The sequence below is a fragment of the Schistocerca cancellata genome, chromosome 3 (assembly GCF_023864275.1).
Source record: "Schistocerca cancellata isolate TAMUIC-IGC-003103 chromosome 3, iqSchCanc2.1, whole genome shotgun sequence".
Taxonomy (NCBI): Eukaryota; Metazoa; Arthropoda; class Insecta; order Orthoptera; family Acrididae; genus Schistocerca; species Schistocerca cancellata.
This window is the reverse complement of record NC_064628.1, coordinates 287,907,316-288,484,031: the sequence shown is the minus strand read 5'-3', so window position 1 is coordinate 288,484,031 and position 576,716 is coordinate 287,907,316. Positions and strand designations below refer to the sequence as shown.

Sequence of the window (576,716 nt, the reverse complement as noted above, 5' to 3'; positions counted from 1 at the left end):
TGTCCTCTCTTATAATCCTACAATCCACTCCATTCTTATCCCTTTAGGGCTGCCTACACTGGCTCTGGATATGCCCCAATCGTCCACACCTATAACATTTCACATTAATGGAGAACACTTACCATGTCTCACACCCTGTTACTATATCAATTTCTTCAAAGTCTATGTAGCCAACCTGACAGCGGTGTATGGGTCTTTTGGGGAATCTGTCCGTACCCATATTGACATATTGGTAACAAGCCGCGGTGCCTGGCTGCCTGGCATATAATCTTACTTGCCTCATCATTTGCCTTCAGTTAGCGCATTTGCACATTAATCTTGCGTATTCTGTTTGTGTTTCATTATGCCTATTCGTCACACAACTTAAATGTTCGCGGTAAAATCTTGCACTATTTTGCTTTTTATACTGCTGTAGGAGGCATCCCATCAACTGCTAAATTGTCCATGCATTTCTCAACCCTCTTTATACCTGACAAATGTTTTTGCCTCCCCAACCAACTGTAATTTCGTTATTTGCAACAACTGATCATCTGGCTAACCTCTCATCTTTGCCATTGATGCCAGGCCATCCAAGAAAGACAATTACGTCCTCAGCTGATTGACCAGAAAAGAGAATAATTAAGGTGGAAGCAATTTGACCAATATGAGTCCGATTAACACTAACTGCTCATCTTTAACCGCAAGTCACCCCAACAACTCTGTCTTGTCTGCTCAACTGAGCTATCTCTTTAAGTAAATACTGCATCACATTCTGCTGGACATAACCCTGCATCTTGGACTCTGTCACTGTACAGTCTTTATCCCTGATACACAAGTAAGTACAACACAATGCTAATCAACAACAGTTCGAAAAATTTACCGTTATAATACAACAATTTAAACTCTACATTTCCTTATGAGCTATCTTGATCCTAAACATTGTGTAGCCACACAAGTAAAACACACTACTGCCACTGACTCGGCACACAGTGCTGTGTGCCCAAGCAAATTAAACTGAGAGTGTCTTATTGATTGCAACTATTGTAATCTCGCATTACCCCTAAACTGAGACATGTCAGCCAGTTCTAAAGGCTTTATTAATGTGATACCATCTCCTCTGTACATGTAAGTAGAAACAATCGGTTTAGACACTCACCCCACTTCGAGCTGTGGTTGTGACCTGCTGCATGAAGGTCGACTTTTCAGACACTAATTGATGTATCCAAAGACTTATGACATCAATTGAAGTGAACCTGGGAAAAGGGCCACTTCTGTGCAGGGTTGGATGTCAGTGGTGGGTCATGTCAGGGATGCAGGCCGATGGCAGCTTAGAGAAACATCAACAGTCAAATGTTTTATTAGAACTTTCGCTCGCTACTACACTCATTGTAGTTCTGCGAGTCAGCCAGCCACCAACCCAGCACATGACGAGATCAGTGCATGGTACGCTGAGCTGGCAGCCAATAGGCTGGCCGTGACATTGGCACCTAGGAGTGCTGACACACAAAAGCCCACTCAGCAATGCGGGGCCTAATTAATGCGGCGTCGCTATTCACAGTGTTGGAAGGCAAGATGCTGTACAATTTGGATCTTGATCTGCTGCCCCACAAAACAGGAGACAGGCTGCTGCTGGAGCGCGTCAGAGCAGCCTACCAGTGGAGAGGCACCGAGTTCAGAGAGGCGGACTTGGTGCTAGAGGATTGTGTGGTGAAGGCGGATGCCAACCCACACGGTGGCTACTTGCTGTCCCATATTGCCTGGTATAGCAGTCTTGTCGTGGTATCGCTGCCAAAATACTGATACTCTGCTAAAATTGGCAGTTGTCTTTACAGGTTTGCAGCTTGTTTGTTGTGGTAGTTCACGGTTTCCAGTCATGTTCAGAATGACAAATCCGTGGCCTAGTGGTGTAATAACTGCCTAGCCCACTTTTCAAGAGCCCCTTCCTTCTGCTGTATCATCAGACTTGCAGGTCTCAGTGTGGCCCTCGTCAGTGTGAAAGAGTTCCTAATTAAGAACATAATGAAACGGAGATAGAATGACACCTATAGTTGATGGTATGGTGAAGGACAGAATCGAATGGCAGGCCTAGATATGACTTTATAAACCAGATTGTTGGCCATGTGGGGTATTATGCTAAAATTCTAAGCCGGCATTCGAAAGGAACTGAGAACTGTGTCAAATCAATATTACACTCCTGGAAATTGAAATAAGAACACCGTGAATTCATTGTCCCAGGAAGGGGAAACTTTATTGACACATTCCTGGGGTCAGATACATCACATGATCACACTGACAGAACCACAGGCACATAGACACAGGTAACAGAGCATGCTCAATGTCGGCACTAGTACAGTGTATATCCACCTTTCGCAGCAATGCAGGCTGCTATTCTCCCATGGAGACGATCGTAGAGATGCTGGATGTAGTCCTGTGGAACGGCTTGCCATGCCATTTCCACCTGGCGCCTCAGTTGGACCAGCGTTCGTGCTGGACGTGCAGACCGCGTGAGACGACGCTTCATCCAGTCCCAAACATGCTCAATGGGGGACAGATCCGGAGATCTTGCTGGCCAGGGTAGTTGACTTACACCTTCTAGAGCACGTTGGGTGGCACGGGATACATGCGGACGTGCATTGTCCTGTTGGAACAGCAAGTTCCCTTGCCAGTCTAGGAATGGTAGAACGATGGGTTCGATGACGGTTTGGATGTACCGTGCACTATTCAGTGTCCCCTCGACGATCACCAGTGGTGTACGGCCAGTGTAGGAGATCGCTCCCCACACCATGATGCCGGGTGTTGGCCCTGTGTGCCTCGGTCGTATGCAGTCCTGATTGTGGCGCTCACCTGCACGGCGCCAAACACGCATACGACCATCATTGGCACCAAGGCAGAAGCGACTCTCATCGCTGAAGACGACACGTCTCCATTCGTCCCTCCATTCACGCCTGTCGCGACACCACTGGAGGCGGGCTGCACGATGTTGGGGCGTGAGCGGAAGACGGCCTAACGGTGTGTGGGACCGTAGCCCAGCTTCATGGAGACGGTTGCGAATGGTCCTCGCCGATACCCCAGGAGCAACAGTGTCCCTAATTTGCTGGGAAGTGGCGGTGCGGTCCCCCACGGCACTGCGTAGGATCCTACGGTCTTGGCGTGCATCCGTGCGTCGCTGCGGTCCGGTCCCAGGTCGACGGGCACGTGCACCTTCCGCCGACCACTGGCGACAACATCGATGTACTGTGGAGACCTCACGCCCCACGTGTTGAGCAATTCGGCGGTACGTCCACCCGGCCTCCCGCATGCCCACTATACGCCCTCGCTCAAAGTCCGTCAACTGCACATACGGTTCACGTCCACGCTGTCGCGGCATGCTACCAGTGTTAAAGACTGCGATGGAGCTCCGTATGCCACGGCAAACTGGCTGACACTGACGGTGGCGGTGCACAAATGCTGCGCAGCTAGCGCCATTCGACGGCCAACACCGCGGTTCCTGGTGTGTCCGCTGTGCCGTGCGTGTGATCATTGCTTGTACAACCCTCTCGCAGTGTCCGGAGCAAGTATGGTGGGTCTGACACACCGGTGTCAATGTGTTCTTTTTTCCATTTCCAGGAGTGTATGTTCGATGAACTTGAGTGAGTAACAACCAAGCCTGTTTAAAGCGAGCTCACAGTGTCCGAATCTGTTTTAATACATACGCAGTGACACTGCAGCGATGATCACGCAGCAGTAGGAGATTGGAATGCAACCAGTATGGACGAAGGCAGAAGAAAGCAGACAGTACGGCTGCTATGTATTGAAGCGGTGATTACACTGAACTGGCTGAGATAACAGAATGTTTTAAGCTGTTATTGTTGACTGAAATTTGTGCGTTCTATTGAAAGGGCTGTCGCCAGGGAGCAAAGATATTACTGGTTAGATATATTTCAAGGTTCGAATAGCCACATTCAATGAAAAACGCCACTTCTGGGACACAAATAATAAATAGTTTAACAATGATTCTTGCCTCTATAATTTCTCTGCTGATCCGGTTTCGCAGCACAAACCTCATGATACTTTCCACACATTTGAAACCATGCAGCTCTCTTCTTAATCTTTTCATGATACTTCTCATGAGACGCATCTCATATTTCAGGGTATTTTTTCACCTCTTCGACAAATAATTCCACGTCCAGACTGGCTACATTCATGGCAAGCTTGACAGCAACTGTTGCTAAGGTTATGAACACGTGTACACTGCCCAGTTCTCCCACAACTGCTGCTTCGCAGGAATTGGTGACACAACTGACGGGTACAACTCTCCAGCTTCACTGGCGAAGTGTGCCTGCTAAATCTAGCAAGGAAATGACTCCGTCAATTCGCGACAATAAATTGCTCATGTACATCGTGCTTTAGCATTGGTGACGGTAAAATAACAAAAGTGGCTGTGATCTCTGTGACAGAACAGTATTCTGTGATCCGAAACTATGCAGCTATTACGTTACTGTGGAATTTCAGTCCCAAGTATATGAATGGTGACCCACTGTACAAGGGATGCAAATTTATAAACGTTGTAAATTCCTAGGCCAAGCTGACATTAACAGAAGATATGACTGAATATTCTAACAGTTTCCTCCTGATCAGGTTGTCATTGACAACTACAGGAGATTGTAAAAATTCTGCTCACGGTAACTGGTGCCACGTCATAGTATAAAAACACTCGTGGAACATCAGAGATACACTACATGATCAAAAGTATCCGAACACCTGGCTGAAAATGAACAAGTTCGTGGCGCCATCTGTCGGTAATGCTTTAATTCAGTATGGTGTTGGCCCATACTTAGCCTTGATGACAGCTTCCACTCTCGCAGGCATACGTTCAATCAGGTGCTGGAAGCTTTCTTGAGGAATGGCAGCCCATTCTTCACGAAGTGCTGCACTGAGGAGAGGTATCGATGTTGGTCTGAGAGGCCTGGCACGAAATCGGCGTTCCAAAATATCCCAAAGGTGTTCTATAGGACTCAGGTCAGGACTCTGTGCAAGCCAGCCCATTACAGGGATGTTATTGTCGTGTAACCACTCCACCACAGGCCGTACATTATGAACAGGTGATCGATTGTGCTGAAAGATGCAATCGTCATTCCCGAATTGCTCTTCAACAGTGGGAAGCTTAAGACATCAATGTAGGTCTGTGCTGTGATATTGCTACGCAAAATAACAAGGGGTGCAAGCCCCTTCCATGAAAAACACGACCACACCATACCACCCCCGAATTTTACTCTTGGCACTACACACACTGTCAGATGACGTTCACTGGGCATTCGCCATACCTACAAAAATTGTTCAAATGGTTCTAAGCACTATGGGACTTTACATCTAAGGTCATCAATCCCCTAGACTTAGAACTACTTAAACCTAACTAACCTAAGAACATCACACACATCCATGCCAGAGGCAGGATTCGAACCTGTGACCGTAGCAGCCGCGTGGTTCCGGACTGAAGCGTCTAGAACCGCTCGACCACAGCGGCCGGCGCCATACCCACACCCTGCCATCGCATCGCCACATTGTGTACCGTGATTCGTCACTCCGCACAACGTTTTTCTATTGTTCAATCGTCCAATGTTTACGCTCCTTACACCAAGTAAGGCGTCGTTTGGCATTTACCGGCGTGTTATGTGGCTTATGAGCAGCCGCTCGACCAAGAAATCCACGTTTTCTCACCTCCCTCCTAACTGCCGTAGTACTTGCAGTGGATCCTGATGCAGTTTGGAATTCCTGTGTGATGGTGTGGATACATGTCTGCCTATCACACATTACAATCCTTTTCAACTGTTGACGGTCTCTGTCAGTCAACAGACGAGGTCGACCTGTACGCTTTTGTGCTGTTGTGTCCCTTCACGTTTCCGCTTCACTATCACATCGGAAACAGTGGACCTAGGGATGTGTAGGAGAGTGGAAATGTCGCTTACAGGCGTATGACACAAGTGACACCCAATCACCTGACCATGTTCGAAGTTCGTGAGATCCACCAAGCGCACTATTCTGCTGTCTCACAATGTCTGATGACTACTGAGGTCGCTTATATGGAGTACCTGGCAGTAGGTGTCAGAATGCACCTAATATGAAAAACGTATGTTTTTGGGGGAGTCCGTACACTTTTGATCACATAGTGCCCCACCACAAACACACAAATGCATGCACAGTGGAGTAAACGCTTCAGTGGGCCCTTGGTTAACACGACGCCTTCCATTACTTGAAAAGAGGCAAGATCGGGACTTGTCGGGACACAGTACATGTCTCCAGTCAGTTACTGTCCTGCTTCTGTGTTGTTTGTATAAAACATTGTCTTCGTCAGTTGCTTCTGCCGAAGAGTTTAGTTTCAGACAAGGCACAATTTAAACATAATTTAAAGGAATTTTTGTTGGCCAACTCCTTCTATTCCATCCATGAGTTTCTCAACAAGTGCAGTAGACCATTTTAATGAAAATTTATTATACTTTAATTTTTGACAATACTTGGTTGTAACAGTCAAGTTACTACCTACTGTGTGAATTATGGATGTATGGAAAGCAGATGTAAGTCTGAAGTCTGTAACTAGTGGAAGTTTAATTTGAAATCTTGTACATAATCTGACTGTTTTTAACTGAGGATTACTGAAATGAATAATTTACTTTAATTTTTGACAGTACTTGGTTGTAATAGCCAAGAAACTAGAAAATGTCTGAATGATGAATTTAATGAAAGCAGTTGTAAGTATTAAACCTGTAAATATTAGAAGTTTAAATTTAATTCATGTGTATAATTTTACTGTTTATTGACTGAGGATCATTAAAATTAATGAAACTCAAGTTTTTCTAATTACATTTTTGTAATGTGTTTGTCTGACATGTTCCACACCAAGGAGGCTTCCCTCTTTTATGGGTCTATGGAATGAATAATTAATCTAATCTGATCTAAACGATGGAGGTAATCGTTAAAAGCTGGAGGTATTACCGTGAACTGACGTATCAAGAAGACAGAGAGAGAATGTTTTACACAACAGTGCTGTCCTGAAAGACTTCGTCCTCATTTTCTGTATTGTTTGACCCAACGAAGGCATGCAACTCTATATCCTGCTATGAACAATGCCCTTTTGCGAGGTACTCAGCTCCAAATTTTCATTGCAAGCAGGTTAATTCTCATCACTCTCTTGGAAACCCGTAGAGATGTACCTGCATTCACTGACAACAGCAATTCGTGTTGGGTTTGAAATCTGTTGTCACTGAGTAGGAGTGAGACTCATCTCTAGTAGCTGTCTGTTAGGGTCTTTCTATGACCACTGTTCTTAAACTGTGTTACGTGATTGCGAGCAACATCGTAACCTGTAGACACACTGGACGGCTTGTAGTGATAGATCAATGAATCGGGCATCTAAATTCACTGTGTGGCCGTAAACAGGGCTAAACGCGAGACAGCTCCTCTCTGACATTCTGTCATGTCTGTAGGTCAACGCATCGTAAGGAGTCGAATTCATACAACGTACTGGCGCATAAACACGATATAATGCATCTTTTATAAAAAAATTCTCGCCATCCCTCCTCCTCCCGCTCCCACAAGACGTTGTTCCCTTACGAAACAATACTTCCTGGAGGCTCAATGTTACTCGATGTAAATTCATTGCAGTGTACGATTTGTATGAATAGTGATGTCGTGTTTAGTTCGAAGCTGTCTTATTTCAACAAACCAATTAATCTATTATTCCCTTCGTTTTAACTGAGCCATCAGCGCTCTATAATTACTATTTTATTTCTGAAAGTCGAGCCTGCAATTTTGATATGAAGTCCAATAATCTTCTTACAAAACATTTTCCTTTCAGAGCATATTAATTTACCAACGCGGTCATACAACACCAAACATGCCGACAACCACCATTCACTTTTGGCCTGTAACTTCAGTCTTTTAAACGAAAGGAAATTTACAGTTAATTTACGAGAAACTTAGATTCTAGTTACTATTCAGATGTAGAAAGAAAAGAATTTTTGTTCCACCGCTGTTGGAATGGATCCTTTCGATGTATACTTTTAAAAATACTATTTCTTGGAAGTTAAATGAGTGGCACAAAAGAAACCTCATCAAGTGGCGACACTGACAGGACCTTTTTGTAACGTTATTGAATTTCATGTATGTATACATTTTCGTATTGCATGACTAAAAATTGTGTTTTCTCTTTTTCAAGTTCTTCGATCAACCACTGAGACATACTGCATTGGAAAGATGAGAATCACCAAATAAAACAATGATTACTAAAATTCAAGAGAGAATTCAGCAATATAGAAGATAAGAATATCATTGTCTGAATCTCCATCCTTACTTGCTGCAGTATTATGTCAGTTGGGTCGATGGTTCATGGATCCATGACATATTTAAAATTTAGTGTTCAAATTATGTTAAATAATTGCATTGTACATGAGGTCACTGACGGTAGGATGGCTGTCTTTGTGTGTCATGCGAGCAATGTGGAATAGTGCTGCTAGTTTGTGATAAATTCACTCCTTAAGTTGATGCTACTTACATATTGTCGTGTTAGTGCAAAATTAGTAAGAATATTAAAAGAATCTTAAACATCCGTGGTATGGTAAAGATCAGCAAAACCAGAAATATGGAATCGACAGAAGATAGCAACATAGTATCTCATGCCAATGGCACCGACATGACTGATCCAGCAGTAGAGAATGCAGAACCTTTTATGAATGAAGTGAAATCGCAAGGAAAAGTTAAAGAGATTGTTCCACAAACTAGTCAAATATCAGATCCATTTGTGGAATGTATAAAAAAATTAGTGACCACAATGAGCATGAATTTTAATCACACAGCAAAAGAACAAGCCATACAGGGAATACTAATTTTATTCATATAGCACAAGAACAGGCTATACAAATTAATGTTTTGAAAATATAAAAACCAAAATTTCTGAACTGAAGAATGCCTGCAAAGGCATACCAGCAGCGATCACTAAATTATCAAATGATGTTAGCTCTATTCAGTCAGCAGTGTCCAAACTAGAAACAAATGTTTAGAAACTAATAGAGAAAGTAGAAAACTTGTTGAAGAAGATACAAAAACTAAGATATTAATTTGACATCCAAGGACAGAAATTTTCAAATGATTTTGCGATGTGGATAAATGAAAAGGACACACAGATCCATGAAATTATGAGTTGCAGTCCAACGAACAAGTACTGGAATGCCATAAGAAAGCAGGGCTTCAGATGTGTTTGTCAAAGCTGAACCACACTGAGCAAGGACTTCTCTCAGAGGCGAGGAAATGTTACCATGCAGATGAATGACATAATAAGGAGTCTGTCTGCTATGAAAGAAATTGTACAAGGCACATGGCCTCTTGGTGCTAGGGAAGGTGAAACATGTGATGTACTAGATCAATTTGAAAGGATACAGAGAGACAATGTAGGTCATAACAATGCATCACAAAACAATTCGTTCTGTAGAGTGAGGGCAGTGCTCATTCTGTTCTGAATACTTTTAGAAGAGAGTTTAGTAAAACATATGTAATTCCCTGTGTACAGGAGAGACCACAAAAAGAAAAGTTTAATACCAAGCCAGACAGTTCTACAAAACGCAATCTAAATAAATATTTTTAATGGTATACAAGCGAAAGCCATACTGGGATTAACCAATCTCATACCACAATGTATTAAGAATTCTTAGCCTAGTTACCTCTAGCTATTAGGGAAAATCTAGTGCCTCTCCCATAAACTAATTTGGAACACTTTATGCACATTTTAGATTTTATTTACTTAATTCATGAAGGCTTGAAGGTGAGCAATTGCAATAGTGTCGGCCAGTCAACTCTATCTAGCAAACATTACAATACTCAGAATAGGAAAAATGACTGTTATGTGAACTGCATGCCGCCACTAGTAGAACCTTTGATAACTATGGGCAAGACAGCCACAGTTGATAACATTTTGATAAAAGAAGACGATATGCTAACCAATACAATCCTAGGTACCTTGTGAATAATACAAATCCATGGGACAGTAGCCACCGAAACTAATGGAACCCTAATCTAGGAAATTTCGCACAAGAGTATGTGAATGTTTATTAACCAGGATAATGAACAAACGAAACTCAGTACGGCCGAATCGAACTGGTATATGTAAAACGCAACACTTAGAGTAATTGAGGTAGTGGAGGAGTGCAGCCTGGTCATGTCAAATCCGAGAAACAAGAAGCGTCCTCATGTTAAATGTTGGTTGTAGGATGGAGAGAGAGCGCAACGAAAACTATCTAATCAACCTGATGCCATATAATGATGGTGTGGATATCATAGATGAATTATGTACTAATCCTACTGTGTATGAGGGACAGTGTGGAAACTTAGTTCAAGCTACAATTAACACAATGGTACGAAACATTCCAACTATCTATGTATTAGACACAGGATCTACTGTAAATATTACGTCCATTGATTTCTAAAATGTAAACGTTGCCAGTTCAGCTATAGAATTTAAGGCGCTATTGATACTAAGTGCCAGGATAGAAGCACAAGTTAAAAGTAAATGTGGGAAATGTGGCTTTTTGATGCATGTTCCTAATAGTAAAAGGTTTAACACTGAATTGCATCATGGCCATAAAATTTTTATGGGGGAAAGCTAAAATCTCAGGTAAATCTAGTGTTCATATAATATGGTTTGCTAGTTGCATTCTATCATAAAGTGAAAGAACATATTCTACCACTGAGCTGGAGGCTTTGAGAGCAGTATAAGCCTTTAAGGAACTGCGTTACCATGTCCACAGTAATCATTTTAAAGTCTTTTATGACCACCAAGCATTGAGATTTCTCTTAAGTTGTAAATTATTGCATTCCTGCCTTCCATGTTGGTCTCTCTCATTACAAGAATATGACTTTGAAATAGGTCACATTAATAGAAAGGATAACATAGTTACAGCTGCCTTTTCTTGGCTTCCTCAGTGGCTGCCAGAATTTACAGAATTAGTCAAGCAAACATCAGATTTCAAAGTTCTGCTTATAAAGGACTCTACCTATAGGCAATATTAACTGAACATGGGCAGAAATATGGGAACTATACAGCATACTGACTGCAAGAGGCACAAAATTAAATAACTCTTGTTACTGAACCCGACTGATAAACTATCACAACATTATGGAGTACATACTAATTTCTTGTTCCATAAACATAACATGCACTCTGATTCCTATTGTGTATTTATTCTTGCCACTTGTCAACCTTGTTTTATTTGGTACACTCGTTTTTAAATAATCTTCCACGTGCATCTACATCACACACACTGAAATAATGTTTAGGGAAAAGGAAACGAACTAATAGATAGATACATGTCCCTGGAACATTCTAACTATCTTGAATGAACCAAGATACAGTATCTGTCACTCTCGGGAGATGAAGGCTCCTTAGAGAAGAAGATTCGACAACCAATGTTTTCACTAACAGAAAATGCTCATCTAAGAAATAGATAGAAAGTTAACCAAACTGCAAGAGTTGCAGGTAGGTGATATAATATGATTAAAAAAGCATCTGCCTCTGTTAAAAAGCAAGAATCGGAAGTGGCAGATCCTGTATTCAGTCCATTTAAGGTAGAATACCGCATGAAGGAAGTTACTTATTGACCAGCTCTGAATCAAATAAGATTAAAGCATTGTATACTCATCAAGATTTAAAGAAGTACTTACAATGATGAAAAGTTTTGTCTCTATATTTTTCATTTATTACTCAGATTTGTAAGTTTTATGTTTTACTTAAGTTAGTCATTTAAAACACATGGATAAAAACTAACCACATAATTTTTGAGATCCTGATTTATTACGTTTATCTACATTGTACAAAATGTCATCTATGCAGTAATAGTTTGCAGACCAAATGATGTAATCACACAACAAGTGTCTTCTGCCATTCAGAAGATTTTTACCTGTAATTGAAGATAAAGAAAAGTGGACACAGAAATGACTAATCGATTTCCTACTTGACATACTTATGTACGTGCACATAATGGTAAATAATTGCAAGAAACAAATGGTACTTTAAACCTTCAATGTATATCATGTATACATGTATCATCCTATGAAGGACTACCTACACTACTATTTATTATTACATGTGTATATTTGTCACTAACTCAATGAGCTATAGATGCTAACAATACTACATTATGTGATGCGAACTAGAATCACTGTGTACACAAAACATGATATGCTGCATTTCTTGATTAACAGTCAGAATATTAAGGACATATTTCTGTCATAAAATGAAAGTAGTAGATGCTCAAAATAAAGTGTACGAAAAGTAGTGTCAATATAGTACACACTCAATGTTGTCTGCAGTTGTATGTGTGTGTATATATCTATAAAAATATTTCTGAATTATAGTAGTGAAGTAGTATCTGTGGTAATGATACTAAACTAATAAGGGCCATGATCTGACTACTGCATAACTGATGTTAGTAGGTAATGAAGTTAGATCTAGTCCAGGTATGTCTTATGCCTATGAGAATTTCTTCTGTGGATGATGTGTGTTTTCCTTAGCATTATGATACATGTAGAACATGAAAGGATTAATGTTTGTGAAGCTAAACCAATAATATCCTAAACTTTCGACAAATGTGAATAGTGTTGACTACTTTGTATGTGTCTGTAAAGTTCAAGCCAATAAGTCACACATATACCGTCACACAGATAATTCTGAACGATGTAAATAGTGTAAATATTCTAGAGGTACTTCATGTCATGTATTTAAGATCTGTGGTGGCAGAGTAAGACAGTGTCTGTTTCTATATGAAAGCGATATTCTAAGTAAGTGTTATCATGTACCTTGTGTACAGATGATAGTGTTTGAGTTCAGTAAAGTGAATGATAAAGACACTCCTTTGAGTGGTACTAATAAAGTAACAAGGATGGGAAGTTTAGTGTATAAGAAAGTGAACTGTTCTACTTATCTTACTCAGGGTTATAGTACCATGTATTTGCATAAATGCTCCAGTGAAAGATTCAAAGTCTAGATGATTTTGATGAACTGCTCAACACAAATATTTGTGTGAAAGGTCACTGTGGATGCACAGTAAACAGCCACTGCGACTGCACTGTAGGTACGTAACAATACTGACTGCACCAAGTCTGATTATCGTCATAGAATGCTGTGGCCATGTACATTAATGATATAAAATGTGTGCTGTCACAGTTAAAAATTGTCCTGCAAAGACACTCATTCAGTGTGTGGGGTGGACATTAAAATGAATTATACTTGTCTGTGGGCCATGCTACAGGTAATGAACTATGAAAGTAGTTTAAATTGATAAATGAAATGTGGAAGACACTGCACAATAAGAAAGCCTACCAAACATGAAAGGAAGAAAACCATGGCTCCACTAAGACCATGGATCTAATTAATACGAATAATTTGTGAATTGTTTTCTAATGTACATTATGAACTTATATATGTGCTGACAATATTTTTTTTTGGGACGACATACTGTAAGTTTTATGTTATGTATTACTGACGTAATTGTACAACTGTTCCTTGTACCCCCTAGCTGATGACCTGTCTTATGTCTCTGTGAAAAGCAGCCAACTCGTCCTGAGGTCTGAAACCATCTTGTAATGCACCAACCTATTCATCCACGTCTCTACCTAGCGTACTGGCATCGATTACTGATACCACATTCCTCTCATGAGTCCAGCTGACCTCACCACAGCCGAAAAATCGAATATCAGCAGCTGCAACCGACACTTTCACATTGTTGAAACCACTTATGCTAACTTCAGAAGTAAGAAAGTTTTTTGTTCTATTCACATGTTAATGATTATCATAAAAATGTAACAAAATAACTGTTGACTCTAGAAATGTTAAACTACATCATCCTAAAAACAAACAGAAACCCAAATAATTTAAATGTATGTACTCTATTTACAAGGATAATTGTTATTGAATGAAACTGAGGAAATCCAGTTAAATATGAAGCGGTGATTTAGTGCTGCTGGATAATATTCACGATTTATTAGATTCCACATTTGAGTGAATCTCTGTACTTTTGTCATCTGATTAAAAGTTACAAACTGTATCGAACACAGTTGCTTTTGGAGAACTTAAATATCAATTTATGCATTAAAATTCTTAACTAGACGTGTTGTGCATTTATTGTACAATATAATGTATGGGGTGTGTTTTTAAAGTAAGTATCGTTTTGAAATTAAAAAAAGACGTGCTAAGATATCTCAATAATTTTATTTTTACATGAAAGCCTGTGCCTTAATCTACTTTTCTACATAATTTCCGTCCATATTGAGGCACTTGTCATAACATTGTACCAATTTTTGAATACCCTCCTCATAGAAGTCTTCCTCCTGACTTGTTCACAACTGCACCACCACTGTTTTGATTTCGTCATAGTTTTGAAGACGCTGACCGCCAAGGTGTTTCTTCAAGTGCAGGAACAGGTGGTAGTCACTAGGAGCAAGATCGGGGCTGTGCGGAGGATGATCTAGAGTTTCCCATCGAAAAGATGTGATGAGATCTTTGGTCTGATTCGCCACATAGGGACGGGCATTGTCTTGCAGCAAAACGATGCCCTTGCTCAACTTCCACAGACTGTTGCTTTGATTATGGTGTGACGTAGGCCACCCATGTTTCATCGCCCGCAACAATTTGGCTCAAGAAATCATCACCGTTGTTGTGGTACCGTTCAAGGAAAGTCACTGCACTGTCTAAACGTTTGGTTTTGTGCACATCCGTCAAAATTTTCGGTACCCAACATGCGCACAATTTTCGGTAATTCAAGTGCTCGGTCACAGTGCCATACAAAACACTACGAGAAACATTAGGAAAGTCATTCCGCAAGGAGGAAATCGTAGAGCGTCTGTTTTCCCTCACCTTATTGTCCACTTCCTGTACCACACTTTCATTAACGAGCGAAGGACGCCCACTCCGTTGTTCATCATGCACATTTTGTGCGGCCATCTTTAAATGCTCTCACCCACTTTCTTACCATTCCATCACTCATAATGTTTTCTCCGTAAACTGCAAAGATCTAACGATGAATATCGATCGCTTTTAGGTCTTTAATACTAAGAAATGTTATAACAGCCCGTACTTCACAGTCGGCGGGATTCACGATTATCGGAGGCACCTTAAACACTCAATACACAACGTAAACAAGGAAGAATCAAACTGTAATGGCGTCAGTGCGTAGATTAAGGTACAGGCTTTCATGTAAAAATAAAATTATTGAAATATCTTAGCACGTCTTTTTTTAAAATTTCAAACCGGTACTTACTTAAAAAGCACGCCTTGTATAAAGCTTACTCTCATGAATAATGTTAAAGTCTGAAAGCCCTGTCCCGGCCTTAACTCAGATTGCCATAGGCTTCACCTAGATGGGAGGGCAATATGTCAGTTACGATTCTGAGCATAAAGTAATAATACATACTTTAACAATGCAGTATAGCCCTTAATTATATAATGTAAACCCGATCATGTCTGTCACAAACTTATAAAGCAAGTAACGTACAGCTGAAAATATCTGATGACGATACCCGTTAAATAAAACTGCATTTGAATAACGTTGGGTAAAATACGACGATATGGTTAAGTTATCACGAATGTTATGTAACAAACCGCAATAACTGAATGATTGTTATTTGCTACACACTTTGAAAAAGTTGTTGGCAATAAGTAAAGTTAAGAATATGGGTAGCTGAATGTTGGAAGTGAGGTACCGTAATGTACGCTACTTCAACCATGCTAGGGTGAAGTATAGTATATTTTTCATCAAAATCTCCGCTCCTTTCCCCTGCTAGAAGCTCATACCCTACGAAACACCACTATTAAACAAAATCCCCTTTGTGAGCTACTTCGTAGCGATTATTATTGAAAGTCTTCGTAATGTGATGTCAGTTTATTGAATGTATTGTATAGCTATTTCTTTCAATCAGCAGTAAGAAAGCCTAGTACGCAAAATACAGCGATGTTATCTCAACCTTCCTTCCAAGCTTAATAATAAATGTTGTTAGATTGTTTTTAATCGTACCTTCTTCACCCTGGACGCTGCACGATACTGATGTAAGTTCACGGCACTGTACGATTTTTGTGAATAATAATGTCACATGAGAACGAAGTCTTTCGCGACGGCACTGATATGTAAAACATTCTCGGTTTTCTTGCCGCGACGGTTCGGGATAAAATCTCGAGCTTTCGACGATAGCCTCCATCGTCATCGTCAGGAGCAACTGACTGTCTTTGTATACCAGTACTCGGCCAGTGCGAACATCACATCAAGAATTCCCAGATGTTTAGTGAGAAAGTCAAACAGATTAGAGTTGGTCCAAACGACATTTTAGGCAGCCTGCATGTGGTATCGCTGTTCACAAAAGTTCCTGTAGAGGACACTTTGCAAATGCTGGCGGATCGTTTGCCTGCTGAAACTACAAAGTTTTTCCGGCTTGTGATGACGACCACTTATTTCTTGTATTGTAATAAATTTTATGAAATGACGGACGATATCGCGATGGGCTCGCCATTGTCTCCATCATTGGCTTACTCTTTTATGGAGAATTCTGAGAAACATTCATTAAATTCGGCTCCCCTCCGTTCATCCTTATTTTATTGTTTTTTGACGATACATTTAAGGTCCGGCCACACGGAACAGAAGCTCTAGAACAATTCATGGAACACATGAACAGCATACATTCGAACATCCGGTTCACTGTCGAGATGGAGAAGGAAAGAAGGTTGTCATTCTTAGACATTTTAGTACAACAACAGGCGGATGGGCATCTCGGCCACTCTGTGTACTGCAAACCGACACATATCGATTTATATCTTAATGCACGGAGTTTACATCATTCTGTTCTGAAGAGAGCCGTTTTGAACACGTTGGTATATAGAGCAAAAACTGTTTCTTACGAGGACCACTTGAAGTCCGAAATTAATCGTCTGAAGTACGTGTTCCGAAAGAAGGCTATAGTGCACGCGATATAAAGGCAGCGTTCTCCAAGAAAAGGAAACCTGAAAATGTTGCACACTCACAGGATGAAACACGGATTGCGGTTCTTCCTTTAGTTGGCGCTATATCCAGTAAAATAGGAACAGTTCTCGGTAGACGGGGTATAAGACCGATTTTTCATCCTCCTAAGAAAATTAAGGAGATGATGCGCCCTGTTAAGTCTCGGCCTCAGGATCCCTGGAATTTATAATATCTCCTGTGACTGTGGAAGCAATTAGGTAAGTAAGACCATTCCTATCGTTTCCGACTGCTGTGCAGAGCACCAAAGGCATATTACAAATAGAGAACTGGAAAAATCGGTAATTGCGGAGCACAGCCTCACTATGAAACATAAAATACGTTTGATGAAACAAAAGTTTTTTCCCATGCCTCCACATACTGGGAGTCTGTTATGAAGGAGGCTGTTGAAACAAGAATGAGCGAGAAGACCTTTAACCGTGATAGAGGATATTACCTGAGTGGTGCATGGAAACGAGCGCTCGATGCAGAGAAGCAGCGGAATCATTCCTTGCAGAGTTTACATTCTCACGGAAGCGGTGGTTCCACCAGCGCATACATTGACAGTCTGCGACAGCACTACGTAATCGCCGACCAATCACAAGCCCACCAATCACAAGCCATCGAAGGGCTATATAAGCAGTGAAGACAGTCACGCACGCACGCACGCGACGCGCACGCACGCACGCACGCACGCACTCCGCTGCTCGACTCGCTGCGGCTCGCACCGTTTACACCGTCGCTCGCTCGCCACTAGCCCATCGCCATGCCGAGAAGTAGGAATGGAGGAAGAGGCAAGATTGCTGCTGCTGTGGAGCTCCTGCTAAACGCAGTCGGGAGTAACGGTTGCGGCAACAAGAAGAAGAAGCGGAAGCCTGTGGCACAATTACAGTGCTATAAGTGTCAAAAGCTTGGACACATAGCCAAAGAATGCGACGGCGTGGTTGCGTGTGTCAAGTGCGGGAAACCGCACGACACACGCAACTGCACAAAACCGAGAGGTGCTGCAGCGCTGTGCGTAAACTGCGGTGGCTCGCACGCCGCAAACGCGCGCAGCTGCAGTTACTTGAAGACGTGGAAGCAGCGGAAGTCGGCCACCACGCACGGAGAGGTGGTCCAAGAAGAAGAAATGGTGGTCACCCCGCCCCCCTGCCTTAGTAGGGGAAGCGGGCTGCGCCACCAAGACGACGTGGACGCCTTCCGCCAAGCACTGCGGGAGGACGCAATCACCGCGCTCAAATCCGCCATGGCGGAGGAGAGAGCGGCCCTGAGAGCGGAACTCGAAGAGATTCGCGAGGAGCTGTCTCAACTAAGGCACACCGTGCCTCTCGCGTCCTGCACGAAGACGAGCATGGCACCGACCCCCACATGTACGGGGGTAGACGCGGCAACACAAACGACCGCCTCCCTGGCCGACGCGGCAACGCAGGTTGCTAGGGAGGTGGTCATACAGTCGGAGAAGACCACCGACGACAAGGAGACGGCCCCCTCGGAAGCAGTCGTCACTCCTGTCTCTGCGGAAACGCAGACGACACAGGAAGTGCCGATGGAGACCGAGGGAGAAGAAGAAGACGAGCCGTTCGAGTGCCTCCCCCTCCCCAACAACAACTGTGTGAGGGAGGTGCTCACCAAATCGCCGATTCCCTGCGTGACGGAAGCTACCCCCATCATGACCATCCTTACCCTTTCACGGTAGATAACATCCCTCCCCTTCCTCACAAACCTTACGATTTCCACTGGGGGTGCGAACCCTTAAACCAGAAGCTGCGCGGGAGGGCAATCGTCAGCCGTGGAGATCTGGAGCTCATAAACAAGCACCCGATCTTCACGGACGAGGACTGGAAATACATGACTGAGGAAGCAGTCAAGTATATCCGGACACAGACGCCGCCAGTGGATTGGTCCCGCCTGAAGAGAATAGAATTCGGGCAGCCAGGAAGCAGTAAGAAGAAGAAGAAGAAGAAGAACAAGAAGCCGCCGGAACCAGCCGGCAGATAAGCTGCTGCATCCAGAGAAACCAGAGGACAGACCAACACGCGAAGAAAAACCATTCCAAACCGAGAGGACTTCAGGAGAAACAGCTCAAAACAGCTTAAACTCCGCTACCTCGGGCCAAGGCAGGCCCGTCCTTATAGTGAGTGAGTGAGTCAGTGAAGACAGTCAGTTGCTCCTGACGATGACGTTGGAGGCTATCGACGAAAGCTCGAGATTTTATCCCGAATTGACGCGGGAAGAAAACCGAGAATGTTTTACAAATTATGTCACGTTTAATTGAAAATTGTCTTATTTCAACAAACTAGTTAATCTATGATAATATTCTTCTCGGGTATGCAGCCGGATCATAACGTCTTCATGACACAATATTTCTGCGGTCCAACTGGCCGCCATCTTCAGGTGAGAGTGCTGGTGCACGATTTCGCCGGAACTGACTTCCTAGCGCAAGCTGCGGCCTATATAGGGGCCGCATACCAGAGAAGAATATTATCAGTTATTACGCCGGGAAAGCCTTCGTAGTTAATCTATTATTCTCTTTGTTTTAATTGAGTCATGAAAACAATTTTTGGCCGTTTTAACGTAGTCAGAGATTTTTCATACCGTGATGCAACGAAGCGCCATCAGCATTCTATCGCTAGCTATCTCACTACTGAAAGTCGGAGTCTTTAATTTTACACTGTGATAGATTACCAAACATAATGACAACCAGCATTGACTGTTGGCCTGTAATTTCAATCTTTTAAATGAATGGAAGTATATAAACGAGTTACGAGTTGGTGGTAAGTTCCTATGGGACCAAACTGCTGAGGTCTCTAACTTAAACTAACTTACGCTAAGGACAACACACACATCCATGCCCGAGGGAGGACTCGAATCTCCAATGGGAGGAGCTACTTGAACCGTGGCAAGGCACCTGTGACAACGCAGCTACCCAGCGTGGCTAATGTACAAGGGAATTTTAAAAGAAAATAAGAATTCTAATTAGTATTCAGATATGGAAAGTAAAGAATTTTTGTTCCACTGCTGCTGGAGAGGATCCTTTCGATGTACGCGCTGAAAAATACGATTGTCTTGGAAATTAAACAAATGAATGTCCTCCTCACCATTAGAAAACTACAGTATTTGGAAACTGAAGAAAAAACAGGAAACAGAAAGAAGAAATGAAAAGCTCAAGACTAACGCTTTTTATGCGGAGTAATCAAAAGGACCAAGTTGTAAAGAAAGTAAAGAAACAGAAAACGACGTTATGAAAGACCATATGGGCTAAAAAAAATTTAAGTAACAAAATTCGCTGAGTTCAAAGTTGAAGAAGACCGAGACAAAGCATACATATTTTATAATAACCTATACTCAGATTCATTGTCAAAAGAGGTATGGATCTGACGTCTATCTTGTGGATGGGCTCATGACTAATGTTCTAGTGCTGAGGAAGAAGACAACTGCTTCACCTGTGATATCTTTTCTTGAAAACTTGTGTTTTCGTTTTTTATTGGTGCCAAGTACTTAGCACTTTGCTTATATTGGTGTGATTTTTTGAAAATTCGAAGTTCTTTCTCAAAAATGTTTTCATATATTTTAAGCAGTAAAATATAACTTTTTCCTAGTTTTTGCCATTCATTTAAATGGGAACCCAACTTCACACCATGTCTGAGATAAATTTATGTATTTTTCACTTAATGAGATTATTTTTTTATGCTGAGATGGCTCATTTTAAATTGAAACCAACCTAGAATCATGTTGTTGAATATATAAAAGATCTGAATAGCCTTAATTTTCAAAGTTATTGATCACTGAAAATAATTTACATGAATTAAATGTTAAGATACCTAAACAGCTAAAAAACTGATTAGAATGTGTGACAGACAGCTGAAGTGTCTTCAAACGTAGATTAAAGCTATTCCTTCTTAACTATTCCTTTTATATGATAGAGGATTCCTTAAAAGAAATACATAAAATTGTCACTTAAAGACCCATATATGTCTAGCATGTATCCATAAATATGCTTTTAATTGTGTGCAATCATATTTTCAATAGAAAAATTCCAAACCATAACGTTTATTGTGAATATGAGCTACCGAACATTGAGCTAAATGATTAACTAACTGATGATGTGGTAGATAACATCACAGATGCACCGTTAAGCAGCACACACTATATTCCTGTTAACATATGAGTCTTTATCGCTGACAACAACCTGATTTGACCATGTTCTGTGCCACCCCATTTGACTTGCTGACTCTGTTGGCAAATGGTTAGCACATTGGACACTCATTTGGTAGGGCGACAGTTCAGATACACATCTGGCCATCCAAATTTAGGTTTTCTTGCGATTTCCCTATCCCACTTAAGGTAAATACTGCGATGGTTCCTTTGGAAAACATGGCCAGTTTCCTTCCCCATTCTTTTCTATCTGAACTTGTGCTCCAGACCTCATTGTCGACAGGGTGTTAAATACTGATCTTCCTTCCTTCTAATAGCAGTTTCTAGACGACCTGCTGCCCTTTTTTCTGGAAGACATGGATTTAGAAAAGCCAATGTGTTTGATAGCAGCATGACAGAGCACCTACACACTTCAGTTTGACTGCTACTAGCACTTTACAGACATATTTTATGAGCTTTTGTTAGGCAGGAGTCAACCAATGGGCTGGCCCCAGGCTCGATAACACCGAGAACTGCGTTTAACTCTTTTGTGACATCATTTCTAGGTATTGGCATACAAGACCCAAACTGACACTGACGCTTTACTACGTTCACCAAACGGTTTACTGATGCCTGTTAATATCATTTGCAGCATTCCATACCCCTCTCACCGTGTCAGACATTGGATGATGCACCGCTCTAATTGGTGTATCGAATCTGGTGGTTACCATGATGCCCATTTAATGAAAACTGCAAACATGGATGCATTCCTGATAAACAGCACCATGAAACCTATTTGATAGAGCCTAATGATAATGAAACGGAGAAACGTTATTCTGAGTGTTGTTTTTTGAACTCAAGCAAACTGTAAGGTTCAACCATTTGAGGTGTTGAATGTCAAGGACAGCAACTACATTGATTATTTACTGTACGACATAGTATTTTCTGTAGCATTTTGCACACGGCGTCCCCTTGCAGCGTTTGTAGTTTTTGTTACCGCAATTGAGGACTGTTCTGTACTAGACAGGGTCAGATACTTTTATAGCAATAACGCAAATACAGGAGCTCGCAGACACTCACGGGATAGAAAGGAAACATTCTCACCAAGTAATGGCTTTTAAACTAAAATTTTTACAGAACCTACTTTTAACTGATGATGAAAAGTAACAAAAGGTCTTCTTTTTTGTAATTCTAATAGAACATCAGTCCAGTTTTGAAAACAAAAAGCGAAATGTTTATAACGTAAATTTACGTCACGATTTAAGTTGCACAACAGGTGGTGGTGACATAAACCTATCACACAATTATACTGAGAACCATACAGGTCATAAACGAACGTCATTTGTATCTTTACTTGCGAATGAAGTTCTTAAGTTGTTTCACCCTGATATACACTGAATGGCCAAAAGTCACTGGCACACATGTGCGTTATCTGTTGCTGAAACATAGGAGTTACATTTTTCTCTGTACAGTCCTGATGAAATTGGGGTCCTGGTTACGCGGTATGAAATCGGCAGCGACTGACACAACAATAGACCATTGATCGCCCTGCATGTTTCTGCAGAGGCGAGGTGATGCGATTTCCGTTCATGAAACGCTCATTGTTGTCCTTTGCGGTGGTTTGTGTAAGTTAAAATACTGACTTTGCCATAGTGGAGATCCACCCTAGACACTGTTAACCTCGAAAAAGCAAATTCTTGTGTAATCTGTGATACACTATGACCACGCAACTTCACCGTCACGCTAAGTTCAAATTCATTTTTTTCGCGACGAGCAGCCATGTTCACCAAACACCACTTGCTGGAACGATGTTTCCCTTCTCTTAATTAGTCCATTAACACTAGTTACAAGTTCTGTACAGGTTAAGAGCTTGGCACACAGAAGAAGCTTCTGGTTGGCTACTGTGAAATGTGACAAGCCCTTGTGTAACACCCAAGCCTGCTGTAATGCTGTAAGAAATACAGCCAGAGACGAACATCAAACATCGTCTGTGCTTGCAGTGTAGACCATCAATAGAATGGAAGCTGGCCCAAACATGCAAGAATGAATAGTAGACAGCTGCAGTCGATCTGGATGCAACTTTATGCCTCTCTAGAGACCACAGTGACATGATGACAAAGGAGGGCGTGTCTGAGATCAGAGGCTGTGTATTTGCTGCTTGCTACGACTATGTTAACGCCACCAGCTGAGGGAGCGAGAATATAGTCTCGCTGTCTGAGTCGCTGGCTATAGCACTTCTCTGTAAGAGACTTCAGCTACCACGTTTACGCATGCGCCATCGCCGCCTCTACCTTCTAGCCGCAACATTCAGGCGCCATACAGAGTATATCTTCAAATGGGACAACCTGACCCGTGACTTTCGGCCACTTAGTTCAGTAATCTGTGGAGTGAAAAATTTGTTCAGTTGTCTCTGAAACAGATAGTAATTTGAGAAGCTGAAATTTGGAAATAGATGTAAAGCGCAATAAGTAAAATGCTTCTTGCTGTGTAGAGGGCCAGCGGCAGTGATTCCTGACTCAGACGTTACAGCGGGGCCGTTCAAGAGATATCTGCTGCCTCCTTCTCGAATATCTTCAGATGCGGAGCACCCAGACATCTTCTTAGAAAAGGTTAGTACATCCTCGAGCATTCAAAAGAATCAGTGTTAATCATTGACCACTATCTTTATTTCTTCCTTTTTGATCAAATATCTCAAGAGTATATGTGAATGAATGAATATAGAAACTTTGGGTTTTAACTTAGGTGTAGAAACTAAAAGTCTGTTTTGACAGCATTTGTAATTTGCTGGTAGCTATCACTGGGGGGGAGGGGGGCAGCTAGCTTGCTGGTTGGCTTATTAATTCCACAATGAGCACACAGTTGAAACACCTAAAACACAACAGACATTTTTGTTCTTCATCTCTACATGTGCAATTCAGTCACAACTGTGCAGCACGATTTTCGTAGAGAGTACAGCACTACATCTCCTACACTGAAAGAGCCGTACGTAGGTCTCTCATTGCACCATCGGTCCCCAAACCAGTAGTGAATACAGTAACTCCACATGTCATAACAGAAGTATGGGACAATATGACTAACATCTGAGTGTTTTTCATTACATCTGGTGAATGCCATGTTAAACATTGGTGAAAAGTAAATGAAAACTTTGATTGCAAATACTGTTGTGAAAGATGCTCCAAGACTGCATGTACATGTATGTGAAAAATATGTCCTTATAAAATTCTTCCTGGTGTGGATCCCAAACACTTGAGCAATACTCAAGAATAACATCATGTATGAGATCCCTTTTGCAGATCAGTAGGATGTTTTGATAGGTTCTACCTCAGTTCTGGGTTATTAGCTCACTAGAACGTATCTAGAAACTACCAAAACATCCTACTATAATCCATTTTAGGTCTAACTCACTTAATTTCATTTAAATTACTTAGAAAAGTTAATAAAAATGGAATATTTTTATATCACTTTCACCAATTTTCAGGATAATTATTTTTTCATACAAAAGGAGAATATAAGAAAATAAATGAAATGAATTATGGTGAATATAAGAAATCAATTCCTTGCCCAAAATTTTCCTAATACTTTCTACTTGAGTAGCTGTAAGATTCTTATGAACTGTCGATTGTACATGAATTTAGTGTTTTTTACCAACAGTTATAGCACATTCAAATGTAACTTTAATTTTCTGGTGCCTCGATACACATTCTTTACAAAACCAAGAAAATCCATCTTTTCGATACTTACCTGTACGAAATTCATTAATATTCTTTTTCTCTAGACAGTCGCCTCACTGGTTTAGCTGTTTGGTATTGTCCACTTAAAGATTATAAAATTTAATTGGGGAAAAATAAAATTCATTTTTAAAAAGAGCAAAACATTTGCTACCAAACACCTTCCACTCAGTCACTCCTATACACCGAACTTCCAGCCTCTGACCTTCTGTATGTCACCACATCACGGATACTTGCCTCTGAGTTAACTGAGTGCTTCATTATTTTGGGCTGAAACAGACCACCCACTCTTTAGCACAGGTCTTAAACCTGGAAAGGCGAAAAATCGTACAGAAGCCAAGATGGAAAACGTTTCATCAAATGGTTAGCTCTTCTCCAACCACTAACGCTTTTTATGACTTCATGAGATAATGGCCAAAATCCTTCAGTCTACGTGATAGGTTTAGAAGCTTGACAGAGTAAAGAAGCTCTAAGATTGTATATAGGGTGTATCATAATTAATACCGGAAATGCATACCGTTGAAAGTACACGATAATAGAAGCAAGAAAGTCTCAGTAAACATAAGGTCGAAAACGCACACCATAAGAGCTATGAGCAATTTTTCATCTTCGATAGCATGAAGTAATTCTCTTCTACTGCTAGCTAGTTGCTTTCCACATTTTGGGAAGTGGTAGTATGGACGAAAAAAGAAAAAATGTCCAGTAAACATTTGCTCTAAAATAAAAGTCTAGTAAACATTTGCTCTAAAATGCATACCTTAAAGGTTATGAAAAACTGTTCATTAGAAGAGTTGTGTTTCCAAATAGTGAAGATCAGCAGGTGCTCATAGTTCTTAAGGTATGCACTTTAGAGCACATGTTTAATGGACATTTTTTCCTTGTTTTGGTCCACATTACCATTTTCCAAAATATGGAAAGCAAAGACCTTGCAGTAGAAGAGATTTGCTTCACAGTATTGAAGATGAAAAATTGCTCGTAGCTCTTAACGTATGCATTTTCGACCCTATGCTTACTGAGATGTTTTTGCTTCTAGTATCTTGCACTTTCAACTGTATGCATTTACACTATTAATTATGATAACCCTGTATATAGTTTGCATTTGAGTGACAAAGTACATTCTAAAACCACTACTATCATCAGTTTATGTCAGACGTAAATAAATTATTTTCTTCACATTTTCCTATTTTCATTTGAAATGATGAAATGTAAATGACAGTATGAATAGTGAAACCAACTTTAAAAAATAACTAATTTCTATTGAAAGTGAAACATGTTTACTTATTATTTTCAATGGATCGTACATCAGCAACATCTCTGTATGAACTTATGAACTGCTTAGTTTGGCACGAGAGAATGTTTTACATAAGTCATGCTGCGAACAGTGTGAGAGAATGTTTATGTAAATTCAGCCAGAAAGTATTGCGCTAGATCAGTATTATCTTTATCTACAGGTCACACACTGTGAGATAAATAAGATTAGTAAATTCTCAGTGCTGTCCACCAATCTCATGCAACTATTAACCAAAATTGAAAATTCAAAAGGCTAATGTAATCTATATATAAAAGAGCTTTTCAGAAAAATCAGAATTGGATATCATTTTCTAATTGACATACTTTATTTTTCAGTTTTTATTTTCTCTAGCTTTCTGAAAATACTTAAAAATGCTGTTAAGATATCTTCAACTTTTTTAAATTTTGTTTTCATTTATACAGTTAAAAATTTTCAGTGCATATTCTGTGTTGTGCATTGTGAGTTAAATTTTTCTTATCACATATTGTTAAATACACTAACATATATGTAGGAATATTATCATTAAAAGTTGCACAAAGTTTCATAGTTTTTTCTGTGAACTTACAATATTTTTTCTATGAGTCATGTCAATCACATAGGTAGGATGGTTCGTTATGAATTTATATGGAGATGTGACAGTGTCTGATTTGAGTAGTGTATCTTATTTAAAATCTGGAAATTCATTGATGTTTTGAGAAACTATTTTTTGGATTAATATTCCACATTTTCTACAGGAAAATTTCGTTTCTGCCATTTTTCAAGTATATATTCTGTTGATTAATGTGATCGAATAATGAAGATTCAAGTAACTGAATATTTTTACGATTTGTATGCAATGTAACAAATGCAACATACGGCATATCAAATTCTGCAGATCCAGAACTAGAAGACCTAGTAAAAATTACCCTAAATCTTTTTCCCTCCTAATTTGTATATAATATCTAAATTCCACCAGCATTAATAATGAATAAAGTACCTCGTTTTTGTAACTCTTTATTTTTCTGTTATTAAGAATATTTCCTTCCAAGCTTATTTAATCAGTAACAGATGAAGTTAAATCTAACATAGCTGTCGATGAAATAAAAGGATGTTCGATTCTAAATAAAATGTTATTTCATTTCTATATGGTGAAAAAATTAAACAGTTTTACCACATAATAATCGATTAATTTTCTGTTGGATTTTCCATCATATGTTGGATAATCTGATTATGATCCATATGGATTAGCTAAAACATCTGTTACATAAGGACATTAAAGTCAATCAGATTGTCGTTTTCATTGGTCATAGTAATTTTTAAATTTTGAATAGGTTCAAAAATAGGATTATCTACAGGATAATGTAGTTCATAAATTATTGGTCTTCCAAATTCAACTTTTGGTTGAAATGAAGAAATAATGATAGTTTCTCTATGAAAATGATGAGCTTGTTTAACAAAACATTCCATCAGCCAAATTAAAATTTATAATAATTAATTCAAATGTAATAATTATAGGAAATTTTTAGCAAGTCTTCTTACTAGCTTCAATAATTTAATTATTAAATCCTAGCACAATTGCAATATTATCTTCTTTTATAGTCATGTATAATTTGACATCACTCTAAATAACAATTCTATTCAAAATTTTATCTGCTTTAATATGAATACTTAGATTTTTGAATGAATAAGTTTTTCAAAAATTTTTGAACTATGATGGCCTACAGGAATTTCTATTGTATCTCTATCATAATGTAATTTATTATTTTATGATATAAAATTTGGAGTTGAAAAAGTTATTCAGAAACCAATTAAGGAGACATTAGTATGACTATCTAGTGTAGGTACAGTCAATCTTTTTTTGAGCACAGATGACTTTTCCCTCAATCGAAGTAGGAATTACATGTATATTAATAAAAATTTGTGTAAATAAATGAGATGCAGACGCTGTCGGAAGAAAATCGCCAATCAAGACTTAGGTTGCACAAATTGGGAATCAAATATAAGAATCCCAGAAAAGAAAAGAAAAACATACATGACAAACTTTTACAAAATTCTTTATGATGTGCAATCATAGGACCAAATGATTGTGGAAAAACTGCATTATTGATAGATAATTATATTGTAGCTCCAGGATGTTTGAAATGGAATAAGATAATTCATTTGTATGTTTATTCAGAAAGTTTAGATCAACCACAATGACAAGAATTTATAAAAAGATGTGAAAAAATTTAAGATAAACACAATGAAAATTACTACTTTTACTGAAAATAATGAAGAAATTATTCAATTAGCTCAATGTCCAGATAATTTAGTAGTAGTATTTGATGACTTAAATTTTGAAAATCTGGATATAGTTAGAAAATAATTTACTAGAGGAAGATATAAAGAAATATATTGCTTTATTTACCCCCAACCTATTCAAAAATACTAAAACAATACCTCAGAGATAATCTTAATTCTTTAAATATTTTCAAATAAGATGACACAAATTTAAATCATATTTATTATTTGGTGGTGATTTTAAGTTTGATGATTTTAATGAACTGTTGGAATGATCGACATGGATTTCGTACAATAGACATAACTAGAAAACTGAATGAAGGTAAGATCAAAAATAAAATACAGAATTTCATTAAGCATTAAAGTTTTCACTTTTTATTAAATGAGTGCTTAAAAAGATGATATCCCATATATATTAGACCACAGTGATAGCGTTTTACCAGAACATTTAAATGAATTTAAAGAAGATCTTGGCAATTTAAAAAAATCTGAAAAATTAGGAAAAACTAATCAGGGTTTGGCATACATTATAATAATTTTCATGGTCTTTTGATGAAGTTAATTCTTGACCAGATTGATGAGGTTGTGGTTTTTTGAAAGATTTATATTTAAAATACATCATCTAATGAAATTTTATAAACATAATCATTAAACAAGAATGTTGGATATAAACATTAGATATTACAGTTGTCTAATTAATGTTTTTTCGCCTCTAATAAATGTTTGGCAAATACGACCTAGAAGTTGTTAAAAAGCAAAACAAAGGAGAAAGAAGGCTGAAGAATTGAAAGAGCAATTCAAGCTTCAGAAAAAAAACCATGAACAGAAAATGAAAAATTTAGAAAAAGAATCTCAGCCAGTTATTGATGCTATTGGACAAGTAAAACGAGGAATTGTAGCATTAGGTGATAATATTTGAAAGGTATTGAAGAAAATAGAGAAGTTGAAAAACAGATGATTCCATATCGTTGTCTAAAAGAAGATGTAGGAGATATACCAGAAATTAAGTCTTGTGAAAGTAGTCCATAATGTGATTATACATTAAGTGAATCATGAAGAAGGGACCAAAAGTAAAAATAAGACAGCTACTGTTAAAAAAATAATAGATAGTGATGCTAAAAAATGTTACTGAATGAATATTAAAAGTATATTTATTGATCATAGTGAAGATGAATTTTTGGATTGAGAGCAATTGGGATATTGAAATATGTTGGTAAATTGCTGGTTGAATTCAATAGAGACAAATTAGTTATTGGTGAAAAGATGTATGAAGGAATAAATGGATTAATGAATCTTTTAACTGAGAAACAGATTACTATAGATGATATGGGTGAAAAATTTGATGGTGTTGATTTATTTAATCATGCTGATATACTATATCAATCAGGAGCATTAAATTCTGAGAAAGAATTTTTTATGACAATTTCCTAAACTTAATAAAATCAACTATTGATTCTTCAGATCATTCAGAAATAAGTTCACCATAGAAAATGCGGAAAGGTTTCAGAAAAACCCATTGAATATGTTTGGATGGATGATGTATCGCACAGATGTTAGTGATTTCGATAATCCAAAAGGAACTCCATATCTGATTAGATGTTTTAATAATTTACCACTCATATTTTGCAAAAGTGAAACACATGGTAAAGGATTAGTAAACACTTTGGTTAATACATTATCATTTGAAATGCATCTTCCAGGCTATCGATTTTGTGACCAGGGACTCAAATTAGAAGAAAGATTAGCTAGAGGAGATCAAGGAGGTAATCCATTAGATGTCACATAATATGATATTTCTGAAGGAGATAATAAAGAATTAGAAAGAAGACATGAAGCTGATAAAAAACTTCAGTTAGCTGTGAAAGAAAGAATGCAAGCAAGTGATGCCTAAATGGGAGGAAAAAATCTGCAACTGCAGTTAGAGGAATAATGTATGGTAAACGAAAATCATGTATGGGCACTGATGTTGATGTTGCGCCAGCTGAAGCTGGCTTAAGCCTGCAACTTAATGAAAATAGTCAGCAATTGTAAAATGTTTAATCCTTATATATTTTTTATATGAGGGTTGGAACTTAAATAGTGGCAACTATTTATTCACAACCGATACAAAGACATTACGTGTTTGCACCTTTTATTGTCCTTCAAAGTAGTCACCAGCATTGTGCAAAACCCATTTGCCAACGATGTGGAAGGTGTAGATATTGTTAGCAGAGTATATTCTGTTGAAACAAGGAGTAATCATATTTTTCGTAAATATTGATGAAAGGTTAAAAGAACAAATTAAATATCCAATGTGTAGAATTGATATTGAAAGATATAATGTAAAGTTTATTATAAATCGAAATGATGAAGCTTTATTAAGTCCTGAAGATGATGATTATGGTTGGCTTGGCGTTAGATTACACTTATAATATTTTACTATTTCACAAATCTTAGGAGCATGTTCAACAAGAAACAATAAAATCCAAATTTTGTAAATATTGTAATACTGAGAAGTCAGTTGGTAATTTTGCTTCACAGAAATGTACAAAAGATGGATGTAGAACGATATGTAGATAATATGTAACTGAAGATCATGTAAAAAATTACAACAATAATCGACTTCCTTGTGTATGTCGAATAATATTTCTAAATATTGTTATAAAAGTTATTTACAACGAATTACAAGTGAGGACATTCGAAAAAATTACTGTCAATGGAAAATGAAGAAAACCAAGAAACCAATACAGCCACTAAGAAATGTAAAGCTTTTCAAGAGATGAAAAATGTAGATTGCTTCTATCTTAACTATCATACAAATATAAACATAATAAGAAATATAACAAATGTACTTTAGAATATATGAAATATAATAAAGTAAAATCACCTTGTGCTTAGTACATAAATATCTATTAAATAAAGAATCTCAGAAGTCTTAAAAAATTGAAATCTTTTTTTCCACATCTAATAAATCCTCTTCTGTATAAATAAGCCAAATGGGGTGACTTGCAGTTGTTCAAATTAGTGATTATTGTAAAAGAAACAATTTAAAACGATATGGTAAATTAAATAAAGCCAGTCTTGATTAATTAAAACACATCTAGTCACAAATTTTAATCTGCAAAGAGAAAGTCTTTGGAAACAATTACTTTACCATGAAATTAAGAATGATAGTGATGTTTTTGACAGTAAAGAAGATAAAGCGTTGAAAACAATACTTCCACTTTCTAACATCATTTTTGAGAAGCAAAACTAGAGCAAATGAAGATAAACCATTGGAAAAAAAATTACCTTTTCCTACTGATGTGTTTATGAAATAAAATACTAGGACCAACAAAGAAATATTATTTCCTTTTTATACTAATTTATTTGAGAAATCAAGAGTGAGGAGAACAGTTAGAGATTATTTAGTGGATATTGTATTTGAAAATAGATTACAAACTATAAATTTTGAAAATAATGGAAATTCAGTAGAAACTAATTATTTCTTAACTGTGCTAAAACTGTAAATTACGAAAATTGTAGAAGATAATCTAAGAATATGTCATGGACTGAAAATAGCTTTAAGACTCTTTTGTGTGTACCAAATGGAGACAAGCAGAAATATTATGGAATTTCCGTTCCACACATAAAATTATAAAATGAAAGAGAGATAATTAAAAAATTTAAGATTGATAAGCCAAATATTTTATCAAGAATGGATGATTTTCAAGCACACAGATCAGGATAGATATTAAATAGAATCATTGGTTTACAACTAGGAGTTAAAAGAGATATTCCACTGACAGGATTATCTTACATCGAATTATTAGATAAAATAAAAAATAAAAAAGCATGAATTAATGTGATAACTGAAGACCTAAAATGTTTTCTGTGGGCTATGAAATCTGCATTATAGCTTGTAAATAAAAATTTAGAAAATGTTGGTCTTGTTCTTGATCAGAAGTTCGAAAATTTTGAGTTTTTTTGTAGTGGTTGATCATATTCCAAAAATGGAAAATAAAATAAATGTATTTATTAATGCTTATTCACTTGATGAAAAATATCAAGTGTGTCCATTAAAAATTATGAAAAGTAAGAAACAGAAACATGTAAATATCGTTTATTTCAAGGAAGAAAATAATTCACACTATTTTTGTATTAAAAATTTATCTAGGCTTATTTGGAGTCAGATTAATAAACATGACGAAGTATAATTTATTTGTGATATGTGTTTATTCAATTTCACTAATAAAGAAAAAATAGATAATCACACATCAAGCTGTTCAGGTAATAAATCATTAAAAGTAGAAATGCCAGAGATAGTTCCTATGTAAGTTTTAAAAGTTATCAAAATATTACATAAGCTCCATTTGTTATTTATGCTGATTTTGAAAGTTTACTATTAAAGATGGACAACTGTCAACCAAACCCAGAAAATTCATATACAATGAAATACCAAAAACATGAACCAAGTGGATTCTGTTATTATATTAAATATGTAAATGGACGCTAGAAAAGTCCTGTTGTTTATGGAGAACCAAATTGTAATTAAACATTTATTGAATAAATAAAAAAGTTTTGAAGAAATTACAAGAATTTATTCTGAAATTGAAATAATGAAACCTTTAACTCCTGAAGAACAGTCAAGATATATAAGATCGAAAAAATGTACATTGTATAACTATAATTATTCACCAAAAATAATAAGATTAGTCATCATTTGACTGGAAGTAATATAAATCCATCCTGTAACAAATGTAATTTACACTTAAAACATCATAGTTTTGTGCCAGTTTATTTATATAATTTATCAGGACTTGATTCGCATCTGTTTGTGAAAGTACTCAGTTATGATATGAAAGAAATATATTAAATACCAAACAATGAAAACAGATATATTAGTTTTGGTAATAAGGCAGACAATTTGAAAATGAGATTTACTGACTCATTTAAATTGATATCCTCTTCACTTGATGAACTTTCATCAAATTTTAAGACTAATCAAATGAAAAACGTTAGAAAATTTTTTACAGAAGAATTTTTTTGATGTAGTTATCAGAAATGGTGTATATTCATATGATTACATGGTTTGTTGGAAAAAAATTGATGAGAAATTGAAAAATTATCAGCAAAGGAATTATTTTCAGAATACTAGATGACTGTGAAATAATTGATGAAGATTATAACCATGCTAAAATAGTTTGGAAAAAAATTAATATTAAAAATCTAGATCAATATCATGATCTGTATCTTATAACTGATGTTGTGTTATTAGCTGATGTATTTGAAAATTTTATAAAAACTTGTATAAAATCATATGATTTAGATTCATCTTGGTATTTTACTGCACCAGGATTATCTTGGGATGCAATGTCCAAAATGACAAAGGAACCACTTGATTTATTACACGATTATGATGTGATTGTAATGGTTGAAAAGAGTATAAGAGGAGGATCAGCACATTGTTGTAAAAGGCATGTTGATTTTGATATTAAAAGATTTCAGATTATCTAGCATATTTAGATATGAATAATTTATGTGGTTATGCTATGAGTCAGTATTTACCTTATGGAGAATTTGAGTGGGGTAATCCAGATTGTTTTGATAGTACAAAAATAAGAGAAATTTCAGATAATGATAAAATTAGATATATTTTCTAAGTAGATTTATAATATCCAAAAGAATTACATGATTTACATAAAGATTTACCTGTCACATCTGAAAATAAAATTGTGCCTGGAACTAAAGAAACCAAATTGTTGACTACTCTGAATGATAAAAATAAATATGTAGTTCGGTTTAGGAGTCTTGAGCAGTATTTATCATTAGGAATGAAATTAAAATTTAATCAGTCCAATTGGTTGAGGAAATATATAGATTTATATACAGAAATGAGCACTAAATTAAAAACGATTTCGAAAAAGATTTCTATAAACTGATGAATAATATGCTCTTTGGCAAGACAATGGAAAATGTTAGAAATAGAGTTGAAATAAAATTAGTTTCAGAGGGAGAAAAATGTAATAAATTAATAGCAAAGCGAAACTTTAAAGCAAGAACTATACTTAATGAAAATCTTGCTGCTGTTCACATGAATAAGACAAAAATTATATTTAATAAAGTGATCTATGTTGCTATGAGCATAAATGATTTCTTTAAAGAACTGTTATACGATTTTCACTATAGAATACGAAAGTGAAATATGGAGAAAATATTGAGTTGTGTTATCAAGATATGAACAGTTATAACTATAATGAACAAACTGAAGATTTTTATGAAGATACGAAAACGATGATCGATAAATTTGATACTAGTGATTATCCTGAAAATAATATTTATTGTGTTCTATGAGTTAACAAGAAAATTGTATGAAAAATAAAAGATAAATGTATTGGAAAAATAACAGAAGAATTTTTGCTTGTCAGCAAAAATGTATGTTTAGAAAATTGGTGCTAAAATAGAGAAAACTCTGAAGGAGTTAAGAAATCTGTGGTCAAAAATAGAATAAGCTTGTGAAATTATAAAAATTGTTTGTTCAACAACAGAGAAAACAGTACAGAAGAATTAATATGAATTGAAGTGAAAACCACCAAATACACACAGTTGAAATAAACAAGAAAGTGTTGAGCCCTCATGATGGCAAAAGATATGTTTTGGAAAATAAAATACATCCATTACCATACAGACATTACATAGTTGAAACTTAAGTCACTTTACAAATTATAAAAAAAATCTAAATAAAAATTTTTCTATATAAATGGAGATTCTAATGAAGAAGCTCAACAACATAAGTGTTTCGAAAGTGATTAAGAAACTAAGTGTGTTAGGGATTTATGTTTTATATAATGTCACTGGTTGTGAATCTCTATGTACTAGATATGGAGAAAAAAATTATATTGAGGTTAACAATGAGTTTAAGATTATTTTAAAGGATAGATATTCTAAATTAATTACTGATTGGAATTTTCAATTAACTGAAAATGAAAAAATGAAAATAAAGGAATGAAGAAACTTAAAAATAGAAATAATGAATTTCATGATACTGAAATTTGATTGCAAGTACAAATTTTAACATGGTGTTTTTGATCCATTTAGATCTAATTGGGAGTTATCAAAAAATCTAAAATAATGATAGATACTGTATCTGATTGCATGTTCAATTTTTTTTATTTTCGCCACAATTCATTTTATTTATTTTCTTACATTCATATTTTATTTAAAAAAATATTGAACTTTGTTTTATTACATTCACCTTTTATAAAAAAAATACTAAATTTTATTTTCTTACATTCACCTTTTGTATGAAAAAAATTATTATTTTGATAATTGGTTAAAGTGATACAAAAAATATCCATTTTTATTGATTTTTCTATGTAATTTAAATGAAATTAAATGAGCTAGACCGGAAAAGTGGATTATAGTAGGATGTTTTGGTAGGTTCTAGATAAGTTCTAGTGAGCTAGTGAGCTAGAACTGAGCTACAACCTACCAAAACATCCTACTCAGATGAATGAAACATTCCGAAAATTGTCCCAATAAACAGAGGTCAACCATTCACATTCAGCTCTACAATCCTCACATGATCATTCCAGTGTGTGATCTTTCTTGTAATGAAATTTAGAATGTCAGGCTGGCAATACGTACCTATAATATTTATGGGTAATTTGATGTTGCAGAAAATGTGATGTTGTGTGATATGACTCGAAACTGAATGGGCGACACATTTTGTGTCGGAATGTGTCGTGATCGTGTGCTAGATCGTGGCTGGCGCATAAAAGGACAGAGAAAGTGTGCGTGTCCTAATCGGTGTCCTAAGCACCCCCTTAAAAGGAAGCATTGCGTTTCCTGTTCCCTAGTTAGCTAAAAGTAGAAAACAGAGATTCCAGAATATGTTGACATCAAGTTTGTGGCGTTAGCTCAGTGTTGGAAGTTCAGTATGGAAGTTCTAGCTAGGAAGGGAAGTTAGAATGATGAAGTACGTAGTACTATGATGTGCTTTTAATTCACATGTAATATTAGCGCTGTGACTGTGGCGAAATGTAGTGGCTCGCAATGCTCCATGGAAATTAAACGTTTGTGGCATCCCTGAAAGACAGGGGATCATTAAGTAGAATTAGAGAATCATCTATCATCATTACAGTCATGATGGGTGTAATCAATCTATGACCGTACGAGATCTTGCATGAGAGGGACACACTCATTACAAGATGCAAGGTGAGTGGGCAAAGATGTTGTGACATGTGCTTGATGTATAGCACAGCTCCCATATGAACTCTTAGGCTGTAACACTCAGGCCACATCATAACCTTTGGAATGGAATGTCGGGTGGAGATATTTCTCACGGCACCTGTTGAAGGTAGGGCTTCAAGTGTGACTATTAAGGGGGTTGTGTCTAGAACAGAAGACAGTGATTAAACGAACAGTGACTTTAGATAGAACAGAGTGCTGATTTCCAGAACAGTGACTCTGCTGATGTGTTTATCCGAAGAAGTGAAAATGATAGTGATGATTTACACAGGACAGATTATATGTAGACTAATGAGCAGTGATACAGTGCATGTTTTGACACTGAACGCTATGCACGTTGACTTTGTGAGTTATTACACAGAGGTCAGACACCAAGGAAGAAGATATCACCACTTCAGCAGTTTTTGTGTGTGGCCAGCCATGTGCGATGCAACTTTCGAGAGAGTGGAACGCAGGAATGCAGTTGAGAAGGCAACGACATGGCAGCTTTTTATGCAGCACACATCCACATGGAAGCCAAAGCACCACCTGTGGGTGGACACCTTCGCTGCTCAGCTGGGACCTCCCATGACACTTCAGGAGAATGCTACCTGAGCTCACCATAAATTTTCTGGTAAGCAGATTGTTACTTCCGTTGCAGCAAAGCAGAAGGCACCATATTGGTGCAGAGCAATTGTTAATGTACTGCATCTTCAGGCCACGAGTGGCCTACCAGGATCATTCGACCGCCGTGTCATCCTCAGAGGAGGATGCGGATAGGAGGGGGGTGGGGTCAGCTCACTGCTCTCCCGGTCGTTATGATAGTATTCTTGACCGAAGCCGCTATTGTTCGGGTGAGTAGCTCCTCACTTGGCATCACGAGGCTGAGTGCAACCCGAAAAATGGCAACAGCACATGGTGGCCTGGATGGTCACCCATCCAAGTGCCGACCACGCCCGACAGCGCTTAACTTTAGTGATCTCACGGGAACAGGTGTATCCACTGCGGCAAGGCCGTTGCTGAATTGTTAATGTAGCATAGGAAATAGTATGTAATATACAGTGGCTCATATAATTATTCAGGCAGACATGATGTATTTCCCTTTGCGTTAGTGATTTCAGTAATAATAAAGCACTGGTATAAAGTAAATACAAGTTCCTGTAAGAACTATAAAAATTAAATGTTTATTGTACTTCTATACAACACTGCAAATACAAACATAAGAATTAACAGACACAATCAGAAAAGAAACCAATAATGCACAGAATTATTTGGACACCTTTCTTACTATTTATATTCCAAAAGTTCAATATTTGGTAGGCATTCCTTTCAACTTAATTATTTCTCTGAGACCTGGAATGCTCTCCACTAATTTCTGGGTGTACTTAGGAGATATTTTTTGCCGCTTTTCTTGCAGTCTATTTTCAACTGTCCTTTAGATGCGATTGGTGGTTTCCTTATTTCGTTATCAGGGTTTGTCCCAAAAATTCTCAGTCACATTCAAGTCTGGTGATCAAAGGGGCGGATGAAGCACCATTTGACAGTTAAGCAATAACCTCATCTGTGCGTTCCAAGCTGTATGTTTCAGGTCTTTATCGCCATAAAACTCAAAATGTTCCCCAATCCCCATGTTTTCGGCGTTCTTATGCAAACTGTCCCACAGTATTCTGAACTACCGAAAGTGGTCCATTTTACCCTCAATAAAAAACCAGTTCACCATCTCCATTCGCCACATGCACCCCATGCCATTACGTGCCTACCGCCATACATCACAGTCGCTTTGAGATGATTCTCCTGATCAGTACTAGATCGCCACCAAACCGTTATCCTCTCATCAGATAGAAATATGTTGAATTTACTCTCACCAGCATATACAACGTCATTCCATCACATATTATCGTCTCTAACATGATCCTTGGCAAACAGCATTCTTTTTCTTTGATTTATTTTACCTAAGAAGGGCATCCGTCTTGCAATATGGCAGAGTTGTTTCGCGTTCCACTGCCTTTCCAGTGGCTTTGACAATCTCAGTAGTGAGTTTTGGAGCACTTTTACTGATAACACTCGTTTTACTGATAACACTCCTCTCGCACTTCCTATCTTCCTCCCGGAATCTGCTGGTTACATCGGAAATTGTACTCATCTTCATTTGTAACATTTCAACAATTTTACATCAACTTCTGCCTTTAGCATAGTGAAAAATTACCAGGTGTCGCTATTCGAATGTGCTCTCTCGCCCTCTTCATCCCATCGTTATTTAAGCAGCACATGGCACACTACCTCGCTGAACGTTTACGTTCACACTGTCCAAGGTTTCTCTATACATAACAGTGTGTGTCCGAATAATGTTAAGGGTGTTCGGAGATTTCAGGGTCACTGATCGTCCTTTGTTCCCTAAATGTAAACGTTTTACAGTGATGTTGATACTGTCGATCAGGGATATTAATAACTAATTTTCGTGTACACTGTTTTCTTTGAACCAGAGGGCCATTGTGTCACAAACGTTAGTTATTAACGAGTGTCCGAATAATTATGCAAATCACTGCATATTACACTACTGGCCATTAAAATTGCTACACCAGGAAGAAAGGCAGATGATAAACGGGTATTCATTGAACAAATATATTATACTAGAACTGACATGTGATAACATTTTCACGCAATTTGGGTGCATAGATCCTGAGAAATCAGTACCCAGAACAACCACGTCGGACCGTAATAACGGCCTTGATACGTCTGGGCATTGAGTCAAACAGAGCTTGGATGGCGTGTACAGGTACAGCTGCCCATGCAGCTTCAACACGATACCACAGTTCATCAAGAGTAGTGACTGGCGTATTGTGACGAGCCAGTTGCTCGGCCACCATTGACCAGACGTCTTCATTTGGTGAAAGATCTGGAGAATGTGCTGGCCAGGGCAGCAGTCGAACATTTTCTGTATCCAGAAAGGCACGTACAGGACCTGCAACATGCGGTCGTGCATTATCCCACTGAAATAGGGATCAAATGAAGGGTAGAGCCACGGGACGTAACACATCTGAAATGGATCGTCCACTGTTGAAAGTGCCGTCAATGAGAACAAGAGGTGACCGAGACGTGTAACCGATGGCACCCCATACCATCACGCCGGGTGATACGCCAGTATGGCGATGACGAATGCACGTTTCCAATGTGCGTTCACCGCGATGTTGCCAAACACGGATGCGACCATCAAGATGCTGTAAACAGAACCTAGATTCATCCGAAAAAATGACGTTTTGCCATTCGTGCACCCAGGTTCGTCGTTGAGTACACGATCGCAGGCGCTCCTGTCTGTGATAACAGCGTCAAGGGTAACCGCAGCCATGGTCTCCGAGCTGATAGTCCATGCTGCTGCAAACTCGTCGAACTGTTCGTGCAAATGGTTGTTGTCTTGCAAACGTCCCCATCTGTTGACTCAGGGATCGAGGCGTGGCTGTTACGATCCGTTACAGCCATGCGGATAAGATGCCTGTCATTTCGACTGCTAGTGATACGAGGCCGTTGGGATCCAGCACGGCGTTCCGTATTGTCCTCCTGAACCCTCCGATTCCATATTCTGGTAACAGTCATTGGATCTCGACTAACGCGAGCAGCAATGTCGCGATACGATCAACCACAATCGCGATAGGCTACAATCCGACCTTTATCAAAGTCGGAAACGTGATGGTGCGCATTTCTCCTCCTTACACGAGGCATCGCAACAACATTTCACCAGGCAACGCCGGTCAACTGCTGTTTGTGTATGAGAAATCGGTTGGAAACTTTCCTCATGTCAGCTCGTTGTAGGTGTCGCCACCGGCGCCAACCTTGTGTGAATGCTCTGAAAAGCTAATCATTTGCATATCACTGCATCTTCTTCCTGTCGGTTAAATTTCGCGTCTATAGCACGTGATCTTCGCGGTGTAGCAATTTTAATGGCCAGTAGTGTATTATCTGCTGTCAGTAACGTTTGCGAAGACGAATGACGAATACGAAAAGGTGTTGTTCTTAGAAATAGAGCGGTGCAGTACTCTTACGGCTAGAGATGATAACGATTAGTCATCAGAAATACTTGATGAAAGATCAATATCTGTGGCAGATGCTTGCGCTATTACGGAAGTCACAGCAGATGTATAGTCACCTGCAAATGGTGGCTCAGGTGAAACTGCATTAAAATGTAAGTGGTAGAATTGAATCAGCAGACGCTGTAGCTGTTGGCAGAGAAAGTGAATGTTCAAGTAAAAGCACTGTGGTAAATGTTTATTGATCATGAAGATATGTCGATGAGGTTTCTCATGGAATTTCATGCAGAACTGCAGAAAATTCGGGCAGGGTCTCAGAAAGAAAGCGGAAGGTCTTGAAAAATCAATTAGATACACGAAAAATTCCATTTGTAAACAAAACAAAAATATTGATAATTTGAAAAAAGATATTCACTTAGAAATCTCAAATTTTCTTAAGGAATACGAGGGAAAGGCACAAATTAATTACTGATGCTTTGTCAGATAAATATTTAGTAACAAGGATGCAATAAAAGCACATGAGCTTAAAATTACTTGCTTGGTATTTGACGTCTTTCAGTTACTTGAAGATAAAAAGCATCTAGTGAAAATTGTATATTAAATCACATGGAGCAGAAATCAAAACTAAACCAGGTTTCCGAAGCTCAGATTGTTTTAAATAATACTGTAGAGATGGTGAAAAGTACAACTACTCAGAATGCAGACGGATTGCATCTAGAACTCAAGGAGATTCATGATAAAATTGAAAGAATGGCAGATGGAGAATTGGAATCAATGGCTAATTATTGCCAATCAAGGTGATGCAGAAACAAAGCAACGACTTGAAGCATGATGCGAATAGGAAAAGAAGACAAAACGATGCTAAAAGATATGTGATCTCTGATGATACATCTAAATCTACATTTATGCTCCGCAAGTCACCCAACGGTGTGTGGCGGAGCGCACTTTACGTGCCACTGTCATTACCTCCCTTTCCTGTTCCAGTCGCGTATGGTTCGCGGGAAGAACGACTGCCGGAAAGCTTCCGTGCGCGCTCGAATCTCTCTAATTTTACATTCGTGATCTCCTCGGGAGGTATAAGTAGGGGGAAGCAATATATTCGATACCTCATTCAGAAACGCACCCTCTCGAAACCTGGACAGCAAGCTACACTGCGATGCAGAGCGCCTCTCTTGCAGAGTCTGCCACTTGATTTTGCTAAACATCTCCGTAACGCTATCACGCTTACCAAATAACCCTGTGACGAAACGCGCCGCTCTCCTTTGGATCTTCTCTATCTCCTCTGTCAACCCGACCTTGTACAGATCCCACACTGATGAGCAATACTCAAGTATAGATCGAAAAGGTGTTTTGTAAGCCAACTCCTTTGTTGATGGACTACATTTTCTAAGGACTCTCCCACTGAATCTCAACCTGGCTCCCGCCTTACCAACAATTAATTTTATATGATCATTCCACTTCAAATCGTTCTGTACGCATACTCCCAGATATTTTACAGAAGTAACTGCTACCAGTGCTTATTCCGCTATCATATAATCATACAATAAAGGATCCTTTTTTCTATGTATTCTCAATACATTACATTTGTCTATGTTAAGGGTCAGTTGCCACTCCCTGCACCAAGTGCCAATCCGCTGCGGATCTTCCTGCGTTTAACTGCAATTTTCTAATGCTGCAACTTCTCTGTATACTACAGCATCATCCGCAAAAAGCCGCATGGAACTTCCGACACTATCTAGTAAGTCATTTATATATATTGTGATTAGCTATGGTCCCATAACACTCCCCTGTGGCACGCCAGAGGTTACTTTAACGTCTGTAGACGTCTCTCTATTCAGAACAACATGCTGTGTTCTGTTTACTAAAAACTCTTCAATCCAGCCACACAGCTGGTCTGATATTCTGTAGGCTCTTAGTTTGTTTATCAGGCGACAGTGCGGAACTGTATCGAAAGCGTTCCGGAAGTCAAGGAAAACGGCATCTACCTGGGAGCCTGTATCTAATATTTTCTGGGTCTCATGAACAAATAAAGCGAGTTGGGTCTCACACGATCGCTGTTTCCGGAATCCATGTTGATTCTGACAGAGTAGATTCTGGGTTTCCAGAAATGACATGATACGCGAGGAAAAACATGTTCTAAAATTCTACAACAGATCGATGTCAGAGATATAGGCCAATAGTTTTGCGCATATACTCGACGATCCTTCTTGAAAACTGTAACTACCTGTGCTCTTTTCCAATCATTTGGAACATTCCGTTCCTCTAGAGGCTTGCGGTACACGGATGTTAAAAGGAGGGCAGTTCTTTCGCGTACTCTGTGTAGAATCGAATTGGTGTCCCGTCAGGTCCAGTGGACTTTCCTCTGTTAGAAGTATGTAAAGTTCACATTTTCTCTTTCAGGGGAAGCATACTGCCTGTTTATAAAACGATTTGAGGGAATGTTACCTATTCAGCTGGCCAAAAAAAAAAAAAAAAAAAACTGAATTCAGTGTGTGACTAGTAGACTACAAAGGCACAGCGACTAAAAGTTTTTATTACTTGGTCACAAGGGAGTGAATAAAACGTGCAACATGACATATCTTATATCACCGCAAAATATATCTGCTTCCAAAAGTAAATAAAAACTAAACTAAACTTTCACTTTGCCGAAGGTATTTGTACTGAAGGTTGTTTGATGAACAGTGGATAGAGATGCATGTTGGGAATTACTGAGTCACGAAATGAAGGAGGACAGGCAGGAGTGGAAGCTGTACTTTTGACTGTAACGAAAATGAAATCTAGATGCCAGCCAGAGTGGCCGGGTGGTTCTAGGCGCTTCAGTCTGGAACCGTGCGACCGCTACGGTCGCAGGTTCGAATCCTGCCTTGGGCATGGATGTGTGTGTTGTCCTTAGGTTAGTTAGGTTTAAGTAGTTCTAAGTTCTAGGGGACTGATGACCTCAGATGTTAAGCCCCATAGTGCTCAGAGCAATTTTTTTTTAAAATCTAGGTGGGCAGATTAGGTAGTTAGGTAGAGGGACCAACGAAGTTCTCTGCTGGATTCCAGGCTATAGAAAAACAGCGAGACGATTATGTAGTGGTGGGTGGTGGGCGGATGATATTAGACGATATGCAGGAGTACCATGGATGTGATTGGCCGAAGACCGTAATGTATGGGGATATCTGAAAGTGGTAACCGATGTCAAATGGCTGATTAATTGATAATACAGGCTACAAAAATAGTTTCTAACGGACCTTCTCTCTGTTGTACATTGACATGTTCTACATCTTTGAAAACTATTGTTTCTGATAAGACGTACAGAATAAAGATGTAGTTTTGACTGAATGAAAGAACTTCCACGATTACAATTTCTTCTCTCACTGGAACTTGAGCTGACTACTTGTAACGGTTATGTAATCGCTATATTAAAATTTAACCACGGAGGCTTTCCTTTTCATAGTTAAAAACTGATTGTAGATTAGAAGTCAATGTTGATCTTCCGGAAGAGTTCACATATGCAAATGTCTTTATTACAGTGCAGAAATGAACGGCCCGATATGGAGATTCTGAAGTCTGATATCGACTACACTGTTGTAGAAAATGATTATGAAGATATAATGCGTACGATGTACATGCACTTCTTCTGTGATCGTGGTAAGAGTGTAGATTAAATAATATCCAAAATTAATAATTAAAGTAGCCATCTGTCTGCAGAGTGCAATTTTTATCAGTTTATAGTTTATTCTTTCGTGACACACAATTTCCTAATAACGTCAGGGGACTAGTTTCTTGGTCACTGCGTAAACCAGAGTAAGTTTCCAGTATTCGGAGGAAGAAGATGGATGATGACAACTCGTAGCTCGCAATAAGGTCATGTGTAAGTTGAGCCGGGGAACATCTGGCTCGCACACTTAAATTGGGATCTGCAGCTTGCGTCTGGGATTTCCTGATTTATGAGCGAGTGATTTATCATCGATAGAAAGTGTTTTCCAACTCCTGTTGGTAACAGACTTTGCAACGCGCAGGCAGAAAACAGCTTTTTGCTGAAGCATCCTGTTATGCGACCTACAGACGATCTGATCTGGTCAGGCAGTCGGGTAGAGTGATCAGGTCAGGTGGGTTGTGTGTGTAGCTGTGTCGATTGACATATCCACGTCAGATGGCCGTGCCACCGGACCGCCCGACCGCCTGACTGCGTCAAACCATTTCTAACAAGGGAACCTCCCCATCGCATCCCCCTCAGTTTTAGTTATAAGTTGGCACAGTGGATAGGCCTTGAAAAACTGAGCACACATCAATCGAGAAAATAGGAAGAAGTTCTGTGGAACTATGAAAAAAATTAAGCAAAATATACAAACTGAGTAGTCCATGCGCAAGATAGGCAACATCAAGGTCAGTACGAGGCGAGACGCCGGCACGGTAGACCAGTGTGTTAGGTCAGAGGGTTAGCTGTCCTCTGTAATAAAAAAAAAAAAAACTGAGTGAATGGATCAATAACGAACTTCAAAGGGCGTCTGGGGACGTCCGCCACGAACAATTGCAACGAACTATAACGAACAAAATGAGGTTAAAAAAAAGGAGCACCGTCGTCTGGTGGTTAGCGTGAGCAGCTGCGGAACGAGAGGTCCTTGGTTCAAGTCTTCCCTCTAGTGAATAGTTTATTTTTTTTTATTTTCAGACAATTATCAAAGTTCAAGCATTCACACATAATCAACTTCGCTCTCCAAAATTCCAGGACATGTTCAGATTTGCTTGAACATATGCAGGATTTGACGGTCTATACACCGAAAATTTTGAAAACGTTAAAAACATGTTTTGACAGAGCACAGAGAAAACTGTGCGACTGTGAAACTGTTACATTCATTTGTTGCAGTTTATGTGACAAACTCTTGGCAGTGATTATCACATCCACGAGAAAACCTTAATCGGGCAAGGTAGAAGAATCTTTTTACCCATTCGCCAAGTGTACAAGTTAGGTGGGTCGACAACATATTCCTGTCATGTGACGCACAGGCCGTCACCAGTGTCGTATAGAATATATCAGACGTGTTTTCCTGTGGAGGAATCGGTTGACCTATGACCTTGCGATCAAATGTTTTCGGTTCGCATTGGAGAGGCACGTCCTTTCGTTTACTAATCTCACGCTTTTGCGGTGCGGTCGCAAAACACAGACACTAAACTTATTACAGTGAACAGAGACGTCAATGAACGAACGACAGATCATTGCGAAAATGAAGAAAGTGAAATTTACACTCGAGGGAGGACTTGAACCAAGGACCTCTCCTTCCGCAGCTGCTCACGCTAACCACGGGACCACAGCATTCCTGAGCGCATATTATCCTTGATGTTGCCTATAGTCCACATGGACTACTCAGTTTGTATATTTTGCTTATTTTTTTCATAGTTCCACACAACTTCTTCCTGTTTTCTCGATTGATGTGTGTTCAGTTTTTCAAGGCCTATCCACTGTGCCAACTTATAACTAAATCTGAGGGGGGTGCGATTGGGAGGTTCCCTTTGAAACGTCCCCTTAGAAGAATTATACATGACTGTGCTTAAACTGACACACAATATTTTTGGCGCAACGCAATCTGACTTTCAAAAATCCCTACAAAAGAATGGCCCTGACTAACATTAACCTATACCATTCACAAATCACTTACCTCACAAAAATCTTCGTTACTCGAACTACTGCAATACAGCGAGCGCCACTACTGCCAGCTAAATAAAAGATTCAAACTACTGAAGGTACTAACTACTTATAGGCATAGTTAGCAAATGAAATATTTTGATAGAGAACAAACAATGTATTTACCTTAATAGTGTTGAAAAATCATAATATACATAGCAGTTCATGACATCCAGTCTTACAAATTTCAAAACTCCGCCATTTCTCTCCCCACATCCACCACCGCTGGCGGCTCACCTCCAACTGCGCAACGCTACGCGCTGTTAACATCCAGCTGCTCAACACTACAATGGCAGACAACAATGCATACTAGCCACAGACTGCACACAGCGCAGCCAGTGATTTTTCATACAGAGCGATACGTGGCGTTACCATTATAAAACCTAAACAGCCTACTTACACCTTGTAAGACGTGTGATAACGCTCGGCAGTTGTGTTTTGAACTTCACCGCGAGAAGGTCATGCGTACTTGCATCACAATATTCCCTGTTGGTATTAAGCTACGAGTCACTATGGAATTCTTAGAACTCTATAAGGACTGCAGATGTTTGTAGAATACTTCTGACAAACAGTACTGCAGCAGTGATGCCAGAAATCAGGTACTACAAATACCCGCAGCGAAATTATAAACAGTTACAGATATCTGAGATTCGGATGGAGGAAGTACGCGGCGTTATATGCAGGAGAAGACGTGTTACAGATATCACAAGAAAACAAGAAGGTTTAATCGAGACGGCACAGTCATTACGCTCTGCTGGAAACGTTCTGTTGGTCTCCAGGTACGAGAATTAAATGCTGTTCATTGATACATTGCAGAATACGTTAACATATGATGATATTTTCTTATGGAAAATTAGAAAACCTCACTGTACAATAATCGATAACGAATTCAAGTGATTCACCCCATGCCCTCACCGTCACCTTCATCGTCATCATCAAGCAATTACAGATTTACTTGTTCCAAGCGTATATTTCAACACTTCCCTCAAATATTTCAAACATAAGCAGTTCTGCTAAACAACATGAAGTGTAAGATCAATAATACGAAAACAGTGCTTATACTGTGAATGAGCTCCTTGTATTTAAACATACAGGTGCGCAACAAAACGTCTTTTGGCTTGTATTAATTATAAATAAGTGATTTCCATTCCCTGAAACAGTTTTCTTTGCATGTATGTAGTTCCTAAGAACTTCGCATATTGATTACATGTTTCAGGGATTATTTCTGAACGTAACTATTGAGAGATTGCACGACTGTATTTAACATCTGCATAGTCTCTTCCAGTGGCTATATATGTTAAAGAAGCAAGCATCTTTCTTCTACCTGACAGTCTTGTGCTTCGAAACCAATAGTGTTACCATGCGTAGAAGTGTAATGAAACTGTCGTACTCCGTTCTCAGATAACTGCGAAACTCCACACTACCCTGTTGTTTCTATACTTCATACGATGTCTCAGTAACCGTTTTCTGGCCCACGTCATTTTCTCTGTTGCGCGAGGAGTTTCTAGGAATGCTGCAAAAGCAATGCTAACTTTCTTTTGTTTCGACATAGAGAGAGGTATGGCGTGCGTGCATGTATTCTCGACAGAAGCCGAGAGCCGACAGAAAAAATCGGGCGCTATGTCAGGCTATGTGGATGTTGCACCTGACTTACTCGGCTCCGTTGTCGGGCCAACTGGTCGTGTCGTCTGCAGCGCCTTTAGAGGGAACAACAAATCACCAATGGATACACGTCAGTTCCGTTCCTGAGACGGATTGGCTGAAAGGGCTACATGTTGAAACAAATTTCGTTGAGCTGCTTGAAGGTCTGCCAAAACGTTTCCGTGTAAATCTGCGCTGCACATCACAAAGACTCCATGAATTTTGGCCAGGGCCGTGAGTGGGACTACCCTCGACGTCATGGAAACTCCGAGGGCTCACGAAAGATACTTTCACTCTTATATAACTTAGAATGGCAAAGGAAAAGACAGCAATGCACGTCCGTTACTAATTTAGATATAGCTGCCATGTTGGAGAGAGAGCCATCCTGTAGCCGTGGCGAATGGAACAGTTGGGATGTCGTCCAACTCCGTACCGACCGTCATTGCGATAGTCGGATGCAAGATGGGCAAAGCATGTGATGTCAGTGCAGCTGAAAATGGAGGGATAGAAGGAGCCCGGCTTTTGGGCCCGTCATCTCTGAAGTCGTGTAAGAACTGGACTTTTCCCGTGCCACAGCATCAAGAGTGTAGCGAGGGTACCTCGATTTGGAGAAAATTGCATCTGCTAGAGTGAACTGGTATTACCAATAGCGTGTTGATGATAGGGATCGTTGTCGACTGTCGTAGAGGTATAGAAACTATCTTCACGTGTATAACTCTGCTCACCACCAATTCTGGGTTACAAGGATTCGCTTGGCTGTAGGAATACAGCCACAGGAAGCTCAAAAAAGCATGTAAGGCTCGATTGGAGCGGTGGAAGTATCCTCATGTGACCTGTAATTCAATGGGGTCACTGACACGTCTGTCGTTTTCGCACACTGTTGAACGACACAGGAACCAACTGCCCAATCTTGTGCATACGTTTGGTAGCTTGCAGCACCTCACAGGTATTCCACAACACTACTTCCGAGTTTCGTCAGAATGGCTTGAGTAACTTCGTGTGGTTATAGGACAGATACATGCTCATGCTCCCCAGGTCTCATAGTTTCAACAATGCGTATGTGGAACACCATAAAGCGAATTTTGCTGGATCTTGGACCGTGCTCTGATCAGTCTCGCATGAGCTGTCGAAATGCATTGTGGCCCTGTGAGAGAGTGCGCTGGACTGGAATTTTTCAATGTATTCATCAGATTTACTGTAGGGAAAGAATACCATTAGTTGGTTACTGTCAATGCATACATGTTCACATGAAACTGGAATTAGTCTGCTACGAATTATTATTGAAATTGTCAATTCACAGCTAACTGGTCAGCGGTTCTGACTGCTATGCAGAGGCCCTAGGTTCAGTTTCAGGTATTGCCAGGTATTTTTCCTTGGTGAGAGAACTGGAACGGAGAGCATCCAGCCTTGTGATGCCAAATGAGAAGCAGTGGCTCTAAGGTTCGGAAAGATGGCCACGGTCGGAAGAGCGGTGTGCCAACTGCATGCACCTCTATACAGAATCCGAATGACGCCATTGACAGAGGATGATAGGGCAGCCAGTCAGTTATGAATGGTCCGCCAGGGCCAGTACCTAGAGGTAGCGCGATCCTTGTAGGTAGTGTGTTGGTCCACCAGGGCCAGTATACGGAGCTAGTGTAATTCTTGTAGGATTTTTGTAAACTGAATTCAGACTGGATCTTACCTACTAGTTGGCATGTTCTTCACTATGGACACCTATATTTGAAGTTATTTTTTGTGAATGGTTATATGAATCCACTGGATTTAATCTTGCAATGAAAATGAATACTCTGTGATTGAAATCTATGTGTAATAATAGAAATCGGATTCAAATTTATACAACTAATGCTGGAATTTTCCTTGTTTGCAATACTTGTTTTGTGGCTGTGGTGCAAAAATGCGCTAATGGAATCCCGTCCAAAACATGAAAATCTTGCACGTGGTTTTTGAAGGTGTTGTGGGTTGCATAAAATCCATAGGTAAGGGCAGCTGAATCACCCCATATAGACGATAGAACACTTCAAACTTCGTGTGGAAGTTCTTTGCGAAAGTTGCTTCTGAAGCAGAGTGCTGAGGGTGAAATAAATGCAGCAAATTGCGGCGACGACGACCGTGATACAATTCTGCCAACGAAAAGTCGGGAAAATGCATAACTCAAAAGGTGCTGAGAAACAATAACAATGCATTGTCCCTCGAGATGAAGCAGGAAATTTGGGTGTCTGTGCCTCGAAAGTGTGAACAAAACAGTCAGATTCACAGTTGTATTGAGAAGGGATTGGAACTGGCCGGATTTGTTGAATCCCATTTTGTTGGCAAAACTATCGAAATTCCATCCGTGAAAGCCGTGGACCATTTTCCGAAACGATTGTTTGTCAAAACTTCTAAACAGCAGCAGAAGCAAGCGCTTTGATAGTGCTAGTGCTGATTTCGTATTCAGAGGAATGACAAACAGATATTTACTGTATGCGTGATGATAATTAGGCAATGTAAGTTCCAAAAGGAGCCAGTAAAAGCAATGTAGACGCATCAGCTCGAGGCCAACTGAAAAATTCTCGGCGCAGGGTTGCCTGGTTGTCCACGCATATGTGACAGTGGGCATTCCACTGTTCAGTCTGCTTATCGAGAACTAGCCACGTGTAACGCTGGCGTGTTAGCTACTTAGGTTTAACTATTCCCCAATGTCCTCTTTGTAAAAGTGGTAAAACGTTTTGCTGCAACGATGCGGGAGCCAGGACTCTCGTTTGTTCGTGAGGAGTATGAAATAAAAATACAGCATTCTAAAGACAAAAGCTGTTGCGTTGCACGTGGTATAGTCGCACTAATGCATCGTAAATTATTGAATTATGTTTATAAGGGCAATCCACCCGAACGCAATCGTAGCGACTGATCCTACAGTTGCCTAGGCGACATGCCGTCAGTCAATGGGACAAGCTTGCAGGACTTGAAAATTAGTCTAAAAAATTTGAAGACGAGAAGCTTATGGTACATTCCGGATCGTTGCCCATAAGTAAGTAAGACACAGTGTCTGCGTTTGCATGGTGTGCCGTAGGGTGTTAAAGAACTTCGTATTGGTAATTCGAAAAAAGTAAGAAGAGGTTGAAAAAGTCAGCCAACCAGCGGCCTGATTCGCAGCCATGTTTAAGACTTCGAAAAAAGTAATGACCAACGTTGTAGCTTCTGCACTGTATGATTAGGAACATCTTTCGCGAGATGAAAAAGTGCGGTTAACGGCTTATGAACAGTCACGAGAAGGAATTTTCTGCCATGCAGATATTGACGAATTTCATGACATCATATAGGATGACTAAGCCTTCCCTTTGTAGCTGACTGTAGTTGACTTGGGCCTTGTTCAACATTTATATACGAATGATATGGGGAATTCAGTTTTCCAGTCTTGAGAGATTAAACTGCCTCAATTCCACTTGATTATGCATCGACTGCGAGCACTATGGAGGTATACGGATCATATTGAATAAGACATGTACATCTAAGCAATTCCTTTTTCAATCTTTTTAATGACAGTACACATTCCCCAGTCTGTTCAAAAGGAACATTTTTACTCCAGAGGCGATGCAAAGGAGCAGCAGTTTGTGCTGTGTTTAGAATGTATACAACGCAGCAGGGAAATTTTCCAAGAGCTGCCTGTGGTTTCTGTTCATTTTTAGGATAAGGTAATTCCTGGATGGCCACTAAATACATTGTCGAGGGACTTGCATTGCGAGTGACAAGGAGATGTCCCAAACATTGATTACTGTATTGAAGAATGAATACTTCTGGAGATCGCACTTGTGTCCTGCGTCAGTTACAAATTGAAAAAGATATTTCAAGTTTCTGAGATGCTGTTCCGATGTTTGTCCGGTCACACAATGACTTCATCCAAATAATTTGAGCAGGATGGGACTTTAGACATCACTTGTTCGAGAAAACGTTGGAACAACGCAGGGGCAGATGCCCCTCCGAAGGGAAGGCACTGTGTTGATAGAAGCCGACGTGTGTATTAGCCACCAGATATTTCTTGATTCTATCAATTTTGAAAAAGAATCGTCCTCCTGACTGTTGATACATAAACAGTTCAGTATGCGACTCTTGGAAGGGATCAATATCTTTGTGTTAACTGTTGCTTTAAAATCTGCTCAAAGTCAGATTTTACGGTTCGATTTTCTAATGATAACCAGGGGAGATACCTATTTGTTGCAAAGATAACAGTTCCAATCAGTTAAATCCAGAAGTGGCTTCACTGCAAAGAGAGTGAGGAAAAGGACGTGAGCGGTAATACTCAGGTTGAGTTCTGTCTTTGAGCATAATGTGCACTTGAAAATTCTTTGCACGTTCCAGTGCGCCATCGAACAAATGTTCATATTTTTCACACAAATGTCGAATACTGGCATGAGAAAATTGAATATCGATAGCCATCACGTTTTCTCAAACATCCAAATCAAACATTGATGAAAAAAAAAAAAAAAAAAAAAAAAAAAAAAAAAAAAAAAAAAAAAAAGGACTTGAGCCTGATTGGACTGCCATAATGTCACTAATGTAGTCGTGTCTTTATACTTTGCATGCAAGGTGCACTCCCTTTTTTTCCTTTATTGTATTCAAATTCCCCATTCGGGCAGGCTGGCAGCAGCATATGCAGTGCTCCTCAGCCGAAAGACATAGAACAAACAACAGAAGACATTTAAAAATAACAAAGGAGAAAACATGGTGAACATACATATAAAAAAGGGGAACATCATAGAAGACAGTAGACAAAAAAGGGGCGACTGTAAAATGGAGATGAAAACCGTAAAAAAGTAGCACACACAAAAACCACAGACCGGGACAATTAGAAGAACACTTGGCGCAGTATGACCGGAGCATAAAAGTATCGACGGATGGCGTAGCACATAACAAACACTGACAGTAACACTAAGTACAAGACCAGCACACAATTAAAATCGCACCTCTCGATGCACAGGAGAAACAGCACTAAACACAACACTGATGTGGCACACTGATGATGATCAAAACGGAGGATCTTCCAGGCACAAAGGGAAGAAGGGAGGGAGGGGAGAGAGGGGGGGAGACGGGTGGGGAGCGCGCCAAAGAGGGCCAGGTAGGAAGGGACGTGGGAGGGAAAGAGGCAAGGATGGGGTGCAGGGTCTCAGGGGGGTGGGGAAAGAGGAAAATCCGCTCTGGGAGAAGGAGGGGAGAGGAAAAAGGGGGCCCTGTGGAGGGGGGGGGGGAACGAGGACAGATTATAGTTGGAAGAAAGGGTATATGTCACGGCGAAGTTCATCATCTGGGAGTGGGAGGCGCTGGGAATTTCTCTGATGAAGGAGATGGAGGGTGTGGAGGTGGAGAGAGGGAGGGATACAACGATAGAGGTGCGGCAATGGGCAGGGGTGGAGAGGAAGGAGGAAACCACGGGGTAGGGGGATCGAGCCTGTGGACAGTATAAAGGATGCCGAGATGTTGGAGGAACAGGAGGAGGTGGGGGAAGGGGTGAGTTCATACAGGAGCTGTGTGGGGGAAAGAAGGCAGATATGGAAGGCAAGGTGGAGCGCATGGCGTTCGAGGATTTGGAGGGCCTCGTAAAAGCGGATGGGTGCGGAGATCCAGACAACGTCGGCATAACAGAGGATAGGACGGATGAGGGATTTGTAGGTGTGGAGGATGGTGGAAGGATGCAATTCCCATGTCCATCCAGACAGGAGTTCCAGGAGGTGGAGGCGCGAATGGGCTTTCTGCTGGACGGTCTGGAGGTGAGGGGTCCAGGTGAGGTGACAGTCAAGGGTGAGGCCAAGGTATCTCAGGGTGGGGGTGAGATGGATGGGACGACCATGAAGGGTGAGGTAGAAATCGTGGAGATGGAAGGAGTGGGTGGTGCGGCCTATGATGATTACCTGGGTTTTGGAGGGGTTGAGACAGAGGAACCACTGGTTACACCAAGTGAACTGGTTAAGGTGGGTTTGGAGGGTGTGTTGGGACCGTTGAAGGGTAGGATAGAGAGCCAGGAAGTCGGTGTCATCAGGTGCACTCCTGAAAACAGAGATATTTTGATCGTTTATAGGCTGTGGGAAGTAGATGTGGTTTTTTTTTTTTAGTTTCTTATGTACCTCGATTAATTAAAGTGATTGGAGCACCAATATGTAACTGAAACGGTATCGCTTCATTAAACTGTGTGAACCCTAGGCTGTAGAAAGAGAACCACTTCTCAGAATGACGTCAGACTTGAACATCATATTATCGACGCAGGGGGAACGTCATGGAACAAAAACCAACGAAAATTTTACCAACACATGGCATTGTAAGCGTGTTAACACAAATGGGGTCAGCTGCAAGTGACACATAAATCGCAATACGACGGCTATGGTTTGAGATGCACGTTACACAATCTCTACTGTTCACTGTGCATGACTGCACGAATCTGGCAGTCAACAATTGCGGCATTGTTAGTGTAGTAAGCCCTTCAACCACGGCAAGGTCGTACCACATCGGATGGAAAAAATCTGTTTTTAATTTTCCCGAGGCCGAAAAAGCCATAACAAACAAAGCGATATCGGTTTTTAATCGTCCTGATGCCACAAACCGCATAAAAAGCACGATGACATAGGTTTTTAAATGTCGTGGGACCATAAAACTTATAGAAAGTAAAATGACATCGTTTTCTAATTGTCGTGAGACTAGCGAAAACATGTTCAATACGCTGTCCGCCGTTTTCTGCCATAAGTTGAAATCGAAAGTGTCTCACGGGGTCACGTTCAGAATGCATTTCCAATGCGTACCTTAGGTTCAGAGCACTGAACACATCAGCTTCCAGATAATCCCACAGACAGAAGTCACGCGGATTAAGATCAAGTGATTTGGACAGCCAGGGTGTACGGAAGTGACGGCTGATAATTCTAAAATTTCCGAAAAGCCTCTACGGTAGCCGCTTCACTGGCTGTGCAATGTTCGTAGGAGCGCCATCTTGCTTAGAAATGAGCCTACCCACACAGGCACGTTGTTGAAGAGTTGGAATGACGCTGAAGCGCTAAAGACTCTCATAGCGCTTACAATAGCAGTACAGGTAACAGGACGCGCAGGACTCGTCGTCTCGAAAAAATACGGCCCTACGATAAACGTGTCGTATCAGAGAGTGATTTTTGGAGAATGAAGTGGTACTGGTTGACGTCCGTGCGAATTTTCCGTTACTCATATTCTGCAATTCTTCGTATTTACTTGTTCTTGGAGATAGGGATGGGCTTCGTCTGTCCACATAATGTTTAATGGCCATTTATTGTCCACTTCCATGCCAGCAATAAATCCCAGAGCGAACGTTTGGCTTGGAAAGCAATTCCTGAACATAGTTGACTTGGATAGCAATGCAGGATATTCCGTAAGATTTTATGCACCATGCTCGCAGGTGTTGCCAACGTTCAGGTAATCCCCGTGCACTGCGTGATAGTACACCACTACTCGACCCTCTTGCAATGCTGTGGCCACATCTTTGACAGACGTCGGATCAACTGCTTTCCTCCCTCTGCATTACTGCATTTCAAACGAACCTGTCTTTTCGAATTTTGTAACCATTTTCTTCAGACCCTTAGCAGATATCGGACCAATGTCGCTTTTCACTCCTTTAGTTTCCGGAACTTTTGCAGTGGTACTGGCGCACAGTAATCGTTCTTGTAAAAGAGCTTTAGCAGCAGCGCGCGATCCTTCATGGAGACACTCATGTTGCGCGTCTCGGACGCAAACCGAAGAACAGCCGTGCACCGCGCGTCTGTTGGTGCGCATATTCTGACGCTTACAGCGCCATCTGTTGGCCAAATTTTTCTTTTTTTTTTGTTCCATGCCATTCCCCCCCCCCCCCCCATCTCAGTAATATACTTTTCAAATTTGATGTTCTTCTGAGGAATGATTCTCTTTCTACAGCGTTTTGAAACTGGAAGTTTAATTATGTACATCCTGTATATGAAAGACAACGGCCTTTCCGCAGTGGATACACCGGTTCCCGTGAGATCACCGAAGTTAAGCGCTGTCGGGCGTGGCCGGCACTTGGATGGGTGACCATCCAGCCGCCACGCGCTATTGCCATTTTTCGGGGTGCACTCAGCCTCGTGATGCCAATTGAGGAGCTACTCGACCGAATAGTAGCGGTTTCGGTCAAGAATACCATCATAACGACAGGGAGAGCGGTGTGGTGACCCCACGCCCCTCCTATCCGCATCCTCCTCTGAGGATGATACGGCGGTCGGATGGTCCCGGTAGGCCACTCGTGGGCTGAAGACAGAGTGTGCTGTATATGAAAAGGCAAGAATAATTAATATAACTTCTCTACATTTACAGAGCCTGTGCATTGCCTGTGTTGTTAAGAAGTACGATGGATGAATGTTCAAAGGAACATTGCATCGTATTTCTTGACAACACAGGCATTGCAATATCGAAACTATCTGACGTAGGCAGCAACTTTCAATTAAAAGGCTCTCCCCCTGTACGTGAATTACATAATGTCTACGAGTGCAGAAGAAAGACATATGAAAGTTTGGGTCTGGTAGTGGGACGTGCACGAATAGTCAAAGCGGTTAAGGCGATTACTAGCGTAAAGCAGAAAATATGGGTTCGAGTCCCGGTCCAGCACAAATTTTCACTGTCGTCATTCCATTATCCAGCTGACGGTTGTTTGTAGTCGCAAATGCGAACAGATTTCATGTGTTTCATGGCGACTATAGTCGCTGTGGTACCTGTTCCTTCAGATACGTATGCATGCCCAAAGGAACGTCGTATCGTACTTCTTAACAACACAGGCACTGCAGTATCGGAAGCGTTGTTTGCTCTAAAACTGTGTGAAGGAATGATAGATTAGCAGGTACTGTTTGTCCACGATAAGTTGACGACACTCGTAGTGGCCGTCGGGAACAACAGGAAGCGTGTGTTGCCCCCACGTTAGGACTATCGAGAGGAGAGGAAAGATGAGGGGAAGGCAGCTTCGGCTGCTTGAAACAGTGCTGGCACCGTTACCCTTAACAGTGTGCACGGGAATACTACGCGTTTAGGGACAAGTTAAAGCCGGCAGCGCACGGAGATAAATTAATATCTTTCAACTAATGCCGATTTTCTCCGCCTGTGGCAGCACTAGTAAAATCGTCAAGTCATCGTGGACAAGCAGTACGTATGTTTATATTTTGCATATGTATGGGGCTTCGAACTCCACACTGCCTCTTATTTATTAAACATATTTTGCCTGGTTTGGGATTTGCTTAAAAATGATATGATCCTGGGGATCTCCATACCTGGAGGGCCTGGAGATTTGGACGCCCCTTAGGACCAGACGAACGGGGCGGGCTGCTCCTTCCGTCCCCCCCCCCCCTCCCCCCGCCTCATTCATAGTTCGCAACTGGCGATGCACTACAGATTTTGCTGCTTCCAAAGACAAAATTCTAGTGGAGTAAGATCGAGCGAAAGAGGGATCATAAGTTTTTTGAAATGACACGTTCACTAAAAGACGCAGAAGGTTGTTAGCCGTGTGCGCACTAGCGCCGTCTTGTTGAAACCATGAGTAGTTGATTATGTCTTCCTTCAACTTGCCAATGAAGTCGTGGATCATTAAACAATAACGTTCACTGTTTACGGTGTCTTCAAAAGACGAAAGTCCAATAACGCGCCCTCGCTATATTGCTACCCATACTTCAGTTTTCTGATGAGGCAGTCGCGTTTCAAGCACAGCACAAGGATTCTCCATTGACCATGACTTTGAGTTTAGCATCTTTGTATAACCAGACGGGTGGAACCAGGCCTCGTCTGTATAGAAGGTGACATCGGGAATATCAATAGTATTCCACTCTATGAAAGATGTAAACCATTCGCAGTGCTAACGGATTCGCTTTCCATGGGCTTTGCTGCATAGTGCCAGACATACCTAACAACTTCTCTTCGTTTACGTAAAGTCGTCTTCCAGCTCGTTCAGTGTCTAGCACTGTGCGTGCTTCTCGAAATATCTCAAGGGACGAATAGCATTACGACGAGGTACAGTTGTTTCGGGAAATTTTTCAGTAAAGTATCGGCACTAAATCCGTGTATTTACAGCCTAGTCGAAAACATGTTCAACTAAGAAAGGAAATACGTTCCTCAGTTAAAAGTAACATAACAAAAAAAAATTAAACATCTAAACTCTACATATCTTGTTTAATAGTTTTCATTAACTAACCCAAACACTGAAGCAGTTAAACGTTACGCAACAGAAGAAAGAATTAAAGAAACATAACGTATCTATGAAGAAACAATTTTACCAACATCTGTTGTGCCAACATTCTAACACCATCTGGAAAAGCAAGGGAAAAAGTATGTAGTATGAAACCTACTTGCATCAAAAATGCCTGGGTAGAACAGGACACTAAACCATTCTGAACCATTCTGTTCCGCCCCAAGTGTATGTTCCAGGTTAACAACTCTTATGGAGCATAATAACTACTACGTAAGTAACGAATAGCGAATGGCATGTACATTAAGATTATATGTCATTTAAGGCCTACAATTAACGGCTTATCTTGCTTCGAAATTCGCCAGAGGTTATACACTATTGACCATTAAAATTGCTACACCACGAAGATCACGTGCTACAGACGCGAAATTTAACCGACAGGAAGAAGATGCTGTGCTATGCAAATTATTAGCTTTTCAGAGCATTCACACATGGTTGGCGCCGGTGGCGACAACTACAACCTACTGACATGAGGAAAGTTTCCAGCCGATTTCTCATACACAAACAGCAGTCGAACGGCGTTGCCTGGTGAAACGTAGTTGTGATGCCTTGTGTAAGGAGGAGAAACGCGTACCATCACGTTTCCGACTTTGATGAAGGTAAGATCGTAGCCTATCGCGATTGCGGTTTATCGTATCGCGACATTGCTGCTCGAGTTGGTCGCGATCCAATAACTGTTACCAGAATATGGAATCGGTGGGTTCAGGAGGGTAATACGGAATGCCGTGTTGAATCCCAACGGCCTCGTATCACTAGCAGTCGAGATGACAGGCATCTTATCCGCATGGCTGTAAGGAATCGTGCAGCCACGTCTCGATCCCTGAGTCAGCAGATGGGGACGTTTGCAAGACAACAACCATCTGCACGAACAGTTCATTGACGTTTGGAGCAGCATGGACTATCAGCTCGGAGACCACGGCTGCGGTTACCCTTGACGCTGCATCACAGACAGGAGCGCCTGCGATGGCGTACTCAACGACGAAGCTGGGTGCACGAATGGCAAAACGTCATTTTTTCGGATGAATCCAGGTTGTGTTTACAGCATCATAATGGTCGCATCCGTGTTTGGCGACATCATGGTGAACGCACATTAGAAGCGTGTATCCGTCATCGCCATACTGGCGTATCACCCGGCGTGATGGTATGGGGTGCCATTGGCTACACGTCTCGATCACTTCTTGTTCGCACTGACGGCACTTTGAACAGTGGACGTTACATTTCAGATGTATTACGACCCGTGGCTCTACCCTTCATTCGATCCCTGCGAAACCCTACATTTCAGTTGTATAATGCTCGACCGCATGTTGCAGGTCCTGCACGGGCCCTTCTGGATACAGAAAATGTTCGACTGCTGCCCTGGCCAGCACATTCTCCAGATCTCTCACCAACTGAAAACGTCTGGTCAATGGTGGCCAAGCGACTGGCTCGTCACAATACGCCAGTCACTACTCTCGGTGAACTGTGGTATCGTGTTGAAGCTGCATGGGCAGCTGTACCTGTTCACGCCATCCAAGCTCTGTTTGACTCAATGCCCAGGCGTATCAAGGCCGTTATTAGGGCCAGAGGTGGTTGTTCTGAGTACTGATGTCTCAGGATCTATGCACCCAATTTGCGTGAAAATGTAATCACATGTCAGTTCTAGTATAATATATTTGTCCAATGAATGCCCGTTTATCAGGTGCATTTCTTCTTGGTGTAGCAATTTTAATGGCCGGTAGTGTAGTTACATGTCACTATAATCGATCGCAGCACTCTCCAATGTAGATAACGTACAATCTCGTTGTGCCCCGCTGTTCTGTTGTGCCCCGAGTTGAAGCAGGCAGCACGAGGCTGAAGGCGTGATGGGTTGTCGGTGCAGAGGAGGAGAAGGCGTACCGCGCCAAGGACCGGGAGGAGTCTGAGGCGATGCGGCGGCGCGTCGCCAGCTCGCCGGCGCTGCCGCTGACCACGCAGCGCGCCTCCTACCGCAAGCCCACAGCCTTCTTCTCCGAGCGCGTCCTCCGGCCCACCACCTGCAGCTTCACGCCTAACTGTACGCATTCTCTCTCTCTCTCTTACTTTGTCTCAGACACAAACTTTTTTTCATTCACTGCTTCAGTCTGCACATATACAGCACAGATGTTTGAGAGTCGAAAGGTCTCTGGAACCAGATGCCTTCATTTGATTAAATATATCGCCTTATAAATTCGTAGGAAACAAGATAATACTTTGTTCACGAAGTTAGACCAAATTTCAAACTAACTACCATTTTTTTAAAATTATTAGTATATAACACTCGAGCATGTCGTCTTTGTGTCAGGGTTAAATGGGCACACAGGAAAGGCATACATGGCCAGCTGGCAAAACACTTTAAAAACAAAGAGGAAATCGTATGAAAAAGGTGTCCAATAATCTTAACATGTTTTAGTGAACTAACTGCTACAGGTAAGTTTTGTAGAGAAAATGGTAGGAAATCACAAAAGTCGTTCCTCATTGCTTAAACCCAAACAGGAACTTGAGCCCATTGCAGTTTTGAATCACAAACGGTTTCTGTTTTTCGCTCTAGGATTTTACTTGGAATCCATAGAACCACTTGATTTTCAAAAGGCCTTCGATTCCGTGAAACATTAAGTGCTCTGGCAGGTGTTGCGGAAGTATGGCATACCACAGAAGATCTTAAACATAATAAAAGATCTATATGATGGGTACAAATGTTGCGTACTCCACAAGGGAAATATGACAGAGCCCATAAAAGTAACAACTGGAGTCCGGCAGGGTTGCATTTTATCACCAACACTTTTTCTACTCGTTCTAGACTCTGTTATGAGAAGAGTCACAGCAGGCAGGAGACGAGGAATCCAGTGGGGGATCCACGAACGTCTGGAGGATTTGGATTTTGCAGACGACATTGTTTTATTAGCTCAAAGGCTGACTGATAGGAAGCTAAATTAAACTTGCTGAAAGAAGAAGCAAATACTGCTGGCCTCAAGATAAATACAGGCAAAACAAAGGAAATGAGAGTAAATTCAGGTGCCATTGTTAATAGGTGAGCAGCGGGTGGAGACTGTCAACTCATTCCTGTATCTGCGTAGTATAGTGACGGAAGATGGTGGAGCTGGAGATGACGTGAAAAACCGCATTAAAAAGGCAAATGCTGCTTTCATACAATTGTATCCAATATGGAAAAATAGAAATATAACGTACAAAACAAAAATGCGTATTTTTAATACAAATGTGAAGGCTGTCCTTCTGTACGCCAGTGAAAGCTGGAAAATGGATAGAAAGATAACATTACAGTTACAAAGCTTCATAAATAGATGTCTTCGACGCATCATGAATATCTGGTGGCCAGAAAAAATATGTAATGAGGAGCTCTGGAGAATAACAAACCAGATACCTATAGACGACCAGATACGAGAGAGAAAGTGGGGTTGATTGGGGCACACCTTGAGAAAACCAGATGGAGCCATCGAAAAAAAAAGCATTGGAATGGAACCCCCAGGGGACAAGGAAGAGAGGAAGACCAAGGGACACATGGAAGAGAACAGTGGAAGGGGAATTAAAAACAGTTGGCAAGACCTGGGCAGAATTGAGGCAAATGGCCAAAGACAGAGACGGATGGTGAGTTCTTCTGGATGCCCTATGCCTCCATAGGGGCCAAAGGAATTACGTCAAGTAAGTAAGTCACAGAACCACTTCTGACGGAATAACTATTATTTTTTACTTTATTAATAGCAATTTGAAGTCTTCTCCTCACCTTCCTTTAGTAAAACCGATCTTAGGAACGTTAAACAGTCAAAACTGGTACATAAACAAAGTTTTGCAGGTTGGAGAGCTATGCTGAAGATGGTACACTATGTGATCAAAAGTATCCGGATACTCCAAAAAACATACGTTTTTCATATTAGGTGCATTGTGCTGCCACATACTGCCAGGTACTCCATATCAGCAACCACATTAGTCATTAGACATCGTGAGACAGCTGAATGGGGCGCTCCGCGGAACTCACGCACTTCGAACGTGATCAGGTGATTGGGTGTCATTTGTGTCATACGTCTGTACGCGAGATTTCCACACCCCTAAACATCCCTAGGTCCACTGTTTCCGATGTGACAGTGAAGCGGAAACGTGAAGGGACACGTACAGCACAAAAGCGAACAGGCCGACCTCGTCAGTTGACTGACAGAGACCGCTGACAGTTGAGGAGGGTGTAATGTGTAATAGGCAGGCATCTATCCACACCATCACACAGGAATTCCAAACTGCATCAGCATACACTGCAAGTACTATGACACTTATGCGCGAGATGACAAAACGTGGATATCCTGGTCGAGCGGATGCTCATAAGCCACACATCAAGCCGGTAAATGCCAAATGACGCCTCACTTGGTGTAAGGAGCTTAAACATTGGTCGATTGAACGATGGAAAAGCGTTGTGTGGAGTGGCGAATCACGGTAGACAATGTGGCGATCCGATGGCAGGGTGTGGGTATGACGAATGCCCAGTGAACGTCAACTGCCAGCGTGTGTAGTGCCAGCAGTAAAATTCGGAGGCGGTATGGTGTGGTCGTGTTTTTCATGGAGGGAGCTTCCACCCCTTGTTGTTTTGCATGGCACTATCACAGCACAGGTCTACATTGATGTTTTAAGCACTTTCTTGCTTCCCACTGTTGAAGAGCAATTCGGGGATGGCGATTGCATCTTTCAACATGATCGAGCACTTCTTCATAATGCACGGCCTGTGGCTGAGTGGTTCACGTCAATAATATCCCTGTAATGGACTGTCCTGGACAGGGTCCCGACCTGAATCCCACAGAACTCCTTTGGGATGTTTTGGAACGCTGTCTTCGTGCCAGGCTTCACCGACTGACATCAATACCTCTCCTCAGTGCAGCACTCCGTGAAGAACGTGCTACAATTCCTCAAGAAATCTTCCAGCACCTGACTGAACGTATGGCTGCGAGAATGGAAGCTGTCATCAAGGCTAAGGGTGGGCCAACACCATATTGAATTCCAGCATTACCGATGGAGTGTGCTCGAATTTGTAAGTCATTTTCCGCCAGGTGTCTGCACGCTTTTGATCACATGGTGTATATGGCCACCTCTGCCAGTTGGCTGATAGAGATGACCATAACTCGTCATCATACATGGCGGACGAGAACACATGTTGTTACATGCCGGTATGAAACACTGAAATGTAAGATTTCGCAACTTCTCATAATGCAACTTCCGGAAAAATGAAGAAATATTGAAACGCTATGTAATATTAAGGTGCATAAAAAACTAAAATCATAAAAAATACTTTTCGTTGAAATAAAGAGTCAGGGAGGCATAAACGTATCACTCGTGACAAAGACTCATTATCAGCTGACCGGCAGCGCTGTTAAGCGGATAATTGGAGAACCACAGTCATTGGCCATCTCCCCTGTATGGCTATCCATTCCTGTTTTGGTGGTGGTTAAGTTCCTATGGGACTAAACTGCTGAGGTCATTGGTCCCTAGGCTTACGCACTACTTAATCTAACTTTCACTAACTTACGCTAAGGACAGCACACACCCATGCCCGAGGGAGGACTTGAACCTCCGACAGGGGGAGCCGCGCGAACCGTGGCAAAGCGCCCATAGACCACGCGTCTACCCCGCGCGGCTTTCTCTGTCTTACCTTGCGCCATATTCAGCCGAAGCTATTCACTGATGATTAAATTTCGTAGAACTCCCAGACTTCGAGAATGCTAATTACTGCGTTTCACTACCAGTTCCAAATAATCCCAGACATTTTTTGTGCAATGAAGACTGGGTGATTTAGCAGGGCATTTGACGAGCAATAAGGCGCCAGAGTCTTCATCAAACCAGGAACGTATGTGTGCAGACTTGTGACAAACATCCTCGTTCATATTCACAATGACCTGAATGAGTGGGCCCGAACCGTGCAACGAAAACTTCCCCATAACATCACGGACAGATCCTCAGCCTGATATACACTTAAGTGACAGAATTCATAGTATATCTCCCAATGTCGTGTTGGACCTCCTTTTGCCCAGAGTGCTGCAGCATCTGGACGTGGAATGGACCCAACAAGTCGTTGGAAGTCCGTTGCAGAATATTCAGTCTTGCTGCCTCTATAGCCGTCCATAATTACGAAACTGTTGACGGCGCAGGATTTTGTGCATGAACTGACCTCTCGATTATGTCCCACAAACGTTCGATGGGATTCATGTCAGACGATCTGGACGGCCAAATCATTTGCTCGAACTGTCCAGAATGTTCTTCAGACCAATCGCGAAGAATTGTCGCCACTAACATGGTGCATTGTCATCCACAAAAATTCCTGCGTTGTTTGTCTGCCAATAGTCTCCAAGAAGCCGAACAGACAGTGATATGTTCAGTTGGACGAAAGGGTCCAGTCCATTCCATGTAAACACAACCCACACCATTATGGAGGCACCATCAGCTTGCACAGTGCTTGGTGACAACTTGGATCCATGGCTTGGTCCTGCGCCATCATCTCTTATCAATATAGATGGAGATTCATCTGATGAGGTCACGGTTTTCCAGTCGTCTAGGGTCCAACAGACTTGGTCATGAGTTCAGGAGAAGCGCTGCTGCAACATCGTGTTGTTAGGAAAGGCAACCGCGTCGGTTGTCTGCTGCCATAGCCCACTAGCGCCAAATTTAGCCGCACGAATACGTTCGTTGTACGTCCCACATCGATTTCTGCAATTATTTCGCGCAGAGGTGCTTGTCTGTTAGCACTGACAACTTTACGCAATGCTCGCGGTCGTTAAGTGAAGGCCGTTGGCCACTGCGTTGTCCATGGTGAGAGATAATGCCTGAAATTTGGTATTCTCGGCACAATCTTGACACTGTGGATCTCAGAATACTGAATTCCTTAACGATTCCCGAAATGGAATGTCACATGTGTGTAGCTCCAAGTACCATTCCGTATTCAGTGTCTAATTGCCGTCGTGAGGCCATAATCATGTCGGAAAACATTTTACATGAATCACGTTAAATGTATTTGGGCATATCGCCATCACATGACTTAGTACATCCTCCATGACCCCACATGACTTAGTACACCCTCCACACGATGTGGGTTGAGTACCTCATTGGACCGTCGGTGCTCTTGACGTCATGAATAATTTGAAAAGAGCCAAAATTGTGACTCCTCGGAGGGTACTACGCTTCTCCAGTCAGCTACCATCCAGTATATTTGTTGTTTAGCACACTGTGTACGTGAAACTGTAGTGCTGCTGTGAGCAATGACGTTTTGCGATAGACCCATCTTAAGATGGCGATTGCATGCCGTTTACTTCGCAATGTTCGCTCGAAAACCGGTCCAGATGGACCTGCATTCTATAACACCAGCAATTGCTACCGGGTTGGAACCGACTGTCATTTACAATGCGTGACTCTCGTCTCTGGGGAAGGTGGGATAGGAGTAGGATATTTTTACGACCACTGTTCTAATCTCGATTTACATGGCTGCGTGTGGTACAGTATTCCTTGTAGATATTTAAGACTGTCTATGCTGATCCTCCAACAAATCGGGCAACTTAATTCTCAGTTTGTTTCACGGGCACATACAAACACGATAGCTTCTTTCTACCATTCTGTCACACCACGTCTGGCGCTTTGGCATCACTTCACTGCCAAGACAGATGTCAGCTGACGTGACAGTGACATGGTGTCGTTCAAACAAGATTGCCCTCGATGCCGCCAAATCTACGGCAGTCTACTTCACCAAACAGCACCCAATCCTACGCCGCAACATCACTATTGCAGACGTCTGGGTCCCGTGGTCCCCTGATACCAAATATTTAAGTGTCCAGATGAATAAAAAAAACTGCTCTTCCATCGACATGCAGAATACGTCACCCAAAAAGGGCGAAAGCTGATAAAAGCGTTGTACCCAATGTTCAACAGTAGGGAACTGAATGTAAAAACAAGTTCTGACTGTGTCAAGCAGGTACTTGGCATGGTCTTTCTGGTAAACTGCCTGAGGTCGGTCTGCAATAAGGCGTTGCAGTTCACTGTTCAGTTTAATGTAGTTCGTGGGATTGTAAACATGGCAGGAGAGATCTACTCTTTCTTTGATGGTGGTGACGGTGGATTTTGATAAGTGGGGTCGGAAGGGGGACTAATTTCCTGGTACATGGCACCAGAAAGTGCGGCTGATCCAGGTGTGGAGGCATCTGAATCCGATTCACGGCCGCTGCGATGGGCGCAAGCGGAAAGCCGTTTAAAGTTTCGACCATGGCGGGGGGGAGCGACAGGGTCGGAGTCTCCAGAAGGCCTGTTGGGCCAACAAGTTGGTGCAGTTGTGTAGACGAAACAGCACCCAACGAGGCGTCCACGTGGTGGTCGGTTGAATCAATGCTGGAGGCGAACATATCTTGACCGCCACCAGGTGAGAGGTCTATCACTAGGCGGCCATGGGAGTCTTCGGATGATGAAGAGGAAGATCAGTCCCTCACGCGAGGCTGTGGACATGGTTCATATGAATCGGTATCACTGTTAGTGGTTATCATCGGCTTGTGGCGGGATGCACGATGCGCTCAGTCCTTAACAAATTGGGTGGTATCAGCATGGGCGCTTCCGACATCTGGCCAGGACAGCCGTTGACTAGCCGGTGTCACATTGCCGCGGGAAGGGGTGGCGGAAGAGTTGCCTAGCCGCGGATTCGTGTCCTTGGCACTATTCATGCTTTGGCTCGTTCCGACTGACGTAGTCAGGGCCCTGGCAGACAAAATACACTAACGCCTGTCGCCTATACGAGTGCCCGGTACAACGGACGCGTACGAAAAAACGACGCTGCCTTAGAAGGCGAACGACAAATCACCGTTGACCGTTGACTGAGACACTACGACTAAACAACGCTGAGAAACACTCGTGACCGTAATGAACTACGCGCACGCACTCGCAAGTAAACAGGGTAAGGGCTCCAACTTGACTGACGACCTGTGCAGCTCTGGTGCCGAATTCATAGCGGCCGGCGGCGGAATACACGCGTCACTATTTTCTGGTCACGCGTGTGGGGGGAAAGTAGTAGGTCCCTTGGAAGTGATGGCCTCTGCTGGCGCTAGTACCGCCGCGTAGTATCCGTCCGTTACTGCAACGAGGCGAGTTCGTGACGCTGAGGCGTGCAGTGGCCATTTAGGCTGCACGTTTGCCCAAGGTGCCTGAAGGGTTGCCGATCGCTTTTGCGAAGATCTCCGGTATAGGAAGTCTATCATACGACAGCGAGATCCATTAAGCGGCATGCGTGTGTCTACTAACAGCTCAGTGCACAACCATAACTGGTCCCGTGAAGTTGACATAGGGCGGCTTCCCAATGGAGTACACAAACGATGAGTATGTGAATGTGCTTCTGGTGCTGGATGCATCCGATAATCAAGCTGCTGTTGCACGTGAGTAATTATACAATTCGCTCCTGGTTAGGAACTCGTAAAAGTCGCAAAATCGGTTACTTCCCTGTTGCTGCGTCTGTCCCTGCCGGCTTCTGCTGTTTGACTGGCTGACTAACGCCAGCAAGCGGTCAGTAGCTACCAAAACAAACAGACAAACGACTATCGACTCGCGCTGCGGAAATGTACTGTAGACCCTGATGAAAATGCAGGAACTACGTCTAATAAATTAAATTAATATGCAGAGTTCCAAAAACCTATCTACCGAAGCACTAAGGTGAAACTAAATAAATCACCCCTGATTGGGAACGTGTAATACGTCACAAAATAGGTTCCTTTCCGACGCAAAAGAAAACGAGAGAACTGTGTCTATTAGATATTAAATTAACACGCAGAAACTCAAGAAACTAAACTATCAAAGCACCCAGATGAAATTATACAACTCGTTCCTGGTTACGAACTCGTAAAAGTCAGAAAATCGCTTACTTCCCTGCTGATGCGTCTCTCTCGGACGGCTGCTCCTGCCTCATCTGTGTGCTGGATAGTTTAGTTTCTTGAGTTTCTGCTTGTTAATTTAATATCTAACAGCCACTGTTCTCGCGCTTTCCTTTGCATCGTAAAGTAAACCGATTTTGTGACATATTACAAGTTCCTAATTTAGTTTCACCTGAGTGCTTCGGTAGTTAGGTTTTTGAATCTCTGCGTATTAATTTAATTTATTGCACACCTTCCTGCGTTTTCGTCACAGTCTATGGTAGAGTTTCGCAGCATGTGCCGATGGTCCATTCCCTGGGTGGTTAAATTTCCTACGGTCTTTAGTATGGATAGAGACTGTCATTGTTGTGTGCGAATGCCAGCCGTGTTGGTGACACTTCGCTTTCAGCTCCAGTCTGTGATGGCTTCGGTTACACAGCTTGAGGCTGCAGTGGATGGGCACCACAGTTGTGGGCCGGCCGTGGGGATCCAACGGACGTCGAGCACGTCCGAGTCCTCTGATCAGTCCTCACCGGTGGCCAGCCCAGTTACTGCTCGCATTGAAATTGAACCCTCACCTGTGGTCGTGTGAGAGGTCGCCCCAGGGCGTAGCAGGCTACGATAGATTGCACAGGGAGCCGCACGTAAGGCCTCCCCAGTTAGTCTGACAAACAGGTTCCAGGTGCTGTCTGTGGCTGACTCTGTCGCTCAGTCTCACGCTGTTACCTGTCCTGTTTCAGAGGAAACCTCTCAACCTCCAAGATCTGCGTAATCGCAGAAGAGGGTGGGATTATCGATAGTTGGGAGCCCCAAAGTCAGGCGCGTTATGGGGCCCCTTAGAGACATGGCTGCCAAGAAGGGGAAGAAAGCCAATGTGCACTCCATGTGCATACCGGGTGGAGTCATTCCAGACGTGGAACGGGTCCTTCTGGATGCAATCAAGAACACAGGGTGCAGCCACCTGCAGGTGGTGGCTCACATCGGTACCAATGATATGTGTCACTTTGTATCGGAAGAGATTCTCTCTGGTTTCGAGTGGTTAACAGAAGTGGTAAAGGCTGCCAGTCTTGCTTGCAAGATGAAAGCAGAGCTGACCATTTGCAGCATAGTCAACAGGACCGACTGCGGACTTCTGGTACGTAGCCGAGTGGAGGGTATGAATCAGAGGCTCAGACGGTTCTGCGACCGTGTAGGCTGCAGATTCCTTGACTTTCGCCATAGGCGGGTTGGGTTTCGGGTTCCGCTGATTAGGTCAGTAGTCCACTACTCGCAGGAGGCGGCTACACGTGTAGTAGGGGCTGGTGGCGTCGACTGGGCGGTTTTTTAGGTTAGAGGGTTTTGGGAAAATTCAAAAAGAGTTTCCGTCACAAAGGGTGCAGGCCGAATATAGGAAGAACGTAGATACAGGAACGTTCGGCATAACAGTTGTAAATTGTTGTAGCTGTGTCGGGAAAGTACCAGAGCTCCAAGCGCTAATAGAAAGCACTGATGCTCAAATCATTATAAGCACTGAAAGCTTGCTAAATCCGGAAATATGTTCAGCCGAAATTTTTGCGAAGAACCTAACGGTGTTCCGAAAGGATAGGCTAAGCATAGCTGGCGGTGGCGTGTTTGTTGCTGTTACAAGTAGTTTATCTTGTCGCGAAATTGAAGTACGTAGATAATTCCTGTGAGTTAGTATGGGCAGAGATCATTGTTGCCAACCGGAATAAAATAATAATTGGATCCTTTTACTGACCTTCCAATTCAGATGATACAGTTGCTGAGAGGTTCAAAGAAAACTTCAGTTTAATGTCAAACACGTACCCGACTCATAAAATTATAGTTGGTGGTGACATTGATTTACCCTCGAGATGATGGCGAAAATACATGTTTAATTCCGGAGGTACGCATAAAACATCATCCAAAATTGTGCTTAACGCATTCTTTGAAAATTATTTCGAGAAATTAGTTCATGAGCCACGCGAATAGTAATTGGTTGTGAAAACGCACTTGACCTCTTAGCAACAAATAATCCTGAGTTAATACCGAGCTGCAAACCGGGTACAGGGATTAGAGAACACAGGGTTGTCGTAGCGAAATTGGATATTGTAACCCCCAAATCCTCAAAAATAAACGAAAAATATACCTATTAAAAAAAGCAGATAAAAATTCACTTGACGCTTTCCTAAGATACAATCTCTACTCCTTCCAAATTAACAATGTAAGTGCAGAACAGATGTGGCTTGAATTCAAAGAAATAGTATCGGCACAATTGAGAGATTTATACCAAATAAATTAACAAACGACGGGGCTCATCCTCCTTGGTACACAAAACGGTCAGAACACTGTTGCAGGAAAAAAAAAAAAATCATGCCAAAATTAAACAGGCGCAAAATCTCCAAGAGTGGCAATCGTTTACAGAAGCCTATGGAATATCGTCTCATTTATGTGGCTGGATTCGTGATTCCCTGTCAGAGAGGTCACAGTTCGTAGTAATTGACGGAAAGTGATTGAATAAAACAGAAGTGATTTCTGGCGTTCCCCAAGGTATTGTTATAGGCCATTTGCTGCTCCATATCTACATTGGGAGACAATCTGAGCAGCCATCTTAGGTTGTTTGCCGATGACGTTGTCGCTTATCGACTAATAAAGTCATCAGAAGATCAAAACAAATTGCAAAACGATTTAGAAAAAAATATCTGTATGGCGAGAAAATTGGCAATTGACCCTAAATAACGAAAAGTGTGAGGTCATCCATATGAGTGCTAAAAGGAATCCGTTAAACTTCGGTTACACGATAAATCAGTCAAATCTAAAGGCCGTAAATTCAACTAAATACCTAGGAATTACAATTATGAACAACTTAAATTGGAAGGAACACATAGAAAATGTTGTGAGAAAGGTTAATCAAAAACTGTATTTCATTGACAGGACACTTCGGAAATGTAATAGATCTACTAAGGAGATCACCTACACTACGCTTGTCCGTCAACTTTTAGAATACTGTTGCGCGGTGTGGGATCCTTACCAGATAGGATTGACGGAATACATCGAAAAAGTTCAAAGAAAGGTAGCATGTTTTGTACTATCGCGAAATAGGGGAGAGAATGTCACTGAAATGTTACAGGATTTGGGACGGACAAAATTAAAACAAAGGCGTTTTTCGTTGCGAAGGAATCTTCTCTTCGAAAATATTTTGTTGACGCCGACCTGCATAGGGAGAAACGATCACCACGATAAAATAAGGGAAATCAGAGCTCGCATGGAAAGATATAGGTGTTCGTTCTTTCCGTGCGCTTTACGAGATTACAATAGTAAAGAATTGTGAAGGTGGTTTGATGAACCCTCTGTTAGGCACTTAAATGTGATTTGCAGAGTATCCATGTAGATGTAGATGCTGCACGGTTTCCTCAATGGCGCCATCTCGATAAGAACGTTTTTCGTCGTTTGGAGCAATGCCTTCGGGAAACCGGCAATCTTAATCTGCAAGTAATGGACAGAGGTTGTCCAAGGAATAAATGTATCCCACAAACAGAGGACGCGACTCTTGAAAACATTGGCGAAGTACCCGTGATATTGCAAGGCAGTTCAAGATATCTCAAAAGCTGGTTTTTGAAGCGTCGCACGATGATGAACTGCATCAATATCATTACACGTTAACTCAAAACCAAGAACCAGAAGACCACATTCGACGAGTAAGTTTTGTGAATGGCTTTTGCACCAAGTGGAAGATAATGAACATTTTATAAAAAACGTGATACGGACTGACGGCTCTAGCTCCACTCGTGAGCGTATTTTCAACCTGCACATCAGCCATTATTAGTTGGAACACAACCGACAACCCACAGGTGAACGTGGCTTTCAGGCACGCTTTGAGATAAATATGTGGTTTGGAATCGTGGGAAGAGTGCTTTTGGGCCCTTACCTATTGCCGAACAAGTTGAATGCGATCCTGTATCGTTCGTTTCTTTGCAATAGTATTTTCTAACACATCAAAAAACGTTCTACTTGGCGTTCGGCGATAGCTATGGTTTCAGCCTGATGGTGCACCGCCACACTTTGGAATGAATGTGCGTAATTATTTAGATGAAGCCTTTCCAGGGAAATGGATTGGTCGTGGACATCCAAGGTTCTGGCCTCCATGTTCCCCGGACCCTAATCCACTAGATCTTTATGTGTAGGGACAATTAAAGGAACAAGTTTACAGTAGCCCATCCATGAATGTACACGACATAATAGCTGCCGTAAATACCACTTCGGCAACGGTAAATGCAGATGTGTTGCGTAGGTTTCATCAAAGTATGATCCAGCGAGTGGCGAAGTGGTTGCAAATGAAAGGTGGTTGCTTTGAACATCTTTCCTAAAGCGAACGTCGCTGGTACGTGTACGTACCGGCTCTGTGAAGATAAGACTGGACTTCAAACGTACGGAATGGAATTGTTGTGCTTAGCATAAAAATGTTAAAATGTGTGTGAAATCTTATGGGACTTAACTGCTAAGGTCATCAGTCCCTAAGCTTACACACTACTTAACCTAAATTATCCTAAGGACAAACACAGACACACCCATGCACGGGGGAGGACTCGAACCTCCGCCGGGACCAGCCACATGCTTAGCATACTATGAATCTAGTGTAGGCCACCTATTGCATTTTTTGTAACTCACTTAATACAGACGATGTTGCTGTATCCAAATATTATATACTATTGACTTTGTTTGTGTCATGGACGAAACAAAGTGGTCGTTTACATCTGTAACAAGTTCATGTTATGTCTTAATGTTAAAAAAAAGGCTCTGAGCACTATGGGACTTAACATCTGAGGTCATCAGTCCTCTAGAACTTAGAACTACTTAAACCTAACTAACCTAAGGACATCACACACATCCATGCCCGAGGCAGCATTCGAACCTGTGACCGTAGCGGTCACGCGGTTCCAGGCTGAAGCGCCTAGAACGGCTCGGCCACTCCGGCCGGCAATATTAAAATAAAGGTTACAGAAACAGAAATAAATACACAAGATTCCGCAATACGGAGAAGTAAATTGGTATATTTTACTGAAAAACAAAATGTTTAGCGCGAACGCAACTCGAACATCGGCAAGTTTCCGTGTCGTCCCCTGCGCCATTGCGTCGTCTCACTGAGCTAATGGGACAGCTCCGTCACAGCGCGTTAAGTTTTTGCTAGAGCATTGTTTTTTAAATAGCATTCCTATTAAACGTATTGACGGGACTATATTTTGCTAAATACAATTTTGTCTTGAACTGAGATGAGGAATCTCATGTCGACCACCAAGTGCGGCGTTTCTTCTTCGCCCTGTGTATTATAAACATAAGCAGTTTCAAAATCACAGTCCAACATAGAAGATGGGGGAAAAAAAAGGCAAGGGCAATTGCTCGCGAAAATAAGGAAGTGTCTATTCAGATTCCAATCTGGCACACTTTTTAACTGCAACGACATGTTCATAGTCTTCTTATTCTTGTCACATGTTCTTTAGAATGTTTTGAAACGTCCCCTTTGAAAAATTATACACGACTGTGCTGATAAACCTCTTACAGTATTTGCTTTTCAAACAGCTGAGCAAAACTGAACGTACTCAAACATTCACTAAAGTGACACACAATATTTTTAGCGCAACGCAATCTGACTTTCAATAATCCCTACAAAACAATGGCCCTGACTAACTTTAACCTATACCTTTCACAAATCACTTACCTCACAAAAATCTCCGTTACTCGAACTACTGCAATACGGCGAGCGCCACTACTGCCAGCTAAATAAAAGATTCAAACTACTGAAGGCACTAACTAGTGATAGGGATAGTTAGCAAATGAAAGATTTTAATAGAGAACAAACACTGTATTTACCTTAATATCATCAAAAGTCATAATATATGTAATTTCAAAACTCCGCCATCTCTCTCCTCACATCCACCACTACTGGCGGCTCACCTCTAACTGCCCAACGCTACGCGCTGTTCGCATCCAGTTGCCCAACACTACAATGGCAGACAACAATGCAAACTACCCACAGACTGCACACAGCACAGCCAGTGATTTTCATATAGAGCGCTACGTAACGTTGCCAATAAGAAAACATAAACAGCCTACTTACTTAGCCCCCATGCTCCCCACAAAAAATTTTACATAATATTTTTGGGCAGTGGCCAATACATATTTGTTAAATTTTTTTTTCACAATTACAATAACAAAGAAATCAAATGCACACACTTATTGATACAATGTTGGTCAAAAGCTAAAATTTTTTCACAGTCCATAAAGACAGTCCTGATCATTCATCATAAGAGTAAACCTGTAGTTTGTTTTCTCAGAGACTGAGCAGTAAAAGACAATGCACACGGAAGTAGTGGATTTCCATGCAGTCGTGAAGAAGTAGTGTTGTCCTTCTAACGGTAAGACAGTGCTGACACCTGACATGCTGACAGGTAATGGGCCACAACAGAGCAAACCCACAGCAGAGTCATTCGACGTTTGGAAGAATATTGGTAGGTAGGTCATCACAGAGCAGACCCACTGTAGTCCTGGTAGAGAGTATGGTATTGGTGAGTCATCAAAGGTGTAGACCCACTGTAGTCCTTGTAGAGATTACGGTATTGGTGAGTCACCAAAGGTGTAGACCCACTGTAGTCCCTGTAGAAACAATGGTTTTGGTGGGCCATCAAAGATGCAGACCCACTGTAGTCCTTGTAGAGACGGCCAGCAGCCATCTGTTGCAACTGTGCAGGTGCACAATCACCATTGAAGAGTCTTGCGGATAATAGAGCAAGTCCATAACCACCACTTGTGCACTCACAAAGTTTTTGGAATTATCCTTAGAACCAGCAATGCTGTTATCCAGTCTCTTGCTGAATTATCAACACACGTGCAAACACTAACAGTCCCAACTTCTCACATATTGTCCATATACTATGACCAACAGAAACGTGTGCAGTGAAATGTAACGTACAAGTTACTTAATTAGATGAACTGGTGTCAATTACAATTTTATAACATAAAAATACAATAACAAAGGTACAAAATACATCATTAAAGAACATAACAATACAGATAACCATTGTGGTAATATGGGCTTTACAAAAGAATTGAACTAACATATACATCAGTGTTACAGGAATTATGACATAAGTAAATACATAAAAGATCATAATAACTTGCGAAACATCAACTTCACACATGAGCATTAAAACAAAACAGAAAAATAATGTCTAAGCATCTTTACAAAGTAAATAACAGAGTATTAGAAAAATTCTACAACATAGCTCTCATCAGCTAAACACATAAAGACAGGAAAAACACAAATACACAAGGGTACACAACATATAGAGGGATGACACAAAAGGAAAGGACAGGGTTTGTTTTACTGCAGTATTTTGCATGGAGATCTCCCTTTGTTCATCATTATTCCCAAAAGTACTATCTAAGCCTGCTTTCTGTATTCTGTTCACATCCTCTTTCAAAATAGTTTTTCTTCACTGTACACTACTTTTTTTTGGCCAAACCATTATCTTATAGCTTCTTAATGCATTTCGTCCAATTCATCATAGTTAGTTTCTTATATAGTCTACCCCCTCTTAAGCTAACTTAAATCTACTGAGCTCAGATGCTAAACTAAGGGACGAGGCAATGCAGCATCACATAAAACAATTAATACAAACATCAATGACAAAAAATAGAAATGGCAAAGCAAGCAGCATAAATTACAACTAATATAAGGCACTGTGCAGGAAACAAGAAAAACTAGCTTAGGAGAGTAACACAAAGTCAAATTCAGTGACACTATGCCTGGCAAACAGCAGTAGCAAATATAAAAAATATAAAAAATATAAAACTTATATTTATACATGACAAAGCTCAAGCAGAAAAAATATTACAGTAAAAACAACAATGCAGAAAAGGAAAATGTATATTCACATCTTAATGTCTATGTAATTAAAGTGGTGCACCACAACAACTTATTGTGAAAAGAAATATTACCATGTACTTGAAAAGAATATTATGTGTCCAGTTACTGTTACTAGTCCCTTCTAATTGTTCTTTCCTTTCCAAGTGCTCCTTTTTTAAAGAATGTGGATTACAAAATTATTATTTAATGGATCTTAATATCATCATATATATATCAGTTCATGACAAATTACAAAACTCCGCCATCTCTCTCCCCACATCCACCACTACTGGCGGCTCACCTCTAACTGCCCAACGCTACGCGCTGTTCGCATCCAGCTGCCCAACACTACAATGGCAGACAACAATGCAAACTAGCCACAGACTGCACACAGCACAGCCAGTGATTTTCATATAGAGCGCTACGTAACGTTGCCAATAAGAAAACATAAACAGCCTACTTACAGTTTGACCCTACGCTGAATACGAGATGAGCGGATGTTAAGCATACTTGGACGACACTTGCTGCAGAGCTGATGATTGCCCTCCGGTGTGTTGCAGATGCGGTACGGCGTATCATGGGCGTGCGCACGGGAGACTCCGAGTACCAGGGGAACATCGGTCTGCTGGCCGCCGCCGCGCTCTCGCTGCCCAAAGACCAGCCGGCGTCCAGCTAAACTGCTCCTTCCTTCCTTCCTTTCAATATCTCACCAAATTAAACAGAGCAACGCCCCTCATTTCCACCTGCAGTGTGTTGTCTATAACCTCAATCTGTGCATTTTTGGAACATAAAGTACAGCCTAAAAATGAAAAAGTGGTTTGAGGTGTACTTAAGAAAAATGACGCATAACATATGCCCAATGATTCAATAAATTATAAAAGGAGGTAAAATTTTAGTTGCTGCTGAAAAATTATAAGAGAGTCATTTTAGGTCCATTCCCATTCCTTGCTGTTGCTGTCGTCGTAAGACTAGAGATGGTTTGGCACAACTTGCCATGCTTACTTATACTGTTCAAGCCACTTTTTCTCTGTATGATTACTATAGCCAAGATATTCTCGAACCTGCTTACTGTAGCCATGTTTGGTGTCCTTCAACAATTTTTACTCCCCCTACTTCCCGCCAAAATGACTATTCCTTGATGACTGAGTGTATGGTCTATCAACTAATTATTTTAGTCAAATAGTGCCATAAGTTCTTTTCTCCCCAATTCGATTTAGTAATTCTTCATTAGGTATCGCATCTGAAATTGGATATACTTCTGCAGTACCACATTTCAAAAGCTTCTATTCTCATCTTGTCAAAACGTTTCGCTTCGTTACACTCCAGTGAGATATTGTTAAAAAAAATTTTTATCTCTTAAATTTAGTGTGTACATATTTCCCGATTGTTTTTTATTGTTCGTCTGCATTTTATATCTTTTCCAATTGGGCCCTAATCATTTTTGCTAATAGCAAACTTCATTCACTCCTTTTAATGTCTCATTTCCAAATCTACTTCCCTCAGCATCGCCTATTTTGATTCACTACACTCCATTACTCTCGTTTTCTTCCAAGTCATTTGTTGTTTAATAGAATTGATTGTCATCAGAAATCCTCGGAGTTTTTAATTTTTATTTCTGATCTTTAATTCTCTTTTCGAATTTCACTTTTATTCCTTTTACTACCTGTTCATTGTGCAGACTGATTAGGATTGGGGACAGGCTACAAACCTTCCTAACTTCCTAATTAAATACTGGATTCCTTTCAAGTCTTTCTGCTATTCTAAATTCATGTTTATTTCTATACAAGTTCTCGTTAACCTTCTGCTCCCTGCATTTTACTCCTGCTACCTCATGTTAAATAGCGTTTTCCAGTTAATGCTGTCAAAAGCTTGTTCCGAATCTACAAATGCTGTAAATGCAGGTATGTCTATCTTCAGTCTGTCTTCTAAGAGCCAATATTGGCTCTCATATTCCTTCATTTCTCTAGTACCCAAACTTCTATTCTCCGAGGTTGGATCCTAACAGTTTTTCCATTCTTCTGTAAATGTTCGTATTAGTATTTGATGAAACGATGATTCGGTAATATTCACACATGTTAGTGTCTGTCTTCTTTGTAACTAATATTACATATGTGAGAAATACCATACACTTGACTTATGTCAAATAGAGATGGCAATTTATTTGTAGGAGACAAGTATTGTAATTAATCCTGTTAGAGAAGAAGTAGCAGAAGAAATTGTTAATTATTTTTTTGTTATTAAGTAATTTCTTGAAAACTGATTCTTCCTTAATTCCGGAAAAAGTCAGTATGTTCTGTTCAGTCCAGAGAATGGACTAACGCCAACAATCAATGCAGCACATGAATAGGAATTTGTATATAATGTAGGATGTTCCAGATTTTTCGATTGTACGTATTGACAAAAACTTCACCAACGTACATATTACGCAGTTAATCAAACAACTGTTTCTCGTTGTATAATTCCTAGTTTCGGAAACAAATAACTTTTTAGCATTTTTGCATTATTTCACTCACTAATGTGATACGATGTAATTTTCTGAGATAACTTATCACTTAGAAAGAGAAATATTGATTACACAAGCAGTGAGAATAATATGTGATGTTCACACTTAGTCATTCTGCAGAAGGCTTTTCAAGGAGTAAGCATTCTGAACATTCAATCAAAATTTGTGCATTTGTTGATGAAATTCTTCATAAATAATTCATTGCAGTTAGAGGAAAACAGTGATTTCAGAAGAAAACTTTTTATTGAAATCTGGTAGCATGAATAGCTAAAAAGCGTTATCATCTCCATGACCAATATTGAAGATTGATATTTTCTTTTTTTGTTAACTTTTAGCAAGCGTAGTATTTAATACTCATTAAATGGCTAGCAAATACCTTGTCGCACCAAGGCTTCACTAGGGGCGATGAACTGTTACTGCATCGATCAGCAGAACGACATCACAGAGGGGGAGAGGCGCCATCAAGCCTGAAGAGCGGTTCCACTGAGCAGGAAAGTATATTCAGGTCGAAAGAAGACTCACTCAGCTAGGTGACACCGCGGAGTACTCTAGCCAGTGCCCCCGAAAGCCACTGTTGTGACATCTTAAGGCTTTGGCAGGACTTCAGAAGGAGCTGACTGGAAGGATAACGGGGGCAAATGCCAAACAGAAATACCCAGCTGCTCCTCCAGACTGTCACTGTTTCTGCGGTGGAAGTGTTGTTGTTGGAGAAACTCTAACCAGGTGACACACAAATATACCCCCCCCCCCCCAAATAAGACCGTCACTCTCGAATGTTCATTGTATCCTGAAGTAACCATGTGTGTACAGGATACAGGATGCCATACTTCACAGTCTGTGCCAGTTGATGACAGTAAGATCGAAACCACTTGCAGTACGAGATGAAACAGCCTTCCAGAATCCACGGATTTTGTCCCCAATAACTGAAGGATTCTGCCTGAGGTTAAGTCTGTATGCAGTCACCTTGGTGCCCCCACTAGGCTGCGTCACCTACTGGGTGTTCAGGCAGTAAAACTGTCGCATGAAGTATGACGTTTTAATTTATTACTTCTCTACTAGTAACTGTATTCGTGAAACATTTTTCAGATGGTATTCTGATATACCACTCAATTTACCTGACAAATTACGTCATTGTACGACACTTAGTTCAGAAGGTACGACGTCACAAACACTGAAAACGTGAAAAATAACGGCATCACTCAAGACGATTAAATTTATTACTTCGTTGCTACTAACTGTGTTGACAACACTTCTCGCAAACAGTATCCACAATTGTCGCTGAATGTATCTACAAAAATGTATCATTGTACGACACTTAATTCAGGAGATGTGACTCAAATACTGATAGGCGAGAAAATTACTGCATCATGCATGACGTTTTAATTTCTTACTTCTTCACTACTACCTCTATTCACAACACATTTTGCAGACAGTAGCTAAATACGACACTGTATGTATCTGCAAAATTATATCATTTTTCAGCACATAGTTCAGGCGATACGATGTTGTAAAGATAAAGTTTCGTTAAAATGAAACAGCAGGACGCTATTTGCTAGACATACACGTGAAATATGTGTACAAATGTGCGTGAAATATATTAAATATATGTGAAATATATTTTAACTATGCACATATGAGAAAAGTCATGGGTAGAAAGCTCATCCTAAACTACTGGAACGGTTTCAGTCATATTTCGTACACATATTAGTTACAATCTGGAAATAAAAACTGCAGGGGTAAGAACCACCAGCCTCCTATTAGGGTAAGTGCGATAATGTAGAGAGAGAAGGGAGAATGAGCAGATGGACATACAGCGAGGGGTAAGGAGGAGAGGGACAAAGATAAGGCAGGGGGAAATGAACTGAGAAATGGTAGAGGAGGAGATGCACAGAGACCAGCGGAGGAAGAAACTGATAGAGAGATGGGGTAGGAGGAAATGAACAGGCAAAGGGGGAGGAGGAAATGGATAGAGAAGGGGAAGAAGGGTAACAGGCAGAGCGAGGGGAGAGGAAGAGATGGAGACAAAAAGGAAAGGGGAGGAAATGAACAAGGAGAGTGGGAGGAGGAGATGAAAAGAGAGAGAGGGTAGGAAGGTATGGACCGAGAGAGGGGGGAGAGATTGACAAAGAGAGGGGGAATATGAGATGGAATTGAGAGGCGAGGAAGAGATGGATACAAGGGGAAGGAGCAGATGGGCAGAGGGGATGGAGCAGATTGAAAGAGAGAGGCAGGAGGAGGAGATGGACAGAGAGGGAGGTAGGAAGAGATGGACAGAGAGTGTGTGGTGGAGGAGGTGGACACAGAGAAGGGTTGGTGGAGACAGACAGAGAGGAAGCGGCGGAGGTGATGGACAGGGACAGGAGGGCATGGATAGGGAGAGGAGGAAGGAGAGGTGGATAAAGGGAGGGGGGATGGGCACAGAGAAGGGGAGGAGGAGGTGGATAGAGAGAGGGGGTGAATTCGGATTACAAACACCATGTGGCTTCCTGTTCTCAGCGATACCGCAACTCTAAGAAGATCATAAACTCTCCTGAAGGTGTAGATAACATTCAAAACAGTCCTCAGCTACCCATTCATCGAGATATTGCACAAACAGAATACTAAAGCTTGAAATCAAGGAAACCGCGGCACACAGCAAATTCATCTAATAGTCTTATTCATCTAATTACTGGGTGTCTTTCGATGTCAACCATTCATAGAAAACCCATTGGGAGCAGCCATCCGTAGCCAACTAACTTCTAGACGAGAATACTTTCATGTAAATACAAGGATTCGATTTCTCGTGACTTCAACAGAGTATTATGAACCGGATTCGAACCAGAAAGGCTGGTGTGGTTGTCTAATGAACAAGTGGGGATGGGGTGGATCTGTAAATTTTGGCTGTGATGCCTTCTTACAGTCAGTCCACCATATCGTTGCTGATTGTCCTCTTCAAGCGTACAAAGGAACGATAATACACATTCACCAAGCATCAGATGAAGCGACTGAATGGCTAAGAGCACTAGATCTGGATATGTAATACCGTACGAGCTTGTACACATTGCCCACAAATGCTGTAGATATACATTTGTTTTCATCTGGTGATAAATAAATAAATAAACGACACTTGTACCAGCAAAGCTACAAACCGGAGATAGCAATGACGTCGCAGCTAGGGATTCTTCCTGACAGATTGCAACTGTTAACGCCGAAAAACTTCTCGCACTAGACTTTAAGGGTCGGGACGTGACACCTATAGTGGTGGGTGAATTGGCTGCTGGCAAATAAAGATGGAGCATGGTTTTCACACTAGGACATGCGTTATTGAGATGGTGGTGACTGGAATGGTACTGCAAACCGTGATTGAAACGTACCTGCTTATAATAATCCTTTATTAAAGATAGTTACAAAAATGGAAACGTAACTGAAAAGGTCGTTGGCCTGTGTGATATAGGTGGCCACAGGCATATAGCATGCCAGAATCAATGGTCTGCCTGGCAGGCAGACAGGCAATGCATGAGGGAAATACCAGCTGCTGGATTTAGTATGTTTGCAAAAAATAGGCCTGTCAGAAGAGCCATCGGAGGACCCAACGGTACCGTCCGACCACCGCGTCATCCTCAACGGACAGGAATCACTGGATGCAGACATGGAGGGGCACGTGGCCAGCGCACTGCTCTCGTGGCTGTTGACAGTTTTCGTGACCGGAGGCGCTACTCCTCAGTCAAGTAGCTCCTCAATTAGTCTCACAAGCGATGAGTGCACTTCACTTACCAACAGCGCTCTGCAGACGCAGACAGCCACCTATCCAAGAGCTAGCCAGGACCGACCGTGCTTAACTTTGGAGATCTGAAGGGCACTGGTGTTACCATTGCGGCAAGGAGCAGCTGCAGTGACCTGACGCAGGTGGCATGCCATCGGCGATGGATGACAGAGACGTTCCTTTATAGCTCAGATTCCCTGTGGCTGCACTAACAACACGCTGGGATAGACTGTGTTTAAATCGTGCTGCCCAGCATGACTAGAGGTAAAGGCATGCACGCACCCTGGGCAATGGTCAGCAACAATGTAGGCCTGCTCAGGCTGGATGACAACGACAGGCAGTGCAGCTGGGTGGTAAGCTGGTCCAGGTTTGAAGTCACACCCCACCACAGAGGTGGTCACGAATTCAGTTACTAGTAGAGAAGTAATAAATTAAAACGTCATACTTCATGCGACAGTTTGACTGCTTGAACAACGATAATATAGTAAGCGACAAACTTTCTTCCTCTCATCATACACTCCTGGAAATGGAAAAAAAAAACACACATTGACACCGGTGTGTCAGACCCACCATACTTGCTCCGGACACTGCGAGAGGGCTGTACAAGCAATGATCACACGCACGGCACAGCGGACACACCAGGAACCGCGGTGTTGGCCGTCGAATGGCGCTAGCTGCGCAGCATTTGTGCACCGCCGCCGTCAGTGTCAGCCAGTTTGCCGTGGCATACGGAGCTCCATCGCAGTCTTTAACACTGGTAGCATGCCGCGGCAGCGTGGACGTGAACCGTATGTGCAGTTGACGGACTTTGAGCGAGGGCGTATAGTGGGCATGCGGGAGGCCGGGTGGACGTACCGCCGAATTGCTCAACACGTGGGGCGTGAGGTCTCCACAGTACATCGATGTTGTCGCCAGTGGTCGGCGGAAGGTGCACGTGCCCGTCGACCTGGGACCGGACCGCAGCGACGCACGGATGCACGCCAAGACCGTAGGATCCTATGCAGTGCCGTAGGGGACCGCACCGCCACTTCCCAGCAAATTAGGGACACTGTTGCTCCTGGGGTATCGGCGAGGACCATTCGCAACCGTCTCCATGAAGCTGGGCTACGGTCCCGCACACCGTTAGGCCGTCTTCCGCTCACGCCACAACATCGTGCAGCCCGCCTCCAGTGGTGTCGCGACAGGCGTGAATGGAGGGACGAATGGAGACGTGTCGTCTTCAGCGATGAGAGTCGCTTCTGCCTTGGTGCCAATGATGGTCGTATGCGTGTTTGGCGCCGTGCAGGTGAGCGCCACAATCAGGACTGCATACGACCGAGGCACACAGGGCCAACACCCGGCATCATGGTGTAGGGAGCGATCTCCTACACTGGCCGTACACCACTGGTGATCGTCGAGGGGACACTGAATAGTGCACGGTACATCCAAACCGTCATCGAACCCATCGTTCTACCATTCCTAGACCGGCAAGGGAACTTGCTGTTCCAACAGGACAATGCACGTCCACATGTATCCCGTGCCACCCAACGTGCTCTAGAAGGTGTAAGTCAACTACCCTGGCCAGCAAGATCTCCGGATCTGTCCCCCATTGAGCATGTTTGGCACTGGATGAAGCGTCGTCTCACGCGGTCTGCACGTCCAGCACGAACGCTGGTCCAACTGAGGCGCCAGGTGGAAATGGCATGGCAAGCCGTTCCACAGGACTACATCCAGCATCTCTACGATCGTCTCAATGGGAGAATAGCAGCCTGCATTGCTGCGAAAGGTGGATATACACTGTACTAGTGCCGACATTGTGCATGTTCTGTTGCCTGTGTCTATGTGCCTGTGGTTCTGTCAGTGTGATCATGTGATGTATCTGACCCCAGGAATGTGTCAATAAAGTTTCCCCTTCCTGGGACAATGAATTCACGGTGTTCTTATTTCAATTTCCAGGAGTGTATTTTGGTGGTTGTCAGCGACGAAAAGGTCTGTAAAGGTTTGAAATTATGTAAAAAGTTTGTTGCAAGTCTCTAAGTGCACTCATTTTCAAGTACTGCACATCTAAAGTATGGGTAGTCTTGCGTCATGGGCTACATTGCTTTTTCATCTCTACCCCTACCCCTTCGATAGGTGGATTGTTCTTACCCCACAGCGATTGTTTCCAGGCAGTAAATGATATTTGTACAAAGTTAGGGTAAAATCGGTATAGTGATTTAGGAGGAGCTGTGGTGCATACATACACACATACATACGTAAATCCATTTTTATAATTTGTATGGATACCGCACCATACATGTAATGTAGAGCACTAGTGAGAACAAAACGTACATTGACATGAAAAGGATACACATGTCTGCAATGAAAGAAACAAATTTAACAAAGAACGCTCAACACACAGTCAAACTTTACATTTCCAGCACTGGATAAGTGCTGATGTCTTAAAGTTTATCTTTATTACAACACATCGTCTTCTTTTGGGGTCCAGTATTTTCACCATCAGGTGGTTCATTACGTCAAACTGGAGCTCATTGATTACAATACTGGAGTGTGGTGTTCCTGCATGTCCTTTCGGTGGCATCGCATATGCCCTAAAGCATACATCTTTGAAAATTTCTTCGACGTTCAATAACTAACTGAAAATAGCCCAGTACCATATCATGTTATGGATCTTAATCCTGTACTGATAACACATTTTGATGCATTCGATCAGTTCCATCCATGTCCTTGCATTCTGTCGGAGTGGACGGTCGAGGAAATTCAGTGAGTTTCCTTGACTGCTACGAATATCTTTTAACGTTAGTTACTGGGTTCACATCAGTTTTATTTATGCTGCAGAAACAACCGAGTTGTCATGCCATTTACACAGAAACAAACCATTTTCCTTTTGCACTGCCTATTTCATATTCCACTGTTTCCTTCTTCTTTGAAAGGGGGCAATTTTGAGGGATGCAATTTTGTCTCACAGTCCCAGGGCCCCAAATACCTTGTTCTGTAAGAAAAATTACAACACCAATAGGCGTAATATGAGGGGCAGCCAGAGGACGAGATAGATGGAAAAAGTAAGTGAACTGTCTATTATTTCAAAAGTAGTCGCCATAACTTCAAAATGGCTCTGAGCACTATGGGACTTAACAGCTGTGGTCATCAGTCCCCTAGAACTTAGAACTACTTAAACCTAACTAACCTAAGGACATCACGCACATCCATGCCCGAGGCAGGATTCGAACCTGCGACCGTAGCAGTCGCGCGGTTCCGGACTGCGCGCCTAGAACCGCGAGACCACCGCGGCCGGCAGTCGCCATAACTGTTAATACATTTACCCCGCTTGAGACAAGATAGTCGGTGCCTACATGGAAAATGTTTGCAGGTGCCTGTGGAAGTATGATTGTATTCAGGTGTGTCCCTTATTGTCCGAAGCAAATCAGCGGCCACGAATGTCTTTCTTCGGAGCCCCACAACCATGGTAACTTCTTGATCGACACTGTGTAGAGGATATGTAAGGACTTCCCAACGGAACGTTTGCAAAATAGTCGAAACAGCCTTGGCAAAATGTGGGCTCGCCCACTTACAAGTAGATATTAAACAAACAAACAAAAAAATAGACAATCTTTTAAATGTGCAGTCTGTATTTCCATGTTGACGTTATTTGTCTTCGTAGTCGTCACCCAAATACAAACATTTGTCGTACCGTGACATCGCCTTCTTTACCTATCCATCACAGAATTGTGTCTCCAGGTGCTTCAGCCAGTTGTTAACAACATCCCTAGGCTCATAGTCCGCCTTAGGGGAAAAAATGAAACTCGCAGGTGCCAAATCCGGGCTATGGGAAGAATGTTGAAAAGTCTCCCAGTGGAAAAGTCTGAGTTTTATTCATTCCATTCGCACTATGGAGTCTCGCATTGCCGTGAAGGAGCATGATTCCTTCCGTAATCATATCGCGCCGTTTGTTTTGAACTGACTTTCGGATATTGGTAACAGTCTAACAATAAACCTGTGATTTTATATTGTTCACACGCATTACTTCCATGAAATCTGTTATCAAAATCCCAAAACAATGTAACCAAGATTTTGTGGTTTGACAGTGTTTGCTTGAATTTTTTGAAACTGTTGGGAGAATGAGTGTGCTTCTACTGTTTGCCCTGGTCCTTAGTTTCGGTGTTGACATACTGCACCCATATCTCTACATTCATGATTCGATCCAGAAATTCATGCTCATCTTCACAGTAGCGTTGAAGGATTGTCAAGGCTGAACCCAGTATTTCAGTTTTGCGAACATCAGTTAGACAGTTTGGTACTCTTCGAAGACAAAACCTGTGGTAACCTAACCTCTCTACGACTGTATTAAAGAGGGTTGCCCTTAACTTCTGAGGCATATCTTTAGAATGTTCCGAAAATGTGAACCAACGTCTCGCATGCACATGTGAGTGTCTTCGTCGGCCGCTACCATCATCTATAACTACGCGACAAGCCTCGGATTTCTGAATCATTCCCTCACAACATCCTCATTAATAATCCCATCCTCATACACACGAAACAATCGACGATGAATCTCGGCGGCATTCACTCCTTCTGCTTGCAGAAAACGAATGACAGAGCGCAGCTCACAACTGGTGGGAGACGCAAGGACACCGTCCACTTCAGTCCCTTGCTGCTTATACACAGATGAACGAAATAGGCAAATGACTGACGCAACGTGACCTTCAAAGCCTCCTTTTCCAGCCAAGCAAGCACCATGAAGCTACATTCATTTCTTTATTTTTAATGGCCAGTCTGAGGTTAATTTATGAATAGCCTTCATACATAGCGATGTCGGGGATGCAACCAGTATTTCGCGTCGACTAGTTACCGTGGAGTATAATGCAATAAAAAAAAAGTGCCGCATCACGAAGGAGTTATCCAAATTGGGCAGAAATCGATAGATGACATGTACATGTACGGACAAACGAATGGTTACTTTTTCAGAAAAAAATGGATCATTAATTCAGGAGAAAGAGATTCACAAATTGTGCAAGTCGATAACGCACTGGTCTACGTTCGGCTTTTATGCAAGCAGTTATTCGGCTTGGAGTCGTTGGATGTCCTCCCGAGTGACGTCATGCCAAGTGCTGTCCAACCAGCGCGTTGGATCGTCAAAATACCGACCTCTTTCGAGAGCCCTGCCCGTAATGCTCACTTGGGGAGAGATCCAGCGACCTTGCTGACCAAGGTAGGGTTTGGCAAGCACGAAGATATGTGGTAGAAACTATTTTGACGTGTGCGGGCGGGCATTGTCTTGCTGAAATGTAAGTCAAGGGCATATTGCCGTGAGGAGAAAAAAAAAAAAAAACAACAACAACGGGGCGTGACCGACAGTCAGGTTGGTATCCCACTGCTGGAAGACTCCAGACACGTCTTCGCTGGTCATATGGCCTCAGTTCGAAGCAGGACTCACCACTGAAGACAGTTCCGCTCCAGTTAATGAGATTCCTTGCTGAATATGCCTGACAGCACTGCAAACAGGTTTATTGTTGTACAGCAGTCAATGGTGGTCGGCGCAAGAGGCGCCATGTGCTCAACCCTTTTCTGCGTGCGCCCTATTTATTGTCCTTGTGGTCAATGAAACACCAGTTGCACGTCGAATCGATGATGATTATGAGTCCGGAGCTCTCAGTGCCACTCCGACGATTGCTCGGTTCTCACGTTCTGTCGTCTCTCCAGGTCGACCGCTTCCTTCTTGCGCTGTGTTCGGCCGTGGTTCACCCATTCTTGCCAACATTGGCTAATAGAGGCATCGCTCCTATTCAAATGCCAAGCTATTCGCCGATTACTTCAACCGACTTCTTTGATCCCAACTACAGTTCGTCTCTCAAATGCTGAGATTACGCATATGGTTCAGTCGCCTGCTTCCAAGGCATAGTTACTGTCCAACTGAGTACACGGAAGACGTCTCCTCTGTTTGCTCTTCCTGCCACCTGACCTGCGCGGTGAAATTGCGCTGCAGCGTCACACATTCATCCGTCAGATTCTAGAATTTTGCATTTTCTGTCGACACACGTATGAATACCAATTTTTGACCAATTTTCATAAGCCTTTCGTGATAGTTGATTCTTTTTTTGCCTTAGAGTGTATGTAATAAACTGGAACATGTAAAATACAATAAAGCATTATTCAGGTGTAAATTTTTCCTCATGTTTCCATTTCATTTCTCCAGAAGTCCGCCTTGATACCTGAGTGCTCAGCGTGACGGATTGCCGTCCTACGGACCCTGGTTCGATTCCCGGGTGGGTCGGGGATTTTCTCTGCTCAGGGACTGGGTGTTGTGTTGTCTTCATCATCATTTCATCCCCATCCGGCTCGCAGGCCGCCCGATGTGGCGTCGAATGCAATAAGACCTGCACCAAGGCGGCCGGACATGCCCCTTAAGTGGTCTCTCAGCCAATGACGCCAAACGATCATTTCCATTTCCATTCCTCCAGAAGAAAGCAGGCTGGCAAAAGGATGGGACTCCCGTTCAGCTATACGATCAGTTGAAGTACTGTGTGGTAAAATAGAACAAGATGAAGAACACATGGACGACATTATAAACGCAGACGATCTACGCGATGCGATGATTTTTTCATAGATGGTCGTTGTAAGCGGGATATTGGGATGGATTACGATGTTAAAGCTTCTTTACATCAGCTGGGATACCGTGCCTGGAGGCCAGATGACCAGTTCTGACAGGAAAATTGAAGTGGGACAGGAGGGGAGCGGGCATGAGTTGTAGGAGGCTGGGAATGGGTATTTGAAGGTTTTATTCCGAACATTGGGATAATGAAAGATAATCTGATTGTGCTTGTGATGGGGATTTGATATAATGCGAGAAATGCTGGAGATGGTGGCGTTGAACCAAATAGGCAGGAACAAGTGAAGTGGGACAGATTTTGGGAGTACCCGCGATGGTAGCACGGTGAAACATGAGATGGGCAACAAATGTGTTTTGATGATATTTGGTCGCTCGATGAGATGGAGCACAGTTGTTGTAGAAGGGACTACATCTACTGTGACTAGTGCTACATCAGCGCTGACAGAATTTATTGAACTCTATAAACGCACAGTAACAAAGCACTGGGCTAGTACTTCTGTAGGAGTGAACGAAATTACGCTGCCCTATCGAGAAGACACAGTAACGAGCAAGGATGTTAACAGCTGGCAAAACGAGTCCAAATCGCAGTATAAGTAGAAATGCGCAGTCACAGTGAGCTAACTTCCAAGATCTATGGCTGAAGACGGGTGAGTTTGAAGGCCTACAGGCAGGATTGGACCTGCCTGTCAAAGGGTGCGGTAGCGGAGGTACAGGCAGCTGGTTAATGTAGGCTGACTACCTGGCTACCAGCGAAAGGGGTACTGATGCGTGCAGCGTCCAGGTCCTGGCAATGCAGAGCCATTTTGCTGATCGGACTATCGATACAGTGATTAGGCGTAGGACGTTGCTTTCGTTTCAGTTTGGGATGGAGCATCTGTGGGGCGGATGGCGACCGTCATACTAGTTACTGTAAGAGGGTTTTTGCCTTGTACTTGTAAGAGTATGTCGCGTGGGACATATTACGGATGTTACATTGGGTACAGTATTGAAAGATAAGATATCGTTTTAGGAGATGACTGGACAGGTCGATGGAATTTGTAATCTTACTTCAGATGCTCGTTATAGGTTAAGGCGTAAACAAACCCGCAAGGAACATAAAACATTACAAAAAACAAGTATGAAGACACCCGTTGAATGACTGTGAATACAATAAAAAAAATTAGACATCGCTGTAACTGAGGCAAAATACACTCCCAGACACAGAAAGGAAAGTAGTCAGAAGGATAGGAAGAAACGAAGTGGAAGTTCGTGGATTGAGTTGTTATGTGATGTTATAAATACTAACACCACTCACAGGTGAGGCCTTAGGGCTTTTCCGACTGACAACTACTGTCTACAAAGCAGCATGAGGAGCAGCCTCTGATCGTGGGACACGTGGTCAGCATTACACCAATATCATGGCCTTATTGCCAATAGATGAAACCAGATGGTACCGCTGGTTCTTCATTCAAGCAGCTCCCCATGTGGTCTCATGAGTCTGAGTGGACCCCATTCCAGGCCACCCTACCTTAGAACAAAATCTGAGGAGGTACCAGGAATAGTAGTCTACTCATGTCCTTCCGCACCAAGAACAGGATACTAGCCAATCGGATATGGAGGTGGTCAGGTATGTGATGTTTTCTTTTTAAGTGATTCCAAAATCGAGTCAAATTTACAAGGAACTTGGCTGTGTGAGCCCACTTGTCAGTACGATGTTGCACTCTGATGACTTGGATGCACTGAATCGGTAGGGAAGGGTTGTATCATCTCCTGAAGCAATTATCCATAACTGTTGTAACTGATCCGTGATATTAAGGACACTGGCACTGGGACAGGGTTGACATTTGAGCTGACCCCATACATGTTCCATCAGGGAAACATATAGGAATCTTGCTGGCTATGTGTGTATCTCAACATCACAAATGTGTGTGAAATCTTATGGGACTTAAATGCTAAGGTCATCAGTCCCTACGCTTACACACTACTTAATCTAAATTATCCTAAGGACAAAGACACACACCCATGCCCGTGGGAGGTCTCGAACCTCCGCCGGGACCAGACTGCAGTGCCTTAAACCGCTCGGCTAATCCCTCGCGGCTCAACGTCACACAGACAGTTCATAGAGACATCTGAAATGTCTGAACGGTGTTGTCCTGTTGACAATTTGCACCACTTACTGTCACGTGAGAGGTAACACACGGGCAAGCAAGATATCGATGGTATACCATTGTGCTGTATGAGATTCCTCACTCACTGCCAGCTGTGACCTGAAGTCACACTGCTTGGCTCCCCACACCATGACACCAAGTGTAACACTGTTGTGCCTCTCCTAAACATTGGAAGAACTCTTCCCAGTCACCACAAGAACTGCCGACGATGGTCACCCAGAGGTAGTGTAAAACAGTGATTCATTGCTGAACCTAAAGAGACAGCGTTCATCACCAGTCAATGCTTCTCATTCATGGCAGTACTTCAGACGCATTGATTTGGATTGTGGTGTTAACAGTAGCCTACGTATGGCATGGTAGTTCCCTGGCGAGTTGCTGATAGACTCCGAGCAATACTGCAGGGTGACAAAGAATGAGTCCATTATTTGTTCTCTGACGGTGGGCACAGATGTGAAGGGGGTATCACGTGCTTGGTGTGCGATTCGGCAATCCTCTCTTGTAGTTGTCGGACGTGGTCGACCAGAATCTTAATGTCAAATATACCTGTCTTTCATTCACGTGAAACTCAACATCAGGCCACTGTCACATGCGAGTTCCTCACAAATCTGTGTATTGCGCGATTTGAGCAGCGACCAAATGGAGACGCTTTCCAAATCTGTGAGTAGCTGATAACGGTATCTCATACGAGTAGAAGGTATCTCCGTTTTCTTGACAGCGATCATTCAACATCGACGTTGTTCACGCCACCTATAATGGCCTGATAAGAGCACTGCACACGAATGATACTGTGTAGACGAGCGTTGTCCTCTTGAAAATGTGCACTAGTATACTGTGGAATGGGAGGTAACACACTTGCACGCAGGATATCTGTGGCATACTTTTGCGTCATCAGAGTTCACTCCGCCACTGCCACTGGTGCCAGCTGGCCATTTTACCTACCACAGAAAATTGCAATCCTAATCGTTTACTTACCCGCCGTTGGGATGTGCGTGCATGAAATTATGTTGACATCCATTCATATCACATGATTGCTTCAGTTGTTTTATTAGATAGTGCAATTTTAAGTTGATAGCAGGGGAAAAAAAGGACACACTATTTATTTAAAACAGGGAGATGCAAACAATTTTTTAACATGACTTGATGTATACCTCTTTGAGTAATAGCGTGTGCCAGAAGATGGCACTATTTCGAAACTAGTCGCAGCAGTATCATTATTTAATAGCAGCTTTTGATGGTATAAAATGTCTTTAAATAGTAACATCTAGCTTCTTCCGCGTGCATTCCTAACTCAGCTTCAAAACTTATCCCAACTGTTGATCACATAAAAATATTTTTGTTTAGTTACTTTTACAAGAAAATGGAAGTCGAATCTGTGGTTTGGATGATTTTTTTCGGGTCTTTGGAAACATGAGACTTCATCTTAAGCACCTACTCACAAGCAAACGAATAAATACAAAGATCCTCCAGGTAGATAAAATTAAGAGTAGAGCGTTGACCGGGAACGGAAAATGTGAAGCTCATTATCTGGCCTTGGTAGCGCAAACCGTGCTGACTAGCGATTTAACCTTTTCTCATGTCGTGCCGGCAACGCCGACCTCATCAGATAACACCAAGTCGGAATGTTTTATGCAACGGAGCCGTGAATGTATTAACCCCGTAGTACACTTGCAAGAAACGATCAATAGATACGTTTTCAGGCTCCAGGGCCATGCCATCATTCATTTGCTTTCAGTTTTCCGAGCATATTATCACGTACAGTTTGAAATGACCTGTGCGAAAAATAACATTTCTTTCATCCATAGACTGGAAGTCAGTAAGGTCAGGTGCATTGTTGTTAAAAAAGGAAATATTAGGATTATAACATTCCGCTGACCACAAGGTCATTAAACACGGAGATGTTGTTAGCATACTTGTGACAAATGATTAATCTCCTGGTCCGGTTTACCAACTAATCCGAGGAAGATATTTAGACAGTTTGTCAGAGCTGTTAGAGGAACCTTTGGTCGACTTGCCTATTTCCATCTTCCAACGTGTAATACGTAAACATTTTAAAGTCGGAGAATGGACTTATTGTCATTCACAAACTGTTACCATCTAGCACATTCCTCAGCATGGAGACTGCAATGTAGCGGGAGGCATGGCAACCTGAAATATGTATTGTTATAACTATAGGAATTACCTCAACATTGTGTGAAAGTGCAACACGCGCTGTCACAGAGAATAAAGGACAGTAACTTCAGGAATAAGATGAAGATTCTGTTGGTAGTGAAGTACACATGGGCGATAAATATTGTACAGCATCCAATAAAGAAGAGAGAATTTTATTGTTCCTGGAAAGTGAATAAATTTATCCAGTAAAATAAAGGGAATTTTATTGTTACTGGAAAGTGAATAAGTTTTCTTATGTACAACTAGTTTTGATATAAGTGTTGGGCATGGTCTCTAGTACGCCCATAGATAGCGTCAAGTCGCTCTTCCCAGTTTTGAGCGCACAGTCACCTGAGGGTGAGTGCGTGTATAGAATATGAGAGCAGAGTGTGACGATTACCTCAGTTTTTGAAAAATTTGTGGCTATTAAGTCGGCCAGGTTTTTATGTGATATATGATTGAATGAAAGATTGACTACCGTTATTCTGAATAGTGGCACTGGACGCGGTAATGGTATCTTAGGTCACTGACACAGCTAGGTCATTTGTTACAGAAGTTTGCCACGCTAAGGAAAAGTCGTATCGCTCAAGATGCACTAAAGAAAGGAAAGAAAATTCTCATTATTTTGATGTACTTTACACTTTATGTAAGGCTGATGAGCGAAACTAACTATACCTTTTAGTGTTATTTACAGTCAGCAGGATTTGATGAGATACGCTACTAAACTGAATGGAATATGTAGAAACTATAAGGATGTTCCCTCTGATGTCAGACAATGAAAAACGAGCTTTACTTCATTTCTACGATATTATCACATCATCGAAGAAGGCATACAACTTAATTTTCTGACTGAAATAAGTTACAGAATTACTGAAAAAATTAATAGAAAACCAGACGAATATCAGTTTGACTTCAAGGACGGTGGAAGATCTAGAGAATAAAATAATACTTTGTCCCTATAAACTGATAGGAAATGAGGAAAAACTAATATAAAATATGAAATTTAGCGATCTAATGGTAGTATTTTGCAGTCTAAGATGTAAGAAGTTGTTATTAATCCTAAAGAAAATGCGGGTGAACTAGAGATGGTGGAATAACCCACAATGTCTAGAAATCACATGGCAGTAATGAAACCGCATAACTGAGGGAGACAAATATGTGTAACAAAGATGTAGGCAACGTTATAGCTGCTTATTTTGACTGTTGAGTAGCCTTTATGTGGAAGACACAGAGGGGAAGTGGCAGTATATAATAGCAAGAGAGTGAAGGGGAAGGAATGTTAGTAATGGAGCAGTGGGGGTACAAGTGCAGTATGCATTGTTGCCAGATTTTTGATGACATGATTAATGGCATGCTGATACACTGTTGCTAGTTTCCTCCCTACCAAAAACCATGAGATGTCATAGGTCAATTGCCCTACGTATGAGGGCTATTCGTAAAGTAAGGAACGATCGGCCACGAAATGGAAATCACTGTGAAAATCCGATGAAGCTTTGCACAGATGTGTTGGGCTTGGTCTTTAATATGCCCATAGATAGTGTCAAGTCACTCTTCCCAGTTCTGACTGCATAGTGAGCGCGTAAAGATGCTTAGAAAAAAATGTCTCCCACCAAGTATGGGTGTCTACCGAGAGATTCCGCCTGATTTCATGCAACCCCACATAACGTAACTGTGATGCAGTTCCTTCTTCGTGACAGATCTTGGAGGTACACTGTAGGCGCAATGAGGACGCTCCTACAGAGTCTTCGATGGGAAGTGTTTGATCAACCACAATACAGCCCAGAGTTGACTCCCTCTGATTTTCATCTCAGTTCAGATGAACGGCTGGCTATGAAGGCAACATCTTCCTACAGAAAACCAGCTGCAGCCCAGCGTAGAAAATTGTCAGAAAGCACAGGCGGCTGCCTTCTATGATGAGGGTACTGGACAGTTGGTACAAAGCTACAGCACATTACTAAGTTGGAGTGGTGACTATGTAGACAAGTAGCGGGAAGGTGTAACTATCTGTCGCAAATAGAACAGTTTTTATTTTCACTATGGTTTCCATTTTGCAACCGATCGTTCCTTCCATTCCGAATAACCCTCATATAAAATGGCGGGATTCAAAATAACCCGCTTGTACTACAGGAATTTCCCCCATCCCTTTGATGTTATGATGTGAGTAGCCTACTTGTCCAAGTGCAAACTGGCAGGAAATTAAAAAATCCAAGACGAGCAATTGTTGCATTGGTTCAAAATCCAAAACATCTAAAGCAGGTCACTTGTGGTACGTGCAGAATCCACGCTGGCTGGCCTGAGGACACTAGTGCAGCCTGCAGAGTTTCCACATTTCCTGTTTCTTTTTCCAGCCCTAAGGCATCGTAGTCTAACCTCTTCATCCCTGAATTAATATATGTGATTTAAAAAAAATATTTGCTTTGATATATGTTATCTAGGATGTATTTGGAAATATAATTTGAAGTACTCCTAAATTTTCCCCCACCCAATTTTGAAAAAAAAAATATGTTGCCATATGGCAACATTAGTACTCAACGAAATGATTTTTCCAAAATTTGATGAAATCATTTGTTTTCAAGAATTGAATACAAATACAAGATATGCTTGTGACACAAGGAAGAATATCAGTGTAACAAGGAGAATATACCTGTGTATGGATGACATGACCATTTCTAAGTTTTTCTTATACAGCATAACATAAACATTCTGTCAAGGTGAGTTACAGAAAAGTTCATTTATTACTTGGTGTGGAAAGACATAAAGCAATTTTTTTCACTTGTTAGACATAGGAACACTTCACATTTTATTCACGACACTCTGCTGAATCCTTTAGGGCATAGCTTGCAGCAGCCTTTCTGGTGGCTCTGTTGTGGCCAGTGACCAACTTCATCATATCTGACATCTGCAATAGGCCTGGAGGCTACCAAACTCTTCTTTGTAGCTTGTATATCTTACAGCATTTCCTGCCATAGTAAGACCAGAAGCAATATGAGTCTGGAAATCCAGAAGAGAAAGATGAGATGTTGCGTCTCGCTGATTCAAGTGATTTCTGTAAAGCAACCACGCATTTACAACTGCAACATTGAAGCACCAATAAACTATTCACATATACCACTTTTTGGAATGGACATTTATCCTATAAAGTCCTATGAGCATGTCTGCTAAATCCACTCCTCCCATGTGTTCATTACATTCCTTCGCAATCAGAGGTCGATTTACCTGAATTGACTGATTATCCTTTTTACTCCACCTCTTGCATTTATCTGGTGGATTTATACCTGCATATGTGGAAACCAGTTGCACAGCTTTATTGTCATACCACCTTATTGCTATGATGTTGGATGATTCGTCAATGCTACAATCCAGTGCCCCTCTTCCTTTCTTTTTCAGCTCCTATTCTTCTGTTATGGGGTTGAGTGATATTCTGTCTGAACGAATGAGCGCAACACACAAAATATCTTTCTGTTTGGGAACATTTAAAAGATCTAAAGAGCTGAACCAATATCAAAAATTATCTTGTAGTTCTTGCCCTCTGGTAAATCTTCACACAGCTTCAGAACAATATCTCCTGAGACTCCTAAACCGTGCTCATCACATGTGCCTTTACACACATAAATTACAAAGTCATATATTAGGCCTGATACTCCAGCTCGAGTAAATACTTTATATCCCCATTTATCAGGTTTGTTTTTGAGACATTGAACTAAAGAACTTCTTCCCTTGAAAGGGATCATCTGTTCATCAGTGCTCTGTTTCTCTTCTGGAGGGAGTTGCAACATATTGTTCTGTAAAGAATCTATCACGGGCCTCACTTTAAATAACTTGTTATGCTCTATCATCTGAAATTGGAGGAGAGCGACACTGTTGTGACCAGTACATTTTATATTGTGGCATTGGAACTGCACCCATAAATAGTAAAATACCAATATATTGTTTTATTTTATTGCAAGAAACATCAATGACAACCCCATCTTTGATGTGTGCATAATGATTTGTTTCAAGGGCAATGGATTCGCATATTTCATCATCAATGAACATCTGAAAATAGTTCATTGGAGTCAGGTCTTCATCAGATGGTGGTGGAGGTATGTTGTCTTTCCATGTGATATCTGGTGGAACGAAATCACCTTTCTTCTATGAACAGTTTTTCTTCTTCTTTCTTGCGGGTTGAAGTGCTTCCTGTAGCATAATGTATGCATAAACAATCAGTTATGTGCATTTTGAGGCAATATTATGTAATAATTTTTCGTGCTGAAAAGATATAATACTTATCTTATTGCTGGAAGGTTGTACACCATTACTTTCTATGTTTGTTGCTTGCAGTTTAGAGATATCCTCACATTCAATACTGTAATCCTTCCCTTGCATGTGTATTTCAATACGATTACTTTGTGGATATTCTAGGACACTGTCGGAGTCTTGTTGGATAAAGTCAGACTCATTATTATTTTCATCTGACAAAAAGCTAAACTCTGAAATATCGCCATCTGGAATCTGCAGCAGCTCTAATATTTCCTTATCAGTAAGACTTTTCTGGGGGAATGCCATTCTCAGAAAACTGTGAACCAAGAAGCAGTTTCTGAGGTTATGTAAACGCAAGACATGAATTCCTGTAGTTGCCAAATGGCAACAGTCACATTTCAGCAAGTGTTTTGAGTATAAATCGTTACAAATGTGTTATTATTTTACAATTAGTGATACATTGCAATTTTAAGAATATTATGCAAAACTTACCTCATAAATATTCGTGTGCAACTAACAGCACACAACAGCTGATCGAAACATCAGAATGGCAGCTCATACCAAAGATTACTTTTAAGACCAATAGGTAGGCATTCTGCTGCCATCTGTTGCTGATTTCTCAAAACAAATATGTGTGGCCACATAGCAACTACAAGATAAAGATTTGACGTGGAAAATTCCAAGAATGGCCCATAAGAAAGTAGTGTTGCCACATGGCTACACTGGGGATGATAGGGCTAAGATGGCAAACATGGTATGTAGTGGCCCAGCCTGCACGATTATCAAGTCACTCATACTAAGTTTAGAATCTGGTTCTAAGTTTTTAATATGGTTTTCCCTCAGTCCTATGCCGTTACAGTTCACTTGTGCAAAGAGTCACGTACCCTAAGTTTAAGACAGTGCATGTTTAAACAATTTCCTCCACCTCTCTGACATCATAGCTTATGTGTTTAAACAGTTAACAGTTGTTACAACAGGAACAGCTGCATATTTAACGAAACAGAAGTACAGAGGGTCTTTCCATGGTCGCAAAGTTTGTGAGTGCTTTGCTGCTGTCTGTCACCAGCTCTCCAACCGGTGGGAGCGTGAGCGCGTCACGAACGAATCTTTCGACTCGCTGGCTCAAGCGTGGATGATCATATTTCAAACCAACAACGCTTCTAATGAAATGCAGCTCTTCTCATAGAAGGTTCGTGCTCAATGCAGATGTGTCTGCCCACTGAATGCCATAAAAATATTGCACACTGTTAATGAATTGTGAATGTGTCAGTTCCTATAGAATAGAACTGCACAATGCAGATGTCACTGCATGTTGTATGATCTGTTAATCTCATGCTGCAAACAATTATTTGACAGCAGGTTACCTTCTATTCGGAAAGTGGGTGCACTCAGTGACTGCTATGTGACTTATAAATTATAGAGTGCAGCAATCAGTCGTCCTTTTTTAGATTTTATTACGCAAATCCAGATTTCAGCTAGCACCTAGCCATTCTCAATGCACTGTTTTCAATTCTCAATGCATGTAAGTCCCTGTTGTTCGGGCGTCAGTCACAGTTCTTTGAATACTATTTGAATATTCAAAGAACTGTGACTGACACCTGAACAACAGGGACTTACATGCATTGAAAACAGAAAAAGTGCATTCAGAATGGCTAGCTAGCTACTAGCCGAAATCTGGATTTGCGTAATAAAATAAAAAAAGGACGACTGATTGCTGCACTCTATAATTTATAAGTTATTTGCCAGGTCTGTGATAGGAAGAAAGAAATCGAGTGAGTAGAGACTAAAAAAGTAGATATATTTTTAATATCTTTTTTCTTGAAATATATTGTTACGAATAAGAGTAACTTTTTTTCAAAATATGAGTCACACATACTGGACCAGTTCATAAACTTTAAATTTGAGATAACATGATTTTCTTTGTAGCGCATGAAAATGGGCTTGACATCCTTACACCTGTGTCGTGTGTACGATTTTACCAAAATAAAGGGTTTGTCATTTACAACTGTAGTGAATTTATTGATGATGAAAAAAAATGTACTCACAGTTTACACTTGGCGTCGCAACACATGACATGAAATACTAACATTCGCCCTAGGAGACATGAGAAAAACGAACTAATACAATCTTGATTGTTTAAGGCAAGTAACGGGAAAAGAACTATACAAACTCGCACACATAGTGTACCAACAATGCATAGAATATGCAGTTTGACTCACACACGTAGTATGTGCTCACATACAGACTATTGGCTCTCTCATACAAGTACATGCATCCACACAAATACAAACACACTACACAGACAGACAGACAGACACACACACACACACACACACACACACACACACACACACATACATACATACATATATATATGTTTGCTTTTTGCTTTTTAGATGGTAATGAGCCCTGTGCTATGTATCAGTCTGAACGGTTACCACCATTTTCCGTTGTTATATTTCTCTTCTTCTCTTTCATTCAGTCTGCATTAGAGCGTGCCGGATGTGTGAGTGTGCCAAGACACCTCATATACACGCTGCTTACCCACTTGGTTCAATTCTCCGAAGGATTCATTTAAGGGAGCCGGCCCGAAGGCAGTAGTTGAAAGATCTGATGATTATTATATTAAAATTTCGCAACAGATAACGCGGGGGAGGGTTCAAGCAACCAAATGGGCAAGTAACTAAATACCATGCTCTAACATGATCTATATTCACTGCCCTTGTTAATTTTCCTTCCCGCCAGTTTATCATGACTCCAATTTAGTACCAACATTGCTCTCTACACAGGATGGGGGTGTTATGATCACTGAATCCATGAAATCAAATTTATATGACACGTTTATTATCTATATACTCAGTAATTTTACAAACGTTATAATTGCAGTTAACAAAGCCAAGTCGAATTAAATTCTATTTTTGTCTTGCACTGAAGGCGTCCATATTAGCAGGAATCCATTCAATACTCTCTCGCACTGAAGGTGCTGAAACTATCAGGCATCTCGTTTGTAATTATGCACTAGGAAAGAGTGGGGATCTACGTTGCTGCCTCTGTAGTCCGTCTTCTTGGACAGTGATCGAAATTCGCACTCCAAGTTGCTACTTGGACTGAATAGCCAAAATTATAACAAAGATTCTTGACGGGAAAACGGGGAACAAAGCAGACACAAGCATCTCCCGTACACACACAAAAAAACCAAATTCTTTAAAAATAAAACATCCTGTGAAATTTGGCACACGCAAATTAACAATTAACGGCACACGCAAGTATCCTCACCTTAACTAATCTTAACTAATTTTCAAGAACGAACTGGTAGCTCGCTGACAGTGCAATTCGACACAATGTAGGTGATCGATACCAACGGCTAATTTCTTTGTACTGACCCCTCTGTTCGTTCTTGTTTTCCATTCTATACAATGATTCACACGCACAACCTATTATTTACCAAAGTAGTTAGGACGTGCTGCTTGCAAATGGGGGTTATCATGAATCAAAAGATCCGTGAACAAAATTTATGAAATGGCCTAAAAATTACGTCACACGCTTAGAACCTTAAGTAACTCACACAAAACACGCATATACAGCAGGTTTCACATGGAATCGTCGTCTAAATTACTCATCAGCAGTTACGGCCACATGTTAAGCTAACTAGGGGGAGCGAGGCCCCAGGTTACTTTAAAATTGCAAAACGTTGCTGCTAAGAGTGGAACTATACGATTTTTTGTGCTATTGCTGCTCTCATGTGCAGAAGGCACCAACTGATTGCAGCACTATAAATGGATAACGTCAGCTCCCATGCTCACGTCTGGAAAAAAACCCTAATCGAAAACTTTAATTGTACAGGCAAAATTTCTCAAAAAGGAATGGCCGTAACGCCACGCTACCTAATTCCATCCCGAAAAAGAGCGGATTAATAACAGTGTAATACATAATACCTCATCCCACCGTAAAATTGTCGGCAAAGACGGAGATCGCCCTCGATTCCGCGCGCTCAGTTCAACAGCTACCCCCCAGAGTGACTCTGTCATGGCGGCTCTCAACGGCCGTTCACTTACACTACACCAAGAAGAAATGCAGATGATAAACGGGTATTCATTGGACAAATATATTATACTAGAACTAACATGTGGTTACAGTTTCACACAATTTGGGTGCATAGATCCTGAGAAATCAGTACCCAGAACAACCACCTCTGACCGTAATAACGGCCGTGATACGCCTGGGCATTGAGTCAAACAGAGCTTGGATGGCGTGTACAGTGTAATACATGCAGCTTCAACACGATACCACAGTTCATCAAGAGTAGTGACTGGCGTATTGTGACGAGACAGTTGCTCGGCCACCATTGACCAGACGTTTTCGATTGGTGAAAGATCTGGAGAATGTGTTGGCCAGGGCAGCAGTCGAACATTTTCTGTATGCAGAAAGACCCGTACAGGACCTGCAACATGCGGTCGTGCATTATCCTGCTGAAATATATGGTTTCTCAGCGATCGAATGAAGGGTAGAGCCACGGATCGTAACACATCTGAAATGTAACGTCCACTGTTCAAAGTGCCGTCAATACGAACAAGAGGTGACCGAGACGTGTAACCAATGGCACTCAATACCATCACACCGGATGATACGCCAGTATGGCGATGACGAATACACGCTTCCAATGTGCGTTCACCGCGATGTCGCCAAACACGGATGCGAACATCATGATGCTGTAAACAGAACCTGGATTCATCTGAAAAAATGACGTTTTGCCATTCGTGCACCCAGGTTCATCGTTGAGTACACCATGGCAGGCGCTCCTGTCTGTGATGCAGCGTCAAGGATAGCCCCAGCCATGGTCTCAGAGCTCATAGTCCATGCTGCTGCAAACGTCGTCGAACTGTTCGTGCAGATGGTTGTTCTCTTGCAAACGTCCCCATCTGTTGACTCAGGGATCGAGACGTGGGTGCACGATCCGTTACAGCCATGCGGATAAGATGCCTGTCATCTCGACTGCTAGTGATACGAGGCCTTTGGGATCCAGCACGGCGTTCCGTATTACCCTCCTGAACCCACCGATTCCATATTCTGCTAGCAGTCTGTTGTGTACATAGTTCTGCGTAGTCAGCGCGTACACAACTTTCCCAATAGAGCGCGCCCCGCTAAGCACAACAGCGCAGGCGCAGCGCTCGTCCGTCTCCGCACTACGAGATGGCGCTGTCTTAGAGATGTACCAAAGTCTGCTTCCGCCGATCCGCGCATTAATATGTCACGCAGCCAATGAGATTGCTGCTAACGTAGAACCTTTTCTCCTCGCGAATCACACTCGCGGAGTGATACCTGTACGCGCGAGGGATTATAACGAGTGTACAGACCTCCGATTAGTCAGTCTGCATTAGTCTGCATTAGTCTGTAGTCAAGTTTCAGTCTGCGCCTAATAAGACTATCATGTTCCTGTACATAGCCATGAAGATAAATGAATAGACACTTTGTCAAGTATCAGAGATATGTGAGAATAAGATTAACGTACCAAGACCAAAGGAACTTCAGATTGTCAATTGGGAACAGCATCCAGAATCAAGTTACGTAATATCTGTGATTTTTATTATTTTAATAAATATGTGTGAAAATTAATCAAGTTCTGTTTAAAGTCGGTCACCGTCAATCTGCTACTCTAATCGTGCAAGTGGCATCTCTATCGTCTGACCTAACGGCAGAAGACAAACACGCCACGATAAGACCACGAGACATATTGCTGACACTCGCCTACTTCGTTAGAGCGACAAGTCAAATAATCTGATGGTGTGTGTACCGAAGGTCTTACAGCAAGCACACCACACAGTCATTGGATCTCGACCAGTGCGAGCAACAATGTCGCGATACGATAAATCGCTATCGCGATAGGCTACAATCCGACCTTTATCACAGTCGGAAACCTGATGGTAGGCATTTCTCCTCCTTACACTAGGCATCACAACAACGTTTCATCAGGCAACGCCAGTCAACTGCTGTTTGTGTTTGAGAAATCGGTTGGAAACTTTCCTCATGTCAGCACGTTGTAGGTGTCGCCACCGGCGCCAACCTTGTGTGAATGCTCTGAAAAGCTAATCATTTGCATATCACAGCATCTTCTTCCTGTCGGTTAAATTTCGCGTCTGTAGCACGTCATCTTCGTGGTGTAGCAATTTTAGTGGCCAGTACTGTACATGGACGGAAGTGGAACCTGTTACCAACCCCGAACTACCCCTTGCAAACAAGGGCATCATCGCGGCCTTTACTCCAAGTTTATGTTGGCACTAACCCACATACAGGGTGACCACATTTCTACCTTGACACTACCAGCAGATGAACTCTTAAAACGAACACCAAAGTTAATAAACCCAAGGAAAGGAAGTGCATTTATGTAATTATGAATTAAATAAACAGGTAGTCCATTTCTTCACTCGAGTTATAATATTTCTGAAATTTAAAAAAAAAAATGGTGAAATTATCATAAACATCCACAGTATTCCATATTATGCAACGAAAAAAACTAATTATTAAGAGCTGGAACAAGCTGTTCCCTCTCAAGTTTCATTGGCTAATGGTTGTCCACAAATAAAGGAGTAAGCTGCAGTCTGATACAGTGATTAATCTTCTCACGTGTTGGTCATAGAAACATTGGTGTGGCAAATCACATCAACATTCCTTGCAAGTTCTTCAGGATGAGAGAGAAACCATGTGACAGGATGTTCCTCAGTGTATGACAGAACGATTAGAGTCATACGCACAAACAATATGATACGCTGCCACAGATGGCATATGGCGTCCTGTGAAGGTAATAAGTGAAACAGTGGAGTCACAATCACAGGACACCACAGGAGTGAGACAGCACTTGATGTCAGTAGTGTGTCTGTGGCGCCTGTGACTCACTTTGACCTTGAAACATCTGCTGAAGGTAATGAAGATGATCTTGTGAACAATTATGACATTACAAGCCTCAATAACAGTGATGGAATTATCCTTATCAGTGGTTTAATCCCTTTTCCTCCCCTCTTCCCAACCAGTCACATCTAATTAAAAATATAGGAGCCAATCAAAAATACGAGATGGTGGAACTAGCCCAATTGCGTTACTTGGAAGTTAGAAACCCTCTCGCTCTCCTTCTCCCCAAGTCTCCCAAGCCATTCAGAATCCAAGATTGTGGAAAGAGCTCAGTTCTGCTAATGGGAAATTTAAAACTGCTTACTTCTCCAGCGAATAAAAGTGTATTGTTAAAACCGTTCATTAATATGGTGACAGGTATGCACTAAAAACTAGCTACCCTCACTTGAAATTCAAAAATATTCATTATTTCCACGAAAGTCAAACATTTTTACATGCCTCTGATATATAAATAAAATGGAAAAATGATGTGTACAAATGATAGTAAGGTCTAAAATATGCATTAGTTCTATGAAAGTCAAAGATATTTACACACAATATTTACAGTTAAGCTTCAGATCACCATTTCCTCCACACAAAACACATTGAAAGATGACAGCTTGACACCTTATTGAATCATTAGGTAACAGAACATTTGTTGTAAAGTTTAGTGCATAATAGTTACTTTTGTTCTTTATTTACTTATCAGAAAGCACATGGGTGCAAAGCTACTGGCCGTGACATTCAAAGCCAAGAAGGAAATTGTATTGGTTTTATGAAAAAGAATTTAACGTTCATTATGTAATGGATATTATTGTTACTGTGTTTAGAACGTGAAATTGGTCAAGCTTTGATTATTTAAATACGCTAAAATGTAGAATAATGTAGAATAAGCTGTAGCCAATCAGATGGACTGCTTCAGGAAAGGGAACTGCCCTAGTCAGTTGAGCGAGGATATTCGGCGCGCGGGAAACGCGACCGGGGACGGGCAGAGGGACAGTGCTGGTGGAGACACCAAAGGGTACAGTTCGGATTGAGACGCGAAAGCGGACAGACCGTCTTTAGGCAGCTAGAAAGTGAAGCGACTTAGAAAATGTGTCGTGTGGCATCGCGGGAGGTAGTATCTGAGCGGTGAGCAGTCGCGCGCCTGGTGTGAACTCTAACTAATCGTGTAAATGAGGAGGTGGAGTATCGGACATGTGTTTCGCGATGAGATTATGAATGATCGAACTGTGTCAAATGGATATGCCCTCGAGTGTAGCAGTAACTCTAAATACGAACACTTTCGCTATAAACACTATTCTAAAATAATAATTCAAATGGCTCTGAGCACTATGGGACTTAACTTCGGAGGTAATCAGTCCCCTAGAACTTACAACTACTTAAACCTAACTAAACTAAGGACATCACACACATCCATGCCTGAGGCAGGAGTCGAACCTGCGACCGTAGCGGTCGCACGGTTCCAGACTGTATCCCCTAGAACCGCTCTACCACCCCGGGCGGCATAAACATTATTCTAACCAAATCGCAACTGTGTGGTCTACATCATTTATGGGTCGTTAATTTAGTTCTCGATATTATTATTACTGTTATTATATATTATATTAACTTTGTATTTCGCAAACTTGCCATGAGCCAGACAGTTTAGCCCAAGGGTCACAAGTGTCTAATCTAGGGCGTATAACGCGACATGTGCGGTTCAACTCCTAGTAGTCGAGTTTGAGCCAAGACATTTCGATGAAGGGAAACCGCATGTGAGCCCGAACATCTTTGGGATGTTAGCTCGCAATCTAAATATTAAAACTGCCCTCCTCCATACTCACAAGCATATGCCCACACATACACATACTCACATATATGCTACGGGGTGAGGTAATTGACTTGGAGTGGGTCAGTGATGAACAGTTTGCAGAATGACCATCATTCCCCTGCACCTCCTCCCAAGTGATCACTATTACCCCCTAAGTGAGTACCTGTCCCCTGACTGACCACCAAGTGGAATGGGTCACTGTTTAAGAAAACAGAACGTGTCATCATCTGAGAAAATGGGTCAGTGTTTATGAAAATAGGTCACTATCTAAGAAAATGGGTCTCCGTTTAAGAAAGGAGAACAGCTTACTGTTTAAGAGAATTGGTCACCAATTAAGATAACGGAATGGGCTTCATTTAAAGAAATGGGTCACCATTTAAGAAAATGGAATAGGTCACAGTTTAAAGAAATGGCTCATCGTTGAAGAAAATTATCATGAATTTACAATGATAGTCAACGGAAAGAATAATGGCCAATGAAAAGACTGATAGTCAATGGAGAATGATCCAGAATGAGATTTTCACTCTGCAGCGGAGTGTGCGCTGATGGTAAACTTTCTGGCAGATTAAAACTGTGTTCCGGACCGAGACTCGCACTCGGGACCTTTGCCTTTCGCGGGCAAGTGCTCTACCAAATTAGCTACCCAACCACGACTCACGCCCCGTCCTCACAGCTTTACTTCTGCCAGTACCTCGTCTCCTACCTTCCAAACTTAACAGAAGCTCTCCTGCGAACCTTGCAGAACTAGCACTCCTGAAAGAAAGGATACTGCGGAAACGTGGCTTTGCCACGGCCTTGGGGATGTTTCCAGAATGAGATTTTCACTCTGCAGCGGAGTGTGGTAGAGCACTTGCCCGCGAAAGGCAAAGGTCCCGAGTTCGAGTCTCGGTCCGGCACACAGTTTTAATCTGCCAGAAAGTTTCAATGGAGAATGATGCTCAGCAAAACTGTTTCAAATTGCATATCCAAAACATAACAGATTACCCCAAAATGTAACAAATTACCTCAAAATTGTAATAAATTTCTCAACAACTGTAACAAATTTCTCCAGAATAGTAACAATTTTCCCCAAAATTTTAACATATTTCCTGAACAGTGTAACAAATTGCCTTGTAATAATGTAACAAATTGCCCTCTGTTACGAACTGCAATTTAAATTTCCTATTTCCTGTCTCTCTGCCTTCTCATTCAACTTCATTTCACATAGGTGTGTGGGGTGGGTGTATGCAGAAAATGTTTCACATCTTTCCACCTGTCTTGTCTCAACATTAAATGCTATCTCTCAACATTTTAAAAACAAATCCTCAACTTTTTATGTCATGTTGAGTAAAAATATAAATAAATTGAGCTGTCGAGATTTGAAGCAAGCTTCATTGAAGATGGGAATAGAGATGTAATTCATTACACTTTACAGTGCAGCGCAAAAAGGTAGTTAATATTCATTTAGTACCTTTTTTACCACGGAGGCGCCCTGCTTCTCGGCTCTAATATCAGACTAGTAAGCAATTTGCTTAATGCGCTTGTTAGGTAGCAGGTGACCTATCAGCTTACTACCATTCTTACAAGAATATCATGTAAGCTACTGAAAAATGATCGGTACAAGATATCTCAGCAACTCTTTAGTTTCATTAAAGAAATATGTCATGAGAGAACACTGTTGGCTCTTGGTTGTTTGCCATCCAACACTTCGACACCAATCTCTCCTGTTTTAAGCCTGAAATAAAGTTCTAAGAAAACAAAAATAATATTATGTACATAAATAGAACTCTGTCATGTTAGAGAACTGAAATAAGACATGGCAGTATAGGTATAAGACATGGCAGTATAGATGATGACAACATTAATCATTCGATTAATTCTGTTACAAAGTTTTAGCTTACATGTCTCTTGTAGAACTTGAGCAACAAGAAAGATGAAACGTAGACAGTATAAGAGAGGATCTTCATCTTTTTCGATGATGAGCACTTACAAAGCTAACACATGGATTATACGCCAAGATGAGTCGATACAAGTGATACAGACTTCTCTTCTTTACATCAAGGGAAAACAGAACTTTACAAAAATCAATCACTGATACTACGAATTGATACAAACCTCAGTTTATTCCAATAGTAAAGTTTTGGAGGAGATTCCTCTGCACATCTCATCTGACCTATTAAGGCACATGGCCAATCAGCTAGCTTTGTTAAAAGATAAGAGACTCTCTAATGTTATATGGAATGATGAAAAAAGCTAAAGAGGGAATGGAAAGGAAATAATAATAAAAGAATTGTGCTACATATAAACTGTATTATAAAATTACATACAAATATTCTTTGTTTCTCACGCAATATATTTACATTCATTCTTTTTTTCACATACAATGCTGTAACGATGAATCACTTAATTTTCATCAAAAATTATACATCAGAAAGACGGGATTCATCTCAAGTTAAATCGACGATATGTATTTTTACATTTTTCGGGCATTTACATTATTTATATTATTTACCCCCCCATGAACCATGGACCTTGCCGTTGGTGGGGAGGCTTGCGTGCCTCAGTGATACAGATGGCCGTACCGTAGGTGCAAGCACAACGGAGGGGTATCTGTTGAGAGGCCAGACAAACATGTGGTTCCTGAAGAGGGGCAGCAGCCTTTTCAGTAGTTACAGGGGCAACAGTCTGGATGATTGACTGATCTGGCCTTGTAACATTAACCAAAACGGCCTTGCTGTGCTGGTACTGCGAACGGCTGAAAGCAAGGGGAAACTACAGCCGTAATTTTTCCCGAGGACATGCAGCTCTACTGTATGATTAAATGATGATGGCGTCCTCTTGGGTAAAATATTCCGGAGGTAAAATAGTCCCCCATTCGGATCTCCGGGCGGGGACTACTCAGGAGGACGTCGTTATCAGGAGAAAGAAAACTGGGGTTCTACGGATCGGAGCGTGGAATGTCAGATCCCTTAATCGGGCAGGTAGGTTAGAAAATTTAAAAAGGGAGATGGATAGGTTAAAGTTAGATATAGTGGGAATTAGTGAAGTTCGGTGGCAGGAGGAACAAGACTTTTGGTCAGGTGATTACAGGGTTATAAATACAAAATCAAATAGGGGTAATGCAGGAGTAGGTTTAATAATGAATAAAAAAATAGGAGTGCGGGTTAGCTACTACAAACAGCATAGTGAACGCATTATTGTTGCCAAGATAGACACAAAGCCCATGCCTACTACAGTAGTACAAGTTTATATGCCAACTAGCTCTGCAGATGATGAAGAAATAGATGAAATGTATGACGAGATAAAAGAAATTATTCAGGTAGTGAAGGGAGACGAAAATTTAATAGTCATGGGTGACTGGAATTCGTCAGTAGGAAAAGGGAGAGAAGGAAACATAGTAGGTGCATATGGATTGGGGGGAAGGAATGAAAGAGGAAGCCGCCTTGTAGAATTTTGCACAGAGCATAACTTAATCATAGCTAACACTTGGTTCAAGAATCATGAAAGGAGGCTGTATACATGGAAGAAGCCTGGAGATACTGACAGGTTTCAGATAGATTATATAATGGTAAGACAGAGATTTAGGAACCAGGTTTTAAATTGTAAGACATTTCCTGGGGCAGATGTAGATTCTGACCACAATCTATTGGTTATGAACTGCAGATTGAAACTGAAGAAACTGCAAAAAGGTGGGAATTTAAGGAGATGGGACCTGGATAAACTGAAAGAACCAGAGGTTGTAGAGAGTTTCAGGGAGAGCATTAGGGAACAATTGACAGGAATGGGGGAAAGAATTACAGTAGAAGAAGAATGGGTAACTCTGAGGGATGAAGTAGTGAAGGCAGCAGAGGATCAAGTAGGTAAAAAGACGCGGGCTAATAGAAATCCTTGGGTAACAGAAGAAATATTGAATTTAATTGATGAAAGGAGAAAATATAAAAATGCAGTAAATGAAGCAGGCGAAAAGGAATACAAACGTCTCAAAAATGAAATCGACAGGAAGTGCAAAATGGCTAAGCAGGGATGGCTAGAGGACAAATGTAAGGATGTAGAGGCTTGTCTCACTAGGGGTAAGATAGATACTGCCTACAGGAAAATTAAAGAGACCTTTGGAGAGAAGAGAACCACTTGTATGAATATCAAGAGCTCAGATGGCAACCCAGTTCTAAGCAAAGAAGGGAAAGCAGAAAGGTGGAAGGAGTATATAGAGGGTTTATACAAGGGCGATGTACTTGAGGACAATATTATGGAAATGGAAGAGGATGTAGATGAAGGTGAAATGGGAGATAAGATACTGCGTGAAGAGTTTGACAGAGCACTGAAAGACCTGAGTCAAAACAAGGCCCCGGGAGTAGACAACATTCCATTAGAACTACTGATGGCCTCGGGAGAGCCAGTCATGACAAAACTCTACCATCTGGTGAGCAAGATGTATGAGACAGGCGAAATACCCTCAGACTTCAAGAAGAATATAATAATTACAATCCCAAAGAAAGCAGGTGTTGACAGATGTGAAAATTACCGAACAATCAGTTTAATAAGTCACAGCTGCAAAATACTAACGCGAATTCTTTACAGACGAATGGAAAAACTGGTAGAAGCCGACCTCGGGGAAGATCAGTTTGGATTCCGTAGAAATGTTGGAACACGTGAGGCAATACTGACCTTACGACTTATCTTGGAAGAAAGATTAAGAAAAGGCAAACCTACGTTTCTAGCATTTGTAGACTTAGAGAAAGCTTTTGACAATGTTGACTGGAATACTCTCTTTCAAATTCTGAAGGTGGCAGGGGTAAAATACAGGGAGCGAAAGGCTATTTACAATTTGTACAGAAACCAGATGGCAGTTATCAGAGTCGAGGGGCATGAAAGGGAAGCAGTGGTTGGGAAAGGAGTGAGACAGGGTTGTAGCCTCTCCCCGATGTTATTCAATCTGTATATTGAGCAAGCAGTAAAGGAAACAAAAGAAAAATTCGGAGTAGGTATTAAAATTCATGGAGAAGAAGTAAAAACTTTGAGGTTTGCCGATGACATTGTAATTCTGTCAGAGACAGCAAAGGACTTGGAAGAGCAGTTGAACGGAATGGACAGTGTCTTGAAAGGAGGATATAAGATGAACATCAACAAAAGCAAAACGAGGATAATGGAATGTAGTCAAATTAAGTCAGGTGATGCTGAGGGAATTAGATTAGGAAATGAGACACTTAAAGTAGTAAAGGAGTTTTGCTATTTAGGGAGTAAAATAACCGATGATGGTCGAAGTAGAGAGGATATAAAATGTAGACTGGCAATGGCAAGGAAAGCGTTTCTCAAGAAGAGAAATTTGTTAACATCGAATATAGATTTAGGTGTCAGGAAGTCGTTTCTGAAAGTATTTGTATGGAGTGTAGCCATGTATGGAAGTGAGACATGGACGATAACTAGTTTGGACAAGAAGAGAATAGAAGCTTTTGAAATGTGGTGCTACAGAAGAATGCTGAAGATAAGGTGGGTAGATCACGTAACTAATGAGGAGGTATTGAATAGGATTGGGGAGAAGAGAAGTTTGTGGCACAACTTGACTAGAAGAAGGGATCGGTTGGTAGGACATGTTCTGAGGCATCGAGGGATCACAATTTTAGCATTGGAGGGCAGCGTGGAGGGTAAAAATCGTAGAGGGAGACCAAGAGATCAATACACTAAGCAGATTCAGAAGGATGTAGGTTGCAGTAGGTACTGGGAGATGAAGAAGCTTGCACAGGATAGAGTAGCATGGAGAGCTGCATCAAACCAGTCTCAGGACTGAAGACCACAACAACAACATATTATTTACAATAAAATTAAATTATGGTGTATCGCTAAATATCCATCAAAAAGTGTACATCATGAAGGTGGTACCCATCTCAACTTACAATCTACAGTATACTTTTTTACATAATTTGCATTTTTACAATAAAACCAGTCATAATTTTTCTGGCCTTTACACTGTTTATAACTATTTTCAGTAAAATCAATCATCATTTTTACTTTACCCTGAAGTATATGATGTTTGTCATTCTGTGCAGATCAGGGAAGTTTATGTTGCTTAAGAGTCGAAACAACATGCTGCTTCAATTGAATGACAGCAGTTTTCACTTCTGGATCCAAGACACAGTGCCTGTAAACTTCTGCAGTTAGCCTGTTTACAGAGTATTCTTTTATGACTTTGGCACTGTTGCCTTTGCGCCCAGACTCTGTGTCGAGAGTGTACATTATTGTTCTTAAGCAACGGATTCTGCAACAGTTTCACCATTCAGTTCGTCTTTCATCAAATTAATTTCTTTTTTATTCGCTGGCGGAATATTGCATCTGTTTTTAGCTGGGAATCCCAAACTATAAAACCCTGTACGTAGCTCCTGACCTCTTCTTAGATATTTGGAGTTTTAATGTGATATATGAGGATATCAGTATCAGTGTAACACAATTTTATACAATTTGGCTTACATTTGTTTAAAATGTATTCATAGCGAAATCCGAAAAAAGTGTCTTGGAACTAGTCTAACTCGCCCTTTCCAATGCAATCGGTTTATTAAAGACTATTTTTCGTCTGTTCAGTTCAATAGCAACTAAATTTTCGTTAAAAATGATGTTCCTTCGAAAATTCGTTTTTGCAATTAATGCAGCTGCCCCATATCGATCTTCCCAGGATGTCTTATGTCCAACATCTTTCACACATTCTGCATGGTTTTACTGAAAATACAATTTTCCACGAGTTTCAAGAAACTCTTCTCAAACTCGCTGGTTGCACTCATGTATTTTTGTGTGTTAATTTCAAAATATGGCTTGGCAGGAAGATTCCCTGATTGATATAATTCAGTGAATCATTGTTCTAAACCACTCTATTTTGAAAATGTTGTTTTACATTTCTCTAACGAATGAGATAGTTTCTCTCGTCAAATAACGTTGAAAAAAATTTCTTTGGTTTCGCCCTATCAGATGCTTGCGCCATTTTTAAGGACATTGGGGATAATCTAATGTGTACCCTATGTTCGTGGTCAACCACAAAACTTCTGGTACTCTTTGGAGGAAACCATTCAAAACATAACACTGCAACATTGCCCAGTTGTATTGGCTATTCACATCAAGATTAATTACGTAAAATTCGTCAGTTTTTCATCACAATCGGTCAAGAACCTGTTATTGGCAACTGTCTATCTGTAGTATAGGAGTTACAACGATTCTATCCGAAAGTAACGTTATCCAAGAAGGCGGCGATGACGTCATCCAAGATGGCGGCCGTGTCGTCATTCAAGATGGCAGATTTTGGATGGGAAGTTTGAATTTTGGCGGGAAGAAGGTCAATTGGGCTACCTCCAGTAACCTAACCACCCCCCCCCCCCCTCAGCAAATGGTGGGAAGTTCAAATTCGAACATGATAATGCATCACACCACAGTTATCTCGACTAAGCAAAGAAAATGGCGGGAAAAATCTACTTATCTTTATTATTTAACCAATATCAAGGATCCGGCCCGTGAGCGTCCGAGCCCTTACGTCACATACCCCGGCCACCACCTCCATACATGCGCCGGGCATAGTCTTCTGTAAATATGCTAACTAAAGCAACACCCACATCGCGCATCTAACCTATCAATTACCTAAGTACTTAATTCCATTTCAATTTTAATCATCTTCAATAATTCAATTTACAATTTCAGTATTCAATGATCAAATGAGACGTTTCACATTTTCCCACTATCAGCGTGGTGTTCATTCATGAGCTATCACCCCCTCCCCCACCCCAAGAATGCTGCACCAAAGTCACGTGACTCTACGTTAGAAAACTGTGGCAAAGAAAGGACACTTGTACTAACCTCAGCCACCTGACCGCCACCTCTTCCTAGGAACCAGCGCCAAGTTTGAATTCTGGCAGTAAAGAAAGGTCACTTGTGCTTTCGCTACCAACATAAGAAAATTGTTGCAAACGAAGCTCTCCACCGCCACTAACCTAAGTCAGCATGCCGCCACCTCTACCTAGGGGCGGGTGGTAAAAGGACTCAGCCTGCACTAAGCTGATGGAGAGAGGAAGGAGTGTACTTTATTTATTTTTGAGCAATTTATTTAGGGATGGAATATATTTATCACAGAACACACGCTCTGACATGTCCCACAGCATACAGACCCGCAAACTACTCCTACATAACTCATGTTTAGGGCTCTACACACACGCTTGCTAATTGTAAACAGTCAAAAATAACGCATTGCATAGCCTACAGACATGCAAACCACTCTTAAATAATGCAATACATTTATGTCGAGATAGTCAAACAACTCTTAAATTGTCTAAATAATAATCCGTCTCTCTCCTTGCTAATCGTCAACTGTCGAAATCATACACCAGTCTTTATTTAAACAATTAGAGGCAGCACCACCACCCAGTGTATTCGCCACTGAGGCCATAGCCCAACTGACTTAGTTCATATCGATGCCACTAGAGGACGCTGTAGTGAAGTCAGGTGATGACGCAAGTACCATAATCTAAGATGGCACCACCTAGTGTGTTCACCATGAGCTCTAGACCCCAACTGTCTTAGTACATTTCGTCGCTGCCAGAGGACGCCACCGTGACACCAGCTAATGATGCAAGTACAGTTATCCAGGATGGCGGCAAACAGTGTGTTCTCCACGAGGTCTAGTACTCAGTACCACCAGCAGAGAACTCTGTTGTCCTTTCGTGACGTAAACCAAGATGGTGAAAGAAAACGACTCAGCCTGCTCTGGGCTGCTGGGGAGAATAAGGATGGAGTGCACTCTATTTAGTTTCAAACAACTTATTTAATGATAGAGTATATCTATCACACTGACACAAAACATTCACCCTCATGTGCCTGGGGTCATGTTGCATAGCCCACAGACACGCACTTATCTCTTAATTCCAGTACACAGTAGCAAACTGCTCACAAATAATGCAGTAAATATATCTGCAAACACACTCGGTACAAGTAAACTGTCCAAATAATGCACAGCACAGACTACAGGCGTGCGCAAGCACCATCCACCATACCCTGTCCCCCGCGAACTCACACGCCCGTAAGCTGTCAAACTGCACACAGGTCCCTGCTTGGCTTCCGAAATGTGAGATGATGACAGCAGCATTCATACTTCACGCCCGTGAAATTCCTATCCAAATACATATTCACCTAGACACCTACGATGACGCGAGCAAAGCTGGTTTGCACGCACCACAACCCTCGTGAAGTGAGGCTGCCGCAGCAAGGGTTCCACGCTCTCCGTCATGGTCACTGAGCTGGCGTCGTCGAACACCGGTAAAAGTTGCATGCCTCTATACAGTCACCATTGATTTGTCATAGCATTCCAAAGCGCGTTAACGTCAGTCTCATACTCGAGGCATCTCCAGGTGTCACTTGTCTTTACCATTGAAGGCAGAATAGCACAGAGCGTGTTGACACATGTGTTCAACCACACGTACCCACCCCAGCTTGACTGGCACATCGCCATCTAAAACATTCTCAATGTTATTCTTAAGTCACATGGCTTTGTTAAAAAGAAAAATATCAGACAAATCCAGCTCTCTGTAATTTTATAGAGCCCTAGAAATAGTTAATGCTCGCTTTCTTGTTGTCTCAGCTTGCATGCGCCAAAATTCATTCCCTAACAGAACCTGTTTACCAAAATATCGCCGAATCCAGTCTTCCTCTCGGACATAGCCTGCTCTCAACATACGCAAAAGTTCTCACCGCTCCTATATCCCGCCACAATCAATCGAGCATTATTATTCGCTCCTATCGAATTTTCCCATACAGATACCTCCAATACCGAAGCACTGTACACCTTTTTTCCTTCTGCAGATGACACTTTCACCTGATCACCATATTGCACCGACATCTAAACTTCGTAAAGTGCCATACATATCGTCAAATATGGAAAGACTCTTACTCAATTACGCTGCACTCCCACTGAGGACAGGAGTTTGAATATTGAGCTACAATGGCTACACTATAAAATGAACTCCAGGTGGTATATTTCAAGGGAAGAGTGTCACATACATTAATGTACATAAACGTGTACTAACGTGCACTAACGTGCACTCGTTTCCCCCTCAGCACAATCGCGTTACTGTTTCTCCTCCAAACCTGCTTCCTTGCTTGCTCACTTTTCTACGCACATCGTCAGACTCTGGGATTACAAGAACACACATATTTTCACCATTATATTATACCATTTTCGCCGTACTTCTCAACCACTAGGTAGCCTCCTACCGATCGCTAGCGCGACATAGTTCCAAAGATATAGACTGGAAATTATTTCTCTACAAACCCCAAACTTTAGAGAGGTGCAGAGTGCTGTAAACCACTGAGTAACTAGAAACAAATAGAGGAAACTGATATTTCCACTCTCGAATACCGATGTTAGTGGTGTAATACATTCCAAATCACCCATACAATTTACAAGCCAACTAAGGTCTTTCCCATGTCTAGAGAACAGTCAAACGTGTGTCCAACACACCACAATCGATCTTCTCTCAACTAAAATAAAGGCGTGAAATGAGCAGAAGCAGTCAACCAAGCAATTTACATGGGAGAGAATAACGCTCCAACGCAAACGCACAATCTTCTCAAATTTCCACTTGATGATGAAAGCTGCCCAACACAAATTATGTATTAGTTCGCTTTTTGGTCGTCTAGAGGACGGCAAAGTTAACTCAGATACATTCCCATACTCCAACAGGCCTATGTATTCGGATTATTGCTGCTGTTAACGAGAAACGTGAATCATTCCCACCACAGGCCATGCATGTACGGAATCATTCTAGAGAACCGCTCACATATATGTTTTATCATTATACTTACAATTAAATGTTACGACCGCGGTCTCAATTGAGCAGTATTCGACAATGGGTGACATATCAGAAATACACCCTGCTGTTGGCAGTGGCTCTGGAAATAGAAATATCACTAGTATTCTTATTACTTGACATACTCTTCCCTTTGCTATCACAGTACTCCAAGTCCTACAACAGCACATAGACATTTCCTTTACACAAACACATATACTTTATAAACCTGACGTTCAAATGTGAACATATCACATACCCAGCACTAATACTAAGTATAATATTAGCTCGTCAATAACTGGATGCATACGATAACAAATAATACTGACCCAATATCAACCATCAGTGTGCATGTCTCTTACGTTCTTTCTGCAAGTCATACCACCGTGCCATAGACATAATCTAGCAGATGTTAAAGAAAAAATCCCGATCCCAACAATTACTGCATGTTACTCTCACAAGCGCTCTTGGTGCACACAATTACCTATGTTATAACCTATACCCACATTACGAATCGAGGTACGGCATTACCTCTGAATGAGGTGGTGTTTTCCGGACAAACACCGTCACGGTGATCCTAGAAAAGTGTCTATTAACAACCAGCCATGCAGCCTAGTGATAAAATCACTGAACTTTGAAAGTGATTCCTCTAAGGAAAGTGGTATGCACGCGGTATTTACGACTCCCTCATTCCGCTCCCAGCTAGATAATTCTTCAGTATTTGTAACGCATTCTGTCTCGACATCATATCAGAGGTTACGTGATACATCCACCGAGTTATAGGTGGTGACAGACAGTAGTAGTAGATGATGTGCTGGCTTAGGTCGTAAGAAGAAAAATATACACTAAATTCTCAGATCTCGAGCCTTAGCCTATATATTAGAAATTACATCCATACAAACACATCCTTGCAAACACTCACACCCACAAGTCAATCATATTTCACGCACTCTCATCTCTCTAAAGGAGTCCTCTTCCTCGAATGTGCCTGCTACAGTAAAATTACAACCTGCTTTTAATCACACCCTACACATCTTGCAGTCGCACCCATTTCTGCAGATTTCCACAAGTGCTCGTTCCAATTTAAGTCCTATCTGAGCAGAAGTCGGACAAAGCCGTATCCACCACCTTCTGCAACCTGTCTAGAAACAGAGCGAACTGCGACAGGACCATATTTTGACCATTCGGCGGAAATGCGCACATTGTGATGCGTTCCCAAACTACATGCAAGTACTACAGATCCACATCCATTCAAATCTATCAACCCAACATGCTATCATCGTATCCCTTAACAGAGAAAAATTAACAACTATACAAGCTCAAATAACTCCATCCGATATAGAACTCACATACACGCCATTACTCGCGTGATGACGGAGAGCTGCATTGGGGGTCCAGCGTGGAGAGAGAGAGAGAGAGAGAGAGAGAGAGAGAGATTCCGCAGTGCTTCCTAGAATAGCATAGCGTTTAGCCCTCCAAGCATTCCTAACGGCATACTTCGTCCCTCACTGAATTTACCTGTCAAACTGCTGCAGCTACTGCCCCATGTGCGGAACGAACCTATTACATACACACTTATTGATACACTACAGAGGGTAGTTTAAAGTTTTCAGTCTGTCTGAAGTAAAAAGATGTTTGTGTTAGCTATGAACAGAATAGGGGAAACCAAAAATATACTTCAGGTTTGGACAGTACAGCGATTGCAATTTTTCAGGCGAATATGTGCGTAACGTTTCTGATGCACTCAGCGAAAGCGGAGTGGCTCTGTTACACTTTGATAGGTTCAACAGTTACTGCGTGGCTGGCCAGGGGGCAAGAGACCTGTGACGTCATGCAGCGGCCCTTGCGTGGACTGACGGTAGTCGAGGGTACAGGAAACCGGTGCGGCTCGAGTAACGGTCACGTGACGCCACGCGGCACATGTTCCGTAGATGGGGTACGAAGTGGCACGTAGAGTCGGTGATACACGTCACTCGCACCCGAAAACGTTGGCGAGCGCACAGCTGTATGCTGTGGGCAGTGGCAGAGTGACTCGTGGCATGCGATCGAGGCAGCTGGACACAACCCCCAGGAGATGCGGTGGCTCGTAGCCCTGCTACAGTGGACTAGCATGGTGGCACAGTGGTCTGCGTAGACCGGCGCAGCACGGCGCTCATGAACGTTGTAACTGCGGAAGAGACCTCCTCCATCTATGTTTAAATAAAGATTCAGTTGTTCCTGTTCTATTCCAGCGATAGTGGTGACAGTACAAGTGAGTCGGCAGCTGGGTGGAGAAAATTGTTTGAGTGATAAATGTGAGCATAGTGCAAGTGCACTTAAATGTGAGAGAAGTCAGCTCCTGGGATCTAGACTTAGTGTGGCAATTGTTTAAACGTGTAGGCTGTGACTTCACAAGTGTGGGGAAATTTTTTTTAAATATGCAGGCTGCACTGCTTTAAACTTAAGGCAGATGGATGCTTCGTACAGTAAAGAGTAACATCATGCAAGGGGAGAACACCAATGAGTTTGAATTTCTAGTCATTTTAAACTTAGGACTGAATTCTAAACTTAGCACAAATGACTTAGCACTTTACAGGCCGGGTCAGTATGCACCAAGTCTGCCTTCTTAGATTCTGATGTCGTAGGGCTGGGGAAAACCAGGAAATCTAGCAACCGTGCAAGCTACACCTGTATCCTCAGGTCAACTGTCTTATATTCTGTAGTTAGCAGAAGTGATCTACTACTGCTATCTCGGATTTTTTAAATTTTTCCGCCAAATTACATTTAAGGGAAATGGCCTACTTCCACAGTGACCTCAGAGGAGTGGAGAAAATTCTGTAACGTAACTGGGCTTTTTTGAATTTCCTACCATTTTTTGAATTTCTTTACATTTTATACATAGGGCTGTTGGCCTCTGACTTCTGACAGGTGAAGGTAGGGCGGAAATTTGGTAACAGTGGATGGTGACATCATCGATGATCTCATCAGAAATCTAGCGACAGTGCCGACCGCACCAGTACCGCCAGAGCTATATCACTAACGCTGTCTCTCAAATTTAGCCCATATTTCACTTTTGGCTAAAAATGTGGAAGGTGTAGGAGGAGTGAAGAATGGAATGAACATGCTGCTTAGTGAATTAACGATTGAGTATCGACAGAAAGATACGAAAGTGATAATGAGCAATAAAAAGGGAATAATGGCTTGTTAAGCATCTGAACTGGAAAACAAACAACAGGAGAAGCGAGAAGGCTACCCTATATAAAAGCAAACCACATTCAACGTTTGTCGTGTGGTTAGTAACAGATGAAAACGATATTTGACATGGCCGTTGTTATTATAACATTGTAAAAGACCACAGAAAAACTCTAACAGACAATATTTTCCTTAACTGGTATAGTATGAAATAGGGTGTAGAGGAAGTGGTACAAATATGGAATACTATTTTGTTTTTCGTTCACAAATTTCTCAGTTTTTAATATTAAGCAAACAAAATATCTGTAGCACTTACTTTGGGATATATTTCAATATTTCCTGTATTTTAGTCTTAACACAATGTTTGACATTTTAAGCACTTCAGATTATGGGGTACAAATATGGAATAGTCCATTCGTTTTACAGTTTGTTAAAGTTAAAAAAGTAATGGAAATAATTCAGGGTCAAAGAAAACACTATAAAACATAATAATATACCATTTTCGTTTATTAAATTCCTTACTCTAAATAATTTCACTTATAGAAATCACACGCATATCGTTCTTTATCGTAACCTACACATTCAGTGCAGGCCCGCGTTTCACACGTTAGACAAATTATCTATTCTTCTCCTGCCTCGTCATGCGAAAATTTAACTGAGAAAAAGAGACAATCGTCATCTTCGTTAGTGGGTACACTTTTGTCCAGAACATTATTGAGGGTAGACGAATCATCTCTCACACTAAAAACATCATCCTCAGAATCAGCTGATTCTTGTTTCCTAGGCTATGGTGGCCTCTGCTTCTTTGTCTCCTGTTTATTTTTTGCTGTGGTCACTACTTCAGAGAGCTCTTGTATGGAGACAAGGTTAGGACTGCTGAAGAACTTGCTTCCCTTCCCATCGTGTCTCGCCTCTTCTTTATTTCTTGAACGAGTGAGATTTACCAAGGTGTAATTTCAGATGTGGCAGCACATGTTCCTCCCTCAACTTCAACATTAGCGCTTCCACTCTGGAAGCCACTGCCGCTGCAGATGGTTCATTGACTGGATCACTGGGTAAATCCTTAATTATTCCTACATTGCTGGCAATGGAATCTGCAACGGTGAAAGAAAGGGGATTTAACGGATATGTTCCTGTCACCCTAAACCCATTGACTGCTATCTCCCCTGCCTGGTACTCTAGGTACACCTTCCCATTCAGTTCGGCGATGTCCTTGTTTGTTACTCACGTGAATTTTCCCTCTTCCATACGCTTACCTGCCCAGAACAATAGCATTTCACCTATGATGTTCTATTCAGCGTTTGCATCTTGTGTAAGTCTTGAGCAGGCAGACATAAAATGATCACATGGTTTCGTGTGCTTGATTTAGAACATCCAGATTTCTGGATTTCTGTTTTTTCTCTAACATTTTTAACTGCCTTTGCACAGTAGAGTTACCCCATTGCTTTCGAGCTCGTGAAGTCATTTCTGAAGCAGTTCTATTAAAAAAAAGCAGTAATAACGAATAGTAAATAATGTAATAATGTGCTATTTCCTACATGTTTTAGATTTAAAAAAACCATTGATGATGGTGATATTTATCGCCGAAACTAGTTTGGGAGAAAAAGAAATAAACGAATAACAAAGTGTTTTGCATCAAGGCGGACTCAATTTTCTGATATTGCTGTTTTTCTATGCAAATACGAACCAAATGGACCAGTTCCAAGATAAAATCATCAGTTCCTACAAGTAAAACAGGTTGTGAAACTACGGTACAAATACGGATTACTGTGGTACAAAACTGGAATACTAATATTCCATATTAGTGACACAGCCATTCTGAAATTCAGAAACACAAATAAAATCTAAAATTAAATTTAAATAGGCACAAAACACGCCATTTTACGGCTTAATGTTTTAGCTAAACGTCTATTCACAAAATATATTAATAATTTATGTATTATGACAAGAATGAAACTGAAAACTACCAACCTGCAACAATTATTCCTCCCAGTGAATTCATTAAAACAGCTTCACTCACTCGCATTGGCTCCCAGCTGTAATATGCAGTCATCCCAAAGCCGTCTATAGTTGCTGAACATAGTTTCCTAGTAGCTAGCCAAAGCACAGCACTTACAAGGCGAGAAACCATGGTATTCCATATTACTTCCCCTATTCCACATTTGTACCTCTTCCTATATCTAATATTAAATGATTGTCCTACCAGTATTAATGAAGATTTGCTATTTTATTAATTTGTTGCTGATCTAAATGGCACAGCGGACGAGGTGGAAGGTCTAATTTGCAGGCGAAACGTGGTTCAAACAGTTGTTCAACCATTTAAATGTAAATTTCCCCTTGTTGAGGCAAATTCCATGTGGTTCCTTCAACAAAACCATGGTCGGTTCCTTCACAAGGATTCTCGAGTTGATTTAAGAATTCTAATGAGCTTGACGTTGACAAGTCGTTACTTTCTGAACGTTCTTTTCACAATTTTGTTAGGCATCACTAGACATTAAGTAGTTCTGAATTCTGCCGATTTCTGCTTTTCTTAGTACTCCGCCATTCTGGCGCTGTGCGTCTTTTTCCGTTTTTGTGTTCATTTCACTTCATTTCCCAGATGTGTTTCTACTGCTGTTAAGTTACTGGGCAGAGTCTGAAGTTCTGTACCGGTCTCCGTCGTGAATGTCGTTGTGGCCTGTTTCTGGTTGTTCAAAATATTTCCTATCGATCTGTGTATCTTTCGCTTTAGAGATCCTTAAAGAGAGTTTTCAGTTGTCTGTTCCGACTACAAGCCCGTAGCCGAGTAGCCTTCTGTTCCTCGTTGCAGCACTAATGCATCTTCTTTGATGTGTTCCAAGATTTTTCTCAAAAATATTCTTTTAGTTCTAGGTTCTATAGGTGTCCCTTTTGATCATGTGCCGACATTTTGAGGGGTACAGTACTGAAGTTGTCATTACCTTGCTGCAGGATAGGAGTTTTAGACCGGATTTTTAGATTCGTAAGCGCCAGTTTTTGTTCATTATGACCAGATTCCCATTCAACACCGTGTCCAACGAGGGACAGTGGGACGGGGGGGGGGGGGGGAGATACAGTAGCGCCTTCCCTCCTCTTCCCCCCTCCCCCCTTTAAAGAAAAGAAAGCTCTTCACAAACTGCACTCTTAACCCATCCTGCTAAACACACATACCAACTCAGTACCATTTCGAGGAAAGTCAGTGTTCCAATAGCCAATTTATGTGAAACGTTACAATTAATTTGCCGTTCACCGTCAAACCAGCACTCGGTACATGTTAATGACACCGACAGAATGAAAACTACAATTCCGCCGTGCACCTTCCGTACAGGTAACGTGGCGGTTGAAAACACTGTTAGCCGGCCGCTGCAGCCGAGCGGTTCTAGGCGCTTCAGTCCGGAACCGCGCTGCTGCTAAGGTCGAAGGTTCGAATCCAGCCTCGGGCATGGATGTGTGTGATATCCTTAGGTTAGTTAGGTTTAAGTAGTACTAAGTCTAGGGGACTGATGACCTCAGATGTTAACTCCCATAGTGGTTAGAGCCATTTGAACCATTTGAAAACACTGTTCCCTCCTTATCTGACGTGGCTATTTCCCTACCTGCGTGTGAAATGAAATGTCCAAAGTAGATAAATCCTAAATATTGTAATAACTCAGACACTAGTAGTCTGATTTTAAAGAGTGAACAGCTGTTGAATCGTCTCTTTTAGGCTTAGGTTACTAGGTTGAAGAAGCGAAGTTGCTACCAATATATCTGCAATTGCTATGAAAATAGAATATACAACGTTTAGGAAAGACTTTTTCATATTTCATCTAGATGAAATCACAATTAAGATATCTTAGAGGGCTCCAGAAATGTCTGTGGTGATCACCTTAGCTGAATCATCCTGACTGTGTTCCACTTTAAATATAGCAATTGCTATGAAAATAGAATATACAACGTTTAGGAAAGACTTTTTCATATTTCATCTAGATGAAATCACAATTAAGATATCTTAGAGGGCTCCAGAAATGTCTGTGGTGATCACCTTAGCTGAATCATCCTGACTGTGTTCCACTTTAATCATACACGGGGGCAGTTTCAGTAACTGGGACACGTTGTACCTTGTTCCAAGCTGTGTGAAAGTGAATGACCGACTGCCCCCTTTCTCTCGAGAACGGAAGGCTTTTATGATACACAGATTTACAGTTTACTGCACATCGATCTGTGTTCCAAATAACGGTTTTCACAAGCGACCGCTAAGCAGCGGGCAACTGCAGCCACACATATAGTGAGTTGGCCTAACTACATGTAAGTACAGAGCTATTAAAGAAGAATAACGGATTTCAGTTGCTTATTACGGAAAACCTATGAAAGATAGAAGCTCTTTGCGTATGCCACTGGTTAGAAGAAGGCTCAAAGTTTTATATTCGCACAGACACTACACCATACACTCAACACGAGCCTCATGCGTTGCTGGAGAAACATCGGAACGGTAAGTCATTTCATTCCACACACGGATCAAGTGGTTCGTGCTTCTTGAATCGACAGCTTCAACAAATTGATTTCTAGCTGCCATAGGTGGGACAAAGGTTCTGTCACTTACGTATCCTGACAGAAAAAAAAAAAAATTGCAAGGCGTGAGCTGTGGTGACGTGGAAGGCCAAAACAGTGAACAAGATGTTGTTGTCCACCTCTTCCACTTCAACGTTTCGGGGTGCTGTTGTTAAGATAAGGCAGCACGTGAAGATGATAGTGAGGCCAGTTTTGCAGCATGTCCAGGTGTGACTTTTCCGTCACAGTTTGCATCGCAAAAAAAGAAAGATCCATAAGCTTTATGAAGAGAAGCGGCACAAAACACGTTCAATTTCGGTGAGTCTCTTTCATGTTCGACGATGGTGCTAGGATTTTGTGACCCCCGAATTCTTACTTTGTCCGATAAGTAAAACGTCGATTCGTCCGAAAATATGAGTCGTTCGGAAAAAGGTATTATCTGCTGTATCCTGGTGAAGTGAAATGCGAAATTCGTACCTCCTGCTACGATCGCCGGGACACAATTGTTGCAGTAACTTCCAAGTTGTAGTGCCTCATGTGCAGGCGTCGTTTCATAACACGCCGCACCGTTGTTTTGCCTGCCCGTCTTGTGGACTTCCGAAGGCTCCGTGTGAACGCATCCCGGATACGCTCGACGTGGGTGGCCGACCAGTGCTCTTCCCTATGCATATGGAACCATCTTCCAAGAATTTTGTATGTCAGTCATATATCTGCCTGTGCAGAGGCGGCTTCTTGCTGAACCGACGGCGGAATGCACGTTGCTCTTGAGCAATGGATTGACTTCGGGCAAATTCCAACACACGAAATGATTTCCCCTGTGGTATGGTCACCATGCTCCTATAAACAAACAACAGCGCATCTCTGTTGACACTTTGAACCTTCCTCTACCCAGTGACATGCGCATTGTATTTGTGTTGAGACTGTTGATATTAAAAAAAGTCGGGAATCCGATATACCGATATTTAAACTACTTATCTTTTTCTGCTCTCGACACATCGAAAAAAATATATCGACTGGGAAAATATCTACATATTGACGTATAAAAACATCGGCTGCACATCATAAATATACTGCCGGTTTTAGAGCTGTGTATTTAAGTACTGATTTATTATTAGATATTTTGTACGTCATCAAGCTAACAGCCTACTTACGCCCCTTAGAGCATGAATTGGAAAAAAACGGTGCAGGTTCACGCTTGGCAATAACCACTTTGTTAACAATAGTAATTGCATGTAAGTAGCGTAATAAAAGATGTCCGCTGGGTTTCGTAACATATCGGATTTGTCCGGAACATTTCATGTCGACTTCCCTGCACCTTCCAGCGTCAGCGACCTAGCAGCTGGATCGTCAAAATTGCGTGGTGAAGCTAAACGTTGCTGTTTCTGTCGGTAGAGTCGAGGGCCGATTACGTTAGCATTTCCGCTCACGCATCTCTGCCCACCGGAAAGACTAGTCTTGTCATTTATATTTTTGTTCATAATTTTAGCAACTGTTTTTGAAGAACGCCAATGTGAAGAGATAGCAGACTAGTTGAGTTAAAAACTGTTTTTAATGCAACTGGTGTGCTACTTCCTCACATCAGAAATCTTGTTATTCCATTTACACCGATACCGCCCATTGCACTGCAAACCAGAACGTGATGAAAGCTTAAGAAGTAACAGCGAAAGTAAAATTGTGTTCTACAACAATTTCAAAAGAATAACTTCAAATATTTACCGAAAATTGTGGTACAAATGTAACAAAATAAAAATATCGGCACTCGTTATTGCCATTTTGATATCGATACGTCAGGGAAAATTGTTTTGGATAAAATATCGTTATAACAACTTTTCCTGGGAAAAATTTCGTTGTAATGATATTTTATCAACAGCTCTAATTTGTACTTTTTATAGTTTGTAATAAACAGCTGAAATCCGTTCTTTCTGTTTGAATCACCCGATATATTAAAACATTCAAAGGGCACTCTTCTCTGTTCTCCTGTTCAGTAATATCTCTTATGTACTGCTGTAAAATAATGTCATCCCCGTCATTTAAAAAGTGACATAGCATTTACGCCACGCTGATGACGATATACTACCAAAAGAGAGAGCTGTTGAAAACGAAGTATCTCTTATGTAACTCGATGGTAAAGCGATAAATAAAAATGTATTTCAAGTGAACTACCTGTGAGTTAACGAGCATTTCACTCTCATTGTGAGGAAAAGGTTCTGTGAGGAAATAAATATATCTGTGTTTAGATTATAAGATTATTTGGAGAGGTAATTTGCAATGTTTTACTTCAGGATCCATTCTAGCTTGTTTGTTGTCACGGTGCATAAGGATTTTTTTGGCACAAGGTCTGTGCAATTATAAAGAGATAGTTTAAACGCATATTTGAGTGCGAGGAGGTTTCATATCTCACTTATTTGGTAAACGGTATCAAGTCAAAAATCAGTGTACAGTATGCATATAAATATATAAGGGATTTATTTACGTGTATGTATGTGTTAGGCTTATGTTTTAGGATGGTTTTATGTTTGTTATAATTTCCAAATTATAAGGTATGGTCGCGCCAATTTGGGTGCATGAAGGTTGGAGAAATTTGGAAATTGAAAATTAATAATGCCTACCTAGGAAGACAGATGTATGTTTATCTACTTACCTGAGAATATTTTGGGAGAATAATTTATTATTGTATGGAGTATCGATTGGTTTACGCAGCTTCACTGCACGGGATAAACGAGGGGTGAGATTTGTTAACCTTTGTTGTTAGTTTTGAGGCTAAGGGAATTATTTAAATTAAAAGAAAATATTAATTTGCCAATGAAGTCGATTGGGAATCTGTCACGAGATGCATGTCTCTAGTGGGACTTGACTAACGTGTCAGAATCATTGAAGAATTTACGAGCATCTTGCAAACGCTGTAAATCAATTGTTTATTGTGTAGTTTAGATCTGTTTGTATCGATTCCATTTTTGTAACAATCTGAAATCTTTAGCTCGCCAAGCTACGCAGGGTGAATTAGAATTCCACCCACAAAATTTCGGAGTTTGTTCAGTGATATTTTCTGAGTATTAAGATACAGTGATCAAAAAAATTACGGGGACATGGCTTGGGACGTTTGCCATTCTCCACTGAGCAATAATTGAGGACTGGGTATGTTACTAAATTATACCTTTATCTTTCACAAATTAAGTGCACAACAAAACATCGTTACATCTTCGATTGTTTACATAAAAAGAAATTAATGTCCGATGGTTTACTCTGGGTGTTTTTCGTTGGACTTCGAGAACTTCGATAACGTGTACACCCCCCCCCCCACCCCCACCCCTACCCCTCCATCCCCGTCGGCTTTTATGACAGCCTGATACCTACGTGCATGCCCTGTATAAGTCTGGGGATGTCACCCTCTGGTATCCGTTCCCATTCTGCAATGAGAGCCTACGAGAGTTCAAAACTTTCAAATGTGTGTGAAACCTTATGGGACTTAACTGCTGAGGTCATCAGTCCCTAAACCTACACACTACTTCACTTAAATTATCCTAAGGACAAACACACACACCCATGCCCGAAGGAGGATTCGAACCTCCCCCGGGACCAGCCGCACTACGAGAGTTCTTGGACAATCTATGGTGGAATAGCACGACCACGATCATGTCTGCAAGTCTATCCCACAAATGCACTATGGTGTTTATGTAAGGGAGCCACCGTCGGCCATCCCATTTCTTCAATGCCCAGGCTTCGCACGACATTCCTTTTCAAGCCGTCGCATAGGCACTGGCATTAGAAGAAATTCAGGGCCACAATCGCATGCAGCAGCCATCACATGGTCCAGCAGGATCTGTTCGATGTACTGCCCAGCGGTAAGGCGACCATGGACAAGGACAAGACCCGCATGGTTGTCAACATTGGAGCCTTCCCACAAAATCACAGAATCCAGTAAATCTGTCGATTTCCTGGACGTTTGGCAAGTACCGCTCTCCACTGACCTCCACATATGAACACGACCATCAACTTGTGCCTAAGGGTATCTGGACTCGTCTGAGAAGAACACGTTTCACAGTGAGGAAGTTCCCAGTTGACATGGGAACGGCAGAAATGAACGCGAGCTGCAAGATGTTATCGTGTCAAGCGAGACATACGAACAGGACGTCTGGGTCGTAACGTTCTGACTCGTAACCTGTTCATTACAGTCTGATCGGACACAGCGGCTCCAGTGGACCTCCTGAGATCGTCTTGCCGTGCTTTGGCAGAATCCGTACGATGCTGCAACGGAGAGATGGCTAGACATCGGTCTTCACGTGGGGTTGTAATGCGACGAGGCTTTGTCCAAGTCACCTCGTGTACTGACCTGTCTGTCTGCAGCGTGTCCACAACCTCTGGGTGACACATGCAGAGGCATTGACATCTGCAGCAACAGCACCGACACTCCATCCGTTTGGATCAAACAGACCCTCCTTGCAACTGGCACTGGATTAAGATGTCCATTGCATGTCCTTGGTTGAATTAAACGTCCACAAATAACAATTGCCACCTGTGTACATCACTAGAAAACTCTTCCTTCTTAGGGGTCACATGGCACTGTAATGCAAAACGCCGTCAATAGACGGCGAATGATTTCAATTGTTGCCTACACTGAAAGCGAAGATCTCTAGCCATGCAATACGACCAGAGGTACAGCCTGTACCAAAATAGATTTAACATACGTTGATACAGGAGTTCCAACAGTGTACAAGGGGCTGGTGAATCTCCAATGGCTCTCTATATTTCGTTTGATTTCTAACTCTTATTTATCTTTGTATCTGTATTGTACAACAGTGTTGATGTCAGTATGAGCTATGTGTCTGGTTTGAAAACAAACTTGTTCCCTTCATTCACGGTACTTATTGTTAACAACAGTAATGCCAGTAATACTCTTCGCCCTCAAGCTGGCATTCAGTACCGCTCGATTCTGTCTTGAGTTTGTGCCTAGACCGAATGGGATGCAACAGAAAAAAAGATCTTTCTTTAGAATAATGCATCTGCCCATAAAGGCGCTTTGACTATGGTCTGACTTGCACTAGTTACCACATCTGACGATATCTGCTAGTGGAAAAGATTTTGAGTACATTGAAGTAACTGTAGTAGAAGTCGCTGGGAATTTTTCAGACGTTCCAAATTCACTCTTTAGCGTGGAGTGTGATCATCATCATCGTCAGTCGAAACAGCGTAGTAATCGTCCATTTGATATCCGCTACTGGATGAAGATACCCTCACACTTCTCCAGTTGTTACAGTCTTCGCCTGCTTGCCTCTCCGTTCCTCCTGCATGTTTTCTGACATCATCTACCCACTTTATATTAGGTCGTCGCATCAGTCTTCTCTTTTCCTTTCGAATCTGAGTCCATTTGTAGTCAACTATAGTGGCTACGCATCTTGCCCAATTCCATTTCATTTTCAATATACCCGTAATTTTGACTTCTAGTACTTCGATCAGTTTCTTTGCATTCCTGTATGTCCTAGCAATCCCGAGTGCACATCTGACCATTGACAGCAGGGCCGATCTCGGTTTTTGCAAAGCGAAAAGTGTCTCACTGCCGAAAGTCAAAGCTGCGAACATACATTGAATTTAAACTTTTCTTAATATACACATCAGAAGCATGGTCTTGAAAACACTACTTAGTTTACAGAGAGATTATGGGCTATTTGCATTTTTTTGTTTATTTCCTTCACTGTCCATACACTCGTTATATTCAACTGCCCAAACTCTCAATGAACAATGGACCTCACTGGTAATTTGCACAATTTCTTTTTTATTTGTGTTGATTAAACTTTTTTGATCTAATTATAACTGACTTTCAAACATAAGTTCTAACTTGCACAAATGAATTCTTCGGTTAATTTATTAACTTCGTCTACGCTGGAGGTAAACATCATAATCTCACCAGCAATATTTTAATGGATCTTTCTATGACAAGTATTATTTGTGCTTTTGTCTGCCCCCGGTAGCTGAATGGTCAGCGTGATGGACTGTCAATTCTCTGGGCCCGGGTTCGATTCCCGGCTGGGTCGGTGAATTTTCTCCGCCCAGGGACTGGGTGCTGTGCTGTCCTCATCGTCACCCTATCATCCTCATCGACTGCAGGTCGCCGAAGTGGCGTCAAATTGAAAGACCGGCACCCGGCGAACGGCCTGTTCGACGGGGGGCCTTAGCCATACAACTAAATTAAATAAAATTTGTGCTTTTTATCCATTTATGGATCTGAAAACGTCCTGTAAGGTTGGTGAGAATAGATTTGAGGAAATGAATCCACCTCCCGTAACTCCACTTTCAATTGTAAACTTCCATCTAACGGAAGCTATAACAGTGATGTGTATATTTATCTATACTACCATGGGCTGAATCAGTACATTGTTTCTCAAGCGCTTTTGGTACGGATTCAGTAGAAAATAAGTCAAAAGCTTTCTCCAAAAAAAAAAAAAATGAATCCCAGGCAAAGTGACACGTCAAAGTTATTTTTCCGTTCTACGGTATGTCCAAGACAAAATCGGCCCCGTTCCGTAAACAAAAAGCTGTGTATTTATTGTTTCCCATTTGCTCGATGTTCTGACCACGTGACGGCGTGATTAACTGTCACAGCTTCATTTGACGATTGTTTCTTGAACTTGTTGAGAGTTTCTTTTCGTCGTTCTCTGAGTTATCCAAGTAAAGCATGCCATATTATGTGAATGAAAGGGTGTGCATGGTTGAAGCTTACTGGTTCAGGACACTCGCGAAGTTTTTCATGAACAGTTCTCAAACCACAGTATTCCAGGAAAAAGTAATGCTAGGAATTGGTGATAAAGTAACGGCCCACTGACAATGTTTTAAATTCTAAGCGTAACTGTAAGCTTTCAGTTCAAACTTCAGAAGCAGTTGTTCGCAACTGACGTATCTTAAATGTATATTTTGTCATTCTGTAATTAAGACATTACATCTCAAACCTTCTCTCATTTTACATGTTAGTTAGGGAAGTATTGCTTAAAAATATGGTGGATGAAGTTTCGTTTCACCTTTCTGGCCATGTGAATAGCCACACTAATTGGTGCTGTCCCACCGAAAACCCTCACTTTGTACATCAAATTCCTCTTCACGATTAAACAAATGTGGAGATGGTTGCGCAGTTTCTAGTGGTCGAATTATCAGCGTCATTTTCTTCGGAAGCACTGTCAATGCTGACTTCACCTTCAAATTTCGAGAACTTTTACCCTCAACTAAATGAACATGAACCACAGTACTGCTTTTTCCAGCAGAATCGAGCTACGTGTCACAAATCTGTATCTCATTAATCACTGCCTCGTATTCATGTAGCCTTCACACAGAAGAATGCACAGGAAGCAGACGATTGTTACTGCGTCTTTCACCGGACATGTTTCCTTAAGTTTTTTTAATCCTTGGGGACATTTAAAACGACAAGTGTACGAAAATAACCCAAAGACGATAGACCAGCTGAAAGAAAACATACGTCGGTGTACAGGAACACCGATGATTCACTTCTCCGTACAGCGGGTTTCAATGTTGTTTCACGAGCACAAAAAGTCATAGAGATACATGGCGACCATTTTTAGTATATTTTATAATTTTTAAATTGGTGTAACTTAAAAAACACCTTATAAGACACTGTTTTCAAATAAGGCTGGGTTATGTGCACTTTCGGTTTTGGCAAGTAGTCTAGGCTACACTTGTTATTATTAATACATGTTTTATCCGTCCTAGGTTCACATTTGTGCATCACTACCGTGATATCACAATCTTTTTTATTGGATGTGCCTGTTTTACTTGTGTAGACCACTGCCTTTAATTTACGTCTAAAACTCCTCTTCCTCTTTCACACTCGTATTTCGTTGGTGTTGTTGACTGTGACTGCGTAGTCGCTTCAGTGTTGTTACACAACATGTCAACTGTGATTAGATGTGTGTGTACTTGTATATCTAGCTATCTCTTTCTTAAAGTGACAACGTTCACGTTAGTGCATCGCATACATGGTATGACAAAGAATGTGTGTCTGTATGCATTTACTTTTACGTGGAACGCTAACTGAATTTACATTTAGGGTTCTTGAACCTGTTACACTTCTATTTCAATATGTTGTTTCTTGTGCCAAGGGAAGTCATGTATTATACAAGGTGTCATTTGCTATTAGACGTAGATGTTCTGATGTATGTAAGTATTACCTATTTCTGATTTACATTCTAGGTTTTATATGTTTATCGCCAAAGTCGTCCTTTGCATTTACACATTCTGCAAACAACATGATATAGACTCAACATACTAACATCTATGTACCCTCAAGCTTACGCTCTTTGTATGTTTACGTCTCTGTCGTTTTACTGCCAGTGTAACTCATCCACCACGTTGAATACACAAGCATGGTATACAAGGGAGGATGATGATTTTACTTTCTGCTGTTATTATGTTATCTGTCTGGTATGTGGAACAGCGAGGTAGAAAAATACCACCACATTTATTTGGTTCACACTGGTGAGAACTCTGTTCCAGCACGTCACACCTTAATATTGCAGATTAGGTTATAACATGCCAGGTAAGTACGCTTATGTTTTTACTTTTAAAGTTCTGTTACTTAATTTTTTAACAGTAGAGTATTTTATTTGTGACTGCTCTCAGAATGCTTGACAATGACTATGTGTCATAATATTTTTAACAGCAAATTGCGGAATGATGCCGTTCAGTAATGACACTAAGACTGTTGAATCAGACCTCACCAAAATTCTTAAAAATAATTTTATTGGACTGTAATAAAATGATATTTTGCTATTACTGAATATGCGTATTATTGAGGTGGGGCCATTTTATCTTGCAGATACTGCATAAATTGATTGTCGTGCTGTAAGTGATTCATTATACTGTGTTGTTGTGGTCTTCAGTCCTGAGACTGGTTTTTTGATGCAGCTCTCCACGCTACTCTATCCTGTGCAAGCTTCTTCATCTCCCAGTACCTACTGCAGCCTACATCCTTCTGAATCTGCTTAGTGTATTCATCTCTTGGTCTCCCTCTACGATTTTTACCCTCCACGCTGCCCTCCAATACTAAATTGGTGATCCCTCGATGTCTCAGAACATTTCCTACCATCCGATCCCTTCTTCTAGTCGAGTTGTGCCACAAGCTCCTCTTCTCCCCAATTCTGTTCAATACCTCCTCATTAGTTATGTGATCTACCCATCTAATCTTCAGCATTCTTCTGTAGCACAACATTTCGAAAGCTTCTATTCTCTTCTTGTCTAAACTATTTATCGTCCACGTTTCACTTCCATACAGGGCTACACTCCATACAAATACTTTCAGAAAAGACTTCCTGACATTTAAATCTATACTCGATGTTAACAAATTTTTCTTGCCATTGCCTGTCTATATTTTATATCCTCTCTACTTCGACCATCGTCAGTTATTTTGCTCCCCAAATAGCAAAACTCCTTTACTACCTTAAGTGTCTCATTTCCTAATCTAATTCCCTCAGCATCACCCGACTTAATTCGACTACATTCCATTATCCTCGTTCTGCTTTTTTTGATGTTCATCTTATACCCTTCTTTAAAAACCCTGTCCATTTCGATCAACTGCTCTTCCATGTCCTTTTCTGTCTCTGACAGAATTACAATGTCATCGATGAACCTAAAAAGTTTTTATTTCTTCTCCATGGATTTTAATACCTACTCTGAATTTTTCTTTTGTGTCCTTTACTGCTTGCTCAATATACAGATTGAATAGCATCTGGGGGAGGCTACAACCCTGTATCTCTCCCTTCCCAACCACTGCTTCCCTTTCATGTCCCTCGACTCTTATGACTGCCACCTGCTTTCTGTACAAATTGTAAATAGCCTTTCGCTCCCTGTAGTTTACCACTGACACCTTCAGAATTTGAAAGAGAGTATTCCAATCAACATTGTCAAAAGCTTTCTCTAAGTCTACAAATGCTAGAAACGTAGGTTTGCCTTTCCTTAATCTTTCTTCTAAGATAAGTCGTAGGGTCAGTATTGCCTCACGTGTTCCAATATTTCAACGGAATCCAAACTGATCTTCCCCGAGGTCGGCTTCTATCAGTTTTTCCATTCGTCTGTAAAGAATTCGCGTTAGTATTTTGCAGCTGTGACTTATTAAACTGATAGTTCGTTAATTTTCACATCTGTCAACACCTGCTTTCTTTGGGATTGGAATTATTATATTCTTCTTGAAGTCTGAGGGTATTTCGCCTGTCTCATACATCTTGCTCATGAGATGGTAGAGTTTTGTCATGGCTGGCTCTCCCAAGGCTGTCAGTAGTTCTAATGGAATGTTGTCTACTCCGGGGGTCTTGTTTCGACTCAGGTCTTTCAGTGCTCTGTCAAAATCTTTACGCAGTATCATATCTCCCATTTCATCTTCATCTACATCCTCTTCCATTTCCATAATATTGTCCTCAAGTACGTCGCCCTTGTATAGACCCTCTATATACTCCTTCCACCTTTCTGCTTTCCCTTCTTTGCTTAGAAATGGATTTCCATCTGAGCTCTTGATATTCATGCAAGTGGTTCTCCTTTCTCCAAAGGTCTCTTTAATTTTCCTGAAGGCAGTATCTATCTTACCTCTAGTGATATAAGCTTCTACATCCCTACATTTGTCCTCTAGCCATTCCTGCTTATCCATTTTGCACTTTCTGTCGATCTCATTTTTGAGACGTTTGTATTTCTTTTTGCCTTCTTCATTTACTGCATTTTTATATTTTCTCCTTTCATCGATTAAGTTCAATATTTCTTCTGTTTCCCAAGGATTTCTACTAGCCCTCGTCTTTTTACCTATTTGATCCTCTGCTGCCTTCACTATTTCATCCCTCAAAGCTACCCATTCTTCTTCTACTGTATTTCTTTCCCTCATTCCTGTCAATTGTTCCCTTATGCTCTCCCTGAAACTCTGTACAACCTCTGGTTCTTTCAGTTTATCCAGGTCTCATCTCCTTAAATTCCCACCTTTTTGCAGTTTCTTAATCTACAGTTCATAACCAATAGATTGCGGTCAGAGTCCACATCTGCCCCTGGAAATGTCTTACAATTTAAAACCTGGTTCCTAAATCTCTGTCTTACCATTATATAATCTATCTTATACCTTTTAAGTTACATCTAAATCCAGCTTCCTATTTTCACTGATTAGAACCCTATGTTTTCTGCTATACGGTTGGTAAAGACATCAGTGATGGAATCTACCCATGGAACAATGTACAATGCGTAGTTACCCAAAAGCGAACCACGAGAAAAAAGAAGTACATTTTTTTACCCAAAATACTCCTTTCACGACCAGGTCGAGAAATTTGTCCCCTTCCTCATGTGTGGACAATGATCTGATCTGTTTGTAGACACACCGGCCTTTTGGAACACTCCGCACCCACAACACCAAACACTTTCCGGCCGCCCCCTCTACAGCTGGACTCAGCACCGTGGTTTCCTGGTAAATATCCTATATGAAACAGTGTATCATTATTGTTGTTCCGCTCACCTACTCTAAGGCTGGTTTGCTGCAGCTATCCAGTGACACCCTGGCCAGTTATCCACAACTACTGCACCGAACGTCATCGGCTTCATACGCACACACCTAGGTCTGTCTTTGCAATTACTTCCTTCCACCATCACTTCAGCTATAGCTTTCAGTAACGACTCATGCTATATACGTCCCCAACCATTCTATCTGTTCGATACATTTGTTCTTTATTAGGAAGTTTTTTCCTCCTGTAATTGCTGCAGAACATCGTCATTGCTTACTTGATCAATCGATCCGATCTTCAACACTCTCCTGCAACTTTCAAAAGGGCTGATACTTTTGTTTATGTCCTGCTCCGGTTTCGCACCCATACAGATCTGTGCTCAGCTCATAACTTTTCATGAATTTTTTTCTGATGTGATGATTCAAATTTTTGGACTATATCGAAACTTTCTTTTGTTACCTATTGTGTATTAACTGAATCTTCCGTCGCTTCTTGGTAGAACAACATTATAGTAAATCAAAAGCGCAAGTTTGCTTTTGTTCTACAATGTTAATTTATTGTGCTAACCAGTTTTCGACTTACAAGCCCATCATTAGACATTTACTGACTATTGTCATCACAGAAGTGACAATGTTTGTAAAAGATACTGGAAAAGAAGTTACACATTTAGACTGAAGTTCAGACGCACAGTAAATTACATCTTCGACACTGTGGTGATAATGCAATGTAAAAAGTAAAAAGCTGAACAATAAATAAATATAAAGGGAATACGTAGGAATAAAACTTCCATACAAAACTGGAAAAGCATGACAACATGGCAGTTTGTATTACAAACAAAACCAATAAAATAAAATAAAATAAAATCGGTACTTGACAAGGCTACTGCAAGAGCTATAAAACATGGAGAATGATTCACAAACCAATGAAAAGAAATAATAATCAGTTGTGACTAAATAGTAGATAAAGAATCAAGTAATATCAGTAAGATAAACAGAAATGAATAAATGCAGGAAAATGGAGGTACGTGAGCGAATGTACAGTAAATGCCATCTTTGAGAGTATGGTGGTACTGGATTTTAAAAAGTAAAAAGCTGAACAACATATAAACGGTCAAACAGAAAAAACATTAACAATATACTTAAAAACTGTGCCTGTGTAACATTTTGCATTAAATAAACGAGCCAAGTAAAATAAAAACAGTACTTGACAAGACAAGTTCAAGAGATATTAAACATGGGAAGTAATACAAGTACCAGTTAAAAGAAAGACTTGGCAATTGTAACTACAGACTATATGGCTTAAATAGGCAATTTAAATTAAATAAAAGAACTCAATGAATACAGAAATGGGGGAATATGAAGGAACAGACATTGTTTACTTTTACGCTTTTTACTTTTTGAATTGCATTACCACCACACAAAATGTGTGTGACTTCTTAAGGGACCAAACTGCTGAGGTCATCGGTCCCTAGACTTACACGCTCCTTAAACTAACTTATGCTATGAACAACACACACACCCATGTCCGAGGGAGGATTCGAACCTCCAGCAGGAAGGCCCGCGCAGTCCGTGACATGGCGCCTCAAACCGTGTGGCTACTCCACGCGGCACCACCAAACTATCAAACATGTCGTTTATTGTGCCTTTGTGCTTCAGTCTAGATGTGTAACTTCTTTTCCAATATCATTTACAGACACTGTGATTTCTTTGGTGACAACAGTCAGTAAATGTCTGAAGATAGCGTTGTAAACCGAACCCCGGTTAACACAATAAATTAATACTGTAGAACAAAAGCAAACTACCGCTTTTCATTTATTATCTATTGCACTTCCGAACTAGCAAAATTCCACCACCGTTTTTTTTTTTTACAGTCTCTTGTGAAAGTTTAGCAATTAACCATCCGCCACATCAACCTGTGTGATCACCATTGATGTAATTTTCTTTATGTTTATATAAATTATCTAATATATACTACTGGCCATTAAAATTGCTACACCACGAAGGTGACGTGCTACAGACGTGAAATTTAAACGACAGGAAGAAGATGCTGTGATGTGCAAATGATTAGCTTTTCAGAGCATTCACACAAGGTTGGCGCCGGTGGCGACACCTACAACGTGCTGACATGAGGAAAGTTTCCAACCGATTTCTCATACACAAACAGCAGTTGACCGGCGTTGCTTGGTGAAATGTTGTTGTGATGCCTCGTGTAAGAAGGAGAAATGGGTACCATCACGTTTCCGACTTTGATAAAGCCTTTCGCGATTGCGGTTTATCGTATCGCGACATTGCTGCTCGCGTTGATCGAGATCCAATGACTGTTAGCAGAATATGGAATCGGTTCTGTTCACAGCATCATGACGGTCGCATCCGTGTTTGGCGACATCGCGGTGAACGCACATTGGAAGCGTGTATTCGTCATCGCCATAATGGCGTATCACCCGGCGTGATGGTATGGAGTGCCATTGGTTACTCGTTTCGGTCACCTCTTGTTCGCATTGACGGCCCTTTGAACAGTGGACGTCTACTCTTCATTCGATCCCCGCGAAACCCTACATTTCAGCAGGATAATTCACGCCCGCAAGTTCCAGGTCTTGTACGGGTCTTTCTGAATACAGAAAATGTTCGACTGCTGCCCTGGCCAGCACATTCTCCAGATTTCTCACCAATTGAAAACGGTTGGTCAATGGTGGCCGAGCAACTGTCTCGTCACAATACGCCAGTCACTACTCTTGATGAACTGTGGTATCGTGTTGAAGCTGCATGGGCAGCTGTACCTGTACACGCCATCCTAGCTCTGTTTGACTCAATGCCCAGGCGTATCAAGGCCGTTACTACGGCCAGAGGTGGTTGTTCTGGGTACTGATTTCTCAGGATCTATGCACCCAAATTGCGTGAAAATGTAATCACATGTCAGTTCTAGTATAATATATTTGTCCTATGAATACCCGTGTATCATCTGCATTTCTTCTTGGTATAGCAATCTTAATGTCCAGTAGTGTAAGAAAGGTAAAAGAATGGATCCACAACTTTACAGACCACTGTCCCGAACTTTGGTTTGCTGCAAATCCTGGAACAAGTTCGCAGCTCGAATATAGCAACTTTTTTGAGACTAAGATGCTTATTTCCACGAATCAGCATGTTTTTATACAGCTTCGTTCGTGCAAAACTGAGCTTACCCTTTTCTCACATGGTGTACTGCGAACTATGGATGAAGGTCAACAGGTAGATTGCGTATTTCTAGACTTCCGGAAAGCATTTGACATGGTGCCCCACTGCAGAATTTTAACGAAGGTACGAATGTATGGAATAAGTTCATAGAGAATGTGAGTGGCTCGAAGACTTCTTAAACAACAGAACTCAGTATACTGAAATCGACGGCGAGTGTTCATCAGAGACAAGGGTATCACCAAGAATGCCCCAGGGAATTGTGACAGGACCACTGCTGTTCTCTGTATACATAAATGATTTGGCGGGCAGGGTCGGAAGCAATCTGCGGTTGTTTGCTTATGTTGCTGTGGTGTACGGTAAGGTGTCGAAGTTGAGTGACTGTAGGAAGATACAAGACGACTTAGACAAAATTTTCTGCTGGTGTGATGAATGGCAGCTAACCCTAAATGTTGGAAAATGTAAGTTATTGCGGATAAGTAAGAAGATCAAACGTTTAATGTTCACGTACAATATTACTAGTATCCTGCTTAACACTGTCAAGTTTTTTAAATACCTGGGCGTATCGTTGCAAAGCAATATGGAATGGAAAGAGCATATGAGAACTGTGGTAGGAATGGCAAACGGTCGACTTCGGTTTATTGGGAGAATCTTAGGAAAGCGTTGTTCATCTGTAAAGGAGATAGCATATAGGACACTGGTGCGGCCTCTTCTTGAGTACTGCTCCAGTGCTTAGGATCCGTACCAGATAGATTGAAGGAAGGCATCAAAACAGTTCAGAGGTGGGCTGCTAGGTTTTTACCGGTAGATTCTAACAACACGTAAGTATTACTGAGATGCTTTGGGAGCTCAAATGGGAATCCCTGGAGGGAAGGCGACGTTCTTTTCTAGGAAAAATACTGAGAAAATTTAGACTACCGGCATTTGAAGCTGACTGCCAAACGTTTCTACTGCCTCCAGCATACACTGTGCGTAAGAACCGGAAGTCAAAAGGCGAGAAATTATGGCTCATGTGGAGGCATACAGAAAGTCGTTTATCCCTCGCTCAATTTGCAGGGGGATCAGGAAAGCAAATGACAAGTAGTGGCACAGGGTACCCACCGTCACGCACCTTGCAGAAGCTTAGGGAGTATCTATATAGATGTAGATGTAGCACGACACATACCCGTTTACTTCCATAATTTAAGCGCGTATGGCGATCACTTCCTAGTTGAGCATTTGGCTAATACTGAGTATGAAGAAAGATCAGCTCAGTGCCCTGCCAGAGTGTGTAGACAGGCATATCTCTTTCTTAAACGAATGACGCCAAGAATTACTGTCCGCTTCCTTCACTCTTCACATTTCATGCAGACTTCATTGCAGAAAGTTGTTGACACTCTACTTCAGGAGGATATGCACATTAGCCGATCTGTGTACCCCTATGAGGAATAGAGTTTTCCCTTATGAGTATCTGAATAGTAAGACGAAACTCGACGAAAGCAGGCTACCCAACAGATCTACATTTACCGGTGCTCCCACAGGCGATGCCATAAACAGTGCAAATTATGAGTTTGCCGTGAATGTATGGCGGGAATTCAACATGCTCAGTTTGGGTGAATATGCAAGACTGTACATGCACATGTTTTTGAAAAGTTCTGGAGTGTATGCATGTCCACGTATTCTCTGGACCCCACCTTTTATTGCACGACACCTAGGTTGTCCTATGATGTAATGCTCGAGAAAACAATGTGCAGCATTAAACTCGACCTATACTGATATACTTCTTTTATTTGAGCGCGGAATTCGTGGGGAGCTTTGCCAATGTGTCCATAGATACACCAAGGCAAATAACCCATGTATAGGATGCAGGGTTCAAAACATCTCCCGATTTAAGTTATATCCTCTATTTGGATGTGAATAATTTATACGGGCACGCCATGATGCAACCACTGCTGGGTGGTAGGTTTCAGTGGTTGCCCGAAAACGAATTAGAGGGCTTAAATGGCGGCTGATTCTGAGGTAGGGTATGTGGTGGAGGCAGACCTCCTACACCCTTTTAGTACAAGCTACTTGCCATTATGTCCAAAGCAACAAGTTCCGTGAGGAAGCACTACCCCTAAACTGATGATCACTTTTGTACACGAGCAGAGGTACATAATTCATTATCGTAATCTCCAGCAGTGTCTCAGCTAAGGGATGGAGCTAGGTGGAATCACCTGGGCTATCTCCTTCAAACAGTCTCCCTGGTTGAAGGAGTATATTGAATTAAATACCGCAAAGAGGGTGGGCGTGACCAGTGGTTTGGAAAAAGATAATTATAAATTAATGAATAATTCCATTTTCGGGAAAACCATGCAGAATGTAAGAAACGAACGCGATATTTTGATTAGGGCCAGACGGGAAGGACATTATGGCGTAGGAAAGTGCATCACTAGAACAAATTTTAAGCAGGCCACGTCCGTAGCTCCTTGCTCATACTTCGAACTTTTTGTGTGTTAGTCTGAATTTTCGTATCCATGTACAAGCGAATGTTCTGTTGATGTACACCCATTCTCTCGGATTGAGAGCCAGTCATCCGTATGCATTTGTCCATGGTGCAGCGTATACTGATGTGCTCACTTCTCTTACCAAGCTACATATACAGAAACTCTTGGAAGTTTCGCCTACACCTACCATCATTCAGTTTTCTTGTTTAATGAATAACGAGAAATCTGTACTGTGAGTCATTCCAGTAATCAGCACATATCTTTACAAAGTTATTGATTGGCATGTAAGTTCCTACATGTGCTTGGTAAATGTATTTTAAATTCAGATTGTCTTGTTTGAAGGCTATAATGAAGTTAGCATTATCTGTAACCCACTGTTTCGAGGTTCTGTTCCTACGCTACCACATGGATGTTCTGCTGGGACGTACCTTACGTCAGTGACCAATGCCCTCCTCCATCTTGTTGTGTAGGACCACCAGCAGCACTCGAGGCGTTGGGAACAGGCTGGGCGTTCTCATCATACAAATTTAAGAGTGGGACAGATAATAATGGCTCCTTGTTCTGCACTGGCTGGTGGGCTATGTGTGGAACCTTCTTATCCACAGAATCTGTACTCTGCCAATGCGCTATCACATGGATGTCCTGGTGGGATAGGTCATATGTCAGTGACCTGTGCGACCTACATCTTGCTGTTTAGAACCATCTGCAGCATACGAGTGTCGGGAACAGACCAAGCATCCTCATCACCCAAATTGATGAGCAGGACAGACAATAACAGCTCCTTGTCCTGTTCCAGCCTGTGGGCAATGTGCGCTACAGGATCCCACATGGTCGCTACAGGTTCAGACACACTCGAGGTGCTGCGGGTCTAGATGTCAGTGCAGGTCTCAGCAGGATGGTGGCTGAGCTTGGTGCAGGCTTGGAAGTGTGGAGGTCGACATGTTGGTGACCACCCTTGCAGGCCTTGACAGGTCGAAGGCTATTGCTGAACAAAGAGGAGGAATTGTTACATATACACAAAGATGTGAAACAACTAATAATAATACTAACTACAGACAAAGATGTAACATGTGATACTTACTTTTCCACTTCTTGCTGTTCTCCAGGGCTGTACTGGCTCTCGACTCCTGCTCCTGGTGCTTCATGATGCTTCTTCTGCTACCACTGGGTGACTGAATGAGCCTGAGGCTGCAGAGCTGATGAGATCACTTTATATCTCCTCCACTGATGTCACCAGATACTGCGATCCTATTGGCTGAAGCCTATCATGTGACTGGATTCGGCATTCCTATTGGTTCCTGCCCTTTTCTTCTGAACCACCATCTTGGATTACATCACAGGAGAGGAACAAAAAGGGGAGTGGAGGGGGGGGGGGGCAACAGCACTCTGTGGTGGTGGTGTTGTGAACTAGGCCAGTTGGTCTCCGAACCTCAAGGTGAACACTCACAGTATTTGATGTTCCTGTCAATAAGTCTGAATTTCCCACCAAAATTTCAATATCTCGCCATTTTCCCCCAGGCCGCCATCCTGGATTGTCATAGGAGAGAATGGGGAGGCTAGTGGGCTGGGAGTTCCCTGAGGGGAACCCATACGCTGTCTGGGGAAAATCCATAACATCATCAGCGGATTGGGAGTTATTAATTGATCAATTAATTAATTTGCATAATTAAGTTTATATCAATTTGATATAAAATTGAGCCAGAACTCTCTTGGTCCCACTACTGTTGCATTGCCTACGAAACAGTATTATAGCCTGGAGGAGACTGTTCCTCCAGACGAGCACACCTGATAAAACCTGATACAAAGTAAGTGTATGTTACTTTATCGCTTTCCTAGATTCAATATAACATTCATGTGCTTAATTTTAGCGTATCTACACTACTGACCATTAAAATTGCTACACCACGAAGATGACGAGCTACAGACGCGAAATTTAACCGACAGGTAGGAGATGCTGTGATATGCAAATAATTAGCTTTTCAGAGCATTCACACAAGGTTGGCGCCGGTGGCAACACCTACAACGTCCTGACATGAGGAAAGTTTCCAACCGCTTTCTCATACACAAACAGCACTTGACCGGCGTTGCCTGATGAAACGTTGTTGTGATGCCTCGTGTAAGGAGGAGAAATGCGTACCATCACGTTTCCGACTTTGATAAAGGTCGGATTGTAGCCTATCGCGATTGCGGTTTATCGTATCGCGACATTGCTGCTCGCGTTGGTCGAGATCCAATGACTGTTAGCAGAACATGGAATCTATGGGTTCAGGAGGGTAATACGGAACGCCGTGCTGGACCCCAACGGCCTCGTATCACTAGCAGTCGAGGTGACAGGCATCTTATCCGCATGGCTGTAACGGATCGTGCAGCCACGTCTCGATCCCTGAGTCAACAGATGGGGACGTTTGCAAGACAACAACCATCTGCACGAACAGTTCGACGACGTTTGCAGCAGCACGGACTATCAGCTCGGAGACCATGACTGCGGTTACCCTTGACGCTGCATCACAGACAGGAGCGCCTGCGATGGTGTACTCAACGACGAACCATGGTGCACGAATGGCAAAACGTCATTTTTTTCGGATGAATGCAGGTTCTGTTTACAGCATCATGATGTTCGCATCCGTGTTTGGCGACATCGCGGTGAACGCACATTGGAAGCGTATATTCGTCATCGCCATACTGGCGTATCACCCGGCGTGATGGTATGGGGTGCCATTGGTTACACGTCTCGGTCACCTCTTGTTCGCATTGTCGACACTTTGAACAGAGGACGTTACATTTCAGATGTGTTACGACCCGTGGCTGTACCCTTCATTCGATCCCTGCGAAACCCTAAATTTCAGCAAGATAATGCACAACCGCACGTTTCAGTACCTGTACGGGTCTTTCTGGAGAAGAAAACGTTGGACTGCTGCCCTGGTCAGCACATTATCCAGATCTCTCACCAATTGAAAACGTCTGGTCAATGGTAGCCGAGCAACTGGCTCGTCACAATACGCCAGTCACTACTCTTGATGAACTGTGGTATCGTGTTGTAGCTGCATGGGCTGTACACGCCATCCAAGCTCTGTTTGACGCAATGCCCAGGCGTATCAAGGACGTTATTACGGCCAGAGGTGGTTGTTCTGGGTACTGATTTCTCAGGATCTATGCACCCAAAGTGCGTGAAAATGTAATCACAAGTCAGTTCTAGTATAATATATTTGTCCAATGAATACCGGTTTATCATCAGCATTTCTTCTTGATGTAGCAATTTTAATGGCCAGTAGTGTAAATTAATTACAGTTAATTTACTTTTTATCTAGAATTATTATCTTCGAAAAGTAACTTTTCTTTACACTTTTAGATTCAGGAATAAGAAAACCTAGTACAGAGTTTAGCAGAGATCCTGATTTATGGTTGAAATGATATCATGAGCTGTATGATGAAGATCCTGACAGTGATATCCCTGACTCAGAGAACGGGGACTGTGTACATGAAAGCAGTCATGAGGCATAAGAAAATGATAAATTTGAATCACAGATAGAAGTGATTCACTACGACGTATTTCTCTTAGTAGAAAATGGAATAGCTATGTGGAGGAAAAGTAAATATCTTACCGATGTTTAAACAAGGTCTTATAACATTAAGTTTTTACCTGTACTCAAAAATGAAGCTCTTATAACAAAGACAGGAACAGATATTCTGAAGTTATTATTCGATGAAAATATTACACGTATTATTGCAACAAGTACTAGTGTTTGCACCAATGATGTTCGAGGTAACTTTTTTAGGGAAGGGATGCAAAAGAAAGAGATGTTACGGAGAGCAGAGCTTTCATTGGTTTGTAACATCTGTGTGCATCTCTGAGATGTTCGAGACTGAATTTACTCAAGTTGTAGAATAACTTGAGGGGTAGCGGACTTGAATCATGCTACTTATGCTTGAGCGAAAACCGGTTTAGGTCGCACTTGTGATTTCTGTGGTTTGATGGTATTCTTGATAGGGGTGTTCGCAGAGGGAATGACAAGCTGGCCGCTGCTAGGACAGGTACTGGAGCTATTTACGAACAGTTGCCAAAAAGTATCAGGTAGCGTATAGCTTAAGGCAGTTGTGTGTTAAATGTATTGTATTTAAACAAAACATTTATAAAATCTTTCATATAAACCATTCAAAGTGTCCAGGTGCTTATTTTGTGGATGACACCTGTCATCGGTGAGGGTGACCGTGTCAGGAATTATCGCGCGAGTAACGGAGGGTTAATGCTGTTAAAACGCTGCGATATTGTCAACAACTAAAATTGTCTGGTATAGAGCACTGCAGAAAAAGATCAGGACCTTTCCAGCCTAAATAAGACAACTGTAATACACTCATGCTCATAAATTAAGGATAATGCTGATACATGGTGAAACAACGCTCTGGTGGGCTGTTTGCGGGTTTAAATCACCTCGCGGTATGACCATGCGGTGCATTTGACCTGCGGTCGTCGCACGGTGGCGCTGGCAGCAGTCCACATACGCAACGGTGTATTGGTGCATGGCAGAGTACGTTGCAGCGAGTAAGTGTGCAGACGTTTTCACTCATGCTAATGGTGACTGTGTGTTGAAAATGGTTCAAAGAACACATATTGATGTCGTTATGAGGGGTAGAATACTAGGAGGACTGGTCAAACACAGCAGGTCGTAGCACGGGCCCTCCGAGTGCCACAAAAAGTGTGATCTCAAGATTATGGCAACGATGCCAGCAGACAGGAAACGTGTCCAGGCGCTACAGTACGGGACGTCCACAGTGTAAAACACCACAAGAAGACCGATATCTCACCATCAGTGCCCGCAGACGGCCACGGAGTACTGCAGGTAGCCTTGCTTGGGACCTTACCGCAGCCACTGAAACAGTTGTCTCCAGACACACAGTCTACAGACGACTGAACAGACATGATTTATTCGTCTGCAGACCTGCAAGGTGCATTCCACTGACCCCTGGTCACAGGAGAGCCCGTAAAGCCTGGTGCCAAGAACACAGTACATGGTCATTGGAACAGTGGTCCCAGGTTATGTTCACGGACGAGCCCTGGTATACTCTGAACAGTGATTCTCGCCAGGTTTTCATCTGGCGTGAACCAGGAACCAGATACCAACCTCGTAATGTCCTTGACGTGTATGCAGGTCGTGGTCTGATGATGTGGGGTGGGATTATTATTGGTGCACGTACACCTCTGCATGTCTTTGACAGAGGAACTGTAACAGATCAGGTGTATATGGAAGTCATTTTGCACCAGTATGTCCGCCTTTTCAGGGGTGCAGTGGGTCCCACCTTCCTCCTGATAGATGATAACGCACGGCCCCACCGAGCTACCATCGTGGAGGAGTACCTTGAAACAGAAGATATGAGGCGAATAGAGTGGCCTGCCTGTTCTCCAGACCTAAGCTCCATCGAGCACGTCGGGGATGCTCTCGGTCGACGTATCGCTCCACGTCTTCAAACCCCTACGATACTTCAGGAGCTCCGACAGGCACTGATGGAAGAATAGGAGACTATACCCAAGCAGCTGCTCGGCCACCTGATCCAGAGTATGCCAACCCGTTGTACGGCCTGTGTACGTGTGCATGGTGATTATATCCCATACTGATGTCGGGGCACATGCGCAGGAAACAGTGACGCTTTGTAGCACATGTGTTTCGGGACTGTTTTCTCAACTTATCACCAATAACGTGGGCTTACAGATCTGTGTCGTGTGTGTTCCCTATGTGCCTATGCTATTAGCGCCAGTTTTGTGTAGTGCCACGTTGTGTGGCACCACATTCTGCAATTATCCTTGATTTATGAGCATGAGTGTAGTTTTCATTTTCTGAGCATGTGACGACCACTGCCTGTTCAGGAAAGTTTTCCTGGTTGCATATCGGCGGATCTATATATTCAAAGGCACTCACTATGCCAGCAAGCTAACACCGCTTCCGCATCGAATTCATCAGGAGCCATTTCTGCTGGAATATGTCGGAAGAACACGGCATCGGACGCACAACCCACCCCGTCTACATCTACATCTACATTGATATTCCGCAAGCCTCCGTACGGTGCGTGGCGGAGGGTACCCTGTAGCATGAGTGTATTTTAGGTGAAGACGTGCATCAGAATAAAGGCAAATGAAGAAGTAGATGCGCTGACCAAGGAAGCTGTGTACACTGGTTCAGTGAAATATGATAAAGTGCCGCCTGACGATCTATTACGTACAGAGACTAGAATTAGAGCTCGGTGGATAGAAAACATCCATCGTCCTTACGAAATTAGAGGGAAACAGTATGCCGCACTGGTACCTTATTTCCCATGACTTCATTGTTACTAGAATTGCATATGCAGAAGAAAATTGATAGTGACAATGTGTCGAATTCGATTCAGTTCAAAAATGGTTCAAATGGCTCTGAGCACTATGGGACTTAACTGCTGAGGTCATTAGTCCCCTAGAACTTAGAACTAGTTAAACCTAACTAACCTAAGGACATCACACACATCCATGCCCGAGGCAGGATTCGAACCTGCGACCGTAGCGGTCTCGCGGTTCCAGACTGCAGTGCCAGAACCGCGCGGCCACTTCGGCCGGCAATTCGATTCAGTCACGGGAGATTCAGGCAACATCTTTACCGTCTCAAAATGGTCACATGTTCTTCATGTGAGTGTGGCTGCGACAGAGGTCATAAAAAATCTACGAAACTAATTCAGCGCCTGATGTCGTCTTCCGATCGCTTACCAATAAACATTAAGACTCTTTCAGCAACAGAAGAGATAAAAAGTGTATAAACTCCTGTACGATTTTATAACAGTAGGACAAAAAAGAACATAGGCAAGTCGATTTTTTAGTTTTCTTCTTCTATTTCTTTTGCCTTCATCACGTACGTGCATGGGGTCGGGATGTGTGTAACTTTAATGTCTGCAGGGTAGTGCTATCCAGGCGAAAGAGTGCGAACGTTTTCTAAATGCAAATCGCGTAACTGAGGTTGGGCATGGGTACCGTGATGGTATTCACATAGTGTGATGTGGCAAACCGCCGAAAAACCACATTCAGGCTGGCCAGCACATTAGCCTCACTCGTTAATCCTCCTTGTGGATTCGGTCCGCAGCCGACACGTCTGTCCGATTACCGTATTGGTGTGTTAACACGCCCGGGTATATACGGCATAGAAGAAAAATATAGCGCAATAGCATCCAATTGTCCTCCTCACAAACACACCAATAAGAACGGAGAAAGGCTCATAAACTTTAGCAGACAATTCGACTTAAAGTCAATGTCAACCTATTTCAGAAAATTACGAAGGAGAAAGAAAACTTAGCCTTCTCCTAATACGCTTTTAGGTTCACATTAACTGGACCATGTGGCAGTAATCAAAGAAAACCATTGAGAAAACATGAACGTACGAATCAGAAAGGCCTAGCATAGATTCGGACTACTTTTCAACAGAAATGAATGCCAAATTTCAATCTAAAAAAACAAACTCCAAAATTAAAAAAATCTATAGAATTGACACAAATTTTCTGTCAGACAACAGGAACGATTTCGTTAAAAAGCTTCACACAAATAAAATGGGAAAGTGGGATAAGACGAGAAAACCAATGATAGAAACGATCAAAGAACTAAAACCACCACCAGGAAGAAGGAAATATATATTGTGAAATAAGATATGTGACGAAGCGATAGAGCGCAGACTTACAATTTGGAAAAAAAAGAAAATTCCTGCAAACACAAGACAGACTGGAACACATTCACTGAGATCAGAAAACAGACATAAAAATTATTCGAAGACAGAAACGGAAATACACTGTGATCAAAAGTATTCGGACACCCCAAAAAACATACGTTTTTCATATTAGGTGCACACCTACTGCCAGGTACTCCATATCAGCGACCTCAGTAGTCATTAGACATCGTGAGAGAGCAGAATGGGGCGCTCAGCACAACTCACGGACTTCGAATGTGGTCAGGTGATTAAGTGACTCTTGTGTCATACGCCTGTACGCGAGATTTCCACACTCCTGAACATCCCTAGGTCCACTGCTTCCGATGTGATAGTGACGTGGAAACGTGAAGCAACACGCACAGCACAAAAGCGTACAGGCCGACCTCTTCTGTTGACTGACAGAGACCGCCGACCTTTGAAGAGGGTTGTAATGTGTAATAGGCAGACATCTTTTTATTTATTTTATTTATTTATTTATTGTTCCGTGGGACCAAATTAAGAAGTTTCCATGGTCATGGAACGAGTCAATACATGAAATTATAACACGATATTAGAAACAGATAAAATGAAATATAAAAAAACATATTCAGGTGACAAGTCGTAAGTTTAAATAAAGAAAATCAACAATGTAACGTTGGAATTTGGTTAATTTTTTAGCTCTTCCAGGAGCTCCTCGACAGAATAGAAGGCGTGAGCCATGAGGAAACTCCTCAGTTTATGCTTCAAAGAGTTTGGGCTACTTTTCTAAGATTTTTTAGTTCTTGTGGTAGCTTATTGAAAATGGATGCAGCAGAATACTGCACTCCTTTCTGCACAAGAGTCAAAGAAGCGGATTCCACATGCAGATTGGATTTCTACATAGTATTAACTGAGTGAAAGCTGCTAGCTCTTGGGAATAGGCTAATATTGCTAACAACAAATGACATTAAAGAAAATATATACTGTGAGGGCAATGTCAGAATTCCCAGACTACCGAATAGGGGTCGACAAGAGGTTCTCGAACTTACATTGCATATAGCTCGAACAGCCCGTTTTTGAGCCAAAAATACCCTTTTTGAATCAGATGAATTACTCCAAAAAATAATACCATACGACATAAGTGTATGAAAATATGCGAAGTAGACTACTTTTCGTGTTGAAGTGTCACTTATTTCAGATACTGTTCTAATGGTAAATAAAGCAGCATTTAGTTTCTGAACAAGATCCTGGACATGGGCTTTCCACAACAGCTTACTATCTATCCGAACGCCTAGGAACTTGAACTGTTCCGTCTCGCTTATAATATGCCCATTCTGTCTGATCAAAATATCAGTTCTTGTTGAATTGTGAGTTAGAAACTGTAAAAACTGAGTCTTACTGTGATTTAGCCTCAAATTATTTTCCACAAGCCACGAACTTATTTCATGAACTACATTATTTGATACTGTTTCAATATTACACACAAGATCCTTCACTATCAAGCTGGTGTCATCAGCAAACAGAAATATTTTTGAATCACCTGTAATACTAGAAGGCATATCATTTATATAAATAAGAAACAGCAGTGGCCCCAGCACCGACCCTTGGGGAACGCCCCACTTAATAGTGCCCCATTGGGACTGAACATCACTACCACTCTCAATATTGCGGAGAGTTACCTTCTCCTTTCTGTTCTTAAAGTAAGAGGCGAACCAATTGTAAACTACTCCCCTTACTCCATAATGGTCCAACTTCTGCAGTAATATTTTGTCGTCAACACAGTCAAAAGCCTTCGTTAAATCAAAGAAAACTCCTAGCGTTCGCAACCTTTTATTTAATCCGTCCAAAACCTCACAGAGAAAAGAGAATATAGCATTTTCAGTTGTTAAACCATTTCTAAAACCAAACTGAACATTTGACAGCAAATTATGTGAGTTTAAATGCTCCAGTAACCTTGTATATACAACCTTCTCGATAACTTTAGCAAACACCGATGGCATAGAAATAGGTCTAAAATTGTCAACATTATCAATGTCTCCCTTTTTATAAAGTGGTTTCACTACCGAGTACTTTAATCGGTCAGGAGACCGGCCACTCCTTAAGGAAAAGTTACAGATATGGCTAAGTACTGGGCTAACATACATAGAACAACACTTCAGTATTCTGCTAGATACCCCGTCATATCTATGAGAGTTCTTGGTCTTTAGTGATTTAATTATTATTAACTCAATCTCCCTCTTGTCAGTATCATGGAGGAGCATTTCAGGTAATAGTCTCGGAACACTTTTTTCTAAGAGCGCTATAAGATTCCCTGTTGGGATTAGGCTTCTAGTTAGTTCACCTGCTATATTCAGAAAGTGATTATTAAATACCGTACATATATGCGACTTATCAGTAACACGGACATTCCCACTACGCACTGATTCTATATCCTCGACCTGTCTCTGCAGACCAGCCACTTCCTTTACGACTGACCATATGGTTTTAATTTTATCCTGAGACTTGGCTATTCTATCTGCATACCACATACTTTTTGCCTTCTTAATAACATTTTTAAGCACCTTACAATACTGTTTGTAATGGGCTGCTGCATTTAGATTTTGACTGTTTCTAACGTTTTGATATAATTGCCACTTTGTTCTACAAGATATTCTTATCCCTGTAGTCAGCCACCCAGGCTGCCTGTTTGTGCTAGTACCCCGTTTTGAGCGTTCTAACGGAAAACAACTTTCAAAGAGCACGAGAAAAGTTTTGAGAAAAGCATTATATTTATCATCTACTGTATCAGCGCTATAAACATCTTGCCACTCTTGTTCCTTGATAAGGCTTACAAAGATCTCTACAGCAACTGGATCAGCTTTCCTAAACAGCTGATGACTATATTTAACACGTGTTGCAGCACAAAAATCTTTTAGAGTTAAAATTTGTGCATCATGATCTGAAAGGCCATTCACCTTTTTGCTAACAGAATGCCCTTCTAGTAATGAGGAATGAACAAAAATGTTGTCTATGGTTGTTCTACTGTTCCCTTGCACTCTCGTTGGAAAGAATACGGTTTGCATAAGATTATATGAATTAAGAAGGTCTACCAGCATCATCTTCCTTGCACAATCACTTATACAATTAATATTGAAGTCACCACATATAACTAACTTTTTGTATTTCCTATAAAGTGAACCAAGAACCTCCTCTAGCTTTAGCAAAAATGTTGTGAAATCGGAGTCTGGGGATCTATAAATAACAACAGTTAGAAGTTTAGCTCCGTTAAATTTAACCACACCTGCACAACATTCAAACACCTTTTCAGTGCAGTACTTTGAAACATCAATTGACTCAAATGGGATGCCGTTTTTCACATACATGGCTAATCCCCCACACCGCAAAGAGCTCCTCGAAAAGCTGCCAGCCAACCTGTATCCTGGTAAAGGAAGCCTCTGAATTATCTCCTTGTTTAAGAAGTGTTCAGATATACCAATAATTTCAGAGTCAACATCTATAAGCAGTTCACTAACTTTATCTCTAATACCTTGTATATTTTGATGAAATATACTAATTCCCTCATTACTCGGATACCTAAGCTTTGTCAAAAGTGGTTCCTTTGTTAGAGAGACTTCCCTTAAGCAGGAATACCTATCAGCTGACTTCAATCTAAAAAAAGGTGCAGCTCTAACACCCACTACTGCAGGAATTTTCCCATGAGTGATCCCACCAACCCCACCTATGCTGTCACCTATAAGCTTTGCCAACATCCCCTTCCCATACCTGTTGAGGTGCAGGCCATGTCTAGTGAAACCCGTCCTGCTGATAGACTCCACCGACACCACTGAAATGTGACCCATGCTTTCTGTCATCAGCGCACCCCCAAGTCTCATGTTATTACGCCTGACTGCTGTATTAAGATGAGGCCGATCGTGACGCCGAAACAATTCCACGAAATGCACATTCGTGTTGCCAGTCTGAGTGGCTATCTTTTCCAGGTCACCATCTCTGTCATACTCCCCATCCCTATCAATACTATTACCAGCCCCACCCACAATCACTACCTGATCCTCTTTAGTAAAATCCCTACATAACCCCCCTATGTTAACAGTAACCTCAACCAATCCTGCATTAGGCTTCACAATGCTGGTGACCTGGTACTCACTCCCCAGCACTTCCTGCAACTGCTGGCCTACACCTCTGCCATGAGAACTACCTAACAGCAGAACCTTCTTCTTCCTCTTCGACTTTGCAACTGTTCTAGCCACCGTAACTACTGAGGTCTGCTGCATACTTCCTACATCTACAGCTACTAGAGATTCCTCTCCACTAGACTCTGACAGTTGGTCGTATCTATTGTAAACACCAGTAGTAAAACTATCTGAAAATCTTCTTCTCCTAGCAGATCTCTTGCCAACAGCCAGCTCCCATTCCCCAACCCCCTTCTCCCTCCTCATCCTATCTAGCACCTCCTGTGCGTTTTTCAACTGCACCTGAAGGGCACAGATCTTACGCTCCTGCTCCTCTATCAACATCTATCCAGACCATCACACAGGAATTCCAAACTGTATCGGGATCCACTGCAAATACTATGACAGTTAGGCGGGAGGTGAGAAAACTTGGATTTCATGGTAGAGAGGCTGCTCACAAGCCACACATCACGCCGATAAATGCCAAACGACGTCTCGCTTGGTGTAAGGAGCGTAAACATTGGACGATTGAACAGTGGAAAAACGTTATGTGGAGTGAAGAATCACGGTACATAATGTGGCGATCCGATGGCAGGGTGTGGGTATGGCGAATGAGCAATGAACGTCATCTGTCAGCGTGTGTAGTGCCAACAGTAAAATTCGGAGGCGGTGGTGTTATGGTGTGGTCATGTTTTTCATGGAGGGGCTTGTACCCTTTGTTGTTTTCCGTGGCACTATCACAGCACAGGTCTACATTGATGTTTTAAGCGCTTTCTTGCTTCCCACTGTTGAAGAGCAATTCGGGGATGGCGATTGATCTTTCAACACGATCGAGCACCTGTTCATAATGCACGGCCTGTGGTGGAGTGGTTACACGATAATAACATCTCTGCAATGGACTGACTTGCACAGAGTCCTGACCTGAATCACACAGCACACCTTTGGGATGTTTTGGAACGCCGACTTCGTGCCAGGCCTCACCTAGCGACATCGATACCTCTCCTCAGTGCAGCACTCCGTGAAGAATGGGCTGCCATTTCCCAAGAAACCTTCCAGCACCTGATTGAACGTATGCCTGCGAGAGTAGAAACTGTCATTAAGGCTATTGGTAGGCCAACACCATACTGAATTCCAGCATTACCGATGGAGGGCGCCATGAAGTTGTAAGTCATTTTCAGCCAGGTGTCCGGATACTTTAGATCTCATAGTGTACGATAAAAACGATTAGAGGAAATAGATACAGATTTCACACAGAACAACATTAGGAACTCCTACAAAGTTTTGAAAGAAGTAACGACAGGGTACTAGCCTGTGAGCCTTCACTTCAAAGATTCAACAAGTAAATTGATCACCAACAACTAAGACAGCTGCGAGTTACTAGCAAAATATTTCAAGAATCTCCTGAACTGCGAGAAACCAATATAAAGACAAATTTTCAGACAGTCTTAAACGTAAAACCCACTTGTGAACCACTATCACTGCATCAAATTCAGCAATACATTGGTCAGCTAAAAAACAACAGAACGCCAGTTGAAGACGGGATAGTGGCTCAGATGTGGAAAGGGGAAGGGAGACAGGACAGACACCAACAATATCTCTACTTTCAGTCACCTACAAAATTATATCGAAAGCTGTATTGAATGAGATAGAAGACCTAGCAGAACACACAATTGGGGAGTACCAAACAGAGTTCAGGAGATAATAGATAGTATCCAGAGCAAATTTTTAACTTGAAAACCAGCCTGAGAATCAGAAGTATGCGGAACCTTAACACAGTCTTTACATTCTTTGATTTTAAAAAAAGCCTACGATTTGGTAGACAGATAGGGATTATTTCTAACACTGAGTGAAGCAAGTATAATAAAAACTCAGACACTTAGACGGACAAACTCACAGTCACAAGTTCAAAAGTTAAACTCCTAGGAGAAGTTTCTGAACCCTTCAGAATTAATACAGGAGTTCGGTAGGTCGAAGGGCTCTCAGCAATTCTCTTCAGTCTGGTGTGAGACAACGTCATGAGAGAGTGCGATAAAGAACTACAAGAGGAAAACAGCGAAAGAATTCATCTAGGACAACGAAGAGGAAGATTCGAGGCGAAACGTCTCTCTTTTGCAGACGATATTGCAATAATTTCTGAGTACAAAACAGCTGCAAAGATAATGATAGAAACGCTTTACAGAATAGTAGTGAATACAGTGAATATAAACACAACACAGAAATATATTTGTAAATTGAAGGAGGAGGGGGGAGACAGGAAAGGGGTTATTGATATCAGCTGCACCAGGACTTCGTGCTGCATCAGCGGCGACGAGTGAAAATGTGTGCTGGACCAGGATTCGAAGCCAGGAACTCCTGATTATTAGGCAGTGTGTTGAACACAGCGCCACCCAGACAGAGCGTTTATTGAAACTGCAGAGACTATCTCGGCAGCCTCTCGGCCGACCCTCATTTCCACCTAGCACCACCTATCCACAATCCCTGTCCCTGTTCTCCACGCTCGCTACTTTGAGATACCTGCAGGAGGTCGGACATAATTATGCATCCACACGGAATGTATTGGATCTAGCTCTCATCGAGGCGAATAAACTATATGAATGCATGGTGTCTGTTCTTTGGGATATGTCCTAGTAAGCAGGAGATCCCGAGTTCGAATCCTGTCTCGCACACGTTTTCACTCGTTGCCGCTGATGCCACACAAAATCCTGATGTAGATTATACCAGTAATCCCTTTCTTTCCCTTTCCTTTCTTCCCCCTCCTCCTTCAATTTACGTAACGTGTTTCACAAATGCCGTTTGCGCGTGTCGTTTGTTTTTTCGGACATGTCATATAGAAAAATACCCACTAACACAACACGGAATCATTATATTATTTGGTAACTTCAAGCGTTTGGGAGAATGGATACAATCAAATGGATTAGTAAAGATCAAAGCAAATTCAATTAGCACACAAACTCACCCAAAACCGATGTAACAAAAGACTAGTATCGGAACAGTAACTAAACTGGAAGCCCTATACGGATCTGAATGCCTAATGCTGAATAAAAGTGGTGACGAATAAAAACCGGAAAAGAAAGAAAGTAAAATATTCTGAAAAATTTTAGGCCCACAAAAGAAGAACGATAACAACTGGACGAGGAGGAGAATTGACGATTTATGTAAAAACATAGAAACAAACACAGACACAACAAGGAAGCGGAGATTGAACTTTTACGGTCATAATTACAGAGTGAATCACAAAAGGCTAATGAACAAAATTTTTAATTTCAGTTCGAAATTAAAAAGCGCCACTAGATAGCTGGAAGAGGCAAGAAAGGGTTTGAGAAAACTTAAGATACATTACAGGACAGGACACGTTTCACTCTAATGATCAGCATTGCTGAAATGCCTGTCCGACAACACAAACCACAGCCTAGGAAGGTGATGTCAGATGAACGGAGGCAGGCCATCAGCCAACGCAAGAAGAAGTTGTGGGAAGATTAGAAAAAAATTGTACCCGTCTTAGCTTCTGAGCGGTCTAGAATTCGCCAAATTCACACACACACACACACACACACACACATATATATATATATATATATATATACAAAAGCTGTATGGAGAGTTTCAACATGTCAAAGATGATGTCTATTCGGATTTCACTCCAGTCGCATAAGAGTGGAGCTAGTAGTGCCACTATGACGATGCAAATCAGGTTTGCTTTAAATACACGCTGCAACGGCCGTGTGCGTTAATTATCTTTGAGATTGGACGTGCTGAGTTGATGTTAGTCAAGAATGCTTTCAAGGTGACAAAGACGCCTTTATCAATACCTCACTGAGTTTGAGCAAGATCGTGTAATAGTGGTACGAGAAGCTGGATGTTCCTTCTGTGATACGGTAGAAAGACTTGGCAGGAAAGTAGCCACTGTATATGATTGCTGGCAGCGGTGGTAACGAGAAAGTACGGTCGCAAGAAGACAGGGCTCGAGACGGCCAGCCGAGCGGTTCTAGGCGCTACAGTCTGGAACCGCGCGACCGATACGGTCGCAGGTTCGAATCCTGCCTCGGGCATGGATGTATGTGATGTCCTTAGGTTAGTTAGGTTTAAGTAGTTCTAAGTTCTAGGGGACTGATGACCTCAGAAGTTAAGTCCCATAGTGCTCAGAGCCATTTGAACCATTTCGAGACGGCCACGTTGCGTAACCGAGAGAGAAGACTGCCGTGCTCGGCGTTTGGCTCTGGCGCATCTACAGCAGCAATCTGAGTGGAAGTTGTGTAGTGTGCGTACTGTAAGACCTTCGGTACACACACCAACAGATTATTTGACTTGTCGCTCTAACGAAGTAGGCGAGTGTCAGCAATATGTCTCGTGGTCTTATCGCGGCATGTTTATCTTCTGCCGTTAGGTCAGACGATAGAAGTGCCACTTGCACACTTAGAGTAGCAGATTGACAGTGATCAACTTTAAACAGAACTTGATTAATTTTCACACACATTTATTAAAATAGTAACAAGCATAAACCTTACGTAACTTGATTCTGGATGCTATTTACAATTGACAATCTGAAGTTCCTTTGGTCTTGGTACGTTAATCTTATTCTCAAATATCTCTGATACTTGACGAAGTGTCTATACATTTATCTTCGTGGCTATGTACAGGAATATGGTAATCTTATTAGGTGCAGACTGAAACTTGACTATAGACTGCTACAGACTAATGCAAACTGGTACAGACTAATGCAGACAAATGCAGACTTGTACAGACTAATGGAGACAAATGCAGACTGACTAATCAGAGGTCTGTACACTCGTTATAATACCTCGCGCATTCAGGTATCACTGCACGAGTGTGATCCGTGAGGAGAAAAGGTTCTACATTAGCAGCAATCTCATTGGCTGCGTTACATATTAATACGCGGATCCGCGGAAGCAGAATTTGGTCCGTCTCTAAGGCAGCGCCATCTCATAGTGCGGAGACGGATGAGCGCTGCGCCTGCACTGTTGTGCTTAGCGGGGCGCGCTCTAGTGGGAAAGTTGTGTATGCGCTGACTACGCGGAACTATGTACATAACAAGTTGGCACCACTGTGACGCACCTAACTGTCACAAATCGGTTAGTTCGAGGATAGCTCCAAGTGAGACGCCTTGTAGCGTGCATTTCACTGACCTCAAACCACCGACATATGTGATTGCAGTAGCATCGAGCGAGAGCTCATTAGAGGGCATACTTGAGGTCGGTTGCGTTTTCTGATGAAAGCTGCTTCTGACTCGGTGCCAGTGTTGACTATTTGTCGGTTAGCTGGAGGCCAGTTGAGGGTCTAAAACCAACCTGTCTTTGTGCTGGACGCACCAGACCTACACCTGGAGTTATGGTCTGGGGTGTGATTTCGTACGACAGCAGGAACACACTCGTTTTTATCCCAGGCACCTTGCCTGCAGTATTGTACACCAGTCTGGTGATTCGGCCTGTTCTGCTGCCATTCATAAACAGCACTCCAGGTGGTGTTGTCCAACAGAATAACACTTACAGGATGAGATTTTCACTTTGCAGCGGAGTGTGCGCTGATATGAAACTTCCTGGCAGATTAAAACTATGTGCCGGACCGAGACTCGAACCCCGGACCTTTGTCGCGGGCAAGTGCTCTCAGATGGTCCCGAGTTCGAGTCTCAGTCCGGCACACAGTTTTAATCTGCCAGGAAGTTTCATATCAACGCACACTCCGCTGCAGAGTGAAAATCTCATTCTGGAAACATCCCTCAGTCTGTGGCTAAGCCATGTCTTCGCAATATCCCTTCTCCCAGGAGTGCTAGTTCTGCTAGGTTCGCAGGAGAGCTTCTGTGAAGTTTGGAAAGTAGGAGACGAGGTACTGGCAGAAGTAAAGCTGTGAGGACGGGGAGTGAGTCATGCTTGGGTAGCTCAGTTGGTAGAGCACTTGCCCACGAAAGGCAAAGATCCCGAGTTCGAGTCTCAGTCCGGCACACAGTTTTAATCTGCCAGGAAGTTTCATATAAGCGCACACTCTACTGTAGAGTGAAAATCTCATTCTGTAAACATCCCCCAGGCTGTGGCTAAGCCATGTCTCCACAATATCCCTTCTTCCAGGAGTGCTAAAGTGCGCGTCATTTATGTTGGCGGCCGAGATTAGGTTCGTTCTGCGCATCTGACGTCACAAAACACAGTCAGCCAATGAACAGAGAACGACGTTGCCACATCTCGACTGCAGTGCAGAGTATGGACGAATGTCTTCAGTTTTAGAAAAGTTCAGTCATAAATAAAGTAATAGAACAAAAGCAATGTCTTGATAGCAGACATTCTTTTATAGAAAGTTTGGAAAAAGCATTCTTTATACCAATTGCTTCATATTCTATTAATTAATTAAACCAGACAAGCAATAAGACTCCTGATTCAGGCGATAGCAAGGAAAGGTGTTTGTATCACTCTCACGAACCGCTTTTTCGCAATAAAGAACAGCGGTAATTGTTTATTTCCTATTGTACTTCGACGAAACGTGAATATTCAGTCATACCAACAGTGTTTGTCAATATTTTGCGTGACGTGTTATAGTCCTCAAGGAGTGACATATGCAGACGAGCTGCGTTAGCAAAACAGTGAAGGTGTTGGGCTTCTACGCGGAGGGTTATGAGTTCAATCCTTGAGCGGTGCTTAATATTTTCTATATTTAAAAGCAATATTGAAGTGCCATACTTCACGAATATTATTCGTTTGAATGCAATTTTTTGAAATTTCTGGTGCTTTGTCTCTTCATCAACCCTTTCGCTGCTGCAGACACGTGCTCCCCGCATTCCGCGCTGTGCGCGATTTTGTCATCACTGCACTGCTCGCCTGTGCAGACACATGGTGTTCGCACTGCTTTGACACACTTATCATTCGATTTCACAAAAACTATTTGATCCAAAAATTTGATTTTTACACGTCTTCTTGACTGATACCTTCCCCCCATAAATGACTTAATTTTGTTTCGATGTTCAACGCAGTTATTATGCAGCATTAAATGTAGTAAACCATTGCACGAAATTTTGAAGAGTTTGCAGAGGTAGAAGTCCATAGCGTATACTTTCCGTATGGTCGATTTTTAGTTGCCACAATGTTGAGAATGAAATGTGGACAAGATACCTAAATTTCATATAAAATTTACTGTATAACAATATCTCATTTAATTTAAGTACGACATATGTGTCGTATGTAATATTGAGAAATATTCCGTCTTTCGCGACTGTAATAAAAGTATTATTTACACCGGACGCGTTTGGCTTTATTTTAAAGCGCTTCAATCAAGGAAAGGTATGGCACATACACAATGGTACTCATGTTCTCTTTCTCGTTTTTGTTCCACAGTCGCAGTTTTACCAATGGTACTGAAATATATTCCTCTTCTGCAACTGTAATAAGGGACTTATTTAGACCAGACGCGTTTATCTCTTTTGAAGCATCTTCAGTGGACAGTATTTTGTCTCCTCCATTGCCAAGTCACCTTTCGTAGTTTTGTGCTGCGGTAACACAATATTCAACGTTTGTGTTGGCAGATCAGTGTTTTAGCAAATAAATGATGTTTGTGTGTGCCACACACAAAAATTATATTTGACATAGCTCAGAGCACTTCACTGATAGACGGTATATTCAAGTCCTAATGTTTTTGTAAGTCCACAGTTTTGTTTAATGTATTTTGTCTACTTCCTTTTGATTGATTGAAGTGCTTTAAAATAAAGCCAAACGTGCTCAGTGGAAATAAAACTTTTGTTACAATCGCGAAAGACGGAATATTTCTCAGTATTACATACGACACCTATGTGGTACTTAAATGAGCTATTGTTATACAGTAAATTTTATATGAAATTTAGGTATCTTGTCCACATTTCATTCTCAACATTGTGGCAACAAAAATCGACCATACGGAAAGTATACTCTATGGGCTTTTACCTCTGCAAACTCTTCAAAATTTCGTGCAGTGGTTTACTATATTTAATGCTGCATAATAACTGCGTTGAACATCGAAACAAAATTAAGTCATTTATGGGGGGAAGGTATCAGTCAAGAAGATGTGTAAAAATCAAATTTTTGGGCCAAATAGTTTTTGCGGAATCGATTGATAAGAGTGTCAAAGCAGTCGGAACACGATGTGTCTGCACAGGCGAGCAGTGCAGCGACAAAATGCAGGGAGCACGTCTTTGTAGCAGCGAAAAGGTTAATGCGGCCGTCGTGGCTTTACTTCATGAACTGCGCGCTCCCCCCTACACGTAAGCTTGCGAACTATGCTATACTATGGCGCTGCTTCTATTGCCGCGTGCGTCGTGTGCAACTGGCAACGCAGCCATCTCCCGCGTCTGGGCGGGCATGCGCGAGCCGCCAAGATAAAAGAATTGAACTATAGTTCTGCTAGGTTCGCAGGAGAGCTTCTGTGAAGTTTGGAAAATAGGAGACGAGGTACTGGCGGAAGTAAAGCTGTGAGGACGGGGCGTGAGTCGTGCTTGGGTAGCTCAGATGGTAGAGCACTTGCCCGCGAAAGGCAAAGGTCCCGAGTTCGAGTCTTGGTCCGGCACGCAGTTTTAATCTGCAATGTAGTTTTAGAATAACGCTTGCCCACATAACGTTGTTGTAACCCAACATGCTCCACAGAGCGTCGGCATGTTGGACTGGACTGCACGATCACCAAATCTGCCTCCAGTCGAGCACATACGGCACATAATCGGAGTACAGCGTCATCCACAACCTGCCTTAACCGTTCCTGTACTGACCCACCAAGTCCAACAGGCATGGAACTCCATCCCACAAACTGACATCCGGCAACTGCAAAACAAAATGCATGATATTTTCCATGCTTGCATTCAAAACACAGGCGGTTGCACCAGTTATTAATTTACAAGCATTTCACATTTGCAATGGCTCATCTTATATTTGTTACCTAGACAAATGTAAACTACTGGCCATTAAAATTGCTACACCACGAAGATGACGTGCTACAGACGCGAAATTTAACCGACAGGAAGAAGATGCTGTGATATGCAAATGATTAGCTGTTCAGAGCATTCACACAAGATTGGCGCCGGTGGCGACATCTACAACGTGCTGACATGAGGAAAGTTTCCAACCGATTTCTCACACACAAACAGCACTTGACCGGCGTTGCCTGATGAAACGTTGTTGTGATGCCTCGTGTAAGGAGAAGAAATGCGTACCATCACGTTTCTGACTTTGATAAAGGTCGGATTGTAGCCTATCGCGATTGCGGTTTATCGTATCGCGACATTGCTGCTCGCGGTGGTCGAGATCCAATGACTGTTACAGGATATGGAATCGGTGGGTTCACGAGGGTAATACGGAACGCCGTGCTGGATCCCAACGGCCTCGTATCACTAGCAGTCGAGATGACAGGCATCTTATCCGCATGGCTGTAACGGATCGTGCAGCCACGTCTCGATCCCTGAGTCAACAGATGGGGACGTTTGCAAGACAACAACCATCTGCACGAACAGTTCGACGACGTTTGGAGCAGAATGGACTATCAGCTCGGAGACAACGGCTGCGGTTACCTTCGACGCTGCATCACAGACAGAGCGCCTGTGATGGTGTACTCAACGACGAACCTGGGTGCACGAATGGCAAAACGTCTTTTTTCGGATGAATCCAGGTTCTGTTTACAGCATCATGATGTTCGCATCCGTGTTTGGCGACATCGCGGTGAACGCACATTGGAAGCGTGTATTCGTCATCGCCATACTGGCATATCACCCGGCGTGATGGTATGGGGTACCATTGGTTACACGTCTCGGTCACCTCTTGTTCGCATTGACGGCACTTTGAACAGTGGACGTTACATTTCAGATGTGTTACGACCCGCGGCTCTACCCTTCATTCGATCCCTGCGAAACCCTACATTTCGGCAGGATAATGCACGACCGCACGTTGTAGGTCCTGTACGGGCCTTTCTGGATACGTAAAATGTTCGACTGCTGCCCTGGCCAGCACATTCTCCAGATCTCTCACCAACTGAAAACGTCTGGTCAATGGTGGCCGAGCAACTGGCTCGTCACAATACGCCAGTCACTACTCGTGATGAACTGTGATATCGAGATGAAGCTGCATGGGCAGCTGTATCTGTACACGCCATCCAAGCTCTGGTTGACTTAATGCCCAGGCGTATCAAGGCCGTTATTACGTCCAGAGGTGGTTGTTCTGGGTACTAATTTCTCAGGATCTATGCACCCAAATTGCGTGAAAATGTAATCACATGTCAGTCTAGTATAATATATTTGTCCAATGAATACCCGTTTATCATTTGCATTTCTTCTTGGTGTAGCAATTTTAATGGCCAGTAGTGTATATCCAAAATTTCATTACTCTGCATTTATTTATTTATGTTTGCGTCGCGAGGTCTCTTCGTGTGTGTGTGTTAATTTTCTTAGATCATTGATTAAACTTCTGTTTCAAGGGACACAACAGAAACCTGTTTTTCATGGCTCTGGGGCTGTATCTAATCTGTATAGGTGACGCCCCAAACCCGTTAACAAATTTAAAACAAATTCACCTGCTGCGAAGAAAGTATGACAGCTCTTCACGAAGCATGAGATACGGTGCTGCCATCTTGTGAGGAGGACATGCGAGGGCTCCACTACGGTCTGCCTTACAGCCAGCCAGCAAGAATGCAGTAACGATGACGTCGCCGCCTCTGTTTCACCAGAGGCGCCGCAATTCGCCGGCCTCGCACGTCACCTGACGGCACACGTCCGGTGGAAAGAACCGAAACGAGCCCGCAGGAGCCGGCGCCGAGGTCGTTCCTCCTCGCGGTATCGAGCCCGGTGGGCCGGCCTGGGTCTCCCAGGAGACATCGATCGGCCGCCGGCGCGGCGTGGCCGAGGCGCGCGCGCGCGGCAGCCCGCAGAAGAGCGCGGGCCATGGCCGCCTCCGTCAGCAAGCGGCTCTCCCTCGTCGAGCAGAAGAGGATCCAGTGGGCCAAGGAGAGGGGTAAGCCGCGTCTAGCCTCTCTGGAAGCACCTGCACCGGCTGCCTACCAGCGTTAAACGGGTGGCAACAGCACGTGGCACGTCGCTTCACCTTAACCAAACACTATGCACAGCTTCTCAGTCAAAAAACACCTCCGAGAACATTTTATTATCACGAAATAATCCAGTAATAGGTCGAATCGACCATTTTAAATTACCGCCAGTTATCTTAAATACACTGGCTCTAATGTATTAGACTTTCGTTAAAAAATTACCGTTATCTAAATCGATCAAAACCCTGAGCTCATAAAACGTATGGGTGAGAACGCATCGTACTTAATTTAGCAGACATGGAGAACTGGAATTTCCACAAACAATAAATATTTGCTTCAGTCAATAATGTTCATTTTAAGCAAGGGTGTTTAGTGGTAGCTATGGTTTTCCACTTTTCACGTTGCATTTGTGACGACATCAAAATTTTCTCGGAGCTAACGATTTCGGGATCTTAGGCAGAAACTCGATAATGATTGCAACTCCTCTATCTTAAATAGTTTTACCACTGTAAGCGAGTTGGTTCAAAGTGCGCTTCATTAAACAGTATAGAAGCAGGATAGGACTTTTCACGAATAAGGTGTGCAGTAGTTCAGTATTTGACACACCATAAATCTGCCTCACGTCTTGCTCGTAGTTTATTTATAATCACTGCGAAGTAATACAGCAGTGACATGAAGTTCATAAAGATTCAACATTATCTGAGGTGATAACATTATATGCAGTCTCTGTCGCATGGATTTCTAGTTTTTCTTACCCCGTACATAATTCTGTCTTGTCCAGAAGAGGCGGGAACAACACCTTATTTAAAAACATTTTCCTATCACAATAATCAGTGAAATCGACAATTTTAAAATCCCACAACTTTAATAAAAAGGAAAGTTTATTGCAACCACAGAATTCACTATTTATTCAGAAAATGAGCACTTTTTATAACTCCTCTGCCTTTAATTCATTTGTTTAATGACTAAATACCGAAAACCCGATGACTCAAAGTTCACCTCGCCGGCTTGTGTGGCCGAGCCGTTCTAGGCGGTTCAGTTGCGGGTTCGAAACCTGTCTCCGGTATGGATGTGTGTGATGTCCTTAGGTTAGTTAGGTTTAAGTAGTTCTAAGTTTTAGGGGACTGATGACCTCAGATGTTATGTCTCATAGTGCCCAGAGCCATTTCAAAGTTCACTTTATTAAACAGTATGCAAGCACCCTCTCTCTGACTAGGATGTTTCACAAAAATTCAGCTTAATGTCTTGCAGCTTATTAATAAATATTACAATGTGAAATTCTAACGACGCTAGATTCATATCGATTCAACATTATTCGAAGTAATAATACGCTGCACAGTCGCCGTCACGCGAACTTATGATATACCTTGTGCCGGAAAACCTTTCATAATTCCATCTTATCCTGAAGAGGCCATAACATAATTGACGTATGCTCCTTCCGACTCGTCTCTACATTTTAACATTAGTCTCAGCACTAGAACGACATATTATGCCCTAATCTCTGTGCATGTTAATTCAGGTCCTAACGTTGTATAGTTCTATTCAATACTCACGTTTTACAAAGTTCTGCAAGCCACGAGGGGCGCCTCGACACTCCTTTCCACTCTATAGCTCAGATACTGAGACCAACTTCTTACACTATTTAGGAGGAAAACTTCAATATTTGAAAAAATTATTATATCTTATTATTTATGCCATAATTTGTAAAATGTGAAATATCTAACGAAAGTATAAATCGTGACATGCTAATGTAGCTGTTACGGAATGATTTTAATTTTTACATGATATATTTTACAAAATCAGTAAATGATGTTCGGACGAGTAACAGCTGTGGAACCCAAATCAATTACTTCCATTAGGCCAGCCATCTTAAATACACTGGCTCTAATGTATTAGACTTTCGTTAAAAAATTACCTTTATCTAAATCAATCAAAACTCTGAGTTCAGAAAATATATGGATGACAACGCATCGTACTTAATTTAGCAAACATGGAGAACTGGAATTTCCACAAACAACAAGTAGTTGCTTCAGTCAATAATGTTCATTTTAAGCAAGAATGTTTAGTGGTAGCAATGGTTTTCCACTTTTCATGTTGTATTTGTGACGATATCAATGTTTACCGTCTGCTGCTAAAACATGCAAGTTTGTTCACGTCTCTTATTTTGACTGCACTGAATCCTAGGATATCATATTTGGAGGAGGTCGGGCCATTTAAGAAAGTTACTCTTAGCCCAGAACAGGTTTGTCGAAAACTGCGAAGTTAATTCAAAAATTTCGTACAGCATGCTGTTCAGGGTTCTGTGACTTCCTCACGGATTTCTTTATAGTTACTGGTCCATTGGGTGAATGAGTATGTGTCATACCGGAAATATAACGGTTTGGGTTTCTATACCTGTCCATCCTGGGACTCTTTCTGTCACTAGTCACTTCTTTCATCTCTCGCAATGATTCATTACTGTGAAATATGCCGGACTATACCATTGTTCGAAGTCCACCTTATACTGTAGGTCCTGTACAGGCGGGTGAGTGATATTGTGTTCAGACCAATGTTTGGGTCGAGAACTCGTGCAAAATGAACTGCAGCATTCTTTAAGTGATTTGTTATAGAAGCAAACCATTTTAAATCCGATAAAGATTCATTAACTAGTACACAGAGATGTGTTCAAAATCTATATATTACATTTTCTGTTGGGTTCCTTGGAATGACAAATTTAAGTGATAAACTATAGATTTTTCACATCGAGAGACTTCCCTACGTCACGTATTTCTTATGCTGTACACTTTGTTTGATTTCACTTTAGGATGTTATTCATATGTACAAGCTGCCACTAACCTCTGTTATTAAGCATATACGTGAACAGAATAAATCGTGATTTGTTCCACGGCCAAGTAGTCTGGCTAAAGCGGACCCCTGGAAATTAGGACCTTCTGAGACAGGTCACCTGGGGACTAATAAGTTAGCATAATGTGAGATGAGGGTTTAAAGCACGTTTTCTGACACTATGGAGGACTATTCACCGTGGTAGGAAATCCCGCTATATTGGTGTCGTCCATCGTCCGCAAGGTATCGGCTTGTCGCATGATGCAACATGCGGGTGGTGCAAAGTGTTCTGTCAGAGTTTCGGTAGGCGGTGCCTTGTAGCAAGAAGTAGCCATCTATACGTAAGCACGTGCTATATCTCTAATTTTTCTAATTGTTGGTTTGGAACCCAAAGGAATGTTCTCTGTAGGTCGCCTCATCTGACCGCAAAACATCTCGATTATTTGTTACATTTGTAACGACATGTCTTCTGCTTTTGAGACTCAAGTGTATGTTGTAGGAATTTATCAGTTGTAGTGGTGTAGTCGTCTATAAGAGGTATTAGGAAGACTGCAGCAGCAACCTGCACATCGAGGTTATGTTTGCCTTGAAATTGGTGGCAGTCATTTCGAACAACTGTTGTGATGTGCGAGGTAATAAATTTTTTATCCGGCTTGTAAATGATGTGACGTGGTCTTAAGTGTGATTTTGTGTACAAAATTTAGGTAAATGCGTGGCATTGAAAGCCAAATGAAAATGTTTGTCATTTCGAACGGTGTGCAGTGTAGGCAACCACGACGAAAACCACCTCACCCTAAGCTGGTCCTACATTTCATGTCTTAAGGATTGACGCGCTTTGATAATTCATCTTAAACAACAGTTTTACTGCTTATATAATGACATTCTTGTTTTGTTCGTAATTCAGGAATGGTTTACGTAAATTTCTATCTGTCAAGCACATCCTCCAAACAAACATACACCATACGCGCTATGAGCGTGTAACTAAGTCCGATCATTGTAGAATCTAATGCGCCAATAAGAGCGAGAAAACGTTGTCCAAGAATATCGAAGCGAAAAACTATATTCTCATACGAATACAATTTTAAAGGATTTGCTTCGGAAAAATAAATTGTTCCGGGGACTTATCAAGGCAATATCGAAACTATACGGCTGACATGAAAAGTATGTTCGCAAGTTGTTATACATTGCAATCTGATTTTGCAGCATTACAAATACAAATTTTTTCGTGCTTTTACCAGTCCTCTCTATTTTGGTGAAAAATATGCACATATTCCAAAATGATTTTCATTATTGCTTCTGAATTTTTGGAAGTTGAGGATTTACCTAAAATCACGATTGCTGATGTTGGTATTTCACTCACTTTTGTTGTTGCTTGGTTTCTTCTGAGAAGGTAGACATATTTTTCTCAGCAGATAAGCCTTATTCTAAAAATTCATACGTGGACAGTTTTCCTGGGTTGCGTTGCTAGAAGATCTTGTAACGGTACCATTCGTTAATTTACTACAATTATCACGTTTTTTAACATAAAGATAGATTTTAAGCAACGGCAGATGATTTGATTGGAACATATTACCAACGTACATCATCAAGTTGCAAAAACATCGAATGCTAACGGACAGCTGGGATGAATTTTAAAATTATGCTTAGCTTTTGAAGGGATAACTAAAACCTTTGCCTGGGTTGTTACGTAAAGTAGGGTAAAGTTGCTCAAGTCGCACCCCTTAAGGGAGAATCAGTGTGTTTGGTAGAGTAATTAAAATAACACAATTTGTTTTGTGTACACTGAATCTTAATTTTTATGCTGTTAAGCACCTTCCTAATCCGTACCCCCTATAGCATATGTCGTACTTAGGGTAAGAAGTATCCATGGAATAATGTAACAAAACGTCACAATAACAAATTGCAAACTCTAAACGTAACACTCTTCCGTAGTTACTCGCAGTGAAAGTACACAGGAAACAAAATAAGAATTCCTAACAAATTATACTGCTTAAATTAGTATATCGAAAATCACTTGGTTTGCACACAGATAGCACAGAAATATTTATTAATATTTCTTTCCACGGCAGCACATGGGTCATGTACCAAACCTATACATTTCATACACTGAATCATATCTTCTTCTCGATCTTCCTTACACATTTGACATAACCAATTAAGTCTATCCTTTATTTTTTTATTCTTGTTAAAGTTTGCACCTATTTGTCTCTTTTTTATATGCTTGTGCTCCGGTTTCTTCTTTTTATTTGCATTTTCTTTGGTTTCTACGTCCTTTCTGTAAGGACTTTGTGTGAATTCTATTGTTGGTTTAGGTCGCTTCGTATTTTTCTTGATACTTGTTGTTACACACAGGAGAGGAGGTGAAATGTTCAAGTAAGACTTTATTTGTTGACTGTGAATTTCAGCAACTGTTGCAGTATTGTTTCCGATTCCACATTCTTGAGACGCTGTGGAAGGTTGAGTCCGATCATTGAGCTGTGATGCAACGTTAGACGGCCTTCCAGATTTAAACGTCGTTGCTTCTGTTCCGTCACCCGATTCTTGATCTGATTGATCAGCAATATACACAGTAGTAACTACAGAGACCTCTTCTTTGACAGCATTTCTATTATATGACCACAAACATGTTGCCTTAAAACTGTTAGCGCTTCTTCCATTCAAAATGATATCGCTTATGCATAGACTTGCCTGAGGTATGCATTATCTACGGGCTGTGCGATGTTACCTTCTTTTATAACACTGCCAGGATCTGAACGTAGTCACAAAGATGCCGCTTAACTGTGGTCGTTTTAGTAACGTTTGTAGTGTGTGGTTGTAGACGATGAGCCATGTGAGAAGGAAATGATAGCATGATTACACCAAATCACGAGCCACCTGAATAGCCTCTAAATTTTTGTTGTGTATGTCATGTGTATATAGTAAAAGCAAAATTTAGTTCTGGTCCCTTTTATCTACTTCTGTACATTTAATCAAACATCCTAGCTATCAGACAAACAGGTTTGATGTTAACCATCGATTTGTCGAGCATCGAAATGCCGTATTTGGTGCAACTCCCCATTTTAAGACGTCATTCATTCTGCTGCGTTTAAATACGAGGGTAAGTCAATTAGTATCCGCAATTTATTTATAATTTTGTTTATTTTGGTAGTACTGTCGTTTTACGTTGATGACACATGTTTTGTTTATTTGTTGTTATATCTTTGCAATTTTCAAGCTGCTAGGTTAGTTTCGTTATCGCTGCAGTGCTGTTAATCATGACTGCTCCGCTGTCTATTTGTACTAAAGAAGAGCAACGTTGAGTGACCCTTTTTTGTGGTCGGAAGGCATATCAGGGGCCGAAATTCATCGAAGACTTTCGGTACAGTACGGGAACAGTGTTTTGCCACAAAGGAGTGTCACCGCATAGATTTAAAAATTCAGAAATGGTCGCACAAATGTTACGCACGATGAAGGAGCCGGATGACCGTTTACCGCCACAAACGAAGAAACCATTGAGCGTTCACGTAAAATGATTCTCTTAGACAGAGGTTAACTATTGACGAAGTGGCACATCGTCTGCAAATTAGTCACGGTTATGCCTACGAAATCATCCACAACAGACTTGGGTATCGTAAAGTTTGTGCAAGATGCGTCCTAAAACAACTCACACAGTTGCATAAACAAACGCGCTTGGACATCTGCAAAAAAACTTTTGGATCGCTATGGTAACGAAGGGGACAACTTCCTTGACAGGATCATTACTGGCGACGAAACATGGATCCATCATTACGAGTCGGAGAGTAAACGGCAGACTATGGAATAGAAACATCCAAATTCACCTTGCAAGAAATACTGGAACATTACGGGGAAAGGGGCAGAACTTAAAACAGTCTACATTACAGTGAGATGCTTACTGCCAGGCTAAAGCCTGCAATTCGCAGCAAACGCCGAGGATTTCTGTCAAAAGGAGTTGTGTTGTTGCACGACAATGCCCGTCCGCATACTGCTGCCCACACTGCTGAAACGCTCCAGAAACTCAAATCTGAAGTACTGGATTATCCTCCATATAGTCCAGATCTTGCCTCTTCTATCACTTGTTTGGTCCACTCAAACATGCAATAAGGGGTCGTCTATTTGCCTCGGCCGAAGCAGTGAAAGAAGCGGTGCATTCCTGGCTCGCACGTCAGCCGAGAAGTTTTTTTTATGAGGGCATCAGGAAGCTTGTATTAACGATGGACCAAGTGCGTTGAAACGCAAGAAGCTATGTCGAAAAATGATGTTCTTGTAAGTTTCCTATTTGATTAGAATAAAATTTTATAACTACTTTGCGGATAATAATTGACTTACCCTCGTATAAACACTGGAGGTATGAATTCGCCTACTGCATTCGTTGTACATACACTGCTGTTGCGTCCACTTGGTGTTTGCCTCTTCGGACAATTACTGTAGACGATTCGTGAACTGCGGAGAGCGCGGTTTCATTAAACCCCTTCCGTCGTGCCATCGACATTACTTCGAAAACCCGAAGGACAATGTGGGATGATCTTTCATAGACCTGTAATACCATTTTTACCAGCTATCTTCTTTTCTTTATTGAAGTGATGCGGTAGATGACATTTCTCATTAAGTTGGTAGGCAAGTTTCCTCAATTCAGTTATAGTTACTCCGAAGAAACTAGAATCTAAATTAATTATATGCTGCGCTATTTCATCTTCTATTTAGACTGTACTATCATTAGTTCTTCCAAATTTTGGTGTTTTATTTAAACCCTTCAAATGACGACGCAGTGTATGTTATATCTTCTACACGCTTCATTGAACCAAGTTTAACCATTCCGATGTTTCAGTAAAGCTTCGGCCATATCCTCTTGTTTCCACTCATTGTAAGCTCTCTTCGTCATATTGCTCAGCTGAAACAAACAGTTTTTAGTTAGTATATAATTTCCATGAACGACGAAGTCGTACCGGTACGATTAAAAAATTCTACATAGGTGCGACACAGGCAGTGAGACCTCTACCGCTTTATACTAAAACTACAGGCATAACCTTAAAGTTTTCTACCGTTTGATTATGCTTAAATGAACAGCAGAGTATCAAGAAAATATATGTGATCCAAAACAATTATCATTATATTACTTACACATGCGCGAGAAAATGTAATAAGAACAGTCAAACAAACTTGGTTTGTCAATATTTTTCTGTCACAACAGCCAGCGGTCCTCACAATTGTTTTATACGACTTGATGGTGCCTTTTATAAACGTGGGATCAGTTATTACTAGAATACGATTTAGGTTGTGGTGCGACTAACGCAACTTTACTCTAATGATCCGACAACTTTCTGCCATGTTCTTGCATTTAATCATTCCACTTGCACTAGTTTATAATAACACTTTTTTCATTGAACATTGCTTGCTGACAAACTTTGTAACGTAGATTAACAATGGCTTCAGACTGGTTTAACACTCATCGTAGAATGAACTGTCTCTGTCGCCGGAGTATAAATGACATGTAACAATCTGTTTTTGGTACATGTACATAATTAATGTTATATTTAAAATTTGTGAATATTCATCATTTTAAGTACAGCATTCGGTTCTGCAAAAAGTCTAAAAAATGTAGAAACATGTGTGGCATAATCAGAAACTCGGTAAAATTACGTTTTCAGTCGAAGGTAATGAAAAAGCAACTGCAAACAACCACCCCAAAATAATTTTAAATTAAATTGTAACTACTTAATAATTATTGGTACTAAGTTTTTCGCTGAATCTTGGACAAAAGTTCAATAGTTTATTAATGTCTGGTATTTGGTTAATCCTTTGTATGTATTTCTAAGCTGATTAAATTTAATGTTTCCAAATTTAATGTTTCGCAGGAGAGCTTCTGTAAGGTTTGGAAGCTGTGAGTACCGGACGTGAGTCGTGCTTCGGTAGCTCAGATGGTAGAGCACTTGCCCGCGAAAGGCAAAGGTCCCGAGTTCGAGTCTCGGTCGGGCACACAGTTTTATACTGCCAGGAAGTTTCAAATTTAATGTTGCTTTATTCTCGAACATTCCTATCAGTAGCATTATATAAATTATAGTATTATGGCATCCAACAGTATATTTTCTTAAGTTCAACTTATATCGGCAAGCTGGAAAAAAGCGAAATTAGAAATAACAAAAGATTAACAGTAATTACAAATATTGTCATTCCCACGACCTATGTATTGGATTCTACATTAAAAATAAAGATCAAATAGTACACAAGTCTGACACACTGCAACCTGTATCAATAACTGCAGGCATTTATGCTCTGTTATTCGATGTACTGTGTAATTTTAAGTTGAAGATTATTGCTGTTTAGTTTATTCAAGATTCTGCAGCTTATTAGTAAGAGTATAATAAATAATATTATTTCAATCATATTTTTAGTTGAAAAAGTTTTGTTCTCATAGACTCGATTGAAATTTGAAATATTGACTTTAAATGGTGCTAAAATGTTTTTTATTTGTAGCCCATTATGAGTGGAAAAGGCGTAAGAGAAATAATGTAACAGACCCTTCCTGCCCGCGCCAGTGGACCCTTCCACGTGGCTACTGTAGACCCAGAGGTGGTACCTGGGGGAAGGGAAGGGTATGGCGAGGGGGATGGGGGGAGAGTATCTTCCAGCCTGGAGGTGATGGGGCAGTCTCTCTGTAATCTGGTTACATAGGTTGTGGCCAGGGCCTTTTATGCTCGCTTACGGGCTAGTGACTTTCCCATATGACAGGTGATTTTTGCACCCTGTTGGAATAACATTTTGAAATTTCTTGTCAGGAAGCGGCACTCTGCAAACGAGAGCTATTAGTGGGGAAACGAAATGACACAAGGAAGTGCTGCATTCTGCTCCGGAGGTAGACTGCTTGAAAGACATGTACGCTAAAACAATTTTGTGGAGTGTCTGGGAGTTCGCTAGACCAGAAGTCATCTGGCAGCCATCGCAGGCGTAGCAGAGGAATCGTTTGCCTTGTGTGGTGAAAGTGATGTTTCTAATTTCTGAAATCAGGATTAATGACCCTTTCCGATTATCAGAGTTACTTTTCCCGTACAGAAAGCCTACAATAAACGAAACTGCGTAGGCTACGGTTTAGTGAGTGTGCACGTGCCCAGTAGGATGAGAGCTCATAGCAGTGCGTAGAAGCATAGGCTAACTGGAGATAATGTGTAGTAAAAGTGACGGACTTGGTGAGGTTTAATTGAAGAAAATAATTTATACTTGTTTCTGCGGAAAACTGAAATGCGGGGTGCTTGTGTAACTTTTTACCTATTCAATCAGACTTGCTGCCCTGATTTGTTTTTGAGAACGTTATCAGTATACGTTACTAGATACCAGTTGGAGCCAGTGTAGCGATTGTTTACTGTGTAAGTTTTCTAACCCAGTGGTCAGGTCGGTGAACATTTCTGAAATGAGCTAGATTTGTTGTTGTTGTTGTGGGCCGAAGACTCCTCTGATGCAACTTTCCACTCTACTCTACGCTCTTCATCTCGCATAGGTGCTGCAAATCAGGTTCATTTCAATCTGCTATATATACATTATCTGATTAAAAATATTCGGACACCCCTTTGTAACTCATAATTGACTAAATACTGCCAGAGGCAGACCTGCTAGTATAAATGGAGGAGGGGAATATTGTGTGGTCAGCTTAGAGAAAAGTAACGGCAGGGAAGGGTTGACCAGGAGAGCTAAGTGCCTTCAAAGGTGAACTTGGATGTCACCTAACGAATCTCTGAGGGGTATTTCAACCGTTATAAAGCTTCCCAGGTCTACTGTTGGCGATGTGATTCTGAAGTAGAAACGTGAAGGAACGACCATTGCTAACCCAGAACCAGGTGGATCTAATGTACTGACCACCAGAGACCCTCAGCATTACGAAGGGTGGCTGTAAAAAATCACTTGAAATCAGCGGTAAGGATCACTCGTGCGTTTTAAAGTGCCTGCAGCACTACTGTTGGCACAGTAAGTGTGCGTAGGGAGTTAAATATAATGGTGTGTCGCTGGACGGTGAATGACAGGAAAAGAGTGATTTGGAGTGACGTATCACGCTGTACCTCGTGGGAATCCGATGGAAGTAATTGGATGTGGCAAGTGTCTAGAGACTTTATTAGCCATTACAGTGAGAGCGCTCAGTGAAGTACCAAGGAGCTGATGTTAAGGTATGGGGTTTTTCGTGGTTATAGTTTGGTCCTCTTATTGTACTTAAGAAAACGCTAAATACAGAAGCATATGAACACATTTTATAACATAGTGTACTGCGTACAGTAGAGGAACACTTCGGAAACTATGCTCATTTTTATCAGCATAACAGTGCACCCTGTCATAAAGCAGCATCTGTGAGGCGATGGTTTAGTGGACAATAACGTGCGTGAAATGGACTAACCTGCTCGCAGTCCCTACTCGAACCCACTGCGATGAGTTAGACTCACTGTGATGAGTTAGAACGTCGTCTATTATCCTGTCCCCAGCGTCCAACATCACTATCTTGTCTGGTTTGAGCTATTGAAGAAAAGTGGGCTGCCATTGCTCCACAGACATTTAGAAACTTCCCTGAAGTCTTCTCTGCAAGGTTCATGGACACCTCATGTTAATTTCCACTAATAAGTGTCTGGATATTTTTGATCAGATGGTTCATTCAAGTCTCCCTCTACAATTTTTATTCACCTCGCACTTCTTTCCCTTTCTAAACTGATGATTCCTTGGGCATGGATGTGTGTGATGTACTTAGGTTAGTTAGGTTTAAGTAGTTCTAAGTTCTAGGGGACTGATGACCTCAGAAGTGCTCAGAGCCATTTGAACCATAAACTGACGATTCCTTAATGAGCGACCCCTTAGTTTAGTCAGACTGTTCCACAAATTTATTTTTCCCCAAATAGATTCAGAATCTCCTCGGTAGTTATTGTACGGTATCATTCATACCACGGATGTGGATGGGTTCCAACGATTGTGCCACTGTAAGAGCTCTGCAACCGTTACACAAAATAAATTTGCTGTAACAAATACCTTAACTTTCAACTCTGATTTCACATTTCGGTACAGACTGAGAATGAGTTCCGTAACTGGTAGCCACTTCCACTAGTAAACACCTGCCCAGAGACTAAGTCCATATCCACTTTACTTGGCTGTGGTAGTTCCAATCCCTGTGGACTGCTTACTGTAATAGAGTATTCCAGGATGGATGTTGTTAACTCCAAACGAATTTTGCCAAAGACTGAAGACTGCTCGCTGAGGATAGTCTTGCACGCTGCTGGGCCGCGGTTTATATCACTGAGAGGATTGCTAGAAGGAATCTGTGCGAGTGACTGGAGATAACGCGCTCCTCGCCCATTGGCTTTCCAAATGGAATGATGTCATCGCTGAGTCTGTTTAGCTCCCATGTTCGGCATAGGAAAGTAGTCCGCCTGCTGCAGGTGGCCTCTGTGAACAATCACTGAATCTCACTCCGCTCCTGGTCTCGTCACGTTGTATGCTACGCAGAACGCCGTTATGGTGGAGAGGAGGCCAACCGAGCCATGGTAGGACGTGGGAAGCAACGTTCCTCTCACCAACCCACACCCCAAGGGAGAGAATGGTGAAGCCTCTTGTTTTTCGGCTGTTACTTTGGTGGCGGATGAAGTCCAGCTCCAATTCAGACACTGTGCTGACGCTGCCGGGCTCTGCTTCCATGAGTTCAGGTGTCGGCAGGATGTCGGTATTCGTAGGCCGCCGCGGAGTGGATGCTCCTCCTTCAGGGAAGACGCGTTGCTGGCACCTATATGAAAGAGAGCTATAATTCCTGGAGTCAGAATTGACTGACTTGTTTTCGGCGTGTGTCTCCATCTGCTCTCAAAGCAACATACATTGCGTTGTTCAAACGACAAGCCACTGTCCCCAGACACCATTCCTTTTTTCCATACCAAAACTCTGCATGGGAGGCCATTCCATCTCTTGCAAACCGTTATTGTCTGTTGCCAAATCTGGGGGTGACAGACTTCTCCCAATGCTGGGGTGCCAAGAGGTATGGGAGAGTCCTCATCTTCTGACCATGTAACATCTCTATCAGACCTATGTCCTTGTGGGGAGCGCTTCAATAATAAGGGGGAAACGTTAGTAAAGCGTACTCCAATGTGTAGTCAGCTGTGAGCTTTTCCACTTGTTCCAGACTGCAGCGCCTAGAACCGCTCGGCCACAAATGTTTGAATTTTGAAATATTGCCACTGTACAGATCTACCTTTAAGAGAGTAGTATGCAAACCATTCTCCTTTAACGCGCTCTGCTTCGAATAATTACTGCTATTAATGTTAATAATTATTACTGTTAATAATTATTTATGTTAAAGAAGAAGTGTTGTCACCAACTAAAACCGCATCTTATAGCACGCCGAGTGTTCTCGACTGTTCTGCATGCAATGTAATATTTAATTTCAGAACTGGCGACAGTGCTTCATGCATTACAATATCTTTATTACTTATCGCATAATTAACTTTATTTATGATAAATGTTAACAGTTCTGGTGAAATTCTAAGATACGTAAAAGAACACTTTGGGACTTCCATTACAAATTATTTCAGCAAGGATGCTGAGCAACCGAGCTGACGTCTTTTCTTCATTCAGTCACGAATCGAAACACGTTTCTTATTTTTTTTTCTTATGCAGCGATTCCACGCAACAAGCTTTAACTCCATTACAACACGTGCGACGTGCAGCTGCCAAAACTTTAATTTCAGACACGACTCAGGAACCCACAAAACGACGAAACTGAAGTATATACTGGTTCCGCCGTGTCTACAGTCAAATATGCAATCATTTGCGTGCAACTCATTCCACGCAACGAATGACGCAACCCAATGTCGTCGTGTAAACTAGGCTTTAGCTCTCCAAGTGGAATAATGTCATCGTTGGCGCTTGTGGTGGTCTCTGTGAACAACCACTGAAGCTCACGCTATTCCTGGCCCCACCGTGTTGAATGCTACGCAGAACGCTGCTACAATGGAGGGGACACCTACACCACAGGGGTTGCAGCGTGTTACGCAACGCTTTCTATGCATGGAATTTTCAGCATTCTTCTGTAGCGCAACATTTCAAAATCCTCTCTTCTCCTCTTGTCTGTAATGCTTAATGTGTTCGTTTGACTTCTGTGCAAGGCTGCACTCCAGACAAAGTCCTTCTGAGAAGATTTTCTAACTCTTAAATTTGTATTTGATGTTTACAAGTTTCTATTACTTGAAAACGCTTATTTTCGCTGTTACGTTTTATATCCTCTCTCATTCGACTTATCAGTTGCTTTGCCACCCGAAATTCAAAATTCGTCTATTTTTAGTGTCTTGTTTCCTAATCTGATTCTATCAACATCATTTGATTCACTTCTAATAAATTCCACTACTCTTGATTCAATTATCCTCTTTTACATTTTATAACATGTTTCCAAGAGACCAGACATTCCGCTCAACTGCCTTTAAAACACCTTTACTGTCTGTGACGGAATTACACTATTATCAGCGTACCGCAAGGCTTTCATTTCTTTTCGCTGAACTGTAATTCCTTTTCCAAATTTTGTCCTTGGTTACATTAACTAAAGTACACAAGTTGTAGATAAGCTTCCTGTCCCTCTGCTTTATGCCTGATACCTTCAGAATTTTAAAGACTGTATTCCAGTCAACACTGTCAAAAGCTTTCTCTAAATCTATAATTGCTTAGTTTTGCCTTTGTTCAGTATTATTGTTCTAAAATACGTCATAAAGTCAATAAGGATTCGTGCGTTCCTTCATTTCTCCGGAACCAAGACTGATCTTTCCTGAGGCATCTGCCAGATTTCCGATTGTTCCGGAACATTTATTAGCGGTATAAGAATGGTAGTATGTAACTGGGACTTCGTGGACGAGACGAGAAGAACGTTTCACCATTGTCAATTCCTCGAATTTCGCTCTCATACTCTGAAGTGTCATTGTAGATTTGAATTTAAATCGTGTTAAATTATTTTAATATGTGCTGAATTACATATAGGTAAGTCGACACGGAGCTAAGTATGCAATAGTTTAGAAAGCTAATAACGACCCTATCACCACTTTTCTGCTTCTCAAACATAGTGTTCTCTTTACGTCTGTTTTTTCGAAAGTCTGGTCGCAATCTGTGAAGCATCATGACCTTGCTACGGATTTGTCTTTGGTAGCGTGTAAATTCGGACTTGCCAATCGAAGCAACAATATCGATACACTGCGTTAGACCTTTGGCTAATCCTGGGCACTTATTTACCTGATAAATTTTAATTTAGCTATGGAACAGCTTCTGAAGTGTTTACTAGCAAACTATTGGGTCGTTGCATTTAGCAACAAAATATTCGTTGCACTCCACTGCATACCGTGAGTTACCGGTTTGATAATTTATGTTTTCGTCTAAACATAGTGACTGCACTCACCACATGAACAGGAAACGTGACTAAACTCACCTTGAGCAATTCCTCCTGAAATTAAGCTCTACTATTTAATATTTACAGTCACCATGTTCAAATGGAGTGAATTTTGAAATTTAAATGCGTTAATTCAATTTGGGACAGTTAATTAATATATGTTTTAATAATATTAGAATTGCTTTTGAGAACCGGAATAAAACTGACAAGATATTTATCGTCTTCTTTCATTATTTTTAAGCCTTTTTTAAAAAATCAGAGTTACTATCTGACGTTTTAAAGAAGGTAATATACTCTTGAGATTTTAAGAATATGATTTTATACAAACCAATTTTACTCAAGAACTTACAACAAAGCTACCCATCAAAGATGCGAAATGCTCTGTCCAAATGAACTGACTACGTTACAGAAATTACTGTTGTTGCTATTACATTCAGCGCTGAATAATTTTGTTGTAGGATTTCAGAAAAATTATATTGGTAGTAGAAATTAAACAGTCGCAAACTATAGAAATTAAATGACTCTGTGTTGAACAAAAGCACTCTTCTTCACAGTACGTGTTGCTTTAAAACTGGCTCTCCTTCTACAAGAACATCAAATATATTGTTTGTAGCTTGCCTTGTGATGAACAGTGCAGTTGAGGATATGGTGCCAAAAACACGTCTGCAAATTCGTCATATCTCTGCTTAAAGTGGTATGACAATGGCGCCGTAATGGTTGCCCTCACTAAGCCTGCTTGAAGCCGAGTTATACAAACGAGCAACAACATAATTTACCCTGCTAACTCCACGGTTTATGATTACCAGAAACAGCTTCTTAATACAGAAACATTCTTTCAATAATATGTGCCTATATTACCACAAATTAGTAATTTCTTTTAGAGCACACTAAAACACGACCACACGATTACCACTGACTAGTTACCTCTCACTGCTCAGTCTATCTGCGGTCAATTTTTTCCCACATAAATGGTGTTTCTCTAAAACGGAACGCACCAACGTCACCCGTTACCCTTATCTCAACAATTTTGAAGGGTCTACCTTCTGTGCCTTTTCCCTTGTAGGATAGGTGCAAAACAAACGGAATCGACATGGGAAAAATCTTGGCCTCCCTGAAGCCTCATGACTTCCTTCTGTATCATGCATTGCATTATGTTTTTCGCAATAACAATTAATACCAACGGCATTCTCAAAGCTTCACCCTCCTTTGCTAGTGGTGGACTGAAGTCGAACTCACGGCCGCAGATTATACGTATCTAACGGACCAAATGCCAAGGACTTTTCCGTGGTCATTTCCGGTGCGGTTCTCCCCTTGCTACTTGTAAAGGTCGTTCGGTGCAGCACGGGAATCCCTAATGGCTTTCTTCTTGTTGAAGCTGTTGTCGTGTTTGTGTTTTTCCTAAGCTTCTCTGAACAAACTTCTCTGCAGTAAGAACTTCCGTGTCGGCGAACTTTACTATGTGGTCGGTCTGACACAGCGCGTGTTCCGCCGCGGCCGATTTCTCCACCTCCACCAACATACAATGTCGCTTATATTCGGTGATCCTGGTGTTGATTAGTCGTCCAGTCATTCGAACACAGACTTTTCCGCGTGTAAATGGTAGGCGGTATATTTCCGACATTGCAAATTGATCCCTTTTCTCTTTTACTCACCGGAGACACTATTTGATCTTCTTTGTCGGTTTATAAATAGTCTCTTCGTCATGCTTACGCACTAAACGGCCTATTTCATTCGTCATCCTGGGAATGCATAGCAGAAACGCTGATCCGATGTTTCTTTTTCCGATGTTTTGACTCTGTGATACTTCTTATGTAACTGGTGGAGCACCCATTGCTCCTCTGAACGGTTTCCAGGTATTGCATCTCGCGTCTGCGGTGTTGCAGCTCACATATTCTTCTTGCTGCTTCCGAGCGCCTAATCATGTCCCTTTTCTGGCTCTGGTGGTGATTTTACAGTTTGTGCAGGTATTGCTCCGTGTGTTTCGGTTTTCGCTACACGCTGTGTCCCAGGTTTTCATCATCCCTCGTTATCAGCACATCTAGGAAGGGTAGCTGTTTGTCCTTTTCTACCTCCATGATAAATTTTACGCTGGCATGGAGGCTGTTCAAGTGTCTTAGGAAGTCACTGATCTATTCCTCACCATTACTTCACAAAACGAAGGTATCATCGACATATCTTTACCACATTTTAGATTTACAAGGTCCCAAGTCCACTGCCTATGCTTCGAAATGATCCATGAAGAAGTTGGCCACTGCTAGACTAAGTTAACTACCCATGGCGACGCCTTCCAACTGTTAGTAAAAGTTGGCATTCCATATGAAATAGCTCGTGGTGAGACATACGTGAAAGAGCTCGATGATGTATTTCGGGAAAATGGAACCGATGTGTTCCAGAGTCACAGAGAGGCACTTTGGTAAACAAAGAAGCAACATCAGAGCTGACCAGGATGTCGTTTGGTCCAAGCTTCAGCTTCTTCAGCTTCTCAATGAAATTTCCTGAGCCTTTTATGTATGTGTCAGTCTTTCCTACGTGCAACTGGAGCAGAGAGGCCAAGTGTTTCGCCAGTTTATACGTCGGTGACCCAGGAGCGCTAACAGTCGATCTTAAGGGGGACAGGACGTCAAACGGGCCGACTTGGAGCAGGAGAGGCATCACAGGACATTTTAATTTCCAGTGTCTATACTTTTACAAACAAAATTCATAAAATTTTGTCAGCATCACCAGGAAGGATTCAGGATTCACACTCATTGCAGTGGAAGTTCGAAAACATAACAAAAAAATGTCATCATTTTTTCACTTCTAATGGCTGCATTTGTTGCTTTAGGTACACGTTTCTCCATAAATTAGAGAGATTCTTCGATGAATTTTGCACATCATACATACCATACTCACAGGTGTATGAATTTATTTAATTTATGAAAAAACGAATGAACTGTTATATTTTAAGCTTCATGTTTAGGAAAAACACAAATTTTCTAGTTAATTACCTCAATTTTTACCACAGTTTTTAATAGATTTTGAAAATTCTAGAGTTTCATACACCTTTAAGTTTGGTTTGTATGCTGTGCAAAATTCATCGAAGAATCTCGCTTACTTATGAAGAAAAGTGTACCTATAGCAACAAATAATAATAATAATGTCGTGGGCGCAGTGGTTAGACACTGGACTCGCATTAGGGAGGACGACGGTTCAATCCCGCGTCCGGCCATCCTGATTTAGGTTTTCCGTGATTTCCCTAAATCACTCCAGGCAAATGCCGGGATGGTTCCTCTGAAAGGGCACGGCCGACTTCCTTCCCAATTCTTCTCTAATCCGATGAGACCGATGACCACGCTGTCTGGTCTCCTTCCCCAAACCAACCAACCAATAATGTCGTGTGGCGAGGGCCTCACGTCGGGTAGACCGGTCGCCTGGTGCAAGTCTTTCGATTTGACGCCACTTCGGCGACTTGCGCGTCGATGGGAATGTTGCCATTAGTAAGTGAAAAAAATGATGAAATTTCACATGTAAAAAAATTACTTCGTTATGTTTTCGAACTTCCATTGCTATGAGTGTGAATTCTGAATCCTTCCTGGTCATGCTGACAAAGTTTTATGAATTTATTTGTAAAAGTACAGACAGTGTAAATTAAAATGTCCTGTGGTGCCTCTCCTGCTCCAAGTTGGGCCGTTTGACGTCCTACCCCCCTTAAAGGAACATACTTCTAATGCATCGTTGGTGACCCATACAGCCGAAGTGGGAGGGCGTCTGTGTTGTGCAGCTTCATCTGTATGTACGCCGTGAGAGAAGACATCTTAATTAACTGATTCTTACTTTGTGTGATCCGCTGCGTCGGAGCTGTGATTAATTTTTGGTACTTTGTCGGATCTAAGAGATCCCGGATCTTCTGCTCATAATCTTCGGTCTTCATAACGACAGTTGCATTTCCATTATCGGTAGGCAGTACCACTATACTCTTGTCGGAGTTAAAACTCTTCTTTCTTCAGTTACAAGCTGGTGATTTTGGTCGGCGCAGTATCCTGGCGGTTTCAGTGTGTATTTTCTCAGCTCTTTCACAAGGGATGGTCCTAATGGTCGCTTCGGTATTCGCAGTGATGTTCTCCATGAGTACAGTTATCAGGATAATATCGAAATTCCCTCCTTTTTGAAGGAGAGACCGTTCCTCTTTCGTCAACTGTCGTTCAGAGAGGTTGACAACTGTGCGTGACATGTCGAGAATCACCTTGTCAATCTTTTCCCTGCGTCTAGCAAACTTTTTCTTCTGTCGCTCAATGCAGTGCTCGGGTTCGTTCTACGTACTCCTGAGTGTGATGCTGTCGATCTTGTCCTAGTCGTCTTGATGCTTTCTGATACCTAGCTGGTGAAAGTTCCCAAAAGTTCCTCATCCGTTCTTGCCAAATATCTCCGTGTTTCATGAATTTACTCATGAAGAAAAGCTCGTTCCACTTTGTCGTAGATAGCATGTGCTTGGGCGGTGGCTAATGGGTGCTTACACTTTAAGAACTTTGGTGTCGCACCCTCATTCCGCCACCGCGACAGAAAGGCGAGAGAGGACATTAATTGCGCTTTCTTCTGCCGTCGATGGTCAAGGCGTCGCGACAATCTGGAGATCTCCTCCTATAGAGGCACAGTACAAAATTGTTAAGGCTATCGTGGACACTTCATGACAATCTGCCTATTGACTTCTGTCTAAGGATCTTCGGCCGACGTTTGTTTGATGGTTTCCTGACGTTTCGCCAGCACGAGTGGCAGGAATTGTCAGAAAAATCGTCAAACAAACGTCGGAAGAAGAACCCAGACAGAACCCAATAGGCAGTTTGTCAATAAATGGCCACGAAAACCGTAACGAATTTTGTAATTAATATCGAGTTAAGGAGCGAATTAGCCAGTTCAGAGATTATTCCAGACCAATAATTTAATCACATTTTACCATTCTAATTACACTTTTAGAAAAAATACTGATTAAAGATATCAGATCTCGACATTATATAAGTAGACAATAACAGCGTTCGGTTGCAATCTCCGAAGCACGAAATACTTGTTTAAGACGAAATCAATGTAGCGACTGTCCACTCCATAACAGCCAACCACATAGCACCTAATTCCAGTAAGCAGAGTGACATGTACCAATACCATGACTGTTGCGCCAACAAAGAGCTGCACACGGCCTAAGCGCTGTCAAGAAGACGCTCATTAGTTTCACCGAGAAAATAACGCTCAAGAAAAACAGGGTGCGCAGAACACGCACTATTCCCCAGAAATTACGGTTATACTGCTTGTCATTAAAACTGCAGCGCCGTAAAGGCGGCATGTGACAAGCGTCAAATTGTCATGGATGTGCTACATGATTGGGTATGAAAATCACTAGCATTTCTGCGTAACCATACAAAGTAGGTAGGAGTAATGGCATACACAGCGGGTTTCTCATTCAGAATCGCATTTGAATGTTGGATGTTTGTAAAAATACCGTGTTATACTCCCTGTAAACAGGAGAGATATCTGCCTACTGCAATATAGGGTGTCTCAAATCTTTTGGGTAAAACTGAAACAGGTTATAGTGGGCCCACAACCGATCATACTGAGATAGGGAACCAATGACCGGCAGTGCAAGTTTAAGTTGTTGTTCAGAAACTTTGCACTGTTGTTTTTGTTTACATACAGTTGCGTATAGACCAAATTTGTGGAATCATATTTTCGTGTTTATCTGTAATTTAACTGACTTATTCTTAATAAACTATTGCGTTTATCATGAGTGAAAAGTGCTTCACTTGCCGTAGAATTGTTAGGTCTGGGCTTTGGTGTGACGGATGCTGTAGTTTTTTCCATGTGGGTGATTATAGAGACGTGGGAACAGGGGAAGTAAATGAGACTCATCAGTGGTTTTGTTGGATATGTAGTAGAAATAAGAAGATACTAGAACAGGAGGGGAAAGTTTCCGCCCTTCAGGCTGAGTTTGACAAGGCCAGGGGAGATCTTGACAGGTTAAGGACGGAGAAGGGTAAAGAGAGGCAACAGTCAAAAGGAGGAGCAGGCCTAGAACTTTGTCTGACTGCTTCATGGTGAATGTGGAAAATAGATTTGACCTGTTGCTTCAGTTAGAAGCTGGTGAGCCTCAATCATTTGCAGGTGTAGAAAGGGCACAACAAAATTTCAGCAGCAAATTGAAAAGGAAGGATATAGGGAAATCAGTAATGAGAAAGAAAGTGGTGTTGTTAGGTAGTTCCCATGGAAGAGGTGGTGGCCAAATTCTGCAGGATGAACTAGGATCAGAATAACAGATCACCAATTTTTTAAAACCAAGTGCTGGTCTGGAGCAGGTGACAAAGGATTTAGGATCACTTTGCAAAGATTTCACTAAGGAACACACCGTGGTTATAGTGGGTGGGGCAGGTTATAGAATTGACTGAGATCCTGGATACAGTATAGAATGTGACCTGGCGAAGATTGCATCAGCATCAAAGCATACTAGTGTTGAGTTTTTTGCTGTTCTTGAGCGCCATGACCGACCTAATTTGAACTCTTCTGTCAAGAGAGTTAATTTGGTGTTGGAACGGTTGCTTATGTCAGTTGCAGAGTCACACATTGGTGTGGTTCCTGTTGATTCTCTCAATAGGTGGGATTATACTAGGCATGGCCTTCACCTCAACAGGAGAGGGGAGGGTAAACTGGGGGAGAAAATAGCAGCAAAGTTAAAGGGGGAGGCACAGTCATGAGTGATAAAATACCAGTGGTTATAGGGTTCAGAATATTCCTTTTTCTTAGGGTAGGGAGGACAGAAAGAAACCAAGTTTTAAGAGAGATTAGGATTGAGACAAACCTTCAGTTTGAAAAAGAAACCAAAAAACATAATTTTAGCTTATTACTTCAGCATAAAAAGCTGTTGGTTAAGAATTTTCAACAATCAGCAGCAATTTCAACTTTACCCAATTTTAATTCAGTCAGTGTGAAATGTCATCTCTCTTTATTGCATCAAAATATTCGAGGACTGAGAAATAAAATTAATGAATTAATTATCTGCATAGATGAATTAGAGTCCTCAAACCCAGCTGTCATAATCTGCCTCTCTGAACTCATGTGACCACTGATATAGAACTTTTAAGTGTTACAGGATTTAGGTCAGCATCTCACTTTTGTAGAGCAGAAATGGAGAAAGGAGAAGTTGCCACATTCATTAGGAAGTGTCATAAATTTAAGAACCTAGACATTCATAAATTTTGCCTAGAACAGCATATGGAAGCATGTGCAACAGAAGTAGAATTTCACAAAAAATCCTTCATAATATTAAGTGTATATCGAGTACCTGCATGTAACTTTAATCTGTTCATAAACCACATTGAAGCTGTACTGGCCCATTTAACAACCAAAAACAAAGAAATAATGATTGCTGGTGACTTCAGTGTAGATTTCCTTAAGGATTCTCCCAATAAGAACTTATTTGAGTTAGTAACACTATCATTCAACTTAATTCCCACTGTAAAGTTCCCCACTAGGGTAGCCAAATGCTCACAAATAGCCATTGGTAATATCTTTATAGAAAAGCCCAATGAACAAAATTATATTACAAAACCAATAGTCAATTGCCTCTCAGACCATGACATGCACTTCCTTCTGTTAAATGTTAATACTGAACAGGATATAAAATCTGTTAAATCTGAGTTCAAGAGGGTAATCCATAAGCCAAAAGTTGATTATTTTAGGACATTCCTCAGAGACATTCACTGGAGTTATGTTTACAGTGCTATTGGCAAGAATGAAAAATTTAACAAGTTTGCTAATATAGTGCTTACCTTATTTGAACACTGTTTTCCCCCAAAACTAACCAAGATTAGAGCAAAGTCTACAAAGAAGCCATGGATTACTCAAGGACTAGAGGTATCTTGTAAATCAAAAAGAAAACTGTATCTGTCAATCCGAAACAGTTCTGATGCTATAGCACATTACAAGAAATACTGCAGACTGTTATATGGATATCTGAGCAAATATATTACAAGGAAAAGATAGTCATATCAGATAACAAAATAAAGACAATATGTGATATAGTGAAGGAGGAGACCGGTAGAATCAAACATAAGATGGACAAATAGCATTAAGAGTAAATGATACTTTGGTAACAGATGTGTATAGTGTTGCAGAACTTTTTAACAAACATTTTATAACTCTTACTGAAAAGATGAAGTTGTCAGGTTCTATAGATGCTGCTATGGAATGCCTCAGACCAGACATTTCAAGTAACTTCCATACTATGAATGTGACCCTCACTACCCCAGCAGAATTAATGTCCATCATAAAATCAAAAACATCTAGTGGGTATGATGAAATATCAACAAAGTTAATTACGGAATGTGATTCTAAGTAACATATTAAGCTATCTGTGTAACCAGTCCTTTATCAATGAAATATTTCCTGAATGGTTGAAATATGCTGAAGTTAAGCCACTGTTTGAGAAGGGAGAGAAAGAAATAGCACCAAATTTCCATCCAATTTAACTTTTGCCAGCATTCTCAAAAATTTTAGAAAATGTAATGTACAGTAGGCTTTGTAACCATCATATCACTAATAACATACTGTCAAAGTCACAGTTCGGATTTCTAAAGGGTTCTGATATTGAGAAGGCTATCTACACTTACAGTGAAAATGTACTTAATTGACTAGACAAAAAATTGCAGGCAACCGGTATATTTTGTGATTTGTCAAAGGCATTTGACTGTGTGAATCGCAATATTCTTTTAAGTACATTAGAATATTATGGTGTAACAGGAAATGCTGCAAAGTGGTTCAAATCTTATATCTATAGCAAGAAACAAAGGCTGTTATTAGGAAAGATTAAGCTATCAGGCATCATCCAGCTGGGAACTAATTACATGTGTGGTCCCACAAGGTTCCCTCTTAGGGCCCTTACTTTTTCTTGTGTATATCAATGACTTTCATCAGTAACATTACCAGATGCCAAGTTTGTTTTGTTTGCCAATGATGCAAACATTGTAATAAATAGAAAATCAAGCATAGTTTTAGAAAGATCGGCTAATAAAATATTTGTGGACATTAATCACTGGTTCCTAGCCAATTCTGTGCCACTAAACTTTGAAAAAACACACTACATGCAGTTCAGAATTAGTAAGGCGTGTCCCACGAGTATACGCCTAACATATGGTGACAAGTAGATTGAAGAAGTGGACAGTGTTAAATTCTTGGGATTACAGTTTGATAATAAATTCAGCTGGAAGGAGCACAACACAGAATTGCTGAAGCGTCTAAACAAATCTCTATTTGCAATGCGAATTGTGTCAGACATAGGGGATATAAAAATGAAAAAGCTGGCATACCATGCTTATTTTCATTCCATAACGTCATATGGGATTATTTTTTGTGGTAATTATCAAGTCAAGCTTAAGTTTCCCGGCACAAAAACTTGCAATAAGAGTTATATGTGTTGTGAACTCAAGAACATCCTGCAGAAGACTGTTTAGGGAACTAAGGATTCTAACTACTGCTTCCTAATATATTTATTCCTTAATGAAATTTGTCATTAAAAATATATCACTTTTTCAAACCAACAGCTCAATTCATGGAATCAATACCAGAAAGAAGAATAATCTTCACAAGGATTTGAAGTCACTTACTCTTGTACAAAAATGTGTGCATTATTCAGGAACACACATTTTCAATAACTTGCCAGCAGCCATAGAAAGCTTAACAACCAATGAAATTCAGTTTAAGAGAAGCCTAAGGGATTTATTGGTGGCCAACTCCTTCTACTCCATTGATGAATTTCTCAGTAGAACCAACTGATTTATACCAACTAACTTCCGCACCATTTCAGTGCAGTAATGTGTTCATTGTAAATAAGTGCTGTTGTAGTTCTATTATATTTTTATTACCTTATAAATAAAATAGTAAATGAGTGTTTGGAAAATGATTTTTTCATATAGTGTCCAGGAAAAAAAATGACGATCATTCCACTTGGGATCTGCGGAAGGTACATTAGCTTATTTGTTTCAGTTGCAAATATTTGTCAAGTATTATTGTTTTTCTGACATGTTCTACATCCTAGAGGACCTCCTCACTATGGATCAATTGGAATGAAAGTAAATCCAATGTAATCTGATCTATTGTGTTATGAACACAAGCAGCGTACACCGCATAATAACAACGTTTGACACAATCACTCCACCGACGCACCAAGTTGAAGATAAGATACCCGTTTCGTAAAACGTCATGTCCTTTTTCGTGAAGTTCGTAACTTCCTGCTGCACATCCTCGTCCGACAGGAATATCGACCCTTCAAGGCCTTTTTTAAGGGACCAAAGATGAGATAATGGTGTTGGGAGAGATCAGAACTATAGGGCGGATGCTCGAGTGTCTCCCACTTTTTCATAATGGTCGAGACTGGCTTTCCAGATCGACCGGTGTCTCGTGTCGAACCACGACCAGCACGGAAGTTGGCGCACCATTCCACAACGGTGGTTTTCGACATACATGCTGCCCCTTACACATTCTTCATTCTCCGGTGGATGTCTACTGGTGTTTGACCTTAGGCAGGCAACAAAGGAACAACAGCACTTTGATGCTATTAACAATGTCACCGTAGTTCAAGTTTCCGCATTTACCACACGCACGATGGAAAGACTTGAATGTTACAGTAATCCCTTGCCTACATGTCGATGTTTATATACTCGCATCGGAGGCTTGCTACATTGCGTATAGGCGCAGGAACGCCATGAAACGGAAATTTTTTGGTCGGCTCCTGTAGTAAGATATTCACGTAAACACACATGAAAGTTCTTTTGGTGCTGGTGTATAACACAAATGTACAAAGCCACCAACAGGTAATACGTATCTTTAAACAGTACACTCTCTAAGCTCACTAAGATACATTCGTAGTTTTATTGCTTTTGTGAGTGCTGTTATACGCTGCGGAAACGTTAGGCATAATTCCGTTTAGAAATTCGGTAACTGCTTGCCTTACAAGTTGGTACATGTACTATCTTGCTTTGAAAACAACCACAGACTGACGAGCGACTAAAATGAGGAAACGACGAACTCTTTGGTCTGACGTTCGGGTTAAATCGGTCATGTGACGTCCGTCCTCACTGCATTTGTGGGGAATCATCGTGTTTCGTAGTTTCCGTGTTATAACTCGTGTGTTGTGATAGCATCTCGTTTCAAGCCACCGACGCATTGAACAGTTATCACAAACACTTCACTCTAGGAATGGTTCGTTATAACTAAATATCAGTTGAAGGCACACAAGAAGTGAAAGTCCCGAGGAGATTTTAAGATGAATGTTAATAATGTACGAAATTGTTTGCGTTCTATGTGGTCATGTGGTTAGAGACGCACTCTTTGGAGCTACGTTCGCGTTCTAGTACTTGCTAATCTTCTTTCATCTTCGTTTTTGTAATACGTTTTGGTTGGTAGATTTGGGAGAGTTGACCAGACAGCGAGGTCATCAGTCCAATCGGATTAGGGAAGGGTGGGGAAGAACGTCGGCCGTGCCCTTTCAAAGGAATCATCCCGGCATTTGCCTGGAGTGATTTAGGGAAATCACGGAAAACCCTAATCAGGATGGTCGGACGCGGGTTTGAACCGTCGTCCTCCCGAATGCGAGTCCAGAGTGAAAGAACCAGGAATGATATTTATATTCTTTCTTGACACAAATATTTGACCGTCTTTTTTTTCCAAATACGTCGCGGTTTCAGAGGGCGTCGTTAGTCAGGAATCCAAGAATATAGTTTAAATTACTGCGAGTGAAATGAGCAGCAATGACGTTTACATTCTTGTCTGTCATAAATATCAGGCTGTTTATTTCCGAATACGTCACGGTTTCTGAAGGCGTGGTTAGGGAGGAACCTAAGACTACAGCTTAAATTGCTGCGAATGATATGAGTAGCAGTCATATCTATATGGTCTTGCTTGTTACAAATATTTAGCGCTATCGAATCATTAACAATAGTTTCGTAAATCTGGCGAGACAAAGATCACATCACAGAGCGGGCAATGGACGTCACGTGATCTATTTCCAATTTCAACCGAACGTCAGTTGCGCGCCATGGCACTTCCTCATTTTAGTCACTTGTACACAATGATTTCCGAAACTATGGCGGATAGTACAGCGTGGCACCACATTTAGCGCTAAATAACGTACCATAGCCCCTGTTTATCAACTCCACCTCTTAGGGCTGCGCCCTATATTCAAGGGCTCCGCGCCGTAATATTTCAACAAGCTAACACGAGACCGCTTGATGACTGTACTGTCCTGACCTACATCATTGCAGACAGTATTCGACTGTTGGCCTGATCAGCACGGACTGTGGGTTTCTAACCAAGTGGAAACGTCTGTTCATGGACTGCTGTGGGACTGGTACGCCCCCACCGTCCAGTGGCTGATATAGGTGAAACCTTATGCGTATATGCACAATAATCAATAATTTCCTATCCTTTCTAGTATTGTAGCTGTAATGGCCAGCAGTAAACGTGCATGTCTTGTCATGTTTTAGAAGTACTGTAAGATCCATGACGTTTCGTACTAAACAAGATTCACATATCGTACACAGCCTATGTACAGAGAGAGTGTGGCCATTGGTGAAATCGCACGTAATTGGCTAATCAGCTGCAACGTAATTGTTTTGTCACGGGTCTCTCTTGATTCGTATGTTCTCGGTGCTTTCTGGAGTTGGATTACTGTTTTGCAGACTTTTCGGAAACTCTATACCGCGTACACAGATTTCTTGTCTTGGGAGGAAAAAAATCGACTTCGAAATCTCTCGGCACTATTACCTGCGAAACATTTCGAGTGTTTGTCGAAATATCGCGTGTTGCTCAGTAGGTAGCACTCAGCATTGATTTTGCTGCCACCAAATTATGTTTTCTTTTTTTGTTTTTATTTGAATTGCATTTACCGAAATTAAATGTCAATTAACAAATCATGGATTACAATCTTTTTATGTTTAGTTACTAGTGGCATAAAAATGTGAATATCTGTAATACAAGAAGTTTCGTTTTCGAAAATCAGCTACTGTGAAATTGTTTTACCATGCTTTCCTTCTTTAGCGTTTGTAAGCATCATTAGAGATTTACGTCGTCAGAATTTTTCTAGTAGAAGACACAGTTTCTAGGTCCACAATGATCTCATCTAAAATATATTAAGATGGGAAGGAAAAAATTATATATAGCTTAGAAGCTACCAACGTCAACATTGAATATCCAGGCAGGAAACTCTAAAATCGCTTCAAAGCGTCTACAATAACACAAATGAAACTCTTTTCTCCAGGTAGAATCCCATTTTTTCCGGAACGTTGTAATAAATGGGTCATATACACCTTAGTTTACTCCCTGTTAAATGTATGGTAGCCATATACTAAACAACAAGCTAGCATCTCTGCTATAATGTGTCAGATCCACGTCTTGTGCTAGTCAACAGGCGACAATATTTGCCGCGCGAATTCTGGCAAAAAAATTCCGTCGGTTTGTACATGTTATCTATGTTTTTGGAAATAGGCTCCGCCTTTTCCTTGTTACCCAAACAATTTTGAGCACCTCTGTGTCATCATCAGTGGGTTTTGTTTATTGGACAATTATAAAAGTGAACATATTTTAGGTTGCAACTGATCTAACAAAATGAAGCCTAAAGACATTTTTGTTCGTATTTGTTCTTACCGTGATTTTGCATTATACAGTTTTGCAGGACTATCTGTATGGTGTCCTGCACTGAAAACTTGTCATCTGCAAACCAAACCATGTAAATGTGAATTTTATTATTGAGCTAACCGATCCCTTGATTTTTTAAAAAAATGTGATCTCTTTGTGGCAACACGTTTTGCGTATTTATTTGTTGTTACTCACGTTTTGTTGTGACTGATCCTTCTTCTTTCTCGTTCCGAGGGAGAGCACTGCAGACGCATATTAAATGTACTTTGAGTTTTTTCGGTTTTGCAGCCGCCTTTTCACTTCACAAAACGCGATGTTCGCGATGTTGTTGTGTGTCCTAACCCCGTCGGCGTTCCTTTGTCACCATGTGAATTTGCCGCGGATTTTGAATTTTGTTTACTTCTCTCTCTCTCTCTCTCTCTCTCTTTGTGTGTGTGTGTGTAAGCCACCTAAACTGCTTGTGTTGCCTTTTCTGTAAAGTTCCTTTAATGTTTTAAATAATGTGCTTTTACAGAGTGTAGTTAGCCCTCTGCCATTGCCTTCTGTATATGGAAGTTTTCTTCTATTGTTATTTTGTGGTATAGGCTGTTGCTGTATTTCAATATACCGGGTGATCAAAAAGTCAGTATAAATTTGAAAACTGAATACATCATGGAATAATGTAGATAGAAAGGTACAAATTGACACACATGCTTGGAATGACATGGGGTTTTATTAGAACAAAAAAAAAAAAAAAATACAAAGTTCAAAAAATGTCCGACAGATGGCGCTTCATCTGATCAGAATAGCAATAATAAGCATAACAAAGTAAGACAAAGCAAAGATGATGTTCTTTACAGTAAATGCTCAATATTTCCACCATCATTCTTCAACAATAGCTGTAGTTGAGGAATAATGTTGTGAACAGCACTGTAAAGCAAGTCCGGAGTTATGGTGAGGCATTGGCATCGGATGTTGTCTTTCAGCAACCCTACAGATGTCGGTCGATCACGATACACTTGCGACTTCAGGTAACCCCAAAGCCAATAATCGCACGGATTGAGGTCTGGGGACCCGGGAGGCCAAGCATGACGAAAGTGGCGGCTGAGCACACGATCATCACGAAACGACGCGCGCAAGAGATCTTTCACGCGTCTAGCAATACTTTTTCTTTGTTTTTTGGTTCTAATAAAACCCCATGTCATTCCAAGCATGTGTGTCAATTTTTACCTCTCTATCCACATTATTACGTGGTTTATTAAGTTTTCAAATTTATACTGACTTTTTGATCACCCGGTATTTAAGTCTGTTGCTATTCTAGCTGGATGGTGGTTATGGGCTATTAGGTGGTCAGCAAATGTGGTATGGATGCTGTTAATTTTTAGGGCTCTTAGGTGTTCTGAGTGTCTTGTTTTAAAGTTCCTGCGTGTTTGCCCTATGTATACAGATTGGCAATAGTATCTGTGGGTTAAACAGCACTGGCCACCCTCTCTGTATGTAGGCTCTCTAAGATATGGTAGAAAGGGAGTAGAGCAGGTAGCGACTACTGCAGTGTGCACGTGTGTCTGTGTGTGCAGAGGAGCTGGCGGGCCTTTGCGCGCCCTGGGGACTGCCCGCTAAGGACACCGCGGAGATCTTCCGCTCTTCCATCAGGTGCGTAGCTCAGCGCCATACGGAGGACAGCACGCGCACCGCACCCAGCTGGGCTTCCACTCGTCTGCACACCGCTTTCTAAACTTAAAAAAAGGCGAATAAAAAATAAAAGAAAATTATTTAAAAGTTACTGCATACGAGACTTAATGCTTGACACGCAAATGTATTTATAAGAAGCGAACCCATTTTCCTATCGACTACATACTTTAGTCCTGTCACAGCGTCCTCCTGCAGATGCCCACAGATATGGCCAAGCATTTTCAGATACTACAACAAAAGCTAATATTTATGTGAGAAGCGTATGTCTTCCCAAATTGTTTGGGCCACAATTACCGATCTTCTGCTGCCAAATTTGGTAATTTATGAAACAGTTCTCATCCGACAATCAGATCGTAGATCGAAATGCAGTAGCTATCGTCTGGTTTTAGATGCAGCAGATATTTGTTTCGTCCGAAATACATATTTTTTTAAACCACGTCTTTAAAATTTTCGAAATTTTACAAAATGGCACTTTGTTCCTCTTACTACGAAAATTAATGATCGTAGTTCATTATTGGTTGAGTGTTGACCAATATCAGATACATAGTCATTAACAAATGATAGCTGACGCACGAGTACACATCAGAAATCACCCGGCCACCAAGATGGTGCAAACAAACTACAAGTGGAGGCCCACTACTTCAAAAGTGGGTAGCCTTCATGTAAACAATAGTCACTGAAAACCAGAGGACGTTAAACAAAGACTAACTTTTCATGTGGATGAACACACTGACTGGTTTCCTAGAAACACTGTTCATATGATAATTACTGGGTTTTGTTGTGTAATCCGAGCGTACTTGTGAATGTTTACGTTTTTGCCTGTCGCACCCTGGTGGCCGGATGCCTTTGAACTCGTGTTCATGCTCTTCCACTCCCACTTCACAACGGTTACGTATCTTACATTGTCAATAGCTGACTAGATACATTATTAGAGCCGTAAATGGGAAACTGTTGTCATTTCGTACATTTGGAGACAAATAATAGTAGTAGTGGCTCTGAGCACTATGCGACTTAGCTTCTAAGGTCATCAGTCGCCTAGAACTTAGAACTAATTAAACCTAACTAACCTAAGGACATCACACACATCCATGCCCGAGGCAGGATTCGAACCTGCGACCGTAGCGGTCGCTTGGCTCCAGACTCAGCGCCTAGAACCGCACGGCCACTCCATCCGGCAATAGTAGTAGTGTGTGGAAGTATACATGATACTTTTCTCCCAACCTTATGTCTTTAGATACACAAAGGAAGCTTCGAAAATTTTTAAAAGGGTAATTACACGTTAGACGAAATCTTAAAAGTAAACGTATTGGCTAAAAATATGTCTACTTTAATTCCACATCACTTCCATCATGAGCTGCCCATTAATCAGAACTCAGATTAATAATATAACCACGATCTAGAGTAGACGAGTGGGTAGGTAAATGATCTTTATACCACATACTCCGCCGGCAGGTGTGGCCGAGCGGTTCTGGGTGCTTCAGTCTGGAACCGCGCGACCGCTACGGTCGCAGGTTCGAATCCTGTCTCGGGCATGGATGTGTGTGATGTCCTTAGGTTAGTTAGGTTTAGGTAGTTGTAAGTTCTAGGGGACTGATGATCTCGGATGTTGAGTCCCATAGTGCTCAGAGCCATTTGAACCATTTTTGAACCTCATACTCCTTATTTTTTATTGTTATTTTGCTTCATAAACAACTAAGTGGAATGCAGGACAATGGTTCAGTTTGAAACAAGTGGAGAAAGGAGAAATGAAAATATTGTAGCCTCGTGGGAGCAGCCATTGAGGCTTACGTCAAAAGTTTTTTTTTTCCAAAACTGAAGATAGATCTGTAGTTCCTCCTTTAAATCGTTGCACGGATGACAGTACGGCAGATATCGAAATAAGTGAGCAAGGGATAGAAAAGCATCTGAAATTGCACAACAGAGGAAAGGTCACTGGGCTTGATGGGATATGAGTTTGATTCTATAGAGAGACTGCGAAAGAACGTGCCTCTCTTCTAGCAGCCGTATAGCACTAGGTCTCTAGAGGAGCGAAGTGTTCCTAATGACTGGAGAAAAGGCAGATGTCATTTCCGTCTTCAAGAAAGGCTGTTGAACAGTCGCACAAAACTATAGGTCTTTTACCTCTGACGTCGGTCTCTTGTAGAATTTTGGAACATCTTTCATTCTAGCGTATTATGACATTTCTGCAGAACGAAGATTCTAGCGTATTATGACATTTCTGCAGAACGAAGATTTCCTCTGTAGGAACCAACATGGGTTCCGAAAACGACGATCGTGTGAAACCCAATTCACTCTGTTCGTCCACGGGTCCCAGAAATCAGTAGATGCAGGCGCCCAGGTAGACACCATGTTCCTTGACTTCCGTAACGCATTCGACACGCTGCTGCCTAACGAACAACATAAGAGCATTTGGAATATCAGACTAACTATGTGACTGAAGAGTTTCTAGCAGAAAGAACGCAGATTTCATTCTGAATGGACAGAAGTCTTCAGGCATAAAAGTGACTTCGAGCATGCCTCAGGGGAATGTTAGAGAATCATTACTTTTCGCAATATACTTGTATATAAATAACCTAGCAGATAACGCCGAAAGTGCCATGAGACTTTCAGCGGATAATGATGTTGTATACAGACAAGTCATGATGCCAGAAAATTGTGGTGAATCGCAGAAATAGCTGCAGAGGCTCTACGTTTGGTGCAGGAAGTGTCAATTGACTCTCAACTTAAATAATGTAAAGTGCTGAGAATACATAGACAGAAAGACCCTTTATTGTATAAATACACGATTACAGAACAATCACTGGAAGCAGTTACTTCCATAAAATACCTAGGAATATGCATACGGAGCTATATGAAGTGGAACGACCACATAAAATTAATCGTGACTAAGGCAGATGTCAGACTGAGATTAATTGAAAGAATTCTTACGAAATGTAATCCGTCAGCAAAGAAAGTGTCTTACAAAACACATTTTGGACAAGCATTTGAACGTTGCTCATCAGTATGAGAGCCGTACCGACTTGTAAAAATGCATTACAGTGTGCTGCCTGCGATAATAATATTTATTCTGCTACCGTTTTTGGTCTTAAACCATCTTCAACGGCAGAAAACGTTTCGCAGATTTATCAGACGTCTTACACGCTTCGACATACGTTACTTCTGGAAACCAAAATCGCCAATATACACTCCTGGAAATTGAAATAAGAACACCGTGAATTCATTGTCCCAGGAAGGGGAAACTTTATTGACACATTCCTGGGGTCAGATACATCACATGATCACACTGACAGAACCACAGGCACATAGACACAGGCAACAGAGCATGCACAATGTCGGCACTAGTACAGTGTATATCCACCTTTCGCAGCAATGCAGGCTACTATTCTCCCATGGAGACGATCGTAGAGATGCTGGATGTAGTCCTGTGGAACGGCTTGCCATGCCATTTCCACCTGGCGCCTCAGTTGGACCAGCGTTCGTGCTGGACGTGCAGACCGCGTGAGACGACGCTTCATCCAGTCCCAAACATGCTCAATGGGGGACAGATCCGGAGATCTTGCTGGCCAGGGTAGTTGACTTACACCTTCTAGAGCACGTTGGGTGGCACGGGATACATGCGGACGTGCATTGTCCTGTTGGAACAGCAAGTTCCCTTTCCGGTCTGGGAATGGTAGAACGATGGGTTCGATGACGGTTTGGATGTACCGTGCACTATTCAGTGTCCCCTCGACGATCACCAGTGGTGTACGGCCAGTGTAGGAGATCGCTCCCCACACCATGATGCCGGGTGTTGGCCCTGTGTGCCTCGGTCGTATGCAGTCCTGATTGTGGCGCTCACCTGCACGGCGCCAAACACGCATACGACCATCATTGGCACCAAGGCAGAAGCGACTCTCATCGCTGAAGACGACACGTCTCCATTCGTCCCTCCATTCACGCCTGTCGCGACACCACTGGAGGCGGACTGCACGATGTTGGGGCGTGAGCGGAAGACGGCCTAACGGTGTGCGGGACCGTAGCCCAGCTTCATGGAGACGGTTGCGAATGGTCCTCGCCGATACCCCAGGAGCAACAGTGTCCCTAATTTGCTGGGAAGTGGCGGTGCGGTCCCCTACGGCACTGCGTAGGATCCTACGGTCTTGGCGTGCATCCGTGCGTCGCTGCGGTCCGGTCCCAGGTCGACGGGCACGTGCACCTTCCGCCGACCACTGGCGACAACATCGATGTACTGTGGAGACCTCACGCCCCACGTGTTGAGCAATTCGGTGGTACGTCCACCCGGCCTCCCGCATGCCCACTATACGCCCTCGCTCAAAGTCCGTCAACTGCACATACGGTTCACGTCCACGCTGTCGCGGCATGCTACCAGTGTTAAAAGACTGCGCTGGAGCTCCGTATGCCACGGCAAACTGGCTGACATTGACGGCGGCGGTGCACAAATGCTGCGCAGCTAGCGCCATTCGACGGCCAACACCGCGGTTCCTGGTGTGTCCGCTGTGCCGTGCGTGTGATCATTGCTTGTACAGCCCTCTCGCAGTGTCCGGAGCAAGTATGGTGGGTCTGACACACCGGTGTCAATGTGTTCTTTTTTCCATTTCCAGGAGTGTAAATGAAAAATCGTATTGTAATCTTGCTAAGATTTTTCATTAATGATGTCGCATTGGCACTAAATTTCTTCACAATTCTTGCCACCGGCACTGTGGACGTGTTACTCTATGGAAAGGACATCACACTTCTTCTTACCCACATCTAACACTTTCTTTTGACGCCTCTGTGATGGAGGTCAGAACCGCGACATCCAGTATTGAAATCAAGCAGTTTTCGTATTGGTGACTATGGGAGACAGCTCACACATCGCCGCTCAGAATCGACTCGGAATGAGCTCAGGGCATGGCATAAAGGGCGCTAATGAAACCATGCCTCTCATTGGGGCTTGATTCCCAGACATTTCACGATCTAAAACGACAGTTCGCGCTTTGATGAGCAACAGGACGACGTTCTTGACAAGCGTTGGTATTGCTGACACCCTCTGGACGATACAGCCAGTCTCTAATGACATCGTGCTCTTGCATCCCTACTGAATGTGATCGCATTCGTTTGGAGTGCACTGTGACCACTATTATTGCTCCGTTGTTCAGCGTGGAACCACTAGGGACGTTAAAACAATTCGATGAAATTTAAACATGATCCAAAATAGCAAACAGTGCTTGTGCTTTTAAAGCCCTTGTCTGGCGTGATCATGGTGGAGAGGAAAGGAGTGGGGCGTGACATTGACACATACATTAACAAAACGGTAAAGAGTTCCTGTAAGACCACCCAGTTTGGTAACACTATCGGTGCCACCCGTCCATCTTCCTTTAGTACTTACAAATGTACCTGTACAGAGACAACCTGTGATGGACTCGTAAGCGCCTGGAGGCAGGCAAACCCCTGACACCCCTCGAATTCCGCTTGACTGCTACTAGGGGTCAGAGCAGCAGCCATTGGAGAGCCATCAAAAGAAGGGGAGAAATGTTGATAAAAGTGGCGTGACGACCTTCCCATCGTTTGACACGTCCAGAAGAGTGGCGTTGGGCAGAATTATGATGGAATTTGTGCCAGTGTGACATCATTAACTCACGTTACTCCTTACATGGTTGTCTGAACTGCGGTCGTTTTTGGTACATGTCGACACCTTGGCGTCTGAAGCGTCGACCAGCTCGAAGGTGGCGTCGCAGGCCGCCACGCTTTTTAACATTACAGAGAAAGGTTGTAGGCACTTATGAGCCACATTTTAAACCTCTACGTCGCAATGGGAGAGAGGTATGGGGATTTTGAAAAGTGATTCTTTAACTTTGTTTCGCAGTGTTAATTTTGTATAACGTTTACAAAAGTCTCTTTTCTTTCATTACTGTCTTGGGAAAGTTAAAAAAAACTGTTAACGAAATGGCGTAAGAATAATGAAATCTCGCACATCGCGCATGCACTGTAGCTTAGGTAGCTTTTGTAGGCCATCTTCAAGTTGTTTCCCGCCTTGATAGGCCTCTGGTGTCCAGTATCATATTGTTCGTCTCGACTTTCCTTATCTCACTGTGGTATATATATATATATACATAAGGATAAGGATGAACGGGAAGTGGATTGGCGTAGCTGTCACGCACGTATACCCAAGAGGTTTCTGTGAAATGTTTCCGACGTGACTATGGCCGCATGACGGGAATTAACAAACTTTGAAGGCGGAAGGGTAGTTAGAGCTAGACACATGGGACATTCCATTTCGGAAGTCGTTAGGGAATTCAATATTTCGAGATTCCCAGTATTAAGAGTGTGCCGTGAAGGCCAAATTTGAGGCATAATCTCTCATCGCAGACAACGCAGTGGCCGACGGCCGTCACACCGTCACATAACGACCGAGAACAGCGGCGTTTGCATAAAGTTGTCAGTGCTAACACCTTAGCAACACTGCGTGAAATAACAGCAGAAATCAATGTGGGACGTATGACGAACGTATCCGTTAGGACAGTGTCTCGAAATCTGGCGCTAATTGTCATAGGCGGCAGGAGACCGATGCGAGGGCCTTTGCTAACAGCACGACAGCACCTACAGCGCTTCTCCTCGCTTCGTAGCGATATGGTTGGATCCTAAATGACTTGAAAATCGTGGTCTGGTCAGATGAGACCCGATTTCAGTTGGCAAGAGCTGACAGTGGGGTTCGAGTATGGCGCAGATCCCACGAAGCCATAGACTCAAGCTGTCAAAAAGGCACTGTGCAAGCTGGTGCTGGGTCCATGATGGTGTACGCTGTACTTAGAGTGAATGGACTGCGTCCTCTGATCCAACTGAACCGATCATTGACTGTAAATGTTTATTTCCTGCTACTTGGAGACCATTTGCAGCCATTCATGCACTTCTTATTCCCAAACGATGATGTAATTTTTATGGATAACAATGCGCCATGTCACCAAGCCACAGTTCTTCACGATCGGTTTGGAGAACATTCTGGACATTCCGAGCGAATGATATGGCCATCCAGATCGTCCGACATGAATCCCACCGAACGTTTAAGGGACATAATCGAGATATCAGTTCGTGCTCAAAATCCTGCACCGACAATGCTTTCGCGATTATGGCCGGCTATAGAGGCACCTTGCCTCAGTATTTCTGCAGAGAACTTTCAGTGACTTGTTGAGTCTATGCTACGTCAACTTGCTCCACTAAGCCGGGAAACAAGGAGTCCGACACGACATTCGGAGGTATCCCATGATTTTTGTCACCTCAGAGTACATATTGGCTATTTATTTGGACACAAAAGGTATTTAACATATTTATTAGCAGAAAGAAAAGGAGATCAACACGAAAGGTAAACAGAGAAACGGATAAGATGTATTGGAGGCAAAAAATTGAAAAAATTACCAGTAAATGAAGAGGACTTCACGTAGTAGAGAGGAGTGGACACAGTAACAAATTTTAGCCTTTAGAAGAAAATGGCAAATACGGTTTTACTCATTAATGTTGTTTCCGTCTATTTTACTCTATTTCCTAGTGTTTATTTCATCGTACTGCGTCCAGTGTTTTAATAATTTTGCATTTTTCCCCTTTTAAATTTGTGGGTAGGTGCCCTTCCCATCGCGACCGTCATTTGTTAACCGGATGGAGGGAAGTCGCGTACGCCAAATGTCTGTGAATCGTATAAAATTTGTCTTGTGCGGCACTGCATTTTAAGAAAACACCTAAAGACTGCATTCACGGCGGCCAGTGCATCGTTTTGCAGTTTTGCCCCCATTTTACGTACTTCCTGTCTCACAAGCTAGCACGCTGGCGTGTTAAGCTACAGAAGCAGGTCGCTCCTTTTCATGATAACGTGGTTTAATAACATATTATCGTTAGGGAGTTAAGGAATGAATACCCCTCAACGGAGTTTGACCGCATCTCGCTTGTGAATTGGCAGATAGGTATTTAAATCCATCTACTACTGGTTACGAGTATACCGTTCGCATGTCAACTCACTTCAGCTCACAAGAGAGCGGGCCTTGTGTTTTCTTCCAGGCAGGCTCGATTTCCGTAGTTTCACTAAGTTTTCACTCCGCTCTTTAATCCAGCTGACTACCGCAACTGTAACAACCACCACATCGACGGGACGCTAAAATCGACTTGGTGTCGAGACGCAAACATTTCACTTCTTTTCTGCGTCACAGTAAAAATTCTTAAAGGTGTTTTGATACGATTTCCAGTGTTCGCAGAAAAATCTGAAGTGTGTTGTTCTCACTGCAGTAGACGCGTTTCGTAGCGCATGCTGTGCAGGACATCGCGTTCGAACAATCACGATGTTGGCGCTGGTGATGGGGGAGGTTTCTCAAGGCGTTGCGTGGCCGGCCTCATGAATCACGCGGTCCGCCTACCTTATCGATTGCCTAGCCTGCAAGGAGCTCTCCTTGGAAATACCAGCGACGTATCTGGGCCTTCAGCACGGTTACACTGGCCTCTTTGTTCAGCCACAACATCATTTAAGTATTAAAAGTACTACTGTTTCCAAAGACTATTTAACTCTAAAAAAAAACCTAAACTCATATTAACAGAATCTTCAGTCGGTGGTTAGTAGAACAATATTATAATAAATGAAAAGCACTAGGCTGGCTGAACATGAACGCAGCTGGAGGTTGCAGAATTCAGACTGCATTTGCTATGTACTGAGTGAGGGTCACAACTACCAGCCAGTGTCCCATGTACTTCACTTAGCAAACAAAGGCCATAAACTCAACCTGCTGGAAGCCCTGGAAATTAACGAACATCTTGCTCACAGTCCAGATCTCATCCTAAATGACCAGATACAGCTCAACACTTCCCCTCTCCTAAACTTCATATAATCATCTTTGTTGTTCAATACTTCCCACACTCTCTCTTCCAACATTTTCCTGAAATCATTAAGTTGTTTTGTTTTGTTGAAGTTGCCTTTGTATTCCACATAAACTGTAGTATCAATAGTTAAGGCTTTCTTTTAACTGGTACTTGTATTACTATCCATGTTTAACACCCCTTGTAGTTGTCTAATCAAATACTGTTCATATTTTACTTTGCTCATCTATTTAATGAAAACTGTTACACAACCACTGCTTTAATTATAATATTAATGTTAAAATGCAGTACCACCACACTCTCAAACTGCAGGTTCCCTCAAACAACTCAATTTTCCTACATTTATTTATTTCTGTTTATCTTATTGATATTGCTTAAGTTCCTTATGTATTCTATAGTTACATTGATAACTGTCTCTTTAATTGGTTGTGTATCACTCTCCATGTTTCATACGTCCTGATGCAGCCTTGTCTAGTAATAATTTTATTTTATTTTATTCGTTTTTGTTCATTAATTGAAACTGTTATGTAGGCATACTATTCCTATTTTGTGCTAAAGGTTTTCCTGTCTACTCCATTGCTATTTATGTAGTGTTCAGTTTTTACTTTCTCATTGGAAAATGTTACTTACTGTATGTATTCTACACCAGTCTAGAAGTGTTACTTCTCTTCCAATGTTGTTTGCTAACATTTAACTTGTTTGGTGATAGTACTCAGTAAATGTCTGAAGATGGCCTAGTAAGCCGAAAACCGGTTAACAATAAAAGAAATATTGTAGAACAAAAGCGAACTGGTGCTTTTCATTTATTAAAACGTAAACTGTATTTCACTACAGTATATAGTGGTAAAACTTCCTATTTCTCCGATGCGGCCTGTTAATAAAATTCACCTACCGCATACTTTTCCATACGTAGAGAATCAATTCAGTGTTTAAGTTTTATAATGAGAAGTCGGTAGATGTCTCGCAGGACAGCCATCAACCTGAATACACTGTCCTCCAGTGAAGATCTGAAGGTCCAGAGTATCGAATGAAATATTGTACTGTTGCATGAAACCCCAAAACTGTTCAGTTGGACGGAGATGTGCAATGTTATAGGTCACAGAAGATAATGTGATATTCGAGACATTTTCATAACAAGTGGGAGTGATGTGTTGTCATACGCAAAAGTAATCAGTAAAAAATTATTACCAGAGATACACGTTATCGTCGTGTTGACATCGTAACGAGGGTCCTTACATATGAGTTGAGACTGTGATGATGAAGCTGTGAGTTCGAGACGTACGTTGGCATAACAATAACGCTGCTAAAAAGACATCAGGTCTCGTCATCGTGTTTTCCAAACAGCTGTCTACGTGTAAATATTTTGCAACGCTTTTGTAGTAACTTAATAATAATTCTAAATTAACATTACTCTACGTCTTCAGTATTAAAAATAATATATAAGGATGCTCGCAGTTAGTGTAAAACGAAGAATAGAATTCTCGGTTTTCAGTAAAAACTAAAAAAGTCAAAAAATGCTTAACGCGTATGCCACTGCATCTGCAGGACTGACGCTTCCTTGCATCCCTTCCTTCACGTCTCCCTAGCCCCTCGCCAACCACAAGCCCTCTAGGTACTTTCCGCCGGCACGACATCCTACGGATACGCATAAGCGTGTGTGAGGACGCGCGTGTGCGTGTGTGCGTGCGTGTGCCAGGACGCACTTCGCGAGTGCTGCGGCAGCTGCCGATCACCTTAAGGCCAGACGACAGCAGCAGGAGGAGCAGCTGGAGCATCAACAGCAACAGCTGCAGCATCAACAGCAACAGCTGCAGCATCAACAGCAGCTGTTGCAGCAGCAGCAGCAGCAGCAGACGTCACCGGGATCCGGCGCCGGCCTGCCGCCCATATCCGGAGCACGCGCCGGGGACTCACAGGTAAGAATCTCGCGCTCGGACGCCCCACAAGGTTTCATCTTTGGTCTCCTCTTGTCTGACAATTTGTAAGTGGACTAGCGCCACTTCAGCACTCGCAGGGAGACCTACGCTGCTTGTGAGTGTAAATGCTACTCCACCAAACTACACTACTGGCCATTAAAATTGCTACACCAAGAAGAAATGCAGATGATAAACTGGTATTCATTGGACAAATATATTATACTAGAACTGACATGCGATTACATTTTCAAGCAATTTGGGTGCATAGATCCTGAGAAATCAATACCTAGAACAACCACCTCTAGCCATAATAACGACCTTGATACGCCTGGGCATTGAGTCAAACAGAGCTTGGATGGCGTGTACAGGTACAGCTGCCCATGCAGCTTCAACACAAACCACAGTTCATCAAGAGTAGTGACTGGAGTATTGTGACGAGCCAGTTGCTCGGCCACCATTGAACAGACGTTTTCAATTGGTGAGAGATATGGAGAATGTGCTGCCCAGGGCAGCAGTCGAACATTTTCTGTATCCAGAAAAACCCGTACAGGATCTGCAACATGAGGTCGTGCATTAACCTGCTGAAATGTAGGGTTTCGCAGGGATCAAATGAAGGGTAGAGCCACGGGTCGTAACACATTTGAAATGTAACGTCCACTATTCAAAGTGCCGTCAACGCGAACGAGAGGTGACCGAGACGTGTTACTAATGGCACCCCATACCATCACGCCGGGTGATACGCCAGTATGGCGATGACGAATACACGCTTCCAACGTGCGTTCACCGCGATGTCGCCAAACACGAATGCGACCATCATGATGCTGTAAATAGAACCTGGATTCGTCCGAAAAAAATGCCGTTTTTCCATTCGTGCACCCAGGTTCGTCGTTGAGTACACCATCGCTGGCGCTCCTGTCTGTGATGCAGCGTCGAGGGTAACCGCAGCCATGGTTTCCGAGCTGATAATCCATGCTGCTACAAACGTCGTCGAACTGTTCGTGCAGATGGTTGTTGTCTTGCAAACGTCCCCATCTGTTGACTCAAGGACCGAGACGTGGCTGCACGATAAGATGCCTGTCATCGCAACTGCTAGTGATACGAGGCCGTTGGGATCCAGCACGGCGTTCCGTCTTACCCTCCTGAACCCACCGATTCAATATTCTGCTAACAGTCATTGGATCTCGACCAACGCGAGCAGCAATGTCGCGATACGATAAAGCGCAATTGCGATAGGCTATAATTCGACCTTTATCAAAGTCGATAACTTGATGGTACGCATTTCTCCTCCTTACACGAGGCATCACAACAATGTTTCACCAGGCAACGCCGGTCAACTGCTGTTTGTGTATAAGAAATCGGTTGGAAACTTTCCTCATGTCAGCACGTTGTAGGTGTGGCCACCGGCGCCAACGTTGTGTGAATGCTCTGAAAAGCTAATCATTTGCATATCACAGCATCTTCTTCCTGTCGGTTAAATTTCGCGTCTGTAGCAGCACGTCATCTTCGTGGTGTAGCAATTTTAATGGCCAGTTGTGTAATACTACACTATCTTGATCAAACGCATCTGGTAACACCTATGTAATATGAAATTGACCACTAGATGCTTAAAAAACTTAAACATGGTTCGTAGTAGGCTGTAACGTGATTTTTATTTAATCGTGAGATTAGCTAATTTTGACTAGTTGGCATTGTCAGACACTTGTAAAACCAACACGGAAAAGTACTACATTGTGTGCATATTTCGCGTGTATAACTAACACTTCACACACCTCACATTAAAATAAAACATTACTGCATGAACTTCTTACAGCCACAGGCCAGTTACCCTGTAGATGTAAGAAATTTGTGCATTAATGTTTTATCTTAATGTGAGGTGTGTAAAGTGTTATTTATAAATACGATGGATGCAGACAATGTAGTGCTGTTCCATGTTGGTTTTACAAGTGCTTGACAATGAGAAGTAGTCGAAATTAGCTTATCGCACGATTAAATAAAAATTACGTTACAGCCTACTACGGACGATGTTTACGTTTATTAATCTTCTGAAGGCTGTGGATACCCACAAATACAAAATTTTAGTGACCACTATATGTCACGAAAGGCGATGGAGTACACTTATAAACTGGGATAAACATTGGTTTGCACGCGGCCTGCTCCGATAATATAGTACGCAGTTCTTTAACGCCTACTTGCTCGTTTCTTAAAGCTCGCACCAAAGGGCTCACTGAAGCAAGCGGAAAAAGCTCAGAGTGGATGGAAGCGCCACAGAGAGAACAGAAGTACTGCTCGCAGAGAACATCATCAATGCGTCGAGCTCCAGCAATAGCTCAACAATTTTTGCTTTCTCTGAGGCTGCTGCATTATATGCCGTTGTAGTGAACAACACAAAAAGAAGTTAACGGTGGTTACGGGTGAAAAAATTGATGAGCATGCACGAGGAGATGGGAATCTCGACATTCTTCTAAACTAACTTCGTTCACAGCTCTAATACTCGTTACGTGAGAATGAGCGACGGTAATTACTAATTCCTGGTGGTCCTGTGCAACAGAAATTAACGTAACAGGACACTGCGATGGGAACAGCAATTATTCTTTCTGAAAAGTTGTCAGCTACTCTAAGATTCCGTGACACTGGCGGATCAGAGTCTGTCAAAGAACAGTACTTTCAATACGTAAACGTCCTCACACCCAAAACCACTTCCCTTCGAGGTCACAGTGACACGTCTTTCTGGCAGTACTGTCAACGCGGAGTTCTTATTTTATTTTTAATTTCCTCCACTATTGTCTCTTAAAGCGGATTTCGTTTAATGCTGCATCAAGTTTGTTCCTATTGCGATAATCTTTAGTTCTAATGTCAAAAAGGCACAGTTTCGATACATACTGATCAGTTGCCTTATTCTACCTTCTTTCTTTAGGAAATCTCTCTATCGGATGCTGAGGGAGCTGCAGTCACGAACATTATTGAGCATATCTGGGGTGCCTTGCAACGTGCTGTTCAGAAGAGATCCGCACCACCTCGTACTCTTACGGATTTATGGTTAGCCCCGCAGGATTATTAGTGTCAGTTCCCTCCGGCACTACTTCAGACATTATTCGAGTCCATGCCACGTCGTGTTGTTGCGGCAGTTCTGAGTGCTTGCGAGGGCCCTACACGATATTAGGCAGTTGTACCAGTTTCTTTGGCTCTTCAGTGTATACAAGTGATGCAGCAGAAGCCCTATGAAGCTGTTCGCAGACGATGCTGTTGCCTGTAGGAAAGTTGAAACATTTGAAGACTGTAGTGGCTTGTAACGTATTCCGCAAAAGTAGACGGAAAGATCCACTAATATTCGATTATGCTCTTGACGATAAATCACCAAAAAAACATATGAGTCACCGACTGGATCGACGTAAAGTTGACTGACGACATAAAACAAACTGTAGAAAAAGCAGATGTCAGACCGAGGTTCTTTGGAAGACTCTAAAGGAAATGTAGTTTATCCACGAAACAACTGGCTTCCAAAACACTTGCAAAACCAGCTCTTTGAGTATTGCTGGTGACTTCGGGACCCTTACCAGGTTATGTTAGTAGAAGAGACTGAGAAGATGCAACGAGGAACGAAACGTTTCGTCACTTTTTTGTCATCAGTATTATGGCTGGTTTGATGCGGCCGCCCGTATTTTCACCTCATAGTAGCACTTGCATCCTGCATCCTAAGTTGTTTACTGGATACATTCAAATCTCTATCTTCCCTTGCAGTTTCTCGACGGCTCCCTCGCGTACGATAGAGGTACTTCCTGATGTCTTAGCAAATGTCCTACCATCCTGTCCCTTCACCTTGTCAGTGTTTTCCATGAATTCCATTCCTCACCGGTTCTCCGGAGAACCTCCTCATTCCTTACCTTATCACTACATCTCAAATGCTTCGATTCTCTCCTGTCCCGTTTTCCCGCAGTCCATGTTTCATTATCATACAATGCTGTGCTCCAAAGGTATATTCTAAGAAATTTCTTCCTCAAATTAATACCTATGTTTCATAATAGTCGACTTCTCTTGGCCAGGAACGCCCTTTTTTCCAGTGTTAGTCTGCTTTTTATGTCCACCTTGCTCCGTTCGTGATGGGTTATTTTGCTGCTTAGGTAGCAGAATTACATAACTTCATCTGCCTCGTGATCGCCAATTATTATGTTACGTTTTTCGCTCTTCTCATTTCTGCTACTTATCATTACTTTAGTCTTTCTTCGATTTACTGTCAATCTGTATTCTGCACTCATTATACTGTTCATATCACTCAACAGATCCTGTAATTCTTCTTTATTTTCGCATAAAGATAGCAGTGTCATCGGTGAATCTAAACGCTAATATCCCTTCACCTTGAATTTCAATATTTCTGTTGAACCTTTCTTTATTTCCGTCATTGCTTCTTCAATACATAGATATAAGAGTAACGGCCAATAACTACATTCCTATCTTTCTCCCTTTTTAAACCTAGCACTTCGTTCTTGGTCCTCCAGTCTTATTGTTCTCCCATGGTTCTGGTACATATTGTATATTACCCATCTTTCTCTATAGCTTGCGCCAACTTTACTCAGAATTTTAAACATCTTGCGCCATTTGACATTGTGGAACACTTCTCCACGTCGACAGATACTATGAAGACGTCAGAAACCTCATTCTGGTACCTTTACCTTTCCTAAACCCAAACTGATCGTCATCTAACAAATCCTGAATTTTCTTTTCCATTTTTCAGTGTAATATTTTTGTCGGCAACTTGGATGCATGAGCTATTAGGCTGATTGTGTCATAATTTTCGCACTTGCAGGCTCTTGCTATCTTCGGAATTGTGGAGATGATGCTTTTCCGAAAGTATGTTTGTATATCGTCAGTCTTATATATTCTACAAACTAACCTGAATAGTCGTTTTGTTGCGACTTCCCTCAGTGATTTTAGAAATTCCGATGTAATGTTATCTATCCCTTCTGCCTTATTTGATCTTAAGTCATCCATAGCTCACTTAAATTCCGATTCGATTATTGGATCCGCTCTCTCTTCCTTGTCACTCCTGTTTCTTCTTCTATTAAGTCATCGGATAAGTCTTCCCCTCAAAGAGGCTGTCAGTGCACTCTTTCCATCCATCCTCTCTCTCCTCTGCTTTCAACAGTGGAATTCCCACTGCACTCTTAATGTTACCAGTGTTGCTTTTAATTGCACCGAAGGTTGTTTTGACTTTTCTATATTCTGAGTCAGTCTTTAGGACAATCTGTTCTTTTTCGATTGTTTTCACCTTTTTCATGCAGAAATTTCGCCTTATTTTCCCTGCTCTACCTATCTATTTCATTCCTAAGTGACTTATACTTCTGTCTTCCTGAATATCCCTGAACATCTTTGTACTTCCTTCGTTGGTCGATCAAGTGAAGTATGTCTTGAGTTACCAATAGTTTCTTAGTAGTTAACTTCCTTGGATCTACGTTTTTCTTTCCACTTCTGTGATTGTCCTTTTTATAGATGACCATTCCTCTTCTGCTGAACTGCCTGCTGAGCTATTCACTATCGCTGTATCTATAACCTCAGAGAACTTGAAGCGTATGCCTTAGCAACTTCCGTAGCTCACTTTTTTTTTTGCACATTGATTCTTCCTGACTTGTCTGTTAAAACTTACAGCCTACTCTTCATTACTAAATTGTGATCTGAGTCTATATCTGCTCCTGGGTACGACTTGCAATCCAGTAGCTGATTTCGGAATCTCTGCCTCATCATCATATTCTGTAATGGTATCTTCCCGCATCTCCCTGCCATTTTTGGTTTGTATTTTTTAGTAAGTGTAATAGCGTTACGGAGCTTAACAAATTCCAGTGGCTGACACTACGAGAGAGGCCTTGTTCACCCAAAGAGGTTTATTGTTGACATTCCGAGAGCGTTGGAAGGAAGGCCACGGCGCCTCCGGAAACGGCGCTGCCGATAACTCTCACATTCTGTCGAAGATTTACCTCTTCCACACATGTCTCGCGAAATGACAACGACTAAAATACAAGAGAAATTAGAGATCTTACGGAAGTCTACCAACAGTCGTTCTTCTCACGCACCGTTCGTGAATGGAACTCGGAAAAGTGAAAATTTCAGTGCTATCAGAAGTACCGTCAGCCACAGACCGTCAGTTGGCTTCCGAAGAGTAAGTATAAATGTAAATGACCTTAGTGTCTTGTCATGCTTGTAGCGCTATACCGTTTTGACACTGACGTGGTTATCTCCGCGATGTCATCGCCGCCTTAAAATACTGAAGGTGTCATTGTGGTTAGGAGCTAAATGATGCCATGTTCCCATTCCAGTGAGCGGATTACTACTGCCGGGTAAAACATTAAACCGCCCTTTCCAACAAAGATACAGCACGTCCAGGCGGTATTGCGGGTTGCCGCGCACTAGCTTATAGGTGTACAACTTCTGCTTTACATGTGAAGGTGGAAGTAATTGAAAAGGAAAATTTGCGTTTAAAGAGGACATTAGAAACGAAGCACAAGCTCGAACTGCGGAAGGAAAGAAGCAGCGCACTCTTCAAAGAATCCATCCCAGTGTCTGCCATAGCAATTTAGAAAAGCGACGAAATATTTTAATTTTATTGACCGATCGAGGGTTTGGAACTCTGCTCTGCCCGAAAACGAGTACAGAGGCAATAAACGAATCTCATACCTAGCTGAACTGAAATGCACCTTACCTATCAATAATACGGTATGTCAATGAAATTTCACTTCTTTTATCATAGTCTCCTAGAGGGTATCAAGTACCGCCATTGTATTAGTAATTTTGTAGGCGTGGAAGAGGACAACATATTCGCCGTTGACTGTAGAAATTATTTGTTTCACCATTGTAACTCCGGCCTTTGGGTCATTTTCATGTGGTACTGCAAAACGTTTTGCTTCAGCACATGTCACACTTTAAAAATCTTCTGACATAATGTATATCCACTATGTGATCAAAGGTATCAGGACACCTGGATGAAAATGACTTACAAGTTCGTGGCGCCTTCCATCGGTAATGCTGGAATTCAATATGGTGTTGGCCCACCCTTAGCCCTGATGAAAGCTTCCACTCTCGCAGGCATATGTTCAATCAGGTACTGGAAGGTTTCTTGGGATATGGCAGCCCATTCTTCACGGAGTGCTGCACTGAGGAGAGGTATCGATGCAGGTCGGTGAGACCTGGAACGAAGTCGGCGTTCCAAAACATGCCAAAGATGTTCTATAGGATTCAGGTCAGGAGTCTGTGCAGGCTAGCCCATTACTGGGATGTTATTGTCGTGTAACCATTCCGCCCCACGCCGTGCATTATGAACAGGTGCTCTATCGTGTTGAAAGACGCAAATGCCAACCCTAATTGCTCTTCAGCAGTGGGAAGCAAGAAGGTGCTTAAAACATAAACTTAGGCCTGTGCTGTGATAGTGCCACGCAAAACAACAAGGGTACTAGCCCCCTCCATGAAAAGCACGACCACACCATAACACCACCGCCTCCGAATTTTACTGTTGGCACTACACACGCTGCCAGATTATGTTCACCGGGCACTCACCATATCCACACTCTGTCATCGGATCGCCAGATTGCGTACCGTGACTCCTCACTCCACACAAGGTTTTTCTCACTGTTCAGTCACCTAATGTTTACTCTCCTCACACCAAGCGAGCCGTCATTTGGCACTTACCAGCGTGATGTGTGGCTTAAGAGCAGCCGCTCGACCGAGAAATCCAAGTTTTCTCACGTCCCACCTAACTGTCATAGTTCTTGCAGTGGGTCCTGATGCAGTTTGGGATTCCTGTGTGATGGTATGGATAGATGGCCGCCTATTACACATTACGACCCTTTTCAACTGTCGGCGGTCTCTGTCAGTCAAGAGACGAGGTCAGCTTGTATGCTTTTGTGCTGTACGTGTCCCTCCACGTTTCCACTTCACTATCACATCAGTAACAGTGGACCTAGGGATGTTTAGGAGTGTGGAAATCTTGTGTACAGACGTATGACACAAGTGACACCCAATCACCTGACCACATTCGAAGGTCGTGAGTTCGGCGAAGCGCCCCACTCTGCTCTCTCTCGATATCTGATAACTACTGAGGTCGCTGATATGGAGTACCTGGCAGTAGGTGGCAGCACAATGCACCTAATATGAAAAACGTATGTTTTGGGGGGTGTCCGGATAATTTTGATCACATAGTGTACATCCTTCGACATGTATATGTGTCTGAGGATTTTAAACCCTGACAAGTACTGAAGCAAAATGTTTTTCAGCACCACTTGAAAATGGCCCAAATGCCGAAATTGCAATTGTGAAAGAAATAAATAATTTCTACAGTCAACGGCGAATATGACGTCCTTTAAAAAATTCTCCACGACTGCGAACCGCGACCGTGAGAAGTTAATCTTCATTATTTGTTGGATGCATTCCTGCGTCTGTTTTCATATACAGTTTGCCCCTCTGCTCCTTCCTCCCTCCACCCGGCTCCTAATACCAAGGAGGCTATTCTCTGTCGTTTTAACACATACCTTGTCATCCTGTGCCTTCATCTGTTTGGTGTTTTACACGTACTTCCTTCTTCACCGACCCACTGGAGCACCTCCCCAGTTCTTACCTTATCAGTCTACACATTTTCAGCATCGTTCTGTGTTGCACCACATCTCAAACGTTACGATTCTCATCGATACCGATTTTTCATCGGCTCATGATGCACTCCCAGTGAATGCTGTACACTGGACATACCGTCTCAGCAGTTTCTTCTTCAGATTAAGGCGTATGTTTGTTACCAGAAGATTTCTTTTGTCTACGAATGCTCTCTTTGCTTGTGTTAGTTTGTTTGTTTATATGCTCCTAGCCTCGTCAGTGACGCGGAATTTGGCCTCCAAGATAGCACATTTCCTTCACTTCTGCAGCTATTTTCCTTGTTCATTGGACTGTCTAATCCGTTCAAAAGGTGTTGTAACTTTTCCTCACTTAGAACAGCAATTTAGGGAATCACATTATTGACCGCCTTCATCGTAAATTTTAATCCATCATCAGAACATGATTTTTACTTCCGTAATTGTTCTTAGATGTGTAGGTTGAACAGTAGAGGAAGAAGACAACATCCTTGCGTTACACTCTTTTTAATCCGGGCACTTCTGTCTTGCTCTTTCATTATCGTTCCCTCTTAGTTCTAGTACATATTGTACATTGTCTCTCTTGCTGTATTTTATAAGAATTTCTAACATCTTGCACTTTTTCTGAGTCGGAAAATCCTATGTGTCGAGAAATCCTATGACGTGTATAGACTTTTCTTAAGGCTTTCTTCCAGTATCCATCGCAACGTCAGAATTGCCCCTCTGCCGCCTTTATCCTTCCTAGAGCCAATCTGATCGTTATCTGAGACATCGCCAATTTTCTTTTCCATTCTTCTGTATATTAATATTCTTATCAGCAACTTGGATACATGAGAGCTTTTGCTTATTGTAAGGTAGTTATTTTCTTTGGGATTGTACAGTAGGAATGATATTCTTCTGAAAGTGCAGTGATATTTCCACAACCTCATAGATTCTGCACCATAACTTGAATAATCATTTGGTTTTAACATCCCCCAATGATTTCAGAGATTCCTAGAAAATGTATCTATACCTTCTGATTGTTTGATCGCAAGCCTTCCAAAGCTATGTAAACGCTGGCTCCTAAGGCTTCCATATCGACATCTTCCTATCATGTCAGCAAACAGTGCCTCAATGTGCTCCTCCCACCTATCATTTCTATTCTCTGCGGTTTAGCTGTGGAACTCCTTTTGCCCTCCTAATATTGACGTTCTTACTTCTAATTTCACTGGAAGTTATTTGGAGCTTTATAGGCGAAACCTGTCCTTTCGATGACCATTTCGTTTTCGATTTCTTGAGTGACTTATATTGATGTATTCCTCCCTTTTCTTGATCAGTTGTGTGTTTCCTTCTTCAAACGATTAATTGAAGTATTTCGTTTGTTACCGTTTTGATTGTGGGTGCGGAATTAAATCAAAAAGAATTTAGGGCTTAAAGATGCCATATATATGGAGCACAAACGCAGAATGGGCGAAGTTAAGGAAGAAAATCGGCCATTTCCTGTCCAAAGGAACCATGCCGACGTTTGCCGTAGTGTTTTAGAAAAAAACGTGTAACACCTAAATTTATATGACCGATCGAGGATTTTAACACTGATTCAACCAAAACGAGTATGAAGGTAATTAATGAATTTTTTAGTTTTGTGAAGTGAAAAGCATCTTACCTACGAATAACATTGTCTGACAACGAAATTTCACTATGATCACGGACTTCTAAAGGTAATTCCTAATTTCCCCACATCACAGCCTGATAATGAGGTGGTTATCTTTTCGTTATTGTTCACAGTTACTATGGTATTTCAAAGTCGAGTAACCCTCTGCCCATTGTTCGAAGAATTTGCAGTGAATTAAGAGTGCGAATTGGAACTGGTAATCTGACGGAAACAGAAATTACCGGTCTGAAAATGTAGTCATAGGTCAAACGGATATCAACTGCGCTTTTTTAAAAGAGGGACCCCCATTTTTTGTTACATATTCGGGTAGTACGTAAGGAAATATGAATGTTTTAGTTGAACCACTTTTTTCGCTTGGTCACAGATGGCGCTGTAATAGTCACAAACGTATAGGAACGTGATATCACGTAACATTCCCCCAATGCGGACGGTATTTGCTTCGTGATACATTACCCGTGTTAAAATGGACTGTTTACCATTTGCGGAAAAGGTCGATATCGTGCTGATGTATGGCTGTTGTGATCAAAATGCCCAACGGGCGTGTGCTATTTACGCTGCTCGGTATCCTGGACGACATCATCAAAGTGTCCGGACCGTTCGCCGGATAGTTACGTTATTTAAGGAAACAGGAAGTGTTCAGCCACATGTGAAACATCAACCACGACCTGAAACAAATGATGATGCCCAAGTAGGTGTTTAAGCTCAAATGGTAGAGCACTTGCCCGCGACAGGCAAAGGTCCCGAGTTAGAGTTTCGGCCGGGCACACCGTTTTAATCTGCCAGGAACTTTCATATCAGCGCACACTCCGCTGCAGAGTGAAAATCTCATTCTGGAAACATCCCCCAGGCTGTGGCTAAGCCATGTCTCCGCAGTATCCTTTCTTTCAGGAGTGGTAGTTCTGCAAGGTTCGCAGGAGAGCTTCTGTAAAGTTTGGAAGGTAGGAGACGAGATACTGGCAGAAGTAAAGCTGTGAGGACCGGGCGTGAATCGTGCTTCGGTAGCTTAAATGGTAGAGCACTTGCCCGCGAAAGGCAAAGGTCCCGAGTTCGAGTCTCGGTCAGGCACACAGTTTTAATCTGCCACGAGGTTTCATATCAGCGCACACTCCGCTGCAGAGTGAAAATCTCATTCAGGTGTTTTAGCCGCTGTCGCGTCTAATCCGCACATCAGTAGCAGACAAATTGCGCGAGAATCGCGAATCTCAAAAACGTCGGTATTGAGAATGCAACATCAACATCGATTGCACCCGTACCATATTTCTATGCACCAGGAATTGCATGGCGACGACTTTGAACTTCGTGTACAGTTCTGCCACTGGCCACAAGACGAAGAGTCATTCACCAACAGCGGTAACGTAAACCGGCATCTTATGCACTATTGGGCAACGGAAAATCCACGATGGCTGCGACAAGTGGAACATCAACGACCTTGCCGGGTTAATGTATGGTGCGGCATTATGGGAGGAAGGATAATTGGCCCCCATTTTATCGATTGCAATCTAAATGGTGCAATGTATGCTGATTTCCTACGTAATGTTCTACCGATGTTACTATAAGATGTTTCACTGCATGAAAGAATGACTATGTACTTCCAACATGATGGATGTCCGGCACATAGCTCATGTGAGGTTGAAGCGGTATTGAATAGCATATTTCATGACAGGTGGATTGGTCGTCGAAGCACCATACCGTGGCCCGCACGTTCACCGGATCTGACGTCCACTGATTTCTTTCTGTGGGGAAAGTTGAAGGCTATTTGCTATCGTGATCCACCGACAACGCCTGACAACAATGCGTCAGCGCATTGTCAATGTATGTGCGAACATTACGGAAGGCGAACTACTCGCTGTTGAGAGGAATGTCGTTACACGTATTGCCAAATGAATTGAGGTTGACGGACAACATTTTGAGCATTTATTGCATTAATGTGGTATTTACAGATAATCACGCTGTAACAGCATGCATTCTCAGAAATGATAACTTCACAAAGGTACATGTATCACATTGGAACAACTGAAAGAAAATGTTCAAACATATCTACGTTCTGTAATTTTAATTAAAAAAGCCTACCTGTTACCAACTGTTCGTCTAAAATTGTGAGCCACATGTTTGTGACTATTACAGCGCCATCTATCACAAAGTGAAAAATGTGGTCGAACTAAAACATTCATATTTCTTTATGTATTACACGAATATGTAATAAAAATGGGGGTTCCTATTTAAAAAAACGCAGTTGATATCCGTTTGACCTATGGCAGCGCCATCTAGCGGGCGAACCATAGCGCCATCTGGTTTTTTCTCCCTTCAAGCTAGACAAGTTTCGTCCTTTGTAGTTTTTTCGTTTGACGCTTATTTCGTGAGATATTTGTGTGTGTGTGTGTGTGTGTGTGTGTGTGTGTGTGTGTGTGTGTGTGTGTGCGCGCGCGTGTGTCACACAGTATTTACACTGGTTGTAAATGTTATCACTTACATCACGATGTGCTCCCATCATTGCCATGAGATGTCGCTCCATAAGCCAATTTAGTATGGAACACATACCATTCATGCTTCCAGACAACTTTCCTGGCGTACGCTGCTTTTATCGCGTCTTACATCACATAAGTTGGATGAAAGTGATGATATTCACCTGCTTAACTACGTTCTCTGAATTTTATTTGTGGCCCCTAAACAAAACATGCTACACCAGTCAAGTCATCTGGACGTATAAACTTAATGCTACCTATGCGAAGCTGCTTCCGTTATTAGGGAGGAGTGAGAGACGTACAGTAAAGTTGCTTCCAGCCTGAAGGTGTGTACAGAGAGTGCTTACTGCCTGCAGGAGAGTCAGGCGGAGTGCAGCTGCCGTGAGGACGAGGGCGACACCTCGGGCTACGGCAGCGAGGCCAACGACTGCGCGCTGCACCCGCGCCTCCACCACCGCAGGCTGCAGCGCACTGCCTTCTGGGACGCCGCCGCTCGCAGGTACCGCTTACACACATTGTGTTAACAAAAACTTTATGTACCGCCTGCTCGCAGCGTTTCTGAAACGGATCTGTTTGGTCAAACGCTAAGAGTGAACCTCTTAACAACTGTACACTTTGGTCCCCTTACACACACTTTAAAGAAGGAAGACTGGGTTTAATGTCTCATCGACATCGAGTTCATTAGAGACAGAGCACATGCTCGAATTGTGTCAAGGATAAATCGGCCGTGCCCTTTCAAAGGAACCATCCCGGTATTTGCCTGGAGCGATTTAGAGTAACCACGGAAAACCTAAATCTGGATGGCCACATGCGGATTTGAACCGTCGTCCTCCCGAATGCGAGTCCAGTGTGTTTTCAACCAATGCGCCACCCCTGTCGGTTCCACTCGCTTTAAAGAACTCTGTCTGTCTGTCTGTCTGTCTCTCTCTCTCTCTCTCTCTCTCTCTCTCTCTCTCTCTCTCTCTGTGTGTGTGTGTGTGTGTGTGTGTGTGTGTGTCTCCCTATCCCCTTCTTCTTCATCTTCACACCACCACCACATTATGGTGTGTGGTGGAGGGCACTTCATGTAATACTTGTGAGGAAGCAAGTATAGTCTTCCGTAACTTACACATGGGCGATTGGAACTCGGTACGAGGGGGAGGAGTACAAGACAAATTTGCGGGAGCGTATGGGCTTTGTAGTAGGAATGAGAGAGCAGACGGATTAATTGAGTTCTGGAATAAATGTCAGCTAGTAATAGCGAATACACGCTTCAAAAAAATAACGAGAGGAAGAGATATGCGTCGAGTAGGCCTGGACGCAGTAAAAGATTACAGAGATATTACATAATGCTTAGACAGATTCCGAAATCAGATACTGGACTGTAAGCCGTACTCTGGAGCAGATTTAGACTGGGACCACAATTTAGTAATGATGAAGAGCAGACTGAACTTCAAGATACTCGTCCGGCAGAATCAATGTATAAGGACTTGAGATACTGCAGGACTTAGCAATGATGAGATGCATTTGAAGTGCCCTGAGGCTATACAAGTAGATACTGCAATAATGAACACTGCAGTCGGTAGTTCAGTTTAAGAGGAACTGACGTCTCTAAAATGAGCACTCACAGGAGGTGGACAGAGAAGTATGGGTACAAGGAGGGTAATTGTGACGAAGCCCTGGGCAGCAAACAAGAACTTCAGTCGACTGACAAAGAAGGAAGTTTTGAAGGAAATTTAAGAGTGCAGAAATAGAAGTTGCTTAGGAACACTTTTTTTTTAAAGCAGATAGGCTTTATTCATGATTCCAATACACCGTATTATTCCCCACTATTTTGGATACGAAATCATATTTTTCAACATAGCCTCCATTCAATGTGACGGCCTTTGGTCCACCCTACTTGGAGGGCCCGTATGCCAAATGGTACCACTCTGCTGGTCTACGTCGGAGCTAACGGCCTAGTGCGTCAATAACCTTCCCATTATCCACGTATTGCGTCCCGTTGAGTGCATCCTCCATTGGGTCAAACAGATGGAAGTCGAAAGGTGCGAGATCCGGGCTGTAGGGTGGGCGAGGAAGAACAGTCCAGTGAAGATCTGTGAGCTCTTCTCGGGTGCGCAGGCTTGTATGAAGACTTGCTTCGTCTTGCAGGATGAGAAGTACATTGAATTTTTGAGGCGACGAACACGCTGAAGTCGTTTCATCCATTTCCGGAGAGCAGCTGATCGTTGTAACATGAGGGAGGACATCATACCGAATAACCCCTCCAGAGTTCCAGAAGACCGTCGCCATGACTTTACCAGCTGAGGGAGGGTCCTTGAACTTTTTCTTCGGAGGAGGGGCGGTGTGGCACCACTCCATGGATTGCCAGCCGGCACGCCGGAGATCGAACCGGCTTGCGCGACGTTATTGCCATGACGACAGACGCCTCGCCCAACCACTCGCCGTACACATTCTGAAAGAACCTGTAAATATCTGCGAGGATCTAGTTTTCTGCCAAAAGAAACTCAGTGACGGCTCTCTGCTTGGAATGCACCTCCGTTACAGTCCTCATTTTGAAGACTCCACCACCTATTGGAACTTCATGAAACTATAGGAGCTGAAGCGGGAATATTCTACGATGTCCCACAACAAAATCCGCATTTCTTTTCAACCTCAATTTGGAGATGAAAAATGTGTTGTATTACTTAAACACCCCTCGTAGCAACACCAGGGAAGCCAAGGCGATATGGCAGCAGGAAACGTGTAAAGAAATCGAAAAAGAGATGGTTGCTGGAAAGACGGATGCAGCATATAGAAAAGTCAAAATAATCTTTGGTGGCCATGTAAAGAATACGGTGGGAATTCCAGTGTTAAAAGCAGAGGAGAGAGCGGCTAGGTTGAAACCGTACATTTAAGGCCTCTACGAGGGGGACGACTTGTCTGACGACGCGATAGAAGAAATGTGGAAGACATAGGCGATCCAATATTAGTGCTTAACAGAGCTTTGGAAGACCTGCGATGAAATGAGGTGGAACGGATATACAGCAATCCTTCGAAATTTCTGAAGTCGTTACTGTAAGTGGCAACCAAACGACTACTCAAAATGGTGTGTGAAATCTATGAGAATGGCGACGTACTATCAGACTTCCGAAAAAATATCATTTCCACAATCCCGAAGAAAGGAAGGGCAGACAAGTATGAAAATCATCGTATAATCAGCTTAACAGCTCTTGCATCCAAGTTGCTGACAAGAACAATACACAGAAGAATGAAAAAGAAAATTGAGGGTCTCGTAGATGACGATCACCTTGCCCTTAAAAAAGGTAAAGGCATCGGAGAGGCAGTTCAGAAGTTGCGCTTGATAATGGAAGCAAGACTTAATAAAAAGGAAGACACGTCCATAGCATATGTCGACCTGGAAAAAAGCTTTCGTCAATATATAACATGTTGGAAATTCTCAAAAAAACTGATGTACGCTAAGGGAAAGACGTATATTATGTCCAAAACAAAGAGGTAACAGTAAAAATTGCAGATCAAGAAATAAGTGCTCGGATTTTGCCTCTACTGTTCAAGTTACACGCCGGAGAAGCAATGACGGAAATAAAAGATTGAGAAGTGGGATTGCAGTTCAGGATGAAGGAATATCAAGGATAAGATTCGATGATGACGACGCTACAGTGTCCTCAGTCACACTGAAGAAAAATAGCAGGATATGCTGGATGAAATGAACAGTCTAATGGATGCAGAATATGGATGGACGGTAAACCGAAGAAAGACGAAAGCAATGAGAAGTAGTAGAAATGAGGCTACCGATAAACTTAACAAAAAAATCAGTGACGAAATAGTAGAGGAAGTGAAGGAATTCTGCTGCTTGCAAGCAGAGTAACACACGACGAAGCAATGAGGACATTAAATGCAGACTAACACAGGCAAAGAGGGCATTTTTGGCCAATATAAGACTACTGGTATAAAACGTTGGTCTTAATTTGGGGCCCGCATCTCGTGGTCGTGCGGTAGCGTTCTCGCTTCCCACGCCCGGGTTCCCGGGTTCGATTCCCGGCGGGGTCAGGGATTTTCTCTGCCTCGTGATGACTGGGTGTTGTGTGATGTCCTTAGGTTAGTTAGGTTTAAGTAGTTCTAAGTTCTAGGGGACTGATGACCATAGATGTTAAGTCCCATAGTGCTCAGAGCCATTTGAGCCTTAATTTGGGAATAAATTTTTGAGAATGAACGATTTCAGCCCAGCGTTGTATGGTGGTGAGTCTTGGCTGTGGGGAAAGTGGAAAAGAAAGACTTAGAAGCTTTGAGGACGTGGTGCTATAGAAGGATGTCGAAAATTAGGTGAACTGTTAAGAAATGAGGTCGTTCTAAGCAGACTCTGCCGAGAAGGGAACATCTGAAGGTCATGGCCAAGAAGAAGGGACAGGATGTTAGGACATGTGTTAAGACATTTGGGAATAACCGGTATGGTACTAGAGAGACCGGTAGAGGCTAAAACCTTAGAGGAAGACAGAGATTGGAATACATCCAACAAATAACTGAGGAAGTAGGGTGCAAGAGCAACTCTGAGGTTGGCACAAGACAAGAATTCGTGGCGGGCTGCTAAAATCAGTCACAAGACTAATGACTAAAAAAAAGACCGTAAAAGCATGGGTCCGCGCCATCACCGAATGTTCTCGTTTGCGAGAGCAGTCGCTCCCACATGCCATGCACACTCTCCTGTGCCGTAACGTCACTTTCATGGCGCAATCATTCTAAAGCAATAGTAATTATTTGTCTGATAATTTTTCTATTATTAATTTCTATGACTACGTTGTAGTATGAGATTGAGGATAACGCTCGGCAAATTTTCAAAATTATGAAGGAAGTATTTTTGGAATTGGTGTACCGTTTTAGATGGCTTTTAGGAGCGGTTTTAGGAGCGTAGGGAAAGAAAGATAGAACATCTAAATTTGCTAGGGATCTTCTATTTGCATATAACACTTCTTTCGTAGGTTCATTATACTGACTGAGTAATGCCAGTAAAAATGCGGTACAAAATTTAATATAAACTGCGTAGTTTACCTACATTTTGCTTTTGACCTACAATTTTCAATTTTTAATATGTTGTACATCACAGCATTAAGTGACAATCCACTTTTGAATGATCCTTTCTGAGAGTGCAGGCGTTCGAGTCATGTTGATTTGTGTTCTGATGGCAGTTTGTTGAAATCTGTTTTAGTTCGAGTCATTTAAACTGTGACGCTGGTGAGTGATTTTTAGAAACTAACTTTGGTAGCCCAACGATTTTAATATGAGTGAATCGTTTTCAGACTACAAGAAAATTTACTAAAAGAGTGTGTTAGAATATTTCGTGGAAAGTAGTTCTTCCTTCATTAAATAATTTATTGTACAAAGATGCTGCATCGAAAAGCTGCAACATTCAGGCAAAGCACTTGAAAGGAGCCTATAGTAGAAAACCATGAACCAACACAATTTTTTCTATTATACCGGGTGGTTATAATTTAACTTTTCCTATTTAACACGTTATAACACGGAAACTAATTACCATATGAGGACAAACTTGGTAGAATTAATGTCAAGGACATAGGGATGAGAAATAATGCAGAATCAATTCAATTGAAACACTTTTAATGTTTTGCTACGATACATCATACCATTACATGCCGGTACCATTACTGCTACAAAAGGTGCTCAGTATGGTACCCATCAGCGAACAGGAGGGTCCGAAAGCGCTGGATTGCATTCTGCACAGCAGAGCGAAGCGTGTCCGCAGGTATGCTGGCTACCTCTCTTGATATGCTGCGCTTCATATTAGCACATGTGTGGATGTTCCGCTGGGAAACCCTGTCCTTCAGGTAGCCCCACAACCAGAAATCGCAGGAAGCGAAATCACCTAATCATACCGACCAAGCATTTGGAAACGATCGGCTGATAATTCGATCGTTTCCAAGTGTGTCGAAGAAGCAGGTGATCTTCACGAGCGATGTGCGGTGGGTTCCCGTCTTGCATGAAAACTGTTGAGTTCAATGCGTCTCTCTCCTGAGGGGCGGTTATGACTTGATGGGGAAGCATATCGCAGTAGCGCTGGTCAGTCACACTGCACGTCTTTGGTCCTGGAGCGTCAACCAGTTCAAAAAAGATTGGGCCAATGACGAACGTAGCCGTGAAGCCACACCATACAGTGACACGTTCACCATACAGAGGAACTTCATGCACGGTGACTGGAGGTGAAGATCCGTACACTCGCCAATTCTGTGTGTTCACGTCACCCGTCAGAGAAAAATAAGCTTCGTCTGTCCATAGGATGGTCCATATCCTTGCGATAAAGAGGAGAGCGAAGTCAACTGTTCTAATCAAAGGTGCAGAGTCACCGTAATGTTTATCAAGCCTCTCTTCAGTCTCCTGAGGTGTTTTGCCTTTCATAAAGCAATGTTTAATCACCACACGAAATTCTTTTTCGTGCATTTTTTGAAAATCACTCGACTTCCTTGATTCACACGAATACCAAACACAAAGAAATGGACCAATATGGCTGAAACTTGGTGTGCCTTCTTTCCAAAGATACTACTAACTAAACATGACCTCGATACGCGCTGGTGGTGCCATCTTTCGGACTTCGCACTGACTTTTCAAACGCCCCTCGTATATGGATCTTGTATGGATACCATTTGAAAATGGTTCGAAGCACCCTCCGTACAGCAGACCAATGGATGTTCAACTGTCGTGACACAGCACGCGCGCTGCCTGACGATCGGGAATTGCGCGCATCGTTGTCTGCCATTGTTATTGTTGTGGTCTTCAGTCCTGAGACTGGTTTTGAAACGTCCCCTTAGAACAATTTTAGAATTACTGTGCTGATAAACCTCTTACATTATATGCTTTTCAAACAGCTGAGCAAAACTGAACGTACTCAAACATTCACTAAAGTGACACACAATATTTTTTAGCGCAACGCAATCTGACTTTCAATAATCCCTACAAAAGAATGGCCCTGACTAACATTAACCTATACCTTTCACAAATCACTTACCTCACAAAAATCTTCGTTACTCGACCTACTGCAATACAGCGAGCGCCACTACTGCCAGCTAAATAAGAGATTCAAACTACGGAAGGCACTAACTACTGATAGGCATAGTTAGCAAATGAAAGATTTTAATAGAGAACAAACAATGTATTTACCTCAATAGTGTTCAAAAGTCATAATGTATATAGCAGTTCATGATATCCAGTATTACAAATTTCAAAACTCCGCCATCTCTCTCCTCACATCCACCACTGCTGGCGGCTCACCTCCAACTGCGCAACGCTACGCGCTGTTCACATCCAGCTGCCCAACACTACAATGGCAGACAACAATGCAAACTAGCCACAGACTGCACACAGCACAGCCAGTGATTTTCATACAGAGCGCTACGTAACATTGCCATTAAGAAAACCTAAACAGCCTACTTACATAACCCCCATGCTCCCCACAAAAAATTTTACAAATTGTTTTGGGCAGTGGCCAATACAGATTTGAAAAAAATGTTCATAATTACAATTCTGTTTTTGTTTTGAACGGCCAGTGTCGGTTGGTCAGAGTCAGTGTGCTCCCTGCCGCCGTTGGATAAGCAGCTGCAGCAGCAAGTCGTATACTCCTAGCTCACTCATTTGTTACATAGTTATATTCTTAATTTCTTTGCGTGTTTTTGGTACTTGCATTGTTTAATTCATAAATTTCGGGCGTATTATAGTATTTGAGAGTTGTAGCATCGCGTTTTAGTACCCGAATAGTGTAAAATCGCGTAGTCTCCTTCTGCCGCCCAGCAGTGTGTCAGAAGTGCGCAAGTAGCAGCATTACTGCATTTACTAGTCAATCTTGTATTTTAATAACCGTTTAAATTTTGTGTCGATTTGTTTGCGCTCTCTGTAGATTAGTTCAGATGTTCTTTGCACAACAGTTTTTAGCATGGATAGGGACTGCAACTGCTGTGTTCGGATGCAGGCTGAGTTGGCATCCCTTCGCTCCCAGCTTCAGGCAGTGTTGGCTTCGGTCACACAGCTTGAGGCTGTTGCCAATGGGCATCACTGTGGGGGTCCAGATGGGGGTTTGCCGGAGACGGCCAGCTCGTCCCACGCATCCCCCGATCGGACTACGACTGTGGTTGCCCGGGATACTGCCCGCATTGAGGCTGATCCCTCACCTGTGGTAGAGTGGGAGGTCGTCTCAAGGTGTGGCAGGGGGCGAAAGACATTCCGGAGGGCTGAATGGAAGGCCTCTCCAGTTTGTCTGACGAACCAGTTTCAGGCTCTGTCTCAGGCTGATACTGATCTTTGGCCTGACATGGCTGCTTGTCCTGTTCCAGAGGTTGCCCTTCAGTCTGCAAGATCCGGGCGGTCGCAGAGGGTGGGCTTACTGGTAGTTGGGAGCTCCAATGTCAGGCGCGTAATGGGGCCCCTTAGGGATATGGCAGCAAGAGAGGGGAAGAGAACCAATGTGCACTCCGTGTGCATACTGGGGGGAGTCATTCCAGATGTGGAAAGGGTCCTTCCGGATGCCATGAAGGGTACAGGGTGCACCCATCTGCAGGTGGTCGCTCATGTCGGCACCAATGATGTGTGTCGCTATGGATCGGAGGAAATCCTCTCTGGCTTCCGGCGGCTATCTGATTTGGTCAAGACTGCCAGTCTCGCTAGCGGGATGAAAGCAGAGCTCACCATCTGCAGCATCGTCGACAGGACTGACTGCGGGCCTTTGGTACAGAGCAGAGTGGAGGGTCTGAATCAGAGGCTGAGACGGTTCTGCGACCGTGTGGGCTGCAGATTCCTCGACTTGCGCCATAGGGTGGTGGGGTTTCGGGTTCCGCTGGATAGGTCAGGAGTCCACTACACGCAACAAGCGGCTACACGGGTAGCAGGGGTTGTGTGGCGTGGGCTGGGCGGTTTTTTAGGTTAGATGGCCTTGGGCAAGTACAGAAAGGGCAACAGCCTCAACGGGTGCGGGGCAAAGTCAGGACATGCGGGGACCAAGCAGCAATCGGTATTGTAATTGTAAACTGTCGAAGCTGCGTTGGTAAAGTACCGGAACTTCAAGCGCTGATAGAAAGCACCGAATCTGAAATCGTTATAGGTACAGAAAGCTGGCTGAAGCCAGTGATAAATTCTGCTGAAATTTTTACAAAGGTACAGACGGTGTTTAGAAAGGATAGATTGCATGCAACCGGTGGTGGAGTGTTCGTCGCTGTTAGTAGTAGTTTATCCTGTAGTGAAGTAGAAGTGGATAGTTCCTATGAATTATTATGGGTGGAGGTTACACTCAACAACCGAGCTAGGTTAATAATTGGCTCCTTTTACCGACCTCCCGACTCAGCAGCATTAGTGGCAGAACAACTGAGAGAAAATTTGGAATACATTTCACATAAATTTTCTCAGCATGTTATAGTCTTAGGTGGAGATTTCAATTTACCAGATATAGACTGGGACACTCAGATGTTTAGGACGGGTGGTAGGGACAGAGCATCGAGTGACATTATACTGAGTGCACTATCCGAAAATTACGTCGAGCAATTAAACAGAGAACCGACTCGTGGAGATAACATCTTGGACCTACTGATAATAAACAGACCCGAACTTTTCGACTCTGTAAGCGCAGAACAGGGAATCAGTGATCATAAGGCCGTTGCAGCATCCCTGAATATGGAAGTAAATAGGAATATAAAAAAAAGGGAGGAAGGTTTATCTGTTTAGCAAGAGTAATAGAAGGCAGATTTCAGACTACCTAACAGATCAAAACGAAAATTTCTGTTCCGACACTGACAATATTGAGTGTTTATGGGAAAAGTTCAAGGCAATCGTAAAATGCGTTTTAGACAGGTACGTGCCGAGTAAAACTGTGAGAGACGGGAAAAACCCACCGTGGTACAACAACAAAATTAGGAAACTACTGCGAAAGCAAAGAGAGCTTCACTCAAAGTTTAAACGCAGCCAAAACCTCTCAGACAAACAGAAGCTAAACGATGTCAAAGTTAGCGTAAGGAGGGCTATGCGTGAAGCGTTCAGTGAATTCGAAAGTAAAATTCTATGTACCGACTTGACAGAAAATCCTAGGAAGTTCTGGTCTTACGTTAAATCAGTAAGTGGATCGAAACAGCATATCCAGACACTCCGGGATGATGAAGGCATTGAAACAGAGGATGACACGCGTAAAGCTGAAATACTAAACACCTTTTTCCAAAGCTGTTTCACAGAGGAAGACCGAACTGCAGTTCCTTCTCTAAATCCTCGCACAAACGAAAAAATGGCTGACATCGAAATAAGTGTCCAAGGAGTAGAAAAGCAACTGGAATCACTCAACAGAGGAAAGTCCACTGGACCTGACGGGATACCAATTCGATTCTACACAGAGTACGCGAAAGAACTTGCCCCCCTTCTAACAGCCGTGTACCGCAAGTCTCTAGAGGAACGGAAGGTTCCAAATGATTGGAAAAGAGCACAGGTAGTCCCAGTCTTCAAGAAGGGTCATCGAGCAGATGCGCAAAACTATAGACCTATATCTCTGACATCGATCTGTTGTAGAATTTTAGAACATGTTTTTTGCTCGAGTATCATGTCGTTTTTGGAAACCCAGAATCTACTATGTAGGAATCAACATGGATTCCGGAAACAACGATCGTGTGAGACCCAACTCGCTTTATTTGTTCATGAGACCCAGAAAATATTAGATACAGGCTCCGAGGTAGATGCTATTTTCCTTGACTTCCGGAAGGCGTTCGATACAGTTCCGCACTGTCGGCTGATAAACAAAGTAAGAGCCTACGGAATATCAGACCAGCTGTGTGGCTGGATTGAAGAGTTTTTAGCAAACAGAACACAGCATGTTGTTATCAATGGAGAGACGTCTACAGACGTTAAAGTAACCTCTGGCGTGCCACAGGGGAGTGTTATGGGACCATTGCTTTTCACAATATATATAAATGACCTAGTAGATAGTGTCGGAAGTTCCATGCGGCTTTTCGCGGATGATGCTGTAATATACAGAGAAGTTGCAGCATTAGAAAATTGTAGCGAAATTGCAGGATGATCTGCAGCGGATAGGCACTTGGTGCAGGGAGTGGCAACTGACCCTTAACATAGACAAATGTAATGCATTGCGAATACGTAGAAAGAAGTATCCTTTATTGTATGATTATATGATAGCAGAACAAACACTGGTAGCAGTTACATCTGTAAAATATCTGGGAGTATGCGTGAGTATCGATTTGAAGTGGAATGATCATATAAAATTAATTGTTGGTAAGGCAGGTACCAGGTTGAGATTCATTGGGAGAGTCCTTAGAAAATGTAGTCCATCAACAAAGGAGGTGGCTTACAAAACACTCGTTCGACCTATACTTGAGTACTGCGCATCAGTGTGGGATCCGTACCAGATCGGGTTGACGGAGGAGATAGAGAAGATCCAAAGAAGAGCGGCGCGTTTCGTCACAGGGTTATTTGGTAACCGTGATAGCGTTACGGAGATGTTTAACAAACTCAAGTGGCAGACTCTGCAAGAGAGGTGCTCTGCATCGCGGTGTAGCTTGCTCGTCAGGTTTCGAGAGGGTGCGTTTCTGGATGAGGTATCGAATATATTGCTTCCCCCTACTTATACCTCCCGAGGAGATCACGAATGTAAAATTAGAGAGATTAGAGCGCGCACGGAGGCTGTCAGACAGTCGTTCTTCCCGCGAACCATACGTGACTGGAACAGGAAAGTGAGGTAATGTCAGTGGCACATAAAGTGCCCTCCGCCACACACCGTTGGGTGGCTTGCGGAGTATAAATGTAGATGTAGATGTAGAACAAAGAAATCAAATGCACACACTTATCGATACAATGTTGGTCAAAAGCTAAAATTTTCTCACAGTCCATAAAGACATTCCTGATCATCCATCACAGTAAAATTACAGTGTTTTTTTTTTTCTCAATGTCTGAGTAGTAAAAGAGAATGCACACGGAAGTAGTGGATTTCCATGCAGTCTTGAAGAAGTAGTGTTGTCCTTCCAACAGAAAGACCATGCTGACTCTTGACATGCTGATCAGTAATGGGCCACAACAGAGCAAACCCACAGCAGAGTCATTCGACGTTTTGAAGAATATTGGTAGGTAGGTCATCACAGAGTAGACCCACTGTAGTCCTGGTAGAAATAATGGTACCGGTGAGTCAGCAAAGGTGTAGACCTACTGTAGTCCTTGTAGAAATAATGATATTGGTAGGTCATCAAAGGTGTAGACCCACTGTAGTCCTTTTAGAAATAATGGTATTGGTGGGTCATCAAAGATGCAGACCCACTGTAGTCCTTGTAGAGATGGCCAGCAGCCATCTGTTGTGACTGTGAAGGTGCACAATCACCATTGAAGAGTCTGGCGGATAATATAGCAAGTCCATAACCACTACTTGTGCACTCACAAACTTTTTGGAATTGTCCTTAGAACCAGCAATGCTGTTATCCAGTCCCTTGCTGAATTATTAACACACGTGCAAACACTAACAGTCCCTACTTCTCACATATTGTCCATATACTATGACCAACAGAAACGTGTGCAGTGAAATGGAACTTACAAGTTAATAATATGATGAACTGGTGTCAATTACAATTTTACAACATAAGAATACAATTACAAAGGTACAAAATGCATCATTAAAAACATAGCAATACAGATAACATTTGTAGTAATACAGGCCTTACAAAGAATAGAAATAGACATATACATCAGTGTTACAGGAATTAAGACATAAGTAAATACATAAAAGATCAGAATAATTATTGAAACATCAACTTCACACATGAGCATTAAAACAGAACAGAATTAATAATGTCTAACATCTTTACAAAGTAAATAACATATTATTAATGCAAATTATATTTGTGGATAACAGTATTCCTCATCATAGTTCATGTGGCTGAGTATTAGAAAAATTCTACAACATAAGTCTTATCAGATAAACATATAAAGACAGGAAGAACATAAATACACAAGGGTACACAAACACATAGTGGGATAACACAAAAGGAAAGGACAGGGTTTGTTTTCAGTGCCACATTTGGTACTGCAGTCCAACCCAAAACTTCATTCCATAGATCTTTCGTCTTATTTCAACCTTTGCTTCCACCAAAAAAATCCTATCCAAGCATGCTTTCTGTATTTAATTCACAAATTTCTTACCTCATTATTTATTTCCAAGAAAATCCTACCTAAACCTGTTGTCCCTAAACCCTACTTTTTTTGTTCATATCCTCTTTCAAAATACTTTTTTGGCCAAACCATTTTCTTATAGCTTCTCAATGCATTTCTTCCAATTCATCACAACTCGTTCACTTATATAGCCTAACCCATCTTAAGCTAACTTAAATCTACTGAGCTCAGATGCTAAACTAAGGGATGAGGCAATGCAGCAACATAAAACAATTAATACAAACAGCAATGAAAAAAATGGAAATTGTCAAAGCAAGCTGCAATAAATCTAAATTACCAAGCAATGCAACATTACAACTAATATGAGCCAATGTGCAGCAACAAGAAAAATAAATCAGTAGTAAAACTAGCTTAACAGAGTAATACAAAGTGAAATTTAGTAGCACTATGCCTGGCACACAGCAGCAGCAAATGTAATAACTTATATCTAAACATGACAAAGCTCAAGCAAAAAAAATATTACACTAAAGATGGCCATGTCTAATACCTATGTCACATCTTAATACTAGAGTGATGTATCACAATTCATTCTACAAAAGAAAATACCAAGTACTTGAAAAGAAAATTCTGTATGCAATTCCTGTGAAGGGAAATGTCTTTTTGTGCTCCCTCGTTTTTTTTAAGTACATCATAAAGCTAGTCTTTACTGGGTCTGTAGGCATAAAATATTTATATTAGTACATCTATAAAATTTTATTTTAACCATTGCTGCAGTGCAGCTTGAAACTAGATATTAAACAAATGAGCAAATATATGTAGCCTATATAGAGAAATGCACCAAATGTCATTCACTGGGCAAATGTCGTCTCCAAAGGCAAAAGAATCTCTCAACTAGAAAGACAATAAATGTAAAATGTTTCTCATCATTTCATTAGGCATTTCAGTAAATATCATAAATTAAGAGCTCCACAGTGTAATAATATGTTTTCAAGTTTGAGTGTGTCGTATTTGCGATGCTTTCTACAAAGGAATGTCAATAGCGAGGATAATGGCCTCCCTTTTTTTTTCTTCCTATGCCTCTGAAAAGGCACACACTAATGACTTTTTTCTCCAGGCGTCTGACACAGCTGGGTGCCCACGACGCATTACGTGCAGGTGGTCACTTAACTTTCTTATGGAAATATTTACGACAGCAGTTTCCGCTACAGTGACTGTCTCAAATAAAAATATTTCACAGGTCAAGAATTTGCGTTACATATCTGTAGAAACAAAATCGTATTGATATAACAGTGTCCATAAAATTTTCGTCGGCATTGTGATACATTCACGCATTTACATACATTTCATAACTCTTAAAGTACGATTCTTGGTTTCCAACAACCTTTTTCACAAATCAGCGTCCCTAACCACTACTCATACTTCCTTACCTTATTACACATATACATATTCGTAGACACTTCTTCAATATTTCATCATAATAAATACATAGCATAATCAAATAACTCATATAGCATCAGCCTATTAATCATAAACATACTTCAACAGCATAATACACATCGTCGTTGTAAAAATAACATCATAACACCTCAGTCAAATCTCAAAAACGTCGTAGCTTTCTTCAATAATGTCAAAACCTAAAAAAAACATTCTCTGCTCATTTCAAGAGCGTCATCTACCTGAAACATACTTTAAAATCATGCTCCCTTACCAAATACATCATTCAGAGCTCTTATAGTATCATAATGGTTCCGAAAAAATATGAAGAGTTCACATAGTACAGACAAAATACAATTTCATAAGTGTGAAGTTACCCAACTGTGTAATTGCGTAAACATCTGTCACTGACATAGTAAAAAAAGTTTATCTCTCAGTTAAATGAGCAGATAGCTGTGTAATTTATGTGTTAGAGGAATATGGTACCGATGTGTAAAGTTGTATAAGCATATACCATATTAGCTAGGGCTCCTTGTGCTTGCCAAACACATGGTACACAAAGTAGGCGTGTACCCCCCCCCCCCTGAGGATTAATGTAATTATACCCTCAGGTGTTACAGACTACAGCAATGGAATGAAATGTATCACGGAAAACCTTTGTATCATTGTACTTCAAATATCTTTAAAAATAAATGTTTTAAGTACAAAATTAATCACTCAAATACGTGTACTGTACCACTAAACTGTGCGTCATGTTGTAAGATAATCTCTGTGGAAGTCTCGTAGTTATCGTCCTCCGAAAGCTAAGTTCTACAGAAGTCAATGTACTTACCTCATGATAAACAAAAGTGAAATGCTTTGCATATAGATATCTTAGTTATTTCGCTTAGTGTTGTGATGAAGAAAGTACTGTGCTGTAACATATTGTTGTGCTACGGAAAAGGCTGTCTCCTTGTAGCTATACCACAAAAGTTACTACTAAAACATGTTTTACTTTACAGAAGAATTCAGAAAAACTATGCAGATATAAAACAGATACACCGCAAAAGCAACATTGTAAATTGTCACTCATTAGTAACGTCGTGATATAATCGTCTAGCTGTCACATAAACTAACCACTGTGTCATCTGGTATCTCTCAGAAAGTACTTTAAATCCAGAATGTATTTTCAAGTAAACCAAAATGTTGCATTAAAATCTCGTTAGCAGTACAGGTACATGTTCTAAGTATGTCAGCCTTATGGTCGTTACGTAATCGTGCAACTAACAAGCAAGAATGTACACACACAATAACACTGTGTCGTCTGTTCACTATAACAATGCACTCGTAAATACTGTCTAAATATGTTCCCTAGGTTCTAGACTGGATAGTGAACTTCAAAACATTGTTGCATGTTAACAGTTTCTAAGTCTGACAAAGCATACTAGAAATGTGAAGCGAAAAGTTTTATGGCAAAGACAAAGTTAAAAAGCAGATTATCTTACAGTAAACGGTTTTACATGTGAAATGTGGTGTAAACCTTTACTCTTCCTAGTACGCAGAGTTTCAACTTCAACACAATTATCATGTGGTATACGTCGGATTCTGTAAGGTCCATTGTAAACAAGAAAGAATTTGTGACTCAAGTGTTTCTTCTTATGTGACAATGAATGATCTTTAATGAGAACTTTTTTACCAATATATAATTTCTTTGCATTTGCTTTGTCCTGTAGTTTTCTCCTTTTGTCTGCTGCAGTTTTTATATTTTTAATAGCTAAATCAATTATGTCTTTGTGTCGAAGTTTACGTGTATTCGGAAAAGGTACAAGCTCTCTGATTCTGTTCGGTGGTTCTTCATTCTTTAGTACAAGAGTAGGTGGTAAAGCAGTGGAGTCGTGATGCATTTCATTCAGCACGTTTTGAAATAAGTGTAAATATCTGTCCCAATGCTGATGTTTTCTGTGACAATAAAGTCTGCAAAGCTTATAGATTTCTTTCATAATCCGTTCGGAGGGGTTACAATGTGGTGAGTACAATGAAATAAGAACAGGTTTGATTTTATGGTTCCGAAGCATGCGTGACCAAACAGCAGATCTGAATTGCGGTCCGTTATCTGAAATGACTTTACTAACGTGTCCAACTTCACGTAAGAAATTTTTAACAAAGGCGTTGGATACAGACCGTCCAGTGGCTTTTCGTAACGGAGTGAAAGAAACAAATTTTGAAGTAAGTTCAACAGCGACTAGAACGTACGAAAATCCATTAGATGTTCTGACAAGCGGTCCCAAGAGATCAACAGCAGCAAATTCTTTTAATTTAGAAGGATCGATAGGAAACAGCGGAGCACGATGGGAGATAGTAGATGGTTTCGCCTTTTGACAAAGTTTACAAATAGACAAGACTCTTCGAATTCTCTTTTCCATATTGTTAAAATAACAAGTCGTTCGAAGAATATGAAAATGTGCGTAGCTGAAAAGAATGTACCAAATGAGCTTATTAACAAAATCGTCTGGAATGCAAAGTACCCATAGCTTGTCATCAACAGTGCAGCGTTTGAACAGTATGTTGTTTCTAACCAGATAATAATGCCGAATCTGTGTGTGTGTCTTTTCATGCCATTTGCTCTTGATGTCTTTCCAAATCGGATCTTTATCTTGTTCATGAGCAATGTCCTTTAAAGATGTGGTGATGAAGTTTTCAAAGGCGACTTTCTGAATGTAAAGAATACTGAAATTTTTCTCGTGGTTGCCTTCTGTGGTACTTTTCTCAAGCCCAGCCGGTGCGCGTGACAGTGCGTCCGCAACAATGTTCTCCTTGCCGGGAATGTAAACTATTGTGAAGTGGAATTCTTGCAGAAACAATGCCCAACTTTTTAACCTGTCATTATTTAATTTTGAAGACATAAGAAATTGTAATGCACGATGATCATTGTATACTTTTACGTGCTTACCAGAAAGAAAGAAACGGAATTTGTTAAATGCCCAAACGATAGGTAAGGCTTCTAATTCAGTAACGGAATAATTTTTTTCAGATTTTGTTAGCACTCGGCTAGCAAAAGCAATGGTTTTCTGAACAGTAGTGTCATTTTCTATGGCTTCTTGAAATAAGTGGGCACCAAGACCGACTTTAGAAGAATCCGTGCTAAGGCAAAAAACTTGTGAGAGATCTGTATGAGGTAGTATTGGCGCGTTAAGTAGCGATTCTTTCAAAGAATTGAATTCCAACCGTGCTCGTTCGTCCCAGTTCCAAATAGTATTTTTTCCAGTGAGAGAACAAAGTTTTGATGTAACTAGAATTTGCATATTCAGAAAACGACGGTAAAAATTTACGAGACCTAGAAAACTGCGGACTTGTCTTTTTGTGGATGGAACTGGAATGGCTCTGATTGCTTCTAACTTTTCAGGATCCGGCTGAATGCCTTCAGAAGAAATAATATGTCCCAAAAACATCACCTTTGACCTACCGAATTCAGACTTTTCCAAGTTAACTGTAATTCCAGATTCTGCAAAAATACGTAACAAACCGTTGAGGATGCGATTATGATGTTCCCATGAAGCTTCTGCTATTAGAATATCGTCCACATATAAGGTGATGTGACGTTTTAAGAACTCAGGTAATATGGAATTTAGCCTGTGAATGAATGCTGCCGAAGAAATGTTCAAACCAAAAGGAAGTTTCCGAAATTGATAACAAACGCCGAAACAAAGAAAAGCTGTGTATTTTCTACATTCTGGATGAAGTTCGATCTGATAAAAGCTGGATCTGAGATCAATAGAAGACAACACGTTTACACCATTAAAATTTTGAAGAAGTTCTTCCATCGTCTGCGGCCTATCTGTTTCAGAAATGATGATAGTATTGATTTGTCTCGAATCTAAGACAAGCCTGATCTATCCATTTTTCTTCTCAACAACATGTAATGGATTGTTGTATGAGCTTACTGCAGGCTCAATAATGCCCTCATTAAGCATAGATTGTATTTCTGTTCTAACACGGTCCCTATAATGCGCCGGAATTACGTATGGTCTAACACAAAATTTAGTATGCTCACGAACACGAAATTGGTATTGAAATCCCTTGATTGTTCCTGTTTTGTGAGTAAAAACTGTGGAATGTGCTTGTAAAATCTCAAAAAGGTCTTGCCTATCAGTGTCATTACAATTCTCAATTGTTTGAATTTTATTCTGAATTAACTCATTAGTATCAAATATGTCGTCGATATCATCCCTGTCAGTACTTGCAGAGTGATTGTTTGTGTCTAGTTCCGTAGAAAATTCCGAACTGTTGTCTAACAGAAGGTAAAGCCGATTAATTTCCTCGTCATGGTTTGAGAGCCAATCTTCAAATTTCAAAGCAATTGACTTACCTTCCTTCTCTAAACTTATGTCAGCATCGTGAAAGTTTAAGATTGCTTTGTATTCATTCAAAAAGTCTACTACCAATATAATTTCCGTCGACAATAATGGAACAATAAAAAAGTTCATAGAGAAGCTGTGGCTTTGACAAAAGAATTCGAAGTTGGTTTGTTGGCGTACATCTACACTTTTTCCAAAGATTGCACCTTGTAATTTAATCTTACATAACGGAAGTGAGGGACAATCGTTCGATTTGTTGCATTTGCTAAAGGCTGTTTCACTAATTACTGAAATGGGACTGCCAGAGTCAAGTACTGCCGTAAATTTTGCGTAATTGTAATCACAGGATATGCAATGTTGTTATGTTTTACGTCATGTTCCTGGAGTAAGATGTCCCTAATGTCTTCCATTTTTATGTAATTACTAGCTACGGCAGCTGCATCGTCAGTTTCATAAGTACGTTTTGTGGCTGCCAGCGGTATGAGTCATTGCCTATTGTGTCTTTGTTGGCGCGCGTCGTTATTGGGATTTGGAGACCTAACTTCTACAAATTCACCTTGTCGAGAGGGCTCTGCTCTGTTTGAATCCCGCCAGTTCTGATGCAATTCAGGTCTGTCGTTACGATCATATCGTCTGTCGTCATGTCGGTAGATTCCATAGTTTCTTTCTGGTCACGTGGTGGAGAATTTCTCCCTGAATCGTAACTGCGCGCAGGACTGTTGCATCTAAAGTTATTCTGTCTCTCTTGATAATACTTATTTTGGTTCCCATATTGTCTGTTTCTCTGATTGTCTCTGTGATAGTCATTACCGCAGAGAGGTGATCTTTCCCTGTAATTATTACTACTCTGCCAATGGTTGTCATATGGGTGGTGTCTATTTTGGTCACGATTTGTGTTGTGAGAATAGCCTTGTCGTGTCCAGTTATTATTTCTTTCATCGCGGAATAGCGACGGATGTGACCTGTAATTGTTGTGTTCCTGTTTTCGCGTTCCGCGATTTTCAGTGTCAATTTCTAATTCTTGTAAGAGTCCCTGAAAAGTTTCAATGTCGTCTTTGCAACGTCCTGCCAAAATAATATGTCGTAAATGTTCAGGCAATTTGATTAAGCAAATGCGGATGAGTTCTGAGGGGTTGTATGGGTTTGACAGGTACTGATTCTTGTGCAACATGTCTTCAAAATATTTCACAAGACTGGAAAATTCAGATTGTTCGAAATGTTTCATCATTATGATGCCATGTTTTACTCGGTCTTGTGTGGCTTGAGACCAATATGCTGAGAGGAAGGCATGGTAAAATTCTCCTTCACTGTGGCAATCGTGAATGACCGATCGCATTCTTACAGCTCGTTCATTCTCTAAGTAGCCACACATAAATTCTAATCTGTGTTCTAATGACCAGCTGGGAGGAAAACAATGAGAGAATTGATGAAGCCATGCTTGTAGATGAATGTCGTTGTCAGAATTCTTAAATGTTTTGAATTTACGTGTAGAAATGAGCAGCTTATAGTCAAAATCATCATGTCGGCGAGTCGCATGTCGGTCATTGTTACGTCGTTTCGGCGGTTCCATCTCAAAATTCGGTGTACCTTGCCAATTGCTTTCATAATTTCCGAAGTGTCCTGTGTTATTATTTTGTGGTTGCTCCGTATTTCTATGTCCCTCTTCCTGTACTGGAGCGTGAGTGTTCTCTGAAATATGTAATTCTTGTATTACTTGTGCCAACTGATCTTGTACTTCCCGGATTTCTCTTTTGTACAGTGTATTGATTTGATTTTGATTTTGTTTGAATTTTCTAATTTGTGCATACTCTTCAGTTTCAGTAAAGGCTACAGGTCTTGTGTCATTCAGATCATCATCTACCTTTGTAGATAAATTATTTAGCTGATCCGAAAGTTCAACTACTTTCTCTGATAATGAACTAATTTCCTCCATGTGTCTTTCTGAACCAATTTTCAGAGTATCTACTGTGTCCTTTAAGTTTTCTTGAGTTTTTGCAAGTTGTGTAACCGAATCGGTAGATGCAACTGAGTCAATTTTAGCTTGCAAGGTATCATGATTTTCATGAACAATAGTTTGCAGTTCTTTTATGGCTGCTTCGTGATTCTGTAATGCATTTTCGTGCCGCGAAAAAATAGGTTGGAAATGCTCGCAAATTTGTGTTTTTACGTCATTACAGACTTTTTGACATTTCGATTCAATGTTATGTAACTCAGTAGTTAAATCTTCACGTGTTTGTTCAAGTGTGGTGTGAAGATTTTGTTCCATTGCGTCTAACTGTTGCTGTGTTTGTCTCTGGTGTTGTTCCATTGTGTCTAACTTTTGAAGATTTTGTCCCATTTGTTTCTGATTTTGTTCAAGCGTTGTGTCTAACTTTTGTAGCCTTTGTCCCATTTGTTGCATTAACTGTAATAACAGTGCACTGGTGTCTGAAACATGTTCCTCAGTGCTATTCGGCAGTGCATTTCAACCGGCAATATTCGCATTTTGAAAAGTAGAAAATGTGTCTTGATTTATTTGAGAAAACGGTGAGGACGCAAAACCTGAATCTACAGAATTTGCAAGATTGTGTCCTGTCATTTCGGATTCCTGAGGCAAGCTGTTGCCGATCGATCGATCGATAATGCTTCCCTGTTCACTGCCTACACCATTATTTGACGCCCGTTCCATTTCCCTATGCACAGTTACCAAATTACTACTTTGAATATTTGTTAATTCATTACATGGTGGCGTTGACACACTGCTTTCGTCTTCACTGTTAATTCTCAGTTTACTTTGGAGCCTAGTATTACGTTTTTCAAACGCCATTATTGTCACAATATTTCACACGACAACACAGAAAAACACAATTTGAAGAGCAAAAATAAGAGAACACATTAACATAGCACTGAAAATAATATCTAGTTAATTGCAAGCGCAGTTCCGAAATACTTGGTGCAAATCTACATGCATGCCACAACTGTTTTACTGTACAACAATGAAAGACTGCAACTACAAAGGAGATTCTCTCTACAATTACGCGCTAGCAATACAAAATCTACACTAATTACACAAACTACAAGAAAAAATCAGAAGATTCCAGTGAGGTATCCTCGGCTAAGGGTCGACATATGAAACGTCCCCTTAGAACAATTTTAGAATTACTGTGCTGATAAACCTCTTACATTATATGCTTTTCAAACAGCTGAGCAAAACTGAACGTACTCAAACATTCACTAAAGTGACACACAATATTTTTTAGCGCAACGCAATCTGACTTTCAATAATCCCTACAAAAGAATGGTCCTGACTAACATTAACCTATACCTTTCACAAATCACTTACCTCACAAAAATCTTCGTTACTCGACCTACTGCAATACAGCGAGCGCCACTACTGCCAGCTAAATAAAAGATTCAAACTACGGGAGGCACTATCTACTGATAGGCATAGTTAGCAAATGAAAGATTTTAATAGAGAACAAACAATGTATTTACCTCAATAGTGTTCAAAGGTCATAATGTATATAGCAGTTCATGATATCCAGTATTACAAATTTCAAAACTCCGCCATCTCTCTACTCACATCCACCACTGCTGGCGGCTCACCTCCAACTGCACAACGCTACGCGCTGTTCACATCCAGCTGCCCAACACTACAATGGCAGACAACAATGCAAACTAGCCACAGACTGCACACAGCACAGCCAGTGATTTTCATACAGAGCGCTACGTAACGTTGCCAATAAGAAAAACCTAAACAGCCTACTTACAGTTTGATGCAGCTCTCCATGCTACACTATCCTGTGCAAGCTTCTTCATCTCCCAGTACCTTCTGCAACCTACATCCTTCTGAATTTGCTTAGTATATTCATCTCTTGGTCTCCCTCTACGATTTTTACCCTCCATGCTGCCCTCCAGTACTAAATTGGTGATCCCTTGATGCTTCAGAACATGTCCTACCAACCGATCCCTTCTGCTAGTCAAGTTGTGCCAGAAACTCCTCTTCTCCCCAATTCTATTCAATACCTCCTCATTAGTTATGTGATCTACCCATCTAATCTTCAGCATTCTTCTGTAGCGCCACATTCGAAAGCTTCTATTCTAAACTTGTCTAAACTATTTATCGTCCATTTTTCCCTTCCATACACGGCTACACTACATACAAATACTTTCAGAAACGACTTCCTGACACTTAAATCTATACTTAATGTTAACAAAAATCTCTTCTTCAGAAACGCTTTCCTTGCCATTGCCAGTCTACATTTTATATCCTCTTTACTTCGACCATCATGAGTTATTTTGCTCCCCAAATAGCAAAACTCATTTACTACTTTAAGCCTCTCATTTCCTAGTCTAATTTCCTCAGCATCACCTGATTTAATTCGACTACATTGCATTATCCTCGTTTTGCTTTTGTTGATGTTCATCTTATACCCTCCTTTCAAGACACTGTCCATTCCGTTCAACTGCTCTTCTATGTCCTTTGCTGTTTCTGACAGAATTACAATGTCATCGGCGAACCTCAAAGTTTTTATTTCTTCTCCATGGATTTTAATACCTACTCCGAATTTTTCTTTTGTTTCCTTCACTGCTTGCTCAAAATACAGATTGAATAACATCGGGGAGAGGCTACAACCCTGTCTCAGTCCCTTCCCAACCACTGCTTCCCTCTCATGTCCCTCGACTCTTATAACTGCCATCTGCTTTCTGTACAAATTGTAAATAGCCTTTCGCTCCCTGTAGTTTACCCCTGCCACCTTCGGAATCTGAAAGAGAGTATTCCAGTCAACATTGTCAAAAGCTTTCTCCAAGTCTACAAATGCTAGAAACGTAGGTTTGCATTTCCTTAATCTTTCTTCTAAGATAAGTCGTAGGGTCAGTATTGCCTCACGTGTTCCAACATTTCTACGGAATCCAAACCGATCGAGCCCGAGGTCGGCTTCTACCAGTTTTTCCATTCGTCTGTAAAGAATTCGCGTTAGTATTTTGCATCCGTGACTTATGAAACTGATTGTTCGGTAATTTTCACATCTGTCAACACCTGCTTTCTTTGGGATTGGAATTATTATATTCTTCTTGAAGTCTGAGGGAATTTCGCCTGTCTCATACATCTTGCTCACCAGATGGCAGAGTTTTGTCAGGACTGGCTCTCCCAAGGCTGTCAGTAGTTCTAATGGAATGTTGTCTACTCCCGGGGCCTTGTTTCGACTTAGGTCTTTCAGTGCTCTGTCAAACTCTTCACGCAGTATCATATCTCCCATTTCATCTTCATCTACCTCCTCTTCCATTTCCATAATATTGTCCTCAACAACATCGCCCTTGTATAGACCCTCTGTATACTCCTTCCACCTTTCTGCTTTCCCTTCTTTGCTTAGAACTGGGTTTCCAACTGAGCTCTTGATATTCATGCAAGTGGTTCTCTTTTCTCCAAAGGTCTCTTTAATTTTCCTGTAGGCAGTATCTATCTTACCCCTCGTGAGATAAGCCTCTACATCCTTACATTTGTCCTCTAGCCATCCCTGCTTAGCCATTTTGCACTTCCTGTCAATCTCCTGTCTGGCGTAGCAACAGCGATTTCATCAGCCACCTGTGGTGCAACCAGTCGTTTGCCTCTTCCCAGAGCGACGCCCAGTTGTCCAGTTGATTCGAACTTCTTCATCATGTTCTGCACAGCAGGTGAAGAAAGAGGCCCCTTTTGTTATCCTTTCAGCCGGCGATGTTCTCGAAGCACAGCATTACTGTTGCTTTGGCAATAGAGCTTCACCAATAATGCCCTGCTCCTTTTTGTTCAAGCTCGTGTTGACAAGTCAACAAGTGCACTGCGACTGGTCAGGTGTGTGAGACTATGAATCACGATGACTGATCACGGCACCTGGTGGCAATAGTTGGAAATGGACGGTGGCTTTGTGGCCCATGGAAATCATGCACTCCATACTCTGGACAGTAATGCTACCACGTTTGGTCCTCGTACGGTAATTAGTTTCCGTGCTATAACGTGTTAAATAGGGAAAGATTAATTATAACCACCCGGTATTCTTTGAAGATGGTGCCCACAGCCGTTAAGCGTTTTTTGAAAAAAAATGTCGTAATGGCATCACCAAGAGTAACTCGTACTAATAAATACTTCTTTATTATAACCGATTTCAATCTTGAGGTCGCTGCAAGTGATGTCGTGCGTTAGCAAAGGCACTCGAGTCAGTCGTCTGCTGCCATAGCTCCTTAACGTCTAATTTCGCTGCACTGTCCTAACACATGCGTTCTTCGTACATCCCACATCAGGTCTTAAGTTATTTGAAACAGCTTACATAATATTAATCTTGTGGCGTCAAACAGCAAAAAATTGATGCGTATCACTGCCGTCAGGTATTAGAATATATCACATCATCCATTGATACATTCTGTACCTTCAGTAAGACAATTCCCCAAGCCGTCGCTCGCAAATTTCGTTAGAATGATTTGAGGAACACTCTACTCCCCACAACACCACAACCTTATTGCGGGACGCTTCATACTCATCATAGCCAGGTAGGTTGTTGCAGAACTTCTTTTTTTTCTCCAAATATCCCAGCATGCTGGTAGTGTAGCAGAGGAGATCACAACTGGGAATAATAGGGAGAGAAGACCGTAATCGGAACTGAGGATTGGAACTATTCTGCATACGCTACTAGGTAGGCCTCAGAATTCAGCTGTTCGTAAATGTACCTCTGGTATGAACAGCCTGTCCAAGAACGCGACGTTATGAATGTTGACACCACTACAGAGATCGCACTCGTTACATTTCGCGTTCAGTTGACAGTTTCTTTAGCATCCAGTGGTAGACAACTTCCGGATCAACAGACGCCTCCTGACACTTTCGTGCGACAGAGACCTGGATATCTCTGCGAAATGGTGGCCGAATCACACAATCCCAAAGCAACAGCTACACTGCTGTCCGTTGTCCGTACTGCCTTCACCGATCTAAGACAGTTGGTCATCTAGTTTTACGTAATGGATATTTTGACCCCCGTCAAAAAGTAGCCTACGCAGACAACACGTTGCCTGCTTGTGCATGACGTTTGACCAATACTGTAAGCTTACTTGTCCGTCGCTGACATAGAAAAAAGACCGCAAACCTTCTTTCCTTCCAGTCTGGGATAGCTGTGCAGTGACTAGAGTACATGGGACAGGATAAATGCTCGCTACAATGAAGTCGATAATTCGATATCTCCCACAACTGACAAAATTTACAAAAAAGATGTGAATTTCTTTGTCCTTCCTCACACTCCTGAGAATGGCACATTAACAATTTGCAATTACGCGCTCCTATTACCGGCAGCTGCGTTGATAAATACTCGGCACCTCGCAAGGATAACTACCAGATCAAGAATATTAGGTAAGTTGTTGGAAGTGGTTAAGCGTTGGTGAAAATCTCGCTTCTGAGCACACAAAGAGCTCTAACCGCAGAACTCTGCACGGAACACGCGTTGGTGCAGTGCTGCGATACAGACCGTATATCTCCCTTCGAATACGATGGCAAAGACGCCGTCTCCAAGTCCGTACCGCTCGATGGCTGAAGGCGAAGTCATCTCTCTCTACAATTCCCCTGTCTCACACGCGTACGAAAACGCGGCGGAAGAATACTAAGTTTCGGCCTCTGTCGAACGCTCTATCATCGCCGAAATCACTCCAACGGCAATTCTGAGATCTACCCAATGATCGAGTACGTCATAACGCGCCTAGGCTATCCCCAAAAGCGCCGTATTGTCCCACGTTTACGGTGACCGCTACCTGCCTGCCACGGCGGCCCGAAGAGCTACGGCCAGCTGCAGACTTTATAGTCCACAATTCTCAACTTCCGACACTTTTCACCAACGCTTTAAGTTAGTGACTCAATCATGCAGACATGCAGCGAATACTGCTCGAGAGTGCCCCATGTTTATCATAATTCAATAGAGTCATGATCTGATGCCCTTGCCAGTCCCTTTATTATTAATACTAATGTTGGTAAGCTAACGTGTAAGTGCCTATGTCCTGGCACCTTACAATACAACAGAAATGGAGATGAATTTAGATCGGCTCTATGCTCTCTGGGAATATAATTTTTCACAGGCTTAACCATAGTTGGCGTAGGAGTGATTAGAAATCGCCATTTTCTGCCACTATGACTGAAAAACGACGACAGATTGGGAAATATTAATTGTTGCACGCGATAATTAAGTCAAGAACCTCCTGTACGACCTTGCAAGGTAAGTGGTAATATGAAAAAATTACTTTCTGGGCAGTCCCTGCAAAAAATGTAAGATGCTTGGGCCAGAGCAGTATTTCAGGTAGGCACGGGAAGAAGACCGAAAAGCAAAGTGCAGATGAGGGGAGGAGCGCCCTGGTTCCAGGCAGACGGGGGCAGAGCACAGTGCTTTGACGGTACAGGAGTAGGCTTAAGCCGTCGGCACACGGACCGTGCATCCGAACGTTGAGCGTGCCGAGTTTCTGACGTCATAGTGTGGAATAGCACGTTCGGGAGTCTTTTCCGTACGTGCAGAGCAATATCTGGCATATCAGATATTCTGAGCGTGCGTCTGAGCGTTGATCAATCAGATGGCACAACGCCACCTACGTCACACGCACGCCGTATCCCTTCAGTACAGAGTTGTGAGGCGCCATATTGACATTCATTTCAAGCCTATATGCATATATGCCGTTTCTGGGCACCAGCAAATTGAGAATCACTGGAAAACCCGTGGTTAACTGTGTGATTCGTTCCAATAAAATAATGAGAAACATCATATTCGTGGCAAAATAATTATTGTAACATATTATGAGAGTAGGCTATTTGAAGGCAGCGACACACTGAAGATCCACCCAAAACGCATTGTTCTTGGTACAATTTGTTATAATTAAATTTATAATTAAATATCTACGATTAAGGTTTCCAGGAGGGGGGGTAAGATTATACGATTAGATACAACGAGTGTGTTGGTGGTTTAGCGTGCCGGCATGGTAGCTCAGCGTGTTCAGGCAGAGGGGTAGCTGCCCTCTGTAATAAAAAAATTGAGTTCACCGATGAACGAAAAACTGAAACGGATCTCATACGACGTCCACCCCTATCAGCTGCAACGAACGAAAGTGAACGTAATGGGATTAAAAAAAAAAAAAAGAGAAAAAAGAAATAAAGCGTAATGACTAGAGTCACTGTCCTGTGTAGAGTTTTTGTTGGGGCGGTGGTTCGCGTACTGACACTTCCGATTTTTTTTCTAACATTCGCGTTCTTATTAGGTTGTGATACTTTATTATTAGTTTAATATAAATAAGTACTATAATATTTGATGTTACGTAAATATAAGTTCACATTTTTTTGAGGGGTGACTTTGTTCGATTGGATTAATCTATAGGACAGCTTGCGCTACTTGTATAAAGCTATTTTTGCTCCTTTTTCTTTTACGCTTCGTAATTCACATGTTGCAAAGTTTCTGCTACAGGGTAGGAACATTGATCAAGTCAGACTGACCTTGCGGTTTTACTAAAATGTGGGAATGATGAAATAATGTTTATCTTATGCGGAGAATTATTCCAAATTTGTACCACACTGTTTACAATGGAACTTTTATAAGCCTGTGTCCTTATTGATTGGACACGGTACTTTCCTTTTCGTGGACGGTGGAGGAAACGTGCGTTTTAATAGAGCTAACGTGGGAATTTTACGCGCGCCCATTGAGTAAACTGTGTGATTTACGAACTAGAAACATCCCTCAACTGCCACTGGAGTGCGTAGCGATCGCGTATACCACGTCGGGGCCCACGTACCGTATGCACAAGTCGCACTGTTCCTGAGCGTTCAGCAGCACGTTGAACTCGGCACACTCAACGTTAACGTTCGACAGCACGGTCCGTGTGCCGACGGCTTTAGGGACACCAGCAGGCCCGCATTGCGCCCAGTGGTCGCTACCGCTGCCGCTAGCTCGCTGCCAGCCATTGATCGTTCCGTAAAAGAGTGAGCCCGTGGCCTCGTTTCGGACTGTCGCCACCAGTCCACCTGGTCTATAAATGGAACGCCCGCATCCGGATTTGTTGCGGTTGCGGAAAACGTGACACTGGAACCTGAAGCGTCTCGACAGAAACCAAGCCACCGACACAGGCGTTGCGTGTTCCTCCCAGTTACGTTGTTGTTTCGCTGTTCACGTCTCCGTGCCTAATAAGACAGAGCCGTAATGTAGATCTCCGAAATTTCTAACATCTTGCCGTGGTTGGAATACTCTAGCAAAACAAGCCAGGACCGCCGATTTAAGCCTCACTAAAGATGGTGACGTCAATAGATTTTCTATTTCGCGGTGGAATGGGAACGGAAAGGAAAGTTCCGAATAATTATGTGATCTAACGTTTCGCCAACAAAGACCATCGAGTGTTGAAAAACGCTTACCATTCACAGCAAAGAGAATCAAAGACTATAGTTCCGTATTTTTATGTTTTCCGTTGTTACTTTACAACACCCTCAGTGGCATTGTAGAGAGTTGGAAGTACTTCTCTGGGCGGTCTCACTAACCTGGTGTCTTGCTGCTTCGGTAAGTCCCTTGTCGCACAGTAGTAGCACTCAGTCCTGCTGAAGTGGACTTTTCAGGGATGCCAGTTGTTAATTGTCAACAACGTTTGAACTATACTTGTTTTGATACATAAATTGCTTTGTCACACACGTCACAGAATCAGTATTTGCAATATGGCGGCTCTGGACTACGCCGTTATATTCGACCCTTTACACACATTAACACAGTTTTCTGACTTTACATAATGATAGACACTGGCCACGACACGTGGCGTTCTTATAACTAATAACTTCACTTTCTAGCTTGTTTAACATCTGAAACATGCACTCGCGACCGTTCTTTTACAGCCGCCCCGGTTACTCGACCGTGCGTTTTGCGTGGCTCGCCGCGACTAACTCGCCCTGTCTTCCCAAAAGATGGGAAAGACCACCCCACCTTTCTCCCTTAGCCAATAAGGGCACTTCTCTCGTTCCCTTCATATATACAGGGTGAGTCGCGTAAGACGCAACACCCCCATTATTCCGTTGGCGATTGCACATATCGACAAGCGCTGTTCGGCGAATCACAGCCGACTATGGGGCACATACTTTGGTACATGCACAATAATCACAACGTTTATATTGACCGAGATAATGAGGCAAGTACATGTTTATTAAATGGGACGCTATACTTTTTTTTACCATCATTCGAACGCTCTGGAAAAGACACGTATAGTGATGTAACGCATTTGCTATTGTGATTCAAACTTCGCTTAAAAGACGCTGGGAAATATTGTACGATTGAAGGTCGAGGCGGTCGGAAGCGGCTGCAGACCGTAAACACGCCTCGCGCGACCCGCAGGCCGAGTTGCCGTGCTCTATGCAGAAATGGCTCTGAGCACTATGGAACTCAACATCTGAGGTCATTAGCCCCCTAGAACTTAGAACTAGTTAAACCTAACTAACCTAAGGGCATCACTCACCCCCATATCCGAGGCAGGATTCGAACCTGCGACCGTAGCGGTCTCGCGGTTCCAGACTGCAGCGCATAGAACCGCACGGCCACTTCGGCCGGCTATGTGCTCTATGCTGCATACACGGCCTACGCTACGTAGGTAAATTCACATCCGCCCTCTTTTAATCAAAGTTTTAATCACAATAGCAACATGCGTTACATTACTATACGCGTCTTTTCCAGAGCGTTCGAATGATGGTAAAAAAAAGTATAGCGTCCCATTTTAGAAAACATGTACTTGTCTCATTATCTCGGTCAATATAAACGTTGTGATTATTGTGCATGTACCAACGTAAGTGCCCCATAGTCAGCTATGATTCGCCGAAAACCGCATGCCGATACGTGCAATCGCCTCCGGAATAAAGGGTGTGTTACGTCTTACGTAACTCACCCTGTACATATATCCAAACTTTCAGCCAATGGGCGTTCAGATCGCTGTTGCTAGGCGCATCTGACGTCACGTTTGCGGACACTGTGACGGAAATTTGTCTCGGAACACTGTCTCAGATTGGAAGATCCTACTCCCGAATAGTCGGATCTTGTCCCTACTAAGATTGCACAACATTGCCTCCTACAATTTCATCACTAATTCTCCTTGCTGACGCTTAATTGTTAAATGTACATGTAGCCTGGCTACTACTGAGCATTCCCGATCGCGTAAATATGCCTAATACTTGACTTAAACACGTGAAGGGAGTGCACATACGCATTACACCATAGTTGTTTCTGTATTCTTGGAATGTTGGCCACTAATATAAACAGAAACGTACACCGAGGTAACACAAGTCATGGAATAGTAACATGCACATACAAGGCGGTAGTATCGCGTACGCAAGGTATAAAAGGGCAGTGCATTGGCGGAGATGTCATTTCTACTTTGATGATTCATGTGAAAAGGTTTCGACATGATTATGGCTGCACGACGGGAATCAACAGATTTTGAACGTGGAATGGTAGTTGGAGCTAGACATATGGGACTTAACATTTCGGAAATCATTAGGAAGTTCAATATTCCAACATCAGCAGTGTCAAGAGTATGCCGAGAGTACCAAACTTCAGGTGCGTACCTGTCATAACAGACGACCAAGATCAGCAGCGGGTGCGTACAGTAGTCAGTGCTAACAGACACGCAACATCACGTGAAATAACCGCAAAAATCAATGTGGGACCTACGAAGAATGTATGTGTTAGGACAGTGCAGCGAAATTAGGCGTTAACGAGCTATGGTAGCAGACGACGGACTCAACTGCCTTTGCTAACGCACGACATCGCTTGCAGCACCCCTCCTCGGCTAGTGACCATATCGACCCTAGGCGACTGTAAAACTGTGGCCAGACGAGTCCCGATGTCGGTTGGTAAGAGCCGATGGTGGGGTTTGAGTGTGGCGCGGAGGCAACGAGGCCATCGACCCACGCTGTCAACAAGAACCATGTAAGTTGGTGGAGGCTTCATAATGGTGTGAGCTGTGTTTACATGGAATATACTGGCTCTCTTGTCCATATGAACCTAATTTGGAGCCATTGCAACAAATATTACATTGGCCAAATGGGAAGAAATTTTAAAACCCACTTTAAAGAACACATTGACTGTTTCAGACTTGGCAAACCGAATAAATCAGCTATAGCGAAACATATGAATGAAACAGGACACAGTGTTACGATAAACAACGATCTCAAAGTACTACATAATTTAGAAAAGAGCTGGAAAATGGACATCTTGGAAGAAATCGAAATATTCATCCATTGCCCCATGGAGAATAACGAGATCCTGAGTGAAATGACGGACTTCAAAAATTCACATTACTTTTCCAATTCCACTACAGTACTCTTAGAATAAAAGATGCATAACATGACAGTCGTTTGACTCTAGCCCCAACAATTGCTTAGAAATATGTAAAATAAATAGTTTATATCATGACGTGTTCAATAATATTTTAACAGGTGCTCAGTTTGTAATGTATTTCGTCAGTCTGCCTCTGTAATACGATAACAAGACGTGCAGAAGACATGTAAACATCTGACACCACATATATCGACGAATCGATAGTCAAATCGAAACCAGCTGTATTTCGACCGCCCTCTTGTCCACTGCACTACAGAACTGTTTGTGATCGTGTTTCCAAGTTACTGCTATGTTAACGACAATTTGTGAACTGTGGCCTAGAGAGCCACGGAAATGAAAGCACTAGAACGCATCACAACGAGACGTCCACACCAGAAGAACAAAGATGACCACAGCATTTACGAAAAAAACTGTGTAACATCATTATGACCTTATTGTAAAGTTGTTTTTGCCATTTAGCCTGAAGATGAGGTATAACCCTCGAAACATGTCACTAAATAAATAATACAATAGTTGACAAAGTTTGTGACTGGTAGCAGTAATTTAAAAAAAAAAAAAACCTGTCCATATGAACCAATCATTGACTGTAAATGGTTATGTTCGGGTACCTAGAGATCATTTGCTTCCATTCATGGACTTCATGTTTCATCGGGCGACAATTGTTCATGAGTATTTTTAAGAACATTCTGGGCAATTAGAACGAATGATTTGGCCTCCCATCGACATAATCGAGAGGTCAGTTCGTGCACACAGCAACACATCCGCAATTATCGACGGCTATAGAGGCAGCATCTTTCGCTATTTCTCCAGCGGACTTTCAGCGACTTGCTGAGACCGTGCCGAGATGCTGCATTACGCAGGGCAAAAGGAGGTCTGACGCGATATTAGGAGATATACCATGGTTTCTGTCACCTCAGTGTAGAACAAAAGCAGACTAAATAATAATTTAATCTCTACTAAAGACACGTAAAGAAAAGCTTGTTTGCAACTCCTTTCACAAAGCAGGCCCTGCTACACGCGTTACAAATAACAAACAAAAGAATATCAGATTACATACAGACACCACAACACAAACAACAGACGGTCTTAAAACTGTGAAATTGATGTGTTCAATTGAACTGTGCTCGAAAACGCCGAAAATCGGACATTCTGTTGTACGCACGCCAGATAAGTGCATCTCCAGGACGACACATATGGAATAACAATATCACAGAATCGTAAGTAGAATCAAATCGTAAGTTAATCTTACGAAAGTTACACTCCAAATGCTGTTTCTTACTTAACAATAACAGAATAACAAGAAACTATCATACACGTAGTAACTTACCTGGAGTCATTATAAGATATACTACACTATATCGCATCTGTTATATACGTAAAACCAAGAGACATTACAACCCACTCGAAATGCTTTATAAATAAAAAGAAACGAAACGTGCATGTCAGAAAACAAATAGTCTCCCATTTAGTTGCACAGACGGACATCATCTTCAAGAATAATTTTATTTACTTGCAGCACAGCTATTCTACATCAGCAGGTACGTGATTTCGAGCCATAAGGCACATATCACACCGACATCTTTTTTCAAAATATTCGAGAAACTAACGTGCTCTAGAGTCATACTTTTAGTGAAAACTATTTACTTAGCACATCATAGTTTGGATTCCAGAATGGCTACTCTCCTGATAATGCTATTTATACATTCACTCATCAAACAACACAAGACTTATATAATAAAATATCGCCAGTTGATATTTTTTGTGATCTTTTCAAGGCGTTTGATTGTGTAGGTCACATTACTCTCTTAGAAAAACTCATTTGTTTTTTTTTTTAATTGAAGGCTTTATAAAGAACTTGTTTGAATCAGACTTAACAAATATAATGCAAAAGATTGTGCTGAATAATTCAAACAATGTCGGAATGGTAGTAAATTTCACTGTCTGGGGAGAAATCACAAAGGGAGACCCACAGGGTTCGATTTTGGGTCCACTTACATTCCTTTTATATATGAATGATCTTCTACTTAACTTTAAACCCACAGAATTAGTAATTTTTGCAGATCATATTAGTGTGATAATAAATCCCATTAGATAGAAAGCAAATGAGGAGATGGTAAATGATATTTTCTTTAGAATTACAAAATGGTTCTCAGAAAATTAATTCTCCTTAAATTTTGATATAACGCACTATAGTCAGTTCTATACGACAATTAGCCATACAAACAATTTATGTAGGTCATGAGCAAGAATCGGTAAACAAGGTAGAATGCTTCACATTTCTGGGTGTACATATTGATGAAATCTTAAACTGGAAGGCGTATATTATTGAGCTTCTTAAACAATTAAGTTCAACCACTTTTGCTCTTCATATAATTGCTAATCTTGAAGACAATCAACCTCTTCACATATTTCAGATATTTCTCCTCAGTAATGTCTAATGGAATAATTTTCTGGGGTAACTTCTCTGTTAGAAAGGGTACTGATAGCCCAAAATCGAGCAGTAAGAATAATAGGTAATGTTCATCCACGAAAGTCATTTACGTACCTCTTCAAGATGCTAAGCATTTTAAGTGCGCCTTCATAATAAATATATTCGCTAGTGAAATTCACGAGAAACAATCCATCATAGTTTGAGAAGAACAGTGATGTCCATACCTACAATATTAGAAGAAAAATGACCTTTATTATCAATTATTAAAGCTGCCAATAGCTCAGAAAGAGGTTCAACATGCAGCCCCTTTGCCCGGTAACATGAAGTATCTGACAGGCAGCAAAGTAAGTTTTAAATCTAACTTAAAATCATTTCTTGTGGACAGCTCCTGCCTATCCACTGACAAATTTCTACTGGTAGCCAATAAAAATAACATTAAAAAATGTAAAAAACTTGTTCTAAGTGTAGTAGCATGAATAGGTCTATAAAAATAATGTTTCCATTAATTTTAGCACTAGTCATGTACACATATCTTGTAAATCTTTCGGAGAAAGCTTTGGTAATCATGCAAACTCTCCAATGCTCCATACCGCTGAAATTGAAAGAGATCCTGGTCAACATGTGGTAGTCGATACCCAACGTCTATTATATGTTGGCTTTTCCATCAGGGAAACTTCCCTAGCCACCACCATGGAATCGGCGCCAGAGAATCCCCAACTTGTACGTGCGATCCATCATCTGAAGTTCATTTGAAATCACCTATTCTTTTCATGTGAGCTGTAACGCGGTCAGAAAGACACTTTGCTCTAGAGAGGAAACGAGTTGAAATACCGATTTCCTATTGGTTTCACCAGTGTCGCCTTTTCGGAAAATGCAGCAGCTTATATAATTAATCATATAATGTAGGCTTTCACAGCAGGTGTTTACCAGTTAAGAATTTCGGGTAGACAGGCTGTGATCGATATGTAAAACTATTCCCTCATCTTCCTTTTTTTTTTACATCTTTCACTCCCAACTCATGAGAGCAGCATGGGCTGTTCCAGAACTTCGTTCTTTTTAGTCAAATACCTCAGCATGCTGGGAATGCGGCAGAGGGAATCTCATGTAGGAATCATTGAGCCGGTATTTCAGTTCCGTCCTTCACCTGACGACCAAGGGAAGTCTCTCTAAAACAAAAATTACAGTTTTGTGTATATGTGTTATTTTTTGTGCAGCTGCTTTAAAGTTTCAAGGCCTCCCGCACACCCGCCACCCCCTCCACCCACTCACACACCGAATTTATAGAGCTACAAAGAGGGCACCGTCATTCGCCACGCGATACTAAACACACGATTATCTTTTTCTGCTGTCATCGTTATCGGTTAAAAGCACTCGATCGTCATTCTGTTAGCTTAAAGTCGGCATCCACAATTCATTTAACTTAAATCCCCCTTCTTACCTGTTCAAATTATCACGGTTTTTGTAAACCTCTGTCGCCTCTCTCAACAAGCGCGCAAGATGGAATGTTATATTGGCTAAAACGCTTGTCTCGCAGAATTTTATTTCATGGTTTCCATTTTTGAAAGCGTGTTGCGCTACGGCCGATTAATCAGTTTGTATCAGGTGGCAGTTCCTTTTAAGTTCAGGTAAGCGGGCGTTAAACTCCTTTTTGTGGTACAGATGTATACTTTGCCACAACTACACGAACTGTGTGGGCCAATGCTGCAGGAGTCGCCAGTCGATGCCGTGCATCTTAAGGCGGTCCCACTCATTCTCTTCATTTCTTGCTAGGTCTAAGCATTGTTTCAACCCCATACTTGACATCGGGAAAGTTTAAGCCAATTCTATAAATTCGGGGGCTTCTTCAACTTTGATGAAATTGCCTCTTTATGTCCAAAGATGTCTTCCGCAGTTGAAGACTAAACTTCAGGCAAAATTTTTGTATGTTTACCATGACAATCCCTGTGCTCCACTACCAATACGTCATCTAGCTGAATGAAAAGAACCGCGCCTCTATATTGCGCCGTATCTAAAACAACCCGCCCTACTCCATGAACTTGAGAATCTCAACCCGGACGTTTTAACTGAAGAAAGTACCTGCTGTGAAAGCCCGCATTGTATGATTAGACGCTCCTACGAGGAGGATATGTCAGCATTGGTTCAGCACTAGAAGAAAGCTCAGCAACTGTGTACGCTCACTTTTTCTTCAAGTTGCCGGAAATTCGACAGTTCCGAAATTGCTGAATGTGAGGCGGATGTTCCCCTTGGCACAAGTTCACCGTATTTAGAACTGCAAGGAGCTAGCGACGTTACGAGAGAGGATCCGTAAAACGTGGCGAGAATAGTCAGTGTTGTAACTTTGGTCAACAATCTGTGCAGAGCTCCGAATGATTTTGAGTTACCATGAAAGAAAGAGTCATCTTTAAACAGAATATGGAGTGCTGTGGCCTTCTCCACCAGACATCACGGCGCCTAGAGTATTAGCAACCAAACTGACAGCCTGCAGCCGCGGGTTGCCCGCTTCGCAGGTACACCGAAGCACTTCACAACCGACAGGCAATATTAATGAACGGCCACAACAACAACAACAACAACACAGCAAAGACACCAGCGGCCACCAGGAGCCACTACTGGCCCACACAAACATAAGGAAGAGGTCGCTGCAGATCCCAGAACTATTTTCACAAGTCAAACCACGTGATGGAAAGTAGTTCCGAGGTACTCATCCGCCGAAGCGCTATAAAGGCCGGCGCTCGGCCGCACATCGGGAGTTCATCGACCGCCAGCAGACGTGGATAGCTGCCGCCCCGGCAGCCTGGCTTGGATTATCTCGCTGACCTCTGGATTAGGCTTGGTATATCGGAGAAGTCTCTGGCGGAGACTAGTAGGAAATTATTTCAGTTGTTTTCTATATTATTCTTTTATGTAGTTGTGATTCGAAGACGGATCTCTGTTTTGCGTTGGTGTTATACTTGAAAAATTTGTTTAGGTTAATTGAACAGTCCAAAAAATCGTTTTCGGACTTTGATCGTTAGTCTCTTCTGCTTACGCACACATATCAAGGAGAAATTATGGAAGATGTGGAGGAAAACTAAAATTTCACTCTGTGACTGTGACGATGTGCCGCACTCCATTCAGCATTTGATTATGGACTGTCCAAGAAAGCGATTTGAATGAGCTATGTAAGATGCACATAGTGCCATTGACGTCAGTTGGCTGGAAACACTATACTTCGCATTTTAACTTACTTAAACGTTACCTGCAATGTGATCCGCAAGTATTGTGTACAAGCTTTTGTAAGATATTCGTATTTTCAATATATCCTCATTTTGTCATACGAAACACACAGAGGTTGAACAGAAATGTGGAAACAACGCGAGAAACTGCAGGTTGCGCTGTTGTATTTGACCACCAGCGGCACCTGTGTGATGTTCTCAACACGTTGCAGGTATCAGTAGTGGTCAGACCAGTGTTCTGCGTATTTGTGAGTGCATAAGTCGGACCCAAAGGAACTCGAATGTGCGAAAATGGCTGGTGTTCGTTTGGTGGTTGCTTGCGTAACCACGATAGCCAAGGTGTTTGCTGTTTCAAGAGGTAATGTATCGAAGCGGAAAAAACAGTTCCGCGAACTCTCAGCGCGGGCCCAAAGTGTGCGTTGACTGATGGAGACAGATGATCATTGAAGAGAATTGTGACGAAAAGTAAGAAGAAGATAGCTAAAAAGTCACTCAGAACGAAATATCGAGCTGGGGAACACTGTTAGCGCCAAAATAACTCAGAGGAAGAGCCAGAAGCTGGGAACTGCAGTACGAAGTGGAATTTCAAAACCATTCATCAGTGCAAATGCACCAACAGGAAAAGCAAGGTGGCGAAGCCACAAAATCTGGACTGTGCAGCAATGGAAGAAAGTCATTTGGTCTCGGATGAGTCTTGTTTCACACTGTTTCCAACTTGTAGCAAAGTTAACATCCCAACAGTGAAACATGCATGGGGGATTGGGGGGTGGGGGGTGTAAGGTGAAGATTTCGGCAGCTACATCGTGGTACTGAATTGGCCGAATGGTTGCTCTCTAAGATCGCATTACTGCCAAGAATTGTGTGACCAATTTGGCTCATCAGGTCCATCGCATGGTTCAATATTTGTACCCCAGTGATGATGCTGGATTCCAAGAGGACAGGGCCCCTATACACATTACTCACTTCGTCCAGGACTGGTTTTGTAAGCACAAGGATGAAGTTTCACATCTCCCCTGGCCACCAAAGTCACAGGTCTCAACTCTGGACGAATATATTTTTTTTAAGTTTTTTCCTGGCAAGCACAGAACCGAACCAAGATACGCTAGGATGCAGTGCCTCAATAGGAATGTAAACCAGGGAGGAAACCCGATACTGAAAATAGCGGGGAACGCAACTCGGGCATTGTCACACAATGCTCGAGCAGATAGCGCAGAGTGCGACCGCAACAGAATAACCACACTGTAACGTCGTTCTGACAGCACCACAAAGTGAAGTAAGCCCGCGTAACACACACAACAGACTGCCTCCACAAATACAGACGTTGCACAAAGTGCCAGGCTGACGATCTGAAAGCCACAGCTGGAACACCATGATGCGACATCCATCACCACAGCTCGATAACGTCACAGGCAAGAGCTTGGAACTATGAAGCTCACTCCTTCAGTCGTTATTAATCAGTCATGTATCGCTAGTCAGTATAACAGTCTTGTATGCTACAGTAAATCTACGTTGAAGCTGTTCCGTCATGTGCTTATACACACATCAAAAAAAGCGTTCCATCACCTCGGTTCCGAGAGTTCCGGAAACTGTACAGAAAACTGAAATAGAGATCAACATAAACATCATTTTCGCCATTTTTATTGCTCATGAAAACCACGCATTGCATGTTGTACCAACATAAAGCGAGACCTTCAAAGGTAGTGGCCCAGATTGCTGTACACACCGATACCTCTAATACCCAGCAGCACGTCCTCTTGCGTTGATGCATGCCTGTATTAATCGTGGCATACTATCAAGGCACTGTTGGTCCAGATTGTCCTGCTCCTCAACGGCGATTCGGCGTTGATCCCTCAGAGTGGTTGGTGGCTCACGTCGTCCATAAACAGCCCTTTTCAATCTATCCCAGGCACATGCGATGGGGTTCATGTCTGGAGAACATGCTGGCCACTCTAGTCGAGCGATGTCGTTATCCTGAAGGATCTGTCGCCCATGAAGACGAATGCCTCGCCAATATGCTGACGATAAGGTTGCACTATCGGTCGGACGATGGCATTCACGTATCGTACAGCTGTTACGATGCCTTCCATGACCACCAGCGGCGTACGTCGGGCCCACATAATGCCACCCCAAAACTGCAGGAAACCTCCAGCTTGCTGTACTCGCTGGACAGTGTCTCTAGGCCGTTCAGCCTGACCGAGTTGCCTCCAAACACGTCTCTGACGAATGTCTGGTTGAAGGCATATGCGACACTCATCGGTGAAGAGAACGTGACACCAATCCTGAGCGGTCCATTTGGCATGTTGTTGGACCCATCTGACCGTGCTGCATGGTATCGTGGTTGCAAAGATGGACCTCGCCATGAACGTCGGGAGTGAAGTTGCGCATCATGCAGCCTATTGCGCACAGTTTGGGTCGTAACACGACGTTCCGTGGGTGCACGAAAAACATTATTCAACACGGTGGCGTTGCTGTCAGGCTTCTTCCGAGCCATAATCCGTAGGTAGCGGTCATCCACTGCAATAGTAGCCCTTGGGCGGCCTGAGCGAGGCATGTCATCGACAGTTACTGTCTCTCTGTATCTCCTCCATGTCCGAACAACATCGCTTTGGTTCACTCCTAGACGCCTGGACTTCCCTTGTTGAGAGCCCTTCCTGGCACAAAGAAACAAGGCGGACACGATCGAACCGCGGTACTGACCATCTAGGCACGATTGAACTACAGACCAGACAACACGAGCCGCGTACCTCCTTCCTGGTGGAACGACGGGAACTGATCGGCTGTCGGACCCCCTACGTCTAGTAGGCGCTGCTCAAGCATGGGTACTTACACCTTTGGGCGGGTTTAGTGACATCTCTGAACAGTCAAAGGGACTATGTCTGTGATAGAATATCCACAGTCAACGCCTGTCTTCAGGAGTTCTGGGAGCTCGGGTGATGCAAAACTTTTTTTGATGAATTCGTCTGATGACTCACATACGAGACACTAGCCATCCAGTATGATGCACTCCACTGTCGAGGAATGCCGCTGCTGCCTATCTTGCTGTCACCGATGTAAAGTCTTTGGCGCCTTTGACCAACAATCCACTGGGGATCAATCGAAGGTGACCTGCTACTTGTCGACCTCACGCTTTCGCGCCAAAGGCTCCTTCTTGCTGCCCGTTGGCTGTGCCTCTAAGCAGTTAGCAGTGTCTTGGGCATCTCTTGTTGCGAGGCGAGGGCATACTTCTAAGCGGCTATCATCATCCCGTGCGGAGCTGCTAGCTGTTGACCAGTGCGCAGACAAAGGAGAAATGCCTACCATCACGTTTCCGACATTGATAAAGGTCGGATTGTAGCCTATCGCGATTGCGGTTTACCGTATCGCGTTGGTCGTGATCCAATGACTGTTAGCAGAATATGGAATCGGTGGGTTCAGGAGGATAATACGAAACGCCGTGCTGGATCCCAACGGCCTCTTATCACTAGCAGTCGAGATGACAGGCACCTTATCCACATGGCTGAAACGGATCGTGCAGCCACGTCTCGATCCCTGAGTCAACAGATGGTGGCGTTTGCAAGACAACAATCATCTGCACGAACAGTTCGACGATGTTTGGAGCAGTATGGACTATCAGCTCGGAGACCATGGCTGCGGTTACCCTTGACTCTGCATCACAGACAGGAGTGCCTGCGATGATGTACTCAACGACGAACCTGGGTACACGAATGACAAAACGTCTTTTTTTCGGATGAATCCAGGTTCTGTTTACAGCATCATGATGGTCGCACCCGTGTTTGGCGCCATCACGGTGAACGCACATTGGAAGCGTGTATTCGTCATCGCCATACTGGCGTATCACCCGGCGTGATGGTATGGGGTGCCATTGGTTACACGTCTCGGTCACCTCTTGTTCGCATTGACGGCACTTTGAACAGTGGACGTTACATTTCAGATGTGTTACGACCCGTGGCTCTACCCTTCATTCGATCCCTGCGAAACGCTACATTTCAGCAGGATAATGCACGACCGTATGTTGCAGGTCCTGTACGGGCCTTTCTGGATACAGAAAATGTTCGACTGCTGCCCTGGCCAGCACACTCTCCAGATCTCTCACCAACTGAAAATGTCTGGTCAATGGTGGCCGAGCCGGCCGGTGTGGCCGAGCGGTTCTAGGCGTTACAGTTTGGAACCGCGCGATCGCTACGGTCGCAGGTTCTAATCCTGTCTCGGCCATGGGTGTGTGTGATGTCCTCCGGTTAGTTAGGTTTAAGTAGTTTTAAGTTCCAGGGGACTGTTGACCGCAGAAGTTAAGTCCCATAGTGCTCAGAGCCAATGGTGGCCGAGCAACTGGCTCGTCACAATACGCCAGTCACTACTCTTGATGAACTGTGCTACCGTGTTGAAGATGCATGGGCAGCTGTACCTGTGCACGGCATCCAAGCTCTGTTTGACTCAATGCCCAGGCATATCAAGGCCGTTATTACGGCCAGAGGTGGTTGTTTTGGGTACTGATTTCTCAGGATCTATAAACCCAAATTGCATGAAAATGTAATCACATGTCAGTTCTAGTATAATATGTTTGTCCAATGAATACCCGTTTATCATCTGCATTTCTTCTTGGTGTAGCAATTTTAATGGCCAGTAGTGTAGTACCGTAGAATAAATGATAACTGACTGAAACCCTCAGCTGCCGACAGGTGTTGTTGATATACCTCGATGTGGACGGCTGAAAATGTGTACCCCGACCGGGATCTCCTGCTTACATGGCAGACGCTCTATCCATCTGAGCCACCGAGGACACAGATGAATAGCGCGACTGCAGGGACTTATTCCCTGCACGCTTCCCGTGAGACTCACATTCCGCCCGGTACTTCCCGCGAAGAATGTGCATTGTATAAATTCTGACAGTAAGTGTATTCACAGCCAACACTGTCTCTCCGACACGTTCGAGCATGTCACCGGACCACACTCACGCCCTCCGAGCTCGGCATCCAGCACACGCAGGGATCACAGCTATCCGACTCCCCACAGTAATGAGACTTTGTGATCTACATTGGAGAGAAGGGTGCATGATCGCTACTCCATCCATCATCGTTACCCGAAACTGCCAGTGTTTTGCAGGAAAAATGGTATAAGACTCCCTTGAAAACCATATATTCTGAAACGACTCGTAGCTGTTTTCAGTGCCGACGGTGTTCCTACATCGTTCTAGGCATGATGATGTGTTGAGTTGTGGTGTTTCCATATTTTTGTCCACCCGCTCTGTATTATTGTCACCTCACTTAAACACTGAAGTGACATCAACTACTTCCAGTAAGATGGAGTAGATGAGTTATGGGCAATCCTTAAGCTGATTGTAAATCGTGGTCTGCAGAGTTATGTGCCTAGTAGATGGGTTAAGGATGGAAAGACCCACCATTATTTAATAACGAAATTCGGAGGATGTTGATGAAACAGAAACTTTTGCACTCTCGGTTCCAAGGGCAAGGCACAAATGAGGACAAGCGAATGTTAGTAGAGATGCGTGCGTCCGTGGAAAGACCTATGTGCGAAACATACTGCACCTACCACCGTCACACCTTAGCAAAAGATCCATCAGAGATCCCGAGAATGTTCTGGTCCTAAGTAAAATCGCTAAGCGGGTCTAAGGCTTCCATTCTGTCCCTTGTTGACTAGTCAGTGAAGGTAGCAAAACGAAAGCCAAAGTTTTAAATTTCCTATTCTAGAAATCATCCACACAGGAGAATCGTACAGACATACCGGTACCGTCATTTGACCATCGCACAGACTCCGGTATGGACGACATAGTAATAAGCATCCATGGGGTAGAGAAACAGCTTAATGATTTGAAAGCAATTAAATCGCTAGGTCCGGATGGAATGGCAGTTCGATTTTACAAACAGTACTCTACAGCATTGTCGCCTTATCCAGCTTGCATTTATCGCATACCTCTCGCTCAGCACAAATCCCAAGCGACTGGAAGAAAGCGCAGATGACTCCAGTATGTATGAAGGGTAAAGCAACAGACCGGTAAAATTACAGACCAATAACCCTAACTCCCGTTTGATGCAGAATCGTTGAACATATTCTCATTTGGAATATAGTAAACTTTCTTGGAACTGAGAAGCTTATGTCCACGAACCAGCACGGTTTTAGAAAGCATCGCTGTTGCGGAACTCAGCTTGCCCTTTTCTCACACGATACACTGCGGAAAGTGGATGAAAGGCGACAGGCTGAGTCCATATTTCTAGATTTCCGGAAAGCATTTGACACTGTGCCCCATTGCAGGCTGTTAACGAAGGTTCGTGCATATGGAATACGTTCACAGATATGTGAGTGGTTCGAAGACTTCTTAAGTAATAGAACGCATTACGTTGTCCTCGACGGCTAATGTTCATCAGGGACAAGGGTATCGGCAGGAGCACCCCAGGGAAGTGTGATAGGACCGATGTTCTGCTCTGTACACGGAAATGATTTAGCGGACAGGTGGGTAGCAACTCGCGGTTGTTTGCTGATGATACTGTAATGTACGGTGAGGTGTCGAAGTTGAGTGACTGTAGGAAGATACGAGGTGCATTCAAGTTCTAAGGCCTCCGATTTTTTTTCTAATTAACTACTCACCCGAAATCGATGAAACTGGCGTTACTTCTCGACGTAATCGCCCTGCAGACGTACACATTTTTCACAACGCTGACGCCATGATTCCATGGCAGCGGCGAAGGCTTCTTTAGGAGTCTGTTTTGACCACTGGAAAATCGCTGAGGCAATAGCAGCACGGCTGGTGAATGTGCGGCCACGGAGAGTGTCTTTCATTGTTGGAAAAAGCCAAAAGTCACTAGGAGCCAGGTCAGGTGAGTAGGGAGCATGAGGAATCACTTCAAAGTTGTTATCACGAAGAAACTGTTGCGTAACGTTAGCTCGATGTGCGGGTGCGTTGTCTTGGTGAAACAGCACACGCGCAGCCCTTCCCGGACGTTTTGGTTGCAGTGCAGGAAGGAATTTGTTCTTCAAAACATTTTCGTAGGATGCACCTGTTACCGTAGTGCCCTTTCGAACGCAATGGGTAAGGATTACGCCCTCGCTGTCCCAGAACATGGACACCATCATTTTTTCAGCACTGGTGGTTACCCGAAATTTTTTTGGTGGCGGTGAATCTGTGTGCTTCCATTGAGCTGACCGGTGCTTTGTTTCTGGATTGAAAAATGGCATCCAAGTCTCATCCATTGTCACAACCGACGAAAAGAAAGTCCCATTCATGCTGTCGTTGCGCGTCAACATTGCTCGACAACATGCCACACGGGCAGCCGTGTGGTCGTCCGTCAGCATTCGTGGCACCCACCTGGATGACACTTTTCGCATTTTCAGGTCGTCATGCAGGATTGTGTGCACAGAACCCACAGAAATGCCAACTCTGGAGGCAATCTGTTCAACAGTCATTCGGCGATCCCCCAAAACAATTCTCTCCACTTTCTCGATCATGTCGTTAGACCGGCTTGTGCGAGCCCGAGGTTGGTTCGATTTGTTGTCACACGATGTTCTGCCTTCATTAAACTCTCGCACCCACAAACGCACTTTCGACACATCCATAACTCCATCACCACATGTCTCCTTCAACTTTCGATGAATTTCAATTGGTTTCACACCACGCAAATTCAGAAAACGAATGATTGCACGCTGTTAAAGTAAGGAAAACGTCGCCATTTTAAATACACTCCTGGAAATGGAAAAAAGAACACATTGACACCGGTGTGTCAGACCCACCATACTTGCTCCGGACACTGCGAGAGGGCTGTACAAGCAATGATCACACGCACCGCACAGCGGACACACCAGGAACCGCGGTGTTGGCCGTCGAATGGCGCTAGCTGCGCAGCATTTGTGCACCGCCGCCGTCAGTGTCAGCCAGTTTGCCGTGGCATACGGAGCTCCATCGCAGTCTTTAACACTGGTAGCATGCCGCGACAGCGTGGACGTGAACCGTATGTGCAGTTGACGGACTTTGAGCGAGGGCGTATAGTGGGCATGCGGGAGGCCGGGTGGACGTACCGCCGAATTGCTCAACACGTGGGGCGTGAGGTCTCCACAGTACATCGATGTTGTCGCCAGTGGTCGGCGGAAGGTGCACGTGCCCGTCGACCTGGAACCGGACCGCAGCGACGCACGGATGCACGCCAAGACCGTAGGATCCTACGCAGTGCCGTAGGGGACCGCACCGCCACTTCCCAGCAAATTAGGGACACTGTTGCTCCTGGGGTATCGGCGAGGACCATTCGCAACCGTCTCCATGAAGCTGGGCTACGGTCCCGCACACCGTTAGGCCGTCTTCCGCTCACGCCCCAACATCGTGCAGCCCGCCTCCAGTGGTGTCGCGACAGGCGTGAATGGAGGGACGAATGGAGACGTGTCGTCTTCAGCGATGAGAGTCGCTTCTGCCTTGGTGCCAATGATGGTCGTATGCGTGTTTGGCGCCGTGCAGGTGAGCGCCACAATCAGGACTGCATACGACCGAGGCACACAGGGCCAACACCCGGCATCATGGTGTGGGGAGCGATCTCCTACACTGGCCGTACACCACTGGTGATCGTCGAGGGGACACTGAATAGTGCACGGTACATCCAAACCGTCATCGAACCCATCGTTCTACCATTCCTAGACCGGCAAGGGAACTTGCTGTCTCAACAGGACAATGCACGTCCGCATGTATCCCGTGCCACCCAACGTGCTCTAGAAGGTGTAAGTCAACTACCCTGGCCAGCAAGATCTCCGGATCTGTCCTCCATTGAGCATGTTTGGGACTGGATGAAGCGTCGTCTCACGCGGTCTGCACGTCCAGCACGAACGCTGGTCCAACTGAGGCGCCAGGTGGAAATGGCATGGCAAGCCGTTCCACAGGACTACATCCAGCATCTCTATGATCGTCTCCATGGGAGAATAGCAGCCTGCATTGCTGCGAAAGGTGGATATACACTGTACTAGTGCCGACATTGTGCATGCTCTGTTGCCTGTGTATGTGCCTGTGGTTCTGTCAGTGTGATCATGTGATGTATCTGACCCCAGGAATGTGTCAATAAAGTTTCCCCTTCCTGGGACAATGAATTCACGATGTTCTTATTTCAATTTCCAGGAGTGTATTTAAAACAGTTCTCATTCTCGCCGCTGGCAGTAAAATTCCATCTACCGTACGGTGTTGCCATCTCTGGGACGTATTGACAATGAACGCGGCCTTATTTTAAAACAATGCGCACGTTTCTATCTCTTTCCAGTCCGGAGAAAAAAAATCGGAGGCCTTAGAACTTGAAAGCACCTCGTACAAGACGACTTAAACAAAATTTCCAGTTGGTGTGATGAATGGCAGGTAGCCCTATGTTCACATACAGTATTACTAGTGTCCTACTTGATACAGTCCTGAACTGGCTGACGTTTGAAGATAAGAACAAACTATCCCGCGACAACCCACTGACAATGTATTAAGAACCAGCTAAAACTTATCGAGGAATATACTACAAACCCCCTACATATCGGTGTCGTTAAGGTTCGTGAATGTTTGATTAAAAAACAGTCGGAGAGCCGCTTAAGTAATAATTGTTAACGCGCTCTATATTCGAATGGAAAGGGAAGAGTTCCTAATAACTAGTACATGGAGAGATGAACTCTGCAATGAACTTAACAATGGTTTGAAGACTACAGTTGTAGATGTAGAAAAACTGCTTTGCCACGGACCCGCTGGAAACATCGCGAAGGAAGGAGTACAGTTATCGAAGGATTTATATCCTTTATATAAGCAAAGATTTATGACCGGAATCCAAACTGAAACTCTACAAACTGATAACTTACCATCGCTCACAGTGGTATGGGTTTTGGGTGACAGCAAGAGAAGGGTTCAAACTTTCCAAGGAATCCAGAATGTAGTCTTTTTCTTTCGAACACCAACCCTCCCCCCCCCCGCCCCCCCCCCCCCCACGCAATAACTAGTATCTTAAGATATCACTACTCAAGACCAGTCACACAGCGACTATACCGCAAACCTGACTCAGCAAGAGCCACTACCTAAGGACTCCAACATGTTAGTGCAGCGAGATCTCAAGATTGGCATAGATAGGCAGTACTCCTAAGTGCACTGGAAAATTATGAATGCTGTGGCGTTTAATGACCAGCAATCTAAAAACTCGAAAGACTTTACAAGCGAAAAAATTGTAGTCTCCACAAGGGCCGCAGTTAACATCGACAAAAAAAAGGCGCACCACGAAGGAATTATCCGAATGGGACGGAACTCGGTGGATGTGATGTATACGTACAGGCAAATAAATAATTACAGTTTCAGAAAAATTTGATGATTTATTCAAGAGAAAGAACTTCACAAACTGAGAAACTCAGCAATACATTGGTCCACGTCTGGCCCTTATGCAAGCAGTTATTCGGCTTGCCATTGATTGATAGAGTTGTTGAATATCCTCGTGCCAAATTCTCTCCAATTGACGACTTAGATCGTCAAAATCCCGAGCTGGTTGGAGGGCTCTGCCCATAATGCTCCTAACATTGTCAATTGGGCAGAGGCCCGGTGATCTTGCTGGCCAAGGGGTAGGGTTTCGCAAGCATGAAAACAAGAGCCCAAGAATGCTTGCCACGAAGGGCGACAAAACGGGGCGTAGAATATCGTCGACATACCACTATGCTGTAAGCATACTGCGGATTACAACCAAAGGGGTCCTGCTATGAAAAGAAATGGAACCCCAGACCATCACTCCTGGCTGTCGGGCCATATCACAGGCGATAATCGGGTTGGTATCCCACCGCTATCCAGGGCGTCTCCAGACGCGTCTTCGGACTGGAACCTCACTGACTGGAGTAGAACTATCTTTGTGACCCGGCTTCGAACTGAGCCCCGATTACCCAATTTTGTAGCCCTTCACTGCAAGCCGTCCTGGGCTTATATTTCAGCAAGACAATCCCGCCTACAAACGACGAGAGTTTCTACTGCTTGTCTTCAATTTTGCCAAACTACTTGGTCAGCAAGGGCGCCAGATCTCTCACAGCTGAGAACGTCTGGAGCATTATAGGCAGAGCCCTCCAACCAACTCGGTATTTTGATGACCTAACACAACTGGACAGATTTTGGCACGACGTCCCTCTGGAGAAATCCAATAACTATGTCAATAACTGCCTGCATAACGGCCAGAGGTGGATCATCGCGTTATTGACTCGCTGAATTTGTGAAGCTCTTTCTCAGGAGCAAATCAATTTTTTCTGAAATTGTAATCGTTTGTCTGTCTGTACATGTACATCACACATACCGATTTCCGTCTCATTCGAGTAATTCCTTGGTGGTGCATCGTTACTTTTTATTATTATCATTATTATTATTATTATTATTATTATTATTATTTACTTTTTATTATTTTTTTCCCTTAGACCAACTTCCGACTTTCAAGATGAATGCGGTATTCAGAGGGCTGCACGCATAGTACATGTCTGTTACTACTCTGACGGAAAGAAATCGCGTCGCCAAGACGGAGCTGGGTGACAAAAACGAAAGCTGGTAGTTGTGTTTCCACGATCTTAGAGATGATGTCTATTAAAATTTCGCCCCTCTACGAGGATGAAAATCAGAGTTGCTTGAAACGAAGCTGTAACGGTCGTGAGTTTTAGTTATCTTTGAGATTTGACATGGTGACTCGATGTTAGTCAAGTAGGCCCTTAAGGCGACAAAGGCGTCATTATCAACGACTCACTGAGCTTGAACGAAGTCGTGTAATAGGGCTACGAGGAAATGGACGTTCCTTCTGCAGTATCGCAGAAAGATTAGGCACGAATATAGCCACTGTATACATGGTTGCTGGTTGGGGTAGTAACTAGAATGTACAGTCGTATGAAGAATTGGCTTCGTATATCCAAGTGGAACAACCGAGAAGGAAGACCATCGTGTTCGACGCACCGTACTGAATTTGCATCAGCGATTTGACCAGCAGTTGGCACCACAGTCGCACAACGGACTGTTACTTCAAGGACAGCTCCGAACCAGACGCCCTGCAGCGTGTATTCACTGACCCCAAACCACCGCCATTTGCGACTTCATTGGTGTTGAGCGAGAGATCATTGGAGGTCTGTTGTGTTTCCTGATGAAAGCCGGATCCGTCTCGGTGCTAGTCATGGCCGTGTGTTACAAGGAGGATGAAATGCCTACAGCCAAACTGTCTGCCTGCTAGACACACTGGAGGTACCACCTAGAGCCATCGTCTGGGTTGCGATTTCGTATGACGACAGAAGCACTATCATGGTTATCCCACACACCCTGACTGAAAAACTGTACGCCTGTCTGGTGATTCGATCTGTTGTGCTGCCATTCATGAACAGCATTCAAGAGATGTTTTCCAACGAGATAATGCTCCAGCGACGTACCATTGTTGTAACCCAACATGTTCCAGAGAGTGTCGACGTTGTCCTTGGCCTGCTCGATCACTGGATCTGTCTCCAATCGATCACATACGGAACGTCATCGGACGACATCTGCAGCATCATCTACAAACAGCATTAACCGTCCCTATGTTGTTCGACTAAGTGCTACAGGCATGGAACTCCATCCCACAAACTGACATACGGCACCTGCACTACACAAATCATGGACGTTTTCATGCTTGCAGTCGACATTCTGGCGGGTACACCGGTTATTAATATACCAGCACTTCACATTTGTAATGGCTTATCTCGCGCTTACATTAACCTGTGACATTGCAATGTTAATCACTTAGAAATGTTACACAGACAAATGCTTCCCGAAATTTCGTTACTCTGGATTATTTGTTTTTTGTTTGTTGTTGTGGTCTTCAGTCCTGAGACTGGTTTGATGTAGCTCTCCATGCTACTCTATCCTGTGCAAGCTTCTTCATCTCCCAGTACCTACTGCAACCTACACCCTTCTGAATTTGCTTAGTGTATTCACCTCTTGGTCTCCCTCTACGATTTTTACCCTCCACGCTGCCCTCCAATACTAAATTGGTGATCCCTTGATGCCTCAGAATATGTCCTACCAACCTATCCCTTCTTCTGGTCAAGTTGTGCCACAAACTTCTCTTCTCCCCAATCCTATTCAATACTTCCTCATTAGTTATGTGATCTACCCATCCAATCTTCAGCATTCTTTGTTTTTTGGTGTTCCGATTTTTTTTTCCGTCAGTGATTTGGAACAGTGGGTGAACGTGGCAATCCACATCCCCGCAGTTTGATAGCGCTACGGAATCTGAGCTCAAATGCTCTGGATTTGGTTTACCTGAACAAACTTGTACACCCTCTCCCTCGCTGAATCGAGGCCATTATCAGGAATAGAGGCGGCACAATAAGCTATCGTGATGTCTCGTGGGGCTGATTATTGTTTATCCAATTTTGTGCTCTTGTTAAATCCTCTACACTTGGCGACGAGACACGCGCATGGCGAAAATGAATTCACAGGGTCAGCGAAGCTTACTGAGAGTAACGAAGTGCAAATATCCGCGGACCGAACTGTGTCCGGGAAAGGAAGTTCGCGATTAATATAACACCGGCACGATCTGTACTCTGGCTCACTACCGACTCGGCCCACAGGAAGTAACGAATTGGGATACGTAAGTCACAGACGGGGACCCCTTCAGGCACGATGTGCCGAGAAGAAAACATTCGGGTAAGGAAACAGATTAGTTAGATCCGAAACGGCGCTTGGAGTCTCGAGAAAGAGATTCGTAAGGAACGGATGCATGCGAATTGTATCATGTCCAAATGAAGAAAGCGGACTAAAGCGCAAACAGTTTGCGTCTGGTACTTTTGTGTAGTGCAGCGGCACTGTTGTTGTAACAGCATCCTCCACTTTCAAGCCACTTACTTTCTTTTCACGATTTAGTGCTACTTCTGTGTTTGTTTCTTAACTTTGTACGTTGTTTGTATGCTTGGGCTCTGAAATTCTGGTCGCACAGCGTACATAACAGTTGTCAGTTAGGTATTCACGCCAATCGACTAAAAATGTTATTTCCTACCGGAGCTACTGTACTTCAGTGCCCAGAAGTACGAAGTTCCAGTAGCATCGAGTAAACGGCGAAGGTGGCAAGAACGGAATAAATGAAATATTGCAATGGAGAAGGAAGTATGGGCTTTTGGCATACAATATCAATTTAGTCTGCCAAAAACCCAAGGTAATGAGACAGTGGTTTTAATTGAAAATAAATAAATAAATAAAAACAGCATCTAACTTAATTTAGCATTTTCATTTAATTTGGTAAAATCACTTCTATTTTTTAACTTTGGTTGGCGATATTCATCAGAAATGTAGCTCACCAAATTTCAGTCTTTGAAAGAAAGACAGAAAAGTCACATTGAAAAGGCATATTAGTTGTTTATAATACCGTGGAAGTATTTTCTTATCGATTCTGTATAAATTAGGATTTAAATATGTGGGTTTATGCTGACATTCCTCTCTTAGTGACTTATAATAACCACGCCTTCAAACGAAACTGTACAGGTATCTTTGATTCTGTGCTTCCAACAAAAGACTTTGACCGCAGAAGGTTACGAAGCCCTAAACACCTTTTTCTATATAAGCTGACTGTAACAAGGTAACGATAAAAACACACGAGGCGGGAACCGGCTAGAGTGGTATCGCCAACGGTCAAAGGGCACTTCTTCTGCGGCGGCGCTCTGGGACGGACGTAGGTACCAGGTGGTCTGCTTAGCTATACTTTGGTTCGATGTGAGGAGCTGGTGTGTCCCCAATACAAAAATCTGTAAGTGCTGTTCAGCTGTTTATAACATAGAGAGGTGTTTTTGCTTACTGATTTCATATAAATTACGATCTATTGGTTATGACCTGTAGATTAAAACTGAAGAAACTGCAAAAAGGTGGAAATTTAAGGAGATGGGACCTGGATAAACTGAAAGAACCAGAGGTTGTACAGAGTTTCAGGGAGAGCATAAGGGGCCAATTGACAGGAATGGGGGAAAGAAATACAGTAGAAGAAGAATGGGTAGCTTTGAGGGATGAAGTAGTGAAGGCAGCAGAGGATCAAGTAGGTAAAAAGACGAGGGCTAGTAGAAATCCTTGGGTAACAGAAGAAATATTGAATTTAATTGATGAAAGGGGAAAATATAAAAATGCAGTAAATGAAGCAGGCAAAAAGGAATACAAATGTCTCAAAAATGAGATCGACAGGAAGTGCAGAATGGCTAAGCAGGGATGGCTAGAGGACAAATGTAAGGATGTAGAGGCTTATCTCACTAGGGGTAAGATAGATACTGCCTACAGGAAAATTAAAGAGACCTTTGGAGAAAAGAGAACCACTTGTATGAACAGAAAGAGCTCAGATGGAAACCCAGTTTTAAGCAAAGAAGGGAAAGCAGAAAGGTGGAAGGAGTATATAGAGGGTCTATACAAGGGCGATGTACTTGAGGACAATATTATGGAAATGGAAGAGGATGTAGATGAAGATGAAATGGGGGATACGATACTGCGTGAAGAGTTTGACAGAGCACTGAAAGACCTGAGTCGAAACAAGGCCCCCGGAGTAGACAACATTCCAGTAGAACTACTGACGGCCTTGGGAGAGCCAGTCCTGACAAAACTCTACCATCTGGTGAGCAAGATGTATGAAACAGGCGAAATACCCTCAGACTTCAAGAAGAATATAATCATTCCAATCCCAAAGAAAGCAGGTGTTGACAGATGTGAAAATTACCGAACAATCAGTTTAATAAGCCACAGCTGCAAAATACTAACACGAATTCTTTACAGACGAATGGAAAAGCTAGTAGAAGCCGACCTCGGGGAAGATCAGTTTGGATTCCGTAGAAATACTGGAACACGTGAGGCAATACTGACCCTACGACTTATCTTAGAAGAAAGATTAAGGAAAGGCAAACCTACATTTCTAGCATTTGTAGACTTAGAGAAAGCTTTTGACAATGTTGACTGGAATACTCTCTTTCAAATTCTAAAGGTGGCAGGGGTAAAATACAGGGAGCGAAAGGCTATTTACAATTTGTACAGAAACCAGATGGCAGTTATAAGAGTCGAGGGGCATGAGAGGGAAACAGCGGTTGGGAAAGGAGTGAGACAGGGTTGTAGCCTCTCCCCAATGTTATTCAATCTGTATATTGAGCAAGCAGTAAAGGAAACAAAAGAAAAATTTGGAGTAGGTTTTAAAATCCATGGAGAATAAATAAAATCTTTGAGGTTCGCCGATGACATTGTAATTCTGTCAGAGACAGCAAAGGACTTGGAAGAGCAGTTGAACGGAATGGATGGTGTCTTGAAGGGAGGATATAAGATGAACATCAACAAAAGCAAAACGAGGATAATGGAATGTAGTCGAATTAAGTCGGGTGATGCTGAGTTTATTAGATTAGGAAATGAGACACTTAAAGTAGTAAAGGAGTTTTGCTATTTGGGGAGCAAAATAACTGATGATGGTCGAAGTAGAGAGGATATAAAATGTAGACTGGCAATGGCAAGGAAAGCGTTTCTGAAGAAGAGAAATTTGTTAACATCGAGTGTAGATTTAAGTGTCAGGAAGTCATTTCTGGAAGTATTTGTATGGAGTGTAGCCATGTATGGAAGTGAAACATGGAGGGTAAATAGTTTGGACAAGAAGAGAATAGAAGCTTTTGAAATGTGGTGCTACAGAAGAATGCTGAAGATTAGATGGGTAGATCACATGACTAATGAGGAAGTATTGAATAGGATTGGGGAGAAGAGAAGTTTGTGGCACAACTTGACCAGAAGAAGGGATCGGTTGGTAGGACATGTTCTGAGGCATCAAGGGATCACCAATTTAGTATTGGAAGGCAGCGTGGAGGGTAAAAATCGTAGGGGGAGACCAAGAGATGAATACACTAAGCAGATTCAGAAGGATGTAGGTTGCAGTAGGTACTGGGAGATGAAGAAGCTTGCACAGGATAGAGTAGCATGGAGAGCTGCATCAAACCAGTCTCAGGACTGAAGACAACAACAACAACAACGATCTAATTAAGTGAAGTGAAGACACTTTCTATACTTATTGAACCATCGTGGTCGTAGGTCAGCTTATTTGCATTGTAATACCAGGAACTGTTTCCAAACTGCTTTCATTAGCTGTTTATAATGCCGTGGAAATGTTTTGCTTATCGATTCTGTACAAACTACAATTTAACATATGTGGTTCAAATGGCTCTGAGCACTATGGGACTTAACTTCTGAGGTCATCAGTCCTCTAGAACTTAGAACTACTTAAACCTAAGTAATCTAAGGACATCACACACATCCATGCCCGAGGCAGGATTCGAACCTGAGACCGTAGCGGTCGCGCGGTTCCAGACTGTAGCTCCTAGAACCGCCCGGCCACCACGGCCGGCTAAATATGTGAGTTTATGCTGCTCGAAGGTACATTGTACCACGTGGTTGTAGTTCAGGTTGGGCTGTGTAAGGATCGAGTGAATGAAGGTTTTGCAACTTTGTGGGTGTAATACATTCCTTTTCGCATGCTTCCCTATTATTTAGGAGTAAGCAAACAGTCGTTTGTCCAAACTTTTCCACTTGATTAAGAAGTGCAGTTGACTGTCACATTAGCCGGCCGGAGTGGCCGAGCGGTTCTAGGCGCTTCAGTTTGGAACCGCGGGACCGCTACGGTCGCAGGTTCGAATCCTGCCTCGGTCATGGATGTGTGTGATGTCCTTAGGTTAGTTAGGTTTAAGTAGTTCTACGTTCTAGGGGACTGATGACCTCCGATGTTAAGTCCCATAGTGCTCAGAGCCATTTGAACCATTTTTTGATTGTCACATTCATTTTTCTTGTCCACATCTGAAATGTGTGATCTGTTATTGTGGGTAGTACGATGTTCTCTCTACCATAAATTTATTGCTAATAATGTGCTACTTTTATTAATCCATTTTATGTCACTGTATTTATATTTCTGGTTTACAGTATCACAGGTTCAAAGAAAGACACATCCATAATCTATACAATAAACGCTATTAAATTCGTCATAGTTTCTTTTACTCACAAACTAATACCTACTGCACCCTCCTGCTAATGATTAAGCAAATTGTTACGTGACTCACATATCATTCCTATTCATCAGGAGCACACCCTCACACAGTTTTAAAGTGGGCTTCTAGCAAACAAACCACACTTTTAATTTGTTTAGTGAATAGAACGTTCAGATTTTCACATGTGTCCGCTAGGAAAGTTTCAGTTTTCTGATCATTTTCGCTTCCGAAATCACGTCAAATTATCGTAAGCCACAACTGAGAGGCGAACGTTGGTTGTGACACCCTTTTATAGGCACATTGGAATTTTTCTTTTAAATACAATGGTCAGTATCTCAACTAAACTCGTTTTCAGTTTTTGTCACCTCTTTACGTTATTCAGTGTCCATGCACCGGTCGCAGCTGCTAACAAACAGAAATATTATCCTTGTGCCCGGAAAAATATCTGTAAGAAGCTATGTTTGGAGCAAGGGTCTGTAAAAACGCGTACGATGCGCAACCCAAGAGACAAATGAAACGATTAGAAAGCTTTGAGACGTATTGTGACAGGAGACTATTGAAGACCAAATGTAGTGACCAAGTAAGGAATAAAGGTCCTGCAATGAGTCATAAAAGAAAAATGTTTAATAAAGAACGTAAAGAAGCGAAGAGATAGAGTAGTTGGGTACATATTCAGATATCGAAGGTTGCTGTAAATTGTAGTTGAAAGTGTGGTGTAAGGAAACAATGTTAGGGGAATGGCTAACTATGAGTATGTAATACAGATTGTCCATGGTGTTGGACGTGGAAGTTATGTTAAAATGAAGAGGATTGCTGGAAAGCCACAAGTGCCAGAGCAGCCTTAGGGTTGATGAAGGAAGCGACAACACCCATCCAGTTAAGTCGTCCAAAGTATACGAATTCACCAACTGGTTCAATAATGTCAGCGTCTTCTTTTTAACATATTTACTATGATCATATTGGTTTATATCAATTAATTATCTAGTACTTGCATTAATGGGGTCTTGTATTTTCTTAAAAGAATCTCATCTACAAATCAATCGCTGTTCAGTTATGATCCACTGCAATGACTATTACTGCACATCAATACAGTGATTTAAAAACCTCTCCGAAGGTACAGAACATCGTTTTAGTGATTTGGAGTTATCTTGCAAACTCCTTTATCGATTCTTAATTTCCACTCTTTTCGTGTAATGTAACTGAAATTGTAGATCTACAATTGTTGTTTCTTGATGCAGAAGTTCAAAAAGAAATGGTTCAAATGGCTCTGAGCACTATGGGACTTAACATCTGAGGTCATCAGTGCCCTAGAACTTAGAACTACTTAAACCTAACTAACCTAAGGACATCACACACATCCACGCCCGAGGCAGGATTCGAACCTGCGACCGTAGCGGTCGCGCGGTTCCAGACTGAAGCGCCTAGAACCGCTCGGCCGCACCGGCCGGCCGATGCAGAAGTCAAAAGCTTTCCCGTAAGAAGTCAAAGCCATAAATCACACATGTTTCCTTCAATATATGATATAGTTTACAACTTATAAGCAATAGTTAGTGCCGTGTCAACTTCTAAAACTACGTTGCTACTTTTCCCGATCAAATAGTTATCTCAAAATTCATGTTAAAGTCTCAACCACTACTGCCAAAATACTGAGAGGCCTGTTTTGTTGTTTATGTTTCCTGTGTTAACACACTTCCTTACGTGTGGATTCCACACAACAAAGCACCTCGTTTTTGACGTACTATTTCGTTTCTTGTTCGCTGCACGAGTATTGCTGTTAGCGATCTATTTGCTCTGAGACCCGGGCTATAAGATCGAACGGAGGACGGCGCGAAATTGCGATCGAAGCAGGAGAGTTCAGTGACCTCTCTGAGTAGGAAGTCGTGGTTACAAGACTGTTTACAGTAGCGCACGCACTGACTCGCCGGCAATGATCTGACACAACTCGAAAACGACAATGAACGTCATCTGTTAGATGGCGACCACTTTGGCTTTCAGAAAGATAAGGGCACCGAAGAAGCAGTTCTGAAGTTGCGCTTGGTAATAGAAGCAAGACCGAAAATCCAAGACACGTTCATAGGATTTGCGACCTTCAAAATACCTTGGAGAATCTAATACGGAATTTTCTACATTCTCAGAAAAATAAGTTTATGCTATAGGGAAATACGGGTAACATATAATACATACAAAAACCAAGAGATAACAATAGCAATGGAAGAACAAGAACGAACCGTTAGGTTTAAAAAGGGTGAAAATCTTTCGTCCCTACTGTTCAATCTATACTTCAAAGAAGCAATGACGCACAAAAGTCTGTCGTGTTCTACTACTTACTCGTGAGTAGATAGTTATTAATGTCCTCTTTTTATTTTTAGATATGGGGATCGAAATTAGTTACCAGCTGTGACAGTTTGCAACTAGTTATCATTTGTGGAATTTGCAGCCGAGACTGTCGCTTATGAGACTCTTCACAGAGGACGCATGTTCTTTAGAGCGAGGTGAGAGCTTTAGAAACTTAGCACGAAATGCATAGAAAACTGCGGATTGCTAGAGCCTAGCGCTAAGATTGATAACTGCCCCTCTATATGAATAAATACAGGGTTTTTCAAAGTCTTTGAATCAAACATCTAGGCATGATAGATCATTTCATGGGAATCAACTTTTGTTGTTGCAGGGCTATACACTGCATTGTGCATTTATACCTACCCCATTACGTTGATCGGGTGATTTTCAACAGGCACTTAACAATGAGTGTCTCTAAGCGGAGAAAGATATTTTAGAAGCTAAGCAGTAACTTAGACCTATCCCCTTTTCCACGAAGCACAGATAACACTCACTGCACAAGCACGTGGCAGAGTGTCTACGCCCTGTCGCCTCCCACAGCTGTAACCACTAATAAACAGACAACTAGCGTTAGCGAACGATTTATGTCTAACGTAAGTTGTCCCTATGAGACGATATGTCACCCTTAGACGTTAGCTGCAAAGACTCTTGAGTTACGCTGTGTATCGCAAAGCGCGTAAAGAGGCGAAATTATCCGTTATTGCTTCACTATGCGATTGGCAGTCAGTCACTTGAATTGGCCACAAACTTCCATTAACCCGGAGCTCCTGTCTGGAGCGATTTAAGGTGCACCAATCACACAAATTTAGCAGCGAGGAAGGGAGACGTCAGACTGAGGTTTATTGGGAGAAAGATATGAAAATGTACATCACACACAAAAGAGGTCGGTTACGAAACTATTGCACAACCAATTCTTGAGCGTTATTCATCGGTCTGGGACCATTACAGAGTTGCATTGATGGAAGATGCAGAAAATAGTCAAAGAAGAGCTCCATGATCACTACAGTGGGACCGTTACTAGAAAGATGTTGAGGATCACGTAGCGGCTTACTTACAAAATTCCAATATCCAACGTTCCAGAATCAATCAAGAATCTCATGAAATTACAAGTACACTATAAATAGGAGATTCACGGTCATACAGATGGAACCGAAAATCCTCTTCTACATCCGTATCTACACACACTCCGTAAGTCAGCGTATGGGGCGTGGCGGAGGGTACTCTGTACCAGTATTAGTTGCTTCCTTTCCTGTTCCACACGCAAATAAACCGAGGGAGAAACGACTGTCTACATGCCCACGTATGAGCCCTAATTTCCAGTATCGTTCTGCAGTCAGTTTCAAACGCCGGTTCTCTAAATTTTCTCAATAGTATTCCTCGAAAAGAGCGTCCCCGTCTCCCCAGAGATTCTCATTTGAGTTCGCGAAGCATATCCGTAATACTTGCATGCTGTTGGAACCTACCGGTAAAAAATCTAGCAGTAGTCTCTGAATTTCTTCGATGTTTTACTTCAATCCGACCTGGTGCGAATCTCAAACATTTAAGCACTACCCAAGAACAGATCGCAGTAGCGTCCCATATGCGGTCTCCTTTACTGAAGAATCACACTTTCCTAAAATTCTCACGATGAACCGAAGTCGACCATTCGTCTTCCCTACCACTGTTCTCACTTGCTCGTTTCATTTCATATCGCTTTGCAACGTTACGGCTAGACATTTAAACGACGTGACTGTGTGAAGCAGGAAACTGCTAATACTGCATTCGAACATTACGGGTTTGAAACTTCCTGGCAGATTAAAACTGTGTGCCCGACCGAGACTCGAACTCGGGACTTTGCCTTTCGCGGTCAAGTGCTCTACCACTGAGCTACCGAAGCACGACTCACGGCCGGTACTCACAGCTTTACTTCTGCCAGTATCTCGTCTCCTACGTTCCAAACTTTACAGAAGCTCTCCTGCTGAACTTGCAGAACTAGCACTCCTGAAAGAAATGATACTGCGGAGACATGGCTTAGCCACAGCCTGGGGGATGTTTCCAGAATGAGATTTTCACTCTGCAGCGGAGTGTGCGCTGATATGAAACTTCCTGACAGATTAAAACTGTGTGCCCGACCGAGACTCGAACTCGGGACTTTGCCTTTCGCGGGCAAGTGCTCTACCATCTAAGCTACCGAAGCACGACTCACGCCCGGTACTCACAGCTTTACTTCTACTTCTGGAAACATCCCCCAGGCTGTGGCTAAGCCATGTCTCCGCTATATCCTTTCTTTGAGGAGTGCTCGTTCTGCAAGGTTCGCAGGAGAACTTCTGTAAAGTTTGGAAGGTAGGAGACGAGATACTGGCAGAAGTAAAGCTGTGAGTACCGGGCGTGAGTCGTGCTTCGGTAGCTCAGATGGTAGAGCGCTTGCCCGCGAAAGGCAAAGGTCCCGAGTTCGAGTCTCGGTCGGGCACACAGTTTTAATCTGCCAGGAAGTTTCATATTAGCGCACACTCCGCTGCAGAGTGAAAATCTCATTCTGATTACGGGTTTGTTTTTCCGACTCATTTGGATTAACTAACTTTTTCCTACATTTAGAGGTGGCTTCCGTTCATCACACCAATTGCAAATTTTGTGATCTTGTATCCTCCTACAGTCACTCAACGATTTCACGTTACTGTACACCACAGCCTCATCATCGAACAGTTACAGATTGCTACCAACCCTGTCCACCAGCTCATTTATGTACAGAGAAAATAATAGCGGTCCTACTACACTTCGCTGTGGCACTATTGACGATACCCTTTACACGGATGACCACTCGCCGTCGTGGACAACGTAATGGGTTCTGTTACTTAAGAAGTCTATGAGTCATTCACATGTCAGCAAAGTTTGTGAAGTTCCTACTCTGGCGCATGCTGTATGGTGGATTGCGGAGTGGAAATGTAGATGAAGGTGCAAATCACCTTCCGATTCATTATAGCAGATGGGGGTCGGGGGTGAAGAAACACCACGAGAGGGTGACGTAGCGGAAAAGGGGCCAGGATACAGACGCCAAATACAGGCCTGGTCTAGGGCACCAAAGCACCTAGATTTTAAGTTTAAGCATAGCTCGATAGAAGTGAGATCGAGGTTGTAATTTAACAACCAAAGAGAACAATTCTGTTCAACCACACTTATGCGGTCAATCACCTAAAAATCTGAGAACAATAAAAGTAAAAGTCTTTTGGAAGAACAAGAGTTCATCTCCCCCCAGCAGAATCAAAATATCGCAACGAATAAAACGATAAGTCGGTTCATAGAAAACAGTGAACTTCTCTCACACTAAGTTGTCTTCGTTTCCTTCCCTTGGTAGTCGTCTTGTCGGACACCCTCTCCGTCGTCACTATACTCGTACAGTACGCACGCCGGACAAAAAGTTAACCATCTCGTTGAGACTCATGTAAATAAAGGATAATATCGCCTCTCTAGTCTTGATAAAGGCCTCAAATCGTCGAAGACGAGAGTCCACAAGTTTGCTCAGGTACGCCATATCCAGCTGAAGTCACTCATTGACGGTTACATCCTGTAGCGTAGAATTACAAAACTGTAGGGCTGTTGATTGCTACATTTCAACCATAATTCCAAATACGCCGACACATTTTCTGTGGACTGAGATCGGATGACTTGGGGTCCAGTCGGGGTGTGACAGAGTTCCTGAGCGTTTGTCAAACCAGGAACGTGTGCGTGCTGTCCTGCAAACTCAGCTGTAGCCACCTCGAAAGGCGGAAGTGTCCACCGCATTCTCAACAGGAGGATGTACGAGGTCTTTCTGGAACGTACTGCCTCCATCTTTTCTGTTCCCAACATCGGTTGAGGTATTACACGTCATGCATATTACTCTCGTCGACTTTCGCTCTTCGCTGATGCAAGCTGCGACTCTCTGCCGCTACATTTGTAGTGTGACATGGTGGTGTGTAACGAACTACATAGTCCAGTCATATTCACGTGACCATCGCCTACGTTGGACGTCAACGTGGAATAACCGCTAACAGACGGCAGGTGGCACCACTAGCAGTGGAGGCTATATAAAGGCCGGCCGCTGTGGCCGAGCGGTTCTAGGCGCTTCAGTCCGGAACAGCGTTGCTGCTGCGGAAACGGAGACATTTAGCTGACATCAAAAAAGGGCATGATTATTGGTTTTCGGGCCAAGGATGGAAGCGTTTCCAAAATGGCTAAGCTTGTAAACTGTTCGCGTGCCGCTGTGGTTAAAGTTTCCTGGCCGGCAGTGGTGGCCGAGCGGTTCTAGGCACTTCAGTTTGGAACCGCGCGACTGCTACGGTCGTAGGTTCGAATCCTGTCTCGGGCATGGATGTGTGTGCTGTCTTTAGGTTAAGTTCTAGGGGACTAATGACCTCAGCTGTTAAGTCCCAAAGTGCTCAGAGCCATTTGAACCATTTAAAGTTTCCTGGCAAAATGGCGCTTTCCAAACCGGTGCCAAAGTATCTGTGGTGCACCACGGGCCGTAGATGACAGGGGTGAACGATGGCTGTGTAGATGTGTACGGGCTAATAGACGTCCAGCTGTTGGCAACTGCCTGCCCAGGTGAACCAAGGGGTTGCCAACAGGATCTCGTCAACGACCGTGCAGCGAATGTTACTGCGTGTGGGTCTCCACAGTAGGCGCCTGGTTCATGCACCCATTCTGACTGCTGTTCGTCGGCGACGAAGGTTGGAATTTACAATGGTTCAAATGGCTCTGAGCACTATGGGACTTAACTGCTGAAGTCATCAGTCCCCAAGAACGTAGAACTACTTAAACCTAACTAACCTAAGGACGTCACACACATCCATTCCCGAGGGAGGATCTGAACCTGCGACCGTAGCGGTCGCGCGTTTCCAGACTGTAGCGCCTAGAACCGCTCGGCCACAGCGGCCGGCTGGAATTTGCACCCCAGTACCTCAATTGGACGTCCACCGAGTGGCGACAGGTGGTCTTTTCAGATGAGTCACGTTTCATGCTCCATCTGAAAGATGGCCGTTAGTGTGTACGGCGAGGAACGTCTGAAAGCAAACATTCTTCATCAACCGTCGGAAGGTTCCAGGCCGGAGGATTATGATCTGGGAAATGTTTCAGTGGCATTCTCAGGGAGATCTGGTCATTCTGGAAGGCACAATGGATCAACGCAAGTATGTATCTGTTGTTGGGGACCATGCCCACCGCTACGTGTAATTTGTTTTTCCTCAGCACGGTGCCAGCAGGACGGTGCAACTTGCCACACAGCTCGCAGTGTAATTGTGTGGTTGGAAGAGTACCAGGATGCATTTAACAAACCACTCTGGTCACCAAACTCTCCAGATCTAAATCCAATCGGAAATCTTTGGGATCATCTCTGTCTGGCTGTTGCGCAGTGGAACCTCAACAGAGAAACTTAGCACAGCTGGGTCTGTGGTCCGGCTCGACATCTGTGCCGGTACATTCCAGAAACACATTGACTCTCTTCCTGCAAGTCTCGCAGCGGCCCGCGGTACAAAGCGTGGTTGTTGGGGCCTTTGACAGGTGCTCACATTAAAGTGACTGGACAGAGTATACTGGTGTGTGAGAAACAGCATGCTGTAACCGAGTTCCGAATTCGAAGAGATCGACCACACGTGGAGCACCGTCTTCTTCAGAATGGCAATGCCAGACCACACACGAGCGCTGCGACGTCTGCGACAGTCCGACGTCTTGGGTTCAATACTGTCATCGATCGTCCTCCACAGAGTCCTGACTTGACCAATCCTATTTTCACCTGTTTTCAAAACTTTTAAAAAAAAAGACACCTTCGAAGACTTCAGTTTGATAGTGACGAAGCGGTACAAGCAGAGATGAGGTTGTGGCTCCTTTAAGATAGTCAAACATTCCACAGTGACCGTATCAACAAACTGGTCTCTCATTGGGAGAAATGTGTTCGTCATCAAGGTGATAATGTTGAGACATGAAGAATAAAGACCTAGACTGTTAATAACGTATGTTTCATTCGAAAAAATCTAAAAGTTTTCACACAAAAAAATTGGAGGCAATACCTTTCAGCACGCCCTCCTCGAAGAAAGAACACCGGTAGGTCAGAGAGAATGTTAAACAAACAACCTGGTTCACGCACACGACAGCTTGAATGAATGGACCCAAGTCATTGCAGAAATACACCCAAATTTATTGCACAGCCACCTAGAACCTGAACTGAGCTCTGTACACACAATGGATTAAACACTTCATTGGGCGTTGGATGCACTCGAAGTCCTGCATCAGCTGAAACGAGACAATCTACACGCCTTCAGTCAGCGGCCGGTGAGCGCTTTCAGGAGAGTTACTAGCTTTTTTATCCGGAGAGCTTATTTTGAACTGTGCAGCGTCCTATGAGAGGATGACCAACATGAGTATTGGCAGGAAAAATAAACTAAGTCAACTCAGTGAGAAAGTTCTGTACTGTTTTTTTTTTATGAACCAATTTATGTTTTTATTCGTTAGATTCTTCTGAATCTCGTGTAGTTGTGTCTCTGAAGGTAGACTTCGATTAGCGTTATAAGTCTGCTTGAGCCGAATTATTCTATTGAAAAGTAGCTAGAGCGGGCGTTCACTAAGCTGTTGCGGCCGCTGAATGGGATCGTAGAAAGTTTTATTTATTGATTTATTTATTGATGCTGACACACTAAACTTACAGGGCCATTATCTAACGCAGTTTTCGTTATACAAATATTAAAGAGGGCGTACATACAATTATTATGCGGTGTTGATATGTTTGCTACAGCTGGAATAATAACCCACCACTTAACACCTCAAAGCTAAAAATCAGGATTATCTCACTTTTAGTACTGTGGCATTTTCACCTCTGACCATCCAAAATGCAACACCAGGAAGGACAGGAGATATCACGGCGAAATTGATTTGGGACATAACACGTTGTCCAGAGATCACATGATTGAAAATACAGCACTATGTGAAGTGAGGAAGTTGATGAAATCAGTATTGTATATTGTCGCCGTTGCTGGTCATAACCGCTGCTACACGCCTTGGCATTGACTCAAAGAGGCTCTGGATGTGTTGTTTGGGTACAGCACTCCATGCTGCTTCCACGTATTGCCAGAGTTTGTCTGGTGTAGCAGCGGGTGTTGTATCTCGGGCCAGTTGTTCCGCAGTCATCGACCAGACATTTTCGACAGGCGAGAGATCGGGAGAACAGAGAGACCAGGGCAGCAGTGCAGTCCAATGGGCGACGAAGAAGTCTTGAACATTCCGTGTCACGTGTGGTCGTGCATTATATTGTTACAATGTGACTCTCGGCAAGCTCCGAAGATATGGGAGGACAGCCGGCTGTAACACATCAAAGACGTAACATTGGCAGGTTAGTGTACCGGCAATGCGTACTAGGGGGCGAGTAGGTGGGGCGTAGGGGGGGGGGGGCGGAGGGGGGGGGGGGGAGCGAATTCAGTACCATCCCAAACCATAATACGTTATAATACCGGATACAGAAGCAGTACGGTTATGCATAAAGGCACAGTTCATAGTATGGCGATGCGTAAGGCCATTTCATCAGTCTCGCACCACGTTGTCTCCAGACTCTAATCCGACCATGGTGTGGTGCAGGGGGAATATGTATTCATCGGTAAAAACATTGTCGTTCCATTCCATTTCCAATGCCCACCGTTCATCACACCATTGCCGGCGGAAACGCCTGTAGCGTTGACTTATTGGTAAACGCAGCAATGGACGCCTTGCGGATTGTCCACTCTGTTGAAAAGGACGTCGATTGGTATGATTGGACACTGCTTGCGCAACGGGCCGAATTTTTTGTGATATGACACGTGATGTCGCAAAGCGATCCATCCATCCATCCATCCATCCATCCGTGCCCGCCATCACGCGTAGTGGTGCAAAGAGGTGGGTGCAATCGGTCCCGTCCTTTCGTCGTTCCCTCCCGCACCCAGCGATTGCAAATACTCATCACAGTTGCTTCGTTCCGCCCGACACATTCACCGATTTCTCTGCAGGATAATCCGCAACCCCTATAGGCAACTCTCCTGCCTCTGTCGAATTCCGAAACGTGATACTGAAGCTGCTTACGCAAAACAACCGCACGAAAGAACAATTCCAACGTGCACACGGTCGTCCGTTCGTTTACACACCGCTTACCGGGGCGCTACAGGCGCCCCTGATGTGTGAATGCGCTGAAATGCTAATCACGTGCATCTCTCGTCGCCTCGAAAGCTGCTGCAAACTTCATCTAATTTGGATGCTTCTGTCACGGTGTTTCATTTTGGCTGGCCAGCAGTATATATAGGAAGTAGCGACCGACCGTGGCTTCTCGCGAAAAAACTAAGTGTCTACGCCCAGACGAATTGTCTGGATTAACCGTAATAAATTATAAACACAAAGCTTCCTTGTAAATCAGTGTATCTACTGGTGAAAACTGTACGAAGATCCCTAAATTAGGTCTTGAGGCTAGCAACGGACTTTAATTTACAATATGTGTACATTATGACCTTGTATTCCTGGGACACATGGTACTCATGCAGTCATAACCTATACTCAACAATTCAAGAAAACTAGATATAAGTGTAAAAAAAATGGCTCTGAGCACTATGGGACTTAACATCTATGGTCAGCAGTCCCCTACAACTTAGAACTATTTTTATTTATTTATTTATTTATTTATTGTTCCGTGGGACCACATTAAGGAGAACTCTCCATGGTCATGGAACGAGTCAATACATGAAATTATAACACGATTGTAGAAACAGATAAAATGAAATATAAGAAACATATTCACGTCATTACTTTAAATAAAGAAAATCAAGAATGTAACACTGGAATCTGCTTAATTTTTTAGCTCTTCCAGGAGCTCCTCGACAGAATAAAAGGAGTGAGCCATGAGGAAACTCTTCAGTTTAGACTTAAAAGCGTTTGGGCTACTGCTAAGATTTTTGAGTTCTTGTGGTAGCTTATTGAAAATGGATGCAGCAGAATACTGCACTCCTTTCTGCACAAGAGTCAAGGAAGTGCATTCCACATGCAGATTTGATTTCTGCCTAGTATTAACTGAGTGAAAGCTGCTAACTCTTGGGAATAAGCTAATATTGCTAACAGCGAACGACATTAAAGAAAATATATACTGTGAGGGCAATGTCAGAATTCCCAGACTATTGAATAGGGGTCGACAAGAGTTCTAGAACTTACACCACACATAGCTCGAACAGCCCGTTTTTGAGCCAAAAATACCCTTTTTGAATCAGAAGAATTACCCCAAAAAATAATACCATATGACATAAGCGTATGAAAATATGTGAAGTAGACTACTTTTCGTGTTGAAATGTCACTTATTTCAGATACTGTTCTAATGGTAAATAAAGCGGCATTTAGTTTCTGAACAAGATCCTGAACATGGGCTTTCCACAACAGCTTACTATCTATCCGTACGCCTAGGAACTTGAACTGTTCCGACTCGCTTATAACATGCCCATTCTGTCTGATTAAAATATCAGTTCTCGTTGAATTGTGAGTTGGAAACTGTAAAAACTGAGTCTTACTGTGATTTAGCATCAAATTATTTTCCACAAGCCACGAATTTATTTCATGAACTACATTATTTGATAATGTTTCAATATTACACACAAGATCCTTCACTACCAAGCTGGTGTCATCAGCAAACAGAAATATTTTTGAATCACCTGTAATACTAGAAGGCATACCATTTATATAAATAAGAAACAGCAGTGGCCCCAGCACTGATCCTTGGGGAACGCCCCATTTAACAGTGCCCCATTGGGACTGAACATCATTACCACTCTCAATATTGCGGAGAATTACCTTCTGCTTTCTGTTCTTAAAGTAAGAGGCGAACCAATTGTAAGCTACTCCCCTTACTCCATAATGTTCCAACTTCTGCAGTAATATTTTGTGGTCAACACAGTCAAAAGCCTTCGTTAAATCAAAGAAAACACCTAACGTTCGCAACCTTTTACTTAATCCGTCCAAAACCTCACAGAGAAAAGAGACTATAGCATTTTCAGTTGTTAACCATTTCTAAAACCAAACAGTACATTTGACAGCAAATTATGTGAAAACTACTTAAACCTAACTAACCTAAGGACATCACACAACACCCAGTCATCACGAGGCAGAGAAAATCCCTGACCCCGCCGGGAATCGAACCCGGGAACCCGGGCGCGGGAAGCGAGAACGCTACCACACGACCACGAGCTGCGGACAGATATAAGTGTACAATATACCTCTATAACCAGAGAACTGATGACTTGCTCTGTCCAGTATTACATTATCGAGTCCACTGAATGTCCAACACGAAATACTCTCATGCTCATAAATGCTGAAACATGGTGAAACAACGCTCTGGTGGGCGGTTTGCGGGTTAAATCACCTCGGGGTATGACCATGCGGTGCATTTGACCTGGGGTCGTCGCACGGTGGCGCTGGCAGCAGTCCACATACGCAGAGGTGTATTGGTGCATGTCAGAGTACGGTACAGCGAGTAAGTGTGCAGACGTTTTTAGACGTGATAATGGTGACTGTGTGTTGAAAATGGCCCAAAGAATACATATTGAACATATTGATGACGTTATGAGGGGTAGAATACTAGGGCGACTGGAGACTGGTCAAACACAGCAGGTCGTAACACAGGCCCTCCGTGTGGCACAAAGTGTGATCTGAAGACTATGGCAACGATTTCAGCAGACAGGAAACGTGTCCAGGCGCTACAGTATGGGACGTCCATAGTGTACAGCATCATAAGAAGACCGATATCTCACCATCAGTGCCCGCCGACGGTCACAGAGTACTGCAGGTAGACTTGCTTGGAACCTTACCACAGCCACTGGAACAGTTGTCTCCAGACACACAGTCTATAGACGACTGAACAGACATGGTTTATACGCCCGGAGATCTGCAAGGTGCATTCCACTGACTCCTGGTCACAGGAGAGCCCATAAAGCCTGCTGTCAAGAACACAGTACATAGTCATTGGAACTGTGGTCCCAGGGTATGTTCATGGACGAGTCCAGGTATAGTCTGAACAGTGGTTCTCGCCAGGTTTTCATCTGGCGAGAACCAGAAACCAGATAGCAGCCCCTTAATATCCTTGAAAGGGACCTGTATGGAGGTCATGGTTTGATGGTGTGGGGTGGGATTATGATTGTTGCACGTACATCCCTTCATGTCTTTGACAGGGGAACTGTAACAGGTGAGGTGTATCGGGACGTCATTTTGCACCAGTATGTCCGCCTTTTCAGGGGTGCAGTGGGTCCTACCTTCTTCCTGAAGGATGATAACGCACGGCCCCACCGAGCTGCCATCGTGGAGGAGTACCTTGAAACAGAGGATATCAGGCGAATAGAGTGACCTGCCTGTTCTCCAGACCTAAGCCCCATCGAGCACGTCTGGGATGCTCTCGGTCGACGTATCGCTGCACGTCTTCAAGCCCCTACGACACTTCAGGAGCTCCGACAGGCACTGGTGCAAGAGTGGGAGGCTATACCCCAGCAGCTGCTCGGCCACCTGATCCAGAGTATGCCAACCCGTTGTGCGGCCTATGTACGTGTGCATGGTGATCATATCCCATATTGATGTCGGGGTACATGCGCAGGAAACAGTGGCGTTTTGTAGCACATATGTTTCGGGACGGTTTTCTCAACTTACCACCAATACCGTGGACTTACAATCTGTGTCGTGTCTGTGTTCCCTATGTGCCTATGCTATTAGCACCAGTTCCGTGTAGTGCCACGTTGTGTGGCACCACATTCTGCAATTATCCTTGATTTATGAGCATGAGTGTAGTTTTCTTTTTCTGAGCATGTGACGACCATTGCCTGTTCAGGAAAGTTTTCCTGGTTGCATATCGGCGGATCTATATATTCAAAGGCACTCACTGTGCCAGCAAGCTAACACCGCTTCCGTACCGAATTCATCAGGAGCTATTTCTGCTGGAATATGTCAGAAGAACACGGCATCGGACGCACAACCCACCCCGTCTACATCTACATCTACATTGATATTCCACAAGCTACGGTACGGTGCGTGGCGGAGGGTACCCTGTAGTACTACCAGTCATTTCGTTTCTGTTCCATTCGAAAAAGAGCGAGAGGAAAACGATTGTCTATATGCCTCTGCATGAGCCTTAATTTCTCATATCTTATCTTCGTTGTCCTTTGCGAAATGTAGGTTCGTGTCAATAGGATCGTTCTGCTATCAGCTTCAGACGCCGGGTATCTAAATTTTCTCAATAGTGATTCCTTCCCTCCAGGGATTCCCCTATGGTTTCCCGAAGCACCCCTATGACACTTACGTGTCGTTAGAACCTACCAGTAACAAATCTAGCAGCCCGCCTCCCAAATGGTTCGACGTCTTCCTTCAACCCGACCTGGTACAGATCCCAAAAACTGGAGCAGTAGTCAAGAATATGCCGCACCAGCGTTCAGTATGCAGTCTTCTTTACAGGTGAAACACACTTTCCTAAAATTCTTCCAATAAACCGAAGTCGACCATTCGTTTTTCCTACCACTGTTCTGACATGCTCGTGCCATTTCATGTCGCTTTGCAACGTTACACCCAGATATTCAAACGACTTGACTGTGTCAATCAGGTTTGATCTTCCTACTCACCGTATGAACTTACATTTTACCATATTTATGGCTAGCTGCCATTCATCACATCAACTGGAAATTTTGTCTAGGTCGTTTTGTATCTTCCTACAGTCATTCAACTTCGACTCCTTACCGTACATCATAGCATCGTAAGTAAACAACCACAGATTGTTGCCCACCCTGTCTTTCAAATCATTTCTGTATACAGAGAACAAAAGCGGTGATATCACACTTCCATGTGGTACTCCTGACCACACCCTTTTCTCTGCTGAATACTCGCCGTCGAGGATAACATACCGGGTTCTATTACTTAAGAAGTCTTCGAGCCACTCACATATCTGTGAACTTATTCCATATGATAGTACCTTCGTTGAAAGCCTGCACTGCGGCACCGTTTCAAATGCTTCCGGAAATCTAAGAATATGGAATCTGCTTGTTGCCCTTCATCCATTGTTCGCAGTATATCTTATGAGGAAAGGGAAAGTTGAGTTTTGCACGAACGATACTTTATAAAAGTATGCTTCTCAGGCTCAAGAAAGTTTATTATATTCGAATTGAGAATATATTCAAGGATTCTGCAACAAACCGAAGTTAGGGACATCGGTCTGGAATTTTGTGGGTCGGTTCTTTTACCCTTCTTATACAATGGAGTCACCCGCGCTTTTCTCTAGTCGCTTCGGACTTTGTGCTTGGCGCGATAAAAGCAGGGAAGGAAAAAGATCAATGCCGTAGAGTACTGTTTTTAAAATGGAACTGCGATTCCATCCGCACTTGGTGATTTATTTACTTTCAAATCTTTCAGTTGATGCTTATTATTATGCCGTCCATACGGGAGGCCATCCGATGATCAAGTGACGGCATGTTTGTACGATTCTCCTGTGTGAACAATTTCTTGAACGTGAAATTTAAATCTTCGCCTTTCACACTTTGCTATCGTCAACTGCCACACCAGACTGGTCAACAAGGGACCGGCTTAGCGATTTTACATAGACCAATATTTTCTCGGGTTCTCTGCTAAGGTGTGACGGTTGTTGCATGCTTCGCACATGGATTTTTTCACAGAGGAGGAATCCCTATTAACCTTTCTTTTGTCGTCATTTGCGCGTTCCCATTTGAACCGAGAGTGCAACAACCTCTGCTTTCTCAGCATCCTCCGAATTTCGTTATTAAACCATGGTGGGTCTTTTCCATTCTTTATCCACTTACTAGGCACATAATTTCCAGACGACCGTTTAGAATCTGCATAAATTTTACCTATGATTCCTCTCATCCATCTTACTGAAACTAAGTGATGCCAATTCACTGTATAAGTGAGAAGCTAATAACTGCTTTTCTGCTTTTTCTAGGAGAAACACTCTCTAGCCTTCGTGACTGATTTGTTAACTTTCGTAATCTTAGTTGCTATAATGACATCGTATTACTAAAAATGTCTTACGAGGTGCATTCAAGTTCTAAGGCCTCCGATTTTTTTTCTAATTAACTACTCACCCGAAATCGATGAAACTGGCGTTACTTCTCGACGTAATCGCCCTGCAGACGTACACATTTTTCACAACGCTGACGCCATGATTCCATGAAGGCTTCTTTAGGAGTCTGTTTTGACCACTGTAAAATCGCTGAGGCAATAGCAGCACGGCTGGTGAATGTGCGGCCACGGAGAGTGTCTTTCATTGTTGGAAAAAGCCAAAAGTCACTAGGAGCCAGGTCAGGTGAGTAGGGAGCATGAGGAATCACTTCAAAGTTGTTATCACGAAGAAACTGTTGCGTAACGTTAGCTCGATGTGCGGGTGCGTTGTCTTGGTGAAACAGCACACGCGCAGGCCTTCCCAGACGTTTTGGTTGCAGTGCAGGAAGGAATTTGTTCTTCAAAACATTTTCGTAGGATGCACCTGTTATCGTAGTGCCCTTTGGAACGCAATGGGTAAGGATTACGCCCTCGCTGTCCCAGAACATGGACACCATCATTTTTTCAGCACTGGCGGTTACCCGAAATTTATTTGGTGGCGGTGAATCTGTGTGCTTCCATTGAGCTGACTGGTGCTTTGTTTCTGGATTGAAAAATGGCATCCACGTCTCATCCATTGTCACAACCGACGAAAAGAAAGTCCCATTCATGCTGTCGTTGCGCGTCAACATTGCTCGGCAACATGCCACACGGGCAGCCGTGTGGTCGTTCGTCAGTATTCGTGGCACCCACCTGGATGACACTTTTCGCATTTTCAGGTCGTCATGCAGGATTGTGTGCACAGAACCCATAGAAATGCCAACTCTGGAGGCGATCTGTTCAACAGTCATTCGGCGATCCCCCATAACAATTCTCTCCACTTTCTCGATCATGTCGTCAGACCGGCTTGTGCGAGCCCGAGGTTGTTTCGGTTTGTTGTCACACGATGTTCTGCCTTCATTAAACTGTCGCATCCACGAACGCACTTTCGACACATCCATAACTCCATCACCACATGTCTCCTTCAAGTGTCGATGAATTTCAGTTGGTTTCACTCCACGCAAATTCAGAAAACGAATGATTGCATACTGTTAAAATAAGGAAAACGTCGCCATTTTAAGTATTTAAAACAGTTCTCATTCTCGCCGCTGGCGGTAAAATTCCATCTGCCGTACGGTGCTGCCATCTCTGGGGCGTATTGACAATGAACGCGACCTTATTTTAAAATGGTGCGCATGTTTCTATCTCTTTCCAGCCCGGAGAAAAAAAATTGGAGGCCTTAGAACTTGAATGCACCTCGTACATTGTGGGGTTGGAATACTCTTGCGAAATGGTACTTCTGCGGAGAGACATTTTTTCGGAGCCTTGGACTCTTACCGGTATAAGCGACTTTTCGCAGGTACCATACAGATACACTAAGAATTTGTTTCCTGGCTAGAAGTGTGGCACAGTGTGCTGTAGTCTATGACAGACCTTACAAAATGGTTCAAATGGCTCTGAGCACTATGGGACTTAACATCCATGGTCATCAGTCCCCTAGAACTTAGAACTACTTAAACCTAACTAACCTAAGGACATCACACAACACACGTTACAAGGAATTATTTTTAACATACAGGGTGTCCCATTTATCTCAACCACCTTAAATAACTGTTTGTCCAGATGCAAATTACAAAATGTTTCAAGCGAATGTTTTTTAGCCATCAGGGGGACATCAATCAACATGATTGTCTTCGTTGTAGCTTTATTTTTTACAAAGGTATGAACAGCGGTATGACTTTTTTAAATGGCGCCCTGTATTTTTTATTCGGTAATTCATTTCCTCTCCTAAAGATCTATTCAAAAATGTATCACAGTGTACCATTCACTGAGACACAACGTTGTTAATTACATAATACAATATTGACTTTGGGCCCGAGATCACAAACTCGGCCACTTGCTGGAGTTGTCAGAAAACAATTGAAAACCAAGTAAAAAATAACACAAAATTGACTTTGACTGTCCTGTACCATTGCCCTGGAGTAGAGTATTCAAAGGTGCTAAAAGTGGTTCAAAAAATGGCTCTGAGCACTATGGGACTCAACATCTTAGGTCATAAGTCCCCTAGAACTTAGAACTACTTAAACCTAACTAACCTAAGGACGCCACACACATCCATGCCCGAGGCAGGATTCGAACCTGCGACCGTAGCAGTCCCGCGGTTCCGGACTGCAGCGCCAGAACCGCACGGGCCTTAAAGTGGTAACCCTAGATACCGATACACTGGTGCACTCGTTGAATGAAAGAATTATTTACTGCTTCCAGTGTTGCCTGCTGAAGGGAATTACAAGCAAGCACGATACGCTCATGCATGTCCTCTGGAGTTGTTGGAATATCGCGATAGGCAACGTCTTTAATGCACCCCCAAAGAAAAACGTCCAGAGGATTTAAATCAGGAGACCTAGCAGGCCAAGTAACTGTTCCCCTTCGACCAATCCATCTGACAGAATACCTTCGGTTCAGAACACGTCGGGCACACAAGGCATTATGTTCTGGACATCCGTCGTGTTGATACCACATAAGCATGCTGGTTCTTCACGGAACTTCATCCAGAAGTGGAGGAAGAATTCGTCTGAGGAAGTTGGCATACGCTGTACCGTTTAGACTACCATTGGTTAAATAAGGGCCAATAATTGTAGTACCAAGTATCCCACACCAGACGTTAACTCCCCATTGACGCTGATGTTCCACCTGTCTAAGCTATCATGGGTTGTCGCTGAACAAATATTGCATGTTTCTTGTATTTACCTGGCCTTTTGAGAAGTTCGGGTTGGCGAGGATTTGCTGCTGTGCTCACTGACAGAACTGTACACGAGTCTGGAAATCATTCCCATGCAATTCTTGATGTTGGTGTACATGGTGAGGATGGAACCGGTCACATGTAAGATTACTATGTACACTGGTTTTAGGAATGCCAATCTCGTGTTCAGTCTGTCGTGTGCTCACATGTGGATACATAGCAACAGAAGCGAGAACAGTAATTTCGGCAGCTGCGTCTGTTCGTGTGCTACGACGATTGCGTTGTCGTGGGTTGAAATTTCCCGTTTCCTCAAGCGTCGCAACAAGACGAAAAAAATCCGTCGGGGAGGTGGGTTCTTGTCAGGATATCGCCCTCTGCACAGTTCCGCTGCCTGCGTAGTATTTCGTCTACCTTCAACAACAACAACAATAAAAGAAACGTTATGACAATGCAGTTTGTAGGAAGGACAGCCTTTACTGTATGCCTACTCTACACAACAGTATTTAAAAGGACTAAACTACTGTACTAAATGTACCCGTACATAAGAAAACAGTATCGCAGTTACTGTTCTGCTAACTTACATTCCTCATAGAAGAGTAGCATTTCTACCTTCTCTTTGTTGATGTACATTCTAATCACACAACTCTTCAGCTGACGATGGTTGACGGAATGACGGATGTGCATTCTACTTATGTTTTCATTTGTCCTTTGTCAACGTTAGCACATGGATGTGTTCCATTATCCCGAGTACCTGCACTAAGCGTTGGGAGCGTCAACGTCGTGTTGTGTTATGTAATTAATAACGTTATGTTTCAGAAAATGGTACACTGTGATACATTTTTGAATAGGTCTTTAGGAGAGGAAATGAATTACCGAATAAAAAATTCAGGGTACCATTTACAAAAGTCATACCGCTGTTCATATCTTTGTAATAAACAAAGCTACAACGAAGGCAATCATGGTAATTGATGTCCCCCTGAAGGCTGAAGAACATTTGCTTGAAACATTTTGTAATTTGCACCTGGACAAACAGTTATCTAGGGTGGTCAAGATAAGTGGGACGCCCTGTATGCTCGAATGTTGAAAAAACTGTCAATCTGGATGAAGCAATGTCTAACGTAGGTGTTTTATTGTCAACAACATCATCGTCATCGTCATCATGTTGTGAATATTGTGGCTCCTCTTTTCTAAAGTTTAAGAGATATACGTTGTAGTTTGGTTTCTAAGTTGCGTATGAGTAATAACAATCAATGTTCAAGCCCAGTGGCTATGATTATGTAAGACCAAGGAGACATTAAATCGGGGAGACATAATACAAACTACATCACAACATGACTGGAATGTTTTTCGCAATTGATATATGTAATTGACGAAAGAATGTTGATTCTTTCATTAGCATTCGCATGGCGTTCCTTTGCTGAATTGATTCTGATTCTGATTGTTGTTCATTGCTGAATTAATGAAAGTGTATGTTGAAAATGTAATTTGAAAGCGAAGTGTTAAGTTGTGTGTATTATTTATGAAATCTCAGTTACAAATTAATTTCAAAAATACTGTGAGATAGGTAGCATAAGTTAAAGACGACGTCTTTGAGGAAGCGTTCTGAGTCGGCTTCATCGACATTTAAGCATACCGTAGATATGAAAAAGCAAGCTGCAGTTTTAGACATTACGTTAAAGATGCTCCATGATTATCCTGATAGATGGCACGATCAAATATTTTCCGTTATCTAATTCCAATCCCACAAGCCGTAATCACAGGTAACTTAGGCTTGGAGTGGACCTATTTTATGAAGGACATTTATTATTACAAATTATGAAATTTTACAAAGTTTTATTGCATTGGTGTTTCATACAAAAGGAAATTTTCTTGATAATATTTTATGAACCAAAGAAACAGCATGATCTCATTCCATCTTCGTTAGGATGTCGTTGTTATAGCTAAATAAATATTATCGTATCTCCCACCATGCAGAATATGTAAACGAGGGTAGTAAAATTTTAAAAACTAATTTTTTTTATTAGTTCGAATATTTTACGGCTACCGCCGCCTCTCGTTTTCCACTTCTAGTACGACGCCAGTATCCTTCTTGTAGTGCTCTGGTATCAATCGCATCCCGGATCTCTCGACTCCAGCGCCTCCCAGGTCGTCAGCGCTCTCTTCTGCTGTACTCAGTGCCATACATTCTTTGGCCGACGGCTATCGTCCAAACTTTCAGGCCGGCCGCGGTGGTCTAGTGGTTCTAGGCGCGCAGTCTGGAACCGCGGGACTGCTACGGTCGCAGATTCGAATCCTGCCTCGGCCATGGATGTGTGTGATGTCCTTATGTTAGTTAGGTTTAAATAGTTCTAAGTTCTAGGGGACTGATGACCATAGAAGTTAAGTCCCATAGTGCTCAGACCCATTTGAACCATTTTGAACCAAACTTTCTAGATGTCCATACTACATTAGATGTTCCATCTCTGCGGTGTCTATTATTGATTTATCGATTTGATTGTTAAAAAAAGATATTTTTATTAGAGGGCGAATGAATGGACGCAGTTGCAAGCACAATTTCTTGCGTTTCCGCTGCAACGATTTTGTATCCCTTGTCCACTCATACAGATTCTGATTCTAAGAGCCTCTTAAGGGGAATGCCGCGATGATTCCCTAGAAAAGGCATGGGGTCTTCATTGGCGAATATTTTACAAACTGCAAGAGACCTTTAGCAGTCTTTCACCGTTTCCAAGGAATACCACGTCCCCCATTAAACTTATTTACAAGGTTGCTAATTAGTAAGACTTGCATTAAACTTCTTCTCAGTGTTTACATAATTTCCAATTGTTGTGGCATTTTCTTCTTCACTGTAATTTCTTTCCGTGTCCAGGTCATACAAGAGTGGAAATGCTTTTCTTAAGCTGCCTTCAATTTGGAGTCTTTTTAAAGCCTTTGCAGTTGTCTCGTCACTCTTAGTTGCTAACTTCTATCTTGTTTTCCCATCGAGATTTAAAATTATTCTGTGAAACTAGTGGCCTCATCTTGAATTCTTTTTTTTACTGAGCAGCAAACATTTGGACGTACATTTAATATTAATGTCTCTATCTACATCTACGTCTACATGCATACTCTGCGAATCACATTTAAGTGCCTGGCAGAGGGTTCATCGAACCACCTTCACAATTCTCTATTATTCCAACCTCGTATAGCGCTCGGAAAGAATGAACACCTATATCTTTCCCTACGAGCTCTCATTTCCCTTATTTTATCGTGGTGACCGTTTCTCCCTATGTAGGTCGGTGTCAACAAAATATTTTCGCATTCGGAGGAGAAAGTTGGAATTTGGTGATAAGATTCCGTCCAAACGAAAAACGCCTTTCTTCTAAAAATGTCCACCCCAAATCCAGTATCATTACAGTGACCCTCTCACCCATATTTCGCGATAATACAAAACGTGCTGCCTTTCTTTGAACTTTTTCGATGTACTCCGTCGGTCCTATCTGGTAAGGATCCCACACCGCGCAGCAGTATTCTAAAAGAGGACGGACAAGCCTAGTGCAGTCTCCTTAGTAGACCTGTTACATTTTCTAAATGTCCTGCCAATAAAACGCAGTCTTTGGTTAGCCTCCTCCACAACATTTTCTATGTGTTCCTTCCAATTTAAGTTGTTCGTAAGTGTAATGCCTAGGTATTTAGTTGAATTTACCGTTTTTAGATTAGACTGATTTATCTTGTAACCCAAGTTTAATGGATTCCTTTTAGCATTCATGTGGATGACCTCACACTTTTCCTTATTTAGGATTAACAGCCAATTTTCGCACCATTCAGATATTTTTTTCTAAATCGTTTTGCAATTTGTTTTAAACTTCTGATGACTTTATTAGTCGATAAACGACAGCGTCACCTGCAAACAACCTAAGACGGCTGCTCTGATTGTCTCCCAAATTGTTTATATAGATAAGGAACAACAAAGGGCCTATAACACTACCTTACTCATCGAGTAAAACAGAAGTGATTTCTGGCGTTATCCAATGTATTTATCCTTCGGTTCCATTCTTCAGAGACAGTATTAGTGTGGTGGTTCCTTTCACTGCATCATTTTCTCCATGTCGGTACCACAGCAGTATGCACACTGAGGTGACAAAAGTCATGCTATACCTCCTAATATTGTGTTGGACCTCTTTCTGCCCGGTATAGTGCAGCTTGACATGGCATGGACTCAACAAGTCATTGGCAGTCCACTGCCGAATTATTGAGCCGTGTCGTACGTAATTGCGAAAGTGGTTTGTGATGCAGGATTTCGTGGGCAAACTGACCCCTAGTATATGTCCCATAAATTTCGATGGGATTCATACTGGGTGATTTGAGTGGCCAAATTATTCACTGGAATTGTCCACAATGCACACTACTGGTCCTGTACGGGCCTTTCTGGATACGGAAAATATTCGACTGCAGCCCTGGCCAGCATATTCTCCAGATCTGTCACCAATTGGAAACGTCTGGTCAATGTTGGCCGAACAACTGGCTCGTCACAATACGCCAGTCACTACTCTTGATGAACCGTGGTGTCGTGTTGAAGCTGCACAGGCAGCTGTACCTGTACACGCCATCCAAGCTCTGTTAGACTCAATGCCCAGGCGTATCAAGATCGTTATTATGGCCAGAGGTGGTTGTTCTAGGTATTGATTTCTCTGGATCTATGCACCCAAATTTCGTGAAAATGTAATCACATGTCAGTTCTACGAGGGCAGTTCAATAAGTAATGCAACACATCTTTTTTCTGAAACAGGGGTTGTTTTATTCAGCATTGAAATACACCAGGTTATTCCCCAATCTTTTAGCTACACAACACTATTTTTCAACGTAATCTCCATTCAGTGCTACGGCCTTACACCACCTTGAAATGAGGGCCTGTATGCCTGCACGGTACCATTCCACTGGTCGATGTCGGAGCCAACGTCGTACTGCATCAATAACTTCTTCATCATCCGCGTAGTGCCTCCCACGGATTGCGTCCTTCATTGGGCCAAACATATGGAAATCCGACGGTGCGAGATCGGGGCTGTAGGATGCATGAGGAAGAACAGTCCACTGAAGTCTTGTGAGCTCCTCTCGGGTGCGAAGACTTGTGTGAGGTCTTGCGTTGTCATGAAGAAGGAGAAGTTCGTTCAGATTTTTGTGCCTACGAACACGCTGAAGTCGTTTCTTCAATTTCTGAAGAGTAGCACAATACACTTCAGAGTTGATCGTTTGACCATGGGGAAGGACATCGAACAGAATAACCCCTTCAGCGTCCCAGAAGACTGTAACCATGACTTTACCGGCTGAGGGTACGGCTTTAAACTTTTTCTTGGTAGGGGAGTGGGTGTGGCGCCACTCCATTGATTGCCGTTTTGTTTCAGGTTCGAAGTGATGAACCCATGTTTCATCGCCTGTAACAATCTTTGACAAGAAATTGTCACCCTCAGCCACATGACGAGCAAGCAATTCCGCACAGATGGCTCTCCTTTGCTCTTTATGGTGTTCGGTTAGACAACGAGGGACCCAGCGGGAACAAACCTTTGAATATCCCAACTGGTGAACAATTGTGACAGCACTACCAACAGAGATGTCAAGTTGAGCACTGAGTTGTTTGATGGTGATCCGTCGATCATCTCGAACGAGTGTGTTCGCACGCTCCGCCATTGCAGGAGTCACAGCTGTGCACGGCCGGCCGCACGCGGGAGATCAGACAGTCTTGCTTGACCTTGCGGCGATGATGACACACGCTTTGCCCAACGACTCACCGTGCTTTTGTCCACTGCCAGATCACCGTAGACATTCTGCAAGCGCCTATGAATATCTGAGATGCCCTGGTTTTCCGCCAAAAGAAACTCGATCACTGCCCGTTGTTTGCAACGCACATCCGTTACAGACGCGATTTTAACAGCTCCGTACAGCGCTGCCACCTGTCGGAAGTCAATGAAACTATACGAGACGAAGCGGGAATGTTTGAAAATATTCCATAAGAAATTTCCGGTTTTTTCAACCAAAATTGGCCGAGAAAAAAAAGTGTTGCATTACTTATTGAACTGCCCTCGTAGTATAATATATTTGTCCAATGAATACCCGTTTATGATCTGCATTTCCCCTTGGTGCAGCAATTTTAATGGCCAATAGTGTATTTTTCACTGATCTTCCGCGGACTCTCGACGAGTCACTTAGTTGGTAAGGTCACGTCTTGTCGTAACTCCTAGTGGTGTTTCTCCACCTGCAGCAGTCGGGCGGTAGAGAAAGAGTGGATGGGAGTGAGTGAGGTGTTGTCGGTGTGCCCACAGCGGCCACGGGCACGGCGCCTCCTCGGCGGAGTCGGCGTCGTCGGCGGCGGCGGCCCGCGGCGCGGCGGCTGACGAGGCGAGCCGGCTGCGCTGGGGGGACCGCGGCGTCGGCGTCGGCCACCTCTGGGACCCCGGCCTGCTGCAGCCCGACCACCGCCTGCCCCAGGTCGGCCGCCGCCCTCCTACCTCACTGTACTGCGCCACTCTTCACCTTCCTTATTCACCTCAATAAGTAAACTAAGCAATACTATTAGCTAACACACCGCTCAAAAGAATTAGGGGAACGTAACTTTGGGAGTCTGCCATACCCCATTAAGCAATACTTAAGGATTGTGTATGTTAAGAGATCTTTCACACATTAAGTACACAATAAAACATCATTACATCATCGTTGGTGCAGTGAGCATCCTTTGTGATGAAACTTCCCAGGTACTTGAACTGATTCACATTTTTCAGTTCCCGATTGTCGACAGTTATCTTCAAGTGTTTCTCACCTTTTGATATGCGCATCACTTTTGATTTTTCGATGTTGATTTCCGTGCCGTATTGTCTTCCCGTTTCCACCAAATTGTTCGTCATGTGTTGCAGCTGTCTCTGATTTTTGGCGAGCACTACCAGGTCGTCTAGCCGGCCGAAGTGGCCCAGCGGTTCTAGGCGCTACAGTCTGGAACCGCGCGACCGCTACGGTCGCAGGTTCGAATCCTGCCTCGGGCATGGATGTGTGTGATGTCCTTAGGTTAGTTAGGTTTAAGTAGTTCTAAATTCTAGGGGACTGATGACCTCAGAAGTTAAGTCCGATAGTGCTCGGAGCCATTTTGAACCAGGTCGTCTGCATACTTGATGTTGTTGATGAGACGTCCTCCTACTTTGAAGTTTCCCCATCCTTTCAGAGCTTTTCTCGCCAGCATTTCTCCATACAGGTTGATGAGACTTGGCGACAGACAACATCCTTATCTCACTCCCCTTCCTATTTCCACACTGTTCAAACTCAAAATTCAAATGGCTCTGAGCACTATGGGACTTAACATCTATGGTCATCAGTCCCCTAGAAGTTAGAACTACTTAAACCTAACTAACCTAAGGACATTACACAACACCCAGTCATCACGAGGCAGAGAAAATCCCTGATCCCGCCGGGAAGCCGGGCGCGGGAAGCGAGAACGCTACCACACGACCACGAGCTACGGACCCCACACTGTTCGCTTGTTCATAGTTCAGTCGTACCTTTACCCTTTGTCCCAGCTACAAGTTCCTTATAAGTCTCCGATTTCTCCAGTTGATTCCTATTTCCTTAAGGATGTTCATCAATATATTCCAATTGACTTCTGCCAGTCTATAAAAAAAGCGCTAACTTCTTCGTTAACGGCCAAAACTCTCTCTGACAATATTCTCATCATGGCAATGGCGTCTCTGGTCCCTTTTCCTTTCCTGAAGCCAAAGTGGTCTTCTCCCATCACTTCTTCAATTTTGTTTTCCTGCCGTCTATTTCGTATTCTTGCAATGATCTTTGCCACATGCGATATCAGACTAATTGTTTTATAATCACTGCACTTCTTGGCTTGCTTTTTCTTCTCAAGAGTAACCACTGTGACGTCCAAAAAGTCTTCAGGCCATTCTCCAGTTTCATAGATTTTGTTTATGAATTGTATCAGAACTTTCAAACTTTCATTTCCGATTTCTTTGAGCAAATCCACTGGTATGTCTTAATCCCCTGTAGCTTTCCTACTCTTCATGTCCTTTATCGCCTTCTCTACTTCCCTTGTCAAAGCTGCATTCAACAAGAAGAGGACTCTGCTGACCAGCAAGTTGAGTTTGGCATTGAGGAAAAAACTGATAAAGTGCTACATTTGGAGCATTGCACTGTATGGAGCAGAGACATGGACCATGAGAAAGAAGGAGAAAAAATATTTAGAGAGTTTTGAAATGTGGTGCGGGAGGAGAATGGAAAAGATCAAGTGGACAGATTGCATAAAAAATGACGATGTACTGCGAAGAGTAGGAGAGGAGAGAAGTATTCTGCGTACAATTCTTCAGAGAAAGGCCGGATTGGACATGTACTTAGACACGAGGGACTCATACGTGATGTCATCGAAGTGAAACTCAGAAGAAACGCAGGACGAGGAAGAAGAAGAATTCAACATCTGGACGACATGAAAGATGGAAGAATATACAACAGATTGAAGGAAGAAGCTGAAAACAGGGAACAGTGGAATCAGAAATTCTCCGTACGAAGACGGCACTAGGCAGAATACTACAGAATAATAATAATAGTACATCATCGCTCTCTGCATAACAAGAACTGAAATATCCGACAAAGTGGAAACAGTCATCCCGTCCTCTTGGGTGCTTTTCTTTCGGCTTCGAGAACTTCAAGAACGTGTATGCCTTCACCGTCTGACACCTGCGTGGCATGCACCGTATAAGTCTACAGCGGTCTCCCTGTGGTATCTGACTCCACTCCCCAATGAGAGCCCTCGAGGGTTCTTGCAGAGTGTGTGGTAGAACAGGACGACCGCGGAAACATTGTCAAGCATGTCGCACACGTGCTCGATGTGGTTCAGATCGGGACTCACCACTGCCCATTCTATTACTTCAATGCCCAGGCTTCGCAAGATATCTCTGATGATGCCAGTCACATGCGCCCTGGCATTGTCGTTCGCGGCAAGGAATTTGGGGCCATCACCGTTTGGTCAGACAGAATCTGTTCGATGTACTGCCTGGACAACGACAAGATCCGTACGGCACTCTGTACCGATGTCTCCCTACGCTATCACAGAACGTTTACCGAATCTGTCGATTTTCTAGACAACATTTGGCAGGTACCGCTCACCACGGCGTCTCCGCACATACCACAGCCATCACCTAGCGTCAGACGAAATATGGACTCGTCTGTGAACGCATTTCGACAGGGCCGAAGTTGCCAGATGGGAATGAAACGACTGAAGGCGAGATGCGAGATGATGTCGTGTCAAGTAGGATAGTTCAACATAACTTCTGGCTCGTAAGGTCCTTTCTTCTAACATGTTTCTTACAGTCTTCATTGATCCTTTTGCAATCGTCTTGCAGCACTCTGGCGGTAGACGTGCGACGACGCAACTCCGAGATGGCCAGATGCCGGTCTTCACATGGAACTGTAATGCATTGGTGACCTTGTCCAACTCATCTTGAGTACTGAACTGCCTCCTTGTAGCGTGTCCACAACCTATGGATGACAGATGTGCAGACATTGGCATCTGCTGCAGTACGACTGATAGTCCTCCCTTGTCGGATCAAACACACTGCCCTTGCAACTTTCAGTTCGTTAAAATGTCGCATTGCATGCGCTTGATTCAGTAGAACGTCCACAAATGACAACTGTGTGTCTCAACAGAGAACACGAGGACACCGGTACTCACTTCTTTGTGCGGGGTCGCCTGTTACTGTAATGCGTAACACAGCCGATAGATGCCGAATAGCTTTAGTTGTTGACTACATTGAAAGCGAAGATCTCAGACTATGCAAAATGACCAAACATGCACCCTCCAACAAAATATATTTAACATACCGGACGCTGATACACGTGTTCCGCTAATTCCTTTGAGCAGTGTATTACAATTAAAATGGAAGGGAAACATTAAGTACTAAATTTCTCAAACAAGAAACACGTATTAATAGTATGCCGCTTGACTCACTCATGTAGCTTGAATACAGGTGACTCCAAAAAGCGAGAGACTTTAAGTAGGAGAAATGACAGAACAACAGATTTTATTATCCCTTTAGACTGCACTCATTTTTAAAGTTGTGACCATCTCCAGAAGTGCAGAAAGATAAATAAAATAACTAACAACGTATACTCTACGACATACTGTGTTGTTGTTACACCATATATGAAATCAAATTTCCAGAACGTATCAGAAGTATCGGTTACGAGAGTAACTCGTCCGATTAATGAGAAAAATTACGTTCTACGCTGCCGAAAAGTTAAAACATATGGTTTGTCAGGGGTAACCATGACAAACTACATGTTTTAATTATGGATTTAAAAAAATTATGCTAACAAAAATCCATAACTTCATCTATAAATATACTTTTCATATACTGGGTGGTCCATTGATCGTGACCGGGCCAAATATCTCACGAAATAAGAGTCAAACGAAAAAACTACAAAGAACGAAACTTGTTTAGCTTGAAGGGGGAAACCAGATGGCGCTATTGTTGGCCCGCTAGATGGCGCTGCCACAGGTCAAAAGGATATCAACTGCGTTTTTTAAAATAGGAACCCCCGATTTTATTACATATTCGTGTAGTACGTAAAGAAATATCAGTGTTTTAGTTGGATCACTTTTTTCGCTTTGTGATAGATGGTACTGTAATAGTCACAAACATATGGCTCACAATTTTAGACGAACAGTTGGGAACAGGTAGGTTTTTTAAATTAAAATACTAAGTGTAGGTACGTTTGAACATTTTATTTCGGTTGTTCCAATGTGATACATGTACTTTTGTGAACTTATTTCTGAGAACGCATGCTGTTACAGCGTGATTACCTGTAAATACCACATTAATGCAATAAATGCTCAAAATTATGTCCGTCAACCACAATGCATTTGGCAATACGTGTAACGGCATTCCTCTCAACAGCGAGTAGTTCGCCTTCCTTAATGTTCGCACGTGCATTGGCAGTGCGCTGACGCATGTTGTCAGGCGTTGTCGGTGGATCACGATAGCAAATATCCTTCAACTTCCCCCACAGAAAGAAATCCGAGGACATCAGATCCGGTGAACGTGCGGCCATGGTATGGTGCTTCGACGACCAATCCACTTGTCATGAAATATGCTATTCAATACCGATTCAACCGCACGCGAGCTATGTGCCGGACATCCATCATGTTGGAATTACATCGCCATTCTGTCTTGCACTGAAACATCTTGTAGTAACATCGGTAGAACATTACGTAGGAAATCGGCATACATTGCACCATTTAGATTGCCATCGGGTTCGATTCCCGGCGGGGTCAGGGATTTTCACCTGCCTCGAGATGACTGGGTGTTTGTGTTGTCCTCATCATTTCATCATCATCCAGGAAAGTGGCGAAATTGGACTGAGCAAAGATTGGGTAATTGTACGGGCGCTGATAACCACGCAGTTGAGCGCCCCACAAACCAAACATCATCATCATCAGATTGCCATCGATAAAATGAGGGCCAATTATCCTTGTTCCCATAATGCCGCACCATACATTAACTCGCCAAGGTCGCTGATGTTCCACTTGTCGCAGCAATCGTGGAATTTCCGTTGCCCAATAGTGCATATTATGCCGGTTTACGTTACCGCTGTTAGTGAATGACACTTCGTCGCTAAATAGAACGCATGCAAAAAATCTGTCATCGTCCCGTAATTTCTCTTGTGCCCAGTGGCAGAACTGTACACGACGTTCAAAGTCGTCGCCATGCAATTCCTGGTGAATAGAAATATGGTACGGGTGCAATCGATGTTGAGGTAGCATTCTCAACACCGACGTTTTTGAGATTCCCGATTCTCGTTCAATTTGTCTGCTAGTGATGTGCGGATTAGCCGCGACAGCAGCTTTCCTACTTGGACATCATTATTTGTTCCTTAACGTAACTATCCGGCGAATGTTCCGGACACTTGGATGATGTCGTTCAGGATACCGAGCAGCATACATAGCACACGCCCGTTGGGCATTTTGATCACAGTAGCCATACATCAACACGATATCGACCTTTTCCGCAATTGGTAAACGGTCCATTTTAACACGGGTAATGTATCACGAAGCTACTACCGTCCGCACTGGCGGAAACTGGTGGAATGTTACGTGATACCACGTACTTATACGTTTGTGACTATTACAGCGCCATCTATCACAAAGAGAAAAAAGTGGTCCAACTAAAATATTTATATTTCTTTACGTACTACACGAATATGTAATAAAAATGGGGGTTCGTATTAAAAAAAAACGCAGTTGATATCCGTTTGACCTATGGCAGCGCCATCTAGCGGGCCAACAATAGCGCCATCTGGTTTCCCCCTTCAAGCTAGACAAGTTTCGTTCTTTGCAGTTTTTTCGTTTGATGCTTATTTCGTGAGATATTTGGCCTGTTCACTATCAATGGACCACCCTGTACATGTAACGAATGTACCCGACGCCACGTGTTAGCAGGTGCCTTGCAGGCTGTATGAACAACATGAATGCCACTGTCCCAATATATTGTCTGTTAACATAGCGTGTAAATATTCTGACTTTGATTACTCTTGTATCCGATACATTCAGGTATTTTATATGTGTTGTAATAGAAACGTTTTATTTCGTGGATTTTGTGTCAGTTAGTTATTTTATTTTTATCTCTACAGCTCTGCAGATGGTTAAAGTGTAGCCAAAACTGGTCAAGATCTTAGAAATGAATGCAGCCCAGAAGAACAAAAAGTTCTGTTGTACAACGACTGATTGCAGATTTTCTCGGAAATTTTTGTCAAATGAAATAAAGTTACAAAATTGAAAGTTACAATATTTTTGTAGAGGACTAGAAAATGATAGAGGCAGCAGTTTCTAAAATTTTTGCTTTTGTGCTCGTCAGATGGAAAACAGGTTAGATGTAGATCTCCACGCTAATCAATCCTTCGCAAGTCTCTTCGTTGGAAGGCGAAGAGTAGACAATCTTCTACGAAGTTGACTATGGGGCAGTTGACATCATGAGTGCATTGGGAAACCAGTAATAGTAGCTAAGGAGAGATTTGGAAATGAAATTAAAGTTCAAGGAAAAGATATAAAACCTTTTAAGATTTGCGGATGATGTTCTGTTTCTGTCAAGTCTTGAAAGAGCAGCTGAATGAAATGGATAGCGTCTTTAAAAGAACTTACATCAACATCAGTAAAAGAAAAACAATGGTAATGGAGTGTATTCGAATTAAATCAGATAATGCTGAGGGAAATAGATTAGGAAACGAGATACCAAACTTAGTAAACAGTGTTTTTACTATTTGGGTATCAAAATAACTGACGATGGCCGAAGTATAGAGGATATAAAATGAAGATTGGCGATGGCCAGAAAAGCGTTTCTGAAAAAGAGATGCTTGTTAACATCGAATGTAAATTTAAGTGTTAGAAATCCCAAAAACTGTAGTGGGAGACAAAAACTTGACCATAGTTTGTAGGTTCAAATTGATACAGATTCAGTCATTCCGAAATGAAGAGGCTTCCACAGGATAGAGTAGCATGGAGATCTGCCTCAAACCAGTCTTGAGGCTAAATGCCACGATTTAATAATTAATTAATACGATCAGTAAATAGAAAACAATAAAAAACTATTAAATAAAAAAAATTCTGTATTGGACCAACAATATACGCTGTTAGACTCAATCATGTCGATTAAAATCTACGCGAAACATTGGTAAATGGTTATTACATTGGTAAATAGTCATTATGTACGGAACACTTATGCTATCGATTCTTGTGTACTAATTTAGTGTTTGGAATTCCCATCGGGTCGAATGAGAGAAAACAGTATAAAAGTGTGCTGCTAGGTGGGATACCGGTCGATTCGACCAGTACGCAAGTGTTGCGGAAATTCTCAGTGGGCTTAGATGGGAATCCTTGATGGGAAAACGACGCTCTTTTCGTGAAACGTTTAGAGCATAGAGAAACAATATTTGTGATAGACAGCAGATCAGTTCTACTGCTTTGAACGTACATCTCGCGTATGAACTGCACTGACAAAGTAAGGAAGCTTTTAGATATCGTACGAAAGTATACAGGCAATCGTTTTTCTCTCGCTCCATTTGCGGTCTGAACAGGAAAGAAAATCTCTGGCAAAAAAATAATAAAAATACTCTCTGCCATGCGATGTAGTGTATATGTAGATGTAGGCAAAGCAATGTCATACAGTTTTATCCTGGAGTAATTACATGCGTGGTTGGACAGAGCAGAAGAGAAAGCTTTTGAGATATGACAGTTTAATAAATGTCTTATTGCTGCTAACATGGTTCATACCTTTCGAATGGACGCCAGACTAGCAACATGTATGTCAGTTCCACTTCTTATTCAAGCAGTTTTGTCATTAAGCCTCCCGAAACTTAAACATTCCCCTGAATCTGAGATTTGCACCTCAATTGTCATTATTGTCGTTATTGTTGTCATTGGTTCGTCGACTGGTTTGACTCACCTCCTCAGGCTAGCCAGTCTCCTGCCACTCTTTCCATATCTGCATTACATCTATTTTAAGTCTTGGTCTCCCTCAACAAATTTTTCCCCATTCTACCCTCCACTACTAAATTATCTAGCCTCCATGCCTCATAATTTGTCCTAACAACCTATTCTATGTTTATTTTCTTACCGCTTCGATTCGCTACCTGTTCCGTACCTAGCTAATCTTCGGCATTCTTCTACACCCTTACGATTCAAAAGTTTCCATTCTCATCTTGGCAGTAACGTTTATTATCGACACTTCACTTCCGTATAACACTCTGTACAAATACCGTTAGAAATGGCTTTCTCATACTTAAATTTACATTCCTTGTTATAAAATTTCTCTTTCTGAGAAAAACTTTTATTGATACTGCTAGTCTGCTTTCTATATCTCTCTACTTCGTCCATCGTCAGTTTATTTTGCAGCCCAAACATCAAAACTCATCTACTACTTTTAGTGGCTTATTTCCTTATCTAATTCTCTCAGCATCGCCTAATTTAATTCGTCTACACACCATTACCCCTGTCTTACTTCTGTTGGCGTTCATCTTGTAATCGCTTTTCAAGACAGTATGCCTTCCGTTCTGTTGTTCTTCTGAATCCTTTGCCGTCTCTGGCAGTTTTACGACGTTATCGGCAAACCTCAAAATTTTTATTGAGTTTCTCTGAACTTATATTCTCTTACAAAATTTCTTCTAACAAGGAGATCAGAACTTCAACGGACGTCCATATTGATATCTACTCAGTGCCTCCTAGAACCCGTAGGGTACTGTAAGAGAAATGTCAAGGACTCAGTGTACGCCTAGTATGGACATGACACTTGTGGATCTGAAGTGTCATATAGACTGCATGTTTCATTCAGGGTACTGAAACTTCGATAACTGTAGCGTACATCAGACATGGGTTTCAAACTTTCTGTATGATTATACCGACAACATTTTTCAAGATTTAGGTGAACGTACATAATAACAAAACCGCAAGAACAGCTAAAATGAGCCTTACAGTTCGCCTACGTAAGTTAAGGCTCGTAGTTACTTGGCGACACTCTCATTGTATTCCAGCTCAAACAGGCTACAATTTTGTATCAAGAAAATATTATCTCATTGTTCAAGCAGTCACTAAATCATCCTGAAAATTTATATCCTCCGAGTATTTATCTGCTATTCATTATGGGTTTATTACCCTTAACAGACAATAATAACAGTAATAATAAACCATAGTTGCCAGATTTCTTGACTTTGCAATTGGGTCTGCGCTATCTGACCAGGCACATTCCGTCGACGCAGAGATCACTGTAGACGTAGCATGAATTCTGATTGGGGATGGAATGAGGACGCTTCCTATTTAAGGGAACCATCCCAGCATTTTCCTCCGGTCAGGGGATTATACTGCCTTTCTCACTTTTACTAGTCCATTGTTTTAACCAGTTTTTTACAGTAACCCCAAAGCAATATGCCAGATTTCTTGCTTCTGGAATTCGTTTATTAAATAAATCATCAATATTCGGTTGTGGAAAGATATCACGAACATACTCAAGTAAACAACAAGTGAAATCTTGTAACTGAAATGTAGACTATTACCGAAACGTTAATTTTGAACTTCACTCGATTAGCAACACAAGCTGAAAGGCAACTGCATTTAACTTGAAATTAGTGCAATGAGGACGTTCCCACAGAGATGCAGCGGAGAGTAGCTGCCGCTCAGAAAAGAAACAAAATTCGCAAGACGAACTCGCATACTGTTTAGCCATTCAGAGAGACGTGACAGTTCAGTGTCAGTTTGAAAAATCCCAGAAAATTCAATGGATACTGACCAATAGCAAGTGTACTCAGAACCATTTGTCTCGAAATTCGTCACTGACTGCGAAATTAAGATGAGTTGCCCCTTCAACCGACATCAGATCCCTGTTACAGTCTTGCCGAGTACCGATCCAGAAAGATTACAAATAACTGTTGCCAAGACGAGACCAAAAATTTAGTGCACATTAAATCAGAAGACAGTTTCCTGTTTCGGACATAACTTACTAAGTAACACGACTCGTTTTGACAGTACGCTGCTATTTTCAGCTACCTTCTCATTACCTTACACTAATACTCTGCACTTTCTTCCATTAAGTGTGTTTGATGTTGGGTTCCTATAAGAAATGTAAACAAACACACACAACATGGCATTCGATGACACGTCATTCGAAGGACTGTTTACGTTCCAAAGATGTTTTCAAGTTTCCGTAAGTAATAACTCACATCGCAAACAAATTTCGCTGTCATTGTACACATAGAGCATGTAGAAAAGGACAGGTAATTCGTGGGATTGTGTATATTCCAAAGTTGTTTTGAACTTTACGTAAATACTAGGCACATTCAGAAATACGGTAAGTGACTGTGACCATAATGGGCTGTGGCTTATTTTTTTATTTTTGAGAGCTGGCAACACCGAGTGGCAGAGGTTGGGGGGGGGGGGGGAATCCCCTGACCAGAGCGTGTTTCGCAAGAACATGGCAGGACATAAACTCACGTCTTAGTATCCAGTTACATGAAAGATCTCGGTAAGAAATACCGCCAAGTGCGACACACATGCCTTTCTACTCACAGAAGGAATAAAACTTGCGGAAATGTTTTCGAGAATCAAAACGGTTTTCGGCGAAGGTGTTATGAACAGAACGATTTTGTGTAAGTGGTGTTGGAAGTTTAGTGGAGGCAGAACAAATGTTCGTGACGAACTAAAAGGTATAAGACCTTTCATTTTGACTGATGAGTCAATGCCAAAAATAGAGGGATCTGTTTGTGAAGACTACCGATTGACAGTGGATGAAATTTTCTGCGTTATTTTCACAATGCTTCAGAACCGCCTTATACGAGAACTTACAGATATGATGGTTTACAGGAAACTGGGTGCAATATGGGTCTCAGAACAACCTACAGAGCAACACAAGAAAAATAGGATCAATAGCGCTCGTGAGTTTCTTGAGCGGCTTGAAGTGGATGGTAAGGATTTTCTGAGCTCTATTATGAATGGAGATGGAACGTGGGTGGCTCATTACACGCCCGAGACAAAGAAACAGTCGTCACACAAATTCAACATCTGCCAAAAAATTCAAAACCACAATTTCGGGCAAAAAAAAAAAAAAACATGGCCTCAGAGCTTGGGGATCCAAAAGGCATCATTTTCCTCGAATTTCTGACTCAGAGGAAGACCTTCAATGCATAACGATATTGTGAGGCCCTAAAAAAACTCAAAAGTGGCTTTCAAAACAAAAGAAGGGAAATGCTGACGAGAGGAGTGTGCCTGTTGCACGACAACGCCCGTCCTCACATGGCCTTAGCCACCGAGGCGCTCTTGGACTCATTTTGTTGGGATGATCATCTTTTCACCTCCCTGGTGGCACACACGAGTGGAATTAAATTTTCAATTTACGAGCAGGTGCAGAAACAGGTTTTGAAGTGGGGGAAGTAGCTGGTGGTAGAGTTCTTCGAGGTGGGTGTAAAGAAGCTTGTGCCACAACTCATCGCATACACTGAAGGGGATGGTGATTCTGTTCAAAAATAGTCAAGAAGTTTTTCGTCAATATCCTGCATTGTTTTTCAAATACGCTTTTGCTAAAAAGCATATACAAATCTAGTATACTTACTTGCCGAACATGCGTCGTAAAAAAATCAATTCGGAAACAAATTTCTCCTTAATTGCAGGGATGCAGTTGGTGTGTGTAAAGGCAACTGGAACCATCTTGCACGAAACTTCAACATCATAAGATCCGACCTTTTGGCTCCTGGCACACAAGACAGATGATGCATTGTACCGGACAATGTGAGAAGCAAGCCATCAGTACAATAGAGCAACACCATCGCACTGTCAATGAGACGTACGCTCTTTGTTGTTGGATAGCGAGAAAAGTATAAAACGAAACGAACTTGTGTTACTGGTGGCGGCACAAGCTAAACTGAACGAGACAACCTTGGCACAGCAGAGAGTCGTGCCCTAGTACCCGACATTGGCAGTCAACGGAAACTGTGCCTCGGACAGACAATCTAACACGGATCAGCGCTACCCTTGTCTGCTCTCTGATCAACCTGCTCGCACACGCGAAAGTCACTAATAGTCTGTTTTGGCGTACGGTCCGTTGTCGGGACAAAGCGGCCACGTGTAATTGAACCGAACTACTTCGAATCATCCGCTGTTTCGCTGTTGAGAAGCTGTGGTGGGGAGGAAGGACTAAAGCCTAGTTTACACGACGACATTGGGTTGCGCCACTCGTTGCGTGGAATGAGTTGCACGCAAATGGTTTCATATTTGGCTGTAGACACGGCGAAACCAGTATATACTCCAGTTTCGTGGTTTTGTGGTTTCCTGAGTCGTGTCTGAAAATATAAAAGTTTTGGCAGCTGCACGTCACACGAGTTGTAAAGGAGTTAAAGCTTGTTGCGTGGAATCGCTGCATAAAAATAAGTAAATAAATAAGAAACGTTTTTCTATGCGTGACTGGTTGAAGAGTCCGCAGCCCGTGGTCGTGCGGTAGCGTTCTCGCTTCCCACGCCCGGGTTCCCGGGTTCGATTCCCGGCGGGGTCAGGGATTTTCTCTGCCTCGTGATGACTGGGTGTTGTGTGATGTCCTTAGGTTAGCTCGGTTTAAGTAGTTCTAAGTTCTAGGGGACTAATGACCATAGATGTTGAGTCCCATAGTGCTCAGAGCCATTTGAACCATTTGAACTGGATGAAGAAAAGATGTTAGCTCGGTTGCTCAGCATCCTTGCTGAAATAATCTGTAACGGGAGACCCAAGAAGTTCTTTTAATTATCTTAAATTGTCACCAGAACTATTTACGTTTCTTCTAAATAGAGTTAATTATGCGATAAGGAATAAAGATATTGTAATGCTTGAAGCACTGTCACCAGAACTGAAATTACATATGTCATTGCATGCATTACAATCGAGAACACTCGGCATGCTATAAGATGCCGTTTTAGTTGGTGATGACGCTTTTTCATTATCACCAATAATTATTAACAGTAATAATTAGTAACATTAACAGCAGTAATTATTCGAAGCAGGCCGCATTAAGAAGAGAATGGTTTGCAAACTACTGTCTTAAAGATAGATCTGTACAGTGTCAATATTTCTAACCTCAAACATATGTGAATTGGGAGCACTGCTGCTACGTTTTAAATAGATGAATATTGAATAAAGAATGTAGCTTCTTTGTCTGTGTCGCCTTCCCTCCTGTCAACAATACACCTTAAAAAAAAAAAAGAAAAAAAAAAGAGTCGGCCAATTCGAACGTGGGATTTTAGTCTTGTAGATAAGAGCATTTCTACAGTTAGAATTACATTTGCTTGTATGTTTCTTAATTCAGTTGTATATGTGCTCCTAATTCAATAAATTTTGCCCTGCTGGTCAGATATTGTCAAACTAGCTATGTTCTGATCGCACGTGACGGTCTCACGAGCAGTAATATGTTACTAATTTTTGTAATCAGCATCACTGAAATCCCACAAACACCTATGCAAAGCATAGATATCTAAAAAGCGAACATTATTCTCCGTTCCCCATTTCATATTTCAGTTTGTCTACACTCTACGAACACACAACCCAAAATCCATGCAACTAGTGTCGCCAAAATTGGAACACACCGAAATTGTTTAGTTTCACCGACGAGTTGCGTAAACGCGCGGCGCGCGGTAGCGCAGTTGCCTGCAACCTAGTGTCGTCGTGTAAACTAGGCTTAAGAGACTGGCCCTCTGTGAAAGCTACAGGCTTTAAAATTATCCTTCTCGACTGTCGTCTCTGAGCTTCGGTAGCGCCGCACGAGGTCTGACTCGCGGCGGCGGTCAGGCATTACACACTCCTTGCACCGTGCGACGCGCGAGGCGAACAGCGTGACGTCGGTACGCTTCACTAACAAGCAAAGTAAGGGTCGTCAGCCTCGCTTTGACCCGCGTGACAGCGTTTAAAGAGTCAATTTTTCTATACTGCTAATCAGTGCCTTGTATCAATCTAAATACGAGGCGCATTCAATGAGTAATGCAACACATTGCTTTCTCGGCTAGCTTCAGCTAAAAAATTGCGGTATTTATTGTGGGACATTGTACAATATTCGCACTTCAGCGCCTGTAGTTTCATGAAGTTTCGATAGGTGGCGGCGCTACAGGTAGCCTTCGAAGTTAGCGTCTGTAACGGAGATGCGTACCAAGCAGAGAGCTGTCTTTGAGTTTCGTTTGGCGGAAAACCAGAGCATCACGGATATTCATAGGCGTTTGCAGAATGTGTACGGAGACCTGGCAGTGAACAAAAGCACGCTGAGTCGTTGGGCGAGACGTCTGTCGTCACCGCAACAAGGTCGCGCAAACCTGTCTGATCTCCGTTTACCGGCCGGCTGCACACAGCTGTGACTCCTGCGATATTGGAACGTGCAGACGCTCTCAGTGAAGGATGCACTCCGCGGGAAGTATGATGATGGGGAGGTTACCGATGAAGCAAGACGTTGATTCTGACGTCGACCAGTAGAATGGTAGCATGGGGCCACACAATTTCTCCCAGTAAGATGACGTAAGGCCGTCGCATTGAACGGAGATTATGATGAAAAAAAGTGTTTTGCAGATATTGGCTTCAATGTCGACAAGTACAGTGTTACCATGCTGACGTACGGGCCCGTCGAGTAAGATGGCGTAAGGCCGTCGCATTGGACGGAAGTCATGTTGGAAAATAGTGTTTTGTAGCCCAAAGAGTGGGGAATAATATGGTGTATTGGGATTCTCAACAAACCCAACGTGCTTTACTTACGCGCGTAATCCCAAAAGTACTGCTGTAAACAAAGGTTTACATCAGTTTATAGCTTGAACATTTAGCTATTTTTCGACATAATCAGCATTTCTGTCGATGCACTTTTGTAGACGCTGTGGCAGTTTTTGTATGCCCATGTCATACCAGCTTGCCGCCATGCTGTTCAGAAAGTTATGAACCACTTCCTTCACCTCGTCGTCGGAGCTGAATCGCTTTCCGGCCAAATGTTCTTTTAACTCAGGGAACAGGTGATAGTCACTGGGCGCCAAGTCAGGACTATAGGGTGAGTGGGTGATTATGTTCCACTGAAACAGATGCGGGAGAGCAACGGTTTTCCGAGCGATGTGTGGACGAACGTTGTCATAGAGAATGTGTACGTCCTTGCTCAATATTCCTCTTCTCCGCTACTGAATTGCCCGTTTGAGTTTTTTCAGAGTCTCACAGTACCTGTCAGCGTTAATTGTGGTCCCAGTGGGCATAAAGTCGACCAACAATACCCCTTTCCGATCCCAAAAAACGGTTGTCATGACTTTACCGGCAGACTGTTTGTTTGAATTTCCGCGGCTTTGGCGAAGAAGGATGCCGCCACTGGTGTGAATGTTGCTTGGTCTCAGATGTAAAGTGGTATGCCCAGGTTTCGTCACCCGTGACAATTGAGTCCAGAAGGTTGTCCTGTTTGGCTGCAAGGCGGTGAAGAAATAGCGGGAAGCATCAACTGGTTGCCGCATGTAGTCCTCAGTCAGCATGCGTGGCACCCCATCTTGCGCACACCTTCCGGTAGTTCAATGTTTCCGTTAAAATTCTGTGAGCGGTGCTTCGGGAAACCTCAGGAACCAACGTGCAGAGATCATCCAGGGTAATCCGCCGAACTTCACGCATGCTTTGCTCAACCTTCAACGCTGTCTCCTCAGAAATTGACTGTCTCCCGCTCCTTTGTTCGTCGAGAATTTCGGTCCGACCAGCTGCAAAGTCTCTACACCACTTACGAACATTTTTGACATCCATGCACGACTCACCATATACTTCTGTCAGTTGGCGATGGATTTCAATCGGCGCAGTGCCCTTTGCGTTCAAAAACCGAATAACTGCGTGCAATTCGCACTTGGCGGTAACATCCAACGGGAGTTCCATTCTCAACGGCTTCCAAGCCAAGACTGAGCGCCTCAGCGCGGCGTGTGCATGTTTAAACGCAGCGCGTGAAGCACTCTTCATAACAGTGTGACCAACTGCCACACAAACAGAGTTATGTACTTGTAAAAAATAAGAGACCTTACTTTTGGGATTACCCTCGTACTAAACGCTCCTCGTAGTTACAAAAGGCTCTCAAATCGAATTACAGGTCTGAAAAAGGAGTACCGTAAACAGTCACTACATTCTCTCCTATCAACTTATATCTCCCCTCTGAAAACAATAGTCTACAGGTAAAAGGGAGGTCACACACAAAAACACCACAAGATTCCGATGGAACAAATCAAATTCATTGCCTCCAATGTGGCCTTGCCAAGTCCACGACAGGGTGTTAAACGCTGTATCCAGCTAGTTTATGTCTCCACGTTTTAACACATCTGACATCTGACAGAGGTGCTCGCTCATTAGGTCGCTCCCTTTCTCATAAAAACCGTAAAACAACTCTACTGATCACTGTGGACCACCCACTTCCGACTTCATACGTGCAACTCCCCAAATCCGTCCTACTCTGCCATCTGACTCTCGATTTCGTGAGCTCCAGAACCGCCCCACGAAATTATTTCCAATCACCCTGTCGAGGAAAATGTAGGTACTTGAACTGGACGTTTTCTGCGAAAGCTGGCAGTTCTTGTTGTAAGGTGCTGCTTCCAGCCAATACTATCGGCAGTTTCTTTCCCGGAGGGTGTTATCTGGGCATCCTATGGAAATAAATCGCCTTCGAAACCAGCTTGGTCGATCCAAACCACCACGACTTTAACGCGGATCAGGAAAGGACCAGCACATTATCTTCAGGCTCCAGAACAGTTCCCGACAGGCGCAGCCGGGACCGAGTATGTCAGATCTTTCTTCAAGTAACTTTCAAACTTCGTAATCCATCTCATGTAAAATCTATTTTTTTTATGTTTTAACCTACAGGACAATTCTAATTTTGTGACAAGATAATGAAATATCCCACTCCATTAAATAAAAAATAACTAAATAGACTAAATAAATAATAATATCAATAAAAATAATAATAATGATGATGATAGCAGTGTGTTTATGTACTTTGCTAATTGCGAATTATTAATAATGGGCAGGGAATGGGGAAGATGACGTCCATGGGACCATCCCAGCATTCGCCTGGAATGATTTGGGTAAACCATGAAATGCCCAAGTCAGGATGGACGAATCAGGTAACAATCCTGAATCTTCATTACAAAGCAATTACTCTTAAATTCCATTCATTTTGGTCAGTTAAAATAACTATATTCTCTGTTAAAAGATCTTTTGGATATTGCTGTAGTGGGCTACAATCTGTCAAAAGGAAATCTTTCCACGTGAGCTTGAAAGTATGTAGCTAGACACGAATGCCTTCACGTTTTGCGACAGCTTGTTGAAAGGCTGCCGCTCATTTTCGGGATTTTAAGCAAGAAGGTGCACCCCGCTTACGGAGCATTCACTGAATGGCTGCAGATGTTTGTCTTCAGTGCACGCTGCCGACACTAACTTTTATTATAGATCAGATGTATTATGATGACTATGTAAGAATACCCAGCATATTAAAAAAGTACTATTTGCCACGAAAAAAATGCTTTTTCTATGGCAGTGTCTTTTATGCTCGAACAGAGTGCCTGAAAATATTATACAATATGACATCAAGGAATGAAATTAAGGTAAGTAGATCAACTTTCTCATTCTGGTTGTAACAGAGCAGCTGTGAGGTTGTGGTTGGAGATGTGCAGATCCGCCACATCTCGCGGTTTTTCTGAAAGTCACTAGCCTTGCATCTCTAGTGATGTCCCTATTGTTGTAGTGGATGTACTCAGTCGTGGGCTCGTACATGCGTAGGTAGCGGAGTGGCATTGTAATGGTAATAATTGGAGGAAATCCGTGACTACTTGGTTTGCAGCAAAGACCACACAGTTTAAATTATGTGGTTTTAATCACATGATAGTCCACTGTAAACGTAACATGTTGCACAAGTTATTTGTTATCCGTACAATTTTGCAGTTATGGACAGATTATACTTTAATCACTTCCAAGCCACATTCGCAACTGCACTGTAGACTGTCCTATGGCTATGCAAACACAAACAATACTTTACGTCCTAATTCTCAACAATTCACGAGAGCCGCAACTTAAAATCTGACCACCGTGGCCCCCGCTACCAAAATCCCTGACACCCTTTCACCCCTTGTGCATGCCGAAACATGAGACCTTCCTCATCGCTCATTTCAGCCAGTCCCAACCACGGAAATTTTGTGTTGCTACATACACTATGTGATCAAAAGTATCCGGGCACCCCCTCCCCCCAAAACATGTTCCTCATATTAGTTCTATTGTGCTGCCACCTACTGCCAGGTACTCCATATCAGCGACCTCAGTAGTCATTAGACATCGTGAGAGAGCAGAATGGAGCGCTCTGTGGAACTCACGGACTTCGAACGTGGTCAGGAGATTGGGTATTACTTGTGGCATACGTCTGTACGCGAGATTTCCACACTCCTAAACATCCCTAGGTCCACTGTTTTCGATGTGATAGTGAAGTGGAAAGGTGAAGAAACACGTACAGCATAAAAGCGTAGGGGCCGACCTCCCGTCTGTTGACAGTCAGAGACTGTCGACAGTTGGAATGGGTCGTAATGTGTAATAGGCAGACATCTATCCAGACCATCATAAAGGAATTCCAAACTGCATCAGGATCCATTGCAAGTACTATGACAGTTAGGTGGGAGATGAGAAAACTTGGATTTCATGGTCGAGCGACTGTTCATAAGCCACACATCACGCCAGTAAATGCCAAACGACACCTCACTTGGTGTAAGGAGCGTAAACATTGGACGATTGAACAGTGGAAAAACGTTGTGTGGGGTGAAGAATCACGGTAGCCAATGTGGCGATCCAATAGCAGGGTGTGGGTATGGTGAATTCCTGGTGAACGTCATCTGCCAGCTTGTGTAGTGCTAACAGTAAAATTCGGAGGCGTTGGTGTTATGGTGTGATCATGCGTTTCATGGAGGGGGCTTGCACGCCTTGCTGTTTTGCGAGGCACTATCACAGCACAGGCCTACACTGATGTTTTAAGCACCTTCCTGCCTCCCACGAAGAGCAATTCGGGGATGGCGATTGCATCTTTCACCACGATCGAGCACCTGTTCATAATGCACAACCTGTGGCGGAGTGGTTACACGACAATAACATCCCTGTAATGGACTGGCCTGCACAGAGTCCTGACCTGAATCCTATGAACCGCCTTTGGGATGTTTTGGAGCGCCGACTTCGTGCCAGGCCTTACCGACCGACATCGATACTTTCGCTCAGTGCAGCACTCCGTGAAGATGGGGCTGCCATTCGCCAAGAAACCTTCCAGCACTTGATTGAACGTATGCCTGCGAGACTGAAAGTTGTCATCGAGGCTAAGGGTGGGCCAACACCATATTCAATTCCAGCATTACCGATGGAGGGTGCCACGGACTTGTAAGTCATTTTCAGCCAGGTGTCCGGATACTTTTGGTCACATAGTGTATACTGAAGCCTTGCTCAGCTAATAGAAAGCTTCTGAAGCCGTGACACCGGGCCATGTCGGCAAGATGCGACTCTGGAACTTTCGTCATTCGAGAGCCACATTGTTCCTTTATGCGGACATTAAGGTTTGCACAGAACTGCACTATCTTATGAAGTCTTACATATTTGTTATATAACGTAAATGGTGTATCTTGTCAATATATAAATTCCAAACTTACTCGAAATCTGGTATTCGCCTTGTTTTTTTTTTAAAGACATGTTCGTCACTGACAGGGCCCAACAATTTTTTTCGGTTCTGTGTGGAGGCAACAGACACATTTAATGTTGTGATTGTTGCTGATCCCACCTATTATCCAGGAAATACCGCCGAAATATGGCAAGGAAGCTAAGCCCCTGTTTCTTCATTTTTTTTTGCGACAGATGCTCTATCTTTTTATTTTCCTTTTTTTGCAACACGTGATGAATTTGCTTTTCAGACTACCTTTTCTCTCAGAAAACTCTTCCCCAGGGCAATGAGCAAGTAGATTGGGTCGACGTGGGGAGCCCTCTGTATTCTATGAAGGTTAACTGTTTTATGCTGCTTCTACATTTTCCACTTAAAAAGTCAAATGAATCTGTGTCTTATTTATCAGCCATTCCGACAACTTTTACTCCAGATCTCCCAACAAAGATAATTCAATGATGACTACTTTCTGAACAAGTCTATGATAACTTTCTGGCTGATCATAGACACTAATGCTAATACCTTCCAACACTAATACCTTTATCCAGTTTCTATATACTTATGTTTTATGTTGACTAAATGTTACTTGTTACTTTTGTTATTCTTCTCTTACTAGGCTATACTTTATAGCTTCTTGGCTCCATTAAAAAACTATGACAATACAGTTTAACACCTTTTTGTGTAGTGGCTTCATCCAGTTCTGCTCTGCACCATCCTGCACTGTTGTCTCTCTAGCCCATGATCTATCTATGATTTTCTTTCTCATATCACACATCCAAGCTGATGAACTTCATTTCCTCACTATTTGTTGGACAAGTAATTAGCTCTTACTCATTACAAAACAGATTTGCCTTTAACGAAGCATTCTTTTCACCTAACTCCATCTCTCGATTTATATTCGTCCAGATTCCTGACTTATTCCTCCACATCGTGTTACTTCTTCTTACACACCGATTCACTACTTCTACTCGCCTCCAGTCTACTGTTAATGCCAGTGTCCTCTTTATCTTCTCTATTACTCTTTAACCTCCCTTTACGTCTTTATCCCTTGCATACTTATCCTTTTTAATCTATCCTCCTTTCTCTTCATAATCCAATGTACTCACTCCCACTGATATAATTTATTTTGCTATTCCTCTACATTTTCTTTCTGGCACCACTACTTTGCAACTTTTGTAACAATTTTCGTTTGCAATGACTCACTTCTTCTCTGTGTTACATTTCTACCTGTCATTGTTAAACTTATATTTCCCTTTAAGTAATCAATTTGCTCTTGATTACTTCTCCCTCCAATATATTTCAATGAATAGTTTTTTTTATATCTATACAACCCTCATCCTTCTCCTTTAGTCCACTTTATTTACTCATTCTCTGTACATTTTCTTTAGAATCAATTTAACTAGCGCTTCTGAATAGAGGCCTCTTCCAAACTTCTCTATTCATTACGGTATACAGTCATTACAGAGAGCTTTTCGTTGCTAGTCCAACATTAAAAACAGCATTTACTATAATACCAGGTTTTGATATCTCCACGTTATGTAGCCATTTTCAGTGGTGATAGACTCATTAGACTGAAGTTTGAGAAGTTATTTACAGGAATGAATTTATTAATCATATATAATGCACCTGAATGTGGAATCCGGAATCTAAGTCATAAAAGGAATTAGCTATGACAGCTACAGGGGTGTAAACAGAGTATGTTACACAGGGTGAGTCACATAAGATGTAACACCCCTTTTATTTCGTGAACGGTTACACACGTCTAAACGTAGTTTTTGGCAAATGTTAGAGCGTCGAGGGGCGCGTATTTTTTATTTAGTTAATGTTTTTAGCGTTGGTATTAACGGAGATATTGAAGTAAGTACGTTTTTTAAAATGGAACCGTGTACTTTTTGTAACTGCATTCTATAGCTCTTGAGAAGACAATTACAATGATATGACATCTGTTAATGTTGAAGTTGAAACCCGTCGTAAAAAATTCGAGTACTGTCCTAGAATTTGAGAGCGCGGTGGCCGGAACTGGCATTAGTGCTAGCAGACATCGCCAGTCAGAGCTCTCGTGCTACGTTGTGTCAGAATGCCAAAACATTTGTCCCTTTACTTGTCTGCTCTGCAGTCTGCTCATTTCTACATCAACATTCGTTGTGTGCATACATGTACACCAATGAGGAGAAGTTGGATATACTACGCCTATATGGTGAATGTGAAGGAAATGCCAGAAAAACAGTACAGCGGCTACCTATTCAGATCACCAATATCTGACGCACGAGTCGATGGCAATTTAGCGTGGACAGGATCCTTGGACGTCAAAAAGAGAACAAGAAAGAAGACTACAACTGCCTGAGAACGCGAAGAAGCTGTTGTGGCTACGACGCTAATGAATACCCACAGTGGTACGAGACATATTACAGAAGAATGTGGAGTCAACCAGACGAGTGTCACTCACATCCTGCATCGACAGAATTTCCATCCGCCACTGCATCACGCACTGGACGACCGTGAACGTCGTACAGAATTTTGTCGGTTTGACCTTTAGCGTCTCAGAGACGACTCTAAGTTTTCCAGAGTGTAGTCTTTACCGATGAAGCAACGACGCTAATGTGAGTTTGGATAACATGGACTACTGGGCAGCCGAAAATCCACACTGGCTTCTTGAGGTGCAACATCAACGGCCGTGGAGCGTTAAGGTATGGTGCGGCATTATTGGAAATTATATTGTGGGACCTTACTTCATCTCAGGCGTTCTAAATGGACATTCATATGCACACTTTCTGACGTTCATTCTGCTGGTTCTTCTAGAAGAGGTACCACTGGATATTCGACAGTGATGTGGCTGCAAAACTACGGTTGTCCAGCTCGCTTGTCACGTGTTGCAATGCAAATACTGGATGAGAACTTTCCTTGCCGTTGGATAAAACGAAGTTCTGTCGTCAATGGCCTGCGAGGTCCCCCGATTTGACTTCTCTTGATTTCTTTCTTTGGGGAGCACTCAAAGATGCAGTCTATGACGAAGCCCCTGCTACGCCAGACGATATGTGTCGTCACCCATTGTAATTACATCTGTTCATCGTTCTTTCAATCCGTAGTCAACAATTTGAACACATGTTTAAGTAAGGACTAAAGTTATTTTTCTGGAAGACAGAGTTTATTATGTGATTTGGGTGGTTACCAAATCATTGTTAGTAAATTGTTTATTTCATTTACGTGTGCACGAAACTGGACCGTAGTGTCAAATAAGTCGACAACGTGTATTGCACGTAGATGGTGACACTGTCATTGTCAGCTTACGTTCAGCATGAAACGACGTTTCGTTAAGAAGAATATTTATTTTGCGGCGTACTCGTGGCCACCAAAATATTTTTAATAAGGTGTTTAGTTCAACGAATGTATCCCATATGAAATAATTTAGAGCAGTGTAGGTGGAAACAGTTGTCCGACAGCATGTATTTTACCTCTCAGAAGCACATAGCCACGTGCAGGAAAAGAAATGCCAAATCTTCTTTCCATCATTTACATGCTAGATACAGCAGTTGCTATTTGCAGCATATAAGACGTCTTTATTTTCGAAGACCGAACAGTTGATTTCTCTGTTTCAGCTCACGTAAATCTGGGAGGATACACAAATGTGAAATAGTTTTCCTAAGCCCTTTGTGATATTTTAGATTCTGGCCTATGTCATACTTCCATATACAACATTCGTAGGTGAAGCTGCATCTAGGTTGTAAGTTGGTTCAAGGGGAAATAAAGCTTTATTCTCGTAGTGCAGGGCTGGTCCGAGACACGAATGCTTGGCAGTGTTTGCACCGCAAATGCCGTTTCCGGCTACCGTGCTCTCACATTCTAGGATATTTCTCGAATTTTGTTACGACAGTTTTCAACGTCAACATCAAAAAACTCTATATCACTGTAATTGTCTTCTCAAGCGCTACGGAATGCAATTACAAAAAGTACAGGGTGTATCAAAAAGAATCATCCGATTTGGTATCTATATTTCTGAAACTAATAAACATATAAAATGAATTTTGTTTTTTGGTGAATGGGAAACTCAAAAATTTTCTTTTCATACCTTTTAATAGGTGTTCAGTATTCCTCCCTTGAGATGCAAGGCATATGTCAAAGTAGTATTCAGATTGTTCCCACACCGCAGTGAGCATGTCTTGAGCTACAGCTTCCACAGCTGCTGTTGTGAGATGTCTTAGTTCATTCATTTTTGTTGGTAAAGGAGGCTCATAAACCGAGTCTTTTATAATAGCCCACATGAAATAATCACAAAGTCAGGTCCAGTGGCCCTGGAGGCCAGTAATATAAGGCTGAATCATTTGGTCCAGTGCGACCGTAATCCTTTGCTTTAAAAATTCCTGCACTTCCAGATACCATTGTGACGGTGCCCCATCCTGTTGGTAAATGAAGTCGTTCGAATCAGTCTCCAACTGTGGGAAAATAAAGTTCTCAAGCATAATGAGATATGTGCTTCGGCAAAGAAAAATGGAGCATACACATTTTCCAGTGAAACTGTATAAAACACACATACAACTTCATGTGGTTGTTCCGTGCCCCATATTCTAACATTGTAACGGTTCACCTTTCCATTTAAATGGAATGTGGCCTCGTCACTAAACACCAAGCGTGGAAGTATACTGACATCCTCCATCTCGCCAAGAACGAAATTCCACACTTTGTTGTTTGTCACCTTCACGAAGAGCTTGCAGTAGCTCAATTTTGTATGGTTTCATATATACAAATCGACGCAACACACACCAGATGGACAACGGAGGCATGTTGAGCTGTCAAGCTGCACGGCGAACGGATTTCTGCGGACTCCTTGTGAAACTATGGCGGATGCGTTTGACGTTTGTCAGACACTCGGAGAGGGCCTGGCGATTTGTCTTTACACAAACGATCTGTTACTCGGAATTGTTCATGCCATCGTCTAATGCTCTGTGCTGTAGGAGGATCCATACCACACCTAGTACGAAAGTCAGCTGAACAGTTATTACCGACCCGCACTGCGCAGAACGTAGAACACAAAACGCTTTCTGTTGCCAGGACACCATTTTATACTAGCTGAAGTGGGCGCACATTGCTGCTACCTAGGGGGAACATTTTTAAAACTCGAGTGTTTGCTCTTTCCACCAGTACTTTGTCCACGCACATAACTCAAATAACATTATAGTAAAGATTTTTTTCAAAATCGGATGGTTCTTTTTCATACACCCTGTATATGGTCAATTTAAAAAATCCATTTGCTCCAGTATCTCCTTTGAGACCAGCGCTAAAAACATGAATCGAAAAAAAATACGTGCCCTTCGACCCTCTAACATTTGCTGAAAACCGCGTTTCGATATGTGTAACCGCCCACGAAACAAAAGGAGTGTTACGTCTTACGTGACTTACCCTGTATATTGCTTTTATTTCCACCAATTATTCTGAGCTATGCGTAAACTGATTGTGATTATCTTTTACGAAACTTAATTGAGAAACAATTGACATATTTACATCAAACATTAAAATGAAAAAGAAAACAAAATGTGTCGATCTTATTGTAAATAATCTCAAAGTATATGACATAATCAAAGCCTGAGAGACTGTTTCTAGAATGAATTTTCGCTCAGCAGCGGAGCACAAGCTGATCTGAAACCTCTTGGGAGATTAAAGATGTGTGCCATATCGAGACTCGAACTTAAATTCTTTGCTTGTGTTCCACTGACTGAGGTATCCAATCACGACGCACAAGCTGCCCTCACAGCTTCACTACCGCCATTGTCCCATAGCCTTTCTTCTATATCTAAAAGGAAATTTCAAATTTGCGACACTCCGCTAGAAAGTTCATTCTGGTAACAATACCTTAGGCTGTGGCTAAGCCATGTTTCCCCAGTATCCTTTCGTCCTAGAGTGACAGTTCCTCAAAGTATCCAGGAGAACATCTGTTAATTCTGGAAGGTAGCAGACGAGTTACTGCGGCAGCAAAGCTGTAAGGACGAGTCGTGAATCGTGCTTGAATAGCTCCGTCGGTAGAGCACTTGCCCATGAAATACAAAGAGAGCATGTTCGAGTCTCAGTGTCACACAATTCCGCGAGTAAAATAGAATCTCTTTTCCCCAGACTTTAATGAAAGACGTGACAAATGCGGAAACGTCACCTGTCAATTTTTCTGACAGTTGCGCATTCCACATTTGGAATGAAACTTCATCCTCAAAAGAAATTTCGAGGATGCGATACTTGGCAACTGAATATCTCCCTCCTCCAGGAACCAGTGCTAAAACAAGCCATTTTAGAAACGTGGAAAATGTGTGTACTATAGCATGTAAAATACCGAAATCACGTGCAGTTGTGACCTGAACCTGCAAACCCCCGAATTAAACGAATTATTATCAATTGTGCTAAAGAGAAAGTATCCTTGCACAGAAGTACCAAGGAATACTATTTTATGTGTCTTTGAGACCTGATAACCTACAGCAAAACAGTGATAGACTAAAGTAAATCAGAGTTAAAATTATCGCCTTAACAAGACTCCCCCTACAAGAAAGGAGAACACGCTCAGGCGATAACTACGACGTCAGTACCGAAGGTAGGTTAATTTTTCACATTACAAGAGAAAACAAAAGAGCCGAACAAAAGGTTGTTCGATCGGCTGTCAGACGAACTGGAAACACATTGCAAGACTCAGGAAGACATCAAGTGACCACATATTTCACGACTTCACGACACTGAAGAATAAATCAGACAGCATGGATGGGTTTCCTGTTGAATTCTATGATCCCTTGTGGGTCATAGTAGGCACAAACGTTGTCGATATGTACAATGGGCGCACTACAGGCCATTAAAATTCCTGCACCACGAAGATGACGTGCTACAGACGCGAAATTGAACCGACAGGAAGAAGATTCTGTGATAAGCAAATGATTAGCTTCTCAGAGCATTCACACAAGGTTGGTACCGGTGGCGACATCTACAACGTGCTGACATGAGGAAAGTTTCCAACCTATTTCTCATACACAAACAGCAGTTGACCGCCGTACCCTGGTGAAACGTTGTGATGCCTCGTGTAAGGAGGAGAAATGCGTACCATCACGTTTCCGACTTTGATAAAGGTCGGATTGTAGCCTATCGAGACTGCGGTTTATCGTATCGCGACATTTCTGCTCGCGTTGGTCGAGATCCAATGACTGTTAGCAGAATATGGAATCGGTGGGTTCAGGAGGGTAATACGGAACGCCGTGCTGGATCCCAACGGCTTCGTATCACTAGCAGTCGAGATAACAGGCATCTTATCCGCATGGCTGTAACGGATCGTGCAGCCACGTCTCGACACCTGAGTCAACAGATGATGACGTTTGCAACACAATAACCATCTGCACAAACAGTCCGACGACGTTTTCAGCAGCACGGACTGTCAGCTCGGAGACCATGACTGTGGCTACCCTTGACGCTGCATCACAGACAGGAGTGCCTGTGATGGTGTACTCAACGACGAACCTGGGTGCACGAATGGCAAAACGTCATTTTTTCGGATGAATCCAGATTCTGTTTACAGCATCATGATTATCGCATCCTTGTTTGGCGACATCACGGTCAACGCACATTGGAAGCGTGTATTCGTCATCGCCTTACTGGCGTTTCACCCGTCGTGATGGTATGGGCTGCCATTGGTTACACGTCTCGGTCACCTCTTGTTCGCGTTGACGGCACTTTGAACAGTGGACGATACATTTCAGATGTGTTACGACCATTGGCTCTACCCTTCATTCGATCCCTGCGAAACCCTACATTTGAGCCGGATAATGCACGACCGCATGTCGCAGGTCCTGTACGGGCCTTTCTGGATACAGAAAATGTTCGACTGCTGCCCTGACCAGCACATTCTCCAGATCTCTCAGCAATTGAAAACGTCTGGTCAATGGTGGCCGAGCAACTGGCTCGTCACAATACGCCAGTCACTACTCTTGATGAACTGTGGTATCGTGTTGAAGCTGCATAGGCAGCTGTACCTGTACACTCCATCCAAGCTCTGTTTGACTCAATGACCAGGCGTATCAAGGCCGTTATTACGGCCAGCGGTGGTTGTTCTGGGTACTGATTTCTCAGGGTCTATGCACCCAAATTGCGTGAAAATGTAATCACATGTCAGTTCTAGTATAGTATATTTGTTCAATGAATTCCCGTTTATCATCTGCATTTCGTCTTGGTGTAGCAATTTTAATGGCCAGTAGTGTATTTTCTTAGTTCTGCATTAACGGGAAAACCAAAAGAGACAATTTATTGTTTTACATCAGGGCTTCATTTCTGGTGAAGAGGAAACAATGTTTATGTTAAGAAAATTTAATGGTTCACAAGATAATTTTTCTGTTTAAAAATGCGTTGTTTTCGAGGAGAATTTTTCTTTGTCTTTCTAAGATCAATCTTAAATGATTTATTTTCAATTTTTCCCCAGAGGAGTACACTTATTTGCTTTTCAAGACGAACTTCCAAGAAGAGTTTTAATTTCGGAAGATATATCTGCATCAATACAAACTACATGACTTGAACAAATTCCTTGAGGTACATTTCGATTAAAAGTTACAAGTTTGCATCGATGAAGCAATTTCATGGCGATCGTAAGGCAAATTAAAAATAAAAAGGAGAATAGCTCAGTCAGTAAAGCACTTTGCCTTGAAGTGCAAAGGTTCAAAGTCCCGATCTCGCACACAGTTTTAATCTGCAGGAATTTTGAAAACAGCGCACACTCTGCTGCAGACAGAAAATTAATTTTGTAAATAATTCCTTAGCCTGTGGCTAAGTCATGTCACCGAAACATCCTTCCTTCCTGGAGAGCTATCTCCACAAGCTATGCAGGCGAAGTTCTGTGAAGTTTGAACGACAGGAAAGCTGACGTAAAGTCGTGACAGAGGGTCGTGCGTCGTACTGGATAAACTCATTCGGTAGAGCACTTGCCTACGAAAGACGAAGGTCCCAGATTCATGTCCCAGTCTGGCACACAATTAACACTGCTAAGAAGTTTCAAATAAGCGCATATTCAGCAGCAGCAGGAACATTCTGAAAAATAGTGTTGCCTAGATTCAGTCCATCTCTCTTGAAAATTTTGATGCATGGAAATCAGTTGCAATGACCTAAGTTCAACTACGATCCTCATGAAAATTCTAAGTTCATCTGCACAACGTGCCGCTCTAAACAGATTTGTACTGCATGTCTCACGTTGAAAATTTACTAAGTCCCAAGGTCGAACTGTTACCCACGGTGTGTGCCGCTTCAATCGCGAAACTATTTAACACTGCAAGGAGCGGGATGCGATTCCTTAACGAGAATCGCTTCCGCCGCCCTACTGACTTGTACTGAACTGTTTCAACTGACTGTGTAAAGTTCAGAAAATGGCCATTTTTCAAATTTATGCAATAATTTCATTTTGAGACCTTACAGCTGGATCTACATTTGCTGGTTCCCTTACATTCACAAAATTCGTTAATCCATCAAAGTTTTATCATACAAAGAAAGCAAAGGTAAATATTATTCTTCTGATTAATGTGTGCTATCATTCTGAAGCCACTTTTAACGCGCTTTTTAATAGAGCTGTCAAATTTATGTTTCACACTGCTTTTGAATTAAAGTTGATTTTATTAATCGTTATTTTAGTTAGATGCCAATTTTAACCAGGAATCAATCTTAAATCTACAATGTTGTTACGTAGAAAGATAGATAATATGTATGTTTACATCGTGCTGTCTTAGTAAGTGAGCATTTTTGAATTACAGAGATTCAGCAGAATTTGCATATTGTTTATACTTTTAATATGTATTGTGGCACCAAGAGAGTTGCATTAGACGTGGCTGTTGACAGTAGCATCGTTTGAAATAGTGCACGTCTCTGTAGATGTACAGCTTTAATATTAATTAAAGTTTTACTGATCTATATCAGGTGTATTTAGTGTGTATGCTGTAACTTTGCCAGTTTTCATCGCACAGACTGTTGTCAATTCCTATAAGCTCGCCGTACTGACATGAATAAAAATATATGCTTAGATTATATGTAACATTAATGGATCATACGTAATTTGATTCTCGCTTTTTCACAAATTGCAGCCGCCAACGGTCGAAGCTACCAGAGGGTTTTTCCACAGATTTTGGTGTACAGAACCCCACCTCCTTCTTCCAGAAAGGCCCCACCCACCTTAGCACGCAAATGTCAAAACTCAGGTAACCATCTCTGGGGCACTAAGCCTCGCATTTAATTCTCTTGTGCTGCATCTCCCAGCACTACGTGCTCCTTGGTCAGTGTCGATGACAATTCAGGTTGATGCTTTACGTGCTGCTATTGACTGTGACGTCACAACATCATCCCAGTTCAGACTCGTTGGATGGGTTCTGTGTGAAGGTAAATGGTCACATAAGGGGAGTCGACATACAAGTTTTAATCATCACTTAGAATGCGGTCAGTCTGTGATCATAAAACTTGGTCACGGTTTTCGCGATCCTCTGCGTATTAACCCATCAGTGTGACGCATTTTTCCCAATAATGGATGATATATTAGCAACATTTGAATCCAATGGATGCCTGCGTGCACAGCGACCATTGAATATTCAAATTTAAAAAAGGACATCAGTGAGTCGTAAAAATCCTAACTTAACTGCAAATCTAGATTTCGACTAAAATATAGTCACCATCGGTGCATTGGCAGAAGAGTGTTATAGGTTCCAACATGTCAGAGCATAAACTTGTGACAAATGACACTAACCTTTACAAGGCAGAAACAAAAGTGTCATTTGTCATAACTTTATGCCCTAACATAGTCACACGTGTATGGCTATTCTGGTAATGCACCGACTGACTATGTTGTAGTCGAAATCTAGATCTGCAATAAATAACGAGTTTTTGTCACTGACAGCTGTTCTTCCTTAAATTTGGACAGATAGCATTTAGAGAAATCAGTTGTACATCTTGAGAATCCCCTCGTCTTCTGTTATCATTCTGGAAATGTCTCATCTGTGGGAAAAGGAAGAAGTCACTGGCTTCCATGACAGGATAATACGGAGTGAGATAAAATCTGACAGGTCAAAGAAGCAGCATGTGTGACTGTTCCCTGTGCAAAATGAAGTGGGGCGTCGTAGTGAAGACAAAACACCGCCTCGGACTGCTTCCCAGACCACTTCGACTTGGTATTCTCCCATACCCTTATCAGGAGACTTCGGTGGTATGCTCGTGTGACGGTTTGTATCTTATGAGCTAATGTGTTAACAACACCCAGTGGCTATCCCAAAAACAGTCTGCAGCAATTTATCTAATGAAACTTGTCTCTCCGTCTTCTTTGGTGGTGGTGGATCTAAATGTTTGTACTGTGTGCTTTGCTGCTTTGTCTGGCAGTCACAGCGATAAATTCAGTACTCGTGTATTGCGATTAAATGGCTAAAGGAAATCATCTGGACTGGCCTGACACGACTGCAACATTTTCGCAGTTGCGTCAGTTCGGTTGGGTGTTTGATTGCTTGTGAACAGCCGTGGAAACCAGCGGGCGGGCGATCTTTATCCAAAATGTCTTGCAAGAGATTTAAAACAGATCCGTGACTTATTTTCACTTTCCCCACTATCTCCTCTATCCTGACATGGAGGTCTTCAATCACTTTGTCTTCCCCTTCTCTTATGATTCCCACTTCCTTACAGAAATAAGCTGTGCCATTTTGTTCCTCATTGGTCAGATTTGTCTGACAACACTGGAAGTGTGTTCGCCACCTAACCACTCTGACACACGATGATGCATTGTTGCTGTAAACTTCCACCAATTGTGTATCGTACAGGGTTGTTGCTCTTCAAATACGTGGAAATGAGTTCTGTCAATGGGCAGCTCCAGTTTGCTTTGTCTCCTGTGATATCGTGCTGTCGTAATGAGGCATGAATTTTTCAATACGTATCAGCACTGCAGACCTGTATCTGTAAACAAATAAAATAAAGATTGTTTATAAATGAATAGTGCATCTCTGAAAGTTAAAAATAAATTGATTTATTACTTTACAAAATAAGCAGCAGCAACTGTTGAAGTTAGTGATGCGCTGTCTGCTGTTGGCCTGAGACACTGTGCAGGCGTAGTGTCTGTTTCCAAGATGGCTTCACAACAGGAAAAGGCTTTCTGTGTGCTCCGTTTTGAGATGTCCAGATTTGTGGTTACACTGCAACATGAGCTTCGTGCTCGATTTAGCAAAGACCCGCCACACAAGAATAACATAGGTAGGTAGTATGAACAGTTGGAGGATGTCTTTTTTAAGGAGAAGAGTCTACATCTACATCTACATGGTTACTCTGCAGTTCACACCTAAGTGCCTGGCAGAGGGTTCATCGAACTATTTTCATACTACTTCTCTACCATTCCACTCTCGAATGGCTCGTGGGAAAAAGGAGCACCTAAATCTTTCCGTTCGAGCTCTGATTTCTCTTCTTTTATTATGATCATTTCTCCTTACGTAGGTGGGTGTCAGCTTTTCGCATTCGCAAGAGAAAGTTGGTGATTGATATTCCATAAATAGATCTCGCCGCAAAGAAAATCGCCTTTGTTTCAGTGACTGCCACCCCAACTCGCGTATCATATCAGTGACACTCTCGCCTTTATTGGGCGATAACACGAAACGGGCTGCCCTTCTTTGGACTTTTTCGATGGCCTCCGTCAATTCTACCTGGTAAGGACCCCACACAGCGCAGCAATATTCCAGCAGAAGACGGACAAGTGTCATGCAGGTTACCTCTTTAGTGGGTTTGTCGTATCTTCTAAGTGTTCTGCCAACAAAGCGCAGTCTTTGTTTCGCCTTCCCCACAATATTATCTATGTGGTCTTTACAATTTAAGTTGCTCGTAATTGTAATTCCTAGGTATTTAGTCGAATTGACAGCCGTTAGATTTGTGCGATTTATCGTATACCCAAAATTTATCGGATTTCTTTTAGTACCCATGTGGACGACCTCCCACTTTTCTTTGTTTAGTGCCAATTGCCACTTTTCGCACCACACAGAAATTCTCTCTAGATCATTTTGTAATTGGAATTGATCGTCTGATGATTTTAATAGACGGTAAATTACAGCGTCATCTGCAAACAATCTAAGGGGGCTGCTCAGATTATCACCTAGATCATTTATGCAAATCATGAACAGCAGAGGGCCTATGACACTACCTTGCGGAACGCCAGATATCACTTCTGTTCTACTCAATGATTTACCGTCTATCACTACGAACTGTGACCTCTCTGAGAGGAAATCACGAATCCAGTGACACAACTGAGACGATACTCCATATGCATGCAATTTTATTAATAGTCGCTTGTGAGGAACGGTATCAAAAGCCTTCTGGAAATCTAGGAATATGTAATCGATCTGAGATCCCTTGTCGACAGCACTCATTACTTCTTGGGAATAAAGAGCTAGCTGTGTTGCACAAGAACGATATTTTCTGAATCCGTGTTGGTTATGTATCAATAAGTCATTTTCTTCTAGGTATTCATAATGTTCGAGTACAGTATATACTCCAAAATCCTACTGCAAATTGAGCTCAGTGATATGAGTCTGTAATTCAGTGGGGTACTCCTACTTCCTTTCTTGAATATTGGTGTGACCTGTGCTACTTTCCAGTCTTTAGGAACAGACCTTTCGTCACGTGAGCGGTTGTATATGATTGCTAAGAAAGGCGCTATTGTGTCTGCATACTCTGAAAGGAACCAGATTGGTATACCCTCTGGATCGGAAGACTTGCCTTTAAGTGATTTGAGTTGTTTCACAACACCTAAGATATCTACTTTTGTGACACTCATGGTAACAGCTGTTCTGATTTCGAATTCTGGAAAATGTACTTCATCTTCTTTCGCGAAGGAATTACGGAAAACTGTATCTAGTAACTCCGCTTTAGTGGCACCATCATCGGTAACATTTTCATCGCTATCGCGCAGTGACGGTACTGACTGTTTTTTGCCACTGGTGTACTTTACATACGACCAGAATCTCTTTGGGTCGACCTCGTATATCTGATGCGATCGTCGAAAGAGTTTCAGCGAAGTCCTGGGAAGTCACTTAGTAAGCAAGCGGGGAACTTTTCATGCCAAAGATTATAATGGCGAAGGTGTTACCTAAGTGGCTATGTTTTAAACTGTACAAACTGGGATTCATGCAGGCCCTTTCACCAACAGACAAACTGAAAAAGAGTGACTTTTGCGAAGAACTGCAGTTAAAAATGGAGGACACTGGTTTTGTAGAAAGATTCATTGTCTGTAATGAAGCCACTCTCCACAGAAGTGACAAGGTGAATACACACAATGTTCATATCTGAGGAATCGAGAAACTGTATATGCTGACTCTCCAAAACCGAATGTTTTCTATGTAGTGTCACGTGAGAAAGTACACGGCCCATTTTTCTTCAAACAACAAATGATGACAGGTAACTCATTTCGAGGCATGCTGAAAACCTGATTGTTACCCCACTGAAGACCAGTTATGATGATTACATTTTGCATCTGGACGGTGCTCTGCCTCATTTTCACAAGAACGTACAAGAGCTTCTTAATCGCATTCTTCATCAAATCGGGACTGGATGCGCTGCAACAGCAGACAAATCTGACGTTTTGATTTCACAGAACGGGCATATGATTAGTGAAACTGAACAGTTCAAATTTCTGGGTGTTCAGATAGATAGTAAGCTGTCGTGGAAAACCCACGTTCAGGATCTTGTTCAAAGACTTACTACTGCAATTTTTACTATTCGAACAGGTATCTGAAGTGAGTGATTGTTCGTCACGAAAATTAGTCTACTTTGCTTATTTTCATTCGCTTATGTCGTATAGTATTATATTTTGGGGTAACTCTCTCCATTCTAAAAGGATATTTTTGGCTCAGAAACGAGAGGTTCCGGCAATAATTGGTGTAACTTCACGAACCTCTTGTCGACCCTTGTTCACGAGTCTGGGTATTTTAACATTGGCCTCTCAATATACATATTCCTGTCATTTCTTGTTAACAATATTAGCTTATTGCCAAGAATAAGCAGCTTTCACTCAGTTAATACTCGGCAGAAATCAAACGTGCATTTGGATCGGACTTCCTTAACTCTTGTGCAGAAAGGTGTGCAGTATACTGCTGCATCCACTTTCAATAAGCTACCTCTCGAATTCAAAAGTCTTAACAGTAATCCACGTGCTTTCAAATCGAAACTGAAGAGTTTCCTTATGGGTCATTCCTTCTATTCTGTCCAGGATTTCCTTGAAAAATTAAGCTGATTCTTATTGTATGGTTGACTGCGTTTACTTAAACTTATGGACTTCTTTCATGTGCTGACACGTTTCATGACCTTGGAAATTTGCTCCTTAATTTGGTCCCACGGTACTTGACGTGTAAATAAATAAACAACGACCTTCTACCCCGACCATTCCGTTCGCTAGATTTAACACCCTGCAATTTCTTTAAGTGGGGGTTGTAAACGACGGAGTATCTGGACCGCCAATGCCCATGCACCCTGATGAAGTGTGTGATCGGATAAAACGTTCACTGCAGACCGCCACGGAGGACATGTATACTGAGTATGCGAAGAGTTTGATTACTGTGTAGATGTGTGCACTGCGACCAAGAATGCACGTATTGATGGATCACGATTAATGCATCAAGAACTTGGACAGTTGCCGCTGTTTATGCTGTAAGGTTTGCCCATATCAAGTAATAAATCGATATACCATTAATTTTTAAAACTGTATCACTGATTTATAAAGACACTTCTCGCGTCCGTCGGCCGTCGTAATTTAATATATTATTTAATGGTAATGTTGATTGTTGCCGACTTACGTGGTGGGCCTTAATGAAACTGATATTTGACTTTATTTTGATTTACAATTAAATGCTTTTGTGAAGTTCTTTTTTTTAACAATATTAATCTTCAGCATAAATTATTTGTTACGTTAATGAATGTTAGACTCGCTGAATCTTAAAACATGAGCACATAAGTTGAACAATGTAATAAGCTTTTCATATTAATTTCCTCGGCTAGTCAGTTCACTTTAAAGCAAAAAATCTTTAGTTATCACTTACAATTGCGGCCCACACACGCGCGAGAGTATTTCTTCTTACCTCCGCTAACCATTGCATTGTAGCCGGAGTCCTGGCTCTGGCTCTCGGCTGTGGTACGGGAAATAAGAATCTTAAAGCTGCGATTTTCTGCAGCGTCGGGCGGCTGTGGAGAAAAATGTATATTATGTTAATAGCGGGCGAGTTTTTCGCTTCCGCTAAATTTTATAAGTTAATATCGCCACGTAATGGCATCGTTGGCTGCATCGGCCGCTGCGATTGTTGCACTGTAAATTACTCGAATGCAGGTTAATTAAAGGATGGCAGACATGAAATCGGGATCACCTCTTACAAATTAAAAGTGCACAATAATATTAAATCAATATATTGTCTGCTTAATTAGTACAAATATGCTTACATTTGCCAGCACTCGCAAGATGTCCGTGCACACGCAACCAAGACAAGAGAAGAAGTGCTCAGAGCCATTTTTTTAACAATATTAATCTTCAGTATAAATTATTTGTTACGTTAAAAATTAACAAAAGAGCGTATCTTGTCGTCTCTTTCGATCATTTTGTTATATTTCTTTGCCCTCGAAACTTACACAGAGAAATTATTATAATACGGATACATGAGAAAAATGTATATTATTCAATTTTTAAATGTCTCTTCTTTATAAATACTGTTTTTAAGTCTTTCCTTATTGTTTCACTGGGGACGCTATACACTGTATTAGTTACGTACTTTTATTTTTCTAGGTCACCATTAAAACCTCACGACAACCCCTTGTACGTAAGTGTAATGTGAGTTTTTAAGGTGCTGTGGGTGCGCAGGTGGTGGGCGGCGACACTCCAGGCTGGCTGGAGCGCGGCCTGCGGCGGCTGGGCTCGCAGCCGGACGCGCAGGTGTTGGTGGTCAGCCACAGCGGCCGGGCCTCCAGCAGCGGACCGTCCTCCCCGTCTGGCTGCGCCTCCATCGACAGGTAGGGCGTCACCCTACACCTACATTACGCGTTCCTCTCAAGGCTCCATACACAGGCCCACTGCTCAGCCCACCTACCGCCTCTGCTGAGCGAGACGAATGCCGGACATTTGCCACACTTGCCCCTTCGCAGGTAGCTTGAGTAGCGATCTCTCAGGTAAGGGACGTCCTTCATCGTACTTCTTCTGTCCGCTTTCAAACCGCCGTCTCCACATCTTACTCGATACAACCAGTACGTAAGCGACCTCCTTCTTCGACATCTTGGTCAAATGATGTTGTTTGTTGTTTTGGTCTTCAGTCCTGAGACTGGTTTGATGCAGCTCTCCATGCTACTCTATCCTGTGCAAGCTTCTTCATCTCCCAGTACCTACTACAACCTACATCCTTCTGAATCTGCTTAGTGTATTCATCTCTTGGTCTCCCTCTACGATTTTTACCCTCCACGCTGCCCTCCAATACTAAATTGGTGATCCCTTGATGCCTCAGAACATGTCCTACCAACCGGTCCCTTCTTCTAGTCAAGTTGTGCCACAAACTTCAATTCTCCCCAATTCTATTCAATACCTCCTCATTAGTTATATGATCTACCCATCTAATCTTCAGCATTCTTCTGTAGCACCACATTTCGAAAGCTTCTATTCTCTTCTTCTCCAAACTAGTTATCGTGCACGCTTCACTGCCATACATGGCTACACTCCATACAAATACTTACAGAAACGACTTCCTGACACTTAAATCTATACTCGATGTTAACAAATTTCTCTTCTTCAGAAACGCTTTCCTTTCCATTGCCAGTCTACATTTTATATCCTCTCTACTTCGACCATCATCAGTTATTTTGCTCCCCAAATAGCAAAACTCCTTTACTACTTTAAGTGTCTCATTTCCTAATCTAATACCCTCACCATCACCCGACTTAATTCGACTACATTCCATTATCCTCGTTTTGCTTTTGTTGATGTTCTTCTTATAGCCTCCTTTCAAGACACTGTCCATTCCGTTCGGTTGCTCTTCCAGGTCCTTTGCTGTTTCTGACAGAATTACAATGTCATCGGCGAACCTCAAAGTTTTTATTTCTTCTCCATGGATTTTAATACCTACTCCGAATTTTTCTTTTGTTTCCTTCACTGCTTGCTCAATATACAGATTGAATAGCATCGGGGAGAGGCTACAACCCTGTCTCACTCCCTTCCCAACCACTGCTTCCCTTTCATGTCCCTCGACTCTTATAACTGCCATCTGGTTTCTGTACAAATTGTAAAAAGCCTTTCGCTCTCTGTATTTTACCCCTGCCACCTTCAGAATTTGAAAGAGAGTATTCCACTCAACATTATCAAAAGCTTTCTCTAAGTCTACAAATGCTAGAAACGTAGGTTTGCCTTTCCTTAATCTAGCTTCTAAGATAAGTCGTAGGGTCAATATTGCCTCACGTATTCCAATATTTCTACGGAATTCAAACTGATCTTCGCCGAGGTCAGCTTCTACCAGTTTTTCCATTCGTATGTAAAGAATTCGCGTAAGTAGTTTGCATCCGTGACTTATTAAACTGATTGTTCGGTAATTTTCACATCTGTCAGCACCTGCTTTCTTTGGGATTGGAATTATTATATTCTTCTTGAAGTCTGAGGGTATTTCGCCTGTCTCCTACATCTTGCTCACCAGATGGTAGAGTTTTTTCAGGACTGGCTTTCCCAAGGCCGTCAGTAGTTCTAATGGAATGTTGTCTACTCCCGGAGCCTTGTTTCGTCTAAGGTGTTTCAGTGCTCTGTCAAACTCTTCACGCAGTACCGTGTCTACCATTTCATCTTCATCTACATCCTCTGCCATTTCCATAATATTGTCCTCAAGTACATCGCCCTTGTATAGACCCTCTATATACTCCTTCCACCTTTCTGCTTTCCCTTCTTTGCTTAGAACTGGGTTTCCATCTGCGCTCTTGATATTCATACAAGTGGTTCTCTTTTCTCCAAAGGTCTCTCTAATTTTCCTGTAGGCAGTATCTATCTTACCCCTAGTGAGATAAGCCTCGACATCCTTACATTTGTCCTCTAGACATCCCTGCTTATCCATTTTCCACTTCCTGTCGATCTCATTTTTGAGACGTTTGTATTCCTTTTCGCCTGCTTCATTTACTGCATTTTTATATTTTCTCCTTTCATCAATTAAATTCAATATTTCTTCTGTTACCCAAGGATTTCTGCTAACCCTCGTCTTTTTAGCTACTTGATCCTCTGCTGCCTTCACTACTTCATCTCTCAAAGCTACCCATTCTTCTTCTACTGTATTTCTTTCCCCCATTCCTGTCAATTGTTCCCTTATGCTCTCCCTGAAACTCTCTACAACCTCTGGTTTAGTCAGTTTATCCCGGTCACATCTCCTTAAATTCCCACCTTTTTGCAGTTTCTTTAGTTTTACTTAGCCAAATAGAGAGCTTATTTATAACTTTTGGGAAAAAAAGCAATACCGACGATTATGTCAGTATGTAATCAGTTCTGCCAAGTATAAATATAGATCCACCTTTCTTTACGGTACCTTCCTTTCACGCTAACTGATTGCGATAGAAACAGTCCATCGCCATGGGAGCAACAAGAAAGGAACAATGTAAAGAGAATGCGAATGTACGCTAATCATTTCTTTTTGATCACTGCATTTGTGCCTACTTTAATTACTACAATTGCATGCCCAAAAGACAATAAGAAAAGAAGAAATGGGTATGTGAATGTTTGAAAAGAAGAACGACATACTCCATATTAATTTACTCTCTAAAATGCGATATCCCTTGCGACGAAACATTAGTTAATAAAGTGTAGCGGGACAATGTTCAAAACATGACTGAAAATACGTTCACTAAATAGAGATAAGAACATCTACGATTGACATGTCATCTAAAGGCGACGAACAAATTTAAAATGTTAGAAAGAAGGAAATGAAGTAATACAGAATGCTATGCTTGTAACGTACGTTGTTGCTCTACATTGTTTAGCTCTGGTATTTACAGGGTCACAAAGAAAGCGTCCCAGGTTTTGGAGGGAAAAGCCGTAATTGTAATGATCTGCACTGCAACAGAAACAAGCGACATTGAAGCAGATAGTTCCTGTGGCTTAGTATGGGCAGAGGTTATATTCGACAACCGGAATAAATTAATAACTGGCTCCTTTTACCAACCCCCGGTCTCAGATGAAACAGTTACTGAACAGTACAAAGAAAACTTGAGTCTCACCACAAATATGTACCCTACTCATACAATTATAGTTGGCAGTGACTTCAATCTACCTTCCGTATGTTGACAAAAATACATTTTCAGACACTATTGTAGATAGAAAACAACTTCCGTAATTGTTCTAAATGCTTTCTTTTTAAATTATTTTGAACAATTAGTTCACGAGGTCATTCAAATTGTAAATGGTTACGAAAACACACTTGACCTCCTAGCCACAAATAATCCTGAGCATCAAGACGGTTACGGGGATTAGTGAACACACAGTCGTAGCGAGGCTCAATTCCGTAACAAAGAAATTCAACAAAACTAAACGCGAAATATGTCTGTTTATAAAAGCAACTAAAAATCCGGTTGACGTCTTTCTAAGAGACAGTCTCCAATCCTTCCAGACTATGTAAGTGAAGACCATATGTGGCTTAAGTTCAAAGAAATAGTGTCAACAGCACTCGAGAGAATCGTACCAAATTTATTAATAAGAGACGGAACTGATCCCCCATGGTACATAAAACACGACAGAAAGATGCTGCAGGAGCACCGAAAAAGGCAAGTATAATTTAGACGAACGCAAAATCTCCAAGATGGCGAAGTTTTACTGAGACTCGAAATTTGGTGTGGATTTCAATGCGAGATGCATTTAATAGTTTCCACAACGAAACTTTCTCTAGAAATTTGGCGGAAAATCCAAAGAGATTCTGGTTCTATGTTAAGTAAACCAGTGGAAAGGCTCAGTAAACGATGAGGAGGAGGAGGAGGAGGGGGAGACAAGGGACCCAATCCTTCGGAGCAGGTAAAATCGTGGCAAATGTCCGGCGTGGCAAACGTCCGGCGTGGCAAATGTCCGCACACCGAGCGAGACTGCCCCAACACGTTCGCCCTTGTGTGTGCGATTTTATAGCGGTCGGGTCCGTGCTTCGGGTGCGTCGGTTTGCTGGTGCACGTCTACCAGCTAGCGCCGACCGCTACCTGTCAGTATTCACTCCGTCAGTACAGACAGGTAGAACCCGCCGCACAAAACGGCCAGCGTTCAATGTTATTTTACTTTTCTTTTATTGATCACCTCAGCAAAGCTGTATCCAGCTGGCACTACGTTTCACCTGTCCTCATAACACAAATCGACAAAACGCTATGGACGAATGGAAATCTCTATTACCAAACTGGATCTTCAGTCTGCAACAGAGTATACACAGATTTCAAACTTCCCGTCAGATTGAAACTGTCTATACCTCAAATCATGTTTTCTATTTATTCACTTCAATCCTTGAACATTCGTTGGCTGTACTAACCACACAGACGACTCCTCCCCCCTGGGCACGGCGTTGTAAGTGTCCCTTATCACAAACAGTCACAATGCTGTGGGTAAACGAAAGACTCTATTTAAACTTTTTGGCTGATTAAAACTATGTGCTCGATTGCGAGTTGAATCTGAGCCTTTTGCGAAAAAGTGCCCTTCTGACTGAGCTGTCCAAATGTGACTCATAGGCTGCCCTCACAACTTTACTTCCGCCAGTACCTAATTTCCTACCTTCCAGACTTCGCAGTTTTACTGCATACCTTGGAAGGTACAAGAGAAGATATTGGTAGAAATGATGCCGTGAGAATGGCTCATGAATCGTGCTTAGTACAGATAGTTGGCAAATAATGTCAAGTTATGAACAAAATAGACTTAAAATGCAAACTGTTATGAGACTACACAGGAGAGTGCAACAGGGACAGATCATTGTTTGATGTAACTTTATTTTTTTGTTTATTTCCTTTTTTATATATTTTAGAGTTCTAGAAAAAAATAATATTATTACATTTACAGTTAATTAACAAAAATACAACAATTCAATTTCATTTGCAAAACGTTTGACCAAATTATTCATATCATTAACATACATCATGCGTAAGTTCAATTTTTGTAATAGAGGTGAAGTTCTTATTCTAGAAAAAAACTTATACCCTGAGGCAATTGTTGCATTTCTGCTGTTTAACTTTTCGAATTTACATCCAAAAGCAGCCAAATAGTATATCCACTCAGCATAAAGAAAATATTGTGGAAGTAGAAATTAAAATCAATTTGTATTCTTCAAAAAAATAATTTGCTTGTATACACAAAATGTTTACTGCCATAGTTTGCTTTTTCATCGCTATTATTATTAATAATTCCTTGCCTAATGTAAATAATTCGAAAGGCATGTTGATAGTGATTAAGCTATGCATCAGTACTGATAAAACCTTGTAATTCATTGTATTTCAGCACAATAAAAGATTTCGGTTACAAAAAAAGGATGGGACAGCTATCTTAGTCGCTAGAACACATGCCCACAAAAGGCAGAGATCACAGGTTTGAGTCCAGAAGTTGCAAAATTTGGCTATCGCAAACTATAATTATGCGGACCTCAGTTATTTGTCTTTTCAATACATCATACCTTGCAGTCATTAAGTATATAAGTAATTTTCCGTGAAACTACATGGTCCAGTCACATTAATGTGTCCGCCGCTTATGTTCGACCTCAAGTCAGTAATCACTCACAGACGGCAGGTGGCACAACTAGCAATGGACGATAATCCTCGTATATAAAGTGCGTCGTTGTCATAATGCAGAAACGAAGCGATTTATCTGACGTCCAAAACGGAATGGTTATTGGCTTTCAAGCCAAGAGTGGAAGCATTTCCGAAACGCCTAAGTTCGTAAACTGTTCACGTTGCGCCGTGTTTAAAGCACCGGGTGATCAAAAAGTCAGTATAAGTTTGAAAACTTAATAAACCACGGAATAATGTAGATAGACAGGTAAAAATTGACACATTTGTTTCGAATGACATGGGGTTTTACTAGAACCAAAAAAAACCGAAGTGCACAAAATGTCCTTCAGATGGCGCTGGACAGCAAAACGTCAGTGACTGCGCATGACAATCATGTATGAAAGGAGCTGTAATGAGAGAGAGAATCAGATGCGCCAGCAGTCGCAGCATGTTGACGTTACCTGAAAAGGCGCTTTTAGTGAAGCTGTATTATCAGAATGGGGAATGTGCTAGTCCACCGTTACGATCCTATCGCCATAGGAAGGAGATTCGAACGGGTAAAGGTCCGTTGACAAATGCAGCTGTGGCGAGAATTATTTTGAAGTTCGAAGCCACGGGTTGTTTAGACGATAGATCCCGTGGTGGCCGACCGAGCACAAGGCGCAGTGCTGCTGAGACAGTTCAGGAAGAAATGGAGACTGTAGCGGGTTCGTCTATGGACGGAGAAGTCAGCGCTCGTGCAGTCTCACGTCGCACCGGCATTCCATACACTACTGCTTGGTTGGCACTGAGGCGTACCCTCCGATGCTATCCGTACAAAATCCACCTGGCTATTTAGTGAAGCGGAGGCCATTTGCGGTGTGGGCGTTTCAAAAGATGGCAGAAGATGACGATTGGTTGAGTAGCGTGTTGTGGACCGACGAAGCTCATTTCAACGCCCACAACTGCAGAATTTGGGCTACCGAAAATCCTAGAACTGTCGTGGAAACTCCATTGCACGACGAGAAAGTCACGGTACGGGTTGGATTTATCACATCTACCGTATCGCTCCTTTTTTCTTCGAGGAAATGCGTGATTCTGGTTTTGTAACTGCTACCATGAGGGGTGAGAGGTACGCCGATATGTTACAGAATCCCATCATCCCCAGCCTGGCTGATAAACACCTGCTGGAACGTACGATGTTTATGCAGGATGGCGCTCCACCCCATACTGCTAGACACGTGAAAGATCTCTTGCGCGCGTCGTTTGGTGATGATCGTGTGCTCAGCCGCCACTTTCGTCATGCTTGGCCACCCAGTTCCCCAGACCTCAGTCCGTGCGATTATGGGGTTTGGGGTTACCTGAAGTCGCAAGTGTATCTTGATCGACCGACATCTCTACGGATGCTGAAAGACAACATCCGACACCATTGCCTCACCATAACTCCGGACATGCTTTATAGCGCTGTTCACAACATTATTCCTCGACTACAGCTATTGTTGAGGAATGATGGTGGACATATTGAGCATTTCCTGTAAAGAACATCATCTTTGCTTTGTCTTACTTTGTTATGCTAATTATTGATATTCTGATCAGATGAAGCGCCATCTGCCGGACATTTTTTTAATTTTTGTATTTTTTTGGTTTTAAGAAAACCCCACGTCATTCCAAGCATGTGTGTCTATTTGTACCTCTCTATCTACATTATTCCGTGATTTATTCAGTTTTCAAATTTATACTGATTTTTTGATCAGCCGGTATACCGTGCATGGGGAAATGGCGCTATCCAAAACCGGAGCCGAAGCAACTATGTGCACCACGGGCCATAGATGACAGTGGTGACCGGCGGATGAGTTTCATGCACCCATGCTGACTGCTATTCATTGGCTGCAGTTTGCACGCCTGTACCGCAGCCGGACGCCCACTGAGTGGCAACTGGTGGCCTACTCGCATGGATCAAGCTCTGTTCTCCACTGGACAGATGGCCGTTGGCGTGTACCGCGTGAGACATCTGAATGCAGACACCCTGCAACAATTGTCGAAAGAGCCCAGGCCATAGAAGGGACTGTTACGATCTGCGGAATGTTCTCGTGGCATTCTCTGGCTGATCTCGACCTTCTGGAAGGCGCAGTGGATCAACATAAGTATGCACTTATCCTTAGGACCATGTCCATCCGTACCTGCAGTTTGATTTTTCTCGTCACGATGGTATCTACCAGCAGGACAATGCAGCGTGTCATACGGCTCACAGTGTACGTGCGTGGTTCGAAGAACGCCAGGATTAGTTTACCGTACTCCCCTGCTCACCAAACTCCCCGGATTTAAACCCAATCGAGAATCTGTGTGACCACACCGATCAGGTTGCTCGCGGCATCGATCCTCAGCCGAGAAACCTAGCGCGGCTCGCCACGGCACTGGAGTCGACACGAGTCCACATCCCTGTTGGTGCCTCCCAGAACTTCATTGTCTCTTCCTCTGTCGAACTGGCACGTAAGACTACGCTTTGAAAGTCGTATTGTTTGTAATGGGTAACAAACAGACACTTTCTGTCGACACTGGGCGTCGCACGAAAGGCGTTATGAACAGTATTTGTTTGGGCTGACTCCACCTACGGATTTCAGAAACGACATAGCAAATGTCTAGGGAAACATCAGAGAAAATGCGCCGGACGACACCTAGGAGGGACATCCGGTTTTATTACGCAACGATGTGATATACATTCATTAGAATATTTTAATTTGTTTCATGATGTTCCAAGTGCCTAACTGTTTTTGTTATATGTCTGTACGACGTCTTTTAATGTATAGTATCGCATCTGAAGACATCAGCTATCTGCTGAAACTGATAATGCGATTTATTTTAGCGAACGTGATTCAAATGAAAACATCGAAAGTGCTATAATATTTTTAATTGTTACCCTGAATAAAAACTCACATGTCATTTTTCGACATAGGCTCCCTGACACTGAATGCACATATTCCACTGCTTCGGAAGTGCATAGGTACTACGATGAAGCAGCCGCCGTGCACCGCAGTTTTCACCTCTTCGCCACTTCTGAAATGCCCGCCTCCCAGTGCTTCTTTGAATCCACCGAACAGGTGAAAATCACTAGGAGCGAGATCTATAGAATAAGGTGGATGTTCCACGCATTCGAATTTAATTTTCTGAATAGTCAACTGTGTTATGGGATATTTGCGGTCGAGCATTATCATGCTGTAGCAACACCCCTGAAGAGAGAAATCCTCGTCCTTTACTTCTGTGATATCAGGGAGAAGTTGATTTCTGAAAAAATAGCACTGGTTGCCGTCTCTCCCCTATCCACGTAGTGCTCCAAAAGTACCTTATTTGCATCACAGAAGAGAATGAGCATGACTTTTTCAGCAGAGTGTGGAAGTTCTTTGGTTTCGGCGATGAGCTGTGGCGCCATTCCCTGTTTGATCTTTTCTCTTCTGGTTGGTGACAGTGGATCAAAGTCTCGTCGCCTATAACAGTTTTTTTTCTCAGAAATGTATCGCCTTCGACGTAGAAATGATGCAGAAATTCTTTACAGACATCGACGCGACGGTCTCTCAATTCGGCTATCAACGGGCCTGGTACCCACTTTACAGGTACCTTACTGAAGTGCAGCACATTGTGAACAATATTCTGCGCTGAACCAACACTAATCTTCACATCTGCGGCTATTCCGGTCAGAGTTACGTGTCTGTTCTCCTTTACAAGTTCCTCCTGTAACTCAGTGTTCTCGTCCGTCACTACTGTGAGTCTGCTGTGGTACTGTGGCATCCTCCACAGAAATTACATCGCTTTTGAACTTCCTACACCACTCACACACTTGCTCCAAAGATAAGCACGACTCGCCGTACTGCGCTGTCATTCTGCGAAGAAATTCGATTGGTTCGACAACTTCACTACACGAATAACGCAACACAGACCGCCGCTTAATCGCGGTGCATATTGGCAGCGGGGCAGGCACCTTGTTATGGACACTGATGCCTTCTGTATTGTAGCATCACACTGTCGTCACTTTGAGAACCTGATGGAACACTGCTACCACCTACCAACTCCATCACACAACTTACCGAAATATTGTGGAACTTTTAAGATTTTCATTTGAATAACGTTCGTAAATTATTATACAATTATATAGGTCGTATACTTACAATTGCTTATATGTCAGTTTTTTACAAAAAATTATCCTGCTCAAGATTTTCTACACTCGAAAAACAATTTTAGCACAGTTGTTACCAAACGATAGCAGGTATAGGAAAATAAATCAAGGAAAAATTCGTAGATTTGTAGAAGACAGCTGATGATGAGGACTGGAATGAAATACACTCCTGGAAATTGAAATAAGAACACCGTGAATTCATTGTCCCAGGAAGGGGAAACTTTATTGACACATTCCTGGGGTCAGATACATCACATGATCACACTGACAGAACCACAGGCACATAGACACAGGCAACAGAGCATGCACAATGTCGGCACTAGTACAGTGTATATCCACCTTTCGCAGCAATGCAGGCTGCTATTCTCCCATGGAGACGATCGTAGAGATGCTGGATGTAGTCCTGTGGAACGGCTTGCCATGCCATTTCCACCTGGCGCCTCAGTTGGACCAGCGTTCGTGCTGGACGTGCAGACCGCGTGAGACGACGCTTCATCCAGTCCCAAACATGCTCAATGGGGGACAGATCCGGAGATCTTGCTGGCCAGGGTAGTTGACTTACACCTTCTAGAGCACGTTGGGTGGCACAGGATACATGCGGACGTGCATTGTCCTGTTGGAACAGCAAGTTCCCTTGTCGGTCTAGGAATGGTAGAACGATGGGTTCGATGACGGTTTGGATGTACCGTGCACTATTCAGTGTCCCCTCGACGATCACCAGTGGTGTACGGCCAGTGTAGGAGATCGCTCCCCACACCATGATGCCGGGTGTTGGCCCTGTGTGCCTCGGTCGTATGCAGTCCTGATTGTGGCGCTCACCTGCACGGCGCCAAACACGCATACGACCATCATTGGCACCAAGGCAGAAGCGACTCTCATCGCTGAAGACGACACGTCTCCATTCTTCCCTCCATTCACGCCTGTCGCGACACCACTGGAGGCGGGCTGCACGATGTTGGGACGTGAGCGGAAGACGGCCTAACGGTGTGCGGGACCGTAGCCCAGCTTCATGGAGACGGTTGCGAATGGTCCTCGCCGATACCCCAGGAGCAACAGTGTGCTGGGAAGTGGCGGTGCGGTCCCCTACGGCACTGCGTAGGATCCTACGGTCTTGGCGTGCATCCGTGCGTCGCTGCGGTCCGGTCCCAGGTCGACGGGCACGTGCACCTTCCGCCGACCACTGGCGACAACATCGATGTACTGTGGAGACCTCACGCCCCACGTGTTGAGCAATTCGGCGGTACGTCCACCCGGCCTCCCGCATGCCCACTATACGCCCTCGCTCAAAGTCCATCAACTGCACATACGGTTCACGTCCACGCTGTCGCGGCATGCTACCAGTGTTAAAGACTGCGATGGAGCTCCGTATGCCACGGCAAACTGGCTGACACTGAGGGCGGCGGTGCACAAATGCTGCGCAGCTAGCGCCATTCGACGGCCAACACCGCGGTTCCTGGTGTGTCCGCTGTGCCGTGCGAGTGATCATTGCTTGTACAGCCCTCTCGCAGTGTCCGGAGCAAGTATGGTGGGTCTGACACACCGGTGTCAATGTGTGCTTTTTTCCATTTCCAGGAGTGTATTCTCTGTGGTATTACGTATCCTTACCACCCCGCGGGCGTCATGGCAAGGCAATTCCATCTGACGCCGATATCAGTCACGCGGAATCTGACGGATGCAACTGTGCGCGGCCGCTGACCCGCGCTTCCAGCGATATTGTACCATGAGCACCTTCTGCCGCCTCAATGTACGCCTAGGATGGCCGGCGGCAGCGACTCAGTCACGTTGCGCTCGGAACCACATCGCCACAGGATGCTACGCACACGCCGCCTGGATGTGGCCCTATCTTTATCGCTCGTGCTTTAGAACAAAGAGACTTTTCCTTGCGGACTTTGCGATAGCTGAGCTCTATTTGTTGCTGCACCAGTTGTAATGAGTATTTGTACATCTGGAGAAATACAAGATAAGTAAAACTTCTGTTTACTGTGATTAACTTGTTCGCTAATCATTCCTCCTCCTGTCCAGCTTTCCTAAGATGACAGTTGCTCCGCTACTCTGTAGCCCAACTCTCCTTAACATAGTGTATGAAGTCGAACCCAACATTCTCCATTCTTAAACAATGTGTTGTCTACTACAGAGATAGGAGGGTAATAACCTCCCTTTCTGTAAAGTAGACTGGAGTAGTCGCCACTGATAGAATGAGACCAAAATCAGGAAAGGCTGAAGGCAAGGTTGCTTTATATCAGTGATGATATTTAATTTATATATTCAAAAAGCAATGAAGAGAGTAAAGAGCTATTCGATTTAGCAGTTGCTTGTCATGGACAGGAAATGAGTGTGATATGGTCTGCTAGTGACACAGTGAGCAGGAACTGAGCCGGAAAACATCCCCCAGGCTGTGGCTAAGCCACGTCTCCGCAGTATCCTTTCTTCCAGTAGTGCTAGTTCTACAAGGTCTGCAGGAGAGCTTCTGCGAAGTTCAAATGGTTCAAATGGCTCTGAGCACTATGGGACTTAACTTCTCAGGTCATCAGTCCCCTAGAACTTAGAACTACTTAAACCTAAATAACCCAAGGACATCACACACATCCATGCCCGAGGCAGGATTCGAACCTGCGACCGTAGCGGTCACGCAGTTCCAGACTGTAGCGCCTAGAACCGCTCGGCCACCCCGGCCGGCCTTCTGCGAAGTTTAGAAGGTAGGAAGCGAGGTACTAGCAGAATTAAAGCTGTGCAGAGGGGTCGTGAGTCGTGCTTGTGTAGCTCAAAGGATAGATCACTTGCCCGCGAGAGGCAAAGGTCCCGATTTCGAGTCTCGGGCCGGCACACATTTTTAATCTGCCAGGAATTTTCACGAAGAGAGATACTAAAAGGCACAGTAGAATGGACTGTACGAGACAGATGGACTTTTTATGAGAAGAAACAGCTAATAACAGCCAAAAGTGTAAACCTCGAGAATGTATAAAGACACTTGAGAGGTATGTTTAGAGCACAACTGTGTACGGATGTACAATGTGAGCAATGAGGAAGATAGGATCGAAACGATTAGAAGCACTGAATGTGGTGTCAGAGAATGTAGTTACATCATACGAATTGATCCAGTGAGAAATTGTGATCCTAGCTCTTAGTGCTTCGTACGAGATTCACTGTTTTCCTGATTTGGTAGTTTATTCAAATAAATGGATGCTAATCAGCCGCGTGGATTCGACCCGTGTCCGGCTCACTTCGATGTCTCGGAAGACAGCCGGCTGATCGCTAATCTGTGTATCTACTGGGCGCTTCACAACTCCTATTACGGGATTCTGGGGGTTATAGATTGGTGGTAGCAAGTAAAGTTTTGATAAGAAATTCGTGTCCAGAAATGTACAATTTTGGAGTAAACTACATTCAAGTCTGCTGCTTCACGGTACGCACGTCGTAGACACAGTGGCTCTGACCTGTACCATACAGGAGTCCACGGCACGGGCAATGTATCGAGTACTCATTGTCGGCATTTCTTGGACACGACAAACCCCGTCCTCTTCATAAGCCTACAGCGCGGCGCGTCCATGGACCGCGACAGTCGACCATCCCGGTTGCAAACGTATCAGTTTCTCTCAGTCGTTGTTGTAGTCGTACAAAAAAAAAATGGTTCAAATGGCTCTGAGAACTATGGGACTTAACTTCTGAGGTCATCAGTCCCCTAGAACTTAGATACTTAAATCTAACTAACCTAAGGACATCACACACATCCATGCCCGAGGCAGGATTCGAACGTGCGACCTTAGCGGTCGCGCGGTTCCAGACTGTAGCGCCTAGAACCGCTCGGCCACACCGGCCGGCATTCGTACAAAAATGGGACGTGATGTCACAGGTTACAACAGGGACTGACGACGGCGTGGCGCCTTCTTATCAGTTCGTGTGCGTAACATGACCCGATCTTCAAACTTATTTTATGCCCAAAAGGTACATTTTTGGTCATGGGTTCATAGACGAAACTTTATTACCAAGCCTCCTCTGCAAACCATACGGCCCTGTAATAGGAATTTTGCACACAATGTACATGTTGTCACGTACACGTCAGGGAAACCTTGCCTGTTTTTCACGTACGGGGCAGGGGAAACTTGGGGGGGGGGGGGGGTTTACCCATAATTGTTGTTCAAAGTCATGGCAACAATAACCCCCAAGTGTCCCACAACTAAGTGCATGAAATTGGTTACAACTAACCAAATCCAGCTTTTCGTAAAATATGAGTTTGTCCCAATTAGTTTCAATACTACTGTATGTGCATCAATTTTTGCTCTTTTTATTTGTGAATGTATAGGAGAGAGCGGGAGGGCGGGATGGGGCTTCATGGGAAGCTGTGATAACAAACGTGCTACCTGTGCAGGACGTACATCCGCGGCCAGAACGTTCCCATCTCACCGGAGGAGCTGCTGGAACGGGAGACCAAGAGGCAGAAGGCTCTGGAACACCAAAAGGCCATCAGGGAGCAGGTAAGTGGCTCTATCGGAGAAAAAACATTATAAAAAGAAATATGTAGACCTTACCTTTCCAAAGTAGAATGTCCTACAAATATTTTGTGATTATTAACCATTTATTTTGTTGGGTCCCTATCTGGGTGTGCGATTTTGTTATATGCTGCTTGGGGTGTGGATCTTAAGGACACACCGAAATCACAATAGTAATCCGTTGTAGTTGCCACACAATTCTTTATTCAGTCATAAAGCATTATCAAATCACAAACACAATAATAAAAGCGATTGCCTTATAAAGCCAGATCACTTGGATAAATGACGAACGAATTTCTTTAACTAGAAAAAGACCCATAAACTTGAAAATTGAGTATAACTAGTTAAACTAACTCAGATAAACTTCATTGCTTAGATGGAATTAATATCTACACGGTTCCTATCAGAACTCTATTTACTTCCAATCAGCTAAAGAATACATTAAGTGCCAGAACACAGATCTCGTAAGATTTGGCTAGCCAACTTTCCTAAATAAAACACTACTCTTAAAAGCTTTATTACAATAAAAAATCACTTCCACGACTAAGGATGTGCTTTAATTTGACCAAACAAATTTTCAAGTTTGCTTATTTCAGTTGATTAATCAACAATGTTGTTAAAATCATTACACTAGAACATGACCATATGATAATAGCCCCTAAAATGAGGCCGCTTCAATACTGCGTGTGAATTAGTGATAGACGCGAGCACACCAAAGGATTTTAATCAATACAAGAGATCCACGAGACAGCAAATGAAATAGAAATGTACTCAACTTTGCACTGCAATTGAACTTCAGACACCATAACTCTTCACGGGAAGGATGGATTCATAAGACAGCAAGAACATAACCAGAGATGTAAAGGGGAGGGGGGGGGCGGGCCTTAATTATCACTCTGCCACCGTGGTACTCTGTTCCCAGCTTGCTCGCGTCGAACACTGCCAGTTATCTGCAACACAAAACACATCAGCGGCGGACACTATTCTGAGGCATGAGATACACAATCTTGTCTAGGGAACAGGTGATCAATATTTTCAATGAAATCAGCCTCCGTGAGTTACTTGGCCAGTACCGGACCTTAAAATTTGGTTCACCAATTCGCAAAAGGACCACTAAATGTCCTAAAGTTAAATTGACTAGAATTATACCGGCACACATTTTAACGCCAAACTACAATAATGAACTACATGGTAGAATGGAAGAAATATCTCGGCATGGCTTGGAACGCCAGACACCGACTTACGCACTACTCGTTGCACTTCTAGCTACGTATTTAGCCATACTTCATATCGGTTTGTTGGACGTAGCCACAATTCCTTAACTGCCGTCAAGTACCAAGTCTACATCTACATCTACATCCATACTCCGCAAGTCACCTGACGGTGTGTGGCGGAGGGTACCTTGAGTACCTCTATCGGTTCTCCCTTCTGTTCCAGTCTCGTATTGTTCGTGGAAAGAAGGATTTTTCGGTATGCCTCCGTGTGGGCTCTAATCTTTCTGATTTTATCCTCATGGTCTCTTCGCGAGATATACGTAGGAGGGAGCAATATACTGCTTGACTCCTCGGTGAAGGTATGTTCTCGAAACTTTAACAAAAGCCCGTACCGAGCTACTGAGCGTCTCTCCTGCAGAGTCTTCCACTGGAGTTTATCTCTCATCTCCGTAACGCTTTCACGATTACTAAATGATCCTCTAACGAAGCGCGCTGCTCTCCGTTGGATCTTCTCTATCTCTGCTATCAACCCTATCTGGTACGGATCCCACACTGCTGAGCAGTATTCAAGCAGTGGGCGAACAAGCGTACTGTAACCTACTTCCTTTGTTTTCGGATTGCATTTCCTTAGGATTCTTCCAATGAATCTCAGTCTGGCATCTGCTTTACCGACGATCAACTTTATATGATCATTCCATTTTAAATCACTCCTAATCCGTAATCCCAGATAATTTATAGAATTAACTGCTTCCAGTAGCTGACCTGCAATATTGCAGCTAAATGATAAGGGATCTTTCTTTCTGTGTATTCGCAGCACATTACACTTGTCTACATTGAGATTCAGTTGCCATTCCCTGCACCATGCGTCAATTCGCTACAGATCCTCCTGCATTTCAGTACAATTTTCCATTGTTACAACCTCTCGATATACCACAGCATCATTCGCAAAAAGCCTCAGTGAACTTCCGATGTCATCCACAAGGTCATTTATGTATATTGTGAATAGCAACGGTCCTACCACACTCCCCTGCGGCACACCTGAAATCACTCTTACTTCGGAAGACTTTTCTCCATTGAGAATGACATGCTGCGTTCTGTTATCTAGGAACTCTTCAATCACACAATTGGTCTGATAGTCCATATGCTCTTACTTTGTTCATTAAACGACTGTGGGGAACTGTATCGAACGCCTTGCGGAAGTCAAGAAACACGGCATCTACCTGTGAACCCGTGTCTATGGCCCTCTGAGTCTCGTGGACGAATAGCGTGAGCTGGGCTTCACACGACCGTCTTTTTCGAAACCCATGCTGATACCTACAAAGTAGATTTCTAGTCTCCAAAAAAGTCATTATACTCGAACATAATACGTGTTCCAAAATTCTACAACTTATCGACGTTAGAGATATAGGTCTATAGTTCTGCAAATCTGTTCGACGTCCCTTCTTGAAAACGGGGATGACCTGTGCCCTTTTCCAATCCTTTGGAACGCTACGCACTTCTAGAGACCTACGGTACACCGCTGCAAGAAGGGGGGCAAGTTCCTTCGCGTACTCTGTGTAAAATCGAACTGGTATCCCATCAGGTCCAGCGGCCTTTCCTCTTTTGAGCGATTTTAATTGTTTCTCTATCCCTCTGTCGTCTATTTCGATATCTACCATTTTGTCATCTGTGCGACAATCTAGAGAAGGAAGTACAGTGCAGTCTTCCTCTGTGGAACAGCTTTGGAAACAGACATTTAGTATTTCGGCCTTTAGTCTGTCATCCTCTGTTTCAGTACCATTTTGGTCACAGAGTGTCTGGACATTTTGTTTTGATCCACCTACCGACATAAGACCAAAATTTCTTAGGATTTTCTGACAAGTCAGTACATAGAACTTTACTTTCGAATTCATTGAACGCATCTCGCATAGCCCTCCTCACACTACATTTCGCTTCGCTCGCGACGCCGAGTTGCGTGATAAACAACTAGAACAATTCCAAATAATTTTTAGTACGCTGGCATGTTCAGTTAAGATGCACGCAACTCACCGAAGTAACTAGACGACTCCAATTCATTCGGCCTGTGTAACTTGTAACAGACTCGAAGGAACTTGTCCCTCCAACCTCTAGGAAAACCAAATCACCATGGGCAATGGATCGGCGTTGCACGATTGAACAACGCCGTAGCGGCTGGCCGCGCTCCTTCGTCGTGACGACTCGGCCTCTGCGCGTGCTGCCTAAGTACACAGTCCCACGTCACTGCAACTCACACCGCGGATCCCTACACTAGAGTCTCAGCAGAACGCACGCATTGCAGTTAAATGCCCTCCGCCAAAGATATGAAGAAGCGCAATCAGCATCGAAGTCGACTCAAAGATGAAAATGAGAATCGATGGTAACTGGCGCCAGAAACGCACCATCTCACTGCTGATCTACTTGTCATGTTTAATGATTACTGGACACCACGACACAGAAGAAAACTGATCAGTTGTATGTAGTCGATAACAGATTATAGGAAGGAAAGCTATTGATAGGGATCGTCATATACACTACTGGCCATTAAAATTGCTACACCACGAAGATCACGAGCTAAAGAGGCGAAATTTAACCGACAGGAAGAAGATGATGTGCTATGCAAATGATTAGCTTTTCAGAGCATTCACAAAAGGTTGGCGCCGGTGACGACACCTACAACGTGCTGACATCAGGAAAGTTTCCAACCGATTTCTCATACACAAACAGCAGTTGACCGGTGTTGCCTGGTGAAACGTTGTTGTGATGCCTCGCGTAAGGAGGAGAAATGCATACCATCACGTTTCCGACTTTGATAAAGGTCGGATTGTAGCCTATCGCGATTGCGGTTTATTGTATCGCGACATTGCTGCTCGCGTTGATCGAGATCCAATGACTGTTGGCAGAATATGGAATCGGTGGGTTCAGGAGGGTAATACGGAACGCCGTGCTGGATCCCAACGGCCTCGTATCACTAACAGTCGAGATGACAGCCATCTTATCCGCATGACTGTAACGGATCGTGCAGCCACGTCTCGATCCCTGAGGCAATAGATGAGGACGTTTGCAAGACAACAACCATCTGCACGTACAGTTCGACGACGTTTGCAGCAGCATGGACTATCAGCTCGGAGACCATGGCTGATGTTACCCTTGACGCTGCATCACAGACACGAGCGCCTGCGATCGTATACTCAACGACGAACCTGGGTGCACGAATGGCAAAACGTCATTTTTTCGGATGAATCGAGGTTCTGTTTACAGCATCATGATGGTCGCATCCGTGTTTGGCGACATCGCGGTGAACGCACATTCGAAGCGTGTACCCGTCATCGCCGTACTGGCGTATCACCCAGCGTGATGGTATGGGGTGCCATTGGTTACACGTCTCGGTCACCTCTTGTTCGCATTGACACCACTTTGAACAGTGGACGTTACGTTTCAGATGTTTTACGACCCGTGCCTCTACCCTTCATTCGATCCCTGTGAAACCCTACATTTCGGCAGGATAATGCACGACCGCATGTTGCAGGTCCTGTACGGGCCTTTCTGGATACAGAAAATGTTCGACTGCTGCCCTGACCAGCACATTCTCCAGATCTCTCACCAACTGAAAACGTCTGGTCAATGGTGGCCGAGCAACTGGCTCGTCACAATACGCCAGTCACTACTCTTGATGAACTGTGGTATCGTGTTGAAGCTTCATGGGCAGCTGTATCTGTACACGCCATCCAAGCTCTGTTTGACTCAATGCCCAGGCGTATCAAGGCCGTTATTACGGCCAGAGGTGGTTGTTCTGCGTACTGATTTCTCAGGATCTATGCACCCAAATTGCGTGAAAATGTAATCACATGCCAGTTCTAGTATAATATATTTGTACCGTTTCGGCTGGGTGCAGGATGTAATACACATTTTTTGTTGCTTATGAACCCCTGAATGCACCTGCATTGTGCATCACAAATGTTTGTCAAGCAGCCGAGCGAGATGTTGCCTCTGATCAAAAGCGAGAGTTCCTCTGCCGTTGTGCTACCATTTAAGTGTTCATCAGCTGCTTAGGTGTGCTGGCGGCCTCTGACTCACCACACCGTGAAGCTGTTGGGCAGTGGACCGCTACCGTGTCATGCAGCTGATGATGAATCATCATTAGTGGACGATGATGTACGACTATTGTTGAAAGGGTGTTACCGTTGCTTTTACTTGAAAAGATCACAAAATCCGTTGACAAGTTCTGTACAAGTAAAGAGTTCTAAGCACATCTCACACCTCTGGCTGGATGCGGTTACACTGTGAAACACGGCAAGTCCGGGGATTAAGTGAAAGTCCGTTCTAGTATTGCGAGTAATCTAGCCTGATTTAAAGAACAGACCGAACCCTGTCCGTTTTGTCAGTAGAGAGGAAGCTGCTATGCATCTAGTAGCCATCCATAGGGAATGCTAGACTGGCTTGTTGTCGCTGTGCGAGTTACTTTTTTCTCGCTCTGGAGATGACGGGCCCACACCAGCGCCACGTGACGGAACGTGGCAAGAAGGGCGTGTCTCCGTCCAGCGACTGTGTGTTCGCCACCGATCACAAGCATGTGGCGCCTCCGGTTGCGGAAACAAGTAGATCAGTGGACGTCTAACCCTGGAAGAAATGAAAAACAAAATATGCATACGAGAGAAAAATTGGAGACTCTTTCATTCTCATTGGATGTCATAAAAATCATAAATGAATAATGGAACTTCAGCACAACAGCTTAAAGCTCAGTTTATAGAACATAGTGAAAAGCAGTAGTACATTGAATTTTGGAGGTGCGTGCCTATCAATAACACTATAAGACGGATTGGCATGAACGGCAATATAATGGGCGTAAAATATCGTCGACGTACCGCTGTGCGGTAAGCATACCGCGGATGACAACCAAAGGAGTCCTGCTATGAAACGAAATAAATGCCAGCGCATCAGTCCTGGCTGTCGGGCGATATGCACTGGCGACATTGGGACTGGTATCCCATCGCTGTCTGGGGCGTCTCTACGCACGTCTTCGCTGGTCGTCGGGTCCTGTAATCTCAATGGCTGGAGTAGAATTCCCTCTAGTGATGAGAGCCGCTTCTAACTGACCCCTGATGACCAGCGAACACGTGTCTGGGAACGCCCAGGAAAATCATGGGATACCAATCCATCCTACGGCCTGACAAACGGAGTGAAGGTCTGGGGGTGCCATTCCATTTCATAGGAGGACATCTTAGAGTGTCATCCGCGGTACCGCTACGGCACAGCGGTACGTATATGGTATTCTACATACCGTTTTGTTGCCCTTCAGGGCAAGCCATCCTGGGCTTACATTTCAGCAAGATAATATCCGCCCGCATACGGCGACACTTTCAACTTCTTGTCTTCGTGCTAGCCAGACCCTATCTTGGCCAGCAAGGCTGTCGAATCTCTTCCCAATTGAGAACATTTGAAGCATTATGAATAGAGCCCTGCAACGAGCTCGCGATTTTGACGGTCTAACACGCTACTTGGACAGAATTTGGCATTATATACCTCAGGAGATCATCCAACAACTCTTTTAATAAATGACAAGCAGAATAACTGCTTCCATTAGCGCCAAAGGTGGACCAACGCGTTGTTGACTTGATCAATTTGTGAAGTTCTTTCTCTTCAATAAATCAACCAATTTTTCTGAAATAGTAATCATTTGTTTGTCTGTACAGGTACACACCTATAGATATCTCTCCCATTCGGATAATTCTCTCGTGCTGCGTCTTATTTTCTCTTAGACTGTATAAACATTTACGAGAGCTTGTAGATTTCAACGCTATTTCCTTCAGTTTGCCTTTGTAAAGCGCTCATTTAGAAGATTCACTGAAAACTGGTTGCATTCCAAACGACTAAAATGTAGATTACATAGCCAAGAAAGTACATTACAGGTCACATTGACATTTTTATTTCTAAGGCGCTGCAGTCGTGGACTGTGCGGCTGGTCCTGGCGGAGGTTCGAGTCCTCCCTCGGGCTTCGGTGTGTGTGTGTTTGTCCTTAGGATAATTTAGGTTAAGTAGTGTGTAAGCTTAGGGACTGATGACCTTAGTGGTTAAGTCCCGTAAGATTTCATACACATTTTTTTGACATTTTTATTTTTGGACTTGAGTTTGCTTTGTAATTAGAATGAACAGCAATCCATATTCAAAACATAGCCTTTGGTATGTGAAGGGTGTCTGCAATGAAGCGCTCATCAGCTTTTTGTCACTTTGAAAATCTGAGATTAATGGCTTTATGTGACCATTCGAATGATGTTACATAAATTTTAAATGATACTACAGGTTGATCTTCTATAAAAACTCTTTGAAATGAACCTCAGGAACAATGTACAGTATTTTCTCTTCTCACAAAAGTTGTAGCAGTCATTCTACGAATTTCTGTCAGTAGTGAATCCCATCGTTGGCCCATGCTGCCAGATACATTATTCCAATCACTGCCAATACCCGATTCTCATGAATATATCACTAAGAATCAAGTTGCTGTCAAAACGGCACGCGCCAATAGTCGATTCCGTGAATGAATCCTTTCAAATCTAATTTTATTCTAAACAGATGCGTGACAATATAAAATACTTATTCCCTGTCTTGGACTACCTGAATGTCATAAATATCGCTGATAACTTCAGCAACAGCACAATACTTTTATTTTGTAAAGAAGTCGGGTAAGTATTTTTCTCTATCGGTTCCGAATATACAGTTTGAACAATAATAAAACCGACAAACTGCAGGGACGAATTCAAAAAATGTTCAAATGTGTGTGAAATCTTATGGGACTTAACTGCTAAGGTCATCAGTCGCTAAGCTTACACACTACTTAACCTAAATTATCCTAAGGACAAACACACACACCCATGCCCGAGGGAGGACTCGAACCTCCGCCGGGACCAGCCGCACAGTCCATGACAGCAGCGCCCCAGGCCGCTCAGCTAATCCCGCGCGGCAGGGACGAATTCCTGAATGAAAATGGAGGAAAGAAGGTCCTATGAATATGTGTTCGGAAATGCATCGTTTCCACGGTAATGGCGCTGACGACTGAAAGTTCCTCAGACTACGTGCCGTGTGTTGCTTGTGTGCTGCAGGCTGTGTGATTGACGCAGCAGGGTGGTCCGGTATTCATGTCGGGAACAAGTAGAGGTGGTGTTTGTGTACGGCCAAGCAGATGAAAACGGGTGAGAGGCGCCACGACTATACAAGAACGAGTACCCTCACAGACACCAAACACATCACACAACTTTTCAAGCCCTTTTTGGACGCTTGTGTGATCACGGCTCCTTTCAGACAGACGAATGCGCAGGGAGGCGGTGGACTGAGCGTACACCAGATTTGGAGGACCGGGTGCTACAGGATACTGAGACGAACACTAGTACAACCTTCAGGCAAGTGGGCCGCCAACATGGAGTAAGCCAAAGTACGATTATGTGTATACTGCGTGACAACCACCAATATACCTATCACCTACAACGAGTGCATGGATTATCAGCAGCGGGTTTCTCTCTATGGGAAGGATTTTGTCGATGGTTTTTACATCAGACCATCATAATTATGTGATTTCTGTCACCAGTCCTCTTTGCCGACGAAGCAATCTTTACCAGAACTGGCATCATCAATCTGCATCTGTGAGCAACAGTTAGTCCTCGGGGAATGGTTGAGGCGTCTCATCAGCGTCGGTTGAGCGTCAATGTGTTGGCAGGGATTCTTGGCGACCACATACACTCCTGGAAATTGAAATAAGAACACCGTGAATTCATTATCCCAGGAAGGGGAAACTTTATTGACACATTCCTGGGGTCAGATACATCACATGATCACACTGACAGAACCACAGGCACATAGACGCAGGCAATAGAGCATGCACAATGTCGGCACTAGTACAGTGTATATCCACCTTTCGCAGCAATGCAGTCTGCTATTCGCCCATGGAGACGATTGTAGAGATGCTGGATGTAGTCCTGTGGAACGGCTTGCCATGCCATTTCCACCTGGCGCCTCAGTTGGACCAGCGTTCGTGCTGGACGTGCAGACCGCGTGAGACGACGCTTCATCCAGTCCCAAACATGCTCAATGGGGGACAGATCCGGAGATCTTGCTGGCCAGGGTAGTTGACTTACACCTTCTAGAGCACGTTGGGTGGCACGGGATACATGCGGACGTGCATTGTCCTGTTGGAACAGCAAGTTCCCTTGCCGGTCTAGGAATGGTAGAACGATGGGTTCGATGACGGTTTGCATGTACCGTGCACTATTCAGTGTCCCCTCAACGATCACCAGTGGTGTACGGCCAGTGTAGGAGATCGCTCCCCACACCATGATGCCGGGTGTTGGCCCTGTGTGCCTCGGTCGTATGCAGTCCTGATTGTGGCGCTCACCTGCACGGCGCCAAACACGCATACGACCATCATTGGCACCAAGGCAGAAGCGACTCTCATCGCTGAAGACGACACGTCTCCATTCGTCCCTCCATTCACGCCTGTCGCGACACCACTGGAGGCGGGCTGCACGATGTTGGGGCGTGAGCGGAAGACGGCCTAACGGTGTGCGGGACCGTAGCCCAGCTTCGTGGAGACGGTTGCGAATGGTCCTCGCCGATACCCCAGGAGCAACAGTGTCCCTAATTTCCTGGGAAGTGGCGGTGCGGTCCCCTACGGCACTGCGTAGGATCCTACGGTCTTGGCGTGCATCCGTGCGTCGCTGCGGTCCGGTCCCAGGTCGACGGGCACGTGCACCTTCCGCCGACCACTGACGACAACATCGATGTACTGTGGAGACCTCACGCCCCACGTGTTGAGCAATTCGGCGGTACGTCCACCCGGCCTCCCGCATGCCCACTATACGCCCTCGCTCAAAGTCCGTCAACTGCACATATGGTTCACGTCCACGCTGTCGCGGCATGCTACCAGTGTTAAAGACTGCGATGGAGCTCCGTATGCCACGGCAAACTGGCTGACACTGACGGCGGCGGTGCACAAATGCTGCGCAGCTAGCGCCATTCGACGGCCAACACCGCGGTTCCTGGTGTGTCCGCTGTGCCGTGCGTGTGATCATTGCTTGTACAGCCCTCTCGCAGTGTCCGGAGCAAGTATGGTGGGTCTGACACACCGGTGTCAATGTGTTCTTTTTTCCATTTCCAGGAGTGTATTTGGACCTCTTATTATTCCACAACGCCACGATGGAGTAACGTACCTGGACTTCCTGCGGATTATTCTGCCTGGACTGCTTGAGAATGTGTCTTTGGCAATGCGACAGGTTATGCGGTTTCTGCATAAGGAAGCACCTCCCCAGTTCCGCAATACAGTTCGCCGACTCCTCAACAACATCTTCCCCGTACGTTGGATAGGACGCGGAGGCCCTGCTAGAGCACTTGATTTAAACCCCCTGGATTTTTACCTCTTGGGGACATCTGGAAAGTGTTGTGTACACTATGCAGATGTGTGTCTGATGTGCAGACCCTTCAACAGTGTATTCACGACGCATGTCACGCTATTCGGAGACAGGCCAGAACGTGCGAAAATGTGCGGCAATCCATGTTGCGACATGTGGACGTGTACATTGCATCCTATGGAGGCCACTTTGAACATCGGTTGTGATGTGGATCGATGCAGCTCTGTACTGTGTTCTGGCACGATTAGTTGTCGTTGCACGCACACCGTTCATTTCCGGACACATATTCACAGGACCTTTTTTCCTGCATTTCCAGTCAGTAATCCGTCCCTGCGATTTGTCGGTTTTATTAATGTTCACCCTGTATATCCCATTTGTAACAGGCGCTAACTTTTAATAGCTTGTGAAAAAAGGTAACTTAAATATATCCGAAATTGGTAAATAATAAATATTTACCGTTTGCAACTCCTTCGTCGTATCAAAAATACACTGGAGGAATTATAACAGGAGCGCGAAAAGTTGGTCGGTCACCTCAGTACTGAGGGGGCAGGTACACTTGTCGTCACGGGGTGATGGGATGTGATTGAGGGAATGTTTTCTTGTCTGTCTTCAAGTGCTGACAAGTTACTGGTGTGTGTACCTCATACCAATCAGCCACTGTGACATAAATTTCAAATCGAAGTAACATAGATTGGTGAATGAACATTATAACCATGGTCATCTTTAAATGCGGTACATACTTGAAGCAAACAATATGAAATTAAATTAAGACTGTTGTAATGCAATACAGGCATAGCAGAGAAATGACACTAAAAACATATACTAAATATTTCTGTCTCATATTTCATAATCCGTTTAAACATAAGTACAATACTGTTATTAATCAGTTAATAACACAGAAAACACAACAAAAATTTTGTAAAACGATTACAGTGCCACAGATTTGGGGAAGCTGGGGCTGGCAGAACAGTCGACACGAAGTCTTTCGAATGGTGCTGACTTCTGATGATCAGTTTTTAAGTGGGCCGGCGGCTAGCTTACCGCGCCCTTACTATACGCTAGTCTAGTGGAGGCTCATGACGTACATCATACAATGAAGGCTTTCACGACCGGCTGTTTCAACTGCCGAGAACTCTTCCGGGTTGTATGGCCGTGGTCCATGGAACCCTTCTATCCCTGACGTTTCGTCCAAAGCTACGTTAGACATCTTCGGAGGTGCTCCTGGTTATGCTGTCTTGCCGTCTGACGAGTCGGACGCCGAAGAACGGCCTAAATACCGTGGAAAGTGGGATTGGTCTGGATTTCACGTGATAGCAGAGATAAACTATGTCAAGGATAAAATATAACTATCGATCATAGTACGTCAAGGATAAAAATTTCTCATCGAGTCTGTTGCTCCACTGTCCATATATCGCTGAGTTTCATGGCTTCTTCTTGTCTGTTAAAATTGTCCCCATGTTTATACATTTCGATGGCTTCTCTATATAGCCGTGGATAATAGTTCGTCATAGTACATAAAACTTCAGTTTCCGAAAATTTCACTACGTCACCCGACTGAAGACCATGTTCCGCCACGGCTGACTTGTCTGTTACCTCTAGTCGGCAAAGACTTGGTTCCTTCAACCGTGTATTCACACTTCTCTTTGTAGTTCCAATGTAGACCCTACCACATGTACACGGAATCTTGTATACACCACTTGCAGACAGAGGGGGTCGTTTATCCTTAATGGAACGAAGTGTTTGGCCTATTTTCTTAATTGGTCTGAAAATCAGTCGAACGTTATGTTTCCTTAAAATCTTGCCGATTTGATCCTTTACTTTTTTGATACATGGTAGAGAAACCGTGTTCTTCCATCGCTGTGTCCTATCGTTGTCCTTAGGCCTCCTGTTATTCGGTCACAAAACTATTTATTTCCTTACTAGAGTACCCATTCTTCTCAAAAGCCTGCGTTAGATGTTTTCATCTTTGATGTACTATGATCGATAGTTATATTTTATCCTTGACAAAGTTTATCACTGCTATCACATGAAATCCAGACCACACCCACTTTCCACGGTATTTAGGCCGTTCTTCGACGTCCGACTCGTCGGTCGGCAAGACTCAGCATAACCAGGAGCATTTTCGAAGATGTCCAACGTAGCTTTGGACGAAACGTCAGGGATAGAAGAGTTCCGTGGACCGCGGCCATACAACCCGGAAGAATTCTCATGACGTACAACTTTATATAGGTTAGCCGTAGGTGAGTGACTAGTGTGAGTGATAGCCATCTAGGGAACCCAGGTTCGATTCTCAACGGGGTCGGATATTTTATCCGCTAGCGGACTGGGTATTGTCTGGTCCTCATCATAACTGGCACGCAAGTCGCTGAAGTGGTGTCAATAAAAAAACTCGCACTTTCCGACCGAACAACTCGGGGTCCACGAGGTATATGGGCCCTGCAACGTCACATTAGTTGGCTTGTCCGCCACACTTCGCAAACGATCGACTCCTTGCAGGACCCACGAGAAATCAGTATGTAGTCGAAAAGGTACGCACTAAAGGTCCTAAGTTTGGAGTATGCTGTCGAGAGTTTGCATGTATTTAAGCACCCAGTCAAGAATTATTATAATCGTCTGAAATAGCTACTCAATCTCCGTCGAAGACGGCTGCTGGCGCACGTACGACCTGCAGTGTCACGTGCTGTGACGAACGCGCAACGGCCTGTCTTTCTCGGGGGTGGGGGTGAGATGGGGGGGAGGCTCGGAACAACACCAGATAGGGTTTCCCGCCCAATAATGCCATACGATCATTTCATTTCATATTAGGTTACCAGTTAAGAATAAGCCTAGCAGTCACGCTGTCTGGGGTGCCACCACACAGAGCCAGTATTGGCTCTGGAGCAAAGGAATTTGACGACCACAGGAGTACATAGTCGCGGGGTTCTCAGTCGATCTCGCAGTCACTGGACACAGCACCGACATCCCAGAAGGTTCAACAGATCAGCAATAGGTAACATCAGACAGCCAACAACCATCCGATAACTTCTCGTATATGCAGCCCCTCTTCCGTACCTTCATACACACCAATTGTCCTTCTTTTTGTCACTGATCAGAAGTAATATGCAAGTCAACCAATGCTTACAGCTATTAAGTATATGTGCTCTTCCAATTCCTGCCTGCCTCCCAGTTTATAGATGTTCTTGTTCCGCTCTAATACTTCTTTAGGTTTCACGAGTAGAGATAGATGCGAATATTACGGAGTTGGGGGTCGTAGTGGTCATGAACCAGTCCCAAAAAAATACATTTCCAAATTTCTCAGCTAACTTTTGGAGAATAAAGCAGCATAGTAAATTCGAGCCTAAATGGCAAGAATTCTACAAAATGACAAATGATGTTTAACAAAGAATACTTTTCAATTACTTACCTGGGCGGTTGTCCACATGGAGTGAGCTTAAGGCCTGACTCGCTGCAGATAAAATTTCCAGCTAGGAAGCAGCTCTCATCCACAGGATGACAGCGCTTGGCTGCGACAACAAATCTGACACGCTTCTTGAGTCAAAAAGTGGAACCGGCAAACCACAGGAAGTGGAGTTTGGTCAGACAGAAAAAAACAGAGAGAATTAATTTCCCGAGCGTAGGCGGAAACGACTGAAAAAGAGTAATCCACCCATTCACTTGAATACCTAGCTGTAGTCTACAGACCTGTGTTCACAATCGTAATGCTAAGTGAAATACTGATAACAGTGAGTGCTTATTTTGATTTTATGTTGTATAAGTTATGATGCCATTTTTGAGAGTTTCTTCGCATTATACACTCCTGGAAATTGAAATAAGAACACCGTGAATTCATTGTCCCAGGAAGGGGAAACTTTATTGACACATTCCTGGGGTCAGATACATCACATGATCACACTGACAGAACCACAGGCACATAGACACAGGCAACAGAGCATGCACAATGTCGGCACTAGTACAGTGTATATCCACCTTTCGCAGCAATGCAGGCTGCTATTCTCCCATGGAGACGATCGTAGAGATGCTGGATGTAGTCCTGTGGAACGGCTTGCCATGCCATTTCCACCTGGCGCCTCAGTTGGACCAGCGTTCGTGCTGGACGTGCAGACCGCGTGAGACGACGCTTCATCCAGTCCCAAACATGCTCAATGGGGGACAGATCCGGAGATCTTGCTGGCCAGGGTAGTTGACTTACACCTTCTAGAGCACATTGGGTGGCACGGGATACATGCGGACGTGCATTGTCCTGTTGGAACAGCAAGTTCCCTTGCCGGTCTAGGAATGGTAGAACGATGGGTTCAATGACGGTTTGGATGTACCGTGCACTATTCAGTGTCTCCTCGACGATCACCAGTGGTGTACGGCCAGTGTAGGAGATCGCTCCCCACACCATGATGCCGGGTGTTGGCCCTGTGTGCCTCGGTCGTATGCAGTCCTGATTGTGGCGCTCACCTGCACGGCGCCAAACACGCATACGACCATCATTGGCACCAAGGCAGAAGCGACTCTCATCGCTGAAGACGACACGTCTCCATTCGTCCCTCCATTCACGCCTGTCGCGACACCACTGGAGGCGGGCTGCACGATGTTGGGGCGTGAGCGGAAGACGGCCTAACGGTGTGCGGGACCGTAGCCCAGCTTCATGGAGACGGTTGCGAATGGTCCTCGCCGATACCCCAGGAGCAACAGTGTCCCTAATTTGCTGGGAAGTGGCGGTGCGGTCCCCTACGGCACTGCGTAGGATCCTACGGTCTTGGCGTGCATCCGTGCGTCGCTGCGGTCCGGTCCCAGGTCGATGGGCACGTTCACCTTCCGCCGACCACTGGCGACAACATCGATGTACTGTGGAGACCTCACGCCCCACGTGTTGAGCAATTCGGCGGTACGTCCACCCGGCCTCCCGCATGCCCACTATACGCCCTCGCTCAAAGTCCGTCAACTGCACATACGGTTCACGTCCACGCTGTCGCGGCATGCTACCAGTGTTAAAGACTGCGATGGAGCTCCGTATGCCATGGCAAACTGGCTGACACTGACGGTGGCGGTGCACAAATGCTGCGCAGCTAGCGCCATTCGACGGCCAACACCGCGGTTCCTGGTGTGTCCGCTGTGCCGTGCGTGTGATCATTGCTTGTACAGCCCTCTCGCAGTGTCCGGAGCAAGTATGGTGGGTCTGACACACCGGTGTCAATGTGTTCTTTTTTCCATTTCCAGGAGTGTAGTTCTTAAACCAATTACATGATACATATAAATCATAAATTTTCTGCCTCCGTCGGAGGTTCGAGTCCTTCCTCAGGCATGGGTGTGTGTGTTGTCCTTAGCGTAAATTAGTTTAAGTTATACTAAATAGTGCGTAAGCTTAAGGACCGATCACCTCAGCTGTTTAGTCCCATAACATTTTACCACAAATTTCCAAAGTACCACAAATTTTCGGACGATTGAGTTACAAATTACGCATTTCTTTTAACTGCAATTTCATAGAAGTTATGTTAAAGCGATATTCTAAGCACTGATCCAAACAAAATATGATATTTAAACAATGTATATATTTTACTGTTATTATTGTTATTATTATTATTAAAACCGACACATGTGTGACACATTAAAATGAGATAGAGGGGGACGCAAGTTACATATGGAATGGGTGTGTAGAAAGGTAACAAATGATGCCCCCCCCACCCTCACACACACACACCTCGCAAAACAGTACCGTGGATCCATGCTCACACCAGAACTAGAGAAACAGCGTAGGTGACTGACTAAACAATGCAGGCTACCACGGTCAGTATTTGCATGTTAGGTGATATTAGTTTTATGTGTGTTAGGCCGTGGTCCAAGGTGTAATTATCTCGATTCGTCTTCGACTGCTGGAGACTTCAACAAAATCTGTAAAAATTCAGAAAACAGTTTCAAGATTAGCAAGCCGAAATGGTTATACGAAGGCGCACTGAAAAGTAATTATTTATGGGAAAACCCTTAAGGCTTTTTAAATAAAACAGACCTTATTATTATTCTACATCTTCGTTCTTCACGTCTATATATTTATTTCTCAACATAGTTAGCCTCCCAACAAGCGACCAGTTTGTTGACACTGTCGCGGTAGAATGTTTTAGTTTGTTGACGGAGCCACAAACTCACTTCTGTTTTCACCGATTCATCGTTATCAGGGTGAAGTCCTCGAAGTTGTTCTTTAAGTTTAAGAAACCCATGAAAATCCGGTAGGGTCAATTCGGAATTGTATGCAGAATGACCTGTGACAGCGCATCCAAGGCGTCGGATTGTTGCAGGTGTCGCAGCGCTGGTGTAGTCCGGCATTATCATGCTGAAGGATATAGCGCTCTATGCGTGGACAAACTCTTAGAAATCGAAACTGTCCATCTCCTGCCTCCCTTTCTGTCCATCTCCTCCAACCTCTCTCTCTGTCTACCGCCTACACCCCCCCGTACTCTCTGTCGTCTCCTCCTAACACTCTTTTTGTTCATCATGCTCCTCCTCCTTTCTCTGTCTTCTGCTGCTCCCCCCTCTGTCCATCTGCTCCTTCCCCTTGTTCATCTCTTCCTTCACCTTTTGTCCTTTTCCTTCTCCCTATCTCTAATTCCATCTCCTCCTTTCCCTCTCTTCATCCATCTTCTCCTCCCCTCCCTCTCTGCCCATCTCATGCTCCCCCTCTCGCTATCTGTCCATTCCCTCATCACCCTCTCTCTGTCTGTATGCTCCTCTTCCCTATCTGTATCAATCCCCTCCTTCCCCCTCTCTGTCTGTTCATCTACTACACCCGCTTTTCTGTCAACGTTATCACTTTCACCACAGTAGGAGGCTGGTGGTCCTTAAGGTCACAGTATTCCTTTTCAGGTCGTAACTAACGTGAGTACCAAATTCGGTTGAAAACGTTCCAGTGGTTTTAGGATGACCCTTTCAATCCCAACTTTGCCTGCATACGCATATTTCAAATATATTTCACACATATTTAAAATATTTCACATTTATTCGTACACATATTTCACCTGCATCTCTAGCGAATTTCGCCCTGCAGTTTAATTTTCACGCAGCTCAAGAGGGTGATCATGAAATAAAATTCTCTGAGACGAGCGTCATTTTGGAAACATCGCAATATCGTGCCTGTATGATACAGAGGCTATTGGGGTTTTTAAACACTGTAATAATTTTAATAGAAAAGAGAAGATGTTAAATTAGACAGAATTTGGATGTCAGCATCGCAACGTAAGACTGAAGATCGATTACTTTCAATCGATAATGTTGGCACTACCAGGGATAATCATATAGCCGACGTCACGTGGTGGATTGTGGTGCACTCTACACTGACTATCTACGAGGACTGAAACTTTAATAGTGGCAACTACTTATTTACAGCTCGTACAAAATAGATACGTGTTTGAAAGTTTTACTGACCTTCAGAGTAGGCACCAGCATTGTGTATAACCCGTTCCCAGCAATGTGGAGGTCGTAGGATACTCTTAGCAGTGCCGGTTGTGTTGACAGTTCGAGCGGCGCGGTCTATTGCCCTACGAATTTGTAGCAGTTCTGAAGCGAATGCCGCGAAGTGTTTCCTTCAGTTTAGAAATAGAGTTGAATTCACGAGGGCTAAGGTCAGGGGAGTGCAGTAGACGGTACAGCACTTAGCAGCCCCATCAGTCAAACAAATCGGTAACAGCTTGCACTGTACGTCCTTGAGCGTTGTCCGGCAAATTGATGGTCAGGTCCTGCAGAAAGTGTCATCACTTCTGTCTCTAAGCTGATAGTAGGTTGTGTTCCAAAAATGAACATGCATACATACATTTTTTACACTACTGGCCATTAAAATTGCTACACCAAAAAGAAATGCATATGATAAACGGGTATTCATTGGACAAATATATTATACTAGAACTCACATGTGATTACATTTTCACACAATTTCGGTGCATAGATCCTGAGAAATCAGTACGCAGAACAACGACCTCTGGCCGTAATAACGGCCTTGATACGCCTGGGCATTGAGTCTAACAGAGCTTGGATGGCGTGTACAGGTACAGCTGCCCATGCAGCTTCAACACGATACCATAGTTCAAGAGTATTGTGACGAGCAAGTTGCTCGGCCACCATTGACTAGCCATTTCAGTTGGTGAGAGATCTGGAGAATGTGCTGGCCAGGGCAGCAGGCGAACATTTTCTGTATCCAGAAAGGCCCGTACAAGACCTGGAACTTGCGGACGTGCATTATCCTACTGAAATGTAGGGTTTCGCGGGGATCGAATGAAGGGTAGACGTCCACTGTTCAAAGTGCCGTCAATGCGAACAAGAGGTGACCGAGACGTGTAACCAATGGCACCCCATACCATCACGCCGGGTGATATGCCGGTATGGCGATGACTAATACACGCTTCCAATGTGCGTTCACCGCGATGTCGCCAAAGTCGCCAAATACGGATGCGACCATCATGGTGCTGTAAACGGAACCTGGATTTGTCCAAAAAAATGACATTTTGCCATTCGTGCACCCAGGTTCGTCGTTGAGTACACCATCACAGGCGCTCCTGTCTTTGATGCAGCGTCAAGGGTAAACGCATCCATGGTCTCCGAGCTGATAATCCATGCTGCTGCAAATGTCGTCGAACTGTTCGTGCAGATGGTTGTTGTCTTGCAAACGTCCCCATCTGCTGACTCAGGGATCGAGACGTGGCTGCACGATCCGTTACAGCTATGCGGATAAGCTGGCTGTCATCTCGACTGCTAGTGATGCGAGGCCATTGGGATCCAGCATGGCGTTCCGTATTACCCTCCTGAACCCACCGATTCCATATTCTGCTAACAGTCATTGGATCTCGACCAACGTGAGCAGCAATGTCGCGATAAGATAAAGCGCAATCGCGATAGGCTACAATCCGACCTTTATCAAAGTCGGAAACGTGATGGTACGCATTTCTCCTCCTTACGCGAGGCATCACAACAACGTTTCACCAAGCAACGCAGGTCAACTGCTGTTTGTGTATGAGAAATCGGTTGGAAACTTTCCTCGTGTCAGCACGTTGTTGGTGTCGCCACCGGCGCCAATCTTGTGTGAATGCTCTGAAAAGCTAATCATTTGCATATCACAGCATCTTCTTCCTGTCGGTTAAATTTCGCGTCTGTAGCACGTCATCTTCATGGTGTAGCAATTTTATTGGCCAGTAGTGTAATATGTATGACTACTTTTACTCATTCCTAGGCATCTAACAGCTTTTCATACACCCGAAGATGGACTGAGTCCAGAACTGGGCTTTACTTGAGCCTCACAATGCCAGGTTGCCCCGATGTCTTTTCACATTAGAAGGGTGATTAATGTGGCACCTGTTGGTGATCATCCTCTCCAGGACATCACGTGTCTCGAAACTGTGTGTAAACTCTATAGCATCTGTTATACAAGAACTTGTGTCGTCATTGATTCATTGTCCAGCACGTGATTCCATTTTGAATGCATCCTCCGTTGCGATGTGATAAGTGGAACATCCACAACTAGCCATTTGGAGAAAGACCAGCCATCTGTACACAGCTGCCAGTAGATAATTTCTAGATTCAGCATTTAGAACCGGTTCTTGTAAATTTGTAAATAGGCATTCTCGAATCATTTGCATCTCTCTGCAAGTCTCTGCCAATTCGCTGTATTCAGCATATCCGCGAAACTCCCCGACGGGTCAAACAAACCTTTGGCCATTCGTGCTGCTTCTTAGTATTCGTCCAACATTCCCAGTTTCATATTTCTACAAACTATTACATCAAAATACTTGTATGAATTGACTGATTCAAGTTGTAACTCTGATATTGTGGTCATAGGCTACTACTTCTTTTTCGTTTTCTGAAATACATATTTTCACATTTATTAATATTTAAAGCGGGGTGGCAATCTTCGCACTACTTTCAAATATCATCAAGGTGTGACTGGATATTTGTGCACTCTTTGTCAGACAGTACTTCATTATAGATAACTGCATAATCTGAGAAAAGTGCTAGGTTACTGTTAATATATTTCATTAACACACAAAATGAACAACAAGGGTCCCAACATATTTCGCTGGGGCACACGTAAAGTAACTCTACATTTGTTGATGGCTCTTTATCCAAGGTAACAAGCTTTGTCCTTCTACCAAGGAATTCTCAACCAATAATAAATTTCGTTTGCCGGCCGAAGTGGCCGTGCGGTTAAAAGGCGCTGCAGTCTGGAAACGCAAGACCGCTACGGTCGCAGGTTCGAATCCTGCCTCGGGCGTGGCTGTTTGTGATGTCCTTAGGTTAGTTAGGTTTAACTAGTTCTAAGTTCTAGGGGACTAATGACCTCAGCAGTTGAGTCCCATAGTGCTCAGAGCCATTTTTTTAAATTTCGTTTGATATCCCATATTATCATACTTTTGATAGTAAGCGTATGTACGGTGCCAAGTTAAATGTTTTTTGTAAGTCTAGAAATACTGCTTCTACCGGCCTGCCTCGATCTATAGCTTTCAGGAGACTGTGTGATAAAAGAGTGAGTTTAGTTTCATATGTCCGTTATTTTCGGAATCCGTGCTATTTGTCATGGAGGGGGTCATGCTCTTTGAGATACCTGATTAATCTCAGAGTATATTCAAAGATTCTACAGCAAATGAATGTCAAGGATATTACCCAATAGTTTCGTGAATAACTTCTGCCACCTTCTTTTTTTTAGGGATCTAAAGAAATTATGGTTAAAAGAGGAAACTGACTGATAGGTATTGTACTGGACCCTGGAGTCTTGTTCAGTTTTAATGTCTTAAGCTGTTTCTAGCAGTAGTAGTAGTAGTAGTAGTAGTAGCAGCTGCTGCTTTATTCACCCGTAGATCTCTTTTTTCAAGGATATAGGACATATCAAAGTATTTACAAGTTTAGACCAATTTAAAATAAACTAATTTGTATACACATACATTTACAGAGATAATCATTAGATTTACTCCTGGTATACAACACTTTTTTTTACAAATAACTTGTTAAATAATGTAATGCCACACTGTTCACTCATATCTCACTATCAGTCACTGCACACACTATACACACATTGTTTCATAACACTTCATTCACTGCTCACACAAACACACATACACACACACTGATGATCTCTGGGCCATTTTCTGTACCGCAACTTCCCATTTGCTATCCTGAAAAACTGAGTTAGCATCCCTCTATAATGAGTGAGATGTTGAGCTCAAAAAGAGGAAAAGGTGTTAGTATTGAGCTATGCATAGGTTGGGGGTAACTTTTCTAGAAGAGGAAAAAAGAAGGAAAAAACATAGTGTGAAGGTGTTATGTGGACTGTTCGATGTTTTATAGTCATTATTATTATTTATTTGTATAACAATTTTTTTACGAAACCCCTACTCTGTTTTATCTAAGTAATCGTTCAATATATAAAATAACAAGTACTTTTTAGCTGTCTTTTTAAATATGTGTATTTTTGCAATTTCTTTAATCTCTTTTGGTAATTTATTGTACAGTTTTATTCCTTGGTAGAAAATGTTATTTTGACTTTTATGTTTATTTTTCAGTGGTAAATGTAAGTTGAGTCTAGCTCTTTTTCCATGGTCGTGGACAGAGCTGTTTGTGCAGTAATTACGAATGTTATTTTTGGTGCGTACAACTGACTGGTGGTTCTTTTCTGGAGTTCGAAAATTGTGTTCATATTTTGTGCATTTGTTCCCCAAAAAAGAATGCCATAGCTAAGAACTGAGTGTTCATATGATTAGCATGTAACTAAAGGACATTGCATGATAGGATTCTAAGGGCATAGCATCCTGATGACATTATTTTTGTAAGTATCTTTGTGTACAATATTCATTCCTAGAAATTTTGCTTTTGTTACACAGTCTATAGAGGTGCCACCTACATTTAATTTAACATTGTCATTTTCCCTCTTCAAACTGAAATTCATGGCATTAGTTTTCTTTATGTTCAATGTCACTGACAATAATATCTACACAGTAGTGCAAGAATTACATCGGGGCAATACCCCTGATTTTCCTTGGTAAAGGAAAATCTTGGTAAAGAAACATCTGAAAATGGAGTTCAGCATTTCTGCTTTTGCTTTGCTGCATCCGATTTCTGCTCCTGTCTCGTCCATGAGAATTTTCATACTAACTTTGGTTCTTCCAACAGCCTTTACATTCTACCAGAATTTCTATGGGTTTTGTGAGAGATCCTTTGATAAATTCTGCTACAGTAGTCGAAGGCTTCAGGCATTGCCATCCTGACAGCCGAACTCTATTCATTCAGAATCTCCTTGTCTGTACCTCTTTGCTTAGTTGAATAGCTGTCATGCAGCAGTCTCTGTATCTTAGAAGTTTCTGCATGGTGGCTGTGCACTATGGGGGATACCTTTCATCATGAACTGTTCTACAGGATACATATCTGTCGAGTTCATGATTAATAGAATTCTTCTAAACATGAGCCAAAGTTCTTCTACATGTTGCTCTCCAGAGCTAAATGATTCGACAGTCTCATTCTCCTTGTGGACAGGAGCGTTGTCTCTCTCCAGCAGTACACCTACTTCTTATTAAATTGATCACGTGTAACTTTTTCCCACCAGATCTAAAGCCGTCGGCACACGGACCGTGCATCCGAACGTTGAGCGTTGAGCGTGCCGAGTTTCTGACTTCATAGCGTGGAATAGCACGTTCGGGAGTCTTTCCGAACGTGCAGAGCAATATCTGGCATGTCAGATATTCTGAGCGTGCGTCTGAGGGTTGACCAATGAGATGGCACAACGCCACCTACGTCACACGCACTCCGTCTCCCTTCAGTACCATGAATGCCATATTGGCATTCATTTCAAGCCTATATGTATATATGCCGTTTCTGAGCACCAGCAAATTGAGAATCACTGGAAAACCCGTTGTTAACTGTGTGATTCGTTCCAATAAAATAATGAGAACCATCATATTCGTTGCAAAAAAATTATTGAAACTTGCGTGTTATGAGAGTAGGCTATTTGAAGACAACGACACGCTGAAGATCCACCCAAAACGCATTGTTTTTGGTACAATTTGTTATAATTAAATTTCAATTAGTAACATAGCTACGAGTAAGGTTTTCAGAAAGGGGTAAAACAATGTGATTAGATACTAAGAGCGTGTTGTTGGTTTAGCGTAATGGCTTGCATTACTGTGTTGTACTGACTTGTGATATGGGGCGGTGGATCGCGTCTTGTCACTTCCAATTTGTTTTCCTAACATTCTTGTTTTTATTAGGTTCTGATACTTTATTATTAGTTTAATATAAGTATATACTATAATATTTGATGTTATGTAAATATAAGTTCACCTATTTTTGTGGGGTGACTTTGTTCGATTGGCTTAATCTACAGGACAGCTTGCGCTACTTGTATATAGATATTTTGCTCCTTTTTCTTTTACGCTTCGTAATTCACATGTTGCAAAGATTCTGCTACTGGGTAGGAACTGTGATCAAGTAAGACTGACCTTGGGGTTTTACTAAAATGTGGGAATGATGAAATAATGTTTACCCTATGCAGAGAAGTATTCCAAATTTGTACCGCACTGTTTGTAATGGAACTTTTACAACCCTGCGTCTTTATTGATTGGACATGGTACTTTCCTTTTCGTGGACGATGGAGGAAATGCGCGTTTTAATAGAGCTAACGTTGGAATTTTATGCACGCCAGTTGAGCAAACAGTGTGATTTACGAACTTGAAACATCCCTCAACTGCCGCTGGAGTGCGTTGCGATCGCGTATACCACGTCGGGATCCACGTACCGTATGTACAAGTCACATCGCGCCTGAGCGTTCAGCAGCACGTTGAACTCGGCACGCTCAACGTTAAAGCTTTCGGCACACGGACCGTGCTGTTGAACGTTAACGTTGAGCGTGCCAAGTTCAACGTGCTGCTGAACGCTTAGGAACGATGCGACTTGTGCATATGGTACGTTGGACCAAACGTGGTATACGCGATCGCAACGGCAGCGGCAGTTGACGGATGTTTCAAGTTCGTAAATCACACTATTTACTCAATGGGCGCGCGTAAAATTCCCACGTTACCTCTATTAAAACGCACATTTCCTCCATCGTCCACGAAAAGGAAGTGCCATGTCCGATCATTAAGGATACAGGCTTATAAAAGTTCCGTTACACACAGTGGGGTACAAATTTGGAATAAGATAAACATTATTTCATCATTCCAACATTTTAGTAAAGCCCCAAAGTCAGTCTTACTTGACCACTTTTCCTACCCAGTAGTAGAATCTTTGCAACATGTGAATTACGAAGCGTAAAACAAAAAGGAGTAAATTATCGTAATACAAGTAGCGCAAGCTGTCCTGTAGATTAAGCCAATCGAACAAAGTCACCCCTCAAAAAAGGTGAACTTATACTTACATAACATCAACTATTATAGTATTTACTTATCTTAAAGTAATAATAAAGTATCAGAACCTAATAAAAACGCGAATGTTAGGGAAAAAAATGGAGGTGTCAAGACGCGAACCACCGCACCAACAAACAACTTTATACAGGTCAATGACGGTACTCATTACGCTAAAACCACGCCACATCCAGTGCATCTAAACATTTTACGTTACACCTTTCTCAAAACCTTAATCGTAGATATGTTACTAATTGAAATTTAATTATAACAAATTGTACCAAGAACAATGCGTTTTGGGTGGATCTTCAGTGTGTCGCTGCCTTCAAATAGCCTACTCTCATAATACGCAAGTTACAATAATTCTTTTGCCACTAATATGATGTTTCTCAATATTTTATTGGAACGAATCACACAATTAACAACGGGTTTTCCAGTGATTCTCAACTTGCTGGTGCTCAGAAACGGCATATATACATATAGGCTTAAAATGAAAGCCAATATGGCGCCTCACAACTCTACTGAAGGGAGACGGCGTGCGTGTGAAGTAGGTGGCGTTGTGCCATCTCATTGGTCAACGCTCAGACGTACGCTCAGAATATCTGACATGCCCGATATTGCTCTGCACGTTCGGAAAGACTCCCGAACGTGCTGTTACACGCAATGACGTCAGAAACTCGGCACGCCCAACGCTCAACGTTCGGATGCACGGCCCGTGTGCCGACGGCTTAAGGCCTTCTTTCCGTTGCATTACATTATTCCGAGTTTCTGGGTGTATCACGAATGCGAAAATACGATTGTTACAGTTGGAAGAGCGGGAGAGGCGGCGAAAAGAAGAACGCGAACGGCGCATGCGCGAGGAGCAGATGGAGGAGGCCAGGCTGCGCAGAGACAGGGAGCTGGAGGCCCAGCGGCTACGGGACGAGCAGCGGCGGCGGAAGGACAAGGAGGTGAGTCACGGAGTTGCCTAGCTACAGGGGTACAGGGTGATCGACAAGTAGAAAATGCATCGCGAGTCGGGTCTGTCCCATGACTTGTTGGGTACCGTACATCTGCCACAGGACTGCCGAGTAGGCCACAGTTGCACAGGAATTGTGAGCATAAGAGAACCTTCCGTTATTCGCTCGATAATTTCCGACACAGTCACTCGCGCGAATAATGGGTGTCATCCACAATATAAACGATGTATTTGGACACTTTGAAAGGCTTATATGAATGATTTTAGGAGTGTTTTACTTAAATCCAAATGTAATACACAAATACGTAAGGCATACTCTTACACTAGGTGATAAACATTTTTGGCAATTGTTTGTAAATAGCTTCAATACCTCTCTGAGAGCAACCAACTTGTCATTCTCTCTGCGAACATGTCTCTCAAGGATACTATCAAACATCAGACATTTCAAATGCAACCTGAATCGCTTTTCACTCCCTCATAAGTAGCATGATTCAAGTCCGTTATCCTTTTAGTTATCCCAGAGATATTACAAACCAATGAAAGCTCTGGTCTCTGTAACACCGCTTTCTTTAGCATTCCCTTCCTTACAAAAGTTACCTCGAACTTCACTGATGTAAATATTAGTACATGTTGCAATAATGGGTGTTGTATCTTCATCCAAAAACAACTTCGTAATAACTATTTCTATTATTATACGAGGTTCATTTTAAGGTTCAGGTACTGCGCTATGATCTTAAAAGATCTTGTAGGATATTTACTTTTTCTCCATTTAGCTAGTCCATCTTTTCCTGAAAAACATACGTCCTCTTCAGTTACTTCTTCTTGTGATTCATTTTCATCATTTTCTGGCACTTCTTGTTTTGTTTTCATGTAAACAGTTCTCGTTCTCTGAGTCAAGAATGAGCAGAAATTTTAGTAGTAAAAGTATTATGATTTGGACAGCTTTCTGCGCTAAAGATAAATCACGCATTGCCTGGGAGAACACTAAAATGAACTCTAACATGTACACTGAGATACTAGATACAGAACTGATTACAATATATGAGGACCTAGGGCACGAAAGTCTAATGTTTGAACGAGATAATGTATCTGCGTATGTCTCCGCCACAACAAAAAAGTGGTTTGAAAATAAAGATATCGATGTGTTGCTCTGGATTTGAACCCCGTGGAGAACCTTTGGAGGATACTTGCAAGGTGTGTTTAGCGCAGTGGAAGGTAATTTGACGCCCGTATGTGACATGAAAAGAGCGATATCAGAATAGGGGGCAACAGTTTCGCTGCGTGAACTACAAACCCAAACAAAATCAAAGCCAGAGAGAATTTTTTAGATAATTAGGAAGAAAAAAATTGGAAAAGTACTAACAATTCAGTAACATAATAGGACAGTGAGTGGCTTCATACCAATGCAAACGCCTTATTTTGCTAGTCGTGTTACGAAAGAAATTATGTATTTCTGTTATGATAGTTTATGTCTTATATGTATCAACTACTTTCGTAATAAATTCAACGCATGTACAGTATGCTTCAGACACTGTATATTACTTCCGTAACAACCGTACCTTTATTCTGATTTCCACTACTGCACTGGGTTTTATTAAGTATATATTCCTCGAGTCCATTACATATTAGCAGAGGTACTCTGTGTGATCGTTTCTTGATTAGTGGTTGACAACGCGGCACATTGTAGAATGGTTTATGGAAATCTAGCAAGACAAAATCTGTCTGTTCGCCTGCATCTACTGTTTTCAAACCGTCGTGTATGAATACTGTTTGTTCACGCCGCCACAGAGGTATCAGCGAGGTCGCATGAATCACCAGAAGCTATACCTGAGACGGTGTAAGCTGATCCCTGGCACTTGCACTGGGCTAGCCGCACCGCTTCCGCGCGCCTACCACAAACAACAACGTAATGCGATTTTGTAAACATTTCTGTGGCAACGTCTCGGTGTTGTCACAGCTCTACAGACGTTTATTATTTACACCTGCAGCGGTTAACACTTCGCAGTTGAAAGCTGACAACAGCGCTGCGAGCTGTTAGGGATCTTCTCATGCCGTCTGGACTATAGCTCTGCCCATCGAAGCCCGAAGCTCAAAAATGGTTCAAATGGCTCTGAGCACTATGGGACTTAACATCTGAGGTCATCAGTCCCCTGAACGTAGAACTACTTAAACCTGACTAACCTAAGGACATCACACACATCCATGCCCGTGGCAGGATTCGAACCTGCGACCGTAGCAGCAGCGCGGTTACGAGCTGAAGGGCCTAGAACCGCTCGGCCACAGCGGCCGGCGAACCCCGAAACATTGACAGCTTTAGGAAGAGTGGAAGTGCCGCCACTAACTTTTTTTTAGTGTTTAGGCATGACAGTCACTTCATAATGGCTAGTGCACGCATAGGTACTGTAATTTCAGATCACAGATGTTGGCTGTGGCCGCCACGGCACACTCATGATCCGAAGTCTACCAACTTTAAAGACTTCAGCCGATCTGGAACTGCGGAACCCTCCTTCAGGACATTTTCTTTCTCAGCAAATGCAGAAGCCGGGAATGATATTCAGTGGGATTCCATCATTAGCTGGGTAAATCAGCCGTTCAGGGAAACAGCAGGCAGGTCGGGGAAGAAAGTCAGTGTACACTCGGTACGTCTTCCAGGAGGCGTCGCCCAAGATGCGGAGGGGACTCTGCCAGCGCACATCGAATGCACTGCAGGCAACCAGCTTCAAATTGTGGTTCATGTCTGCGCAAGTAGGCGCCTGTCGCTTGCGTTCTGAGGCCATCCTCGCTTCCTTGCAGCGATTGGCTGATTTGGTGAAGGCAGCAGATTGCAAGCTCAGTCTCAGCTATTTGTACTGTCTGATCTAGAGTCGACCGCGGTCTTCTGGTTCAGAGCAAAGTAGAAGGTCTAAGCCAGAGGCTCAGACGACTTAGCGACGAGATGGGATGCAAATTTCTTGACATCCGCTATCGCATGGAGAACTGTAAGGCCCCACTTAATAGGACAGGTGTGTATTACACGCATGCTGTGGCAGGTAGAGTAACAGAGTACTTGTGGCGTGCACATGGTTTTTTATCAGCCTCACTATTCTCAGCTAACGTTTGTGTTCTCAGATGGGAAACAGAATAGGTTAATATGATATTAATAAACTGCAGAAGCACCCCAGATATAGCACCTCTTATTAAAGATAACAATACCGACGTAACAGTGGGAACTGTATTTGGTTGGGGCTGGAAATGAACAGCAACGGAATTCTAAATATACACTACTGGCCATTAAAATTGCTACACCACAAAGATGACGTGCTACAGAAACGAAATTTAACCGGACGGAAGAAGATGCTGTGATATGCACATGATTAGCTTTTCAGAGCATTCACATAAGGTTGGTGCCGGTGGCGACACCTACAACGTGCTGACAAGAGGGAACGTTTCCAACCGATTTCTCATACACAAACAGCAGTTGACCGGCGTTGCCTTCTGAAACGTTGCCTCGTGTAACGAAGAGAAATGCGTACCATCACGTTTCCGACTTTGATAAAGGTCGGATTGTAGTCTATCGCGATTGCAGTTAATCGTGTCACGACATTCCTGCTCGCGTTGGTCGAGATCCAATGTCTGTTAGTAGAAGATGGAATCGGTGGGTTCAGGAGGGTAATACGGAACGCCGTGCTGGATCCCAACGGCGGCGTATCACTAGCAGTCGAGATGACAGCCTTCTTATCCGCATGGCTGTAACGGATCGTGCAGCCACGTCTCGATCCCTGAGTCAGCAGATGGGGACGTTTGCAAGACAACAACCATCTGCACGAACAGTTCGACGACATTTGCAGCAGCATGGATTATCAGCTCGGAGACCATGGATGCGTTTACCCTTGACGCTGCATCAAAGACAGGAGCTCCTGCGACGGTGTACTCAACGACGAACCTAGGTGCACGAATGGCAAAACGTTATTTTTTCGGATGAATCGAGGTTCTGTTTACAGCATCATGATGGTCGCATCCGTGTTTGGCGACATCGCGGTGAACGCACTTTGGAAGCGTGTATTCGTGATCGCCATAGTGGCGTATCACCCGGCGCGATGGTATGAGGTGCCATTTGTTACACGTCTCGGTCACCTCTTGTTCGCATTGACGGCACTTGATCATTTGCATATCAGAGCATGTTATTCCTGTCGGTTAAATTTCGCGTCTGTAGCACGTCATCTTCGTGGTGTAGCAATTTTAATGGCCAGTAGTGTACTTTGTTTCCAAAATGGAAATGGAAATGAGCGTTTGGCGTCATTGGCCGGGAGGCCCCTCGCGGGGCAGGTCCGGCCGCCTTGGCGCAGGTCTTATTACATTCGGCGCCACATTGGGCGACCTGCACGCCGGATGGGGATGAAATGATGATGAACACAACACAACACCCAGTCCCTGAGCGGAGAAAATCTCCGACCCAGCCGGGAATCGAACCCGGGCCCGGAGGACGGCAATCCGTCACGCTGACCACTCAGCTACTGGGGCGGACTTTGTTTCCAAAATAGTGCGGAATAATATTGTGTATTGGAATCGAGAAAAGAGTCAGCTTGCTTACAGAAAAAAAATGTATTGCATTGCTTATTTAACGCCACTGGTAGATGCATGTGAGAACAAATAGTGAAACATTTGTGTTTCACCCGAGTGGTATTCCTCAGGCTGTGCTGATTTGTGTTGCCTTCGTTTGATGCAGATACGATTTTGTTATGGATATAATGTGTGCTGGAGTCGGTGTGGCGGCTGAACGTCGGTGTCGGGGCAGCAGTTGCAGGACGCGCGGCGCGCGCAGGCCATCCGGGAGGCGCTGGCCGAGGCGGAGCGGCGGGCGCAGCGGGACCGCGGCCAGGGGCAGCCGGCGCGCCGGCCAGACGCCGCGCCTCACGCGCGCCCCCAGCAGCAGCAGCAGCAGCAGCCACAGCCGCCTCCAGGGCCCGGCGCGCCCACCACGCCGGCTCAGCTCCTCCGGCACCAGGTGCGTCAGCTGAGCGCCACACAAATGCACCAACGTTTACGCAAATCGCGACTCTCGAAAAACAATGTCAAATGACTGAGTTACCAAAACTCCCGACGGACTTTACATATCAATCACATTCTTTCACGACCCTCGCAGGGTCGTCTGCTGAAGGTTATCGAAGAGGGGGAAAAGTTGCTAACACGGCGTTTTCTAATATACCTGACACGCTGAGTTTCAGATCGTCTGATTTTAAGAATATAATAATTCCAATCCCAAAGAAAGCATGTGTTGACAGATGTGAAAATTACCGAACTATCAGTTCAATAAGCCACAGCTGCAAAATACTAACGCGGATTCTTCACAGACGAATGAAAAAACTGGTGGAAGCCTACCTCGGGGAAGATCAGTTTGGATTCCGTAGAAATGTTGGAACACGTGAGGCAATACTGACCCTACGACCTATCTTAGAAGCTAGATTAAGGAAAGGCAAACCTACGTTTCTAGCATTTGTAGACTTAGAGGAAGCTTTTGACAATGTTGACTGGAATACTCTCTTTCAAATTCTGAAGGTGGCAGGGGTAAAATACAGGGAGCGAAAGGCTATTTACAATTTGTACAGAAATCAGATGGCAGTTGTAAGAGTCGAGGGACATGAAAGGGAAGCAGTGGTTGGAAAGGGTTGTAGCCTCTCCCCGATGTCATTCAATCTGTATATTAAGCAAGAAGTAAAGGAAACAAAAGAAAAATTCGGAGTAGGTATTAAAATCGATGGAGAAGAAATAAAAACTTTGAGGTTCGCCGATGACTTCGTAATTCTGTCAGAGACAACAAAGGACCTGGAGGAGCAGCTGAACGGAATGGACACTCTTTTGAAAGGAGGATATAAGATGAACATCAACAGAAGCAAAACGAAAATAATGGACTGTAGTCGAATTAAGTCGAGATGGGCGCTAATGACCTTAGCAGTTTTGCGCCCTAAAAACCACAAAAAAAAAAAAAAAAAAAAAAAAAAGAATTAAGTCGAGTGATGATGCTGAGGGAATTAGATTAGGAAATGAGAGGCTTAAAGTAGTAAAGGGGTTTTGCTATTTGGGGAGCAAAATAACTGATGATGCTCGAAGTAGAGAGGATATAAAATGTACACTGGCAATGGCAAGGAAAGCGTTTCTGAAGAAGAGAAATTTGTTAACATCGAGTATAGATTTAGATGTCAGGAAGTCGTTTCTGAAAGTATTTGTATGGAGCGTAGCCATGTATGGAAGTGAAACGTGGACGATAAATAGTTTAGACAAGAAGAGAATAGAAGATTTCGAAATGTGGTGCTACAGAAGAATGCTGAAGATGGGTAGATCACATAACTAATGAGGAGGTATTGGTTGGTTGGTTGGTTGGTTTGGGGAAGGAGACCAGACAGCGAGGTCATCGGTTCGTAGGACATGTTCGGAGGCTTCAGGGGATCACAAATTTAGCATTGGAGGGCAGTGTGGAGGGTAAAAATCGTAGAGGGAGACCATGAGATGAATACACAAGCAGATTCAGAAGAAATGTAGGCTGCAGTAAGTCCTGGGAGATGAAGAAGCTTGCACAGGATAGAGTAGCAAGGAGAGCTGCATCAAACCAGTCTCAGGACTGAAGACCACAACTACAACAACAACATTGAGCCTTGTCCCGCAGGGACAGCTATCGTTAATCGGATTCGGCATGTTAATGCTTAAGGGGTGGCCGGATGCCCTTCCTGCCGCCACCCCGTACCCCCCAGGACGGAATTAGTGTACCCCAACTGTCTGCGTCGAGTGTAATCCGTGGAATAGTGCGAATGTGTTCAGATTCTGCGCGCCGTGTAACTGAGGAGGAACATGGGGTCCAGCCCAGTATTCACCTAGCAGGATGTGGAAAACTGCCTAAAAACCACATCCAGGCTGGCCGGCACATGGCCCTCGTCGTTAACCCGCCAGGCGGATTCGATCCAGGGCCGGCGCGACTTCCTGAGTCTCGGCTACCCTGGCGGGTAGTTTCAGATCGTCTGATTCTGCAGAATTAAATGCGTATAAATAAAAATTAGATTAGGAAACGAGACAGTTAAAGTAGTGAATGAGTTTTGCTATTTAGGGAGCAAAATAACTGATAATATTCGAAGTAGAGAGGACATAAAATGTAGACTGGCAATGGCAAGAAAAGCTTTTCTGAAGAAGAGAAATTTGTTAATTTCGAGTACAGATTTCAGTGTCAGGAAGTCTTTCCTAAAAGTATTTGTAAGGAGTGTAGCCATGTACAGATGTTAAACATGGACGATAAATGCTTTAGACAAGAAGAGAACAGAAGCTGTCAAAATGTGGTGCTACAGAAGAATCCTGAAGATTAGATGGGTAGATGACGTAATTAATTAGGAGGTACTCAATAGATTTGGGGACAAGAAGAATTTGAGGTACAAGTTGACTAGAAGAAGGGATCAGTTGGTGGGACATGTCCTGAGGCACCACGATATCACCAGGTTAGTACTAGGGGCAGCGTGGAGGGTAAAAATCGTAGAGGGGGACCAAGAGAGGAATACACTAAGCAGATTCAGAAGGGTGTAGCGCTCAGTAGTTACTTGGAGATGAAGAACCTTTCACAGGATAGAGTAGCATGGAGAGCTGCATCAAACCAGTCTCAGGACTGAAGACCACAACGACAACAACAAAAATCAGTTGCCATATGTGTGAAAGATCATCACATGAGAACGGCTTGACCGGTTTGGTTGATATTTTTTTCTTTGTTCCTGATTGTGGATGGATAAATAAACTTGTTTTGGTTAGTTTGACAGTTCTGCTGTCACATGATTTCATAAAAAAAATCATTTTCTCAGTTATACATACGATATGTAAATACGTATGTAATATATAAAGGGGAAACGTTACCGGAAATCTCAAAAAGTTCTTGACCGATTTACTACAAATTTTTAGACGAAACTCTAATGAATCTTTGGACGGAAGTAGGCTACATATTTTTGTAATATATATACAGTCCTGGAAATGGAAAAAAGAACACATTGACACCGGTGTGTCAGACCCACCATACTTGCTCCGGACACTGCGAGAGGGCTGTACAAGCAATGATCACACGCACGGCACAGCGGACACACCAGGAACCGCGGTGTTGGCCGTCGAGTGGCGCTAGCTGCGCAGCATTTGTGCACCGCCGCCGTCAGTGTCAGCCAGTTTGCCGTGGCATACGGAGCTCCCTCGCAGTCTTTAACACTGGTAGCATGCCGCGACAGCGTGGACGTGAACCGTATGTGCAGTTGACGGACTTTGAGCGAGGGCGTATAGTGGGCATGCGGGAGTCCGGGTGGACGTACCGCCGAATTGCTCAACACGTGGGGCGTGAGGTCTCCACAGTACATCGATGTTGTCGCCAGTGGTCGGCGGAAGGTGCACGTGCCCGTCGACCTGGGACCGGACCGCAGCGACGCACGGATGCACGCCAAGACCGTAGGATCCTACGCAGTGCCGTAGGGGACCGCACCGCCACTTCCCAGCAAATTAGGGACACTGTTGCTCCTGGGGTATCGGCGAGGACCATTCGCAACCGTCTCCATGAAGCTGGGCTACGGTCCCGCACACCGTTAGGCCGTCTTCCGCTCACGCCCCAACATCGTGCAGCCCGCCTCCAGTGGTGTCGCGACAGGCGTGAATGGAGGGACGAATGGAGACGTGTCGTCTTCAGCGATGAGAGTCGCTTCTGCCTTGGTGCCAATGATGGTCGTATGCGTGTTTGGCGCCGTGCAGGTGAGCGCCACAATCAGGACTGCATACGACCGAGGCACACAGGGCCAACACCCGGCATCATGGTGTGGGGAGCGATCTCCTACACTGGCCGTACACCACTGGTGATCGTCGAGGAGACACTGAATAGTGCACGGTACATCCAAACCGTCATCGAACCCATCGTTCTACCATTCCTAGACCGGCAAGGGAACTTGCTGTTCCAACAGGACAATGCACGTCCGCATGTATCCCGTGCCACCCAACGTGCTCTAGAAGGTGTAAGTCAACTACCCTGGCCAGCAAGATCTCCGGATCCGTCCCCCATTGAGCATGTTTGGGACTGGATGAAGCGTCGTCTCACGCGGTCTGCACGTCCAGCACGAACGCTGGTCCAACTGAGGCGCCAGGTGGAAATGGCATGGCAAGCCGTTCCACAGGACTACATCCAGCATCTCTACGATCATCTCCATGGGAGAATAGCAGCCTGCATTGCTGCGAAAGGTGGATATACACTGTACTAGTGCCGACATTGTGCATGCTCTGTTGCCTGTGTCTATGTGCCTGTGGTTCTGTCAGTGTGATCATGTGATGTATCTGACCCCAGGAATGTGTCAATAAAGTTTCCCCTTCCTGGGACAATGAATTCACGGTGTTCTTATTTCAATTTCCAGGAGTATATATATATATATATATATATATATATATATATATATATGTGTGTGTGTGTGTGTGTGTGTGTATGTGTATGTGTGTGTGTGTAATATATAAGGGGAAGCGTAGTTACCATAAATTTCGAAAATTTCTTCCCCGACTTGCTTAAAATTTGTACACGATACTCGAAATAACATTCGGACGGACATAGGCAGATACTCCTAATAAACATATGCCCTTTTCTTAACCGTTTGCGGGTAAACCAATGGAAAGAACTAGGAACTGGAGATGTGTTACCTCAAGTCTCAGTCCGATAGTGCTTCTCGCGTAGCGCACGGTAGTACAGTGTTGTTACGTGAACAACGAATACAGTTTTGTTTAGTGAAAATGCCACGGATCTTCACACATGCATTGTATGCTGACACGGGGTTTGTCTATGGTTTGTCAAATGGGAACTCCAGAGGTGCTGTGAGAGAGTACCAACAACGATTTCCGAATCGCAGAGTGCCAGATAGCAGGGTGTTTAGCAGGGTGTTTCGCGGATTGCGTGAGCGTTGTACGCTTCCCAGCGTTAACGTTCTCTCTGAATGTCCCATACAACAAACTCTTAATGAAGTTGAGAACATTCCTCAAGTAGTGGAAAGCAACCCTACTACTAGCTGTAGAAGAATTGCTGCCCAACTTGGTATTCCACAAACACGAGTAATACGCACAGCACAAGCAAGGTCTGTATACCTTTCATCGGCAGAGTGTACAACATCTGCATGAAGAAGATGCTGTCGCCCCGCAAGAATTCTGTCAATGGATCATTGCCAGTGATCGATTAATTCCACGTATTCTGTTCACTGATGAGTCCACATTTACCCGCAACGGAATCAACAACACGCGCAACTCTCACGAATGGGCAAATGAAAATGTGCACGCCACTGTGGAAACGAAATTTCAACGACGTTTCTCAGTGAACGTGTAGTGCAGTATTATTGATGACCAACCCATCGGTCCAGTTGTTTTAGATAACCGTCTTACTGGGACACGGTATCTTGAGTTTCTTCAAGATGTGTTACCAAAATACGTTGAGTATATCCCTTTGGCAACACGAGCTCGTATGTACTCTCAGCATGCCGGAGCTCCTAGACATTCCGTACGGGTAGTGACACAGTATCTCAACCCAACGTGGCCTGGTCGTTGGATTAATCGCCGTGGAGTCACTGCTTGGCCACCGAGGTCACCCGATCTTAACCCATTGGATTACTGTTTGTGGGGGTGGCTGAATAGCGACGTCTACAAACGCAGAGTGGACACAAGAGAAGAACTTCTCGCTCGTATTTTACGTGCTTGTGCCCAGGCAGAGGAATGCAAAACTGAGCTCCGATCGGCGATACAATACTTGCCTACAGGAGCAGCAACATGCATTGAAGTTCACGGTGGACTGTTTGAACGTCTTCTGTGAGGAAACGTACACAATTAAACAAACCATAATATAACAGTATCTTAATTTACCGTCACGTGCACCTTTCCCGTTACTGGCTGTTTTCTTGGTTTACCCGGAGACGGTTAAGAAAAGGGCATACGTTTATTAGACCTTTTTTTGTTCAGAATCACCTGTAGTATCACTCGTCAAAGCATGTACCTTTCCTCCTGACTCACCCTGTATATACAGGGTGTTACAAAAAGGTACGGCCAAACTTTCAGGAAACCTTCCTCACACACAAAGAAAGAAAATACGTTATGTGGACATGTGTCCGGAAACGCTTATTTTCCATGTTAGAGCTCATTTTATTACTTCTCTTCGAATCACATTAATCATGGAATGGAAACACACAGCAACACAACGTACCAGCGTGACTTCAAACACTTTGTTACAGGAAATGTTCAAAATGTCCTCCGTTGGCGAGGATACATGCATCCACCCTCCGTCGCATGGAATCCCTGATGCGCTGATGCAGCCCTGGAGAATGGCGTATTGTATCACAGCCGTCCACAATGCGAGCACGAAGAGTGTCTACATTTGGTACCGGGATTGCGTAGGCAAGAGCTTTCAAATGCCTCCATAAATGAACGTCAAGAGGGTTGAGGTCAGGAGAGCGTGGAGGCCATGGAATTAGTCCGCCTCTACCAATCCATCGGTCACCGAATCTGTTGTTGAGAAGCGTAAGAACACTTCGACTGAAATGTGCAGGAGCTCCATCGTGCATGAACCACATGTTGTGTCGTACTTGTAAAGGCGCATGTTCTGGCAGCACAGGTAGAGTATCCCGAATGAAATCATGATAACGTGCTCCATTGAGCGTAGGTGGAAGAACATGGAGCTCAATCAAGACATCACCTACAATGCCTGCCCAAACGTTGACAGAAAATCTGTGTTGATGACGTGATTGCACAATTGCGTGCGGATTCTCGTTAGCCCACACATATTGGTTGTGAAAATTTACAATTTGATCACGTTGGCATGAAGCCTCATCCATAAAGAGAACATTTGCACTGTAATGAGGATTGACACATTGTTGGATGAACCATTCGCAGAAGTGTACCCGTGGAGGCCAATCAGCTGCTGATAGTGCCTGCACAAGCTGTACATGGTACGGAAACAACTGGTTCTCCCGTAGCTGGTTCAAATGGCTCTGAGCACTATGGGACTTAACTTCTAAGGTCATCAGTCCCCTAGAACTTAGAACTACTTAAACCTAACTAACCTAAGGACATCACACACATCCATGCCCGAGGCAGGATTCGAACCTGCGACCGTAGCGGCCGCGCGGTTCCAGAGTGTAGCGCCTTTAACCGCTTGGCCACCACGGCCGGCACTCTCTCCCGTAGCACTCTCCATACAGTGACGTGGTCAACGTTACCTTGTACAGCAGCAACTTCTCTGACGCTGAGATTAGGGTTATCGTCAACTGCACAAAGAATTGCCTCGTCCATTGCAGGTGTCCTCTTCCTTCTAGGTCTTCCCCAGTCGCGAGTCATAGGCTGGAATGTTCCGTGATCCCTAAGACGCCGATCAATTGCTTCGAACGTCTTCCTGTCGGGACACCTTCGTTCTGGAAATCTGTCTCGATACAAACGTACCGCGCATGGGCATCTGCCAACTCCGCATTTGTAAACATTGCACTGACTGCAAAACCACGTTCGTGATGAACACTAACCTGTTGATGCTACGTACTGATGTGCTTGATGCTAGTACTGTAGAGCAATGAGTCGCATGTCAACACAAGCACCGAAGTCAACATTACCTTCCTTCAATTGGGCCAACTGGCGGTGAATCGAGGAAGTACAGTACATACCGACGATACTAAAATGAGCTCTAACATGGAAATTAAGCGTTTCCGGACACATGTCCACATAACATCTTTTCTTTATTTGTGTGTGAGGAATGTTTCCTGAAAGTTTGGCCGTACCTTTTTGTAACACCCTGTATATGTGATGGGGGAAGCGTTGTTACCACAAATCTCCAAAAGTTCTTCAACGATTTCCTTCTAATTTTTACACGATACTATAATGAATATTTAGACGGAAATGAACATAGAGAGTGGGAGGAGGAGATGGCCAGAGAGAGGGGGCAAGAAATTTAGGATGCTTAAGCAATTCCCATGCATATTCAGCAATCGTGAAGCGTTTTCAGGTTCGTTAGCTTTACATAAAACGTATTGAAAATGATTGATAGTTTCGTCTCAGTATTCGGCCTGATGCGCAAGATTAATGAGGCTGGCGAAATATCTTTAGCTATTGTCACACGGGCCACGTATACGAAAGTCAACCTTGAACGTAGTGTGTGACTGTCGCCTTAATGTGGACGCAGCTCGCTGCGGGGTCTTTCCGAATGTGCAGTGTAATATCAGGTTGTCACACATTCTGAAAGCGCGTTTGAAAGTAGACCAATGACATGAAAGAATGCCACCTACGCTACATGCACGCTATCTTTCATTTCAGCACAGAGATGGCAAAGTCCATAATAGATTTAAGTTGAAGTCCATTTTTGGTGGGTTTTGTGTTATTACTTAATAGCTATGAAAATAAGCATTTTCAAAACAAGCAGGACACGGAGGATCTCTCGAAATTGCGTTGTTATTGGTACGATTTGTTGTAACAAAATGGCACGAAATGTTACATTGGTGGTTATCTAACTTTCATATTACACTATTTCACACGTTCTTAAAGTCTGCTGCTGAATGGAAACAGTGATCAAGTAAGAACGACCAAAGGGTTTATCTTATGAAGATCTGAAGACGGTAACTTAGTTTTACCGAAACTGGTTATCTACAATAAAGCTGTGATTCTTCAGTTTCTCCCGGCGTATTTGTTGCTCGAACAGTCCACAGGTATACTGTCGGTTCGTAGTGTCCAACGGGTACAATATTTTGGCGATCAGACATGTCGCCATCATCAGATGCGCTGACGATGGCGACATGTCTGATCGCCAAAATATTGTACCCGTTGGACACTACGAACCGGCAGTATATCCGTGGACTGTTCGAGCTACAATAAAGCTGTTTTATAGTAACCTCGGCTAAGAAGTTCTTCTTCTCCTAAGTAACCACTAGAGATGGCCCCTTCGGAGCTCAACATGAGCAAACTAATGCCAACACATAGCTCTTTTCATGTTTTATGTATCTGGAAATTCAGTGGAAAGATTTTATGTGTACCTGGCACAAGATGTTTGTAATAACCTTTATGAAGATCTGAAGATGGTAACTTAGTTTTACCAAAACCGGTTATCCAGAAAAAAGTTTTTATAGCGATCTCAAATAAGAAGTTCTTCTTCTGAATTACATGGAAGGCATTTCAAGGCAACGGCGCATTGAAGATCCAACAAAAATGCGTTGTTCTTTGTACAGTTTGAAGTAATTAAATATCACTTAGTAACGTAACAGTGATTAAAACCTTCATAAGATGGCAAGGTACAAGACATGGTGAGTTTTACGAAAGTTCAGCTTAGTGTAAGCTATAGAGACACTGAGCTATGAGACACGGTATTACAAAACACTGCGTGTAATGTGAAGTTGGTTCGCAACTTGCTCAATACATTTTTTTTAATTCTCCTTTGCCATTTCTAAATGGTTCTGGGACTTCCCTACTAATTTAATAGGAGTACGTTCTGTAGTTTTCAATTTTATGTAAATACTCTCTCTCTCTCTCTCTCTCTCTCTCTCTCAGGAAAGACTTACTGTAAGATACTATGTACCTTCTTGTTTCAAGTCTTGTATTTCACATGTTCTAAACATTCTGCTACTGAATAGAAACATTGATCAAGTAATAACTGTTATACCGGAGCCAAGGTAGCCCCTGAGAGCTGGCAACCCATATAACACCACAGAGGACGAGGTTGTCTATGCCCAAAGGCGTACACAAAAGCACCATGGTAAACACCGGCTATTTACACACAAGATAATGGAAACAGACATGACGAGCACTACTTCCTTCAGGGGGAGCTCGAGCCACGGCCTGCAGGAAGTATCACTACGCCGAAATCTGATTGGCTGGAGACAGCTATTTAGGGGCTAGAACCAGGCCCGAAGTTCAGTTCACGCCGAACGCCGACCTCGTGTACTGCAACCGTCGAAGATTACGTTTTCGTCTGGGAATTGGACTGTTAAGAGTGTGTGAGTGCGTTACCACGAACCTTTTGTGGAAAATAAGAAGTGAACGTTCGTTTGCCTCAATTAGGAGACTTTTTTCGTTATTGTTACCTTTCGTTTGTATGTTCAGTCATCAACCTTGTGAACTTGCATCAATAAAAGTTGTGTTGTGAAAAATTGCGAATTGTCAGTCACAACAAGAACGACTGTAGGATTTTACTGAAAAGTGGAAACAATTAAATAATTATTATCTTGTGTGGAAGGCCATTTATAATGGAACTTTTATAACCTGATGTGTTCGCTGACTGGACTTGGAACTTCCTTTTTGTCTTATAACATGTTCATATATTTTGAAGTTTTTATTCATGTACGCTACAGGCAGAACAACATGCGTTTTGATAGAGCTAACGTAAGAATTTTATGCCCGCTAAATTTCGTAAACAAAGTCTGTGATTGGGAAACCAGATACAGATGGCACCTACCCACGGAGAGCGCTTCAGTTGCAGGTCACCAAAGCATATATATAGGAAAATCGGGTTAACCAGCGCATACTGAGTGACGCGGGTACCGTGTCTTGTGCGATCGGTTGTAGCATCATTGAACATTGGCGTCAACTACCGGTATCGTTAGAAATACAATCAATTTTTACTAACAATATACTTTCATTTCAAGCTGTCTTTCCTTCGAAAAGAGCGTATGCATTCGTCTGGACTGTGGGAAAATCCGGGCAGCGGAGAATTACCAAGCGTTTTGCGACTGCGTAGAATCATAATTAAAGTTTAACAAAACCTGTTTCAGGAACGACATTTTTAGGTTGCATGGATAAAATGTAATCACAATCGCCGTTCTACGAGATCAATGTGGAAAAGTTCCCAAAGTAACCTCAGATTGAATGGTCCAACCGACTCCTAACAGCCTACGACTGAATCAAGATGGTCCTTGTCTCCGCAGTTTGACATACTATTCTGTAAATATTCTAACTGGACTGCTGAATTTGTAATTCTAGAACTGTATGTTGCGCTGAGCTATACTCCGTGGAGTTTGTTAACGACCTAATTTCTTTTGTGCGGATCTTTTAGACTTTGAAATATGACACTTTTTCTCTCTTTTCGACTAATGTAATTTAATAAACAGAACTGCGGTATAGCCGGCCGCGGTGACCGAGCGGTTCTAGGTGCTTCAGGCCGAAACCACGCGACTGCTACGGTCGCAGGTTCGAATCCTGCCTCGGGCATGGATGTGTGTGATGTCCTTAGGTTAGCTAGGTTTAAGTAGTTCTAAGTTCTAGGGGACTGATGACCTCAGATGTTGAGTCACATAGTGCTCAGAGCCATTTGAACCATTTTAACTACGGTATAGCTCGACAGTGTTCTTCAAAACCTATGACAATCTCTCTTGGTCTTCTTTGATCTCAGGCAAATTGCAAACTACGGTTGTAATTAAGTTGTGCAGCAGGAGGAGGGGATACTTACGTGGGGGCTGGGCACGAAATGTTAGGCAGGTATACACTGAGGTGAAAAAAGTCATGGGATACTTCCCAATATCGTGACTGAAGTCCTTTTCCCGGACGTAGCGCAGCAGCTCCGCGTGGCCTGGACTGAACAAGTCGATGGACGTTCCTTGCACAACTAGTAAGCCACGCTGCCTCCACAGCCGCCCATAATTGCAAAAGCGTTGCCGGCCCAGGATTTCGTGCACGAACTGATCTCTCGATTATGTCCCACAAATATCCTATCGGATTCATGTCGTGTGATCTGGTTGGCCAAATCAGAATGTTCTTCAAACCAATCGCGAATAACTGTGGCCTGGTGACGTGGCATGTTACTATCCTTAAAAATTCAATCGTTGTTAAGGTACATGAAGCCCATGAATGGCTGCAAATGGTTTCCAAGTAGCCGAGGCTCTGAGCACTATGGGACTCAACATCTTAGGTCATAAGTCCCTTTAACTTAGAACTACTTAAACCTAACTAACCTAAGGACATCACACACACCCATGCCCGAGGCAAGATTCGAACCTGCGACCGTAGCAGTCCCGCGGTTCCGGACTGCAGCGCCAGAACCGCTAGACCACCGCGGCCGACCAAGTAGCCGAACATAACCATTTGCAGTCAATGATTGGTTCACTTGGACCAGAGGACTCAGTCCGTTTCATGTAAACGTAGCCAGCACCATTATGGAGCATGGACCAGCTAGCGCAGTGTAGTGTTGCCAACTTGGAGCCATGCCTTATTGGGGCCTCCACCACACTAAAGCCTCTCCATGAGCTCTTACCAACTGAAATCGGGACTCATCTGATCAGGCCACGGCTTTCAAGTCATCTAGAATCCAATCAATGTGGCCACGAGCCCAGGAGAGGCAGGCGATGTCGTTCTGTTAGCAAAGGCAGGCGTCGGTCGTCTGTTGCCGTAGCCCTTTAACACCAAATTTCGTCACACTGTCCAAACGGATACGTTCGCCGTACGTCCCACATAGATTTCTGCGGTTATATCAGGCAGCGTTGCTTGTCTGTCAGCACTGACAACTGTACACAAACACCGCTGCTCTCGGTCAATACGTGAAGGCCATCGGCTACTGCATTGTCCGTGGTGAGAGGTAATGTCTGCCATTTGGTATTCTCAGCACACTCTTGACACTGTGAGCCTCGGAATATTGAATTCCCTAAATATTCCCGAAATGGAATGTCTCATGTGTCTAGCTCCAACTACCATTCCACCTTCAAAGTCTGTCAATTCCCGTCATGCGGCCACTATCATACTGGAAACCTTTTCACGTGAGTCACCTGAGTATAAATGACAGCTGTGCTAATGCACTAACCTTTCATACTTTGTGTAATCGATACTACCGCAATCTGTAAATCCCATGACGTTTGTCACCTCAGTGTACTGCATTCATGTTTATTTTGTGCCAGGGACAGGTGCCAGAGTCTGGGCGTCAGCGTGTTCGAATGGCCCTGAACCGTGAATTTATTTTCAAGGAATATTCTTAAGAATTTATTCTACTTACTAGCGATTCATCAAGAACATTAACATATTTAGTCACACTATGTGAGCGTGGAAGTAGCTGCCAGTAAGTAACGGATGAAATCAAAATCAAATTGCTTTTAACAAATGGGAATTTTATTCGTAAAAGCTTTTTTTTAAGAAACAGCTTTAAAACTATAAGCAGAAAGCACCCTCTAAATATCAAGTTACAATTTATTCAGAGGCAGAAAGAAACAAATTTTTGAGTTCATGAGCTTTCAGGCTGAGAACGTTGCCGCTCCCTTTTTACACGGCCGTAGTCACGACCGCTCACAACAACCTCTGAAAGACTACACTGGTGCAAATCTGCAACACACCAGATTACCTTAAAGTAAAAGTTTTACAATTCACACAAGCACACAAACTATGCACCCCGTAGGAGGGATGCAAAAGGTACAAAACACTTAAATTAAAATATTAATTTTTGTCACCAAAGGTGCAACTTGATTTTAACTTCTAAGAAAAGTCTTATGGTGAAAGAGTGGCAACTTTATATAGTAAAATGATCATTTAAATAAAAGCCCATGCAATGCAATCTTATATAAAATTCTAAACAAGTTACGATGCTCTACAGTACACGGATACCGCCTCTCAAGATGATAGGCTTCAGGAATTAGGCCGTTACACTCCAAGCAATGAATTCGTTAACACACCGAATCCGACAAACATGACAGAGGCAGCTCCGAACGACAGACATTAACTGCCTAACAAATCCGGACGAGAGAAAGACGAGCAAAGTGGGGACGAGAGACTGACCAAGAAAACAAGTAAAATTTAAGAAGAGTAAATCACACAACATATCACCAATCACTTAACTTCTAATAAACTGCGATTTCTCGAGAAGACCAGTCGAACCACCTCCAAATCGCTCTCCCGAACCGTCCGCTGCCAGCCGCTTCAACGGAAGGCGCGCCGATCTCCCGTCTTTCCTGGTCCCCACCAACCGACCGACTGCTCGCTGCTCCGTCCGCGACTGCTCCTCCGTCTTGACTGCACTGCTGATGCGTCTCCCACTCACTTCCAGGCACACGACGGCGGAAATACTGGCTCGGACCCAACCATGCAGAGGAAACACGCCCACTGGCAAAATGACATCCCTGCACCAGGAAAGGACCGAGCCAAGCTCCACAAGATGGTAACTGAAGAGGCCCAGAAGCGCTCAGAGAACCAGTTACGCCACGGCGTCGCAGATCGCACCGGCCAGACTGATGTCGTGGGTAGACTCCTGTTGCTTTCGTGTCGACCGCGAAGCCACTACCGCTCGCTATACGGCGCGGCCCACTGGACTCACGTGGCGACCTCACATGAGCCGACGCTCAAGACGGACAAGTCATCTTGTGCCTCAGTGCGCGACCGACCAACCGATCGATCCAACCTCCCATGACCAATGCCTGAGCAAACTCGAGCAGACTGGCAGCCTAACGCGCAGACTCAAATGCAGGAACTAAGCACCGACCGGGCGACCACTCGCTGCGTTCTCTTACTGGCGGAGTGGAAAGACTCATTTTGTCGACCTTAAAGGTTGATCCGAACGACAAACATACTAGCACACCGACCGACCGACAGACAGACAGACACTAACTGCCTCACAAAAGCGGACGAGAGACTGGCCCAGACTGACCCCGACTGGCGAGTTTTTTTTTTTTCCTTTATTGTAATTTTCATCACCTCATACAGGCGGGCTGTCAGCAGCACAGTACGCTGCTCTTCAGCCTTAAGTAGAACAATATCAAGACAGATAGGTGATACAGACAAGACAGTAAAAACGGCGGGCAAAAAAAAAGGAGATACAATAAACATGAAGCCGTTCACGCTGGACGCGAAAAAACAGTAAACACTTGGTGACACGGCGCACAGAACACGGACGACGGCGACGGCACACGTGAACAGTTGATGCGTGACGTGGACAGAACACTAAACACAAATCGAGGCACACACACGACACACAGATGGCGATGATCTCCGGCGCGCGAAAGTCCACTGAGCGTGTACGAGTCCGGGGACCTGCCAAGAGTGGAGGAGGGGGAGGAGGAGGAGGAGGGGAATGGGAGAGGGGAGAGAGGAGATGCCATGGGTGGAGGAGAGAGGGGGAAGGAGGAAGGGGGAGGGGAAGCCCGGGGGAAGAGGGGAGGAGGTAGGGGGCGAGGAATGAGAAGGGAAGGGAAGGGAAGGGAGGGAGGGAGGGAGGGTGCCTAAAGGAAAGGACACAGGAGGTGGGGGGGGAAGGTCAAAGATGATAGGAGGGGTAGATGGAGGGGAGGAGGACATCATCAGGGAGGGGGAGCTGGCGGAAGCCACCTTGGGAGAGAGTAAGGAGGGTGGAGAGATGGAGACCAGGTGGGACGTGGGACGTGGGAATACAGGCGCGGCAGCGGGCGGGGGTGGGAGAGGAAAGGGGATACGAGTGGGTGAGGAGGATCAAGTTTACGGGCGGTGTACAGGATCCGTATCCTTTCAAGGAAAAGGAGGAGGTGGGGGAAGGGGATGAGATCATACAGGATCCGCGTGGGGGAGGGGAGACAGATGCGATAGGCAAGGCAGAGAGCATGGCGTTCAAGGATTTGGAGGGATTTATAAAAGGTAGGGGTGGCGGAGATCCAGGCTGGATGGGCGTAACAAAGGATAGAGCGGATGAGGGATTTATAGGTGTGGAGGATTGTGGAGGGGTCCAGACCCCACGTACGGCCGGAAAGGAGCTTGAGGAGATGAAGTCGGGAACGTGCCTTGGCTTGGATTGTCTGGAGATGGGGAGTCCAGGAGAGGCGACGGTCGAGGGTGACGCCAAGGTGCTTAAGGGTGGGAGTGAGGGCGATGGGACGGCCATAGACGGTGAGATAGAAATCAAGGAGGCGGAAGGAAGGGGTGGTTTTGCCTACAATGATCGCCTGGGTTTTGGAAGGATTGACCTTGAGCAACCACTGGTTACACCAAGCGGTGAACCGGTCAAGATGGGATTGGAAAAGGTGTTGGGAGCGTTGCAGGGTGGGGGCAAGGGCAAGGAAGGCGGTGTCATCGGCAAACTGGAGGAGGTGGACGGGGGGTGACGGCGGCGGCGGCATGTCCGCCGTGTACAAAAGATACAGAAGGGGGGAGAGGACGGAGTCTTGGGGCACACCGGCGGAGGGGAAAAAGGTGTAGGAATCTGTGTTATGGATGGTGACATAGGAAGGACGGCGGGTGAGAAAGGAACCGATCAGACGGACGTAGTTAATGGGAAGGGCGAAGGTTTGCAGCTTGAAGAGGAGGCCGGAATGCCATACGCGGTCATAGCCACGTTCGAGGTCCAGGGAGAGGAAGATTGCGGAGCGACGGGAATTAAGCTGTTCGGAAAGGAGATGAGTGAGGTGAAGTAGAAGGTCGTTGGAAGAGAAGGACGGCCGAAAGCCACACTGGGTAACGGGAAGGAGGCGGTGCTGGCGGAGATGCTGGTGGATGCGTCGGGTCAGGATAGATTCCAGGACCTTGTTGAAGACCGAGGTAAGGCTGATGGGACGGTAGGAGGAGACGGCGGACGGCGGTTTGCCAGGTTTAAGGAACATGAGGATACGGGAGGTTTTCCACAGGTCGGGGTAGTAACCGGTGGACAGGACTACATTGTAGAGCCTGGCCAGGGTGGAGAGGAAAGAGACAGGAGCTTCACGAAGGTGACGGTAGGTGACACGATCGTGACCAGGAGCGGTGTTGCGTTTCGTGCGGAGTGTATCAATGAGATCCTGTGTAGTGATAGGGGCATTGAGTTTCGTGTGTGTAATGTTGTCCAAGTACTGGAAACCAGGAGCGAGGGGAGGGACAGAGGTGTCAGTTCGATCGCGGGTATCCGGGAAGAGGGAGTAATCGAACTGGGGATCCCGACTGGCGAGCTCATAGCGCCCCTTAAATGCACGTGAACGGGCAACCTTTCACCTTTCCCACCAGAGGGAGACACCAAAGCTGCGATTGCCACAGCGGCGCCACCGCTAGAAACGGAGAGCGACTGCTTCACACTACGCTCTCCGGCGCGCTCTTCAAAACGGCAGTTTTTACCACGGCTCAGGCCCCTCCCTGTTGCTCACTAAGATCTGTACGAGGAAGGGACAGAAAACAGATTGAGAAATCCGTTGTGGCAATGTTTTGTAAATCTTCACATTCCTCTTGAGGGCAGGACAGTGTCGAAACGACCGCCGCACCAAGGAAACAATATTTCCGGTTAACAGCTTGACAACCAAGCGAACTCAAGATACAAAGAGACTCCTAAAGTCACAACATTCCCAGTCGCGCTGTAGCAGAATAAAAGGCAAACGTATCTAGAAATGTATGAGAATTCTGCAATGAATAAAAAAAAATGTATGTACCTCGGTTTCCATGAGGAGTCAAATCCTGCCTCTTCCCACCCTTCTGGACGCCTATTCCATCATCTATACCAACGGCGGTACCGCTGCCTGGAGCGGGTGGCGTTTTGATTCATTTCTCGAGAGAGCAGTGGCAGCAGGGCTTGTAACGAAAATCGTGCGCTAAGGGATCGACAGGGGATGTTCAGTGTTTACTTCGATGATCCGTCTCTTAGTTACGAACAGACAGAAATGTACATTAGTTACTTAAATATTGGAACGTTAATACTTGACAGCAGAATCGAATGTAATTGATAAAATTGATATTTCAATATCAGTTAGTTTAAAAACGAGACCAGAACGTAGTGAAAAAGTAGCCCCTTACCCACAAATAGTCTACGATATCTTCAAATTAAGCTACACTACTGGCCATTAAAATGAAGAAATGCAGATGATAAACGGATATTCATTGGACAAATATATTATACTAGAAATGACATGTAATTACATTTTCAGGCAATTTGGGTGCATACATCCTGAGAAATCAGTACCCAGAACAACCACCTCTGGCCGTAATAACGGCCTTGATACGCCTGGGCATTGAGTCAAACAGAGCTTGGATGACGTGTCCAGGTACAGCTGCCCATGCAGCTTCAACACGATACCACAGTTCATCAAGAGTAGTGACGGGTGTGTTGTGACGAGCCAGTTGCACGGCCACCATTGACCAGACGTTTTCAATTGGTGAGAGATCTAGATAATGAGCTGGCCAGGGCAGCAGTCGAACATTTTCTGTATCCAGAAAGGCCCGTACAGGACCTGCAACACGCGGTCGTGCATTATCCTACTGAAATGTAGGGTTTCGCAGGGATCGAATGAAGGGTAGAGCCACGGGTCGTAATACATTTGAAATGTAACGTCCACTGTTCAAAGTGCCGTCAATGGGAACAAGAGGTGACCGAGTCGTGTAACCAATGGCACCCCATACCATCACGCCGGGTGATACGCCAGTATGGCGATGACGAATACACGCTTCCAATGTGCGTTCACCGCGATGACGCCAAACACGGTTGCGAACATCATGATGCTGCAAACAGAACCTGGATGCATCCGAAAAAATGACGTTTTGCCATTCGTGCACCCAGGTTCGTCGTTGAGTACACCATCGCAGGCGCTCCTCTCTGTGATGCAGCGTCAAGTGTAACCGCAGGCAGGGTCTCCGAGCTGATAGTCCATGCTGCTGCAAACGTCGTCGAACTGTTCGTGCAGATGGTTGTTGTCTTGCAAACGTTCCCATGTGATGACTCAGGGATCTAGACGTGGCTGCACGATCCGTTACCGCCATGTGGATAAGATGCCTGTCATCTCGACTGCTAGTGATACGAGGCCGTAGGGATCTAGCACGGCGTTCCGTATTATCCCCCTGAACCCACCGATTCCATATTCTGCTAACAGTCATTGGATCTCGACCAACGCAAGCAGCAATGTCGCCACACGATAAACCGCAATCAAGATAGGCTACAATCCGACCTTTATCAAAGTCGGAAACGTGATGGTACGCATTTCTCCTCCTTACACGAGGCATCACAACAACGTTTCACCAGACAAGCCGGTCAACTGCTGTTTGTGTATGAGAAATCGGTTGGAAACTTTCCTCATATCAACACGTTGTAGGTGTCGCCACTGGCGCCAACCTTGTGTAAATGGTCTGAAAAGCTAATCATTTGCATATCACAGCATCTTCTTCCTGTCGGTTAAATTTCGCGTCTGTAGTACGTCATCTTCGTGGTGTAGCAATTTTAATGGCCAGTAGTGTATAAGGCCCTACGGATTCAGCGTGCACTTTGGAAAAATTGCATCGTGAAATTTGTTAAGTAAATTTATTTTTTCCCGGTTTTAAACTCTAATAAGTCTATCATTTACGTTGGAACTTCTTTGAAATTACCATGGGACTGTGGGTCCACCTTGATTCAAAACATTTTTGTGGAATCTCCGCCCGAAAATAATTTCAGGGAAATATCACCACCATCAGTGAGTTTCATTATTCTAAAACATGCAAAATTAGCACCATTACAAAACATCGCGGTAAACATTATTACATGTATTCTGTTTGCTTCCCGACACTGCATTGTGTGAACAGTTTTATAATAAAACTTTCATTCATTTTGCATCAGGGTCAATGTGACTGTAATGAATAAACTATTCTTGAAATTACCGCAACAAGTCGCCTTTTGTTTCGTTTTTGAATTTTTTTTAGCTCATTACTGGTTTCGAACCGCCTAGCGATTCATCTCCAGGTGGTACATATTTATTGGTTGTCTGCAGCGGTGTGGGAGTCGTGTAGCAGTGGCAAGACGCATAAACGAAACATGTAAATACTGAGTGTGGCAAGAATTATTCACGTTATGAGATAGATTTTGTTGCGTTACTTACAGTTGTTAGTATCCGTTGGTTGGTTATTGCTGCACACAGTATTCTGGAAAACAAATTGAAGAAATGTTTTCCAGAATACTTTGTGCACCAACAACCAACGAATCGATACTAATAACTGTTAGTAACACAAGAAAATCTATCACATGTTATTGAAGTTGTGGTCTTCAGTCCTGAGACTGGTTTGATGCAGCTCTCCATGCTACTCTATCCTATGCAAGCTGCTACATCTCCCAGCACCCACTGCAACCTACATTCTTCTGAATCTCTTGGTCTCCCTCTACGATTTTTACCCTCCACGCTGCCCTCCAATACTAAATTGGTGATCCCTTGATGCCTCAGAACATGTCCTACAGGTTCTTCTAGTCAAGTTGCGCCACAAACTACTCTTCTCCCCAATCCTACTCAATACCTGCTCATTAGTTATGTGATCTACCCATCTAATCTTCAGCATTCTTCTGTAGCACCACATTTCTAAAGCTTCTATTCTCTTCTTGTCCAAACTATTTATCGTCCAAGTTTCACTTCCATACATGGCCACACTCCATACAAATATTTTCAAAAATGACTTCCTGACACTTAAATCTATACACGATGTTAACAAATTTCTCTTCTTCAGAAACGCTTTCCTTGCCATTGCCAGTCTACATTTTATATCCTCTCTACTTCGACCATCATCTGTTATTTTGCTCCCAAAATAGCAAACCTCCTTTACTACTTTAAGTGTCTCATTTCCTAATCTAATTCCCTCAGCATCACCCGACTTCATTCGACTACATTCCATTATTCTCATTTTGCTTCTGTTGATGTTCATCTTATATCCTCCTTTCAAGACACTATCCACTCCTTTCAACTGCTCTTCCAAGTCCTCTGCTGTCTCTGACAGACTTACAATGTCATCGGCAAACCTCAAAGTTTTTATTACTTCTCCATGGATTTTAATACCTACGCCGAATTTTTCTTTTGTTTCCTTCACTGCTTGCTCAATATAAAGATTGAATAACATCGGGGATAGGCTACAACCCTGTCTCACTCCCTTGCCAACCACTGCTTCCCTTTCATGTCCCTCGACTCTTATAACTGCCATCTGGCTTCTGTACAAATTGTAAATAGCCTTTCGCTCCCTGTATTCTACCCCTGCCACCTTCAGAATTTGAAAGAGAGTATTCCAGTCAACATTGTCAAACGCTTTCTCTAAGTCTACAAATGCTAGAAACGTAGGTTTGCCTTTCCTTAATCTAGCTTCTAAGGTAAGTCGTAGAGTCAGTACTGCCTCACGTGTTCCAACATTTCTACGGAATCCAAACTGATCTTCCCCGAGGTCGGCTTCTACCAGTTTTTCCATTCGTCTGTAAAGAATTTGCGTTAGTATTTTACAGCTGTGGCTTATTAAACTGATAGCTCGGTAATTTTCACATCTGTCAACACCTGATTTCTTTGGGATTGGTATTATTATATTCTTCTTGAAGTCTGAGGGTATTTCGCCTGTCTCATACATCCTGCTCACCAAATGGTAGAGTTTTGTCAGGACTGGCTCTCCCAAGGCCGTCAGTAGCTCTAATGGAATTTTGCCTGCTCTCGGGGCCTTGTTTCGACTCAGATCTTTCAGTGCTCTGTCAAAGTCTTCATGCAGTATCATATCTCCCATTTCATCTTCATCTGCATCCTCTTCCATTTCCATAATATTGTCCTCAAGTACATCGCCCTTGTATAGACCCTCTATATACTCCTTCCACCTTTCTGCTTTCCCTTCTTTGCTTAGAACTGGGTTTCCATTTGGGCTCTTGATATTCATGGAAGTGGTTCTCTTTTCTCCAAAGGTCTCTTTAATTTTCCTGTAGGCAGTATCTATCTTACCCCTAGTGAGATAAGCCTCTACATCCTTACATTTGTCCTCTAGCCTTCCCTGCTTAGCCATTTTGCACTTCCTGTCAATCTCATTTTTGAGACGTTTGTATTCCTTTTTGTCTGATTCATTTACTGCATTTTTAAATTTTGTCCTTTCATCACTTAAATTCAATATTTCTTCTGTTACCCAAGGAGTTCTACTAGCCCTTGTCTTTTTACCTACTTGATCCTCTGCTGCCTTCACTACTTTATCCCTCAAAGCTACCCATTCTTCTTCTACTGTATTTCTTTCCCCCATTCCTGTCAATTGTTCCGTTATGCTCTCCCTGAAACTCTGTATAACCTCTGGTTTAGTCAGTTTATCCAGGTCCCATCTCCTTAAATTCCCACCTTTTTGCAGTTTCTTCAGTTTTAATCTGTCTCATATCGTGAATCACACTTGATACTTAACATGTTTTGTTTATACGTCCACAGCTATATGACTCCCACACTGCTGCAGACTACCAATAAATATGTACCACCTAAATATGAACCGCTAGACGGTTCGAAACCGGTAATGGGATAATAAAAATTCAAAAACGAAACAAAAGGTGACTGGCTGCTATAATTTCAAGAAATCTTTAAGTTTTATAATATCTTTTTAATCTGAGACACCGTAATTTCTAAATTTGTTGTCTTTTTTTTTTTGGCATACAGCATGTCATCTGCAACGTTATGAGCGGATGCTATTAACAAATGTAAACTTTCATACGTCAGCGTTATACTACTAGGAACTGCAGTAGTGTTGTGAATGCGATTTTTGTGGGTTTTAGGTTGTAAGGTAATCTGTCATTACTCACGGGACGTTACAATCTCGTGCTCACGAAAACCGTATTCACAACGCTACCACAATTCCCAATGATATAACAGTGACGTTTGCAAGTTCGTATGTCCACATATGTTAACAGCAGCCGCTCATACCGTTGCATATGACATGCTGAAAGCCGTAGAAACGACAACAAACTTAGAAATCACGCAGTGTCTCAGAATTAAAAAGGTATTATAAAAGTATTCACATATACAGTACAGTATATGGAACCAAATAGTGCACATTTAATAACGTTTTCGTAATGTTTTGTAACGATGCTAATTTTGCTTGTTTTCGAATAAAGAAACCCAATGACAATGGCGATATTTCCCTGAAACCAGTTTGTGGAAGAAATTAAACAAAAGTGTTTTGCATCGAGGTGGACCCACATCCCCCCATTGCTTTACGTCGACGCAGACCATACAAATTTTTCCAAGTAACACTGATTATTCCTTTGAATTTATTAAAACAATGTATCTTGGACGTAATTAATATTATCATTTGATAATATAAAGTTACTATTTTTGCAGCTGTGATAACGGCAACACATTTAATACAGTAAGGTTTGTATACAAAGATAAACTTGAGCTGAGGCAGCGTTATTTCAACATCCTCGGCGACAAACTCAAGCTCTTTCTTTTACGTGTGTGTTATGAGTATGCCATAGACGCTGCCCTCTTCCAAAATGACAAACAGCCTGGTTCACATAGCTGCACCCATACGTTACTGTTTTGATACAACACTATCGCATCTCAGCTGTCCCCCTAAATCAGCCGATCACCCACCGAAGAAGTCTGCAAATGTTTGGAACAGCAGATGAAACATAGCGTACACATCCACGAAATTTGTTGTGGATTCTCTTCCTCGCTGAGTTGAGGCCATTATCAAGGCAAGAGGTGCTATCATCGTTACTGATGTAACGTATCCTAGGGTCGACTAAGTTTTTCATTCTGCACGCTTATCATCACCGTTTGTGTGCCCAGCAGCTAATTTTTCACTTTGCTGTGATACTTTTCTTTTGTTTCATATTTTACATCTAGCAACATCTTTTATGTATTCTGTTAGTGCATGGAGGGCACTTTTGACCTCTACAAACTTTGGATCAGTTAAAATCCGTATAAAAATTTTATTTTTTAAAAATATTTATGAACTCCTTTTAAAATATTTTAATTCTATTGAATTCCACATCAGTGTTTCATGCTGTATTAAGCAGCGTTTTTATGAATATCGTCAGTCCGTTCTCTCCAGATAGAGGACATTTTTCAGTGCCGTAGGCGCTGCACCAATCAGGTTTCTTAAAAATGCTAATAACCTGCAGCGAGTTATGACAGTGAACTTTCAGTTCATATACAACAGGTTGCTGTATAACTGCAACAAATGGTATCTTGCTCAGTTGTTGTACTGTAACTTATTTCCTAAGAAGTTTGACGTTTCCCAAACATAATTCTTAAGTCATCTACAATGTGAACCATTTGTAATTCGAATGTTTTCTAATAGATATGAGCATGGGCATCTGGCTCGAAACCGGTCAAGTGGAAGAAAAGAAAAGCGACCTGAAGCATGAAAATGAATGATTTTAGGGTTCTGTGCCTCAGTACGTGAAAACTGTAACATTATACACTACTGGCCATTAAAATTGCTACACCACGAAGATAACGTGCTACAGGCGCGAAATTTAACCGACAGGAAGAAGATGCTGTGATATGCAAATGATTAGCTTTTCAGACCATTCACACAAGGTTGGCGCCGGTGGCGACACCTACAACGTGCTGACATGAGGAAAGTTTCCAACCGATTTCTCATACACAAACAGCAGTTGCCTGGTGAAACGTTGTTGTGATGCCTCGTGTAAGGAGGAGAAATGCGTACCATTACGTTTCCGACTTTGATAAAGGTCGGATTGTAGCCTGCGGTTTATCGTATCGCGACATTGCTGCTCGCATTGGTCGAGATCCAATGACTGTTAGCAGAATATGGAATCGGTGGGTTCAGGAGGGTAATACGGAACGCCATCCTGGATCCCAACGGCCTCATATCACTAGCAGTCGAGATGACAGGCATCTTATCCGCATCGCTGTAACGGATCGTGCAGCCACGTCTCGATCCCTGAGTCAGCAGATAGGGACGTTTGCAAGACAACAACAATCTGCACGAACAGTTCGCCGACGTTTGTAGCAGCATGGACTATCAGCACGGAGACCATGGCTGCGGTGTCCCTTGACGCTGCATCACAGACAGGAGCGCCTGTGATGGTGTACTCAACGACGAACCTGGGTGCACGAATGGCAAAACGTCATTTTTTCGGATGAATACAGTTTCTGTTTACAGCATCATGATGGTCGCATCCGTGTTTGGCGTCATCGCGGTGAACGCACATTGGAAGCGTGTATTCGTCATCTTCATACTGGCGTATCACCCGTCGTGATGGTATGGAGTGCCATTGGTTACACGCCTCGGTCACCTCTTCTTTGCATTGACGGCACTTTTAACAGTGGACGTTACATTTCAGATGTGTTACGACCCGTGGCTCTACCCTTCATTCGATCCCTGCGAAACCCTACATTTCAGCAGGACAATGCACGAACGCGTGTTGCAGGTCCTGTACGGGCCTTTCTGGATACAGAAAATGTTCGACTGCTGCACTGTCCAGCACATTTTGCAGATCTCTCACCAATTGAAAACGTCTGGACAGTGGTGGCTGAGCAACTGGCTCGTCACAATACGTCAGTCACTACGCTTGATGATCTGTGGTATCGTGTTGAAGCTGCATGGGCAGCTGTACCTGTAGATGCCATCCAAGCTCTGTTTGTCTCAATGCCCAGGCGTATCAAGGCCGTTATTACGGCTAGAGGTGGTTGTTCTGGGTACTGATTTCTCATGATGTATGCACCCAAATTGCGTAAAAATGTAATCACACATCAGTTCTAGTATAATATATTTGTCCAATGAGTACCCGTTTATCATCTGCATTTCTTCTTGGTGTAGCAATTTTAATGGCCAGTAGTGTATGATTGCTACGTTGTCCGTCTGTCTGTCTATCTGATTGTTAAGAATCTTTTTTCTCAAGGACGAGTAGACGTATGAAGCTCAAATTTATGTCACATACGGATAAGGTCTATGGTCCCTTGATGGTGTAAAATTTTTAAGCTTCTTAGTCATTGCAATCAAAAGATTCGGTCACTTCTGTCACATAATTTGATGCTCGCAAACTCACTCATCAAAACCTATAGGGTACTGAAACGTCCCCTTAGAAGAATTAATGAATTACTGTGCTGATAAATCTCTTCATTATTTGATTTTCAAACAGCTGAGCAGAACTGAACATGCTCAGACATTTCGCTCTTTACCTATTCACTACACTAAACTGACACACAATATTCTTTTAGCGCAACGCAATCTGACTTTCAAAAATCCCTACAAAAGAATGGCCCTGACTAACATTAACCTATACGTTTCACAAATCACTTCCCTCACAAAAATCTTCGTTACTCGAACTATTGCAATACAGCGAGCGTCTCTACTGCCAGCTAAATAAAAAAGATTCAAACTACTGAAGGCACTAACTACTGATAGGCACAGTTAGCAAAAGAAAGATTTTGATAGAGAACAAACAATGTATTTACCTTAATATTGTTCAAAAGTCATATTATATATATCAGTTCATGACATCCAGTCTTACAAATGTACTGTCTCTGGTGGACACACGTCCAGATCATCCGCTCTCAAAAATCCGCCATATCACTTCCCCACATCCACCACTGCTGTTAACAGTCAACTGCCCAACACTACAGTGGCGAGTATTACAACAATGCCAACCAGCCACAGACGGCACACAGCACAGACAGTGATTTTCATACAGAGCGCTACGTGGCGTTACCAATATAAAAACCTAAACAGCCTACTTATAGTACTTTCCCTTGAACGTAGACTCATGAAATTTAACAAGAAGCAAGATTTCACAGTAGAATTAAAGTAAAGAAAATGTGGAAATTGTTAAATTGTAATTATATCACATAAAAATGCCTTTTTGCCATTAGAATATACAATGCATTCCTCATTCGTCGAAAACTTAATAGACAACTATTAGTACATGCAAACATAAAATGTAAGTTGCAGTCAGATTCTAGTAAATAAATAAAAATAATTTTACTAAATCTTCTATATCAACATATATGAAGTCCTCTGCTCGTTTCTTTTTGTATGTCCAGTCTAGTCTGAGGAACTACTGCAGAGATGAAACTTCATGTCAGATTAAAACTGTGTGCCGGACCGAGACTCGAACTCGGGGCCTTTGCCTTTCGTGGGCAAGTGCTCTGCCAACTGAGCTACCCAAGCACGTCTCAGGCCCCCTCCTCACAGCTTTACTTCTGCCAGTACCTTGTCTCCCACCTTCCAAACTTTACAGAAGCTCTCCTTAAAAACCTTGCAGAACTAGCGCTCCGGGACGGGGCGTGAGTCGTGCTTGGGTAGCTCCGTTGGTAGAGCACTTGCCCGCGAAAGGCAAAGATACCGAGTTCGAGTCACGGTCCAGACACAGTTTTAATCGGCCAGGAAGTTTCATATCAGCGCACACGCCGCTGGAGAGTGAAAATCTCATTCTACTGCAGAGATCTTGATACGGTCTTGGAATTCCATGGACCGATATCTTACCAGTATCCATATGGAAAACAGGCAAAAATCGTTGAGATACTCGATTTCCAGGATGGGTGAACTATACGTATGAGTTTGCAAGAAACCGTCAGCGTGCTAGTCCTACTCGCATTCGGCCAATTTTTGAATCTTTTTAGAGTTGCTTGAAAGATAGAAGAAGAGTTTTGCTTGCGTGTTAACTGCGGACTGTTGCAGGAGACGGTGGTGGCGACGGACGGGGTGGCTGTGGTGGTGGACGGCCGGGAGCTGCTGGAGGCGGTGGGGGCGGCGGCGGCGGCGGCGCCCGGCGGGGGCGGAGGCCTGCAGCTGGCGCTGCTGCTGCCACAGCAGGTGCTGGCCGAGCGCCGCGACGCCGCCACGCAGACCACCGCCGCCGGACGCGCCTCGGACAAGAAGTGCGTCGCCCTAATGGAACTCTGTTCACTAAACACGTTCACATTTTGTACTTGAAAGGTATTCGCAGTTCCGAATACGACCAGCCATCAGCTGTATTAGGGAATGACGCCAGTGAAAATTTGCGCAGGACCAGGACTCGAACCCGGATTTCCCGCTTTACGCGAGTCATCGCCCCAACCGCTTTGTCCACCCGTGCACGTCTCACGGTCAGACCCAAACTTCCATATGTCGTCGTTCCTGCCTCACAAACTGTACTCGTACATACACGAGGTGCGTTTTTTAAGTAAGTACCGTTTTGAAATTACAAAAAGACGTGCTACGATATCTCAATAATTTTATTTTTACATGAAAGCCTGTACCTTAATCTACGCACTGACGCCATTACAGTCTGATTCTTCCTTGTTTAAGTTGTGTACTTGAAAGGTGGCATCATTTTGAGCAACATTACAACTACCACTCCGGAAAGAAGACCCAAAAATGGTTCAAATGGCTCTGAGCACTATGAGACTTAACATCTATGGTCATCAGTCCCATAGAACGTAGAACTACTTAAATCTAACTAACCTAAGGACAGCACACAACACCCAGTCATCACGAGGCAGAGAAAATCCCTGACCCCGCCGGGAATCGAACCCGGGAACCCGGGCGTGGGAAGCGAGAGCGCTACCGCACGACCACGAGCTGCGGACGAAAGAAGACCCTTTAATAGTATAAACATCGAGACAGGAAACCATTAATGATACTGACATCGGCTAGGGATCTTAATTTGTAGCAGAATATCTGCACATTGAGCGATAGTGAAGCGGACGGAGAAAGGAGGCTGGCAGGGGAACGGGAAAGGCACAAGCGTGGCAGGCAGGCCTGAGAGCTGAAGACAATAGCGCTCGTAAGCTTCTGGAAACTCCAGGCGGGTGGACCGCGGCTAAGAGGGAGCCACGTGGCCGAGGACTAGGAGAAGACACAGGGGCTCGCTCACAAAACGCGTGGGGACTTGTAGGTGGTTTTCCCAACGGCTGGAGCGGAAGCTTCTGGAACAGTCTGGAAGCTTCTAGAAGCTTCGGTCGGTTGCAAAAATGAGATTGGTCGGCGCTCGGAAACGAACGCCTTCCAGCAACTTGATTGGCCACACACATTAAAAGGGGGAAGAAAAAAGAACAGGAGCTACGAAAAAGCGTAGCGACTGAGAAACACTTGTTCCTGGGGCGTCGAGGAGTGAGGTTGGTCCTGGCGGGGTGTGCGACCTCGTTACTGGGACAGAGTACTTGTAGCGAGAGCCTGAGGATCGTCTGGTGTTCCACGGCAGCCGTGGAGGTGCCCACGGAAGCTTTTGGTGAAGTAGAATTTACGTTATCTCGCTGAGCCGAGAACCTTTTCAGCGATAAGCGTTAGATCACAGTAGTGGTCGTGCATTCGCAACGGCGGTTAGGGAAGTAAAGTAAATTGCTGATCACGTGTCTTTTTCGTTCAATGCTGAGGCTTCACGTTGCTAGTCGCGAGTGTAGTTCTAAATATAATTGCAATTGCCATAGCTGATGTCAGTATTCCGTTCTTGAATTTACGACCGTGAATATATCACAGGACAGTGCCAGACAGAGCGATTACCAAATGTGAGTAGGCAGAACTATAATGTTGCTCGTACTGTGTAATCTTGAATAGAGTGAATTGCAGAAGAGTAAAGAATTTAACACTACTGAGTGTTTCATTTCATAGCTAGTACTTTCCTTTGTCATTTTATTATCTACTTATTTGTGTATTTCATGTTTGCAACCACCTGCTGGAGGCAGTGTTTGTAGGTCAGCACATTTGAACATTCTAGCGTATACTGAGGATATAGTTAGAAACCAACCAGATTTGCATACTAGTTGATGTCACATATAGAGCAAAGGATAAGCTTACCCTTCTGGAGAGCGTATAAGTGTCAGGGCGACAAATTAGCGTTATAAAATCCGTTGTGCAAAATTTTTCACTTATACGTTCGGCTCGCAGGCTTAACCATCAGCAGAAAAGAGAAAAACAGAAGCGGTAGCTTACATACTGAGTGTTTAAAATGCCTCCGATAATCGTGAGTCCCACCGACTGTGAAGTACGGGCTGTTATAAGATTTCTTAGTGCTAAAGGCCTAAAAGCAATCGATATTCATCGTGAGATCTGTGCAGTTTACGGAGAAAACATTATGAGTGATGGAATGGTAAGAAAGTGGGTGAGAGCATTTAAAGATGGCCGCACAAATGTGCATGATGAACAACAGAGTGGCCATCCTTCGCTCGTTAATGAAAGTTTCGCGCAGGAAGTGGACAATAAGGTGAGAGAAAGCAGACGCATTACGATTTCCTCCTTGCGGGATGACTTTCCTAATGTTTCTCGTAGTGTTTTGTGTGGCATTGTGACCGAGCACTTGAACTGGTGAAAATTGTGCGCACGTTGGGTATCGAAAATGTTGACGGATGTGCGCAAAACCAAACGTTTAGAGAGTGCATTGACTTTCCTTCAGAGGTACCACAACGACGGCGATGATTTCTTAAGCCAAATTGTTACGGGCGATGAAACATGGGTGGCCTACGTCACACCATAATCAAAGCAACAGTCAATGGAAATTGAGCAAGGGCATCGTTTTGCTGCAAGACAATTCCCGTCCGCATGTGGCGAATCAGACCAAAGATCTCATCACATCTTTTCGATGGGAAACTCTAGATCATGCTCCGTACAGCCCCGATTTTGCGCCCAGTGACTACCATCTGTTCCTGCACTTGAAGTAACACCTGGGCGGTCAGCGTCTTCAAGACGATGACGAAGTCAAAACAGTGGAGATGCAGTGGTTGACAAGTCAGGCGGCTCATTTCTGTGAGGAGGGTATTCAAAAACTGGTACAATGTTATGACAAGTGCCTCAATATTGACGGAAATTATGTAAGAAAGTAGATTAAGGTACAGGCTTTCATGTAAAAATAAAATCATTCAGATATCTTAGCACGTCTTTTTTTAAATTTCAAAACGGCACTTATTTAAAAACATGCCTTGTACGAGAGTTACAACTTTAATAGCGGCAAATGTTTATTTACAACTTATACAAAATAGATAAATGTTACAAAGTTTTACTGTCCTTCAGAGTAGTCACCAGAACTGTGTATAACCAGTTGTCAGTGATGTGGAACTCGTAGGATAGCTTTAGCAGCGCCAGTTGTGTTGATAGTTCGAGCGGAGCGGTCTATTTCCGGACTCTCTGTAACAGTTCTGCAACGAATGCCAAGAAGTGCTTCCTTCATCTTAGGAATCATGTTGAAATCACAAGGGCTTAAGTCCTGGGACTGTGGTGGATTGCAGGCTGTGTTCCAAAAATGAACAGCTTAGAGAAAGAAGCGGTGAAACGTTCTGCAGGATGCGCCCATCATTTTGTAGGACAATGCCCGGTCTCGTGTGGCACCAACTTGCGACTGATTTGGTCGATCAATGGGGCTTGATTCCTGAGGCTCCATTCGATGTATCAACACATCTGGCGCTGCTAAATGTGTCCTACGACTTCCACATTGCTGGCAAGGGGTTATACACAATGCTGGTGACTACTCTCAAAGGACAGGAAAACTTTGAAAGGTGTGTCTGCTTTGTGTAAGTGGTAAATAAATATTTGCCACTATTAAAGTTCCAACCCTCGTATTATGTATTTCCTGTACAGGGGAGGATACTTTACATATGAATGCGTGGTGTCTGTTCCTTCAGATATGTCCGAAAGAACAGGCACCATTCGTTCATATTTAATTAATTCACCTCGGTGGGAAATGAACCCACCACCTTCAGTACGGATGCAGAATTACGTTTAGCCTGCTGCAGAAATGTGAAAGTAGCGAGCACGTAGGCATGGATGGGGACTGCGAATAGGTGGCGTTAGGTGGGAATGTGAGTCGGCCGAGAAGCGTGCAGAGATATCCCGCGCAACTGCCATAAACACTGCTCCGGGTAGCGCACTGGTTAACGCAACTGCCTAGTAAGCTTGTCCCGGGCTCGAATCCTGGTCTGGCACACATTTTCACTCGTCTCCGCTGATTCTGCATAAAGTCTCGACATCAATAGGCCCTTCCCTTTCCTTTCGTTTCTCTCCTCTCCACCTTCAATTTATATACACTCCTGGAAATTGAAATAAGAACACCGTGAATTCATTGTCCCAGGAAGGGGAAACTTTATTGACACATTCCTGGGGTCAGATACATCACATGATCACACTGACAGAACCACAGGCACATAGACACAGGCAACAGAGCATGCACAATGTCGGCACTAGTACAGTGTATATCCACCTTTCGCAGCAATGCAGGCTGCTATTCTCCCATGGAGACGATCGTAGAGATGCTGGATGTAGTCCTGTGGAACGGCTTGCAATGCCATTTCCACCTGGCGCCTCAGTTGGACCAGCGTTCGTGCTGGACGTGCAGACCGCGTGAGACGACGCTTCATCCAGTCCCAAACATGCTCAATGGGGGACAGATCCGGAGATCTTGCTGGCCAGGGTAGTTGACTTACACCTTCTAGAGCACGTTGGGTGGCACGGGATACATGCGGACGTGCATTGTCCTGTTGGAACAGCACGTTCCGTTGCCGGTCTAGGAATGGTAGAACGATGGGTTCGATGACGGTTTGGATGTACCGTGCACTATTCAGTGTCCCCTCGACGATCACCAGTGGTGTACGGCCAGTGTAGGAGATCGCTCCCCACACCATGATGCCGGGTGTTGGCCCTGTGTGCCTCGGTCGTATGCAGTCCTGATTGTGGCGCTCACCTGCACGGCGCCAAACACGCATACGACCATCATTGGCACCAAGGCAGAAGCGACTCTCATCGCTGAAGACGACACGTCTCCATTCGTCCCTCCATTCACGCCTGTCGCGACACCACTGGAGGCGGGCTGCACGATGTTGGGGCGTGAGCGGAAGACGGCCTAACGGTGTGCGGGACCGTAGCCCAGCTTCATGGAGACGGTTGCGAATGGTCCTCGCCGATACCCCAGGAGCAACAGTGTCCCTAATTTGCTGGGAAGTGGCGGTGCGGTCCCCTACGGCACTGCGTAGGATCCTACGGTCTTGGCGTGCATCCGTGCGTCGCTTCGGTCCGGTCCCAGGTCGACGGGCACGTGCACCTTCCGCCGACCACTGGCGACAACATCGATGTACTGTGGAGACCTCACGCCCCACGTGTTGAGCAATTCGGCGGTACGTCCACCCGGCCTCCCGCATGCCCACTATACGCCCTCGCTCAAAGTCCGTCAACTGCACATACGGTTCACGTCCACGCTGTCGCGGCATGCTACCAGTGTTAAAGACTGCGATGGAGCTCCGTATGCCACGGCAAACTGGCTGACACTGACGGCGGCGGTGCACAAATGCTGCGCAGCTAGCGCCATTCGACGGCCAACACCGCGGTTCCTGGTGTGTCCGCTGTGCCGTGCGTGTGATCATTGCTTGTACAGCCCTCTCGCAGTGTCCGGAGCAAGTATGGTGGGTCTGACACACCGGTGTCAATGTGTTCTTTTTTCCATTTCCAGGAGTGTAATATGAGAACATTTAAACTGAAAGTTTCTGCCTAGTATCCGCGGATAAATATGGCATCGCAGTGCCTGCGTAGTTAAGAAAAACGATGTAATCACATGCATGCATGTCCTAAGGAATATTGCATCGTTCTTCTTAACAACACACGTACTGCAGTATAGTATTTAACCGCCGGTGCGAGGCAGCGACTTTCAATTAAAATGTCCTCTCCTGTACGGGAATTACATAAAGTGTGTACCAGTACAGGTTGTGAGGACGTATGGGAGTTTGGTTCTGGCCATAAGGCATACACGGATAGCCAAAGCGGTGAAGGTGACCGCTGGCATAAAGCGGGAAATTAGGATTCGACTCCCATTCCGGCACAATTTTTTATTGTCGTTATTCCCTTATACGAGTGTGAGTCAAATGAAAACATTTTTTACATATTATTTACTGTATACAGGGTGTTACAAAAAGGTACGGCCAAACTTTCAAGAAACATTCCTCACACACAAATAAAGAAAAGATGTTATGTGGACATGTGTCCGGAAACGCTTAATTTCCATGTTAGAGCTCATTTTAGTTTCGTCAGTATGTACTGTACTTCCTCGATTCACCGCCTGTTGGCCCAATTGAAGGAAGGTAATGTTGACTTCGGTTCTTGTGTTGACATGCTCTACAGTACTAGCATCAAGCACATCAGGACGTAGCATCAACAGGTTAGTGTTCATCACGAACGTGGTTTTGCAGTCAGTACAATGTTTACAAATGCGGAGTTGGCAGATGCCCATTTGATGTATGGATTAGCACGGGGCAATAGCCGTGGCGCGGTACGTTTGATCGAGACAGATTTCCAGAACGAAGGTGTCCCGACAGGAAGACGTTCGAAGCAATTGATCGGCATCTTAGGGAGCACGGAACATTCCAGCCTATGACTCGCGACTGGGGAAGACCTAGAACGACGAGGACACCTGCAATGGACGAGGCAATTCTTCGTGCAGTTGACGATAACCCTAATGTCAGCGTCAGAGAAGTTGCTGCTGTACAAGGTAACGTTGACCACGTCACTGTATGGAGAGTGCTACGGGAGAACCAGTTGTTTCCGTACCATGTTCAGCGTGTGCAGGCACTATCAGCAGCTGATTGGCCTCCACGGGTACACTTCTGCGAATGGTTCATCTAACAATGTGGCAGTCCTCATTTCAGTGCAAATGTTCTCTTTACGGAGGAGGCTTCATTCCAACGTGATCAAATTGTAAATTTTCACAATCAACAAGTGTGGGCTGACGAGAATCCGCACGCAATTGTGCAATCACGTCATCAACACAGATTTTCTGTGAACGTTTGGGCAGGCATTGTTGGTGATGTCTTGATTGAGCCCCATGTTCTTCCACCTACGCTCAATGGAGCACGTTATCATGATTTCATACGGGATACTCTATCTGTGCTGCTAGAACATGCGCCTTTACAAGTACGACACAACAAGTGGTTCATGCGCGATGGAGCTCCTGCACATTTCAGTCGAAGTGTTCTTACGCTTCTCAACAACAGATTCGGTGACCGATGGATTGGTAGATGTGGACCAATTCCATGGCCTCCACGCTCTCCTGACCTCAACCCTCTTGACTTTCATTTATGGGGGCATTTGAAAGCTCTTGTCTACGCAACCGCGATACCAAATGTAGACACTCTTCGTGCTCGCATTGTGGACGGCTGTGATACAATACGCCATTCTCCAGGGCTGCATCAGCGCATCAGGGATTCCATGCGACGGAGGGTGGATGCATGCATCCTCGCTAACGGAGGACATTTTGAACATTTCCTGTAACAAAGTGTTGGAAGTCACGTTGGTACGTTGTGTTGCTGTGTGTTTCCATTCCATGATTAATGTGATTTGAAGAGAAGTAATAAAATGAGCTGTAACATGGAAAGTAAGCGTTTCCGGACATATATCCACATAACATATTTTCTTTCTTTGTGTGTGAGGAATCAAAAATGGTTCGAATGGCTCTGAGCACTATGGGACTTAACATCTATGGTCATCAGTCCCCTAGGTCTTAGAACTACTTAAACCTGACTAACCTAAGGACATCACACAACACCCAGTCATCACGAGTCAGAGAAAATCCCTGACCCCGCCGGGAATCGAACCCGGGAACCCGGGCGCGGGAAGCGAGAACTGTGTGAGGAATGTTTCCTGAAAGTTTGGCCTGTAACACCCTGTATAAGTGGTACAAAGCTGTATCACTTTTCAACATAATCTCCCCCAAGCTCAATGCAAGTCCTCCAGCGCTTACAAAATGCATAAATTCCTTTAGAAAAAAACTCTTTTGGTAGTCCGCGCAACCACTCATGTACCGCGTTCATAAGAACTAAACTTCTTTCCTCCCATAGGTCCAAACATATGGAAATCACTTTGGGCAAGATCTGGTGAGTATGGTAGATAAGGAAGACACTCAAAATGCAGGTCTGTGATTGTTGCAACTGTCGTACGGGCAGTGTGGGGCCTTGCATTCTCATGTTACAAAAGGACACCTGCTGACAGCAATCCACGTCGCTTTGATTTGATTGCAGGCCGCAGATGATTTTTTTTAGGAGATCCGTGTATGATGCACTGGTGACAGTGGTCCCTCTAGGCAAACAATGCTCCAAAATGACGCCTTCTTCGTCCCAAAAGAGAGTCAGCAAAACCTTCCCTGCTGATGGTTCTGTTCGAAACTTCTTTGGTTTTGGCGATGAGGAATGGCGCCATTCCTTGCTCGCTCTCTTCGGTTCCGGTTGGTGGAAGTAAACCCAGGTTTCGTCCCCAGTAACGATTCTTGCAAGGAAGCCATCACCTTCTCGTTCAAAGCGCCGAAGAAGTTCTTCACAAGCATCAGCACGTCGTTCTCTCATTTCAGGAGTCAGCTGCCGTGGCACCCATCTTGCAGACACTTTGTGACACTGGAGCACATCATGCACGATGTGGTGTGCTGACCCATGACTAATCTGTAAACATGCTGCAATGTCATTCAGTGTCACTCGCCGGTTTTCCTTCACTGTGGCTTCAACTGCTGCAATGTTCTGTGGAGTCACAACTCGTTGTGCCTGACCTGGACGAGGAGCATCTTCCACTGAAGTCACACCGTTTGCGAACTTCCTACTCCATTCCTAGACTTGCTACTGTGACAAACATGCATCACCGTACTGAACCTTCATTCGTCGATGAATTTCAATGGGTTTCACACCTTCACTACGCAAAAACCGAACAACAGAACGCTGTTCTTCCCTGGTGCAGGTCGCAAGCGGGCGGCCATTATTATACTGATACTACGACGGTATGTGTGCATCTGCACTATGCTGCCACCTACAGGCCATTTTTCACACTGTTTGTAGCACGCTTACCAACTTACAGGATAACGGTGCGAAATTTCGATTTGTTATTAAAAATTTAAGGTTTTCATTTGACTCACCCTCGTACACCTGATGGTTGTTCGTATTCTCACCTGCGAATACTTTTCATACTCCGAACATGCATGTATGTCCGAAAGAACATTTCATCGTTCTTCCTAACAACGTAGGCACTACAGTACCGTATGGGCCGCGAGGGGTAGCCGCGTGGTCTCAGGCGTCCTGCACGGTTCGCGCGGCTCCCCCCGTCGGAAGTTCGAGTCCTCCCTCGGGCATGTGTGTGTGTGTGTGTGTGTGTGTGTGTGTGTGTGTGTGTGTGTGTGTGTGTGTGTGTGTGTGTATGTGTGTGTGTGTGTGTGTGTGTGTGAGTGAGTGTGTGTTGTCCTTAGCGTAAGTTAGATTAAGTCTTGTGCAGGCTTCGGGACCGATGACCTCAGCAGTTTGATCCCAAAAGATCTTACCACAAAAAATTTCCTATATCGCATCATATTCACACTTTGTGGCCCAGTCGCTCCATACTGTATCTAGTTAAAAATATTAGACACCCCTACGTAATGCAGAATTCAGCACTAGGCATCAACGAGAAGCGGGCACGCAGATGTAAACAGAAGTGGAGAGCGTGGTGTTGTCATTAGCGAAGTGGCGACAGCAGAATGGGTCGGTCAGGAGAGTTCAGTGAGTAGTTTTTGAATGTCACTTGAGTAACAAATCCATCATGGATATTTAAACCCTTCTAAAGCTACGTACATCGACTTTCAGTCACGTGATTGTGAAGCGGAAACGGGAAGGATCAACCACAGGCAAACCAAGGCCAGCCAGACTTCGTGCACTAACAGACAGGGACCGTCGAGGATTTCAGAGGCTGGTTGTCAAAAGTTCGCTTAAAGACAGCGGAAGGAATCACTAGTGCTATCAGCAGTCTAGCTAGCACGATAACTGCGCGTCGAGTTAAAAATAACGGGGTTCAATGATTGAGCGTCACTGCCAAGTCACGCTTGAGTTGGTGTATAGAGACACGATGACTGGAAACGGATGATTTGGAGTGATGGTTCAAATGGTTCAAATGGCTCTGAGTACTATGGGACTTAACATCTGAGGTCATCAGGCCCCTAGAACTTAGAACTATGTAAACCTAACTAACCTAAGGACATCACACACATCCATGCCGGAGGCAGGATTCGAACCTGCGACCGTAGCAGCATCGCGGTTCCGGACTGAAGCGCCTACAACCGCTCGGCCACCGCGGCCGGCTGGAGTGATGGATCACACTGTACCCTGTGGCATTCCGACTGAAAGATTGGCAAATGCCCGGCGTACATTCCTGCCATCAAGTATATTGACAGCAGTGAAGAATGGAGAAGGAGGATGTGCTGTTACGATGTGGGGGTGTATATCGTGGCTGTTGCACTTAAGAAAACGCTAATAAGAAAGGATATCAAGACTTTTGTACCATTGAGTACTGTACAGTAGAAGAATAGTATGGAGCCGATAATTGTGTTAGTATGACAATGTATCCTGTCACAAAGTAGCATCTGAGAGGCAATAGACTGGCCTGCTCAGAGTTGCAACCAAAACCCATTGGAACACATTTCGGATTAGTTTGACTTCGCCCCAGACCCAGTCTGCGACATCACTACCCTATATCTGGCTTCGGCTCTTCAGCAAGCATGGGCTGTCATTCGTCCACAGCCATTTAGATACCTAACTGAAAGGGTCGCCAGCAGAGTTCGAGCCGTCATAAAGGTGAATGCTGGATGTACCTCATTTTACGACGGCATGCTGAAAAGTAGTGCCTCCGGATATTTTACGTGAAAACTCTTAAAGCATTCTAAATAAAACAATCGTTATTAACATTCTACATCTTTATTCTTCATGTCTACATATTTGTAGTCCTCTGCCGCTACAGGGCTTCGAACTGAGGCGCGTAATGTAGCATAGTGAACGTATTATCGTAGAAATAATAGACACATAGCTCACACCCACCACAGTAGTACAAGTTTATCTGCCATCTAGCTCCACAGATGAAGATATTCAAGAAATGTATTATGGGATAAAAGAAATTACTCGGATAGTTAAGGAATATGAAAATTTATTAGTCATGGGGGACTGGAATTCGATAGTAGGAAAAGGTAGAGGAGGAAAAATAGTAGGTGGATATGGACTGGGGAAAAGGAATGAATGAGAAAGTCGCCTGCCAGAATTTTGCATGATTTAATCATAGCTAATACTTCGTTTAAGAACCATTAAATAAGGATGTATGCATGGAAGAGACCTGGAGACGCCGGAAGGTTTCAGATTGATTATATACCGGTAAGACAGAGATTTCGGAACCAGATTTTAAATTGTGAAACATTTCCAGGGGCAGATGTGGATACTGAGTACAATTTATTGGTCACGAACTGTAGATTAAAACTGAATAAAATGCAAAAAGGTAGGAATTTAAGGAGATGGGACCCGTATAAACTGAAAGACTCAGGGGTTGTAGAGGGTTTCAGAGGCAGCATTACGGAACGAATGACAGGAAGAGGAGAAAGGAATACAGTAGAAGAAAAATGGGTAGCTTTGAGAAATCAAACAGTGAAGGTAGCATAGGATGAAATAGGTAAAAAGACGCGGGCTAATGAAAATCCTTGGGTACCACAAAAGATATTGAATTTAATTTATGAAAGGAGAAAATGTAAAAATGCAGTAAATGAAGCCGGCGAAAAGGAATACAAACGTCTAAAACATAAAATTGACAGGAAGTGTGCAAAATGAATAAGCAGAAACGACTAGAGGACAAATGCAAGGATGTAGAACCACATATCAATGGGGGAAAGATAGATGCCGCCTACAGGAAAATTAAAGAGATCTTCGGAGAAAAGACAACGAGCTGTATGAATATCAAGAGCTTAGATGGAAAACCAGTCCAAAGCAAAGAAGGGAAATCAGAAACGGGGGAGGAGTACACAGAGCGCCTATGCAAGAGAGATGTACTTGAGGGCAACATTACGGAAATGCAAGAGAACGCAGATGAAGATGAGATGGGAGATACGATACTGCGTGAAGAATTTGACATACCACTGAAAGACCTAAATCGACACAGGGCCATGTATGGAAGTGAAACATGGATGATAAAGAGTTTACAAAGGAAGAGAGTAGAAGCTTTTGAAATGTGGTGCTACAGAAGAATGCTGAAGATTAGATGGGTGAATCACGTAACTAACGAGAAGGTACTGAGTAGAATTGGGGAGCAAAGAAAATTCTGGCGCAAACTGACTAGAAGAAGGATCTCGGTAGGACACATTTTGAGACATCAACAGATCACTAATTTAGTATTGCAGGGAAGCGTGGAGGGTAAAAATCGTAGAGACAGACCAAGAGACGAATACAGCAAGCAGATTCAGAAGAATGTAGGTTGCAGTAGTTACTCGAAGATGAATAGACTTGAACAGGATAGAGTAGCATGGAGAGCTGCATCAAACCAGTCTTTGGACTGAAGACAACAACAACAACAACAACAACAACAACGTAGCGTTGTGTAGCGTAACTATGTCGGTGCGTGAGAAACAGCGTGCTTTAATCGAGTTTTGAATTCAAATATGGCGTCCACATATGGAGCATACTCCCTATAGCGTGACAATGCGAAACCACACACTAGCGCTGCGATATCTAGAACAAGGGACGTCTTGGATTTCACTGTCATCTATCGTCCCTACTTGGCCCCAACAGATTTTCTTCTGTATCCAAAACTTAACGAACAAATGATAATTAAAATGGACACCCTAGGTGCAAACAGGCGTTGATATACTACTTTACTTCATTGGGGACATGTTGAAAATTTGTGCCCCAACCGGGACTCGAACCCGGGATCTCCTGCTTACATAGCAGACGCTCTTTCCAATTTTTTTTCTTTCTCTATTTTTTTTAGTCATATAGTACGAACACCGCAACGCACAAGGGAACCCGAGGCCTGGCCGCGATGGCTCCCCCCACCCGTCCCTGAATCACTCCCTCAAAGTAGATTTTTGATTTATTTTTATTTTATTATTATTATTGTTTATTTTTTATTTTTACCAGGAACAGGGGAAATGAACAAAGGATCTTTATTGGTACAAACTTAAATACAACAGAAATGCCATCCTTCCGGCGAAAATAACACAAGACATTACACTCGTACAACGCGAGCAAGTTTTTTTTTCTTTTTTTTCCAATTGAGCCACCGAGGACACAGAGGATAGTGCACCTGTAGAGATTTATCCCTTGCACGCTCCCCATAAGACGCGCATTCCCAACATGTCCATACCACTACATTCGTAGTGCGCCTAATAGATGTTTTCCCATCGGGAACAGATACTACCGTCATATATAGTTGAAATATGGCTTCCCGGCCATTGACCTTATTGTGCGAACGCACACGCTATGCTCGAACTCGTACGGGACTTGGTAGATTAATCTGCCACGAGTAATGAGTATGATGGGCAAACATCTATTAAGCGCACTACAAATGTAGTGGTGTGGACATGTTGGGAATGTGAGTCTCACGGGGAGCGTGCAAGGGATAAGTCCGTGCAGGCGCACTATCCTCTGTGCCCTCGGTCGCTCAGATGGATAGAGCGTCTGCCATGTAAGCAGGAGATCCTGGTCGGGGCACACATTTTCAAAATGTCCCCAATGAAGTATATCAACGCCTGTTTGCAGCTAGGGTGTCCATTTTAATTATCATTTCATTCTAGCAAAGCTGCATGGTTATCAACGGTAACTGTTCTTTCGGGAACAGATACTACCGTCATATATACTTAAAGAACACCTTCGAGGACTTCACTTTGACATCGACAAAGCGGTGCAAGCAGAGGTGCGGTTGTGGCTCCGTCAACAAAGTCAAACATTCTACAGTGACGACATCAACAAATTAGTCTCTGGTTGGCAGAAAAATGTTCGTCACCAGGGTGACTACTGTACGTTGAGAAATAAATACGTAGACACAAATAATAAAGATATAGAACGTTAATAACGTTTGTTTTGTTTAAAAAGCTTCAAGAGTTGTCACATAAAAAATTGGGAAGCATTACTTTGTAGCCCGTCTCCGTAATGTCCACCAATAGGTGTCCAGATACTTTAGATCAGATAGCGTATGTCTTACGAAGTCCAATTGTATCCCTCCAGATTCCAGAATTGGACAGTGCGGCCTCTTACCCCCATCTGCCCCTACAGAGCTTACACTGTGACAGCTTTGCCAGACCAGCCAGCCGCACTCGCTGCCAGCCCTGGCCACTTTGCAGGTCGGCGAGCCTGGAGCGCGCGCAGCGGCCGGTGCGGCTGCCGTCGCGCTGCCGCTCGCAGTCGCAGTCCCGCGCCGCCCCCGACGCCCGCCCCCGCTGGGGCGCCCGGCCGCCCGCCCACGCGCACGCCCACGCCAGGGCGGCGGAGCAGAGGCGGCCCACGAGGACGCGGCCGCAGGCGCCGGCAGTGCCGCACTCCAGCGACGACAACAGCAGGTCTGGTAGCCAGCGTGTCTGCGTACTCAGCACATACACTACTGGCCATTAAAATTGCTACACCAAGAAGAAATGCAGATGATAAACGGGTATTCATTGGACAAATATATTATACTAGAACTGATGTGTGATTACATTTTCACACAATTTGGGTGCATAGATCCTGAGAAATCAGTACCCATAACTACCACCTCTGGCCGTAATAACGGCCTTGATACGCCTGGGTATTGAGACAAACAGAGCTTGGATGGCGTGTACAGGTACAGCTGCCCATGCAGCTTCAACACGATACCACAGTTCACCAAGAGCAGTGACTGGCGTATTGTGACGAGCCAGTTGCTCGGCCACCACTGACCAGACGTTTTAAATTGGTGAGAAATCTGGAGAATGTGCTGGACAGGGCAGCAATCGAACATTTTCTGTATCCAGAAAGGCCCGTACAGGACCTGCAACATGCGGTCGTGCATTATCCTGCTGAAATGTAGTGTTTCGCAGGGATCGAATAAAGGTTAGAGGCACGGGTCGTAACACATCTGAAGTGTAACGTCCACTGTTCAAAGTGCCGTCAGTGTGAACAAGAGGTGACCGAGACGTGTAACCAATGACACGCCATACCATCACGACGGGTGACACGCCAGTATGGCGATGAAGAATATACGCTTCCAATGTGCGTTCATCGCGATGTCGCCAAACACGGATGCGACCATCATGATGCTCTAAACAGAATCTGGACTCATCCGAAAAAACGACGTTATGCCATTCGTGCACCCAGGTTCGTCGTTGAGTACACCATCGTAGGCGGTCCTGTCTGTGATGCAGCGTCAAGGGTATCCACAGCCACGGTCTCCAAGCTGATAGTTTATGCTGCAGCAAACGTCGTCGAACTGTTCGTGCAGATTGTTGTTGTCTTACCAAAGTCCTCATCTGTTGACTCAGGGATCGAGACGTGTTTGCACGATCCGGTACAACCAAGCGGATGAGATGCGTGTCATCTCTACTGCTAGTGATACGAGGCCGTAGGGATCCAGCACGGCGTTCCGTATTACCCTCCTAAATCCACCGATTCCATATTCTGCTAACAGTCATTGGATCTCGACCAACGCGAGCAGCAATGTCGCGATACGATAAACCGCAGGCTACAACCCGACCTTTATCAAAGTCGGAAACGTAATGGTACGCATTTCTCCTCCTTACACGAGGCATCACAACAACGTTTCACCACGCAACTGCTGTTTGTGTATGAGAAATCGGTTGGAAACTTTCCTCATGTCAGCACGTTGTAGGTGTCGCCACCGGCGGCAACCTTGTGTGAATGCTCTGAAAAGCTAATCATTTGCATATCACAGCATCTTCTTCCAGTCGGTTAAATTTCGCGTCTGTAGCACGTCATCTTCGTGGTGTAGCAATTTTAATGGCCAGTGGTGTACATACTGATTTGCCGTGGAACCTGCAGGGAGCCGAGCGCTCGTGTGGCGGAGATGGCGACTAATGTGACGACACGAGTTCGTTGTAGGGCCCGTGCTTCTCGTGCGGCCCGGGCCCGCCTGCAAGACTGCGCACACGTCAGCCATTTGGTCACGCCTGCCCACCTGTGTTCGTCGCTACTCGACTGTACACGGACAGGCACCCAAGCTGGAACAACAAGTTAATGTAACAAATGTTGCAAATAAAACATTTTCGATTTTTACTGTAGTTAACATTTCGCGACCGACTCGAGGTTAAAATTTTTTTAAAAAAGATGTGCTCAGATAATTCCACAGCCTAACAAACAGTAGTGACGCTCACTGCTGTGAAAGTTATCGTCTCACAGCTGGAACAAAACTAACGCCCCTAGCGGTGTAAAGCTAGCCGTAAAAGTAATTCTTGAGTTTAATTATTTGCCTATTAATTAAGGAAATGATTTATTCTTGCCTTAGTAAATTATCATGAAACAGGAATCAAAAATGGCTCTGAGCACTATGGGACTTAACTTCTATGGTCATCAGTCCCCTAGATCTTAGAACTACTTAAACCTAACTAACCTAAGGACATCACACACATCCATGCCCGAGGCAGGATTCGAACCTGCGACCGTAGCAGTCCCGCGGTTCCGGACTGCGCGCCTAGAACGAAACAGGAATGATCGTGAAATACTATAAATGTAAAAGCCGCCGAATCTCACTGGTTCAGTCATATAAGTTATAACTTATTCATTAAGAAATACTTTCGAATTTGTCTACAATTGCAGCATATTTCGCTGAGGGCAGCAGAATAGAAACACGTTTCATGTAAGAGAAGCATTTATTTCTGTTGTTGTCTATTCTTATGATGGTACGCGGTTTTTTGACGCATAACAATTTTGTATGGGGTCTAATAGTTCGCGCATTCTCACGCATCACTCGCCTTTCTCAAACTCGAATATTTTTGTAAATGTAATTACTGTTTCCAGAATGAAACTTTCACTCTGCAGCTGAGGGTACGCTGATGTGAAACATACTTGCAGATCAAAACTGTGTGCCGTACCGAGACTCAAACTCGGAGTCCGCCTTTCGAGAGCAAGTGCCTTTCCGACTGAGTTACCCAAGCAGAAATACAGCTGTGAGGAGGAGTCGTTATCGTGCTTGGGTAGCTCAGTTTGTAGAGCAAATGCCCCAGAAAGGTAAAGTCTCGGATCGGCACTCTGTTTTGATCCGCCAGGAAAGTTTCATATCAGCGGACCCTCAGCTGCAGAGTGAAAAATTTTGTTCTGGAAACATCCCCCAGGCTAGGCTAAGCCATATCTCCGCAATATCCTTTCTTCTAGGTGTGCTAGTTTTGCAAGTTTCGTAGGAGAGCTCCTGTAAAGTTTGCAAGATAGGGGACGACGTATTGGCGGAAGTAAAAGATGACTCGTGTATGGGTAGCTCAGTGGGTGGATCAATTACACCCGAAAGGTAAAGGTCTCGAGATCGAATCTCGGTCCGACAAACAGTTTCAATCTGCCAGGTAGTTTCGTAATTACTGTTGCTTCAAAAAAGAATGTTTTGAACATTCTTGCCGTTTGTGGCTCAGAGGTAGCAACAATTGCAGAATTAGTTTCTTTTGCGTTGGGAAGAGGTTTTATTGATTTTGACAATTTAATATCACGTCTGTGTGGTTATCCCTTGAACTACAGTTGTGGCTTATTTGATGTGTTGCATTCGATTCAAGTTTCCTACATTCCACATTCACTGATTTATCTGAAGAGTAGTGCACAAAATGTCACTTTGTTTCGTAGATATACGACGTCTTTCTGCCAAAAGGTGAGGTCTTCTGCTGTTTACCAGCCATTTTTTGTTCTTAAAAAAAATTACGTTCTTCATAAACATTTGTAGGTTACAAGAAAATCGTAAATAAACTGTCCTGTAATGTACCGTTCCATACTTCCCAGTGTCCTTAGGAAATTTAAAAAAAAACAATTGCCAATTTTTGTGTCACTGCATACGCTCCCTATCGTAAAAACTATGATACAAATCAATGTAAAGGATATTATTCGTACTCATCCGCTAACGACTACGGTGGTATATTCGGTAGTGCTATTTCTCTGTCATCTGACAACGAGGTTGATACCTTGCGGCGTTCACTATCCGCGGCCCAGCCGGCGGGTTGGAATTATAAATTATCAAGTAATTACACAGTATCCGTATTTTCTACATTATAAAGATTGTGTTGTTCTCTAGAAGGTGTATGGGCAACGAGGACTCGAAATCAGCATGTGTGACAGAGTAACAGACTAGGTCCAGTGATATGAGTCGAGAATTCACGAAGCTGTAGCAGCAGCAGCTGAGACTCCACATGCATCATCAGCCACAACGATAACAACAAGAAAAGCAAATCCTGGAACAGCAAAAAGGACAACAAGCACCACCAACAAAGGCAACATGCACAATTACGGTACAGCAGCAGCTTATACTATCGTAGCCCATCAAGCCAGAACAGCACCGCCCACCATCGCCTGCGCCGTTTCATTCAGAAGACCAAGTGTTACCAGTCCTATAGTGAATTGCTTGTGCGTGATGCAATATGTACGCGTTTAAGAAATTTGTGCACAGGCACTGAAGATTACAAATCCTAATATATAACTCAGCACCATTTTGAGGAAAGCAATGAATCTTCTATAAAGCAGCTCAAAATATCAAAACCAGAAAAACAAAATTTTGATGAAGGTGAAGTAGATTCCATCAGATGGCCTTTCCATCCGAGCCACAGTAAAGGTGATTAGAACTCATCGAATTCATCTTCATCGCACGACTTGGGGCTCAAACCTCGACATCCATTTAGAGACAAAGCGCGAACAAAAAATCAGCAGCAGCACAACGTGTTTGCCGCACAATCTTCGTGTCGTCCCTCTTCGAAACAGCCACTCTGTAACAAAAACAGGAAGAGGTATCAAGGGTACGCAGATAGTTTTGCTAAACATAGATGCATTAAGCGTCAGTATGCGCGCAGTGCCTTTGACGAGGACATGTTGAAGTTTGCAAGGCCGGCCATTGTGGCCGAGTGGTTCTAGGCGCTTCAGTCTGGAACCGCGCGACCACTACGGTCGCAGGTTCGAATCCTGCCTTGGGCATGGATGTGTGTGATGTCCTTAGGTTAGTTAGGTTTAAGTAGTTTTAAGTTCTAGGGGGACTGATGACCTCAGCAGTTAAGTCCCATAGTTCTCAGAGCCATTTGAACATATTCGTCAGCTTCTATTATAAAGGAGGAGACCTATGCTCAGCTCAGTTCTCTGTCTCTTCAGGCGGCATCACGGACGCTACAATCCAGCAGCAAGCACCGCATACTTCTGTGCGGCAATGCACAGTAAAGGCATCGTAGAAAAAAATCAACCGTCTGATTACTTTCTTCGTCGTGCCATCATGTCAAGCACAAACATTTTTCGGATGGACGCTTTTTCATATTTTGGTTTCAGAGTAGTAGAAGAGATCACCATTGTATAAGCAGTTGTATCATTCGACGATCTTGATTCATAGTGCAGCGAATTTGTTGTTGTTGTGGTTTTCAGTCCGAACAGTGGTCAGCTGTCCATGCTACTTTATCCTGTACAAGCCTCTTCATCTACGAATAAATATTGCAACCTACATCCTTCTGAATCTGCTTAATGTATTCATCTCTTCATCTCTCTCTACGATTTTTACCCCCCACGCTTCCCTCTAATACTGAACTGGTGATCCCTTAATGTCTCACTTGTCAGAGTGCGTCCTATCAGCCGATCCCTTCTTCTAGTCCGGTTGTGCCACTAATTTGTTTTCTCCGCAGTTCTATTCAGTGCCTCCTCACTAGTTACGTGATCTACCCATCTAATCTTCGTCATTCTTCTGTAGCACCACATTTCAGAAGCTTCTGTTTTCTCTCTGACTAAGCTGGTAATCGCCCATATTTCACATCCGTACATGGCTGCACTCCATACAAATACTTTTGGAAAAGACTTCCTAATACTTAAATCATATTCGATGTTAACAAGTTTCTCTTCTTCAGAAACGCTTTTCTTGACATAGCCAGTCTACATTTTATATCCTCTCTACTTCGACCATCATCAGTTGTTCTGCTCCCCAAATAGCAAAACTCATCTACTACTTTAAGTGTCTCGTTTCCTAATGTAATCCCTTCAGAATCACCTGATTTAATTAGACTACATTTCATTATAATTGTTTTACTTTCGTTGATATTCAGCTTATATCCACCTTTCAAGACATTGTACATTCCGTTCAGCTGCTGTTCCAAGTCCTTTGCTACCTCTGACAGAATGACAGCGTCATCGGCAAACCTCACGGTTTTTATTTCTTCTCCCTGAACAGACACGAACCTTTACAGAACAGTGCTGAAACAGAGAGCTCAGTCTAGTTTTTCTGTCGATTCTCCATACCGGCTATTATTGGGTACAGTCAGTACCGGCGGTAGGAGACTATTATTTATTTATAATTGCTAAATGAGTACCGTGGGTTACCTGGGTGTGTACAATCTACACTCATGCTCATAAATTAAGGATAATTGCAGAATGTGGTGCCACACAACGTGGCACTACACAAAACTGGCGCTAATAGCATAGGCACATAGGTAACACATACGAAACGGATCTGTAAGTCCACGGTATTGGTGATAAGTTGAGAAAACAGTCCCGAAACACATGTGCTACCAAACGCCACTGTTTCCTGCTCATGTACCCCGACATCAATATGGGACATGATCGCCATGCACACGTACACAGGCCGCACAACGGGTTGCCATACTCTGGATCAGGTGGTCGAGCAGCTGCTGAGATATAGCCTTCCATTCTTGCACTAGTGCCTGCCGGAGCTCCTGAAGTGTCCTTGGGATGTGAAGACGTGCAGCGATACGTCGACCGAGAGCATCCCAGACGTGCTCGATGGGGTTCAGGTCTGGAGAACAGACAGGCCACTCCATTCGCCTGATATCTTCTGTTCCGAGGTACTCCTCGACGATGGCAGCTCGGTGGGGCCGTGCGTTATCATCCATCAGGAGGAAGGTGCGACCCACTGCACCCCTGTAAAGGCGGACATACTGGTGCAAAATGACGTCCCGATACACATGACCTGTTACAGTTCCTCTGTCAAAGACATGGAGGGGTGTACGTGCACCAATCATAATCACACCCCACACCATCAAATCACGACCTCCGTACAGGTCCCTTTCAAGGACATTAAGGGGCTGGTATCTGGTTCCTGGTTTACACCAGATGAAAAACCGGCGAGAATCACCGTTCAGACTATACCTGGACTCGTCCGTGAACACAATCTGGGACCACTGTTCCATTGACCTTGTACTGTGTTCTTGACACCAAGCTTTACGGGCTCTCCTGTGACCAGGGGTCAGTGGAATGCACCTTGTAGGTCTCCGGGCAAATAAACCATGTATGTTCAGTCGTCTGTAGACTGTGTGTCTGGAGACAACTGTTCCAGAGGCTGCGGTAAGGTCCCGAGAAAGGCTACCTGCAGTACTCCGTGGCCGTCTGCGGGCACTGATTGTGAGATATCGGCCTTCTTGTGGTGTTGTACACTGTAGACGTCCCGTACTGGAGTGCCTGGCCACGTTTCCTGTCTGCTGTAATCGTTGCCATAATCTTGAGATCACACTTTGTGGCACATGGACGGCCCATGCTACTACCTGCTGTGTTTGACCAGCCTCCAGTCGCACTAGTATTCTACCGATCATAACATCATCAATATGTTTTCTTTGTGCCATTTTCAAAATACAGTCACCATTAGCACGTCTGAAAATGTCTGCACACTTACTCACTGCACCGTACTCTGACATGCACCAACACACCTCTGCGTATGTGGACTGCTGCCAGCACCACCGTGCGACGACCGCAGGTCAAATGCACCGCATGGTCATACCCCGAGGTGATTTAAACCCGCAAACCGCCCACCAGAGCGTTGTTATCCTTAATTTACGAGCATGTGCGTATATTTTTAAAAACGCACCACGAATGAATTATCCGAATGGGAAGGAAATCATTAGATGTCAATGTCAGAAAAATTGGATGATTTATTCAACAGAAAAAGCTTCTAAAACTGAGTACTTCAATAACGCGTTCGTCCACCCTTGGCGCACATGCAAGCAGTTATTCGGCTTGACATTGATTGACAGTGCTTTTGGATGTCCTACTGAGAGATATCGTGCCAAGTTCGGTCCAATTGGCGCGTTAGGTCGTCAAAATCCCGCAATGTTTGGAGGGCCCTGTCCAAAATGCTCCAAACGTTCTCAATCGGGGAGAAATCCTCTAACCTTGCTGGCCAAAGCAGGGTTTGGTAAGCACGAAGACAGGCAGTGGAAACTCTCGCCGTATGCGGGTGGGTATTATCTTGTTGAAATGTAAGCCCAGGATGGCTTCCCATGAAGGGCAATAAAACGGGACGTAAAATATCGTCGATGTATCGCTATACTGCAAGGATGCTGCGGATTACAACCAAAGGGTTCTGCTATGAAAGGAAATCATACTCCAGACCATCACTTCTGGTTGTCGAGCCTAATGGAGTCTCATTGACACCAGGAGAATTGTTTTCAGAATGATTCCCGCTTCGAACTGAGCAACGATGACCAGCGAAGATGTGTCTGGAGACGCCCTGGACAGCAGTAGGATGCGATCCTGTCTGTCACCCTCCATACAGTCTGGGAATCAGAATTGTGGTGCCATTTCATTTCATAGCAGGAACCCTTTGGTTGTAATCCACGGCACCCTTACAAAACAGCGGCAAATCGACGATATTCTACATATACATCTACATTTATACTCCGCAAGCCGCCCAACGGTGTGTGGCGGAGGGCACTTTACGTGCCACTGTCATTACCTCCCTTTCCTGTTCCAGTCGCGTATGGTTCGCGGGAAGAACGACTGCCGGAAAGCCTCCGTGCGCGCTCGAATCTCACTAATTTTACATTCGTGGTCTCCTCGGGAGGTATAAGTAGGGGGAAGCAATATATTCGAGCCGGGCGCGATGGCCGTGCGGCTCTAGGCGCTGCAGTCCGGAACCGCGGGACTGCTACGGTCGCAGGCTCGAATCCTGCCTCGGGCATGGATGTGTATGATGTCCTTAGGTTAGTTAGGTTTAAGTAGTTCTAAGTTGTAGAGGACTGATGACCTAAGATGTTAAGTCCCATAGTGCTCAGAGCCATTTGAACCATTTGAACCAATGTATTCGATACCTCATCCAGAAACGCACCCTCTCGCAAACTGGACAGCAAGCTACACCGCGATGCAGAGCGCCTCTCTTGCAGAGTCTGCCACTTGAGTTTGCTCAACATCTCCGTAACGCTATCACGCTTACCAATAACTCTGTGACGAAACGCGCCGCTCTTCTTTGGATCTTCTCTATCTCCTCTGTCAACCCGACCTGGTACGGATCCCACACTGATCAGCAATACTCAAGTATAGGTCGAACGAGTGTTTTGTAAGCCACCTCCTTTGTTGATGGGCTACATTTTCTAAGGCACCCGCCTTACCAACAATTAATTTTATATGATCATTCCACTTCAAATAGTTCCGCACGCATACTCCCAGATATTTTACAGATGTACCTGCTACCAGTGTTTGTTCTGCTATCATATAATCATACAATAAAGGATACTTCTTTCTATGTATTCGCAATGCATTACATTTGTCTATGTTAAGGGCCAGTTACCACTCCATGCACCAAGTGCCTATCCGCTACGGATCTTCCTGCATTTCGCTGCAATTTTCTAATGCTGCAACCTCTTTGTATACTACAGCATCATCCGCGAAAAGCCGCATGGAACTTTCGACACTATCTACTAGATCATTTATATATATTGTGAAAAGCAATGGTCCCATAACACTCCCCTGTGGCACACCAGAGGTTACTTTAACGTCTGTAGACATCTCTCCATTGAGAACAACATGCTGTGTTCTGTTTGCTAAAAACCCTTCAATCCAGCCACACAGCTGGTCTGATATTCCGCAGGCTCTTACTTTGTTTGTCAGGCGACAGTGCCGAACCGCATCGAACGCCCTCCGGAAATCGAGGAAACTGGCATCTACCTGGGTGCCTGTATCTAATATTTTCTGGGTCTCATGAACTAATAAAGCGAGTTGGGTCTCACACGATCGCTGTTTCCGGAATCCATGTAGATTCTGGGTTTCCAGAAATGACATGATACGCGAGCAAAAAACATGTTCTAAAATTCTACAACAGGTCGATGTAAGAGATACAGGCCTATAGTTTTGCGCATCTGCTCGACGACCCTTCTTGAAAACTGGAACTACCTGTGCTCTTTTCCAATCATTTGGAACCTTCCGTTTCTCTAGAGACTTGCGGTACACGGCTGTTAGAAGGGGGGCAAGTTCTTTCGGATACTCTGCGTAGAATCAAATTGGTATCCCGTCAGGTCCAGTGGACTTTCCTCTGTTGAGTGATTCCAGTTGCTTTTCTATTCCTTGGACACTTATTTCGATGTCAGCCATTTTTTCGTTCGTGCGAGGATTTAGAGAAGGAACTGCAGTGCGGTCTTCCTCTGTGAAACAGCTTTGGAAAAAGGTGTTTAGTATTTCAGCTTTACGCGTGTCATCCTCTGTTTCAATGCCATTATCATCCCAGAGTGTCTAGATATTCTGTTTCGAACCACTTACTGATTTAACGTAAGACCAGGACTTCTTAGGATTTTCTGTCAAGTCGTTACATAGACTGTACCCCTTCGTGGCAAGCTATCCTGGGCTTCCATTTCACCAAGATAATGCCCACCCTCGTACGGCAAGAGCTCTTACCGCTTGTCTTCGTGCTTCCCAAACCCTACATTGGCCAGCAAGTTCCCCGGATCTCTCCCCATTCGATAACGTTTGGAGTATTATCGACAGGATTCTCCGACCACCTCGGGATTTTGACGATCTAAGGTGCCAATTGAACAGGAATTGGCACAATAGCCTCAGGAGGACATCCAGAAACTCCATCAATCAACGGCAAACCGAATAACTGCTTCCAAAAGGGCCAAAGGTGGAACTATGCGTAATTGGCTTATTCGATTTGTGAAGCTCTTTCTCTCGAATAAAATCATCCAATCTTTCAGAAATTGTAATCATTTGTCTGTCTGTACAGGTAGGCCACATCTACCGATTTCCGTCCCTATCGGATAGTTCCTTCGTGGTGCGTCGGTTTTTTCTTTTTTTTTTCTTACTTCAATTTATTCCAATTCCATTAGCCCATCTACTCCTTATCCCTCTCCCTGTCCGCCTCCTTGTTCCCTCCTCTGTCTATCTCCTTCTCCCACTTCTCCCTGTTCATCTCTTCCAGCCCTACTCTCTGCCAATCTCCTCCTCCATACTCTCTGTCTTTCTCTCCACTCTCTCTGCCCATCTGCTCACCCTCTCTGTCCATCTACTTCTCACCCTCTGTCCATCTCCCGTCCCCTCTAAGTCCACCTCCTCCTGCCCCCATCTATCGCCCCCTCACGCTATCTCCTCTCCAACTCTCAATCCATCTCCTCCTCCTCTCTCTCTCTCTCTCTCTCTCTCTCTCTCTCCTCTTCCTTTTGTCTGTCAGCTTCCTCCTTCTTGTCTCTCCGTTCATCTCTTCCTCCCTCCCTCTCAGTCCTTCTCCTCCTCCTCCTCCTCCTCCTCCTCCTCCCTCTCTCTGTCCGTCTCATCCTCCCCTTCTCTCTCTCCATATCCTCCTCCCCTCTCTCTCTAACCATCTCCTCCTGTTGTAACAGCCCCTCTCCTCCCTATTTTCTCTTCCATCTTCTTTCCCCTTTCTCTGTCCACCTCCTCCTACCCTTTCTGTCTGTCCATCTTCTCTTCCCTTTCTCTGTCCATTTGCTCCTCCCCCACTCTCTGTCCATCTCCTCATCCCCCATATTTGAGTCCATCTCCTCCTTTTCCCTCTCTATCTGTCCATCTCTTCCTCCCCCTCCCTCCATTCTCTCTCCATGTTATCATTCCCACCCTAACAGGAGGCTGCTGCATCTAACCTCACAGTATCCCTTTCCAGACAGTAACTAATATATGTACCAAGTTTGATTGAAATCGACTCAGGGATTTAGGAGGAGTTTTTTTACTCACAAAATTTGTCCACATATGCACATGCCACAAATATTTCACATTTTTGACGTATTGGACGCATATTTGTACACACCTTTCACCTGTATCTCTAGCGAATATCGTCCTGCAGTTTCATTTCCACGCAGCTCATTGTTTATGACGTCACATCTGAACTGTGTGCCGCACAATGACATAATTTTGTAGATACATTGAGCGGCATGTATGGATGTTGTCTGCGAAATTTACTGCGAATAGAGTTAGTAACAAATTGGACAAGTAAGTGCCGAAAAAGTGGGTTACAGACGGAAAAGACCCACCGTGGTTTAACAGCGCAATTCGGAGAATGCTCAGGAAGCGAAGACAGTTGCACTCGCGGTATAAGAAAGGTAGGGAGAATGAGGACAGGCAAAAGTTAGTAGAGATTCGTGCTGCTGTAAAAAGAGCGATGCGCGAAGCATACAACCACTACCACCGTCATACCTTAGCAAAAGATCTTGCTGAAAACCCAAGGAAATTCTGGTCTTACGTAAAATCAGTAAGCGGGTCGAAGGCTTCCATCCAGTCACTCACTGATCACTCTGGTCTGGCAACGGAAGACAGCAAAACGAAAGCTGAAATTTTAAATTTAGCATTTGAGAAATCTTTCACGCAGGAGGATCGTACAAACATACAGCCATTTGAGTCTCGTACAGATTCCCGTATGGAGGACATAGTGATAGACATCCCCGGGGTTGTGAAGCAGCTGAATGGGTTGAAAATAAATAAATCGCCAGGTCCTGATGGGATTCCAGTTCGGTTTTACAGAGAGTACTCTACTGCATTGGCTCCTTACTTAGCTTGCATTTATCGCAAATCTCTTGCCCAATGTAAAGTCCCGAGCGACGGGAAAAAAGCGCAGGCGACGCCTGTTTATAAGAAGGGTAGAAGGACGGATCCTCAAAATTACAGACCAATATCCTTAACATCGGTTTGTTGCAGGATTCTCGAACATATTCTCAGTTCGAATACAATGATTTCCTTGAGACAGAGAAGTTGCTGTCCATGCATCAGCACGGCTTTAGAAAGCATCGCTCCTACGAAACGCAACTCGCCCTTTTTTCACATGATATCTTGCGAACCATGGATGAAGGGTATCAGACGGATGCCATATTCCTTGACTTCCGGAAAGCGTTTGACTCGGTGCCCCACTGCAGACTCCTAACTAAGGTACGATCATATGGGATTGGTTCACAAATATGTGAGTGGCTCGAAGACTTCTTAAGTAATAGAACCCAGTACGCTGTCCTCGATGGTGAGTGTTCATCGGAGGTGAGGGTATCATCTGGAATGCCCCAGGGAAGTGTGGTAGGTCCGCTGTTGTTTTCTATCTACATAAATGATGTTTTGGGTATGGTGGATAGCAATGTGCGGCTGTTTGCTGATGACGCTGTGGTGTACGGGAAGGTGTCGTCGTTGAGTGACTGTAGGAGGATACAAGATGACTTGGACAGGATTTGTGATTGGCGTAAAGAATGGCAGCTAACTCTAAATATAGATAAATGTAAATTAATGCAGATGAATAGGAAAAAGAATCCCGTAATGTTTGAATACTCCATTAGTAGTGTAGCGCTTGACACAGTCACGTCGATTAAATATTTGGGCGTAACGTTGCAGAGCGATATGAAGTGGTACAAGCATGTAATGGCAGCTGTGCGGAATGCGGATAGTCGTCTTCGGTTCATTGGTAGAATTTTGGGAAGATGTGGTTCATCTGTAAAGGAGACCGCTTATAAAATACTAATACGACCTATTCTTGAGTACTGCTAAAGCGTTTGGGATCCTTATCAGGTCGGATTGAGGGAGGACATAGAAGCAATTCAGAGGCGGGCTGCTAGATTTGTTACTGGTAGGTTTGATCATTACGCGAGTGTTACGGAAATGCTTCAGGAACTCGGGTGGGAGTCTCTAAAGGAAAGGAGGCGTTCTTTTCGTGAATCGCTACTGAGGAAATTTAGAGAACCAGCATTTGAGGCTGACTGCAGTACAATTTTACTGCCGCCAACTTATATTTCGTGGAAAGACTACCAAGATAAGAGAGATTAGGGCTCGTACAGAGGCATATAGGCAGTCATTTTTCCCTCGGTCTGTTTGGGAATGGAACAGGGAGAGAAGATGCTAGTTGTGGTACGAGGTACCCTCCGCCACGCACCGTATGGTGGATTGCGGAGTATGTATGTAGATGTAGAAGTAATAAATTTAATCGCGATATATGATGCGGCAACTTTTCACGCATCTTGGTGTTTATGACGCCATACCTCCTGAACTTTGTGTCGTGCAGTGATATAATTTTGCAGGTACATTCAGTGGTATAAGTGAGAACTGATTGCTAAGTGTGTTGCGAATACATCTACATCTACATTTATACTCCGCAAGCCACCCAACGGTGTGTGGCGGAGGGCACTTTACGTGCCACTGTCATTATCTCCCTTTCCTGTTCCAGTCGCGTATGGTTCGCGGGAAGAACGACTGTCTGAAAGCCTCTGTGCGCGCTCTAATCTCTCTAATTTTACATTCGTGATCTCCTCGGGAGGTATAAGTAGGGGGAAGCAATATATTCGATACCTCATCGAGAAACGCACCCTCTCGAAACCTGGCGAGCAAGCTACACCGCGATGCAGAGCGCCTCTCTTGCAGAGTCTGCCACTTGAGTTTGTTAAACATCTCCGTAACGCTATCACGGTTACCAAATAACCCTGTGACGAAACGCGCCGCTCTTCTTTGGATCTTCTCTATCTCCTCCGTCAACCCGATCTGGTACGGATCCCACACTGATGAGCAATACTCAAGTATAGGTCGAACGAGTGTTTTGTAAGCCACCTCCTTTGTTGATGGACTACATTTTCTAAGGACTCTCCCAATGAATCTCAACCTGGTACCCGCCTTACCAACAATTAATTTTATATGATCATTCCACTTCAAATCGTTCCGCACGCATACTCCCAGATATTTTACAGAAGTAACTGCTACCAGTGTTTGTTCCGCTATCATATAATCATACAGTAAAGGATCCTTCTTTCTATGTATTCGCAATACATTACATTTGTCTATGTTAAGGGTCAGTTGCCACTCCCTGCACCAAGTGCCTATCCGCTGCAGATCTTCCTGCATTTCGCTACAATTTTCTAATGCTGCAACTTCTCTGTATACTACAGCATCATCCGCGAAAAGCCGCATGGAACTTCCGACACTATCTACTAGGTCATTTATATATATTGTGAAAAGCAATGGTCCCATAACACTCCCCTGTGGCACGCCAGAGGTTACTTTAACGTCTGTAGATGTCTCTCCATTGAGAACAACATGCTGTGTTCTGTTTGCTAAAAACTCTTCAATCCAGCCACACAGCTGGTCTGATATTCCGTAGGCTCTTACTTTGTTTATCAGACGACAGTGCGGAACTGTATCGAACGCCTTCCGGAAGTCAAGGAAAATGGCATCTACCTGGGAGCCTGTATCTAATATTTTCTGGGTTTCATGAACAAATAACGCGAGTTGGGTTTCACACGATCGCTGTTTCCGGAATCCATGTTGATTCCTACATAGTAGATTCTGAGTTTCCAAAAACGACATGATACTCGAGCAAAAGACATGTTCTAAAATTCTACAACAGATCGACGTCAGAGAGATAGGTCTATAGTTTTGCGCATCTGCTCGACGACCCTTCTTGAAGACTGGGACTACCTGTGCTCTTTTCCAATCATTTGGAACCTTCTGTTCCTCTAGAGACTTGCGGTACACGGCTGTTAGAAGGGGGGCAAGTTCTTTCGCGTACTCTGTGTAGAATCGAATTGGTATCCCGTCAGGTCCAGTGGACTTTCCTCTGTTGAGTGATTCCAGTTGCTTTTCTATTCCTTGGACACTTATTTCGATGTCAGCCATTTTTTCGTTTGTGCGAGGATTTAGAGAAGGAACTGCAGTGGGGTCTTCCTCTGTGAAACAGCTTTGGAAAAAGGTGTTTAGTATTTCAGCTTTACGCGTGTCATCCTCTGTTTCAATGCCATCATCATCCCGGAGTGTCTGGATATGCTGTTTCGAGCCACTTACTGATTTAACGTAAGACCAGAACTTCCTAGGATTTTCTGTCAAGTCGGTACCTAGTATTTTACTTTCGAATTCACTGAACGCTTCACGCATAGCCCTCCTTACGCTAACTTTGACATCGTTTAGCTTCTGTTTGTCTGAGAGGTTTTGGCTGCGTTTAAACTTGGAGTGAAGCTCTCTTTGCTTTCGCAGTAGTTTCCTAACTTTGTTGTTGTACCACGGTGGGTTTTTCCCGTCCCTCACAGTTTTGCTCGGCACGTACCTGTCTAAAACGCATTTAACGGTTGCCTTGAACTTTTTCCATAAACACTCAACATTGTCAGTGTCGGAACAGAAATTTTCGTTTTGATCTGTTAGGTAGTCTGAAATCTGCCTTCTATTACTCTTGCTAAACAGATAAACCTTCCTCCCTTTTTTTATATTCCTATTAACTTCCATATTCAGGGATGCTGCAACGAATACAGTTAACACTAAAGAAGTAATAAATTACAACGTTATGCCTGGCCCGGCAGTTTTACTGCATGAACAGCGAAAATGTAGTAAGTTGTAAACTTTTCTCTTTTAACATTTTTTGAAGGATGTCAACGATAAAAAGTTTCATAAAAGTTTGAAACTATAATGCTCTCATTCTGAAATACTAGATGACTAAAGTTTAGGTATCCGCACGTCATGAGCTACACTTATTTTTCACCCCCACCCCCATTCCTTTGATAGGTAGGAGCTTCTTACCACGACAGCTACTCTTTTCAAGCAGTAGTGATATGTGTACCAAGTTTGGTTGAAAGCTGTCCAGTGGTTTAGAAGGATATGCGGAACATACATGCATACATAGTGTACCTACATTTTTATAATACACTACTGGCCATTAAAATTGCTACACAACGAAGATGACGTGATACGGACGCGAACTTTGGCCGACAGGAAGAAGATGCTGTGATATGCAAATGATTAGCTTTTCAGAGCATCCGCACGAGGTTGGTGCCGGTGGTGACACCTACAACGTGCTGACATGAGGAAAGTTTCCAACCGATTTTTCATACACAAACAGCAGTTGACCGGCGTTGCCTGCTGAAACGTTGTTGTGATGCCTCGTGTAAGGAGGAGAAATGCGTACCATCACGTTTCCGACTTTGAAAAAAGTCGGATTGTAGCCTATCGCGATTGCGGTTTATCGTGTCGCGACATTGCTGCTCGCGTTGGTCGAGATCCAATGACTGTTAGCAGAATATGGAATCGGTGGGTTCAGGAGGTTAATACCGAACGCCTTTCTGGATACAGAAAATGTTCGACTGCTGCCCTGGCCAGCACATTCTCCAGATCTCTCACCAATTGAAAACGTCTGATCAATGGTGGCCGAGCAACTGGCTCGTCACAATACGCCAGTCACTACTCTAGATGAACTGTGGTATCGTGTTGGAGCTTCATTGGCAGCTGTACCTGTACACGCCATCCAAGCTCTATTTGACTCAATGCCCAGGCGTATCAAGGCCGTTATTATGGCCAGAGGTGGTTGTTCTGGATACTGATTTCTCAGGATCTATGCCCCCAAATTGCGTGAAAATGTAATCAAATGTCAGTTCTAGTATAACATATTTGTCCAATGAACGTTTTAGCCATCACAAATTAAAAAGTAACAGTTGCCCTTTGCCATACATATATATTTAGGGCATATTTTCGTAAATTTGTTTTTAGATTGATAATGTTATATGCATTCACTTAGGCTACTAGAGAAAGCTGTCAGCCAGTTTGTATTAAAGCAGTTAATTCATTTCGCGAATGAACTTCAATCGTCACAATTCCTTCTAGATTCTGATGTCTTCTCGTGCTGTGTACCTGGCTACGGCTTCATATGCACTCTTGGTTGTATCTCCAACAACTGGGATAGTGTTGAGTGGTTGGCAAGGACCAAGTCTAGTGAGCTCCTTTAAAAATTTGACCCTGTGCTTCTAATAGAGCTTGCACTGAATGATGGGATGTGATTTACCTCACCAGTCATTACTTCATCACATTGACAGTAGAGTGCATCCAGTACTCTGAGTCTAAGTAAGCGGGCAATGAAAGATCCGTGAAAAAAAATGGCTCTGAGCACTATGGGACTCAACTGCTGTGGTCATAAGTCCCCTAGAGCTTAGAACTACTTAAACCTAACTAACCTAAGGACATATCACAACACCCAGCCATAACGAGGCAGAGAAAATCCCTGACCCCGTCGGGAATCGAACCCGGGAACCCGGGCGTGGGAAGCGAGAACGCTACCGCACTACCACGAGATGCGGGCAAAAAGATCCGTGACTGAGACGCATCCTCTCAATGGACCAATGGACGCTATTATTTTCCTTGACTGTCTGGAGTTCATCAACTATGACAGTCTTGGTATTAACAGCTATTTATTTGTATAGCTTTTACCCCTTGTTTTTTATTTTCCATTCTGTTCTTCCTGCCTCGAAAGAATGGCTTGTTGATTTAATTTCAAGTGGTAATCCTTGTTTATGACTTTTATGTCCGTATGTCTCCCACTGCCAGTTACATCTCACGTAAGTCGATCTGCTTTGTCATTGTATTTAATGCAGGAATGAGATTTAATCCGTACTAATTCTGTAATGTGACCAGTCTTCTATGCATGATGATAGCGATCTATTAGGTTCAAGTATGTTTACTAGTTCTTTTGTTCCGATTCCTGTAACTCATTGATTTCAGAACTCTTTGTGAGTCGATTATTATTACTGCCTTTGGGATTTTAAGGGATATTGCGAATTTTGTTGCTTACGTAACAACGAATGATTCAGCTATAAATATGGAAGTATTGCCTAGAAACTATTCTTGTTTACACAACAGACCGTTTGGACGGGGCCCCGAAAATGCACTTTTGTGCAGAACCGTCAGTTCTTGGAGACTAAGGGAATCTTTCTTGACATTAATTCCTACATTTTTATCTATCTCTTAATCCATAGTGTGAGCGATATCGTCGATTTCGTACGAAAGCTTCAAGAGAAAAATCCGTCGTTGAAAACTTGCTCTAAATAGTATATTACGCTTTTCTATATTTTCCGCTTTTTCTCAAGAGGGTAAATACACTCCTGGAAATGGAAAAAAGAACACATTGACACCGGTGTGTCAGACCCACCATACTTGCTCCGGACACTGCGAGAGGGCTGTACAAGCAATGATCACACGCACGGCACAGCGGACACAAGGAACCGCGGTGTTGGCCGTCGAATGGCGCTAGCTGCGCAGCATTTATGCACCGCCGCCGTCAGTGTCAGCCAGTTTGCCGTGGCATACGGAGCTCCATCGCAGTCTTTAACACTGGTAGCATGCCGCGACAGCGTGGACGTGAACCGTATGTGCAGTTGACGGACTTTGAGCGAGGGCGTATAGTGGGCATGCGGGAGGCCGGGTGGACGTACCGCCGAATTGCTCAACACGTGGGGCGTGAGGTCTCCACAGTACATTGATGTTGTCGCCAGTGGTCGGCGGAAGGTGCACGTGCCCGTCGACCTGGGACCGGACCGCAGCGACGCACGGATGCACGCCAAGACCGTAGGATCCTACGCAGTGCCGTAGGGGACCGCACCGCCACTTCCCAGCAAATTAGGGACACTGTTGCTCCTGGGGTATCGGCGAGGACCATTCGCAACCGTCTCCATGGAGCTGGGCTACGGTCCCGCACACCGTTAGGCCGTCTTCCGCTCACGCCCCAACATCGTGCAGCCCGCCTCCAGTGGTGTCGCGACAGGCGTGAATGGAGGGACGAATGGAGACGTGTCGTCTTCAGCGATGAGAATCGCTTCTGCCTTGGTACCAATGATGGACGTATGCGTGTTTGGCGCCGTGCAGGTGAGCGCCACAATCAGGACTGCATACGACCGAGGCACACAGGGCCAACACCCGGCATCATGGTGTGGGGAGCGATCTCCTACACTGGCCGTACACCACTGGTGATCGTCGAGGGGACACTGAATAGTGCACAGTACATCCAAACCGTCATCGAACCCATCGTTCAACCATTCCTAGACCGGCAAGGCAACTTGCTGTTCCAACAGGACAATGCACGTCCGCATGTATCCCGTGCCACCCAACGTGCTCTAGAAGGTGTAAGTCAACTACCCTGGCCAGCAAGATCTCCGGATCTGTCCCCCATTGAGCATGTTTGGGACTGGATGAAGCGTCGTCTCACGCGGTCTGCACGTCCAGCACGAACGCTGGTCCAACTGAGGCGCCAGGTGGAAATGGCATGGCAAGCCGTTCCACAGGACTACATCCAGCATCTCTACGATCGTCTCCATGGGAGAATAGCAGCCTGCATTGCTGCGAAAGGTGGATATACACTGTACTAGTGCCGACATTGTGCATGCTCTGTTGCCTGTGTCTATGTGCCTGTGGTTCTGTCAGTGTGGTCATGTGATGTATCTGACCCCAGGAATGTGTCAATAAAGTTTCCCCTTCCTGGGACAATGAATTCACGGTGTTCTTATTTCAATTTCCAGGAGTGTACTTGTTAGAGTTCCGTACTTCTGTCGGCATAAGCGAAACCCTTATAGTATCACTTTGTTGTCCGTCTGTCTTGACGACTGTTAAAATCTTTTTTTTTCTCAGGGACGGGTTGACGTATCATGTTGAAATTTATAGCACATACTGAAGTTCATGGTCCCTTGGCGGTATAAGAAATTAAAGTCAGTGCAATCAAAAGATACGGCCAATTATGTCACATATTTTAATACTCTCAACTAATCCGTCAAAACCTATAAGGTACACTACTGGCCATTAAAATTGCTACAACAAGAAGAAATGCAGATGATAAACGGGTTTTCATTAAACAAATATATTATAATAGAACTTACATGTGATTACAATTTCACGCAATTTGGGTGCATAGATCCTGAGAAATCAGTACCCAGAAAAACCACCTCTGGCCGTAATAACGGCCTTGATACGCCTGGAATTCAATCAAACAGAGCTTGGATGGTGTGTACAGGTACAGCTGCCCATGCAGCTTCAACACGATACCACAGTTCATCAGGAGTAGTGACTCGTGTATTGTGACGAGCCACTTGCTCGGCCACCATTGACCAGACATTTTCAATTGGTGAGAGATCTGGAGAATGTGCTGGCCAGGGCAGCAGTCGAACATTTTCTGTATCCAGAAAGGCCCGTACAGGACCTGCGACATGCGGTCGTGCATTATCCGGCACAAATGTAGGGTTTCGCAGGGATCGAATGAAGGGTAGAGCCATGGGTCGTAACACATCTGAAATGTAACGTCCACTGTTCAAAGTGCCGTCAATGCGAACAAGTGGTGACCGAGACGTATAACCAGTGACACCCCATACCATCACGCCGGATGATACGCCAGTATGGCGATGACGAATATACGTTTCCAATGTGCATTCACCGCGATGTCACCAAACACGGATGCGACCATCAGATGCTGCAAACAGAACCTGGATGCATCCGAAAAAATGACGTTTTGCCATTCGTGCACCCAGGTTCGTCGTTGAGTACACCATCGCAGGCGCTCCTCTCTGTGATGCAGCGTCAAGGGTAACCGCAGCCATGGTCTCCGAGCTGATAGTCCATGTTGCTGCAAACGTCGTCGAACTGTTCGTGCAGATGGTTGTTGTCTTGCAAACGTCCTCATCTGTTGACTCAGGAATCGAGACGTCGCTGCACGATCCGTTACAGCAATGCAGATAAGATGCCTGTCATCCCGATTGCTAGTGATACGAGGGCGTTGGTATCCAGCATGGCGTTCCGTATTACCCTCCTGAACCCACCGATTCCATCTTCTGCTAACAGTCATTGGATCTCGACCAACGCGAGCAGCAATGTCGCGATAAGATAAAGCGCAATCGCGATAGGCTACAATCCGACCTTTATCAAAGTCGGAAACGTGTTGGTACGCATTTCTCCTCCTTATACGAGGCATCACAACAACGTTTCAGCAGGCAACGCCCGTCAACTGCTGTTTGTGTATGAGAAATCGGTTGGAAACTTTCCTCATGTCAGGACGTTGTAGGTGTCGCCACCGGCGCCAACCTTGTGTGAATGCTCTGAAAAGCTAACCATTTGCATATCACAGCATCTTCTTCCTGTCGGTTAAATTTCGCGTCTGTAGCACGTCATCTTCGTGGTGTAGCAATTTTAATGGCCGGTAGTGTACTTCCCGTTGGTCTATAATCATTAAAATTGGCGAAAGAGAGGTTTTACATTATAACCAAAGGAAAAAATTGGAAAACTGTAAATTTGTAATTATGTTAAACGAAAAAATTTTTGTCATTTCTTATCTGACTCTCTGTTGTCTGTTCGCCCGCCTGTTAAGACCCCCTTTTCTCAGGAACGGGTACACGCATCAAGTTGAAACTTATGTCACATGCTAAGGTCTACGGTCCCTTAGCGCTATACTAAACGTTGGCGTCTAAAGTCATTACAATGAAAAGGTACGGCCATTTATGTCATAATTTGACACTCGAAAGCTCATTCATCAAAACCTGGAGGTTACTTCCCGTTGATCTAAAATGCTGAAGTTTGGCAAGAAGTAATGTTCCACGGAACAAACAGAGCAAAAAATCCGGAAATTGTTAATTTGTAATCATATTACAAGAAAAAATATTTCGTTTGTCATTTGTCAGCCGACGTCAAACCTGAAATTAAACAATTAGTAATTCTTCATTGGTGTTGATTGGGTCGCAATAGTGAAGGTCAAACATAAGGTAAGGAATGATTTTATTGCTCTTACGTAACGTCTCGGAATTTATCCATCATCAGATAGCCAGAACCGATTACTACACGTAGGTATAGCGTTTCAAGTTGCTTGTGAAACGACATACCTACGTGCAGTAATCGCTCCTGGCTATCTGATGATGGATAAATTCCGAAACGCTTCATATGAGCAATATGGTCGCCTGCTTGCTGCATGACCTGATGTCACATTTATACACTCCTGGAAATGGAAAAAAGAACACATTGACACCGGTGTGTCAGACCCACCATACTTGCTCCGGACACTGCGAGAGGGCTGTACAAGCAATGATCACACGCACGGCACAGCGGACACAAGGAACCGCGGTGTTGGCCGTCGAATGGCGCTAGCTGCGCAGCATTTATGCACCGCCGCCGTCAGTGTCAGCCAGTTTGCCGTGGCATACGGAGCTCCATCGCAGTCTTTAACACTGGTAGCATGCCGCGACAGCGTGGACGTGAACCGTATGTGCAGTTGACGGACTTTGAGCGAGGGCGTATAGTGGGCATGCGGGAGGCCGGGTGGACGTACCGCCGAATTGCTCAACACGTGGGGCGTGAGGTCTCCACAGTACATTGATGTTGTCGCCAGTGGTCGGCGGAAGGTGCACGTGCCCGTCGACCTGGGACCGGACCGCAGCGACGCACGGATGCACGCCAAGACCGTAGGATCCTACGCAGTGCCGTAGGGGACCGCACCGCCACTTCCCAGCAAATTAGGGACACTGTTGCTCCTGGGGTATCGGCGAGGACCATTCGCAACCGTCTCCATGAAGCTGGGCTACGGTCCCGCACACCGTTAGGCCGTCTTCCGCTCACGCCCCAACATCGTGCAGCCCGCCTCCAGTGGTGTCGCGACAGGCGTGAATGGAGGGACGAATGGAGACGTGTCGTCTTCAGCGATGAGAGTCGCTTCTGCCTTGGTGCCAATGATGGTCGTATGCGTGTTTGGCGCCGTGCAGGTGAGCGCCACAATCAGGACTGCATACGACCGAGGCACACAGGGCCAACACCCGGCATCATGGTGTGGGGAGCGATCTCCTACACTGGCCGTACACCACTGGTGATCGTCGAGGGGACACTGAATAGTGCACGGTACATCCAAACCGTCATCGAACCCATCGTTCTACCATTCCTAGACCGGCAAGGCAACTTGCTGTTCCAACAGGACAATGCACGTCCGCATGTATTCCGTGCCACCCAACGTGCTCTAGAAGGTGTAAGTCAACTACCCTGGCCAGCAAGATCTCCGGATCTGTCCCCCATTGAGCATGTTTGGGACTGGATGAAGCGTCGTCTCACGCGGTCTGCACGTCCAGCACGAACGCTGGTCCAACTGAGGCGCCAGGTGGAAATGGCATGGCAAGCCGTTCCACAGGACTACATCCAGCATCTCTACAATCGTCTCCATGGGAGAATAGCAGCCTGCATTGCTGCGAAAGGTGGATATACACTGTACTAGTGCCGACATTGTGCATGCTCTGTTGCCTGTGTCTATGTGCCTGTGGTTCTGTCAGTGTGATCATGTGATGTATCTGACCCCAGGAATGTGTCAATAAAGTTTCCCCTTCCTGGGACAATGAATTCACGGTGTTCTTATTTCAATTTCCAGGAGTGTACATTTGAATATCTTAAAGTCTGATGTAACGTAACTTAGTAATAAGTTATGTAATACGTAAGTAGGACCTACTTCCAAGAGCGTAACAACACCAGTGTACGTCTGCTGCGGCTTCTGACCAATCATCGCGTTTGTGTTTGTTTACATCAGGTTTATTCGTATGATGAACGGATTATAGCAGTCATTCCTGGTCAGCCTGGACTGGATTACCAAACAGTATGTCGATAGTAGGTCGGTTGTCGTAGTGTTCTGGCCGATCAGTGTATATTCCATAGTATTATTTATGGTTAAGTTAATTACCTCAACAGTCAGTAGTCAGCTTGAAAGTTATATGTTAATGTAGGCAGTAATGGTAGTCGGCATGGAACAGAAAATCGATTTTTTTGCCGCCTTGTTTAGTTGGGCGGTACGGCATCGAGTTCAAAAACATGGAAGGGAGAGTGAGTCACGAAAAAAACGAAACCCATCTTCCCTAGCTTAGTGTCTTATTTTTACCCTTTATTACTACACTCTAATAGAGTGATGGTATTTGTTCTTCGTGCCATAAACTGCAGCTCTATTAATCAAATTTGCCGTTCTTACATTCGCACTCATAAATAAGTCTAACACATGCGTGATGCCCAGGCTCGTTGGAGGAGTCTGAGCCTCGGGGGTAGCCGTCGGTTGTCTGGGTTATAAATTTTCTGTTTCTGCTATAAACTCACCAACTCACAAGGGGACCCTCCCTACTGTAAATCGCGGATTTTGATGCGCTTCAAGTATGTTGTAGAGGCACTTACCCTGAGTACCTGGCTATCCGGTTTTTTAGCGACGGGCCTTGGTTCTTGAGAAAATCGATTTTGAAGTTCTTTGCGCGCTTTGTATACCCGTGACATTACATGTAATCCGAGCAAGTCAGCGTAGCGCAGCGGTAAATGTTCACGACTACCGCGCTCGATGTACCGTGTTCGAATCCTGCTCCCATATGTTTTTTATGTATGCTAGAACCGTCCGGAAAATTTGGTCCTAAAGTTCAAAAACGAGTAGACGAATTAACTGGGAAATACAGAAATGTAGTCGTGTCCTGCACGAAATCTGGGAAGTTCACGAAACTGGTCTACGAAGAATTTTTGCGTTCTGTAATTCTTCCGTACGTGCGCCAGAAAAAATTTTTTGTACATTATCGATTCGTGGGGAGGATAAACCGATTGAACTTTATACGATCATCTATTCACTGATGAAAGGAAAACGAGCTCCCTAACCCTAGAAGTGGTCCCACCAAAGTGCACTCCTCCTGCGATGTTTATTTTTACCGACTGGTGAAAATCTTCACGAAACTTATTCAGAATGATCCCGACTTGATGAAAGACAATAGAGAGATAGCTTCTAAGGAAGATTCGATAAAATTACATTCGCTAATCCTACATCAATTCAGCGCACTTCATTTTAAAAGTATGATTAGATACGCATGGTTCGCATCGAAATTAGCGGATGAAAGAGAAATCTTTTTGAATGCAAAAGAATTGTGTTTCCCGGTATCACTCATGAAGAAACTGTGTGCATGCAAGACGGTTGCTTTCATAAAATGCGCATGGTGCTGCGAAAATTTGTGCTTCCGTTGTTTCTATGATAAGTATCACCCATAATATTGTTCTGGCACATCGAGCAATGTGGATGATGAAAAATAAGATTTTGTAGTAGTGTATGACAGAAAAAAATTAATAACTGAATGTATCTTTATAATTTCGTACACCTTACAGTGTTGAAATGAAATTGATAAATACTTTCGATTTTGAAAAAAAAGAAAGAAAGTACACGAGCAGGATTCAAACACAGTACCTCCAGCACGGTAGCGCTTAACCTTCACCGGTGCGCTTCGCTGACTTGCACGGAATATACACTACTCGCCATTAAAATTGCTACACCAAAAAGAAATGCAGATGATAAACGGGTATTCATTGGACAAATATATTATACTAGAACTGACATGTGATTACATTTTCACGCAATTTGGGTACAGGGATCATGAGAAATCAGTACCCAGAAAAACCACCTCTGGCCGTAATAACGGCCTTGATACGCCTGGGCATTGAGTCAAACAGAGCTTGGATGCCGTGTACAGGTACAGCTGCTCATGCAGCTTCAACACGATACAACAGTTCATCAAGAGTAGTGACTGGCGTATTGTGACGAGCCAGTTGCTCGGCCACCATTGACCGCACGTTTTTAATTGGTAAGAGATCTGGAGAATGTGCTGGCCAGGGCAGCAGTCGAACATTTTCTGTATCCAGAAAGGCCCGTACAGGACCTGCGACATGCGGTCGTGCATTATCCTGCTGAAATGTAGGGTTTCGCGGGGATCGAATAAGGGGTGGAGCCACGGGTCGTAACACATCTGAAATGTATCGTCCACTATTCAAAGTGCCGTCAATGCGAACAAGAGGTAACCGAGACGTGTAACCAATGACACCCCATACCATCACGCCGGGTGATACGCCAGTATGGCGATGAGGAATACACGCTTCGAATGTGCGTCCACCGTGATGTCGCCAAACACGGATGCGACCATCATGATGCTGTAAACAGAACCTGGACTCATCCGAAAAAATGACGTTTTGCCATTCGTGCACCTAGGTTCGTCGTTGAGTACACCATCGCAGGCGCTCCTGTCCGTGATGCAGCATCAAGGGTAACCACAGCCACGGTCTCCGAGCTGATAGTCCATGCTGCTGCAAACGTCGTCGAACTGTTCGTGCAGATTGTTGTTGTCTTGCAAAAGTCCCCATCTGTTGACTCAGGGATCGAGACGTGTTTGCACGATCCGTTACAACCAAGCGGATAATATGCCTGTCATTTCGACTGTTTGTGATACTAGGCCGTTGGGATCCAGCACGGCGTTCCGTATTACCATCCTGAAGCCAACGATTCCATATTCTGCTAACAGTCATTGGAACTCGACCAACGCAAGCAGCAATGTCGCGATAAGATAAACTGCAATCGCGATAGGCTACAATCCGACCTTTATTAAAGTCGGAAACGTGATGGTACGCATTTCTCCTCCTTACACGAGGCATCACAACAAGGTTTCACCAGGCAACGCCGGTCAACTGCTGTTTGTATATGAGAAATAGGTTGGAAACTTTCCTCGTGTCAGCACGTTGTAGGTGTCGCCACCGGCGCCAACCTTGTGTGAATGCTATGAAAAGCTAACCATTTGCATATCACAGCGTCTTCTTCCTGTCGGTTAAATTTCGCGTCTGCAGCACGTCATCTCCGTGGCGTAGCAATTTTAATGGCCAGTAGTGTATGTAATGTTACGGGTATACAAAGGACATAATGAACTTCAAAATCGACTTTCTCAAAAACGAAGCCCTTTCGCTAAAAGACCGGGTTGCCAGGTACTAAGGGTAAGTGCCTCTGCAACATATTTGAAGCGCATAAAATCCGTGATTTACAGCATGGAGTGTCCCCTTGTCAGTTGTACAAAAAACATGTGAATGATGTATGTGGAAATGTACGGAGAGGCGTCACTTTTGGTGTGTTAGGTCGCCGTCGCCGCCTGCGACGACGACGCCAGCGGCGAGGTCGCTGAAGGACGGCGCGGCAGCAGCAGCAGCAGCAGCAGCCACGGCTGCGCATGCGCCTGGGCGCCGCAACCTGCAGCGCGTTGTCTCCCTCGAGGTCCGCACGCCTCGACGCCCAGCTGACCCAGGAGGTAGGCAGAGGCAGCACGGTATGAATGAAACTCATATAGGGACTTCTTGTAACACGCTCTCGGTTCACTGTCACGCCACTTGGAGCGCTGCAAATTTATTTATCGTTCATCACATTTTCTTATGGGCTGATATTTAGTCTTCCATATTTGTTTTTAGTAAATATTTTACTCGTATTCTGTTTATGCTCTACTCGCATCCGTAATATTGATTGAGGTAAATGATTCCAAATTCGTTTTTGCTTCATATAAAACAGAAGCTGCTTTCGTTTCATGGTGTTCTGCGGACTTACATGTATTTGTTGTTGCTTACGAATCTGAAGGTGAACGCTCTATTTAAACACAATGTTAGCATATTGCTCGTATTCTACGTCATTTTTGTTTCTATACGTTTTCCATACTTTCTCGCATTGAAGGGCGGTAGGACGTCAAACGCGACGTCTTGGAGCAGGAGAGACACCACAGGAATTTTTAATTTCCACTGTCTATACTTTTAAAAATAAATTCACACAACTTTGTCAGAATGACCAGAAAGGATTCAGGATTTACACTTATAGTGGTGGAAGTTCAAAAATATAAGAAAATAATTTATTTTTTTACATTTCTATTTCACCTTTTTTTCACTTGCCATTGGCTGCATTTGTTGCTATAGGTACACTTTTCTACATAAGTAAGGGAGATTCTTCGATGAATTTTGCACAGCATACAAACCATACTTACAGGTGTATGAAACTCTAGAATTTTCCAAATCTATACGCCATCTGGTTTGGGTCGCCGCCGTGAACGTTCCACCTTCTTCTCACAGACAGTCATGCTTCTCTTTCTGGGTCGGCAAGATGCACTGATCATCGGTGGTGATTTCAACTGCACCCAGGCCCCCAAAGACCAACTACCACATCACTCTCCGTGCGTGGCGCCAGCGATAATTCTCCCAACTCCCAATTCTCCAGCGCCTCAGCCTAATGGATTCTTGGGAGCATGTTCATGGTGATCATCCGCGGTTTACTCATTTCTCTAGCCATTCTTCCAGCCCACTCGATCGTGTTTACATCTCTCGTGATTTTGTCAGTGAGGTGCAGGTCGCTGAGGTCTGGCCCACTGTGTTCTCTGACCATGACACATATCCGAGGGTTGGAACTTTAATAGTGGAAACTATTTATTTACAACTCGTACAAAGTAGATACATGTTTCAAAGTTTTACTGACTTTCAAAGTAGTCACCAGCATTGTGTATAACCCATTGCCAGTGATGTGGAAGTCGTAAGATACCCTTAGCAGTGCCAGTTGTATTGACAGTTCGAGCGGCGCGGTCTATTGTCCGACGAATTTGTAGCAGTTCCGAAGCGAATGCCGTAAAGTGTTTCCTTCAGTTTAGAAACCGAGTTGAACTCATGAGGGTTTAAGTCAGGGGAGTGCAGTAGGTGGTATAGCACTTAGCAGTCCTATCAGTCAAACAAATCAGTAACAGCTTGCACTGTACGTGTTTGAGCATTGTCCTGCAAAATGATGGTCAGGTCCTGCAGAAAGTGTCATCACTTCTGTCTCTATGCTGTTCATTTTTGGAACACGACCTACGACCAGCTTAGAGGCAGAAGTAATGACACTTTCTGCAGGACCTGACCATCATTTTGCAGGACAATTCCCTCAATCTCCGAGGGAATTTACATGAACCAAGTAGTAGAGCCTAAGTTTAGAGCTGTAGATTTCTCCTCTACGGTTTTTAATACTTACATAATTAATATCCTGCTTATTAACTTCCTAAAGAGCTACAGTGCAGTGACCGACAGGAGTCGCTACTTCGATAAAAGTCAAAAGACTGTTTATAACTTCGGAGGGATATTTACATGTTTTGTGAATCGATTTGTGTTTATTTTGAAACTGAGTGACGAAACTGACGGTGCTTCATGAAGAGTAACACGTTGTAAAATGCTGTGAGATTTAAAAACAGGAGTACGAACTGCTACACTAGCTTGCTGAGTCTATAAAGCGAGCTAATGCGTATCAGTATCAAGGAGAACAAACTTTTTCTTCTTTCAACAGTTCCTGATTGCCAATAAAGTGATTCATAGTCATGAGCTAGGAAGCATACTGACAGTCACAATCTGCCATATCTACCACTGTTGTCGAACCTGTAGAACATTATGCAGACATACATTTACAGAAGTTACCAGTTACTTCTCAGGATGACATATCTCCTTCTTTTTCTTGTGCCTCTTTGCTGCTTTGGCACAGGGTCAGCACAGTTAGTGATGGATTTGGCATTGTTAAATTAAAGTACGACTAGATGCCCTTACTGTCACCACCCTGTTACCCCCTTGTGTGGAATATGTGTATTGCAATTGTTTGCATGTAATGTTACTTAAGTGCTAGTAAACAAAAGTTTTCTAAGAGTTTGCAATCATGTAACTGAGGCAGAACATAGGTACCAGGTCTTCACCTAGGGCATATCCCAACAAGTTTGGGGTGTTGTCTTTAACTGAGACTGAAACCGATCCAATGGGACTCACTTCACCTGTTTTGGGGAAACCTGTTTTGTCCGGTGTCAGGAGAAGGCAAACGTAAAAGGGTAGAGTCTATTAATCATTGGCAGTTCAAACATACAACGAATGATGGTACCTCTTAGGGAAATGGCAGCAAGGGACAGGAAATGACAACAGTTGCACTCAGTGTGTGTGACTGGGAGCCTCTTTCAACATGTTGAAGAGGCAACCAAGGTGCAACGAACTGCAGATTTTGGTGCACGTTGGAACAAATGATGTCTGTTGTCGGAGTTCTGAGGTCATTCGTGGCTCATTCCAGCAACTGGCAGAGGAGGTTGAGAAGACCAACCTTGTGCGTGGAGTTTCAACGAAGCTCACGATTTGCAGCATTGTCCCCAGAACTGATTGTGGCCCTTTGGTTCTGAGTCGAGTGGAAGGACTGATCCAGAGACATCTAAAGTTCTGACAAGCTAGGCTGCAACTCCTGGACTTGTGCCATGTAGCTGAGAAATGTAAATGGGTCAGATGGGCACTGCACATCAGAGGCTGCTCCTCGGGTAGCTGACTGTGTGTGGGGTGCACGTAAAGGTTTTTTACATTAGGCAACTCTCCATCCCATCCAGATGACGATAGCTGTAGGAAAGACAGAAGTATCAGTGAAAGATCCAAAGAAATCCTCGCACAGGTGAGAGTATTAAAATCCTAGTGGTAGACTGCTGAAGCACTCTCAACAAAGTGCCAGAGTTTGAAGTGCTCTTGAAAAGCAATGAAGCTCACATAATACTAGGTACAGAAAGCTGGTTGAAATCTGAAACTGACAGTTGTGAGGTTTTGGGAGAAAATTTAAGTGTATACTGAAAGGATAAGCAAACGGGAAATGGAAGTCCTGTATTTGCTGCAGTGGACAAAAACACTCAACTCCACCAACATAAAAATTGAAGCTGTATGTGAGATTGTTTGAGCAAGGCTTAGTATGAGGGGTGGGCATAAAATGCTAATTGGATCCTTCTCTCGTGTACCAGACTCATCTCGTGATGTAACCAAAAACTAGAAAAAGCCTCAGTTCACTTCTATGTAAGTTGCCCAATCACACTGTAATCATCAGAGTATACATTAATCATCCAACAATCCATTGCTGTGATAGTATCACGCAAAACAACAAGGGGTGCAAGCCTCCTCCATGAAAAACACGACCACACCATAACACCATCGCCTCCGAATTTTACTGTTGGCACTACACACGCTGGCAGATGACATTCACCGAGCATTCACCATACCCACACCCTGTCATCGGATCGCCACATTGTGTACCGTGATTCGTCACTCGACACAACGTTTTTCCACTGTTCAATTGTCCAATGTTTACGCTCCTTACACCAAGCAAAGCGTCGTTTGGCATTTACTGGCGTGATGTGTGGCTTCTGAACAGTCGCTCGACCATGAAATCCAAGTTTTCCTACCTCCCGCCTAACTGTCATAGTACGTACAGTGGATCCTGATGCAGTTTGGAATGCCTGTGTGATGGTCTGGATAGATGTCTGCCTATTACACATTACGAACCTCTTCAACTGTCGACGGTCTCTGGCAGTCAACAGACGCGGTCGGCCTGTATGCTTTCGTGCTGCACGTGTCCCTTCACGTTTCCACTTCACTATCACATCGGAAACAGTGCACCTAGGGATGTTTAGGAGTGTGGAAACCTCGCGTATAGACGTATGACCACATTCGAAGTCCGTGAGTTCCGCGAAGCGCCCCGTTCTGCTCTCTCACGATGTCGAATGACTACTGAGGTCACTGATACGGAGTACCTGGCAGTAGGTGGCAGCACAATGCACCTAATATGAAAAACGTATGTTTTTCGAGGTGTCCGCATACTTTTGATCACATAGTGTATGTGGGAACTGCAGAATAAGGTTTCTTTCACAAATGTCCAACCTGTGTCCATACCGAGATAAGTCCGAGTATCGGCCGTCACACGGAGGACGAAGTATACCATTAAAATACATGTCGTAATCCAGACATGACCTGGCCGTGCTCGAGGAACTTACGTGAGCCGAAAGCGTGCCAGGCGGAATTTGTTCTGTTTAATTTTTCACGTGACGGACGACGCGACGGTAGAACTGTTTTGTAGACTGTGCAACTGGCAAGAGCCTCTTGTGTACAAAAACTGAATGTGAAAAGGCTAATAGAGGAAATTCGTAAGTTTCCTGTGCGTTACCACCAGTCTCCATAAAGTGTTGTTTTTTGTCAGTTTTGTTTCTACGGTAGTTTGTTTAAAAGCTGACAGAAGGTGTGCTGCGCCATCTTCAAATGTTCGTAAAGTTTTCTCCCATCATCCACGAGATGAGGAAATAATGTTCGAAACTCTCCCTATAATGGTCTTGTTTTCAAGGCACTGTGGATCCACATATTTCTTCTTTTATGCGCCTTGTGTCTTTTTCTTCTTCCTCTAAAGCAAGTGCAATACGCCCTACTTCACTACTACGAAAATTAGCGAACATATTTACAACTTTGACGAACAGAAACACAGACCATCCTTTCGGAGTAACTACAAGGAACAACAGAAACGCGGACGAGCCTCAGTTATTTGTAGTTGCTAAAGGAACGGGCCGGAACACTGGCGTAACTCGTCCAACTCTCTGTCCTGACACGGCCCGTACGTGGGTGACCAGGGGTCAACTAAGATCGCAGTAGACCTCCCAGTTCTGATCGGCATTAGTCGGGAGACATCGTGCCGAAGTGATCTGCAGATGTTCGTTGCCAAATGTGCGTCATATTGTTAGCCGATGTAGACAACATTGTTGTCGGCTTTGTCGCTAAGCTGTGCTGCCGCTGCCTGTGTTTTGTTGTGTTATTTCCATTTTTTTTCGGAAACAAGTGACGATGCTGCACAGGCTGTCCCACCACGGGAGGGTTACCATCTGCTCCGGTTCAGAAAAGGAAGCCGATTATCAGTAATTCGTGGAAGCTCAAAACGCAGGTTTGTGATAACTATACTGCGTACATGCAATACTAAACTTCGCATCCGTGTACGACTTAAACTTATGTATATACTCTACTGTTAAAGCAAACTGTAGAATGACATTTCCACCTCTCACCAGTGCAAATCCTGTATCTTCTCTCCCCCCCCCCCCCTTTCCCGACTAGCGTGAGCTAAGTTATGATTCACAAGTTGTATAAAGGTGAAAGCGTGTCAGCCTAAAGAGGATACAGTTTGGTACTACCCACCCTGGCGAATTTATGTAGTACCGGTAACTTTTGCATATTTTATGGCACAGAGTAGCCACATTCAACATATCATTAAATTTAAACCATTTCAAATTGAAATACATGAAACATGTCTGTGATCACGAACTGGATGTGCTACGTCTGCTTTTATTTACAAGTACGAAGGCGCGCCTAACTATGGTTGTAAGTAGGTTGCACAGAAACAGCTGTTGGTACCATAGAGTTGGGCGTTCCTCCGTTATACCGAAACATAGCTCCTATCAGTCACCACACCGTGGCTCTTTAGAAAGTGATTAAGTAGTATACTGCACGACAAAACAGTGAAAGACCGAGAAGGGGAGGAGGAAACAAAATTAAAGGTCACAGGCTTAGAGAGTATGTGATGTTATTTTAGTGATTACAAAATCAAGTCAAATTTCCGAAGAACTTTGACAGTATGTGTCCACGTATTAGTTTGACTTTGCTACCTCTCTGGCCTGGTTGCATGCACAGATTATGTTGGGAAGGTTGTCACAAATCCGTTGTATGTTCTCCTAACTCAAGCTGGCACACAACTGTTTAACTGGCCCTCGATATCCAGGATACTGGCATTGTGACAGAGTTGACGTCCGAACTGGTCCTGCACAGATTTGAGGATCTTGCTGGCCATGGGAGTACCTCAACACCAAACAGACTGTTCACAGAGACATACTGTCCAAAAACGATCAGTATCTTGTTGAAAAACGGTGCCACAATACTGTTAAATGAGTTAAATAAGAGATAACACATGAGGACATAGGATGCCTGTGACATACTGATGTGTCACTAGTGTTCTCTCAATCACTACCAGCCATAACCTGAACTACCCAGTGGATCCCCAGACCAAAATATTGGAAATCTGGGACCTCTTTCCAGGTCACCAGCATACTCACCATTGTTCCTCTGGTGTCCTGGAGACCACAATTAATCAATGAAGACAATGTGACACCATTCAATAGCAGTCCGTTCTTCCCAGTCACAACACCACTCCAAAGACGTCCGTTTGTGTTATGGTGTTAATGAGAGCCTAAGATTGGAATGGTAATTATCTAGTCCAGCTGTTGCTAGTTTCCAACCAATGGTTCTGGACGACACAGAACGTTGCAGGGAGTCCATTACTTGTTCCCAGATGGCAAGTGCAGATGTGAATGGTTACCGGTACAATGTTCTTGGTGCACAATACAGTGATTGCCAGATATGGTCAACTGGAGCCTTAATGACGAGTATCCCTGCCCTCACATCCCCATTAGCTCATTGCATTATTGTAAATTCATATTTATTCTGATGAGCTTTGGTCCTTTACCATCATCCAGGATCTATACCAATGAGAAATAAAGAAGAACAAAATTAAAAAACGTACAATGTTGAAAGCTAATGCAATAAACCAATTGTAATTTGGTAGCCTACTTGTGAGAGAAAAAAACAATAAAGCCTTCACATGACATATGCCACGAAACATGAGAATACCGTCCATACTACAGTCACAATTATTGTGCACAACAGGATACGGTATGAGAGGTGTTTGAAAAGTTTGTACAAAAATAAAAACTACTTACATGTTTGGGGTAAACCTTTTTTATTTTCCGACATAGTCTCCTTTTAGACCTACACACTTCGTCCAAAGCTGTTGTAATTTTTTGATCCCTTCCGAATAGTAGGAATTGTCCAAGTCTGCAAAATAGCTATTAGTTTCTGCAATCACCTCCTCGTTTGAATAAAATATTTGTCCTGCGAGCCATTTCTTCAAATTGGGGAACAAATAGTAGTCTGAGGGAGCCAAGTCTGGAGAATAGGGGGATGTGAAACGAGTTGGAATCCTATTTCCATTAATTTTGCAACCACAACTGCTGGGGTGTATGCTGGTGCATTGTCGTGATGGAAAAGGACTTTTTGTGGTCCAATCACCGGCGTTTTTCTTGCAGCTCGGTTTTCAAATGGGCCAATAACGATGAATAATATGCACCTGTAATAGTTTTACCCTTTTCCAGATAGTCGATGAGGATTATCCCTTGCGAATCCCAAAAGACAGTCACCATAACCTTTCCAACCGAATGAATGGTCTTCGTCTTTTTTGGTGCAGATTCTCCCTTGGTAACCCATTGTTTAGATTGTTGTTTGGTCTCAGGAGTAGTAATGTATCCATGTTTCATTCACAGTGACAAAACAATGCTTAAAGTCCTGCACATTCTTCCTGAACAGCTACAAACCATCCTTGCAACACTTCACACAATTCTGTTTTTGGTCAAGTGTGAGCAATCGCGGAACCCATCTTGCGGATAGTTTTCTCATGTCCAAATGTTTATGCAAGATATTATGTACCCATTCATTCGAGATGCCCACAGCACTAGCACTCTCACACACCTTAACTCTTCTATCATCCATTACCATATCATGGATTTTATCAATGATTTCTGGAGTTGTAACCTCCACAGGGCGTCCAGAACGTTCAGCATCACTTGTGCCCGTATGGCCACTACGAAAATTTTGAAACCACTTATAAACTGTTCTAATCGAAGGCGCAGTCACCGTCATGTTTATCAAGCTTCTCTTTAATCTCCTGAGGCATTTTGACTTTCATAAAATAATGTTTAATCACCACACGACATTCTTTTTCGTCCATTTTTTGACAATCACTCAACTTCCTTGATTCACAAGAATGCAAAACACAAAGAACTAGACCAATATGGCTGAAACTTGGTGAGCGTTCTTTCCAAAGATGCTACTAACTAAATATGATCTCAATACACACAGGTGGTGCCATCTCTCAGACTTTGCACAGACTTTTCAAATGACCCTCGTATATTTCTGCTGTTGATTGTAGCCTGAAAAAAAATATTCCTTATGTCTGTCACAGAGAGTTGCAGCTCTCATCATTTACATTGTCACTAATGGCGTATATGTGCATGAAGCTACATCAACATCCAACTGTGTCTTCTAAGTGCTTCACTTCTTTTGTCAGGCAAAAGTTTGAAAATAATAGCTTGGAACAAGCCCAGCAATTAAAAGAAATGAAAAAATACACTGAAATACAATACCGTTTGTTGTTGATCAGGTTATAAATCAACAAACTGAGGTGATGTTTAGAGTTCTGTGTACTGCTGTCAAAGGATTTGCTTGGGTTATAACATGAAAATCTCTACACAAAAGATCAAAACTATGGCTACTGGAGGCAAATATCCACTCTGAACAAAAGTAGCCCTAAGTAGCAGACTTGAGCAAGTGTCTCATTTCTAATACCTGGGCTGTGTCATAGCTTAAGACATTGATTTTGAACTTGATCACAAACTGAATAAATACCAAGATTGTATGTGGAAGAATCCAAAAAACATTGTCAAGGAAAACCAGAAAAGAAACTAGAATGAAACTTAGTAAAATGATGAGTGTGTCAATTTTGTTCCACCCTCAGAGATATGGTTAATGAGTAGTAAACTGCTTAGTAAGGTACAAGTATCAGAGACAAGATTTTTTGAGATCTGTGAAATGTTGCACAAGATTGGGCAGATTTGGAAATGACAGTGTGTGCAGGGAACTGATTATTTCTGAAATAGAAGATAGAATTAACAGAAATAAAAAGTGACACTCATACCTGAGGAGGATGCAAGAAGGAAGAATAGCAAAAGATTTTTATTACAAAGGCAAAATAGTAAAAGATAATGTAATATGAAGGAAATGCTGGCAACAACTTGGTCTGTGACCAGAACAGGCGAATCAGAAACTTCTTAAAAAAAGAAGAATGTATCTGTGTGTGTCTTCAGTTTAATCATTTGTGTTACTAGCCATTGTTAGTTTTGAAGTATTTGTTTAATTTTATGCTAGAATAAAAATTGTAAATATATTACAAAACACTGTCACAGATACAAATATACTGAAATGTATTGTTGAGGAACATTTACGTAAGTGTTCTGTAAATTATGTAGTTTACAGTAGCAGAACAGGATGTGATGGCATTCTTAGAATTTTCTTTAGGTATGAGAAATTATACCAACTTAGATAAAGCATTTATCTTGGATATGTAGACACAAATGTTTCATGAAGATGGAAGATGGAAAAGTGATCATATAGTGGAAATGCTGAGTCACAGAAAGGCACTACAAAAAGACTGCTAAACAAGTGAGCTTTCAGCCTAAAAGTCGTTTTTTAAAAGTAGCCTTTTTGCTGAAAGTTCATTTTTTAGCAGTCTTTTTGTTGTGCCTGGGGGCGACTCAGTATCTCCACTATAAGGTGAGTAACAATATATCTTTTTCATCATATTATCATTATTCCATCCTGAATTTTCCATTGTTAAGAGAAGGAAAAGTTTAAGAAGAGACAGAAATTACAAAGTTAGTATGATGTGGGAAGGTATTAGAATGTGCTGGTGTTTATGATGGGGTGGATTAATAACAGTTACATCATTCATAATACTTTTATTCATGTATCTGCATTACATTGTATACACAGGATGACCAATGAACAACAATGGAAAGATAGTCCACCATCTTGTTGATGGTTATTACAAAGGCGAAAGAAGGTGGTGGATTATCAACATAACAACACTACCACTTAATCTGGCAACAGTTTCAACTTATTGTCAATAAGATAAATGTGTTGCTCCCTACCAAGTGGTTTAGTTAAAACATAAGCAGGTATTTCCTTTAACTTAAAAACAGTCTCACTTTTTTCACATATTGTCTAATGAGATGTCCTTAAATACAATTGTGTTTCAGTTTAGAAAGTAGCACAGGATTTTGTGACAGTCTAAAAGAACTCTGATTGTCACAAAGGATAATTACAAGATTTTGATGCTTATTAATTAAAAACTTTCCTTTCACTCATCTCACTGCCATTCTGGTTACAGAATTTAATTAAAGCTCCAACTCAGCTTCAGTAATACACAAAGGTAAAGTAAGGACAGTGTCAGTACACTACAACATAACATAACATGGTATAATAAGATTCATCAGAAAATGTAGGGAAGCCAGAGCGGCCGAGCGGTTCTAGATGCTTCAGTCTGAAACTGCACGACCGTTATGGTCGCTGGTTTGAATTCTGTCTCGGGCATGGATGTGTGTTATGTCCTTAAGTTAGTTAGGTATAAGTAGTTCTAAGTTATAGGGGACTGATGACCTCAGATGTTAAGTCCCATAGTGCTCAGAGCCATTTCAGAAAATGTAGAACAGAACATAATAAGGTTAAAAATAACTTTAGAAATATAAGGAGAGAGTGCAGATGGAACAGTGATGCATGAGGATAAAATGAGAAGATTGTATAGTTATGTAAGGAACATGAAAGGAAATGACAATGCTCCATTTTGAAGGAGTAGGGAGACAGAAAACTGCTCATTCATTCATGTATCATGCTATGTGGTGTCCACCAGGGCTGTGGAACAAGAGTCAAAGTATACATTAGTAAAAAAAAAAAAAAAAAAAAAAAAAAAAAGCCAATTGTGAAACCTAATATGTATACTGTATTAACAGTAAACTATCACCAGTTCTGCTTTCATGACTGTATTGTTTACACTAAGCCAGAATTGATGGAAATTTTGAGATAGTGGAAGTCATTGCAATTTCCCTTTCTCAAAACGAGGAATTACAGTTGTGAAAATTTCAGTGAAATCAGCCTAACTTCTGTAGTAAATCTTTCATTACAGTTTATTTGAAACTGAATCAGTGTTTGTTTATTATGTAGATCTCTAAATGAAGTTACATCATTATGTGTACAATGACCAATGTAAGGCTTTGTACTATGTAGTTTTTAATCTCTCTGTATGTGTTTAAGATCTCTGGATTGCAATAAGTGTGTTGTGTTGTGCTTATAAGCTAACTGAGTCGATACAGGCTCGAGTGATTGTTTTAGCCTGAATAATTTTCAGATACGATTTAATTAACTTGTGGAACTCCAGTACATAATGGTGACAGATAATAAATAACACTTGAGGTACAGAGTACAAAACACACTTTAGTAAATGTAACATAATACATATAAGATTCCATCACCGTGCACTACAAAGTCACAGATCAAGCATCTCAGTCAGAGATAGTCTGCATTGTACCTCTCACTGGTCAACGATATTGTTCTCACAGAGCTGCTCCCTTCCCTCCCCCCTCCCCAATAATGCAGAGAAGTGGCAGGGAGACAATACCACAAGTAGTAGGTGTACATTGTAAGGTACAGAGTTCATAATCATGCAGTTATACAGGCATGTGAATGATATGGCCCATGTGAGACAATGCGGTGGCTGCAGGGAAGTGGGAATGTCAGTAGGCACGTCGGGTCCAGGAGCACTGAGATGAGCTCGTGGTGCAAGGTGGCAAGCATGACACAGTGACGGCTGTTGTCACTGAAGCAAGCATAGAGGTTCTCGAAGCGTTTGTGTCTGCAGTTAGTGGGAATGTCTCATGAAATTGATGCTTGTGAGTTTCATTTCAAGCCTTGCAGCCTGCATGCGTCCCTTTGACAAATAGTTCATCACTGGCCACAGAAAACTTGACATCCTCAGGGCAGAAATGCCATCCATCCAGGCACACTTAGAAGGAGACTGATGCCTCCAAAGGAAGGAAGCACTAGGTGAGGGGTCCCAGTAGGTGCTGAGATATCAGTAGCCATGAGTTCATCGTTGAGTACCCAGGCCCACCTAAGGCTGCTGAGGGAGACAGTGACTGGCTTACCATGCAGAAGTTATTAAACATGTGAGCATTACAGCGAAGCATTTCATGGGGGTGCAAGTAAGGGGATTCAGTGGCCACATGTATTGTATCTTCAAGAAGCATGATGAAATGACAGTCCACAAGCTCTGTGAAAAAGGATGATCTTCAGATTGGAGTGAAGAGAGGGGGATATATGCGGAGTCGGGAGATGTGCTTTCTCGTTCAGTCATTGGAGGTGGATAGAGCGGTTGTCATGGAGGAATGTTGGTGCAAAACGAAACCTGCTGGGAGGGTATGGTGCCATCTCTCAATGAGCGCTTTACTCTGTGTATGATATGAAGTTGTTCTGTAGTGAGTGATTCTGCACCAGTTACAAAGTCTGAGGAATAAGGAAGATACAAACTGTTTGCCTTGGCCTGTAGTTATTGGGGGGGGGGGGGGGGGGGGGTGTCTTCACCCACCATATCATGCAGTCAGTGACTGACATGATATAACAGTAGCCAGCTGAAAGAGGTAGGGTGTCTACAATGTTGATGTATATGTGCTGGAACAGACCCTTCAGTATTTAAAAATGGCCTAGAGGTGGCTGGGTGTGTCATGAGATTGTGCTCTGTTGGTGGGGAACACACTTTGTTGCTCACAGCTTACAGTCTTTCTTGATGTTTAGCCAAACAAATGCTCGGTGATAATGAGTGTGGTTGGTTACTCTCCAGACTGTGGAAGTTTGCAAGAGTGCTCAAAGATTAGGCAATGGAAAGGTTGAGAGACTAGAGGGTGTGTCTGGTCGTGTGAGGTGTCAGAGAGAACTGGACGAGTCACATCCGGTCAGAGTCTGGGTTCAGTGCCAAGATTTTTCATGGGATCATTAAGCAATTATTGGATCTGTTGGTCATTATGTTACACCTGTGCAAATTCCTGGTAATCAGTGGTCACGGAATTAGTGACAATATGCAAGAGGTAATCAGCTACAATGTCATCCACATTTTTACATTCCGGACATTGGTTGTGTATTGTCCACCTATACCATCTAAGCCTATATGATAAAGATGGACAATTACTTGGGGAGGGTTACACACAGCATCTGCAAACAGTCAATCATCAGTGTACATAACAAGGGTATGCCCTTCAATGTTCTCTTGAAAGTAGCACACAGCTTCATAAACTGTTAAGAGTTCTCAGCCATAAGTTGCCCATATTCATTGCAATTGTATAAGCTTGTGGGAAAAGAAACATAATGTTTGTGGGCAGCCATTTACTTCCTATTGCAACACAGTGCCAATGGCCAGGTCACTAGCATCTGCAATAATTGAGAAATGAGTGTCAGGGAGTGGATGTGCCAAGGTGACAGCTTGCACAAGGGCATCCTTGATGTTTTCCAAGGCCTGCTGCATATCTGGCATCCACATTAGTTTGCATCAGCTGGAGGCATTCTTGCCCTTTACACTTGTGGGAGGGAACCTGGAGGGAGACCATATGGGGAAGATCTTGGCGGTAGAAATTTACCATTCCCATGAGACGTTGAAGTTCGTGGTAGGTGATAGGTAGAGGTAGGTGGCTAACAGGCTATGAGCTTGGGAGTGGGTCGAATACCCTAGGAATGTCACTTTCATCTGACAAAGTTGGCACTCACCTGTGTTTATCGTGACACTGTGATCAGCTAATCCGCTGAAAAAACTCATTTCAGACAAGATGAATGAGTGGCAAAGTTGGTCAAGGATTCTGATACATTGTTAAGATACACACAGCAAAATAATAATTTGAAGAGCACACTGTCAACACGCCACTGCCACATTTGGGCAGTATTTTTGAGACTAGAGGAACTCAAACATGCCGAAAGGTGTAATTATAGCCATCTTGTGGATGTGCTCTGGGCTCATAGGGATCTGTAGATAGTCGTTTTTGCAGTGAGTGATGCTAAACACTGTAGCACTGGTGAGGTAGTGTGTGAAATCCTGAGTGTTAAGTACAGCGTAATTGCCTATGACGGTGCAAGCATTGAGGGCACGATAATCAACATACAGTCTGACAGAACCACCTTTTTAGGGGATGCAGCAGATCAGCAATGCCCAGTAACTGCAGCCTCTGCTGTGTGGAGATGTTCAGGGCTTAGTTTGTGAGAACATTGACTCACCAGGGGCCCAGAGGTTGTGTTGATTTGGTGCACTGTTCCATTCTTAATCACAGCCATAACAAACAAGTCCTAAGTGGAGCAGCACTGAGAGGTAGGGGTCAGTGCACAAGTGGCAGGCATGTCAATAAGCTGCAGTACCGCTGTGGGCACAGTGAGTGTGTCAGGTGACTCTTGTTGGTTTGTGGCTGGTGCATGTCTGTGGGTACTGATGGGAAGTGAGGAACAGAGGCAGTCAAAGAGCTGGTGTGTCTCAGAAAGTTCATCCTCATTGGTGCAGATGTGGCAGTGGAGTATTTCATCATCATTCTGGAGTTGAGTCCATGCCACATGAGTGTCCATGTGGAGCTGTTGGACATCCTGAATGTGTCTGACATAATCAACACATTGTCTCAGATACTGCTCAGAAGATGATTTAGTTGCACCATCCAGTCACAGGTCGGTGCCCTTTCACATAGGCGAACTGGCAGGATCACTGATTCTCTTGACATAATGTCCAGAAGGTGAGTGTTTAAACTCACGTGTGTGCAGTAAGGGAACATGATGGAAGGCCTGAAGGAAATCGGTGCTGAGAACCGGTTTGCTCGTACCAGCAATTATGAAAATCCTAGTGAAAGGTGTGGAAAATCTCAGTTTGAGTGTGTGGGATTGAGAGAATGGTGAAATGATGAAGTCATTGGTGGCCTGGAGCTGCTGGCGTCTGACATCAGTAGGGAAGGTGAAGGCAGTGAAGTGCTAACCTGAGAACTGGTGCCAATTAGAAAATGAAGACTACTGTATTGGTCAAGAATATAGACTCCGTTATTTACTGTATTGAGGAGTGCGAGTCATTTTTATGATGATCGAGGCGACATAGGCATCTGATGGCTTGGGATGCCTCTCCCCTGCAATGCACCAAGTTTGTTTGTTGACAGGGCTGTTGGCAGCTATGTGCAGTGCACCCAAAGTGTGCATAGTACCACCAGTAGCATGACTGCACATTCATAGCATCTGGTGCAAAGGAGACAACAGTGGTGGCAGTGTGTATTTTGTCAGCACTCCAGGCATTCACTGTGCTACGTACAGGGATGTCAGCGTCAGGCAGTGTTAAGAGTGCTCGGCGGCAGTTGAAGGCAGCATGCAGATGGATCTATGGTGGTAATGCATCACACCTGGCACCATTATTGTTGGTATTGTTGATTCCGTCAGTGTTGAATAAGGGCAAAAATTTGATCAGCCAGGTGAAGATTGGCATCCAGAGGTTGATGGTCACTTGTCGCTATCATTATTGGAGCTTGCTTAGGGAGTTTAACCACCCAAAGTGTCCATAAGGCCTGATCAGACATGAGATGTGGGTCAATCTTTATGCAGAGGCGCTGCCACAGTTGGAATGGAGTCCAATCTTGTAAATGTTCATCATGCATCACATGATGTAGTTGTTCCTCAAGGGTGCATGACAAGCACCATTGGAGCATTGTTTTCACTGTCAGGCACTTGTCACTGGGCAGTGGTACAAGAATGATGTTGTTGATGGTATCTGCTTGGCTGCCCAGGTGGTTAATCATGGCTATATATTTCATATCATCAGAGAAAATAATGTTCACAGCAAAGATGCTTTCCACAATAGCAAATCAGACATGAGTGTTATCAGCTCAGAATGGTGGAAGCTTGACATGTGATGCTGCATGTTGTTCTCCTGGACTGTGTAGCAGCAGCAAGGCTGTGCAATCGCACGCGCGCGCTGTGTGTGTGTGTGTGTGTGTGTGTGTGTGTGTGTGTGTGTGTGTGTGTGTGTGTGTGTGTGTGTGGTGATTTGTGCATACAGCTGGTGTGTCAGCCAGTAATGCATGAACATGGACCGAATGAGGTGTCACGATTGGAATACGATATGTGTTCAGTGAGTACAAAGTCTAGTACATGCAAATGGAAACACAAAATCAGTTGGGAGTTTAGTTGGACTGCACCAATGCAAACGTTTATGTGAGGCTGCAGAAGTCACACCACAAGGCGGTTCTGCAGCAAAGTCAGTAAGAGGATTGTCCACTGTACAACATAGTTGTGCAGTCATGTTCATCAGCAAAACACTGTTATGTGGAGTGTCACTGTCACTTTCTATCACTTGTGAAGCATAAGGTTCACTGTCTGTGTTTTCTATTAGCAAAGAATGTGGAACAGCATCATGATTTGCAAAATTTGCAGAACAGTGGGTGCAGGAAGGTCACAATATCTGACTGAACTAAATGAATTCGCACAGATGAACAACACATGGTACTCGGCATCACCAATTGTAGAATTCCAGTGCGTAGTGATGACAGATAATAAAGAACACTATGCATATAGAGTACAAAACACACTTTCTTTAAGGAAATGATGTGACACATACAGGACTCCACCATCTTGTGCTACGAAGCCACAGACTGAACTGTTCAGTCAGACAGAGTCTGCACTATACCTTTCACTGGGCAGTGATATTGTTGTTCCTACAAACTAATTAATAATTAACACTAACTATGATGGTCAGTAATATGATGAAAAGGCTGTTACCCAGATATATATGTACAGTATGCAGCAGGTCACATTGACTCAAGGAAGCCAAGAAAGTTTCCAGGGAACAATAATCATGCTGATAGTGCATTCAGTTTGCTTGAGCTTCAGCAGATACATTAAATGAAGAGAATCAACTAAGCTACCTTACCTTTTATTCTAACAATGGAAATTCCAGGTTGCAATATCAACAATATAGGTAAAAGATAGATTGCTACATGTCGTAATTTTGACACACTGAGTTGCAGACAGGCATAACGAAAAGACACTTTCACATTAGCTTTAGGCTAAAGCCTTTGTTAGAAAAGGAAACACACACACATTCATTCACACAAGCAAACACATCTCATTTACGTATGACTGCCATCTCTAGCAGATCAGACTGGAATGCATGCCTGCCTACCTGCAACTCAGTTGTCATTGTTACACTGAGCAGAAATCTATCTTTTTCCCTATATTGTTGTTACTTTGTATTTATCATGACGGTGTTTAAAGTGAGCTGTCAACACATGGACAGCAGTCTGCTAGAATTGATGATAGAGTGGTAACTATATTCAGATCCCCATATGAGAAGAATGAAGCATAATTTTCAATTACCATACCTGATTTGTAGTACTGCAGATATGCATGAGATTCATACCAATCACATTTCATTTTGGATCTTCAGACCATGCAGAGATGTGCATTAAGATTTGTTTCAATTGATGTTGAATGATGTAGTAGTGGCAGTAGCATGATTAATGGCTTGAAGTGGAATTCATTATGAACCAAAAGTTGTAGATTAGTAAGTATCTACTACAAAGTTCTCATAGGTTTCCTTGCATGGACTAGTATTAAACATAATTTTTAATGTGAAGGAGTGGAGAAACTATAAAAATAGATGTGCCCCATTGCAAAATGTCAGTGAGTAGATTCTCCCACACATTTATGAAATGCAAAGGGGGACACAGGGTGCAAAAGAGATCTTAAGCTGAAGACCTAAATTGATAGAATGTTTCAGAAGTAGACTAAATTTGTGAACTGAATGGTCCACAGACTTGAAGTGATCAGTACTATTAGCACATCAATTTCACATATTCATAGTCCATATTGTCACAAAAATGTGAAAATTTTATTACAATTTAAGGTAATTATAATTAATTGCATTTGTCAGTCTCCAATCCAAGAATTAATTTTCTGAGATGTTTAAAGGAATGTTGCATGCAAAGGCATCTATACTGTGAACATAATTTTATTCTGTTTAGGAACAGAAATACCTGTAACAAGAGGTACATAGAATAAAATTGTGATGAAATTTCAGAATGTATATTTAACTTTAAAGAGTACTATACCACCTGCCAAAAGACAATGAAGCATCCAGAATAAATGGTCAGATGTCATTGTAACTTTGAACACATGTACACCAGTACACCAGTGGTGGATATATGACTGATTAGAGTTGCAATTCACTGTGATGTGTAGAATGGAAAACAGACAGCATTATGGTTGTTAGTATGCATGTTTAGTGTTGTTAAAAGGCCTGGTAAGGCATACAGGGGATATTTACTGTGTCCTTTTGACCAATCACTATGAAGGAGACAAAGATGATGCATACTCATATGAGAAAATGTTATCAGCAACTGACAGAGTTTGAAAGGGGCCTCGTTGTGGGTCTCTATTTGGCTGGCTGGTCAAATCTCGCAATTTCTATTTGTGCAGCTCTCAGATGTGACAGAGACCCAAAGTTGGACTGCGTGAGGGCATGCATACTCATTGTTAAGCTTTTGGTCACCCCTGTCCAACCACCAAAATTCATTTTAACCTCTTCCTCTCTGCATCTACCATTTGAGGTCTCCCTGTAATATTCTGTTTCCCACAGCTATGGTGAGAGACTAACAGCAGCCAGACTATGGAATTATCACCCCATGTTTAGGCAGCTATTAAAACCACAATACAAATGGCTGCATTTGGAATGGTGCCACGATTGAAAAGCATGAATTGCTGATGAATGGTATCACATTGTGTACAACAATAATCTGATTCTCCACTACCCCAGGTAACCATCATTATTGATTATGGAGGTGACCAAGGGAGAGGTCCTCTCCTTCCAAAGTTCAGGAGAAGCACAGCAGTGTTACTCCTGTCATTATAGTGTGGGGAGCAATCAGCTATAGCTTCTTGTGTTATCTCTCATGCAACAGTATCATGGTGTCATTTTTCAACAGGGCACTGCTCATCCACACATAGCATGTTGATCCAGAATGAATTTGTCACTCTGCAGTGGAGTGTATGCTGCTATGAAACTTCCTGGCAGATTAAAACTGTGTGCTGTAAGGAGATTCAAAATCATGACATTCATGTTTTTCAGGCAAGTGCTCTACCAACTGTGCCACCCAAGAATCACTCTCAACCCATTGTCACAACTTTACTTTCCCCAGCACCTCATCTCCTACCTTGCAAACTTCACAGAAGCTCTCCTGCAAAACTTACAATACTAGCACTCCTGGAAGTAAGAATATGGTGGAGACAGGGCTTAGCCACGTGCTAGGGGATGTTTCCAGAATGAAATTTTCATTCTGCAGCAGAGTGTATGAGGACAGGTTGTGAGTCATGCTTGGGTAGCTCAGTTGGTAGAGCATTTTCCCATGAAACGCAAAGGTCCCAAGTTCAAGTCTCAGTCTGCCACACAGTTTTAATCTGCTAGGAAGTTTTATATCAGCACACACTCCACTGAAGAGTGAAAATTCCATTCTGCAAACATCCCCCAGGCTGTGACTAAGTCATGTCTCTACAATATCCCTGTGGCTAAGCCATGTCTCCACAATATCCTTTCTTTTCAGAGTCTTGCAAGTTTTACAGGAGAGGTGCTGTGGAGTTTGAAAAGTAGGAGATGAGGTATTGGTGGAAGTAAAACTGTGAGGATGGGTTGTGAGTCATCCTTGGGTAGCTCTGTCAGTAGCACCCTTGCTCACGAAAGGCAAAGGTCCCAAATTGAAGTCTTGGTGAGCACACAGTATTAATCTGCCAGGAAATTTCATGGCATGTTGATACTTTACACAGAAAGGAAGTTCAGGATACTTATATTAGTTATCAGTGTGCTGCTAGCTGATGAAACTATATACGAGGGCGGTTCAGAAAGTAACCTCCGATCGGTCACAGTGCGGGTTGTGGGGGGAGTAGCGACGCCATCTGTGCGTTCACGCACTCAACAGGTCAGTCGGCATCAAGCCGTGGTCGAGTGAACGTCGTACCTGCGCTAGTTTAGTTTTTGTGGCAGTTTGAAATGTGTGCTGCAATAGAAAACCCCGCCAAATGTGAAGTGCGTGCTGTCATAAGGTTTTTTACAGCCAAAGGATATTCTGCAGCAGCTATTCATCGTGAGCTTTGTGCCGCGTATGGACCAAGAGTTATGAGTGAAGGAGTTGTCCGTGAATGGGTACGTTTATTTAAAAGTGGACGAGAAAACGTTCATGATGAAGAGAGGAGTGGTAGACCATCATTGGTGACTGACGAACTCGTTCAGACAGTTGATGCAAAAGTTCGTGAAAATCGACGTTTCTCAATGTCGGAGTTGTCTACTGGTTTTCCACAGATTTCTAAGACTCTCTTGTACGAGATAGTGACAGCAAGATTGGGTTACCGTAAGTTCTGTGCACGATGGGTGCCCAAAATTCTTACTGACCACCATAAAACTCAAAGAATGGCCTCTGCATTAGACTTTCTGTCACATTATGAGGACGAAGGAGAACCATTGTTAAACAGAATCGTGACCGGTGACGAAACCTGGATTAAGTACGTGAACCCTGAGACACAAGAACAATCAAAGATGTGGGCACATTCAAATTCGCCTACCAAACCAAGAAAAGCCTCGCAAGATTTTTCTGCCAGAAAACTGATGGCAACGGTGTTTTGGGATGCCAAAGGGGTGTTGTTGGTTGAATTCATGGAACGTGGTACAACCATTAATCAAGACGTGTACTGTGAAACAATAAAAAAGTTACGACGGGCTATACAGAACAAACGCCGTGGTATGCTGACTTCCGGTATCGTTTTTTTGCACGATAACGCCCGTCCTCACTCTGCTCGCAGAACAACGGCCTTTCTTGAGTCCTTCAAGTGGGACGTTATCAACCATCCACCTTACAGCCCAGACCTGGCGCCAAGTGATTATCACCTCTTCATGCATTTGAAGAAATGGCTCGGGTCACAGCGGTTTGATGACGACGAAAAGCTCAAAGATGCGGTCACAGGCTGACTCCAGGCACAAGCGGGTGATTTTTATGCAGAAGGAATTTCAAAGCTTGTGAAGAGATACGATAAGTGCCTCAATCACTATGGAGACTATGTAGAAAAATAGTGCAAAGATGTAGTTGTAAGATGTATATATTAAAATATTTTTATTTAACTTGGTGTATTTTTTTAAATCAACCGGAGGTTACTTTCTGAACGGCCCTCGTAGTTGTCTTCTCCAGGTTCTGTGTGATTCATAGTAAAATGGACCTTCCTTGTCGTAAATAAAATGCTGGTCATAAATTTAGTTGAAATTTCTGGTTTATTTTATCAGCAGCAATAATTTTTCAAGAGGACATTCCTTTTTTAAATGTACAGATTTTGAAGTTTCATTAAACTACATATTATTTTCTATTCTGTAGTAGGTTTGATGGCTTTTCTGTCTCTTACAAAAGTTGTTGTCATTATCAAGGTAGTTCAAGAAATATTCATTTTTAAATTGTTTCACAATTGGGCCAAACTCTTTGCCTTTACAAATGTCTGCTTGTGTCTGTATATGTGCGGATGGATATGTGTGTGTGTGCGCGAGTGTATACCTGCCCTTTTTTCCCCCTAAGGTAAGTCTTCCCGCTCCCGGGATTGGAATGACTCCTTACCCTCTCCCTTAAAACCCACATCCTTTCGTCTTTCCCTCTCCTTCTCTCTTTCCTGATGAAGCAACCGTTGGTTGCGAAAGCTTGAATTTTGTGTATGTGTTTGTGTTTGTTTGTGTGTCTATCAACATGCCAACACTTTCGTTTGGTAAGTTACATCATCTTTGTTTTTAGATATATTTTTCCCATTTGGAATGTTTCCCTCTATTATATTCTGTTCTTTAGTATGATACATGCCCAGTTCATAGTGTTCCTTGGCAAAATTCCTGACTTTTCCACAATACTATGATATTATTGATTCTTCTTATCTGGGGACACTATAAACAAAAATATTTGTGTATGTTTATATTTTTCATTTCAAGGAAATGTCTCAGTAAAACTGCTGAATAGGAGACTGCAGGAAAGTGCACCAACTATAGTACAAGATAGTGTTCCAGAAGGAAGTGAAAACTGGGAATTGAAGCGACCACTTTTGACGCGCCTATCAACACTTCGAGAGGTACTACAGAGCACAGTGATTTAGTTATACATTTGTCAAAATGAATAAACTGCTAGCCACATACTGATGAAGAGTTTCATGTTTTTTTCCTATTTCATACTTTGTGTGCTTCCCACTTCTTTACACTTTGCCGTGTAGTAGTCACTCTTCCACAATATCATTGCTATCATTGTGTTCATTTCACCCTGTAATTTTCACAAGCTACTACCTCATGTTATGCCACTTTTTATTTTGTCTATATATCACCATTCTCAGTTTCTTTGCAATCTCAATCAATCCAAACACTGCTTCATCTTCCCCATTTTTTCAGACCATAGCATGTTCTGATTACATCCCCTAGCTTATCTCCTCAGATCCCACCTTCTATGAATCATAATGTCGTATGGTATATTGCAATGATTCTGAAATGTTGGATGTTCCAGCTTACGTCATTCTGAAGCTCTTGCAAATAACTGTTACTTAGAGAACAGAAGAAGTTTGAAATATCATAAATCTTTTGTACAGATCTGACAGAGTTCAGCACATAATCTCTACCTTTTAACAACAAAACGATCCTGCTCAACCAAAATTTTGAGAAAAGACAAAAAGGGTACTCAGGTCAACAGTGATAAAAAAATGTTGGTTATAATTCAGAAATTTTCATATGAATGTGCAAATCATGCAGTCACACATTGACTCTCATAAGTAAGTTTTAAGTAGTGTAACTAATTATCTTTAATGTTTTGGAAGCATACAGGTAAACAGTAAATGAAATTGTATGTACACCATGAGCCAAAACATTATGACCACCTGCTTAGTGGCTTGTTTGTCTGTCTTTGGAACGAAATACATCACTGATTTTATTTATCACAGAGCCAACAGTGTTTTGCTAGGTTTGTGGAGGTATGTGACATTAGATTTTTATGCACAGGTCACGTAATTTGTGTAAATAATGGGTCATTTATTTGCATATGTGGTGATGGTGCCCGATTGCGACCCAGATAGGTTCCATAGGATTTACTTCAGGTGAACTTGGTCGCCGAGACATCAATGTGAGTTCACTATGATGCTCCTTAAACCACTGTAGCCTGGTTCTGACTCTGAGACATGGACAGTTATTCTGCTGAAAGATGACATCACCATTGGGAAAGACATCATGCATGAGGGAATGCACATGGTTCGCAGCTATCAGTGTGTCTTTGATTACTGCCACAGGCCCCTGCCATGTCGGAGAATGTCTCCCATAGCATAATACTGCTCCAAGCAGCCTGCATCCACGGCACACTGCATGTTTTGAACTGCCATTCCCCTCAGTGACAGCATTTGTGGAGATAACCAGTGACCTAGTGTAGCAAAAATGTGATTCACCCAAAGAGCCAAAACATTTCCATTGATCGACGGTCAAATCCCAGTGGTCCCATGACCATTGCAATCGTCACTGACAATGCCATTGTGTCAACATGTGAAAATATAGGGTAGTCTACTGCAGAGCTTTCAACAATGCATGATGAACTGTGTGTTCCGAAAACAGTTGTACGTGCACCAGCAGTGTGGCCTTACAGCAGAGATGCCACAGATCCTATCCTACTTTACAGAGCAGACAACCCCACATTCTGTGAAGAGTCGTGGACATCCAACCATATAGCACCTAGTGCTGGTTTCACTGTCCTTCTACCTCTTTCTGTAGAAGCTCACGACAGCAGCGTGTGAGCATTTGATCAGCTTCACTGCTTTTGAGATTTTTGCTCACAGGCTTTGCATAATAATAATCTGTTCTTTGACAAAATCACTTACCTCAATGGATTTCCTCATTTTCAGCCCACAGCTTTGCTAGGGTCATCCCCATCTATCTCTGCTCCACTTACATACTTTTCGTAGCGCATCATGTGCCTGCAACATCACCAGGCAGCATCCGACGCTGTGGTGAGCAATGGTCATAATGTTTTGGCCTGTTGTTGTTGTGGTCATCAGTCCTGAGATTGGTTTGATGCAGCTCTCCATGCTACTCTATCCTGTGCAAGCTTCTTCATCTCCCTGTACTTACTGCAACCCACGTCCTTCTGAATCTGCTTAGTGTATTCATCTCTTGGTCTCCCTCTATGATTTTTACCCTCTACACTGCACTCCAATGCTAAATTCATGATCCCTTGATGCCTCAGAACATGTCCTACCAACCGGTCCCTTCTTCTCGTCAAGTTGTGCCACAAACTTCTCTTCTCCCCAATTCTATTCAACACCTCCTCATTAGTTATGTGATCTACCCATCTAATCTTCAGCATTCTTCTGTAGCACCATATTTCGAAAGCTTCTATTCTTTTCTTGTCCAAACTATTTATCGTCCATGTTTCATTTCCATACGTGGCTACACTCCATACAAATACTTTCAGAAACGACTTCCTGACACTTAAATCTATACTCGATGTTAACAAATTTCTCTTCTTCAGAAACGCTTTTCTTGCCATTGTCAGTCTACATTTTATATCCTCTCTATTTCGACCATCATTAGTTATTTTGCTCCCCAAATAGCAAAACTCCTTTACTACTTTAAGTGTCTCATTTCCTAATCTAATTCCCTCAGCATCACCCAACTTAATTCGACTGCATTCCATTATCCTCGTTTTGCTTTTGTTGATGTTCATCTTATACCCTCCTTTCAAGACACTGACCATTCCGTTCAACTGCTCTTCCAAGACCTTTGCTGTTTCTGACAGAATTACAATGTTATCGGCGAACCTCAAAGTTTTTATTTCTGCTCCATGGATTATAATACCTACTCCGAATTTTTCTTTTGTTTCCTTTACTGCTTGCTCAATATACAGATTGAATAACATCGGGGAGAGGCTACAACACTGTCTCACTCCCTTCCCAACCGCTGCTTCCCTTTTGTGTCCCTCGACTCTTATAACTGCCATCTGGTTTCTGTACAAATTGTAAATAGCCTTTCACTCCCTGTATTTTACCCCTGCCACCTTTAGAATTTGAAAGAGAGTATTCCAGTCAACATTGCCAAAAGCTTTCTCTAAGTCTACAAATGCTAGAAATGTAGGTTTGCCGTTCCTTAATCTTTCTCCTAAGGTAAGTTGCAAGGTCAGTATTGCCTCACGTGTTCCAATATTTCTACGGAATCCAAACTGATCTTCCCCAATGTTGGCTTCTACTAGTTTTTCCATTTGTCTGTAAAGAATTCACATTAATTTTTTGCAGCTGTGGCTTATTAAACTGATTGTTCGTTAATTTTCACATCTGTCAACACCTGCTTTCTTTGGGATTGGAATTATTATATTCTTCTTGAAGTCTGAGGGTATTTCGCCTGTCTCATACATCTTGCTCACAATATGGTAGAGTTTTGTCAGGACTGGCTCTCCCAAGGTCATCAGTAGTTCTAATGGAATGTTGTCTACTCCCGGGGCCTTGTTTTGACTCAGGTCTTTCAGTGGTCTGTCAAACTCTTCACGCAGTATTGTACCTTCCATTTTGTCTTCATCTACATTCTCTTCCATTTCCAGACTATTGTCCTCAAGTACGTCGTCCTTGTATAGACCCTCAATACACTCCTTCCACCTTTCTGCTTTCCCTTCTTTGCTTAGAACTGGGTTTCCATCTGAGCTCTTGATATTCATACAAGTGGTTCTGTTTTCTCCAAAGGTCTCTTTAATTTTCCTGTAGGCAGTATCTATCTTACCCCTAGTGAGATAAGCCTCTACATTCTTACATTTGTCCTCTAGCCATCCCTGCTTAGCAGTTTTGCACATCCTGTCGATCTCATTTTTGAGACGTTTGTATTCCTTTTTGCCTGCTTCATTTACTGCATTTTTATATTTTCTCCTTTCATCAATTAAATTCAATATTGCTTCTGTTACCCAAGGATTTCTACTAGCCCACGTCTTTTTACCTACTTCATCCTCTGCTGCCTTCTCTACTTCATCCATCAGAGGTACTCATTCTTCTTCTACTGTATTTCTTTCCCCCATTCTTGTCAATTGTTCCCTTATGCTCTCCCTGGAACTCTGTACAACCTCTGGTTTAATCAGTTTGTCCAGATTCCATCTCCTTAAATTCCCACCTTTTTGCAGTTTCTTCAGTTTTAATCTACAGCTCATAACCAAATGATTGTGGTCAGAGTCCACATCTGCCCCTGGTAATGTCTTACAATTTAATACCTGGTTCCTAAATCTCTGTCTTACCATTATATAATCTATCTGATACCTTCTAGTATTTCCAGGATTCTTCCATGTGGCCTATCAGTGTAAATTGTGTTTAAAAGGAGCCTATAACTCCACCAGGCAGCATCCAACCTTGCAGTGGGCAATGTCATAATGTTTTGGCTATCAGTATAAATTGTTTTTAAGAGGAGGTTATATTGTTAGCACTTAAGTCCTCAAAATATCTTCTACTCTCTTCCTTAGATATAAACATTGTGTGTTTTCAGAGTTTACTTCAAAAACAACAAGAATGGGAAGTTTCTCGGAGTCAGACACCATACTCAGAACAATCTTGGCAGTCATAATGTATTTCCACAGTCTTGGACTATGGGAGTTATATGGCATTTGAAATTGGTAAGGGGAGACCTTTCAATTTACAACTGCCTCTTTACATTTTGGTATTTTATAAACAGGGTTTTTTTTCTCAACATGAGTATAATCTTTATTTTAATGCAATTCATACATGCTACAATGCTTCTGTTTTAAACATACACAAACCATTGTTGTTCATTTTTAATGCACTCACCAGTTTAATTTCCAGTTTTACTGAATGAATTCCTCAATTTGTGTGTGGCAAGAGTTTATGGCATATATAAGTATTTATTTGTTTGTATTTTTTTAAACTTTCCCAACATAACAAATGTTGTTGAGCCTCTCAGGTATTACATCAGTTGGTTTAACTCAAAACTCTATATTATTCTGACAAAGCATCTGCTTGTCATCATCAGGTGATGATATCAATTTTTGGTGGAAAACTCCATCAGAATGTTAATATGAGTCCACAAGTGCTAACAACCATTAATCCCATTATCTTGGTAACAGTATACTTAGTATGGGGCATTGAAAACAGGCTGTCAGATGAGCTGAAGATTCTGAAAACACAAGGTAATGGCTTCTTAGTTCTCTTTTAGCATCATCTTCTGTGGTTGAGGTGGTTTTGACAAGTAGCACACATGGGGCTTGGTTACAGACACACTGGCTCTCAGACGGAAACCTTTGAGATTCTAGGCTACCGTGGGAAATCCTACATTGGTCAGACTCACGCCGTTAGAGATATATGTGATGAACACTAGTATCATACACATTTAAGAGATGGAAAACTTAACTCATGACAAGCATTGCCTGATTACAAGATATTCATTCATTCTTTTCTGTAGAAGGAGAGCCTCCAGGGATTTGGAATGAGCCAAGGTATAAACAAAAGAAAACTTGATATGTGTGTTGCACTAACAGTAAACTATCACTATATTGCTTAGTATGGTTTATGCTTATGCTGGCTAAATATAGCCTAGTAAATGGGATGGACTTCAAAATACCAGGCTCTGCATTACTACTTCTCCGGGACTGTGTCATCAGCAAGACTGTCTACAACTGCAGCAAGTGATGATGCAATTAACAGAGCATGGGTTCAACCAAAGAAAGTAATGGGATCCAGTATTGTTTGTGCTAAAATTCCAAAGAACTCAGAAACACAATTTGCAGCTTTATATTTACAGTTCACCTTATGGCCTATTTTCATTGCTATTCTACATAATAAATGCTGTTTCATATGCTCAGTTTTTTTTGTTTCATGTCTTATGTATCATGAAAACACTTCCTTTTAGTTCCCTTTCTATTCTAGGGAACAGGGAAAAGTCACAAGGAGCCAGATCCAGTGAAGAGGGTGGGTGCAATACTGTTTCCTTTGGCCAAAAACCTTTCCGACACTCAATGTTTGTGACTAAGAGCATTATCAAGGTAGAGGAGTAAATCCTTAGATATTTACAGTGCAGCTTCTTTCCACATGGGATCATGCAGGAGTTTTCAGTAGAGGCATTTAACCGGAGAAACAATCACTAATGCCCCTTAATTTGCTGGAAAGTAATTCTAGATACCCTTGGGTCCCCATTATATGTCTAATTTTTGTTTATGAAAATGTGTTGTTACAGTAACAGAAGTCCTTTTCAAGACTACTTCAAAACAGGTTGTGAAACATATGTACATCTTCTTGAGCAGGTGAAACACTATGATCTTGAGCAGGAAGAACATTATGATCTTATGTGTGCAATTATTAAGTGAGAAGTACATGCCATTGCTGAAAATCATTTCATAAACTACTGTATCCATTGAACCTTTGGCCAAAACTTATGGTCTAAAACCAAACCAGTCAAAATATGAAATGCTCTTAGTCTTGGCATACACTGGTTTGCATACCATAGGTATGACAGACAGGAGGGTCCTCTTGCCAAGGAATGAAGCCATGTGTAAATTATTTTGAACTGCCAGCAGATCCTCTTCTGATGTCTCTCTGAGTCAATATCACTATGACAGCCTGCAGTGGAACAACACATTGTGTTCCCAGCATGCCTCCTTGGATGGTTGGTACACTTGCCCATTTCCCCACATTCACAAACTTTTTGAATATGAGTGTCTTTCAGACCTACACACTACACACACATTACCAAACCAAGATTGCCTGAAGGCTCTGGAATGTGGAGCACTTAGATTCAATTTATTCCCCATGTACTATTATTAATAAGGTAAAGGGATAGCTTCCTTTCTTTGTCTTTGTAATTCAAATTTGCAAATAAGCGTATTCTTCTTTCTTAAAAGAAGTAAATTTCTATTCTTAAAATAAATAGATATTCTTCTTGAAAACAAAATTTCATTTTGTAGGAACAAATAAATCCTGACAACACTGCCATTGTGAATTTGCTCCTCAGCAAGGAAAACCGAATCTTCTTTCTAAAAGACAAAATAGTCCATGAAAGGCAATACGCTATTTGGAAATTAAATATTTCTGAATTAAATATTCTTTGGGAAAAAAGTCTGCTTGACAGAAGTAAATGACATCATTCGCTATGTAAGTAGTATTTCCATTTGGCTGAAGCTCCTTATAATGTCTCTCATAGTTACAACTTGTATCAATACAACTGGTCTGTCTGTTAAATGTTCAATTCATTTTTTACAATGTGTGTAATCCACAATTATCAGGTGTATGGAGCCTATTTAGTATGAATATTCTGGGCATGTTCCCATATATCTGTTTGTGGTTTGTACAGGTAATAAGCAAGGTAGACCACCATGGCCACATACTATGACTAATGTACATAAAATATTTTGTGTGTTCTGGGACTGTGCGTTCAAGTCCCTAAGATGTGGCAATGGGACACACACAGCCTTCACATATGAAAAATTAAAACTTTTCTACTCTGCCCATTCCTCCAACCTTCCAGCTATCAGAAACAAATAGTGTTGGTGGATACTGAGAGTTTTATACCAGTTAAATTACTAAGACGTAACAGACCCCATGGTACACAAAACATGTCAGGACGTAGTTGAAGAAGCAAGGAAAAAGCTTACCAGGTTTAAAACAACACTGGTGGTGCTCCAGACCCAGTGTAGAATTCAGTGTGAGATGTTTTTAATAGTTACCATAATGAAACTCCATCTCAAAATCTGGCAGCAAATCTGAAGAGATTCTGGTTGTATATAAGGTATATAAGTGACAGGATGTAATGAATGTATTTGCTGTGTGATAGCAATGGAAATGCTACCAGTGACAGTATCACTGGCAAGTCTTCTGGTCCATATTGTGCACAAATTATGTTCTTTTCTCAGTATGCTGATTAAATAGCTTAATTTTTAACAACCATTAAACAACCATTCACTATCTAAACACTGGAAAGTTACACAGCTCACACCAACACACAAGAAAGGAAATAGAAATAATTCACTGAATAATAGACTTATATAATTAATATCAATTTCTAGTAGGATTTGGAACATATACTGTGTTCCAACATTATAATATGCATTGAAGAAAATAATCTATTGACAAATAAGGAACATGGATTCAGAAAACATCATTCTTGTGAAACACAACTGGTTCTTTATTCACATAAAGTAATGAGTGCTCTCATCAAGAAATCTAAGTTGATTCTGTATTTCAAGATTTCCAGAAGACTTTTGACACCATCCCTCACAGGCAGCTTCTAATCAAAATGGTGCATATGCAATATTGTCATAGCTGTGTGACTGGCTTTATGATTCCCTGTCAGAAAGATAACAGTTTATAACAACTGATACAAAGTCATATAATAAAACTGAAGTTATATCTTGTGATGAAAAGTCCAGGTTAGAATGTCAACAACTATGGAAAAGGTAGATTGCTACTCACCATAAAGATGACACATTCAGTAGCAGCCAGGCACAATGAAAAGATTGTTACACCAGAGCTTTTAGTCAAAGCCTTCTTCAGAAAAGAAAACACACACACACATATTCACACAAGCAAGCTCACCTCCCACACACATGACTGCTGTCTCTGACTGCTTCAGCCAGAATACAACTGTCATGTTGAATGAAAGCAGAAATCTGGAGTGGGTCAGGGAAGGGGCAGGGATAGCAGGGTGTGGATGGGGAGAGAAAAGAATGCTGTCGTGTGGAACTTGCAGGGACTAGATGGTGGCAGGACAAGGCTGCCAGGTGTAGAAACAGGAGGGGACATGCATTGGGAGAAGATGATAGGACAGAGAGATGGAAACTGTTGGGTGGATTGTGTGGGAACAGTAGATGACCATAGTTGAGGCTGGGTAATTTTAGGAGAGGAGAATGTGTTGTAAGGATAAATCCCATCTGCACAGCTCAGAAAAGCTGGTGATGGAGGGCAAGATCCAGATCCCCATGGCAAGTATTACTTGCTAATGATGGTGGACCACTTAACTCACCGGCCGAAGGCAATGTCCGTAGTGGACATCACCACTGAGATCACTGCCACCACCTTTGTCAGCATCTGCGGGGGATGCTTCAGCTGTCCCAGTCATATCATAACAGACAGCAGCCACCAGTCTGAGTGCGCACTGTTCACACATATCATCCGACTGTGTGGCATGCAGTTACACAAGAAGACTAGCTACTATCTGGTGTCTAACAGCGTGGTCAAGTAGCTCCATTGAGCACTGAAAGCCTCCCTAACTTACCACGACACCACTTGGATGGGAGCAGTCCCACTGGTACCCCTTGGCCTGTGAGTAACACAAAACAAAAGATCAGTACCTCACCTGCCAACCTTGTATACGGACAACCTCTCACCACCCCTGGTGATATTGTGGAGAAAGTACCACAGCCTCATGGTGCCTCAACCCCACCACTGCAAGAATGTCTGTGCACACACACACATACACACACACACACACACACACACACACACACACACACACACACATACATGGCTGGCCTCGAACACGTGCACCAATGCATCAATGTGGCATGGCACCATCAAAGTATTTGTACATGCCAGTCTAAGTGCTGTACATGCATGATATTGCATACTTACATGTAACAGCCACCACTTTGGCTACCCTACTCAGGGCTACATTGTGTGATCATCATGAGCAAGAGAACACTTGACACTGAATGTAACAGCAAGCTGACCAAAGTCTCCATCACCCAAGTCCTGACCACTCAGACTGCTATTCACTCCTTCATCCTAGTGGAAGTCCCGTCAAAGGACAATGCTTCCTCTGCCATCAGTCAGGCAGAGACCGAACCCATGACTGCCAGGCTATCATCACACCCCCACATGCTCCTCAGCCTCACATCATTTCACCCACCCAGCTGGCACAGCAGCCCATCTGTGGCCACCACAGGTGCCAGGGTCACCCCCACAATAGCCGCCAGTGGGCTATGTCACACACGCCAGCACTGTGTCTGCTTCAAACACCCTTGCTGCATCATTAACACACGTCCCACTATGGGATGCAGCCCAAATGTGCCCCAGCCACTGAATAGGTTAAAATCTGGCACCCTAGCCATCGCCTGCTGTAGAGACCCTGTCTCCAGTGGGCAACCACATCAGCAAATTGTCTCCAGTCGAGACTCAGATGTCACCTCCTACATAACTAGCTGCTTATCTGTCACGGCTTTTGGACTGCTGTTTGTATCCCTGTGCGTCTGTCATGTCGCGCATCAAAGCTGCATCAACTTCCACATCATTTGTGTTATTTATTTATTTCATGTTCGTAGATGTAGTTAGTGAGTCAATCACAAGGATATGGAACGTGTCAAATTGTACAGGTTTCAATTTAAACTTACAATAAATACAAGGGTAATTCAATGCCAAATTGTACATAGTTTAAGTAAGGCATACTATAAATAAAGCAACAGATACAATGTCAGCTAGATAACATAACAACCATTTAACAGAAAAAGGAGTTTCAAACAAAGGTTAAAAATAAGAGCACAAAGTTAAATCAGATATTAGGCCTACAAGAGTAAATACAGGTACAGCCAACCTGTTGTTACAAAAAGTGTGATAATGCTCAAATGCACAATAAAATCAATTGAACTACTTCTAGACACAATAAGCTTAGTGATGGTATACATTTTCTTCAAATATTCATCCACAGTATAAAAAGATTTCTCTGTCAGGTAATCTTTGAGAACTTGTTTACATTTTGGCAGTTCTGTATGAACACATTTGATATGTGGTGGGAGATCATTGAAGAGCTTAATGCTGGAGTAGTAAACTCCTTTTTGTACCAGAGTAAGGTATTTCATTTCAAAATGTAGATTGTTTTTGTATCTGGTGTTATAGCCATGGAATTTACTGTTGTCTTGGCAGATAGAATAATTTTTTCACACAAAAGTAAGGCAAGGAAAAAATATACTGTGCGGCAGTTGTTAGGATACCTATCTTCCGAAACAAGTGCCTGCAAGAGTGTCTTTGATGGACCCACATTATTCTAATTGTTTTTTTTTTTTTTTTTTTTTTTTTTTTTTTTTTTTTTTTTTACGGTGAAAACTTTTTTTGCAAGTGGTTGGTTCCCGCAGAATATGGTAGCGTATGACATCAATGAGTGGAAGTAGCCATAGTAGGCAACCTTAATGGTGTCAACTTCAGCCACTGAAGAAATTACCCATAATGCAAATGTTGCCGAGCTAAGCTTTTTACATAGATGAAGAATGTGAACTGACCAATTACATTTGCTGTTTATATAAGCACCCAGGAATTTTGTATCTTCAACTTTCTGTATTGGTTGATCTCTGCATTTTATGTTAATTTTTATCGAGATTACTTTGTGATGTATGGAACCTCATAGAGTTTTATTTGCATTGAGTGAGAGACCATGTAAGGAGAACCAATTTAAGATGTCATTAAAAACAGTATTTGTAGTTTGTTCAAGATTGTGATCTATCAAATTGTCAATTAGAATTGTGGTATCATCAGCAAACACGGTAAATTTGCTGTTTGTCTCAGAACAAAGATAAAGATCATTAATGAAGATGAGAAAAAGCAGTGGGCCCAAAACGGAGCCCAGTGGGGCCAAAACGGAGCCTTGAGGCACATCACACGTTATCGTGCCCCATTCAGATGAGACAGATTCTCCAGAAGAGCCATTTAGCATTACAGACTGCTTCCGATCCTTTAGATATGATTGTAGCTACAAGCCAACAGTACCACCTAAACCATAGTATTCTGCCTTTTTCAAAAGAATTTGGTGGTTTACAGTCAAAGGCTTTCGTAAGATCACAAAAAATACCCACTGGATACCCTTTTTTTTTTTTTTTTTTTTTTTTTTTTTTTTTTTTTTTTTTTTTTTTTTTCGCTTCCAAAGCTTGGTTGCTGAAAGAGAATATTGCCTGTTCAGTACGAAGACCAGCACAAAACCCAAACTGATTTTTGCTTAAGATACTGTGGAAGGATGGTCTACAATCCTCCTGTGCATGAGTTTTTCAAGAATTATCGAGAAGGCAGTTAATAGGGATATTGTGCGATAGTTTGTAACAATGCTTTTATCACCTTTTTTAAAGAGAAGAATCACTACAGTCAATTTTAGTCTGTCAGGGACAATCCCTTCTTGTAGGGATGTATTGTATATGTTGCATAAGATGGGACTAACAAATTTATAACAGTGTTTCAGTATTTTACTAGAAATATTGTCCACACATCAAGCCCTCTCCATTGCTGGGTTGTCATAGTTCCATACTTGAACAAGTACAGCCACTTCACGTAGTATCTGTGCCTCCACTGTTGAAGCATCGAGGTCAGATGTGATGTGCCAGTGCCCAATCGCTGCTGACAGACTCGTCACTATTCTGCTCATGCAGGCATCATTATGAAGTGTGCACATTCCAAACACCTGTCACACAAGCTGGCCACAGGCTGGATCCCCACACTTTCTCGCAGCTCCTGAGCTGTGGTCTCCAAGGGGGGATCTGTGTGATCTTTGTGGCAGCTGTACCACAGAAATGCGTAAATGGCAGAACTACCATTGCAGCCAGCACAAAGTGTGCAGCACCTGGAATCCGCTGATGAGCAAATTTGCCAAATTCTGGCAATTCTGTGGCATGTGGGAGCGAAGGAAACAGAGCAGTGCAAGCTGAGAAATGGTACCATACAGATGCATGGTACCATTCTGATTCTGCAAGCCATCGACCTTGTGAGTCGTGCTTAATGCAAGCTCCTCACCAATGTGTGTGGATGTTTATTTGGTGCATCGACTTGTTTTTGTTTTCATTTCATCTTATCTGGAAAGTGCATGTCACGCCACAGGTCACAAAGAAAATTTGCTTCATTTTGGGCACATGTCCACTGTCCTCCTGTTGCCATGTGACTGGATAATGCACTTGTATCACAGAGGAGTTATTCCTTCCAGGATCAGTGTTTAAATGAAACTACTGTGTAAACACCATTTTCTGTGGTCACCAGGTAATAGACATTGTAAACAGATTGCATTTGACATTTGTTTCGTTTACTCATTTGTGGAAAATAAATATATATGGCAAACATACTCTATCAACTCCCATCACCATACTGTCACCACACCCTCTTCCATGAGCATAGTGCAAGGGTGCAGCAGTAAAGCCGGCTCACTGCATGAGTGACATGTAAGTAGTGATACCTGCACATTCTCACTTCTTTCCTATACGTGCATTCATTCGCTCGATTTTGTTGTGGTGTGTATGCCTATGTCATTGTCAGTTCATAATGGATTCCTTTGTTTAAAGAACCTTTTCATTTGATTTGACAAATATTCACGTCCATCTCACAGTGCTGTAACTCAAAGTAATGTCACTGTGTACTAGCTCCAGTGGACATCGTGCTCAAGTCCTCTTCTGATTGTGTGAAAGTCTTGTTTGCTTCCTTTCCATATAGATGATGCACAATTATGCTGTCTTCACATCTTCAATGTTCATACCATTCACATATTTTGGAAGCTCTTTTTCGTTTCATTGCACTATATTGCCTTCAAAGTAGTTCCTGTGTTTGCAGTGTTAAACACTACCTGTCTTTCAAGTGTTTGCACTGTATCAACACCTTTTAAGTCATTCACAAAGTGTTCACTCACAGCAAGGTCCAAAAACCAGGAAACAGTTTCATTAAATGCACCACTCACAAAACAACATGCATCTGAACTCTCAGAAAATTCTTTTCTTACAATTTACTAAATTTGTAGCACTTTTTCTGTTTTTGTTTCTTTTATTACAGTTAGCTCTTTTGTGTCCAAATTAATCACTGTTATGACTTTTAGAACAAAGCTGTTTTTTTCTGCCTGAACTTAACTCGTCATTTTGGCCGATATTTGTGAATTTGTTTTTCCATTGAGTTTTCCCAGATAAACTTTTCCTGCACATATTAATCATTATGTTCTGTCCTGACTCTACTGTAGCTCTCTTCTTAGATTTTGTGTGTTTACTTTCACCCCTAAACATACTTTTCATGAAGCTTAACTTCAGATTTTCTGTAGATAATTTCTCAAGTACAGTTCCAATGTTATCATATTCCTGAGGTATTGTCAACAAAAGATGACATAGCATCAGTTTCTTTAGCTACTGCAACTGTTCACCACACAGCCTGTGCCAACTAGTCAAATCCTAAGAAATGCACAATCATTGTACTTTTTGCCGGACTTAACTTCAATTGCAGTAACTGTTTTTGTTGAAGTAACCAATAAGCGTTATTTTTTTCTTTCAAATGTGTCATACAAGTTTTTCCACATTCAAGCCACAGTGCTACAACCTTCCATGTATTCCAAGTGGCTGTCCGCAATTTGTTCTATTATTTTTGAACAATACTTTTATCACATTTTCTGAGATTTTTTAGTTGTTTGTCTTTCTCAGTTCAATTATTTTCCATGTCACTATCTATAAACTTCATTTGCTCTGGGTATTTTTCTGCAGTGTGGTCCAACAAATATAATTTGTCTAGCAGAAATTTCCAGTTTCTGAAATTGTTTCCATTGAAAAGTGGAACTCAAATTCATCTGACATCTTGACGTTCCAACTTGAAGAACTTCAAGATATAACATCAACAATACTACGAAAAGGATAGATTGCTACTCATCGTAAATGGGACACGTTCAGTAGTACAACAAAAAGACTTTTATACATGAGCTTTCAGCTGAAGCAATCTTCAGAAAATAAATATATGCACGTTCATGCAAGCAAACACATCTTGCACACAAATGATCATTATCTCCGGCCATTATAGCCAGAATGCAGCTGTCAAATTGAATGAAAGCAGCACTCCAGAGTGGGGCAAGGAAGGGGAGGGGTAGCAGGGTATGGGTGGAGGAAGAGAAGAGTGCTCCATCTGGCAGAGCTTGCAGGGACTAGGCAGTGGCAGGATAAGGCTGCCAGGTACAGTATCAGGAGGTTGTGGCGGAGGGGAGGTGCAGATGGGAAGAAAAGAGAGGAGCAGAGAAGGAGAAAAATGACTGGTGAATGCACTGGCGAAGAGTGGCACACAATGAGGGTGGGGGGACATGAATTCGGTGGAGCTGATAGACCAGAGGTGGTGCAAACTGTCAGGTTGATGGTATGAGAACAGAAGATGACTTTAGTTGAGGCTGAGATAATCTCAGGAGAGGAGAATGTGTCGTAAGGATAACTTCCATCTGCACAGTTCAGAAAAGCTGGTGGAGGAGGGCTCATGGGGTGAAGTGGGCCCATGTTGTCAACACGGATACGCGCAATGCAGCACGTCTTATTGGGGAAGGCACTGACAGCTGCACGGGTGTGACTTCCAACTCAGGCATGCTGGCAGGCTGTAGAATTGTGTGTCCACAGACAGCAGTCTTTCTGTAGCCCTGGCCACTTGAAACACACAGCCACAAGTTACACAGTGGTGTTGATGTCTGGGTGTGATATTCCATGGACACTTTCAAAGGCACTGCATCAGAATTTCTCCTGAAAGAACAGCATTGTGTGCCTTTTGAAATGTCACACCAAGTCTTGTGCGTAAAGCCAAGAATGAGATTACTTTGAGCTGTAGGCCATTGGAGGTGTCATGGTGGATGCTACCCAATTTTTCTTCACTCTCCTGACCTTGGACAACATTCTCATTGTTCACAGGAGTAGAGACAATGGCACAAGCATTGGAGAATTAGTCAGCAATAATACTATCTATTCCCGAAATGTGGTGGATGTCCACAGAGAACTGTGACACATACTCCAACGACCAGAACTGATGCAGCAAAGACTTATTGTGATTGTTCTGAAATGCATGAGTTGTGGCTTATGGTCGGTAAAACTAATGAGGGGATGGGCTTCCAGAGACAGGCAAAATAATTTCATCACCTCAAATACTGTAAGCATCTCATGATCATAAGCACTCTGAGCACATTGCAAATCCAATAGCTTACACTAGAAGAATCTGAGGGCTGCCAGCTGCCATTGATGCGTTGTTGAAGCACTGCACCTGTGACGGTCTCGCTGGCATCCAAAACCGTGGAAAATTCAGTGTTGCACACCAGACGAATGGGTAGTCTTGCCCTGTGAGGTTGCAGTAAAGCATTCCTCCAGTGTGTTCATCCAGGTCACAGGTTTCTTTGGAAGTGGGGCCATGTAGAGCTGCTGTCAAGGGTCCTAGTGTAGTGGTGGCATTAGGCAGATGACATTGATAAATCTTTATCAGCCAAAGTAGTGGCATAATTCCTTGTGTGACTGTAGATGTGGCATATTCACTGTCACCTGCACCTTCTCTGGTAATGACATGTGTGATCAAATGGCCGACAAATTCTGTTTGAGGTATGATGAATATTAACTTCATGGAGTTGTTGATAATCCCTACTTCACTCAGGCACTGGAAGACGGTTGTCAGTTGTCAGTGGTGGAATTCGTGCAACTTTGAAAATACCATTATGTCATCAAAGTATGCAAAACACCATAGTAAGCCTTGCAAGATGCCATCTAAGAAGCACAGCCAGGTCTTGGCCGAATGTCATGTATATGCTCTCAAGAAGCCCAGAGGGCTTGATGATGGCCATTTTACATATGTCATCAGACATGACAGGAATCTGCATCAATGCCTTCATGCAGTCAATTTGCAAAATATAAATGAGCCCATCAATGAAGCTAACATACTGAAAGTGCAGTACAGGATATTAATCAGGCACCAATCATGCATTTAAGTCATGATAGTCCCCACATGGGCACTATGAATTGTCCTTGAACAACAGGGCAGAGGACCAAAGGCTGCTTGATGGCTGAACAGTGCCCCGCCACAGCATGGTCTCAATCTCAGCCTTTGTTATGACATGTTACTCAGACGTGAGTCACCATAGATGGCACAGAGAGGATGAGCCAGGCACAGTTATGATGTGATAGGCTGTTGAATGTTTGACATCTCCCTGTGCACTAGGCTGGCAAGTAAGTTCCAGAAATTTCTTCACAATGTCTGTGTACTGTACATGGGAACTTCATGAGTTTAATGCTAAAGAAAGTGGCCTGTTGTTGCTGACTCTCTGTCTTCAAACTTGTTGTCAAATTGATCATGTAGACCTTTGTGATATCAGCTAGCAGCTTGTAGTAGCCAAAGAAGTCCACAACCAGGATTGGATGGTTGATGTCAGCTACAGTGAAAGTCCATGTGAATGTGCAGCATAGACTGAGGTCCAAATTTCAGTGATGTGTGCCATATGTTTTTATGGAGAAATTGTTGGCAGCATTAAGAGACAGTGCCTTGGCAATCCTTTGGTTCCTCAGCATGGCTCATGGTAATATTGAGAGAACAGAACCCTTGTCAACAAGGTATTTGAAAGTGCCAGCTCACAACGAAAAGACACTCTGGTATAGCACTGCAGCCAAATGCATCTAGACCTGGTTGCTGCTGGCATTTGGGTGCATGCAGGACAGCCGGCACTTAACCGCATTATTGCCGAAGCTGCCATGGTACTAGTGAAAGCCATTCAGTGGCTGCTCTGACATTGGTGGGATACCACTAGAATGGCTGGTGCTGGTTGCATGAACCGGGTCACTGGTTGCTGGATTGGCTACCACTATGGTGCCAACTGCCCTCTGTCCATGAGTGTGCCAACAGATCAGCTTGCATGTTGTGTGCTGTCCCATGGGTGTCCAGATTCTGGACTAGGTGGTGTAGATCAGTGTCTGAGTTTGGAGGTGTTGAAGGTTTGCATTAATGTGGAGCAAAAACTGCTGGGGCTGGGCCATCATAAGCTGCTGTGGCTGTGGTATGGAGCACTCTTGGCAGTGCATCATGCACCCAATTGGCCAAGTCTGCAGTGGCATCCAGCTGCATTTCTGCCTGCACTGCCATGACTGCTTGCATTTGTGCTGGGAGGCTGTATGCTATTGAACTGCTCTTCCACATCCTTTGCTGTCACTAACAGAATTAGAAAACCTCAAAGTTTTTACCTCTTCTCACTGAACTTTAATTCCTTCTCCAAATATTTCCTTGATTCCCTTTACTGCTTGCTTAATGTACAGTTTGAATAACATCGAGGATAGACCACAACAAATTGCAAGTCGAATGGCTGTAAAAGGTGCTTGTCTTAAAGAAAATTTAGATGGAGAAATTTATGTAAATATACCAGTATGATTTAATGTAGGACCAAGCACTGTAGATAAACCAAACAAAGCACTTTATGGTTTAAATCAGGCCTCAAAATATTGGAATTTAACGTATGACAATTTGTTAAAAATCTATGCTTTGTTCAAAACAGTGCTGATGTGTGGCCGCATACTTAGAGAAACTAAAAACACTAATACAATATTGCAGTGCCTGTGTTATTCCGAAATACAGTGCAATGTTTCTTGAGACATGGATGTGTGTCCCAAGGAACAGGCACATTGGTGACTATAGTTGTTATGAAATACATGAAATATATTCACAGTTGTGAATATAGATAACCATCAACTGCCATCAGCTGTATAACAGAATGACGACAATGAAAATATGTGCCGGATCGCGACTCGAACCCAGATTTCCCACTTATCACAAGTGGTTGCCTTACCATTAGGCCATCTGATCATGACTCATGATTGAACTCAAACTTCCACATGTCATTAAATGTGTGTCTACAACCTGTACTTGTACATCTGTTATGTATATTCCTGTACAGGAGAGACATTTTAATTGAAAGTTGCTTGCCCAATGTTGGCGGCTAAATACTAAATATTGTATCCACTGACGCTGGGCAAGTGACTTTCGATTAAAATGTGTCTCCTGTACGGGAATATACACTGAGCAGCCAAAACATTATGACCACTGCCCACCACAAAGTTTGAGTCTACCTGGTGGCATTGCAGGAACATGATGCAGTAAGGAAAGTATGTAAACAGAACAAAGACAGCTGGGATACCATTCCAGCCATGATATGGACTGCAAATGGGGAAACCATTGAGCTCAGCGACTTTGACATAGGGCAGATTATTATCACCTGGAGCCAGTGAACAAGTATCTCACAAACAGAAAAGCTGGTTGATTGTTCGTGTGCTATAGTCATGAGCAGCTACGGAAAGTGATAGAAGTACAGAAAACTACCACTAGATGCCAAATTGTTGGATGGCCATGAATCTTCACAGAATGTGGGGCTTGGAAGCTCGCTGCTCTGTAAAGTATGATTGGTGGTGATATGTGGCATCTCTGCTGAAAGAGCACAGTGCTGGTGCAGTCACAAGTGTTTCAGAGTCCACAGTTCAGTGCACAATGTTGAATATGGGGCTTCGCAGAGGCGACCACTATGTGTTCACACGCTGACCCAACAACATCGTAAGTTATGATTGCAATGGGCATGGGATCATCAAGATTAAACCATGGATCAATAGAAATGTCTTGGCTCATTGGATGAAATACATTTTTACTACACCAGGTCAATGGAAGTTTCCACAAACACCATCATTGAGGCAAATGGCTGCTCGGAATGTGTAATGCACCATGGATGCAAGGCAGTGGGAGCAGTGTTATGCTATGAGAGACATTCCCCTGAGCTTGCATGGGATCTATGGTAGCAGTAGAAGACAAGCTAATGACTCCTGACCACCTGCATCACTTCATGCTTGATGTCTTTGCCAATGGCAATATATTTCAGCATCATGTTGTCTGTGTCTCAAAGCCAGAACCATGCTTCAGTGGTTTGAGTTGCATGATAGTGAACTCACATTGACATCTTGGCCACCAAATTTGCCTGATGTGAATCCCATCACAGTGTTCACAAATCAGCATCCAGTTATTTACAGGAATTATGTGACTTGTATGTAGACATCTGGTGCCATATACCTTAACAATTGTACCAAAGACCAGTAGAATCAATAATATGCAGAAACAGTGCTATATTGTGTTACAAAGATGGCCCAACAAGCTATTAAGCAGGTGGTCATAATGTTTTGGCTCACCGGTGGGCATACTGGATGTATGAGTTCAGGTTGTATACACATGGTTGACAACATATGGAAGTCTGGTTTTGGCTCTGTCATGCTCAGCCTAATGGTAAGGCGACCGTTTGCGATAACTGAGAAATGTGGATTCGAGTCCTGTTCCAGCACAGATTTTCATTGTCATCATCCTACTATAAAGCTGATGGTTGTCCATATTCACAATTTTAAATATATTTCATGTATTAAAACACTAAGGTTCATGTTTTTTTATCTGTAGATGATATTATCATATCAGGAATTGACGATTTATTAAACTGTGACTGTCAGCACCTGCCTTCTTTGCAATTATTCTTGATGTCTGAGGGTATTTCACCAGCCTCATATATTCTACACATCAAGTGGAATAATTCTGTCATGGCTGACTCTCTCCCCAATGGAGCTCAATAATTCTGAGAGAAAGTCTCCTATTCCCAGAGCTTTGTTTATAGTTAAGTTTTTCAGCATTCTGACAAATTCTTCTTGCAATATCATATGTTCCATTTGATCTTCCATTACTTCCTCTTTTCATTCCATAATGTTGACTCAATTTTATTTCCTTTATTTAGATCTTCTACATGTTCCTTCCACATTTCAGCTTTCCCTTCTTTGCTCAGTATTGGCTTGCCATCTGAGCTCTTAATACAAATATAGCTGCTTTGCTTTCATCAAAAGGTCTCTCTACCTGTCCTGTAAGTAGCATCTATCATTCCCCTAGTCATGCATGTTTCTACATCATTCATTTGTTCTCTAACCATTTCTGCTTTGACGGTTCTCATTTTCTGCCAATCTCATTTGTTAGAAGCCTGTATTCTCTTTCACCTGTTTCTTATGCTGAATTTTTATTTTCTCTTCTCATCAGTTAGATTCAGTATCCCCTGTATTATTCAATGATTTCTACTGAGCATTGTCATTTTACCTATATAATCATCAGATGCCATTAGTATTTTGTCTCTCAAAGGTATCCAGTCCTTTCCCCTTTTCAGTCAAATATTGCGTAAGGTCCCTCTGTAACCCTCAACAACCTCTGGTTCTTTCAATTTAGCCAGGTCTCATCTACTGTAATTCCTATCTTTATATAATTCCTTCAGTTTAAATCTGCAGTTTGTAATCAATAAATTATGGCCAGAGTCCACATCTGCTGTTAGAATGTCTTACAGTTTAAAATCTGGTTTTGAAATCTCTGTCTTACCATTATATAATTGATCTGGAACCTTTCAGGTCCCTAGGTCTCTTCCAAATATGCAACCTTCATTCATCATTCTTAAACCAAGTTTTCATGGTGATTAAATCATGCATAATTCTAGAAGGTAGCTTTCTATTTCATTCCTTTACCCCAGTCCATGTTCTCCAACTGTTTTTCCTTCACTTCTTTTCTTGCTATCGAGTTCCAGTCACTTATCACAATTAAATTTTTGTCTCTCTTAACTACCTGAATAATTTCCTTTGCCTCATCATACATTCTTTCAGTCTCTTCATCACCTACGGTACTAGACTTGTACTACTGTGATGGGTTTTTATTTGAGTCTGTGGCACCGATGAAATCGACACCAACATCGATATGCATTCATCTTTGGACTCTAAGCATTATCTTTGGCTGTTCCACCATGTTCAGTTCAGTTCTTTGTGATCCTTGTATGTGTTAAGGTTAATAAACGAACTATTGCTAAATAGGTGTGATTATTGGTGCAACCAACCCAATAATCCTCCTCACTGGTGACTCTGAGTTGTAACGTCTTCCATTTTCGCCGTTTTACTGTGTCCACGGCCTCCGCGTCAGTTATTTTCACGTGTATTACATCGACACAGCATTTGAACAATGACTTCGGCGCAGTGCCTAATGCCGGATTTTGTGATCGACATGCATCGTGTTGCAGGTGATGTACACCCACCAGGACTGCAACACGATGCCTCTCACTCAATGATTCTGCCGATTTCGCCAGACGTTTTCAAGCCTGCAACAATAAGTGAGGATAGAAGTGCACAAGACTTCGGCTATCAAACGCCTTTCTTCCTGCCACATGTGCCCTCCCTCTTACAGATCTCCATGCAGTGCGGGACCAATGCTGATTTCTGCAAATGCTTCGTCGGACAACCTACTACCGCCAGGACAACGATTTGCCACACCGCAATTTGTGCAGTACCACGCAGATACTTGCCACGTGGCTGGAACTGCTTCGTTCACAGGTCTACCTCCTCAGCATCCGACCACTCCCGCGCCTGCCTCAGTTCAGCATCAGCACATGCCTTCCTACTTCGATACCTCGGCCTGCAACAGGAACAATAACTTGTTATCTGTGCCTGACGTCCAACTCCATCCCACTGCTATGCCTCAGTGTTCTGTGCCACGACATTCACCTTATCCGCACACCGTTTTGAGTGGAGTGACTATGAACAGTGAACATTCACACATTCCATCCCACGTTCGACATCATTTCCCACACTGTGCTTCTGGACAGCCCGCACCTCCGCAGCCTCCCTGCAACACAGGTGGCCCCGGCTCTGATCATACGTCGAGCTTTCCGCGGACTAACACGTGTTCTCAAACATTGAATTTTTTCTAACCTATTGCCCCCGCACCGGCTTTAGTCGAGATTCTGCTACCATTCTGAGCACATCTTGGTGTCTCACATGCGTCAGCCTACCGCGTCGCGACGGATCGTGCTCAACCACAATGTGTCACCTTCACGCTGCCACCCGAACAGCCATCGTTGCCACATCCCCTGGAGGCACACTCTTCTGAAATACTACAGCAACAACAGCTCGATTCAGGCAGTGCCGTGATGAACTCAACTCAACCTGTTCTTCCGATCATTCTACAACACTTACCGACGCTGCCGCCGTTTAATCCCAACAGAGCAACAACCTGATCCAAATTGGGGATGAAGTGTTTGACCATTACAAACTCAATGAGTCAACCAGGTTTCTGTGCCTCATCACCCACCTGCACGACCAGGAGGACTTGATTGCTGACCTGGTCGATGCCACAGACTCATCTACCCGGTACGCTCTAACCAAAATGACAGTTCTGCGTCGGCTTGCATGCTCAACTTGTGAGGCAGCAGTACGGCAAGTGCTCCACATCAAGCAACTAGGCAATGACAAACCTTCCCAGCTCTGGAGACGGCTACCTGCCCTGGTCAGCACCGATCTATTCTCTCACACAGCTCTCCTCGCCATCTGGCCAGATAAACTATCTCCTCACATCCGTTTTGCTCTGGCTCAAAGGTCTCCTGAACCTATCGAGCAAAGAATGACAATTGTTGACAAGCTACATGATGCATCACTGCTCTATTTCGCCAGCCACTGCCTACCTGGCAAGTCTCAGGTTCAGGCTCATCGGCCTGCAGCCGGACGTGGTCGGGGCTGTACTGTGCCAACCGTTCCGCTTGCTCCGGGAAGCAGTAAACAAGCAATTGGGATGTCACCGGCTCTGCCCACTGTCACGCCCCCTCCTGCAACCGAACCTGCTGCAGCCACCAATCCTTGGCCACCGCCACTGGCAACGAAATTTCTGCAGGATATGCAACTGCACTAACCGTACTGTTACTTCCACACACGGTTTGGTGAGGCGGCACAGAAGTGCAGACCACCCTGCCACTTCCCAAACGCCAATTGCAGGTAGGTCCGGGTGCCGCATCCTGCGCATAACATGACAGGCACCCCCCCCAGTGCTCCATTCTGTCCGGGAATGACTGAATAATTGTGGACGACTTTACATTAAAGACATTTGGTCAGGATACTTTTTCCTAGTGGACACAGGCGCTGATATTTTGCTGCTGCCTACATCCTTAGTGTCCTCGAACATCTGCCCTCATCATACTTCACTGCAAGCCGTGAATTCAACTAAACTACAATGCTCGGGTTCAACTTCCCACATCGTCTCACTCTCCACAAACTGCAAACTTGAGTGGACTTTTTTAGTGTGCGAAATTGACAAACCTATAATAGGCATTGACTTCTTGCGACATCACAAACTTTCCCCAGAAAGTGCGAAACGTGTTTCATCATCCATCCAAGACTCACTTCCTCTGTGCTCCGTCGAGCAACCCCCCCGTGGCACATCGGTCCGGGCTCATCTCATCCATACATGCTCATCTCTGTCGACGACGTTACAAGAAACCACGCACAAGTTCCTTGTCAAGCTTGAACACGTCGCTTGCCTACACAAGGAAAACTTTGAACTCTCCCTCTGGCTCCACGAAACACAACTACAGCTCTCTGATGCAGCAAAGGAATTACAGACTCTACAGCAAGGACAAAGCAAGGTCAGTAAGTGCGCCGAATCTGCTTGCAATCCCAACAATCGAGCCTCCGTGTGTTTACCTCCCACCATCCCTCGCAACTGTGCTATCAAGACTGCCATAACATGTACTGACATTCCGCAGGGCCACACCCTCCTAACACGGCAGGACACAAGTGCGCATGTGCGACGAGTGTCATGTGTTCCTGAACTGACAGCTCCTACCCCGCCCCTTGCGGACAGCACATCAAACTATGCAACTTTGGCTCCTGCGTGCCGCTGTGCGACCACCACTGACAACACAAACAGTGCACTCGCGCCAAGCATTTCGCTCGCGACCGTGCTGCCACAGGCCACGCCCTCGGACAATGGACTCACTAACGGCTCACGAGCTCTACCGAGCTCACCCGACCACAATGCCACTGCTTCAGGCTAGCGGCCATCTTGTCGCATTGACTCCTGGGACACTTTACCGCCTCGGCTCCCGTCGGATCTGCCGAGTGGCTCCGAACACCACGACCACGCCTCGCCTGCCCCGCCCACCACACATTGTAAACAAACCGCCTCCTGTGCCGCTGGCAAAATTTCCGTCATCACCAATGGCACAGTTCACAAGCTTTGCCTCACGCCATGTCACCCGATCTCCAGTAAACCACATCGACTTTGTCCCAAGCGCCTCTCCGACCTTAAAAATCAGATTTCTGAAATACTAAGCTCCGGCGTCATTGAACCCTCTGCCAGTAGCTGGTCTACGCCCATACATATGACACCCAAGAAAGACGGGTCCTGGCGCATATACGGAGACTTCCATTGACTAAACGCACGAACAATTATGGACACCTACCCCATACCCAGCGTTGCTGACTTTACCATTTCCCTCGCAGGTGTGACCATGTTCTCTGTCACTGATTACAAACAGGCCTACCACCAGATCCCCACGGCACCTGAAGACATCGAGAAGACAGCAATCACCACCCCGATCATGTTATTTCAGTTTTGATTCATTCCCTTCTGTCTGAAAAACGCCACTCAGACCTGGCAACACTTCATCAATGAAGTGCTATTCGAACTAAAATTCTGCTTTGCATATCTTGATGACATTCTTGTGTTCAGCTCCTCTGTCAAGGACAACATTCAACATGTGCAAAATGTTATGAACACTCTCGCGGCAGCAGGAATCGAGACCAACCAGGACAAATTGCAGCTAAATCAACCTGCTATCACTTTTATTGGTTTTCGGGTCTCTGCTGACGGTATTTCACCACCCCCTGAGAAAGTACAAACAATACTAAACCTACCCAGACCTTCGTCATTCAAAGAGCTCCGGCGCTTTCTGGGGACGGTTAATTATTATCGCCGACATCTACCTCGGGCTGCGGAGATTCAGGCTCCACTGATGGACACCTTGGCAGGCACCAACACTTCTGGATCTTGGCCCATTCCATGGACCCCTGCTATGACTGACTCTTTCACTGCCCTCAAAACTCTTCTTGCCAAGGCCTGAACCATCGCACATCCTCATCCCAATGCGCAGCTTTTCATCACCACAGACATGAGTGATACTGCCATTGGCGCTGTCCTTAGCCAGACATTCGATGGCCAAACTTCGCCTCTGCAGTTCTTCTCACGCAAGCTCACCAATGCACAACGGAAATATTCCGTGTTTGACAGGGAGTTGCTCACGGTCTACAAAGTGATTAAGCATTTTAAGACTGACATTGAGGGATGCTCTTTCTATGTTTTAACGGACCACAAACCCCTGGCTGCGGCCATTACAAACCCGCCAGCTGACCCACCTCCTCACCGCTTCAGATACATGGACTTCATATCTCAGTTCACCACCGATGTCAGACACATAAAGGGTGCTGACAATATAGTTGCTGATTTCCCTTCACGAGTCGACGACATTCATTTGCTGTTAGACCTCTCTGATCTGCCCAACCTCCAACCCGCCTACAAGGAAACACAAAACCTGATTTCAGACACTACTTCTTCACTACACTTCATCTGCACCACCTTCCGACGCATTTCTGGTGAGATCTGGTGCGATGACAGTATGGGCACATTACACCCCCTCATCCCAACCACACTCCGTTGAGCTGTCTTCAACGCATTGCATAATTTAGCCCACTCCGGTCTTCCTGCGTCCGCCCGCCTCGAAGCGGAACGCTTTGTGTGGAGAAATGTCAGCAAGGACTGCCAGCAATGGGCATGCTCCTGCATCACGTGCCAACACTGCAAAGTACACAAGCACACTTAACCCCACCTCGGTGCGTTTTCGATCCCTCCTGGGCATTTCCAGCAATTCATATTGAAATTGGTGGCCCTTTCTCCTCCTCTAAAGGCTTTCGTTATGTTCTCTCGTCTATCAACTGAACAACTCGCTGGGACGAGGCTGTCCCCCTCCCCAATATTACGGCAGAAACTGTTGCTCGAGCTTTCGTTGAGTCATGGGTATCGCATTTCAGATGTCCAGCTATCATCACGACTGACCAGGGCAGACAATTTGATTGGCCCTGTTCAACGGGATTTGCAACATTTGCGGCATCCAGCGCGACCATACCACAGCATATCACCCGCAAAGTAATGGGCTAGTCGAGTGCTGGTACCACACTTTCGAGGCGGCTCTTCGATGCCATGACTCTCTGTGGATGGAGGCCCTTCCCCTTGTGCTACTCGGCATTCGTGCGATCTATAAGGAAGACCTCAAAGGCACAATAACCGAGTTCGTATACAGGCAGAACATTGTTCTCCCTGGCAAACTTGTGAGCCCTTCTGCGTCTCTCCCTCAGTCTGACTTACCCTCCTTCGTGTACCGCGTCAGATGCCACTTCATCAACCTCCATATCCCTCCGCCCACCAGCCATTCCCGCCCTAAGGTTCACGTCCTGAAATCTCTGGACAATTGCGAGTATGTCATGCTCTGAGATGACACTGTTCGTGCTCCCCTCCAACCTCCATATACCAGCCTGTACAGAGTTCTCCAGTGCTCAGCCAACACCTATGACATCCAGATGAAAGATTCAGCTGTTACAGTCTCTCTCAACAGACTTAAGCCAGTTCATGTCAAGCCTTCTTCTACCCCCCCTTCAGGCCACAACCAGGCCACTCATTGTTGTGGCTCAGAACGCTCCGACCATTCCCTCCACGTCAGAGTTACACACTCGATTGAGTGACTTCCAGCTCCAATCGTCGAGCTCTCCTCCGACCTTGCCCTCTGCCGGTCTCACACACTCCATCGAGTGACCTCCAGCTCCAGTCATCGAGCTCTCCTCCGACCTCAACCTCTACTCCGGTCTCACGCACTCCATCGACTGACCACATGCTCCCCACCTTGAGCTTACCTACGATCACACCCTAGCTGCCGGGCCCTTCGCAGGTCCCTTCAACCTCTCCACCGTCGCCTGCCTCACCCTGTCGAGGTTTCTCATGCCCCTCCGTCTTGAACGTGCCCTCACTCGAGGTGTTTGTGCGTCCCCCCAGACATAATCCATGACATCTCAATAATACTGCATGATTATACACTGTTTGTCGTGTGTTTCTCTTCATCCAGTGCTCATGACACAACCTCCACCATTCCCTGCCACCTGGTGAAATGTGTTCCCCTCCCGCCCGACGTCGACCTGGACATGCTTCGTGTGTTTGCCGCCTTGCCCACCGGAGACATAGTCGGCGTCACTCCGTTCCACCCGCAAACCGCTGTCCTACCTGTCGCCGCACAACCAGCACGCCCAGTACGACGTCCGGCTCGCTTCAGCAACTTCCAGGTTCAGCAGCCGAACCTTCCTTCACGACATCTACCCACACAGCTCCCCGACGATGCTGTCAAGCTGACTGTGGTGCGGCTCCCGCGGACCACCCATGCCGATGCCATAGCCACCCCCCACCCTTCGGTTTCTCAAGAGTACTTCTGCCAGTACCTCGTGGTGACGGGGCGTGAGTCGTGCTTGGGTAGCTCAGTTGGTAGAGCACTTGCCCGCGAAAGGCAAAGGTCCTGAGTTCTAGTCTTGGTCCAGCACACAGTTTTAATCTGCAAGGAAGTTTCATATCAGCGCACACTCCGCTGCAGAGTGAAAATCTCATTCTGGAAACATCACCCAGGCTGTGGCTAAGCCATGTCTCCGCAATATCCTTTCTTTCAGGAGTGCTAGTTCTGCAAGGTTCGCAGGAGAGCTTCTGTCAAGTTTGGAAGGTAGGAGATGAGGTACTGGCAGAAGTAAAGCTGTGAGGACGGTGCATGAGTCGTGCTTGGGTAGCTCAGTTGGTAGAGCACTTGCCCGCAAAAGGCAAAGATCCCGAGTGTGAGTCTCAGTCCAGCACACAGTTTTAATCTGCCAGGAAGTTTATTTCCCTGAATGTTTCCAACAACTAGCACCTTCTCTTGATTCAGAACGAAGGAGTTTGTGTACCAAGAAGATTCTGACAAATAATGCTTCATTAGGGATCATGACTGTTTGTGTTCATGATGCCTCTTATTGCATCAAAATTATAACATAAATTAATATCTTGGGTTAAATTAGCTGATTCTTTCACTGCTTGTTCTACATTGAGTGTACAGCAAGCAGATTGGGTGCTCTGTGAAGTCCCAACTTCAGCAAAATAATACATGCCAATGCACATACAAAAAATAAAGCACTGCAGTTGTCTAAGGAGCAAATGTTATTGATTCAGATGCAAAGGACTCCAAACTCCACGAATTAATCTTTCCATAATAAGCACTCTGCTATGGATGCAGCATATATACCAGGCTGCCTGAATATCATGATTTCTACAAAAGTACTGAGGGCAACAGATTCCTGACTGATTAATCAACATTAAGGAAAAACCAAAAGGCTCTGAAAAGTGTGTGGCGTTATATAAGTTATGACTCATATGGACAGCCTTCGACAAACCCTGTTGTTGAGTTTTGTTGCAATCAGTCTCTCCATAAATGATAAGTTCTGTGGATGCGTGTAATTTCTGCTCCTTTTATTAGAGATGATGATGCCTGTTGAAAGTGTGCTCACCCTATGTTGCAGAGACACTTGCAGACAGTGAGTTGTATCACCAAAACCAGCTGCAGCTAAATAAAACTATTACACACAGCTGATGATGTTATTGTTGCTACATAGCATCAGTGAGTAATGTGCTGCATGAAATAGAATGAGCACAGTGGTTCAGTTCCAGGCAAGGCAGATGGCAGACTTCAGTTCATTGTCAAGATACTGGGAAAATGCAGTCTCCTTTGTAGACTTACAATTGAACGTATACAAGGAAGGGTGGCACAAATAGTCACAGGTTTGTTTGACTCATGAAAGAGCTTCACAGAAATGTTGAAAATCCTGAAACTGCAGTTTCTCAGAGGTAGACTCTAGCTATCCCGCAAAAGCCAACTTATAACATTTCAAGAACCAGTGTTAAGAGAAAAATCTAGCTATATCTTTCAGTCTCCTACATATTGCTCCCGTACAAACCACAAAGATAAAATTAGACTAATTACAGCAAGCACAGAGGTGATGACACAGTCAGTCTTTCCATGCTCCATACACAGTTGGAACAGAAAGGAATCCCGACGTATAGTACCATGCTAAGTCATTTAGTTACGTGCTACAGTCATGACTTCAGTGTTGATGGTTATTAAAATCTACATCTGAGGCATAACCATGAATATTGTATATTCTCTTATCAAAACACAGGCAACACTGTGCAGAAATGTGGTCACTTGTAGAATAAATAAGATTGGACAAAAAAGAAATGAGACTGCTCACATGGCTAAGGAATTATGTGTCATAGTATATTAACATGCAGCTGTTTTTTGATGTTGAACAGTCCTTAGAGTGTTATGTTTCAATCTTGTGTATGAGCTTGTCGATCATTCAGCACCTCTACTATACGGTGAGTTGTTGCCTTTTTTCTTTCCATTGGTTGTTACCTTTATCAGTCAGGTTAGTTGATGGGAAAAAGCAGAATTTCTCTAATATGTAAGATGCTATGGAAAGTAAAGGCTGTGAAGGCAGAGTTTATTGAATCCCTTACTTTACTTCAGTTCATAAGATTCTCTTTTGAACTCTGAACACAGTAAATGACAGTAGTGAATTTCCTCAGAGCATAATTTCACAATTTAAGTGAATAACTCAATTGTAAACTAAGATCTGATTTTCCATGAGATGTGATTTCTCACCTACCACTTATCCATGAGAATGCACAAGTGTGTCTTCTACACTAGGCAACTCTTTAGTTATCAAAATTGATCTTGTTCTTATTTGTTGGTAACTGTGTAATCTGCAAGCTCCAGCATAAAAGTTTATTCAGTAAATACATTTCTGTACAAACCATATTCATGCATTTTTCTCCTTTATCAGAAACAGAACTGCATTAGTTATATATTTGTGTTCTGTATTTACAGAAAACTGTTATTTAAATTTGTGAAATTATGTATTGTTTTTGGAAACATGATGAACAAGGTAAGTTACAGCAACTGATGCCGTTTTTCCAGAATATGCATTTTGATGTATTTCTGCAATCTCACCTCTGATATTCCCAGATAATTGAAATGACTAAGATTATCAACAAAAATCACAGTGTTTAAATGCATTCATAAATATTGCTGTTTAATACAAACAGATAAATAATATAATTACAGAAACTGGTAGCATTGTACATTTCTCTTATATAACTTTCCAGAAGAGTATCACATCACCAGCTAAAATATTTTTCTAGATTTCTCAAATGTGATCTAGATTATAAAATACCTTACTGTAGCATTGTGTACCCAGTACAAGATAAAATAAGACCATGTGGCATGTATTTCTATAAATTGAACTTCCACTGTAACTAAGTTTTAAATGTTGAATGTAGGGTGAATATGTGTAGAAGTATTTAAAGTACCTTTGCTTTTGCTAAATATATTATCTAAAGTAATTCAAACGAATAACTTATTACATCATCAGCACAAAACTTGAATGCATTTCATATATGTGTTAAAAGCCACTGCATATGCTTAAGAGTATAATATAGCAATCAGCTAGTAACTGAATTTATTTTATTTCACCCAAGCTGCAGGTGATACAATTTTTGAGTGACAGTGTGATATGTGCCATAAATTCACTTCTGTGATAACATCTTGCACAATATTAGTTATAAATATACTTATAACAGAACTTAATAGGTGATAAGTCACTAACATAATCCATAGGAGCAATGAGTATGAGCAGGAAAAATTTTTCCCATTGTTACAGTAGTAGTATTTTATTTTCTGTGTGTACCTCTCTTTAATACTACAACTTGTACGTCAACAACATTAGTAACATTACACAGTCCCTCATTCATCCATGAAACATTACTGCAATAGGCTTTTATTTTATTTTATTTTATTTTTCTTCTCCATCTACTTCTACTTAATGTCTGAAGCTGTTAGTGCAGCTTTTTTGAAATATGTCTAGACATTCTATACTGCCTACTTAGAATAGAACTTTACATTTATGTATTTATTACATTTAGTTGTCACATATAATTTAAACAGTGGCTGTATTTGCGCTTACTAAAGAATGCTGCTGTCAAAAATTAGCATTATTTTCTTACATTGGGAACCAATAAATCTACATTACTATTACTGGTAACATAAAACTAAGTACTGTCATCATAGCCATTGTGCTCCCTCCCCCAAATCTGCAATATATTCATTACAAAATTGTCATACACTATTGACTAGATAACCATCAGTTCTGTGGTATGTAATAAGTTTTTTGTGTCACCTATAAAATTTAGTTATTGTGGCATGACAGGTCTCAAAACCGACCCATTCATTTGCATCAAAAATGGCAATTTTAGAATCCTACATCATACGAGGGTATGGTGAAAAGTAATGCCTCCAGATTTTTTATGTGGAAATTTGTAAATTTTTTAAAGTAAAACAAATGTTATTAAAATTCTACATGACTACATATTTATAGCCCTCTGATGCTAGAGGTGTCTGTATTGTGGTGCGTAACATAGTGGTGTGTAACGTAACTATATCACTGCATAAGAAACAGCTTGTTGCAATTGAGTTTCAAATTCAGAGATTTCATCCACATATGGTGCATCCTCACCTTCAGCATAACAAAGCCAGACCACACATGAGTGCTGCAACATCTGCAACAATCCAGCACCTGGGGTTTGATGTCATCAACTGTCTTCCATACAGTCCAAACTTGATTCCATCTGATTTTCACCTGTTTTCAAAACTTAAAGAACACCTTCAAGAACTTCACTTGCATAGTAATGAATTGGTGCACACAGAGGTTAGGTTGTGGCTCCTTCAACAAAGTCAAACATTCTACAGTGATTGTATCAGCAAACTGGTCTCTCATTGGTGGAAATGTGTTTGTTGCCAAGGTGACCATGTTGAGAAATAAATATGTAGACATGAAGAATAATGGGAGCAGGACACGTGATTTCATAGATCAGGGCCTGAGATAGCAGCACACAACTAGCTGACACAAATTGGGTAAGGGTGCACACACACACACACACACAATGTTGAGCGTGGGGTGGGGGTACAGCGAGTTACCTTAGGTTTACTCTAGGAAGGTTACGGGAGCAAAGGATGTGCTGTAAGGATAGTTCCTACCTGCACAGCTTCCAAAAAGCAGGTGGTGGTAGTAATCCAGATGGCACATATTGTGAAGCAACCATTTAAATCTTGCATGTTAAGCTCTGCTGCATGTTGTGCCTCTGGGTGGTCCACCTTCTTTTTAGCAACAGTTTGGTGGTGGTCATTCATTCTAGTTGACAGTTGGTTGGTTGTCATATCACTGAAAAATGCTGTGCAGTGGTTGCAGCAGAGCTGGTATATAACATGGCTGCTTTCACAGATGTCCCAGCCTCTGATGGGGTAGGATAAGCCTGTGATGGGACTGGAGTAGGTGGTGCTGGATGGGTGGTTTGAGCAGGTCTTCCATCTGGGTCTTCCACATGGGTGTGATCCCTGTGGCAGGGTACTGGGGGTGGGAGTGGCATAGTGATGGACTAGGATATTATGGAAGTTGGGTGAGTGGCAGAACACCATTTTTGGAGGGTTGGAAGTATCTTGGGTAGAATGTCCCTCATTCCAGGGCTTGATGATAGATAATCAAAGGTCAGACGAAGGACATGGATCAGTTGTTCCAGTCCTGGGTGGTATCAGATGACCAAAGAGGGTGCTTCTTTGTGGTTGGTTCTTGGGATGGATGTTTTAAGTTCTTTAAGAGTTTTCACATAAATATCTGGAGGCATTACTTCCAGTCATCCTCATGCATTATGAACAGAATAGCAACAGTATTTTGCGGTCAGATCTCACAGGGAATTTCCAAGTCCGTAGGTACATCCTGTTGTTGTTTCCTTGGACATTACAAATGGCATTGTGGTGGGATCTAATTATGGTGTTGTCTCCTGCCTCCCGGAATGCAGGAGACAGCTTCCCTCTTCTGAGAGAGCTTGGTTGCTACCAGTATTAATGCTTAGGTCATGGCTCCTTGTGTAGCATGAGATGGACCTACAAATCTACTGTCACTCTGATGTTATGGTTACGTCAGTCAAGCATGTGCTTCTAGTTATCCATCTGCTGTGGCTGTTGACTTCATCCGCCTTTGCTGTGCTGCTTCTTAGCCTTCTGTTATAACTTCATACAGATTAGTGGATGGAGACTGACTGAAAATATGACACAGTATGCAAGCCTTTCTTGAAGTGGCATTGGTGATACCATCTAAGATCTGTTACATTGTCTCACAATGCCAATATCTCCCAGATGCGTCTTCTCATGTTAATTAATTTTCTGCTAGCCAGCAACCACCACATCTACATACAGTGGGCATTACCAAATACTGTGTTATGGTGTACCTTTTCATCGTATGCACGTTCACAGATATGTCTTCTCCCAATTTGATGCCAGTATGTGGCATAAGTATCATGGTCCATCAAGAAGCATGTACTCTTCTTGGTGGGGAGGAAGGAGGGTGGGGGGAGGTTTCAGGAACCTATGCTCAGGCTTTTTTATGTTGAGGAGGAAGCTGTACATGTGCCTTGCTTTTTCGACATCGTCTCATCATTTCTACCACAGGTAGAACATCTTATTAAAAATTTGGTATTTTCTTACAGTACATATTATATTCTGCAAACTATTATATTCTTCTCTCTTTGTGTAGTACATCACACATCATTTCACATCTGTAGATCAAATGGGTGTACTCTGAGCATTACTGCACTACCTAAACTGACACAGTACCAAAAGTCTCTGTGAACTGGAGATGTATCCCATGTAGCATGCTAACAACTGTTCTCTGTGGTATCATTATCAGGAGGCTTTGTGCATAAACACTTGTACAATGTCCTATTATTGTAATTAGGATAGTATTACAATACATCCTTATCATTTACATAGGTATTTTCTAAAGATGACTGACTAGGCTAATTATTTTGTTCATGATATACCCACCTCTCTTACTCAATGTTTCAGTCTATGCACTGTAATTCTGTCAATCATCTAAAATTATGCCTAGGTAGCTGGTGACAGGCTTTCTTTTTAAGGACCTTTTACTTAATTTAATGATAAAAGATTCCCTTTTAGTGTATTAGAACTTGGAAGAGAGGACTACATATATGTGTAAATGCCTTTTATGTAGTAAAAGTTATACTGTATGTAAAGTGAGACTACACGGAAAAGTCATTGATAGTTGCCGTATAGGCAAATGGAAGAGAAAAGTATGAAAGGTTGTTGTTTAACATTCTGTCTTAAGTTATAGAGCAAATACTCAAACTGTACAATTATATGGATGGGAATTGGCATTTAACTCATATTATCTATGGAAACAATGGGAAATTAAATCAAGTTGTACAGATAAGTAATAACTAAACCCACTCCTTCCAAATCCCAAGGAAATGCAATCTGAAAACAAAGGAAGTATGTTACAGTACATCTTGCTTGAATATTGCTCACCAGTGTGGGATCCATACCAGATAGGGTTGATAGAAGAGATAGACAAGATCCAACGGAGAGCAGTGCGGTTTGTTACAGGATCATTTAGTAATCGTGAAAGCATTACAGAGATGATAGATAAACTCCAGTGGAAGACTCTGCAGGGTAGACGCTCAGTAGCTCAGTACGGGCTTTTGTTGAAGCTTCAACAGCATACCTTCACCGAGGAGTCAAGCAGTATATTGCTCCCTCCTATGTATAGCTCGCGAAGAGACCATGAGGATAAAATCAGAGAAATTAGAGTCCACACAGAGGCATACTGACAATCTTTCTTTCCATGAACAATACGAGACTGGAATAGAAGGGAAAACCAATAGAATGTACTCAAAGTATCTTCCGCCACACACCGTCAGGTGGCTTGCGGAGTATGGATGTAGATGTAGATATGAATCTAGTGATCCAACCTTTGCTCCATCTTGCTTGGCTATAGTGAATGGATGAATTTGATAGGTAAGTTGCTGTGTTGGTATCCAATCTCGTACTGGCTCAGGGGTCACAGTCAACATAATCTGAAATGAAGCATGGCATTTGAAGGGCCACCAGAGATGTGAGAAATAAAAAGGGTGGAAATATATTAAGGGAGCAGAATGATAAATTTAGTTGAGAGGTATGAATAATATAAAGCAGTTTTAAAAAATCAGAAAAAAAGGATATGGATGAAGTAAGAAAATAGCATAAAGACAATAGATATTGCTCGAGGTGTATTAGAATATAAGGAATACAGATGGCAATGATAATGGCTTAGAAAAGTTGACATAACAATCAAGATACAAGACAGCTTTTGTACCAAAGCAACTGTCAAAGTACATTGATCATGCTGTGTTTCACTATATGCTTAGTATTATCAGCTTTAATTGCATACATTATTATCTTGCTTGTAGTCATGCTAACTGAAGGATATGTTAAATCTTTGTCTGCAGTCCATGTTGTTTCTATTGTCATATAAGAGACATATGGAATTTGAGGTGGGATACAAGGTAGCATTGTACATTTAATACATTCGTGTATTGATGATGACACAGATAATAAAGGAAACCTGCAAAAATTTGAACCTTTGCGTATTCTCATGTGGAATACCAAGTCATTGTGGTATGTTAAGAAGTGACAGGGAAGTAAGTTTGTTTAAAGAAGTGATTTCTGACTGTCTTGTATATTATGCTGTAGCTGCCCTCAATGAACAGAGGCTACTGAGATATGTGACAAACTGGTATTACTACAAGTGACAGAGAAACATAATATAATGAAGCAGACACTGATTAACCAGTGATATGCCTATCAAATGGCTACAAACATTATTATGAATGAAACGACTTGGATATTGCATCCCAGTACATTGACCCCAATGGCTCCATATACAAGCTGGAAAAGCTGCAAAAAAAATCTTATTTTGGGGAGAATTCATGTCTCCCAACAGATGTACAGAAGGGCTTAACAGTGTATGCTAGTGATTTGAGTGCATTACCATAAATGGTTGACTAAACATTACTTAGCTTTCATTTGTTGCTGATCTCTCGTCCAGAAAAATTCCAAATGACTGGAAAAAAACCACAGTTGACTCCTGTATGTAAGAAGGGTGAAAGAACTGACTCTCAAAATTACAGACCAACATCCTTAATATCAGTTTGCTGCAGAATTCTTGAAAATATTCTCAGTCTGAATGTAATAAAGTTCCTTGAGATGGAAAAGCTTCTGTCTACAAATCAGCATGGTTTTGGAAAGTATTGCTCATGTTAAACTTGTGTGCCCTTTTACCACATGGTACCCTGTGATCTATAGATGAAGGGTAACAGGCAGATTCCATATTTCTAGATTTCTGAATAACATTTCACATGGTGCCCTACTGTAGACTGCGAATGAAGGTGCAAGCATACGGAAAAGTTTCCCAGATGTGTGAGTTACTTAAGACCCAGTACTTTGTCCTCAACAGCAAGTGTTAATCAGAGATAAGAGTATCATCTGAAGTGCCCCAGGGAAGTGTGACAGGACTGCTATTGTTCCCTACATAAATGACCTGCCAGATAGAGTGAGCAGCAGTATGCCACTGTTTGCTGATGACACAGTGAGGTATGAGAAGATATTATTGCTGAGTGACTATAAAAGGATACAAAATGACTTATGCAAGATTTATTATTGGTGGACAGATTAAAGGAAGACACCAAAGCAATTCAGAAGTTGCTGCTGGATTAGTTACCGGTAGGTTCGATCAACACACAAATATTATGGAGATGCTTTGGAAACCATAATAGGAATCCCTGGAGGGTAGGCGATGTTCTTTTTGAGAAACACTACCTTGAAAATTTAGAGAATCCACATTTGAAGCTGACTGTGGAATGATCCTACTGCCACTAACATACATTTTCCGCAAGGACCATGAACATAAGATAAGAGAAATTAGGACTCATGTAGAAAAGTATAGACAGTCATTGTTCCCTTGCTCTATTTGCAGGTGTAACAGGAAGAGTAATGACTAGTAGTGCCATGCGCCATACAGTGGATTGTAGGGTATGTATGTAGATGTAGAAGTAACCAATCATAGGCATCGCTGTGGTAACAACTAAAGTAAAAAACTGTGTGAATATATTAGAAGCCAATGTAGCTTCTGAAGCACATTGAACCATTGAAGGTGTGATGTCATGGCCACGCACTGCAGTGGTAGTGTTGTAAAAGAGGAGACTGGAAGACAAAACTTTACTTAATATGTTGCAAATTATGATACTGTATTTTGGGAAGACTGCATTGAGCAGCTAAATCGACAGCCAATGCGTAATGGAAATATTTTAGATCTGGTAGCTACGAACATGCCAGACCTCATCGACGGGGTCAGTGTTGAAGCAGGGATTAGTGATCATAATGTTGTCATTACAACTATGGTTACAAAAGTTAAAAAGTCGGTTAAGAAGGCTAGGAGAGTATTCTTACTAGAAAGAGCAGATAAGCAGTTGTTAGCATCCCACTTAGTAAATGAATCGACTTCATTTACTTCCGGTACGATGGACGTGGAAGAATTATGGGCAAATTTTAAACACATTGTAAATCATGCATTGGACAAGTATGTGCCGAAAAAGTGGGTTACGGATGGAAAAGACCCACCGTGGTTTAACAGCGCAATTCGGAGAATGCTCAGGAAGCAAAGGCAGTTGCAATCACGGTACAAGAAAGGTCGGAATAATGAGGACAGGCAAAAGTTAGTAGAGATTCGTGCTGCTGTAAAAAGAGTGATGCGCGAAGCATTCAACCAGTACCATCTTCATACCTTAGCAAAAGATCTTGCTGAAAACCAAAGGAAATTCTGGTCTTACACAAAATCGGTAAGCGGGTCGAAGGCTTCCATCCAGTCACTCACTGATCAGTCTGGCTTGGCAACGGAAGACAGCAAAACAAAAGCTGAAATTTTAAATTTAGCATTTGAGAAATCTTTCACGCAGGAGGATCGTACAAACATACAGCCATTTGAGTCTCGTATAGATTACCGTATGGAGGACATAGTGATAGACATCCCTGGGGTTGTGAAGCAGCTGAATGGGTTGAAAATAAATAAATCACCAGGTCCTGATGAAATTCCAATTCGGTTTTACAGAGAGTATTCTACTGCATTGGCTCCTTACTTAGCTTGCATTTATCGCAAATCTCTTGCCCAATGTAAAGTCCCGAGTGACTGGCAAAAAGCGCAGATGACACCTGTATATAAGAAGGGTAGAAGGACGGATCCTCAAAATTACAGACCAATATCCTTAACATCGGTTTGTTGCAGGATTCTCGAACATATTCTCAGTTCAAATATAATGAATTTCCTTGAGACAGAGAAGTTGCTGTCCATGCATCAGCATGGCTTTAGAAAGCATCGCTCCTGTGAAACGCAACTCACCCTTTTTTCACATGATATCTTGCGAACCATGGATGAAGGGTATCAGACGGATGCCATATTCCTTGACTTCCGGAAAGCATTTGACTTGGTGCCCCACTGCAGACTCCTAACTAAGGTACGAGCATATGGGATTGGTTCCCAAGTATGTGAGTGGCTTGAAGACTTCTTAAGTAATAGAACCCAGTACGCTGTCCTCGATGGTGAGTGTTCATCAGAGGCGAGGGTATCATCTGGAGTGCCCCAGGGAAGTGTGGTAGGTCCACTGTTGTTTTCTATCTACATAAATGATCTTTTGAGTAGGGTGGATAGCAATGTGTGGCTGTTTACTGATGATGCTGTGGTGTACGGGAAGGTGTCGTCGTTGAGTGACTGTAGGAAGATACAAGATGACTTGGACAGGATTTGTGAGTGGTGTAAAGAATGGCAGCTTACTTTAAGTATAGATAAATATAAATTAATGCAGATTAATAGGATAAAGAATCCTGTAATGTTTGAATACTCCATTAGTAGTGTAGCACTTGACACAGTCACGTCAGTTAAATATTTGGGCGTAACATTGCAGAGCGATATGAAGTGGGACAAGCATGTAATGGCAGTTGTGCAGAAGGCGGATAGTCGTCTTCAGTTCATTGGTAGAATTTTGGGAAGATGTGGTTCATCTGTAAAGGAGACCGCTTATAAAACACTAATATGACCTATTCTTGAGTACTGCTCGAGCATTTGGGATCCCTATCAGGTCGGATTGAAGGAGGAAATAGAAGCAATTCAGAGGCGGGCTGCTAGATTTGTTACTGGTAGGTTTGATCATCACGCGAGTTTTATGGAAATGCTTCAGGAACTCGGGTGGGAGTCTCTGGAGCAAAGGAGGCATTCTTTTCATGAATCGATACTGAGGAAATTTAGAGAACCAGCATTTGAGGCTGACTGCAGTACAATTTTACTGCCGCCAACTTATATTTCATGGAAAGACCACCAAGATAAGATAAGAGAGATTAGGGCTCATACAGAGGCATATAGGCGGTCATTTTTCCCTCGTTCTGTTTGGGAGTGGAACAGGGAGAGAAGATGCTAGTTGTGGTATGAGATACCCTCCGCCATGCACCATATGGTGGATTGCGGAGTATGTATGTATATGTAGATGTAGATGAAGCACCAAGAGCAAATTTTCTGCAGTTTCTGTCAGTTGTATGTTTCTGGATGAAAATAATAGCTGAATTTTCCCAATGCTTACACTTTCTATAGACTTGCTAATATCTTGAATGATCTGTATTGTGTGTGCTGAATATAAATGTAGTGTTAGGTTATTGATATTGTTGCACAGATGTTAATTTCAAAATAAACTAAGCACATATTTATGTCATGAAGTGAAACAAGACTGGAATCTTTATTCAGAACAAAAAGAAAACAGGAGAAGGACTAAAATGCAAGCACTTTACAAAAAAGGGACCATTGTTATAAAATGGATTATAACATAAAAGTCATCCATATTGTGCCCTCCCTCCCTCCAATTAGTGTCAGTGGTTCCTAGTCAGAGTGTCAACAGCTACAAGGACTGAACTGCTTTTACCATCCATTAAGTATGGCTACTATTTTGCTGTTTGTTGGTAATGGTTGTGATGATGGCAGGTGAGGAGCAATCGCTGGTTGTGATGTGTTGCTCATGATTGGGCTTTGTTCATCTCTTTTTGGTGTCAGAGTCTCCCTCTCAGTAAAACTCTTTGTCTACAGACAGCCACCAAGAGCCACATTACTTTGTTGTGGCTTGAGCCGCATAACAGATTTAGACATTTTTACAATTCCAGCAGACATGTTGCCAAACAATCCTCTAGGTAATAATAGTATTGGGCAGTATGACATTGTCTTTGCCTCTAAATCCTTTTTAAAAGACAAGCACAATCGCAGCAGAATCAACTCCAACTTCTTGGCCTATTGTCCTGTGGTGGCCGTGACCACTCCTCTGGCACATGGCTCATATTTATTTATTTGCTCCCAGCAAGCAACAAAACATATATGAGCTTAATTTATAATCTTTTGTGTATACACTGAGGTGACAAAAGTCATGGGATAGTGATATGCACGCATGCAGATGGTGGTATACCATGTACAGAAGGTGTAAAAGGGCAGTGCATTGGCAGAGCTGTCATATATACTCAGATAGTCCATGTGAAAAAGTTTCCTATGATTTGGTTACCCAGATCACCTGACATGAATCCCATTGAACATTTGTGGGACATAATCGAGAGGTCAGTTCGGTCACAAAATCCTGCACTGGCAACACTTAAGCAATTATGGGCAGTTATAGAGGCAGCATGGCTTCATATTTCTGCAGGGGACTTCCAGTAACTTGCTGAATCCTTGTCTCATTGAGTTGCTGCACTAAACTGGGCAAAAAGAGGTCTGAACAATATTGCAGGCATCCCATGACTTTTGTTGCCTCAGTGTAATCCTTTCATGTGCAAATTAACTGCACAACACTGTGGATTTAAAGTGCACATACTCTTAAGATATACAAGGACATTTAATACTAACAAAACAGTAGGAGCGCAATACTTTAGATTTCACTTTTATCTGGCTCCTTGATCGGTTCTGGGTCATATGGATACTTTGCTGTAAGCCATTTCCTGAGGTCTCTCCTAAAATTTATTTATGAGTTATAGTACAGGACTCTTTCACATATGGACTGCTTTCAATTAGTCTGAATCTTCTACAGTTTAAGTAAAAGTCTTCCTTACTTCTTTATTATAATCATGAAATTGTACCTTTCTGCTAGAAGTTTTTCTTTCCTTTATTACCACTGTAATCATTTGGAACATATATATTGCCTATACAGCCATGATAATGCAAATTAAAAATATATCTATACACAGTGTATTCTCACACTTAAGTTACTTTCCTTTAACACAAAAACTCTGTTGATGTATGTATGATATGTTCCACCTTGAATTATAATATTGTACGACAAAAAAGGTTCTATTTGGCTTCCAGGGGACTCTAAGACTTCCAATCTCACATGTTGCCTCCAAATGCTTCTATCTTATGCTTTTTCTTTCCAATTATATATGCCCCTCTGCTCAGATTTTCATTTGACTTAGCCTTGTTCTCCTGGTCCAAAATTTATTATACTTAATTTTGAATTTAGATATGGAGTTATCCTCCTTAAGACATATAGATTAGATGTTAGCTTATTACACACATTATTAACTTGATGTTTTCAAGTCAGTTTAGTACCTTCATACATGCCAAATACACTCCTGGAAATTGAAATAAGAACACCGTGAATTCATTGTCCCAGGAAGGGGAAACTTTATTGACACATTCCTGGGGTCAAATACATCACATGATCACACTGACAGAACCACAGGCACATAGACACAGGCAACAGAGCATGCACAATGTCGGCACTAGTACAGTGTATATCCACCTTTTGTAGCAATGCAGGCTGCTATTCTCCCATGGAGACGATCGTAGAGATGCTGGATGTAGTCCTGTGGAACGGCTTGCCATGCCATTTCCACCTGGCGCCTCAGTTGGACCAGCATTCGTGCTGGACGTGCAGACCACGTGAGATGACGCTTCATCCAGTCCCTAACATGCTCAATGGGGGACAGATCCGGAGATCTTGCTGGCCAGGGTAGTTGACTTACACCTTCTAGAGCACTTTGGGTGGCACGGGATACATGCGGACGTGCATTGTCCTGTTGGAACAGCAAGTTCCCTTGCCGGTCTAGGAATGGTAGAACGATGGGTTCGATGACGGTTTGGATGTACCGTGCACTATTCAGTGTCCCCTCGATGATCACCAGTGGTGTACGGCCAGTGTAGGAGATCACTCCCCACACCATGATGCCGGGTGTTGGCCCTGTGTGCCTCAGTCGTATGCAGTCCTGATTGTGGCGCTCACCTGCATGGCGCCAAACACGCATACGACCATCATTGGCACCAAGGCAGAAGCGACTCTCATCGCTGAAGACGACACGTCTCCATTCGTCCCTCCATTCATGCCTGTCGCGACACCACTGGAGGCGGGCTGCATGATGTTGGGGCGTGAGCGGAAGACGGCCTAACGGTGTGCGGGACCGTAGCCCAGCTTCATGGAGACGGTTGCGAATGGTCCTCGCCGATACCCCAGGAGCAACAGTGTCCCTAATTTGCTGGGAAGTGGCGGTGCGGTCCCCTACGGCACTGCGTAGGATCCCACGGTCTTGGCGTGCATCCGTGCGTCGCTGCGGTCCGGTCCCAGGTCGACGGGCACGTGCACCTTCCGCCGACCACTGGCGACAACATCGATGTACTGTGGAGACCTCACGCCCCACGTGTTGAGCAATTCGGCGGTACGTCCACCCGGCCTCCCGCATGCCCACTATACGCCCTCGCTCAAAGTCCATCAACTGCACATACGGTTCACGTCCACGCTGTCGTGGCATGCTACCAGTGTTAAAGACTGCGATGGAGCTCCGTATGCCACGGCAAACTGGCTGACACTGACGGCGGTGGTGCACAAATGCTGCGCAGCTAGTGCCATTCGACGGCCAACACCGCAGTTCCTGGTGTGTCCGCTGTGCCGTGCGTGTGATCATTGCTTGTACAGCCCTCTCGCAGTGTCCGGAGCAAGTATGGTGGGTCTGACACACCGGTGTCAATGTGTTCTTTTTTCCATTTCCAGGAGTGTAGTTGCAAACAATGGTTGTGTTGTTCAGTGGACTTCCATTTGTCACTTTTTGGTTATTTGATCCATGAGACTGAAAGTACACTACTTTGCTTTTTGAGAAATTAACCATTAAATTTTCACTTTCCAAATGATCTTGTATTTTCCCTATTCATTTTTGCACTTCCTTGTTAAGATTACCTGAATCTTTTTCCCAGCAAGACCAAATGTATTGTTGGCATCCATGGTGAAGAGTAGTTCATTATTGTGAATCTTGGGAAGGTCATTTGCATAAATGAAAAATAATAAAGGTTGTAATATTGAGCAATGTGGCTCACCAAATTTAATTGTTCTCATTCTGAACATTTTCCTGTCCATGATGTTCCCATTGTCATAGACAGTTTCAGTGTGTTGTTGCCTATTTGTCAAATATGACTCTAGTAGGCACATAATATTTCCATAGAGATCACCATTTGCAGTGAATTACCCTGTCAAAAGCTTTTGGAAGGTCTAAAAATGTTCCCATCAGTTTTCTTGTAGAGACTTATGCATAAACTGCACAGCTGCTGATATTGTGCTCCTCCTTGCTCTGAAACTATGTGGAAAACCCCCTAATGTGTCCTTATGTTGTAATGATCCAGCAAGTGTTTTCCTAAACTGTTTTCAAAAAGCTTACTGAAGTGGGAAATTAGAACAAAAATCTATAGTTTTAGAGAAGTTTACTATCTCCACATTCAAACAAAGGCTACACACAATTGTCAGCTTCAAATTACTGGGGAATATGCCTTCCTGGAAAACACAGTTTATTAAATGAACCAGTGGTGGAATTAAATCCTGCATACATTTTTAATAGGAAAGACATAATTTTGTCTCATTCTCTTGAACTGTATTGATCAGTCCTCATATAGATTGTATGGTTGTCTAGTGAGAAAGTACAACTTAAATTGGCTGTACATCTCTTGCGTCATGTCACCAATGTAATCAATTATCTTGACACTGAAATCTTTTCACTAATTCTCCTACAACATGAAATCTCGAATCCACACTGAGAATATGTTGATATTCATCAGACAATTGTTAGTAAAGTGATTTAGAGAAGACAATCTTTTAACAAATCACTGTCTTTAAATATATTGTTCACAAATTATTATGTACATTACTTTCAAATTTTGAAGAGCTCTTGCATTCCTTGTATGATTGAAATTGTTTGAAATATACCTTTGTTCTTTATTTTTTAAAGTCCCATATTACTTGTGTAGCACTGAATTCTGAAAGATTACTGTATTACATTTTAATTTTGTATTTTCAGTTCTGAAATGAGCTTCTACTTCCAATATATTTTCATTATTATACATTCACTGCTTAGTAATCTTAATGGAATTTGTTGTATGACTTAATCATTAAATTGTCAGTTTGTTTAATTACAATGATGTATTTCACATGCCATTTTAATAACAGCTGTGGTGAGGCAAATGCCAGTTACTATCAATAAGCTGTAAACCCACCACTCAGTACCTGAGACAATCTTTATCTCAAGTCCATTAAATTTTGTAAATTATGTATGTGCTGACAATACCTCACAACATTTTTATGTTTGTGGAAACCAGTTAGTCCCAATGCTCACACTTCTGACACAGTATGTTGTCCACCATCCTTGTACACTCTTATTTCACACAATTTCCCATTTTTAGTCTACCCTTTCTTTTAATTTTAGTGACATTTCTCAACACAGATGGAATAAGGAGGTTATATGTTGTAGTTACACAACTGACTCCACTTCTGCTTTGTTTAAAATGCAGTGTATAGAATAAAATGTTTGTATTTCTGCAGCTGAATATGGGATTAAACAACATGATTATTGTAATTCTCATTCTAGGCTAGAGTACAGTCTCACAAAGCATATTTCAAAAATCAATGCTGTAGGAATGTTCGTGTAGAAAATAATACTTTTGGGTTAAAGGAGACCACTCACCAGAAAGCAGAAGTGTTGAGTTGTCAATAGGCACACACGAACAAAGAAAACTTACAAGCTTTCTGAGTTATCCTTTGTGGAAAGGTGGACTGTGTGTGTTGGGGGTAGTGTTGGCTCGGGTGGACAGAAGAAGAAGGAGGCAGGAGGCAATGAGAGGGACTGGGGGTGGATGGATAGGGACTCAGAGGAGGCATCAGTTTGCTGGCTAGGAATATGGAAGGGGGGAGTGGCAGGCATTTGGGTTTGGCATGTAATACACAACTGTAGGGACCAATGTGGGCCAGCGCACGCTGAAGGCGATGTGAGAACATGAGTTGGGAGGGGGTGACAGTAAGAGGAAGTGGGAGAAACTGTTGGGTGGAGGGTGCAGGGGCAGTGGTTTACCTGACACTGAGGTGAGGACAGCTCCGGGAGCAGAGAATGTGTTGTAGGAATAACTCTCATATGCATAGTTCAGAGAAGTTGGTAGCAGAGGGGAGGATCTGGATTGCCCATGTTGTGAAGCAACCATTAAAGTAGAGCATGTTTTGTTCAGCTGCATGTTGTGCTACCGGGTCACTTTGTTCTTGGCAACTGTCTGGTTGTGGCCATGGATATCTGCGTGGCACCTTCCTATGCCAACCTGTTTATGTGCCATCTATAGGAAACATTCCTAGCCTCCCAAAACTTCCAACCCATAGTCTGGGTCAGGTTCATTGATGTTGTCTTCATGATAAGGATTCAGAGCCAAGATGCCCTAGCCACATTCCTTAATAACCTCAACACCTTCTCTCCCATCCACTTCACTTGGTTCTCCTAATGCCAACACACCTGCACATTGACCTCCAACTCTCTGATGGGTCCATACACACTGCTGTCTGTATTAAGCCAACTAACCACTAACAGTACCAGCATTTTGATGGCTGCCATCCTTTCCACACCAAAAAGTCCTTTCCATACTGCCTCGCCGCTCATGGATGATATATCCGCAGTGGCGAGAACTCTCTTGCCCAATATGCTGAAGGCCTCACAAAGACCTTCACAGACAGGTAATCTCACTCAAATGCAGTCCACAAACAGATTTCCCATGCCACATCTTCACACACCCCCAAGAGTCAGCTACAAAGGAATGCCCCCCCCCCCCCCCCTCGTCACCCAATATCACTCTTTCAGCAAGGCTTTCATTATCTCTCATCTTGCCCTGAAATGAGCTCCATCGTATCCAAGATCATTCCCAGCCCTCCTAAAGTGGTATTCCATCACCCACTGAACTTACACAACGTCCCAGTCCATTCCTATGCCACTCCCAATCCCAACTCCTTGCCAAGGGGATCATATCCATGCGGCAGAGAGCTGCACAATCCACCCACCCAGCACCTCCTAATGCAATCCTGTCAGAGGCTTATCCTACCCCATCAGAGGCCAGGTCACCTGTGAAAGCAGACATGTCATGTACCAACTCAGCTGCAAACACTGCACAGCTTTTTGCATTTGTATTTGTATTTCTTTATTGGTCCTGTAAATCGTGTTTAGGTACATATTTTGCACAAACGATGCATGACTACCAACCAGCTGTTCACCAGGATGAATGGCCAATGCCAAACTGTTGCCAAAAACAGTCATCACGCTGCTGAGCACAACATGCTCAGTTTCAATGGCTGCTTCACAACTAGGCCATATGGATCCTTCCCTCCACCACCAGCTTCTCTAAACTGTGCAGATAGGATTATCCCTAGAACACATCCTCTGCTCCCATAATCATCCTGGCCTCAATCTCAAGTAACCCACTGCCCTAAACCCTTCACCCAACAGTTTCCCCTTTCATCTTTGGACTTATGTTCCCACATCGCCTTCAGTGTGTGCTGCTTCCCAATGACCTCTACAATCACGCATTACTTGCCTAGCCAATATACCAGCCACGTCTCCCTTACACATTCCTAGCTGAACCAATTGCCTCCCTCTGAGCCACTAGCCACCACCCACAGTCCCTCTCCCTGTCTCCCATCTCCTTCTCCCTCTACCCATCCCACCTGACACTACCCCCACCACAACCAGTGCACCTACCGAGAAACAAAGCATTGGCACTCTCAGTCCAGCCAGCACCTTGTAGGTTCAGAGACGTGTGTGTGTGTGTGTGTGTGTGTGTGTGTGTGTGTGTGTGTGTGTGTGTGTGGAGGGGGGAGGGGGGGTGTTTCACTCTAGGTCTTCCAGCCAGCACCTTGTAGGTTCAGAGATGTGTGTGTGTGTGTGTGTGTGTGTGTGTGTGTGTGTGTGTGTGTGTGTGTGTGTGTGCGCGCGCGGAGGGGGGAGGGGGGGGTGTTTAGGTCTTCAGAGGATTTCTCCAAAAGTGAGGCTAGCCAGTTTTCTTTCTTTTGTGTGGGCCTATCAATAACTCAGCTCTCCTGCTTTTCAGTGAGTGGTCTCCTTTTCTTCAAGAGTATTTAATATTATAACAATCATTGGACTATTGCAAAAGATGCAGTCTTTGGTCAAATATTTCTGCATCCTTGAACATACAGTTTATGTAAGTGAAATGCCAGCTGTAGCCAAGTAATTGTATATCAATATGTTGTAAAACAAATAATTCTAGAATTCAAGGTTTTGAATCCTATGAGATGAATTGTCTTTCTTTAATTCCAGGGATCTGTTCTTTGAAGAAATAGAAACATCTTGCTCAAATTAAACTGTGGAAATGGAAGCTACTGCGTTGTGAAGACCAGTGATGCTTACTTACATCACAGATGATCATTGAACAGCACACAATAATTTCTGTAAAGACTTTCATGTCATCATATGCACAAGTTTTCTGTTAATTTGGAAGGTGACTGTAGCAGAAGATTTATATTTACAAGAAGATTAATATTTACAAACCTCTTGCAGCGAATTGAAACAAAATAGTTAAGGATGAATCTTCTTTCTGCTTAATAGCCTATGCTAATTTTGTTAACTTATTCAGTAAATATTAAAGTAAAAAAAAAACAACAACAAAATGGCAACCATCAAGCTTGATGATCTGCTGGGGAAAAAGAAAGAAGCTCCTCAAGTGCTGGACCTGTCTCGTAGTGTAGTCCAGTCAAAGGAGGACATGCGAAAATTGATGGACAGAGTCCCAGAATACAAGATACGTCCTGAAAAGGTCAGTGAAATTCCATTTTTGACTTTGTATCGAACACTTGCACAACCTGCAGACTGGTCTTCAGTCTGAAAACTGGTTTGATACTGCTCTCTCTGCTACTCTAACCTCTGCAAGCCTCTTCATCACTAAAGAACCATTGCAACCTATATTCTTTAGAACCTGCTTACTGTATTCAACTCTTGGTTTCTCTCTGTAATTTATTCCCACACACCTCCCTCCAACACTAAGTAGGTGTCTCCTTGATGTCTCAGAACATGACATTTCAACTGATTCCTTCTTTTAGTTGAGTTGAGTCACAAATTCTTTTTCCTCCAAATTTTATTCAGTACCTCCTCATTAGTTAGATGATGTACCCATACAATCTCCAACAGTCCTCTGTAGCACCTATTTTGCATGCTTTAACTTCAATAGTTTGTACAAATTAAAAAGATGTGAAGAAACATCTAATAATGTAACTGAGTAATAAAGATAGCAGTTTATTCATGCATATTTGCATGCAGATGTACAGCAAGCATAAGGTAAAATTTAAGATCTTTTTCATAGTCCAAGTATTCTGCTGTGGCCTAAAAAAAACCTTCTTTTTAAGCCAGTTTCATATAACATTTCTGAAAGTTTTCAGGAGGTAGTGTGTGTGTCTGGAGGCAGTCCAGCGAACAGTTTAACTCCATGCTACATATAGCTGTTATGACTCTTGCTTAATCCAGCAAAAGGGATAGTCAATCATTTCTTTGTGATGTGTATTTTGATAATAATATGACTGCCTTAATATGCAGCTCTTTTAGTGTCAATGGACTAGGCAACCAAGTGTAAATAATGATGGGGCTGTCATGACACTGTAATCTACCCCTCCCTCATTTGTTGATTGTCACTGACATCATAATAAACTCTTAATAATCTCTGAGAGTAGTAAGATTTACAATAAACTTTTTTACTTACCTTCGTTTCTCATAGTTGGCTCCAGTTCTTCACGTCTAGGGGTTGATTCTTGAAGTTGAAATATTTGACATTGTAGATTCTCATGGTTCCAATTGATGAAATAACTTGTGAAGCATTGCCTGTTTCTATGTTGATTTTTATTCTTTCACATTTTTCTACATCACACTGTCTTTACAATTTCCTCTTCAAAACCGAAAACTACATTGTTATTGTCAGAAATAAAAACACATTGGATCACATCAAATGCATCCCCACTACTAATACATTCTGTGGTACTAACAATATTCCAAAGAGTTTACAAATTTTCTTGACAAATGAGTCTCCACCAATTTGTATCATTATTTTATAAATGAATCAAGAAGTAAACATAATAAATATTGTGCGATTGCACAATTAATAACAGGAATTTTAAGTTTGCCAGGTATTTTGCAATTTTCAAATGTTTCTAAGAGAAAAGTAATTTTAACACTCTAAGCGCCAAGCCCGTAAAATTTACGGGCCTGGGATCGCGCGAAAATCACCAAGCCCGTAAAATTTACGGGCCGCTACATTTAATTTCATTCAAAACACTGCAACGTTATTTCTACGGGTTTGGCCAGCGCTATACGTTTTTCAGATGTTTATTAACAAAATGCGTCCATAGATGTCACGGCAGCGCTGTAATTCATGTTAAAACTTATCTTTGCGTTCTCAGTCTGTATATCATTCAGTTGTTTGTCATCATGTTTCGGCGCGGTTTATCAGACGCAGAAATTGCGGATTTGATCAATCATAGCGACACTCTGGATAATGTAGAGAGTGATTCAGACGATTCTGAATGCAATGGTGTGTTTGAAGGTACGTATTTCCGAATTTTCCACGTAATTGTGCAGTACGCACATATCTGTTGAACATGTGTAAACGATGTATGTAGTTACACATAATGTGATATTCTTTTTAGAAGACGAGATTGATGACAGTTTGTCTTCAGATGAAGACGAGAATGATGTTGAAGGTGTTGCTTCAAATCCAGCAGCTGTGCCGTATCCGAAAGACAGTGAGTGGACTGCAGTTGACACCTACCGACCTCTGCCTGTCAACACGACACCCAGGCAGATACTAGTGGATATTGATGAGTCGAGTTCTGTACTGGATTGCAGTAAAGTGTTCCTTACTGACAGTGACGTAAATGAACTCAAGAGACAGACAAATTTGTATGCATCACAGACAATACAGAAGAAAAGAAGAGGAAATAATCTGAAGCCCCATTCAGTTTTGAGTTCGTGGAAGCCAGTGACTATAAGTGAGATGAGGCGTTTCTTGGGTATTATTTTCCACATGTGTGTTTCGAAAAAGCCCAAAATTGCGGACCATTGGAGCACTAATCCTGTTCTTAGTTGTAACTTTTGTCCCCATGTCATGAGCCGTTTGCGTTTCACTCAGATACTGTCATGCTTGCATCTTGTTGACAATTCAAATCAGAAAAAACCAGGCGAAGATGGATTTCATCCACTTTACAAAGTTTTGCCATATTATAATAATTTGAAGGAGCGATGTATCCAGGCATATCGTCCCTCAGAAAAAGTGACAATTGATGAAGGAATTTGCCCATTTCGAGGTCGTGTGAGTTTCCGTGTTTACATGCAAAATAAGCCTCATAAGTATGGACTGAAAGTATATGCTGTTGCTGAAGCCAGTAGTGGCTATGTTGTAAATTTTGAAGTTTATGCTGGTAAGCATATTGTTGACAATTCTTCGTCTGCGGTTATTTTGCGATTGTTGTCTGACAGCAGCTTGCTGAACAAAGGCCACACTGTGTATTTAGATCGATTTTATTCCAGTCCAGAGCTATTTCAGCAACTGGCAGAGAAAGGCACTGGAGCTGTTGGTACTGTGAACAAATCCAGGAAAGGATTGCCTAAAGATTTAGTATCTGCTAAGCTGAAAAAGGGCGAAATGTCTTTTCGGCGTAAAGATAATGTATTGGCAATGAAGTGGAAAGATAAGAGAGATGTGTATACATTGTCTACAAGGCATCAAGCAACATTTGGTACGCATACTAAGAGAAATGGGTCTGTAGTATTGAAACCACTTCAGGTACTTGATTACAACCTCAATAAAATTGGAGTGGATATTGGAGACCAACGCCTGCAGTACAATCCGTTCCAGCACAGAACTGTGAAATGGTGGCGAAAATTATATTTCCATTTGCTGCTTATGGGAGTATCAAATGCATTTTGGCTGTACAATGCAGTGCACAGGAAGAAAATTACAATAACAGACTTTATAACAGTGCTTGCAGTTCAGCTTGTTGAAGACGACACACTTGAATTCATTCCAAGAAATGAAGGAACTGTAGGTCGGCTAACAAAGAGACATTTTTTGCAGCACATACCTGCAACTACTAAGAAGTATGCTGCTCGTGTGTGTCACGTGTGCAGTTCCAGGAGCAAGAAACAGAGTGGCAAGGCTTCTCGCAAAGAGACACGATACGAATGTGAACAGTGTGGCGTTGCACTCTGCCTGGAACCTTGCTTTAAAATTTTCCACACTAAAAAACAATATGATTCTGTGTGAAATTTATATGTAATACTGTATACTATCAGAAACATGTAATGTAGTGCCACAATTTTGGTTAAAAATAAATCACAATTGTATTCCCTTATTCGTATGACTTTTTCTAAATTCTTAAAACATCTAAGTGATTTCTATAACTGTACCTTAAAGCTGTGCATTGTAAAGTAGTTTCTTTCACTCAGAATTAAAGTAGAAATGTGCAGCTTCAAGATGGTACCAAATTTGCCACAATCCAAACAGTAGATTTGATGCAGTAATTTTTTTAATATTGGTAAAATTGCCCGGTTTCTAGGGACGGGTGCATAAAATAGGCCTGGTACAGAGAGTGTTAACTGTACATTCAAAGCTAGCATATATTGACTATAACAACAAAACAATTTCTTTTTATGAATTATAGCCTGAAATATACCACATTGTGTACAAAATTGTATGAAATTCTTTTAGTTAAACAGCTGAGATAATATTAACGTGTTTAAAAGGCAGAAAGTATTCTTGGTATTGATAACTTCTATTGAAGAAGAGTAATGCTAGAGGAGAGTGTCCCTTTACAATATCCCCCTCACAAAATTTGGAAGCAATGTATTTGCAATTTTTTGTGACAGACTATAAGGTTTGCCAAACGGTGTACAAAATGATGCCAAAAGATAGAATATAAATGTATACAGGTATCTTATACATAACACATTGCAGAAAACATAACGAAAATATCTACCGCACAAGTCATAATCTATACATATATCAGGACATAGCATTCTGATTGTCAGGTCTTTGGAACATTCAGTAACAAGGCAAATAGTACAAAGTCAAAACTACAACATAACAACACTGAACTACAGGAATAAATGCAGAGACAATGTAAATTACTAGAATTACAAATTGTAAGTTTACATCCATAAAATCACACCTTCAAAATCTTCAAAAGAGAAGAGAAAAAATTCAGAGCCTAAGTTTAGGACCGAGTGAGCCGACTCGAAAAACACGACGGGTACAGACCAGAAGAACATACTCAGTTATGAGTAGAAATATAGCACAAAAGCCATCCGCCACATAAACCATAGTATTTAAGGATATGTTGACTCATGAAATGATAAAATAATGAAAAAATATTAGGGGCTAAGCTTATGATGTGGGGACCAACCCATGAATCCAGACCACACTGGGTACTAACCAGCAAAAAATGTTTTGACATGACAAAATGAATCAAGTTCATAATCACATCAATAAGTTCAATCATATGCAAGAGTAATTATAAGAAGCATCTAGCCTCCATCAATAGTTGCACACTCTCCTTGAATACACACTAACAGTCATGATGACCAGGGTACCCGAAACAGAGTTAAGCATGAGTCTGGCCACAACTCAAGTTTCAGTCAGATACAGTATTGCAGTACTAAGGATGAATACAGGTAAACAGAGTCACAAATAGCTTTGAATGAAGACATAATCAAGTATCTTGAGGACCAAAATGAGTGTATACATCTTGTTATATTGTCTATACTAGTAAATGTCTTCCACACTACTTGCTAATGGTTCATACAAACTAACCAGTGTACATAGTAGCCTAGAAAATTCGTTTATAATTGATAAAAAAAATACCTACTGATTTCATGTTGCATAATGTATTGGGAAGTTAATCCCTCTACTTGAAAAAACATGGATTTATTTGGAACAACACTGTCTTTGGCAGTCTTGGCTAACAATTTACATATCTCTGTCACAACACTGATGTAGTTGACAGATGCTTGAGTACATTAGGCAGCACCTATGATGCCTTGTAAGTTGATTGGTCCAGCAGGGTACAGCCATACAGCAGTGTGGGGAGTGGATCCACCCACATCTTTTTGTTTTCTCCCTAGACTTCTCATTACACACTCCAACAGACAGGTAACTTCCTGTCTAGCATTCACATAAAATCCTGAAACATTGTTTTATGCACTAAATATGCTGTTAAATATCTTCATCATATCACAGAACATGTGCTCTCCCTATTTACATTCCAAAAGCAATTATGTAGCATTTACATCAGTTGAGATTAAAAGGTGTTCACGTATGAAACTTTAATAAACAGAGTTAAATACAGTGAAAAAAATTAATTAACCAGGTGATACACACAGATATGCGTGGATGCTATTCCTAATTGTTACAGTACAAATTATGAACATTGTCCCATTTCAAAATTGCAAAAAGATCTCATTTAGTCTCCTGGCATATATGTATCAAATTCTAAAGCACAAATCTATTACAAAACATAATTATACAGTGTATCATAGATTTTAACTCAGTCCATAGTTAAGACAGAAGTTTAGAAATCACATCATCTTACATACTAAATTCATGACAAACAAAACACAATTATATAGTCTTATGAAGCTGCAAACATAGTGTATATATTCCTCCAGACAATGGTTCATTAAGCACCCATGTTCAAAGGTTTTGTCCCATGTACTAAATGTTAATAGTACTTGACATTTTACATACTTGCTTTGCTTACCAGTAGCTCCTCTTATCTTTACATGTACAATGGGCATTCTTACTGTACTTAATCTTGTCCCTAAATTGATCAGATGCACCACAAATTGGGCTACCTGTATCAATCAAACAGTTCCCTTCGCATCAATCAATCTTAATCTTAATGTAAAGACACCCAAAATCTGAATCATCATCTATGTTATTAGACACTTCATGTAAAAGATTGCTTTCAGTTTTATCAAATGCTTTACATGATTTTATGAACTTTACTTGTATCATAGTATTAGTTTGGTTTCTCATGTTGTCAGGTAAAGATTGAACACAGTGAATGGATTCCTTAGCACAACTAATGTCTCTTATTACAGAAGGAACACAAACTATATTACTGTCAAAATTAAACTTCCTACTTAGGTCTTCTTTCACTTCATTCCGCTAAGTTGAATAGAATTTTTGAGTAACCACAGATAAGTTATTCCAGAATGCACATTTATCTATGTTATCATCAATCTGGTCCCAAACAAACTTCAAAAAGTTGTCAACTTTATTCTCTAGACTTACAGATAACTCAACTTTACTGTTTGGATCATTACTCAACATGACTGTAATGAAAAACTGCTTTCACTGGACTGGTATATGATGACTCACACTTTCATTATCACATACATCACTCACCTTATGTGTATTGTCAACATCATTCACAAATAACTCTGAAACTTTATTGTTCTTGAATTACACAAATACCTGATACTAATCACCATCATCATCTTCTTCTTCCAAAATTACTGCACCAACAAAATCATTAACAACACAATTCTCACCTCTATCAAGGTCACCTACCTTACCTACATTCATTTGCAATAAGCTACCAGTCTCAGACACACCAACCTCAGTTATTTCACAGCTCTCATTCACATCTACTCAAAAATACCACCTAGTTCAGATCCTATACAGTCATAACATGATTTACATACATCAATAACACTGTTTTCTGACCAAGAGAAGAAATCATTAGTACACACTACATCAAAATTCTCATTACTCTCACATTCTGATTGTGATTAGTACCTACATTATTATAATTAAACACAGTGTTCCAAAACTTTTGATCAAAACATAAACAAGAAATCTGATGTTCCTTCTGTTCAACTTCAGATACCTGTTATTATTGTCTAATTGTAAGTGTAAATTGGGGTCCTGTACTTGTGTTTCCTCACCCCAAAACTGTAGACCTTCATTAAGGCAGATTGCCATTTCCTGAAGGGCCACCTCGATGATTATTTCTTCTATTAAATTGACCGTGATTATGCCCATTACTCCTATTCTGCTGAGGTTGTGATCTCTATCATTTCAATTATTATGGTACATGCTTCTTTCTACAGCCCAGCCTGTCAACATTTCGTAAAAATTGTTCAAAGCAATCATCAGGTCCATGTACTAAATCCCACAGCAATCTCTCTGGAAATCTCCTTTTGAGTGCATCAATCAGTCAAAGTCATTTCGTCAAATGGTGTGCCAACCTTAGTTAGTTTCTTAAGTTGATTCTTACAAAACTCTTTCAGAGTACCATCCCTATTCCAATAATTTGGACCATTTATAAATTCACTTTTAATTCTCCTTTGTTCAGCTCCTGACCAAAATTTATTTAAAAAACTTTTTTTGAAACTTTGGTGTGTTTCCCACTGTTTTAAATTACCAAAACTTAATTTACCCAAGACAGAGCTTCACCTTCAAGACATCTTTTAACAAATTTAATCTTTTGTTTGTCACCCATGCTTGACACAGAACTGTCTCTACAGTGGTTGCAAAAAATCCACTGGATGTAAATTGTCTGACGGAAAACTTTTGATTGGAATGTTGGACCATGCAATACTATTATTTGAATACAGATTGTTGTGAATGCAATTTTCCTGAACCACTGAAATTTTTTAATCTAAACCACTAAAGTTCTGTTCCATTTTTTTTATCTATGGCCTTCTGTTGAACACTTACATCATTAACATTCTTCTCCTGATTTGCAGTTTGTGCAACTAACTATTTTTCCAAAACAATAAATTTATTATCTAATACATTGACTTTTTCATCCACGCTTTTTAATCAATCTGACAACCCATTTTTTAGCTCCAAAACCTGATTACTGAGTTGGTCTATTTGGTATTGTACTCTGTCCATTTTACAATTGTTTTTAGTTTTTAGGTTGTTTAATTGTTGTTTTAGTGAAGTAAATTTGCTATCATTGTCCATCCTTATTTCAGTGCTCATTAACTGCACTAAATTTTGTAGTGTTATCTGTTTTTATTTTGGTTAGCTGATCATTAACAGCACTAAATTTGCTATTGTTATTGAAAGAACAAGACCCTTTTTATACTCGTCGCCATATGAAGTGTTGGCAGAAGAGCCAACACTGTGTTGCTAGAGGAGGCCAGAATGCACGCTTTTAATTACACGCTGACTGGCGTGAGGTCTGGAACAGTTAAGGGAATTAATAGTATAAATAAAGTACGTAGTTGATATAATACTTAACTTTAAGCCACAATTGGTGTACATCGCTCTTGTCGGTACGTGTTTTACAATCTCATCATTAAATGCTATGGCGCCTTGCTAGGTTGTAGCAAATGACGTAGCTGAAGGCTATGCTAACTATCGTCTCGGCAAATGAGAGCGTAGTTGTCAGTGATCCATCTCTGGCTAAGTCGGCTGTACAACTGGGGCGAGTGCTAGTACGTCTCTCTAGACCTGCCGTGTGGCGGCGCTCAGTTTGCCATCACTGACAGTTTTAACACGCGGGTCCGTCGTATACTAGCGGACCGCGGCCGATTTAAAGGCTACCACCTAGCAAGTGTGGTGTCTGGCGGTGACACCACATTCCTCCCCCGCAAATCGGCGAACGGTTGTGTTATAAGGCTTCCGCCCGCCGTGGGGAGGACCCCATGCAACGAGGTGGGGAGCATAACAACAGGTGAGGCTGTGCCACCCTCACCAGGCTATTCGGTCCGAGGGGAGCTAGGAAAAGCCTGAAAACCTAGTCCAGGGTGCACGCCAACATGCGGTGTATGCGCCCGTAGATAGTCAGGAGGGGCCGAAGGGTCGACCTCCATCGAGTCGGAGCACCCGACAGGCGAAGACGACATATGGTCCGGAGCGGGCAAGAGTTCCATGGCGGAGGACAACTGGTCACGGGAAGCGATCGGCGGCGCGTGACCCAGGGAGGCGCCCGGCGGTTGCAGCGACGCGTCCACTGCGGGCGTTGCCGGCGGTAGAACAGGCGGCAGCGGTGGCGGCACGTCGCCATGGGGCAAAATGGAAGGCAGCGTCAGTAACACCTGGGGATGAGGCGAGCCAGTAGATGGGTCCCCAGGGTGCTGACCGGACGGCACCGTCGCTGAAAGCAGACGGGGAGCGGCAGAACCCGGGCGACGACAGAGGCGCAGCTGATTGAGATGCCGACGCACCTCACCAGAGGCCCCCAAAACCAGATACATAGCGCGGCCGAGGTAGCGAAGAATGCGCCCTGCGAGCCAACGCTGTGAACCGCGATAGTTGCGAAAGTATACAACATCACCTGGAGCAAAAGCAGGTGGCTGCCGCTGCACAGGAACCTGATGCGGCGGATGCAGCAGACATCAAGGTTCAATGAGGGCGACCATGAAGCAACTCAGCCGGCGAGCGACCATCACGGGGCTGAGAGCAATACAAGGACAAAAAGAGCAATAACGCGTCCTCCCGAGAATGCGACTCTTTCAACTTCAACATCTGTGACTTGAAGGTCCGGACCAATCTTTCAGCGGCACCGTTTGATTGAGGTGAAAATGGCACGGATGTCAGATGTTGAATACCATTGGCCTTGCAGAATGACTGAAATTCTGTGGACATGAATTGTGGGCCATTGTCGGAAACAATAGTCTGTGGTAGACCTTCAATGCAAAAGATAGTGAACAACGCTTGGATGATGGCAGAAGACGTCGTGGAAGACATCCGGACAACAAAAGGAAAATTACTGAAGGAATCGACCAGAACCAACCATCGAGCATTCCAGAATGGACCAGCAAAATCGATGTGTAAGCGTTGCCAAGGGGAAGTGGCTTTTGGCCATGCAAAGAATTTCCGCGGTGGTGCGGATTGTTGTTCGGCACACGCCATGCAAGAAGAGCACATATTCGTAATCGCAGCATCGATTCTGAACCAAGTACAGTGCTGACGAGCAAGTTGTTTCGTTCGCACTATACCCCAATGGCCTTGGTGGAGAAGCCGTAAGACAGACGACTGTAGCGAACGTGGGACCATGACCCTGGACTGACCATTATCAGAACGCAACAGCAAAACACCACGTCGTACAAAAAGTCTCTCCTTGTGAGCAAAAAATAGGTGAACCAACGGATCCTCGATCCGTGACTTTGACAAGGGCCATTGCGTAGCAACAAAACGCAAAACGGTAGCAAGGACAGGGTCTGCAGCTGTAGCTGTAGCTACACGACGAAAATCAATCGGAAACGATTCAACCACGTCATTGGTTTCCGCATCAATGAACATGCAAGCAAGTTCGGAAGAATCGAATGCTCTATCCTCAGCAACAGGCAAACGGGACAACGCATCGGCATTTCCGTGCTTAGCAGTGGACCGATACAAGATATCGTAGTGGTACTGCGAGAGGAAAATAGACCAGCGAATGAATTTCTGCGCTGTACGTGGAGGTACAGGCTTGGTCGGATGAAAAAGCGATGTCAAAGGTTTGTGGTCTGTGATGATGGCAAAGGGACGACCATACAAGAAATCATGAAACTTAGTAACACCAAATACGAGAGCCAAAGCTTCTTTCTCGATCTGTGAATAATTTCTTTGCGCAGACAAGAGCAATTTGGACGCAAAGGCAATAGCGTGATCATGCGAACCATCTTTGTGCGCAAGCACAGCACCGATCCCGAAATCCAATGCACCTACCATCAACAAAAGGGGTGTCTGGGGATCGAATGGCGTAAGGCAAGTATTGGAAAGCAACGCCGATTTCAACTGGCGAAAGGCGCGTTCGCATTCCGTCGTCCAGACGAACGGAACACCTTTACGGCGTAAGCGATGAAGCGGAGCTGGAAGAGGCATGGGGGATATATTTATGGTAATAATTAATTTTTCCCAGCACACTCTGTAGCTGCTTCAAATTCTGCGTCGAAGGCAAGTCTTGTATGGCACGGAGGTGTTCTGGACTGGGATGTATGCCTTGGGCATTGAGTACATGTCCCAGATATGGCAAGTCACGAGCAAAAAACACACATTTGTCCTTCCGCAAGCGAAGACCATTCTGTCGCAAAACCTGAAATAATGTTCGGAGGTTGGCTAAATGTTCGTCTTCCGTCTTTCTGGAGATCACAATATCGTCCAGATAGTTTGCAGCAGTAGGGACTGACGCACAAACAGTTTGTAAATATTGCTGAAACAATGCAGGGGCAGAGGCACACCCGAATGGCAGTCTTTTGAAGTGATACAAACCAAGATGCTTGTTAACCACCAAGACGCGCTGGGATTCTTCGTCCACCGGTATTTGCAAGTACGCATCTGCTAGGTCCAACTTTGAAAAATATTTACCCTGGCACAGTTTGTCAAAAAGATCTTCCGGGCGGGGAAAGGAAAAGTTGCAGTCACAAGTTGGGGATTCACTGTTGCCTTGAAGTCCATGCAAAGTCTCAACTTTCCAAAAGGTTATTGCAAAATGACTAAGGATGATGCCCAGAGAGAAGCCTGCACACGTTCAATTACACCTTGTGATTCCAAATCGTTTAATATTCTTGCGACCTCATCACGCAATGCGTGAGGAACATTGCGCGCTCTGAAAAATTTCGGTTGCGCGTGTACTTTCAGTTCCAAATGTGCTGCATAGTCCTTAGTGCAACCAAGGCCCGGTGCAAAAATGTCTGCAAATTCTTCACATAGACGAGAAACACTGGCTGAAGGCACAGTCTGGTTCACTGATAGGACCTGATTTACTATAGACAAGTTAAACAACTGAAATAAATCGAAACCAAACAAGTTCACTGCAGAAGAAGAACGAAGGACGTAAAATGACACAAGTTTTGTTTGTCCCTTGTATGTTGCAAGAAGGCTGCACTGTCCTAACACAGGGATCTTGTGACCTGAATATGTAGTTAGCTTAACATTTGCGGCACGCAACGGAGGTTTGCCCAGCTGTTGGTACGTGTCTCTATTGATTAGTGAAGCCGCAGCTCCGGTATCGAGCTGGAATGGTATCACGTTGCCATTGATGACCAAATCTACAAAAAGTTTATTGTCCTGCTGACGACAAGAGCGACTGTCTTGTGCAACGTGAACTGACACTGATACAGAATCACTTGCGACTTGACGTGATTTCCGTCGACGCACACTTTTTGTGGGACGAACACAGTCACTGGTAGAGAGAGAAGCACTGGGCGGAGTGGCATTAACGACATGAATTTCCATGGGCGTAGGTTCACGAGCCCCAGTATTCTTGGTTCGATTCCAGCGCGAAGCGAAGGGCCTGGAATGGTTGTGTCTGTCCGTTCTGAGCTTTTGCTGGCAAACACTTTGAACATGTCCTTTTTTATTACAGAAAAAGCAAATAGCCTGGCGTGACGGGCAATTCTCATGCGAATGTCTAGTAGCACACCGCGGGCGTGATTTCACTGCATTTGCATGCTTACGCGGCACACGTGGCTGCGCGGAAGGGCGCGAGGGCTGTTTACTGTTCCGTGCAGCTTGCCCGGCGGGCCGGTTAATGTGACACACGGCTGGTGAAGTTTGAAATGATTCCTGAGCAAAGTCAAGAGTGTCCTGCCGATCCAATATGTCTATCACTTGTTGTAGGGAGGGATTGACTAGTTTCAAAATCTGTTCCCGTATACGAACATCAGAAACGTTCTGTGCAATTGCATCACGCACCATAGTATCTGAATAAGGGAGTCCACATTCACACTCAAAAGCACAATCCCTAGTAAGGCCTTGCAAAGTTGCAACTCACTCCCGATTAGTCTGACCGGCCATACGTTTTGTACGAAAGAACGTATACCTTTTGGCAACTACATTAACTGATTCTTTGAAATAGGCATCCAATGCAGACAAAATTTCTTCGTAGGACAGAGTTGCTACGTCGCATCGGGGAAACAATTTCACTATCACACGGTAGGTGGACACACCTACACAAGAAAGGAGATGAGGCTGCTGCTCGTTACCTTGAATTCTGTAGGCGGCGAGATGGAATCCAAATTGGCGTGACCACTCCGTCCAGCTTTCCAACGCAGCATCAAAATGACGAAAAGGTGGTGCAACAGCATGTTGTAGCTGCTGTAGCGGTGGAGCGGCGGCGGCCGCATCGTTTTGCAGTGCACGTTGACCCTGGACGAGCTGTCAAAGGGCATCTAATAAGGCCTGCGTCTGCTGATTCTGCAAGCGATAAAATTCGGACAGTACATCTGGAGATTGTGGTGAAGCCATGACACAAGTAAGTTAAGCAAGGAGAAAGAACAAGACCCTTTTTATACTCGTCGCCATATGAAGTGTTGGCAGAAGAGCCAACACTGTGTTGCTAGAGGAGGCTGAAATGCACGCGTTTAATTACACGCTGACTGGGGTGAGGTCTGGAACAGTTAAGGGAATTAATAGTAGCAAATAAAGTACGTAGTTGATATAATACTTAACTTTAATCCACAATTGGTATTCATCGCTCTTGTCGGTACGTGTTTTACAATCTCAACATTAAATGCTATGGCGCCTTGCTAGGTCGTAGCAAATGACGTAGCTGAAGGCTATGCTAACTATCGTCTCGGCAAATGAGAGCGTAGTTGTCAGTGATCCATCTCTGGCTAAGTTGGCTGTACAACTGGGGCGAATGCTAGTACGTCTCTCTAGACCTGCCGTGTGGCGGCGCTCGGTCTGCCATCACTGACAGTTTTAACACGCGGGTCCGTCGTATACTAGCAGACCGCGGCCGATTTAAAGGCTACCACCTAGCAAGTGTGGTGTCTGGCGGTGACACCACAGTTATCTGTCTTCATTTCCTCCAATTTTGCTAAAATCAACTGCAAAATATCAGTTTTCACTGTTTCTTTGCTAACTACACTTTCACTTGGTTCTAACATGTTCTGGCTGGGTCCTACAGCTTTCACATCAACATCACTTCACTCATCTCTATTCATTTTCCTAGCTATCGCACGAGTCCACCGAAAAGAAATTAATTTCTCAAATAGTTTGTACTCATCTTTTTTTTATTATTGATGTCCCTCATTGTAGCTGTAACGTCTTCCTTCAGTTCGTCCAGTCTGTCATAGTTGATATTATCTCGTCACTGTTGATACGATGTTGTTGGGCAGTCCTCGGGTTTCTTTTGTCAAGATATTGAAGTTCATTTACATAAAAACTACAAATACACAAATAATTGTCCTTTCTTCTTCTGCAACAGACAAAACTTTGTTATCAGTCAACAGATCCCGGCTGAGCTCCCAGTTGTAATCTTATCCTCCCACACATTACTATTAAATTTTTCTGTCTCTACACAAGTTTTGAAAGCATCAAGATATGTAAGGTATACAAAAGAAATACTTTTTACTTATCTTCATTTTCTCTTGTTTTGGCTCCAGTTCTTGCATCCAGTTATTGCAGCTGAAATTTTAACTTACTGGGCTCCAAATGACTAAATAACTGATGAAGTACTATCTCTTGCTATGATTTTATTTTCTTTTATCCCATTCTTCTATATCACACTGACTTCACAATTTCCATTTTCATACAACCATCAGTTACACTGTTGTAGACAAAATTTAAAGCCACATGTGTTTCCATCAGAGGCATGCCCATTACTCCTTACATTCTGCGGTACACACAATATTCCAAAGAATTTACAAAACAAGAGAGTTCATAAACTTTCTTGACAAAAGAAGAATTTTCACCAGGTTATAGCATTCTTCTATAAATGAGTCCAGAAGTAAATTTAATAAATATCGTCAGATTCTGCAAATTAATAATAGGAATTTTAAGTATGCCAGAAATTTCATAATTTCAAATATTTCTAAAAGAAGAATAATTTTAACTGTACATACATAATACTACCAAATTAATTTCTTTGATACATTTTAGCCTGAAATATAATACATCACATACGAAATCAAACTAAATTCTTTCATTGAAACAGACGAGAATGTTCACCTATACAAGAATCGATAGTATACATGGTATCGGTTATTTCTATTATAAAAAAGGCTATGCTAGAAGATGGTGCCCCATTACAACATGTTTAAAAGATAGAAAGTATTTTTAGTATCGATAGCTTCTGTTGAAGAAAAGTAATGCTAAAGGAGGGTGTCCCTTTACGACAGCCATTTTTTTAAAAAATGGCTTACAAAATACATTGTTTTTGAAAACACCTGCTGCACATCTTGTGGGAGGGGCCTTGTGATGACAATTTAGGAGCTACTTGAATGAAAAGTAGCAACTCAAAAGTCTGGAGAGCTGACAGTGACCAGAAAGCACTGTCCTGACAAGGTGACCCCCCCCCCCCCCCCCTCCATCCCTATTGTGGTGATCTCAGGATATAATTTTATAGCAAGAACACCACACTTTCAGGAACATTTATCATCTTCCTTTAATATCTAAAAAGTTGATACATAGCAACAAAACTTCATAGAGTAAAAGCATGAAAAAGAAACTCTTAGGAGCAAAGAATTTTACATGGCACAAAACCGAGCACCACCATAGGAGAGGACATAAAACACACAGTTCTGATTTATTTACTTTAATAATTCCCCCTAAATCAAACTGTGGTGCACAGAACAACTTTTATATCAAAAATAAGAGATCAAAACACATTAGTTACAAAGTCCTATATTGGTACATAACGCTCCAAATTTGTTTGATTTTAAAGGCTTTGTGAACATCACCAAGTTGATTTTCAGAACATACATAATCCACATTGTTCATTATCACAGGGAGTTTTTAATGGTATCTAATCAGCCACATTAAAATGATGTAGAATCTTCTTTGTGTATGCTCACTGTGAAATAAACAAGCCACACTCTCGTTGCTGTAATTGCATGCCTAAAAATGAATCGAAAGATCCTACTGTTATTTTGAATTTTGAATTTAACATATCTAAGGATGAATTCACTGTGGTTTGAGTTGTTCCTGCAATAAGTCCACCATTGAGATAAATAGCAATCAGCAATTTTTTTGTTGCAAGTAAATACAAGGATCTACTGTAGAACTAATAAAGCCCTTTTTTTCATGAATGAGTGGAACTTGTTAAGAGGTGATTGCTTAAGTCCATACAATGATTTCTTGAGGCTACAGACGTGATCTGGTCCTTCACTGAAACCACCTACTTGAGGAATGTATATTTCTGTATCCAAGTCACTTAAAGAAATGCAGTTCTAACACTGAATTGACCATCTTTAAAATTTTCCTCTGCTGCAATCGCTATTATAGCATGAATAACATCATAATAAGCTACTGGACTAAAAGTTTCATCATAAAAAAGTCCAACACATTGAAACATACCGTACACAACCAAGTGAGCATGATATCGATCAGTCAATCCATCAGGTCAATATTTAACATTAAAGACCCATTGACTATCAATAATGTGTTTAAGTTTAGGCAGTTCTACCAAGTCCCAAGCATCATTTTCTCCAAATGCCTTCATTTCTTCTTCCATGACATAAAACCGTATATTAGAATTACCACTTTCCACACCTTCATTGAAGTTTGCTGGTGCGAGCTCTTCATGGATTTCTTTTATCAGGCAAATTAATGCATTTGCTTCTTGAGACTGATGAGATTGGTATTCTAATTTATAGTCACTAAATTCTACTTGGAGATGTATTTTACGAACTGGACATTGATTTGGTAACTCATTCGAATATTCTTGGTCATTAGTTGCTGTGGCTGTGCCCTCTTGTTTTGTGGTTCCTGGCTGGATGAAGAGACGGTGGTATGATAGGTGGGTGGCCAGTTTGTTCTAACTACAACACAAAATGCACACCTGGTTAAAGCACATATGTTTAAAATACACTTTATTACAGGGACAAATTGAGTACTTCACTTCAGTGATGTAAAATTTGAAGTTCTGTGGTTAAAATCAGTCAAATATCATGTACTAATTCTTGAATTATGTCTGTGCCCATATCACAACTATATACAATGGCTAACGTCACCTCACAGCTAGCTAAAGTGCGAGGTGACAACTATCACAGTGGAAGACTAGAGCCCAGTGCAGCGTATGAGGTGCAATGTGAAATGAGTCCTGATGTGACACAATGAGATACTGAGTGAGAGATTGAGACAGCTCAGTCAGCAGCTGCGGCCTAAATGTACACTGCACAGTGGGTGTTATTGGTGCATAGCCTGGGGGCGTGTCTTGGTCTTCTCGTCTTACACATGCTTAGTTCAGTGCCTAGTATATGAAGTTTCCTGGTGCCAACTGGTGAGCTAGCAAAAGTGTATGCCAGCACATTCCTCCCCCACAAAACACCGCACTTTTTTCATATACTAGAGATGCGAACGACAAGGGGGTGGGGGGGGGGGACAGGAAGCTGGATGTAGAGACGAGACGGTAGCTGTAGCTATGGAGAATGGCATACTCCCAGCCATATGCCACCACCTGGCTTGTGAGAGCAGAGGAATGTCCTCCCAAAAACACGGTTCAGGATACACATCCAGTCCTGAGGGCGTCTCCTGGGGTGATAACGGTGACGGCGATGGTGATGATGGGTCCAGGTCCATCAGGTCAGAGAGTGGCGATGGTGGAGGCGAGGGTGCAACGTCCATTGGGTTGTCCTGGGGTGCCGTGGCAAAAGGTTTGTGTTGCCGTGAGGCCATGGATCTGGGGGAAGAAAGCAGCAGAATCACAGGGCAAATGACAAATGCAAATTTAATTCTGGTGACAGTGCTGCAAACCGTCGTGATTTGCAGTTAGATAAATATATGTGCCAATGCGTTTCTGGACCTCACCTCACTCCCAGCACTGATGTTGACCAAAAACTCAGTAAAGAACAAGATCACATCACACAAAGCAATATTTGTGAACCATCCGCAGTACCAGATGCTGCGCTGGGTGGAGCAAGTGGAGCAGCATCCGATGGCTGCGGCCACGCTGAAGTTCTGCCAGTGATCGTCCGTCATGTGGATGGAAGGGATAGGAGGCAAAAAAGAGTTTCAGCATTTGTTACCATATGCGGGAGGTGCAAAGCTTGATCCTCTATTGTTTAAAAGTGCGTATGAAGCATTTTGCTTCTCCATTGGAGTGGGGGTAGATCCAAATGCCATTTCATTCACAAAACTGTTCAAAGTCATAGTCATGTGACATAAACTGAACTCCATTGTCCAAACAATGACTTTAGGTAATCCTTCAATGCAAAAAATTGAGGACAACACTTGAATGGTGCTACATGACATGGTGAGTTCATAGGCACTGCAAATTGGAAATTGCTAAATGGGTCGACCACTATGAGCCAACAAGTGTTCCAAAATGGTTGTGGAAAGTGTAGGTGCGCTTGTTGCCTTGTGGATTGAGTCTTAGGTCAAACTAAGAATGTCTGTGGTGGAGTGGATAGGTTTTCCATGCATGCATGACACTGTGACATCATCCGTTCAATGTGGGCTCACTGTTCTGCCAAGTACAGTGCCGGCACACTAACTGTTTAGTGTGAACAATTCCCCAATGTCCTTGGTGAAGCATTTGTAACACATTGTTTTGCAACACTACGGGAATGAGTACACGCAATTGACCACTGTCCGATTGTACTACAATTACACCTAATTGTACTGAAAGGTTATGCCAACAAGCAAAGTATCAGTGTACTACTGCATTCTGAATGCTGTTTAATAAGCAAGACCAAGACATCAAATGCAATGCAACAAAATCTCCAGATCAGAGTCCACTTCTGTGGCCTGTGCAATTTTTCTGTAATTCAATGGAAAAGCTTACAGCAATTCAGAGTTCTGTGCAGTGGTCTGGCAACAAGATGTGTCAGAGGAATCAAAATCAGAGTCAGGGCTGATCAGAAGGTGAGAAAGGGTGTCAACACTGCCATGCTTTTCCATAGGTCTCTATACAATTTCGTACTGATACTGGGGTAGAAGCAAAGCCCAATGTTGCAATTTTTGGGCAGTATGTGTAGGAACTGGCTTTGATGGATGAAACAAAGGCTGCAAAGGCTTGTGATCTGTCACTAAGTAAAACTTGCAACCAAACACATAGTGATGGGATTTCGTCACACTATACACAATAGTGAGAGCTTCTTTTTCAATTTGTGAATACTGCACTGCGTTTGAGTTAACAACTTTTGAGGCAAAAGCAATAGGCCTGTAATGTGCACCAAAAGCACAGCACTGATTCTATAAGAGAAAGCATCTAGTTGCAAAATCACTGGTTTGGCAGGATCAAAATGTACTAAACATCTGTCACTGAGCAAGGCATTTTTGAGTTTCTGAAATGTGTTGTGACACTCTTTGGTTCACACAAAACACACATTTTTCCTTTTCAAGCGATGCAATGGATCCACGATCTATGAAGTGTTCAGAATGAAACAAATGTACTATACCAACTTGCCTAGCACTTACTGCAGTTCTGATACATGGTGAGGAACACGCAAGTCATGGATTGCAAGCAAGTGAGATTGAAGGGGTGCACATCCTAACCGTTTATCACATTACCTAAGTACCGTAGTTCCGTCTGAAAAAAGTTACACTTTTTGACACAACCCTTGAGTCCTGCATCTGACAATACTCGAAAAAGAGTACACTAATTGGCAATGAGTTCCTCTAGCATATGACCTGAGATGACAATGTCGTCAAGCTAGTTGATCAGAATGGCACTTGAGCAGGCAGCACTTCCAAGTAACATTGAAAAATGATGGGTGCGGAACCGGTGCCAAAAGGCAAATGCAAAAACCTGAATAGGCCTAAGTGTGTATTAACAACAAACACTTTCTGTGATTCTTCTTCTAGTGGTATTTGCAAATAAGCATCACACAAATCCATCTTACAAAACTAACAGCCTGCGCCAAGCCTGTCCATAAGTTCCTCAGTGCAAGGCATTGGATAACTGTCAGTTATTGTCTGTGGATTGACTGTAGTTTTGAAGTCAACACAAATGTGAATGCAACCAGAAGACTTGGGAATCGAAACCAACGGACTTGTCCGCTAAGTAGTTGCATTGGAGCAACCACACCCGACCGAGCGAGGTGGCGCAATTGTTAGACACTGGACTCGCATTCGGGAGGACGACGGTTCAATCCCGCGTCCGGCCATCCTGATTTAGGTTTTCCGTGATTTCCCTAAATCGCTCCAGGCAAATGCCGGGATGGTTCCTTTCAAAGGGCATGGCCGACTTCCTTCCCCGTCCTTCCCTAATCCGATGAGACTGATGACCTCGCTGTCTGGTCTCCTTCCCCAAAACAACCAACAACCAACCAACCACACCATGGTCTTGTAATTCTTTTAATTCACTGGCTACTTTGTCTCGTAAAGTAACGGGAATGGGCTGAGTCTGGAAAAACTTAGGCTGTGCATTGTCCTTCAGCACAATGTGCACTACAAAATTTTTAGCTTTTCCAGCTACATCAGAAGAGGGTTCAGCAAATACCTTAAGCAAACTAGCTACACTGTCTTTTGGATTAAAAGCAGTCACTGAAAGTACATTGCCTTGGATGCTAAGACCAAACAAGTCAAATGAAGCTAAGCCAAAAAATTTTCACTGACTCTTGATTGCAACACAGTAAATTTCACTGTTGTCATGAGAGATTTGTAACTGGCAGGCAAACTACACTGTCCAAGTACTGGGGTTTCCTGTCTGTTGTATGCAGTGAGGTGCATGCTAGATTTTGACAGGTGTGGTGAGCCTAACCATTTGTATGTGGCATGATTAAGCAAACATACAGAAGCACCTGTATCCAATTGAAAGTCAACAGAATGGCCAGCAATTTGCTGTGTTACAAATAATTTGTTGGAATGGTGTTGCACTGTACTGGGGCGAGATGAGGGCACAACCTTGCTTGAATTACCGCTGTAGTCAGTTTTGAAAACACTGCATTCACAGAATATGCACGAGACCTGATGTTACAAGAGTGGGAAGAATTGGCATTCTTTTGCTGTTGTGTTGCAAGCAGACTGCTGGACATGGCCTTTCTTTCTACATGATTAACATGTCACATTCCATGATGGGCAGTCTTACCACTTATGGCAAGCAGAACAGCAAGGGCAAGACTTCACTAGATATATGGACCTGACTACTTGTTTACAAAGCTGTCTGCACATCTGCGTGAGCACTCATTGTGGTGGCTGGCTAGGGCAGTCACGGGCAAAAGGTGACTCGACGTGACAAGTTGGGTTCTGATAAAATTTATTGGCAACTATGGTGCCAGAATCAAATTGTTCTAATATTTGCAACACTTGATGACGCAAAGGATCTGAGTGCTTGAGAATCTGTTCTCTAATTCTGCTATCAGGGACATTGTATGTGACTGCATCAAGGATCATCATGTAACTATAAAAGTTGCCACAGTTACACTTGAATTTACACTTCCTAATGAGACCCCGTAATTCGGTATACCACTGATGGTACATCTGTTCTGGCTTTTTCTTAAGGCAAAAGAACTTAAATCTGGCTGCTGCAACCTGAATCTGCTGTTCATAATATTGACTTAACGCACTTACTGCTTCATCATAGTGGAGTGCATCAGGAGACGACTTAGGGAAGAGTTTTTAAATTGAGTGAAACACAGTGGTTCCCATGACAGACAGAAATAATGAGATTTTACAGTACCCTGAATTCGGTGGTCTTGACAGAGGGCCTGGAACTGGGTGAGATCCTCAAACAATTCCTCTTCATTTTCATCGAAGTGCCAAAACAATGGAATGTTGTTTGGTGGCACTTGTTGGATCGGTTGGTTGGTTGGTTGGGCAGCCAATGCATCTTGTGCAGCAGGCAATTGCTGTACAGTAGACAGCAATGTGGCGATTTGCTGGGTCTGAAACTGAAAAATCTGATTTAGTTCCAGAGCAGGAGCAGTCTGCGGCTGAGGTGCGAGGGCAGGGGGTGGAGGGGGCGGTGGGTAGCCGTTCTAACACTAACAAATTATAACAAAATATGAAAAGACAAATAGAAAAGCAATGTGCAAAGCCTCTGGAAAGAGAAACAGATTACTTCTGCAGCTCCCCTCCTGTAACACATGCAACAATGAGAACAAATTACCAAACAATCTGAAGTTCTGTGGTTGACAGCAATCAAATATCATATACTAATTCTTGAATCTTGTTCATGTCCATATCACAATCATATACGTATAGCATTCCCTCACAGTTATCTAAGATGCGAGGCAGCAATTATCACTGTGAGAGATGAGCCCAGTGCGACGTATTGAGGTGCAATGCGAACTGAGTCCCAATGCGACATACGGAGGTAGTGAGTGAGGGACTGAGACAGCTTGGTCGGTGGCAGCAGTCTATATGTACGCTGCTCATGGGGCATTATCAGCGCATAGTCTGGGGGCACATCTTGCTCTTCTCTTGTCACGTGTACACTTAGTTGCTGAACTAAATTCTATACAATGTTTCCTAGTGCTAGTGTGCTGCTGAAGGCATTCACCAGCACACTATTGTCAATTTCATCAACAGTAGATTCACTTTTCTCTCCTATTTCTTCAGGTATGAAATTAAATTCCAATTCAATCAAATTTCTAGCTGTACGTAGCTTTTCTAGGTGAAAATCAACATTTTGTGATTTCATCACATGATATTTTGATGGAATCCACACTTTGTAACCATCTTTATCATTAACATAGCCAATGAAATGCCCAGATATAGCTTTGTCATTGAACATAGAACAAAATTTCTTTGGCAAATAAAAATAGCATTTTGATCCAAAAATGCATAGATGGCTGAAACTCTTAAACACTTTACCAGTGCACAATTCCAGTGGTGTTTTACCTTAAACAATTGACTTCACAGTATGATTGAATAGAGAAACAGATGTTATGTTATGAAACTTCCGGCAGATTAAAACTGTGTGCCGGACTGAGACTCGAACTCGGGATCTTTGCCTTTCACGGGCAAATGCTCTACCGACTGAGCTACCCAAGCACGACTCACGCCCCATCCTCACAGCTTTACTTCTGCCAGTACCTCGTCTCCTACGTTCCAAACTTTACAGAAGCTCTCCTGCGAACCTTGCAGAACTAGCACTCCTGAAAGAAAGGATATTGTGGAGACATGGCTTAGCCACAGCCTGGGGGATGTTTCCAGAATGAGATTGATTAACTGCATGGTATGGTAGCCAGGGAAATGGAAATGAGCGTTTGGTGTCATTGGCCAGGAGGCCCCTTACGGGGCAGGTCCAGCCGTCTTGGTGCAGGTCTTATTACATTCGACGCCACATTGGGCGACCTGCACACCAGATGGGGATGAAATGATGATGAACACAACACAACACCAAGTCCCTGAGTGGAGAAAATCCCCGATCCAGCTGGGAATCGAACCCGGGCCCCTTAATGGTAGCCGTTGTGATGTGGAATGTGTCAAGTGCACAAGAAATGCACATATGAAACATTTTTTTTAAATATATATACATTACAGTACAGTGTTAAAGATTAATATTTCTATTATTTACCAAATTCCCTTAGATGGCACAACATGCATATACTATATTTACAGATTTATTTATACGTATTCAAGAATTCATCTGTGGTATAGAAGGAGTTGTCAAGGAGATACGATTTCAATTTATTTTTGAAGCTACTACTGCTGTCTATCAGACATTTTACTTCATCTGGTAATTTGTCAAAAATTTTTATAACAGCATTTTTTACCCCTTTCTGTGCCAAAGATAGGTTGAGTAAAGGATAGTGTAAGTCTTTCTTGTTTCTGATATCATAATCATAAATATCACTGTTGATGAAGGTTTCTCGGGTCTCCAGCCGGGTGATAGCGTTGATATCTCGCGACGTTTCGGGAAGTGTCATATTACCCATCTTCTGGCGAAGTGTCGAGATTCATGGAGAGCGGGCTATTTATATGCGTGGTCGCCCCCCTCCACTGGACCTCCAGTGGCTGCGGTGGACCAGCGGCATGCACGCAGTGGTGGTGATGGCAGTTGCCCCCAGCGGCCACGTTCGGTTCTTGGTGTAAGCCTTCTGTCTGCGTCCGCGGTGGAGGATGTTGACGGGCGTGCGCCCGATGGATTGCCGCTATCACAGGGTTCCATGCTGCGCTGAGTTGGTATCCCTCATCTCTGTAGACCAGATTGTTGTGAATCCTTATTTCTATGGATTCTTTGATAACGCTTTCGCAAAAGCCAGATGCTCGGCACAGTACCTTCGTGTTTTCAAAGTTGAAGGTGTGTTCTTCATTTATGCTGTGTTCTGCTATGGCTGATTTTTCTGTGTGACCAAGTCACACACATCTGATATATTCTTCGCAGCGTTTAGATATGCAGCGCTGTGTTTGCCCAATGTATTGTTTTCCACATGCGCATGGTATGCTGTATACTCTTGGTGTGTTAAGGTTCAGCGCATCTTTGGCAGAACCTAGGAGCTCCCTCGTCTTTGGTGGTGGTCAGAGAATGGTTTTGATATTGTATTTGCCCAGAAGTGGTGCAATTTTGGCTGAGAGCGGGCCCACGTACGGAAGGAATGCGAGTCGTTTGTCTTCTTCTTCTTCTCCTGGGGTTCTCACTGCTTCCTTCTTCCTTTTAAGTGCCCTGTTGATCTGCATTTCACTGTAGCCATTTTGGTGAAAGACTTCCCTCAGGTGTTGCAGCTCGGATGGTAGGCTGTCTTTGTCACAGACGGCGTCGCCCTGTGTACCAGGTTGGTCAGTACTGTTTGTCTTTGTGATGGATGGTGGCAGCTTGTTCCATGAAGGTATAGTCTGTGTGTGTCTTCTTCCTATGTACTGCATGGCCCAGTGAACCATCTGCCTTCCTCTTAATTAAAATATCAAGGAAGGGGAGGTATCCATTTGCCTTCATTTCCATTGTAAATTTGATGTTCGGATGGATGCTGTTGAGGTGTTCAAGAAACTCATCTAGTGCCTGTTTGCCATGTCCCCACATGACCAAAGTGTCGTCGACATAGCGGAAGAAGTGCTTGGGTTTCTGTCTGCCAGTTTGAAGGGCCACCTCCTCAAAATGTTCCATATACAGGTTTGCAATCGCAGGAGCCAATGGGGAGCCCATGGCCACACCGTCGATCTGCTCAAAGAATTCCCTATTGCACTGAAAGTAAGTGGTTGTTAGTGCGTCTTCGAAGAGGCTGACTGTTTGTGGTTCAAAGTGCTGGGCTAAGAGTGCCAAGGAGTATTAATTCCAATGTGCGTTCACCGCGATGTCGCCAAACATGGATGTGATCATCATGATGCTGTAAACTGAACCTGGATTCATCCAAAAAAATGACGTTTTGGCATTCGTGCACCCAAGTTCATCGTTGACTACACCATCGCAGGCGCACCTGTCTGTGATGCTGCGTCAAGGGTAACCGCAGCCATGGTCTCCGAGCTGATAGTCCATGCTGCTGCAAACATCGTCGAACTGTTCGTGTAGATGGTTGTTGTCTTGCAAATTTCCCCATCTTTTGACTCAGGGATCGAGACGTGTCTACACGATCCATTACAGCCTTGTGGATAAGATGCCTGTCATCTCGACTGCTAGTGATACGAGGCCTTTGGGATCCAGCAGGGCATTACGTATTACCCTCCTGAACCCACCGATTCCATATTCTGCTAACAGTCATTGGATCTCGACCAACGCAAGCAGCATTGTCGCGGTACAATAAACCGCAATCGCGATAGGCTACAATCCGACCTTTATCAAAGTCGGAAATGTGATGGTACGCATTCGTCCTCCGTACACGAGGCATCACAACAATGTTTCACCAGGCAATGCTGGTCAACTACTGTTTGTGTATGAGAAATTGGTTGGAAACTTCCCTCATGACAACACATTGTAGATGGTGCCACCGGCGCCAACCTTGTGTGAATGCTCTGAAAAGCTAATCATTTGGATATCACAGCATCTTCTTCCTGTCTGTTAAATTTCGCATCTATAGCACGTCATTCTACATGGTGTAGCAATTTTAATGGTCAGTAGTATATTATTCACTGCTACAGACAGAGGTAGAGAGACATTTTGTCTGCAAACTTTTAATACATTAATACTGAGGCTACCATGCCTATGAAACTTGAGGATTTTAGAGATGATGTTGGATATTTCTTTGCAATTTGTGGGGGCTAGATATGTGCTACGCTCAGATGGATTGCCTTTAAAATTATACTGCAGGTTATTATGTTTGTCATTGATAGCTTTCCCCACTGAAGAAAAATATTGATTGAATATATTAGCAATTTCAGGTTGATCTTTTACTACCATCCCATTGCGTTCAATAATAAAGCCCATACAGATATATTTTTGAAAAAACTGTATCCACACATGCCCTTAGTTGCTTATATACACCGATAATTGCTATAGTTTCTCTACCTCATTTTAAATTTATTGTAGCAAATTCTATGATTACTTCTATGCAGAATGCACTTCCATCAATAACACTGAAATTACTTGCTTTAACAGTGAAGATTGCTACACCACCCCCAGACTTGTTTTCCCTACTAAAGGCAGAGCAAAATTTCATGGAGAGTGGTTAATTAATGCTAATTAGGTCTTCAGTGTACTAATGTTCAGTTTTGACTAAACTTACACCACTTTGTGGAGAATTTTGACTAATTTCCTTGACAATTAATTACCAGGGGATGCATTGTAAAATTTATTACAGATTGTTTTAAGCCAATCTTTTGTCTTGTGCACTTCTAATTTCACTACTTTCCAGCATGCAGAAAAAAAGATATGTGGAGAAATTGGGTTAAGGAGTGTCAAAGATCACTCGCAAAAAGTTGTTGGAAGAATTGAGGGCGAACAAAGAAAAATCATTGTTGTATCTTCCGTGTGTTGGTGGTTCAACATTTTAATCATTACAGGAAACGATTCTTCCCATACATTGACATCACCATACATAGGCACTTGCCCACCCCCATTTCGCGCAGATAAATTTCTCTGGATACCCCTATCCCCATCTCAAAAAACAAAATAATACAATGAGTGATGCAGTTCCACCAAATCAGTGCTTATCTACTACACTATGATATCATGCTACTGGCAGTGCTTTTGAACATCCAGTGTGATGCAGGAAAAATGGGTCAGCAACTTATTTTTGTAACAATCATCATTTGTAATTCTGTCAAAGCTGCAGTAAGAAGCAAACTTTATTTGTGGTTCCCGTCCATCAAATCTGAAAATAGTCACTTCAAATAAAGGATATTTCTCACTGAAACTTTGAAAGAATTACAAATAAAAGTGTTAATTCTTTCAAAGACTTGAAATTTGCAAGTGTGTTTCACCTTAAATTATTTGAGGCACAGTTTAGGAAATACATCGTGAAAAAATATGTGCAATAAAGGACTGTATTTGGGCAATACAGGGATAAATATCTATATATACACTCCTGGAAATAGAAAAAAGAACACATTGACACCGGTGTGTCAGACCCACCATACTTGCTCCGGACACTGCGAGAGGGCTGTACAAGCAATGATCACACGCACGGCACAGCGGACACACCAGGAACCGCGGTGTTGGCCGTCGAATGGCGCTAGCTGCGCAGCATTTGTGCACCGCCGCCGTCAGTGTCAGCCAGTTTGCCGTGGCATACGGAGCTCCATCGCAGTCTTTAACACTGGTAGCATGCCGCGACAGCGTGGACGTGAACCGTATGTGCAGTTGACGGACTTTGAGCGAGGGCGTATAGTGGGCATGCGGGAGGCCGGGTGGACGTACCGCCGAATTGCTCAACACGTGGGGCGTGAAGTCTCCACAGTACATCGATGTTGTCGCCAGTGGTCGGCGGAAGGTGCACGTGCCCGTCGACCTGGGACTGGACCGCAGCGACGCACGGATGCATGCCAAGACCGTAGGATCCTACGCAGTGCCGTAGGGGACCGCACCGCCACTTCCCAGCAAATTAGGGACACTGGTGCTCCTGGGGTATCGGCGAGGACCATTCGCAACCGTCTCCATGAAGCTGGGCTACGGTCCCGCACACTGTTAGGCCATCTTCCGCTCACGCCCCAACATCGTGCAGCCCTCCTCCAGTGGTGTCGCGACAGGCGTGAATGGAGGGACGAATGGAGACGTGTCGTCTTCAGCTATGAGAGTCGCTTCTGCCTTGGTGCCAATGATGGTCGTATGCGTGTTTGGCGCCGTGCAGGTGAGCGCCACAATCAGGACTGCATACGACCGAGGCACACAGGGCCAACACCCGGCATCATGGTGTGGGGAGCGATCTCCTACACTGGCCGTACACCACTGGTGATCGTCGAGGGGACACTGAATAGTGCACGGTACATCCAAACCGTCATCGAACCCATCGTTCTACCATTCCTAGACCGGCAAGGGACCTTGCTGTTCCAACAGGACAATGCACGTCCGCATGTATCCCGTGCCACCCAACGTGCTCTAGAAGGTGTAAGTCAACTACCCTGGCCAGCAAGATCTCCGGATCTGTCCCCCATTGAGCATGTTTGGGACTGGATGAAGCGTCGTCTCACGCGGTCTGCACGTCCAGCACGAACGCTGGTCCAACTGAGGCGCCAGGTGGAAATGGCATGGCAAGCCGTTGCACAGGACTACATCCAGCATCTCTACGATCGTCTCCATGGGAGAATAGCAGCCTGCATTGCTGCGAAAGGTGGATATACATTGTACTAGTGCCGACATTGTGCATACTCTGTTGCCTGTGTCTATGTGCCTGTGGTTCTGTCAGTGTGATCATGTGATGTATTTGACCCCAGGAATGTGTCAATAAAGTTTCCCTTTCCTGGAACAATGAATTCACGGTGTTCTTATTTCAATTTCCAGGAGTGTACTTTTATTCATACATCTGCATTAATTAATTTTTTTAGAAACACTTCCTTCATGGCTCTTCCTACGTTTTTGAGAAACAAATCATATGATACATTATTCTTAACAATTTTGTTTTTGTACTTATCTGCCATAACATCTCACAATGCAGGAATTTTTGATGCATTATAGTAACAATAATGCTCTTTTGTCTTGTTTTAACTCATTTTTCACACTACCACCACAAATTTAACCAAACATAACCTAACCTCCTTGGTCTGCATAGCATGCAAGAGACTGTGAAGAACTTTGTCAGCACTGCCTGTAGATGCATAATATCCAAGCAGTGCAATACATTTCCTAAGCTGTTGAAGTTCTCCATATTACTGCACAACCTCTCAGTTTCACTCCTGGAAATATTGTCAGTATTTTAATCATTTTATTGAATCAACTGTGGGTTCTTGATGAAACATTGTAAATTAACTAAACAAACACAGTTTTTTGCCTTGTTTCACAAATTTTATTGTTGTTACTGCACAACCTAGGTTTCAAGTTATAAGCCCATTTTCAAGTACATTACTGATTCCAAAGATGATAATGCACAGATAAACATGATGATAAGGCAAAGATAGTAAACTCAACTTCTTAATGTTTTAATTCATGACTTAATGTAAAATTACTTCAATGACAATTTTTTAACAAATTACATATAGAAATACACAATTCAGCAATTACACTAATGTGACTAAACATACCTGGGAATGCATCAGTGAAGAACTGTTTATTTACTGATGGATTGAAGCCCAAAGTCTTGCTTCTATCCTGGAGTTGTGATATCATCTAAAAGACATGATAATTGAATTGGTTTGCTCATTTAATAATAGGTCTGGGGATGTGTTGTTGCTGTGGTCTTCAGTCCTGAGACTGATTTGATGCAGCTCTCCATGCTACTCTATCCTGTGCAAGCTTCTTCATCTCCCAGTACTTACTGCAACCTACATCCTTCTGAATCTGCTTAGTGTATTCATCTCTTGGTCTCCCTCTATCAGGGTGTATACGGCCCGGGACATCCGGGAGATCCGGGAAAAACCCGGGAATTTTTTCATCCGGGACAAATCCGGGAAAAACCCGGGAATTTTTTAGAATTCTGGGATTTTTCATTGTTTTAGATTTCAGTTAGTTTTGTAGGTTTGACGTGTAAGATCAGATACGCTGACAAAGAACTTTAGTCCACTACTGCTGAATAATATTGCAGCAATGAAACATGAATCAGAGAATAACACCAAAATAAAAGTTTAGTTGGATAGAAAATGGGTAATTTACACAAAGCACAGACCAGTTTGCCGACACCGAAAAGTGTCAAAGGCTTTAGGTCGAAGATTATGCAGTACGTCCGTAACAACTAACGTGCATTCGATGTGCGTGACGTCACAACTGTTTAAATTTCTAACAATCACCAGAAAATATTACGAATAGTGGCTTGAGATGCGTTACTTTCAAAGTAAATTTCCATGCAAGATGATTTATGTTACGTGTGAGTATGTGCAGTGAATTTCTTAAATCACAGGGCTTTATGACTCTCATTCAAAACGTAACGCTTTGAGGATCAGCTATTTGAAAAATGTCGGGCCCAGAAGATAAGTCATTTGTGCCACTATTTAAAATTTTACTGGCACATTTGTATTTGATGTGACTTAACATGTAACACACGCTAAAAAAAGACCGAGTTTCAGGTTAGTTTTCACATTTAATGTTGTTCTTTCATAGATAAAAAATTATGCAATCAATGCCAAAAAGTGTAATTGACCTTCAAAAAAATGTGCATAATGTATTACCGAGCAATGTCACAAGTCTCTTCATGCCAGAACACTTCGACTTTTCTACGCAACTGATAATCATTTTGGCACGATTTTAATTGCCGAATTAGAGCCTGTTTGTAGGCCTACGGACTTCCTATCATTGTAGGACTAATAACAGTGGATGCCAATAGACGGTGCAATTCTCGTTCGTACATACACATCTGCTTACGAGTTAACGGGTGTAGAAACGCACTTAGCTGAGTTGAGCGAGCTCGGCGTAACTTCGTAACGTACGCGCCGCGGCCTGTCTTTCTCGTAGGCCTCATGCTCAGAATAACTGCCGTCATTCGCTAGCGAGGTCACGTGACATGAGCTATGACTGGCTGACAAAAGTGCATCGCTCAACGCAATCTCTATTTTAGAGTTTCGGAAGCTACCGTGCTGTAATTTGTGGAATTTGTGTAAATACTTTCGCAATACGAAAATAATTGTCTCGCATCAAACAACTTTCCAAACGCATTGTTTTTCCAGGATTTCGTTTCCTAAAGTGGTGGGACGTCCTCCGCCGGTATAAGACCTTTACGATTCAAAGGACATACTTTTTATAGCTCCGAGGGAAAGTATACTGTTACTTAACCCGGATGTATTTTCACCCGCTTTATACGCAATTTCATCCGGGAGAAATTGTGTTTTTAACCGGGAAATCCGGGAAAAATCCGGGAATTTTTTTTTCTTGTCCACGTAGAGACCCTGTCTATGAGTTTTACCCTCCACGCTGCCCTCCAATACTAAATTTGTGATCCCTTGATGCCACAGAACATGTCCTACCAATCGGTCCCTCTTTCTTGTCAAGTTGTGCCACAAACTCCTCTTCTCCCCAATTCTACTCAGTACCTCCTCATTAGTTATGTGATCTACCCATCTAATATTCAGCATTCTTCTATAGCACCACATTTTGAAAGCTTCTATTCTCTTCTTGTCCAAACTATTTATCGTCCATGGTTCATGGGGGGTTGAGTTTAGCCCCCTTTTCCTCTGTGTGTAAGACTTGTACATCTATTATGCATTTGTGGTTATTGTTAAGGCAATGTTCCACAAAGGCTGGTCAGGCTTCTTTAATTTCCAGCTTCCACGATGTTGTTTAAACCTGGAGCAGATTGACCTGCCCATCTGTCTAATGTAGCCAGACTGACACTCGCGGCATGTGACTTTATAAAAGCCACTTTTTGTGATGGCTTGTTGTTTGTCTTTTGCATTGAACAAGCCACTATCTGTTGTCTAAGGAACAACTGAAGCATTGTCTCTGCCATTCCACAAATCTTGCTGTCTCACGAATATCGTAGTAAATGGAAAAATAGTGTAGCAAGTGAATACTATAATTCTCACAACCTGAAGTGTTCAAATCTGAGCCCATATCTTGCATGGAGAACTTAGGATATATAGCAAGAACACAATTTTTTTGGAAACAGTGATCTTCTCCCTTTAGTATCTAAAAAGATGACACATAGTAACAAAACTTAATAGAGCAAAAGCATGAGAAAAAGAAACTCTTATGCACAAAGAATCTCACACAACACAAAACCAAGCAGGGCAGGAAACACAGAGTTCTGATTTATTTACTTTAATGCATAATGCCTAAGTCAGTGACTGAAAGGCAATGACAATGGAAGCTGTCAGTGGAATTTTATTACTAAGACCATTGTGCTGCTGTATGAAGCAATAGCCTCCTGGACCCAGCACCACACTTTAAAATATGTGTAAACTTCTGCATAATTTATTCTGTCAAACATACAATACCATTCCTATATATCCTAAATCAGTTGATAGAAAACAAGGAATGTTGCAACAAATCAGTAATACAATCAGAAAAATTTCTTGCTTTTAATTATTTGCAATTTTACTTGTGTGTGTGTGTGTGTGTGTGTGTGTGTGTGTCTGTGTGTGTGTGTGTGTGTGTGTGTGTGTGTGTGTGTCTGAGGGCAAGTGGGTGGGTGGGCTGGAGGATGGGTGGGTCTGGAAGAGAGGGGGAGGGGAACTATGAGCACACTTCTGCAGTTTATAATATAAATTTTCTTAGCATAGATTTCTTATTTTTGTAACAATCTGTTTTATTTAAGGAATTGGGGGTTGTAAGTTTATATAATAAAGTTGCATAATCGCATGGCATAAAAAATTGTTAATCTTCATCCTAATAGCATTAAACCTCATCATGATCAATTTTATGTTTCTTGTACTGGTTAGGGCATACCTCTCAATATAAGAGACATCATTGCCCATTCATTACTGCCAAAACCACTTCCACTGGTTGTCCACATTGTATGAATGATATCCATGACATTTGGCACATTGTTACAGTTGATACAAGAGATTTTCAGAATGATTCAGTTGTGGATACATCACAGGAGCACTCAAATCATTAATGAATATGAAAAAGGACCTGCGTAAATACAGGCCTCAGAGTGTAGTGATCTCAAATACCTTGAAAATTATTACTAAAAGACCTGAAAATATCAATAAAAATAAGTGTAAAGTGAGCTTTAAAATGAACTACAGTAATGAAAAATTTTTCAGGGGACTGAACTGATATTATTAAAAGGATGGTTAATCTAGAATTGCTAGGTTTTTGTTTAAGAAAAATTCATTCTTTGAAGATGTATGAAAATTGTTGTATAACCATCAAACTATTGCAGTGTGTCATAGTAAACACCCATATGTTCTCAAAATGAGGGAAAGTCTGTTGTTGAATATCATTTGCTTGTTGTTAGAACATCTTCCAACATTTGCTGAAACAGCTAGAGTGTGCAGCTTGATATTTTCCTTTAGTTTCAAAAAATAACCTAAAAAAATCAGCACACTAATACTGATACAAAATGATGTTTTCTTTCAATATACCCTTCCCTGGCACAAGTAAACAACAATAAGTAACACAACAGTTATAATAAGTAGATGAACCACCATCTTGCACTGGCGTGCAAAACATAAGAACAAAAACGACAAAAATAACTTTCACATGATGTGTCACTGCCAAGTAACAAATCTCAAAGAAAGTTGGATCATTCTTAGAAAGAATTGCACCAGTATAGTACGGAAAGTAACTGAACGAAATATAAAATGACATGGACATAAAGGACACTTTTATTCAAGACAGTATTTATAATGAAAACACTGCAATCATGGTGATCCCATGGACATTACAAAAGTCAGGACATGGTTCATGAATAGGATGTATGATAACTGTAGATGACAATGCGTGCTCTGAAATGTGCTCCCATGCTGGTCACCATCACTGTTAAGGGGTTGGACAAACAGCTATCTGGGTCTCGAGAAACTTCATATAGCCATTCTGATCATCTATCACTTCAGCAAGTGGCTTCTACTGGAGAACTGACTTTGAAACATAACAAGGAGAACAAACTGTCTTCTTGCACCAGTTCCTGATTGACAATAAAGTGATTCATAGTCATGAGTTAGGAAGCATGCTGACAGTCACGATCTGCCATATCTACCACTGTTGTCGAACCTGTAGAATATTATGTAGACATCCATTTACAGAAGTTACCAGTTACTTCTCAGTATCTCCTTTTTCTTGTGCCTTTGTGCTGCACTGGCACGGGTCAGCATGGTTAGTAATGGATTTAGCATAGTTAAGTTAAAGTATGACTGGATGCCCATACTGTCACCATCCTGTTACCCCCCTTGGGCAGAATATGTGTACTGCAACTGTCTGCATGTAATGTTACTCATGTGCTAGTAAATAAAAGTTTCACCTAGATCCAGACAGGTTTGAGGTGCTGTCTTTCACTGAGACTGAAACTGAGCCAATGGAACTCACTTCACCTGTTTTGGGGAAACCTTTTGTGTCTGGTGGCAGGAGCAGGCAAATGTAAAAGGGTAGAGTCTATTAATCATTGGCAGTTCAAACATACAACGAATGATGGTACCCCTAAGGGATAATGACAGCAAGGGACAGGAATTGACACCAGGTGCAGTCAGTGTGTATGACTGGAGACCTCATTCAACATGTTGAAGAGGCTATTCCAGGAGCTATGAGGGAACAGGATGCAACCAACTGCAGATTTTGGTGCACATTGGAACAAATGAGGCCTGTTGTCTGGGCTCTGAGATCATTCTTGGCTCATTCCAGCGACTGGCAATGAAGGTTGAGAAGACCAGCCTTTTGCATGGAGTTTCAACAAAGCTCACAATTTGCAGCATTGTCCCCAGAATTGATCATGGCCCTTTGGTTCTGAGTTGAGTGGAAGGATTGATCCATTGGAAAGTTCTGTGACAAACTAGGCTGCAACTTCCTGGATTTGTGTCATACAGTTAAGAACTGTAAATGGGTCAGTTGTGCACTAGACATCAGATGCTGCTACTCAGGTAGCTGACTGTGTGTAGGATGCACACAAAGGTTTTTTAGATTAGGCAACTCTCCATCCAGTCTGGATGAGGATAGGTGTGGTAAACCAAAAAGCATCAGTGAAAGATCCAAAGAAATGCCTCGCACAGGTGAGAGTATTAAAATCCTAATGGTAAATTGCTGAAGCATTCTCAACAGAGTGCCAGAGTGTGAAGTGCTCATGAAAAGTAATGAAGCTCACATAATACTAGGTACAAAAAGCTGGTTGAAATCTGAAATTGATAGCAGTGTTGTTTTGGGGGGAAATTTAAGTGTATATTGAAAGGATAAGCAAATGGGAAATGGAGGTGATGTATTTGTTGCAGTAGACAAAAAACCTCAAATCTACCAGCATAAAAATTGAAGCTGCGTTTGAGATTGTTTGAGCAAGGCTTAGTATGAGGGGTGGGCATAAAATGCTAATTGGCTCCTTTTATTGTACATCAGACTCATCTCATGATGCAACCAAAAACTTTAGAAAAAGCCTCAGTTCACCTGTACCTAAGTTCCCCAATCATTCTATAATCATCAGCATAGACATTAATCATCCAACAATCAGAAAATTACATTTTTCTTAGTAGTGGGTGTGATAAAACACCTGTGAAAGTTTACTAAATGCCTTCCCTGAAAACTACCTAGAACAGATAGTTAGGAACCTCACTCATGATTGAAATATATTCGATCAAATAGACCTGACCTCTTTGAGGATGTCCACATCAATACTGGTATCAGTGACTATGGCACAGTTGTGGCAACAATGATTACCAGAGTACAAAGGACAACTAAAACAGGCAGAAAGATATCTAAGTTCAGTAAACTAGATAAAAAAATCAGTAAAGTGTCATATCTGAATGAGGAACTTGAAACTTTCAACATATGGCAGGAGCATGTAGAGGAACTCTGGCTCAAGTTTAAAAGTATAATTGACCATGCACTGGGTAGACATGTACCCAGTAGAACAGTTCATAATGGGAGGGAAGCTCAATGTTATACTGTCACTCTAAAGAAATTTCTAAAGACACAGAGATTACAGCGTAATAGGTGTAAAACAAAGTGTAGAGCTATAGATAGAGGGATACTGAAAGAAACATGTTTGGCTGTCAAGATAGCAATGCATGATGCCTTCAATGACTACTGTAACAGTACATTGTCAAGTGATCTTTTACAGAATCCAAAGAAATTCTGGTCATACGTAAACGGTGTTCGTGGTGCCAAAGTTAGTATCCAGTATTCCTTTTGGCAGACCATCATAATGGCCATGTTATACAAAGACTATATGTGCACTGTTGTCTTTCTGAACACTAGCCTTTGTTATCAAATTAGTCAACTGCTACTTCACCTTATTCCATAACATAATCTGTAGTCATGTGTTGACCTGCCACATAAATACTTTTTTGCCCTGGTAACATTAGTTTTTCACAGTCCTATTACATATACACCTCCTGTACTTTAAACTCATTTTTGTCAAAGGTACGACATGAAGAGATCCGAATGCGTGAAAAGGATTTTACATTTCGACCACAACGAAGAGAATTTCGCCGACAGGGAGAATATTCTTATGCAAACCCTGTCCCTCCTGACATGCGTTCTGTTGCACTGGAAGATCTAAGCCCTGTTCCAATAGACTGGAAAATGCTCACTTCAGTAAGGCCACGTTCAAAGGTTGATGAAGAACTATTTTCCAGGTAAGTTATCAAAACTAATTATATAAGTCACAATTATGTAAGTCAAACAATACATTTCTACATGCTGCAATACTGTGACACATTAAAACTTGTAAATAATTAAGGAGTGAAGGTCCTAAAGGTCATTTCCAAGAAAACTGCTGTGGTGCTGTTCATAAGGAAGTGTATCCAGGGCATGTACTGGAATCTCAAGCTCTTCACCAAAACTCTACTAGTAGAGGGAGTAGTGGAGTATCTAGCAGCAATCCTGGATGTGAAACTATGTTGGACCTCAGATATAAAGAATATATGTTCCCAAATGAAAGGTGCTCTTATGTGCACTGAAAGGGCCTGTAGTAAAAACTTGGTTCTAAATCTCAGAAGCATATATTGGATATACACAACACTAATAAGACCTATGATAGGTTATGGCGCTATAGCATGATGAAATAAAGTAAAACTGATGGCAACTTCGAAGGTGTTGGCAAGGCCCAGAGATTTGCTGCTTAGCCGTAACAGGTGGAATTAGCAGCACACTCACTACTGGGATGGAGAGAATGCTGGACATGCCTCCCATTGCACCTTTGGGTTACAATGGAGGCACCACCATGGGCATAAAGGTTAAAAGCTGAAAACAACAGGAATCCTTTAGGAAATCCAAAATCCCAAATGTGGTACTTATAGGAGTCATCGAGGAGTGCCGGCTGACTACACAACAATGACCATCTGCTTCAGTAAACATCTCAGGGTAATATTTGGAAGTACAAAGCAGTGGAAGAACAAACCTCTATACTGCTCAGGAGGTATAGTCTGGTCTACTGATGGATTGAAAACAGACAATGGTGGTGGGGGGCAGGATATATGGGGTACAGCCTAGACTAGAAACCACAGTCTCTAGGGAATTCAGCCATGGTATTCTGGCTGGAAATATCGCTATCAGAGAGTGTGTGGAGGAGAATCTGTGTTGGTGCTACTAGGACCATGGCATCTGTGTTCATTCAGCCAGCCAAGCAGCTCTGAAATCTCTATCAGCCTTTGCAATAAGAGCAAAGATTGTTGCTGAATGCCATGAAGCCACTGTAAGGCTAGGGTGAAGCAACAGGCAAAATCTGCTGTTTGTTCCTAGTCACTCGGAAATCAGCAACAATGAACAAGCTGACAGGCTAGTGAGGACAAGTGCAATGACTCCATCTGTTGGACTGTAAACTTTTCTGACCGCCACTAAAGCAATGGTCAGGACAAAACTATATGGCTGGATTAGGAGGCACTGTGCAGAATATTTGACTTGCAATCCAAAAATAGAAGCATTGTAAGCTAATGACACTGAAGTGATGTTTCAAGATAAATTCTGCGATCTTTGGTTTGAACAGGGAGACAAACTCATGGTAAGACTGATGACTGCCCATGGAGACTTAAAAAAAAATAAAAAAAAAACAAAAAAAAAAAAAACAATTAGAAATGATGGGTGTAGAGAAAGAAGCCCATAATTGTAGACTATTTAGTGTGTGTGTGGGGGGGGGGGGGTTAAAAGCACACCACATTTAATCTTCCATTGTGAAACATTGGAGGCCAAAGGGCACCGAATATTCGGGTCATTACTTCCTGAAGAAATTGTGTCTAATAAATTCAGATTCTTTATTAGCCATTGACCACATGTCACAGAATTGGCTTTAAATTGATGGCATGATACAGTAGAAATCATTATATTACTTACCTTTCGCATTACACATACAGAATTAGTAAAAGGCCTTCTTGATCCTCTTCTTGCTACTTCCAATGAGTAGGCTGTATGCTGACACCGGGTTTCACTCTCTCCCTTCCTTTTATTCATAACAACACAAACCCAGCACTACTCTGTACGAACACTCATCACAGTCATCCACAAAACAAACACACACTTAGCACTCCATAGCAGATCAAAGGAAGGCAGTGGGAAACCATGTCTACTTGGAATTTATCATGAGCAGTGGTGCAGGGTTTGTGTATCTAATCCCTACACTTACATCTTGAGTATGGTACTACATCATTCATTCAAAAGTCCTCCTGGTACTCTTTAAAGGTACTGGGTGACTTCAGTAGAATTATGGGGAGAGAAACCACAGAATAAATGCAGTTGCAGTGTGGGCAACACTAAGCTAAGACCACTGTTGTTTTTTGTCTACATGCCTAAATCAGTCAATCAATCAAGGTAACAACTCACAAAATAGTGGCAGCATTGATTCATTGACACGCACACAGAAAAGAAAGAAAGCTTCAATAGCTGTGTGTGTGTGTGTGTGTGTGTGTGTGTGTTTGCGCCGCACGCACCTGTAGCTCAAAAACGGATTTGTTCAAAAGCTAACAAAGTTTTCTTTGTGAAACATTACCATCACTCCTTAATTATTTACATTCTGCCAGAATTTCTCATACCATACGTAAACATTAAAATAAGTTTACTCGTACAGACTTCCAAATGGCATCAGGTGACAAAATGAGCATGGGTGAAGATGTCATGAGTACCAATTTCCCAATAAGAGAATGCCAGATATAACCATCAGACACTAATTAATTCATACTGCAGCATAAGAAATAAATACGCATGGTCAGTCATATTTTACAGATTACTTTTAGATTAAAGTAACTTAGATTAGATTAGAATATAATAGAGGAAAACATTCCACGTGGGAAGCAGACATTTCAGCTTGTGTCTGTGTATATGCGGATGGATATGTGTGTGTGTGCGAGTGTATACCTGTCCTTTTTTCCCCCTAAGATAAGTCTTTCCGCTCCCGGGATTGGAATGACTCCTTACCCTCTCCCTTAAAACCCAAATCCTTTCGTCTTTCCCTCTCCTTCCCTCTTTCCTGATGAGGCAACCGTTGGTTGCGAAAGCTTGAATTTTGTGTGTATGTTTGTGTTTGTTTGTGTGTCTATCGACCTGCCAGCGCTTTTGTTTGGTAAGTCTCATCATCTTTCTTTTTAGATATATTAGATTGGATTAGATTAGATTAATACTAATTCCATGGATGAATACGATATTTCGTAATGATGTGGAACGAGTCAAATTTTCCAATACATGACATAATTAAGTTAATTTAACAACATACTTAAGTTAATCTAACAACTTTTTTTATTTTTTGTGTTTTTTATTTTTTATTTTTTTATAATTTTTTCTTTTTTTTCTTAATTTATATCTAAAAATTCCTCTATGGAGTAGAAGGAGTTGTCATTCAGAAATTCTTTTAATTTCTTCTTAAATACTTGTTGGTTATCTGTCAGACTTTTGATACTATTTGGTAAGTGACCAAAGACTTTAGTGGCAGTATAATTCACCCCTTTCTGTGCCAAAGTTAGATTTAATCTTGAATAGTGAATATCATCCTTTCTCCTAGTATTGTAGTTATGCACACTGCTATTACTTTTGAATTGGGTTTGGTTGTTAATAAAAAATTTCATAAGAGAGTATATATACTGAGAAGCTACTGTGAATATCCCTAGATCCTTAAATAAATGTCTGCAGGATGATCTTGGGTGGACTCCAGCTATTATTCTGATTACATGCTTTTGTGCAATAAATACTTTATTCCTCAGTGATGAATTACCCCAAAATATGATGCCATATGAAAGCAGTGAGTGAAAATAGGCATAGTAAGCTAATTTACTAAGATGTTTATCACCAAAATTTGCAATGACCCTTATTGCATAAGTAGCTGAAGTCAAACGTTTCAGCATATCATCAATGTGTTTCTTCCAATTTAATCTCTCATCAATGGACACACCTAAAAATTTGGATTATTCTACCTTAACTATATGCTTCTGATTAAGGTCTATATTTATAATGCCGTCTATATTTATAATGCCGTCATACCATTCACTGTACAGAGCTGTATGTACTGTGTCTTATCAAAATTCATTTACAAGATATTTTTATACCCTTAGTAAGCCGTGGTTTGTTACAAGGTTTCTTACGAGTATATTTAACTATTTTCTTGGGGAAGCAGTTTTCAAATGCATTTACAAAAATGTCATGAAATAAGTTATATTTTAAATTGGCATCAGGTTCACGGTACAACTCATCCCAGTCTAACTGCTGTAGGCTTTCCCTGAAATTTGCAATTGTTAAATCGTTGACTGAACGTACTACTTTGGAGGACTGTTTAGTATTGCTGAATGGAGCTATGTCATATATTGTAACTAGCTGTGCACTATGATAAGAAAGACCATTCTCAACAGGCTGAGCATTTATCTGGTTAAACTTATCTTGGTCTATAAAGAAGTTATCTATCAGTGAGCTGCTATCCTTTACCACCCGAGTAGGAAAATCAATAACGGGTGTCAAATTGAAAGAACCGAGTAATACTTCAAGGTCATTTTTCCTATTACCATCTTTCAGAGAATCTACATTGAAGTCCCCACAAATAATAATTTTCTTCTTCCTGTCTGACAGATAGCACAACAAGGAGTCCAAATTTTTCAGAAATAGATGAAAATTTCCTGATGGGGACCTATATACAGTTACAATTATAAATGTGCCTTTATTTAATTTAAGCTCACAGTCACATGCTTCTATATGTTTCTCTACACAAAACTTTTTTGTTTCTATACTTTTTGCTCAATGATAACTTTTGACATATATGGCAACTCCTCCTTTCTCCATATTTTCTCTCATTACATGTGCAGAGAGCTTATATCCACTTACATTTAACTTATCCATATCAGTAACAATGTGATGCTCAGACGGGCATAGTATATCTATTTCATCCTCAGCTTCTAAATCTTCTAAACAAACCAGAAGCTCATCTACTTTATTCTTTAAACTCCCAATATTTTGATGAAATATACGTACATAATTTCTAATTATACTTTTATGAGAACCTTTCCTTATTCTAACATTTGCAGTACTCTCATGTCTGAGTTTCTCATTGTGCTTAGGCCTAGTTCCTATACCAGTGGTCACATGGTGTTCAGAGAGGCAGATTATGTCAACTGGGTTGGGTGACTAATTCATCAATGCAATTACCTGGGACTGAGATACAACTTGGTGGAGATAAAATTTCTGGTGATTGGTGTAAATTTATAATTGACAGCTGTGATTGGTGATCCAATGTGCTAGAATTGTGCTGTTTAATTTCTTTCCTAAACTGAAGATTTGTTTCAATCCTGACCTCTCGTAGAACTTGACATCTTTCTGTCTTACCTATCCTAAAAAAGGTGCTGCTCCAACACCTGTAACCATTGGTATTTTACCATTCATGGCAGTTCCTCCCTGCCTTAAATTTCCTGCTATTACCCCAGCCAGTTTCCCCTTCCCTTTCCTGTTGAGATGTAGGCCGTGCCTGGTATAGTCCCACCTACTGAGAGAATCAACAGGAACCACACCAATATGAGCCCCCGCACCCGACCCAAGCAGCCATTCCAACTCTAAATTAACTCTCCCAACATAGTTATGTGAACAGTGAATTGTCTGTTATATTTTATGTGCGCAGTTTAAACGCTCTGATTCTTCATGGTGCATCTGAACTACAGACAAATGCTACTTGCAGTCTTATGATTACATGTTCTAATTAATCAATTTTTTTTTGTGTTGATCAAAATCAATGCCTACTGTGACAAACATACAGAATTCTGAAAGCTCTGACTTACTGGTGGCAAATATGATCCTTAGCCTGACTGCAATGAAACTCTGCCCTTCTGGTAGGATAATCCATTATTATGATTTGCCCAACTTGAGAGTCAATTTGCCTTGGCCCTTGTCACCTCAAAGGAAACTAAATATGGTGGTATGGTACCTGCACTTAAAGAGCAAATGGTTATAGAAGTACAAGACATCCTAGCTCCACCACCAAACACTAAAAAATATACCTCTATCAAGCATGAACTTATTGCAGTCAGAAGCCAAGCAACTTGAAAAATTAATCTTCACTGAAGATTTCAGTGACCATACACCATCTCAACTACTTCGTCATCTCTACACACTCACAGGCAATGCTATTAACAGTGATATTCTGCAGACTATAAGGCTGTTATGCTTGCCTGTTGGAATACAGAAAATGCTCACAGTTTGCACTGAAGATCTTGATGCTTTCATTCACACTGCTGACCAAACAGTTGAGACATATCCAAGAAAAGGCATTGCAACTGTCTCCACCAGAACAGAGACTTCTCTGCAAGCACTGCAAACACAAGTAACTGAGTTATTTAAGCAATACTTGGACCTACAAATATGCCACTTGACATGCATCATGATGGCAGTGCTCTTCCAGCAGAAACAGGTGTTTGACCTTTGGGGAGAATATTTGCTGACACTATGTCAACCATGCGCCAAAGTGATTACAGGTGATTCACGTTACATTAGTGGAAATCAGTAAAAAGGCAGGGATCCTACGCAAGTGTTAGTACATTATCTGTAGTATAATGTATTGGATTTATTATTAAAGTAGTAGATACATATAAGATATAAACAATCATGATGGAATTATATAGTTTCTTTCACAACATGTGTAACAAAATAAGGTGTTTGCATTTCCTGGATGGAAATTGGTATAAAGGCACTCACTATCGTGTTGTGCTATTGGATTGTTAGTACTTTGTCCAACCTCTGTTCTTCCTAATTATCTCAAAAATTCTCTTCAACATTGATTTTGTTAGCATTTGTAGTTCTTGCAGTGGAACTGTCACCCACTATCGTGTATCACAACTTTCATCTCACCTACAGCCTCAAATTACCTTCCATTGCAATAAACATGGCTTGCAAGTATTCCCCAATGGTCTTCCTTGGGTTTCATATCTGGGCTACGTGCAAGCCAGGGCAAGACATCATATCTTTATCTTCAAATCAGTTTTTCTTGTAGCAAAAACATGCACAGGTGCATTATCTTGTTGAAACTGTAGACTTTCGTTCCCTAGGCCCTCATACACTATAATCAATTCTGTCTCTAGCATCTCAGTTTATGTGTTAGAGCTCATTGTAGTGTTCAGTTGAGCAATGTATGACTTTAACGCTTCCACTCCCAAGATTTCTTTCCATTCTTACCTGCTGCTCTGTTCTCAGATCATGCCAGTAACACTGAAATCCGTCCAGTCCATTTAAATTGAACATCTTCTCATCACTGAAGATCACTTTATCACAATTTTAAGTCCATGACAAATATTTTTCAGCAAACTTCAGTCTAGCCTATTTATGTTTGGATATTACAACAGGTTTGTGCAGTAATTTTTTGAATACAGGATGTTTGTCATTTGACAAAATTTGACATACACCTCTGTCAGTCCATAACAAATGTAAATCAACAACAAGCTGAGAAGAATAATAGTTCATGGCCCTCACATTGTGTAAAGGGAACCATTTTGATGTCTCAAATAATTTTCTATTTAGCTCATATTTTACGTTATGTCCACATCATGTGCCCAAACTAACAAAATTATCAGTCACTATACGTGAACAGTTCAACTTCTTGTCACACACATCCATGCCCGAGGCAGGATTCGAACCTGCAACTGTAGCAGCAGCGCGGTTCTGGACTGAGAGAGTCCCATTTCATTGTACACAACAATTTACCCTTTACCACCTGATGTCAAATGTGATACCGTTTGTCAGCACACTGGATCTCATACTATTTCACACTGTGCACAACTATTCCAGCCAACAATGTTAATTTTCCTACAAATATCCATGCCTTTATACTGATTTCTGCTACAGTACAACAACCTGCTTTGTCAGTTGCCTGAAGTCACCTGTCCATTGCATACACCAGCAATGGTAGGACATTCAGTGGTACATCATCATCCAGGACCACCAGTTCATGCATGATCTCACATATGCATCCAGAAAAACTAAAGGTCAGAAATCAAGAGTTCTCTTTCATGTTAGTATAAGGGATATTGCCCTTTAAGTAGTAGCTGGGCCTCTTCACTCCTTATTGTCCCTGAGAAGTATAACAGATGACACCCTTGTGGTGACTATTATCACCTTAACACCAGAATGATACCTAATCATTAGCTTGTGCAACATAATGAAGACTTTGATAAAAAATTATTTAACTGGACAGATAAAAAAATCTACTCACCAAGTGGCAGCAAAACACACACATAAAAGACTGTTGTGATTGACAAGCTTTTGGAGCCAGTGGCTCCTTCTTCAGGCAGATGGGTTGAAGGGGAAGGAAGAAGAGTGAAGGAAAAGGACTGGAGAGGTCTATGAAAAGGGGTAGATTTTGGGAAAGTCACCCAGAACTGTGGGTCAGGGGGGACTTACCATAAGAGATCAGAAGGACAGAAGGAAAGGCTGATTGTTGGGGACTGCATCAGAAGAGATTTGAAAACCTGAGAGCTTAAAGGTGGTGATGGGGTAATATGCAAGACAGAGATTACTACTAAAACATCGTGCATGAGTTGATAAGGGTGAGAGGCTAAGTGCATTGTTCATAACAGAGGTGGGAGGGGGCAGTGAAAAATAGATGGAAAAGACAATGAAAGATGTTGAAAATTAAAACAGAGTGAAGCAAAGAGTAGTCACAGTGAAGAAAAGCTGAGATGGAAGAAATTAATGTAAATTTTCATTGTTATAAATAAGACTTTGCTGTGCACAATCATGGTAATATTGTTTTTTCCCTGACCGACCTCATCCATGCTTTTCCTCATATACCAATTGCACTGGAAGATATACCCAAAACTGCTGTTTGTACCTTATTCAGACTTATGTTATTCAAACTGTGCAGTTCTGCCTGGATTTTCCATTACTTCATACAAGAAGTAATTAGAGATTTAGAGTTTGGTTATGGGTACATTGAGGAGCTGTTGGTAACGTCATCTAGTGAGGCAAAGAACCTACAACAACTGTTTTCTGGACTACAAGAACATGGTTTAGTGATTAATCCACAAAAATGTGCCTTCAGAATGATGGAAGTAAAATTCCTAGGGTACCTCATCAATGCACAAGGAATCCTGCCACCTGAAGACAGAGTGGAAGCTATTTCTGAGTACCCCCAGGTGCACTACAATATAAGTCTTGGGCTTGATGAAATGCTAGGAGGTTCACCTGAACTTGGAGCTATGCTGGTGGTTTGATTAAAAAATCATCCTTGGACAGAGTGAAAGCTGTTATTGCAGAAGCTGCATAGGTAGCTCATCCTATTCCTGACACACTTCTTGCCATTATTGTGGACACATCAGCAACTGAAACTGGTGCTGTGTCACAGCAGTGCATATGTTATGACTGTACTTTTGAACATGTTTTCTCAGAACTGTCTTGAGCAGCTAGATTGGCAGCCCACATGCAGTGGAAATATCTTAGACCCTGAAGCTACAAACAGGCCAGACCTTATCAGCAGCAACAGTATAGAGACAGGGATTAGCTATCATGATGTCGTTACAGCAACTATGGTTACAAAAGTTAATCAGTCAAGAAGGCTAGGAGAGTTTTCCTGTGGGAAAGAGCAGATAAGCAGTCTTTAACATCTCACGTACACAGTAAACTGACATCACTTAGTTCCAGTAAGATGGATGTAGAGAAATTATGAGCAAAGTTTATGCAGATTGTAAATCGTGGTCTGGAAACTATGTGCTTAGTAAGTGGATTAAGGATGGAAAAGACCCACCATGATTTAACAATGAAATTTGGGAAATGGCAAGGAAGCAAAGGCTGTTGCACTCTCGGTTCAAAAGAGAATGACCAAATGACAACAGGCAAAGGTTAGTAGAGATTTGTTCATCTGTGAAAAGATCTATGCATGAAGCATACAACTACTGCCACTGTCATACCTTAGCAAGACTTGTCTGAGCGCCCAAGAAAATTCTCGTCCTATGTAAAATCACTAAGCGGTTCTAAGGTTTCCATCCAGTTAATCATTGACCAGTCTGATGTGGCAGCTGAAGATAGTAAAACAAAAGCCAGAGTTTTAAATTTCACATTTAAGAACTAATTCACACAGATGACTCATACAAACATATCGTCATTTGACAATCATACAGGCTCTCATATGGATGACATAGTAATAAGCATCCCTAACAGAGAAAAAACTGAAAGATTTGAAAACAGATAAGTCACTACACCCACACAGAATCCCAGTTTGGTTTTACAAACAGTAATCTACAGCAATGGCTCATTACTTAGCTTGCATTTATCGTAAATCCCTCACCCTGCGTAAAATCCCAAGTGAATGGAAAAAGTGCAAGTGACTCCTATATAAACTGAAGAGCCAAAGAAACTGGTACACCTGCCTAATGTCATGTAGGGCCCCCACAGGCATGCAGAAGCACCACAGCAAGACATGACATGCACTTGACTAATGTCTGAAGTTGTGCTGGAAGAAACTGACACCATGAATCCTGCAGGGCTGTCCATAAATCCATAAGAGTACGAGGGGGTGGAGATCTCTCCTCAACAGCACGTTGCAAGGCATCCCAGATATGCTCAACAATGTTCATGTCTGGATCCAATCTGTTGCAGCCGTGGACATGTGGGGTGTCTCATTGTTCTGCTGGAATTTCCCAAGTCTGTCGGAATGCACAATGGACATGAATGGGTGTAGGTGATCGGACTGGATACTTACCTACATGTCACCTGTCAGAGTCATATCAGGGATCCCATATCACTCCAACTGCACATGCCCTACACCATTACAGAGCCCCCACCAGCTTGAACAGTCCCTTGCTGACTTGCTGGGTCCATGGATTTATGCGCTCGCTACAATCTGAACAAGATTCGTCCAACCAGGCAACATGTTTCCAATCACCAACAGTCCAATGTCAGTGTTGAGGAGCCCAGGCGAGGTGTAAAGCTTTGTGTCATGCAGTCACCAAGGGTATAGTAGTGGGCCTTCAGCTCTGAAAGCCCATATCAACAACGTTACACTGAATTGTTCACGTGCTGACACTTGTTGACGGCTCAGCACTGAAATCTTCAGCAATTTGTGGAAGGGTTGCACTTCTGTCACACTGAATGATTCTCTTCAGTTGTTGTTGGTCCTGTTCGTGCAGGATCTTTTTCTGGCCGCAGCAATGTCGGAGATTTGATGTTTTACTGGATTTCTGATATTCACAGTACACTCATGTAATGATCATACAGGAAAATCCCCACTTCATCACTACCTCGAAGATGCTGTGACACATCACTCATGTACCGCCTATAACCTCACATTCAAACTCATTTAAATCTTGATAACCTGCTTTTGTAGCAGTAGTAACCGATCTAACAACTGCACTAGACTCTTGTTTTCTTATATAGGTGTTGCCGACCGCAGCACCATATTCTGCCTGTTTACAGATCTCTGTAATTGAATATGCATGCCTATACCAGTTTCTTTGGCACTTCAGTGTATAAGAAGGTGAAGGGAACAGACACACAAAATAAACAGACCAATATTCCTAACATCAGTTTACTGCAGAATCCTTGAACATATTCTCAGTTCGAATATAATGAATTTTCTTGAGACTGAGAATCAGTGAGTTAGAAAGCATTACTTGTGCAAAAAACAGCTTGCCCTTTTCTCACATGATATACTGTGAACTATGGATCAAGGGAAACTGGAAGATTCCATATTTTACATTTCTGGAAAGCATTTGACATGGTGCTCCACTGCATACTGTTAATGAAGGTACAAGCATATGGAATAGGTTCTGAGATATGTGAGTGGCTCAAAGACTTTTTAAGTCATAGAAACCAGTATGTTGTCCTTGATGGCGAGTGTTTATCAGAGACAAGAATGTTGTCAGTTGTGCCTCAGGGAACTGTGATAAGACAGTTACTATTTTATTTAATCATAAATGGTCTGGCAGATGAGGTGGACAGCAATCTGTGGTTGTTTGCTGATGATGCTGTGGCATACAAGCAGGTGTCAAAGCTGATTGACTGTACGAGGATAAAAAATGACTTAGACAAAATTTCTAGTTGGTGTAATAAATGGCAGCTAACTCTAAATATAGAAAAACTTAAGTTAATGCAGATGAGAAAGAAAATCGAACCCTAATGTTCAGATACAGCATTAGTAGTGTTCTTCTTGACACAGTCACATTGTTTAAATATGTGGGCATAATGTTGCAGAGAGGTATTAAATGGAATGAGCATGTGAGAATTAGGTAGGGAAGGCGAATAGTGCACTTCAGTTTATTGTGAGAATTTTGGGAAAGTGTGGTTCATCTGTAAAGGAGACTACATATAGGACACTAGTGCCACCCATTCTTGAGTGCTGCTCAAGTTTTTGGGTTCCATAGTAGGACAGATTAAAAAGGAAGACATAAAAGCAGTTCAGAGGTGAAGGTGCTAGATTTGTTACTGGTAGTTTTGAACAATACGAAAGTGTTAAAGAGATGCTTGAGGAACTCAAATCAGAATTTCTGGAGGGAAGGTAGTGTTCATTTTGAGGAACACTACTGAGAAAATTTAGAGAACCGGCATTTGAAGCTGCCTTCAGAATGATTCTACTGCCACCCACATACGTTTTGCATAAGGACTACAAAGATAAGAGATGAGAAATGAGGACTCATTTGGAGACATATACACAGTAATTTTTCTGTCACTCGGTTTGCAACTGAAACAGGAAAGGAAATGACTAGTAGTGGTACAGGATATCCCCACAACATGTCATACAGTGGTTTGCAGAGTATGTACCGGTATATAGATGTAGATGTAGGCTGTCAGCCAAAAGCTTTCTTCAGCAAAAGATCATCACCTTCCCAAGCAAATTGGAAAATGTATGACTGAGCTCCATGTGGCATATATCTCAATAAAAAAAAAGACACATGCTTGAAAGTAGATATTTTACACTTTTTACAGGCCATAAGCCACTCGTGTTTGCTTTCTGTCAGAAGCCAGACAAGGCATCACCCTGCCAATTGTGACATATTGAAGGTGAGCAGAATGGACTAGCAGAAGCACTCTCACACACTGACGCTATTGTGAAGGAACTTGACTCCATAGAACTAGCCAATGCCCAGGAAGGAGGCAGTAAACAGAAGGTATGCCTCAAAACATTTTCAGGCTTACAGCTCCAATGTATTCACATACCAAGCTCAAACATAGTGCATTACTGTGATGTATTAACACCACAAGCATGACCATTCATTGTCATATTTCTGCAAACAAGTAATTTCCTTTCTTCACAGCCTCTTCCATCCAGGAGTAAGGGCACTACTGTACGACTTGTGAAGAATGCATTTATTGGCCAGATGTTGAGAAAGATTGCAAGGCACTAGTTCTCTAGTGCTGCACTTGTCAGTTAATCAAAACAACTTGGCACATTACAGCTATGCTCAGTCCTTCATCCCAACAAATCAATCCTTTGAGCATGTCCACATGACATAATTGGACCTGTACCACCATCAGAAGGGTACCATTACTGCCTGACAGTGACTGATTGTTTCTCTTATTGGTCTGAAATCTATCCTATAAAAGATGCAATGACAGCAGCTGTAACACAGCTTTCTGTTGTGAGTGGATCCCATGGTTCATTATTCATCTCCATGTCACTATCAATCAAGTCAAACAGTGCATGTCATATCTCTTAAAAGTGCACTCAGCTTTGCTTGGTAGGAATGTATTCGAACCGGTGTCTACTACCCTACTCTACTCCCCACTACTAATAGTCTCTTGGAGCAACTCCATGAACAGCTAAAGGTCTCAGTCAGATGCCATGCCACAGGCCATTGGACTGACAGCCTCCCTGTTGTGCTACAAGGCCTCTGGACAGCTTTCAAAGAAGATCTCAACACAACAGTGGCAGAATTACTGTACGGACAAACACTTCAACTACCACAACTTCTTTGGTGACACACACATCAAATAGTATTATTGAAGCCTCAAACTTTGTGCAACGTCTGCACTTGCAGATCCACAAGTTCCATCTTGCCATTTCAAAAGAACATTCTACCCAGTGACCATTTGCTTCCTGTGACTCAGAGTCACAGTCACGGGTTTTGTCTAACACGATGCCATTTGAAAACCTTTCCAACCACCATATGAAGATCCATACAAAATATTGGCACACCATGACAAAACATTTGATACTGATATCAGTCAATCTTCAATTACAATATCCATTGACAGACTAGCCATCCTTTAGCCTAACTGAGACTGACATCACTACAGGTGCAGCAGGTAATACTGAGATGCTACTGACAAGCAATTGTACAATGACGTTGGACACACCCAGTCTTCCACTGCCACTGCCTCCAAGTAAACCTCAAGTCACAACTCATTTGGGACACTGTGTACGTTTCAACCCCAAATATCGTTCACAAATGGCGAAAGGGGGGAATTCTTCATTGTTCCTCTGAACTGCAAACAAATGATAGATATTGATTCTCAATGTAGTCTTACAATTATGTATTGTAATTAATAACATATGTTGTGTTGAACAAATAAACTGTATTTATGAACAACAGTTATCTGTGTATTTCATCAGCTGATCCCTCATGTGCAACACATTGGAAGTAATCTCTGTCAGTATGCTGACGTGTAACTTAAGAAAGCCATGTTCTGACATGTAACTTAAGAAAGCCATGTTATACTATAGTCACAATGTGAGAGAAAAATTCTTTCCGTCCATTTGGTTTCGAACAAACTGAAAGATAATCAGGTGTAGTATCCCATCGTTAGAAGCAGAGTACTAGTTCAGGTTGGGATAGGATAGCAAACGCAATTAGACAGATCCTTTTCCTGGTATTTGCAATTTAGAAAAACCACAGGAAATATAAATCTGGAATTCTGGCCCTTCCATCTTAATCACCAAACTTCCACATTCAACTGGCCCAAAAATAAATGTGCAGATTGCATCTTTCTATTGGACATGCAAAAAAGTAACCTCAGATTTTAGAAACTTGTGTTTTCCTTGTTTGTGTATAAATTCTTCTCTCATGTAAATCACAAAACATCAATATAGCTACATCTGGTCATTTTTTAGCTACCATCACTGGTTTCTTCCTTCATTTTTTACTAGTTTTTCATTATAACACTTGAAAAATACACTGACAAGCTGAAAAATTATGACCACCTACTTAAAAGCGTGTTGGTCTGCCTCTGGCACGCAGTTCAGCAGTGATTACGCATTCCATAGATTCGAGAGGTACTCCACATGTTTACTGAGGTTTGTGACACCAGATGCCTATGCACAGGTCACACACTTCCCATAATTTATGGGCGGTTGGTTCATGGGCGCGGAGCAGGCACCTAATAGCATTCCAGTTGGGTTTCATTGGATTCAGATAAGTTGAATTTGATGGCCAAGACATCAGCATGAGTTCACTATCATGCTCCTCACACCACTGCAACACAGTTATCCTGCTGGAAGATGCCATCACTGTTGGAGAAGACCTCAAACATAAGGGTTTACAGGTGGTCCCTAATAATGTTGACATAGTCGACAGTTGTCACAGCACCTTCAATTACTACCGCAGGTCCCATGGAAGCCCAGATGAATATCCCCAATAACATAATACTGCTCCCACCAGCCTGCATCCATTATGCACTGCATGTTTCGAGCAGCCATTCACCTGGATGACAGTGTATCTGGACATGACCATCTACCTGGTTTAATAATAAATAGGATTCATCTGCCTAGGCAACACAATTCCATTGAGCCTTGATCCTACCTTGATGATCCCGTGCCTACTGTAACCATAACTGATGATGATGTTGGGTCCTCTGCTGCGAAACACTGCGTTCAACACTGTGCACTGAACAGAGTGCTCCAAAACACTGTTTCCTACACCAGCAATTTACTCTATTGTCAGATCTGCAACACATCATCATCTATCCTGCTTTAGAGAGTGGGCTAGCCTCCAATCCCTATGTTCTGTGATGAGGTATGGACGTCCAACTTCTTGCCACCTACTCATAGTTTCAGCATTCTTCAACCACTTTCCATAGACGCTCACAATAGTAGCATGCATTCTTCAACCACTTTCCATAGACACTCACAACAGTAGCATGCCAATAACTGCCCAGCTTCACCATTTCTGAGATGCTTGCTCCCAGACACTGAGCCACAATCTGACTTTTGTCAAAGTCACTTGAGTCATCAGATTTCCACATTTGCGCCACTTATCGTCACTAGAGTTCATCTCTGCTCCACTCACATACTTCTCTTACCAGGTCACGTTCCCTCACTGCCACCAGTTAGCATACAACCTTGCTGTGGTCATAATGTTTTGGTTCATCGGTGAAGATTAATGGGTTGGAACTCATCTGTCATAAATTTACATAAAAAAGGAATTTACATATTTTCACTGAACACAAGTAGAGAGTAATGTTTATATACATTTAATTAGCCAAATTTGCTATATTCCAAATGGTTTGTGGACAAAGTGGAAGGCTTATGACATAAGTTTCTGCAACAGTAGACAAATTATTATATCATTTTTATTTAATCAAATTTTATAATACTTTATAAAATCTTTGTTTATAATGCCAGACTGGTGCTTCTTGGAAAACTACATCTCTACACTGCTGCTCAAGAGTCCCAGAACAAACCAGAAAATCTGATAAACCGAGTGAAGAATCGAGCTGGTATTCTTGATTCAAGACCTCCAGTTTGTCTAGAGTGTTTGGATGAGTTTTGTGATGGAACTGCCTGTCAAGATTTCCTTTATGATTCCTTTTTTCGCTGTGATATAAATAAAGATGAAGAAGATGTAATGAAATTAAATGGGAACTCTGCATCTCGGTCCAAGAACCAGGGAAAGAAACATAGAGGTCAAAAGGGAAAGGCCATGGGAACAGGAACAGGTAAACGATGGAAGAAAGGAAAGAAGAGGCGAAAAAAAAGCAAAACAAATAATACAGAAGAGAAAGAATAGTGGCATTCGTGCAAACTCATTATCAACATTATTTTTAAATGTTCTTTCTTAGTTGTAAATCTTGTTATGACCTACTTTTTGAGGAAATTTTCCAAATAGAAATGTATCTGAGAAAATTAAAAAAAAGTGTAGTACCTTGGCAGAAAGAACACATATAAGCAGTTTTAGAGACCAAAAAGTATCTGATAAGATAATAGTGTTCACTTATGAACAGATGCAATGCACAAATCTTTAACTTCCAGAAAGAACTAATCAGATGCTGAAATCAAACTACGTATCAGTACTAGGACGAATATAGGAAGTACTCATTTTAAGAAGTGAGTTCCAAGCAAGGTCACTTGCAATGGGAAAAAATACATTAAAATTAATGTTAAATGCTACTTTACAAAAGTAAAAACAGAAGTAAAAAATGTCCTATTTTAACTACACAATGGCAAAAGGGTAAATAATAATCATGTATGAAAAGAAAATTGCATGTTATGCAGATTTAAAAAATATATATATTTCAGCTAGACAACCATTATATTCTCATAGTGATTACCATTTAATAATGTTAACATTTTCATTTCAAGAACAACTAATTTCATAATTAATGATTGAATATAATAGAGGGAAACATTCCACGTGGAAAAAATATATCTAAAAAGAAAGATGATGAGACTTACCAAACAAAAGCGCTGGCAGGTCGATAGACACACAAACAAACACAAACATACACACAAAATTCTAGCTTTCGCAACAAACGGTTGCTTCGTCAGGAAAGAGAGGGAAAGACGAAAGGATATGGGTTTTAAGGGAGAGGGTAAGGAGTCATTCCAATCCCGGGAGCGGAAAGACTTACCTTAGGGAGAAAAAAGGACAGGTATACACTCGCGCACACACACACATATCCATCCGCATATACACAGACACAAGCAGACATTTTGTGTGTGTGTGTGTGTGTGTGTGTGTGTGTGTGTGTGTGTGTGTGTGTGTGTACCTGTCCTTTTTTCCCCCTAAGGTAAGTCTTTCCGCTCCCGGGATTGGAATGACTCCTTACCCTCTCCCTTAAAACCCATATCC

At 42.7% G+C, this 576,716-nt stretch overlaps 2 protein-coding genes and 1 pseudogene across 5 annotated transcripts; 2 read left to right on the top strand and 1 right to left on the bottom strand.

Annotated features, from left to right (window-relative positions):
• Window positions 1–37,484: 37,484 nt before the first annotated feature.
• On the bottom strand, window positions 37,485–37,602 carry LOC126177752 (5S ribosomal RNA; annotated as a pseudogene).
• A 292,146-nt stretch (window positions 37,603–329,748) lies between these two features.
• LOC126176275 (uncharacterized) lies at window positions 329,749–451,173 on the top strand. The gene is made up of 8 exons (XM_049923424.1): window positions 329,749–329,826; window positions 336,305–336,453; window positions 350,691–350,796; window positions 376,572–376,715; window positions 381,498–381,707; window positions 409,097–409,161; window positions 423,327–423,564; window positions 451,012–451,173. The coding sequence occupies exons 1-8, from the start codon at window positions 329,749–329,751 to the stop codon at window positions 451,171–451,173; spliced, it is 1,152 nt and encodes a 383-aa protein (XP_049779381.1).
• A 5,215-nt stretch (window positions 451,174–456,388) lies between these two features.
• LOC126176699 (uncharacterized) lies at window positions 456,389–576,433 on the top strand. 4 transcript variants are annotated; one of them, XM_049923862.1, is made up of 8 exons: window positions 456,389–456,423; window positions 456,536–456,637; window positions 473,405–473,541; window positions 477,950–478,076; window positions 479,344–479,459; window positions 521,675–522,170; window positions 558,691–558,905; window positions 575,270–576,433. In XM_049923862.1, the coding sequence occupies exons 6-8, from the start codon at window positions 522,024–522,026 to the stop codon at window positions 575,652–575,654; spliced, it is 747 nt and encodes a 248-aa protein (XP_049779819.1). In that variant the 5' UTR covers window positions 456,389–456,423; window positions 456,536–456,637; window positions 473,405–473,541; window positions 477,950–478,076; window positions 479,344–479,459; window positions 521,675–522,023; the 3' UTR covers window positions 575,655–576,433. The 4 variants fall into 4 exon arrangements, with proteins under 4 accessions (XP_049779819.1, XP_049779821.1, XP_049779818.1 ...); XM_049923864.1 differs by having other exon boundaries at window positions 456,395–456,637; window positions 479,344–479,385; XM_049923861.1 differs by having other exon boundaries at window positions 456,395–456,637.
• Window positions 576,434–576,716: the final 283 nt, after the last annotated feature.

What these genes read in the sequence shown, in the direction of transcription:
- LOC126176275 (XM_049923424.1), top strand. Translation starts at nt 329,749, where the DNA reads ATGCTTTACGTGCTGCTATTGACTGTGACGTCACAACATCATCCCAGT. An exon ending in TGGATGGGTTCTGTGTGAAG is followed by an intron (nt 329,827 to 336,304) that starts GTAAATGGTCAC and finishes GTGGGTGCGCAG; the next exon opens with GTGGTGGGCGGCGACACTCC. An exon ending in CTGGTAGCCAGCGTGTCTGC is followed by an intron (nt 423,565 to 451,011) that starts GTACTCAGCACA and finishes TTGGTGTGTTAG; the next exon opens with GTCGCCGTCGCCGCCTGCGA.
- LOC126176699 (XM_049923862.1), top strand. Translation starts at nt 522,024, where the DNA reads ATGGCAACCATCAAGCTTGATGATCTGCTGGGGAAAAAGAAAGAAGCT. An exon ending in ACAAGATACGTCCTGAAAAG is followed by an intron (nt 522,171 to 558,690) that starts GTCAGTGAAATT and finishes TTTTTGTCAAAG; the next exon opens with GTACGACATGAAGAGATCCG. An exon ending in GATGAAGAACTATTTTCCAG is followed by an intron (nt 558,906 to 575,269) that starts GTAAGTTATCAA and finishes TTATAATGCCAG; the next exon opens with ACTGGTGCTTCTTGGAAAAC.